Source organism: Panthera pardus, unplaced genomic scaffold (assembly GCF_024362965.1).
Source record: "Panthera pardus isolate Hobbes unplaced genomic scaffold, ASM2436296v1 HiC_scaffold_7, whole genome shotgun sequence".
NCBI classification, from domain to species: Eukaryota; Metazoa; Chordata; class Mammalia; order Carnivora; family Felidae; genus Panthera; species Panthera pardus.
The window spans coordinates 77,622,247-78,198,962 of NW_026527002.1; the positions used below are offsets into that span (position 1 = coordinate 77,622,247).

At 49.8% G+C, this 576,716-nt stretch overlaps 2 protein-coding genes across 5 annotated transcripts in view; both read right to left on the reverse strand.

The window, feature by feature from the left end:
* Nucleotides 1-37,095: 37,095 nt before the first annotated feature.
* Nucleotides 37,096-319,918, reverse strand: FAM135B (family with sequence similarity 135 member B). Of its 4 annotated transcripts, none has more exons than XM_019459770.2 (20): nucleotides 319,533-319,917; nucleotides 219,131-219,226; nucleotides 175,519-175,598; nucleotides 135,529-135,668; nucleotides 126,654-126,724; nucleotides 121,739-121,912; nucleotides 116,562-116,688; nucleotides 79,782-79,935; nucleotides 76,944-76,993; nucleotides 66,795-66,950; nucleotides 65,950-66,023; nucleotides 59,033-59,187; nucleotides 52,212-54,189; nucleotides 49,948-50,114; nucleotides 45,487-45,578; nucleotides 43,407-43,504; nucleotides 41,951-42,102; nucleotides 39,533-39,643; nucleotides 37,995-38,075; nucleotides 37,096-37,591 (listed from the first exon to the last, which is right to left on the reverse strand). In XM_019459770.2, the coding sequence occupies exons 2-20, from the start codon at nucleotides 219,205-219,207 to the stop codon at nucleotides 37,386-37,388; spliced, it is 4,143 nt and encodes a 1,380-aa protein (XP_019315315.2). In that variant the 5' UTR covers nucleotides 219,208-219,226; nucleotides 319,533-319,917; the 3' UTR covers nucleotides 37,096-37,385. The 4 variants fall into 4 exon arrangements, with proteins under 4 accessions (XP_019315315.2, XP_019315313.2, XP_019315314.2 ...); XM_019459768.2 differs by having other exon boundaries at nucleotides 37,995-38,108; nucleotides 319,533-319,915; XM_019459769.2 differs by lacking the exon at nucleotides 319,533-319,917 and adding an exon at nucleotides 256,239-256,347 and having other exon boundaries at nucleotides 37,995-38,108.
* Nucleotides 319,919-374,762: 54,844 nt separating this feature from the next.
* COL22A1 (collagen type XXII alpha 1 chain) overlaps nucleotides 374,763-576,716 on the reverse strand; it is a 258,748-nt gene continuing 56,794 nt past the window's right edge. Inside the window, exons 5-64 of the mRNA XM_019459762.2 lie at nucleotides 575,667-575,778; nucleotides 571,285-571,408; nucleotides 566,085-566,360; nucleotides 559,463-559,543; nucleotides 558,269-558,385; nucleotides 554,722-554,766; nucleotides 552,304-552,366; nucleotides 548,913-548,951; nucleotides 532,772-532,825; nucleotides 531,722-531,766; nucleotides 530,439-530,492; nucleotides 528,477-528,521; nucleotides 519,889-519,942; nucleotides 517,083-517,127; nucleotides 512,607-512,651; nucleotides 512,301-512,330; nucleotides 511,978-512,031; nucleotides 507,982-508,035; nucleotides 496,002-496,055; nucleotides 488,087-488,140; nucleotides 487,362-487,415; nucleotides 485,189-485,242; nucleotides 484,191-484,244; nucleotides 480,582-480,626; nucleotides 479,323-479,385; nucleotides 478,851-478,904; nucleotides 475,477-475,518; nucleotides 472,752-472,784; nucleotides 468,766-468,819; nucleotides 468,321-468,374; nucleotides 467,521-467,574; nucleotides 466,203-466,256; nucleotides 464,606-464,659; nucleotides 461,574-461,678; nucleotides 460,280-460,324; nucleotides 453,852-453,929; nucleotides 443,898-443,933; nucleotides 442,444-442,497; nucleotides 441,277-441,321; nucleotides 437,049-437,096; nucleotides 431,594-431,707; nucleotides 431,172-431,225; nucleotides 423,436-423,489; nucleotides 421,530-421,583; nucleotides 417,453-417,506; nucleotides 413,975-414,028; nucleotides 408,921-408,974; nucleotides 404,606-404,659; nucleotides 400,658-400,702; nucleotides 399,946-399,999; nucleotides 397,910-397,963; nucleotides 392,420-392,473; nucleotides 390,915-390,986; nucleotides 389,374-389,409; nucleotides 386,416-386,460; nucleotides 383,904-384,083; nucleotides 382,215-382,281; nucleotides 379,714-379,896; nucleotides 377,788-377,865; nucleotides 374,763-375,925 (exon numbers count right to left, since the gene is read on the reverse strand). Of these exons, the coding sequence (XP_019315307.2) occupies nucleotides 375,738-375,925; nucleotides 377,788-377,865; nucleotides 379,714-379,896; nucleotides 382,215-382,281; nucleotides 383,904-384,083; nucleotides 386,416-386,460; nucleotides 389,374-389,409; nucleotides 390,915-390,986; nucleotides 392,420-392,473; nucleotides 397,910-397,963; nucleotides 399,946-399,999; nucleotides 400,658-400,702; nucleotides 404,606-404,659; nucleotides 408,921-408,974; nucleotides 413,975-414,028; nucleotides 417,453-417,506; nucleotides 421,530-421,583; nucleotides 423,436-423,489; nucleotides 431,172-431,225; nucleotides 431,594-431,707; nucleotides 437,049-437,096; nucleotides 441,277-441,321; nucleotides 442,444-442,497; nucleotides 443,898-443,933; nucleotides 453,852-453,929; nucleotides 460,280-460,324; nucleotides 461,574-461,678; nucleotides 464,606-464,659; nucleotides 466,203-466,256; nucleotides 467,521-467,574; nucleotides 468,321-468,374; nucleotides 468,766-468,819; nucleotides 472,752-472,784; nucleotides 475,477-475,518; nucleotides 478,851-478,904; nucleotides 479,323-479,385; nucleotides 480,582-480,626; nucleotides 484,191-484,244; nucleotides 485,189-485,242; nucleotides 487,362-487,415; nucleotides 488,087-488,140; nucleotides 496,002-496,055; nucleotides 507,982-508,035; nucleotides 511,978-512,031; nucleotides 512,301-512,330; nucleotides 512,607-512,651; nucleotides 517,083-517,127; nucleotides 519,889-519,942; nucleotides 528,477-528,521; nucleotides 530,439-530,492; nucleotides 531,722-531,766; nucleotides 532,772-532,825; nucleotides 548,913-548,951; nucleotides 552,304-552,366; nucleotides 554,722-554,766; nucleotides 558,269-558,385; nucleotides 559,463-559,543; nucleotides 566,085-566,360; nucleotides 571,285-571,408; nucleotides 575,667-575,778 (4,073 nt within the window). The 3' untranslated portion in view covers nucleotides 374,763-375,737. The remainder of the gene's footprint in view (nucleotides 375,926-377,787; nucleotides 377,866-379,713; nucleotides 379,897-382,214; nucleotides 382,282-383,903; nucleotides 384,084-386,415; nucleotides 386,461-389,373; nucleotides 389,410-390,914; nucleotides 390,987-392,419; nucleotides 392,474-397,909; nucleotides 397,964-399,945; nucleotides 400,000-400,657; nucleotides 400,703-404,605; nucleotides 404,660-408,920; nucleotides 408,975-413,974; nucleotides 414,029-417,452; nucleotides 417,507-421,529; nucleotides 421,584-423,435; nucleotides 423,490-431,171; nucleotides 431,226-431,593; nucleotides 431,708-437,048; nucleotides 437,097-441,276; nucleotides 441,322-442,443; nucleotides 442,498-443,897; nucleotides 443,934-453,851; nucleotides 453,930-460,279; nucleotides 460,325-461,573; nucleotides 461,679-464,605; nucleotides 464,660-466,202; nucleotides 466,257-467,520; nucleotides 467,575-468,320; nucleotides 468,375-468,765; nucleotides 468,820-472,751; nucleotides 472,785-475,476; nucleotides 475,519-478,850; nucleotides 478,905-479,322; nucleotides 479,386-480,581; nucleotides 480,627-484,190; nucleotides 484,245-485,188; nucleotides 485,243-487,361; nucleotides 487,416-488,086; nucleotides 488,141-496,001; nucleotides 496,056-507,981; nucleotides 508,036-511,977; nucleotides 512,032-512,300; nucleotides 512,331-512,606; nucleotides 512,652-517,082; nucleotides 517,128-519,888; nucleotides 519,943-528,476; nucleotides 528,522-530,438; nucleotides 530,493-531,721; nucleotides 531,767-532,771; nucleotides 532,826-548,912; nucleotides 548,952-552,303; nucleotides 552,367-554,721; nucleotides 554,767-558,268; nucleotides 558,386-559,462; nucleotides 559,544-566,084; nucleotides 566,361-571,284; nucleotides 571,409-575,666; nucleotides 575,779-576,716) is intronic.

The following is a 576,716-nucleotide window of genomic DNA, read 5'->3' on the forward strand; positions in this document are numbered from 1 at the left end:
TTTGAATGCACTCTGAACCCGCAGCAGGATTGGCTCGGGACTGGGTATTGGCCAGCCCTACACTGAACAGGGTGCAGAGGGCAGGGGGGACAGCAGGGCTCAGACAACCAGACGTTGTGCTGTTTTGTGTCACCTGTTATTTCCATGCCTACATACCTCTGGCGGTCAGGAGCCTGCTGTGCTACGTCAGACTCTGTTTGTTTTTACACCGTGGCTTGGAGCCAGTCACCATTCTCGGGCTTCATTGTCCCCAGCAGACGTGACCAGAGCAGGCAGTGTGTATGTAGACAGCCCTCTATAGTTGAAAAGTGCTTGGGAAGAGCTGGCATTCTTTATGCCAGAAATGAAAAAAAAATTAATATAGTTTGACCAAGAAGGTGTTTTGGCTCATGGAACTGAAAGGCCCAACGCACAGCTCCGGCTGCAGAGGTGATCCGCTTTGAGCATTTATCTGGATCTAGCTTGTGGATCTGCTTCCTTGGTTTCATTCTTAGGATCTGTCTTACAGCCTCTAGAAGTTTAGACAGTATGTTGTCAAAGTCAAATTGCACAGAGAGTAGATCCCACACCGCCGTTGTCACTGTACCCTACCTGGTGGGTTCGATTACACCAAGGCTCATTTCTGAGTGATGCACTGTAGTTAGTCACGTGCCCATACGGCTAGCCCAATCCGTGATACCGCCTGAAGATCGAGAATGATGGTTCGAAGCAGCATGTCCAAAGGAAATGCAATGAGAGTCACATGAGTAATTTAAAATTTTGTAGTAGTTTCACTGAATAGGTAGGAATGAACAAGTAAAATTAATTTCGATAATATATATTACTTAACCTGATATGCCCCAAGTACTACCATTTTCTTTTTACTTTTTTCCAATGATTACTTATTTGAGGCGGGGGGAGGGGCAGAGAGAGGGAAACACAGAATCCGAAGCAGGCTCCAGACTCTGAGCTGTCAGCACAGAGCCAGATGTGGGGCTCAAACTCACAAACCATGAGATCATGACCCGAGCTGAAGTCGGATGCTTAACCGACTGAGCCACCCAAGTGCTCCAATATTATCGTTTTCAACACGTAATCAAATAAAAACTATTAATGAGATATTCTACATTCTTTTTTTTTTTTTTTTGGACCGTGTTTTTGAAATCCACTTACAGAACACCTCAACCAGAACAATCGTACTTCAGGCATTGCATAGTCCATGTTGCTACTCTATTGGACGGTGCAGGTTGAGAGCCAGAAGATGATGATGGGCCCATCTTTTCACAGCCATTATGACACTGGGTTTCCCCAACCCAGTAATTAGGATTCACATGGAATGCTTTACAAGTTGAATGGTTGCTTAAAAATAGAGGGATCCGGAGTGTAAGCTAGATCCTTTTAATCCAGATGTAACTTTAAGCCAATTGAGAAACACTTTACACATTCCCTAAAAGCAGCCACTCCCCTGCCTTTTATTTATACTGAATTAACAGAGGCTTCTTGTTTCAAACCCAATGCCCAGCTCATGGCCCCCAGTGCTTGGATCCACTGAACTTACACGAGGAGAGCTTTCACTGGTTTTTTCTGGGATTCGGTCTCCTGTCCCCTTGACTGTTGGCCCATGTCTAGGCTTGTGCTCCTGTTCTAAGTGAACTCCTAATGTTGGATTTCCCTTCCCTGACTCCAGTTACAGCCTTTACATTTGTTTCTTGTGCAAAGGTATCCATCTGGATAGTATGTCTGATACACATATCTCTCTAGAACTCATTCCACATTTCTTCTCCTGTTTAGCCCCTGGAATCTAGCCCCTGGATTATAGCTTTAGTTCATGGGCCCCGCCACCTGCCAGCAGCTCCCTACCCCCAGTTCTTTCTGTTTTGAAAGAGATGTCTCGGAATCCAAGTATTTCCCATCAAAACAATCACTAAATAGGCAACAGGGTATTTGTGCAGGATTTTCTTTGCTTCCTTCTATGGATATCATCTGATCTCTGATGGCATCACATCCATACATTGTGCCTGCCATTCTGGTCATAGCCGGGCACCTGTGCTAACGTTACCCTCTACCTCCCCTGGCTGTGAAAGGGGGTAATTTCTGTGCTGTCCATTCCAAATCTATAACATCCTGACTGCGTGATTCCCAGCCACATTTCGGGAGAACATTCTGCACTTTAGTTATAGGGAAAGGGGGGAGTGTGGGAGAATGGCCACCTGCGAACATTTAATGTATGTCAAGCATTGTGCCAAACACTCCATAATTATTGTCTCATTCGATTTTCACCAAACCTTGGAGATTGGAATTGTGATCCATGTTTTAAATATAAAGGAAACTGGGGCCCCAAAAGTCTAATAAAGTTACCATGTCTCAAACTAGTAAGTGGTGATGGTAAATCAAAACACAGGTCAGTATAAAGACAGCCACTGGCCACTTGGTCACCCCATCCTTCTGAAATAGCCAATTAATAAAAGAGCTGAGTTAGGACCAAGGATCCAAGGCAATTTGTGTTGGACCAATTCCATCCTTCCTTATTCTTGTTTCCATTCTGGAAGGGAGAAGGGTTCCCTAGTAATCATTGGGCTAGGTTCAGATAATGAACTGTGCTCCTTTAAAAAAAATTTTAATTAGCACACTTTGAATCTCATCTAACCAAAACATTTGGGTGCTGATATTGCAAATTATGCTTTCTCTATCTATTTAATCATTCCTTGCCACAGTGCTACAGTGCTTGCTGGCCCCAAGCAGTTTTTCTCCTTGGTTTCCTTAGTTCATGGAAAGCTAAAACTACATTTCCCAGATGCCCTTGCAGCTGGCAATCAGGCTGAGATTTAAAATCCACCAATCAGAGGCTTTGACACCTATGTGAGGCTTGATTAGGAATTGGCTCCTGGGGAAAGAGGTGGGATCTCAAGGCGCCCATTTTGTCTGCAAGGATTATGACCAATGTGGCACAATTTCAGATCTTGAAGATGAGGTGGGGCTTCTCGATTCACCAGGTTTTCTGACCTTGGGAAAGGCAACCTTCTGACCGTGGGAAAGTGGACCCTGGGCAGTCCACTTCTGTAGTGAGGCTTTGGAATTCATTCCAGAATGCCCAGACCGAAGCCTACTTCTCCAGCCAACCTCATGATTCAGAGGTATTCTTCCTTATACCTATTAAATTTCTTCCCAATCATCTGGAGGGGATTCTGTTATCTGCAAAAGGAATTGTGATTGGTGCTTATGGTTCAGCCAATGCCCACACTCAGGGTTTATTGGACTCCAAGGAAAAAGTAAAACACTTTACATAATGGAAAAATTTAAAGACATAGGATCATATAATTTTTTTTAAAAGACCTTAAAGTTATAAACATCTGGACTCAAATCTCAACTCTGCTACTTGTGCACATGGCTAAGGATTAATAATATGGTAGTAAGGTTATGTAGAGGTTTTGAAAATGAGTCATATAGTTTAATGCAGGCAAGTTTGGAGGTCAAAATCATGCAAAGGGGATATCAATATTGACATGAGCTAGGTACATGGTCTTAGTGACGATAAAACGGCAAAGGCGACCTTCCATATGCCCTAGGAAATGCTTTTATAATAATTATGATGGAAATAAGAAGAGCTATAGCGGTATAAATATCGAAACAAAAAGGATAAGGCTTCGAGGACATGCAGATATAACTGGAAGGTGCTGCAGCCTGTCTCCAAGGCTGCTGCTGACTTGTTGGGGCTTTATCCATTTGTCTAAGCTCGTCCCAGCTGCTGTAACAAATAGCACACGCTGGAGGGCTTATGAACAACAGAAACCTATTTCTCATGATTCTGGACGCTGGAAGTCTGAGACCAGGGGGCAACATACTCGGATGAGAGGCCTCTTCCAGGCTGCAGACCTCTTGCAGTGGTAGAAGGAGGTGGGAGAGCCCCCTAGGGTCTCTTTTATGTGAGAAATAAGGAAGATGATTCATTTTCAGAAATCCCAAATAAAAGCTGTGCTGTCCAATTAACAGTAGGTATACAATGGATTGGAAATACATATGAACCTCCCTTCCACCACACACACAGTGGACCCAAACCCTTAGACACTTCACTTCCTGGTTCTTCTTCCCCTCTCCGTTTCACAGGCTTATTTTTGCAGGCTTTGCAATGAGCAGGTGCCAAAGAACAAAGGGAGGAGGGACTGAAAGTCTCTGCATCATCTCAGGGAATGTACATTCATTCCAGTCAGACTACTTTTTGCCTTACATGGGCAAAGGCGATGTCTGGCTAAGGCTGTAATCTCTAGTACTTAGCCAATGAGGAACGAGGGGAGGGACTTGCCTCTGTAGTACTCAGCCAATGAGAAACCAGGCATTGAATGAAACCAGGACTTGAATGCTAGGAGATAAATTGTCTGCTGTAACTTCCCTGGGTAAGCCTGTCGGTCAGACACCCACTCGCTCTTGCAAGAACGTTGGTTAAAGCCTTCCCTGTGCTCTGAGTCTCTACACCCCTCCTTTGATTGGGTTGGTGGACTTCTTCCTCACATTTTATCAGGGCACTAATCCCATTTGCAAGGGCTCCGTTCTCCTGACCTCATCACCCCGCAAAGGTCTCACCTCCTAATTATAAGCTTTAGGCTTTCGGTACATGGATTTGGTGGAAATGGATACAAACATTGAGACCATAGCACCATTTTCGTGGGGAGAGGATGTGGTTCCAGAGGCAGTGCCCTAAAAGCAGCTGAAGCAGGTGCAGGCCCAGCCCCAAGACAGGAGGTGGGGAGAGCTCAGCAGCCTCTAGGGGGCTCCATGCTGCGCATCAGTCTTCCAGCAAACAGAGTAATGTGCATTAGGAGAAATTCCTCCTGGGGAATTTTCCAGTAAGATCAAATCAGAACACTCATGCACATGAGAGCTGTTCAAAAAATTGAAGATGGTCCATTTCATCATTAAAATTTGCTTCTTTTTCCTAAAACTTTTACAATTCCTTTAAGAGCTTCCTAAGTGATGGCCTACCTAGAAATGTCTCCACTTTTCTACTCTCTAGATGCTTTCCACGTCTAGTTTTTTTTTTTCTCAAAATGGAGTATTGTGAGTTTTCCTAAAGCACACAATCACATTCCTCTTAATCCTCCCTCCCCCACCCAGGAGAAAGAATTTCAGCCCCGTCCAAGCAGTGTACTTTCCAGCTTTATTCTGTTCTTCATCCTCTTCCTCCAGTGCTCCCTGGTCTCTGAAATGATTCTTAGCCCCCAGTTCCAAGGACAGACTTGTCCATAAGACAGGTAACCGTTTGGCTTCTCTGAATCCTGAAAATTTATCTCCATCTGCACGATAGCATTTCTTGCGGGGTTGCTGGAGGGGAATGTGAGGTAACATTTAACACGTGCCTAGACCATCTCTCTTTAAAATGATTCTTAGCTCTCATCCAAGCCATTTCCTTCTCTTTCTGGACATAAAGCTCTATTTTCATTTCCCAGCCTCCCCTGTAGTTAGATATCACCATGAGTCTGAGTTCTAGCTGTTGGAGTATTTGCAGAAGCAGGAGAGTTATTTCCACGCCTTCCTCACAGTCAAACACTGAAGATGGGAGAGAGGCTGTTATCCCAGGTGCCGGATGCCGATACAGGAGGACCTTGCCAATATAAACCCTCGTCCAGAACTGTTACATGAGGAAGAGTACTATGTTAAGCAATTGAAACATCTGATTCCTTTTGTTTGGCTAGACTTGTCTGCCCTAATACCAGTTGTTTCTGTCAAGCAAAATAACAGGATACAAAATTTGGATTTGCACAAAGAAATTTAAAGGATCTGGCAAAAAGACAAATATAAATACATAAATGCATTTCTCCTTTTTTTCTTAGATTGTAACAAAGTTGATTTTATTTTCAGAATTCAGAGTTTTTTTAATGTTAAAAAGTCAGTTAACAGAATATATTTTAGGGGTGCCTGGGTGGCTCAGCCGGTTGAGTGTCCGACTTCCGCTCAGGTCCATGATCTCATGGTCCGTGGGTTCGAGCCCCACGTCGGGCTCTGTGCCGACAGCTCGGAGCCTGGAGCCCGCTTTGGATTCTGTGTCTCCCTCACTCTCTGCCCCTCCCCCGCTCATGCTCTGTCTCTCCCTGCCTCTCAAAAATAAAGAAACATAATAAAAAAAAATTTAAACCAGAATATATTTTATTAGAAAAAATAACAAGGGAAAATTATATAATCATTTCCAGAGATGTAGAAAAGGCCTTTTTTTCTTTATACAGTAAAAGCTGTATAAAATACAGCATCCATTTACATTATAATAAAGATACACTTGGCATACCAGCAATAGAAGAGAACTTTCTTTTTTTATTATTTTTTTAATTTTTAAAATTTACTTATTGTTTAACTTACATCCAAATTAGTTAGCATATAGTGCAATAATGATTTCAGGAGTAGATTCCTTAATGCCCCTTCCCCATTTAGCCATCCCCCCTCCCACAACCCTCGAGGAACCCTCTCTTTGTTCTCCATATTTAAGAGTCTCTTCTGTTTTGTCCCCCTCCCTGTTTTTATATTATTTTTGTTTCCCTTCCCTTATGTCCATCTGTTTTGTATCTTAAGTTCTTCATATGAATTAAGTCATATGGTATTTGTCTTTCTCTGCCTGATGCATTTCTTCTTTTTAAAAAAGAGCTTCTGAAAGAGAATTGTCTAAAGCAAAAATAGTAGCAATGTACTATGGCTTTAGAGCATATGTAAAGTAAAATGCATGACAAAAATAGAACAATGCAATAGATTGAATTGATATTGTTGCACGGCTATGAGGTTATAACACCTTACACGAAGTGGTATATCCTTGTTTAAAGGTGGGCTGTGGCGAATTACAGATACAGATTGAAATCCTAAGGGAACCATGCAAAAGTGAAAAACAGATATAGAATGTGCTGATAGTAGAGATAAAATAAAATCGCAAATACATCCAATTAATCCAAAAACAGGCAGAAAAGATAAAAAAGAACGAACAACAGATGAAACAAATGGAAAACAACTAACAAGATGATGTATTTAAGCCCCAAGATATAAATAATTATACCAAATGTAAACTCTCCAAAACAACAGGTTAAAGGCAGATATTGTCAGTTTGGGTAGCAAAAAGAAGGACCAAACTATATAATAATCTATTTTTTAAAAACAACACAAACACACACAACAGCAAACACTAAATATAAATACACACATAGGTCACCAGGAGAACATGGGAAAAAATTTACATCGCCAACGCTCATTAAAGCAGGATGTTGCAGAGGCATTAATATTATACGTATAAAACTTGAGAACAAGGAATTGTGCTAAGAATAAAGAGGGACACTACAAGATGATAAAAGAGTTGTTTTCCAAGAAGACATAATACACCTAATTTTATATCCATCTACTGACACGGCTTCAAAATACATGAAGCAAAACCAATAGCCGTAAAATTAAAAAAAAAAATAGACAAATCCACAATTATCATTAGAGATTTCAATACTCGTCTCTCAATTAATCAGAAGAACAAAACTGAGAAATTCAATAAGCACATAAAGGAACTGAACACATTGTCAACCAGCTTGATCTATTTGAGATTCATAGAACATCCAGCAACAAACCCAGTTTTTTTCTTCCTAGTGCACAAGAATCATTCTGCAAGATAGACCATATTCTGGAGGGGGGACGGGGAATTGTCAGGGTAAGATCATGAGGGATAAATTGTATGTTCTCTGGCCACATGGATTTAAACAAGAAACTGACAAGTATTTGGGAGTAAAACCCTCAAAGATTTGGAAATTGAACAACACACTTGCAAATAATAAAAAACAGTTTAAATCGAGTGGAAATGAAAATGTGACATAGTAAAACGTGGATACAGCTGTGCAGGGTTTAAAGAGACATGTGTAGCATTAAACGTTGATGTTAGAAAGGAACAAAGTTCTCAGATCAGTGATCCAAGCTTCCACATTAAGAAATGAAAAAAAAGCAATTGAAACCACATCAAGCAAAAGAAAGGAAAAAGAGCAGAAATCAATGAAATTGTAAAAAGAAGAAAATAGAAAATCAATGGGAAAAAATGGTTCCTGGAAAAGATCAATAAAAATGATAAACCACTAGCCAGAACGAATAACGATGGAGAGAAGACACAAGTTGCCAATATCAGGAATGAAAGAGGGCACAGCTCTATAGATTCTCTAGACATTGCCAGGGTAATAAGAAATATGCACAAAGTTATATCATATGTTCAAAAATCTAAGTGAAATAGACAAAGTCCTTAAAAGACATAAACTACAAAAGGTCAATCGAAAAAAAACCAGGTTACTGAATAGCCCTTTATCTGTTAAAATAATTGAATTTACAGTTAACGGTGTCTGTACAATTTAAAGAACTATTCAAAATCAATAATCCAAATACATGTTTGCAGAATTTAGAAGAAGAATGGCAGATTAAACACAAAGAGAATGGGCAAAAGGAAATGATCAACGCAAGAATACAATTCATGAGACAGAAAACAAATTTCCCATAGATAAAAGCCAACAAAGCCCAGGGTTGGTTCTGTGAAAAGTCCAATAGAATCCCAATGCCCCTAGAAAGAATGACGTAAGAGATAGAGAGAATACAAGGAGATATTGAGAATGATAAAACAAGACAGCATTCTAAGTCCTATAGCCATTAAAAATACATAATAAATAATTAACATCTGCATTTGAAAATGCAGATAAAATGAAAGAATTCCTATAAAATACATCTTCTCAAAAACTGAAACAAGGTGAAATAGTGTCTGAGTAATCATATATGTTAAAAACAACAAATATGTACACGTAAGTATCTTCAGGAACAGATGGCCAGACTGTAAATCTCTCCACGCATTTGAAAGAAGAAACGACACGAGTGTCATGCTTCTTTCTTCCTCCTCAGAAAATGGGAAAGTAAAGAAAATTCTCTGGCTTGCTTGATGAAGCCACAACATAATTCTGATATGGAAACTTAAGAAGGAAGTAATAAAATTGAAAACTATTGACTAATCTCCCTCACAGACGCAAATGCAAAAATCTTAAAATATTAATATATAATGGATAGGTAATGGATATAAAATAAAATGCACATAAAATACTTTTCAATCAAGTTGAGCTTATTGTATAAGTGTAAAAGTGGGGACACCTGGGTGGCTCAGTCGGTTCAGCATCAGACTTCGGCTCAGGTCATGATCTCACGCTTCGTGCATTCAAGCCCTGCATAGGCTCTGTGCTGACAGCTCAGAACCTGGAGCCTGCTTCGGATTCTGTGTCTCCCTCTCTCTGTCCCCCCACACCCCCGCTCGTGCCCTGTCTCTCAAAAATAAATAAACATTAAAATCTTTCAGATAAAAAATAAAAATGTAAAAGTGGCTTCATAATTGCAACTTGACCAGTATAACCTACAATATTAACAGAATAATGGAGATCCATCGTATGATTACCACAGTAGATGGAAAGATGTCATCTTATTAATGTCAATATCACTTCATGATGGAGAAGAAAGACTCTTAGCAAAGAATAGAAGCAAACTTCCTTAATAGGTATATCCCTATAGACACTACTGTAGCCAGTACAATAAAACCCAATATTTAAGAAGAAGATACATGGATTGAAATGAAAGAAACCAAGTGTTGGTATTTACAGATGCTATCATCGCAAAAGTAGAAAACATAACAAAGTTGACCAGTCATCTTTTAGGATTAATAAATGAAGTTAGAACATCGTTGGATGCAGACAAAATACAAAACTCGTTTGCCATTTCTATATCCCGTCATGTACTTTTAAATGCCACTTAAAATATCATGAGAATGTCACACATCTAGGAGTAAATCTAATAAAAGACATCCAAGACCTACATTCACAATACTACAAAACACAATGAGAAAAATTAAATAAACCCTAAATGAGAGGGGAGATGCGTCCCAAAAGATTGAAAGAATCACTATCGTAAGTAGTTCAATTTTATCCAAACTGAACCATAGATTTATGGTTATTCTAATCAAATACCAAAAGTTTTTAAAACAGGAATTGAGAAACCGATTAAAATATATATAGCATTACAGAGTGCCAACAAAAACCAAGGCTAACTTAGACAAGGACAGGACTGGATGGCACTGGCAGATAATAAGACTTAGTTTTTTTAATGTTTATTTTTGAGAGAGAGACAGAGCACGAGTGGGGGAGGGGCAGAGAGAGAGGGAGACACAGAATCCAAAGCAGGCTCCAGGCCCTGGGCTCCCAGCACAGAGCTCCATGCGGGGCTCGAACTCACAAACCGTGAGATCACGACCTGAGCCAAAGTCAGACGCTTAACCGTCTGAACCACCCAGGCGCCCCAATAATAAGACTTATTATAGGGCTACAATACCTATAACATTGTGGAATTGGTATAAGTGTAAACCACAGAGCAGAACAGGGACAGAAACTGAGTTACATATGTAGGATTCCTTAATTCATGAAAAAGATAACACTCCCCAGACAATGGGGAAAGGATGGATTTTTCATTAAGTGTGCTGTCGATGGATACACACACACAAAAAAATGAATTCTGATTTCCTCCTCATGACTGGTATAAATCTATTTAAGACAAATTAAAAAGTTCTCTGTGAGACCAGAAACAGCCACGCTGTTGGAAAGAGACCATAAATTATGCTCACGATGCTGGGCTAGGATAGAGTTCTCACATAGGACACAATGAAAGAAAGCCATTAAACAGAAGTTTAACAAAACATCCTTAATCAAAAGACACTAAGAGGATGAAAAGACAAGCCTTGGGATGGGTATAAACTATCCTACCAAAAGCGTATGCAGCAAATAGAATGCTCCATGAAGTCAATGAGGAAAAAAAAATGTCAACACAAGTATTAGAGGCACAAAACACAAGTGAGAACATAAAAGTCACCTGTATGTACGCGGAAAGATGCTGAACACCATTGGCCATCTGAGAAATGAAAATTCAAACCATGATGAGATTTCGTTTTCCAGTCACCTAATGTCTACAGTTGGAAACTAATGACAATATCAAGCATTGGTGAAGCAATGGAGTAACTGGGCTCTATAAATACCAGTAGAAAGAGTGAAATTCGTACAACCACCTTGGAAAACCATTGACAGTATCTCCCAAACCTGAACACACGCCTACCTTTCCCCAGCCACTCCACCCCTCGCAGGTACCTACAGAAGTGTACACATATGTGAGCCAAAATACATAAAGGGTGTACAGTCTTAATATTCAAAATATTACATTCTTAACATTCACCAATATTTTTGATGTTCAAAAGTGGGAAAAATCTAAAATTAATCTAAATCTAAATCTAAAATTAATCTAAAATTAAATCCAAATTTAAAAAATCTAAATCTAAAACTAATCTAAAATTAAATGGCTAACGTGGATGGAACTGCAAGGTATTATGCTGAGTGAAGTTAAGTCAGAGAAGGGCAAATATCGTATGTTTTCACTCATATGTGGATCTTGAGAAACTTAACAGAAGACCGTGGGGGAAGGGAAGGGGGAAAAATAGCCACAAACAGAGAAGGAGGGAGGCAAACCACAAGAGACTTAAATACAGAGAACAAACTGAGGGTGGATGGGGGGGTGGGGGAGAGGGGTAATGGGTGATGGGCATGGAGGAGGGCACCTGCTGGGATGAGCGCTGGCTGTTGTATGGAAACCAATTTGACAATAACTTATATTCACAAAAGAAAAAAAATAAAATAAGAAATTAAATGGCTAAGTAAAATTGCCATATAATCATGTGGTAGAACAGAGTGACAATGACTGCTTTTTCCAAAAAAATACAAAATGAAGATGAAATTCACAAACACAATGCTGAATTAAGGAAGCCAGACACAAAGAAGAAATAAAGTCCACTTCCATTTATGTGAAGTATCATGTCAAGCAAAGCTAATTCATAGTGGCAGACTTCAGAACAGTGACAGCCCTGGGAGGGCATAGTTACAAAAAGGGGCAAGAGTGTCTATTGTGTTTCAAGATCTGGGTTTAGTCTATGGCTGTACAAATTGTAAAAACAAAACAAAACACAAAAACCACAAGACAACTGTAAAATTTATTGAACCACTCACTCGTGACTTGTGTACCGTTTTGTACGTCCGACACTACTCGAAAACACTTAGTGACCCTCAAGCAGATTTCCAGGGTGAGCAACACAGAATTCGGAGCCGAAAGGGCCGAACTTTGAATTTTTACGCTTTGTCTTCAATGTTGTGACTTCGGGCAAGTCATTTATTTAGTCTCCAAACCCGTATCTCATCAGTACAGACGGTCTGACAATAATACTCATATCATAGAAACGTTATCAGGATTAGATCAAGTAATATATTTTATGTGCATAGTATTTAACACAGTGCCTGACACCAAATATACCCCCCAAATGTTCAATGTAATTGTCAACGCCTGTTAACTCGTTATGACAGCATCTGACATGTGGTAAGCACTCAATGGTAACAGCCATCATTACATTAATATTAACAAAACTGACATAGGCACCATTTTAGCCCAATGCCTATCACATATTATTTACCCTTTAAAGGGTTTCTGCACGAATATTCAAGAGTGACATGAAAATTCCAAAGGCAAGCAGGCTGGCTTATCCTTGGTCCTGAAGCGAGTAATTGTGCCAGATCTCCGGGTTCTCCCCGAGATTGTATAGGAAACGTGAGAACAGCTCTCTGGCAGTTATCCCTGAAGTATGGGGACCGTGTTGGTAATAACTAAGAGTTGCAATTAGAGGAATTTCCTCACAGTGCCTCTGGGTACCATCACCCTGGTTTCACTACAAGAGTCTTTAGCCATTTTCAATCTGTGCCTCATTAGACAGTTAGCAACGTGTGCATCCTATGGAGACATTTGGAAAATAAGCTTTGTAAAGAGAGGTCCTCCTTCTCTCTCCCCAGCTCTCCCACTCCGCAAGTGTCCGTTCTGCAGATTGGGGGGGACACCAAAGAGTGCTTTGGGACAGAGCCATCCCACGTCGGCGCCATCCCACATGATTTCTTTCCCTCAGGTTATGTGTGAGCAAACACCACTAGACGTGTTTGCTGTTTTATCCCACCCTAAATCCCTTAGCTCTCACGGCATCTGCTCGCTTTTTCGTAAACTGACCGGGCATCTGGGTGATCCACAAATGCTCCACCTGGAGGCGACCACTTTATTCCCGGACAGAAGAGACGTAAGGGAATCCCAGTGCTGCCCGCATGGACTTGGTTGCAGCCACTACATCCCTGGGTTTGCTCGTCTGGAAAATGGGAAAATAAAAACTGCTCTCTGGCCAGCTTTGAGGGTTAGATGAAACCTGGAGCCATCATCAGCTTTGCATTTCTCCTTCCTCACGTTTGGACCCCAGGGATTTCCTCAGCCAGAGCCTCACCCCTGTCCAGCCGTACCAGACTCCAAGATACTTCCCCAAATAAACTCCCCAGCGGTTGCCCTTCAGATCTTTGCTCAACAAATGACCCTGTACACAGACCCCACGTGCTCTTTCCTTCCAGATGTGTCCACGGGGACAAAACACTGCTTTCTAGGACAAGCTTTTTATCCCAGTTAGAATTAACTTCACCTGAACCCGGTGGTTCTCAGGCTGGGGTGACGCCCCACCCTGCTCCCGGGCCATCTAGCCATATCTGGAGACATTTTTGGTTGCCACGACTGGGGCATGCTGTCTTGTGGGTCAAGGCCAGTGCTTCTGCTGACATCCTCTGCAATGTAGGACATTCCCACACAGAAAGAAGGATCTAGCCCAGGATCTAGCCCAGCATGTCAAGTTGCTCAGAGTGCTGAGGTCAAGATGCTCTGTCTGAATCTGTCATCCGAGACTTAATCAGAGGCTACATGTCACCCCACCCCTTCTTTCCCAGAGCGGCTTCCTATCCATCCTTCTCAACAATGACTAGTGAGTTCCCAAGGAGGGAAGGAGCTTTCGGCTGGTGTAAGTGAAGTCTTTTGGTGGTAATCCAAGGCTGGGCCAGCTTGAGTTGCCTATTTCCCAGCTGGATTCATCTGCCCAGTTTATTAAGGACGCGTATCCTAGGTGGCTACCAACAGAGAATTCCAGGGTGTTCAATGGAACAATTAGGCTGATTGGTATTCACTGACATCAGAGAGAAAGAGAGAGAAAGGCCTGAGGAATGCCTCACCAATCACCTATTCTACCATGAAGAGAACTTGAAAGCCATGGGCCATTTTGAACCATTTTAAACATCTGCTTTTAGCCCTTCAGACAGATGTTATATGTTGCCCTTTTGTGAACAGAAAGCCCTAGTGATGAGTGATCACTGTAGCTTTTATAGACCTTTGAAAGCATCATGATGGAGGCTAGGGTTTGAAATGCCATGAACGAGTCTGCAAAGTGCCTCTGCTTTCCATTCTTCTCTTAAATTTTCTGCTTCACCAGTGAAATGCCATCCAAAAGGCCATGAGGAACTCTGCTCTCTGGCATCGGACCCCGAATTGTGTCTTTTGTCCTTACGTGGTGCGGAGGACACAGGTTTTGGTCGTCTCTCGGCTGATGGTATTGCTTTCAAAGAAAAAGCAAATACTACCCCTGAAGACATATGCCTGGGAGACGCTGGTATTTTTGCTGTGGCAAATGTGGGAATCATGGCATGAATGTTAGCCTGCTCAAAGGGATCCACGGAAGGTTTGGAAGTCTCCCTATCACATGATATTTAAAAACATACATCCATAGGCTCGCCACCAGAGACTCAGACTGAACTGGGGAGGAGCGGGTATTAGGATTTTTAAAAGCTCCCAGATGAGGCTAATGTACTATCACGTTAAGAACCACTTAGTTGGGGAAAAGGACATTTTCATTGGGCCTAATTGCTTGATGAGTGGGGGGAAGCTACGGGCTCCCGATGGATATTCATGGAGGCCAAGAAGGTGTCTATATCAGGCTGGTGACTCACCTTCCAGGGAGTCTGGGCACCTCTGCAGAAAAGGTGAAGCAGTTGGTTAAGTGTCTCCTTCCCGAGGACTAGGCTTAGGCCTGAGAAGAGCACCCGGCCTGATTCTGCCAGCGGGGGAGGGAAGGTAAGGCCCCATGGCCTCACCTAGCAATAGGCAGGAGGCCATCAGCCGGCTGGAGCACTGGAGATGCCCCCAGAGAAGCCAGGAACGCAATGCCCTTCAAACTGACAGTCTCTAAGTATTCGTTTAACATTTATTTAATCGGGGTCTGGAGTGACTCATTTGCAATTAATGCAAAATGTAGGCATGAAAATGTGTTTATTTGGTTTGAACCTTTTATTGCTGTGATAGCATTCAGTTAAGAAGAAAAATCATTTAGGAGAAAGCGTGAGTTTTCGTTTTGCCTTTCGTTTTGAATCGTTTTAATTTCAAACTATGGCAGGAAAGACACCAAATTATATTAAACAGTAGGCTCTGCGGATATTGGGAGCCCCTTATGGACTATTAGCGCTTTTAGACCAAAGCTGCCGGGAAAGGGTTTCCAGCTGTAGGGCGGGCCCTCTCTTTGAAGGACACATTTTTTAAACGCGGTGAACTCTGCCCTCTCGTGGAGAAAAGTCTCATTGCAGGGACTCACATTCATTCCACAAATCTTAGCGATGAGTCTCCTTTCAGAGCCACCGCTTTTGAGGAGAAAGCGAGCAAGGGGCTTAGTTTCCCCTCAACACGTCCTGGGGGACCCATTGTGGGTCTTCTCCATGCTGTGTCCTGTCCTAAATGCCTTGGATGAGATGATAAACATGGAGAAGACCTCGGTTTTCATGAAATTTATATTCTCGTTGGAGGAGAGAGACAGTGAACATTTTTTTTTTAAATCTATATTTATAAATGAGCGAAGGCCTTGAATGACGTTTTTCCAAAGAAGACATACAGATGGTCAACAGGCGCCTGAAAACGTGCTCCGCATCACTGAGCCTCAGGGAAATGCAAATCAAGCCACAGTGAGGTATCACCCCACACCTGTCAGGCCGGCTATTTCCAAAAAGACAAAGGATAACAAGTGCTGATGAGGGTGTGGAGAAAAGGAAATCCCCCTGCACTGTTGGTGGGGATGAAAATCGGTGCAGCCACTGTGGAAAACAGTATGGAAGTTCCCCCAAGAAATTGAAACGAGAACTATCATACGACCCAGCAACCCCCACTGCTGGGTATATATCCAAAGGAAACAAAATCACTCTCTGAAAGAGACATCAGACGCCCATGTTCATTGCAGCATTGTTTACAACAGCCAAGATATGGAAGCAACCTAAGTGGCCATCAGTGGAGGAACGGATAAAGAAACTGTGGTGTCGGGGCGCCTGGGTGGCTCAGTCGGTTAAGCGTCCGACTTCAGCTCAGGTCACGATCTCGTGGTCCGCGGGTTCGAGCCCCGCGTCGGGCTCTGGGCTGATGGCTCAGAGGCTGGAGCTTGCTTCCGATTCTGTGTCTCCCTCTCTCTCTGACCCTCCCCCGTTCATGCTGTGTCTCTGTCTCAAAAATAAATAAACGTTAAAAAAAAAAGAAACTGTGGTGTATATACATATCAAGGAATAATGTTCAGCCTTCAAAAAGGAGGTCCATCGTTTGCAAAACACGAATAGAACTGGGGGGTGTTATGCAAAGTGAAATAAGTCAAACAGGAAAGATAAGTACAGCATGGTATCACTTACACATAGAATCTAAAAAAAAAAAAAAAAAAAAAAATCAAACTCGTAGAAACATGGGCCAGAAAAGTGGTTGCCAGGGGCTAGGGGTTGGGGGAAACAGGGAGATGGGTAAGAGAACACAAAGTTGCAGTTAGAAGTTTTCACCCCCCAAAATACATAAATATGTGAGGCGATGGAAGTGATCATTAAATGATGGGGGAAAGTTTTTCACATTGTATCTGCACATCAGATCATCATGTTGTACACTTTAAATAGCTTCTAACCTTTTTTTGCAGTGTTTTATTTATTTTTGAGAGCAAGCAGGGGAGGGGCAAAGAGAGAGGGGGACAGAGGATCTGAAGAGGGCTCTGGGCTGACAGCAGCGAGCCCAATGTGGGGCTCGAACTTAGGAACCCTGAGATCATGCCCTGAGCTGAGGTCAGATGTTCAACTGATTGAGTCACCCAGGTGCCCCTAAATAGCTTATAATTTCGTCATTTACACCTCAATAAAGCTGAAAGAATCCGTATGATGGTCAGTGCTGGCAGCGAATAACCCCAGGGGACAGGGGATGACCTTACGGTGGTCAAGGAGGCTTCTCAGACAAGGTGAAGCCAAGCTAGAATCCGAATGGCAGAGGAGACCCACACGGAGGCCCTGCCTTCTGGGCAAAGGCCCTGAGGTCGGGATGGTTTGGGTGTGTTCAGTGAGGCTGTATCACGGAGAGGAAGCGGAGGGACGGGGGCAGGAGTCACAGCGCTGAGCAAGGACCCACAATGCCAGGATATTTAGTCGAGCTAAACTGTAAGAGCATTTTAGGATCTTAAGAAGGAAGGCGTATCACGTGCGGGTCTCAGCTTATCCATAACCAGTGTTGTGGCTGGACCGGCCCTTGCGGTTCATATTATGATTGCAAGCAGCTCTCTGCAATAATCATCTGAAACTTTGGGGGGAAAAGAGAAGAAGTTTACTACTCACAGGTCCTGGAGCGCACAGGGTACACCTGGGGCCACCGAGCGACGTCGCAGGCAGAGAGAAAGCACGAGCTGGGGGCCAAGGGGTTCTGCTTCTATTGGGGCCAAGGGTGAGCGCTTAGGGTTTCAAGGGCTCCCTCCTTGTTGATGAATTGAAAACCTAACGGTGGGAATTTAGAACAAAGGGAGAGAGAGAAAAAAGCAGGCGGCCCAAAGTGGTCAGGTCCGGAAATCAACCAAGACACCTAAAACAGGGAGGGGGAGGGTTGGCGCCTTCACCTGGTCTCATGGCCGGCAACGTGGCCATTGGAGACGGACAGCACTGGAGTGGCTGCCGGGAAGTCATGCTTAAGGCAGGCACCTGCGTTACAGAAAAGGAACCCCAGCTGTCAGGCGGCCCTGCAGGGTAGCCTGCAAGCCTTGACTTTGCTTTGGGAGAGCAGGCGGTAGGCGGGGAAAGGCGGAGAGAGAAGGGGAACTTGCAGCGGTCCCACGATGGTGGGCGCTTGAACGGGAGTGGGGCCACGAACAGTGAGAAGCGGTCCCGTGTGGGGCGCGTGGCGATGGAAGGAAGCATCGGCAGGACTTAGGGAAGGGGTGAGCGCGGGCCGGTGAGGAAGGAGAAGGTACGGAGGGCGACGCCTGACTTTAGACTCGAGCATGCAGCCCGTGGTGGTTCCATGCACCTCATGGGTGAGCCCTGCACGGGGGAGGGGGGCCACGCTGAGGACGGAGACCCCAAATTCTGACGGAAGAATGTAGGGTAGAAGCAAAATGAATACGGACAAGGATCACTGTTGTACTAAACGTTTACTACTTACGGTTCAGCTAAATAACGTGTTCTGAGTAGCCCGCATCTCAGGAGAACGCGTCCACCTGTCTGCAGTCATTCATATTGGCCTCCTTTTCTAACCAAGGCCGCTTCCTGCCGATGACAGGCCGGGGGGTGTGTTCTCACCAGGTCTGTCTTCTTAGGGAGCTGGACCCTTCCTCTCCCCGGGCAGAGGCGGGAATCAGAGAAGGGACACGCAGAGCTTATGCAGGGGCCTCATTCTTCGAGTCTCCGGGGCTTGATCAGCATCATCCTGCAGGTGCGTCCATTCAGTTAGACGCGAGATCTCGTACGTCTTTTTAAATTCGTTTTGCCACATGCGCTGGCAGTAACAGCCGAAAGCCTAGTGGTTTCTAGGCTATAAGCGGGACAAACCGCCAGCTCATAAAATTAAGAACGTGTGTTATGGGTAAGCTTTGGTTTTCCTTCTTCAGCTTCTTTTTTAAATGGTAACAAAGGAGGCACTGGTAGAATCTGTGTAAGAGATGAGGGGGGACTTTTTCTTTAATGTTCCGGATGCAGAAATCTCTCGCCCTCCTATCCCAGACTGGGTTGAGGCCCTCGTCATCCACGGTGGCGATGCTCGTTGCTTCAAGAGCGGCAGGTTGTTTCAGATTCCCAAGACTGCTTTTTTTTTTTTTTCACTGCTCCATCAGGCCTCGCCTCGCAAACCCCAACCAAAGAATCGTGGCAGGGAGAACACCAGTGGGTGATGATATCAGACCTACCTACGTCGCCTTAAACAAGTCCCCAAGCCTCTGGGGTCATATTTCCTCCCACTACAAAACAGGAGCAGCCATAATGTGACGTTTCTACAAGAAGGGGAAGAAAGCACTCAGCCCTGAGGCAGCCCTGTCCGCCAGGAAATCCCGACACCGGAGGAGAAAGAACACTCACTCGCCCCTCTTGGTGGCCCGCCTGAGCCGTGTGGCTTTTGGCGAGTTGCCTCTCCGCTTTGCAGATCCTTGATCTATAAACGGACGTGAGACAGAACGTGGGATAGCACGTGGCGGGGTACCCGCGGTGTTCATTCTGGGTGGGTAGTAGTTTGCTATGCTCTATAACAAATCCCAGAAACGTAGGGACTTAAAATGACACACGCTTCTTTTCTCATGGTTTCCATGGATAAGGGTTGTGGGCGTGGCTTCACAAGCATCTCTGCAATCATGCTGTTGGGCGGACCATGTTCTCCTTTGGAGCCCATAACCCTCTTCCAAGTTCATGTATCACTGGCAGAACTCAGCTTTTTGTGGTCGCAGGACCGAGATCCCTGTTTTCCTGATGGTCGTCAGCCGGGGACTGCTCTCAGCTCCTGCAGGGATCCCAAGACCTCCATCATTTTCAACAACATCCTTGGATATGGAGAGCTCCACTGTGTGTTCCAGATAAAGCCGGTCCTTCAGACAGACCTGCAGGGCCCTTTTCCTTCTGACCTGCTTTCCTCCTGGGAAGATCCCCTGCCCCAGAGCACCAGAGGTGGGGACGAGGACATGTTTTTCCCCGAGGGACAACCCTGCTGTATGAGTGGGGAGTGTGTGTGTGTGGGCGGAGGTAGGGGCATCGGGGCAGCCCCTGGGCTTCCTGTCTTGCCCTTTCTGGCATGCGGCCTTCACACCACAAGCGAGCTGGGATGGATGCAAGGTGGCCTCAGCATCCTCGGGCATCCAAGCCTGGAGCTGCCACTCTGCCAGTGGGGGCTGGGCGGGACAAGAAGGACCCGGTCCACCCAGCTGCACCTGCCTGGAGTAGAGTTTCTGCGTCATGAACCTGAGGGGATAGAGACAAAAAAAAAAAAAAATGCCAGCAGCCTGCCCTCCCAGGCTCAGCCACTGGTTTCTGGGGACAGGGGGATCCCCCATATTCCTGGCTGCACATGCCCAGGAAAGAGCTTCTGTAACAAGGAGCTGGGTGGAGGCAGCAAATTAGACTGTGTCTCAAATGCCACAGACGACGACTGTTCTTACTGAGGTTGAGCACATTTTCCTGAATGGGTTCTTCTCCATTTCTCTACTCCCGTAGGACAATTTCCAGAAACTTTTGACCCAGAAGCCCTTTACATTCCCCTGAGTTTAGATGAACTTGAGGCAGACTTCCCGACTCTGGGTCTCTGACCTCCCTTTTCTTAAGTCATTTTCTTTGAAAAACCTGCAATTATAAATTCCGTCTCTGCTCCTTTGAGATGTGTGTCTTCTTAAAAACGTTTTGCCAGCTTCACAGTCCAGGAAAGTCTTTCTCGGGACCTGGGAACTTCCCTTTAAGATTCAATCATCGGAAAAGACAGCAGAGTTTAGGAGCCTCTGTGGACAGCTCACTCCAAGCGGTACAACTACCTCGGATCCTAACACAGGGGAGACCTTACTTTCCTTTGGACAGAGCCAGTGAGTAAACGCAGAGGCCCCACCGTCCTCTGTCCTAGTGTCCCTTCATCTGGGCTCTGGGCTCTCTCCGCTTTGCAGTACCCTGGAAGGAAGGCTAACTTGCCTGTTCAACTTGGCCCAGGGCAGTTTTTGCTTTGACACTTTGAATGCTTGTGCTGTCTGATGTTTACCTGTTACAGAAGTGTTGTGCTGGGGAGACTGTCCCCTGAGACTCTTCTGCGTGTCTCGGCCCCTTAGGCATGATCTGTACACTAGACTGAGGCAAGTCCCAGGGTCGTATGCCCCCTCTACGCCCTCGATGCCCGTCCCCAAAGCAGACTCCTGGCACAGGGTGGGTGAGTGCAGAATAGGGAACAGTTATGAAGCTCCACGGTCCAGGCCCTGAGCCCGGTTCTAGAGACTTCACAATGAGCAAAAGAGGCAGAGGTCAGAGCTGGCTGCGTCAGGTCAGGTCTTGTAAGAAGTGTAGCTTTTGCCCTAAAAGTGGTAAGGAACCATGGAAGGGTATGAGACCAGAGGCAACATATCACATTTGTATTTTTATTTTTTAAGTCTATTTTTTTTTATGTTTATTTCTGAGACAGAGACAGAGCATGAGTGGGGGAGGGGCAGAGAGAGAGGGAGACAGAATCAGAAGCAGGCTCCAGGCTCCGAGCTGTCAGCACCGAGCCCGACGCGGGGCTCGAACTCACAAACCATGAGGAGATCATGACCTGAGCCGAAGTCGGTCGCTCAACCGACTGAGCCACCCAGGCGCCCCTATTTTTTTTTTAAGAGAGAAAGAGAAAGTGTCAGCAGGGGAGGGGCAGAGAGAGATCCCAAGCAGGCTCCGTACTGTCAGTGCGGAGCCCAGCTCGGGGCTCAAACCCACGAACTGTGAGCTCATGACCTGAGCCGGAATCAAGAGTCGGACGCTTAACTGTCTGAGCCACCCAGGTGCCCCCACATCTGTATTTTTAAAAGCTGAATCTGTGAAATGAGCTTTCTACAAATGCAAGGGCTGATTTTTTTTCCCTATGGGCTCTGAGCCCAATAGGCACTTTCAATTACTCTGACTCCTTTCTAATTATCGTCCCTCCCTTCGGGAGGACAGGCCACTGGGGGCCCCGTTGGCACGAGTGACTGGACATGGGCATGACGAAGAGAACACGGCCCAGAGCCTTTTCCATTTAATTTATTGGAAAATACCAATTAATTCATTGGAGAATATATTATTGGAAGGATTTAAGATAATATGAAAGCAGAAAGCAAATATTGACGTTCAACCTACAAGCCCAGGACTTAATGAGAACTCGTCAGACAACTGGTCTCACATTAAAGGGGCTCAGACAACCCTCGTGATCGAAATAGGAGTGAAAGCCCCTCTTTGGTTTTCAGGTGTATGTACATTTTTTTGAGGGACAGGTAGAGGCATGGAAATTTGGGACAGGAGGCTTTGCAAACGCACCCCCTGCCCACCGACAGAGAAACACTGGGGTGACTGTGCCCTCGGGCTTGCCAGGGACAGCACACACCTCACCCAGACACATGGGGACCGTGGTGGCCACGGGGCCGGCACGGGGCTGGGGACGTGTCTCCTGGCCGCCCGTTCCCAGGCCAAGAGGCCGCTCTGTGTGGCCTAGGGCCACCAAGATGTTCTTCTGCACCTCAATTTTCTCGAGATAAGGTAGCTGAACAGATGCTTTAAGGGAAACTCTTGGTTCCGAAGGCACCAATGAGTCCGTATCGTAAGGAAAAAGGAACTGGTCTCAGCGTGGCCGAGGGCTCGAGAGCCCGGGAGAACCTTGGCTGATCCTTCTCAGTTTTGGAAACCCTGGCCCACAAGATGCTTCAGAGTGGCCAGTCCGTTATCCTCCGAACCTGCTACCCGACACGTCAGAGCCTTTAACAAACTCTCTGGAATAAGCTTATTCGTTTAACATAAAAGTAAATAAAGATGGATAAGGAAAGAGAAAAGTGGAAATGATTCCAGCAGTGTGGTTTCTAAGAGCACAGACTCTGGACCCAGATGCCCTGAGGCAGATTCCTGCCCCCCCCCCCCCCCCCGCCCCACCCCGTCCAGCTCTGTGTGGCCCGCAAGTTAGACTTTGAGTTTCAGTTTGGGGAATGATGTCCACTCACATTTCATGGAATTTTGAAGATATGGCATAACGCCTATGTTTACTTAACACCAAAACAAAAAGACTAAGAGAGTGAAGAGCAGGTGTCACAGGAAGTCCTGCTGTCCATGGGGGCCTGCCCAGTGCAGAAGTGATGTTCTCTGGTGTGAGGGGAAAGGTGGAGTATACGTCCTTTAAAACCAACCACCCAGGGGCTCTGCCGGTTAAGTTCCGCCTTCGGCTCAGGTCAGAATCTCATGGTTCATGAGTCTGAGCCCCACGTTGGGCCCTGTGCTGACCGCTCAGAGCCTGGAGCCTGCTTTGAATCCTGTGTCTCGCCCTCTCTCTGGCCCTCCCCCACTCTCTCTCTCTCTCTCTCTCTCAAAAATAAACATTAAGTAAATAAATAAGACCAACCACCCCGCACCCCAGTCCACTTGAGGTAAGCAGAATCCCTTAGAGCTGCTGAGTCTCAGCAGACCTGAGACCTGAGTCTCAGCCTTCAAAACAACATGCGGGCCGAGGGGCAGGCAGGCACGGGGCCAGCGCTGGCGTGCACCGAGCCTCCCTCTTGGGACCACGGCATCCGACTGCCTTTGTCTGGTCAGCCAGCCTAAGGCCACTGTCGGCCACCCAGATGTTCAGTGAGCCAGCTGGATCCCACGCAAGGTATTTGGCAGAATTCTCGGCACATGACGATATCCATCAGTACAATTAATATCACTGAAAAACACACACGTAAGAAAACCAGAAAGTAGACTATGGCTGTTCTTAGAGACATGCCCAGTTTCCTGGCAACCCACCTGCTCCAGGGGCAGCATCGATCCAGCACCTGTCTGCCTGACGGATGTGCTCTGTCTGGTGAGCACCGGGCCATAGCTTGCAGCTTGTCTTAGACTCTCTGCTTCTCTTTGCTGTGCTACTTAGAGCATTAATTGAATATTAAGCCGTCTTTTTTGGCCCCAGCACGGTTCCTCTGTTGCCCGCTGTATGCACGCACTCTCCCCCATTCCAGACAGAACACCGTGCCCCGCTGGGGTCTCACCTCCAGCCAGCTCCCACCCCACACCCTCCCAAATTCTCACCTCACGGCGGTCTTCACGGATCTCCGGACAGATCCCCACCCGCCTGTGCCTTCGCAGACTGTTTCCGGTGACTGCACCCCATCCTCCACAGCCCCCATCTGCAAAATTCTGTGTCTTCGTTCACGGCTGGGACATACCTCACCCTCGTTGTAAACCTCCTCCGCCCTCCCCTCCATCTGCCCTCGGCATCTTGATCTTTTATGCCTCGGTGTCCCTAGAGCACTTTGCACATCAAATCACCTTAGATTACCTTTGGGTCCAAGTTTATCCTTCTGTATGAATGATGGGACAGTAAGGAGGAAGCACTAATATTTACAGATTCCCTCAAGAGGCAAAAATGTCAGCCAGACCTTACAGGTACAAAGACTCTAGAAATGTGCGTGAGCCGGGGAGGGAGTTTAGAAAGTGTCTTTGCAAAGCACTGCATTTCTAACCATGCATATGGAGCCTGATTCTCCTGGGATGGGACACAGGGGGCCAGGGGACCAGGGGGCCAGGGTCAGGGAAAGCGTTACATTATGTCTTTCTTTTACAACATCTTATACAAGCATAGAGCTGGTGCACCTGCTGCCTCTGCAGAAATAGGATGTTGGGCCAAGAGATCTCGCTCAGCTGCTGTTTGGCTAGGTCCATCTAGAACTGTCTCTGAGATTTAAATGACATTTTGTTTAGTATTTTTAACAGGGGAGAAAATAGAGGTGTGAAAGGGTTACATTTAGGGGGATGAACTTGCCTTAACTTAAAAGCTTGTTTCAGTGGAAAATAAAATGGTGCACGTTGCTTGTAGGAGCTGAGGCCCAAGAAGGAGACAGGAGGGGGCTGCTTCAGGCAGGACACTTGTCCCCTGAGCCAGGCTGGGAGCCTGGGGAGAAGGCTGTCCCTGTGTCCCAGACCTGCTCTGGCACCTTGGGAACAGCAGGACTGGGCAGCCTCCACTGCTTATCTGGGCTCTCATGGGGGTCAGATCAGCAAGGGCCCTAGAGAGAAAACTGAAGGACAGGGACAAGGTCATAGGACCAAGAGGTGGGGAACTGATCTCCCCACAACCTTTGGGCTATGTAGCTTATGTAGGTTATCGCTGCTGCGTTACAGATGAGGAGCTAGAAACCAACCTAAAAAGGTCAATCCAAGCTTTGCTTCTCATTAACAGTCCAATGGTCATTCCTTCTAGAAGTTTCCAATCTGATGAGGAGAAAGAGCCAAACTCTTAATAATACAAACAGGCATTAATAATATTATTAATTATTACTAGCAATAATAGTTATAAGCGATCAATATACTGTTACCACGTAACATGATGTGCACTCAGAGACCAAACAATAGTCTAAGGAAAAGAGAGGAAAGATCATTGCAACGCGAGGCAGCAGGGAAAAGTTTCTGAAGCAGGCAGTAATATAAAAACATCACCTTTGGTCATTTATCAGGGCCGTTGTCACCGTAAGCTCCCGCGATAGGAGACAGGCTTCATTAAGGCGGGCCTCTTGCTGACGTTGGCAAGTGATTCCGTAAAGTGCCTAAAACGGAACCTGGAAAGTGGTTGGTTTTCCATAAATACTTGTGAAACCAGAGAATGACTGGGTCCTCCTGCCCGTCTCCTAAGGATTCCCTTTGCCCCACAGGCAGCAGGGGGTTCCGTGGAAATGAGAGGAGCAGACACCCTATTTTAGCGGGGAGTCGGGCGCCCCGTCCGAGAAGGCAAGCTTCTAGCTCCCTGCGCAGCAAGCTGGGTCCGTTGGGAGAGCAGCCTCTCCTTACACGGACGGAGGCAGGGACTGCACCCCCGCGCCTCCATCGCGATAAATTCCTTCACCCTGTTAGTCCTGGCTAAAAACCCAAAAAGGTCTTGCTGCGCCTCCCCGATTCTAGCTTCCTGACTTCCACGCTCCTCTCTCGGTCCCCCAAATAATTTCCAACCGTTCCTCTTTCCCGCTCAGATTCCAAGTGTGCGGGCACAGCCGGGGAGCTGAACCTCCCGGCCGCCGCGGGTGCCCTATTCGCTAGTCTTCGGGCGCCCCCTGCAGGCCGTGCCCAGCTGTCTCTGCCGGTGCTACCGGCACCGCTCAGGTGTGTGACCCAGGCGGCGGGTGGGGGCTCCCCACAGCTGTATCCCTGCAGCCTCCGGGCTGTTCCCCCCTCCCCCGTGGAGGAGAGGGTAATAATAGGAGAATGGTGGAGAGGACCCGGGTGCTGAGACAGGGCTGGTTAGAGACGCCCAGGGAGGCGGCCAGCTGCAGCCCTGTCTGCTGCATTGGTTAGCCCGTGAGCATTAGCACCTACCGTGAGCCAAAAGCCCACCCATGCATTCATTCACTCACGCATCAAGTTCTGATTAAAGCCGTACTATGTGCCAGGGCACGGGAATTCAGAAGTTGAAAGCAGAGCAAAACACAAAAACAAATCCCTCCTTCATGGAGCTGGCGCTCTAGTGAGGAAAGACAACAAATAACATAAATAAGACAGCACGTTTGAGGGTGCTAAGTGCCCACGGGGAGAAAATGTGGCGCAGGAAGGGGGCGATGGAGTGTCTGGGGTCCAGGTGGGGAGCCGGGAGGCTCCAGATCAGGAGAACTGGGAAAGCCTCGCTAATGGGGCAACTCTGCAGGAAAGGCCGGAGGGAAGGGCAGGAGCGAACTTGGAAGGCTGTGAGCAGCGAATGCACTGGTGTGCTGGTGGGGGCCCACGTGCTGGACAGGAGAGACCAAAGCCGGGGGAAGAGGTGTGCAGGGGAGGGAAGCAGATTAGGTGGGAGAGGGACAAGGGGCCAGATGAAGCAGGGTCTCATAGGTTACTCTAAGGAGGAGATGAAGTGCCTCGGAGACCAATTCCAAGCTCCGGTGTGAACCCAGGCACGTTGCTTAACCAGTGTTCTCAGCTCTGAGACACGGACAGGAACACTGGTTCGGGGGATTAAGAAAGTGCCTGGCCAGCTGTCCGACACCAAAGGGGTGTCCAGTGGATGCTCTCGGGCCGGGGGACAAGGACGTGCCCATGCACGCTCCCCTACGTGTCACATCTGCACACTGACTTAGGGTCTCTGAACCGGAAGCCTGAGGCACGTGGTGAATTGGTTCAAACTGTCCTCCTCTCCTGCCTCCCATTCCTTCTGCGCCAAGGTGCCCTCCTGCGTCCTTACTGCCTGCCCCCCGGCTGCTGTTCTTAGCCACCGCTCCAAAAATTTCTTCATCTGCATCTGCACTGATGGAAAGTACCAGTAGACCCAGGAGGGGACCCGGGGAATGCAGTGCTGTTCGTTGCATTTATTCCCTCCTGGTCCTGCCTTCCGGAGCCTGGTGAGGGTCCCCCAGGTTGATGGGCACGGGCACTGGTGAGGGTCCCCCAGGTTGATGGGCACGGACACTGGTGAGGGTCCCCCAGGTTGATGGGCACGGACACTGGTTAGGGTCCCCCAGGTTGATGGGCACGGACACTGGTGAGGGTCCCCCAGGTTGATGGGCACGGACACTGGTGAGGGTCCCCCAGGTTGATGGGCACGGACACTGGTGAGGGTCCCCCAGGTTGATGGGCACGGACACTGGTGAGGGTCCCCCAGGTTGATGGGCACGGGCACTGGTGAGGGTCCCCCAGGTTGATGGGCACGGGCACTGGTGAGGGTCCCCCAGGTTGATGGGCGAGGGCACCCTTGTAGTCTGTGGTAACTGCAGTGCACCTTTCCTGACACTTTCAAGCATCGGTTTCAGGTTCCAGAGACTCTTAAAACGTTTGCCTAAAATTAGAGCCGGATGTAAGTCTTGCCTTCCCCAAGGATTATCGTGGAAACAGGGGATTAATGTCTTAAGCCTCCCGGACTCCAAGTTTCTTTCTGTCCAAATTGGGGACAATCCCATCTGCTCCCCCTATTCCACGGGCTTGTCTGAACAATGAATATAAAGAACCTTTTAAAAACACATAGAATATAAACGCAGGAAGAGTGTCTTTAAGCTGTGATCGTTTAAACGAACCCCTTTTACCCCAAGTCACATGTTTCTGAACTCCCCTCGTTCGGAGGTCCTGACCTTGGCTTAGATGCAGAGTCCTCAGCACGGCGCGGGATCCCAGGACTGTGGCTTCTCCTGATCCCACAGAGACTGGAATCAGGGACCCATCCAAGGCAGGTCCAGGGGCTGGTCAGCTTGCTGCCCCCTCCGTGGCGAGCCCCCTCCCACCACTGCCCTGCTTTGCAGTGACGCGGCACTTGCTGGGGCTGACTCTGACTTTCCGCTCCTGGGACTACTAACGCCGGAGGCTCGCTACATTCTCCAGCTTGGAGTCCAGAGAGCTCCTTGGTGGTTTGGCTAATTTTCCCCACCCCCGTTCTGCCCGTCTGCCTGTCTACAGAAGGTCTGTCCTTGGCTCCGTTGTCCATCCTCGGTCCCGTGGGCTGTGGCCGCCGGGGTGTGGACACCAACCACAGAACTGCCCAGGGGCTCCTTTTCAGTCAGGGGCTGTAGTCCTGACCCTCATCCTGGCCCACCTCTCAGCAAAGCAGGAGACAGGACCCTCCCGCCCACGTGGCCCTCCAGACACGCTCAACCAAGCTGCATCCAGAGACCAAGAATGCATCGCTCCAGAGGCATTTTGAAAGAGCGGCTCTGGTTGTTCAAAAGCCCAAGTAATCTGGGTGCCTCGACTGCCGGGACAAAGACCCAGGTGTCCTGTTCACTGAATAACGCCTTGATCCTCCGAGGATCCCGTTTGGAGTCCCTTCCCTGCTCGGATCGGCCACCCCGGGAAACCCGAGGCCCTTCCTACAGTGTGCATCCTAGAAATAACACCCATGCCCCAAACGTCCTCTCCACACACATAGAAATAATTCCCTCAGCCCTAACTACATGCCTAGAGGGTGGCTACGGTGCGTCCCATAAACACACAGTCCTGGCAAAAGAAAGTCCAAAGATTTTATTATTGTTGTTGTTTATCATCTATACACATCACGAGCTGCACAAAATGCCAACCAAAGAGCAAATGTAGAAAAATAGTGGGATTATATTGGCACTATGGACTTTGTTATTTCACTATCGTTGTTTTGCAGACAGTGTGCGAGGGTGTGCACGGGAGACGATGATCGTTGTATACAGACATCGTCACCAGAATAGATACGCGTTAGGAGTTCACAGTGACATCAAGCTGTACATTCAAGTTCTTTTTCAGAGAAAGGGACCATGCAAAAGACCCTGCCTCTCTTTGCCTTCTGCAATGTAGAAGGTCGCATTGGAAAACTAAAGAAACCTGGAATAAAATAAAATAAACTCCAGAATCCTGTGCGGGCTGATCAACAGACACAAGCCACAGGCTCGCTCTGGGAGTCAGATCTGAGAGTGGCATTGCTCACAGACACTACTGCTGTGCCTTTTGTCTATTTGATAAGCGATGTTGGTCTATTCATTGGAAAAGAAGTAGTAATACTAGGTAAGACTAGTCACAGAGTGTCCAGTGACTTTGGACAACAGACGGGTGGGGACAATGCCGCTCAAGTGGTGGTGTTTCTTGACAGGTCGGGCTGTCACACGCACCATCCAGCTTCTCCTTTGTGACTTTCCTAACTTGACGCTGACCTGGGGATGGTGGCCCCAACGAAGCTATGAGATTCTACCTGAGTGGCATGGCAGAGATCACCACAGCATCTCACTGGGGCTGGTTTTCTGTTCCAGAGCCTGTAGAGATGCCCAGACTCCCATGCCAGGAGGGATCTGTCTTCATGGGCACTGGGTTGATGGTATTCTCAATGTTTCCTATGTGTTCTCTTGACTCATTACTCTATCTACACGAACATTCTTCCATTTATGTGGGTGTCTGCTCCCCCTACTAGATTATAAATTCTTTAAGGGCAGGGTCCTGTCTGAAAAATTTGTGTAGTCACTGGTGCTTAGTATAGAACCAGGCAGAGACTAAACAGTGTTGGAAAAGGAATGCATTCGGGAGTAAGTTACAGGAAAACGGTGAATGAAGCGAAAATCACAGACTTTCATATGAGGTTACATTCAGACAAGACAGTAGGTGGGACAAAATGAAGTGCTCTCTTTAAAGGAAAAAAAAAAAAAAACAAAGAAAGAAAGACATGTGCCGGTTACCGGACGTACCTGGATTATTATTAAACTTTGTGGAACAAGAAGCATAAAACAGGGTATTTTCCCAAACGCGGTAAATTTAACCTTGGGCTAAAAGACATTTCAAGATGTCTTCTCAGTTCGATGCAATTAAAACATTCTGAGTGACATTTACAGAATTCAAACTTCCCAGAGTCTTACATTAATGTAATATTGTTCTCAGCTGTGTGCCAAGTCCTTGCCTTTTCTTACCGCTCAACAACGCTACCCTGAGCAAGAAAACAGCTTTACTCCATAGATCATCTAATTAGGTACTGAACTGAGCTGGAAAACTCCACCTTGGAGGCCCCTGGAATCACAATGGAACGTTCTGAATGCTGGAAGCTTAAGCCTGACACTTCATAGGCGATCCCCCCACCGCAAGGCATCATGTACGAATCACTTTGAGGCCGGCTGTGTAGAAAGTTTCTCAGTGTATTACAGAGAAAATTCCCTCTAGCCAAATTTTTGCCATAAAACATTCCTAAGCTACCCGCCCCCAAATTTTAAAACACCCACTCGACACAGCCACTGTTTCAGACTCTGTTTTCCCTTTCTCCTCTGCCCCTCAACTACCTCTTGAAGTACTATCAGATCTATTTTATAGCTAAGGAAACTTGACCCCGTCCCCACTGGCTTAAAAGCATGCCCCGGAGACATAATGGCTCTTCCCATTTAAGTAAAACTTCCAGTGTGATGTCTGAGCTCATGAAACTACTTTGCTCTTGCAGATTCGGAAGGTTACAGGGGAAACATGGACCAATGTCAAACCCTCCCTGCATCAGAATCAGCTACTATGGATCGGCGAAGGGGTTAGGGAAGAAAACGTGAGCTTTCGAAGAGGAACGAGCCCTTCCAGAAAATACTTACTGAACCCCAACTCCGTGCCAGGCAATGGTGAGGGCAGCAGGGACACAGTGTCTATGCATGGTTCCTGCTCTCAAAAAGCACGTACACGTGCGGGAGACCTACAAGGATACAGGTGACATCGTGACAATGAATGAGAAAGGAGCGGTTCCTGGAATCCTAAGAAAACGTATGTCTGACGGTAGGACAAGGAGCCCAGATTCATCGGGAAGCAGGGATGAACAGGCCACGAAGCATCTGGTGCATGCTTGAAGCCCACAGCACAGGAATTGATCCCCGGGTGAATATTCCAGTGTGGGAGTAGCAGGTGTAAATGCAAGAGGGCAGTCTAGCACAACAGTGGAAGGAGAGGCATTACGATTTGGGAAGAGTGGGTGTGGGCTAGCGGGACTGAGAGCCTTAAGACGGTGGCGGAGGGACACGGAAGGCCAGCCGACCGCCAGACCGTGCTCACTGGCCACGCTTTCTAAGCCCACCTCTGTCACAGAACCATGCTGTCTGCCCTCCAGTCTGCTGGCTCGGAAGGTGTCTCCTCCAGCATTAGGTTCTAGTGGAAAGCTCACAAGAGTGTGGCTTAGACAATGCAGACTGAGCCCGGGCATGGATTTTCACAAGACGGGTGGCTTTCGCGATTTGTGAGCTTCTCTGGGTTGGAGGAGTCACGGCCTCACAGGTGACATAGAGGCTCGGGGACCAAACCTTGAGTCCGCCTCTCCTGAGCCGTGAGACCCTTGTTAAGTAAAGTGTAACCGGCATCGTTTGTATGTTGTGTGGCTGTGAAACGAAATCCTCTGCGTGAAAGTCCTCGCCGACAAACGTGGAGCCCTGCACGCTGTTCCCGTTCCTTTGCTCCTTCATTTGGTAAAAAGGAGCAGATCGGAGCTGAGGTTTGGTTTAGCTCCAGAAGCTCTGAGTCTGTGATGAAGCATGAAGGCTTGAGTCTGAGGACGATTTTAAAGCCATATAATCACAACCACATCTATGGAATGAAAGCACACACATTCTGCACCTCACACCGTGGCTGTGAAGAGATCACAAATGGGAAACAGCCTGTTTCGGACATTAACGAAGCATGACTCAGCAGCGTCCACACATTGACATTTGGTCCAGAAGTCCAGCTCTAGACCGGGGATAGTCCTTTGTGGGACAGAAGGCAGCGGGGCCCTTTTCCCTAAAATGAAAATTGGTGTAGAGAGTTCAGCCCACTGTGAAGCAAAGCATATTATTCCCATTCACCTGAAAAGACGCGGGAAGGGAACGGCTTTGCTGTGCTAGCTTTTTAATAGCGCTTTCTAGAGACATCTCTAGCATTATGCATCATGCTGAGGTACCACGGACAAAGCCCGCCCCCACCCCTCCCAAAAAGGGAACGAAAAAGTAACAGAACAAAAGAAAAAGGAAAGGAGGAAGGGACACAGAAAGACCTGTAACGTCACTGAAGTTCACCCCGGCTTTGTGACACGTGGATGGAGACCCGTGTGCACAATCCGGACGATTCCGGAAGGGCAAAGCGGAGGATGCTAACCATCAGACAGAGCCTGGAGGAAAAATGCATCGTTCCTCCTCCAACGTGGAGGTCCCATGGCGTTAATTTCAAAACTAACAGTGAAAAATTAAACAGTAAATTTTATTATCCCCCCCCAGACCCTTTTAGTGTTTATTTAGGATTGCATGATTTATGCTAATAGCTGCATAGTCCAGTTTGGTACCCAGCACAAAATAGGTACTCAATAAGGCATGGGAAGAGGAAGCAAATGAAAAAAGAAGAAACAAACAACATGGATGCAGGTGTTAGCATATGCTGCTTTGCTCCATCAGTTAAAGACGGACACACATCCTCCCTAAGGGTGTTGGAATGGATACCTCACACGAATGACACAAGAAAGCACAACTCTCCCTCTCTGTGTCATTGCCATGTGTTTTTACAGAACCTGTGCAACGGTACACAGCAGCCCCGGTTATCGCTGATGCTCAGAAATATACTCTATGAAACCCAATCAAATGGCGTCCCAAGAGCAGACTTTCAATTCAATGGGTATGACTTGGAGGGATGCCATCATCTCGCATAAGTGAGGGCTCACTGATACTTGGTCATGTCCTAGCCCTTTCAATGTTTTCAGTCTTCACGGAAAAACCTGGATCACACGCTATTTTCTAGTTTGTTCCTTCCCCTTCACATACTGTGTTGGCGCACCACCACCACCACCCCCGGCCCCATGGGCTCCTTCCGAACTGGCCTTTGCCACCTCACCATGCCTGTGGCTTTCTGCATCCTACCCTCCCCTCTCACGCACACTCCATCAGGAAGGGCTGCTTTGCTTTTGTTTCCTTGTGCTTTGTGACCCATGCCTGGTCCGTGGGCAGCTGTTAGGAAATATCCACGACCGAATGAGGGGCTGTAGCTCTGGGCAAGTTACCTCAACCTGGTGGGGCTGCAGATTGTGCAGTTGTCAACGAAGGGCTCCGTACGTTCCCCGCCCACATAAACATCATCTGATCGGGGCGCCCGGTGGCTCAGTCGGTTGAGCATCTGACTCCTGGTTTGGGCTTAGATCATGATCTCGAGGTTGCAGGAGTTCAAGCCCCCTGTTGGGCTCTGCGCTGAGAGCACAGAGCCTGCTTGGGATTCTCTCTTTCCCTCTCTCCTTGCCCCCCACCGCCCCGCTTGTGCTGTCTCTGTCTCTCTCAAAATAAATAAATAGACTTAAAAAAATAAAAATCAAATGATCAAGAGCGATCAGTGTGGTCACCCCAAATACCAGTGCAGGAATCTCACCTGATTGTTTCCATGCACGAAAAGAAAAAGAGAAAAGCAGAAAATAGTAACAATAATGATAATTGCAATAGTTTTACCAAACTGCCATTCCCTCCAGCTTTCTCTCCACGAGAAGCCGGGAAGACACGTCCACTGTCTTCGGAAGTGAGCTGGGGGGAGCAGACGTGGCCCTGGGCGTCCCGTAAGACAGAGGGTTGGGTCTGTCCTAGGAGTTAACCCAGGGGAAGGACATGAACACAGGGTTGACAGAGGCCCCACCTCTGAAACTCTCTTACTAGTGTCAACAGCAAAAATTTCCTCCTGAAGGAGAAGAGAGTCTGGCGTGGTGGCTGGCTTCTCATGCCCCTGCTCTGTCACTCTGGGACCCGGACACAGTCTCCATAAGCCTGTCCAGTGTGCCGAAGGTCCTGGCCTTCTCTCCTCGAGCCTTTCGGTCATCCCGTTCCCTGCCCGGGGGGTTCCCTGCAACCCACCTTCCCCAGGCCAAGCCTTACTCAGCCCTCTGTCTGGCCTTTGACATCCTACCTTGCACGAGGCTGTTCCTGACCCCACACACCTCCAGTGTGGGCTGCGTATCTCTCCTCTGAGCACATTCTGATCCCTACCCCCGGGGGGTGCCGACCTACGTCACCTTCCCATCTGAGCAGACTACGAGCTGCTCAATCTTACCTGGACCTCCTAGCACAGCAGGCCCTCAAGACACACTTGCTGAATGAATGAATGATGAATGAATAAAATGATGAATGAATGAATTGGTGAATGAGTGCCCTTGGCGGTGACCAGCTGTGCAGAGCAAATATCTCACTCACATCCTTTTCCAGGCCATGAAGACCGGCCCTCCAGCACTGCCTTGCACCTGCCCGTGCCTCACCTTCGATCTATCCGGTTTTCATAACAAGGCTGTGTTCTTTGAGGGCAGGGACTGTGCCTTCTATCTCTGCTCGCATCTGGCATGGCCGGAAGTCCCCCTGCACCCACCTGGGGAGCGCGGTCACCAGCAGGATCCCATCCTCTCCCCTCCTTCTCCCTGGGGCTCACCTTCTCCAGAGCTTTCAACCTGCCATTGAGGTATTAGTCCTGCCCCCAGGTGACGCTAGGTTCAGGCCTGCTTCTTGGATGTATTTGGCTTGTGAACAACCAATTCCAGTTGATCTCAATAGTAGTGATGTTTATTTCTAACTACTTCTGAGAGACTTAACAAATCGTAAAAACAAAAAACATAAAATACGCTGAGAATGAAAACATACTAGACCATTATCTTGGCAGGCATTTTGTTTATGATTTTTATAATAAATAATATAATGTCCCTGTTTTACATTTTATATATATATATTTATGTGTGTGTATATATATATATATATATATATATTAGATATCTATACTTCAATAGAAAGAGACATAAAAAAGCCTTTCAAATGAGGCATGACGCACAACACTGGACACTCTTATTTACAATATAGAGATGTAATTTCTACACAATATAATAGATGCTCAGAGGCCAGAGAGGGTTTACAAAGACAGGAGATCACCCCTGTAAAAGAGGGGTGCACCATGCAGCTGGACGTTTATTGCCATTAGTTCTTACCGTGTCCAGACAGCATATTGAAGTTAAAAATGGCATCTGGTTATTGGAAAAGACGATGGTCATCAGATTCCCCCTGGCTCCATAACCACTGGTACACGGTCTGCAAATGACCAGGGAGTGACGAGCTTTGCTGATGGGTGTCGGAAACACAAAATGAAATGCTCTCATCGGAGGGGCTCTGCATTTGGCCAAAAAGGAGAAGTTGCTACAAACGTACAGTCCTGCACTGACCATGAACACTCGTCTAGACCAGGAAACACCACATCATGGGCTCCACTGCAGGAACGGATTCCTCCTGGGTTATACACTGGGTCGGCGCCATTCGTGAGTAATCAGAGTCTATGTACATCGGGAACTTGGAAAATGACCCTCAGGACTTACTGATCCCATACGGGTTAAGCCTAGGACACAGAGAAAGTTCGCAGAAGACCCACAGAGAAGCCCTAACTCCGTTGTGTGAAAGTCTGCCTTTGTGGCTCATTCGACTCCACCCCCCCCCCCCCCACCTGCCTTCTCCTTTCACAAGGAACCCAGGAGTCTACGATCCTGCAAAGTTGCCCATCTGCATTGGTTTCTCGTTGGTCTGCATTTGTTTTGTAAAGTCGCACTGTTAATATGTGAGGACTAAAATTCTCAGATGAGCCAAGATTTGCTTGTTTTTATGACCATGGTACTGGTGACCTAAGGTCACGGTCCAGGTGCTGGGACCAGGAATCTGGTCGCAGGTGATTTTCCGCACTTTAGAAGGGGATTTTGCAGAAACAGGAGCCTCTGTCTCCTGAAGATGGGTCTCTGTGTTAATCATCCCTACTGTCCTGGTCCACGTGCTCCTTTAGTACAACTAGGTGATTCTCCGGCCTTCCTTTAGGCCAAGAGTCTACACAGTCTATGAGACCATATCAAACATCCCGGTGATTTTCAAAACTTCCCTTAAGTCATTTGCCACTAACTATTTAAGCTGGGTCCGCAATCTGGCTGTTGTCCTCCTCTCTGATCTCACTGTTGTCCCTGTCGTCCATTGGTTTTTATCAATGGTGACCTCTCCTAGCCCTTTATTTTCCTAAGGCAAGAAGACATTTCTATGGAAAGATAACCAGCACCTTCTTAGAGCTCCCCTGAGGTTTGTAATCCAGCACTCCTCCGTTTAGATGTTTCTCCTTCCACGGAGAGAAGCAGCGGCTGGCCATGGTAATGGTTTTATTTGTATTTTTTTTTTTTTTTTTTTGCAGTTGCATCAAATGCTAACATAGCATTTCTTTGGAGGTGTATCAGCAGAAGCCTGACGCATGTGCATTAATCCCAGCTCCCCCTTCCGCTTTACCCCTTAGATTTACCCTAAGTCCATTTTCCTGACTACAGACAGAGATTTAAGCAATCACAGAAGTAACCTGTGGGCCAGGGCTCTGCATAGACAGTCTGGAGAAGCAGGTGAAGCAATGAGTTCACCTCGTCCCCTCTAGTTACTTCTCTTTGTAACAAACCTGCATCAGAGCATCACCGTTACCCCCCGCCCATACCTTACGTCACCCAACCCACTGCTGCTAACGAAACAGAATTGGAGTTTATAAAGCATTCCTTTGCCCCTTGTTGAGAAGACATGAGGAGAGAATGATCGCGTGGGCATCGCACTGTCTCGAACGAGTGGCACATGTGAATCTATCGAGGATTGTATGTACACAAATATGTTCCACTTCTGCACAGAGATTAACCTGAGTTCTGAAATGCTTGTATGCACTTAATTGAATCAGAATGATAAAGCTATGAGCTAGAAACATACCGGACAAACCTAGTAAATCAAGAACGATCTCTCTGGGAGCCGGTGGTGGATAAAAAGGTGGGCTCGCCAACTCCCAAGTATTCTGTTGCTTTATTTTGTCATAGTTTCCCTCCATATCTTGAAGGAGACTCCAGGTGGCTAGACAGGTTCGGGCAAAGTCTTGTCTTCTGTGTTACTGTACTGGTTCAGCTTTCCCACATCTCCAAAATGGAAGCACCTCGAATGGCCGGTCCCACCCCACCCTCCTTGCCTCGGTGCCTTCCTCTCCGAGCTCTTCCTGGAGTGGCAGCGGGCTGTACAAGGACGTCTCAGCTAAAGCTCTCGCGGATCGCCAGGCTTCCGGCAAGGCTCCCTCCCCCTACTACTTGAAGTATTTGAGCCCCGCCACCAGGAAGAACTTCTCCAGGAAGAGCTCTGAGTCCAGCACGGCGATGTGGGCGGCGCGGCCAATCAGGGCGTTGGCAGTGTTGGGCAAGGCGTGGAACACGTTGTGTCGGATCAAAGTGCAATCCTTGGCCTCAACCAGAGGGCGCAGAAGGTTATTGATCATCTCCGCGTACACGGGCCCTGGGAGGAGGGGAGAAGGAGGTGAAGTCGGGGCAGAACCGGCCAGCGGGATCTGGAGAAAAACACTGGGCCTGCTGGGTCCCCATCCCAGGAGGGGGGACATCCCAGTGCCCTCAAAGGCGCTGTGGATTTCACGAATTTACTTGGGCTTTTTACATCAGAAAGCCGGGGGAGGGGGGCGCCTGGGTGGCTCAGTCAGTTAAGCATCTGACTGCAGCTCAGGTCATGATCTCACGGTTTGTGAGTTCGAGACCCGCTTCTCTCTCTCTCTCTCTCTCTCTCTCTCTCTCTCTCTCTCTGCCCCTCACTAACTTGTGCCCTCTCTCTTTTAGAAAAAACAAAATCCATATAAAAAAACAATCAATCAGAAAGTTGGTTAAAAAAAACATTACATGTGGCTTACCCGTGTGTCTGTCTTTGAGGGCAGTTTTGCACATCTCGATCCGGGCTGAATGAAATGGCACGTAGCGATCTTGGGGAGAAGCTACCAGCACGACATTTTTAAAATACTGCAGACCTGAAGGAGCCGGGAGGGTGCCTTTCACCAGGCGGCTCCCCCTGCCCTCCTGGTTCGCACACACTCTGTGAACTTGCCCCGGGAGAGGGGAAGAGGGAAGACCAGCTGGCTGTGGCACTGTTGTCCCATTAGCCACAGATGCTGAAGGGACACACGGAGAGAGCTGCTCTCAAGGGGGGGAAGGGGAGCTGCAGGCAGGTGACAAGGGAACCTCTCTGGGCAGCGGCACTGAGTGCATAAGGAAGAAAGCCAGTGTTGACTCCACCTTCTCAACGGGGACAGCCCCTACCTGCGGGGCTCATCCCATCACCCGCAGGAGGAAGACGGCCTCTGAACGCGCCTCGCTGCCTGCAGCCGGTCTCCGGTGCTGGGACAGGGGGGCCGAATGGCACAGCATGTCCCTTCGTCCTCAGACCCCAGCACGGGCCAGCAGACACTGCCCCCCAGGCCCTCAGCCCGGTGCCCCTCCAGCAAGGTGGGACCTCTCATCCCAGGTCACATCCCATGACCACCTGCTGAGGGCCAGCCTGCCTCAGTGGCTGGCAGATACAGTGCAGGACCGTAAGGACCAGCCGCGTGCCCCATCTCAGGACAGCTCTGCAGGGTCAGCCCAGCTTCCGAGCTCTCTGTGCCGACCACACCGTCGTCCAGCTTCCCCTCTGCCCTCCTTGCCCCCCGGGGCCGGGGGGAGTCCGGAAGGCTCGGCGTGGCACAGACACGCGGTGGACAGGACTTGCCCGGGGACCCACACCAGGCGGCAGCCACGCCGGACTGACATTCAGACAGGTGCAGACACATCAGCAGGGGCAGTGTTCACAGGACCACGGGGAGGGGGACACGGGACCGAGGCTGCGCCAGGCTGGCCTGCCCAGCAGGACTGAGCAGGCCACCCGGTCACCTCTCTGCTCCCTCCCTGGACACACAGACCACTGCTGCTCTCTGCTCATTCCCACAGCACAGACGGGGACTTCAACACCTCTGTGCGTCTCCTAGTCCACTGGGGGCGAAGGTGTGACTTCAGCCCTGCCTGGGACAGACTCCTGTCTCCCCCTGCACCGCCTACCCGAACGGACAGTGCTTATGTGCCCTTTCTGTGGGGGGATCCCGACCTGGGAAGGAGCAGACCCAGGGCTTGTGACTGGGGCACAGACGGCTTGGCAGGAAGTAGCAGCCACAGCTTCTGTGTGCCGAGAGGACCCCTACGCACACCTCGGCTGGTCTTTGGTGCCCTTCCTCGGGGGCAGCTTAGTTTGTGAGTCGCTGTCGGGCTCCCTGTGAGCTGAAGAGGCTGTGTGTGCTGGGCCTCCTGACTACACGCTTCCCTGAGCATGCTGACGCCGTGGTGAAGTGATCTAGGGTCTCACGGCTGGACCCCCAGCTCCCACTCGTGACCACAGCCACGTGCTGTGGAGGAAGGCCCTCACCTGTTTTCTGGCTGAGTTGGTAGAGGAAACATTTGCGTAGATCAGCATTATCCCTGAAGGTCAGCTGCAGAAGGGACCCGGATTTCTTTAATTTCTGCATGAGCCACAAGCCTAGAAAGACAACAACACAAGAAAAGAAAAACGAAAGAAAGAACATAAAGAGAGCAAATAATAATAATTGGGGAGGGGTTAATGTGAAACTGTGCTTTTTAGTGAATTTTAAAATAAGAGGGAAGTAGGCACTTTGGCAATTCTCAGGAATTTGGCAATTCTTCCCAATTCTTGGGAAGTTGGGGTAAATTTTTCTCAGGTACCCGTGGCGGGGTTATAAAATCAAATGATACGGCGATCAGCGTTAGGAGTCCTGACACTTCCATACCCTTCGGCCCATTTGACCTCCTCCCATAAATCTAGCCAAAGGAAATAATCCCAAACGCAGAGCTGTAGGTAGGAATGGTCCTTACAGATCCACGTAGCACACAGACAAACTGAAAGCAGGCTTCCATGTCAGAGTCTATCCCTGACCTTGGTTATGGGGGCACCAACACTGATGGGGACTATTACATCACCACGACAAAAGTGAGTTTCATACAAACGCAAGGGAATGAATACAATACGGTTCTTTTTGGAACGGTGCAATATTATAATTGTGAAAAAACTGACATGTGGCTTAAATCACTTGTTTATTCCACATTCAGACAGGTGCAGACAAAGATGGCTTCCCCGGTTTGTGAGGACAGAGAGAACGGCCAAGGAGCCGTCTTCCATTTGTCATGATCATTTCCAGTAATGCCCTTAAAATAACGGAAAGGCAGACAACCAATCTGCCCCATCGGTGAGGAAGGTCAGCAGCCCAGTCTGCCCTGAGGGTCAGGCAAGGTCAGGGGAGCAGTGGCAGGGGGCTGGGAGCTGGGCAGGGCGCAAAGAACCTCGGGGTGGCCCAAGGTGCCACCTAATGGATTGGGGCAATCGGGGACCACTGAAGTCTTTGTCAGGAGCGTTATCTAATAAACTAGCTGCTAAACGAGACCCGATGCCTTCCTTGGGCTCCAGCAGTCACCAGCCCCCGGGGAGCATCCGTGCGACCTGCTGGTCAGTCCACCCCCATCACATCCCTCGGGGCCCTTCATCATCAGGCTTTTGCTGAGAGCACCACTGTCACCTTCTGCCCCTCTCGGTCACCCTGCTTTCCTGTTGTTTGCTGATCGCACCATGCTTCTATGCTATTACACACACTATTTCTCCTGCACCAGAAAACGTGTCCCACCGTTCACTACCTTGGAAAGTCTGCTCATTGTCCAAGATTCATTGAACCTTGCTTCTTTACCCTCCGTGGTGTCCCCAACCTGACAGTACAGAGGAAATTGTGGGAGCCTCCAAGCTGCGGGCCGTGCCAGTGAAAAGTAGAGAATCCGGCTACGGGTGATGCGTGTGTGTGTTAGCAAGCTTCTTCTTTCCTTCTGCTTAATCCTCAACAATTCTCACGCGCGCGTGCGCACACACACACACACACACACCACTGCACACAAAGAGAGATGATACACATGTTTACAGACATGCGAAGGTACACAACATACACAGTCACATCATAAACGTACCCATGTCTCAAATGCATCCACACAGACACACAAACAGACACACATACACAGCCCCATTTTAAAAAGTAAGGATGGGGCACCTGGGTGGCTCAGTCGGCTAAGCGTCCGACTTCGGCTCAGGTCATGATCTCACAGCTTGTGAGTTCGAGCCCCATGTCGGGCTCTGTGCTGACGGCTCCGAGCCTGGAGCCTGCTCTGGATTCTGTGTCTCCCTCTCTCTCTGCCTCTCCACCGTTCACGTGCACTTTCTGTCTCTTTCTCTCTCAAAAATAAACAAACATTTTAAAAAAAGGAAGGAAACTAAGTAGCAGAGAGATGAAAATGTCTTGTCCAGAGTCGTCATGCTGAAGGCTGAAAGAAGGTGCCACCTGTGAGGCAGGAAGTGGGGCCTCCCTGGGCTCTGAATCTGCCTGCTTCTTGGTTTTGGACTTGCAGCCTCCAGACTGTGAGGCATACACTTCCGTCGTTTACAAGCCACCTGGTCTGTAAGGATGTGTCACCACAGCCCGAACAGCCCCAGGCCCCTGCCCCCTCCACACTTCTGTGCCTCAGTCTCTTCCAGCCACGACCCAGGGGCATCACGCTTCTGTTCACAGATGAGATCCTGGGGCACATCTAGTCTGAGCTCACTCGACTCACAAACGAGAGGCCCTCTCTCCGAGGCCAAAGCCTTTGCTCGGCATCCCGTGCCCGAAGAGGCTCTGAAGCCACCAGGTTCCATCGAGGAGAACATCTGCTTCTGTTTTCATCTTCCCACTGCTCCGAATGGATAGCGGTGGGGGGGGGGGGGGGTGGGTCACGGGGCTTGGGCGAGTCTTACCTGTACTAACCAGCGTGCTGTTGTTGTACAGGGTCCCCAGGTGAGGCCCGGACAGCGACAGGAATGTGTGCAGTTTGTTGAGGTAATACCGGAACCGGGGCCGCGTTAGGACCGACCGGATGATGATGTTGCCAAGCGAGTGGCCAATGAAGCTGTTAGGACAGAAACGGTGCGTGAGCGTGGCCTCAGGAGGCCAGCGGCTGGGCGGGCGGCACCACGGGGTCCGCCTCCCTCCCCCACCCCGATTCGGGGGAACGGGCAAAGAGAATGGGGGCTGCTAGCCCGTCCTCGCTGGGTCTCCAGATTCTGGCCACAGTTCGCCCGAGACGGAGGCCTTGGGAGCGAGGCCGCTGTTGCCCAGTGTGGCCGGAAGTGCGGGCGTGTGGCCCGGCTCTCCGTTACTGCAGCATCCCTGTGTGCCCTCTGTGCCTCCTCCCCAGCCACCCGGGGGTGCTTTCTGAAATACACACTGGGCACCGAAGCATCCTGCTCGTTCACAGGACGAAACCCCATTTCCTTGGCCGGGCTTATGAGGCCCTTCACGACCTGACTTCCGACGGCCTCTGCAATGTATTCATTTCTCACTGTCATTTCACACTTACTGAGCCGCCCGCTGTCGGCTCATGCCGTCTGAGACCCTCCTACACGCTCGGCTCCAGTCACACGGCCACTCACACGTCTGTGGACCCAACACACCGTCATCATCCAACCGGGGGCCGGTCGATCGAAACCCTAGCACACGAGAGGTATGCAGCGCCCCACCTCTGCTCATGGCGAGCGTAAGACAGGCCACGTACGGAAACGAATGGGAGTCTACGAGACTGCTTTCCCTCGCTGGTGGCCTGTGACTTTCACCTCATCTCTACGGGCCTCTGACTCCTCATGGTGAGATGTAGAAGGGACGCTTTGTCTCTGAGGCCTCGGCGGGCTAATGCCCGTGGAAGGACACCCCACCGTGTCCACAAATGGCAAACGCACAACGACACAAGCCATTTACTGCCACTTGAATCGCGAAACATTGCAGCCAAGCTAACTGCCACAGCGGAAGGAGGGAACGAGCGCAGACGGAAACCTCTCACCAGGCAGTGACGTGTTCCGCTAGGTGCCACAGGACGCCGGGGCTGGTCCCGCCTGGCGGGTGGGGAACCAGAGGCTCCGAGATTTGGGAAGCTTGCAAGAGTCTGCATGGCCCAGTCGGTACTCGGACGTGTGAGTGTTAGAAGAATAACGGTTCAAACCGAGGGATATTTGTTGGAGCCCAGTCCCTTCCTACTGAGCTACCCAACGTTCCTCCTCCCCCACTCGCTTCCGCTCTGGGAGTCGTCTACCCCGGTAAGTCACAAGTTAGCCTGTCACGGTGGCGGACAGAAGGCAGTACGCTGAAGCTGTATGCAGCCAACATCCAGGAAGGTCACCCCTCTCCCCCCGGCATTAACTCCCTGTGGCTTCCTTTTACCTAATTCGGGATATGGAGAGGTTGTACAGCTGGATGTGCTGAATGATCTCATCCAACAAGCGATCTGTCATGGTATCAAAGTCTGCAAATGTGTCCACCTGGAAGAGGAGAGAGGGGACGGCTGTCGGGCGGGGTCTTCCCTGGGGCACGGCGGCACGTTCTGGGAGCTGTGCTGGGATCACGGGGGGCGGGGGGTTCAGCGCCAAGGAAAGGGGCTCACAGCCCGGGGCTCTAAGGAGGACACTCGGGACGCTGGAGAACCCTCAGTCAGGAGGGTGGCTGGAAACCAACGGGAGAAGCAGGATGGATGGACCAGGCAGCTCCTACCGCCACGTCATATGCCAGGCATTGCGTGTGCCCGCTGACTGCTGGCCCCACCGCACCGCGAGGAGACGGGCTCCGAGGGTGAGCCCCGTGCCACCAGGACTCACACCCAAGCCTGCCTGGCCCCAAAGCCCTGCCCTCTCCCCAGCTCAGCCTCGAGACCGCACTCCCAGGCCACGTCCAGGGAAGGATCCAAAGCCATCAGTGACTCCACACGGATTGTCAGAGGACACAGGCATCAAAGGAAGAGGAGAAACGTCATCCGTGTCTTTGAAAACCTTCAAGGGCGGGCACGGGGAAGACAGGCTAGGTTGGTTTATATAACTTCAAAGGTGAACTTTCGGAAACAGATGGGAACCCCGGGGAGGGAGATCCGGGGCCAACATGAAAACCATTTCTCACTAGTGGAACTGTTGGCCAGTGTCATGGGCTCCCTGCACCTGCACGGGGCACCAGCTCCAGAGGTGAACAACAGGTCTTACGAGTATTCACCAGGGTGAGGAAGAAGAGGAGTGGAGAGAAGGCCTTTGGCTCACTGTCACCTGCCATTCAATGGTCCTTGAGGCTCTGGAGGGATGAAGCGCTCTGGTCAATGTCTCAGTGTCACAGAGGGGGACAGAACCACGTCTGCAGGCCAGCTCTCCTGCTTACAGGACCTGCGCCCGGGACTGTTCTTCCCCAGTGCAAACCTGTCTCCTCCAAGTTCTGAAGGCAGACCATGCAGCCTGCTCCTTAGCCGCAGTGTAAGGGTTCGGTAAACTTTTGCATCACAGTTAAGACAGAGGCTGCTATGTTCGAGACCCCCCAGCCTTCCAGGCCCTGTTTCCTCAGCTGTGTACTGTTACTTTAACAGGGGTATTGAATACATGGTAGCAATTACAAGGGCGGAGCTGACTTTGATGAGAAATGTTCTGGAGGACAGAGTAGGTTTAAAAACTGATAGCAACTAGGGTGCTTTCATTTGCTTATTTTTTAAGCTTTTTTTTTAAACTTTATTTATTTTGAGAGAGACAGAGAGAAGGGGAGGGGCAGGGAGAGAGGGAGAGAGAGAAAGAATCCCAAGCAGGCTCCACACTGTCAGTGCAGAGCCCGACACGGGGCTCGAACTCACGAACCGTGAGATCATGGCCTGAGACGAAATCAAGAGTCGGAGGCTTAACCGACTGAGCCGCCCAGGCACCCCCGACCAGGGTGCTTTTAAAGGGATGTACTGGAAATCCACTTGCTTATGACGATCACAACTTTCAAGAAATAATGACCACATGTCATGGAACATAATCATTCCTGAGTGACCACCCCCCACCCCCGACACACACGCCAATTCATGACTTCTGTTAGATCCAGTCCAATGGTCCCCAGGGTACCCTGGTTAAAACCCTCTGCCATGAGGGCTGCAACACAGGGGCTGAATTACGCCTGTGACAGCCCCCTTCACCCGGTAGAGACGCAGGGACACTCCCATCATTTATGCTCTGTGGGTGACAGCTCAGAGGCCAAAGGCCCCAGGCACCTGACTGACATCTTTTCACTTGGTACTATTTCTGCACCCTCCAAAAGGAAACAATGACTCATTTCTTCCCAGCCCATCTGAGTGCTGACCAGTGCTCTCTAGCAGGCCCCCCTTCTAGCTGAGCGTCCTTGAACAGCCAGGGTGACTTTAGGGGTTTCATATAGGACATGATTCAGGGATTCTTTTAGTTCTGATGTGGGTTTTTTTGTTTTGTTTTGTTTTTATTTTTTATTGTTTTGGTCATACCTGATTCTTCTCAGACATTAGGAAGTCCAGCTTTCCTTCAGGAAGTCCCAGCTCTATGAAAGTCTTCACCAGGCGGAGGTCTGCACTGTTCCCTAAAAACGAGAGACATCCCCACCCCAGCCAGACCCATGGTTACTCATATCAAAACTGACACACAAGGGATTCAGCTCCCCCTCTTCTCCGATCCCCCCAGGTCCCGTTTGTTCATTAAGCAGATGATAAAAACAGCCAAAACAAGTCCAACCTAGAGGTCCTGTGCTTCCCCCCACCAACACAAGGTCAACACAAGGTCACGGCCTTTCTAGTAGTCCCACCTCAGGGGAATTACTCCCTGATCCATGACCGTGTGACTCATGAACATTCCACACACAGAACAGTCACAGATACACTCACTCCTCCTCCTCTACAGACACTTCTGTTCACGGCAAGGGGTGCCACTTGCTGGCTGATGTGACACGATATGACATCTGCATGTCCCTTCTTCAAGTTCCTGCTTAATACAAAGTCTAGTTCTGCCACTTACAGCCAGCAAGGCCCCCAGACTGGCCAGTGGGGGCATAGTTCTATCTGCAACAAAATGACAATCGTCCTTGGGAACAGGAGTCATGCAAGTGCCAGCTTCATGGACTCCGTCTGGTCCCCAGCGACCACCGGGACAGAGGAATGACAGCTTAGGAATCTGGGGCATCTTGTAGCACCCGACGTAAAAATCATGTGGAGAATGGATCTAATAGAACAGAACATGCTTCATATTCAAGTATTCTTAGGTGTACATTTCAGGCAGGCTATGGCGTTCAACTCCATCTTAATGGATTTTTGACCTATTCCTCCAACGGGTCCCTGCAGAGTCGAAAGCCAGAAGCTGGTCGGTGGATAGATAGGTGACCTATTTTACCATATAACCAGACTTTCAAAGTAGTTTGTAAACCATCAGTGATAGATCTGAGCCTAATGAGCCACCCAGGCGTCCCTCTTCCTATTCATTTCTGACAATACAATTAGGCCCTTTGGTCCCGTCATTGTTCTTATTTAAAGCTACCTACTGACATTCCAGGACCTGGCCTTCACAGAGAAGAGTAGCAAGTGTTTATATTCAGCATGAGGAGTCTAAGTAAGAGACAATAATGTCCCCTCTCCTTCAGCTGCTGAGAGAGAGAGAACTCGCTGTAGCTCAAAAAATTCTCAGAAAATATGATCGGACAAGGTGTTACACTGAGGGTGTTTACAAGCCTAGAAATCTTGGGCTTTGGGGAACATCACGAAGAGTTGTATGAATACTCGTAGCTCTTACCCACTTCTTCACTTCTCTGTTGATATAAACATATCCTGGGAAGTGGAATTTGAACAAGTGGGTCCTGTACAACCCTGTAGAGTCTGGACCTATGTACCTGGAGCTGAAGAAGTGACCTTCAAAAGAAACCCGCGTGTGGGGCCCCTGGGTGGCCCAGCTGGTTGAGCGTCCGGCTCTGGATTTCAGCTCAGGTCATGATCTCAGGGTTGTGGAACTGAGCCCCGTGTAGGACACTGCACTGGGCGTGGAGCCTACTTGAGGTTCTCTCCCTCTCTCTCTCTCTCCCCACCCCCCCCCGCCCCTTCCCTGCCCCCACTCTCCCTCTCTCTCCTTCTATAAAGCAAAACTAAAAAAATAAAATAAAATAAAATAAAAAAACCTGTGTGTGATATCACTTGTCTTTCTGAAGATCTTCTGCCCAGTAGATAAGGCTGTACTTATACTTGTCAGCACAAGGTTTCTGACATAGTTCAAACATTGGTGAAGCTTCTCTGCTCCTTCTCCAACAGCCATGGTGGGAAAAAAACACAAAAAACAAAGAACAAAAGCCTCTGGCCTGACAAGCTTCCTCATTTTAAGGAAGAGATTGAGGGTCTTTCTTATTTTAATTCACTATCAGATAAGAGGGGCACATGCCACAGGATGCTGAGCTGACCGTAGGTCCCGTGTCACATGTCACGTGGTGCTGATGAGCGAGAGAGTCACTGTGTCTGCGGCCCTTCTGATCGGAAGTCCCACTTAAAATCAAGTCCGTCTTCAGTAGCTTCTTACTTTATGAGACAGACGCGTGAGTCTCAAGCACCGTCTTCTGACGGTGGGGCCGCTCCAGTAAGATTATCTTCGTTTCACTGTGATTACTTTTAGCATTACTCTCCTGGGTGGCAAGTGATTCCAGGATTTTATTTGTGGTAGTCATCTGACGTTTCTTTTTATAAAAGAAATACATTCCAAAAACACGCCAACTGCAGTATGAAGTTTGGAGTCATAGTACAAGGTACCTGGGTGGAGTAAAACTGGGGAAGGGTACGTGAACGGCTGGGATTTGGGAAGTGCTGAAGCTCACTGGAGGGAGAGCCGTGGGTGACCAGACACAGTGGTGTGGGATGCACACATCCCTGGGAAAGGCGGGGAGTTGATGCAACCGCAGGAGGGAGAGGGCAGGAGGTGATGGTGGGGAGGGTAGGAATATACAGGGCTTTTCATGCTAGGAGCTTTCTGAGACACGAGTTTTATCTTCTGGCAGCTACAAAGAAAAGTTTTCAGTAACGGACTGGCATGACCAGATCCTTTTTAAATTCCTATTTATTTATTTTGAGAGAGAGAGCACAAGCAGAGGAAGGGCAGAGAGAAAGAGAGGGGCGGGGGGTGGAGAGAGAATCCCAAGCAGGATCCATGCTGTCAGTGCAGAGCCAGATGCAGGGCTCGAGCCCACGGACCATGAGATCACGACCTGAGCCTAAATCAAGAGTTGGACGCTTAACCAACTGAGCCACTCAGGTGCCCCTTGACAAGATCTTTGTAAAAGATAACTTAAACGGCGATGGGCCCGACGTTTGGACAGGGGAGGAGATGAACTTGTTGGCATAACGCAGAACAAAACCATGGGCTCTGGAGCCTGACAGCTCCACTGGGTTTTCACCTTGGCTCAACCACATTAACTGTGGGAACCTACACACGTTACTTAGCCCCCTGACTCAGTTTAATGGGATAATAACAGTGATAATGGGATAATAACAACACCTACTCTGCAGGGCGGTTGTGATGATCAATGGCATTCATACGTGTCAAGTATCTAGAAGGACGTCTGGCCCCTGATGAGTCGATATGATAAACCAATGCTACTGCTGCCTCTCCGCCCTTCATCTTCCTCCTCTTCCTCCCCCTCTTTCTCTTCCTCCCCCTCCTCCCCTTCCTCCTCCTCTTCCTCCTCCTCCACTTCCTCCTCCTTCTCCTCCTCCTCCTCTAAAATCTATTGTTCACCACTGGATTATTGGACACTTCACCAAATAGACCCGTTAGACTGAGTGTCCTGGTACCCAAGGCATATGGCCAGACAATAAAACGCATTAGCCCCCAGGTTGAAAATTAAGAGTATAAAGAAGAGTGTGTCCTGGAAGGACAGTACACCACCACTCCCTAATAAATTGTCAGCAGAAGACTGTGACCACAGGTTTTGCCACTCATCACCTATGTCGCCGCAGGGAAGTCCTTTCTCTTGCCTGACGCTAGTTATGCACTGGAGTCCATACAAAGTGGATGTCCAATCATGTTCCACATTCCAGCTTTCAGATCAATTATGATGTAAACTTGAGCTTGAGGAGAACTCAGACAGCCCGTACCTCTAGTTGATCTGATCGCTTTCTTCAGCCAGTTAGGGAGAAGCTGAAATTCACGAGGGGAGGCAGGAGCAAGTTCTTGCCTTTGGTCCAGGCTGAGCTGGTAAGTTCTGTTATCTTACAGCACAGCGCCTTTGGACTGACCTCAGAAACCCTAAAGAGACCTGACACTGGGGACTAGGTCATTTAGGGGGCAGGGTAGGGAGGAGCCTTTCCCCCCTCCCTTCTCTCTTCCCTTGGACCGCATTGGCTAATCTCATGAAATTAAGAAGTTTTTAAGATCAGGAACCATGTTGGGTCTCTGCAATCCCAGAATTTGGTACAGTGCCTGGTGTTGCCCCATAAGTGAGAAATGAATAAAAGTAGGCAACAGCATAGTTTGGGCCACTAACCTAAGCCCCTCGAAATGAATCCACTGAATTTCTCCCCTCCTTCTATTGACTCGTGGGTCTCATTAATCCACACATTCTAACTACTCATGCAACCGATTAATATTTTCATTCCATCCATCCATCCATTCCTTCTTTTATTTTTGTTCATTAGTTCCATTCATTATTTATTCATTTCTTCCTTCCTTCATTCCATTAATTACTCCATTACTGCATTATTGCACTTTTTTATGTATTTCATTTACTTGAAAGATTTCTGTGTCAGAGAGCTCATCTTTGGGCACAAGGCCATGTCATTTCCCTAGTTCAACGTGCCACCACTCCACGGTTGCTGGTGTCACAGTTGAACCTGTGTCACACAGTTGAACCTGACTCAAATTAACTCATAAATATCATAAATGGTTTATAGTACAGATTCTGCGGAGGAAACCTTTTTGGGACTCACCATCTAGGCCATGGACACAGACTACCAGGTGAATTCCATCTTCCAAATTTTCTTCCTCTTCCTCTGGTGGGAAATACGGTATATCAGAAGCTAGTACAGATAAGTCACTGTACAGAAATCCAGCAATCTTCAGTTCTTTTTTAAATTTTTCTTTGGCCTGATAAAAACTGGAGAATACACTAATTAATCAGAAGCCACGCTGTGTGTGCCGTGTTGAGCAGGAGATGAGTTGAGCTGGGGAGTGGAAATGATGCACATGTACAAAGAAGTGTCTGCGAGCAGCAAAGGCAGGATATGAGGCCCCGGGAGATGCTGGTAAGGGAAGCTTTTTCCTCCACAAGGAGCCAGGAAAGCGTCCCGGGAAAAGCGTTACTGGCTTGGTTTCTGCAGATTTCTATGTGGTTTCTGCATGGAATGGGACTTTTTTTTTTTTTTTTTTTTTTTTTCAACGTTTATTTATTTTTGGGACAGAGAGAGACAGAGCATGAACGGGGGAGGGACAGAGAGAGAGGGAGACACAGAATCGGAAACAGGCTCCAGGCTCTGAGCCATCGGCCCAGAGCCTGACGCGGGGCTCGAACTCACGGACCGTGAGATCGTGACCTGGCTGAAGTCGGACGCTTAACCGACTGCGCCACCCAGGCGCCCCGGAATGGGACTTTTAAGATGCTGTTCAGCTCTAGGGATCCATGCGATCCTTGAAAAGACCTCCCCAGAGGGAAAGTTTCCCAAAGTGGCCCACAAGGCTACCAGGGCTTGGACTCCACCTGCTTCTCAGCAGCATCTCCCAGCCTCCAAAGGGAACATACTGCTCATGTTTCCCTGCGTGAATTAAGTTCGCTTACTCCTATGTCTTTGTGCATTCAGGCCTGTCTGTGATGCCTTCCCACCGGGTTTGCCTGATTCTTGGACAAGGTGGTGGTTAAGAGCACAGACTTGGGAGTCTGACTGCAAAGGTCAGAATCTCAGCTTTGACAGTTACTAGCTGTGGGCCACCCATGTAACCTCTCTGCATTTCCTTTCCTCATTTGTAAAAGGAGAAGACACGATTATCTAATTCATAAAACTACTCTGTATGTTAAGCGATATACGCAAAATGCTTAGAACAGTCCTCCAGACTGATTAAATAGTAAAAAACAATTACCTATTACCAGACTTATCACCATCATCATCATCACCATCATCACCACCATCATCATCACCATGTGTCTCGTATTTGCTCTGTAGTCGTGTCTAAAGTTTCCCCTAGCCACCGTCTCTACGCACACTCACTACCCAGATTGGGTCCTTCTCCTGGCTCAGCTGTGCACACACGGGAACCATCCCATCCACCCAGCTGCCCTCTCTCACTTCTCTCGTCTTTCTGTCTCCCTGCTAGCCTGGAAGTACGGTGCCAGCCAGGACAACCCAACCAGGCTTGGGGCACTGCTTGTTCTCTATTTGCTAAACTGACAACAGGAGCGTAATAGGTACTTAATGTTCTTTATAAGTAAGGGATCCAAAGTTTACCTGCCTGTGCAATCTCTTTCGTGGATACCGTTAATAGGTAACTCTCCATCATTTTGTAGGAGAGTAATCAAATGATTCCACGATATACTTAATCAAATGTATAGTTCATAGATGAGGGAGCACTATGAATACAAACCCAATGAGAGGATGCATGGATGAATTTTGGCATTGCAAAAGGGATGATAAATGTAGGAATTGTACAAGGGGGCTTAGGAGGCAAATCTGGTGAAATTTCCCCAAAGCCTCTTAAGGAACTGCCCTCTCTACGTGCAAAGATAGAGGTAGGGTGACAGTTGTAAGAGAATTGTTTCTCATAATAAAAACTAAGAATAAAACCTTAAATGCCCATCTCTAAAGGAGTTTGTTAATAAATCGAGCTATACCTAGACAATATTGTTTAAACGTTAAAATAAGAATGCAAAAATAAATCTGTAAATATAGAAAAGTCCCCAATATATTAAAGTTGAAACAAAACCTTAGAGTTTGTATAGAACTATCCAATTTTGGCATAAGAAGAATATATAGGGATGTACGTAGAAAAAAAGTGTAGAGAGCTTACGCAGTGGCTGTATTTGAGAGATGGGCTTACTGAGCGTGTTGACTTACACTGTCCTGTATCTCGGACTTGTATGATAGAAGTATATTACGTTATCTAAGTCGGGAACTAACTCCTATCTCGACGGATGCATGGAATTGAGAAATACGTGGGCAAACCCAAATCTGTGCTGGGGTGGGTAAGCCGTCAGCAAGCTCACCTGAACATCCTCTCACTGACTTCTTCCTCCAACTTGCTGGAATGAGTGGAAACGACTCCAAAGGAACCCAAAGGTTGGTGAGTGATGGGCAATGGGGTCTGTTTGGAAGCGAATCCGGCCCTGGCAGGGGTCTCCTTGGGCACAGACGAGAAAGGGAGACACGTGGCAGTGCAAGACACGGACAGGTTGACGACCTCCACGGCTTTCAGGCTGTCCAGGGTGAAGGTCTCTGCCGGGGGCAGGTGGGACACCATAACGGAAGTGCCTGCCCTTGGCTCTTGGTCTCCTAAGACCTGGGAGTGAACGGAGTGGGTCACGGTGGGGCACGCAGTGCCCGCTTCACGCCCAGCCTCCAGGACAGCATTGGCTCCCTTGCTGAGCTCTGCATCATCCATGATACAAGGTGAGCTGCTCTGCTTGCCTGCTGAGCCCAGGTCGACGGCGTCAGCGACTGCGGCATAGTTCAACGCAGGCACCGTACGGTGGGCAACAGTCTCATCATCTGAGATGCTGCTGTGGGAACGAGCTCCTTTCTCCAGTTTCAAGTCCTCAGGCATGCCCTTTGGGGTCTCCTTTAGTACTCTAGGGAAAGATCCATTCCCGGGGTTTTCAAGGGCTATGATACGCGGTATTTTTAAATGAAGACCTTTGGTTTCCACACCTGGAGGGTTCTCCGTCCTGCCATCAAGACAGCAAGGTCCTTGAGGCTCAGACTGACTCTCTTTACCTTTGGGGATGTCTATGTAACCGGGGCCCTGCTGGTTGTCGGCACCTGAAACCACCTGTGCCCCAGCGTCCCGCGTCCTGGATCCCGGGGAGTCTATGGTCTTGACGGGCACGGCGCAACTTTCAGCAAGAGGTCCACCTTGCTGCATGGCGTCTGTGTCTCCAGCAGACTCCTCCGGGCTACTGATCTGGGGTGCAGATACGGACTTGGTCAACTTGGTGAGGGCCAACTCCCGTTCCTCCTCCTCAAAAGGCAAAGAGCTAATGGAGGTGAGGGACGCCTGGATCCCGCTCGGCAAACTCGTGCTGCTCTCCGTGTGTCCGCCCTCCAAGGAGTTCCTGTGCAGGCCGTGTCTTCGAAGCAGATGGTGCAAGGCTTCCCGGTCGCTGGGTAACTCCGGGGCCCTGCTTCGCGCCTCAGACCAAGCGACAGAGCTCGGCTCACTCTCAATGCCTGAATCGGAGACGACGGAAGAAGATCTCTTGATGACCCCAGAGAGCACCGACACTTCCTCCTGCTCCTCTGAGGGAGGGTCCTTTGGGGAAGCCCTAACATCCAAGGGATCCCTCAAAGCAGAGTTCAGTGGATCGCAGGGCTCAGAGGGGATGAGCTTCAGGCTTAGCAGCACCACCTTGCCCTCTCGGTCTGCAACCTTTCCTAGAGGACTTAACTCACGGAGTGTTGTTTTCTCTGAAGAGATGGCATGTGGACGACTTGTACCTGATACCTCCTTGCCTGGCACAGTTCTGGCGGGTTCATAGTTATCTCGGGAGTGCCCACTCTCGTGCTGAGCACTAACGACCACCGTGGGTTCAGGGCCGCACGGGTCCTTATTGCTCGATTTCACATCAATGTAGGTGAGTACCGGGGGCTGGCCATCCTCTGGACCCGGCCTCCTTCTGGGCAGGTCCTCATCTGCCAGGGGACGTGTTCCAACATCGGCCCTCGGGCCAGCCCAACATTCCTCTTCAGGCAAACCTGCCTCGTTCTGGACCTCACCAATTGTCAGATACACCTGAGATTCGGAGCACACATCCGCGCGTTCTGGTGTAGTTGCACTGTCGTCTGGCTCTGGACACCTCAGAACTTCCTCGTCAGAGTCCATCTGGGGTGGTTTCATGGCGGGCGAGACAAGGTCTTCCCTGAAAGGTGATTTTCTATTCACAACAGGGCTCTCTTCTCTGTCTTTCAGATTCATTATTGCGGGACTTGTTTGAACATCAAAATTAGGGGAAACACTCAAACTGTGCCCTACAAAAAGAAAAAAGAAAGAAGAATGTTTGTCGTTTATGAATCTATGTCCACAGATTATCCAGAAGCCTGACGGTATAATCAAAAATCTGGCTGAGCTTTGTTCCTGGTTCCTGGCGGACAAGCCCTGAACTCGTGGAATTTCCCAAGTGATGGAAAGGTCTTTGTTATTTGTGGCTGGCAGGCCCTGAAGGCGTATGCTAGCCTGGTGACTCAAGATGAGCCCTTTAATAGTTTATGCTAAGGAAATGAGTCAGGATGGGGACTGGCCATGTGAGAAAGACCAACCATTGGTCGCCAGATAACACCAGGACAATCTCCCAGGAGAGTAGTTCAATCACGTGGCCAACGATTCAACCAACCCCAACAACTGTGGATACTGGGGCTTGAATACGCTTTCCTGGTGGCACTACACATTGATTTGCCAGGATGACCAGTCCTGGGGGCACCCGGAGCTTCGCGTTTGGGACCCTTCTAGACCTTGCCCTATGGGTCTCTTCTTTGGCTGGTCTATATTTGGATCCTGTATGTTAAAACTGTAACCATAAGCATAGCACTTTCCTGAATTCTGTGAATTGTTCTAGCAAATCGTCAAACCTGAGGGGTTGGTAGGAAGCCCTGAATTGGTAGCCAGTTGGTCAGGAACACGGGTGGCCCAGGAACCCTCCATCTTGGGTCTGACCCGAGGGCAGCCTTATCAGAGGCTGTGCCCTTGATCTGTGTAACTCAACCCAACACCAGGTAATCAGCGTAAGAATTGCCGTGCACTAAACTGTCAAATATCATTATTCATGATTTACCTTTTACTTATCAAAACAGTTTTGACAATTACCACTTTTAAATATTAAAGCTCTTCCCTGTCTTCTGTACAGTACTGACAGTGTAGAAAGACAGCTTTGCATCCAGGAAGGTCCGCTTTCTCATCCTGACTCTGGCACAGCCGTGAGGCCTTGGACGACGACAGAATAAATAAGCCTTTTTTTCCCACCTGAGCTCACTTGCCTCAACTCTAGGATGGGCAGATTCATAGTGACCAGCAGGCCTCACAGACATAGCTCACAGGAGAGTTACGATAGGAAATGGCACATGTGGGGAAGACAGATCTCTGCCTTCTGTAGGGAAACCCTCCAAGCTTGAGCTCTGTCCCCAGGGCAATTATCCCGCGTGGCATTCAGACCACAGAGGTTCCCAGGTCACTCTGATCTTCCCGGTAGGATGGCGGGGGTCACAGCATGACCTTCTTTCTCTTATTTTTCTCTAGGGTAAACTATTATCTCTCTCATCCTGTCTCGCAGTCTCTTCTCTTCCCTCCCCCCCTGCCCCCCCACTTCCCCCTCTACCTCCCTCTCTTCCTCCCCCTCGCCCTCCTCCTCCCTATCTCTCTTTCTCTCCCTTCTAATACAGCATAAATGAAAGAAAATAAGTACCTGCTATGTCTGTCTGAACCACCACTCTCTCGACAAAGCCATCTGATATGTTACTCACTTCCCATATACAGCAAACAAAAGAAGACAGGGTTTAGGCTTTCATTTTACTTAAAACATTTAAATCCTTCATACGGTTTTCATAGAAGTTAAAGGAATATAACAACTATAGGAGGTTATGGAGTGAATCACGGAGACACAACATATCAACAGCTCACACCTTGGAGTGAAATTTATGACTGGGTCAAAGAGTAGACCAAAGACTGGGAAAGAATGGGTCTCTTCCTCAGGTCGATATGTTCTTTGCATCTTGAGGGGCTGAGCAAATGTCTCTTCCTCTAGGGGAGCTTTTCCAAGGCCAACAACAAGTTAGACGTTCTCTGGGCAAACTCCCAGCATCCCCTCTACGCACATGTGCTGTAACACCACCACCACGACTACCATGTATAATGGGATCCACCTGTGCACTTCCTGTCCCCACTGCAGAGAAGGGCTTGTGTTGTATGAATATCTGTGCGCCCACAGCTAACACCACGGCCGCCACATAGTCCCTGAGCTGTGTTCATAAAATGACTTGAGAACAGAACAGAAATGTAGCAGAAAAAAGGCGATTACTCTCGTGAGCTGTTTATATCGGTTTGAAAAAACCGCAACGTCAGTGTGACTGAATCCATGAATAGTAATTGGCAGAGCCTCTGCACAAAGTCCTGTACGAGGCCCTGGGTTAGGGAGACGGGAGGTGGGGACCAGTAATAATCATGAACTAGTCTCTGTCTCCAAGGGATCTTCAAAACGTTGGGAAGCATACACAGCACAGTACGGTTGGCTCTACCTGAACCACACGGGCTGTGACCTTGGAGAATATGAATCGGGTTCTTCTGAGAAGGAGATAATGAGTCATGCTGGGTGCAGAGAAGGGCAAAGGGCAAAGACCCAGAAGCCTGGGGTGCACAGTCTGGTCAGACATCAGTTAGATCCCGTGTGAATGGAATAAGACTGAACAGGGACGTGGGGCGAGCATGAGGTTGGACAGGTAGAGAGAACCCACGATATGGATGAACTCGAATGCCCTGTATGAATGAGGAGTCTGGTCTTTAGATTATAGGAAGACAGGAGGATTGATGGGTTCTTTGAACAAAAATGAAAGACGCCTCTGATTGATCACAGACAGTGTAAGCCAGACACAGAAAGCCCAGTGAGGAGGTGGACTGTCAAAATTAGCAAGACTGGTTTCATGCCACAACCGTGCGACAAAAAAGTAGCAGAACATCTAATCCAAAGAGGATGGATGTAGTCAGATCCTAGCTCATGGTATTAGTTGACATGCATTCCTAACTGCCTTTGTGCCGATCACTCTTACGTGTTCTGTGGCTGGATCTCTCCCCTGCTCACAGTAGGCCTGCGGAATATAAATTACAATTCTTTTTGCCCAGTTTCACATGGTTACCAACGGTTGGAGAAAAGATTCAAATTCAGGCAGTGGGGCCAACCTTTAAGGCCCTTAGGCAAATGGTTCAATTGCCTTGGGACCTAGGAGTGACGGGTACCTGGGAAAAAGGATCCAGACAATACAGACAGACTTGCCGAGTGCCTGGTACCCAGTAGGTATCTACCATGGGATTACAGCAAGCCATGAATAAATATTACTATTTTCATATGGAAATGGGACTCTTTTCTGTCCCTTTCTTCACTAGCTAAAACAATGAAATGCAAATGTGATGGCCTCATTGCAAATTACATTAAGGTCACCAACCCCTGGAGGAAAAAGGAAACAGTTCTTTATTTGCTAATGGTTTTGCTCTGGGATTAAATCATCAGAGCACATTGTGAAGGAACAAAGAAGGTCAGGAAAAGTTTTGAGTGGGGAAATGGGGGTGGGGGCGGGAGGGGAAGGAGCAGGTGAGAGGTCTGTAGAGAGAAATCTTGAGGAGACAGCCAACCCTCTGAGAGCAATTGCCTTGGGGTCCTTCTGGGAAGACGGGATCCTTAGTGCTGGTGGCCCAGACTCCGCCAAGTCCCATGTCCCAAGCACATTACAGAAGCTGCTGGTTCTAAAATAGATGTAGAGCTTAGAGGAAACTGCATGGGCAGATGACCCTGGAAAGACGACCCCCAGCCACATCTAAGTCTAGGGCACTGACATGGGGGAGAGTGGGTGAGGGCCAACAGGGAAACTCCCGAAAGCCTGAGGTTGACTTGCAGCCCGAGGTTGATTTCTGTGCAAGACAATTGCACGGAGATGTTGCAGGACTGAGATTTACATCTGCTGGGGTGTCTGTTTTAACATGTACAGGAAAACAGACTGGAAGATCGGCTGCAATGAGGCCTAATGATACCATCAGGGGGTCTGATCATGGGTGCTTATTTTAAATTTCTTCTCTAACTGTTCAACTTGCCTGTAGCTACATGACAAAACTATAACGAAAATGATCATACACACATACACACACACCTACACACGCAGTGTCAAGGCAGAGTTGGAATAAGCTTTGTCTGACCACCGGGTAGGTGGCCATCTCCAGAGCCCCTACCTTCTGGCTGTCCTACACGATGTGGACACTAGATGTCAGTTGGCTTATAAGCTGCATGATCTTTAATACATATTTATACCCCCGAGCCTCAGTTCCTCTCAGTGAAATAGGGCTTAGGAGGTTGGGTTGTCTGCTTTTTAATAGGATTAAAAAGATAAAACAGGTAAAACCTCCAGCGGGGTATTTTCTGGCTCTTTCAGGGACTATGGGTTTACTTCAGCTCTGTCACCTGTGATAGCTTTGGGGTTTCCAAGAGCAGGGCTGTGCGAGGGGACAGAGGACTAACATCTCCCGAATGCCCGGTGTGCATCAGGCCCCCCGCCCCCTCGCCCAGCTATCAATTCATTAACAAACTGTGCAACACCAGCAAGACAGACTGTGATTCGGACACAAACACACAAATACACAGGAACCCGCTGTCTTTTCTCCCTGAGCTGAGTAGCTCATCTACCAATCTGATCACTGATGCAGCCTGCTTTCTCGAATACCTTGTCTGGTTCATGGCACGAAGCAAGCACTCCATAGGAGTCTGAATCGAATGCCATTAGAATTCAAAGAGAAATGATTTTATATCTGAGTTGCACATTTGGGATAAGAAAGGATGTCCATCCTATGCTCACGGTATTCTGGTGAGGGGAGAATCTGGTTCCCATTCTATAGGTGGAAACACTGAGGCACTTGGTATGATTTTACCCCAGGAGGAGTCGGGAAGGGGATCTTTACTGCAGCTGTCCTTCTGTTACATCGATCTGTCAATTGCACTGACATAAGGTCATCTCCCACTGGTGGAGCCTGAACTGACAAATGACTTCCTTGATTTGGTTCAAATCGGAGAACAAATAGGGCAAAGGACTGGGACCTGCTGTTCTCTCCAAAACAAAGACCAACCTGTTGCAGGGCAGTCCACGTATCTGTCCTCAAAGATAACCGGTAGGGTGTTCCAGTCACCATCGATGTCCAGACACTCCGCGGGCAGCGGGGGCATGGTGGTGAGATACTCTGAATTCCGGATGTCCAGAGACAGCTGGCTGTGGGTCTGTATCCTGGGGACACACGTACCGGGTTAGCACCTAAGAAAGCCTTTTTTTTTTTTTTTACTTTGTTTGTTTATTTATTTAGAGTAGGAGTGGGGGGAGGAGCAGAGAGAAAGGGAGAGAGAGAATCCCAAGCAGGCTCCACACCATCAGCAAAGAACCTGACGCGGGGCTCGAACTCACAAACCGGGAGATCATGACCTGAGCCGAAACCAAGAGTCAACCAACTGAACCACCCAGGCACCTCTCCAAGGAAGTTTTAAATGTGTTAAGAATCGTTGCTCCAGCCCCTTATCCCAAGAAAATATTCAGAAAATGTTCAGCAGGCTCTGACAATCCACCATCTGTCTGTCCTCTCTTCCTTTCTTCCCAGCCACCTACCCAGCCCCCAATGCCATGGTCTGCTTTGTATCCTAACTGGCCTGGGCACTGAGGTTGGAGGTCAGCGATTGTTATGACCAGGGCACTTTATCACACCCCATTTCGGTGGGAAGCAACAAACACCATTCTAGCGGAGCAGGAACTGAGTTTCTAAATGGCAGGAATCTTAAATTAGTACTTTGGAGGAAACACTTCAAGTTACCTATCCTTTACTCCTGCGTTTCTAACCTCCTATAGGTTAAGAATGAAGAACCATCGAAAATTGCTATTTTTTTTTTTTTATTGCTTACTGTGTGGACACCAGCATCCTTGATTAGCATGTAAGTTCCCCTAGTTCAGGAGCCCTGGTTTTTTGTTCTTCTAAGTAGGATTAAAAAAAATGCCCCATGTTCTTCCTCCATGAACTGAATACCCTTCCACCAGCAGGAATTTCATTTCAGACTTGGAAACCACTAGTATTCCTCATTCAAAGGACTGGATGGTGGCAAACGTTTATTCCCTTCTCCTCAAGTCCCTGCAGAAGGGAGAGAGTTTATTTCCTCCCACGAAGGAAAAGTATGAGCATTGTGTCATCTTCTCCATTCTGCCTCAATCACACTTGCACAAGGGGGGGAGAAGAGGGCCTTACTGGGTTGGCCAGTTTGGGAGAAGAACTAAGCACATGTAGCTACTTTCTGTCTGACTGTCGCTCTTTTTGGAGCAGCCTGACCTCTGGAGGCCCCCACGTCACTTGTCAGCTGTGGAGGCAGGTCACGTGTTCCTGTAGGACAGCTCCACATGCGCCCAGGGAAAATTCTCCCAGTCAGCACTCTTGGTGACAAACATGATAAACATATGCATATGGATATGTTACATATGAATTTTGAATATACACTTGAAATATGAATATTTTATTTCCTTCTCATTTCTCCATTGGACTTTAACCTATGGTCAAAAAGGATACAGGGCGCCTGGATGGCTTGGTCAGTTAAGCATCCGATTCTTGATCTCGGCTCAGGTCATGATCTCACAGTTCATGACATTGAGCTCTGTATCCTGCTCTGCAGTGACAGCAGGGAGCCACTTGGGATCCTGTCTCTCTCTTTCTCTGCCCTTCCTCTGCTTGTGCGTACTCTCTCCCTCTCTCTCTCTCTCTCTCAAAATAAATAAACTTTAAAAAAAAAGATAAGCAATGTATTATCTTCCTCAAAGCCATGAAGGCTGTAGCAACTTCCTTTTTTTGTTTTTAATTTTTAAAAATGTTTTATTTTGGGGGGGACAGAGAGAGACAGAGCACGAGCAGAGAAGGGGTAGAGAGCGAGAGAGACACAGAATCTGAAGCAGGCTCCAGGCTCCGAGCTGTTAGCACAGAGCCCGATGCGGGGCTCGAACTCACGAACCATGAGATCATGACCTGAGCTGAAGTCAGCCACTTAACCGACTGAGCCACCCAGGCGCCCCTGAAGGCTGTAGCAACTTCCTAATATTGTGCACCTTCCTTTGAATATTTAAATGGTATTTTGTTCAAATATGCACTTCTTAGCCATCATCGGAACCTGGAACTTTGCGTCCAGTTTTTAGTTTTTTTACAAAGGTATATGGACTGGACACCCATGTGCATAGGACTGTGTCCACAAGCTAGGGTGTATACCTCCAGGATGGAAACTTGATTCTGGACCTAAAGAGCTAATAGCCATGAATAGATCAGGTGATTAATCAAGTAACTGTAACACAGCAGGAGAGCTGTAGGAGAGTCAGGTCTAGGTTGTTTTATGCAGGGAATTACCTCCTGCTAGAAGGTGGTGTATTATGTGCACAGACTTTGTGCCTGTGACCGAGCACCTAAAACAGTGCTTAGCATGTGTTTAAAAAAATGACTAAGATTTCCAGGGCACACATGCAGTGAGCTATCACCTCGCACCGGGGATGGCTTTTATTAAAACAAACCAAAAAATCAGTGTTGGTGAGGATGTGGAGAAGTCGGACCCCTTGTACATTGTTGATGCAGATGCAGAATGTCGCAGCTGCTTTCGAAAACAGTATGGAAGTGCCTTGAAAAATTAAAAATAGAACTACATATGATCGGGCAATCCTACTTCTGGGTATTTAACCAGAAGAACCGAAACCAGGGTGTTTAAGAGATATGTGCACCCCCATGTGCATGGCACTATTCACAACAGCCCAGCTCTGGAGACAAGCTAAGTGTCCATGAACAGGAAAGGGTTAAAGAAAACGCAGAACGATGCAATATTATTCAGCCTTAAAATAGAAGGGAATCCTGTCATACGTGACACCATGGACGAGCCTCGAGGACACGATGCTAAGTGAAATCAGTCAGCCTCAGAAGGACAAATGATGTGTGATTCCACTTACGAGAGGAGTCGAAAATAGTCAAATTCACAGAGTCAGAAAATAAAGTGGTGGCCGCCAGGGGCTGGGGTGAGGAAATGGGGAGATGCTAAGTAAAGGGCATAGAGTTTTCAAGGAAATAAGATGAGAAAGTTCTGGAGATCTGTTATACGCAGCATCCAGGGCTCTCTGTTCATCACCTACTTATTTCCATTTCAGATTTACTCAGACTCCAGCGGGACAGCTGGCAACATACGGATATTTCTATTTTAGAGCTTGAGAAATCCACAGTTTGGTTCTTCCGTGTATTCTCTGGGAGAATGGATCACCACTATACAGCACAGCCATGACGAGGAGGCTAGGAGTGTGGGATCTGGACTCCAGCCGTCCGTGTGTACATCACATGCTTGCTGTGTGGTCTAAGATAAGTTACTTAGCCTCTCTGAGCTCTGGTTTCCCCAGTTTCTTCTTAAAACATTTTTTTAAATGTTTATTTTTGAGAAAGAGAGAGAGAGACAGAGCGTGAGCAAGGGAGGGACAGAGAGAGGAGGAGACACAGAATCCGAAGCAGGCTCCAGGCTCCGAGCTGTCAGCACCGAGCCCGACATGGGGCTTAAACCCACAAACCCTAAGATCATGACCTGAGCTAAAGTCAGACGCTTAACCGACTGAGCCCCCCAGGTGCCCTTCCCCAGTTTCTTCTTTGGTGAAGTGAGGATAAAAACGGTTCGTAGCTCATAGTGTTATTGTGAACATTAGGCGAGCCAATGAACATTCAGCACTCAGCACGGCTTCTTACGAGAGTTCTCTCAACAGAAAAAGCATCAGCAAGGCAGGTAAAGTGCCTCTTGTGTTCAACACTATATACGCAGCATCTTGTAAAATGAATGCTTTTTAAAGATGAGTGTTACAATTATTACTACAGAAAAACATAAAAGACAGAGTGATAAATCCATGGTCATTGTTCCAGGGGCTAGACCACCAGTATCGGTCTTCCTGCATTCACTCGCATTCATACCGACATGCACATTTCATTCATAACATTTCCACTAGCAACTTTCCCTGAACGCTTTACTGTATGAAAAGCACAGTCTAGACACGGGTGAGACAGAAGAGAGAGACGATAACACAGACCCTTGCTACCAGCCAGTTCTAAACCGTTTTAAACACGGCAACGCTGCGTTTTAAAATGTTGCAACCCATGGGGCGCCTGGGGGCTCAGCTGATTGAGTGTCGGACTCTTGGTTTTGGCTCAGGTCATGATCTCATAGTTTGTGAGTTCGAGCCCCACATCGGGCTCTGCGCCGACCTGCTTGGGATTCTCTCTCTCCCTCTCTCTCTCTCTCTCTGCCCCCCTCTGTCCCTCCCTTGCTCTCTCTCTCTCTCATAATAAATAAATAAAGTTTAAAAAAATAAAACATAGCAACCCACGGCAAGAAACACTCTTCATTTTATGCGGCAAACGAGTGCAATCCCACACTCCCAGACACACACGGAAACAAGTTTCAGAAACACACCTCACTCGTACTTCCTGCTCCATCTTGTTCTGGCCCATCCCATCCTACTTCATTTAAAAAGTGCTGTTCCAAATCCACTGCGTGGATGTCACGTCTTCCTAAATGGCTGTGACCCGCTGTCTGAGAGACACAATCTAGTCTGAGCTTGAACGAGATGGGTCTGGACACACGGGTTCCACCTCGTCTGGCCACTTGTCCCTCCTGATTTGGAGGGACGCTTCTGACTCCTAGGCACACCTTCCCTCTGCAGCTCGGAGCCCCAGGTGGGTGGACCCTGCCCGTGAGAACCTGCTAGCCCTGCTCACCCACTCACTGCCTCGATGTGAGCGGAAATTCTGTGCCTCTCCTCCAGGAAGGTTCTCGGTTCCGGACATAAAATGCCCCTTTCTGTTCTGTGCGTCTTACTCTTGACAACCTAATAAAAAGTTTACTTCCTCCTGGGGGCGCCTGCGTGGCTCAGTCCATTAAGCATCCAACTTCGGCCTAGGTCATGATCTCATGGTGCCTGAGTTTGAGCCTGACTTTGGGCTCTGTGCTGACAGCTCAGAGCTTGGAGCCTACTTTGGATTCTGTATCTCCCTCTCTCTCTGCTCCAACCCCGTTCACATGTGTGCTCTCTCTCTCTCTCTCTCTCTCTCTCTCTCTCTCAACATAAATAAATAAACATTAAAAAAAGGAGGGTACTTGTGATGAGCCCTGGGTGTTGTACATAAGTGACAGACCACTACATTCTATACCCGAAACCAATATTACACTGTATGTTAATCAGAATCTAAACAAAAATTTGAAACAAACAAGCAAAAAACACATAGTGGCAGCTTGAAAGCGACCACGGTGCCAGCGTTCACACAGTGGAAATCAGCAAACACTAGAGACCCGAGTTTTGGGTTTTGTTTCTCTGAGAGCTAGTCCTTCACCGTGTATGAGGACGCTGGCCGCATCCCTTCTCGTCATGTTCTGTGTCCTCACCTTGACTTGTTTCTCTTTACTTGTCGCTACCTGAAACGACACAACTGACATCTTGCCTGTTTCTGCCCTAGAATGAGGGACCCCAAGGACAGAGTCTTTACTTTGTTCCCTGTGGTGTCCCCAGTGCCCGCGGGCACAAGAGACGATTGTGTAACGTATTAGTCATCATCTAACATTCCGTGAGTCGAGTCTGTGGCTTGAACAGTGTGTTCCATGGGTGTGGATGTTCTACAACCATTATCCTGCCTGTTTCAAGGAAACAAAGACTAGGAGGGGACAGTAAGAGAAAAAAAAAATCAACAAAAAAATGACTTTGTCAAGGACCTGCCGTAGGTCAAGAGAGGAACGGGATTTTGAACCCAGGTCGGCCGAACGTTACATCCTCTGTACTTGGTACAGCAATTGGCATTTCCACAAAATGGCCCTTGTGCCCGTTCCTTCCACGTGGACTTACACCCCCTGGGACCACAGCACGGCCCAACCACCTAGGGTTCGCCTATTGCGGCGGGAGTCAGGAAGCAGATTCCTACAACAGTCCTGACTCGCAGCCTTTTTGCTCAGCGGCCCACCATGCTATGTTTACATTTGTCAGGCTAACGCCTTCTGATTTTAGTTTGAGAACGGCCCTTCAGCCCGTCCTGGCCAAGAGCTGGATGGGATGAAGAGACGCGTGAGCGAGCGAGAGGTCTTACGTGTTTCTAGACAAGCTATTTTAACCCCAGGCGTGTCTCCCTTGGCGCCCCCTCGCTTTCAGGCTCCGCGAGGTAAACTGCAAATGCCAGTCTACTTTCCACCAGGATGAAGTGTGGAAAGAAGCAAGAGAGGGTTGTCAACATGGGGGACGAAAAGGTCTTCAGATCTGTCTTGCGTGGGAGGCGGACCTATAATGTTTCTCCTGCTGGATCTACTGTGCCATTTCAAACATCATTCCATCCATGTTTATTCCTTGAGGTGGATGTATCTTTCAGAAACAAAAGGAACCCCCTGTGTGGCAAAGGCCAACCCATCTTGGGGGAACCCATCTGTCCCTCCCCAGCAGGGAGATCTAGGAGAGAATGAGCTCATTTCTTGTTAACCCTCTGATTTTTCTTGTATGGTTTTCATTTTTTCTTTAATTTGGGAGGAAGGCAGACTTAGAAATTCATCAGCCCTCCTAATGAGGCAGTTTGGTCTTCATTCTTATGCTAAGTGCGTTTAGAAGCTCCTGCGAAGTCTCCAGCGAGTTCTGTGTTTTTTCTGACATTGCTTGTGGCCACACCACCTACTTCTCATTCATTTCACAAAGACTCAGCACAGATGTCTTCAGGGACCTGGGAGGTCTTGATTCTGTCTATAGAACCATAATAACACTCAACGAAAGAAAACTTCGGCTACTGACCTTCTCTGCCACCTGCTAGATCCCGCCTCTGCAATTCGTCTGACCCTTTTGCCTGCAGACAAAAGGCAGCCTGAATGTGCAAAGGTGGCTAGACTTCTCTCCTTTGCAGGCGGAGATGAGGGAAGAAGTACCTTTGGATAAGAATGTCTCGGGTGGCTACTTTTACGGTGTGACGCGGGCACGCAATTGGTTACTTACAGATTTTCCTGAAAGGTCAGGACTGCAACTTTTTGGTGCTCCATATAAAAGAAGGCCTCAGAAAACCTTCGGACCTGAGGAATAAGATAATGTAAACAGTTTAACTCGTTGGGTGGGCACGACCTCGATTTTTCAGAGGGAACTGGGGCTCACGGAGGTAAGTGGCATGTACTGAGGACAGCTGAGCCCCCCACCCCGGGGGTCTGAAACAAATACTTCCACGGCTACCCTCTCTCACTGGGGGCTCTTAGCCCAAAGCTGGCTTATGGACACAGTTGAATGCGTGTTTGTGAATCTGTTCCTGCATTGCTTTCTGTCATGTTCTTATTCAGGTTGCATTTCTTCTACTAGAATATAAGACACTCGAAGACTGTGACCATAAGTAAGTGCAGGCAAAACAGAATTTGCAAAGCCAGCCATGGAAGTGTGTCCACTAAGTGCTCTGTGGACCCAGATGTTTGGTTCTCTTGCTGTGAATGAGGAGACCAACATCTACTATGCATTAGGACCTATCCGTATGCACCTGAGCTGGTGGCAAAGAATAAGATCTTACATTTGAAGACACTTTTCTAAGCACTCGCCACACCCTTCAAGGCAGGCTCTGTTATCATCCGGTAGCCAAGGCAGGGTCTCATGAACGGTGGAGGCAACAGTTTCCGAACTGAACAAGTTCATAAAGCCTCCCTGCGAGCTGGTGGTGGGGTCAGGACCAGCACTCAGGACCAGCACTGACTATGGAAGTCAACCCCAATTCCTGTCCTGCCCAATGAACTAACTGTCGTCAAGCTTCCTCAAGGGATCCCCCGCGCGCATGATTAGAGATTGTGTACCATTGGACACCTTACCCTCAAGGTGTGATGTTCCTGGGTGAGGTAAGTGGTCACCTGGGAGTGCAGAGTCACCGTGTCTAGGAACTGGGTCCAGAGAGCCATCAGGTGGGAGGTGAGCCAGGCGAGATCCTTACTTATCTGCTCAGCGATCTTCTCTGGATTGTTCAACACCTGGAGAGGCAAAAAGAGGGGGTAGTAAAGAACCTCTTCCCCATGGAGCTCCTGCAGTCTTCCTCTTGGAAGACCCCTCTGCTTTTAGTGCGTCGCTCCTTTCTCTGGATTCTGTATCGCGTTACATCCTGAGTTCCGTCCTCTGTAGTCTCCTCGGACGCCAGTTCTTCATGGCCACTCTTTGGCAGGTAGAACCCTAGGCACTTCCCCACTCCATCCCTACCATTACCGTCTGGTATCGTACATCACCGCACAGAAAAAGAAAACGAGAATCAGAGGACTACAGTAGCACAGCCAAGGTCACACAGAGCTGGGAATCAGTGGCTCGGCTGTCCAACCACAGACCCATAGCACCAAGCTGCCTTTTACACAGGAGGCATTGAGGATGCTTCCTGAGAAGTGCTTCCGTCTTTGTAGCCTCAGGGCACCAACTAGTCTAGGTGATTCCCAAAAGGGGGGGTGGGGTACCCAACAGCCCTCCACCATCCTCCCGCCATTGCTCTAAATACCTTATGGGGGATCACGGGTGGCCTTAACTACAACTTGAAGAAGCCAGCCTAGAGCCTTTACGGGAACTTTGGACAGCTTGAGTGTAGAACTGGGAGGCCATCTGCTACAGGGGAAGGGGGCACTTTGGTTCTGGAGAGGGGAGATCAGGTCTCCGAGGAGAGGCAGGAAGCCAGGTGTCAAGGTCGGACACTGACTTCTAGGCCTCACCATGGGTTCCACGAGCACTAGATGTGCATCTTCCATGTCCCAGGCACATGTTTGGAACAAACAGGGCCACAAAGACAAACAAGAGAAGGTCTCTGCTTGCAGGGAGCCCCACTGAGCAGAGAAGAGTTAACCATGGGGAGGGTTGGGGATCTCTCTATCATGGGCGATGCACCAGGGACACACAACCACAGCCACTTCAAGCCCATCTCTGCCATCCTTCTTTGCCCTGGACCTCAGCTTCTTCATCTGTAAAATGGGTGTGCAAAGCAAGTGAGCACTCAGTGGATGTCATAACAACAGGAAAAGTAAGTTCAACGCCTTGCTCACAACAGTGAAGTGCCTTTTGCTTTCCTTGGACTAAAGGCTGATGCCAGAGGAAGGCAGGTGGCTGGAGTGAGGCATCTAAGAGGAAGAAAAGGAGGCAGGGAGGAGTTTTGAATCCAGTAAGCTTAATTCTTTAGGTATCATTAGTTTATAATTAAGGGCTGGCTTCTAGATACAGGGTGTCAACCGACTGAAGCCATCTCTGAGCTGCTTCTTCCCACAGGAAAGGTCACTTTTTGATGAATACACCAGCTGCAAAACTCCCAAGTGGGAGAACAGCCCCACTTTCTTCTGATGGGAAGCTTACTTCCCGCAGCGGCTCTGTTAGGAGGCAAGGGTCAAACGGGCACTGTCCACTCTTGGTCCAGCCCCACCGTCGGTGGCCAACGCCGTTCAGAAGTGGAAAAGAGAACACTGGGCTGGGGAGAGCGGGGGACATGGTCAGCCCCTGGGAATCCTCTAGGCTGGAATGTGAGGTCTTTGGGTGGAACCAGGAGTGGCCCCTCTTCCCCACTTCCCCTCGCTAATGAGCACCAAACACGTGCATCAGCACTCGGCACCGTTTCACCCCTGACACCACGGCCTGCCTTACCTCTGGCTCCCTTCCCTTCTGGCCCAGGGCACGCCCTGCCCCGGCCACACTGTCCCGCTTCCCGTGGCCCGAACACACCCAGCTACACCCACGTGCCAGGCTCTGACCAGAGAGCACGTCCACCCCGAGGACCTCCTTTCATCAGCCAGCTCCCTTCTCCCTCCCTTCGTCACTTTGGACTTGTCTGTTCCCCACCAGAGAACTGTTCAAGGAGCCAATGCGGTCCCCCTTGTTCCCAATGATTCTTTAGAAACATCTACCTGCTCAAGGGTAAGTCAAACCTCGCTCTCCTGAAGCCTACTTGACCTCGCACAGACCACGCTCATGGCACCCGTGGCCACACGTGGTTCCTACAGCCCTCCTTTGACTGCGCCGTGAGACTCAGCCTTCTCTGCATTCCCAATAACTACGCGCTGGTGGATGAGCAGTGGGGATCTAGTCACTCTTTACTGAACAATCTGGTGACTCTGCATAAGTAAGAGGCACCCCAGGCCTCGGTAACCGGACCTCCCAGCCATGGCTCTCCCATCCCCGCTGCAGTGGAAGCAGGAAACACAGCATGAACCCCGAGCTTGGCCACCACAGCGATAAAGCGAGAAAGCAAAGCTACTCATTGAACGTGTCTTTGGGAGAATTATTTTTTCCCCTGGTTGATTACAGAAAGGGCTCCAGAAAAGGTTATGGAAGCTTCTAATTAGGCCACAAGAGGACTCTCCTCCCTCTCACAGACGCCTGGGCCTGTGTCATTACAGATGATGGGCATGGAGGGGCTTCTCACGCAAGACCCAGGAGAGGCCCTTCATGCGAACAAGGAGGCAACTGGGCCCCACGCTGCTGCGGGTGAAGCTGCCTGAGGAACGCTCCACCACTCACCCCTGTCGCTCACCTGGGTTCTAACCATTCACCTTTGTTCACTCTCGCACCCCCGGTTTATTGAGTGACTGTTATGTGCCAGGGGTGTGCGGAGCTTGGGGGAGCCACAGATGATTACAGCCAGTCCTGGAAGAGGCAGATGGCCCCGTGACAGTCAATCATTTAGAGAGTTATAATATACCTACTAAGTGCTGTGGGAGAGATGTGTACTGAGTACTGCAGAAGGGTCAGGGAGGCTTCCTGGAGGAAGTGATAGCTGTGTTGTGTTCTCAAGGTAAATAAAAGCCTCTGTACCTTCCCTGAACTAACCAGGTTCTCTGACACCCAGAGCTTTGCAGTTACAGAAGAGGCCCCTGTTGTCAGAGTGATCATACAACGTGGCCGGGTCCCTCTGGGTCTGTGAACAGTTCCCACATTTGAGGGGAGGGGGCCTTGAGGGCATGCTGGTCATTATTGCCAAAGCCCCACTCCGCAGTGGAGATGTTCTGCGGGGGGGGGGGGGGGGGGGGGGGTGCAGCTTGGGAGGTTCCCTGGGGAAGGGAAGCCCAGGCTGAGGGGATCAGCCTCTGTGCCCGGCCTCACAGCATGGCAGAGGGGGGTCGTACCTGCACTGACATCTCCTGGAAAATCTTATAAAGGTACAATCTCCTGCCCCAGCCCAGATCAAATCAGAATCTGTGTTTAGCAAGATTTCCATAAAACAAACAAACAAACAAAAAGATTACCAGCTATTTCTTAAGCATATCAAGTTTGAGAAATTCTAAAACTGGAGACAGAAATGGATGGTACTCAAAAGACCTTCCACTGGCTGAGCTCTGTCACTCCCTGGCTCTAAATAATCAGAGCTGTGAGGTGCCCTCCAGAGTTCGTGTTGAAAAGTAACCGTGCCACAGACTGTGGCTGGCCATGGGAGAAGTCGCCGTGATCACAGGGGACAGTCACTCTCTACAGCTTTCGTTTCCTCTGCTAGGCGACTGGGCTAATGAAACCTACATGCCCAAACCTACAGACCAAAGCAAGGATTCATTGAGAAGTCTTGTAACATCCTTATCAGTGGGGTCATTGTTTTGAACCACATCACAAAGATGTATTCAGACCTAAGTGAAATAATTAAAAAAAAAACAAACAAACAAAACCCTCTGGCAAGGCAACTGGCCAAAAAAAAAAAAAAAAAAAAATTCCACACAATTAAGTAAACAAAACAAGAAAAACCCAGGCCACCTCAACTGGTAGCTGTTCATCTATACCTGATAACTTATTTTTAGTATTTCCTGCTAGGAGGGTACAGCTTGAGGAAAGACCGTTCAACAATTTAAGGTCTCCTAGAAGTCTACAGCAGCAAACAAGAAAGAGTCCTCTGTATGAAAGGAAACCCAGTCCTTCTGAATTCTTAAAGAAAACTGGCAATTGCTTTCAGGTAGATAATCAGCATACGGTGAGCATGTCTGTTGTACCGAAGCACGTGGCTCAATATCACTAGAACCTTCCCGTGTGGGTAGAGAGCACACCCCATCCCTTCCCGGATCAGGATGCACAGCAAGGACATCAGCGTGTGTGACTGTTCCCTCCCTGCCGCTGGGCACACACACGGACTCCTTCGTGGTTAGCCTCTCAGAGAGCCAGGAGCCCCTCATCCTACACCTCCCGGTGGAGCCCTGACCTTACTGGCAGCTTCTGAACAAATCTTTCTGGCCAGGCTGCTAGCCCTGGGAAAGTGTCCCCATCACTGTATTGCCAACGACGAGCAAAGTGGCCGGCACACAGTAGGCGCCTAATAAATGTTATACGATTCACATGGCATAAAGATACATGTGAACTGCTCCATGACTACAGAACTCTATGTTTTCAACTTTTGGTAAATCACTGGAAAAGATTCCCCGCCAGCCCCCACCTCCATCCATCCCCTTTGAGGGACACCTCACTCCTTGGTGTGACTGACCACTAGGTGGCGACGTCCTGCCTCTGAATACTTGCTGGGCTGTGAGCACCCTTTTGGGGAGTCGGGGAGGGGGCTCGGTTTCTTCCGCCGCCAGCACTAGGGCAGCTCTGTAGCTGAAGCCCACCCCCAGTCCCTGCTTCCCTTCCTCTCACCCAGCCACACCCTTACACCAGTGGGTTACTTTGATTGCTCTGTACAAAATTAAGCCCGCAGCCACACCATCACTCAAAACCAGGGGTCTGGCGCCAAAGGAGGAAGGCAACCCACTGGCTGCTCATGAGACAGACTCAGCGGCAGCCTGGCTCTCACCCGAACCATCACAGGGACCGGATACGTCAATATAGCAGTGGGTTGCAGACCGCCTTGGGGCCAGGTGCTGAGCCCACCCCTTGGTGGTGGCCACCCTTTGGTGCCGCTGTGACAAAATGAATGGGGACAGGTCTGTGCGTCCCCCTGCATTTTCAGGGCTGCTCGGAGGGAGTGCCCAGTGTGTCACAGGTGGGAGCCAGCGTCCAGTCCACACGAGCCTGTGTTGTCACTGGCTTTAGCTGTAAATGTGATTAGCTACCCTTCCTGCCTCAAGACCCGCTCTCCTTCTCGCCTCCTCCACATGGTCCCCCATGAGCTTGTCACCTTCCTGCATAGCTCCCTATGGCCTGGGGATTAATCCAAGCTCTTCACCATGCAGGGCACGCAGGCTCCTTCATTGTTAGCCCAGGCTCCCCGACGGAGCCTCAGTCGCCCCACTGGCTCCCCTTCTGGGAGCCCCATTCACTGATGCATAATCCTGGCCTTGGCCCTGAGGCTCTCCGTTTCACCTCCATTGCCCAGACTGTCCTCTTACTGGACACCACGAGGCTTTCTCCCACGCAGCCTACGCTCTGGGGTCCACTAGGATCTGTCTCCCCACAGCAATTTAGCTAGTGACACATCCTCATGAAGTCCCACAAACACACACGTCTGTGTCCGTATCTGCAGCCTCCACCAGCACGCAGGGTCTATCGGGACAGAGCCAACAAGTGGCAATGGAACCGTGTGCATGTGTGAGCTCATTTCGCCCTGAGAACGGTCCTGTACACGCGATAAAGCAGTCACCCAGAGGGGACATGGCCTGGCCAAACTGGACAGCCAGCCCACATCCTCAGGACTGTGCCGTGCGGTCCGGCAGAAGTGGCCTCTGACCACTGACCCTCCCTGGTGGCGATGCCCAGGGGTTGCTGAGCCGGTGAATGAGCGTGCTGACTCCCGCCTCCTCCTGGAGACGAGCCAACAGCCTTGGGGTGACCACAGCTGCTCCAGGGTCGCCTGCTGGGACCAGCGTGACCAGGGTCACCTTTGGTAGCATGTAGCATTCCTGCAATTCATGAGTGCACCCGTTCATTCCACAAATGAGCCCTTCCAGGCACTGGAGGTTCGAGAGTGACCAAGTCACTTCCCTAGGCTGTGGGTCCCCCAGGGAAGGGGATCCCCGCTGAGCCCTCAGGGCCTAGTGCAGGGCCTGGCGAGTCCTGGGGGACTCACAAAATGTTTGCTGAAATGAATCGGCACTCCTGAGCCAACTGTCCCGGGTAGTTCGCGGAAACACTGACCCTCTGTGGTCACGGGGACAAGTGGAGCACGGCCTTTGAACCACGTGCCCTGCTGGGCACGTGCGGTGCCAGAACCTACTTTACGGCCAGGGAAGTGACAAGCGAGGTCGCGTGATGATTGTAGCAAACAGGACGGTCAGCTTTTTGTGCGTTTGTCGCCCGCCAGGGCCGCATGGGGATGCCCCACGAGCTCCACCTCCGTGGTTTGCAAACGATGATTCTGCTTCCCAGGAGGGCCTCATGGAGGAGGCCGGGAGGGCTCCAGCGCCTCTGCGGCCGGCGCCTGACCCTGTTCTGCCAAGTGCTGTGACTCTGGGCGAACAACCCGTCCTCTGTGAGCTGAGCCCTGATGCTTCATCCGCTGAGAAAAACAGGATCGCCCACGCTGGAGAACTGCTGCGTCCGTTAACTGAGGAAACGCACACAAAACAGCAGCCCGCAGCCCGCCAGCGTGAGAGCTTGCGACTCGGAGAAAAGGAGGTTAATCAAAACCAAGTGACTGTGTCTCCACCTCACAGATGAGAAAATCAAGGCCCATAAAGTTTAAGCAACTTGTCTAAAGTCTCACGGTTAGTAGGTGTGGAATTCAAAGCCAGGTCTCCCTGGCGTGGACGGGACCACTTCTGCAGCGTGTCATGACTCCGGGTCACGACCACAGCCCCCCATCCACCCGCCACCTAGTGAGGTCACCCTGAGGAGAGGAGCACGGCAGGAAACTGAGGCAGAGGGCCGGGCGCTGCACAGCCCGGGAGCGGGCACCCCATCTCCCTCCACCACCTACTGGGTGCCCTGGCCGAGTGTTTCTGTAAAGGCAAAGTCTCCGGGCGCCCGGGTGGGTCCGGCGGTTAAGCGTCTGACTCTTGATTTCAGCTCAGGTCACGATCTCACGGTTCGTGAGTTCCAGCCCCGTGTCGGGCTCTGTGCTGACAGTGCAGAGCCTGCTTGGGATTCTCTCTCTGCCCCTCCCCTTCTCCCCTCTCTCTGTCTCTCTCAGAATAAATAAATAAACCTTTAAAAAAAAAAAAAGAAGGCAGAGTCTCAGCGGTTACAGGGGGAGACTGCACACCACAAGCCCTTAAACTGCACCTGCCTCAGAGCGCACACTCGGGAAATGCTGGCTGTCTGGGAACCGGAGCGACACAGGCGCGGCCACCAGCGGAGAACGCACGGGACACCCCGGCTCTGACCGCACACCGCGTTGGCAGCGGGAGGAGAGACGGTCGGCGGGGTGACGAACAGCCGTGCACGGCTGCGTTTTCTAAAACTAGAACCAAGCGTTCGGTAATTCGCAGATTGTGTCTCCTTGGGACACCGCAAGGGGCGGAGCTGAGACCCCCGGTTTTCTCCGCACGGCAGACCCCTGGGCCAGGCACTCGCAGGGCCCTCTCGTGAGCTCTCTCCTGGGCCCCTCACAACAAGCACGACACACACACACAGGAATCCGAGGCCCGTAGAGATCTTAAATCGCAGGTGCAGGATCACGCAGCTGACGCGAGGAAGGGCTGGAGCCTGGACTTGAGCCTGGAAGCCTGTGGACCTTTCCAAGGTGCCGCCACCCTGATTCACTCAGGGGAAGGGGAGAGCGGCGGCCCCTGCTGTCTTCCGCCCGGTGGACGGCTTTGCCGTCCCTCTGGTGCACCGCCTTCATCACCTCCACGTTTAGGGGGTGTATGCTCCTCGTGGTGGCATCCAGGTCCCTTGCCAGCCATATCTTTCCCTTCCACACTCTCTAAGACGACTTCTTGTGTCCCTCACGTGTCCCCACCTGTATCAGGAGCAGTGCCTGCGATGTGACTCCTTGCTGACCGTGACACCTAAGCCCCACCTTTCCTCAGGGCTCCCAGCAAATGGCCCTTCCTTTCTAGACCCTTCCACACCCCAGCACGCAGCGCGACCTCTGTGCTCTGCCTTACCACCGGGAGGAAGTGTTTTGCTGACTTTATGACGTGCTTTAGACCAGGGGCTCTCAACCCTGGTGGCACAGGAGACTCATCTGGGGAGCTCTCCCTTTCGAATTTTCTTCTAGTTTTACTGGGAAATAACTGACATAGAACATTGTGCATTCCAAGTGTACCACATCACGATTTGATAAATGCATACACTGTGAAGTGATCACCGCAATCGGGTTAGTTAACACATCCGTCACTTGACCTGCTTACCATGCTTCCCCTCTTTGATGAGAGCACTTAAGATCTACCCTCGCAGTAACTTTCAAGTACACAGAACAGTCCTGTCACCTTCAGTCTCCACACTGTGTATTACACTCCCAGAACCTACTCATCTTCTAACAGGAAGTCTGTACCTCTTGACCACCATCCCCCATCTCCCCCTTCCTCTGGCAACCGCCGAGCTGTGCTCTGTTCCTAGGACTCGGGTTTTTGTTTTACGTTTCACAGGTAAGTGAGATCATACATGATAGGTCTTTCTCTGCCCGACTCACTGCACTTAGCATGATGTCCTCGAGATCCATCCACGTTGTGGGGCACCTGAATCGCTCAGTCGGTCGAGCAGGGCTGACTCTTGGTTTTGGTTCAGATCACGATCTCATGGTTCATGAATTTGAGCCCCACATCGGGCTCCGTGCTGTCGGTGTGGAGACTGCTTGGCATTCTCTCTGTCTCTGCTCTCTCTCTCTCCCCTCTCTGCGCGTGCTCTCTCTCCCCCTCTCTGTCCCGCCCTCTCTCTCAAAATAAATAAATACACTTAAAAAAAGATTCATCCACATTGGCGCAAATGGCAGGATTTGCTTCTTATGGCTGAATAGTATTCCACTGCAGAGATAGACCACGTTTTCTTTACCCATTCATCCGCACATGAACACCCAGGTTGTTTCCAGGCCTTTGCTATCGTGAATAACGCTTCAGTGGATGCTGGCGTGCAGACATCTCTTCGGGATGGTGATTACATCCTTGGATGTTTACTCAGTAGCGAAACTGCTGGATCCTATGATAGCTGCAGTTTTAAATATCTGGAGAACCTCCACAGTGTTTTCCATGGTGACTGCTCCAGTTTTTATCCCCAACAACAGTGCACGAGGCTTCCCTTTCCTCCTCATCCTCGACAGCACTTGACAGCTCTTGTCTTTTGGGTAACAGCCACTCTAACAGGAGTGAGGTGATGTCTCATTGTGGTTTTGACTGCTCCAGGGAGCATTTAATGAATATAAATACCTGAGATCCACTCCCTCGTACTCTGTCTCCACCAGTTCAGGCTGGACCCAGGCAAAGGCACATCTTTCAAGTTCCAAGTGTGTTTCTGCTGTGCGGCAAGGGCTGAAAACACTGGTCTACGAGACAGGGGCATCACTTTGCAATGAGATGGTCTTTTGAGCCCAGCTTCCAGCACTGACTAAAGTGTCACCAACCCCGAGCTGCCAGCCTTGGTTCCATCTTAATTTGCCTCTCGCTCTAGAAGGACAGTGTGTAGTACGCACCTAGACCACCCAACGCAACGGGATGTGAAATTATTCCAGGGATCGCAGGTAACAATAGCATGCATTAGCCAAGTGCCTATATTCAGCACATAGTCTCGACGCATGCCTGATGAACCCTTGGCAAATGCAATTGTTTCCATCGTCAGTATCATAGTGCTGCTAGCCCCTAGCCATGGCTGAGGCCATCTGGGCACAGGCGCAAAGTCTCCATCACCCTCCGGGAGAGGCACACAGTTGGTCGTTAATACGTTTTGTTAAATGGATGAGTAATCGACAAATAGATGTAGTGTCAGCTCCAGGGACAGAGACCTGTTAACTGGTTTCTTTTTTCTCCCAAAGCCTCTCGCAGAGAGCTAGAGGTCTAGTGGACACTTAGAACAAAGGGTGAGGGGGTAGAGGAGGTGCAGGTCTAGAGGGAGCATACGTGCCCAGTGTTTTCATCTCCGACTTCTACATCAAGCCAGCACCCATGTTGGCCCTGTACCTCGACTGCCCTTCGGACCCACAGGACCAGTTTTCTAATTACCTGTAGCTCGGAGCACAGCTGAGAAAGCGTTTCCTCAACAGCAAGGGACTCTAGGAAGAAAAAAAAAAGATGCACAATAAAATGGACACACGCTGAAAAGCTGCAGTTGCTAACTACAATAAAGAAGCATACGTTCAGGTTGGCATTTGAGTCACAGAAAGAAACACATGGCCTGAGGACTCTCCCTCTTTCTCTTCTAATTGCCTAACGGGGTCATATTTATAAAAAGGAGAAACCTGATTTGGAGCCCGGTGACCTCATACTAGATAAAGGTCAACAGCATCTCAGGGATGCCTTTCTGAGGAATAGAAGGCCCCCACATTCACACAGCACTTTGTGGGGTTCAGAGCGATCCCACATTCTTCTGGACTTCTGCAGGTATGTGCCTACAGGCGTGGGTGTACATGCATCCGTGTGTGTGACGCATGTGGGGCCTGGGTTTGGATCTCCATCAGCCAGGTGAATGCTGGGAAGCACAGAGAAGTGGAGTAGCAGAGCTGAACCCAGACCACTGACTCTGACACTGAGGGTCATCGTGACCTTCCCTGCCACCCACAGAGGAGCTGGCGATCTCACCTCTGATCAGCAGGAACCTCTGGCCTCCGGCCAGTGGTGATTTAATCCTTGCATCTGCCTGTATTAGGACTCTCCCCTAGTTCTATGACACGTGGTCGGGGGTTTGCACTTGGCCACAGCATCAGGTCCCTTTAAAGCCTTGCTGCCCAGATGAGTGGGACCAATCCATCAACACCTCCGGATCCTCACTGATGTCCTGATAAGCACATGCCTTATCCCCCTGCCCCCATCCAGCACCTTCCTCAGGTCTGTGAGTCCCACCAGGCACAGCGGACTTTTGTCATATTGAACATGACTGCGTCCGGGGCGTCTGGCACATAGTAGAGGCTTGATAAAAACATGATGGTGAATGAGTGAGCAAATAAACCCAGTTCCTTTGGGCAAAAAGTTAAAACAACAAGTCAACTGTCCGTGTACAATCTCCATTTTCCTTTTGGGTTATGTAAGCTGTCTCTGATTCTGTGCATGCTTTTATGGTGTGTATAACATCTGAACCGGAAAAAAATTCGATGTTGCTACTGCATGATTCAGAGTAGTGCCTGACTTGTCTAGGGGGTCAGAGCTGGTAAGCCCAGATGGGAACATGGCACCACCATTCATCAACCGCCCTGTACCGACTCCTTCACCCTGCAGGCCAGGCACTTTGTACGAGGGATCTGAGGGGGCCTCTGCTCTCCAAGACCCCACATCTGGTGGGGATGAGAAACATGCACATAGGATATCACTCTCGTGTGGTGTGTGCAGTGCAGCAATGGACAACGTATGAGGCCATAAATACCTCCAAAGCCAAGACCGGCTCAGTAGGTCTAGGGGTGTAACTGGGGAAGCTGAGGAACCCCAGCAGGACTGTTCTTAACCCTGAACCAGGCTAAAGACCTGGCCTCTGTTCTGGAAGCAAAGGGTCCTCAGCAGAGGACTGACAGCAGAATCACACTGTGTCACCTGCTGTCAATGAGAGGGATGATAGAAGGGACCCTGCCCCAGGAGCCACTGCAGGAGCTCTTGTCTTAGTCCTGTCGTGCACTGCTGTGTGTGACCCTGAGCAGTCACTGCACCTCTCTGATCTCAGTTCCACCATCTGGCAACAAAGAGGGATTCAGGCCCAGTGATGTCCATGATGTCTCATAAAGTGCACGGAGCAATCCATCCCCAGAAAACCGAAGATGATGGCTACTGAGAGGTTTCCATAATCATCCAGATTAAAAAATACATAACATGTATTTATATACAAATATACAAATATTTAGATATCTATATTATAAAGTATACATAAATATATTATTTATGTTATACATCAAAATATAGAAAATATATATCATATATAAAATATGTTATATATTTTATATAAGATTATAAAAACATACTAAAATTATTAAAATAGAAAATATGAAACAGGTATTACATTTTATATAAAATGTGTAAAACATTAAATTATTAAAATTATGTTATAAATAAAATATGTTTATATATGTACATATGTATATAATATATATGTATATAATAATATTATATTAAAATTATATGTTATATAAAAATATATTTATATGTGTATATAATATAATATAATATAATATAATATAATATAATATAGGGGCGCCTGGGTGGCTCAGTCGGTTAAGCGTCCGACTTCGGCTCAGGTCACGATCTCGCGGTCCGCGAGTTCGAGCCCCGCATCAGGCTCTGGGCTGATGGCTCAGAGCCTGGAGCTTGCTTCCGACTCTGTGTCTCCCTCTCTCTCTACCCCTTCCCCGTTCATGCTGTGTCTCTCTCTGTCTCAAAAATAAATAAACGTTAAAAAAAATTTTTTTTTAATTAAAAAAAATATATAATGTAATATGTACATTATATATATGTATATAATATATTTATATATGTATATAATATATAACAATATATGTATTATTTGGGGGGTTGTTTTCCCCTCTTGTAAGTTGCAATCCTGTAACTGCAGCCTCATTAAAAAAGAAAGGCTATAAACTGGCATTGTCCCTTAGGAAGCAAGTCAGCATTGTGTCAGCAGTGCCCGGTGGACGTAGCAGGTGTTCGGTAAGTGCCCTGTGGGTGAACCGAGGGGGGCTTCTGCCTCGACTTCCTGCAGGTGCATGTTCCAGACTCCCTCCTTCCAGGACAAGGTAACATACACGACACATACCTGGAGCATATCTGCCACCGTGACGCTCACAAAACATGCCGCTCTCTCAAGCCCGGCCCAAGAGGGGCAGGTCGGCCGCGGCTTGCGGTGCCCCGCGCCCGGCCCCTTACCCAGCTCCGTGTGCGGCAGCTCGGGGACGTCCCTCATGATGACCAGGAAGTAGGCGCGGAGCCCCCGGTAGGCGTGCAGGAGCAGGAAGCACAGCTCTCGGTGCCACTTGTGCGCGTGCTGCATGCAGTTCTCCGAGGGCACATAGAAACTCCCCTGCGGGCGGGACAGACACAGAAGCTGGGGGCCACCATGCGGCTGGCTCGGAGAGCAACCGAGGAGGGGCTCACGGTTCCAGGGAAAGGAGACTTTGAGTCCCTGCCTCTCTGTGCAGGAAAGACACTGAGATCTGCCGAGCCTCTGTCTTGTGCATTCATATTAAAACAACGATAATAATAATAATGGCAATAATAACAGTAATAGTAACAACGAATGAGGAGGAGGAGGAGGGCACTGACCTGGAAGGTTTGGGATAACCTAATGGGGACCCACTCACAAGTCTCGTTCCTCAGCCACTGCACAGCACTCCATAGCAGACGGGGACAGACAGAGGGGTCTCCTCTCGCAGGGAGATGAGGAATTTGTAGAGACCCTCCTGGTGGATGGGAGAGTGGTCCAAGAGAGAGAAAAATGCACTGCTGTGAGATGGGTGTAGTTGTGGGTTTAGATACACAACACTGGCAGGTGCGTTTGGTGAGAGACTGAACCCAAGTCGGCCTCAGAGGCTCCGTACGTTGCCATCTGCTCACAGACGTAGGGAGCCTTAAACGGGTACAATGACCCAACTCTGGTTTGTGCGTTGAGGACAAGGTGGCCAAGTCACGATGTACCTGGAGACCCAAACACGACGGAAGAGAGGACACAGGCCAGTCCTGACTTGGGCACAAACTCAAGAGAGAAGGGTGTCTTGGGGCGAATTTCAGGAGGGATGTGCTTTGGGGACAGAGAAAGGAAGCCCCCAGGGAGGACCTTGGTCCACAGAGGAGGAAGGTGCTGAGTACTGGGCTGGAGAGTTCCACGGATGTGGGACCTTCCTGTCCATCTACTGCTCAAGGGGCCATGAAAGGACACAAATGGCTCTGCATGATCCCCTGCTGCCTGTCCGTCCTGCTGCAAGAAACTCCAGACGGCAAGTTGGTAGAATCCCACCCTTCAGGCTCTTGTGAGCGGGTGATGTGGCAGCCTCCTGCCTCGTTTGGTCTCCTTCCTTGCTGCCATCGGGGAGGACTGAGTTGGTCCATGGGGACAGGACAGGTGTGATAGGGGTCCGTGGCCATCGGCACTCATCTGCACTCTCAATGGTGCCATGAAGGCAGGCGATCACAGGTGTATTGTACTGGGTCTAATCACAGCATCACGATGAGTGAGTCACACAAGGTGCTACAAATCAGGAAACCGGGATGGAGGCGTCCGGTCAGCTTTTGTCACTTGGCTCTGAGATGGCTGTAAGTCAGGTCCCTAGCAAAAAGACTGAGAGCGGTGCCTGCAGGAGGTGCTGGGTGTGCTGTCGGGGGGCAACGCTGCGGGAGAGTAGGATTGGGCAGAGAGAGTCGTGCAGGACAACAGAGACCTCAGTCCATCCCACGGGGGGCTCTGGAGCTGCAGGGCCGTCGGCCTCGGAGTAGGGGCCGGGCATTGCACGACTGCACCCATGCACTGACCATTATCGAGTGTGGGTGACCCTGCGGAGGAGGTGGGGCCTGGGTCAGCAGCTCTCTCAGACACAGCGGTCTCCAGAGAGGCGCTTGGCCAACTGGCCCCTCCAGAGAGGGGCTTGGTTGATTGGCTCCCGACATCCCTGGCAGTGTGAAGAAGCAGTGACTCAGGCCCGAGGAGGGACGTGGGCAGCGTGCCACAGGACCCGCTGGAGAGGCCTTCCGTGAACCCTCCCCAGGGCCTCGACTGAAACCTGGCTTTGCATTACGAGGCCACCAGGTCCCTTTGGATTTGAACTTATGAGACACGTTCAGTGAGGTTTGGAACCAAAAGACTCTTCCATTTCATAAGCAGAGAATTCAGTCAGCTAGGCCCTCAGGTAATCCACATTATCCCCATTTCTCATCCTTATTCTGTAAGGATCAGTAGTCGGGGTAGTTATAGAAAGACAAGCAGAGCCTGTGGGTAGCAGAGTGCACGTGTCGGACCCCCAGCCCCAAGGAGCAAGAAGGAATCCGCCGTTCGCAAGGCATCTAGGTATTCCCCTGATCTCGGCCTCATTTGGTCTTTGGCAAACACCATACAAAGCAGATGCTCTAATTCTGATTTTCAAAATTAGAATATACATATGGTAAAAAATCTCAGTGTTTCCAGAAACAATCTAAAGTGCCTCATTCCCCAGAGTCCAGTAATTTCGTGTGGGTCTTCCTAGAAGACTTCCGTACATACATGTGCACATGTGTGTTATGTATGCACGTCCTGGAAACACACGCAGACACACTCACACGTGGGAAAAGGCTCTGGGCGGTTCTCTGTTCCTTGCTTTTATCACTTACCGTGCCTCAAAGCTCTTTCTGATTAGATCAAATAATAAGTGGTAGGAACTTCAATTTCTGTTTCATAGATAAAAGACTGTGGGTCAAAGAATCAAATGATTTGTTCAAGGTCACCCCACTCTTCCCGCAGAAGAAATGATTCTCAAGGCCAGGTGCTAAGTGGGGGGAGTCCTTTCTCAGTGTGCCACATGCGTCCTGGAGACCGTGCCTCGCAGAGGACAGATGTTCCATCAGGCCCGCTTGCTTTGACTGAGGCATTAATTGAAGTCCTGCCTGCAGTGGCTGTGACTAAGCAGAAATGAAAGCGGACAGGGGATTAACAAAGGCATCAGATCCAGGAAGCTATGAGCCCCCAGTCTGCTTGCTTCCAGCGGCCCCGAGCATCCTGTTTTCTGGTCCTGACACCTGTTTGCCAACGAATTTCCTTATCACCGATGCCTCCTTTTGAAAATGCCTCAGGACCTACTGAAGGCAAGGGATCTGCGAAGTCTGATATTGACTTTGACTTTTAAAACTACATACCAATCTCACGAGGATTTTTCAAAAGACACATTGGGTAATCTTTGGGGAATCTTCAGAAGGCTGATTCAATATGATGACAGATAATATAAAGTCAAAATGGTAATCCAAAGAGAAATAAAATACATGGCCTGAGATGATTATGAACAAAACAAATCTTGTCCCCTGTAAAACACTCAACGGCACAAGGCTCAGAAAGTGAGTGGGCTGAAGCAGAAGGCCCCACTAGCCGCCCCCCCGGGCGGGCAGAGCCGGCACGGGAGAGCCTGTGCACCTCCACTGACGGTGCACGGAGCGCAGCTGAACGGCACAGCGTCCCCACACGAAGAAAGGACACTCGAGCACCGTCCTTTCCAACAGTCTGGAGAGACACACAGGCCTCACGCAGGGCCAGCCGAACATCAGGCTGCATGTGAACTCACGATGGACAGCTCCGGGCCAGGGTCCACCCCACCACAGGCACAAAGCAGGTGTAAGGAGCGGACAGTCATGACGCGGCCTCTCGGAGCGGCTGTTAAGGATCAAACAAGACTATCGCGGTAGAATCCGGACGTGAGCCACGTCCCAGGGTAAGGTCAGCGGGCGTGAAAAGGACCTTCGGCTCCCTCAGGATGCACCGGTGGTCCCCAGGGATACGCCTACGGATTATGCAGCTCAGACATCAACAGTGATCCTCTCAGAAACCTAAAAATGGATTTTTTAGTGTTTATTTATTTTTGGGAGAGAGAGACAGAATGCAAGTGGGGGAGGGGCAGAGAGTGATGGAGACACAGAATCCGAAGCAGGCTCCAGGCTCCGAGCTGTCAGCACCGAGCCCGACGCGAGGCTCAAACCCACAAACCGCAAGATCATGACCTGAGCTGAAGTCAGAAGCTAACTGACTGAGCCACACAGGTGCCCCCCCTAAAAATGGATTTTAACTCAACTGGAGTCCCTGCTGAACCATGGTTTGATGAGAACACAGAATCTGGAGTCCAACGGGCCTGTGCCTTGCTCGTCGGTCGGCCACTCGCTAATGGCGTGACGGGCTAGCCCCCTCCCCTCTGAAGCGTCCGTTTCAGATGAGAGGTGGGGATAGTAAGAAAGCCTCCTCGGTGCTCACCTGAGAGCCTGGTTTACAGTCAGTACTTAAGAGGTGTTCGTCAGGAAGTTTTGCTTTGTACTTCCTTCATTCCCCAACAGAGAGCCAAGCTTGCCATCACCTCTGACCTTCCTACTAATGCCTCTCCCGTTTACGTGACCAGGTCTAATCCTGCCCTGGGCTCTAGATCGCCGTTCCAGACTTCTGGTTGGATAGGCGGCCTGTTGTCAAGGAGGCAGCTTAAAAGGAGCAACTTGCTGTCCCCCTTCAATCCTTCTCTTCCCTTTGGGCATCTTTAGTGGACCCATTTGGCCCAACATTCACAAAAGCCTTGCATTCTCCCAGACTGCAGATCTCTTTCTCACCTTAGAATCTGTAAGAAAGTCTCAAAGGTTCTGTCTCTACCACGCTCTCACGTCAGCCCTAGTTTGAGTCTATACTGCTTGCTTTAATTATTAAACCACCCTCCTCGTGGGCCTCACCCCTCCGGTCTTACCTTCCTCCTGTGGCACTGGTGTGTGCGAGTTTGTTCACAGCGTTACCCACTGTCTACAAGATCAAGTTCAAATTCCTGACTATGGCATTCACAGCCTTCAAGCCCCGACCACATTTCCAGCTCATCTCCTGCCTCTTGTTGCACAACACAGCTCTCTTTGCTTTTCTCCTTTTAAGGGCCTGTCCTCTGGCTGCCTGAAACTCACCACCAAGACTTGGGTCAAATGTCCTCTCTCTGTGAAGCTTCTCCAGGCTCCTCCTCTGCCAGGGTCCTGCACATACCTCCTTAGACCACAATGATCCCCCCCACCACCACCCTACCTGAATCCCCTGAGGGTACAAGTGGTTTGTCATTTGTCTTTGAACCTGAAACAGCAGAGAGAAATTCAATGATGAAAGAAAGAGAGAGAGGGAGAGAGAGAGAAAGAGGGAAAGAGAGAAAGAGAGAGGGAAAGAGAGAGGGAGGGAGGGAGGGATGAAGGAAGGAAGGAAGGAAGGAAGGAAGGAAGGAAGGAAGGAAGGAAGAGGGGGCAGAGAAAAAAGAGAAAAGGAAAGGAAAAAGGAAAATAAAAAAGAAAAGAAAAAAGAAAAGACAACGAAAAGGAAAAGAAAAAGAAAAAAAAAAGAAAAGAAAAAAGAAAAGAAAGAAAAGAAAAAGGAAAAGAAAAGAAAAAAGAAAACAAAAAGGAAAAGAAAAGAAAAAGAGAAAAGGGCTGTTGCTTCCGCTGGGGGTCTTGACAAGGCAACACGGGCCTGGATTGAAGGTGCAAATCACCCTCACCTCCCCCTTCCTTACAACCGTAGGTTTTGGGGCGCCTGGGTGGTTCAGTTGGTTAAGCGCCCGATGCTTCATTTCGGCTCGGGTCATGATCTTATCGTTTCTGAGTTCGACCCCCACATCGGGCTCTGCACTGAAGGTACAGAGCCTGCCCGGGATTCTCTCTCTCTGCGTCTCTCTCTGCCCCTCCCATGCTCACTTTCTCTCTCTCTCTCTCTCTCAAAATAAATAAATATACCACATCTTCTTTAAAAATAAAAAAGAACCATGGGTTTTCACACAATTCTGGAATTGATACTGGAATTTGGGTTTGCTACCCTACCACAAAAATCATGCTCTAGATCTCTATGTCCTATAGAAACACACTCAACTTACACTTTACATGAGATGCACACACAATCCGATATTCATTCGGCACGGGGTAAGCACGGATAACTTTTCATTTAATTCAAACACGCCCATGAAAGTGAGGCACGTTTTTGTACAGAAATATCAGTACATCTTCTGTGCTGCAGTTGCGGGAGAAGGCATAAACGGAATCGGGTTTTAATATTCTGGATGCTTATTTGAAACAGGAACGCAAAAGCTCCATCAGACCTCACAATCTAGAATTCTATTAATAGTAGCTACTGTTCATCAGATGCCTGCTGTGTGCCTCATACCAGTTTTTGGTCCCTGGATTCCTCTTCTTGGTAATTCAGGGGATTTTTCATTATTATCTTATTTTTAACCAAGGAGCAAACTACGATAGCATTAGTCCACTAACGTTTATTATTTGGCCCTAGTACGCGTCACGCATTATGTGTTCTAAGTGTATTAATCATTCAATTCTTATGCCAAACCTGTAAAGTAAGTGCAATTATGTACCCCCATCTTGTAGACTGGGAAACCGAGCCCCAGTGTGGGAACAGCCTGTCTACAAGCCTCACGGCAAGCAAGTGGTGGATTAGCAGTTCAGACACACTGAAAGCCTCGCAACGTTGACCTTACCCTTGGAACTGAGATGCGGGAGGTTTATAGAGTCAGCCTGTGGCCCCACCTTCGGGATGCAGGAGAGTCAAACCTCTTCCTTTTTTTTTTTTTTTTTTTAAAATACAGTAGGGATTTTAGTTAATAATAATGTACCAGTATTTGCTTTTTAAGTTTATTTATTTTGAGAGAGAGAGAGAGCAATCGAGTGCTGGGGAGGGGCAGAGAGAGGTAGAGAGGGATAAGCCCAAGCAGGCTCTGCCAGTGTGGAGCCTGATGTGGGGCTCGAACTCACGGACCACGAGATCACGACCTGAGACAGAATCTAGAGTTGGACGCTTAACGGATGGAGCCACCCAGGTGCTCTGAAGAGTGGAGCCTCTAATTCCCGTTAGAGCCCGGGTTTAAAAAGGAACCCAGCTCTGTAAATTCCGAAGAGAATCAAAACCCGTTGGGGCTAGTCTTTGCTTTGCAACCAACTATCCAGAATCCCGGAAAACACCTTTGTCTATCTGTTCTTTCATCTGGTCAGCAACAGACGGCCGCTATCTGGGTGAGCAGTCCCCGATTTTGTGCCCCAACACACAAGACTGCAGGAACCAGCTGTGGGCTGGACTATAAGAATCTCTTACTACAAGTGGCTGAAATCTAGAAATCACAGATGACTTCGCGTCAGCACGACTTGATCTACGTTGCCCCTAGTGTCCTCTTATTGACATCCCACACGGCTCCTTGAGCAGGACAGAGGGAAGCAGGTCAGGCACGGGGGTCAGCGAAGCACCTGAGAGTCCCCGATCTAGGTTACATTCCCGCCTAGATGTCTCTCCATTCTACACATATATGCTCGCTGCCCTCCACCCGCACATCGCTCCAGCGCCAAAGGATCCCCCACGCGACCACCGAGTGACCACAGAGAGATCTGTGTGGCTCTGGCCATAAAGGAAGTAAACTTCGCTTGGTGTTTCTCTCCCTCTGTAGATGTGTTCTACACACGCCTGCTCTTGGAATCAGGGACGGGATAGCGTGCGTTGACTCCCAGCTACTGCCGCCCTGTGGGCAATCCAGCCACGTGGCTGACCGAAGCAAGAGCTGGAAAAGAGGGGGGGGGGGCTGCGGTGAAGCAGAAGAGCTGCCTTGAGCTCTCTGAAGGGTCATCGTGGGGGGCGTCGCTCACAAGGTCCCACGGAGTGGATCTAGAGGCACACGTTGTGGGTGAGAATATGGCTTCTTTGCTCTTGATGTGTCTTGTATGTAGAGGGACACCCCTTTACGTGACACCCCAGATCCTCTCTGCCCATTTATTGGGCAAATGGTGAGTTTGGGAAAAGAAACTGGGAGCTTCCTGGTCTTTTTTCTTGGGAGCAAGTCCTCCCTTGGAGGCGTTTGTCTCCATCCCCCTCGGTCCCGGGGGAGGCCTGGCAGAGGATGTGCTCAGCCGGGGGCCTGCATCCATCCAGCACTGCTGCAGCTGAGCAGGGAAGCAGTTCACTCTAGAGTTCAATATCCGGGAGCCCCCTCGGTCAATGATGGAAGCCAAATGATCTCCTAGTTTAGTGTACTTTGGTTTGGTTTATTTATTCTGAGACACAGAAAGTTCGAGCAGGGGAGGAGCAGAAAGAGACAGAGGGAGAGAAAGAATCCCAAGCAGGCTCCATGCTGCCAGTTCAGAGCCCGATGTGGGGCTCAAATTCATGAAACTCATGCCCTGAGCCGACATCCACAGCCAAAGGTTCAACCGACAGAACCACCCAAGTGGCCCTATGATCTCCTACTTCAGTTTCATCTCCAATGTGTCTTATAATTTGTCTTTCTGACTGGCTCAGCACTCAGTTGGAGAGAAGAAGGTATTACGTCCCAGTCGCCCTCACACCCGACAGCAGATCTGATCTCCTCTGGTGACAGTCACTGCGTTAATGCTGCCTCGCTGTGGCAGCCTCAATCGCCGGGGTGCTCAGGGCCACAGGAAGCAAGTGGGACAGTTGGTCAGTGTTGGGTAGAGGGCCAGAGGAGACCAGTGGTCATCGTTTTCATTCCTGATTCCTAAATATTGCTTTCTCTCCTGTTTATAAGCCTGTTTTAAACAGCACTTTTTGAAAGGCACGGTTTTGATTCAGCTTGTCCCCAAATCACTGTGCCATGCATTTTTTTTTACTTGTATCTTGTGGGGCAAAGCCACAGACCCATAAACATTCAGTGGGCTTAGCATTACAGGATGACCTGGGGTCAAGGGGTCAAATCTGACCCTTGCTACTCTCCAGCTCTAACACCTCAGACAGGGAGTAAGCTGCCCTCATGGGGCAAGACTAGGGGTAAAGGGGAAAGTTCCTTACCTTCCACAGAGCACAACACACACACAGTGTTAGTCTAACGATTTTACAGGTAAGAATTCCATACAAATCCTTCCCACTAATGTACTTAGTGGCATTTTCTTTAGTAAACTGGTCAATTACTGTTTGACCAAGAGATTTTTTTCTTTTTTTTTAATATATGAAATTTATTGTCAAATTGGTTTCCATACAACACCCAGTGCTCATCCCAAAAGATGCCCTCTTCAATACCCATCACCCACCTTCCCCTCCCTCCCACCCCCCATCAACCCTCAGTTTGTTCTCAGTTTTTAAGAGTCTCTTATGCTTTTGACCACGAGATTGTTGACCTGTTTAGAACTTCAAAAGGTAATAATTCATTAGCAATGAAATAACTTGATATACTGACCCTGAATAATCCATCACCATCTTACAAGTTACCTTAATGGCTGTGATGCATTTTGGGTGAATGCCTATATACTGTTGATCTATTTGACTAGAAGGATACTTACACATGACAAGCATTATGATAGAGAGTCCCATTGGGTTTCTTTTTTTCTTCACCAAGTCAATGGGGTCAGTGCATCATCATGACCCCAGTTATTCTCTATTTGGTGCCTCCTGGGTGCCCACCACCATGCTATAAACACTTAAGCTCCAGAGATGAGAATACACTGGAGGCCCACCTGGAGGAAAATACCCTCTGGCTGGAGGAACCAGGGGCACAGACCCCGCACTGCAGGAAGGTCTCACACCAGGAGAAATTGTACGATGCTGAGTGTGCGGAAGGGTGCGAGCAGGGGAGGCGTCCTAGAAAAAGGTGATGCTGCAGCCGAATCTCGAATGGTTAGGCAGAAAAGGGATGAGAGCAAGCACAGAAACCACCATAAGCAAAGACGCGGGGTGAGCAAATGAATAAAATGCAGGGAACTACAATCCTTGTCACCCTGTTGAGGTGCACGACTCCAGGACGCAGGTGGGACGTGGTCGTGGAGGGTCAGGCACATCGTGTTCATCAGAACTCAGTTCCCAGGAACCCAGAGACACGTACGACAGGTACAAAATGTGTGCCAGTGAACCGGGCCAGGGGAGATGGGGAGGCACGTGCTGAGCCTCTGTTCTCCGACTCTGGCTTCTCACTAGTTGCTGCATTCGGTCCTCCAAACCTTCCGGGAAAGTTGAAATCATAATGTAAACTTACAAAAGTGGAACGGGCCCAGAGAGATTAAGTAAATGGCCCTGGGTCCCATTAAAAACAAATGGCCCTGGGTCCCAGAACTACTAAGAGATAAATCCAGGGTCCCAAAACTGCATAGCCACACTCTTTCATCCCACAGGGCACTATTCTGAATTCACCAGAATCAAAGTCCTCCCAAACAAGGGCAAGGCAGTGAGGACAGGGATAATGGCCACCAGAAGTGCTGGATTAATCACGCAGCACGTGAAGTGTGGAATAATTACTACTGCCATCCCCGAGAGGCTGGTTCCAAGACCACAAACTCCGACGTACCTGCAGAATGAGGTACCCCCAGTCTCAGGGGGATACTGTGACCATTGAAACTGTTTCTGTTTTGGAAACTCGAGATGTTCACTATGGTCTCTTAAAGGTGTAAAATTCTATGCTTTTGTGGTTTTAATTATGAAAGGTATTAAATTCCTTCAGCCGACACTGGGGCAGATATCGACCCAGCAACCGTAATTACTCTCCTACTACGAGCTATGAAGTCTCTCATGCGGATTTGGTCCTTGTCTCTCCTCCTGGTACCTCTGGTGCACTCTTTCTACATGGCTCATTCTGTAGGGAACCTGGGAACTAGACCAGAGCAGATCAGCACTGAACATGGATTCTACATTCTGATAGCAAACTTCCAAAGACCCACGTGTCTCCTCATAAGCCTCCTTATCTGAGATGCATGGAGTACCCAGACTCATGTCCAAGAGCAAGGTGGCCAGAGCAACGGTAACGGCCCGTCCCAAAGGTAGATGATCAGAACAGGGTATGGCTGTCGCTTGAATGAGGTGAGCCTGATCCCAGAGCCCACACACCTGACCACTGCCAATTCCCGACTCCTTGGAGACGATGCTCAGTGAATGTGAGCCCTTTCTCGGCCCCCGTTGAAAACAGATCGGGCTTTCTGAGAGACCACTGAGACAAATGGGAGGCTACCGCATGGATACTATCATATGAGGATGTTTACTTTTATAGGAAATCAGCTCAAAGCTTGTGCGGCTTTCATTGGAACGATCATGGCAATCGTAGAAACCAAAACAAGAGTATCTGCATAATAGATCGTAGTGTGTCCAGGGCTTTTAAATCAACCTTGTAAGGTACCGGTCAACATCAGCCTCATCTATGGATGAGGAAGCAGAGTGACGGATCTGTCAGACATAGTGTCAGGAATTGAGAGTTTCTTATGAAAAAAAATTGTCAAAATTAACAGACCAAAAATAACCTGAGCACATTTTAAGTAAAATTCTGATCACATCTAGGGCCACGTTGCAATCAAATATTGCTGTGTGGTGTTATTACTTGCACTTGCCTCAGGTCCAACACGAAGCTACTAGACGTACGGCCACCAAAGTGATAGGGCTGGCCCTGCACTGTGACACTTCTTAATCGAGGCCACGGCATTTGACCTGTTTCCCGTGCTGGTCAACATCTAGTGACTGCTTGTCACATGGCGGTGCTCTGCTGAATATCGTGTGTACCTTCTATGTGGTCTTGAGCCCACCATGCGTTTTTAAAATACTTATTAAGTTTATTTATTTATTTTGAGAGAGAGACAGACAGAGCGAGCGGAGGAAGGGCAGAGGGAGGGAGAGAGAGAATCCCAAGCAGGCTCCACACTGTCAGCGCAGAGCCTGGCGTGGAGCTCGAACCCACGAACCGTGCGATGGTGACCTGAACCAACGTCAGATGCTCAACAGACCAAGCCCCCGCCCCCAAGGCGCCCCGAGCCTGTTGTGTATTTGTGATCATTCACTGCCTCTCCCGTAACAAAGGTAATTATTTCCAAGCACTGTGGTGATGAGCGACTAAGACAAGTAGTGGAAGGAGGTACTTAGAAGCGTATCTGGCAAAGAATGGGCACCTGACAAAGAACAGACCATTGTATTCCGGGAACACAACAGAGGCGCATGCGAGCCAGTCTGCAGGGTTGGGAGGAGATGTGACAGAGTCCCCAAGAGCAGACAGGACAAGCCAGAGGCCCGCGGGCAGTGAGGACGCCGGCCATGATACCAGCATCCACACTGTGTAAAGACTGCCTCCCTTTCTGCGGAGCTGAGGAGATGGAAGCATAGAAAGGGGACGAAAGAGGGGACCGGAGCCTGCTTCCCTGCGGCCTCCCAAACACTGGGGACCTTCTGGCCCTTCGCTTTTTAGTATTGTGCACAGAGCCTCCGAATGGCGTGAACAGGCCACTTCACCACTGTGTTTACTAACAAGGGCTCCGCAGACAGTAATTTCTTTAACTAAGGTGACCGTGGTCAAAACAGCACTCCGGTGTCGAAAACACCTAATGCCCCACGTCTAAAAGTACCAGCTCTATCTATCGAAACCCGGATGGCTTTGGCACTTTCCTTCACTGGTGCTTTATCTCCAGTTTTTCTTCTCTGCAAGCAATTCCCCAAACTGTGTGCGACGTTCAACAGTTTTTGTTAGCAGTTGGCAAATGGGATTCTTAACATTTAATCTAATTGAGAACAACATCGCACAAGTCACACCGAACGAGCAGTTCAGCTGTCAGCCCATCATAAAACCCCAAACACCTTTCTGCTGAATGTATTTTTACAGTCTAGCTGGAGGAGGGCTCTGACTTAAGAAAAATACCATTCTCCAACTCTATTAGATGTATCAGTGTCTCTTAAAAATGACCAGTCACGGGGCACCTGAGTGCTCAGTCAGTTGAGCATCTGACTTTGACTCAGGTCATGATCTCAAGGTTTGTGACTTTGAGCCCCACGTCGGGCTCTGCGCTGACACCTCGGAGCCTGGAGCCTGCTTTGGAGTCTGTGTCTCCCTCTCTCTCTGCCCCTCCCCTTCTCATGCTCTGTCTCTCTCTCCTTCAAAAATAAACATTAAAAAAATTTTTTAAAAGAAATCACCAGTCATGAGAGACGGTGTGTTTTGCGAAATGAGTGTGCACTCCATCATCAGAGCCGATCTGAACCCAAACATTGGCTTTGCAACCTGTAACCTCCTCCAGGCTCCACACGTGCACATGCTCAGTCTGTCTATTAAAAACAATTTTGGGATGAGATGCCATCTATAAGATTGTTGACAGGACTAGCTACAGAGCAAACCAAATGCCTGGTGGATATTAAGTGCATTATTTGGTTATTCCACAAAGAGCAGATCTAATGAACAAAATGATAATCCTTATTATTAGCATTATAGTTAATTCTGTCATTCTTATTAATACCATTATGGTGTAATAGAGTGGCATTTCGTGTTTCCTCCTCAGACCAGGCTCACAAGTTACAGGAGGTGGGCAGAGGGTGGTTACATTCCATGTATTGTTTTCAATATCGCGTGATTCCCTTTTATGTTACGTGAGGTCTTCAAATCTTTACCACTTGGCTCTCTGATCCGGCAGAAACGTCCTTTGGGGAGAGGATTTTAGCTTGTCGAGGATCTGATACTGAGGATGCTTATCTCCCTGGCAAGTTACTTCTGGTGGATTTAAGCAAGAGAAGGGCAGGTTCGAGGCGTGAAAGAGACAGGAGAGGAGTGGCAGGCCACGTAAGACCGCGGGGCCGTGGATTCGCCGAGGAGGAGAGAGAAGGCAGGGGCTAGTGGACGTGAGCACCCCATCCACCCTGGGGACTGCGGCCGCCCGTCTGGCCTCAGCCCCACGCGGTGACTCCACTGGTGGCCCTGCTCCCTTACAGAAGCCCTGCTCCAGAGACCAAAGCCGGCCCCTCTGCCTGTGGCTTCTCCTTGCCCGGCTTTAACTGCCCAACACCAGCCTGCTCTGACCCTGCCACTGGTCTCCCGCCCCAGGCTGCCTGCCTCCGGGTTCGGTGCCCTCACCTCACCAAGCCCGTGTCTCAGGCGGCCAGGCAGGGCCCCACACCGTTTCTCCTCGTAAACGAGACTGTTGCGCGTTAGCTACCTTGTCCTTTCCGCTACTCAAATGTTACTGCTAGTATGACTTCCACACCGAAGCAAAACTCTTTCGAAAAGAGTTTTGGATGCTTTTAACCCTGATTATGGTTAGTGTTATTACAAACAGCCATATTTTAGAATTAAATAAAATACTTGGGGCACTTGGCTGGCTCAGTTGGCTGAGCATCTGCCTTCGGCTCAGGTCATGATCTCACGGGTTCGAGCCCCTCATCAGGCTCTGCGCTGACAGTGCGGAACCTGCTTTGGACTCTCTCTCTCTCTCTCTCTCTCTCTCTCCTCTTCTCTCTGCCCCTCCCCACATTCACGCTCTCACTCTCAAAAATAAATAAACGTTAAAAAAGAATTAAGTAGAGTATATGACATGTTTACACGGTGCCCAAGTTACTCCTGGACACATCTATTCAAGGACCATTTTGTGGGTGTTGTTTCTGGGCTTGGCTAGGGAATAAAGAGGATTACTGGAGTGTGATCTCTGGGTTTAAAGCCTGTGTGATCTGGTGTGTGTGGCAGCACACAGGTGAAGGGCTTCAGGACAGGTTGGTGAGTGCTAGGATCAGGTTTCCACACGATGCCAGTGCAGCACAAAATAAAGCGTGTGCATTCTTCTTGGGCCAGTAAGGGAAATGCCACGTTAAGAAATGACCTAATAATTTAAAAGAAATCAGAAGATAAAAGGAGGAGGAAAACCGAGTGTGAAGGAAAACCTTTTGCAGGAGTAAAAATAAAACTGAGATGATGTCAGCAGCGTGGACACGCGGGGACGAGGCTGAATGAAGACGGGTGTGGGTTTTGAGGTGGGAGGGTCTCTCTTCCTTGTCACGAGGATGATTTCAAGGTTCACCATCTCACAGGGGCCGAGGGGAAATGGAACAGAGGGAAGAGATTCGGAAGAAAGGAGGCAAGTCTGGAAGTTGTTTGTCGTCCAGCAGGAAGCAACGAGGGCATCAGTGCACGAGACAGGAAGGGGCCGAGGATGACCGAGGTCCCTGGAAGCTCACTCAAATTAGCAACACACACAGCAAGGGCCTGGGTCCCAGGAGGAGCGCGCCAGCTGGGGAGATGTATTGGCCAAGACGGCATCTCCAGGGTCCCACCACTGGGGCTGGAATCCCGGCACCATCACTCACAACCCTCCTGGCCTTGGGCCTCAGTTTCCTTATCTGTAAAATGGGGGAACTACTAATCGCTTCTTCACTGGGTTCGAGTAAAGAGTAAATCATGGAATATGTACACAGGCTTAAGACAGGCTGGAAAAGGGTAAGAGCTCAGCGTTACTTTGGCTAATATTATTCTATTAATTGACTGGAAGCACAGAGCGTGGTCTGGAAATTGGCCGTGGAACCACATCCCTTATGTCTCTGTGAATTCATGGCTGTGATCACTGGAGACACCTGTCGTGTAGCAAACCAAACACTTGGATTTGGATACTGCAATCCAGCTCTGACGACATGGTCATGTGGACAGTCCCGGGCGAGTTACTTCCACCCCTGGGGTTAGCACGTCCCAGGGCTGTGATGAATACTGACAGAAACAACCAGGTAAAAGGCCTTCGGGGCAGAGAGCACAGTGGAACTCAAGGAGCGTGTTGCCATTACTTGATGCGATGCGTCAGCACCGACTCTCAAGAAAGTGCAGCTCAGGCACCCGGGGCGGTGGGCGCTGTGCGCGCTCCCCGTGATGTCTCCACCCGTGAGGGCTGAGACCCCGTAGGCAAGGCTGAGCAAAGGTTAGAGCATTTCCTGAAGCCACCGGCAGCCTTTCTGGCAGCCATGAGCAAGAATCAGTTTTGTCCAAGGTTCTCCTGGGAAAGTGAATGAGATCAATACGGAACGGGATTCTTCGCTACCCAGAGAAAGCGGCCAGTGAAGCAGAGAGAATGGCTGAAGTCAAGGAGGGATGAGATTCGTTTCCAATAATGAACACTACGGCAGATGATGCCACAGCGAGAGGGACAGTCAGCACAGCTCGGAGCCTGCAGATCAGCGCCCTGTCTGTACTCGGAATGGTCTGGGGACAGGTTTCCGAGAGCGCTTCACTGTTGCGCCCGCCTTAGGAATGGGAGGTCCTGAGTGGGTGCTGGCAGTGGGTTGTTGACCAGCAATAAAAATATAAGTGACTCCAATAAAACTGGCTCTGAAGCCACTATCAACACCATTTACAACAATTGTGGGGGGAGGTTAAATAAGAGGACAAATCTACTCAGGGATGGGACTTCGTTACACTTTACGAGCCCTCATGCATATGGTATCTACAGCGTGCAGGTGCTCGCCCACCCGAGGGGGGCCGTGGGTGAAGGAGGCCATGGTCTGCCTTCGGTCCTGGGCCTTCGGTCTAGTAGGGAACACAGACAACCATCTCCAGTGAGGTGGGCACTGCACCAAGCGGGCAACGTGAGAGCCGTGAGGTCTGTAGCCAGTCTGGGTGGTCGGGCAGAGCATCCTCGGGAAAGGAATGTTCATTCTGGATGTTGAAAGATGGGCCAGGGGTAAATCTGAGAAAAAGAAAACTCTCACATGCTGCCTTTCTCACTCACTAGGGGAATATATGCGGTCAGTCCTCTGTTATGTTTGCAAACAAGATGGCACTTGGAAGCCATGGCTGCCTCTAAATGGAGCACCTGATCAGCTGGTGATGGAGGCGACTGGAGACTGAGAATCCTCTCCCCGAAGTCTGGTTTATCCACGGCAACCTTTGTCCTGGCGGACACCGCATAAAGCACATTCACTTAGCATAAACCGTGTCTTTGGAAGAGAGCCGCAAGGCTCACATTTTGTAAGGGGGGAAACCGAGGTATGAGCCCACATAACTAGTGGTCTGCGGAGTTCACTCAGGCTCTCGGCTGCGCAGTCCACGAAACCTTTTCACTTAGCAGCTGCGTGACTTTGGACAAATAACACGACCATTCGGTGCCTGTTTCCTGATGACGCCATAGCTACAACGTAGCCTCATCGTTGTCGTGAGGGCTCAGTGAGATAACTGATGTAAGCCTTGGCTGTCATTCACACCGTCACCAAAGTCACCATCGCCACATGGCATCTGGCCAGCATGCCCGCTGATGTCGAGTCTGGAAAGTGTTTCCACAACCTATGTTTACATAAGTGGTAACTAAATGGAAAATGTGCCTTCTGGCTAGAACTATCCGTAGATCTCCAGATACTCATATCTGGACAGCAACAGGGTAGAGTTGAAGGAGCTCTTAGCTTAAGTGTTAGAAGAACTGATTTTGGAATCTCAACATCCTCCTCCAGAAGATGGGGAAAATCGGCCTGCTGCTTCCTTCCCTCACAGGGTTAGTCACCTCTTTCCTCATCAGTGATTTCCATACAAATATGGAGTGAGTCCTCCCATGTCCGAGGCACTGGCTACAGCAGTGTTCAAGAAAGACATGGTCCCTTCCTCAGAGCTTGTAGAGTGATGGGGACAAACTGGGGGACAAGATAAGATGCACAAGGTCACTACAATATAACCATGGGAAGAAGGCAAGAAATGTAAGGGTTTCTTCTGGACAGATTTTTAAATTGAGAGAGCTCTTGTTTCTATAACAAAAACGATCTCTTTCTTCCAAGCAACAGCGAGGCTATCAATGGGATGCACGTTTAATCTATATCCCTTCATACCAAGTATAATCAGTAGAGTCTAATGGGTGCAAATTTAGTGTTTATGGAAACGCGGTTAACTCAGATTACTTCCAAATATGTGAGCAATGACACTTTGGCAGAAAACAAAAACCGAATCCATGTAAATGAAGCTCTGTGTTAACCAAAAATCTTTTGTGCACATGAGCAAAAATAGTAGTAATTCAACATCTTTGACTTCTAATTGTAGCTGTGCAAAAACAAGAAAAAATACAAACAAGAGAAGGAAAACAGGAGACAAGAGCTACTGCTCACTCAATATTCACCATGTGCCAATCACTGTAAATACATTAACCTTGAGAACAACCCAGGCGGCTAGCTTTATGTGCTGTTCAGAACTACTAAGTAAGTTAGCCTAGTATACCAAATGCACAGCACAATCACTCAGAATTATACGGAGGTGGGTTAGAATTTCAGCTCAAATAACTGCCCTTAGGATAGATGCCTGGCCTATCAGGTCTTTGGTTTCCTCACCTTTAGAATGGGTCTCATTCTTAGATGTGTTGGTGGATGTTAGAAGACTCCAAAGAGATCATGTTTGCAGAAACTGAGCCCTGTGTATAACCCAGTGCCTCCCAATGTGTGCTATAGCCACTGCGTCTACACTCCAGGGATCCTGTTCAATGACCCGTCTCCCCTAAACACACATACACACCACGTATGAACAGAACGTTCCCCATCAGACTAAGCAACACAGCCAAGAAACTCCTTACCTGGCATTGGCAATCTGGCCTTCAAGAAAATTGAATTGAATCAAACTGGCAAATAAAACCATTCCTAAAACCCCCACAATAAACGTAAGTTGAAATTAGTTGAACACATTGCAGGTGATGATAAATATCATGGGCTGCTTACCAGGTTAAGCCAACACACGTTATATGGGCAAATGCCATTAATAATCCCACAGCTGAACACCAGCAATTTGGTCTCCATGGGAACAGAAGGTAATATTACACCACTGTTCTTTGATGGATCTTTTATTATTTCAGTATTTGAAGAGTGATTTTTCAAGATGATAGAAACTATCAAACACATTCAATTATGCATAACATCGGAGATACAAAGTGTGGGGTCTGGAATATTCCTTTGGTCCCACTCATTTTCAGGAAGAGAAGACGACACTGATTGGGAGAACAGGCTGATATTTGGGAGAAGAGACCACAATGTCAGGTCCTCCTGTGACTCCTAGAATCGCCAAGCCTGGAACCTGCAGAGGGAAGCTTTCATCACAGAGGATGGACTTCCTGCCTTCAGTCATTTTACAAATGCCCGCCAGGGACCAGTGAATGCCCAGAGCCCTAATCAATGCAGGGAGACCACTCAGCAATCATCAGTAAAGAAAATCAAATCTGATTAAATATGTGAGCTGGAGACTGAGAAAATGTCGAAAGAGCAGTTCAAGGTAATGTGGGAAAGGCCATGCCATTCTCCAAGTCATCAAAAACAGAAGGAGTTGCCCTTGGATTTTCTCCTTCACCTGGACCTATGTATCCTCCTGCTAAAATGCCTCCCACTCTTTATCCTGCCCCCACCTCCTGCTTTCATTGCCTGGGTCCAGTTCTTGCCTGGATGGTTGCAAGGGCCTCCAGCCAGCTCTGCTCCCTTCCTCTGGCTGCTACCTGGGTAAGAGATGGAAGCACCCATGGGCGGGGGCCTAGCAGTCACCAGAAACTGTAATCTGTGTAACAGCATATGGGAGGCCGGCCTGTTCCTCGTGCCATGTTTTAATAAATTAACTCATTGACTTCTCACCCCAAACCTAGGAGTTTTCCACAGTAATATTTTTTTTTTAATTTTTTTTTCAACGTTTTTTATTTATTTTTGGGACAGAGAGAGACAGAGCATGAACGGGGGAGGGGCAGAGAGAGAGGGAGACACAGAATCGGAAACAGGCTCCAGGCTCCGAGCCATCAGCCCAGAGCCCGACGCGGGGCTCGAACTCACGGACCGCAAGATCGTGACCTGGCTGAAGTCGGACGCTTAACCAACTGCGCCACCCAGGCGCCCCAATATTTTTGTATCATACAGATGAGTTTGCCTCAGGTATAGAGAGAATAAGCACCTTGCCCAGCCTCACATGCACTCTCACACACACGCTCACACATGGGAAACCGTAGAGTCAAGAACAGAACATAGCAATGTGGATCCAGAGTCCGTGGTGGAAACTACAGGCACTCCAGCGGGTATATAACTGGGGTTTTAAATGCTCGGGTTGCCCAAAGATGACGATGTTCCAACAGGAACCTCCTGGCTCACGGCTGGATCATCCTTCTAGCCTGGAATCCAGATACGGCCTACCGTTCCCTCCAGACCCTAGCTCCTTCAAAGGCAGTTCAAATGTCACTTGGGTCAGCAGCTGCGATGCTGGTCCTCCCTCCGGGGCACCTGGAAAGGCCCTGCTGTGTTCAGCTGCTAATGACAAGCAAATAGCCTAGTTGTGGAGGCTGGAGATGCTGGAGCTACCCTGCCTACATCTGTATTCTAGATGCTGCTGGCTAGCTGGTTCCTTGAGCTTTCTGTGCATTTGTCTCCTCATTTCAAAAGTGACACAGGGGGTCCTGGGTGGCTCAGTCAGTTGAACGTCCAACTCGATATTGACTCTCATGATCTCGCGGTTGTGGGATTGAGCCACACATCAGGCTCCTCACTGAGCATGAAGCCGGCTTAAGATTCTCTCTCTCCCTCTCTCTCTGCCCCTTGTCCGTGTGCATTCTCTCTAAAGAAATAAACAAACAAACAAACAAACTTTACAAAAAAGTTGACACTAATAATAACCTGGCTCAGAGGCTGTCATTATAATTAAATGAGTAAATCAATGTAAAGAGCTTAGAAGTGTATTTGACACGTCCGTGAAGACAACGACGGTGGTGGTGAGGAGGATAAAAACAAGCCATGTGTATATATGTCTACCCCACAAAAGATGTCTAGGAAAATTAATATTCAAGACCTGTATTCAAATAGCTACCACGGATTTCAGCTCGTGGTTTACAAGGAAGCAGGAAATAGAATAATAGCAACAACATCTGCAAGTATATTGATGTTTAAATTTAAAGGTTCCACCGAAAGTGGTGTTGGAAGGAGGGGTGATTGCTTGAGCCAACAATGAGTAACAGAAATCAAGTTTACACTCTCACTGGGAAAAACAAAAACAAAATAACCCACATACAAATATGAAGCATCAGTTTTCAGACATTGGCCGTCAGGCTGCATAGACCACAAGTGAAGTGAGTCCTACTACTTACTGCCTATAGGGAGTTTCCAGGACATGATGCAGGAAGGTGGAACTTAGGCTGCCAGGGCAGCTCCCTGAGCCAAGGAGACAGGGCTGAGAGTTCAGGAGGCCAAGGGCTCAGAGTTCACAGGACAGAGCACCAGAGATGAGAGCATAGGAAACAATTCCCAGGGAATGATGGGGGCATCCACAAGTCAGAGTGGGAGACCTCACAATTCATGGGTCAATGGGCAGAGCTCAGAGGAGCATTGTCTCAGCAGCTAGTTGAACTCTCCCTAGACAAAAGACTTCTCTGGTCTCTCCTAGCAAACCTTTAAAAGCAAGCCCTGGAAGGATCAAACTGATTCCCAGTTTGGAATCAGTTAAACGCATCCCATAACAAAGCTCTCTCTCTGTGTATATATAATGATATATACGTATTTGTTTTTTGATGTATTAGTTAATATAAATCCATGTTCATATTTTTATTTCATGTATATATAAATAAATACATATAAATCTAGCACTGAAAATGAAAAGGTAAACACGATGCCTGACATTGAATCGAAAATTACCAGGCATACAAAGAGTCAGGAAGGGGCGCCTGGGTGGCTCAGTCGGTTAAGCGGCTGACTTTGGCTCAGGTCATGATCTCGCAGTCCGTGAGTTCAAGCCCCGCGTCGGGCTCTGTGCTGACAGCTCAGAGCCTGGAGCCTGTTTCAGATTCTGTGTCTCCCTCTCTCTGACCCTCCCCCATTCATGCTCTGTCTCTCTCTGTCTCAAAAATAAATAAACGTTAAAAAAAAAAAATTTAAAAAAAAAACAAAGAGTCAGGAAAACACAACACATAATGAGGAGAAAAATCAAACAGTAGAAACGGATACAAAAATGGCACAGATGACAGAAAAGTTCTCAGCAAAGGGAGTTATAGTGAAGAAAAAGGGGTGAGGTAGAGAATGGGAGGTGGAGACATGGAGGAAAGGAAAGACTGGGGTGGAGGGAGCGGAGAAGGAGGCAGAAGCAGAGAGGAAAGGGGGTCAGAGAAGCAAGCCATCTAAACAAGGGAAGAGAAGAGAGCATAGAGGAGGGCAGAGATGCCTGGAAAGAGGGCAGGACAGAATTAGGGGCAGGACCAGGAGGTGATAAGAAAAGACACAAATGTAATGACAGAAAGAAGGGGGAAGCACATCACCTGCTCCACTTCTATATAACCTTTATCACAATAATTTGTGATCTATTGATGTAATTACGTATTTAATATATATACACCATATATACACCCCCGCCAGTACCCTGCTTGTTCGTGAGGCCAGGATAGCGTGTGTCTTACTCACTGCAGTTTTACCAAAGATGAACACAGCCCCAGAATACAGTGAGGTGGCCAAGTTGCTGAATATGTCAAAGAGAGGGGGCAAGTATCACTGTTACCTTACTGACCAGGGGAGACTGAGTCTAGAAGGGTCAGTTACTTACTCAAGGACAAAAGCTAGTAATGGCAGTCCCATTAAATATGGAGTTCTTTGTTCCAAGTCCAGGCATTCCTACAGGCCAGAAAATAAAATCATTCCTTTTGGTAGCTCGTGCCAAGTCTTTATCTCCTCAATGAATAGTTATGATCCAATTATAATTTGTATTTTTTCAGATGGAACAGTTGTGAGTACAAAGAGGCTCAGAGAGCATTTCTGCTATATTTAGGGGAAGGAAACATTCTGTACAAGCTGTTGGTGAGGGCAAGGCAATGGAGGGACAGTGCATGGCAGCCTGGGAGGCTGCTGTCAAAGAGAGGAAGTTCTTGGGCCATCTGAGTGGTTCAGTCAGTTAAGCATCCAGCTCTTGATTTCGGCTCAGGTCATGATCTCATGGTTCACAAGATCAAGTCCCACGTCAGGCTCTGTGCTGACAGCCCAGAGTCTGCTTGGGATTCATTCTCTCTCTCTCTCTCTCTCTCCCCCTCTCCCTCTCCCTCTCCCTCTCCTTCTCCCTCTCCCTCTCCCTCTCCCTCTCCCTCTCCCTCTCCCTCTCCCTCTCCCTCTCTCTCTGCCTCTTCCCTGCTTGTGCTCTACCTCTCTTTCTCAAAATAAATAAATAAACATGAAAAAAATATTAAAAGAGAGAGGAGGTTCTTTACACTGGAGACTAGGTCCTTCCATATGCGGACTCAAAGGTTATGCACACACATGACACACAGAGTCTGCCACGCTGGGTTCTCCTCTGCAGCCTTCTATTTGTGTGACCTGAGACAAGTTAGTTCCTCTCTCTGAGCCTCAGTTTCCTTGTGTCCAAAATGTAGGTGATGAGGTTTCGCTCAGAGGGTTATCACAGGCATTAAGAAGGATGAAGCACAGAGACAGCATCTATAGCTACTCACTGAAGGTCCATCTCTGAGACACCTGTTTTTCTGGAGGAACAGTTACTGCCCCCAACACGTGTGGTCTAGCAGGGGACTGGCTAGAAAACAGGCAATGCCAATGAAATGCAAAGGTCATAAAGGCAAGAGTGGGCAAGAAGTTACTTGGGGCCCAGAGAGGGGCCTCCTAACCCAGCCTGGGGCCAGCGGAGAGGGTAGGACCTGGGAGGCATTTGGAGAAAAGGACGTCACAATCAACAAGGCGGAGGAGAATATGCAGAAGGATAAATGGTGGAGCTTCCTGTGCCTTCTTCACAGACACGACACAAATCCCCAGTTGAGTCAGGGACGTTATGGAGCTCTGACTCCACGTCGAGCACCCAATCGGTGCATCATCTCTAGCTCAGAGGTGATGAGCTGGACGACCAGAGTGACAGACCCTGGGTTGGAACCCAAGCGTGTCCAACTCCAAGTCTGTACCTGTTGGTCCACTCCGGGAGACCTCGGCTGGACGATGCCTCAGACTCACCTGGGGAGATTTTTAAAACACTGAGGTCTAAACCCCAGCCTAGCTGGGCTGAATCAGAATCCTGGGAGTAGAGCTCAGATTTGCATAATATTTTTAAAAGTCTCCCCAGGAGATTCTGCTGTGCACTGTCCCCAGCTGCAGGGAAAGCCACGGGGAAAGGCTCTCTCTGCAGGCAGCCTGGTACCACGTTCAAGGCTGTTTACCACCGTGAGCTACCAAGAGTCCATGTGTTGGACTTCTGAGTCTATGCCTGTGTTAACACGTACTCTGAGAGCAGCGAAGCTGTGAAGCTTGAAGACACATGTTGGTGGTGGACAGGCCGGGGTTCGACAAGGTAGGTTTGACAGGCTGAGCTGGACAACACGCCCCCCTGAGCCAGCTTCCTGGGGAGAGGGGAGCGACATACATGTCAGCCTTGAGGCTGCCTCTCTCCATTTCTCTCTCCTCCTCTTAAAACTGCAAGCTCGTCTTCAGTCCAGGGCGAGACTGGGAAAAGGAGGAAGGAGGGGAGAGAGTAGCTAGGCCTGCGGGTGCTTCCTGCATCATACGGAGGGGCCCTGATGACCCCCAGGTCCCCAGGACTCCGTCCGGCCATCGGGCGGCCCATCTGCCCTGCCTGGGCCAGCTAGCGGCTTAGACCGAGGAGGGAGAAACAGGTGTGCACTGTCCTGGTCCTCTGCTCACCGCGCTCAAGACAGAACACAGCTACTTTTGTGGAAACCGCTTCATTTCTCCTGCAAACATACCTGCCTGTGCCCGTGTAAGTGCCCCCATGTGTATCCACGTGCACAGCACACTCACCCAGACCTCGGCAACGCTGTCGCCGAACAGCCAGTCGGTCCGTTGCCGGGTGTTCTCATCACTGGGGGAAATCACTTAAGAGGGTCACTGAGTTCACATCCTGTGTGCTCTCTCCCTGCATTACACCTGCTGTGTAGCAGGTAGCCTAGGCACCGGGCCTGCTAGAAACTGGGTCTAAAGGAATCACTGAGGACGTCTGAACCAGACGTTGGAGACCTCCCGTGATCAGGCCCATCTTCCACTAAACCCCACCAAGCATCTCAAGACCACACTACAGTCTCTAAACAGGTGTTGTGCATCAGACTTCTCGTCTTTGGTATAGCACTGCAATAACAAATAACCCTGAGCTCTCAGTGAGTTATCACTCACACAAAGGCCACTGTGGGTTAGCAGTGCTGTGGGCAGTGTTCCTAGAAGCAGAGACTCAGGGAGCCAGCGTCCTCCCAGCTTGTGCCACTCCCAAGTTTGACATACACTCTTCAGAGGCACCACAGAATGAACGGATAGCCTGGAGCATCACACAATATTTTTAAGGGAAAATACTCAGGGATTCCACTGGCTCTAACCCAGGCATACGGCCCTCAACTAACCGCAAGGGAGGCCTGGCAAAACATCTTCACACGTGCATATTAAATGAAATGGGACCGGGGAGGTACAGCCAGTCGGCCACCACTGTCATTCTGATCACCAACCCTGCTCCCCTCTTCTTCCTACGCCTGCCACACCCTCGTGCAAGGGGGGCAGCCCTGGTCACAGGTGTTCACTGCCTCGCCTTCCAGCTGTCGGATTTTTGGGGTGGGGAGGCAGTGTGGACGCTGGGTCCGAAAGGGTTCTTACTGGTCCAACAACCAAAGACCTAAGAATATAAATGAACTGCCCTTCACAACGGGCAACGGTAGGAGTGGGAAGGAGAAACTGACATGGACACTCCCATTAGGGATGGAGGAGAGTGGGGAACCCACCGCAGACATAGGTCTGTAGGTTTCGTGATGAGGCACAAATTTCACTACTGGTAGAACTCCTTGGTCCATCTCCCTGGGTCCATGCAGCTTGTGGTCCCTGGGTCCGCCTCCCGGGAGGCTGGGTGGAGGGGAGCATGGTCCCTGGGGGACAGACAGCATTCAAAGCCTACCTCTTGCTCTCCAGCACCCTGGGAAGGAGGCCCACGGGTTGACATTAGCCTTAAATAGCCAATCAGTCTTCCAGTCTAAGTCTGTGGTTTCTTCTACAACACCATTTTCTTCAAAATTTAGTAGGCTGTCAATCTATTTGTTTCTAGTCTCTTCCCCGTGCCCTTAAGTCTGCTGCATTTCTTTATTTTTTCCCCCCAGGTCTCTATAGAAAGTAAACAGAAGCTGCCTTGAAGTTTTCTGGGTCGATATGTAGGAGAATTGATGCATTAATCTGCTGTTTGCCTCAAGCCACTTTATTCAACAGAGAAGTTTTCTTGGGCTCTGTCAAAGTTTTCTTGTGTTTGTTTTTTTTATTTTTAAAATAACTTCAGTGTTTTTGTTCCAAAAGAAATAGGCTTTTCCAACTCTGCCGGGCCCCAAATTTCTGCATGGACTTTCCCTAAATGTCCCAAAATGTCAACAGTGCCGAGGCCAAGGACCTGCCCGACACACAGCTCAGACGGCCTTCAGTCTCCCTTCCAAGTCCTCAGAGGTGACAGTTTACCAAATGTCTTGCCTCTGAGTAACACAGGTCCTTGTGTGCCCATCCTCTGATAGCTGAGTCTCCATTTCTACATCCCTGATTGCTAAGGTCGAGACCATGCTTTTAGCTTTCTGTTAAGGCTAGACCATCGAAAGAAACATTTTTTCTTAAGTAACACTAACTGCTGCGACAAGCAATCCATAAATCTCAGTTACTTAACATTTTTAAGTTTGTCTTTCCAAAGTCTGATACAGGTCAGCGGATCTCCTGTGTGGCTCTCCTCCAAACGATGTCTCCCTATCCTGGTTCTTTTGTTCTGTGCCACTGCCGTCCCAAACACATGACTCCCGAGGTCACCACAGAAGAAAGGAAGCCCAGAGCATCAAGCAAGATGCTTGGAGAGTAAGGAGAAGAGGCTTACATCACTTACATCCCTACATCATTGACTAGAGCCTTGTGGTTTCCTTCTTAAAGTTCATTTATTTTTGAAAAAGCATGAGTGGGAGAGGGATGGAGAGAGAGGAGGAGAGAATCCCAAGCAGGTTGTGCTCTGTCAGTGCAGAGCCCGATGTGAGGTTTGATCCCATGAACCGTGAGATCATGACCTGAGCTGCAATCAAGAGCGGGACGCTTAACTGACTGAGCCACGCAGGTGCCCCAGAGCCTAGCCTTACAGTCTAATTAACTGTAGGTGTTCAGGGCACATGGGGACGGTTCCTCAATGACTTCACACTCTCTCCACCCACACGCCAGTGCTCTGCATCTCCTGAGTCAAGTCAAATGCTCGGGGTGTGTCTGCCGGGGTCACAGTGCACACTCTGGGGGGAAATGGTCCTAGAGTCTCGAAATCCTGGCTCCCACGTCAGCGTCCCTTCCATCAAGGCTCCATTAACTAGGAAAGGCATTCTCCACGACATCAAGACATCCACTGGTAGATACCCACCCAGCTAGACGGCAAGAAAGAACCAAATGAATTACCGATATTCTAGGTACAGTCAGTTATGGGCTCTTGCCATTCAGTGGGAACTGGTTCAGAGATTCTGGACACACATTCAGAGGGCAGTGTTTTATGTTCGGACCTGGTTTTCAAATTCACACACAACACTGGACAAGAGTCAGATCCAACACCTGCCAAGGCCTTTGCGATTCTCCTTCTGTTCCCTCCCTGAGCAATCCCTTCCTAGGAAAGCCGCGTTCATGGTATGGTGGTGACTGGAGCCCAGCGACCCTGCGCAGAGAGCGGGTGCTGCAGGTGAGGCTGCTGGGGGGGCTGCAGAACACCATCTGGGTGCCTCACATCCGTGCCATACTCGCTCATCACAGTCATGCTGGGACGTCAGCCCTGCCACCCTCAGCACACAGGCTGCAGGTTCCTGCAGGTGACGGCTCCCCCTCCCCCCCGGAGCCTCACTCATATCCCTCCCCCTCTCAGTCACTGGGTGCCAGCCCAGGGACTGCAACAGCATCATCACACCTTTTCCCAGCCCAGGGTCTTTGCCACAGTACACGTAGCTCAAATGTTCTTCCTCCTTCTCGCCACTCTTTGTCCATAGGTTGCCTCTGTGCTAACCAGAATGAGTTTCCCTGCTGGTGGATCAATGGGAGAGATGGAAGCTCCCTTGCCCTACTGATGCTTGGCTTGGCAAGTGGAAAGTGGGCGGGATTTCAGTCCCAACCCACCTCCTCCACCAGGGGCCTTTGTAGAGCGTACAACTTACACAACTGTACATGGCAGCCCTACTTCCCCCCCCCCCTCATTTCCGGCCATGTCTCATCCTTCACGTCACAGCCTGAATTCCCCTTGCTCAAGGAAGCTCCCCCATATCACAGACCAGGTCAGGGGCCCCATAAGAGCAGCTCCTTTGCATCCAAGACACTATGATTAAGTAGAGATTGGTGTGTTTTCTTGCACGTATACCTTGCTCCTAGCTAAACTCCCAGAGTCTTGCATGAAGTGCAGGTTAGATACGCAATAAGATGTTTATCAAATGAAGGCTCAAATACAGAACATATGTCGGGCCTCAACATCATCTCATAGTTCATGGGTTCGAGCCCTGCGTCGACTCTGCAATGCCAGCTCGGAGCCTGGAGCCTACTTTGGATTCTATGTCTCCCTCTCTCTCTCTCTCTCTGCCCCTCCCTCACTTGTGCTCATGCTCTCTCTCTCTCTCTCGTCTCTCAAAAATAAATTAAAAAATGCAAATGCCTAAATCAAGATCACCCACAATGGATGATTTCAGCCACTGACACTTAAGCGTGAATCAAGTGTGCCAAATCTCCTTACTAGAAAGCTAGCTCACAGCAGAGCCCTTTATGACCCATGACACACAGCTACCAAATAGGTCGATTCTTCAAGTTCCTTCCATTCTACCTCAGTTGCAGCTATGACATCCATCCATCTCTCTACTCTGCTCACCTCACCTCTACATGGTCCAGGCCTCCACTCCAGGCTCTTGCGGATTCTGCCCCAGCCCTACTTCCTCCCATCAATCCCGTACAGAGAGGCGAGAATGACAACTCATCCCATCATGCTGATCCCCCGCATGTGGCACTGTCATGACTAACCAAGTTTACAGAGTCCCCAGTGATCGGGCCACTGGTGACCTTCTCAGCCCCATGTCTGGCCACCCTGCCTCCCTGGAGTGCCCAGATGTGCCACACCCTTTCCCTCACTGTCCCGGGCCTTGATGTTACTTTTCCTCACCTTTCCCCTCCCCTTGACATTCCACAGCTGACAATCACTCATTTTGATTCAGACGAGAGCTCCTTCACTCTGGGAAGTGCTTCCGGACTGTGTCCCAGTCTCGAGCACCCGGCCCTGTTTTGTGCTTCACTAGCAGACCAGCATGAGGCCTGATTCCCTGCACTGGGAGCTCCTGTCTAGAGTCCACATGTCTTTCTGGGCCGTGTCCGTCCACTCCAACATGAGCACAACCAAAATAAGTACCCTGCGAACACATGGTAAATAAAGCAATAAATGAAGTTTCAAGGAAACGACTCTCTCTAAAAAATGATGGGCCAAATGATTTGGAAGGCCCCTCCTAATGTCTGCTTTCGGAAGACAGAGGATTTAGGAAACTACTAGTCCATGGCAAGGGATGGATCTAGATTCAGAGTCCTGCGTCCTGTTCCCTGCTTAAAGTCCCTCTCTCTGGGAAGCCCTCTGTCAATCACCCTGGGGGGTGGGCCCCTCTCTTGTGTGCTCCAGCCAGCTAGAGCACTGCAGATGAATTCTTTCTTAGCGTCTATCTCCTATGAGATTACTTTTTCAATCTCCTTCCTTTTTCTGCCTAAATTGCAAATTCCACGAGGATAGAACTGGGGCTGATTTGTTGACCATCGCTCCACTCTGCCCACCTCAGTGTTAAATATAACTGCTTTTTTTTTTTTTCCTAAGTAGGCTTCACATCCACCATGGAGCCCAATGCAGGGCTTGAACTCACAACCCTGCAATCAAGCCCTGAACTGAGATCAAGAGTCAGACACTTAACCGACTGAGCCACCCGGGTGCTCCAACATGACCGCTGCCTTAATGAGAACACAAGGCATGGCTTAGACTTAGGATCCTCAACCACGCAAAGGAGGAAACATCATAGAGGCACTGGTTACAGAGACAGCTGTTGCCTCCTGCCCGGCACTAGGTGGTGAAGGTGGGGGACACGGCTGTCCACCTACTGGGAGGGTTCTAGGAGACGGCAAGTGGAAGTAATTTGGCTGGATGCAGTGGGACCTGGGCATGTATCCCGGCCCCGCAAGGGACCAGTTGCCCAGGGTTGGGCAACTATGAAGTTACTAGACCTTTAGTTTCCTTACCTCTATAATATGACTCTATTCCAGGAGCCACAAGGAAGCACAGTAAAAATGCTCAGCACAGAGCCTAACATGAGTAAGTGCTCAGCACATCTCACTGACATAATTACATTAAAAGGTGAATGTGACGTTTGGTGACACCATGACACCGTCCCTGGGTAGGAGGAAGAACAGGAGGGGAGACAGGGATGCTCAAAGGGGGAAATATCTTTCCCCTCCTGAGTCCCAGGCAAACCTTACAGGGTGAACACATTTCACTCTCCCCTTTAAGAAAAGAAGAAACAGAGGCTCAGAGTGGTCAAACAACCTGCCAAGCTCTCACGGGTAATCCACGGATGAACCTGACCTTAGCCCTGCCAGGGGTCCGTCTCAATCCAGTGTTCTCGCCTGTGCGCCCTGCTGCCCCCTGGCCTTGTAATCAGTCAGTATGTGCTGACTGGGTGTCTGTCATGCTGGATGCTGAGAACACTGCTCTGCCTTGTCCTTGCCACGTGAACTCCCACCATGCCTAGAAACTCGGGAGAGGAGGAAGACCTCCGAAGGCAGGAGATGAGGAAAAACGGTGGTTTTTGCCAATGAAAAGTGTTGTGCATAAATAAGCAATACTGTAGACTTTTGCACGAAAAGTCTACTTTCACGGATTTATATTCTTTTGTGGAAATGACCCATGGAATTTTCGCTGGATTCATACCCAGATGAATGCAACCCACCAGAGAGTCAAAGCCCATCACGGCTGTGCACCAGACAGCAATTTACTATTTGTTTTGCAACGTTATAAACTATTTAATTTTAGCACAGAGGGTGAGTACAACAGTGCTTGGCATCTTAATTCTGAAAATAGCAGACATCACTCAACACAATTTTTAAAACTATGAAACATGTTTTTCTTTCGGTAACGATTGTGTTTTCCTGATGATGTCGGATTCGTCCCCAGGTAGTTAACCTTAGAGCGTGGCGCCCACGGACTGCAAAGTTGTCTGTGCTTATCCCCACACAAATGCTTGTACAGCCCACTCCCCAGGCGGGCATCACACTGGTGTGATGAGCTTTGACAAAGCACGGGGCTAAACAGAAAGCTCAGTGCTAAGTGTGCACCTGTCCACCTCGGGGAGAACATCTGGGTTTACCGGGCTGTGCTTTCTTGTGTCTGTAATCAGGAAGTAAAAATGAAAGCTAAGCTAATAGTATTTGTCCCCAGAGCCAGATTATGCCTTTGCTGGGGCCTGGGACTTTTCATCTGTTAGAAAATAGAAAATATATTTAAAATTTTATTTTCAGGATTGGAATGACATAATTACATATATACATGCACATATGTAGATACAGGTAGATGCATATGTGTGTGTATGCATATATATGTTTTGATTTTACAAGACATTAAAACATTCCATTGGCCCCCAAAGTATTGTGGGCCCTGGGTCCTGGGTACTGGACCTACTGTGTCTGAGGGCTATGTCGGCTGTGGTCACCCCTCATATGTAACCAAGAACCTCACGGTGCACCAGCTTACCTCACCTACATCCAACACTAACTGAGCACCTGCAGTGACCAGCACCTCGAATGGGTGCCGGGGGCTACAGAAAGGAAGATGCCCCACCAGGTGGGGGCTGAGGCTGACATTCCCATTAGCATGGTGTCCCCAACCCCTTGCCCGGTCTCTGAGCCATGGTAGGTGCTTGATAAATATCTGATGAGTGAATAGACTGACAGCAGCATCTCTGCTCACGGAGACGCATCGCAGTCGAGAGGCAATATGATGGCGCATTAACAGCAATAATGAACGTCCGTGCCTTAGCCGTGGGACTCCGGATGCTCGCGAAAGGGATACGAGGATGTTTACAGTAACAAGGGTGAATTTAAAGCAAGGGTGAAGTACAAAGCACCCAATAAAAATGGAAGCAGAAGAGTAGGAAGAAGGGCAGATATAGGAGGTGGGAGACTTTCACCTGGAGATCAGCCTTGTGCCTCGGTTTCCACCCCACCCAGCCCTTGCAGACATATGCCTGCCTCCAGCGAGGGGCTGTCATGCCACAAGGCTCGGCGTGTAAGGCTTTGTAAAGCTCAGCACTTTGTATACGTGTGCTTTGGGAGCATCACTCCTTTCCAGGAAGATGCCGGTTTACAACTCCCTGCCACCTGACTTAGCAGGAAAGTGGCCCCAGAGCCACAGTCTGGAATATTCTCTCAATGACACACTCCTGGGTCTGGAAAGTATGTTCTACGTCACATGAGCATGGAGGGATTTCACTTTGGTGGCCAACACATTCGTCTCAGACGTGTTCATCTGCTCCGGCAGAGCACGAGTCCCCCCCACTCCCCAGCACGGCTTCTGTGATTTCCACAGGTGAGCCAGGGGCCAGGGAGGCTCAAAGCATCGGGTGGAACGCATCTGTTGGAAAGTTAAATGCCTAACATCTACTCGCAAGGGTTTTGTCCTCTCGCATTCAGATGTTCTCGGATTCCACGGTTTCCGACAGGTGCTCGTTCAACAAAGGTCTCCTGAGCACACGCGCTGCATCAGGCACACGCTGTGGACACAGAAAGACCACGCCCAGCCCTGCGAAGCAGCAGACTGACCGGGCGGGGCCGTGGCAAGAGGCTGCCCAGTCCTATGACTGTAGACACAGAACTAAACCTGTGTCCCGGCTTCTTCACCTCCAAAAGGAAATCCCACACGGTGGCTGGTGAAACTGACGGAGCCCTTGGGCGTCCACGGCTTCACGGAACAGGTGTTCAAAAACTCAATGTGAAATGATCGGCATCAGACTTTACACGCTATTGCGGAATTTTTAAAGCTTCGATTACTGCTTTGCCTCGTGCACTAGATCCCACGACCCACCGAGGGAGAGGCCGAGGTGCATCCATTTGGGCCCCTGCGGCACACGGGGGGGGGGGGGGGGGGCGGCACCTAGTCGAGACTAAGCATGTGGATGGATGAGCACGCGATGTACCGATGCTCCTGCCCACGGAGGCTGAGCTCTGAGGACCAGGACACCCTACGGCCTGTGCTCGTCCACCAGGCTGCCATCCTCTCCCCGGGCAGTGGAACAACACCACTGATCTCAGCGACGCTGGGAGTGCGCGGCATCCCTGGCGGGAGAAAGGGATTATCCTGGTTTCGAGAACTGGATTCCTGATCCTGAGCACTTTATTAAGTGTGACCGCAGATCTTACGTGCCAATCTTGCCAGGCCACAGTACCCAGCTCCTCAGCCAAGCATTATCCTAGGTGTTTCTGTGAAGGTATATTTTAGATGAGGTGAGCATTTAAGTCATTAGACTCCGAGCAAAGCAGATTTTCCTCCATGGCATGGGTGGGCCTCACCTCATCAGTTGACAGTCTTAAAAGAAAGACTGACCACCCCCTGCCACCAAGAAGAAAGGATTTGGTCATTTGGTCAGCAGACTGCCTTTGGGCTCAAACTGCAACTCCTATCGTGTCTCCAGACTGCTGAACTAACCTGCAGATTTCAGATTTGACAGCCTCCAGAAAAGCATGAAACACTCCCTTAGCATCGATCTGTGCATGCGTGTGTGTGTGTGTGTGTGTGTGTACACATACACAATCCTACTGGTTCTGTGTCTCTGGAGAATCTGGACTAATAAGTCAAGTATGTGTCAAACGTCCCCAACTGCACCAGGCAGTGACAGGGATATCACAGGGGAGATAGCAGAGAAAGGACTAAAGGGGACCTCCAGCATCATCTTGTCCAATCCTCTTTTACACATGAGGAAACTGAGACCCAGAGAGGGCAATGATCTGACTCAAGGTCACACAGCAGGTTAGTGCCAAAGCCAAGAACAAAACCACACCTAAGACCCTTCGTTCAATGTCCTACCCACAAGGCCACACTGGGGCTCTTGGAGGAACGTTCGATTTAATTATGTGGATAAACTAAAAGAAAAATAATCCAACAGAGGGTTTTACTGAGCATTTTGTGCTGGGCTCTACGCTCCAGGCTCTTACATGCTTATTTCATTTAATCTTCTCAGCAACCCTGCAAGGCAGGCATTAGTGTCCCTTTTTGACAGATAAGCCGCAAATCAGAGAGGCAAAATAATTCCCCTCGGGCAGAGCTTGCCGGCTGTTGATGGGGAGGGGATGGGAGCTCCAAGTCTAATCTGAAGCACCAGCCGCCTGGAGCTGGGAAAGAGGAAAGAGCCGGGATGCACACAGGGAGGGAGGGAGGGGCCCGGCTGTTGGGAAAGGGACCCATGATGTTTCATGCGGTCAACTCATTCTGCTATGACGCTCTAGCTTCTGCAAACGTCTCTGCACAGAAAGGCTTATTTTGAAGGCAACACCTGGTCTCTAATCCTTTCAGCTGATGCTGCAATCTGCGTGGATCCCCATGTTATTTGCTAATGCACTGGGCTTCCTGGGGATTTGGATGCACCGTTCCTAGGGGAGGCAGGGGGAGTGGATTTTGTTCTCTGCTCAGCAGCCCTTGCCTGGTGGGAAGGCACAGGGTGGGTGTGCAGCACTGAGCCCGCATAATTGGATGGGACCCAAATGGAAAATACACAGGGAAAGAATCAGGTCCCGAAAATAACCCATTGAGCTAAGCTCCATGAGCAAGTTCACTGCTGAGTACCCACAAATAAGCTATTTTATCTGACTCTTGTACAAGACAGGGATGTCTTCTTTGACACACATCCCCAAAAATAGCCAAGAAAAGAAACGGAAAGGGGAAGAAAAAACTATACTGTATCATGTTCCTGCTATGAGTCTATTTTTGTAGTCTTTATACATATTAACTCCTGAAATCCTCTCTAAAAGCAGGTATTATCCCTTTCTCAAGTTGAGAACCTGAGTTTGCAAGGGTGAATGAACGCCCTCAAGTCACATGGCATTGGGGAGCGTGGCAGGTGTCTGACACCATAATCTTCCTTCCCCCATGTCACACCGTGTCAAAGGCAGAGATCTGGCTGGGTCATGCGCGGCTTCTCGGATGCGGCAGAGTCCGTGTCCCCCGCCCCAGCCCGTCCCAGGTCCCAGGTTCTGAACAGTCTCCAGGGGCGGCCCCACACAGTGCTGGGCCCAGGGATGTGCTGCTGAGTGAGTTGGCCTCTATCCGCAGCCGCTCGGAATCAGGCGGAGGAGAGACAGAGATGCCTAGAGCCAACCACGGAGGGAACCTTTGGGAGAGAGAACTTCTTCCTAGGAAATCAGAGAGTGCTTCTCAGAGGTGGTGGCATCTGAACGAGGCATCAGAGGATGTGCATAAGAGTTCCCTCTGGGAGATGCTGTAGCATAATCATCCCGTGTTCCCGTGGACCTAGAAAAGGCCCTTGTCTTGGAACATGTGTCAAAAATGTTTTGAACCGATCTCTGACATTCCCTAACGTCCTACACCACATTACCTGGGAAATGGTCTGAGCTGGAGATTTTCAGGTAGATCCTCTGGGGAGGCACATGCGGGCGAGTGAGAAGTTGGCTGAGGGGGAAGCGGCCCTGGCCCTGTGACGTGGTCACAACGAAGACCTCGGTCTACCCATCAGGAGTCTGGAGCGGGGCTGGGCCTGCAGCAGGGGGCTGGGGCTGATCCACGGGACGCACACAGCACCCACTAACGATGGAGGGTCAGTGCCTGGCCTTGGGGATACGCAGAGGGAGCAGGAAGTCCCAAACTCCCACCCCCTCGCTATTATCTGCTGGGTCCAGTGTCAATGCTGAGGAAACTGGTACGAGGCTCGGTGGCATCTACAAGTCTTTGGAGCCCACCTCCAAGGAAGTTCTATCTGGCTTTAAAGGCTGCTCGTTCCTGGGCACAGAACCCTGCCCCTCAGGAGGGTCTCAGAAGCTCTCTCCTCAGCTCCTTGTATCGTGAGAACACGAGACACCGCGGCTGGGACCAGATGGAGACACGCATGGCTCAGCCACCTTTGCGGCCAAGCCTCCTGGCTGGGCCACAGGCAGGGAGAGGTGATGTCACAGGAGAGCCAGCAGAGCCGGATATGTGAGGAGGGGGCAGGGCTGCATGGGACAAGGGGGTGCCTCTTTCGTGTCTGGGTAGGCAGACTTCCACGCTTCTACTGTGGACTGTGTGACAGCTCACTGGGTCAACCCGACGGGCTACCGGGTGCCCAGACACCATGTACAACTTTAGCCCGGCTGTCTCTGTGAGGGTTTCTGGAGGAGACTGACTTGAGTCAGCGGACCGAGTTCACGCCGATCGCCCTCCCGAGGTGGGCGGCATCAGCTGACTGGCTAAGAAAATGCAGAACAAAAGGGGACAGTGAGAGAATGTCCTTTCCCTGCCTGCCTTCCAGCTGGGACACCCGCGTTCTCCTGCCTGCCCACTTGAGCTCAGACCGGAGCCCCCCACCGGCTCTCTCCCGGGTCCTCGGCTTGCAGGGATGGGTCATGGGGATGCCTCAGCCTCCATCATCACGTGAGCCAATTCTTTTCAACAGATCTCTTTATATATATTGTGTCTACATAAATATGTCACCGCTAGTTGGAAATACTATCATCTGTCCCTCCCTCTATCCGTCTCTAATGCAGGCTGGTTATTTCTGAGCAAGTTCCTAACAAACCTAATGATGTGTTGGCTCAGGAGAAATCCGGGCACAGCGACCCTGAGTGTGGCCAAAGCCCTGTGCCTCACAGAGAGGTAATGACGGGAGTTGACTGGGAAGAAGGAAGAAGGGAACGGTCAGGATGTGCATATTTATTGAGCGCCTACTGAATACCAGCACTGGACTAGGACCTTCACACTCATCGCACCGATGGCTCCACACACAACCCCAGAAGATTACTGAATCTTTGTGAGTCCACTCTTCAAGGGGGGAAACTGAGGCTCAGAGAAGTGAGCAAGTGGGAGACGGAGGCGGGCGTTGACAGGGGCTCACGGCCGACGGGCTGTCCAGGTTACCATGTGGTCCAGGGGAAGCCGCTCACCGCGTGCCCTCGCAAGGGACCGCCCAGAAGAGGACCCTACAGTGTCCACCCCAGGGTCCGGCATGAGGAATATGTTTCACAGAAAGGAAGGAACGGACGGACGGGTGAGAGGAAGGGGCCCACACGCACCCCTGCGAAGCTGCATCTGGCCCCGGGGCCACGTCCCGTGTGGACCTTACCTCCGAGGAAGTCGGCTTGCAGTACCCAGCTCCGAAGACCAGGTTCTCCAGAGAGAGGCTGGACTGCTCCGGTCCCGCGTCTGGGCCGCCTTTACCAAGCCAGGACCCTCTTCCCGGACGGGTAAAACTGAAAGGCGGGGGATTGAAGAGGGAGAAACAGTGTGAAGAAAGCGATGGTGCTGTTGGCTCTGCCCCTCCGGGCTGTCAGTGGGACACGGCGAGAAGGAGCAGTTTGCCCCTCAGGATGCCGGCCCGACAAGGGGTGCACCCGGCACGCGATCCTGGGAAGCGAAGAGGGCACACAGCCTGCTCTGTGAACACGAACATGCCCGGAAAGGCCAACTGTCCACCTGCCGACAGACACCGAGGCACAGCTCCAAGACCCCAGGACCAGAGGGACAGAAGGACGGGGGCTCCACCCGCTCTGTCTGAGTCCTGTGTCTGCTCCCTTCGGGGCACAGTCTGGGGTGAGCTCCTTCAACCCTTCCCCCCCCTGAGCCTCCATTTGTCCTGTAGAAGAGCGTGAGCATCACAGCTGCTCAAGGAATCTCCCTGGAAGGATCCAGTCCAAGCGACCCACATCCCTGCTTAACGCCCTGATGGGAAATAAAGTTAATATGATACTTTTAATTCACGTATTCAAACATGTATCCGGTGAGCGCCACAGGCCTGGCAGTGAGTCAGGTGGCAGGTGGCAAGACGACGGAGGCCCAGCCCCCTCTCTGTGAAGACATTTTGCATAGAGAGGGAGGTAGAGGGGATACCACGAAGGTGAACTCAGAACAGGGCGCACTGGAGAGCAGTTTATAAAGCGAACCAGGGGGGAGGAGGGATAGTCGAGGGGTCACCGGTAGAGCACGGCCCAGGGGTGAGGGGCCGCTATCCAGGCTGGTCTGTCCAGACTGGGAGCCCGGTGACAGTGCCCATAAGCTCCATGACATGGGGAGGGGACAGCTTTTATGCCGGGCAAGCTGACACCACCACCTTCACCGGGGCCTCTGAGGATTCTGTGAGACTGGCCCAACATGGCTTCAAGTGCAGCGTCAGGCAAACAGCAGTCATTCGATGAAGGTTCCAGCTGATGTCGATGACACCACAAATACAATAAAACCTTCCACGATCATTATTATCTTTATGTAGCCACCGCTGCTAATAACACACCCCTAATCGAACAGAATACAGTCATTACTCTGATTTGTTTACTGCGATTTTTTTTTAAATTTTTTGACAGAGAAACAGAGACAGAGTGTGAGCAGGGGAGGGGCAGAGACAGAGGGAGACACAGAATCCGAAACGGGTTCCAGGCTCCGAGCTGCCAGCACAGAGCCTGACGCGGGGCTCGAACTCATGAACCATGAGGTCATGACCTGAGCCGAAGTCGGACGCTTAACCGACTAAGCCAGAACTGCAATTTAAAGCAAGGGTGCAGTTTGGCTACAACTGGATCAAAGGAACATTGCAGGAAAACAGAGAACATGTGCATGAGCAGCGATGCTCACGGCATATTCGGGGGCAGACTGCAAGTTAGTGACTGGAATCACCAGCTATTTTCCTGAACTGTGGCCTTGACTGACTCTTCCAGAGGATCTGAATCCCCCCAGTGGAATCCACCTGCCCCATTTAAGGCTGAAACACTGGAGTCTCTTCTTGAGGGTGTTTCAGGAAAGGCGGAAGGTCTTTTGAGGTTAAATTTTAATTTCTCACCTGCTCCTTCCTGATTGGACTTGAGGAATGCTGGGAAACTCACTTTTCTGGAAAAACTAGAACTTGCCCCATTTGACAGGTGTTTCCCATCATTTTAAAGGGTTGCCTTTGTTCCCAGCCACTGTGAGGTAACTAATGGAAATCCTTCCTATAAAACCCAGAGAACAAAAGACAGTTCTATTTTAACTGCCATCCCTGGAGAAGCCAGGCTCTGACGCTGAATATCTATGTGCGCTCCATTCGATTTGCAAGGAGCTGTTTCCATCAGAAGGTTAAGTTTTCTACGAGGAGTTTCCAGGTCCCAAATCCTCGTTAGAGAGTATCAGGGCTCCCAGCGGCAGGAAGATGGCTTTTCACAGCCATCTTGGGCAACATGGACACTTAGCTCCTAGCTGGACCCTGGCTCTCGTCTCCACCCTGATATCGCTTCCAGCCCAGCCGACTCTGGCCGCAGGAGGGATCTTTACAAAACACAGGTCTTACTGGGTGATTCTTCTGCTCATGTCCTTCAATGCCCCCTTCTTAAACAATCAATGGATTTTCAATTCCTCAATGTGTCATTCGTTACACTGCTAAATGAGACCTTTATCCTTCCAAATTTATTTCTCTCTGTGCTAGACATGAGGCCGAGATCGGACCCCGAGATGTGCACATGGCGGGCGCTGCATAAATGTTAATCAACGGAACGCATGGCCAAGGGTTTACGTGTGCTATCTCATTTACCCCTTCTAATAACCTTCCCGCACAAACTGCAACAGAAACTCGGGGAGCTTAAGTCATGTGCTGGAGCTAACGCGCTCACTCAGCAGGGGGCTCAGAATAGATCCCTCTGACCCCAAAGCCAACAGTTCAACCCCACCCTCCATCACATTCCCACTCCCAGGATGGTTCCCTTGCTGAACTAGAGTTACTTACGTATGTTTCTGCCCTGCCAAACTCTAAGCCTCTTAAGGTCCCAGATCTGATCGGTTCATCCCAGAGCTTCCTGGCTTGGCCTCTCCAGAAATGGGTCAAGCTTAGGCCACCCACCACTAAGCAAGCACATGGTCACCATGTGCAGCATAGACGATGAACTTCATCTCACTGCACTCTGTTCATCTCTGCTGGATTAATATCACTGCCCATTTCGTAAGTGCCCTCCCTCCCTCCCTCCCTCCCTTCCTTCTCCTTCCTTATTATTCAATGTTGAAACAGATGTCTAGAGCAGTTACACATCACTCCGAGGACCCCCAGGAATTACCTGGTGGCTGCAGACAACAGGACAGGCCTGACTCCAGCTGAGGCACAACAGCTCAGTCTCAGGCCCCAGAACCACCTGCAGGGCACTCCTCTTTCCTACCCTGGGCCCAGGGCTGGGGGGCCCGGGGCGGGGGACGGGGGGGGGGGGGGGCGTGGCTATCACCTCATTTCCACCAGGTGACAGCCAGCCACTCATAGGACACCACCTCCCGCCATCAGCCCCGTGTCACTGACAGCAGACTGTGTCCTGAAGTCTGCATCAAGGCCACTTTTTGCCAAGCCTCAGAGCGAGCACACAGCCAGGGAATATCTCTGCAGGATCCTCATGCCCGCCCCCCCTTTCTGGATTCTATTTTTCCTGCAATTTCCCAAATTCAGGTCTGCTTTCCTTTGATTATACCTATGATTGCTGTTAATATTTTCTGCCAAACTCTGAGCAGCACTTGGCGTATAATAACACCATAAATGCAGACAAGGAAGTCTATCGCAACATCTCCTTAGCTGCCCCCGTGGGATATACTGTGCATACCCTAACACTGGTCCTGGGGCACAGCAGGCCCTCGATATAGCGATTGAGAAAGAACAATGAATATTCCCATGGTCTTCCTTACAGGGGTGTCTCCTTTTTCTTCAGAGACCAGTTTGGAGGAGCTCGACCCTAGATGGGCAGGAGAATGTCCACATTGCCAGTGGAGCGCTGGAGGCCAGGCACGGCACACGCACAGCCCATGATGCCAGCCCCCTCCACCCTCAGTGCCCTTGGCTCCTTTCATGGGCTCTGAGCTAACTCCCCAAGGGCTCTCCCTACGTCAAAACCCTACACTGCTCAAGGCCCAGCGTATGCAATGCACCCTTTCTTTCAGAAACCTTCTCACCATGCTCCTTAGCCCACTTAGTCTTTTTTTTTTTTAATTTTTTTTTTAACCTTTATTTATTTTTGAGACAGAGAGAGACAGAGCATGAATGGGGAAGGGTCAGAGAGAGAGGGAGACACAGAATCCGAAACAGGCTCCAGGCTCTGAGCGGTCAGCACAGAGCCCGATGCGGGGCTTGAACTCACGGACTGGCCCGTGAGATCATGACCTGAGCTGAAGTCGGACGCTTAACCGACTGAGCCACCCAGGCACCCCAGCCCACTTAGTTTTTATCTCTGGATGACACTTCTCAGTTTGGGGATTATGGTTGATTAGACATATATCCATCCTGTCCACCATTCAGATCAGTGTCTGAATTAGCCCCCACAGCAAGCAGAGCCTGGGGTGGGGCTCGGCTGAGGGGCACGGGGACTGGGTAAAGGCCTCCAGGAGCAGCATCTGCGGGCCCCGTCAGCCGGCCAGGATCCCGGCTCCTTTCCTAGTCACTGACCCCAGCAGGTGATCGGAGCCAAGCTCTTACCCAACCATCAGTGGGGACTGGAGTCTCATGCATATTAACCACCAGTAGTGAGAAGTTCTCCTTAAAAGGGGCACTGGAACGTTAGCTCCTTCCTGAGACTCCACATCACAAGATTCTATCCCTGACTGTCTCTTTGCACGCATGACCACCTCATGCCCACATGCACAGGCAAGGTTAGGAAGTGACCTGGTGCACAAAGCAGGCCATGCCAGGCACACGAGGAACATGCTCACTGTTTCCAGCTCTGTAGCCCCCTCTTGAGGATGCATTAAGCCTCGGTGCATCACAGGGCTTCACTGACAGAGTGAACACAGGGCCATATGGGTGGCCTTGCATTTGAACACATGGCAACCTGGGGAGGGGCGCAGAAAACAGAGTCCCTGTCCCGCGCCTAGCCACTACCCTTGTTTGAGAGCCACTAAGATCTGTGCATGGGACACGAGTGCTCCTGGTTTAGAGAGGAAGACTGTGCATCTCAGGGAAACGTGGTGACTTCTCAGATAAGGCACGGTTAGAAAAGGCAAAGCCAGGTGCAGGGCCCAGGTCCGATCCGAATCTAGTCTTGCCAGGTGTAATCCGTTGCTGGCAGATTCAGCCCCTTGGCTCCCTGCCCACGCGCCCTGGACTCCTGATGCCCTCTCTGTGCTGCCCACCGCCCACCTCTCCCCTGCCCCCGAGGGAGGCCCAGAGCCTAGACCCTCCTCCTGGGAGAAGCCCCTCTGGTCTGCGCCCATCAATCCCGGCCAGCCCGGCCCCCCTCAGCTGCGCCGTGGAAGGAGTATAACGAGAAATCCAGGGCGGCGCCCCACGCCTCCTCGTTCATGTTCGTAATTTCATACCTGATCAGGGGCTGCTGCAGAGCCACCAGGGCCGCGTGGATGGTCACCGAGATCACCGACAGGTGGAAATAGTCGAACATGACGGGGACCTGGTGGTGCAGGCCTCTCCGGGGGTGGAAGTGCAGGCCGAGCGTGCGGCTGCTAATCAGGGGTGCCCCCGCCACATCCCTCAGCCTGGAAGGCAAGCGAGTGAGCCCAGGTAAGTGATGGCAAGCTATCCCTGCTGTCACCCAGGCAGGTCTGCGTGATGGCCCCACCCCGGGCCAGCCACCACGCAGGAATCATCTGATCCGTCCCCTACAATCACCCTGTCTGGTTTGAAATCCCTGAGGCTCCGAGAAGGAAGAGAACTCAGGAGGCATCACACGGTTACTTCTCAGCAGCCCCGGGGCTCATGCTTTGCTGCCACTGATACCAAGCACCCCCTCCCCTGTCAGGCCAGTGACGGAAAGACGCTCAGACCCCTTTTCAGGGCTCACGTCAACCCTGAAGCCCTGGGCCTCCCTCCCACCCACGCTGCTCGTCTCCCTCCACCAACGTCCAACATAGCACTGCCTCGTGAGTCTGGGTTTTCTGCCAGAGTCCTACCTCTTATGGCCAGGAAATTCAACTAATTCATCCTTCTGTCTCAATACTTCGCATTGTATCTGGCAAACTGTAGACGTTGGCCAAATGTTTGCTTATGGAAAAGAAGAAGTGGCTGACCAAAGGAATAAATGAGTCCCAAAGCATAATGGCTGAATAGTCTGACGAGTTTCAAGAAGGATTCCTGTACCTTTGCTCTAGCATTCTGTCACTGGGGTGTGTCTGATTCCTAAGAGATGAATTGGCTGGAAGGCAAGGCCCAACAGAGCCATTGGTTATAAAAAAGGAGCTGATTCTTCTCTAAATAAAACTCTTCCAGTGCTAACCTCAAGTTCTGGAAGCCAATCACTCCGGCTCTCTAAGTCTCTCTGAAGCAGAGCACTTGGGAAGCATGGATGGGGCATCTTCCATGGGTAGAGCCCAGAGCTCAGAGAGTATTCGGAGGACAAAGTTCTCCTTCCTCCGTAGATGGAAATGAGACACAGGCAGAGGAAGGGAAGGGAGCGGACTCCCAAGACCCAGCTCAATGGGCTGGAATCCCCCTGGAATCCTGTCGCTTGGCTTGTGTGCAAATTGGCAAGTAAATCATTGCAGCCCAGGGTGACTCCATAAACAGACCACAAACAACAGCCTCCTCTCTTACCAGGCAGAAACCTGATGGGGATGGGGAAAGGGGGTACCTCCCGAGTCTCAGAAAGCCATTAATATTTACATTCACTTTAATTCGGACAATAATTTACTGAGGCCTTACAATGAATGGAATCCACTGCTTTTCCCCTTAATCCTTATGACCGTCATATGAGGTCTTTACTAGTATTATTCCATTTTCAGATAAGGAATCAAAGCCAGCATGGGTTAAGTGACTTGTTCCAAGTCACGAGACAAAACTGAAATGCTAGACCCACGTTCATCTGACCCCACAGTCCCTTCTGTGGTACTGGACTTCGTCACTTGGAATCCATTCAGACACAAGCTTGTGGGAATCACAGACATATTCTTAGGCTACAACAAGAGGAGGTGAAGCACACGTCGGGGAGCAAAGGTGTCAAAAATGTTAAAAGAATTTAAGCCACATCAATAGGAGTAAAGAACTCAGATTAAAGGAGGTGATAGCTGCTTTGTGTTCAATAATGGATAGAACCAATCAATGGAGATAAAACTCAGTTCGTGGGGGTCTCAATTTAGAAACGATGGAGGTCACCCTGAGCACTGAGTTCCTATAAAGGAACCAAAAAAGATCAAACACAAAACACAGAGAAAGAATCCTGATATTTAATTGGAGATGAAGAGATGACTTTATTGAAGAGTCTTGTTTATCTGATCTTAAAGGGTCATCCAGACTGAGAATTTTCCTAAGTGGTTGCAAGGATTAAAATCAAGGGCAACCGAAGAAAGGCACACAAAAAGGACTTGTTCCTTAAATAAAGAAGAATTTCCTCCTAGGCAGAACTGTCCAGGGACAGAAGGGGATCTGATGGGAAGGAGTGAGCTTCCCGTCCCTATGCAGGCATGTGCTCGTGGGCCTTTGCAAAGTAGCAAGTGCAAGTGTGAGAGGGCCGACTGGAGCAGGGTGATCTTGACTCTGGCCCTTCCAAATCCCTGATATTCAATGCCATACTTCCCTATTTGGTCTCCACTCGGGCCTACATGGTTCTAAAGAAGCCATCTGCCTGGGTCATGTTTCAAAGCCTAATGCGTGTCCCCAGGATGTGCTACAGACACTGCATCATCCTTAAACCCAATTTAGGAAAATGAAAAAATATGGCATTTTAAATTCTTCCCCAGTCCCTGGCTTCCTGTTCCCCTTAGCTAATCTTGTACTCCATGAAAACCCCCTGCTCTGATTGTTATTAAGTGCTCTGTATTACAGACAGGAAGTGACACGTGGAAGCCCGGCCCCACACGCATCTAGGAAGCCACAGAGAGGAAGAAGACATTGATTCGGCAGACCACACACTTGAGATACTGTCTCTCTTAATCTTCATAACAGACTTGTGAGACATGGGTTCTATAACAATGTCCATTTTATAAATGAGGCTGTTGAGATGTAGCAACAATTCAGGGATTCGACCAGCATCTCGTGGCGGCTGAGCACAGAGCCTGGGCTGCTGAATGTCCTACACTTTGGTCCCATCTCCATGAACTCCCATCTTGATGGCAAGATGGTCTCATCTCCTGGGTCTGCCATGACTTATCATTCAGACTGCCAGGCAGGCGGGATGGAGAATGACTTCTAGGCCGAGTATGGAATCATTTGCAGGGTTCTCTGACTGCTTGGAAATGTCTACCGTGGAGTAATGGATGAATGTCTTTGAGGAAGCAGGTACAGGAAGATAAGGCAGGGTGGGTTAAAGAAACGGGCGGATGATTGGAATCGCAGATGGTTGAGGGGGCATATGGGAACAGAGGCAGAGGCTTAACTTCTGAGTTTATAGGTTAGGAAGAAAGCCAGCTTCTTGCAGGGGCTCTAAGCTCAATATGGTGCTAGAAGAACAAATCCTGAGGAAAATAAGGTTTCCCAAGCGTCCACCATCTCACAAAGAGGTAAGAAGCAGTGATGAGGGAAGCAAGTGGCCTGAGGGCCTTGGGGGCCAGACAAGAATGAGGAATCTGTGATATTGAGCCCAGACACTATGGCAGGACCATGGACAGCTACCTCTGACAACCCAAACATTAGACATGACCATCCGCACATCAGCAGATGTCCATTCTCAATGCGCAGACACATCAGGTCACTGACATCTCAGAGGACCCCATGTGACTCAACTCCTCACATTATGGAAACTCTGTAATAACCAGACACATCTCAGGGATGGGACAGTCCTTGAGAAGGGGGAGAAAGTTCCAAAAGGGCGTCTGAACTCTGAAGGGATTGGGAGGTCGTTCTGACAGCATTAGACCATTGGCCACCTGGTTTTCTATTTTCCATAGGAGGATGTGATGCTTCTGCTGAAAAGGTTGTAGAGACCAGAAGTGCAGATTAGCTTGTGAAGAGTGGTCAGGATAATTCTCTGCGATTCTGCTAACAGAACAGAGGGAAAAGGAGTGTCTGCCCCATAACTATAAGCCTAGTGAGAGGGATCTTCAAGTGTGTTTGCCCTGTGTCCCCTACAATTGGGGGAACATAGGTCCTGGTACCTGAATCATCTTGCATATGTCCTCAGGGGAGAGGCTGAGGGTGGCTGGATTGGCCAAAGAAAGAGTGAGCAGGATTGCAGGGGGAGAGGGTTCCCCACCCCTGAGGGATTAAAGTGCCTTTGTTCATTTCCCAAGGACCAGATATGGGTTTTTTCAAGAAGAATATGCCAAAAGAACTTCCAGCAAGGAGTGAATGGCCCAGGCACAGGAGGCATCTACAACAAAGAACTACAGTGGGGGAGTGAGCAAGCTTGCCTAATTAGTGGGTATATCCCCAAAGAATGCATAGGGATACCCCAAGAGCAAAGGGCGCAGTGATTCAAACTCTACTGAGCCTTGCCTGCAATTGAACCTGTCCTATATGACCTCTGCTCCTCTGTAATCCCTTAACTCCTGACTGAGCGTGACCTTGTGAGACCCACACGCCCCTGCAGGGAAGAAGGCAGGAACAAAGAGGAGGCCTCCCACCGCCCTGCTCCTGCCCTGGGAGTTTCCTGACCTCAACAAGCCTGAAGCTGGGGGGTGGCAGAAGCAGGCAGGGGAGGGGGGCAGTGAAGAGGTCATAAACTGGATGAGAGGTTAGAGTTTTGGTAATACCCTCGAGTGGCCTTCCTGATACCTGAAACAGGGACCATTTATTTATGACCTGACGGAATCTACAGCTGACAGCCTGCCCAGAGTAGCAGGAGGGGGATGCCATGGATCAGGCTGAGAGGAAGCATTGTCCTTCAGGAAGGAGGAGCGTTGTCTCCTGCCCGTTGAATCGGCACGTTACAAGTCAACGGGTTTTCAATTTTCAGAGAGTTGAAGCACAGGAGCACATATTTGGGACAAAGACGTGGGATCCAGGCAGGCTCTCCTCTGATTCAGAAGGAGCCTTGAGGATTGCAGCCTCATAGGGTCATCAATCTGAAGACCTAATTAATACCGCACCGGAAACGAATGGAGGTGTCAGGTATGAGAAGGTGCCAGATACTAAAGGCAAGCAGTCAGGAGTTGTCTGTGCACCCAGCACTTGAGCTATCTGCCTGAAAGGCACGCAGTCTACAGTGACCGTGTAGACACTCCCAGCCCCACTGCTGGGAGCCAGGCATCTGGGAAATGTTCTGAGGTTCAAGGCCAGGAGGTGCCCCAGGGACGAGGAAGCGTTGGAGGAAGGAAACCAGGATTTGGAGACTTCAGGGACACTCACTGCTGTTCACTGTCTGTAAAGTGGAGATCCACCTTGAGCTGAAAATCGACTTCACTTAGTGCCTCTTCCACCTGCAAGAGAAACAAAGTGGAAGGGATTTAGCAGTCATACCTGGCCCAGATGAAAAATGTAGCTGGCCTAATTCCCAAAGTTTAGGAAAAGAACCTCACTGCAACGTTAATGTCATTTAGTCATAAAGCAGAATTCCCATGCAGAGTCCACAGAACTCTGGTTGGAGGGGAGATCTGTGAGCATTATGAGGAAATCAGAAGGAAGGGATTTATGGAGTCAAATGGGGGAAAAAGTCAATTTGCAAAAAAAAACGTTAGGCAAGTTTTCTATAGCACAGGCCTTTTGAGCACCTTAGTTCCCAAACAGATTTGATCTGGAATCCTTTTCGGCAGGAGGGAAGTGTTTGTAGCACCTGCTCTGGGAAAGGGGGCTGTGAACTTGCCCGGAAGAAGCCCCCTTTGGCTAGCGATGGGAAAATGCTGGAGGTGACATCATCTCTGCCCTCGGGCACCCTCGCCAGGTGGGCACTGCTGTCCATGTGTAAGCGGGGGATGCTGACACCCAGGAAAGTGGGGGTCATCCCCCAAGAGGGCTCAGCTTCATAAGAAAGCAGATTTCTTTTTTTTTTTTTTTTTTTTTTTTTTAAATTTTTTTTTCAACGTTTTTTATTTATTTTTGGGACAGAGAGAGACAGAGCATGAACGGGGGAGGGGCAGAGAGAGAGGGAGACACAGAATCGGAAACAGGCTCCAGGCTCCGAGCCATCAGCCCAGAGCCTGACGCGGGGCTCGAACTCACGGACCGCGAGATCGTGACCTGGCTGAAGTCGGACGCTTAACCGACTGCGCCACCCAGGCGCCCCAGATTTCTTTTTTTTCTTAAGCTTATTCGAGAGAGAGATGGAGAGGATCCCAAGCAGGCTCCGCACTGACAGATGTGGGGCTCGAACTCATGGAGCCAAAGACCAGAGTCAGATACTTAACTGACTGACCCACCTGGCCGCCCCCAGATCTTTCATTTTTGGCTTGAGGTCCATTTCATTCAACCGTTTACACTTCGAGACACGTTGGCATTTCCTGTCCTATCCACAGCTGCTTTCATTCTTCACTTTCCTATTTTCGTCAATTATCAAAGGAATCTATTTGTTCTACCTGTTGGCTTCTCACCTACATCTAAAAGATGGTACCCTCTGCTCCTCTTTTCCCACTTCCAACACCATCCCACCTTCAGGAAGGATGCCTGCTCAACACCAGATCCTTCCGCTGCCGCTGCTCAGCGGGGAAACCTAGGTGAGCACTGCACACTTGGGGCAGGGCATGAGTTCCTCCCCACACCCAGGCTGGACGGAGCCCTTCTACCCTGTAACCCACAAAACCCTGGTATCTAATTTCTATCTTGGCATTCAATGCTTCCTATTGTAATTGTTTCCGGTTCGTAACCGGGAAGCCCAGAACCCAAATTGTTTCTGTCTAGTCCTCGCCAAGCTGCAAGTTGCACCTTACAAATTGCAAACATTCAAAAATCAGGCAACCTCACATTTCTATTGCAAGTTTCCAGCTTCTGTTAAAAAAAAAAATCCCTGGATCCGGCAATGCAGGCCTGGCATTTGCAAACTTCACTTGGATCAGGCTCACGGTGTTCACTGACAATCCCCATCTGGCCTGTGGCTAAATCCCACCCCCCCACACACACACAGTGTCCACAGCAATCAGTCATCATTAAGGGAGAGAGTAGTCTCAATTCATTCTGGATCCCCAGCTCTAGGAATAGAGCCTGCCACATAGAAAGTATTCATGTGTCCTGAGGAATAAATAAAGCTCTTCTCCACCCCCTCTCCTGTTGGTTTTTGTTTCTTTGCAAAATGTCCTCATCCTTCAGGGATGGAAATCTCTTACCCAAAGGCATCTTTGGAAACACGTTCCTGGTTAAGCAGAACTCAGGCACAGACATATGGATGGAATTTATCTTTAGGTCCCCAGGGTTTTAAAATGTGTTGGAGGAAAAAAAAGCATTTAAAAGTTAACATTTTGCTGGATCCAAGTGCTATGAATAACTTCCTCTGCTAGCTTTGTTTTGCATAATCACAAACCTTGCTTCGTACACACAACCCAGGCAGCTGAGCCTCCTGCCGCCCGTTCCTCGGAAGTGGGACTGGCAAAGGAAACCCGCCTAACCTCCTCCCGAGCGTGCTGGCGAGAAAAACTCACTGTAAGCCCCAGTTTTAAACTTGCTGCAATTCCTTTGGAACTAGGAGCGGAATCCCGGGCCAGGGTTGAGCCTGGCTATGGGTTTACTGATGTCTCAATAAATCTTGAATTCCAAGATGCTCCAGGATAAAGTCACTGGCTTCTCTAACCATTCAATTAATCATTGGCAGTTGGCTGCCTGCCCCTCCCTCAAAATACACACCCTGGTACATGGGCACGTGTGGAAAGGTGCACACACCTGTGCACGTCTGTATGTGCACACGCACATGCCCAGCCACTGATGCATATCACTTGGTTTAAGACATCACCTCCCTTTAAGAGTCATTGTTTAGGGGCGCCTGGGTGGCTCAGGCTTCGGCTCAGGTCATGATCTCAGGGCTCATGAGTTCCAGCCCCTCACTGGGCTCGGTGCTGACAGCTCAGAGCCTGGAGCCTGCTTCGGATTCTGTGTCTCCCTCTCTCTCTGCCCCACCCCTGCTCACGCTCTCTCGCTCTCTCTCTCTCTCTCTTAAAAATAAATAAACATGAAAGAAAAGAGAGAGTCATTGTTGAGCAGCAGGAAGCAGCGTGGTGTAGCACTGAACATAAAACCAGTAGCCTAGTATCCGCAGAAGAGTTCCTATGCAGCAGCTGACTGCCCATTCTGTCTTCTCCAATGTGGATAAAACGGAGAATTCAAAACTATTGTCCCTCATTCACAAATGAGAACATTGAGGCTCCATGTAGGAGTGAATTCCCAGTTCAACCTCCCCAAGGTCAGCTGGCAGGTGAGTCCCACAGCCCAGATTCAGTCAAGGGTCCAAAGCTTCTTTGGCCTTGTTGTGCGATCCCCTCTGTGTTGTGGGTATGCCTTCCCTCCCTGGTTGCTTTCGACTCCGCTCATGATGCTGACTCTTCTCCATTCTTAGCTTCTCTCCTGAGCTGCATCACAGCCAGTGGGGGAGGAGGCAGCTTCGGACATCGAGCTACATGTGTGCAATTCTTGGCTGTAGCCTGCACCAATCAGCCCCTCTAAACTGGTTTTCTCAGCTGTAGATGAGGTTAAATATTACTTCCTCCTTAGAGAGCACTGCTATTGTGTGACTAAGAAAATACACCCAAAGGGCTTAACACAACATGTGAGCCAAGACCATTCTTTTTTATTATTATTTTTTGAGTGAGAGAAAGAGAGGGAGAGAGAGAGACAGTGTGCGTGGGGGGGAGGGGCAGAGAGAGAGGAAGAGAGAGAATCCCAAGCAAGCTTCAGGTTGTAGTGCAACTGACTCAATCCCACGAACCATGAGACCATGACTTGAGCCGAAACCAAACAACTGAGCCACTTGGGCGTCTCCAAAGACCATTCTTATAAACATTAGTTATTATTGTTATTTCCAAATTCCTATGGACCTGGCCACCAGAGGACCCTTCCTACACCAACTCCACATGGTGGGTCCACATGCTGGTCAGAAACCCAGGCTTTTGTGGTCAAACTGCCGGGGTTCAAATCTCCACTCTACCACTTTGGTAGGTGACTTTGGACAAATCACCTCTCTACATCGCTGTGTCCTCCTCCATAAAGCAAGTGTTGCAAAATATACCACAATACCGTAGCGATGGGCTGCTGAGACCTTCCAAGCAAAGCACTCAGTGCAACGCCCACCACACAACACACGTCGAATACATATAAGGTGGTATTAGTGTTAAGATCCTGTGGTTGTTACTATAACTCAGCCTGCATTTCTATCACTTCCCAAAAGTGATCTTCTCCCAGCTACCGTGGACCGCCAAGGGACCCCAAGCCCATTTTGTGGCCAAACCTTACGGTCAACTCCCACTGAACTTTCTTGACTATGCGATGTGCTGTATCCCCACACTTGAGCCCAGGTCCACAGGCCCTCGGCTAAAACATAGCTCCCTCTTTCCACACATCCTTACCGTTGCTGCCTCTGCTGTGGTGCTCCCCAACACCCACGTGGACCCTAGCAGTGCCTCCATGTCCTGGGGCTTTGGGCCCGACTTTCCGTACTTTTGCCAGATGGACCTTTCCAAATCCCAACTCTCCTCCTCCTGATTCCTGAGGGCGCCCCCCGCTTTCACAACAGGTAAACATAAGGTGTCCGGCAGGGCCTTCATGGTGCTAACTGCTGTGTCTTCAACTCTCCCGTCCACTCTCGCCCCTGCACCATCCTTCTGGAAATGATGCTTTCTTCCCCAGATGGGAGGTCTACTTCACTGCTTTTCCCCTGCCCTCTCCACCCTTGGTCTCAAGAGCTGTTCACAGCCTCCTGCAGAAATTTCACCCATTCCGTAACAATTCAACGCGTTTAATCAACCCCCTGCCCCCTCAAAAGAAAACCCTCTGCCTGACTCACTAGGTCTGTGATGGGCTCAAGAATCTGCATTTTGAACAAGTAATGCCAGGAGACCGTGATGTGGGTACAACAAGGAATTACGCTTTGAGAAATGCTTTTCTTTTTTAAGCCTATAAACACGCAGCCTTGTTGACAAAGACTTTTTGATGTAATCTGCCCCTCATCCTCCTCAGGGCACCAAGCATCTTGTGGTTAGTAACTATCCTTTTTGCTTTGGCTGCTGGGAAACTTGGTGCTGAATGTGCGAGCTTCCATTAGCAACGCCTAGTGCCACGTTCATGCATTTCGGTCTGTTACATTTAGCCCTATTTACATTTAGGCTTCCAGGCTTCCCCGCCCCCTTTTTGTGATTTTCCTTGACTCTGGCTCCGTCTGTTGTTATTGTTGTTTTTCCTTTTACTGTTCTATGCATTTTGTCAGCCTTTCCAAATCCTCTGAGGGATTACACGGTGTATATAAATTAAACAGCCACCCTACTTGGACACTCACTCTTTGCAACCGTCATGCAAACATCCCATCTTATGCCTTAAGCGGTGACTGCTTCTGTCCACGGCCATGTCTTGCACTGACCCGTGCCCTCCCAGGGTGGAAGGCATCTTCACATCTGCATTTCTCATAGCATGCGCAACGGTATGCTTGATGCATAGCCACCATATAAGTGTCTGTTGTTCACAATGATGGCTGTGCGCATGCCAGAACGTGAACTCTGGACCCCTGGCAATAAGCAGTGTTTTTGTCGTCCAAAGCAGACAGACACTCACTGGAAAAGAGCTAATGGAACCATTCTCGATATGAAACGTTTATGGACAGACCCAATTAATTTTAATTGTCACTGATCTGGATATAATGATTAACTGTAGCATTCTTTGCTGCTGTATGGATTACTCCAACACAAATTATTAGCTTGTAGCAATGAATGATTTGGTATAAAAAGGAAGCGATATATATTACAGCCACACAGACTCCCTGTTCAACCTCAGAACAGAGGTTTGTTACAACCTGACCTGAGCTAAACTTGGGTGTTGGGAAAGCCCACAAATGCTGGGGTGGGAGCGAGTGGTGGAATTCAGATGGAAGATGACTGAGACACCTGAACATTGTCCGAACCCAGCCTCCCAACGCAACTTCTGCCCAGAAGGCCTTTGAGGTCAACACAGCAAAGGATGATGGTCGACAAGAGATACAGTAACGTTCGCCCGCCAGAACCTGGGTGAGCGAAGTGTGAACACGCAGCCTACTTTGGGGTTCCTGAAAACTCAAAACAACCTCGGGGGTCTCTTCCGAAACTGGGTCCAGGAAGGAAGCTGATGATATACTCAAAATGAGGAAGCCATGCCGTTCAGCAAAGAGATGACTCACAAGGGTGCAGGGAGGGTTTATGGAAAGCCACGGATGATGGCCAGTGTGTCAGGACTGGTCACTGCAGGATGTCCTTGATGCCCTGGACCAAGAGAGGTGGGCCGAGCGAGTGGTTATCAGAACTGGAGGGAAAGCTCCATGGAGCGAGCCCCCTGACCTGAGCTGAGACCTTGAGTAAATGTTTCACAACCAATTCTCAGAAGGAAAACTAAAAACCCCGATGGGCAGCATTGCCGAGTTCTCTGGTATAAATCTTTCCATCACAACTGATTGCTGGCCACCAACGTGACATCACTGAGTGGGTGAACGGGGAGCTGGCAAAGCATGTGTACCTTTGGGTCACTCAAGCTAGCCCCAGCACACGAGCTAGCCCCAGAACAACAGCTAGCCCCAGCACGCCAGTGGACAAGCAGCCCTCTCTGGCCCAGTGGGAGCCTGGGGAATGTACTCTCTGGCCCCACTCCCCTCCCTTCCTCCAATCACTGCCAAGCTGAACCCAAACAGAACCCAAAAGAGGAGGATGCGGCTGAGTGGTGCATGCGGTCAGCCCCGGGGTCCAGAGCAGGTGGGGAGGGCAGAGGGCAGACGCTCCAGTAGTCAAACGGCACGCCCAGCTCGTGGAGGGTGGTTTTGGTCTTTTTGATTTCAATGACAGATAAATTGTTCGTGGGCACTGTGAGGGCATAAGGAAGAAGGGGACCAGGGTCACTGACGGCTAACAGACAACACTAGGGATACTCATTCCTGTTTGGAAGGAAGGAGGCCTCTCCTAAAAGGAGGAATTTCAAGTTCAGTTTGTTCACTACACCAACCAAGTCACCTGCTCGCATCTGCTGGGCAACTCGGACAGAGTCCCACGGCAGACGCTGGTGTTGCAAAGACAGACAGGAGACTCTGGCCCCGGAGAAGCTCACAGATGGGAAGACGGGGGACAAAATCTAAGACAAACACCGCGCCCTTCTGACGAAATCAATGGCTTGCCGTCACCCAAGCATAACCTCCCCCTTCCCTCCCGTCACCCACAGCGCTAAGGCTGCCTTCCCCCACCACCTCTCTAACTTCACCTCCTGCCCCTTCCCTCCACTCACTGCGCAAGGCGTCTCGGCCTTATGGTGTTAACTGGGACACACACTACCTCAGGGCCTTTGCCCTTGCTGTGCCCTCCTCCAGGGATGCTGTCTTCCCGAGCTCCTGGCATGCCTGGTTCCTGGGCACGTGGACCCCAGCTCAATGTAGGCTTTTCAGGGAGGCCTCTCCTGACTGTCCCTTGTCCTCAGGAAATAACCTCCACCCCGTGTGGAGGCTGTGCAGGAGCTGAGCGCTGGGCAACCGTGAAGAGAAGTCGTCTCCCGGAGTTGGACCTCCTCCACTTTGGGACCAGTGATGGCTTTGCAGGACCCCCAATGGGGTGCCAGGCCCCCCCTTCCTGCCCTTGCAAGTGCATCTCACCACAAGTGGGCTGGGCATGTTGCCACAGGAAGCTCAGGGATAGGAAGTCCGTGACTTATTTATTTGACTACACTGAAATGTACTGATCTGCCAGTAAAATATAAGTCCCGAGACACCAGGGGTATTTTCTTGGTCACTATTTTATCGTTAGCCCCTCATAGGTGCTCATCGGTGGTACTCAGTAAATCTTGCATGGATGGATGGATGGATGGAGGAAGGAAACATGAGCCACAGTTTTTCACCTGTAGCCACACAGTGGAACCTGGTCACTGCGTGGACCATAAGGACTTGGATGGAAAGGAGGGCCTGACAGGAGGAAGAGAGCACCTGGCCAGCAGGAGGCGCTCTGCACACCAAGTGGGGAATGTGAGTGGGGGGACCTGCTGCCAAAGGACCTTCCTAAAAGGGGAATATACTTCCATATCGTTAAAGGCATTCCAGCAGGAAACGAGCAGCTGGAGTGCGGCAATGGAAATCAGAGGCGGGACTGGGGAAGTGCACGTAATGCCTTAGACTCCGAATATTCCCTCGAAACGTGCTAACCTGAGGAATAGACGGTTTTCTTTTTTTTTTTTTTTTAAGGTTTATTTATTTTTGAGAGAGAGACAGACAGACAGACAGAGAGACAGAGCATGAGCAGGGGAGGGGCAGAGAGAGAGGGAAACAGAGAATCCAAAACAGGCTCCAGGCTCTGAGCTGTCAGCACAGAGCCTGACGAGGGGCTCCATCTCATGAGATCACAAGATCATGACCTGAGCCGAAGTCAGATGCTTAACCGACTGAGCTGCCCAGGTGTCCCAGAATAGAGATTTTACAATCAAGCTTCCAACAAACGGACTGAGACCCCCCAAGGTCAGTGGGCTTCACCTCATGCTGTTGCCCCTGCATGGAGTGCCCTTTCTATTTGTCCTAGTCTGAGGGACTCTTAGTTGGTGCATCTCAAAGCGAGCCCCTTGGTGGAAGCATCGATGCCTCCCACAGAGCTCATCTCTCCAGCCTCGGGGCGCCTTCGTTTATTTGTGCCTACAGCCAGCAGAGTGCACGTCACCTGCCAGGGTGCTGGCTTCTATACCTGTTCTCCTACTCGATTACCAAGCCCTCGAGGGCAGAGTTCCTGCCACTTTCTCCAGCTTTGTCCCTCATCCAAGGGCCCTGCCCAGAGCCCTGCACGGAGCAGACAGTCGGTGCCTGCTGACTGACTCCGTGACAGAATGCCTGCCCAAACAGATGAACAAACAGGCAAGGGAAGAAGGAATCAAAGCCTCAGTAAGTCGGTTAATGGAAACTGTGTGGGACATGGATGGAGAAAGTACATGAGTGAAAGAATGAGTACCGGAAAGAACAAATACATGCATGAGTTCTCTAAAGCCAGGAATCCCTGTCAGACTTTAGAGCAAATCCATAGCTTCTCCGTCACTTACCATCACCTGGGAATGGCGACAAAAGGCGGGAGGAGGGGACAGCACCTCGTGGCTGGCGGCAGATTCTACCACTTACCCTTTCTCCGTCTAAGAGCAGATGAGCTCGGAAGATCACGGCGTCATTGATGGGCACCTCTTCATTCCTGTATAAGATCTGAAAGATCCGGCTGTGCACGGCGTTCTCGTGGGCGCAGGCGGAGTGCAGGCTGTTGCCGTCTGCAAAACAAATCCCAGTAAGAGCCCGTGAGTTCCGGTGCCGTCCTACACCTGCAGGGTCCTCAGGGGTCAGTCCAGCCCAAAGAAAGTAATGGCCCCCAAACGCATTGCGATGTCCAAAGATTAAAATCACAGAAGGACTCCTGTCGAGTGAACTGGGCTGGCATCTCAGAAGAACCTGACTAATCCCTTACAAACCCTACGATCTCGTCGTGCAGTGCTCCGTGGCTGGAAATCAGTGGCTGCTAAATTCCTCACCTACTCACCTCTATGAAGCCTTCCGTAATCCTCCTCTCCTGAAATCAGGGAGGAAGAGAAGAACAGAGAAGATACGGACAGAAACTTCTTCCTCCTCCAAGAACTCCCCAGTGCCCCTAGAATCTCCCTCCTGAAAATGTTGTTCACATCATGTATGATATGGAGAACACTCTGTCTTGAGTTTTAGGTACGTGTGCTAATCCTCATTGTATTAGACATCAAGGTTTCAAAGGAACTTGTTTGACTCTGTGTCTTCCAAAGCATTCCAAAGAAACTCCAATTCCTAAGCACTGTCTGCAAATCAAACTCAAGTTCAGGAAGACTCACCTGTCTGATGATGACAGGAGACTTTACTGCACGCACCGGCCAGAGTTATGGAAAGCAAGTGGGTGAACTTCTCAGAACCACTTAACACATAAACTGCACACCAGGGACAATATCAAAATATTCTCAAATAAGTAACGCTAATATTTACATCAAACAAAGCAATGATTACCTGTTCATAATAATGACAAACCACGTGGCACTTTATAGCTTCCAACAAGCTTTCACGTTTGCTACTCTTCCCTAATCCTCGTAGGAACTTGCTAGAGAAGATTTTACTACGGATGGAGAGACCGTGGCTCAAAGGAAAAGAGGCAGGCATCTTGGTGTCTGCCATGTGACGAGGTATTGCTTGGATTTATCCTCACACCCATCTGTTTAGCAACCAAGGAAAGAAGTCTCGGGTGAATGAATAAAATGCACCTGTCTCCTAGCCAAAGGCAGGTCCTCTATAAATCACTACAGAAAAAAATAAATAGCATGTTTGGAAAGAGAGCCCAGAAGATAAGAAGAAAATCAGTGCAACCAGCAGAGAAAAACAGCTCAACTGCCTTGTGCATTGTCCTCAGATGGCCTGAAGAGTCTTCTGGAAACAGGGACAAAGGGTCACTGCCCGCCCACACCAGGGCACAGTGACACACAAACCAAGACCTGTCTTGTAGCTTCAGAGGAAGGAACAAAAACACGTAAAACCCCAGGTCATTACCAAGACTGCTCAGATGTGCCTGCTCTAATTTGCACTTCGTCATGAAGGAAATAAAATTACTGGGCTAATGCAGCCCTATTTAGACCCGTTGGATTCAAATTGATGCGGCCTTTAAATAGAAGTGATCCTTGTGTGCAAATGCCTGTTTTTATTTGCTACACCAGCCCTTTCTCTATCACTGTCAAGGCCTAGTTGATCTATCAGCCGGCCCGACAGCACAGCAGAGGATGGATGGGGTAAAGACTCTGAAGGTCAGAGCAGCACTGAGGCGTCCAGTACCAGGAGGGACAGCCAGCAAAACAGTTCAATCACCCAGCCTTCTTGGGCAGGTGACATCACCCCTTGTAACAGCAGCTTTCCATGTGAAAAACGGGCATATCCACCCTGACCTGGGATCCATATAGACATAAAGAGCATAAAATAAATCGAGATCCTAAGACCAGGCACATACTGGGTGTGCAATACGCAGTAAGATGACACTTTGTGCTCAGAGAAAGGTCTGGGCGCTTTCTGTCGAAGACAATTCCACTGGTCACATTTCTATGAGAAATTAAACTTCTCTGATTTTTGAGCAGACTGTCAATCTAGACCACAAGACTCAATGGTATCTAGAGGTCACCAAATCCCAAACGACCCCATTAAGCCCAGGATGAGGCATTTCTTATGCCTGATGGGACTTCCTGTGTCATCTTCTCGTTACTATCAAGTAGGACATCAACAGGTGTCTCCTTGCAAGGGAAGGCTCGCCGATCACGGACACCATTTGGGATTGTGGGCACCAGTGATACGGTGCTTGCCTCCTCCCCTCAGTAAGGACAACCCACACTTGGACACCTTACCCATCATCTTGGCTCCCTCCTCCTGCACTCTGAAGGAAATGCTACTTTCTTCTCCTCCGCAAGGCCTCTTCCTAGAATTTCTAGGACTGGCTCTCCAGCTTATTTTATGCAGCCCCCGTGGGCAGACGGAAGGTTCTTGTTCCAGCTCCCCCTCCTTCTACGCACCCAGAGATCCCAGGCACTGGCCGCCCAGAGATGAAGAAAATGTGTGTTCTCTCCACCCTCAAAGACCCTGGGATACTTTGGGAGGCTGCCCTCTCCTGGCTGGGGAGTAAAGAGCCACATCTCTCTTTAGAATGTTTTTACTTGTCGGGTGAGCAGATTCTACTCAAGTGACCCAGTGAGAAGGCGGAGATTAGGTCTCCCCAAATATCTGTCTGCTGTTGTGCGTGGCAGTGTCGGTACCATGCATAAGGATCTGAAAGGACAGTTAGAACTTCAAGAGGAAACAAGGTAGACGCCTGGGTGGCTCAGAAGATTGAGCGTCCGTCTCTTGATCTCAGCTCTGGTCTTGATCTCAGGGTCGTGAGTTCAAGTCCCATGTCAGGCTCTCTGCACTGAGCGTGGAGTGTGCTTAAAAAAAAAAAAAAAAGGAAATAAGGAAGTGGAAATAGGCAGAGGAAAGAAGGTAGGAGGAGGAAGAAAAAGGAACGGAAAGGAAAAGGAGAGGAGAAGAGCAGGGAAAAGAGAATAGCGCAGAGGCAGAGGAACTCCTTAATGGCGCCCACTGTTCAAGGGATGAGTTTCAAACAGCTCAATCTGGAGTTTCAGGCCAGAAGGCCAGAGTAAAAAGACTTTTAGTTTCTCATGGGGCTTTTCCCCCACAAAAATGAGTGATATCAACAATCTGCATTTCGGCAGTGTCTCCGAATGTCTATAGCTCGAATGATGACCTTACCTCTGCTGGGCGCCCCCGCCCGCCCCAGGGCCTCCGTGAGTGCAGATTACAGAGTATAGGTGCTGTTCATCACATGTGTACCCGGTGCCCCAGAATCCAGGCCTGCAGCCCTCTGGTGGCACATTTACTTGTGCAAGGAACCCCACCCCAATTCCAAGAACATGGCCATGGTTCTGCCTGCACAGCAGAGCCGCCCAGAGAACCAAGTGTGTGCTAAATGGTCAAAACTCCGGGAGATTCTCTTCCAACCCTCCAGGCCTGAGGACAGCCAGGGGAGGCTTGGGCTGTTGGCAGATGAAGATGCTGAGAAGCTACCAGCGAATGTCTTCAAACCCAGGCCACATTCACACGTGAGAATCCTCTAACAGGTGGAGTAAGAGCGACTCAAAGTCAAGACCTCAGCTTTCTTATCCCGTTCTAAAGAACGGGACATCCGCAGTAAGGCAGACTTGCTTTCTAAACTTGCCCCACCATTTTCTCACCATTGGCCTTGGGCGGGCCATGAAATCGGAGTGCAAATAAGGCAAGAATCATGCCCTGCCTGATTTCCATAGTGAATCTAAGACTCAGAAGAGATGAGAAATAAAGGGGTATGTTTAACTATAAAATTCCCCAAACCCAGCCAGACTCCCTAGTAAGATAAAGATGATAATGATGATGATCTTTATGCTAGGTGATTTTCTGGCTATTTCCAGGAACAGGAAGGACAGAAGGTTACCTTGAAGCCAAACGTTATTATTTTTTTTTTCTACCAGTTTCAAAGAATAGGCAGAAAAGAAAAACACCTTGAAGCAGGTGTTCACTGTTTCTCTAGAGAATGACCAGAGCAAAGTCCCATATCGTCTAAGTGTTTTATGGCTGCTAGGGCCGGGGAACACTCATTGCCAAGTTAGAGAGGTAGGACATGACCTTCTGTGACTCCATCAAAGCTGCTTCTTTTCTTGGAGACTCTATCCCCAAATAAAACAATCCACACAGGGAGAGAAGAATCCCCTGGGAGCAAACAGCCAAGGTGTTGATGACTTTTTCTGAAGTATGGAAGTGGGGAGACCCACCAGATTAGGACAGACTTGCCCCAACCAAAGAGGTGTCAACATCCTGTATGGATAAGGCAAGGAATACTGTTTCCTGGAAATAAAAGTAGCTTGAGGAAAGCGGGAGCCCAGGATGATGGCTCTGGATGTTCACAATGGCTCAAGGGTTCACGAGTAGAAGGCTGGTTTGGTTATATCACGAGCCGGAAAGTTCTGTGCATCCATCCAACCTGGCACAAAGGTTGTGCTTTGAATAGCAATGACTGAACATATAAATGTCACCTGAGAAGTAATAACCTGAAGTCCTGAGGCAGGGCCCCCAAGTCCTATGCAGATGGTTGAACAAGCAAGCTAATGGTTGAGGCCACGAGCTTCTTGGAGTTCTAAAGAACCACCTTCAACAGAACATCCATTTGGCCATGAAAAGCCCTAGTAGCCTGAGAAGGATAAGACCCAGTTCTTTCCAACCTGGCTTTCAAAAAAGGAGCCCATTTTGGGGTGCGTGGGAGGCTCGGTCGGTTAAGTGTCTGACTTCGGCTCAGGTCATGATCTCACAGCTCATGAGTTTGTGCCCCACAATTGGGCTCTGTGTTGTCAGCTTGGAGCCTGGGTCTGCCTCTCTCTCTGCCCCTCCCCTGATTACTCTCTGTCTGTCTCTCTCAAAAAATAAATAAACATTTAAAAAAATTTTCTTAAAAAGGATCCCACTTCATTTTATAAGCCCAGGTCTTCTCAGCCCCCGTGAGATGAGGGAAGCAGGTTAGCATTTTGCTAACAGGGCACTTAGATAAAAAAAGCACTTTGGTGAGATATCTGCAGAGATGTGAACGGACTTGTACCTTCAATTTTTGAAGCACATCATATTGTCATTTGTATATCTATTTGAAAAAACTAAAAACATTTTTTTGTTTTATTTTATTGATTTTTTAATATAATTTATTGTCAGGTTGGCTAACCGCAGCGTATACAGTGTGCTCTTAGTTTGGGGGGTAGATTCCCATGATTCATCGCTTACCTACAACACCATGTTTATTTATTTGAGAGAGAAAGAGACAACAGGGGAGGGGCAAAGAGAGAAAGAGAGAGAATCCCAAGCAGGCTCCATGCTGTCAGCACAGAGCCCAAAGCAGGGCTCGATTTCATGAACCGTGACATCATGACCTGAGCTGAATCCAGAGTCGGATGCTTAACCGACTGCACCATCCATCTAAACTCCCCTAACAGACATTTTTCTTGCTTTCTACCTAAAATATGATGTCCCTGGAATATTGAAAATAATGTGCTTTAATGAACAAGGATATGAGTTTATGCCTTATCCATAATCCCAGGTGAATATGTTTCTGTGAGGTTTTTTTCCATACTATAAAACATATTCATTTATTCATTAACTCCTTATTAATCACCTGCTACATGTCAGGTCCTGTGCAAGACACTGGAATTTGGAACTGAACGATCAGAGCTCCCCGTGGGGTGTACCTGTCCCGCACAGCTGTCCGTGGATAGGGAACGGGTAATCCCTGAGCTGCTCATCTCCACAGACACCTCCTTGTCTGAATGAGTTTCTCATCTCTCCAGACACATCGCATCATTTGCATCATCTTGTATGGCCCACCTAACCAGTTTGGGTTGAGGTGGCAAGCCCTGGGTTGCGGTCTAGACATCATTACGTATTAACCGCATGGCTTGCAAATGTCTCTTCTCTGTACGGTGTACTACATGCAAAACTGATCACCCACTGCAAATCGCTCTACAGAAGCTAGCCTGGGACTGGTCTGAGTTCTAGGTACTTCAGATCCCTTGTCTCACTCGACCTTGGGTATGAGAGTCTTCACTGTATCTTCGTGAAGCAGCTCAGGACCACAGAGCTTAAGTTACGTCCTCAGCGTCAAAGGTAGTACATCGGGGATGCCACATCTTGTACTTTTTTGCACCCATTCATCCCTAAGCTTGTTTCCTCACATATGTGTCATGGAACCCAACAGCCACACGGGCGGTATGTTAGACATAATGCCAGTCACTGGTGATAGCACAACGACGACAAGGAATAGTCTTCAGTATTTAGTCCGACGTTTCCCAACTTTGTTCTCTCCTCGCTGGACTCACACTACTCCATCACTTGCGTCTTACAGAATACCAGCCGAGGTCCTGGAATGATGTAACCGTGGGCTATGCATACTGTGGTCACTCGGGTACACATGGACTCAACCCGTGACTCCATCATTAGTGAGTGCAGGGTGAAGGAGGCGACACTCCCAAGTTTCTGAATCCCAGCAGTCCCGGCACTCAGCCTCCTCCGCACGAAGACTCAAGTTACACAGAGATACCGCGGCCTCGCAGAAATTCCTGCTTACAGAAACTAATCCAAAGCACGCAGAAAAACCATCATTGAACCCACTGCAAAGGAACATGGCTGCAGGTGCAATTTAGCAGCGAGCCCTCTCCCGTCTACACCGAGCGGGCTTAATTACTTAATTGTCACCACTGCAACCCACCTGTCAGAGGGGGCGCAGCCAGGCCAGCACTCGATACCTATTCTGTCAGCCCATAACGTGCACTGCTATCTCATCTCAAATGTGAAAGGCCAGCGCGTCGCTTCTAACAGACTCCAGTGACCCGACGGCTCACCCACCCGGCCTCCTTTAGACGGGACCTAACTACCCGGCCAACTCAGGTGTTTCCATTTGCATTTCAATTGCAGAGTGCAGCACATGGCCTCCTGCTTTTGCAAGGAGAAGACACAGATTTGAGTGAAAAGCCACGGATTTGCCCTGGGGTCTCCACTTGTACGCTGTGTTCCTGTGAACAAGGAACTTACCCGGGTCTGAGCCTCAGTTTCCTCCCCTGTGAAATGGGGATGGGAGAGAGCATTCCTGTTCGAGGGTTGCCAGGGTGGAGCAAGACAACCTGTGACAGCACCTGCTATAGGGACTAACCTGTAACAGGTGCTCAGAGAAACAGCCATGCGTGTACTGCCACGTGGACAGGAGTGTGTAGCTGATGTGACTGTTAAAAAGTACTCACAACAGGGGCTCCGGGCTGACTCAGTCAGTTAAGCGTCTGACTCTTGGTTTCAGCTCAGGTCATGATCTCACAGTTCATGAGTTCGAGCCCTGCACTGAGCTTCAATATCTCTCTCTCTCTCTCTCTCTTTCTCTCTCTCTCTCTCTCTCTCTCACAATAAATAAATAAACTTAAAAAAAATTACTCACAGCAGAATTCTACTGGCTACTAGAAAACTCTCAGGGAAAATGCAAGGGGAAGCCTCAGCTGCCCTCCAGCTCTGGGGAGCTGTCAAGAGCTGTCTTGACCAGGGCAGGGGCACTGCCTGCAAGGACGGAGAAGCACGCAGAATCTCCTTGCTTTCCAGCTGGGAGATGTGGGGTGAGATTTAACTCCCTCCGCCTCAATTCTGAGCAAAAGTGACAATAACAATATGACTCCAGGGGGCAGCGAGATGGTTCCTTATTCCTGGCCACCTTGCTTCTGCCTCGATCCCATGGGGTGTCTCCTCCTGCACCTCCCACCTCTCTGCACTGTAGACTTCCATCAGGGTGTTCGACCCACGTCTTTTCTCTCCTATGAGCTCTTCTCTCCTCCCACGGTCTCCGCAGGGGACCCTAGCCACTTCCAGCACTTTATACACCACTTAGAAGCTAAGAGCTCTCAAATGTGTGACAAGAGTCCCATCTCTCTCCCGCGTGGGTGCGCGCGATCCCTCAGCCCCGAGACATTATTCCTTTGATGTTGGATACGCACCATAAACTCACACATCCAAGACAGAACCTCTGATTTTGTTTCCCAAATGTGTTTCTCCTGCCGTCTCTTACCCATAGTTGTACCATGCCTCCTGGCCATCTCTGATTCCTCTTCCCCCTCACCCCCTGATCAATCATCTGCGAATCCTGCAAATTCACATTCAAAATGTGGTTCTGATTAATTGAATCCTTTCCGTGTCCTTTCAGGATTTTCTCTCAATGTTGAAACATGCTTTTATTGTTTCCACTCTTGCATCTATTCATACGAGATATAAACTGGACGTCATCACCCCTGATGGCACTTAGAATAAAATCTAAATTCTCTACGATGTTATCGCTGGGCCTAAATCATCAGTGTGGACTCTGCAGTAAGGTGAGGGCTTAGCACAGGGCCGGTGTTCTGGGCGGTTGTCCGGGCCGGACAAATATTTGTTGAATGTCTGGCTGCCCAAAGCTCCAAGTGACCTAATCCCTGAGAATTTGGCAGCGGTGTTTAATAAACATTTGCGGAAGTGAGCTGGATCTCAGCTCGAGAGGTAGCTCATGAGGCTGGCTCTGTCTCCTGCTACGTCCTCACGATGGGCCAGCACCCACACCGATCTACGCTCCCCGGCAAACAGCAGGCACTAAATGTGCCTAAAGGGGCACACTATGGGGTTTTCTGGGGTGTAAGGCTTTGTCTCCTAATCCCGAAACCTATTGTGCTGGTAAGTCATTAGGAGACAGCAAACGGGAGGCGAAGAGCCCTGTTTATGTGGTTCAGACTTTCCAGGGCCATCTGCTTCAGCCATATGCTTCCCAAGCAAGGAGAACCAAGAAAAGCAGTGATTGCAGCTAATCAAATATTTGTGGGAGCAGCAGCGGCCACGCCCAGGCCCAGTCACAGTCCCCAATACGTTCCGAGGAACACAGAGCCACTCTCCGGCCCACGGTGACCGTGGCCTGACTGGGAAACCACAGGATGTGGGGGACAGTCGTGACTCGCTCCTACAATGGCAGGGAGTGCCCACAGTCAGCGCCCAGCAGGTGAGAACAGGTGGTCACTGTCTTTCCTTCCACAGAAACAGAACGTCCCTCTGGAGGGAGGGCTAGCCCCACTGCCCGGGGCTGCGCCAGGACTCACCAGTCCAGAAAGACCAGCAGCCTCAGCCCTCATCTCGCTCCAAGGGCTACATCCAACCCTTCCCCTCCCCAAGCCAGGAAGTTCTTTTCAATCACAGGACATTCTCACCTGGACCCTGCCCTCCTATGCCTCACCTTTCCCCTATTGGACTCCTCCGTCCTGTTCCTTAGGGCATACACCTGGGCCATACCTATACTTGGGAAAGGGGACAGGATATCCCAAACTGGTTACTGCAGGCACCCGCCAATCAGAATAATGCCAGGCAGAGTGATGAGCAGGGTCCTGCAGGCCATGTGCTGTGCCAGGCATAACTCCTTGATTTAAGGATCACAGGGAATATGAGCATCTGGGGGAGGGGCCAGGCCAACTAGCCAATGCGGGGGGGCACTCAGAAAGTTTAGGGCAATGGCTACTATGACAACTGCACACACCAGAGGCACTGGCCGAACGCTGCCCCCGGTTCCAATGAACTAGGCATGTTCACGGCACACGCAGGTCAGCCCAGCCTTCCTTGCTGAGACCTGCCCTTGTGGCCAGGGTTCGTGTGCTCAGCTCCAAATCTTTCACCCCACGCCCCTCCCTCTAAACCCCAGGGTGGCCTGGGTGGCCTCAGCTGGTCCTCTGGGACATGGAGGCTCCTGCACACCCTCCTCCCCTCCAACAGCTCCTTCTCCTGCTGCTGTACATCCGTGCCAAATGCCACAGAAGGACCATCCGTCTGCACGTGAACTTGGGAATTATTCCAGGGCCAATGCTCCCCTCTCCAACTCAAACCTCCTCCATCTCTCAATGTCCCCAGGCTCTCCCTTAGAGTCCTGCACAACTGGATTCCGATGGGTCACCCTGACTCAGACCTGGCCCCGGCTGAGCCTGGAAACTGACCTTCAACTCCACCCACAGCAAACGCAGGACAGAAGGGGTTGCTACCCTGACCCAGCTCTGGGATACTCCCTCCTCTGCACTTCTGCACCTGGCCCCTAGCTCCAGCCCACAGCTGGGCCAGTCTCAGGTGCAGCTGGAGTTAGAACAGCCACCTGCTTATTTGACACAGACACTTCAGGAACTAGAGCTTGAGGTCCTGGTGCAGGAGCTGATTCCTCCCCATCTCACTGGCCTATTTCTAAGGCTCTCACTGTGAGCAAGCTTTCTTTGACTGCTGCAGCCTAGAGTGAATGTCTTCACCTGGGAACCCCATGCATTTACTCCTCAACACCACTTAGCACACAGAAGATGCTACCCTTCTATCCACTTCCCCCAATACACACACACACACACACACACACACACACACACACACACACACACACACCACGCACCAGAAATATTCAGAATCCAGGGCCCGAGTAGGACTTAGACTCAAGATAACCCTTGTTCTTAACAAGGGACCACTCTCATTGTGTTTCTTTGAATAAATGTTACAATTTTCTCAGCAGCATCACCTGTTGAATCTTGCACTTCTGACCCATCAGAGGTGATCAATACAGTACCTTTGGTCAATTATACAGATATGTCAAGAAGCTGCAAGGAACATTCCAGAGCTTCTTTAGGCCACTGGGACATGGCGGGGTGTGGGCACTGAAGGGCTTGGGTGAGGGTCTACGTTTTTCCTTAGTACAAGGCCATGATGCCCTTTTAATCAATTTGCTTTCCATAAAATGGAAGTATGATCTCTAATTACAGAGTTGTCATGAGCATCAAGCCAGGAGATGGAAGAAATGGGTGTCTACGGTTCACGATCAATGAACACTATTGTTCAAGGTTCTGATCGCGTTCTTAATTATTTTTTTCGGTCAGGAGGTATTACCTTCTAGGAACCTCCACCATGCCAAACACAAGTTCTTTCCAATTAGCCCCGTTTGTTTACTGATAATTCTCAGAGGGTCTAGCAGAGCACCTGCACCAAGGGGGCAATCTGTATGCACTCTTTGAATAGACTTTTTCCTCTGACATTTTTCCCCACTAAGCTTTCTGCTTCTCATCCATCAAGATTCTGCTTGTGTTGCCCCTTCATCGGGAGTTCGTCCCTCAGTGCCCCAGCAAGGATAATCACCCCTCCTCTGTCCCCAGAACATTTTGCACCTGCTTGCCAAGAACACCTGTTGTGTAGCGATATAGTTCACTGTGTCTGTCACCAGACCAAAGGTGGCTCTAAGCTTGCAGAATACATCATTCACCACTGTGCTCTTGGCTTCTAGCAAGGTGCTTGGCATAAAATCCACACAATTAGTATTTTTTGATGAATCGATAGACTCATCTTCACCTCAGAATCCTGCCTGTGTCTCGGTGACTTTTCAAACGTCACCTCTTTATGGAGATGTTCCCGGTCAGTGTAGCTGCAAACAGCACAGGCTCTGAAATCTGACCTGTATTCAAGTTCAGACTCTCCATTCACCTGTAAGTTAGTTAACCCTTCTGAGCCTAATGTTCTTCATGTGTAAACTAATCGTGAGACCCTCTTCTTCTACAGGGTCATTGTGGTGATAAGACAATGACTGGCATAGTCATTGTTACCAAAAATGCCACATCTCTTCCACTATAAGTGTCCTTATACTTTTGTTGTGCCACGTGGTCGACTTTCCAGTCGTTCATCTTGGCATCACCTTCCACCAACCCGCATACTCCCAGCTTCTCTATCCTCACAAGGTATGTGAAGGCATAGACGATAAGCCAGTCATTTGGGTCTTCCCGGTGACCGAGGTGAGTACTTGAATAAACTAAATGCTCAGCAGGAGTCCAGCAAAAATAAGGGTAGGGTTACCCCGAAAGGAAGGCTGAGTCGTCACTAGGAAAGACAGCTTTTCATTTTTCATCCCTGAGCCACCGTCCTAAGTCTGAGAATCCACACATCCGACATGGGGGCTGGCAGCACAAAGAAAATCACACACATCTATAAACCCATTTACCAGATAAGAACTGGGAGGCTTTGGGAGATGGAGTATCCAGCCCAAGAGTAGAATAAACAGCAGAAACCAGAATCCAGCCTCCCCTCCCAGGACCCTGCCTCCTGGCCCTCCCTGGCCCTGCCTGGATGCTCGCCGGGGCCCAGAAGGACTCTTCCCAAGGATCTCTCAAAGCCTTTGTGTCTCAGCAAACTCTACAACCAGCTTCTGAAAGTCACAGCAGCACCTGCCTGGGTGTCAGCCAACGCTTAGCCAGTTGGCTTCGAAATCAATGCACGCCTAGGCCTACGTCCTCGGAATCAATTATTGCAGCTTTAGATTCAATTACCAGATGGCCCGTTAAGTCATGCTCATTTGTCTTCACAGCTCCACCCTGGCGCAGAGGCAATCCTGCAAAGCTTGCTGTTTAATGCACCACAGCCACCATCCGTCAGCCAGGGTAAGCCGTCGGGGTCAGGGGACGGGGGCGGCTGGACGCCCCGGGGCGGCCAGCCCCACCCAACGTGGGGCTGCCATACACACCGCTCCACACTCCTCGGGGCCACCCAACGTCTTGGCTCTGCCGGTCTACACGTCTGGGTGAGTTTCTTGGGACTCAGTCCTGCTGCGGTTCACCTCGGCAGCCATAGCATGTAGCATGGGGCTGGAGGAAAAGTAAACGTTTAATGGCCGTTTCGATTATTTTCTCTTCTTCATGTTACATATTCAGCTTCTCCTCAACTAGCTCCTTCCAAATGGATTCTAAATGCAGTCAACTTTCCCTCGTCAGAAATAAAGGGCATACAAAACTCAGAACTCGAAGCCCCTCCAGCCGCTACCCTGACTCTCTCCTTGCCATAGCAATGAACTTCCCCAGAGAATACCTACTGACAGCCCCGATTTCTTCCTTGCCCCACGCACTCTTCAAAACTCCCCCCTCCCCACAAAAAAGCCCCACCTGGTTTCTTTCTGGTCCCTTATCACCACCAAGGGAGCACTCTACGCACTGCTCAGATTTTAAGGACAGTTTTAGCCCACATCATGCTCGATTCTCAGCAGGGGACCACAATGTCGGCCAATTCCTCCTCCTGGAAAGATGTTCTTCCCTCGGCCTCTGAGAAATAAGGCTCCACTCGTTTTATTCTTGACTCTGGTAGTGTTTCTCTGACTCCCTTTGGGAGTCACCTCTCTGAAAGTCACGGTCCCTCCACACCCCGGTGGTGCTTCCTGCTTCCCTTCCAGTGGTTTATTTTACTCCACAGCACTCATTTCCGTGCAACCAGGATGTAAGCCCTATGCCAGCAATAAATCTGCCTGTTTGTGGATTCCGAGTCTGCTACATAAAATGGAATGTAGCACATGGCCACTCAACAGAACTTACGTCCCTAACCGAGACTCGTCCTCTCAGTTCTGGACCTGTCCGTCCAGTTGATTACTGAAATCTTCCGCTTGGATTTTCGAAGGTACCGCACATTTGTAACCTGTTGAAAAGTAACTTTTCCATATCACCACTAGGAAAGAAAAGAAAAAGAAAAAAAAAAAAAAAGCTAAAAAGCTAGTTTATCTTCCAAGGTTCCTTACTTTGGTAAGTGGTTCTATGATCCGGCTTCGCATGGAAGCCAGGAAAAGGAGAGCCACCTTCAACGTAACCTCCGTCACCTCCCAGATGTAAGCCCCCGGCCGACGCTCCGGCTTTGCTCTGTCTCAGCCACCGACGGACTTGCCCACTTGCTACCCCTGCCCTCACCTGGATCACGAGGGGGTTCGTTCAGTGCCACCTGCCCCTCATGCACAATGACCCCCCACCATATCTCCAGAGAAGAATGTTTCCAACGTGCAAATAGGACAAAGCTGTTCCCCTGATCAGAACGCTTCCAAAGCTTTCCACACCTCTTAGGATGAAGGAAAATATTCCAATGGAGTCCTCGGAGCCCATTTGACCTTCCCACCCATCCATCCTCTCCTCACCCTTGGCTCCCGTGCCCCACTTCTCTGCAGCCACACTGGCCGGCCATTGCCTCCTCGTCAGCATATCACCTGCACCCATTCTGCTCCCTCCACCCACTTGGCACCTCCCTTCTTTGAGGACCCAGCTGACCCCTGCTCACTCGCAAGCCCTCAGTTCAGGCGTCTCTTTCCCCAGAGGTGTTCTCTGATCTCCCTCGTAGGGTCAAATGTGTGATTACGGGCTCTCATTACACACTGTACCTCTCTGAGCATCGTGACATTAGCTAGAGTGCAAATGACCACCTCCTGTACTAGACTAAGTGCTCCGTGCACACTAGGTTCTTTCTGCTCAAACAGACCTAAAACCTGGAGAGCAGGTTCGGTAGCTGCTTGGTAGATATTTGTTGAAGGTGGAATTAAAATATACGTACTATTAGTTTTGTAAAAAGTATAAAGCTATTAACTCAGTGACCTTTTTAATTTAATAAAGCCATTTCCTTATCATCTGACCATTACAAAAAAAGATCATAAAAATAGAAGTCAAGTTATCTGCCTGAGGAAATAAAATTAACGACCAAGCCACAGCAATAACTCCGAAACACCCAACTCCTTGACTCTGCTCATTTATAAACTCTGAGATTCCGTTTCCTCCTTTGAAAATAGGAACAGAACTACTCCAAAGATTGTTCTGAGGATTTATAAAATAATATTTACAAAATGCCAAGCACAGTGCCTGGTATATTCAGTTGCACAATCAACAGAGATTTATTAAGTGTCACTGGTGCCCGTCCATAAAAATATGGGTCGGCCAGCAACACATTTCAGCAAGCCGAGATGAAGTACATTTACTTCAAGGAAGATAAACAAGAACATTCATTGTCAGGAGTCATGACTTTTATTGTGCTTTAAACTTTAACAATATCGACCTGCTCTAAAGCAAAGCAATCAATACTGGAGAATGTGTGCCCAGGTGAAGCTCTGAAACAGAGGGAGGTGAGAGGGAAAGGGTTCTTTCAATGAGGTCTTGGAATGATGGGAAAGTATTGTTGTTCATGCTCGCCCCTCCATCTGCCATCCATCCACCGACCCATCCCTCCATCCGCCATCCATCCATGACTCATCCCTCCATCCACCATCCATCCATGACTCAGCATGAAGCCCCAAGTAAGGAGGACATAACCCTGGCACTTGAGCCATGGCAGCAAGGAAGGGAGAGGGTCTGTCTTCCTGGGACTTACCTGAAAGGGAAAAACCAAAAAAATTCAAGCAATCCTTCAGTTATAATGTCCTAATGCTGCAAAAATACAGACTAAGGGAAACATGACACACTTAATTTGGAGTGGGAGAGCTCATGGTCTAAAGGTGAACACAACCATTTTTAACAGCAACACAGGATTCTTTCAAGAAAACTCTTCATATAATTGACATTATGGATCTTTGATCATAACAATCAATTATCACACGTAAAACAAATTCCCTCACTTTTATCATGAATTGTTTAAAATGATTTATTTTTTTAAAGTCTCATTTATTTAAGTAATCTCTATGCCTTGTGTGGGGCTCAAAGTCATGACCTTGAGATCAAGAGTTGCATGTTTTTCCAAATGAGCCAGCCAGGTGCCCCTGTTTAAAATGATTCATAGGCACCTGGGTGGCTCAGTCTGTTAGGCATCCAACTTCGGCCCAGGTCATAATCTCACAGTTCATGAGTTCAAGCCCCGCATCAGGCTCTGTGCGGAAAGCTTGGAGCCTGGAGCCTGCTTTGGATTCTGTGTCTCCCTCTCTCTCTCTGCCTCTCCCTTGCTCGCTCTCTGTCTCTGTCTCTCAAAAATCAATAAATGTTTAAAAAAATTAAAAGAAATTTAAATGATTAAAATCTACGTCATGGGTTTTCTTTCTTTCTTTTTTTCTTAGATTTGGAAATTTTTTTGTGTCTTTTTTATTTAAATTCCAGTTAGTTAAAATGCAAAAACAACCATTCTTATGGGTTATTAAAATTGAAGTTTGACAGAGGCCACAACCAACCCTGTGTACAAATGTGAGAGGCCAGACCCAAAAGCAGAGCCCAGGAGGCAGCGGTTGGGAACCACGGCTCCAGACCCTCCTCCCTTAGGTCAGGGAGAGGGAAGAAAGGATTTGGGAGAGAGCGTGTATGCAGATATTTGGAGAGAGCCGTGGCTGTGAAGTCCGCCTCTATTTTTACCTCCTCCAATGGAGGAGAGAAAAGAGGTATAATCTCCCTTCCTCCAAGCATGGAGGGCCTACTCAAGGAGCCTGATACAGATCCCCACAGTCTGGGGACCAGAGGGCCAGTTCACGTGTCATGCCTCAGAAGGTGAAGGTCAGCAGGATAGATAGAGGCTGATGTATTAGGATAAGCTTAGACATCTGGAATTTGTTGAGAGAAAGGAGGCATTATTTATGCACCAGAGCTGGGGCACATGGACTGGAGAGCTGGCCCGGTGCTGTTTCAAGGCTTACCCAAGGGGACCACCTGGCAGGACAAGAAGACCCCAGCAGGAAATGTCTGTGGCTAAAACAAGCCCAGGGAGAGGACATGTGGGGAAGGCGGAGTCAGCAGGTGGGACTGGAAGGGGCTTGCTGGGGCCCTGGGGGCATACCACGGTAGCCAAGTGGAGCCATGGCCCAAAGGCAAAGCGATAAGGAGACCAAACAGACCCAGGGACAGATCCTGACCCACCCTCTACCTCCCTGAGCCTCAGCTTCTCCTCCTGTAAATGCGAGTGTTAGTTACAAGCTCAGACTGTTGGGAAGAAGAAATCATAACCGTGTGAACAGGCAAAAAAGCAGACTCTTTGATACTTTAGACTTCAAAGGTTGAACGTTCTTCATGACAAAAATTACCTGCAAAGTTAAAGGGCAAGCCACCAGTCAGGAGAAGAGGTTTTCCACCCGATAGATCAAAGACTGGCCCGGGGGAAGACGGGTTTGGCAGGAGGCAGGAAGCTAAACTGTATCACAAAGGAGCGAATTACCCAGAGAAAAAAAAACCCAAAAGTTGTACAGGGGAAATTCACGAAAGGGGAAATAAAAATAGCTAATGCACACATAAAACCGTGGGTCCTCCTCAGGAAAATGCAAACTAACACAAGCCACTAGATTTTACCCCTCTAGATTTGTGTGGAGAACTAGCCTTTGCACAAGCTGCTGATGGCAGTTTAAACGGGCCCTGTGAAAGGCATGTTGGGCAGTCACTGTTTTAAAAAATTAAATCTGCGCACCCGATGACGGATTTAGCAGTGCAGCTTCTTGTTACCGCCCCTGAGAAGCTCCCCACACAGCATGCGCAGAAATGCTCACTACTCATCACCATTTGCAAAAGTCCCCCAACCGTGTTTAACAACCGCCCTTCCAAACAGACCAGGTTTGTCCCATTTGCAGATTTCTTGTTGCAACCAGTCCCACCCATGGCCCATTTCAAACTGCCAAGGAGAAGTCTCTAAATCCGGGGAGAGATGAGCAAAGCCAGCTCTCATGAGCCAGTGTAAGCTGACTGTGGCTGCTATGGCCCCCAATACTATACGTGAAGAGATTTTGAAAAAGCAAGAAAACCCAACATCGCCATATTACCTCGTGGCGCGCAGAACGTGGAAAGAAATGCAAAGAATATATACCAACAAGTTAATAATGGATTGTCTGGGAAGGGGTGGGGTCGTGCCTTTAGATAGTAGTCAAAGGTATCTTTAGCCTTTTATGATGTGCTAAAGGAGACTTCAGTCCCAGATCACTTATGCAACAAAATTAATACTGCGAACATTGAAGTAACGTAGTTGTATTCTTTGTGCAGCAAATTAATGAATTGCCAGTGGATGCTGATTCCTCTGCTAAGCTCCCTCCTACCATTGCTGTGCATGCCGGGGTGGGGGGACAAATCAAGTCTGTTCATGCAAGCATGAAATAAATTGTTACTGAGTGCCTACTTGGTGAGCAAGATGTACATCGAATTCCCCCACCTGGGGGAGCTTATTAATCGTCTAATGGAGAAAGAGATGTTACCTTAAAGAGTAATTTCCACTATCCAAGGCTGCAAACCTTGTTGAGAAAGGGAGAAAAGAGGCACGTAGTAGGTGTTACACTGGCGGGATCTGGGATGCCGGGAGGTAAGTCTGCAGGTGGGTACAACGTCCGAAGGATCTGGGGGAAGGAAGGTTGGGGAGGCGGAGGGAAGCGCAGAGGGAGAAGAAGCCAGGACACCAAGGGGAAAGATCATGTCCAAGCACGTGGGGAAGAGAGAGTCGAGGCGGGGAAGAGAGAGCCAGGGATGTCGGGGGTGGAAGAAGCCACTAGGGCTGGAACTTGGCGGACAAACAGGCGGTGGCAAGGGCTGATACCAGGCAGGCGGGAGGGTCGGCACCCAGGAAGCCTCGAGGCCGGGGCCAGGTTGGTAATCAAAGTACTTTTGTGACAGAAGCAAACAAAAACCTAAAATTCCTCCACGGCAAATCACCAGATGACAAAATCTCCCTCAAACCTTTTCTACAACAATGTGTCCAAGATTACTGACCCTGCGGAGCCTGGGAGAGGCAATGTCACACAGTAGGTCTGCAGGGAACATGGGTCTCCTTCCTGTTTCAGGGCTTGCCTCTACAGGCTGGACGTCTACCTAAAACAGAGGTCCTGACACTGATTTTTTTCTGAAAACACAGGTATCCCTCCCATTACTCACTGTCAATTTGAATCCTCATTTCCTTGGCCGTATGTCCAGTTTTTTGGAGATGAAAACCCCTTCCTTCCTTGTTCGTCCTTCCTTCCTTCCTCCCATCTCTCTCACCCAGACGTCCCTGTTGTTTTAATTTAATGCAGCAACTCTGTTACAATTTTTACTGTCTGAGGTGCTTAGATATCCCTTCCCTACAGTTGGCTTGACTCTCCCCTCGTCCCAGGGTCTATCCATGCATCTGCTCTAATCACCATCAAGGCTCAGGTAGGCTAGGAGGCAAACACACATTTCTTGGCCCAACGGCCCTAACTGCGGAGCAAGGTGCCATCCCTTGGCGACCTCCACTTTCTAAGTACCTCTGGTGTCAGAGAATGTGGTTGGGGCACAACTAATCCCCCCCCCCCCCCCCCCCGCCGCCTCTGCTTAGACTCCCCTTTGCTCCGTCCGCCCTGCTCTGGGGATTTCACACTCACCGAACATGTGCCGTGTGCACCATGCGCTTTTTGGGGTGTTTGCGATTTTGCCTAGTCCCCCTCACAGCCCGGTGAGGTGTGTTCGTGGGCGCCACCGTACGGAACCGTCAAGTGAGCCGGGGAGAGTCTGCGTGACACGATCGAGGTCACGGTGCACAGGGCGGAGGCGAAACACAATCCTGGGCACTGGTTTCCATCCTCGCTCTGCCACAGAAACGGCACCTGCAAGGCTGGCAGGGCTCCCCCGGCTGGGAAAGTCGAAACTGCAAAATTGTGCTTTCTGTTACTCTCCTTTTGTCTCCGCCCTTTGGCCGCTGTGGACCGGGACACAGCTCCTGACAAGGAAGGGCAGGGCTCGACCAGCATCCTGCGCTCCACACGGCCTCCTCTCCTCCTTGGCAACCGCCGTGCCTGAATCCGAGCTAAGGAGCTACTGATAAAAACATCTTACAGCAACATCCGGACAGAGAAGCGGGTAGTGCTATTTATTGTTGGAAGGGGCTCTCTTAGGACGGAGCCGTCCTCAGGCTAACGCTCCCCATTTCCTTCCCAACACTCACTTAGCCCTTTGAGCGATACCGTGAGGGATGAGGGAAGCAAAGCAAGAAAATATAGCTTAAATTAAATCTCCTTACAGTTTGCAGTCCACTGATAGACACCCAAAGCATGCAGAGCGTGACCTTCCTCAAGGAACTCATGGCTGCCTTAGCGCCTTAACGTTTATGTTCCATTAAAGACTAAAAGTAACCTTATCCTAACAGCACCTTGCCCCTCAAGGCCCTGAAAGCCTTGCTTCCAAATTCCTTAGAAACTTACACTCTCCGGGGATGCCTGGGTGGCTCGGTCAGTTAACCGTCCGACTTCAGCTCAGATCATGATCTCATGGTTCATGGGTTCAAACCCCACGAGGGGCTCTGTGCTGACAGCTCAGAGCCCAGAGCCTGCTTCAGATTCCATGTCTCCCTCTCTCTGCCCCTCCCCTGCTCACACTCTGTCTCTTTCTCAAAAATAAATAAACATTTGGGGCGCCTGGGTGGCTCAGTCGGTTAAGCAGCTGACTTCGGCTCAGGTCATGATCTCACGGTCCGTGAGTTCGAGCCCCGCGTCAGGCTCTGTGCTGACAGCTCAGAGCCTGGAGCCTGTTTCAGATTCTGTGTCTCCCTCTCTCTGACCCTCCCCTGTTCATGCTTTGTCTCTCTCTGTCTCAAAAATAAATAAACGTTAAAAAAATTTTTTTTAAATAAGTAAACATTAACAAGAAACTTTTACTCTCCCTGACCCCAACTAATTAGAAAGCACATAGTCAGTCACTCCTCAGAGTGCTACAATAAAATAAATAAATTTTATAATAAAATCACGTTGATGCCCCAAAAATGTCTCAAGAATTCTTTCTTACCCGTTTGCTCATGAACCCTACTTCAATTTCATCAGGGAGCACTGCTCGTAAGCTCTCCTATTGTACAGCTGAGAAAACTAAGGCTGGCAGACGGAAAGTGACCTACGATCCTGCCAGCCTTTGGTTTTCTGGGGCCCGAAATCAAAACTGCAGGAGCACAAACCCAACCCCTGAGGCTGGGCCAAGATGCAAACTCGCTTCGCTGCCTCCAGCCCCAAGCGGTGTTCTGCTCTTCTGCCTGTAGCAGGTGGTGGGGGGGGGGGGGGGAGGGGGACTGTCTGCCCACCCCCCATTCCCTGCTATGTGTTCTTGTGATCTGCAACACGTATCAAACATTGGCTGTTTCGTATGTGGAACTTTTCACAACATGCCACATGCAGAGCCAGCTGAATCCGAACAAACAAGTTGGCTGAAAAGCGGCTGGATCAAGGTAGCTATATTTAGACCGGGAGACGAGCAGGTCTTCCTGAAAGACTGGGGCCTTACGAGGTCATCCGTATGCATGCTCATTAACCAGGCATTGGGCTACTGTAAGATTGTTCTAAGGCAACAAAGACACTGGCAGATTTGGGGCATAAAATGCTCATCACGTCATCATTTACAAGAAACGACACTGAAATCAAATCACACCACATAACGGAGCTGTTACATACATCACACTCCACCCAATAAATGGAAAATTATGAGAGAATTAAAAAGACTTACCTAATGGCATACTTCCTGAAATGACAGCATTTGTAATACACAAAAGTAAAAGCTAAACGCTGTGGAACTAACTCAGTTTTGTTTCCATATATACAGAGAGGGACTGGAAAGAGGTGTTTTAGAAAAGAAAGAGGGAAGAAAGAGAGAGAGAGAGAGAGAGAGAGAAGGGGAAAGGGGGCTGGGGAAAAAAAGACAGGGAAAGAGAAAACAATTTGAAAAGAGAAGATAACTCACCAAATGCTGTGCTTATATGAGACCGAGAGGGTGATTTTATGGGGTTATTTGTATTCCTGCCTTGTATTTTGGTTTTAAATATATTCTCAATGAACATGCATGCATTTTGCAATGAGAAGAAACCCGTCTGAAAAATCAACCTGCCTCATGGGAGAAGGGAGCAGAGATGCAGAAAAGCTATAACTCAGCCCTGGAGGAGGATTTCAGGCACAGAGCTGTGGACCAAGGACTCCTACAAAGCCTGTTGACCTGGCCCCGGGGGAGGTGGAAGGGGGTGGCTGGATACAAGCCTGTTAATGTGACACCAGCAACGTCACAGTCCTCTTCAACAAATTTGGCTTGAAGGATGTCTGGCAGGTCCTTGTAACACTCAAATCGGAGTTCTCAAAGTAAGGTGGACCCTGAAATGTCATGCTATCTATTCTTCAATCTCCCGAGACATTTACTTTAAAATTAAGGGGAAGTTAAGAAAAGTCTTCTCTTTGAAACCCCTGTATCCATGAGAAAGCGGATGGCTCCAGGGAAGATCTGAGCTACAGTTAATTTGTGCAATCACAAGCAAACACCCAGGGGCTCAAGCCAGTAGTGAAGACAAGTTTACACGTGGTTTCTGGGGCTGGTTGAACATCTAGGGGTGGGCAGATGAAAACAAGCTCATGAAGATGCTGGAGGAGGAACTAAGAAAAACTGACCAGGGAGGGATTGGATTTCAGAGAGAAGGGCTCAGTCTCTTCAGGAGCCAGGAAGTTCAACTCAAACTGTCTTCAACAAGAAAGAAAACCCAGTCATAACCCAAAGGCAGTTCAAGCTTCAAGGATGGCTTAATTCGTTGGCTTAGGGATGAAACTCAAAACTCTGATGTCCTTTCTGTTTTTCCTTTCTCTAGCCCCCCTCCGATTACTGCGTGGACAGCCCATCGCTCTTTCTATGATAGAGAAATGGACACAGCAGCATTAGAACTTACATCCCAGCGCCTCAATATCCAGAAGAATAGAGAGAGAAGTCGGGTCCCTCCCTGGACCAAGACCAAAGGATATGTTGATTGGTAAAAGCTAATCAGAGCCAGGCCTGCAGCTGGGAATTAAATCAATAAGCTACATGGCTGAGGAAAAGGAAGATGGACGCTTCCCTAGGCAATGGCAGGGTACTGTTGGTAGAAAAGGGAGGACAGAATCCAAGGAGCCAACTGCCATGAAAGTGCCATGTGCTATGCTGGAAGCTTCGTGATGCTTGATCCATTTGGTTGCACAACAAAACGAGGCCTCTTCATCCCCCGGGGAAATTAAAACTCGGGAACTTTAAATAAATTCCTCACTACTCAAACGGCAAGTGGAGGGCCTTTTCATAATGGAACAAAAATTTTAATGAAGGCAAAAATATCCATTTAGATCTCAAGTCCCTGAATTTAAAATACCAGCTTTTCCACTGACTAGTGACCTTGGCCAATCCGTTTAATGACTCTGGGACTTCAAAGTTTCCACTGAATTTTTGGAGTCCCTTTTGGCCCTAAAGCTATGTTGAATTTCCCATTTAATGGCCATTTATTTTCCCATTTCTTATCTCCTCTGGTTCCTATGTCTAAGACTTCAAGGCCATGATCTTCAGAGTCTTTTCTACATGAATGTAAACTAACCAGAAAGAAGAGTTAGACCATGATCGTTCCTCACACACTCCTGATTCAACTCTAAAACTCCACCATTGCTGCTTCATTCCTTTGGTTAGTAATCCCTTTGCCCTGGTCCCTCTAAAACTCCACCAGTGCTGCTTCATTCCTTTGGTTAGTAATCCCTTTGCCCTGGTCCCTCACAGTCCCTCCTAAGGAGGGCTGATAGCCAGTGCAGTAATCCAGCCCAGGGCATGGATTTCTCAGAATATGTTCCTCGGTGAGAGGAACAGTCTAGCCTGTTAAGAAGGGTACTAGTCTGAGAACCCAGATGGCAGCTTTGACATGGACTCAGGAGCTACAACTTTACAGAGGAGACTAGTCCCCTTATCTCTAGAACACCATTGCTGGCCCTGATGGAAACCAGGCATTGGGCGATGGGTCACGTGCTGAGAATGAAGAGGAGTGAAAACAACATGGTTCCTGCCGTCACTCAGCTTGAAGCTATAGAAGCCAATGGAAGAGTCCAGTATTTTCACACAAATACATGATGGCAGTGTTCAATGCCACAGAGCGAAGGCACCTGACACTCAGCCAGGCCAGGGGAGACTTCCAGAGGCAAATGGCCAGTGGGCAAAATTCTGAAGGCCGAGTACAAGTAAAGGGGCAAAGGGCAGGGGAGACAGAGGGCGATATATGCAAATGTCCTACATTCTAGCACCCCCACATTAGAGGGAGTGCTAATCCACACGCTACACAAACACTTGGTGAGGAACAGAATCATATAGGACGTTCAGATAAAACATTAGGGAATGATTCTAAGAGGTGAGATTACTCCTGCCCAGAGGCCCTGTGGAAGTGGGAAGAGGAAATGTGATGATCCAGCAGGACGTGACCAAGAAAACACAGAGAGGGATACGCACGCAGGGGCGCGCCACAGAGAGAGCAAGGGGAACAGGAAGTGGTCCGGCCCAAACCAGGACACGTGTCAAGGGATAACTTGGTTAAGCTTTATTTCAAAGACCTTAAAGATACAACTTGGGAATTCACTGGGAATGCATGCTTTCTGCCCCATATCAGAACCTCTCTCTGACTCTGGCTCTGAGACTGAGCCCTTCTCTCTGAAATCCAATCCCTCCCTGGTCAGTTTCTCTTAGTTCCTCCTCCAGCATCTCCATGAGCTTCTTTTCATCTGCCCACCCCTGGATGTTCAACCAGCCCCAGAAACCACGTGTAAACTTGTCTTCGCCACTGGCTTGAGCCCCTGGGTGTTTGCTTGTGATTGCACAAATTAACTGTAGCTCAGATCTTCCCTGGAGCCAGCATGGACTTCCCTGCACTGGGGTGTTTGTGCACATTGTCATACCGAATTATTTTTAAGCAGTGGAGTCTCTTCTCCTCCCTCCAACTCAGTCTTACGTGGAAGTCAAATCCATAAGACGTGGAAGCATGGTTTTATTAACGTCATTTAGTTCATATATTGCAAATGTATCACATTTGCTAAAGAAAATCAACGAAACCAAGAAGCCATTCTGATTGACAGGCAAGCTTGAAGTCAACAGCTAAGGAGGCACAGACAAGCTCTGCTTTTCCCCCCTGATTGCACGAAACACAGTGTATTTAACACTTACAGTAACTACTGTTTATAAGCATCAGTGTGATAAATGCCTGATTGTTCTCATCCCACCCCCCAACATTGGTTTTGGTTCTGTTTTTCATTTTAACTCCCAAGATCACTGTTGGCCTTGATATTTCAAGAGCCCTGAAACTGATGGGAAAACAAAGGTTTGTCATCAATTTCTGTTGGAAAGTTCTGTCTCTAATTATATCTAACAAATGCTCACACTATTCCTCATGAATATTAAAGTCAAATACGAAGCGAGGGGAGCTCAGAGTACGTGTGGACATTGTGTGTGACACAATATCATCATGACCTGGGATGCCGTCTGTTGTCACATGGTCACACCGTAGTGCCAATCTGTGCTGAGCAGCTGCAGCAGCCGGGCCCCTCACGTGTGGGAGCCACAGCGGGAGTGGGGGGAGGGGGGGTGGGCTGCTGGCACCAGGTCATGTGATCAGACTTGTACACCTGCCGCATCTCTCCCACAGTGATGCACAGCTGAACAGAAAGTCCAGCTTGGGTTGATGATGGGGATGAGGAGGATGACAGAGGCTGACATCCTACTCCTTGGGGACCCACATTACCTAACTGAATCTTCAACATGACCTCGCAAAGAAGGTTCTGCCCTAGCTATTGATTCTCCACGGAGAAACTGAGGCACCGGGCACTTGTTTCACTATTTCAAAGAGGTGGAGCTAGGATGCAAACCCAGGCAGGCTGCAGAAGGTGAGCTCTTAAGTAGGTCCTCAGTGTGTCAACATTCACTGAGATAATAATACAAATATTTCATTCACTGCACCTTTCATACGAGTTTAAATATTTAAACAGCAAAACTGGGATGACACATGCAGTCCCTGTTAAGCCCTTCCACGGAATACGGGCTGCACAGCCCCTGCCGGTGTGGTTTGTCACTCCACTGACGGTGTTCGTGCGAATGGCTGACAAACACTAGGGGCACACAAGGAACAGGGGCAGCGAGGAGGCTGAGCCCAGGAAAGGATGATGCGAGGCTGAGCCATAGCCAGGTCAGGAGGCATGGAGGGGTCCAAGAGAGCTGAGGAGGAGAACGTCCCAACTGATGGGACTTGGAAATTGACTCAGTGTGGAGAGAGGGCGGGGAAGGGATTCAGGGTGAAGTGCGGGTGGCTCTTGTGGGACCAGCTGGGTGGCAGGGCCATTATCAACGTCACTTATTCTCCCCTTCAGCGGATGCTTATCACAGGTCCTGTTCTCAGCACTGCAGGTGGAGCAGGGGACACGTAGGACCTGCCAGACTCTGGAGCCAGACTCACCGGGCTGGAGTCCTGGCTCCACAACTTAGTGTCTGGGGGACCTTGAGGAAGCCCATGGGCATCCAGAGGCCCAAATTTCCCCTTCTGCAAAAAGGGACCTATCACCTATAGAAGGTGTAATGACTTAAGTGCCTTCCCATACACAAAACACTTAAAATATTCTATTTCCTAGCACATAGTAAGCACTCAGTCATGATTCACTGAAAGCATAATTATTAAATTTTAGAGGTTATGCGGGCAATAGATGAGGATATAATAACACCTGTTGGAGTTGTCTGAAGAAAACCAGAGCACAGTAAGGAACTGAGTGACAATGGGAAATCTATTTTTAAAAAAGTAAGGCAAGGAGCCCCTCTGAGGAGGTGACATTGAACAGACACCTGAATAACTGAGGCAGAACGTGGAGGCTCCAGGTGGAGGGATCCACAAGTCCAGGAGATCTGAGTTGGGAATAAGCTTGGTGCATCCAAGGAAAAGTAAGAGGGAGGGGGTAGGGGAGCAGTAGATGAGTGTGAAGGGGAGGGTGGGTGGAGGGGCAGTAGATGAGTGTGAGGGGCAGGGGGGTAGTGGGGGCAGTAGATGAGGGTGAGGGGCAAGGGGGTGGGGGGGCAGTAGATGAGGGTGAAGGGGAAGGGGGTAGGGGGGCAGTGGATAAGTGTGAAGGGGAAGGGGGTAGGGGGGCAGTGGATGAGTGTGAGGGGGAAGGGGGTAGGGGGGAAGTAGATGAGTGTGAGGGGGAAGGGGGTGGGGGGGCAGTGGATGAGTGTGAGGGGCAAGGGGGTAGGGAGGCAGTGGATGAGTGTGAGGGGCAAGGGGGTAGGGGGGCAGTGGATGAGTGTGAGGGGGAAGGGGGTAGGGGGGCAGTAGATGAGTGTGAGGGGGAAGGGGGTAGGGGGGAAGTAGATGAGTGTGAGGGGGAAGGGGGTGGGGGGGCAGTGGATGAGTGTGAGGGGCAAGGGGGTAGGGGGGCAGTGGATGAGTGTGAGGGGCAAGGGGGTAGGGGGGCAGTGGATGAGTGTGAGGGGCAAGGGGGTAGAGGGGCAGTAGATGAGTGTAAAGGTGAAGGGGGTAGGGGGGCAGTAGATAAGTGTGAAGGGGAAGGGGGTAGGGGGGAAGTAGATGAGTGTGAAGGGGAAGGGGGTAGGGGGGCAGTGGATGAGTGTGAGGGGCAAGGGGGTAGGGGGGCAGTCAATGAGTGTAAAGGGGAAGGGGGTGGGGGGCAGTCGATGAGTGTGAGGGGCAAGGGGGGTAGGGGGGCAGTAGATGAGGGTGAGGGGCAAGGGGGTGGGGGGGCAGTAGATGAGTGTGAAGGGGAAGGGGGTAGGGGGGCAGTGGATGAGTGTGAGGGGGAAGGGGGTAGGGGGGAAGTAGATGAGTGTGAAGGGGAAGGGGGTAGAGGGGCAGTAGATGAGTGTGAGGGGCAAGGGGGTAGGGGGGCAGTGGATGAGTGTGAGGGGCAAGGGGGTAGGGGGGCAGTAGATGAGTGTGAGGGGCAAGGGGGTAGGGGGGCAGTGGATGAGTGTGAGGGGGAAGGGGGTAGGGGGGCAGTAGATGAGTGTGAGGGGGAAGGGGGTAGGGGGGAAGTAGATGAGTGTGAGGGGGAAGGGGGTAGGGGGGCAGTAGATGAGTGTGAGGGGGAAGGGGGTGGGGGGGCAGTGGATGAGTGTGAGGGGCAAGGGGGTGGGGGGGGCAGTAGATGAGTGTGAAGGGGAAGGGGGTGGGGGGGCAGTGGATGAGTGTGAGGGGCAAGGGGGGTAGCGGGGCAGTGGATGAGTGTGAAGGGGAAGGGGGTAGGGGGGAAGTAGATGAGTGTGAGGGGGAAGGGGGTGGGGGGGCAGTGGATGAGTGTGAGGGGGAAGGGGGTAGGGGGGCAGTGGATGAGTGTGAGGGGCAAGGGGATGGGGGGGCAGTAGATGAGTGTGAGGGGCAAGGGGGTGGGGGGGGCAGTGGATGAGTGTGAGGGGCAAGGGGGTAGGGGGGCAGTAGATGAGTGTGAGGGGGAAGAGGGTAGGGGGGAAGTAGATGAGTGTGAGGGGGAAGGGGGTGGGGGGGCAGTGGATGAGTGTGAGGGGCAAGGGGGTGGGGGGGGCAGTGGATGAGTGTGAGGGGCAAGGGGGTAGGGGGGCAGTGGATGAGTGTGAGGGGCAAGGGGGTAGGGGGGCAGTGGATGAGTGTGAAGGGGAAGGGGGTAGGGGGGCAGTAGATGAGTGTGAGGGGGAAGGGGGTGGGGGGTGGCAGTAGATGAGTGTGAAGGGGAAGGGGGTAGGGGGGGCAGTAGATGAGTGTGAGGGGCAAGGGGGTGGGGGGGCAGTGGATGAGTGTGAGGGGCAAGGGGGTAGGGAGGCAGTGGATGAGTGTGAGGGGCAAGGGGGTAGGGGGGCAGTGGATGAGTGTGAGGGGCAAGGGGGTAGGGGGGCAGTGGATGAGTGTGAGGGGGAAGGGGGTAGGGGGGCAGTAGATGAGTGTGAGGGGGAAGGGGGTAGGGGGGAAGTAGATGAGTGTGAGGGGGAAGGGGGTGGGGGGGGCAGTAGATGAGTGTGAAGGGGAAGGGGGTAGGGGGGCAGTGGATGAGTGTGAGGGGCAAGGGGGTAGGGGGGCAGTGGATGAGTGTGAGGGGGAAGGGGGTAGGGGGGCAGTAGATGAGTGTGAGGGGCAAGGGGGTAGGGGGGCAGTGGATGAGTGTGAGGGGCAAGGGGGTAGGGGACAGTAGATGAGTGTGAGGGGGAAGGGGGTAGGGGGGCAGTGGATGAGTGTGAGGGGCAAGGGGGTGGGGGGGCAGTGGATGAGTGTGAGGGGCAAGGGGGTAGGGGGGGCAGTGGATGAGTGTGAGGGGCAAGGGGGTAGGGGGGCAGTGGATGAGTGTGAGGGGCAAGGGGGTAGGGGGGCAGTGGATGAGTGTGAGGGGGAAGGGGGTAGGGGGGCAGTAGATGAGTGTGAGGGGCAAGGGGGTAGGGGGGCAGTGGATGAGTGTGAGGGGCAAGGGGGTAGGGGGCAGTAGATGAGTGTGAGGGGGAAGGGGGTAGGGGGGGAAGTAGATGAGTGTGAGGGGGAAGGGGGTGGGGGGGGCAGTGGATGAGTGTGAGGGGCAAGGGGGTAGGGGGGCAGTAGATGAGTGTGAGGGGCAAGGGGGGTAGCGGGGGCAGTGAATGAGTGTGAGGGGCAAGGGGGTGGGGGGGCAGTGGATGAGTGTGAGGGGCAAGGGGGTAGGGGGGCAGTGGATGAGTGTGAGGGGGAAGGGGGTAGGGGGGCAGTGGATGAGTGTGAGGGGCAAGGGGGTAGGGGGGCAGTAGACGAGTGTGAGGGGGATGTCCAGGATCCGATCACACGGGGCCAACCAGCACCTGCCAAGGAGTTCACGTTTTGCTCCAAGGTAAACAAAAGGCAATGCAATGTTGTGGCGAAGAGCCAGACTGCCTGGCATGGGATCCTGACCCCAGCTCTTCCTAGATGTGTCCTCCAGTATCCTCATCTGTAAAATGCGGATGATAATAGTACCTACTCTCCAGAGTTGCCGTGAGGAATATTTGCAAAGAGTGGGAACGGCACCCGGGGCAGATTAAATGTTACATAAGCATTGGTGGCCCCGGCTGTTCACCACCATCACCACCACCCTCATCACCACTATCATCTGTGGATTCTGAGCTGGGAAGCAACATAAGCTGAATTATCTGCAAGTACAAAGTAGCACTCTGGCTTCTGCGAGCAGGTTATAAAGGTCGGCCGACTCGAGAGCGCCAGCAGATCAGTGCGTCGCACACAGACGGAAGGAGCAGACTTCTTCGGCTGACGTTTCTGTGCGCGTAGATTTCAACATTTCCCCAAGAATATGTATGTGCCGGGTCAAGCTAAGCAGTCTTTAAAACCTACTGCCTACCTAAAGCGAATATGCTATTTTAAAAAAGGGTGGGGGGGAGAAAGTAATACAGAAAAATAAAACAAAACTCTCAGACTCTTCCTTCAAGAGCATTCTGAGTAAAAGCCAGACTTCAGAGATAATACATTCCTCACAGCCTCCCCTGGAGATAGTCCCAATGAGCTAACAAGACAAAATGAGAAATGCCTTTTCTGCAACTGTCCAAATACAACACAGATATGGAAAAAAGTAACAGGGGCATTTTCTGTTAATTTTCCTGCCTGAGAAAATTTTTAACATAAATCCATCCTCTTATCTCTGGCTGTCATTGGAAAGAAGGGACATTGGACGGATGGACTGAAAGCCAATTTGTGGGAAAGCCTGACCCGGTAACCCCACTCTCCAGGACAACCCTGCTCTGGTTTAAAATGTATCTTGTTCAAATTGTTGGCCTCTATGGGCGAATTTTGTTCTGTACCATTGTCCCAAGTAATATTTTCCTAATTTTTTTACTGGTCACACACAAATAGGGCAATGAATCAAAGGCACTCTATAAAACCAAGAGGGCTTTTGAGTCTCGCTATTTTAGGAAATAAAAATGGCTAGCAGTACAATATAACTGCTCAGACACTGAGCTGAGAGCTTTATGTCTACTAATGGATTTTATGTAACCTTTTACCCAACTTCAGTTATTTACATAAAACTTGGATGATTTTTACTATATCTCCTGACTGTCTCTACTGGCATTGCTTAATATTTGTTTGCAATAATTTGTTCTGCTTCAAAATTCAATTTAAAGGGGAATTGGCATCATTCTCTTATAAAAACTAAACCAGTGTTGCTTTCCATACGTAGGAGATATTGGTGGAAAGTATGAAAGATTCAAAGTATAATAAGCGTGACTCAGGAGTCTGTTTACAGTGGGGAGTAGGGGGCCCCAGGGGGGTGGAACCCAGACATGTTCACACCGTGCGGAAAATGGACTTCGGATTTTGGACAACCACAGCCTAGCTCCATCCGGGAAAACATCCTCACACTTTGCACTGAAACAGAGACGATGCAACACTGGTAACTAAATAGCCAATCAGGGATCAGACGCTCTGTCTAAATGCTGTCAGCGCCTATGAGAATTCTTTCAAATGCCTTATGGAAGTCCTTTTGCCTTTGTAACCCTATCTCTTGCCTCCAGCTTGGAGCACGCCCCATTTCGGGGTCTCTGTGACTCCCGGATTGCAGTCCCTGAGACCCCAAATAAAGGCATACATTGATTTTGCAGTGTGACTTCGCTTGTTGGGGAAAACAGATGAGTGTTATTAAAGTCTAGCCAGATACTCTTGACAGATAGTGGAGGTGATCCCGTCCCTGTTCTCCTTGCTAAAAAAAAAAAAAAAAAAAAAAAAAAAAAAAAAAAGGGAGATTAGCAAAGGTTAATTATATAAATTTATTATCCTAAAATACATTTCTTTCTTGAATTAAACACAAGCCTTGAAAGAAGGTTGAAAATGAAGACAGTTTTCCATTGGGATGGCTATTCTGGAGCAGTATTTCATAGGTCCCTAAATCCATCTTCATTATTCCCAGCCACTGCAGAACAAAGGCTGTTAGCAGCTGCCATCAAATCACAGGCTCTTTCCCGGAGACAAACCTAGAATTGTACCCCCTTCACAGGCTGCTCTTCTCAGTGTCTCTGTTTCTCAGGTGCATCCAGATAAATAAATCCCAGCAAATGAGATGTAGGAGCATCACCCGCCTGCCACTGCTCCCCGCCCACCCCCCCCCCAAAAAGAAGGCACTGTTCCCCCTCACTCTACTTTACTCTCCGTCCAGCCTGTGGCTCCATCCAGGCCATGGCCAAAGCTTCAAAAGTCAGCCTGGACCCAAAGGGGGTCTCGAAAGTGGAAGCTGTACTTCAGGACAAAGGAGCAGAAAGACGGCTGGGACTTGGGGTCTGAAGGCCACAGGGACACCATACCAATGTGGTCTGCTCACATCTGGAGTTTAATGTGGGTGAAAAATCATCTTTTGTCTGGCTTAAGCCCCTATATGTCATGTCTGCATCACTCACAATCCCATATAATTATTAACCAATATTGGTGTTAACACCACACCGTGGGAAATGCCGATTTAAGCCCTCAAGCATGCTGTGAGATACAAATTATGATCATTATGGTACAGATAAAAGGCCTGAAATTCAGGAAGATCAAGTGACTTTCCCAAAGGCACAGAGCCTGTAAGAGACTAAGCCACGTTGACAGTCCAGCTTTCTCTGCCTTCAAAGCCTCTGGAACCCGGACTATTCTGTCCCTGGCCCAATGCCCAATTTGTCCCATTGCCTCTGATGAAACTTAGTTCTTAAAATAAATGCAGAAATATAAAATTCACTTTTTTATTATTGAAACGGCCACTGACTCAACTTGTCCAGCAATTCTGGACTGGGTCGCAATATGTAGGACACTGGCCATCAGCAGGCACTGCTCTGTCCCTTGGCCACCACAGTCAGAATGCCTGCAGTTATAGGCTGCCCAGGGGCCTAAATGGTTGAGCTGAAAACAAAATGATGAGATTCAAGATAAACATAACCCTGCAAGGTCAAATTAGTAAATGCTTCATTAAATCTCCTCGAAATAATATACTGGTCACATGTAGTCTTTACAAATATTACACTGCGTTTGCAAAGATCTTATAGGTAGATTGCCTCAGTTGCAACATTTTCCAAGCATGCAGAAAAATCACAACTGTTCACGAATAAAGAGTCATTTGGAGTTAATTAATTAAAAAAAACTTTTTTTAGTGTTTTATTTATTTTTGAGACAGAGAGACAGAGACAGAATATGAGCAGGGTTGGGAAGGAGAGACAGGGAGACAGAATCTGCGAAGCAGGCTCCAGGCTATGAGCTGTCAGCACAGAGCCCGACGCAGGGCTCGAACCCATGAACCAGAAGATCACGACCTGAGCTGAAGTCAGACGCTTAACCGACTGAGCCACTCAGGCGCCCCTGGAGCTAATTAATTTTTTAAATTTTACAGAAAAAAAAAATGTGCATTCGATGTGGGAAATTGCTACATTTTAATACAGCTCCTAGAAAGTGGAGTGGGTCATCAAAAGTAGGAGTGCCTGGGGCCGGATGGAGGTCCTGAATGATGAGTTCTAGGGACTCAGTGTGGTGGGAGGGCAGGGGGGCAGGGGGAGGATCTCCATCAGCAGGAATTTTGCCCTTGAGAATGTTCCTCCTCCCTCTCCCCATTCCTGATCCCCACACGCAGTGGGGGTGCAGACTCCCTCATTTTAAATGTGGAAAATCCTGGACAAAACAGACCTTATCACTCCTCGCGGTTGAGAGAGAGCCCCTGGCCTAGCCAGGGCACATACCCAGCAGCACTGGACACACAGAGACAGGCTTTCTGCCCTTTATAGCAGTCACTATTTCGTGCACTCAACCACCTCCTCTAGCTCGGAAACAAATAGTTCTTTTCGTGGTGACACTCTTTCCATTGGCACCAGATGAAAATGGGTCTGTGAGCAGGTCAAGAATGAGGACCCTCTGCCCCGTCTACTCTCAGGGACCCGTCCTTTATGTTACGGCGATAAGACTCGAGAATTTCTTCACGTAACTAAGCCACTGAGCCGAGAAGAGTCAACCATCCAATTATCTGCCATTAGTACCAACTTACTAGCGACAATTACATAATTTCCAGGTTCTCAGCAGCAAGTTCATTGTGTGTCCCCACATGAGTTTGCTCTTCAGTATTTTCTCTGCTTACCCTCTCATCTCACTTCTAGAACTGACTTAGGAGGGGTGGGAGTGCGGATCTAGACACTGTTCGGGGACCCTACAGGGAGGGGATCCTCTGACACCCCTGCACGTGGAGGCCTGAGGGGGCCCCTCCCCTGGCAGACATCTCTCCCCGATACCCCCAATTCCATGCATCTATTTCATTCTTAGACTTTCAGAGCCCATTTGGCCAAATCAGAAAGAGGCTGTCTTGACTCTCTGTTGTTTTTTTTTTAAATAATAGTTTTTTTGAACAACATTTTAATGAATATTAATTGAAAGCCCCAGAAACAGCATGCTTTCTCATTGAGATGCTTCCTCCCTGGGTCGCTGAGCCCTCAAGAGCTCACTATGTTTGTTTAATTGCATGAAATTCTGCCTCTTTTCTTCTTTCTTTCTTTCTCCCTCCCTCCCTCCCTTCCTTCCTTCCTTTCCTTCTTTCACTTGAGAGAGAACAGAGAGAGAGCATGAGTGGAGGATAGTGGCAGAGGGAGAAAGAGAGGGGGAGAGAGAGAATCTCAAGCAGGCTCCACACTCAGCATGGAGCCTAACTTGGGGCTCAATCCCACGCCCCTGGCATCATGACCTGAGCCAAAATCAAGAGTCGGACGCTCAACCGACTGAATCACCCGGGCGCCCCTCAGCCTCTTTTCTTTCTCTCTTTGGTCCAAGTTGTGTTCCCTGGTCTTCCATTCACCGCTGGACAAACATACAGGGAACGCCAACTATGTTCCAGGCGCTCGGCAGGCTCCCAAAGCAAGAACTGAATATGGCAACATGGCTCTGGGGCTTTAAGTCTCATCTTCCACATGGAGGGTTTACTTATATCCCTAAGTATCAAAACAAACAAACAAACACACAAACCCTCAAAAAGCGACCTCATTTTAATAAGACTAGGAGGACTCTGAGCAAGGTAGGCTACCTTAGGATGTCCTTTTCATTGCCAGGGTCTCTCAGGAAACCCCTGCTAGGAACCTCCAGTAATGGAAAGTTCACCAGGAAGTCAACATCCACAGGGGCATCCAGGACTTCAGAGAGCCCTGGAAACAGCTCGGGCCACACAGGAGGCACTCAAGAAACATTTACAGAATAAACAAAACCCACCAGGGTTACCGGTTCAGCCCATGTAAATTTCACGCATGTCTGCGGATTCTGGCTCCTTCGATAAAACTAAAAATAGCCAAAGTTTATTGAGGGCCTAGGATGTCAATCTCCCTTCTAAGTGCTTTCATAATATTAACATTTTCAATTCTCAGGATGCCATGAAGAAGGGAGGAGGACGATGAGGCCTGGGGAGGGTAGCAGCAAGTCCCGGGTCACCCAGCAGGAGCGGGACCCAGACGGCTGCACTCCACAGACAGACCCCGCTCTCTCCCCCACCCACAAGGCAGGCCACTCTGAAGCGTGTGTCACATCGTCTCTGCCAGATGCAGCAGGGGTCCTTGGCCTACCCTCACCTTTCTCTCAGGTGCCCATGCCTCAATCACGCTCGCCAGGTGCCAGCTGCCCCCACACAGGTGCAGGCTGGTGGTGCCGCTGCCTGGGAGCAACCTTGCCAGTGTGGGGGGAACAGCAGGCCAGGGTGTCCACTCTAGGTGTGCCCAAGCCAAGTAGGCTGAGGCCAGGTGTGCCCACGCCAGCTGGGCTGAGGCTGGGAGGACCTGCTGGGGGGCTCTCCTTGGTCTCTGGACAGAGATTTGCCCTGACGCCCCCAGGCCAGAAGTCAGGACACCTGGAGGTCAGGTGTGCCTGGCAGAGTCAGACCCAGGGAAACAGCACTCAGGCCCTCCCAGGGATGCTGCCCGAGCCCTGAGCACCCAGCCTTCCTCCTCCTGGGCCCTCGTCACTCTCCTTGCCTTTGTCACTAGGCCTCTTGGGCCCCCACCACCGTGTCTGAGCTCTGAGACAGCAGGGTCTGCCATCAAGCTCTGCTTCAATAATTTTTTTTAAGTTTATTTATTTATTTTGAGAGAGAAAGAGAGAGAACACAAGCAGTGACAGAGGGAAAGAGAGGATCCCGGGTAGGCTTTGCGCTCACAGCGCAGAGCCCAACGCAGGGCTCCAACTCACGAACCGTGAGATCGTGACCTAGGCGGAAACCAAGAGTCAGACGCCTACTGACTGAGTCCCCCAGGCGCCCCTGCTTCAACTGCACCTCACACACAGCCGACTTTCAGAAACTGGGGTTTGATGCGGAGAATCTCCACAGAAGCTACACTAAACGTGGGGTGGCTTTGGAGACTGTTCCTGCCACACGTGGCGGGCGCTGAAGCAAGGAGGCCATGACCTTGTGTGTGTGCGTATGGGGCTCCCAACGTACCCACACACGTTACCTTACCTGATCCCCAAAACAGCCCTACTGTTTCTACCACTGTTGTCCCATTTACAGAGGGAGCTAAACAGAGGCTCCGGGCACAGGGTCACGAGGAACCCGGGTGAACTCGGGTCTGGCTAACTTCACACTCTACTTCCTATAACACAACTAACTGCTATACAGCTTCTAGTGGTTTCTGGAGGCAGATGATAAAGCAGCGGGCCCAGAGATGAGGGCTTGTGTGCTGGTGACCTCTTATGGATGTGCTCCAGTGGGAGAAGCCTGGGGAACCCAGGGCAGGGGAAGGGGGGAGGCACACACAGTGCATTTCAGGGAACCAGCCTGATCCCGCAGGGGACTCTGGAACATGAGTTACATCTCAGCCTGCCCCATCCTGAGACAAGAGGCTGGGCTTCCCCATCCCTGTACTAACAATCACGGGTGCGAGGCAGGGGTCGGGGGTGGTAACGGGGGACGATGGGACTCAAAGCCTCAGGCAAGTTCAAATCTTGAACAAAGTCCTTGTTCCCAGCAGCCTGGGGTGATCCTCCAAAGCCAGCTCCCAGGTGCCCGTGAATGAGCGCACGCTGCGCGGTGCGGGAGAAGCGCGGAAATGGGGAGGGTGCATGCTGTGAGCACGTAGCTGTGAGGTGCTCCCACGGGGAACTGGCCACTTTCCCGGGGCGGGACGTCGCCCTCAGAGAACCGGCCTCGGCTCTTTCTGCCAATCTCGTGGATCCGAAGGGGCGGGAGGGAGGGAGGGACAGGCATGCAAAGTGGAAGGAACAGCAAGGGCAGAGGCAGAGACGCAAGAACGATGGCATAGCAGACTGGAGAGAGCTTCCCGGGAGGGACTTGCAGGTCCAGCAGGCTTAAGGATGCCACGGCGAGCTCAAAGGGCGAGCGAGGGACGAGTGGCTCAGCCCCAGTGGCAGCTGGGTCCCGGGGCCAGCCGGCAAAGCAGACTCCTGGCCTGCCCACAGGGTCGGCAATGAGGGACCCGGGCTTTAGTGTTTCTGAGCTGACTGCTGCCCAGAAACTGAGCAGGTGGGAGAAATTCCATTAACGTCTCGGTTTATCCAGAGACACCCTTCCTGACGGCCCCAGGTGGGTACTCACAGCCCAGGAATTCGAGTGCTTTACCTGCTTAGTGTTCGCCATGAAAACAGGCGTATTTGATATTTAGGTGCACTTTAATGGACCCTGAAAAGAAATGAGATGGATTCCCTTAAAGAATAAATGTCACCCCACCCCCTACACGATGACACTCTTAACTGCTTCCACTTAATGGAAATGGAAATCACCTCTCAAAACATTACTAAAACTAATCATGGTAATTTTTACACGTTTCCACAATTTACCGAGCTATTTTTCTCTGGCCTTCATGAGCCATGAGTAGCAGATGCCTGTTTGTGCCTAATCACCCCACACAGCCTCAAAGATCTGAAGTTCCCGGACCCACAGACTGACCTCAGCGGCCATCGCCCCAAGGGGAAAATTTGTTAACACCTCTGGGAAGGAAGAGACTGCAAAATCTATTCAATAGCACCGCTCTGGTGAAAGGAAAGGGTCACAATTCAGTATACTTAACATTTATTCACAGGTACGAACCTGCCACTTACCCACAGCCCTGACCCCAGGAGAAGAGAGGAAACAATTCTATGAGACCCAAAAAAGGTAAGCAAGGCTTTGAATCGAGCCAAACCGCATTAAAAAAAATTTTTTTTAAGTGTATTCATTTTTGAGAGAGACAGAGCATGAGTGGGGGAGGGAGAGAGAGGGAGACACAGAATCCAAAGCAGGCTCCAGGCTCCGAGCTGTCAGCACAGAGCCCGACACGGGGCCTGAACTCATGAGCAGCGAGATCACGGCCTGAGCCAAAGTCGGACACTTAACCGACTGAGCCACCCAGGCACCCCAAAACAGCATTTTAAAATGTCTCACTTCTGGCTTCTCTCCCTGTTACACCTCAAGCCTCACATGTTAAGTGGTCAAAATTCACCTCTGTCTCTCTCTCAGGTCGCAGTGCTCTGGCTTGTAGGAGGCTTCTGAAAAGTTCCGGAACAGCGGAGAGACTTCCTGGCCTCAGTAAATCATCACACGACCACCCATAATTGATACTTCTCTGTTTTCAGTAATGACCAAGATGCCGTGGACCTCAGACTCACCATGGCCAAACACCGCCCTCCACCCCCACTGTACCCACATCCACAGAGAAGTGGCCCCCTCTGTGCCCTGCCCTCAGTTCCAGGGGCAGACCTGCCATCCATCACAGGTGATGGCACGTGCGTCTGTTCTGTAATGTTGGGATCTTTCTAGAATGCCCAGGGGGACAGTTGCTCCTGGCTGGTGGGAGCTCAGAGCCCCTCGCAGTGCAGTCCAAGAGAAGAAACCATCGGTTTCCCAGAGAAACCTTCCCCAAGTCACCTGTTAAGCACATATTGAAAGAAGGAAACAGGACAGTGCACAGGCAATGGCTGCATTTCACGCGGGGAATTATTATTTTTTCTTATCCACAGACTCTAACCATAAACGTCGAGCTTGGAAAACTCAATGAGAAACTGTTTCACATCCAGAGAAGCAGTATCTAAATCATCTGCATAACCGAAACCGTTTCCGCAGACTGTGGCTGCCAGAGAACGGGTATGTTTAAAAAGAGAACAAAAATGTAAAATTCTGCCCCTTAATCTACGAGACAACCTCTTGCGTTTGAACAGCCTGGGTTTATAAGTCTTCTGAGTGCGCGCATCTCCTGGGGCCAACCTGATGAAAAGAAGTCGGGGGCTCGGTCGGGCACGACGTGGCCCCCAGCCCCGCCTACAGTACTTTCTCTCCTCCCCTTGGCCCCCCCGCCACCCCACAAGTGTCCTGTGCACGTCCTTGCACCGCTCAGGCCCCAGTCATTTTGCTACATGCGCCCAGATCATCCTTCTCCACCCTTGTCTGCGGGGCCAGCTTCCGTTCCAATTCAAGACCTCACCTGGGACCCCCATCTCAAGGTCCATCTCTGCTGGACTCGGGGGACACTTCTCTGCCTCCCTCAGGGGACTCTGAGCTCCCCCACAGCAGCAAGGCAGACGCCCATCCCCAGCAACGTGTCCCAGGGACCAGCATGGGCCACAGTGCTGCTCAGAAAGGACCACTGTCCGCACAGAAGGGACACTTACTCCAGCTAACAGGTGCCGTGAGCTCGCTGTGCACTCCAGGCACCACTCTCAGACATTTCTTTGCAAAATTCATTCGATTCTCAACACAAACCCAAGAGGTAGGTACCTCTTACCAGCCCCACTTTATAGGTGAGGAACCCGAAATTCAAACTGGCTAAACAACTTTTCTAAACCCACACAGCTGGCAGGTGTCGGACGTAGGATTTGAACCTGCAAAACTCAGAGCCTATGGCTCTCACCACTATTCAGCTCTGCTTCTTTGGACATGGCATGCTTTTTCCATTTCTGTTTTAGAGATAAATGGAACAGAAAAGCCAAATTAAATTATTTGTCCCCGCAAGACCACTCCACTAATGTAAAAATAAAGACATCATTAGGTCCCATGTGTTTTGACTCCTTCTGATTCTTTTTTCAGTATATCTTACTTCATTGTCTAAACATACATTTTTCTTTCTTTTTGCTTCCTTAGAACTACGTGCAGGTGATGGAAATTAGGTCTGGATGATTGTATGCAAACAGCACTGTTAAAACTTCCTTCATTGTTGTACCTGCAGAGGGCGCCCTACCTGGGGTGGAGTATACTCCTCCTCCCCTTAAAGGTGGGCTGGTCTTGCACTTTGGGGAAGGGACCCTTTGGCAGTTACTAGCCCAGCCCTTTAGAGACCTAGAATCTCCTCTCTCTCTCCTCTCTCTCTCTCTCTCTCTCTCTCTCTCTCTCTCTGAACTGAGCTACCATATAAGAAGATAGACCACTCAGCTGGAGACGGGACCTCAGCTGTTGCCTTGGGCAGTCGAGCATCCCAACCAAGGGATCAGACATGTGAATGAAGACGTCAACCATCCAACCTCTCTGCAGAAAGCTCAGCTCAGGGCAGCACATGTGTGTACGTTGCACCCTGCCATGCCCTGGCAGGTAGTGAGAAATGACGGTTTACTGGTGGAGAATAAGCACCCCACTCCCATCCCGCTGCTCACCTGTCTGCCCGACGACGGAGGCGCTCAGTCTGTGGGGGATCCTTGAGGACACCTTCAAGGTCACTCGGATCTGGTAATACCTATGGAAGGAACAGAGGACAGGCTGATGAAGATCAGACCCCTTACTGTTGGCTTCTTCCAAAAGTAACTAGACTTAGTCCTAAATGCCACAGAGAACCGTGGAAGTTTCTAGGCAGCATGTATGATCATTTGGCACCAAAGAGGGATTCATTCTGTCACCACAGTGGGAGAGGGATGGGACGGGGCCAAGATGGAAACAGGAAGTTGAGTTGACAGGAGATCGTACGAGACACATGCAAGGTTGGTGGCAGAAGGGACAGGGAAAGGAATAGGTGGGTTGGTCATAGGGCACAGGTACATTAAGGGGCATGGTTTTTCTTTAGTCAGAAAAGTCCATTCTAAGGGAAAATGGAAGCTTTAATGCGTGGGGCAGAATCCATACACAAACTGAGTTGCTATCCTGTTGCAACACAGACAAATACTTCCTTTAGAAACACAACAGCTGAGCTGTCGATCCTGGCACTATGGCCAAACGCTGTTCCCAGTGCATTTCTGTGCCCTTATTTTTAACACGTCCCTCCCATTTCCAAATCCCATCATTTCAGGACACCGTGCGGGTTCCCACGCCATCAGCAAAGCCTCTGCTCTGTCCCCTGCCTCCACAGGTGCAGAAGCATCTTTTGCAATTCTGTGCCTTGCAATTAACGGCCCTTTTGCTCGCAAGCTCTTAGGAACATTTCTGGCGTCATAATTGTTCTCCCCTTCCACCAATTTCAAGCTCATTGTGAAACAGAATGTGCATAAAACCAAGTGAAACAGAGGTAAAATGGACCATGAACACATCCATCTCTGATGGCTCACTGAGCTTGTGGCCGGGGGCGACGCTGCGTGAATATCCCCCCAGGAGGTTCTGTTGATGGTCTTGTGTTCGTTTTGTGTGTGTGTGGAGAGCGGAGGAGATGCGGAACACAGAGCACTGGGACCAGAGTCACAGCTGGAGTTTGGGTGACCTCGCTTGTGAGCTGTGTGACTTAGAAGATACCACACAGCTTCTCTGAACTTGTTTCTGCGTCTGTAAAAGGATGACTTAAAAAAAATATCTGCCATGACATCTGCTTCCAGGAAAGATGGAGTGGATATAATTTTCCCACCACATACGACAATATAGGTGAACAAAAGATTTTTGCAGAAGAAGGAATCAAACAGTCTAAGGACCCCAAGTACCAAAGAGAGACAGGGTGGTGAGTTCTCCACATTTTCCTTTTGCCTCATATGTCCCAGAGAGAAGCCAGCTATCCAGAGATTCTAATGGCTGCAGACAAAAAAAAAAAAAGAAAGAAAGAAAGAAAAAGAAAATCCCCAACAAAAATGCCTGCTTCCTCTAGACAAAAAACCAGAAAGGGGGCAGCCGAGCACGACAGAAAACTTTTAGCCAATAGTAGTTGTACTCCAGCCACACTACACACAGAAACTGTGGTCTCACCTCCGTCCATCCCAGCAAAGGAGCCTCGATGTCCACTCCTACCAAAGCTTTAACAAGGCACCTTCCTCGCCCAGCAAGAGAAGGTCTTTGAGAAGGGGGCCAGATTTTCCCTACTAATGGATGGTAAGGAGAACCTCAACAACCCTGGTTTAAGTACAGACCATGTGGGGGGCCTGAGTTTCTACCCTCCTCCCTCTGCAGTAACGAGGGCACAAATTTGCTCAAGGGATTTCTGAGAAAGTTTCAAAAGCAATTCAATGGAGAAAAGGTGACCTTCTTCTCAGTCGATGGTCCTGAAGCAACTGGACATCCATAGGCAGAAACCAAACCAAAACCAAACAAAAAGCTCCACTTAAATTTCATACCTTACACAAAAATTTATTAATTCAAAGTGGATCATACACATACAGGAAAAAATGTAAAACTATTAAACGTTTAGGAAAGAAAATAAAAGAAAGCTTTAAAATCTAGGGACAAGGGCACCTGGGTGGGTCAGTCGGTTAAGCGTCAGACTTCGGCTCAGGTCATGATCTCACAGTTCATGAGTTAGAGCCCTGCGTCAGGCTCTGTGCTGACAGCTCAGAGCTTGGAGCCTGCTTCGAATTCTGTGTCTCCCTCTCTCTCTGCCCCTCCCCTGCTCGTGTGCTGTCTCACTCTGCCTCAAAAAATAAATAAACATTAAAAATGTTTAATAAATTAAAAAATAAAATCTAGGGATAAGCAAAGAGTTCTTAAACTTGACCCCAAAAGCATGATTCACACACACACACACACACACACACACACACACACACACACACAAATTGATAAACTCGACTTCATCAAAGTTAAAAACTTTTGTTCCGCAAAATGTGCTATTGAGAGGGTTATATTATGACAAGCTACATGTGAGAGAAAATATTTGCAAATCACATGCCGTTGGCCATCATTATTTATGGATTCTGTATCTGTGGATCTGCCACTCATTAAAGTTCATCTGTAACTTCACACTTAATACTCACGGCCTCTGTGGTCACCCAGACATGCTCCTGGGGAGAAAGGTCTGACTCACCTCACGCGCATGTTTCCACCTGAGATCGAGCTAAGGCAATACTACCTTCTTTTTTCAGTTCTCATGGTGTAAACAAATTTTGTTTACAGTCTACTTGGTGCCACTTTTTATTTTGTATTTTTGTGCTTTTTGTGGGTGACTCTGCTATTTAAAATGACCCCTAGCAGTGTAACTCAGGCCTGAATGAAGCTTGTCTAACACACTGTAGTGCCATCCAATGTCCCTAACTTGCAAGAAGGCTGTGATGTGCCTTGCAGAGACAACAGTGTATTAGATGAACTTCGTTCAGGCCTTAGTCACAGTGCTATTGGCCGTGAGTTCAAGGTTAGTGAATCAAAAGTAGATAGATAGATAGATAGATGACAGATAGATAGATAGATAGATAGATAATGGATGGATGGATGGATAGATAGATAGACAGATAGATGATAGATGGGTAGATAGATGATGGATGGATAGATGGATGGATGGATGGATAGACAGATAGATTGATTGATAGATAATAGACAGACAAATGACAGATGGATGGACAGTTAAATGATAGATAGATAGATAGATAGATAGATAGATAGTAGACAGATAATAAACAGATAGCAAACACTGCCTTAAACAGAAACACACCTAAAACAAGGTTAGGTATTGATCAGTTGACAAACAAGTTGTGACCAGAGGCTCCCAACACCCAGCTCTATATTTCCTTGAGGAGCAATGGCTCATCACACAGAGGCAGTTTACTACCATTGTGGGATCCCCAGAGGGGCACAATAACAAGTAACCTCACTCATCTGGGTGAGGGAGACTAAGCCAGAGAAGAAAGTCCCTGCCCTGTCCGTAGCAGACGGCTGGTCCTCAGCAGTTGCTAATTACCACTGTGCAAAGATGCTGATTGTGTATTGTTAGATCTTTCAGGTTTTCCAGGGAAGATCGAAATTGGGATTTTTAATAAAACATCTTTCAAATGTTAACCGTTGCTTCATAAATTAATGACAGTGACAACGGCAAGAGCAAAACCATTGGAGGCAGCAACCACGGCCACGGCATTCACAATCAAGCGCTGTGTCGACACATTTGCAGGCTAACTCCCCTGGCGTCACCAATCGGCAAACTCTGACTTATACAAATACAAAATGTCACTTCTAGTGTTTCTTTAATAAAAGACCTATGCATTTCCATAATTTCATCATCAAAAGAAGAGAGGCAAATCCCATGCACTACCTCCAGTTTTGATATCCTAATGTCTTCTTCTCTGAACACAAAATGGGTCAATCATCGCCAGAGGCTACGCATCACGACTCTGTCAGGCTGTGCTTGGAGCAGTTATGCATCAGGAGCCCCGATGTATGCAATATTGTTGGGTCCTCTACAAATCCTCTGTGAGAGAAAGGGACCATCCCAGCTGCTAACCAGAGAGGACACTGGGCCACTGGAAACACCCAACTACCGACCCAAAGTAGTAACGCTAGCAAAGGGCAACCAGCATTCCTTTCCAGAGATGAAATGTATTTTTTTTTTATTTTTAGCCTGCCACCCCTCACATTTTACTGCATAAATTAAAACCTTTTATAACTAATTCCAAAGCACTGTCTGAGTTCTTATTCCTTAAAATCATTTGGTGTTGCTGAATCTTACTTCAAGGAATCAGTCATCATTTTGAACTTCAGATGATTTACAGGCACTTATTGAAAGAAATAAGTTTCAATGAGACTGGCTCAATTGGGCTCTGCTCTGATTAAACAGAATGCTTAAACCCCTTTAATAATTCTCTTCAATCTGACACGAATTTCTGCCAGGTCATAAATCCATAAACCATGTGTCAAACATGACATACATTATATCATTTCATCCCTGCAGGAAATCTTTGATATGCTTACTGTGATTTCCATCTTAAAGATGAGCAAACTACCCTCTGGAGATGAAGGGATTTGTCCAAGCTCACACATTCAGTAAGTAATGTTAGCACATCTCCAGGAATGACCTGATTATTTCCCACATGGATTTCCCTTAACCGTCTTAGAGCCACCTTCTTCTGGCTGGGGTCGTTCAAGGAAGACACTGTGAAGGAGGGAGGAGTTAGTTTAAGTCCTTGGAGGATACGCAAGTGATGGGAGAGCAAGTTCCAGTCAGAAGGAAGAAAGAAGCTAAGACCAGGAGATGGAAACTTCCAGACGGTATGCTAGCATGCTCCAGTGGTGTAGACTTGTAGAGAACTCCTTTTGGGAAATAAATAAATCTAGTCATCTTTTACTTTATTGGCTTCCATCTATAAGAGTGGCGTAAACTATGTCCTTTACATAATGTGGTAGCAGAATAATGCCCCTTCCCAAGGCGGTCACGTCCTAATCTCCAGAACCAATAAAAGAGAGTTAAGATTGCAGATGGAAGGAAGGTTGCCAACCACCTGGCCTTGAAATTAGATTATTCTTTATTACCTAGGTATACCCAAGGTAACCACAAGGGTCCTCCCAAATGGAAGGAGTTAGAAGAGGGAGAGTGACAGGGTAAAACAATGTGAGAAAGACCCTACCAGCCACCGCTGCCATCAGCCAAGGTGGAAGGTGCCATCAGCTAAGAAAGGCAGGCAGTCTATATGAGCTGGGAAAGACAAGGAAACAAATTCTTCCCTAGTACCCTCCAAAATGGATACAGTCCTTCCAACATCCAGATTTTAGCCTAGTGAGATCCACTTCAAACTTCTGACCTCCAGAATTGTCAGATTATAAATTTATGTTGTTTTTGAGCCATTTAATTTGTGGCAATTTATTGCAGCAATTGTAGTAAACTAATGTATATAGGTTTTCAAATTTCTTCATCATGACGAAACGAAAGGAAAGGAATGACTACCCCCATGTTAACAATATACAAACTGTGACTCAGAGAGGTTAGGTAATTTTCCCCTAGTCACACGGCTACATAATGGAAAGTTTAGGGATTAAAACATAGGGCCATTTGATTAAAACCAAGCTCTTATCTGGGGAGGCAAACACAGGTGCTTTAAACTTCATTAGCCTCCCCTTAACTTCCCCATCACTATTACCACCAGGAGTCCAATCACATTCTCCCTCTGATCGCTAATGCATTTCCCTTTGTTTTCCCAAAAGCACCTTTGGAATAAGAATGCTATCTTTTGCTTCTTTTGTATTCCTCCTTAGAGCTCTTAGCACTGTATAAGAAGAGAAAATCATCTAATAAACATTTGTTCTTGGTTGATTATAGAAATATCCACTAACCACCAGCTGTTCTTATTCATCTCTGTATTTCCAGCAACTAACATTGTGCTTGCACATAGTTGGCATTCGGTGTCAGAGGGAAGGAAGGAAGGGAGGAAGAAAGGGAGGGAGGAAGGAAGGGGGGGAGGAAGGGAGGAAGGAAGGGGGTGGGAAGGAAGGAAGGAAGGAAGGAAGGAAGGAAGGAAGGAAGGAAGGAGAAAAAGAAAAGGAAAGAAATGGAGAGGGAAGGAGGAGAGGAGAGGAGAGAAGAAAGGAAGGCAGAGGGAGAGAGTGGGAAGGAAGGAAGGAAGGAAGGAAGGAAGGAAGGAAGGAAGGAAGGAAGGGAAAAAGAAAAGGAAAGAAACGGAGAGGGAAGGAGGAGAGGAGAGGAGAGAAGAAAGGAAGGCAGAGGGAGAGAGTGGGAAGGAAGGAAGGAAGGAAGGAAGGAAGGAAGGAAGGAAGGAAGGAAGGGAAAAAGAAAAGGAAAGAAACGGAGAGGGAAGGAGGAGAGGAGAGGAGAGGAGAGGAGAGGAGAGGAGAGGAGAGGAGAGGAGAGGAGAGGGGAGGGGAGGGGAGGGGAGGGGAGGGGAGGGGAGGGGAGGGGAGGGGAGGGGAGGGGAGGGGAGGGGAGGAGAAAGGAAGGCAGAGGGAGGGAGGGAGGGAGGAAGGAACGAACAAATGAACGAACAGACGGACAGAAGGAAGGAACGACGGAAGGAAGGGAAGAACGGAAGAAAGAATCCAATAACGGATTCCTTCAAAAACCATGGGGTTATACAATCCACTCCCAACATATACAACTCTGCGAGTGACTAAGAATCCACATGTAATTTTTATAAAACTCGCAAAACTAGAAATGACATTCTATAATGGGAATACAGAGATCTGTGACATTTTGTTGCAATCACTTTCATATCAGGGATGATATGAAATAACCACTCTGACCCAGAGGCAGTCAACATGACCCAAAGTACAAATCACTGTGTTTGCAAAAGGGTCAAACCGAGACTCTGGAGTAGGTCCCAAAGCCAAGCAGGCAGTCTTCACATAATCACTTTCCTTCTCTGAAACTCTTTCCTCACAGGTGATGATATCTGTACAGCCTCACAGAAATGTCATGCGATGTAAATAGGACGTGCATGTAAAGCCCTTGGTGTGATGCTCAACCTTTAATATTTCATTAAAGAGAAAATATTGTTGCTGCTTTACCTGAGGTGTGTGTTACATACACATCCTCCCCCAGCCATGATCCCAATCTATCCTCCAACCTCATGGCTGGGGTGAAGCAGGGGGAGAGGTGATGGCCTTGGTGGGACAGGTTGAGAGATACCTGTGACACGTGGTACTTGATGATACAAAACGGTGGGCATAAGATGTGATGCTCTGCTACGACACAGCTGTGTCCGCATGGCTAAGAAAAAGTCCTCCTCTTGGAGTCTTCTGAGGCTATGTAGCATCGTGGGTAAGAGTGCGAACTCTGGATCTCTGCCCCGACTGGCTGTGTGACCTAACAGGTCAGTGCAAGACCCACAGGTCCCTGGGGAAAACTCTCTGGGCCTAAAAGGGAAGCCAGGGAAGTCAGACCAGTAAGAGAGGCCTTGGTAGTCTAAAAAAATTAACTAAAAAAAAAAAGACCCAGGAAATGACCAATACGCCTTTACTGTACATTCATAGACTGACTCATCTGTTCTGACAGTATCCACCCACAACAGGACTACAAACCACTCTGCTGGATTTTATTGGCCTCAACAGCAAATAATGAGATGCTTTTTCAAGAAAAATCCACTCTAATATTTCAGCAAAACTTGCCTAGATACTTTGATATGGCCAAAATATAATGATTACAGTAATTCAAATTCCACTGATGTCTACCGCGATGGCCCTTCTCTTTCCTTATTCCTATCTCCTTGCTGATCCAGAAGGGTCTATGTGATTCTCACACCATGAACTGTCTGCCCAATATCCATAATCCCCTCCTTCCCTACAAAACAAAAACCAGATTTTGCCAGAGAAGGAAATATGCCTACCTAAAAACACTCACCCCTCCTGACTCCCTTGCCGCTAGGAGAGATCTTTTGATCTTCTTCTGGCTAATGAGAGAAAAGGATACATTTCCCAATGGAGCAAAGAGAAGCACTTTAAAAAAAAAATTTTATGTTTTTTTTTTTTTTTATTTTTGAGAGAGAGACAGAGCGTGAGTGGGGAAGGGACAGAGAGAGAGGGAGACACAAAATCCGAAGCAGGCTCCAGGCTCTGAGAGCCCAACGTGGGGCTCAAACCCATGAACCGTGAGATCATGACCTGAGACGAAGTCGGACACTTAACCGACTGAGCCACCCAGGCACCCCAGAGAGCAGCACTTTTGAAGGAGAAGTCTTGGTTTCATGATCCTTGGGCTGTCTGTCCCTTCTCTGACTTTGTCTCCTGACTTGATACAGAAAGAAACTACCAGTGGGCACTAGAACATCCATCTTTTGGCCATGAGGATACAAGCCACATGGAAAGGATGGTGGGCAGAAAGACAGACGTCTGAGTCCTTCGGATCCTTGTTGACATGGTAGTGCTGTCCACGTCTGGACTTCTTGTGGCATCTTATAATTTTTAAGCCAGGATCAGTCACATGTTTGATCATTTGAAGCCAAACACAATCCTTACGGATAGAATCTGATTCCAGACACTACCGGAGCCATATTTTCTCTAAGCGGAAACTTAGAAGACGTGACATAGGCAATCTGACTTCTCTTACTGTCTTTTCTCTGGACAGTGGAAAGCTGAGCTTTTCCTTGCAGTAGAGGCATTAAAATCTAAGAATCTAGATTAGAATTCTGGGGTAGAAACAAAGCAGGTCTTTTTGTCCACTAGAATTTAAAGTCCTTAGTGTGGGAGGAGGGTCCTCTCCATAAAGCTGGACCTAAGTCTTGGCACTCTCCAACAGGGTTTAGGGCTAAAGCCCCAGGTGACAATAAAGCATTTTCAGCTGAACTCTATGAATATGCTGTGAATGTATGTGTCTGTCCTGAAAACTTCAGGGATGTGGGTGGTCAAAGGTTAAAATTGCCAACTCCTGTGTCCTTTCCAGCTGTGAACTAGGCACCTCCTCTGCCCTTATTTCTCTCCTCTGTGTCTAGCAGCATGTGACATTCATGCCGACAAAAACCACAATAATTTTTCATGAAAACTCTTAGAATTGTATATTGCATTCCAACTTACAGGTACGGAAATAAGATTTTTCAAAATCCCCTCAGTCTTGGGTAGTTTCCTCACACAAATGTACAGGTCAGGACTCAGCCAGAGACCTCAGGGTAACCTTCTGCACATACCTAGAGCGCTCTCTCTCTCTCTCTCTCTCTCTCTCTCTCTTTCTCTGCCTCTCATAATAACAGCTTTGAGTTGCAGGCACTTAATAAATATTTGTTCAATCAAATTTTTTTTAATTAAATGTCTATAAAAACCCATACACAGTTGAGGTTCCTGGGTAGCTCAGTCGGTTAAGCATCCAACTCTTGATTTCGACTCAGGTCATGATCTCATGGTTCATGAGTTCGAGCCCCACAATGCACTCTGTGCTGACAGCACAGAGCCTACTTGGGATTCTTTCTTTCTCTCTCTCTTTCTTCTCTCTTTCTTCTCTCTCTCTCTCTCTCTCTCTCTCTCTCTCTCTCTCTCCCTCTCCCCCTACCCTACTTGTGTTCTCTCTCTCTCTCTCAAAATAAATAAACTTAAAAAATTTAAAAAATGGTTACTGCATTTTTCATGGTGCTTCCTGACCATGCAGTGGTCTATCAACAGTGCACAACTTCATGTTTTTTGACCTCAAGTTGGTAGCTTGACACTGGCCATGGCAGAAGTATTTACACCATGGAAATTGACAAACGTGCTTTTTTTTTTGAGCCAGTTTTTTAACATTTCTCAGCACCCTACGGCTCCCCCTCAGGACCACCCCTCCATTCTTTTAACCAAAGGAAACATGGAGCCCACACAGATTAAAAAGGGGGCAGTCTGGAACAGTTCTAAGAAAGCCACAGTTAGGAGGGACTCCAACTATTGAGCCTTCAGGAAAAATCTATTTATTGCTCCAAGACACCTCATGGAACGAAGTTTACACTCTTTTCACTCCTGGGATAATTCTCCTATGAGTCAGAGGGAAGAATAACCTTAAGGTGTGCGCTCTGAGTATAGATTCCAAAGTCTTATCAATGTACCTCTACCTCTTTCCCCTCTTCTTACAGTAAAAGCAAAACAAAAGTGATGAATCATTAAATTCTACTCCTGAAATTAACTAACTAAAAAAAAAAATTTTAACAAAATAAATGAAATAAATTAAAAAAATAAAACCAAAGTCAGACCACAGTAGGCATAACAATAATCATGATGCTTTTTGTGCCGCTTAAGACAAACTCTCCTGGCTTCAGTTGTTCATTTGCAGATGGGGATGGTCAGTTACCTTCTGGAGTTGATACAGACAGAAATCAGAATCAATGTGTAGAGGAATACTGGGCTTTAAGAAATGACGGGTGTTCTTTTTGCTACTGTTACTTGTACATATCCTGATTTGTTTGCGAACAACCATCCCTATTCACAAGAAGCCTCTTAAGGAACTCAAAGCAGCAACACAGGAGCCTAGTTGGAGACACCATAGGTAAGAAATGGGATCTCAGAGGGTCTAGAACCCTGGACAGCGCCTCGCCATCCCTGCATCTCCCTCTGCTGTTTTCATTCACACTCACTGGTGAACCTGTTGTTCCCACCTAATGAGTCAACACAGACAGGGTTTCTAATTTGCATGAGTGGCCATGTGTCGATGTTGCTCTCAGCAAACTCGCGGGTGTCAGTCTCCACATCACCCAGAAAAGAACCATTTGCAGGTAAAATGAAGACCCCTTCCTGAGAGCCGATATGGAGTGGGATTTCATCACAAGATGTCTGGAACATAGCGCATACCAAACAGGTGCCACTTCTCTTCCCTTTTGATTTGAGGTAACACTTGATTTTCTTGGCATTTGTGTTGCTTGATTAAATGAGGTTACGTCGAAGCAGGCTTTCAAGCTTCTTGCACAGCTTGAAACGACATGGGTAATTTAAAACCTCAGACCAGAAAATCTGCTGTGCAATATCACACTGTGACCAGGGGCTCGGCAGAGAGAATTTTTCTAATTGGCAAGACCAGATTCAACATCCAGTTCCAAGAAGGCAGAGGGTGGGGACAGGTCTCTCATGTAGAGGGATCATGAAGACACCCTGGGGAACCCAAGGGCTCTGGCTTTCGCCTCAGACAGACCAGGTGTTAAATACCGGATTCGTCACTTAGGAGTGATGTGTGACCTTCAGCAATCCATTCACCTCTCTGTACACGGGTTTTCTCGTCTTAAAAATGAGTCGTTGTGAATGGGATACTACAGGCAGAGTGCCTGGCATAGTTCATGAGACCCTGTAAGCACCAATTCCTTCTAAAATATTGTAATTATTTTTAAATTTTTTTTAATGTTTTATTCATTTTCTAAGAGAGAGAGACAGACAGAGACAGAGAGAGAGAGAGCGAGCAGGGAAGGGGCAGAGAGAGAGGGAGACACAGAATCCAAAGCAGTCTCCATGGCCTGGAGCCTGACGTGGGGCTCAAACTCACGAACCATGAGATCATGACCTGAGCTTCAGTCAGACATTTAACTGACTGAGCCACCCAGGCGTCCCTATTGTTGTAATTATTCTTATAATTATGATCTATCCGGATGTTGCTAATGGGAAGTAGACATAAAAGGGGGAAGAAGATCCCTATGTCCACCAAGCTAGTTTATGAAGTCCATGAAGGAACACACGACTGCTCATTTCAGCCCATCATCCAACCCATTATACCAATACATTCGGATATAATTTAATTCTAGGATATATATTGATGTTAAGTGATAAGAAAAGACATTCTACAAGTAGAGGAATAAATTACCTTATTGTTGCTTTTGGATACCCCATAAATATTTACAATAATAACCACAACATCAGAGCAAGAGTGAAGGAAGCCATCCATCCCTGCAAACCAATCCTGAGTGAGTCACCACACCAGGTTTTACATGTGATGCCACATTCTACCTAGACAATATCCATGAAAGATGGTCATTATCTTCTCTCTTCTTCCTGTGTGGAATCTGAAGCTCAAAAAACATACCTCACTCATAGATTTATAGAGCATAAGACGAAGTGGTATGCAAGCTTGGGGCTATGAAAGCCCAAAGATAACAAAAATATTCTTCAAATCGGGGTCAACTCATGCATCCTGGACACCAGCAAATGTGACCAGGGGACAGTGATGGGTCATAATAGCATGGAGAGTTCAAACATGAAAAAGTCATGCCAGTGACAGGGATGGAAAATGCCACCATGAGCTTTCTGTCCACTTCATATTCTTGCTACTTAGTCGTGGTCAACTATAAACTGACCGACGTGGGTACAAGGTGCCATGACAGGGCCTGAGGACCCGGAAGAATGACCCTGGCCTCAAGGATCTTACAGCCCAGCAGAGAAAAAACTAACTTCACAGCCAGTTTTTATAATCATAAGGAGGTTCGTGGAGTTTCCAAGAGAATGAAATTAAGGGCAAGGTTAGCTCGGAGTAGGATGATACTCAGTGGGAGGCAGTGATGAACTAAAACTGGTCCCAGAAAGATAGAGTGTGTAGGAGAGATATCTCATGTCAAGAAATAGGAGTGTGAGCCGGGAGTTCAAGGCCAGTAATGACAGCAGAGTGGCTAGGGCAGAAGGTGGTATCTATGATGTCACCCCTTCACGGCAGGGGCGATGCTGGGCTCAGGAAACGAGGCTGGGACTGTGTTCCACAGATCCATACTGCCCAGAGACCTACAGTGCCCTTCTTCAGTATTAGATGCAGGCTTTGACCCCGACCATGACTGAGATCCTGGGAGACAGAGGTGTTCTGTAATGGAATTTTGTGCATGCTACAAATTGCTACACCAGAGTTCACCTGACTTCTCCCGGGTTTGACCCATTTCATAAATGTAAGTTAGTACTGATGGAGCTTACATGCCATCTCGGCTCACCCCTGAAGAATGGGTAGGTCTAGGCCATGCCGGGAAAGAAGGAACGACATCTGAGGTGGAGGGGAAACTTGGAAAAATACAGAGGAGTGGTTCCCAGAGAACAGGGATAGTGGGGAGCTGAGTTTGGCTAGAGTACAGGATGGGGAATGAGGGACTACGCATAGATCTTTCTTTCCCAAATATTTACCCTAATATCTGCTACTGTGTAAACAGATGGCCTCACCACCCTTCACGGAGAATTAAGTGCAGTGGTTAAATGCACCAACTGTGAAATCGAACAAAATTTTGTTCTGTTCCAGACTCTTCCCCTCCCAGATGTGTGACCTGAGAAAAGTTACTTAACCTCTCTGAGCTACCATTTCCTTCTTTGTAACATGCAGATAAACAATCAGACCCAACTCACCAGGCTGAGTGAGGTTGACAAAAAAAAAAAACGTTCACCATAGCACAGAGTAAGTCTCCAATAATCATTAGCTGATTAATATACTTACTACCATTAGTATTCAAATAAGGAAAGTCTTCATGGAAGGAGGTACAGTCTTCAGACTGAAACCTAGGTTTGAATCCTGGCTTTGCCACCTTCCAGGTGTGTGACGTTAGGAAAATCATTTCAGCTCTCTGGGCCTCAGCTTCTTTATGTGTCAAAGAGGGATAAGAATGCCCGTCTGGGAGGTCGGCTAGAAGGAGTACGTGAGACAGCATTACAAGAGGGGCCTGCACATGCCTATACTCAGGAAATGCAAGATGCTTCCAGCATCCCTGTGGATGATTACCGTCTACCTCCCCTCCTGTCTCAGGCAATCCGGTGGGAGCCATATTTCATGTATGGGCTGTGAGGACAGATAAAGCAGGCCACCAAAGCCTGAATGACAGCAGCTGGATGACTGATAGACGCACAGACAGACAGACAAATCTGCCAGAACTGTTCTCTCGGAGGAAAAATCCCTGACCGATTTCCAGCCCCTTCCATCAGAATGTGTTTCTATGGAGAAGAAACTGTCACAACTCTGGTTAGTCTTCTTCCCTGGGTTCCCTGTCTCTTAATTGCCTTTTCATATGAAAACGGCCAGGATTTGCAGCCAGGCTGGAGATTTCAAGGGATTTCCCCGCCTGTGTAAAAATTTCCCATATCCTCATCAGTCAAATTTATTTCTGCAAAACTGCTCAGACAGAACAACAAAGAAGTCCCTTAGCTCCATCTGACTAAGAGATGTGCTCTGTAATTACAGTGTGTGTGTGGGGGGGGGGGGTGTTTAAAGCAAGAGGTTGTGGAATGAGGCATACTGCCGTTGCAGAACTGCTGGCCGGTGGACGTGTGGAGCCGGGTAGCGGGAGGGACCCCGGACTCGGCTGCACGTGGCAAGGAGCAGGTGCGCCTCACAGCATGGCTGCAAGCTCTAGAGACAGAAGAGGACACAGGACCACCCACGGCCGGCCAACGGGCTGCGCTCTGGCCATGCCTGTGGATAGCGGTACAGACTTTATTATCATGCCTGAAAAAGCCCGACTCCATGCTGAGAAGACCTGGGTCAGGAAGCTGGATACATCGATGGCACTATCTAAATGTGAAATGAGTTGACCAGAAGGAAGAGGGAAAACATTCCCAAAGCTTAAGAGTCAGGGACCGCCTAACAAGGCTCTACTGGACTGAACCCGGGAGAGCCAGTGTGAATCTGGTACACAGCCTGCTCTTTGATGGGCTGCCTCCCCCCAGCCAGTCTCTTCAAGCTCGCTGTCTCTATTCCTCTTTGTCTCCCTGTCTCTCTTGTTCTCTGTCTCTGACACACACACACACACACACCTATCTCTATAAAACTAGCACATCTGCTGTTCCGCAGCTACTCATTTTTACCATCAGTGGCCTCTTCCTATGTTTTTCCCTTCCCTGTGCTACAAGTTCAAAGCTCCGGCTGCTGGTTTACACAGTTCAGGGCAACGTCCCTCCGGTGGACAGCAGTCCAGCACTTCTCTGTATTCTGCTTGTCCTGGAGGACGGGGCAGAGCAAACAGCCAAGCAAAGCCTGCGAGAGCAAACCCGGGGCAGCCACAGGCCCCTCATCCCGCAGCCCCACGGCAGGTGCACAGAGAACCCTCGCTGCCCCGTGGCACTGTCAAGGGCACTGCCCTTTTCAAATAAAATAAAATTAGTACCACTACTAGCTACCAGGCACTGAATCCTGCCACATCCCACAGTTCGGGGAAGGAGGACACCTCTTCTGTGGGCTTCAGTGAACCACCCAAGTACAATCACCTTCATCGTATTAATGAAAGAAACAGGTCCATGAAGTGAAGTGCCTTTCCCAAGGCTCGGCTGCTAACAATTAGCAGAGGGGGCATTCAGAGCAGTCCTGTCCATCCTCAAAGCCCGTGCCCTCTCACTGCCTCCCCACCCCACGTTTTCTTAGCAGGACTTATATTCTGGAAGTTTCAGGCAATTAATCATCTCCTTGGTGAGCTGTCAGCCTCTCTCAATAAATCTGTCATTTTCTCTCCTGTGTCCTTAGCACGCCATGCATAGTCGGTGCTAGAAATGTTCTCTGACTTAACCCAGAGACCCCAAAACACAAACTGCTGAGTAATGCAAGTCTCCAATCATAAATGCATTATTTGAAGAAAGACATACACTTTGCCTCCTTCGGCATATATTTTGTCGCCTGACTCAGGCATACCAGCTACTACCGGAGGGTATTTGGGGCATTTTAATCACTAATGTGCAAACCCCGAATAGTTGCTATTATGATGTAAGTTGCGAAGAAATAAAATGCTTCTACTATCTTTAGGATGATAGAAAATAGTGTCATTTCTTTTTAAAAGTAGGTCTGAAAGTAGGCATTATTCCAGAATACATATGAGAAAAGAGGTTCGGAGAGATTGATTCACTTACCCAAGGTCACACAGCAAAGATTCAAGGGAGCTGGGATTTTTGAAAGCTGTTCCAAAGATGGGACAATACAGTCAGTCCTTAGTAACCTCACACTAATAACAGATTAGTGGAGATTTGAAAAAAGCCCTTACTTACTCTCAAGTGACCCGTCATTTTCCCAAAGTCCCAAGTTTTCTTTTTTAATGTTTACTTATTTTTGAGGGAGGGAGGGAGAGAGACAGAGACAGAGAGACAGAGACAGAGAACAAGTAGGGTGTGGGGGCAGAGAGAGAGAGAGAGAGAGAGAGAGAGACATAGAATCTGAAGGCGGCTCCAGGCTCTGAGCTGTCAGCACAGAGCCCGACGCAGGGCTCGAACTCATGAACCATGAGATCATGACCTGAGCCGAAGTCGGACACTTAACCGACTGAGTCACCGGGCAGCCCAGCCCCAGGTTTTCTTTGTCTTATTGGTTGGGTTTCCAGTCTGTCACACACAGTAGGCTGGGTTAAAGCTGCACTGAAAGAAACCTAGCAGAATTTGGGCAGGGCCCCACAGAACTCTGAGATGGTTTCTGGCACGCATGGCTTTCCTGCTGTGTTGCCACGGGATTCCTCAAGAGAGGAAAGTCACAAGTCCTAGAGGCACTGCTGCCCCCGACTCCAGTCTCTGGCAAGTCCCCCAGTGTCCCCAGGCCCCTCTGTCTGGATGTTCAAAATCAGGAGACTGAACTACGAAGTCCTGAAACCCAGACTTGACTCCTGTTCCAAGTTGACCCGGGAGTCTTTCCAGGAGACTGACCCAGGAGAACCACACTCCAAATACCCAGTGAGACAGCCAGCCATGTTTCCATGCTTCTTTGCAAGAAAAAGTAAAAAGGACAGGTAGAAATAAGAGACTGTCCACCGGCCTTCTGATTAATGATGCTCTCGACGGGGAGGTAGCCAAGCTCGGTTTTGCACTTGGGATGCCTGGCTCATAGTCCAAGGCTCGTGGTCCACACTCCCTGGAGCCCAGGTGACCCCCTCCACTAGTTCAAGATTGCCCTCTTTTGTCCACAAGGAAAAGGTACATCTGTGAGCCAATTCCTATGGCCCACAATTCTCTCTGCTTCCAGCTTTCTATTTTATTTATTTATTTTTCCAGCTTTCTATTTTAAATGTTTACTTATTTTTGAGAGACAGCACAAGCCAGGGAGGGACATAGAGAGGGAGACAGAGGATCTGAAGCGGGCTCTGCACTGACAGCAGAGAGGCTTGATGCGGTGCTCAAACTCACGAACCATGAGATCATGACCTGAGCCGAAGTTAGACACTCAACCGACTAAGCCACCCAAGCGCTCCCCTGCCTCCAGGTTTTAAACGATGCGGCCACAGTCAGGGGCTCATATGGGCCCTTCTGTCTGGTGAGGACCATCACGACTATATTTGCCACAACCCATTCCTTTAACCTGGCTCTCAGGAAACCAGGGATATGTGAATTCAGCTTTAAAGGGAAGTAGTTCAGGGGCACTTGGTGGTTCAGTCAGCTAAGCGTCCAACTTCAGCTGAGGCCATGATCTCGCAGTTCGTGGGCTCGAGTCCTGTATCGGGCTCTGTGCTGACAGCTCGGAGCCTGGAGCCTGTTTCACATTCTGTGTCTTTCTCTCTCTGCCCCTCCCCAACTCGTTCTCTCCCCCCCCCCCAAAAATAAAGAATAAACATTAAAATTAAAAAAAAATATGTAAAGGGAAGTAGGAACTCAGAAAGAAAGGCGCCAATGACAAAAAGAGCGATTTCCTTCTCATCCCTGGTAAAGAGATCAGCAACAGTGCAGAAAAGCCTGGCCAGTTACATGGCTTTGTTTTGGGAGCTGCAGCCACACCCACGAGGTGCCTCAGGGGGCAGCCTCTGCACCTGCTAAAACGTGCCGCTGTTCTGCACACGCCTCCTGCCCTCACACACTGCCACACCTCTGCACATGCCTCCTCCTCCTTGGGAACGCCAGCCTCAAACATCCTGGGAATTGTCCTCCTTGCCAGGACTCAACTCAAAGGCTCCCTCGCTGACAGCTGCCTTCAGTACCACCCGCCCCCATCCTCTACTCCCAAAGGGCCTGGGGCTGCTACTACTTTGTGCTGGGGACTCTGCCTCACCACCTCCCCAGCAGCCTGTCCCCAGAAGAATCCTATCTTTATGCCCCTTCCTGTTTCTCCCAGTGCGATGCCAGGCACCCAGCCTCCCTGTGCCTCCGCAGGGATCAGGAGAGGATTGACACGTGCATTTCATCTGTTCAACCCGAGCTCCTGGCTGTGAGCTCCTTGCCAGAAGAACGTGTGCCTTATTGATTTCTACAAACTGCTTCCTCAACCTGTTTATTTGAGGAATGAGTACTCGACTTAATCCTGAGCCACTCTGGTGGCCGAAATCTGACCACCGATTTCCTGATCCTAACCTCCACCTCACTCTGGCCGTATTGCTCTGGCAATACCTGTGTATTTTCACATCACTCAGAGTTTTGGTCTACAGCAAACGGCTGTAGATCTCCTTAGAAAATATTCATTCACTCAGCTTTCGGTAAACAATTAGAAAAAATTCAGTGTTCGACGTACATAATAGAATCCTTATTTTTGTTTAAAATGCTGACAGTATGTACACATATCTATATTCATGCAGAGAGGGCTATAAGCTTTCTAAAAGCTCAGCAATGGTTTTGAGAAATAGGATTTTTGTTACTTGGCACTTTCTACTTTGCATAAATGAATATGCATTTTGTGCAACAGGATAAATGTCTTCAACGTAATATGGACCTTGGGAAGTTCCCCACAAAGCACTAGACGGGACTTAGGGGCTCAGCGTGGTCTTCTGAGCTCCAGTTTACGGACCGGTCCTTGTGGTGAAAATGCCCTGTCACGGAGCCACTGTGAGGCGTCCACGGGGCCCCAGGGCAGGGTGACAGACAACCCAGGGGCCACCAGAACTCAGTGGAGGTTAGGTAATACTCCAGCCACACTTACTATTTTAAATTTCTCCCCTAGCGTCCAGATTCCAACTCCTACTGTTTTTGTATACAAATCAAAGCAATGTGCAATGTGTTTGTTGTGTGTATTTTTAAAAACCCCCAACAATCATAAGAATGCTAGCTAGCGATGTGGCGTTAATTCACATTTTATAAGCCAAATGCATCATGTTTTAACAACTAACTAAACATATTTTACGGCTAAACAATGTAGACCACTGGCCACCCCTACCACCTCCATTTACCCCTTTGCTACCCTGAATCCAGGAGGTCAGGGGTGGGCTAGAGTCAGGAACCCCTAACGTCTCCACCATGCTTCCAGGATGTCAGGAAACAGGGGAAGGGACTGCGGAGACCAGGCAAGTGCAGCGAGCTTTGACAAATCGGGGCCCTGTCTGCGTTTAGAGGGTGATGAGAGCATTCCGTCAGCTAAGTGCTGCCGCATCAAGGTTAAAACACTACGAAAATCTAAAGGCAATCCCTCTCTGCTCCGTGTTACAGGAGGGCCTCCCCCACTCACCCCTCCCACCCCACACCCTTCAGTTAGGCCCCCTGGTGCCCTGGGCAGGGCTGGCCTCCAAGGAAAGGGGTCCTTGGCTTCCAGTCCAGCAGAATGTGGGGTGGGCGGGGGCGGAGGAGGGGAGGGCGGAGGTGGGGCCTTGTCCCCGCCCCTTCCAGCCTGACCTGCTGCCTGTAGGCACTGCTCTAGGATTTGATTTCTTCACATCTAACCAGTGATCTCTGGGAGTCAGGCCCAACTCATCATTCGGGGATGGGCAAGAAGCTGGAAGAATTCCTTTCCTACCCCCTGCAGCCCCTCCTGGGACCCTGACCATCTGCCCATGGACAGCAGGCCACGGGGTGCTCATGCAGCAAGGACAGTCCAGCACTCACACGCAAAGCGTCTCTGCCCCCCACCCCTGTACAGGCAGCAGCCCCCCCACACTGCCACCGCCAGGGAGCCTCTTCTGACATGAAGCCAGAACAAAGGGAAAGACAACAGGACAGTGACAGTCATGGGGCACTTGCCTCCAGCTCTGTGATGAGCATCTTGGTGACTCCCTAAATCTTACAAGAGCCCTATCCACGTAGACACCACTGTCTCCATGTTACCCATATCGCCGTGTCCAAGCTATGATCCGTCTTGTCACCCGCAAACAGGATGCTGACACAGCTCCAGGGTGGGTGACGTGTTGCGGTCACACCGCTAGCGAGCAAACCCAGGGCGGCCTGACTCCGGGATCCATGCACCTACTCACTGCTCGTATCTGTAACCGAGTTCCTGACCATGATGCTTCTCTGCTTTCAGAGAGCCTCCTGACCGGATAGCACCCACAGCCCTGTGACTGGCACACAAGGTTCCTTGTGAGCTGGCCCTTCCACGCATATCCCCTCCTCACCTTCGGCAAGCCATGTCTCCCGCATCCTGGAATGTTCCAGCCCCAGGCCCAGGCGGCTTGCTCTACCCAAACGTCACTGCACCATTTTACATCCACTCACCCTGGAAGGCGGCTTCAAGGCCCCGTCTGACGGCCATGCCCTCTTAGGATCTCTTGGTCACCGCATCAGCCCTGCCCCCCTGGGCTACACAGTCCCACAAGCCCAAGCGCTTCCCCAGGACAAGGACTAAATTTCTAAATTCTAAATTCTCCTTTGTTCCTGGCAGCTAGGAGAGACCCTGGCACAAAGTACTCAAAAGGGGCTTGGCTGTGCCCAAAGAAAGTGCAAGCGGGGCCTTGAACAGATCCTGGCACCCTGCGGCCGTGGCAGCATTAGCCTCAGTAGCCAAAAGGTGGGAGCGACCCAAGCGTCCATCAACGGATGGACGGATACACACAATGTGATCCATTCATACAATGGAATATCACTCAGCCCGAAAAAGGAAGGAAATTCTGACACCTGCTATAACATATGGATGAGTGCGGAGGACGTGCTGATTGAAATGAGCCAGTCACAAGAGAGCAAACACGTATGAGGTCCCTCAGTCACCAAGTTCGTGGAGACAGAAGGTGGACGGTGGTGTGAGGGCCTGGGGGAGGGGGCGGGGAGCCTGCATTTAATGAGTGTGGAGTTTCAGCCAGGAAGATGAGAAAGTCCTGGAGATGGTTGGTGGGGATGGTTACACAACAACGGGAATATGCATGAAGTCAAAAAACTGCACGCTCAGGGGTAAAATGGTACATTTCTTTTTTTATACACTTTATTTTTTAATTTTTTTAAAAAATTATATTTTATATATTTATAAATTTTAGTTTTTAAATATAAATATTGTATTGATATTTTTATTTTAAAATTGTATTTAAATGCAGCTGAGTTAATGTATAGTATAATAATGATTTTAGGAGAATTTAGTGATTCTTCACTTACATATATTTCTTTTTTTTCATTAAAAAATTGTTTTTAATATTTTTATTTATTTTTAAGAGAGAGACAGAGAGACAGAGTGGGAGCAGGAGAGGGGCAGAGAGAGAGGGAGACACAGAATCGGAAGCAGGCTCCAGGCTCTGAGCTGTCAGCACAGAGCCCGACATGGGGCTTGAACCCACGGACTGTGAGATCATGAGCTGAGCTGAAGTTGGACGCTCAACCGAATGAGCCACCCAGGTGCCCCTATATATATTTTTTTAACATGTATTTACCACAATTTGTTTGAAATGGGAGAAAATGCAACCTCTCCTGATACGGCTCCACTGCCCTCACACATGACCTCCTGCCATCACAACCCCTCCTGTCCCAAAAGCAAAAACTTAAGGCCTCTCTCTGCAGGGAGGAGATCAAGCTCTCCAAGCAAGGGCAGGGACGGGGTGCTGCGAAAACACCCTCTCACTCTGTCTGGCGAACCTTTACCAAGTTCCTGCTGCACACACTTATTTCAGATGCTCTTGGTGTCCCCAAACCAGCAGATGTGACAAGCACTTTGCCTGGCTAGTGTGTGTCAGGCACTGTGCTAAGATCTCCGTTATTTCCTCACCTATGACCCCCACAAGAACACGGTGAGGTAGGTTACGCGACAGAGAAAACACGTGGACTGAGCTCGGAGAGATGACAGTAGGAACCCAGGTTCCAAGGAAGCAGGGCCCCAGCCAATCCTGGAGCACCCGGGAGCACGTGGATCCAGGCTTGAGTGACAGATCGGGAATTGGGAGCCAGAGAAGTGAAGTGACTCTCTGGGCACCACCAGGCATCTGCCCAGAAGCTCGTCAGCTCATTGTTAGCAGGAATATCCGTCCCTGCTTTGACCTCTACATTAGCATGGCCAGTGACAAGGTAGCAAAAGGCACAGCCTCCTTTCAGATCCGAGAAGGGCGATGGTGCTTTAACCTGGCCTTATAACAAAGAGCCCTCCAGGTGACTCCAAAGGGACATTGGTACCCAAACTATTCTTAGAACACAGCCATGTGGACCCCTGGGGACCCCTGGGACAGAGGGGGGCGTCTGAGCAGCTGGTTGAGCAGGAGACCATGACACTCAGAACGACCTCATTCTTAGCACAATGAGGTGGATAATCAAAGAATCACTTGGCGGGGGCGCCTGGGTGGCTCAGTTGATTGAGCGGCCGACTTTGGCTCAGGTCATGATCTCGCGGTCCGTGAGTTCGATCCCCGTGTCAGGCTCTGTGCTGACAGCTCAGAGCTTGGAGCCTGCTTCCGATTCTGTGTCTCCCTCACTCTCTGCCCCTCCCCTGCTCATGCTCTGTCTCTCTCTCTTTCTCTCTGTCAAAAGTAAATAAACATTAAACAAAAAAAAATCCCTTGGGGGAAGAACACAAGAAAATAAAAGGGTCCCTCCTCAAAGCCCAGAGTCCCCAGTTCTGTGGGACAGGGTTCATATAGGTCTGTCTGGCCATTTGTTTAATCAAGCATGCACGTGTGTACCCACAAGCACACCTGCACACAGCCATGAGCACCCACAGCCATGCCTGTACCTAGTCATGTGCACCCACAAACATGCCTGCACACAGCCATGCACACCTACAAACATATGTGCCCACAGCCACGCACGCCCACGAACATGCACATGGGCACACACAGCCACACACGCCCAAAGACATGTGCGCAATCTTCAGACCGACCACGATGAACTCTATACGTTCAGAGAGTTGTACCATTTTCTCCCTTAAGTTCATGCAGCAGTAGAAATGTTCGGACTCCTGAAGTACACCTGCCTGTTTCTCCTTTGAGAGTCTGTCCTATAAAGCACGGTTGCATCCTGATAAGGTTCAAAAGAGAAACCTGGGACGGAGGGCTGGAAAGTAGAGGGAGAGGGAACCTGCAGAGGGAACCGGTTTTCAAGAAGCTTTGGGTTTTCTGCCTCTTGGGACCCACAGGCAGAAAGGAGCATGTGGCAGGAATCTGCCCGTTCCTTCCTCAACCACGGTAGAAGGGCCTCGGGGCTCATCCCACCTCTGCTTTCTGTTTACGGCCACCAGGGCTGACCCCAAACTGGAGGAACTGTCCTCGCCTCCCACACTGAGCCTGAGCATCCAAGGGGAGATTAGTCCAGGACCAGCCTCCACTACGAGACCGACTCTGTTTTCATAGCCAAAGTCCAAAGGGTAAGACTGCAGCCCTGCCCGGTTATCTTCTACTACACCAGCATCCCATAATGTTCTGCTCCTCCCTGCCCTTGACCGAGCCCTGATCTTGCTGCTGCCTCCTGACCCTGACCACCGTGAACCCTGGAGCGCTCATGTCATCATCAACAAAAGCCCTCAAACGCTCCCTCCTTGTCCTCAAATGGCTCCTTGTCGTGACCGAAACCACAGTGTTCCCTGAAGACCGGCTCCCTGAAGCCCTCTGCCTTAGGCGTCGGTTTCTTCACAACCTCAGCTGGACTCACAGGCGGAGTGGCTCCCGTAGCCACTTCCAGACCACTGGGACCCCAGCCCCTCGTCCAGCGCGAACGGTAAGCTGGTGCTACTTAGCCATCCCTCCTCACCCCACCTTCCCCTGCTGTCTGTGGACCTCACCGTCCCCCCGCCCCCGCCCGCCCTGCCCATGTCACTCTGGTCCACGGACATTCTCCTGCTCCGGGTTGGGTTATTGGATCCCCTTGACCTGAGTTCCTTATCCCTAGAGACCACCTCTTGTCCATCCCATCTCTACAATTCTGTCACATTCTGGTCCTTCTAATCACATAAACTACTCAATACCCAGAGCACTTGTGCCCGCATTCCTTCCCGGACCACAACCCTCTGCCTCCTTCGCTCGTTCAATAAGCGACCACACTGACAGGGTCGTACTCTCTAATCCCTACTCAGGGGCTTCATGCGGAAGCCAGACCCCTACTCTGCTTCAAGGGAGGGAAGGAAAGAGGCTGGGTGCGGAAGGAAGGGGTGCGTTTTCACTTGGGGGAGTGGCACAGGTCCCATCTAGAGGCCAGAGGGACCTTCTAAAATGCCAAGTGAGCTCTTTTCTGGTTCGTTTGGCATTTTACGAGGTCCCTCCGGCTGTGAGATGGGAGCCTGGCTGGTTCCGTCGGAAGAGGAGGCAACTCTTGATCTTGAGATTGTGAGTTCAAGCCCCATGTTGGGGGTAGAGTATATTTCTTAAAAAATAAATAAAACTTCAAAAAAATAAAATGACAGGGCACCTGGGTGGCTCAGTCAGTTAAGCATCTGACTCTTGATTTTGGCTCGGGTCGTGATCTCACGGGCTGTGGGTTCGAGCCCTGCATTGGGCTCTGTACTAACAACATGCAGCCTGCTTGGGATTCTTTCTCTCCCTCTCTCTCTGCCCCTCCCCTGCTTGATCTCGGGCACATGACTGCCCCCCCACACACACACACTTTCTATCTCTCAAAATAAATACAGAATTTTTTAAAATAAAATGCCAGGTGAACCATTTCCCTCCCCATGCTATTCCTTCCGTGTATTAAGCACACAGTTGGCGCTCACTTGCTCCCTGTCCCCAGTACCCTAAGTGCTGAGATCCACCAGTGAGAACAGATAAACCCCAGTCCTTGGGCAGCCTTCATCTCGGCAGGAGGATCAAACGAATACAAACACCACAGATGAGCTACCTGTGTGGTTTGCTGCAGGGAAGGGGGTTGGCAGGAAGCTGCAGGTATGAAACGTGACGGGAGAAGGTCACATGAGCAAAGACTTAACAGGAAGTGAGATACTGTGCTGTGCACACATACTGGTAAGAATGTCCCAGGTGTGTCCCATAGGCCCCAGGGGTCCATGCAGGCAGAACAGGACCATGGCTTGGAGTGGCCAGAGGGTCACGAAGGGCCTCAGAGGACATAGCCAGGACTTGGGCTTCTGTTCAGAGGGAAGTTTGGTTCAGAGAAGAGACACTTCCTGGCTCCCCTTCTAAAAGGGCCCTCTGGCTGCCGTGCTGACAACACAGGGAGAGTGGGGGCAGGGAGGGCCCAGGGACACCGGGAGGAGGCAGTGACAGGCTCTGTGGGAGGTGACATGGCCTGGATTGGGATGGCAGCAGTGAGGCTGGTGCAGGTAAGTATAAGGCACTTCCTTTGAAGGATAAGAAGGATCAGGAGAGACACAAGAGAAGGAGAAGGGTTAAGAATGGCTCTGAGGTGCAGTCCTGTGTGGCTGCCTGTAATTCTCAAAAGGCAGGCTGCTCAAGGTGACACAGGGGAGATGTTCCCTAGGGCATGGAGGCCACACAGAACCTGGCCCTGGCTCACCTTCCAGCGGCCGTGGGGACTTCAGTGTGTTTTCTGGACTAAGGTGTTCCTGCCCAGAGCCTCCCTCCTTCTGCCTGCCCCTCCCGTGGCCTCTTTCCTCTCACTCAAATTCAGCTATTTTTTAATTAACCTTCAAGTCTCTTCTCAAATGCTACTTCCTCTAAGAGCCTCTCCTGAGCCTTCAATCGAAATGAGGTGTCTCCTGGCATACCTCTACGGCCACCTGCACTTTATATCACAGGGTGCGTTCCAAACTGAATTATCTGCTGAGAAAAGGGAGCTTAGGTTTGATGGCTGGCTCTCCCGCCGGACCGACACTCCATGAGAGCAGGGACTGCTCGGCCTGGGTCACTCCCATGAAAGCGGCATCCGGACCTCTCTCGACTACACAGTAGGCACTCAATAAATACCACTTTGTGGTTCAAAAAACCGGTGAGGACGGTCAAAATATGTCAACCCAAATCACCTACTTATCAACAAACTTTAGCTGAGAGCCACGCTGCGCCAGCCCTGGGTGGCAAGCCTGGGGAGTAGGAATTGATGGGACCCAGGGGCCAGGCCCGTGCAGTACAAGCCAGGGAGGTGGTTAGCAGAAGTGGAAGAACAAAGGATGGCGTGGAGGGGGCTCCTGACCCAGGCTAAGCCATCCAACGGCCTCCTGAGACAGGTGGCATCTGAGAAAAGACCAGAAAATCTGAGAAGGGGCTCCAGGGAGAACGTGGCAGGTGGATGGATGCTCCAAGCAGGGGAGGGGCAGGTGCAGAGCTCAGAGACTGAGCAGCCTGCACGACTTCGGGTGTGATATTTTGCTTTATTCTTTATGGCAGACTGTTTGCTCATGTGTAAAACAGGAAAGATAATATCTGCTCCTGCAGGATAATTAAGTGAAATGATGTAGGTAAACGCCTGGCTCAGTCCCTGGGATATAGCAGGGGCTAAGCCCAAGCTGGTTCATTTTCTTTTCCTATTGCCTATTTGATATATGTATGATGAGAGAAAGAACGAATGAATGAAAGAATGCATTAATGAACAAATCTGTGGATAGATGGATGAACTCAGTAGAGGTATTTTGTGGTCCCATACAAACAATCCTTTCTGCAAGCCAAGATACTCAAAGTGCTAAGATACTCAGCAATGCACAGCATGTACAGCTGACCCTTGAACATGGGAATTGGGGGGGGGGGGCTCTGACCCCTGTGCAGTCAAAAATCCTCCTGAAACTTCTGACTTCATATAAAATAGCTAAGAACCCACTGTTACCTGGAAGCCTTACTGATAGTAAGAATGAACACATACTTTGCACGTTATATGTATTGTATACTGTATTCTGACAATAAAGCAAGCTAGAGCGAAGAAAATGGTACTAAGAACACCCTTAAGAAGAGGGAATACATTCACGGTGCTGCACCGTACAAAATCCATGTACCAGTGGACCGTGCACTCTGAACCCGCCTTGTTCAAGGGTCAGCTGTGCAGGAATGCACAAGCATTGCACTGATCCAGGTGCAGGTGTAAATTCTGGATGTGCCACCAACCAGCGGTAGCGATCCCTCGGGCAATCTGTGCAATAACCACAATGATGATGATGATTAATAATAAACAGAGCGAAAATGTATCGGGAACAGTAAGCACACATAATTTTTTGTTTGCAATAACCCTAGGAGGCAGGAACTCTCATTATCTATATTTTTTGGATGCAGGGAGATAGACTAACCTGTCTGCGATGACATTTATTCTGAGGTCTTGGGGCCAGGACTTAAACCCAGGTGCTCCGACATCCAAGCCCAAATCCTGGCCACTAGAAAAATCTCTGAGCCTCTTGGGTCCTCGTCTGAGAAGTATCCTCATCATATGATATGTCAAAGATGTAAATGAAACCATCCTACACGAAGTACTTAATATGAATATAAATGCCATCCCCCTTGCTTCACCCACGTCCTCCTTACACAAAAGAAGGCTACTGGACAACCTGAACTCCAAGCGCTGCACTATTCCCACTCTCTAATCGAATCCAACTCAGAACAAGTCTGCGGACCCACCCTTTCGATGGATGGGAACAAGGCAACTTGGGGGAAAGAGTGATTCATTCTCCAAGAGATACGCTTTGCAACACCAGCATCACGCCGCCCACCCCACGCGTGTGCATGCATCCACACACGTGCACACGCAACGTGATGCAGGAGGCAGAGAAAATCCCAGAAGTTTATGGCAGGCTGCCCGCATGGGACCAGTGTTCCCCTGAACACACTTTGGGGTATTCTGGTTATGAGAGAGAAAAGGCCTCCACGAGGAATCAGGAAATGGGACATTCTGAGAGGATTCTTCCACCGCCCAGCTGTCTAAGGACTGACCAGGCAAAGTCCCCTCCAGTGTGCCCAGCTCTCTTATTCACATATTCAGTCAACTGACCTGCGTGACACCCAAGCTTCTTCCCAGGACTGCCGGACCTCAGGCCCATACACTTTGGTCACCTTATGGTGCCCACTCTCCATGGGATAATATCCATGGTCTCGACATCCCACGTCCTTGCAATGTGACCTACTTACCTCCCCAGGGTCATCACTCAGCCCGTGCCCTGCCTCACCTGGGGTGGGCGGCTCACTGCAGTTGGCCTGGGGAATCCACAGGTTTAACACCAGAAGTCCTGCAGCCCTGGAGCCCTCTCGGTGCTGAGCAAATCTGGGCGGAATCTACACAAAATCACCATTCCGCCTACAGGTCAGGCCTTGGCATGTGTTTCCAAATCCCGTTCCCTCTACACAAACTGGAAGATAGCACCTGTTAGGGGTTGAATTGTGCCCCCCCCCAAAAAAAATGAGATGCTCAAATCCTAATCCCCAGTACCTCAGAATGAGACCTGATTTGGAAAGAGGATCTTTACAGAGGTTTTTCAGTTCAAATGAGGCCATTAGGCTGGGCCCTAATCCAATGACCACTGTCCTTATAGAAAGGGGAAACGTGGACACTGAGACAGACACACACAAGGGAAGGTGATGTTTAAAGACACACGGGGGGCACCACGTAAAGATGGAGGCAGAGACAGGAGGGATGTGTCAGCAAAGACCATCAGAGACCACCACACGACCACCAGAAGCCAGGACAGAGTCCTGGAGCAGATTCTCCCGCCGAGCCTCAGAAGGGACCGACTCTGCCAGCATCTTGATCTCAGACTTTTAGACTCCAGGCCTGTGAGACAAGGACACTGCCTTGGGTAAGCCACCCAGTGTTTGGCCCTCCATTGTGCAGCCCTGGGAAACCGACACACCACCAAGTCCTGACGCTTACAACAGTTACCTTTGATGTGCTTTCCTGCTGGTCCTGGAAGGGACCCCAGACTCCTGGACATCACACTCAAGGTGCCCGCCACCCTGGTGCAGGGAACACACAGCCCCCTGTCCTGTGCTTGTCAACCACAACCTTTACCTCTCGATTCCTTCCATTCAGTTAACACTTGATGAGCAACTATGATGAGCCAGGCCCAGTTACAGACATCCGAGTGACATCAGGGAACACACCAGGCGTCCCTTCTTCCAGGAGCTTACAGCCTACGGTCGGTGTGAGGGGAGGCAGATACCAACCAAAAACATGGAAATGGAGCAAGGTTACCAGTGTTTGTGGGGCCGGAGAACCAGCAGGGTAGGTGGGGGTGTGGGGACTGCAGCTTTAGAGGGGTGGTCAGGGCAGGTGTTTCAAGTTGGATTTCCTGACACAGAGTCTCTGAGTTGGAAATCTGTGTGCAAACATGTATTGGGGAGTGATCTCAGGAACACCTGCCATGGGAGAGAGAGAACTGGAGGGCGGGAGAGATGGATGGACGGAGATATAACTGCAACAGGAGATTCAGCCAGTCCATGGGGAACTCAGAACCTGGGATGGTCCGTCACAGATGCCCCTGATGGGGGCAAGGGGAACAGGCTTTTGTGGCACCCATCAACCAGTCACTGGATGTCAGCAGCCCTGGAGTGGAAGGAAGGGGTGCATGCAAATTTGGGCAAGGTGGAGACCTCCCAGCTAGGAAACCACCCCCCTCCCCCGGGAAGGACCCAGATGTGGGAGCCCAGCAGCTCCCAGCTGGAGCCCCTGGCCAGCACATCGCAGCACCCGCCACAGGAGAGGGCCTCCAGCAGTGACCTGGAAGAGTCAAGGGGAGATCAACACAAAGGCTCTACTGCGGGATCATGTCTGGCACAATCAAGGAGCACTAAAGAGACCTCTGTGGCAGGAGGGACATGAAGGAGGGAAGAATAGCATCATCACAGGGACTCTGGCTTTGTTCACAGCAAACCGAAGGGCTGTTGGAGAGCTGGAACACAGAAGCATCTCTTTAGAAGGACCATCGGGCTTCTATGTTGTGATGGATTAGGGATGGCCGAGGGTGACATCAGAGAGATCAGACAGGGGAGACGATAGTATAAATCTGGATGGGACAGATGGTGGCTTGAACCAGGGCATTAGCAGGAGGGGGTGAGAAATGTCATCTTCAGGATGCATTTTGAAGAGACAGCCAACACAATTTCTGGCTGCAGTGACATGAGGAGGGAGGCAGAGAGAAGTCAAGAAGTGGTCGGTCTTGACAACCAGGGAACGGAGTTGCCATTAACCAAGGGTGGGGGGGTGACTGATGGAAGAGGTTTGGGAGGGAAGGTGGAAGATGGGTGTTTGGTCTCTGTGTCACGTAGACAAGATGATAATCGGTCAAACTTGTGCTGGGCAAGTCTGAAATCTGGAAGAGGGAAGGGGCTGATGACATTGACCGGGAAGCCAGTGGCACAGGAATGGTATTTAAATGCAGGGGACCGGGTGACCCAGGAAGTGAATGTCCAGAGAGGGACATTACCAATTTGATTGGTTAAAGCCTGTGATGTTGAACGGGATGGATGCGTTTTAATAAAGGGCAAGGTTACTTTGCCTTAAATCCCAACAACCATGTGCAGTGGTCTTCAACTTGCAATCTATTCCTTGTATTCAGAAACTATGGCTCAGCCGATGGGCCCCAGGCCCCTCCTGGGACGCAAACATCCATTCATTGTCTCTCCTCTTCCTCTCCCTCCCCGCTGCCTCTAAACACTTGAGTCTAAAGATTTATCTCCATTGGGAGTAGGGAGGGATGGGAAGAAATCCCAGTCTGGTCCTCACGCCTATGCCTAATCCTCATTGCCCGATCTGTTTTCTCAATACCCTGTGAGGGGAGAGTATTAGGAACCTTCCCAGCTATAAATAAAGCACACTGGTTCCATTTCATCACTGTTCCTTATGGCTCCACTGCTCACTAAGTCATGGGAAGACAGAGATCAGTGGTGGGATTTGTGCTTTATACAAAGCTTAGAAATTGCTAATCAATAGGATTTGGAACACAGTGAGAAACCTCTTTGTCACGTAGCTCAGTAAAGGTCTCCTGCATCATTCCTACCCTGTTCCTGTGAGTACCCTCACCCAGTATATATGAATTCAAACATACGTGTGCTGATCCCCTTCCAGGCAGGCACTGCTCCTCTCTGCTCCAATCTCTGCTCTATGCTTCAGCTAAATGACATTCCAGTCCAAATCTGATAATCCCCCTGCTTAAAACATCCCATACTCAGCCCTCCTGCACCGACTCCTCAAGCAAAAGCTCCAACTCCTTGGTATGCACTTTGCCTCCCCCAGGGGCCCTCTGGGGACTCCTCTCCCACCCCGTTAGCATGAGTTCAGACAGGTGGCAAGTGGGCCATGGCCACGCCCATCAGCTCTACTTGGCTTGATCACAGGGAACAGCACAGCTCGGTTCAGGAGGCAGGTGAGATTTCCCTCCGCAGGGCCAGCTTCCAGCCTCTGCATACCAGGCTCTCTGGCTCCAAGCTCCCATCTACAGACAAACTGCTCTGACAAAAGCTGGCCTTGACCACCAGAGGCCGAATTCAAGACACTCTGGGTCCCCATACCCTTTGATCTTTCTGCAGGATGTGACCCCGGGGATGCTCCCTCCTTCAGGCTCTCACGTTTCTGCATTTCTTCACTTCTGCCATTTCTCCTCTCTTCTGGTGCTTCTGACACCTCCCCAACAGCTTTAGCTCAGACACTTTCGTGTGTTTCTTCACCTCCAAATGTATTTAAATTGTGATTTTTCTCTTGGGGTCTGTCTTGCCAACAGAATAAAGAACAGTGTCGATAGTCCTGGCTTTGAGGACCGCCAGCCATGAATTCAAACCCTGACTCTGCTGCAGATACAGCCAGGTATCTCCGGGCCTCAGTTTACCCACCTGGAAGATGAGCTGGCCCCTTTGCCTAGCTCACAGGGCTGTCAATAGCGCCAAGTGAGCTGATGTACCAAAGGTCCTGGCACGCAGTCTGAGCTCCCAAAGGGTCACCGGTCCCTGAAGGGCTTGAGCCAGGCTCAAGTACACCCACGAGCCGACGAATCCCAGCCCAGATTCCTGCCTGTCCTCTGGACTCAGCTCCCGCGTTGCCTCCAGACCGGTGGACACACATCGCCTACCCCAGCTGCCTGGTCCTCCTCTGCCTCGGCTTTTTCTGCTCCTTCAAGCAATCAGCTGATTTCGACTGCAACTCCTCTCTCCCCCTCAACACTACGTAAAGGCACCAGTTCTTCTAATTCCTCTGCATCAGCATTTCCCAGGTCTTCTCCCTCCGAGCCATCCCCACTGCCCTCCTCGTTTTCCCCACCCTAAGACCCTAAGTATCCTTCCAAAGAGCCATTTCTACCATGCCCCCAATCACTAACTCCCTTACTTAGACTGTCCCGTAGCCCTCCTTTATCTCTTTATCTACAAGCGCCATCCCAGGCACGGGACACAACACATCGGCCCTTCACCATGACCAGGCCTAGCCCCACCCCGCCCACGCTAGGGAAAAGACCCCCCTCACGCAGCTGTCCTGAGCACCTGAGCACCGTGGCACTTCCCAGGAGAGGCCATGCTTTTTCGTTTCCAGGCCATTGCACATGCGGTTCTCAATGCCTGGGACTCCCTCCCAGCCTTTATCTGATGAGAGAGCCCCCTCTCACAGGCAACCTGTCCCGATGCCTCCGGGGTGGGGGGGAGGGCAGTCCTTGTCCCTGCTTTGCTGTCCTGTTTGGGACATCGATTTCTTGACTTGCATCCCTGACTCCCACAGTCGGCTGTGGATGACTTGAGTTCACGACTCTGTCTTTCTCATTGTTCTGCCCAGAAATCCTAGGGTAGCACAGAGCCCAATGTCCCCCAAATGAGTAAATCAACAAGTTTATAAATGCATAAACAGAGGAACAGGAAATAAGGCTGATCTGTTTTACCAGGGGCGCTGTGTATGGGAATTCTATGGGAGGGACGCCACATGTTCCCTCTTGAGGAGAATGACATTCAGGAAAGTTCTAACGGGTAAGAGAAAGGGGGAGCAAATGCTCATCGTTGAGGGTTCTATTTAGGGGAAGGACTTGTGTCATGGAGGTGTGGATACATTTGATTGAGAAAGTGCCTCCCTTGCCTGCCAGTCACTGGCTGGGAGGATTCAATTCCCCGTACGTCATCCTCTCACAATGCAAGGATATCCAGGCATGTGCAGGGCAGCAAGGAAAAGAAGTCTGAGCCTGATTTCCCCTTGAGTGTGGCACTCGGTAGTTTTGTTGTTTGCAGAAGTACAGAGTGTTTACGGAAGGGGTGAAAAAGACATCACAGCATCCGAACATCCATCCTGACCCAAGGGAAACAAACATGCCTGGTAGGGTAGAGACAGAATGCCCGACTCTGGGTCCGAGAACCTCTCCCTCTGGCCACTGGCCACACATGCATACCTGGGCAGACACCAAACCCACGTTAGCCCCCGCGTCCTCTGCAATTTAGGGATAACACTCCCTGTCAAATTATGGGGTTGCAAAATTAGCAATTTTGTAGTGATCCAGAATTTTAAATTTTTCTTCCCCAGTTAAATTCTGGTGGAGTCTAGTGAGTTGAGACAGAATTCAGGAGATGGTTTCATCAAATGAAACTACAGAGAATTGTTCTAAGAAAGCCTAAAATGTTACCCTTTGGGGGAAACGCAGAGCGTGTTGATGAACACGAACAATCACCTATTTTTAGGAAGAGCAGGAAAGGGCCAGCCTTCTACTGGTGACTCCCTTTTCCCAGAAGTTCCCAAACAGTCACTTCAGAGACCTGAACGTCAGCTTGTGGGACCGCTGGAGCCATGGAGGGTCCCAGCTTCGGCTACACGCATTTCCAGACTTCTGCGGTTCATAAAAGCTCCTCCCACCGAGCGGGTGGAGATCCACTGCCCGATGCCACAGAGTCCCTGAGAGAGAGCTCAATCCTCAGAGCTCCACACTGCGCCTCCCACAGGGGTTCAGGAGGAGGTGGGATACAGACTTGGGAGTGAGGACTCTTAGGCTGAACGTCATGTCCTTCCTCACCGTGTCGGATGATAAAAGTGCTTGCTCAAATACAGTATTAATCTCTACCAACATTACCAGTGACTTCGAAGCACAAGAAGCAGCAAAATTCAGTCATTTTCAGGATAAATGGTTCATATTATCAAGAGTGAAACGTCCCAAATGAAAAAACAAAAAGCAGGGAAAGGGAAAAAATAGAGAACTGGTCTATTACATTTTGTAAAGGAAAACACATGTGTATATAAAATAGCGTTTTGAGCGATATTGGACAAGAAGAAAAATCAAACAGGAGCCCTCAAGGACCTCACTCCCTTACACCTTCTCCTCTGACCCAAGATCCATTCGCAGAACCTTCTAGAGAAGAAACATCTGCGGTTTACTAGAGCTCTACGGACGTTTTACGGGAGTTCCCAAAGCAATACTTCAGCGATGTGTTGTGTGCTTGGAAGTTGCTAAAAGATACTGTGACCTTCCGCAATACACATGCGTGTGGAATCAGCACACATGCACCTTAAACTTACTTAACATTATAGATCAGTTATATCCCATTAAGGCTGGGAACAAAAATAAATGTGGCTTTTTCACTTTGGAGACCTCAAATATGGGGCGAAGAACAGGAAGCAGAGTTTCTCCCACAGAGGCCCATACGAATCAGCATGGGGTCCATTTAGATTTTCCACTGGAAACTTTAAAAACAAAAAACAAAAAAGTAAAACCAAGAAGACTTTACCCCTTCCTGGGGGATTAGGGGTCGTGACTATACAGCATCTGCTCAGGGGCGCCTGGGTGGTTCCGTCGGTTGAGCGTCTGACTCTTGATTTCAGCTCAGGTCGTGATCTCAGGGTTCACGGGTTCAAGCCCTGTGTGGGCTCCACACTAGCAGTGCAGAGCCTGCTTGGGATTCTCTCTCTCCCTGTCTCTACCCCTCCCTTTCTCATTCTCTCTCTCTCTCTCAAAAATAAATAAACTTAAAAAAAAAAAAAAAAAGCACCTAATTAAAACATAGGAAGGAAGGCCCAGTTCAGACTCTGGCCAGATCAGCGGCCCGTTTCAGGCCATCTCGGCTAGCGCTGCAGAGCCCAGACCTCTGTCTACCTAGGAGCTTTACAAATACGACCTCGCTGGCTTCCAACAACGATCCTGCAAAACCACGGAAGGAACAGAGAACAGAGGTTAGCAACTTGCCTGTGGGCAGCCGGCTGATAACAGAAGACACAGAATCCAAATCAAGATTTGTGTCTGTGCTCATTCCTTCTATCGCCTTCAGGACCAGACGCCTTTCGCTCCCCTGAGGGGCCTGCCTTGTGTTCTTGTAACCACTTTGAGTTCAAAACTAGAAAGGGCCACACTGCCCAGGGGCTTCTGCCTCTTCTGTGATGCCCCCAGGGGGCACACAGGCCTGTGGGCAGCTCACCAGAGGCATGTTCACCTCTACAGGCCACACTCAGCCCCCTGGAAGGGTCTCTTCTTCACAGGCCTGCTGAGCATGTCCTCAACCAGGGGTTAAGAGGATAAAAGGCTTAAAGCAGCAGGCTCAGGAAGTCGCAGATTCAAAGGCAAAAGAAGAGAAAAATGAGACAGGGCAACTGTTGACAGGAATGTGCACTTTCTGGACAAATAATCCAGAATGTCCAGCTACACATCGGTACTTGAGCCACCGTCACAGGAAAACTTCTAATAATGACTTTTTACAGGGAGATCAAATTCTTATTAAAACAATAATAAGGAATTTTATTCTTAGAGACTCTGGAGCCTACCCACATTCCCCCTGCTAGATGGAGCCCTTGACTGTGAGTGATAGAAATCCTAAATCACACCGACTTACACACAAAGGGCATCTGTGGGTTTGCACATGTGGAGAGTCACAGGACTGAACTGGTGTATTAGATCCGTGGCCTCTTACCCACTGACCGTTCATCAGGGCACTCGCCCTGTCTCTGCAGCAAATGTGCCCTGGTCAAAGCCAAAGCCCTGGAGACGCTCGCCCGGTGGGTTCACATGCACCCCGAACTCCCTGGGCCACAGCTGGGGCGCTCCTTGACCCGGCAAAGCTGAATGTCCAATGGGGCTCGCAACCGTTTATGATCCCTGCTCCCTTTCAAAAGTGAGGGAATGAATGGGAAGGATCGCAACATATTTTAATAAGAGAAGTGAAGGAAAGGATTGTTTCTGACGGAACCAGACAAATCAATTAATTGATCTCTGGCGAGTAAAGATAATTGTATTTCTGAGTCTATTAAGGCACATCAGGGCTGGTTAACTCATTTCACAGGGAGCTGGCTGTCGCTGGCCATTAGGCTCTGGTGGGGATGTCGAGGCATAAACACAAGATGGCATTTTCTTCCAGGAGGCCCTTGACTTATGGCTCAACCGTGTTCACTCTGGTAGAGAAAAGGCATGTGAGTTCGTTCAAAGTGGTTTTCAATCCTAATAGTTCCATGAGTGTCTGACCTTAGACATCAGACCTGATAATACTGATTGTGGGTCGTTTCGTGCAACTCTTGTGTGGGGACGACAGAATTTATCTGTAATCATCTACAACCTCCGGGGCAGAAAATCTGCTAAGTGATATTGAAGAGGAGGTGTGGAGGAAAGGCCAGGAGATGAATCTGACCGTCGGGGAGAACCTGCACTCTGAAAGAAAGTCACTTTGATGTAGAGCTTTGTCTGAGTTAAGATTTAAAGTCAAATATGAATACGTTTTCAAGGACAAATGCTAGCTCCCTTTTCGGCGAACAGCAGTAGGAATGAAGGTTCACAACCTCATATATAGGTACAAATGAGATATAAGAAATTGATGACTTAGGACATCCACATAATGGGTTTACACTTAGTTGTCCACTTACGTATTTCCTTATGAGAAAATAGTTGTAAATAAAATAAAACCCTCCCTTCCGCTCTCTGGCTTCCAGAATCCACACTGGAAAGCCAACACGGGCTCTCCATGGGTTCGTGAACAAAAGGCTTGTATGTGCAAAGGGAGGCAAGGTCCGGTCTCCTACAGGGAAACTTGACAAGTGCTGATGCCTGGGGTCCCGCCCTAGAGATTATTTATTTAATTAGTCCGCAGGGTAGATTTTTGGTTCTGCCGATGATTCTAGCACACGGCCTAGTCTGACACTGTCGTAGAAACGTCCTGGGCTGTTCAACCAGACTCACCTGGAAAACACGTGAAAACATGGTTTTCTGAGCCTCACAACCAGCCATCCTGACTTGGTTATATCTGAGCCAGGACCAAAACTCTGCATCTCTAACAGCAGCAGAATGGTGACTCTAGCCACACTTTGAGGTGCATCGATTTAAATAGTACATTGGGGGGTGGGGGGAGGCGCCTGGGTGGCTCAATCGGTTGAGCGTCTGACTTTGGCTCAGGTCATGATCTCATGGTTTGTGGGATCGAGCCCTACATCAGGCTCTGTGCTGTCGGCACGGAGCCTGCTTCCTATCCTCCATCCACCTAACTCTCCGCCGCTCCCCACCACATGCATACACTCTCTTTCTCTCTCTCTCTCTCAAAAATAAATAAACTTAAAAAAATAAATAAATAGCATATTAGGAATTAGGAACTGTTTTCTCATGATTAATATCATTTAAAAAAGATCCACGTGACCCCACCTGAGTTGCAGGAAGTTCTGAAAGCAGCAGAAAGTCCAACCCAGGCAAACACAAGCTGTCATTGATCTCCTAGGAGGCACCAGGCCCCGTACTGGGCTGGGCACTGGCCATATAAAGTCACATAGGATTGGGTCTTTACCCTTAAGGAGCCTAAGGCCATTTGACAAGAGAACAAAGCCAGAAAGGACAACCACTGTTATCTCAGCACGTCTGTGACATTAACATCACTATAGTGGCCAGTCTAAGGAGGGACTGGCTGTCGTAAGTTCTGTGATCCCCCTCCCCACCTTCTTTCTTTCTGTTCACTTCACCGTGGCCTTCTGGGTAGGCTCCGCTTCCCGACACCAGCGGGCCATTCTGTGGTCCTGCCCTTCCAGGTCCTCTGCACGGCTGACTGCCACCCACCTTTCAAGCGACAGCTCTGTGTGATCCACTGCCAGGGCCCCTCCTCTGATCTGCCCACAGGCTGGCGTTCCTCTGCTGTTTCTCTACACAGCACCCCAAGCCTGTCTTTGTCACAGAACTTATCGCACATCGTGGCCATTTCCTATGTGTGTGTCTGCCTCCCTCGTCAGCCGGTAAACACTCTGTGGGCACAAGTCTCCCATCTCCACGTTTCTAGAGCCTATTACAACAGTGTATGCTTATTAGTGTCTATAGCAATGACTGTGTGAGTGGACGGCAGAATAAAACAAGACAGACAGGCTTTAAGAATATGGGAACGAGGTGTTCATAAAAACTGGGCTGAATGCTGTAGGTAAATATCAATGTACAGAAATAGTTTGCACAGGAGGTTACATTTAAGGTGGAGCTTGGTAGGGTAGAATTTTCGAGGTAGATATCAGAAGGACAAGGGTCAAGACTAACCTGAGCACAGACAATAAGGCACAGAAGTTTAAGGTCAAACCATTCGGGGTGTGAGGGGTGGGAGCGTAAGCAAGCTGGAGGGCTGTACCCAGGAAGGCACGGCAGGCACACCAACCCTTTCGGATGGTGACTCCATTAATAACATTAAGGACAAGCAGGGGGCAAGGATTCATTAGTAGGAGTGACAACGTAGACAGTACCTGCTAGATACCAGACACCACGCTAGGTCCTCTGCATGTATTAATTAGTGCAACTAATACCATAAGACTTCTGATGACCCCATGAGACTGTGTCATAGACACTTCACAGGTGACAAAACGGTGGCTCTCAGCATTCTGAAAGGATATTTTCACGCTCTCAGAGCTTACAAGTGTCAGAGTCTGGCTTCACGTTCAGGTGTGACCCCCAGGCCAGGCTCCCCAGGCCTCCCTGCCTTTTTGTCAGGACGAGTCTTGCTGCCAAGCACGGGTTGACAATTCACCAATGTCTGTTGACCGGTTTCAGGAGAGGCTTTTCCTTTGAGAATTTTCTTCAGTCAATGTAGACTTTGGATAAATGCAAGTTGACTGTTTGCTCAAAGCAAACATCACCCAAAGGCAACATGCATTCTGGGACTAGAAAAACCATCCACACACGTAAATGTGCTAGAAGCAAATAATCCCCGATCGGGGCAAAAGCTCAAGCAATATGCTCAGTTCTGCATCCACGTGGTTCTGGTCCAGCATCTCACAATGGGCAGTGATGCTCTGGGACGTTGGATGGAGGTACAAGGGGCATTTCTCATCAACTGGAGAAACAGTTGGAACTTGGGTGGCCACAGTCAAATTCAGTCTAAGGGCACACTCCTTCTTCTGCAACCCCCAACTCTAATTTCTACCTCCTGGAGAGTCTTGAGGCACATCCTCACACCCCCGAAATGGGCCAGCCTCCCCAGATGCTGCCTTCTTTTCCTTGAATGGCCTGTGGAAATCCTCTGTTTTCTTTCATGCGGTGGGCAACTTGCCCACTAGGCTTGGATGGTGGTCATCACTCCCCTATGGAGTGCTTGCTGGTAAGGTAACTACATTTCACTGTGAGCATGGCTCCTGCGGGATTCAGGGCAGGAAAATCCTTAGCGATTGAGCACCACAGACCACGCCTGTCAGGATCCCCTCTGGCAGATGCAGAATCCTGGCTGGCACCATGCCTAGCCCATCCGCGACTCCCTGCAGACTGGGCTTAGGGGACTGGGGGCTCTTAATGTCAAGGTCATATTGCTGATGGGGCCCTTGAGATCTTAGAACCCACTCCATCCCTGTAAGAGGTCTGACTGCTTCACCCAATGACATCCCAGCCTGTCCACGGCCATCCATGGACGTCCCAACCTGTCCATGGCCATAGCTGCTATCAAGCCCACCCTCAAGCATGTTCAGTCACAAGATAATACCCTCATCCACATCAACGTCCAACACCACAGAGTGCTAGCATGAGGAGCTGGAGGAAATCTGTGAGATCCCTTGTCTCACTAGACCAGTGGCCACCAAGTGCCAATGATCCCATAAAGTAGAAACGTCTTCAAGCGTGCAACCCCACTATATGTACATTTATTTATAATCACATGCACGTACAGTTGTATACTCCTATGCGATGTGCATTATAAGTATAGAAAAAGGTCTTTGAAAAGATCAGAGAAGGAATGTAATAATCCATGTTTTAAAAATCAATTACTTTTATATTAAAGGAACACATAACCTTTTTGCTCTTACTAAAAATATACATAGTACAGTGATTCAATGTTCAGATTTTAATTTAGCCTGATTAAATATCAGACTTTGGTGGTGAGCGCAGGGTTACGCAAAATGACTCCCCAAAACACACGGATCTAGAGGATCTTAGGCTTGCTGAGAGAGTCATGGTTTCCACGCTCGTCTTGTAACCCCCTTAACCAACTGCACGGGGCCCTCTTTGAGTTCTGGATGTGTCCCTAGAAATGTCTTGTTAATGGATATGATCTCATACAAGACCTCGTCAATGCCTGAAGGCCCAGAACACAATCAGGACAAGGTGCATTATGAATAATTATGGTGACAAAGCCATATATCAGATCGTTGTTTTAAATGAGTCCAAATTTCTCAGTCTGCTAATTTGGGCATCTGATCAGCCTGTCACTCCATCTCCGCGTGTGTGTGACCAGGCTTGTGCAAGAGAGGACCGGTGTGGTTCTGTCATTCCTGCTGTTTGCTATGCTTTAATTATTAATGCCACCTTCAATTCATGACGGCCTTACGGTATCTGTTCTGAAGCCACTTGCTAGTCTGCGATGGTTGGTGCAGTTAAAGGTAGAAAACAATTTACAGGTGCGGGTAACTGCCCAGTCACAAACTGCAGTATTTTGCACTGCGAGGGTGAGGTCGTCAGCTCGTGTGTGCTGTGGGACAGCCCTCTTTTATTTGATGCCGGAGCTACTAAGTGGGATTCATCACTGTGTGCCGTGTGGACACAACAAGATTTCCAGGATCAGTGTGGATTCTAATTATTAGCGAAGCTTGATTTCTCTCTTAGTTTTGATTAAAACCATCGTAAGCAGAAGTGTTAGTATTTTCTGCCCACACCTTGATGGATATTTTGTGCAGCCCTGGGGAGAAGGCAGCCCACTTTGGAGACCAGGCTCATTTATCAGAACCCGAGCAATTCAGCCCCAGAGCCCCACTCTGCTACGTTACAGGTGTGTAGCATTTCACTGCCCTGATCCCAGTTACCTGTCGGTCAAAATAAAGATAATATCACTCATTCTCTGGTTGGTTATGAGGATTTAGGAGATATTGAATAGAAGTGCCTCACACTATGATAGACACATGACATTATCAGAAATGCTTCCCTTCTCGTAAATGTAGAATCTGAAAGGCAGAGTGGAAGGACACGCCAGAGGAGCTCCAAGAAGCAGTAACCAAGCCGGGACTCGGGAGGTCCGGCCCCAAGCCCAGACCCTTCTCACTCCACCATACAACTTCTGACCAAGTGAGGAGGGCGATGAGCTTGACCTATGGTGACGGGTTTCCAGAGGAGGCAGAGTTTTGCTCCCTCAAACATCCAGCTCCAGAACTCCAATGCGCCCCTGTCCCTGGAAGAGAACTGGTCCCAGGATCGTTTCCTTTTCCCCTCACCATCTGATTCAGGTCACCTACCAAAACGGCTCAGCCACTGAATTTTACCTTATGTAAGAAGGGGCCATAACATATAAGAGGCACTTGAAGCTTTAATTTCAGCCTCCTTTTGAACCTGGAAACTAACCTTGGGTGGCAAGATTGTCAAAGTGTCACAGATTGGTCCCCTTCCATCAAGAGACTGTCTCTGTTTCTCTACCCTGAACCCAGACCGTTCTTGCACTTGGCTTTGGCCAGCAGAAGGCCACCTGTGCAGGGTAGAAACCACCCCGTGCAAGCCTGAGGACAGCTGGCAGGAGGCTGTGTGTCTTTCCACTCCTGCTCGGAGGACTTACCTGCCAGGTAGACAAGCCCGGCTCGCCTGCTGCCTCCAGCATTTGGATTTTCCACTTGGTGAGACAAATAATGAAAATCCTTTCCTCATTAATCCAGAATACCCTACAACCTGCTCCAGCTTGGTAGAACCTTCCCGACTGGAGCCCGGCTCCCATCGCCTGCCCTCCCTGAGATACATGAGCTACATCGAAAGCTGTTGTTTTAAGCCACTAAGGTTTAAGGTGGTTGGTTACAGAGCAAAAACCTTTAGATGGAACCGCTTGAAAGCATAAAGTTGAACAAAAATCACAACGGCTGCACTAATGCTTGGGCAAATCTTGATTTTTAAAGTAACCTTTTCCTTTTTTCCACAAGCCTCCCCTCCTCCCTTTTTTGGTTTCAGGAACGTGGTAACATCCCTGAAAAAGACCAAGGACTAAGGAGGCTGGCAGCACATACTCCATTCCTATCGAAACCGGCTAGATCCTGTATGTCCCTATAAAACACTCCAGCCCTGTCCTCTGGGAAGACTTGCAAGTTTTTGAAGGCCATAGCCTGCTTCAGCCTCTTTTTCCCAGCAAAGCAATAAAGCTATTGTTCCTCTTTAACCCAAACGCTGTCTTCGAGTTATATTTTGGCTCTGAAGCACGGAGGTGGTTTTCCACAACATAGATGCCTCCTGTTTGGCTCTGTTAACCTGAACACATCACAAACTCAGTTACTATGAACTTAGGCCCCCTGGTCTGCAACACAAGGAAAGTATTAGCAGTCACTCTGAGTATACGGCCCTGGTCCGGGTCTGGATGCTTCACGTAAGCATTTCACCTTATTATTATTTGCAGTGACCCTGAGAGGTAAGTCTGTCGTGATGACCTAATGCGATCATGCGTGTGAAACGCCAAAATCAGAGTATGTCCTCAAACACTGCAAGCGACTACGTTCTACTTCTGTACTTACAGAGGACTTCATACATTTTCAGTCTGTGAGAAATGAAGGCACAGGTTTTACGATGCGCAACTTTGGGAGATGGCCCCACACGTGCTGGTCGTGCAGACACCTTTTATCATCAGAGCTACCCAAGCAAGCCTCATGTCCCATAAATTCACTTCCCCCTCAAACTGACTACTGTATGCAATGGAAATAGCAACTCGGAGGAGAGAAGATAGACGAAAAGGCAGGAGGGAGGGGAGAGATTCGCGTTCTCAAGTGTCTGTCAATATATGGGTGATTTTCAACTGCACTAAACATTTGGATTTTACACTTGGCAGGAAAAATAATGAAAATCCTTTCCTCATGAATCCAAATGCCCTACAACCTGCCCTTATCATCTCCACTCCCTGCCAGGAAAAATACACACAAACACCCATGGGGTGCCTGAGTGGCTCACTCGATTAAGCGTCTGACTTCAGCTCAGGTCATGATCTCATGGTTCGTGGGTTCAAGCCCCATGTCAGGCTCTGTGCTGACAGCTCAGAGCCTGGAGCCTGCTTTGGATTCCGTGTCTCCCTCTCTTTGCCCCTCTCCTAATCACGCTCTGTCTCTCTCTCTCTCTCTCTCATCTCTCAAAAATGAATAAATGTTAAAAAAATTAAACACACACACACACACGATCCTGAACAACACTGAGGGTCCAGGGCACCCACCCACCTCCACGCAGTCAACAGTCATGAAGGACTTTTGACTCTCCAAAAACTTAACTACTAACAGTCTACTGCTGACCAGAAGCCTTACTGAGAACTGATAACATAGTCAACTACACGTATTTTGTATGTTATATTACATACTATATTCTTACACGAAAGTAAGCTAGAGAAAAGAATATGTTATTAAGAAAATGATAGAGAAGTGACATTCGCAATACTATATTGTATTTAAAAATCCATGTACTGTGGACCTGCACAGTTTAAACACGTGTGGTTCAGGGGTCAACTGTATATGTACACACACACACGTACACACACACAAATAGAAACAGTGACGCATACTTACCCTCTCTGAAAGAGATCCACATTATAAAATTTATGTAGCTCTACAGAAAACTCAACCGTTCCTTGTACTTCAGACATGATCTTTTTGGTTCATTACCTGAAAAACAAGAGAGAAATTAACAGCTTGAGATCACGTCAGCCAAACACAGAGAGCCTGGGCTCCCACAAGGGGGACCCAAGTATCTGACCAATGAGGACCACAGTGTGCCCACTGGATGCCATCACTCAGAGTTTCCTTTAAAGGAAAAGACACACCGAGAGGAAGACACACTTAATCTCACTCGGCTCACACGGGAAGGATGGGACTTGAACCCAGTTATCCTAATCCTGAGGCGGGTTCGTCTACCGCCCTTGCTTGTCTGTCGGTGCCATGGAGGCAACAGCATCCCAGTGATGAGCATGTGCCTCACAGCCAACGGGGCTACAATCCCTGCTCTCCTACTTCCTACCTGTGTCCCTTAACGTCTCCTTATCTGTAACGTGAGCCCTGATAACGGCACAAAACTCACAGCTAATGGACAGATTAAATGAGTCTACCACACGGAGCACTTTGCACATGTCCTGACATGCGTAATGATTAATAACAGTAATTGAAAACGACGTTATCGTTGTTAGCATAAATACCACCTCTACAGTGCTGAGGTGCCCGGGGTGGCAAGGACAGATGTGTTTTCTACCAAGCACGGTAGGCAGAGGGAGCGGGTGCCGTTGCCAAGCAGATGCTGAGCCCAACTTGACAGAATGCTAATTTTCCAAGGTAGGAGACCGCAGGGCCAACCACAAGAGGGATGGGTGGGAAATTAACATAGTCCAAGTCTTGGTTTGCCATAGGAAAACTCAAGGTCAACTCAAGGTAGGCTGAATTTTCTGAGGATATGAAACCATCTAGATACCAGTGATTTGGAGGAAGGGAAAGGAAGTGACTTTTATGGAGCACCCACTATATTCTCGCTGCTGCATAGAGTATTTTATGTAAGTTGCCTGATTCTGTGCAAGAAGAAATTTGTGACCAAGCTTCTTGCCGCATAACGCGGATAAGGAAGGGGATGCGAGAGGCTCTAATCTGGAGCCGTCTTCTTCATCTAGCTTTTGCTCAAGCGGTGTGTACCTTAGAAGGTGCCCTCACTTTCTCCCAGCCTCAGTTTGCCACCATGCATAATGGGGTGATACGAGCTACCTGGAGGAGTCTGCAGAGGACGGGAGGTAATCACTTGCAAAGAGCAGGTTCTTGGGGAAGCAGCAGGTGGTCACTGGGTGGGAGCTGACGTGATCTTCGGGAGGGGAGAGTGAGTGAGAGGAAGGAGAGAAGCTAAGAGGGTCTCTCTTAGCTGACACCTAGGTCTCCTTTCAAAGCCCCTCTTCTTTCGGCTCCCCAGATGCCTCAATGACCAGACCACCATTGCTGTGGTTCGGAGCCCGACCTCCCTGTAGCCAGTGGGGTCATGCCAGGCCAGCTCCCAAGAATAAGAGCCTAAGACACTAACACGCTCTTAACTCTGTATCTCAGCTCTGGCAAAGGTGCCACGCAGGGAACCGTTTCTGAAGATGTAGAATTCCACTTACCCAATTGAAATGCGGCAGATCTGAGAACACAACCTCTATAAATCCTGCAAGATGGAATTTCAAGCTGACGAGCCCAGCTTGAAAGGCCTGGCTCACAAAGTGTGCTGAAAACCCATCTCCCTAAAGGGAGAGCCCTCGGGGTGCGCACCTGACCTGAGCCGAGGTCAGCGTCCCACCACTCAATTTTAAGGTCAAGGCATTTCCAGTAAGAGTCGGAGAGAGGGCCAGCAAAGGAGGCCACTCTGCGCTTGGTTTCATTATCACACGAAACATAGGGACAGTTCCATCGTCCCCGCTTCCTCGTCCTACGCTGCTCTCAATCCTTCAAACACTGCAGAGCCAGCAAAGACATCCGACTCCTGCTTGTGGTTACCAGGGTCAATAATTCCTGACCCTCCCTGATCCCTGACTCTGGGAGGATGCTACATGGTACGGAGCAGAGGGAGAGCAACAGTGACTAACATTCAAGCCGCACGCCAAACCCCACGCTTCTGTCGTGCGTTCCGCCAGAGGTCTCTGCGGCGGGCAGCGTTGGCCCCGGCGCACCCAGGGGGTGGCACGGCCGTGCACAAGAATAGCACTGAGCCAGGAGCCTGAACGTGGTAGTTTTCCACCTCAGGCCTTTGCTGGCGGAATGGCTGGGGCAGTGTTTTCCTGGGGAATTAATATTTATACCAAAAAAAAAAAATTTAATGCATGGAGGCTCCCACATAAAATGTTGCTTTCCCCTGGGAAGATGCACCCTCCCGTCCTACTAGTCAGGACTAATAAGCTAGAACTTGTTAGTAAATGCAGACACAGCTTATTGGTGGAAAGCTGCGTGCTCCTGTTTAAGACCATGTGATTCGTTATAACCAAATACTCAGTTAGTCAATGAGGAAGGTGGGCTCACATTTAAAAGGCCAGTTTTAGGGGCACCTGGGTGGTTCAGGCAGTTGAGCTTCTGACTCTCGGTTTCAGCTCAGGTCATGATCTCACGGTTCATGAGTTCGAGCCCCACGTCTGGCTTCGAGCGGACAGTGAGGAGCCTGCTTAGCATTCTCTCTGCTTCTCTCTCTGCCCCTCTCTCGCTCATTCTCTTGGTCTGCCTCTCAAAAAAAAATAAAAATAAAAAAACTTGGAAAAATATTTAAAAAAATAAAATATAAGTCAGATTTCATTTTAAAAATTTCACATTGGGCAAGAAGATGCCAGCTCTACGGGAGAATAAGCCACAACAACAACAGTGTTCGTAAATATACGAATGGCTCAGAGAGCGGTCACTGCAATACCTTCATTGCCCACACAGTAGAACTGACTGACTTCTCAAAGTAGAAAGTGTATGGATTCTTAGTGGGTGTAGCTACTGCTGCGTAACAAACGAGCCAGAGCTTACAGGTGCACACAACACCCACGTGGCACACACTCAAAACGGCCCACATTCATATGACACCCATCCACCCAGGACACACTCAGACACAAGCATGCACACACACACACACACACACACACACCAATTTGTTTTTAATTTTTTAAAAATATTTTTACTTATTTTTTCAGAGAGACACAGAGCACTAGCAGGGGAGGGGCAGAGAAGAGAGGGAGACACAGAATGTGAAACAGGCTCCAGGTTCTGAGCTGTCAGCACAGAGCCCGACGCGGGGCTGGAACTCACAAACCGCGAGATCATGACCTGAGCCGAAGTCGGACGCTCAACCGACTGAGCCACCCAGGTGCCCCTCACACACACACCTACCATACACACATAATACATACACACCAACACACACGACTCATTATACACACGAGATACCCGCGGCACATACCGAGCACACACCCAACATGCAACACACCCGACCCACAATACACACCAGATGGCACATCCACAGACATCTCCGCACTAACTCCCTACCACAACCACCGCCACATCCGCGCAAGCGACAACCATTCGACCCCATTTCATGTGGCCCTGAGATGTTCAACTCCCAACGTGCATTTCCTGAAGGCCTCCTGCACATCCAGGTGCTACGCCTACTAAGTGGAAAAGCTGACTTGTCCTCACAATGCCCAAGACCGGGACAGGGCAGGGGCACCTGGGGGGCTCAGTCAGTTAAGCGTCCGACTTCGGCTCAGGTCATGATATCACAGTTCGTGAGTTTGAGCCCCGCATCGGGCTCTGTGCTGACAGCTCGGAGCCTGGAGCCTACTTCAGATTCTATGTCTCCCTCTCTTTCTTCCCCTTCCCTGCTTGCTCTTGCTCTCTCTCTCTCTCTCAAAAATAAATAAACATTAAAAAATAAAAAGACTGGGACAGGGCAATCAAGTGACAGTCACAGGGAGGGTGATTGAGGACTATGAGAAAGAGTCCTGGGTGCTCAGGGAAGGTGGCCCTGGGAAGGCAGACTTCTGAGCGATGAGGCCGTGCCTGGTCCAAGGTCATGGAGGTCAAAGTCAGGAGAAGGGATACGTGCACCCTGATGTTTGCAGCAGCATTGTCTGCAATAGCCCAGTTATGGAAACAGCCCCAGTATCCACCGACCGACGACTGGATAAAGAAGATGTGCTATGTATAAGTATAAATACAAACATAAAAATATAAATACAAATATACAGAGAGAGAATGGAATATTAGTCATAAAAAAGAACGAAACCTTGTCATTTGCAACAACACGGATGCAGCTACCGAGCACAACACTAAGTGAAACAGGTCAGAGAAAGACAAATACCATATGGTCCCACTCGTACATGGAATTTAGGAAACAAAACCAACAGGCAAAGAAAGGGGAAAAAAGAGAGAAACCAAGAACCAGACTCTTCGCTGTAGAGGACAGCCTGATGGTCTCCAGAGGGGAGGTGGGTGGGAGGTTGGCACCTGTGTGGGGGCAGCTGGCACCTGGCGAGCGTGATTGAGGCACGGGCACCTGAGAGAAAGGTGAGGGTAGGCCAAGGACCCCTGCTGCATCTGGCAGAGACGATGCGACGCACGCTTCAGAGTGGCCTTCCTTGCGGGTGGGGGAGAGAGCGGGGTCGGTCTGTGGAGCGCAGCCGGCTGGGTCCCGCTCACCCGGGCCTCACCGTCCTCCTCTGTAAAATGGGAGCCATAATAATACTTTCTTCATGGGGTTGTTAAGTTAAAAATGTTAACACATGTAAGGCATTCAGAACCCGGCACAGAATGAACCCTGATAAATGCTGGCTATTGTTAACTACTTAAAAAAATTTTTTTTAATGTTTATTTATTTTTAAGAGAGAGGGAGACAGAGCACAAGAGGGAAAGGGGAACAGGCAGAGGGAGACACAGAATCCGAAGCAGGTTCCAGGCTCCGAGCTGTCAGCACAGAGCCTGACGCGGGGCTCGAACCCACAAACTGTGAGACCGTGACCTGAGCCGAAGTCGGATGCTTAACCACCTGAGCCACCAGGGCGTCCCTATTGTCAACTTTATTACAGAAGGCAGAGCCAGGGGAGAGAGTGGAAACAGAATGTGGTGAACTTACTGTTGCCTCAGGTTTGCATTCATTCAGAAGGATCTTTATTGAGCATCACCCACAGTCCTGCCCTTACTGGGAGACTTGGAACCCCACATCTGCCCAGCTAGGGATGGGCCCATCGTGAAGCACACCTTCACACCTTGGGAAGCAATGAACCTCCCATCACAGAGAGTGTCCAGGCAAAAGAGGGGGCCCTGCTGCTCAGGGATCCCCAGCCCGTGTGTTGTTTTTAAGCGACAGTTGAATTCCCTCTCAGCCACAATGTTCTAGGACCCAGTAATCCCCAGGCAGACCATGTTTAGCTCAGATTAACAAGAACAAGCTATGAGATTCAGAGAACAGAGCTGCTAGGTCAGGGAGCCCCATCTTGGAACAATCTCCACCTGCTGCCGAGTTACCCACAATGCACGTTACACTGCCTCTCACAGCCTGGATTTCTGTACTTCAAGGAAAAGCCAAACAAGAGAGTGATGTGCAATGGTAACTAATGAAACACATTTTTGTGAAGTATTAAACTGTTTTCATTGCCAGGAGGGTCTTATTAAAGTAATGAGGAGACACGATTTTGGAAAATCAAGCACGTTACTCATTCTTCCTTGAGGGTAGAGAAACTCAGGGCCCTTGGAAATAGGAGTCCTGTCTATTTACGGCTTTCTGAAGACTCCACGGCTCACCCGGTGGCCGGTTCACAGTAGAGGTTCACAAGTACATGCGGAACTAATGAATAGAGGGACAGCATCAGAAAACAGAGCTGCAGCCAGAGTGGGAACATGGAAGGGGGGCCGAATTCAACAAGGAAGAGCAAAGCAACCCAGGACAGGACCTGTACCATGAACAAGTGTGAGCACAGGCATCGATTACGGGGGGAGAGAACGTGTTGCTTGTGGTTAGAGAAACCCAACGAGGCCGGCCAGGTGAGCCCTTCCAGAAACGTCCGGCACCGAGGATGGCACCAGGTGCGGAGAACGAGGCAGGACCCATGCAGCGTGAAGCGGCAGGGAGGAACACGTTGGGGACGAGGGCAGGACGTTATCCTAAATCTCCCCAACCACACAGCACGGCTGGGACCACACTGTGGGTGGTCCAGCTTTCCTCGACATCTGGGGCAAGGAGCGTCACTGACACAACACACAACACGTAGGAAGCACACAAAAGCAGATTCTTGGGTCCTACAGCCAGACTTCCTAACGAGACTCAGAATGGGATGTGGGGAACACTCGTGCTGAAGTGTGGACCCCAACACACCCGCCTCTCACACCAGGTCTGATGGGAAAACGACCCACGCAGCCAATTCCGGAACCAGAGACCAGAGGACTACACCTGCTGTCCATCCGTGTGACCTAAGGAGGGCAAGAAAGCACCTCTGGGAGCAAATACTGGATGCTTCTCTTTCAAGAATCAAGCCCCACTTCTTACAGGGCTTCAGAAAGTGGTCTGGATACGTAAACTGCCACGTAGAAAGCAGGAATTCTGCGTGGCATCTGGACCAAGGTCTTCATGGCAGCGTGTGTGCATGTATGTATGTGAGAGAGAGAGAGAGAGAGAGAGACAGAGATAATAAATCTTTACTCCCCAGGGGCACCTGAGTGGCTCAGTCAGTTAAGTGTCCGACTCCTGACTTCGGCTCAGGTCACGATCTCGCAGTTGGTGAGTTTGAACCCGGCACTGACAGTGCAGAGCCTGCTTCGGATTCGGATTCTCTCTCTCTACCCCTCTCTCTATTCCTTCCCCGCATGCACACACTCTCTCTAAAAATAAATAAACTTTAAGTATATATATATATATATTTATATTATATATATATATATATATATATTTATATTATATATGTATGTATATATTAATAAATAATAAATATATATATATTTAATAAAGCTTTACCCCCCAGGGGTAACACAGAGGGTTGAAAACAGACGTGACTCCCAGCCCTCCAGGGACACCTAAAGCTGACTTCACCAAGAATAACTGTTAATAACTGTACAAATGCTGCATTTCGAATTTGCTTTTCCTTTCATTATCAGGTTTCACTGAGATTTTTCTTTCTGTGTTTGCTTTCCTTCAGTTGTAAACCACTACCACCCAGAACGGTCTATTCGAAGACATGCAAAATTCATGGTGTGGGTGGGAGAGACTCCTGGTTCTCTCTTCCAAAACCGTGGCCTGCGGCCCTCTGCCCTGGTCACAGGGCCAGGAGATAGAGGGCTCTCCACTCCTTATGCTGGAGATGTGAGGAGTGACCCCAAGGCTGTAGAAGGGTGCCCACCACCCACCCAGTTGTCTGGTGCTGACCAATGTTGGATTTTAGTCCTCTCTTCCCCTTACCCCCTGCCGGGTATGAATGTGTCCCCCCAAATCTGTATGTTGAAACCTAATCCCCAAAGTGAAGTTATTAGAAGGTGGGCCTCTGGGAGGCGAGTAGGTCATGGAGGGTGCAGCCACCAGGAATGAGATCAGTGCCCTTATATTAGTGACCCCAGACGGCTGCCTTCGCCTTCCGCCATGTGAGGGCACAAGGGCTCTGCGACGAGATCAGGGCCCTCATCAGGCCATGCTCCCCCCCTGGCCTCTGGCTTCCAGCCTCCTGAACCATGGGAAACGTATTTCTTTCTTTTTTTAATTTTGTTAAAGTTTATTTGTTTATTTTGAGAGAGAGAGAGCGAGCAAGAGAGCAAGCCGGGGGAAGAGCAGATAGAGAGGGAGAGAGAGAGAGAATCCCAAGCCCTGATGTGGGGCTTGACCCCATGAACCCGTGAGATCGCGACCTGAGCCAAAACCAAGAGTCAGGCACTTAACCAACTGAGCCACCCAGGGGCCCCAAGAAACACACTTCTGTGATTCATAAGCCACCCAGGCTGGTATTTTGTTCTAGCCCACTGGCATGGTCTAAGATACCCCCAGAGACACCTGTTGTCAACTCTGACCGTTGTTAGCTTCTCAAATCCGTCCCCTTCCCTCCATCTCCAAAGCCATCACCCTGCTGTCCTGGTCACCACCCTCTTGCCGGGACTGTTCCCCCCTCCCCCGCCGGTGTCATAGCTGAGCCTGAGTCCTTGCATGAGACCCTGTGAGGACGCCATCTCTCCACGGACGCGGGGAGCATGCCAGTGCATCAGGTCCCGAGGACCGGAGAGCGTCACGTATCTACTAAGGAACCTTGACCATTTCCTGGCGGTTGGCAATCAGTCACCAGCCAGCAGTTATTATCTTATTTCTGCCTTCAACGCCGCTGGCAGAAACTCAAAAGGCCGCTCACAGAATCCAGCCCCAAAGCATGAGGCCACCCTCCTCTATTTTAGAAGTTCCAGGGGCCCTGGAGGCCCGGCCTCCACATCAACTAAAGGTGAGTAACTGTGCTTCTCTTTGCAATATTTCTAAAATGTTTCATCAGTGGTTTGCATTTTTCCTCACACGTTTTAGACCATTCTCAGTTGCCTCTGAGGAAATTTGTTAAAAATATTAAGACTACCGTGCCTCCCCCAACCGTTATCCACAGTTTTGCTTTCTGTGGTTTCCATCACCTGCGGTCAACCGCGGGGTGGAAACACGATCCCCGCAGTAGCCCGAACTCTCTGTCACGGTGCCTGTGTCAGCCTCCTTGCTACATCTCGCGACGTAGGCCTTTGATCATCTCCCATCGTCACAAGAAGGTGAGTGCCATAGGATGTTTTGAAAGAGAACACATTCCCTAACTTTCATTACGGTATTGTTATAATTGTTTCATTTTGTTATTAGTTATTGTTGTGAGTCTCACACTGTGCCTGATTTATAAATTAAATTTTATCAGCGGTACGGACGCACAGGGAAAAACACACTGCACACAGGGTTTGTGCTACCGATGGACTCAGGCATCCACTGGGTGTCTTGGGACAGATCCGCTGCCGAGAAGGGTATATACAACTGTGATCTGGAGAGATACCAGGACTTCAGGGCCTCATTAGATACCGTTTAGAGGCAAATCCTTTTACAAACACATCTTCTTTTAGGACGTATTTTTTTTTTCCTTTTAAAACGTCAGTCTTCCACGCGTGTGGCCTTTGAAAAGATTAAATGAAAAAAAAAGTGTGTTGATCTTCACATGCGTTAGCACACACTTTATGAAAAGGGCATGAAAAGCTGATGCTGCTGCAAAGATTATGAATCTTTTTACATCTTTTATAATTGTAAATTACAGCGTGGTCCAGGAAGGGGGCCTCTCATGCTACAGAGAACGGTGAGGGCAGAGAAGGGACGGCCAGAGCACGACCCAGAAAGCGGGCGAGCATCCCATCAGACGCGCGGCCGGCCCTGGGGTCTGAGACAAGGAGCGTGCCGTGGAAATCTTTCTGAGTCACCTGTAGCCGCCCATCCCCCACCAGATGCCCATCCCCAGGCAATTTAATCCAGGCAGACGTTCTGCTGAGGTAAGAACTCCAGTTTTCGGCCTGGCATGATCCCTGCTACGTGTTCCAGGAAAATGATCCCATTAAGCATGAAAATCGGCATTTCTTCGGCAAACAGGGAGGGTCACCCAGGAGGCAGGCTTCTGTCCTGCTGTGAGAGTATCTCACTGGCATGAGCTCCCCACCCCGGGGCCTCACCTCTGCACGGGAACTTAGACAAGTCATGTGAAATCTCTGAGCCTGAGTGTTCACATCCGGTAGATGGGCCCACAGGGTCCTTTCAGAGCTGTTGCTTAGGAACAAAGGAGGACCATCTCAGAGAGATGTGCATTCTTTCAACACACTGGGATCAAGTACACAGAACCACTCAAGGCACCAGGGACACAGAGACAACTGAGCCATGGCCCTTAGGCCCTCAGAAGACACAGCTCAGAAAGGAGAAAGCCAGGTCACAACGGGTTCACGAGGATAAGTGCCATGATGTAAAGATGCACAGAGAAGTCTATGACCCACACGGGCAGCCTGTCTGGACCTGGCCAGATCAAAGGACTCAGAGCTCAACCCTCAGCAGCTTACAGCCTCAGGCAAGACCTTAATCTCACTGTGCCTCAATTTCCCCAAATGGAAATTACTTTGGAGCCTGGCCTATGATGTTTAGTAAGTACAAGCTATTATGATAAGGAAGAAACCCTTTAAAAATGCCGTGGACATGGCAGGAGAGAAAGGATGAGCCCCTTGCTTGCACTGACGAGTGCAAGGCTGTGAGCTTCTCCAGGGTCTCCCAGCCTCCAGGAGGCAGAGGGAAGGCCAGACGCCCCACCTCTGACTCACGCATCACAGCAAATGCAGCCCCAGCCAGCTGGCCGCCTGATGTTTAAAAGCATTTTCTTCCCTTCAGTGTGGAAACCAAAATGGACCGTACGTGTTTATTTTTTTCATGTGTCAAGACAGTGCAAATAGAAACACCCCACGCAATGCTGAGTTCCTGTTATCCTCAAGGTTCTGTGCCCCTCTTTAGCAGCATCTGAGAACGCAGGCGTGATGGCATACAAGGTTTCACAACCTCGTAAAAGGCTAACAGACAAACTCGGGCAGAGGCCCCCCAAACACCAAACACAAGGAAGCACCAATACCCCAAACCGTGTGAAGCTCTGGGCCCTTGGGGGCAGGTCCCGGGACACTCACCCAGGAGCAGAGTGTGTGGCCACAGTGGACGGAGGCTCGCCTCTCCCTCCACCTTCGCGGACCCCTGAGTGGGTGCGTACTCGTGCGTGCATGTGTGCGCCCGGACGGCCCACCTGTCACCTCCACCTGATGAGCTCCCAGGCTTACAGGTCCAAGCAGCAGCTCCAGGAAGCCCCTCCTGAACGGCCATGCCTACCCACCCCCACCACCACCGCCCACAACACAAGCCCCAGCTGGCTGTGTGCAGGCCGTAGTGGCCCGTGATGTTCTAGAGGCACAACTCTCCTTCAGGTTAGACTCTGAGCTCTTTAAAGGAAGGGACGGCCATCAGGCCTGGGTGGGTCCCACAGAGGAGCCTGCAGGGGGGAGGGCTGCAGTGAGGGGACCGCACCCCCCCCCCACCCCTACTGCAGAGGAGTGCTCTATTTACCCTCCCTGAAGCCTCAGCATAAACAGGAGAGGAGGTGACTGCAAGCCTCCGGGCCCCCACCGAATGAGTCAAGGCTGGCATTTCAGGCGCGGCCGCCGCACTGGGCCTCCGGCTTCGCCGGCGCCCGTCCTTAGCTTCCCAAGTGCGGTGGTGACTCAGCCCACGTCTGTGTTCTCACTGACCACCCACAAGATCTGCAAGCCTTCTCGACTTTCTCACACACGCGTGGGTGCCCTCCTCCAGCCACCCTCCCAGCCAAAATAGAAAGCCGAGCAGGGACAGGAGAAGGAGGGCCCGAGAAGCAGTGTGAAGCCGTATTTCCGAGGCTCCCGGCACCAAGAGCAAGGGGACACTCAGTCTGCCCTGCGCTCCGTGAGCCAGTCAGGTGCTACTCGTCCCTCCTCCCCCTGTGGGGCCGCAGGTACCGCCGGGGGCGCGGATCCCACTGGGGAAGACCCCTGGTGGCTTCAGACCCACAGAGCTGGAGGAGCCTCACAGGGCAGTGAGCCTGACTCCTCCTCTTAACAAAAGAGAAAACTCAGGCCACACAGGGTACGGAGAAGACGCTCCGTGCAGGGGAGTAGCAAAGCCAGGGCCCGAACTGTGACTGCCACAACACCCATGCTTTATGAGCTCCTGGTGCCAGTCCCTTTGTTTTCTTGGTCCTCTATTTTCTCATCTAGGAATAGGGCTAATAAGCCTTTCCTCGCAGGGCTAGTGTGAGAAAGTGAAGAACTTATCGCTACGGTACCTGGCATACAGAAAACACTCAAAGTAGCTGCTACTATGTTTAACGTTATTTTCAGGGCGACAAAAAGCACCCCAAAGAGAGTAATTCAGAGAAACAAGAACTCTTCTGTTCAAGGTTAGAAATAGTCTTCCCTGGGTGCATGGGTGGCTCAGTCCATTAAGCGTCCTACTTCGACTCAGGTCATGTCTCACGGTTCGTGGGTTCAAGCCCCATGTCGGGCTCTGTGCTGAATGCTCAGAGCCTGGATCCTGCTTCCGATTCTGTGTCTCCCTCTCTCTCTGCCCCTCCCCACTCATGCGCTCTCGCTCTCTCTGTCTCTCTCAAAAATAAATAAAACATTAAAAAAAAAAAGAAACAGTCTCCCTTAAAATGAATGGAGGGGTTTCATTTCATATTCAACATTTCCTTGAAAACTTGCCCTGCAGGCATGATCTAGAGAGAAGGTGTCCCAGGACGGTAGAGAGGAGTCCAAGAGGGATTCCCACGGACGGAGAGTGTGGGGACAGGGCAGGTGCAGGCATCAGTCTGGACGTGTCTACTCTCGAGGGCCAGATGGAATCCCAGGACCGGCAAAGTTCGTGACCTTGAACGACCACATAGAGTATCCTCATCCCTCCCAACCACAGAAACGCCCCCTTGGGCACCGTCGTTGTCTATTGATCCAAACATCAATGAGGCTGATGCTCTCTCTCAGCTCCAGTATCAATGATTCAGATCCAGGAGCCCGGAAGCCCAGAGGAACCCAGAGTCCATGCTGCTACTTGGACTCAGGGTCTGGAAAGCCAGACTCGCTGTGTTTGCAAATCCCAACCAGTGTGTATTTCTCTGTAAAGCCAAGGCCAGTGGCTGAACGTAGTAGGGCCTCAGTTTTCCTCATCTGCAGAAAGCACGCGTGTCTCTTAGGGGACCGGAGACTGAGGGCCATAAGTGCGATCCACACACAGGAAGTATTCGAGGCAGCCGATGTGCAGGTGGGCGGGCTATCAAGCATTCTGTGTTTCTATTTTCCCAGGGATCCCTATTATTTACTTAAAAACACATGAGAATGGCTGTATTAGAACACGGAGGCAGGGGGAAGGAAGGCGGCGAGAACACCGTGGTCCTGGATGCCCCAACATTTACTTTGGAAGGCCCTGCCATTTCAAGACACCTTCTGTGCAGAGGCTGGCCACTGGTCCCCTCCTCCGCCATCACCTCCCTGGACACTCGCCTGGTGGACACAAGCCTCCACACTGGTGTCCCTGCTTCTCTTCTTGGTCCCTGCCCCCAGTGTCCCTTCTCTTCTCAGCAGCATGAGGGATGGGGGTCTTTCTAAGAAGTCAGCCCCCTCACGTCACCCTCTGGTGGCCTCTCAGCTCCTCATCAAAGCCATGGCCAGCACGCCCCATGCACCCTGCCTCCTGGCTCTACCTTGAGTAATTCACTTTCCTTAAGATGCCCTTGCACACAGGCCCCTCGCTGTTCTGCAAAGCCACCGAGCTGGGGTCCACGTGAGGACTGCCTCAAAGGTTCTCTCTGAAGCCTGCCAGGGGCTGGCCCTCACCCTTCCTCCTAGTCTCAGCTCAAATGTCATTTTCACAAGGAGCCTTTCACTGCCTCCCAGTTCCTCGATAGCACGTCACCGTCTTTTATTGTATGTGAAGCAGCACCCCTCACCGCAGGACCCTTCCCTCCCTCCGGGAGGGCAGGCTCTCATCGACTCCCAGGGGCTGCTGTGTCCCCAGGGGCAGCAGAGGGCTTGACCAGGAGACAGCCCTGCATACATCTCTACTGAATGAACCAAAGGTCAAAATCGAGCAGAGTCCTGAAGAAAGTACAGGATTTGGGAACTGAGGGCTGAGAAAAGGCATGCTTACAGCAAAGGGGACAGGGGAGGTCTGGGGGGAGGGGAGCAGAACTTTTGCAAAAGCTATGAGACTGGATACTTGATCATTTTATCCCACTTAAATTTTCCTTTTTTTATGTTTATTTATTGACAGAGCACACGTGGGGGAGGGGCAGAGAGAGGGGGACATCAGCGAGCCTGATGAGAGGCTTGAACTCACAAAACCCGAGATGGTGACCTGAGCTGGAGTCAGACGCTCAACGGACTCAGCCACCCAGGCGCCCCTCCACTTAATCTTCAAAACCCAATCTAACAGATCATTGTAAAAATGTCCATGTTTTCTGGGAGGAAATTGAAGCCAAGGGGTGGCCCCACAGCTACTAACTGTCAGGACAGCCCCACAACAGCAGCATGGGCTGGGCTACGGGATTTCAGCCGCAAGAAGGATGATAAACATCCCAGAAAACAGACCCAGGGTCCTGTGGCGCATCTGAGGAGGGGCAGGGGGAGGCTGGAAAGAAGGCCCTGGAAGAAAAGGACAGTAGAAGACCCAGCCACGTTCGGGATTTTGTCAGTTACCTTCAAGTGTGATACAGAACGAACTTCAAGTACAAACCTTCGTACTGGCTTGGACATTAATCTTTATAAGATGACAATGAACGGCCTGTTTTGGTGGCATGAATTAATCATGAACTGATGCTTTTTAAATTTTAAAAACAATCTTCCCTTTATAAATGTCTCAGCAAAAGGTGCTCGGGCCACCTCCCTGGTCACGAGGAGCCCACTGGTTCATTCAATCATTCAGCAATTATTCGTATTAACTCAAGGGTGTCACTGGACACCAGGGAGGCACAGATGCATAAAGTGGGAGTTGAAGGAAGGGAAAGGAGACACCAGGTAATCATTATACACTACAGCGAGGACTCTAAGGTGACTGCACAGGAAGCCTGCCCCAGGGCCGTGGGGTGGTCCAATCACTTCTGTGCCTGGTGACTAGTCGGGGAGAGGAGACTGCCTTACGGGACCCATAAAGGCTGAGCAAGTATGAAATGCACCCCGTGGTGCTTATCCCCCACTCAACTTGACATATTTTGGCATATACAAAGTGTTATTTGACATTCAGGAATTAAGGACGCACGGTACACAGTTCCATGAACATTACATACAGTTGCATAGACAAGCCGAGCATCATAGGGGAGGCTGAGTAGGGAGCACAGAGGTGACAACAGAGGTGTTAACAGAACCAGACTTTCCAAGGGAGGTGGGACCCAGGCTTCACAGGATCTGTACCTCTGTTCCTCTCCGCCCAGCCTCCCGTGGCCCTGCACAGAGCCCGGAGCCTCCGGCTTCCTTATGCTCTGTGGGCCGGGGCCAAGTGAGTCTGTCCACAAATGGAACTTTGGAGAGAGACAGACAGAGAGAAGAAAATGCAGTCTGAGATATATCTACCTCTCTATCCCACCTTCCTTTCTCTTCTCCTTTTCCTTGCTGTCCCCCGAAACCAACAGTAACAAGGCAGAGACGAAATGGTCCCTTGGATGCCAAGGGACCAGGTCCTCAAGGTCCCCATCAGACTTGAGCCAGGCCACACCCTCAAGCTGCTGCCAAGAAAGCTGTTCCTGATAATTTTTTTATGTTTATTTATTTTTAGAGAGAAAGAGAGAGAGTATGGGAGGATCAGAGAGAGAGGGAGAGAAAGAATCCTAAGCAGACTCCATGCTGTCAGCACAGAGTCCAACTTGGGGCTTGGTGGCCCCCTGGTGGCCCGGCTGTTCTGCCTCTTGGAACCAGGCCCACAGTGGGCTCTATGCAGCACAACCCCACTGAATCCTAACGTGCCCTGTGAGGTCAGTGCTGTTATACCCCTATTCCCTTGGGGGGGTAACTGAGGATCAGGGGTGATGTGACTTATCCAGTATCAGAGTCAGCGACCGGCTTGTGAACCACCATCACCCAAGCCCCCATTTTCTTTCCCCAGACTCCTAAAATACCTCCCCAAGTGATCTGTCTGCTTCCTCCATTCTCCACCCAGAAACCAGAAGGTCTGTTCACATAAAAATCTACTCCTAGAATCCCCTGCTGTAAAAGCCCATCGGTTTCCCTTTCACCTTTCAGCAAAATCGAGTCCCTCTAAAGATGTACAAATGCCTGACAAGCACATGAAAAGAGGGTCAACGTCACTGGTCACTAGAGAAATGCCAATCGAAATCAAAATGAGGTCACCTGCACTAGGCTGGCTATAAACAACAAGCAAATAACTGAAACAAGTACTGGCAGTAATGTGAACAAACGGGAGCCCCTGCACGTCGCTGTGGGAATGACAACAGTCACTGGAGAAACAGCTCGCAGCTCCTTCAGGAGATGACCCAGAACGACACTGGACCCCAAAATTCCACTCCTGGCTATGGAGCCCCGAAAATTGAAATGAGCATTCAAACAAAATTTGATTCCTAAATGTTCACAGCAGAATTATTCACAATAATCAAAAGGTAGAGGGGCACCAGGGTGGCTCAGTCGGTTAAACATCTGACTTCAGCTCAGGTCATAATCTCGTGGTTCGTGAGTTCAAGCCCCACATTGGGCTCTGACAGCTGACAGCTCAGAGTCTGGAGCCTGCTTCGGATTCTGTGTCTCCCTCTCTCTCTGCCCCTCCCTGCTCGTGCTCTTTCATAAATAAATAAACTTAAAAATTTTTTTAAAAGGTAGAAATGAATTAAATTTCTCTCAACTGATGAAAAGACAAACAAATATGGTCTTTCCATATTGTGGAATACTACTCAGCCATGAAAAACAAACCTTTAATGCTATGCTAAGTGAACAAGCCAACACAAAAGGCCCGTGTTTTATATACATAATTTATAAGACGTATCCAGAATAGGCAAAGCCATAGAAACAGAGAGCAGATCAGTGATCTCCAAGGACTGGAGAGGGGAATGGGGAAGGAGCGCTAATGGGTGCAGGATTTCCCTTTGCGGCGATAAAATGTTCTGGGACAAGACAGCAGCAGTCTCTGCACAATACCGTGGATGTGCTGAATGCCCCTGAATTCTATACTTCGAGATGGAAAAACATGGTGAATTGTATGTTCTGTGTATTTTACCACAAAAAAAAAAAAAGGGACCAAATCCCTCTCCTTCATTCTCTTCTGAACCTTCTCTCCCTGAACAATTTAGCCCCAAATCCAGTAGAGGACCCCAGCACGTAGCCAGCTAAGATAAGGATGCCCTATTGTAATGCTCCACATTGCACTTTTCACTCTATTTCTATCGTCTTATTTATTCATCTCCTTAATGTGTGCACGCACCCGCTGCGATAACCCTGGTCTACCTTGTTCTCCATTTGGCACGGCCAGACACAGCAATTAAAAAGACAACAAGTAAGGCGAAATGAGGGACATACTTGCACTAAAAAAAAAAAAAAAGATGGGCTATTTCTTTGTTTATCTGAAATTCAGATTTAACGGGGCTTCCTATATTTCATCTGGCAGCCCTATCTCACAGGTATACCCCGGTGAAGAGGAAATATTTGTGAAAATCTGAATGAAGACATAATTCCTAGTCTGCTACCCTGTGCTCACAAATGACGAATTCAGTCACTGTGCATGTGCGTGCCGATCACTATAATACTCCAGGGTGCACAGAAGGCAGAACGAGGACAGGAAGGTGGCAAGGTGGCCGTATCTGGATCTGCCCCCTTCCCTTTCCGTCCCGGCCCCTCCACAGCAGTAGGTGTGGCACTGGGGACAGCAAATAAGTGATGTGGAACCTTCAGAAATCTGCACCTGGAAGGGGAAGCCAGGGAAGGAACAGTGATGACAGGGTCAGGGCCACCTGGGCAGGCAGAGAAGGGGAGTCACCCGCAGAGGGACCTTCCCAGGATCCAGACTGTCCAGCAGGATTTTAGAAGGTGGGATGAGCAAGGGAGAAAGGGGATGCAGAAGACCACTCCAAAACCAAAGAGCACTTGCTCCCAAGCTTCAAGGCCATCCCCCGCCCGCCCCCGCCCCTCCCACCACCCCCTGCAAGCCAGCAACACTATTCTCGCCTAGCTGACCTCCTTCTCTCTCGTCTCAGAGTCACAGGATTTGAGGAAATGCTGGTTGTCCCGATCCCTTGCAGCGAATGTCTCCTGGACTGTGGGTGTCATTATTCCCATCTTATGGGTAAGGATCTAGTGCTCTGAACCACCCGCCCCCCCATGCAAGACTGGCCCCTCCCAAGCCTCACCTCCAGCACCAGCCCCCTTCTCCACCCCGTCAACCTCTCTACCCACCAGCATCACAGAGACCCTACTGGCTTCCAGAATATTCAAGCTGTTTCATAATTTCCTCCAGCCTAGCTTTGTGTAGACTATCCCTCTGCCTGGATCTAACCTCATCAACCCAGCAACCTCCCGCTTTCCTTCCAGAAGGACTCACCTGCCAGCTGCTTCTGAAACCAAGCAGGCTAGCTAGCAGGCCCTCAGTCCCCTCCCTGCTTCAGCCGGATCACCGCCTGCTCATTATGGTTGTTACTGTAACAATCACATTAGCTAATATCTGCTGAGCGGAGTCTCCCTGCGTGTCAGGCCCCACAATCAACGCAATCTTCCCAAAAAGCCCAGGCGGTAAGTACTACTATAATGATCCCTATTTTGCACATGAGGCACAGACAGGTTAAGTAACTTGCCTGAGGATCACACAGCTAAATAAGCAGTAAAGCCCAGATTAGAACCGAGGCGGTGTGGTGGTGGTCCCAGCTCCTCTCAGCGACCCTGCTAAGCCTGTGCCTCCAGTAGGCAGGGCTCAGGGAGGGAGGAGGTGCACCTGTCTCACCAGCCCCACCGCCTAGCCCAGGAGGGAGCACGAGGGACAGGGGGCCTGGTGACTAGGACTGCATATTAATTGATTAATTGGATGGAACTACATAACATATGGAAAACACTTTGCATATCGACTGTCACACATTCAAATAGGCTTGGGATTTAACCATCTCATTTGAATAAATGTTTGCCTTTCCTGATTTTCAAACTGTCTTTGCAAACTACTCTTCAATGTGTCCTCTGGCCCAGGAGCACCCCCCCCCCCAACTTAGCTTCCGCTCCCAAGTGGTGTGGACCTAGGTAGGGCCTGCTTCACGGAGCTCCCTAGGCCAGAACACTAAGTAGCACTTTGCTGTGTGTGAAAACATTAGCTAATTAGAGTAATTCTCACTAACGTGTGAATGAAGCCAACAGGTGGCAGGAGCAGGGAGGGAAATGCATTTTAAGGCAGGAGCCACACAGATTCATTGCGTGAGCCTGATCTTTCACCAGAACATTCCTCATCAGCCAGTCCCCCTCCCGCACCTTCTCGAAGACACAGAGCCAACCCCAGAGACTCCCCACGAGGAGTCTCTTCCTCATGCCAAGTGCTCTACCCCCCTTCTTCCCTTCCCCAGGCCTCTTGGAAGGAATTAGAAACTACCTCCCAGACTGTGCTCTGAATGTATTCCTTATTAAGTGTTTCTTCATCACCAGACTAATAAACAAGGTTAACTCCTGACCCTGCAGGACTTCTCAGAGACTTGAAGCAGTATTTCACATAGCAATATTTAGTGTCAATCTCCAAGGTGGGAATACTCTCTATGACAGTGATTTAGTCCAAAACAAGTATTTGGAGAGTGTGCTATGTGCCAAGAACAGGGTTGTCTATAAACAATGAACTTACTTGCTAAAACTTAGCTTACCTGCTGGAGGGGCAGATGTACTAGCAGAAAATCGCCTTTCGCCTGAAAGGATTATTTTGATTTCGGTGTGAGGTCCTCTGCATGGAGGAGAACCTCAGTGGGTGTCCCCAGGCTTCACCGTCGGGCAGTTGACTCTCCAGCACCCACTGAGCACCCCCTCTCCCACCCTCACGTTTTTCTCCCCTGCAGTATCTCTTCGGGTGTCTCTGGAGACTCTGGTGTCCTTGGGAGATAAGCACCCAGATAATACTGTTGGATGGATGGACGGAGGGATCAAGAGGTAGATGCGTAGATGGACAGATGGACAGATGGACAGACAGAATGACGTAAGAGCCAAAGTTCCGACCAAGGATTTATAACACCCATGTTTGGAAGCCATATCTTCCATGGGCACACCACACTCCTGTGACCCAGCCGTGCACCCTCTGAGGCTCGGTCTCCTTTATGACATGGGGAGTTGGGCCAGGTGATGGGCCGGAGGACAGCGCCCCGGAGCCCCAGGGACCATGGCCCTTTGGCAAAGAAGGCCTGGGGCTGCCACATCTGTTCTCCAACAGAAGACAGACACGGAATTTACTGCGTGCAATCTCCTGATATCAACTGTTGGAAATGACTCAGTGGTTCTCAAAACCATCTGCAGCACAAACAAAACCCATCTGCGGAGCGTGTTCATCCCAGGGGCCCGCAGCTCAGGAGCTGGGGACTGGATAAGAACAAGCCACATGCCAAGAATCGGGCTATGAGCGCCATCACATCCACTCGCTCCACCTCCCATCAACTCTGGGCACGGCTACTATGATCCCCATTTCACAGATAAGGGAGTAGAGGTTCAGGGAGGCCAAGGGACTTCTCCGTCACCAGAGAATGGAGTTGGAGGAGGTGACCTGGAAAGCCCTCCTTCTGTGGAGGGCAGACGCCCACGGAACCCGTCCGTGGTCCCCGTCCTTGGCGCGGGCTCTCCCTGGACCCCACAGCAGCCCCGCGATGGTCAGTGTTGCCGTCTTCCTGAGGAGCTCGCTGAGGTTCAGTCTGGCCACCATGGCCCAGGTCCCGGCGCCACTGAATGGTGGAGACAGATCCTAACTCGGGTCTATGCGGTGGGAAACAGCGGGGCTGGAGTGAGGCTACCCCTGTACACGCTTCACCTAATTTCCTGAGAGATGGGGGTGCACACAGCCACGTAAGGTAAACCACTTAATGGGTCTGGGTACAGCTGGGTCACCGTGTCCCTTCTCAAGACTTTTGTTTGCCTCTGTATCTCTGCCCCTCCCCACCTGCTCCACACAGACGCACACACACGCACGCACACAGCACCCCCACTGACCCAGCGGGATGCTCCTGATGCAGGGAGTTCATCCCTCTGCTTTCTCTATGCCGCCCACGCCTTCCAGAAAAACACGTCCCAACCCCAAGTGCCATTCATCTAACAAGGCTGCAGTTACATTAACTATACTTAAATGTCTCCACTTGTACATAAATTTGCCTGCACGGCCCTGCCGTTACCTCTGCCCCCCAGCCCCCCTCACGGTCTCCGGTCTTCTGAGGAATTCCCCTGCAGAACCACCAGCCCCGAAATAGAAGGAGCCTGGCGGAGAGGCGGTGCTCCTCTCCCCGTCGGAAGCTTGGCCCCTACTTGGCAGAGCAGATGCACTCTGCTCCGAGCGAGGAGACCGGCGGAAACCAAAGGAGCCCCCGGAGGGCCAGACACGGCTGACTCTGCATTCGTGCCCTGCCACTTATCAGCTGGGTGACCTTGCTGCGGACCCCCGACCTCCTCAAGATTCGGCCCCACCAGATTCTAGGGTTTGGATGTGGGCAGGTGTGAGGAGGGATCTCATCTTTCTACTGGGTCCTAGGTGGGTGTCCTTGGAAGCAGGTCTCATTTACACAGCAAACGTTTACTGAGCACATTATGCGCCAAATCATGTGCTCGGCACTGGACATTTGAACGTGACAGAGAACTGTTGATCGCGGTGCTTTGGGGGCAGAGAGCAGAGAAATTCTGGACTCACGAAGATCTTGATTTTAACCACATTGCCGCTTAACAAAGAGATGACTTTAGTGGCACCTCATTCTCATTATCGGCAAGGTGAGAACAGAAATCCCCTTTTCACGTGGGGAAGGATTAAAACAACGCACGCGAAATCCCCACCACGGTCTCCGGGTTCCAGCCTGGGCTCCACAGAGCAGTACAGTTATTCTGCGGACGTCCCAACAACAGGACTCGGGGCCTCAGGGCTGCAATACCGGCTTCCCTGCTGTACGTTCGTGTCCTTTAGTCTTTCTGTTTACGGACCTGAGTCTACCCATCCGTGCAATGAAAGGGCAGCTCTGGGGCCAGACGTGCAGCGGGAGTCGGCCCTGCCCCTTCCTGGCACAGCGACCTGGGCTGCGGAACCCGGGAGGGCTCCTCCAGCTGGTGCCCTCCCACCAACAAGTGTGAGCCCTGTGCATGCCCCTGACTGGGCGCTGTCCATCAGGGAAGCACAGGGGTTAGCGTGCGAGGCTCAGGATAAGGAAGAAAAGGGACAGAGTGTGGACAGTGGCAGCTGTGCTGTGTAGGCCACGTGAAATAGCATAAACCCATCCTCTTCTCTTTTTTTAAGTTGATTTACTTATTGTTTGAGAGAGAGAGAGAGCACGCACACGCGAGAGGGGCAGAGGGAGGAGAGAGAGAGAATCCCAAGCAGGCTCTGCACTGTCAGCACAAAGCCCGATGCAGGGCTTGAACTCACGGACCGTGAGATCGTGACCTGAGCTGAAACCGAGTCGGACGCTTAACCGAGTGAGCCCCCCGGGCGCCCCAAATGGTTTCATCAAGTAATCTCTATGCCCAATGGGGGGCTCGAGCTCACAACCCCACGATCGAGAGTCACACGCTCTACTGACTGAGCCACCCAGGTGCCCCAATTTTTTTTATTAAGCAATCTCTATGCCCAGTGTGGGGCTCGACCTCACAACCCCATGATCCAAAGTCACAGACTCTACCAACTAAGCCAGCCAAGTGCCCGAGTATAAACTCATTGCATGACTGTATTCAGGTGCCACCTAACCTCCTGAGTTCCCAGGTCACAGGGATGCGGTGGGGAGGATGAAGAGGGGGCTAGACCATGAGCTGGTCCTGTCTTCCCAGCATCCAACACCACCAGCCCCTACACACTGTTAGTGAAGGTTCAGTAAATATTAGTGGATGGATGCATTCATTTATTTACTTAAGGCTCAGGGCAACTTTGTGTGTAACCATTCCTAGTAGTGGGGATGTGGAGACCCACGGCCTGTGTCGCCCCACCTGCTCCCCCACCATCCACCCCCCCACGCTCGGAGAAACCTCGTCCTCGTCTGGAGCCTCAGGGCCACGTACTCGGCTCACCCTGTGTCCCTGCCTGCCACTGTGCGGTGAGCCCCTGGCTGCCCTCTCCCCGGAGCTGCTCCCGAGGCAGCACCTGCTTCCTCTGCAGAGGACACACGTGGGCACACGTGGCTCATTCCATGGGCCACAAAGCACACACGTGGCCCTCGCATTTATCCACGGGGCACACGTGGCTCATTCAGTCACGCGGCCAGAGAGACTTGCCAGGAGACAAGCTAAAGGTGTGGAAAAAGAGGCTTCCTTGACCAACCTGCCTGAAACCCCAGCCAACGTGTGCTGAGCTGGGCTGTGCAGTCGCCCAGGTGGGAGAGCAGAGCAGTTAGCCACCTGACCGGGTGATGGGTCCCGATCCTGTGCTGCCCGAGATCAGCGCACTGCTTCGGTTCAGCCGGACTCCACGAGCATCTGTGAGCCTGCACGGGGCCCTGCCATGTGTGTCCAAGAGCGCTGGAAAAACTGGACCAGCGTGCAAAGCCCAGCCCCACAACATGGGCGCATCTCAAAAACATTATGCGAAACGAGAAAAGCCAGACACGGGTCACGGGTCATCCAATTCCACTCCCATAAGATGTTCGGAACAGGTCAATCCTTAAAGTCAGCAGTTTGTGGCTTCCACGACGTGGCGAGAAGCAGGAGTGGCGGCTGCCACATGGATCCAGCCTCTCCTTCTGCGAGGATGAAGCCGTTCTGGAACTGGACCAAGGTGATGCCGCACAGCTCGGGGAACATGCTGAATAAACCCTTCAAACCCTAACTTTTATGTTATGTCAGCCTCACTCCAGTGAAAACATACAATCCCCAATATGACACATGCTTGTATTATGCTACTCTTGCATGCAATAGCTCAGTAAAAATTAATTCTTTCACTCTGAAAAAAACTTAACTATGATATCATTCTGTCTCTTCTCTGTCTTCAAGGCTGCCCGTCCCTCCTCGGGCTCCACTTCTTGGTTCAGATGTGCCCGGACTAAGTCTCCATCTCCCACAGGACAAGAGCTCCGGAAGTTTGATCTCGGGGCTCACGTCCCCAGAACATCTTCCTCTGAAGACCAGACACACTTGGGGCTTTCAGCCTCAGAGACGAAAGAGGCGTGGCCATCGCTTGCCCATAGCGGCCCTGGCCCACCTGCGGGGAGGCTCACGGTCTGCCAAGCTGGGGCGACCGCCCCCGTCCCGTGGGCACTGCCTCCATTCTCCCAACATGAGCAAGTGTGCCCCAGCCTCTGGTGCCCTTGCGCATCCTCTCCTTGGGTGCTGGAGCTCCCTGGACTTAAACCTCAACAGGCAATCTGTTCTGCCCCTCCCTCCCAGCCCCCAGACTATGCAGACTCAGGGGCGGCCACGGTTCCTCAGCCAGCTCTTAAGGCCCGTGTGACACTGGGTGAGCCGCTTCGTACCTTCTGTAAAATGGGGACAATGCCACGACGCAGTGCCAGTGGGGGCCAAGAGTAGGCATATACCCACTTGGGGGGTGGGGTGCTCCCAGGGGGTCCGTGCAGGTGGAGAGGCCCAGGGGAGAAAGGAGGCAATGACTGGTTTTTCAAGGATAGGAGGATGCATCTGTAGCCAAAAGGATGCTGCTAAAAATAGCATTTCTTCTATGGATGATTTCACATTAAATCTGCCCGACTTCCATGTCAGAACCTTCCTACCTCCCTTCCCCGCCCCTGCTAGCCTCAGGTAACCCAGGACAGATGCTCACAGCACGTGGAAGAGTGAGCCACAGGTTTTAAGAAAAACCAGCCAAGTTCAGAGTCCGTGGAGAAAGGAGTCTGGCTGACCAACCTGCAGACCCACCACCAGGGCGTGGAGAGGCTTGTTCAGGGGACATTAGGAGCTCCTACAGGGGGGTTGGGGCTGGGAGAGTTGGTGCAGGGAGCAGGGTGTGGGTGGGGGACATCCTCTCAAAGCGGAGACCTTTCAGTAAGTAATCATAACGCAGCATGTTGGTGCGATGGTTGTAAAAGGATGTAAATGCTGAAAAGCCGTGGGAAGTAGCCAGAACTCCTACTGACACGTCAGCGGTCAAACCCCAAGAGAAAGCCGTCAAAATGCCTTGTCTTCGATGCCTGCTCAGTCCACACCCCGACCCAGCCCTGCCGCCAGCCTCGACTCCCCCAATACACAACACAGTACATTATCTGACAGACGCTTTCTCGAAGTTTGACTGGAAGAATAATAAACACCTGTTATGAGGACATGAACGCATACCCCCCACCCCCAGACGCTGGAACAGAGATCATTCTACCACAACACCTTGTTATGGATATTTAGTCTGTCTCCTCATTAATCAAAGAATAATGGAAATAATAACTTTTTTAAAACACCAAATTAAGGCTGTCATTTCATAGCATCATCTTAATTAACCTGTGTGTCCTTATTTTCCGGGAATGTCCTGTCAACGTCTAGTGTCCCAGTACTTATTAATAGCATCACCATCAGGGCTCAGAAGTGGTTGCATACGAACGAGACCATATATGATCACCGTACCCACAGCAACACCCTAAGGTATGCCTTCTTACTGCGGCCCCTTTACAAGTGAAGCTATGGGGGCTTGCACAGATTATGTCACCTAAGTGGCAGACCAGGATTCAAATTTGGTCTCAAATAGAGGCTGAGCTCTAATCTCAACCCGAACATTTCCTCTCTAAATGAGTGGTTTTCGGATAGTACCCCTTAACCCCTAAGCAGGGAGAGGCATTCCTTAGGATCCAAAAGGGAACTTAGAGACAGAATGGGGCTCAGGGGCCCCACCACCCCCACCATGGGCAGACCAAACCCCTTCTACTTTACAAAGGGGGTTGGAAGGTCTCTGCAAGAGTTCCTTGGCGGCGTTGGGGGGGGGGGGGGATCTAGTATTGAAAAAACTGAACAAATGATTATTTCTGAGTCACCAGTACCTAGAACAATGCTGGGTCCCAGTAAATACTTCAAAATAAATGACTGAATGAAGTATAGTCATTACCTAATAACTTCCCAGGCTAAACAACTACTTTGTTTTTTTTTTTTTTTAAGTTTTGAGAGAGAGAGAGAGAGAGACATAGAGAGAGAGAGGGAGAGAATGAATCCCAAGCAGGTTTCGCACTATCAGCACAGAGCCTGATGCAGGGCTCGAACTCATGAACCTGAGATCATGACCTGAGCCAAAATCAAGACTCATTGCTTAACCGACTGAGCCACCCAGGCGCCCCAGCTGACAGCTACTTTGAACATGACTGACGTAGACCTCCCAGTGACCAGTTATATTCACAGCAAAATTCACAACCAAAATACTCATGTCAGCATGACCAACCCCTCTTCACAGGGCACAAGATGGAAATACAACAAAAAGTCTTAAAACAGAAGGAAGCCTTGAGCTCACTTGGCCTTGCAGGTAAAAAGCATACCCTTGGCAAGGTTATAGAGAGAAACCATGAATATATATCATCTGTTGAAATTATCTACACATACTTTGAATTTTCCCTTAAAGCCAGCCTTTAATTAGCATGCATACTCTCTGGCCTCCTAATGCCTGTTTGTGCGTCCATTATGCTTACCCAGCACATAGACAATTTCTTATTCACTTGTCTTTCCTTTCATTCCAGAAGCCCTAGGATTTAGGTCTCGTTTGTATCTATTCCCCAGGGCTCCTGTGAGTACTTGGCACTGTGTAAAGATCCAATAAATATCAGATGGGTGAAGGGACGCTCAGGGTCAAGGAATCTCCCGTGCTGGATCTCTCTAGAACCTGGGCTTTGAGTGTTTTGGAAGCATGGCAATGCTTGGCCGGGATTCTGCCCGATGTCAAAAGGAAGGCTGGCTAATGCTGGAGCCAGACGCACTCCTCAGATACCCCAGCTCACTCAGGGTGGATATAAATGTCCCAGACCAGGAGACGTAAGGCAATTCACTGCACCATTCACCCAGGGCCTCGTCCAGAATGGCAGCATGTCAACTCTCAGTTTTTGGATGGCGGGGGGGGGGTAGGGTACAGAGCCAGCAGTCAGAGACTGGGTGGTAGACCAGAAGCCTGGCCATGCTGTAAAGCTGAGGTCCCAGTGTCTCCCTGACTTCTCTCGTCTTAGCCTCCGACCACCACCTTTGGATGGAAGCAGGAGGAAGGGAAGAGGAGGAAGAGGAGGAGGAAGAGGAAGAAGAGGAGGAGAAGGAGGAGGAGGAGGAGGAGGAGGAGGAGGACTGGAAAAGATGAGTCAGGAAAAGTAGGTCAGACGCCTACTCTCCAGCAGAACCCCAAATGTGGAAGGAGCTGCCTGGTGCAACCTGAGGAACCCCCTAATTCCTTAGCACGCTGTGGCTCAGCCCTTGCTTAAACCCATGCAAGAAGGGCACCTACTACCTTCCAAGGCTGCCAACATCTTTTTTCTCCTTGGTCCATGCAGAACCTCACTCTACTCCTATGGGAAGTGACCCCTCCAAATCCCAAACTATAATATACTCCAGACATGGGACTGAAAAGTATGAGAAATATTGTCTTAGATGAAGGGTTGAAACACCGGTTAACTATCTGCAATCTATTGTCTAAAGTTTGGTGACTTTGCATAATAAACCAGCAATCATTTCAATACCTCTGATAGAATTTCACTGTGCAGTGTGTTTAGCAAGCAACTTGGAAATTCAGGAAACTCACAGAATGCTTGGGGCCCAAAGGGAGAGCCCTTAGGGATCTTGTAATTGGGCATTTACTTACAAAATTATGAACTTGGACTCTCTTTTTTTTTTTTATTTTAGAGGGGGGAGAGGGAGAGGGAGAGGGAGAGGGAGAGAGAAAGAGAAAGAGAAAGAGAAAGAGAAAGAGAAAGAGAAAGAGAAAGAGAAAGAGAAAGAGAAAGAGAAAGAGAAAAAGAGAGAGGCTCTTAAGCAGGCTCCACACTCAGTGCAGAGTCAACGTGGGGCTCTATCTAACAACCCTGGGATCATGATCCGAGCCAAAATCAAGAGTTAGGTGCTCAACCAAAGAGCCACCCAGGCACCCCTACGTGGACACTCTTATATGAAATATCAGTTGGTGTTACATGAAAAGTGGTTTCCATGCTCAATGAAACTTGGAAGAAAATGGGTTAAGCAGATGTCAAGACTGCAGGAATTCTCAGAGCCTTTGCTATAATTATTCCCTCTATGCCACTCCAAAAAGTACAGAGTATCTCTCTACCTTCCCTGATTATGGAATTCTTACTTTGTGGGTTCTCACCTGGACTGATAGATGATAGTATATACTCTTTCAGAAAACGTAATCTAACCAAATGCCCCCCATGAAAGACAAGGAAACTCTCCCAGCTCTGTAAACCTGAGCGAACTGCTGAAACGTTCTGAACTCTGGTTGCCCCTTTTGCAATCCCCATCCCACAGAACCAGAAGTGGTGCAACGGAAAACCATGATGAGGAAGCACACAGGAGACACACAGAGCTCATGTTGTCTTTCTTCCCTGAGCGGCAGCCACAGGCTTGGAAGGAATCCATCTGTTTACCTGCCTGGGCTCTGAGCCAAATGTTGGTTCCAGGGACGTTTCACATCTATTTTCCCAGTCTTCAGCAAAAAGAAAGAAAAATGGCCTCTTAACCCCAGCTGACACAGCAATGGGACCTGGGAAGGCCAAGGATGACAGTCGTTCTATCTAATGTAATCTTTTCCTATAGCAATAACAACCAATTGCGTTGCCTTTCTTAAGAGCCGGGTGACGGATGTGACTGATGGGCCAGTCACATCATCCTGGGTGATACATTACAGGGTAAAGCTATGACAGAAAACTCACATGATCATTTCTGAGCACCATCTGGCTTAAGTGGTTCTTCACAGAAAGGACCAACATCCTGGGAACTTAGGCATGTTTACCTGGGCAAGTCCTGCCCTCCATGGATAGCTGTACTGTTCACTTGCTGGTCAGGTGGCTACAAGTAGTTCCTGAGTGGCTGCTACGTGTCTGTCCCTGGTGTGTGTGTGTGTGCACATGAGTGTGTGTGTGTGTGTGTGTGTGAGAGAGAGAGAGAGAGAGAGAGAGAGAGAGAGGCGGGGGGGGGGGGGAAGGGAGGGAGGGAGGGAGAGAGATGGAGAGAGAGATTGCTGCAGAAGCCTTCCAAACAATAGGGCTCTCGTAGAAAGCAAACCAGAAGAAAAGGCAGTGCAAGGTGAACTCCGAATTCCCTGGGGTCTTAGAAACCTGCAGATTCAGGAGTGCTTAGAAGATTTCCTCCCAGACAGCATCAACCCCTCCCATAGGTGTGGCACACACAGGGCATCTATAGTATTATGGTAGGTCCCACAAAGTCAGAGAAGGGACTCCTTACTTGCTTGGCAAACAGAATGCACTTTCAAGAAGACACAGGATGAGAAATATAAAACTGGTGCAGCCTTTATGGAAAAGAGTATGGAGGCTCCTCAAATAATTAAAAACAGAACCAACATATAATCCAACAGACCCAGTTCTGGGCATTTATCCAAAGGAAATGAAACCAGGATCTTTGGGGCACCTGGGTGGCTCAGTTGGTTAAACATCTGACTTTGGCTCACATCATGATCTCACCACGGTCCATGAGTTCGAGCCCTACATCAGGCTCTGTGCTGACAACTTGAAGCCTGGAGCCTGCTTCAGATTCTGTGTCTCCCTCTCTTTCTGCCCTTCCCCCACTCATTCTCTCTCTCTTTCACTCTCTCTCTCTCTCTCTCTCTCTCTCTCAAAAATAAATGAATAAAACATTGAAAAAAATTTAATAAACAAACTTGAAACCAGGATCTTCATTGCCGCATTATTCACAATAGCCAGGAAATGGAAATGACTTCATGGTTCAATGATGGATGAATGGATAAAGGACATGTTGTATATACATACAACGGACTATTATTCAGCCTCAAAAAAAGAAAGATCCCACCATTTGCAACAGCATGGATAGACCTGGAGGGCATCAATCAGGCTAAGTGAAATGAGCCACAGACAGAAAGACAAATACTGTACCGTCTCACTTATATGTGGAATTGTAAAAAGTCAAGCTCATAGAAGCAGACAGTAGAGAAGTAGCTGTGCCAGGGGTAAGGAGGTGAGGGAGACAAGATGATGGTCTGAGGGCCCCGAGTTTCAGCTACACAAGACAAGCACGTTCAGGACACAGCATCGCACCTGCGGCTAACAATGCAATGTTGTAAGTTTAAAATTTGCGAAGAGGGTCGATCTTATATTCAATGTTCTTACCACACACACACAAAAAAGAATAAAATTAGAATATGAAAAGGAAAGAACACAGGAGGAAACTAGGAGATGATGGATATGCATGGCCGTGATGGTGGTGATGGTTTCACGGGTGTGTACTGATCAGCCCAAACTCATGGAGTTAAATATATTAAATAGGTATGATTTTTCACAGGTCAATCATCCTTCGATAACACAGCTCGAAAAAAACCCTCACAAGGGACAGTGTTCCTAAGTAAATAAATCAGAATGCTAACACACACACACACACACACACACACACACACACACAAGCACACGCCTAAATAAGCAGAGAAGAACTCTCACGTCCAACACTGTACTTGGCCCTGGACATTCTTGAGCCAGGTCCAAGAGGACCGGACAGCCTCTCTTCTACCATGTGCCACCTCAGGCGGGACCCACAGCTCTGTCACGTGCACAAAACACTCACCGTGGGCCAGACGCCGATTGTCTGACACCTCCACCCGAGGGGGTGGGTGCTCTCTCCTGAAGGGGAGACAAGGGCACGTGAGTGTGGGTCACCTGTCCAAGGACCAACAGCCAGAACAGGGCTGGGACCCACCACTCCGGTCTGCCTCCCGAGTCGCTGCTCTCAGCCACCACGCCACATAGCTTTGAGTGTCTGCTCCCAGTGCAAAGGTAAATAATGCAGATTAAACTGAAGTTTGCGGAGGGGCAGGGTAGTTCAGGTGAATAAGCATCCAACTCTTGATTTGGGGTCATGTTATGATCTCATGGTTAGTGAGTTCGAGTCCTGCATCGGGCTCCACGATGACGGTACAGAACCTGCTTGGGATTCTCTTTCTCCTTCTCTCTCTCTCTCAAATAAATAAACTTAAAAATCAATAAATAAACTGCACCAGTTTGCATTCCCATCAACAGTGCAAGAAGGTTCCCATTTGTCCACATCCTCGCCAGCGTCTGTAGTCTCCTGATTTGTTCATTTTAGTCACTCTGACCGGCATGAGGTGGTATCTCAGTGTGGTTTTGATTTGTATTTCCCTGATGTGATAAGTGAGCACTGGGTGTTGTATGGAAACCAATTTGACGATAAATTATATCAAAAAAAGAAAGAGAAGATAGATAGATAGATAGATAGATAGATAGATAGATAGATAGATAGATAGATAACTGCAGTTTGTGGACAAATGAGAAAATACTGCCCCCACTCACTGCACAGGAAAATTCAGTGCTGATCCCTGAAGACAACCCCTCAACCACATACTCTTCTCTGGAAGGAAGCCTCTTGGGTCCCTTCTGCTCAACCTTTCCAATGCCCAGGCAAAGCCCCTCACCCTCCACTCACACGCCCCACTTGTCAGAAGCCACCACGACCACCTTGGGAAGTGGCCCAGGAACCACTCGTGATCTGCAGGCCAGTTTCTCAGGAGGATTTTTTCAAGCAGTGCACCAAACTGTTGACCCGGTAACATGGAGCTCCACGGCTAAAAGGGAGTCTGGTGCTGTGGCAGCTGAAGTGTCCCACACTGTTGCACAGACATTGTTTGATTTAGTTCTCATAGCAATCCTGAAAGTAGGGATTTTTATCTCTGTTCTACGGACAAGAAAACAATGCCACAGAGATGAAGCAGCTCCTGGCTCCAAAGGACAGTGGGCTGGACCTTGACCTTGACCTTGAGCTCAGGGCACAGTGACCTTAAAATTCGGCCCCTTCAGCACATCCGTTTCCCTCCTCTGGCTCTCCAGTCTGCGCCGTCCCCTCTCCAAATGATGCGGGGCCCTGCTGTGCAGCAGTCGAGAAAGAATTCTTGCGACAGCCTCGGTGCAAAAGGGTGCTTTTATTATAGCACGGGGACAGGATCCGTGGGCAGAAAGGGCTGCGTTGTGATTGTGAGGAGGGACTAATTATATACTTTTAAGTTTGAGGGGGTGGGGGAGAGACAAGCTAAGTCTCTAAAGGGACTTCTGCAAGCGAAAAAAGAGTCATAGGATCCTGGGAGGTCTGGCTATTCTCAAGGGAAGGTTGCTTTCAGTCTCTAGCAAGGCATCAGCATTAGGGCCACCATGACTTCCTTGAGGAACGCTCTGTGTGTCTCAGGGATTTATTTATTCAGTGGGCCGCAAGCTGTAAGGAGATTCAAGCTGAGCTACATTTCCCTTGCCTTTGTTCTCCTCATCACAAAGACAGGAACCCCTCGGCACCCACCCAGTCATTCATTCAAAACGTTTCCCTGACCTTCTGATGGGTACAGGGCAGAGGTTCTCAACTGGGGGGCAGTTCCACCAGCAAGGCCCTGAGGGATTTTGGGTTTTCACAACTGGAGAGGGTCACAGGCAGTCAGTGGGGGGAGACCAGAGATGTGGGCACACGACCTACCACATGCGGGACAGTCCCTCCCACGGCAATCCTGTCGAGGGTGAGAATCTCGGGGACGAGTTGCAGAGACTATTAAATACCAAGAAAAACCCTGCACTGTTCTGAGTGTGTTTTGTGTCTTTAACTAAGCGATCTTCAAAAGAGACTGTGAGCCTAGTGGTATTCCCATTCCGTGGAAGAGGAGGGAACGGAAGCCCGCGAGGCTACTGTCATTGTTCGAGGGCTACAGGGCAGGGACTTAGACCCAGAAGTCCAGTTTCAGGGCTGACAGCTGAAACTGTTGTCCTAAGATACTGCCTGTATTCTGTGCTGGCAGCGGGAGCGAGACAGAGCCACAGCACAGACCTGAGAACCGAGGCCAGGGTCGGACTGGGGATGTCACAGGGTGCTGCACGTGGGCAAGGGAGACCCAGGAAGAGCAGACACCCCAGCAGTGGGGCTGACATTATCAGGAAGGGCTCCGGGAGGAGAGAATGTCAAACTTCTGAGTTGACTTCCTCATGGCATAAGAGGATCATGCCCTTGGGACACCTGTGAACATAAAATGCGATATTCTGTGTGGCAGGAAGCCTCTAAAGGGGCCCCCCTAGGCCTTATCTCCTGGTATCTATGACCTTGTGTCACCCTCCCCCAAGATCACAAAGATTCTGGCTCCCACTCTGCCTGCCCTCTCTTGCTCTCTCTGATAAGGGCTTGCTGCCCCAGGAAGAGGGCCCCATGGCAAGGGCCTGAGGGATCCCCAGCCAACAGAGGACCCTCTGAGAAGTGAATCCTGCAGACCACCATTTCAGTGAACTTGAAAGGGGATCACCCTGAAGAGGATGTAGCCCCAGGCAACAGCTTCATTGTACCATGCAGAGTCCTGAGCCGGATCACCCAGAGCTTAAGCACACAGGCAGATTCGCAACCCTGTGAGATCATTAATGTTGTTGTTTTAAGCTGCTGACCTTCGAGGTAATAGGTAACTCATGCAGTGTGCCTCTGGAAGCTTCTCATGTTCTATTTCACATCTTCTTGGCCTCACTGACTCTGATCCAAATCATCTCAGGGATGACCGGTTCTGCTGGGGCTCCAGTAACCTCCAGTGAGTGGAGTGGAATCTGATCCCGCCTTGCCTGAGCCTCACAACGCACTCTCTCGCACCCCTGGGATATTAACCCCATCTGGAACAAACTTCTGTCCAGAACAACAAATACATGATTTCCTCTCTCCCGGCAGCCAGGATGGACAGCCTGAGATACATTTTACACTGCTTCTCAAGCACTGCCCTTGGCACCTGCGGGAATACAAAACCAGAAATGTAAAGATGGCCACCTGGCTGGCGCCCCCAGTGGCTCTCTATCCTTCCATGCTTTGCTTCCCGGACCCTCTCTCCTCCAACCTAGGATCACAACCTAGTACTGTGTGCACACAACCCTTGCCCCCAGCTCTTCTTTCTGAGTCAGTTAGGCCAGGATGAACAGTGTCTAACACAACAGAGATGCCCAATCCTTGGGAATGATCAAGCTTTCTCTCTCTGCAGCTGGGAGACCCCAACTTTTTCCCTTTTAGTTTGAAAGTTTTACAATTCCAACAATTTTTCCATTGTACGCACAGCCTCTTACCTTCACCAGAGCACACAGCAAAATGGAAGACACAAGCCCTACAATGAGCAGGGTCTGAATTACACCGAGGAAGAGTCCCTCCCAGCTCCCTCTCTCCAGCATCCATAAAGTCTCCCCCTCCCCCTTCTTGTCCTTCATGCCTTGTTGACACTCTCCAGCTTAGATGTGCTCCATCTCACCATCTGTCTCAAATTTCCAAGCCTTTGCTCATCTGCTCTCTCTGTTTTGATGAGCCTCCTATCTTCCAGTTAATTCTTAAGTATTCTTAATAACATACTTTAAGGGTCATTCTATCCAGTAACTTAGGACATCTTCCCCCAAGACACCCCATTTGGCCTACACATTGCTTCTCTGAGATTTCAGAAGTATTTCGAGTATATGTCTGCTTAAATTATTCATTTTTCTCAGAAAACACTGGAAACTGAACTATGACTGGGATGAACACTCTTTCATCTAGTACCCTAGGTGCTTCATCACTTTTTATCGAATGAATGGATGTGTTGGATAATGGAAGAAGAATGGCAAAAACTAATTTTCCCTTGAACATTTTTTGCTGACAATTTCAACATAAATCTGAAGGCTGTTCACTCCTATGTTGGAAAAGAAAAAATGGAATAAAAACACATACTTTTCTACCATTTCTATATTCAGATGACAGTTGGGTACACACACCATTGGCTCAGTTCAGCAAAGCCAACAATCTGGCCCTACTCCTTGTGCATCTGAGAGCTTGTGAAATCACCAGGTAAACATGCAGAGCAAATCTGGGGAGAGGGTGGCAACCCTCCCTTTTCCTTGGCTAGGCCAGCCACCCTCACCTCCCAACAACCCATCTCCAATAAGGGCTTTATTTTCAAGAGTGAGCACATAGAACATCCAAAGCTCTATGATCTGAGCAATGTGTCTACAGATCAGGGACTTTTAAATACTTGGGAACTACTGAGCTAATTTAATGACTGAATATGCTTTAAACCCATTGTGCGCGTGCACACATACACACACACACACACACCAAAGATGGGAAGATCACAACCACCCAAGACAGCTCATTTAGTTTCCAGCTAGGCAATAAATAGAGAGGACATGTGATATTTCCTTTCTGAGGATATGTAAACTGGGACAAGGTCACCCAGCCACTGAGCCTCAGTTTCTACATCCATAAAATAGAAACCATAATGGGCCTGCACAGCCTCACACAATGGACAGCAATGATGATTTCAGGAAATAACATTGACAGAGCAAAACTGCGACTCTAAAGAGATTGTTTCTTCCAGTACAGATGGCTTTCCCTGCACCACCTTCCACTCGGGGTACCTGGGCATTCTGCATTCCCCACCTCCAGAAGAGGGCGGGCACCTTGGAATAAAACAAGAAAAGCCAGTCCCTGGTTGTAAGTTTTGAAACAGACTTTTGAATTTAATGGGAAAGACTGTCATTTGACAGAAAAGATTTTGGACTTTCAAAAGCCTAGGAATTACAAGAAGTTCAGAATGTAATCATTTTTCCCTCTCCCCAACCTAGAAACCAGATCAAGTCTGATGGGATGAGAGCAATTTGAGAGAGACTGGAAGGGGAAGCAGAAATGACTGCACCCCCAGTTCATTCCCTGCTAAGAGTCCCCAAGCTCCTCCACCCTCAAACCCAGCTGAGCGCTCTTAATATAAAGAAAAAGTGAGAATTTCCAGATGACCTGGAGGAACCTCTGTGCAGAAAGTACCTATGTCCTCATCCCTGGGTTGAGCTTGGTGATGCAGCAGGTTCACAGAGTTCCTCAGGCACCAACTGGTGTCCTGTCAGAAGGACCTCAAAGGCTCAGAGAGCCAAGAGTGGAAGCCCTGGGGTAAGGGACAAGAGGCTGATGACTGAGGATCCCATGGGAAGACATAAACTCTAAGAAGGCTGGTGAGGATAGCTGATGGTCAAGGGCGAACCACCCAGTCTCCCACCCTCAGGCCCCATCTCCACCTCTGTGGCTTTCTGCAAGTCCAAAAATTCAATCTCATTGAAGAGTGCAGACAGATTCTGGATTTTGTTGTTATCTATGGCCAGGAAGCTAACATAGAAATGAGGTTCCACTACAGAAATACAGGTTTTGGAAAACCTGAATTGGTGAGCTAGGTCACCATAAGGAAAGGGCCTCACCCAGTTTCTGGCCCAGAGCTGTTGTCCAATAAGTAGCAGTTCCCTCCCTGACCTTCACGCAATGCTCCACGGCTCCCAATTTAGCTATTTGTCGTGACGATTACAAAGGATTTAATCACAGAATCTTTGCACAGTGGGTAACTTTCCAGGCCAGCTCTCTCAATATAGAGTTTGGAAATCCCAGGGAGGCCAAGGCACAGCAAGGTAGCATCAGTGACAGGGCTGGGGACCCGGGTCTCTCAAATTTATGCCGACCTCCTCCCACTTCTCATGATGCTTCCCAAAGAGCAGAGCCAAAGATGACTTTGCAGGAGATCATAAGTGATCTAAGTGTCTGAAGACAGGACAAGAGGCAGGTAATTAGTGCAAAAAGCTAATTAAGGTGATATGGCCCCAGGGGCAATCCAACTGCTCTCCAGAGTCCAAGAATTAATGACAGTGATACAGTAACTTACTCTAACCCTTCAGCTCCCCATAGGTTCATCTCCTGAACAATGGCTTCATCTACTTACTCTATCAAATGCCTCCACTGGTTCTGGAATGTGTGGTCCCCCTTTTTGGCACAACACGCAAGACTCTCTCTGTTTTGGCTTCAGTGTACTTTCTTAGCCTCATTTCCCACCCAAGTCTTCCAGGGAACCTCTTCCTTCCCTTGGCCACAATATTTTCTGAGCCATACATATCATTGCATTTTATAAATATCTTTCTCAGGTGGCTTTTCAAAATATACTTTCTATGCATTGCTACCATGAAACCTTTGCAATGCCAGGTGGACATAGTCTATTCCACTGATTTGCCTCTTAATTCAAAACAGTTCTGTCACAAATGCATCCCGAAGCCATGTTGGGCTGACCACATGGTCACCACTATCTTTTTTAACACTCCAAGTATTACCATTAATAATAAGATCTAGCAGCTAATGAGTGATTATTAAGTTTCCAGGAGCTCTCCAGAGTAGTTTATACTCATGGACAAGTTGATCCTTACAATGACCTTGGAAGTGGGTGAGATTACCCAAAAATTAGGTTTGAAAAAGACTCAAGAGAAGACAAACGATTCAACCCAAGTTCAAAGAGAATAAATGAGAACCAGAACTAGATTCCAAAGCACATACTCTTAGGCACTGTATTTCACCTACAAGCACTTACTTGCAAACATCAAATGTAGTCATTGAGAAGACAAATATCACTCTGAGCAAGTATCGTCAATAAGATGTGGTTGTGGAGAGAGCTGGCATAGATCCCATTCTTAAATTCATAAAACTGTTCAGAGAGAATGCAGTCTTACCCCTTGCAGGTGTACTCTCTACGGCGGCCATATTAGAATCCCCATTGTTCATGAAGACTCCACTCATTGGATCCATTGACATTCCATTTAGAATTGCTCTGAGGCAATGGAGGAGGAAAGATGAACCAAGTCTTATTCACCCTCTTTAGAGTGGTCAGAACACAGGATTAGCATCTGCCAGGCTTGGCTTTCCATCCTGGCTTCACCTCTCACTCAACGTGGACCTTGAGCTTTCTTCACCTGAGCTTTGGCCAATAAATTATTTGAGACACTGTCCCAGGTGCTGACACCACACATGAGGCTCAGTTTATGCCATCAAAGAATTCATAGGAACTAGATAAGTTTAGTACAACATGGTAAGCTCAGCAAGAAAGAACTTAAGTCTCAAATCATACAACAAAATACTATGCCAAAAGACCAATAATCATATGAAAAATTACTCAATTTCATTTACAATCTTGTAAATGCAAACTAAAATCATAAGATGATACTACTTCACACTTACCAGAATGGCCAAGGTGAAAAAGGCAGGCAATACCAAGTGTGTGGGGAGGTACAATATAACTGAAATTGCTGTATACTACTGGAGTAAGTCTGATATGACCACTTTGGAAAACTATGTACAGTATCTACTAAAACTGAATATGCAGGCACCCTGTAACAAAGCTATGAATTCTCAATAATATACCCAACAGAAATGCACATATATATATATACGTGTGTGTGTGTGTGTGTGTGTGTGTGTGTATATATATATATATATATATATATATATATATATATAAATTAAACAGATGTAAGAATGTCTGTACCACTTCTTGTAATGCTCCAACAGTGGAGATTATACAGATCTTAGTAGAATGGGTGACTGAATTGTGGTATATTCATACTTTGGACCCTGTATGGTAACAAGAATGAGATACCGCTACATACAGAAAGATGGATGAGTTGCATAATGATGTTTGAGTAAAAGAAACGAAACACAAGAGTCATACACTGTATGACCCCATGTCTATAAAGTTCAAGGAGTCAGGACAAGTAACTACACTTGGCAGCGGTGGTAGGTAGTAATTGGAAAAACCACAAAGGGTATTCATAGGAATGTGGATGATCTTGTTTCTTGATTTGGGCACTGGTGAAACTAGATTTTTGACTTTGAGAAACTCCATTGAGATTATACAAATGTGTGTTTCAATTAGATTTTTCTTTATGTTTCTTCCATGACATTGATGTGTTGAGATATGTCTTTTACCTTGATTTTTCCAAAAGTCATATGTTTTATCCTGAAACAAAAACTACATTTCAAAGCCTTGACCCATGAGACAAGAATTGTAACATTTACCTTCAAAAGGGAATATGATAATTAAATTGGGAAACATGCACCAACAAGTTACAGGCACAGGAAATGCTTGCATTGAGTGAGTGCATCCTATCAATGCTATTACTTCAATGGGCTCCATAGTTTAGAAAACTAGGTAGCAATATCTACTAAAACTGGACTTAACGAAGATCCTATAACACAGCTATGCCAATCTAGTTGTACAATGTAGAATGTTTCGACAGGTTTTATACCATTCCCTGGTAATTTCCCATATTTCAATCTCTATTGCCTTGATGTACTTTTCATTCTTGCTATAATAAACCCCTTATGCATCCCAAACTCAACCCATTATGTTGCTGCAACTGGTCTTGACTTAGATGTTCTGTTTTCTTTTTTTTTTTTTTTAATTTTTTTTTTAACGTTTATTTATTTTTGAGACAGGGAGAGACAGAGCATGAACGGGGGAGGGTCAGAGAGAGGGAGACACAGAATCTGAAACAGGCTCCCGGCTCTGAGCTGTCAGCACAGAGCCCGACGCGGGGCTTGAACTCACTGACCGCAAGATCATGACCTGAGCCGAAGTCGGCCGCTTAACCCACTGAGCCACCCAGGCGCCCCAGGTGTTCTGTTTTCTTGCAATTCCCAGCTCATCAACCCGTTAATGTCCACACACACACCACAAGCAACCTCCTTAAAGTCCTCTCCCACTTTTTAACTCCCATACTTTGCTCCTCCAAAAACAGTAACAGCATTACTATCATCCTCGGTTGTCATTTATTGGGTATCAATCATGTGTCACGCTCTGGGACACATGCCTTATATACATTAACTTATAATCCAATCTATCCCTTAAACAATATGGATACATCATTGAATAGTTTTAAAATAAACAAATTATGAAACAAATTAGCAAGGACCAAGGAAATTAGGCATCATTATCCCAGTTTTTAAATGAGGACACAGAGGCTCCAGGTAAGTAATACATCTTTCTTACAAAACTGGGAGCAAGAGGAGCTGGGGTTCAAACCAGGTCTGGTGGGTTGCCACACCAAATGTTCTATCCCAAACTAGCTCAGCCTGTCACTGAAGACTGACTGACAGATTTTCAGCATAGTGAGTCCAGACATAAGGCTGTGTCTCATGATAACCCAATCATGATTTGTCCATTTACAGTCAGGGAAACTGAGGTGGAGGTCTATTTCAGTGCCTAGGTCTTTGTATCATGTTTTACGCGATAGAGGAATCATAAAACTGGAGTTGTATGTATGCAGTGTCATTTGTAGCAGCCAAACAATCCACCTGTGTTACTTACTTTATCTTAAGAGGACACAGAATGTTCTCCTCAATTTAAAGATGTGTTAACGGGGGCTCAGAGTGGCTGTGCAGCAGTGGGACCTGGGCTTAGAACCATCAACCTTAACGATTTTATGTCAGGCTCTCTCCGGCACAAACCCACCTTCCTAAAGATTCAGATGTCAGTGAGTCCTAGCAGGGATCTCTGCCAATTCCATAACAAAGGGCTAATGGGGTCACGCTTTTCTTTTAAATTGTCAATATTTTTAGGTTTACTTTTGTTCCTGCTGTTTCGAATACAGGCTTCCATTTAACCTTCAAAACCTAATTCAAATATCTCATTCTCTCAGAAGTCTTCTCAGATCTTGTACTCCCTTATTTCCTTCAAAAAACTGTCCCCAAAGGCCTACAATGTAAGTGTCAGTAGCCAAGGTACAGAGGCTTCGATGGTGCATAAAAAGCCACCTCCCTGTTCTTCCAGTGCTTATGTTTTTAAGGGGGGCTCGCACGCATGGCTCTCAAATGCAATTTCCAACTGCAGTAAATGCTATGAGCGAAAAGTACAGGGGGCTTTCAAACCAGATTGTGGGGCACTGGATCTAGTCTCGGAGGTCAGGGAAGACATCCTCAGGCAGAGTTAATATTCTGGCATGACCTGTACTTACTTGGCTGCACTGTAATAACCCCCTAAGTGTTTCCACAATAGTCTGTGAGTAACGCAAGGACAGTACCACGTCTCATTCAGGCCTCAAGCCCATGTCCTAGAAGCCTTGGGTGGCCCATTGTAGGTGGCTAAGGGATCTCTGTCACCCTCAGCAGTACAGCTGCTACCCTTGTGGCCGCCACCGTCAGTGGAGAAAAATGTAGGGACCGTGCGAGTGAGCGGAAGCTCCGTGTGATAACCTCTACTCAAGGGCACCTTCTTGGCACCTAAAGAAAGAAAACAGCACCTTGTTGATGGCAAAGGAATGGGAAAGCCGACTACCTCCCACTTCTCTGAGAGGCTAATTTGCTCTCGGTACCTCCTCCCCAGCCTCTTTCACAAGCTTGGAGCAGCAGCAGCTTTCTGATAATGACTATCCACAAGTCCCACGCCGTGATTGTGGTTTGCATTAAGCCTGGTTAAAACATCAGCTTACGAGGCGGGTGTGGATGCAGAGGTGTCATCCAGCCCAGAGCAGAGATCAAAGATGCCATCTTGGCACCGGAGAAAATCTGCTCATAGGTACTTCAACCTTCAGAGCTGGATTTTTTTACATCTGGAAGGCTCCTTTCAGAAATCCTCTCCAATCAGCACAAACGACAAAGAAACTGATTGAGGTCTGGGAAGATCAATTCAGGACCAAGAGCAAGCAAGGGACAAAACTGAGTCCTGGGCCCCAGCTTTGCAGGTTTTAGATGCAACAGTCCTCTCACTATGCCCAGTTCTTGCATCATTTTTTTTTCTCCTAGTACTTTGTAGACTTATTGCATACAGTTTTTTTTAATTTTTTAAAACATGTACTCATTTTTGAGAGTGAGAGAGACAGAGCATGAGCAGGGGAGGGGCAGAGAGAGAGGGAAACACAGAATTGGAAGCAGGCTCCAGGCTCCGAGCTGTCTGCACAGAGCCCGACGCAGGGCTCGAACTCACAAACCGCGAGATCATGACCTGAGCCGAAGTTGGACGATCAACCGACTGAGCCACCCAGGCGCCCCTGCATACATTTTTTTTTAAGTTGTGGTTAAGAACACTGAACATGAGACCAACCCTCTTGACAAACGTTTAAGTGCACAATACACATCATTAACTACAGGCACAACATCGTGCAGTAGATCTCTAGAATGTATTCCTCTTACGTAACTGAAACTTTATACAGCCGCGGCGCAGGAAGCATGCAATTCCAGCTAAAGTAGCACTTCCTAGAGAGGAAGGCTCACACGGACTGCAGATTTCGTGTAAAGTTTTCACTATTGCATTCAGTCCCTCCAGTGCCTTTGCTGCGCCCCCTCTGCCCTGTGCTGCCCTGGTTTCCATTTCCATCGGCACCGATAAGAGCAGTCGCCACTTGCTGATCACCTGCAAGCCACGCCCACTCAGACACCTGCACACACACCACCCGGAATGCTCAGAAGCACTCCACAAGGACGTGTGGCATGTGTGTTGGATACCTACTGATGCATAACAAGATCACCCCTGGAGCCCGCTGACTTAAAAGCGATGATTTTATTTGCTTCCCATTCAATGGATCAGGCATTAGAGCAGAGCCCAGCTTTGACTCCACACCCAGCCAGGGAGTTCTCAGTTGGGGTTGGAAGATGCAAAATGGTGCCTGGCCTCTCTGGACATGGTGTCTCTCTCCTGCTGGGCGGTCAGGGTTCAAGTTGGTGCCGGTCTCCAAGAGAGAACGTTCTAGAAGGTGAGAGTGGAAACTGCGGATCTCTTCAGGTCCAGGCTTGGAAGGTCAACAGCAGCATTTCAACCACATCCTGTTTGTCAGGTCAGTGAGAGGGCTGGCCCAGATTCCAAGGGACGCGAAAGAGACGCCGCTGGTAGAAACACCTTGCAAAAGGCAGTGTGGGATGGGAGGTATCATTACAGGCATCTTTGGAGTGTAACAGTTAGGACCGTGTTCTCTGCAATCAGACATCTTGGTTCCACCATCGGCTGTGCGTCCATGGACAAAGGCCACCTCTCTGAGTCTCACATTCCTCACCTCTAAAATGGGAATAATAGCATCTGCCTCATCAGCTTTCGTAAGGGAATAAATAAAATAATGCCTAAAATGAGCTTCACGCCACGTCCCCCACACAACAAATCTCTACAAACAGTTGCTGTTTTTAGAGTGATCTTACAATTTATCATCCAATTCAGGACACTTTTGAGAGTGAAAGAGGGAGGGGCTGCTTTGTGTAATTATGTGGACACAACAGGTACACACAGGATTTATATGCACCTCCAGCTACTATCACCGTCAATCTTTAAAAATAGCCAAAATCCAACTCAAACCGAAATGAGAAGAGATTAATGAGCTCCCCCAAGTTCATTCACTCACTCACACGCTCCCTCACACATCTGGGGAGCTCCTCCATGCCAGGCGCCGAATAAGAGAAAATGTGTCCCTGCCATGTTAAACTTACACTCCAGTAACAGAGAAACTACCTCATCAAACGGGTAAATAATTAGTTTCCTGTAATGTGGCTCTTCATCAGGTGAACCAGGGTAAAGGAGGAGAAAATGCACTAGTGGGCACAGCTGTACCTGAAACAGATAATTCTTCCTCAATGGCTGAAATCAGTGGTCCACAGACCGTGACCCAGGGGCCTGGGCTGGTGTCTGCCTGTCCTGATAAAAATGTGTCATTGAAAGACAGCCGCACCCGTTGATTTACATATTCTTTTATGGCTGCTTTTAAGCATCAGGCGCTGGTCACAGGTCACATGGCCTGCAAATCGTAAAATATTTTCTATCGAGCCCTTTAGAGAAAAAATTTGCCCATCTCTGGCTTAAGCAACACAGCCATGTAAGAAATGCATTACCATCCCTTCACTGTCACTGAAGATTCAGAGGAAGGGGGCATCATGTGTCCCGGTCACTTTGGTCATGATGCTCTTGGGCTCCTCCCAACTTCCCATCCTCGGGCTTTGAAGTTACAGCTTTATCCAAGACTAGATCCCCTTAGGTTTTCAGGGCGGCTGCACATAGTCCACAACATCAGAAAGAGAAGACACCAGTCTTAAGAGTGCCTCTCTTGGGAGGAAAAAAAGCAACCCTTCCCTGAGATCCCCAAAATGTCTCTCAGTGGCTCACCTTCCAAAACAGAGTCCCCATGTCCTCTCTGAATCAGGCACTGGAACGGGAAGGGGACCAATATACTGGACTAACATCAATGGCAACAATCCCTAGGGCTGGGAGTGGGATTCCTCTCCCCTAAATCATTTTTGGAGGGGTACGCACTTAAAACTTGGGGGCACAGGCGGGGAAGAGGACATTAGACACCAGTGATGTCTGATGTGAAGAGTGACTGTGGTCAGCACAAGGGTCATAGGTACCTTTAGAAAGAGTGTTCAGAGAAGGACTCATAGGACATGACCTCCAAACACAGCCCTGAGCAGGACGGGGAGCAGGGCTTGGAAAGATCTTGTGAAAGAACTTCCAGGTACAGGGAATTGTCGTTATTCAAAATCCTTCTCTCAAAATCCTTCTTAAGCCAGGTCCAAAGCCTGCGTGGTCTCCACTGCTCCAAGTTGTCTGCAGAAACTGCTTTTCTTCAGTTACAGCCTCTCATCCCATGGTCTTCCTCAGTCTTTGATCATATCCCGCAAACCTGAGTGACCTCCTGTTTAGCCCTTCTCCCCAGCCAATCTTGGTAATTTTCTCATTCTCCTCGGTATGCACTCAGGGGTGGATCCGTTTTGCCTTCTCGTCTCCTCTTAGGGTGTGAATCCTTAAGGTCAGTGACCGATTCAGACCCATACTACCCAGCAAGAGCGCACAGTACATTCTTGGCGAACGTCCACTGAATCAGACACCCGAGGACAGATCTGTGGTTCTGCTTGTTTTAGTCTACTGGGGATGAAGGGCCCCCCGAAGACTTAACTTTCTTGAAACAGTCCAGGTACCCTATCAAAAGGCACAGAGAAGAGAAAAACAACAGAATGGTATCCATCCGAGCATCAGTTCCTGGGAGATTCTGATGGGGAGAAGTACAAGGTGAGAACAGTGAGGCAAGAGACAGGAAATAGTGTGCTGTATGTGGACAGCAAAGGGCGGAGGGCACACACGGGGCATGTGTCTTCGTGGGTGCACACGGAATATGCCACAATAAAATTAGGTATGATTTTTCCAGTGATGAAGGGCCAATGAAGAACAAACACAATTTGCTGTCTACCTATTTTATTTCAGGAATTGTGTAAGCTACTTCATATACACTTAATCCTCATCAAAAAAAGACTGTTATATAGCAGGGATCTCTATTTCATAGATGACGAAATTCATGCCCAGCAAGGTGAGGTGGCAGAGAGTCACACGGTGAGAAAATGGCAAATGCCCAAGCGGGTGACCTTTCCTCTCAGCCACACAGTTGACCAGTGCTTTAAGAATTCACTTCAGCAAGAAGAAAGAGAATATGTCTGCTGGAGAGGAAGAGATATTAGGTTGGGACACCGATTATGAGCTGTTGCAATAATCCATGGCAGAAAGGATGAAGTCTGGCTCTAGGCACTGTTACCAGAAATCAACCATACCTGGAAACGAAGCAGGTGCGGAGAGGGGAACAGGTGCAGACGATGCAAAGGCACCCCCTTGGGGAAGTGGGCTATGAGGAGACAATACCTTCTCTGCTTGTACCCCGTCACCAAATCAAAGTATCAGCAAAGCCGCCCTTGGGACTCTTTGCTCTAACTGCGGGCACACATTCTAAGCTTAGATAAGCTTTAGTCACAAGGACGAAATATTATTAGTTTAGCTGTGTTTCAGCTCCAGCTCTCACTATGAATCATGTGTGCATGAATCATAATCACCGCTCTTCATATTTTAGAAGCAAATGTACAATTTTTCTTACCCAAGGAAAAAAATTAATTGCTGTCTAAATATGAATCTAATGTTGTTTCTGAAGCTCTTGGATTTATTCAATTCTGAGCCTTCGTTTTCTTTGGGAGTAAAAATAATCAGGAAAGCTTAAAAAAAAGAGAGGCGACATATGGAGTGTCTGCCCTGCCCATGACTCTGCTTTATGCTTTTCAAAGTCAAGGTAGATGTGAGTGTTCCCATGTCATAGATGAGGAACCTGAAACTTATATAAACAATCTATTGGCCCTGGATAACACAGCTAGTAACAAAGAGAACCTTGGGGCTCCAATTAAGGTGAGTTAGATGCCAAATCTCATGCTTCTGATGCTCCCTCCCTGTCTTACAGGTGAAAGCACGAAAAAATGGTATCAGAGTGACTCCACGTTACGGTTCCTTTTTGAACATTCAAAACTGTCCGCAACGTGGCTATAACATTTGTTGTCTACCATCATCTGAGGACACTGTCTTAGCAGTTGGGAGGCTAATTATCTCTGAACCTGTCAACTCGGTATGAACTGGGGACACCAACCAAACCTGGTCCTTAGGTAATATGAAATGCATGGTTCAAGTAAGTGGGGGGTCTACACCTGTAAAGTGGAACCACTGAATGGTGGCACCAGACTGGGGCCCTCTCAGCTCCAGGACAAGCCCCAAGCAGTCTCACTGCCTGCCTCCAACCACAAGGCTGGGGCAGCACATCCCGCTCTTCCCCCTGGAGCTTCTGACCTTCCCAGTCTGAAGCCAGGCGCCAGGGTCCACACTCGGCATCCCACTGACGCCTCTTAACCACTTGGCAAGCTTAGAGTATTACCTTCATTGGATGAGGTGTGCTGTTTTACTACGTGGTGTCAGCGCTGTATTCAAATACCATAATAATACTATTATATTACTTATTAAATGCAAGAACAAATAGTAAATACTATTTATAGAATACAGTAATGATATCCAAAAATAGTTCATGTATAAAGTTTTGGAAATTTGCACGTATTTTCAACTATACTGTGTCAAGTTTCCCTGAGAATTAAATAAATAAATCCCACAAATGAACCAAAACACATATTTGAAGGCCACCAACTGCCCTCTGGTCTGCTCTCAAAGCAATCTTTCTAAATTGCAGCTTTGCTCCTGGCACTCCTTTGTTTAAAAACAAAGTTTCTAGGGGCGCCTGGGTGGCTCAGTTGGTTAAGCATCCGACTTCGGCTCAGGTCACGATCTCACTGTCCGTGAGTTCGAGCCCCGCGTCGGGCTCTGTGCTGACAGCTCAGAGCCTGGAGCCTGTTTCCGATTCTGTGTCTCCCTCTCTCTCTGCCCCTCCCCTGTTCATGCTCTGTCTCTCTCTGTCTCAAAAATAAATAAACGTTAAAAAAAATTTTTTAAAAATAATAAAAACTAAAAAAAAGTTTCTGTTGAGCGTCCAACTTCGGCTCAGGTCATGATCTCACAGTTCGTGGGTAAAAGCCCCATATTGGGCTCTGTGCTGACAGCTCTGAGCCTGGAGCCTGCTTCGGATTCTATGTCTCCCTCTCTCTCTGTACCTCCCCTGCTTGCTCTCTCTTTCTCTCTCTCTCTCAAAAATAAATAAACATTAAAAAAAAAAACAAGGGGAGACTTCAAATCTGATCCCCAGTGGAACTGGAGTAAGCCACTCCAGTCATCAGCTGCAGGCCGGGGCTCTGCATTCAGCAGATATTTCAAAACCACCTCGTTAGCTCTGCCATGCTGCCCAGAGCTATCTCAACCTCCTAATATCCTGCATTTCCTGGCCTTGGGGCCACAGCATCTGTGACAATCTATGTGCCCTACTGGCCTGCGGGGGGCGGGGTTGGAGTGGTCCCACTTTGAAACAACCATTAAAGTGTCACTAAAGGGTACATCCAGAGTCCTCCACCTTTACACACGGAGCATTTACTTCCAGGCTTATCTTAGATGTGACAGTTGGACCCTGGAGAGGGTCACCATGGAACTAAGCAGTGTCCCCGGTGATTTGATGATGAGAAAACCTGGATTCACAAGAAGAGAAGTCCATGGGGCGCAACGTGGCAGGAACATGTATCTACCTCTGGGCACGTTTGCCATTTCCCTGGAAAACCCCCCTGCACTGTCCTTCCTGCCACGTGTGGTCAGGGTGAAATCAGGGGAGCCTCGGCAGCGCGTCGCGGAGAAGTGGCTCACTCCACACAAACGCTGGCGGAAATGTATCCATCTGAGCTGGACGGCAGGGATTAAAGTGCCTGCCGGTTCTGCCAGTGAACACCACGCCTGAGTCCGGGCTTCTGTGAAATACATGGCAGTCCGGTCTGTGCTCCCAGCACATCCCCCTGCATCAAAGACCGAGGCACAGGAGCGGATCTGGGCTTCATAAACAATTCTACGAACAAAGTGGCAACGAGAACGCAAAGGCACACCACTGGGCTTATCTCTGGGCGAGGCTGTCTGTAAAGGTGAGCATGCCCAGGCTGGGATGGGCACAATGGGACTATGCTCTTGTATTTTGCTGGTACCACCAGGTTGGAAAACCACAGCAGTCTCCAAATGGAAACCTGGCAACCATGTGTCCACCGTGAACAGAAAATCCTTACGTAGCATGTCAACCTAGGTGGGCATATTCCATTCAGACTGATTTGGCCATCAGATCTGATTAGAATGTGACTTTTTAAGCAGTGCTGAGAAGGGCAGGGAACTGTCTTGAAGTTAAACAAGCTGCTGACAATTTTTAAGGGCTAGGCAACCTTGGAAAATTCCTTTAATCTTTCAAGTCTTAGTTTCTTGCTCTGTGAAATAGAGATGGGAACCTGCTCATAGGGTTTTCGTGAGAATACCATTTGGCCACATGTCTGCCATGGTGTCTGCTCACTGCAGCTGCTCGAGAGAATGGCAGTCTCCTTCCCTTTGCCTTTGGACGGCTGAGTGCTGAATATCAGCACTGGCAAACGGGACGATATAGAGTGGAAGAAAGTCCAAGTGCCTTGGCTCTGTTTTGCATGGCCTCCCATCTGACCTCAACTAACCTCTGCTCTCGTGTCCTCTAATGGCCAATACTGAGCCCCCATTCCCAGTGGGTCTGTGATGAGCTGCTACTTCTGACGAGAATGTGTATGTTTCCCAGGACTTTAGAAATGGGGAGAAGGGTAATATTTAGTAATGATATTGGTAGAGAATATAGGAATATCTATAGGAATACAGAAAATACAGAGAAGAATATAGGTATCTGACAAACTTGAGTCAAAATCCCAGCTCTTGCGGGCACCTGGGTGGCTGAGTCAGTTAAGTATCTGACTTCAGCTCAAGTCATGAACTCATGGTTTGTGGGTTCAAGCCCCGTGTCAGGCTCTGGGCTGACAGCTTGGAGCCTGGAGCCTGCTTTGGATTCTGTGTTTCCCTCTCTTTTTGCCCCCTAGCTCATAACCAATCAATCTCTCTCTCTCTCTCTCTCTCTCTCTCTCTCTCTCTCTCCCCCCCCCCCTCTCTCTCAAAAATAAATAAAATAAACATTTTTTTAAAACTCCCAGCTCTGACACTTCCTAGCTGGAGGACCCACAGCAAGTGGAACTGCCTCCATTTCCTGGGCTATAAAGCAAAAATAAGACCCACCACACATCAGCCTAAACCGAAGGGAAGATCTGCCTCACAGGGCACTGGGAGGAAACAATGCCCTCCTGCACACCAAGTGCCAGCCAGCATGCCTGACTTACCAGCCCAAATACTCTCACACAAGCACGGTACTCATGAATCCCTGATATTGTCATCAGTATTATTCTGAAAAGCAATGAAACTGGGCAGTACGGTTGCTGTGCTCAGGCTGAATTCACCTGTTCTCAGAACCTCTTGATTTGACAAAAGAACGTATTTGTGTGTCAGTCCGCTCACCTGTGAAAAACATCGCAAGTACAAAAACAGTCATCTTCTTTGTCTGGGAAATCTGCTCATTTTAATTAATCTAAAAGGTTTCTAGCAATTCGTGTTTGCTAAGCACTTTGACATCCTAAGAATAAGAGGCAATTTAAATGCAAAGTTTTACTATAACATCTTTTTATGATTATTACTCAAGGGGCTCTCAAGTGAAAAGGCATTCCTAGAATTCCCAGTCTCTCACTTAGGCAACAGCACTACACCATCTAGTTGAGGGCCAGGGTCCTGTGGACTCCCTCTGCTTCCTTAGCAAGAATGTGGAGTAAAGCTGGAAAATATAGCGGAAGACAGGAAAAAGAAAGGGAATTTGAGTGCCTTCAAATATCAGCTAAGTCAAGTTCAAGTTCACTTTGCACTCCTTTTATCGACTCACTGTTTCCTATTTATATGGCTTTTACCATGAAGGCAGGGGGCCATGCCTATAAAAGACTATAGTCTTTTGGCCCAAAAGACCAGAGGACAGAATTCAGGACAACGTCAACGTCTGTGAAGTGAGGCAGAAATCTACGAGGGAAAGAAACAGAGAAGGGAACAACACGGTCTGTACATATTTTCTGTCCAAATCCCAGGCTGAACCTCAAACTATGCCTGCATAGAGCAGACTCCAAGAAGCCTAACTAAAGATAAAATAACTACCCAAGATTTAAACTCCTGCCCAAAAGGCAGAGATTGCAATCTGAGTTTAAGCAAGTTAACTGCCCACTACAACAAAGAAGGCAACAAGTGACGACAGGAACACTAACACTCATCGGAAGAAAATTATAGAATCTTGAGTCTCCACAGCACAACATTCACAATATCCAGGAAAGAGTCCAAAGTGAGTTTAACAGGACAACAAACAGGAAAATGTGACCTATTCTTAAAAAAAAAAAAAAGGATAATCAATGGAGACTGACCCCAAGATGACACAGATACCGGAATTAGCAAACATTATGACTAAACTCAATGACATAAAGGAAAATATGCTCGCAATCAATGAAAATTAGCTATGTATGAAAATGAATACTACTTGGCAATGAGAAAGAATGAAATCTGGCCATTTGTAGCAACACTGATGGTACTGGAGAGTGTTATGCTAAGCGAAATAAGTCACACAGAGAAAGACAGATACCATATGTTTTCACTCATAATGTGGATCTTGAGAAACTTAACAGAAGACCATGGGGGAGGGGAAGGAAAAAAAAGTTACAGAGAGGGAAGGAGGCAAACCATAAGAGACTCTTAAATACTGAGAACAAATTGAGGGCTGACGGGGGGTGGGAAAGAGGGGGAAATGGGTGATGGACATTGAGGAGGGCACCTGTTGGGATGGGCATGGGGTGTTGTATGGAAACCAATTTGACAATAAATTACATTTTTAAAAAAGAAAGAAATCCTAAAAAAAAAAGAAAAGAAAAGAAAATGAGGCTTGCATGTCCCCTACTTGAAATGAAAAAAAAAATAAAGAATCCTAAAAGGTTGGACAGTTTATATCTCACAAAGATATTAGCTTTTGAAATATCTCAGAACAAAGTATAGAGAGATTAGCTGCAGGAGGTTGGGGACTCAGTATAATAACTAATTAATTCATCAATTAATTAACTCAACAGATCATTACTGCACACATGCAGGTTCCATCCAGGAATACTTCTAGAACTGGTTCGAACAAGCTTTCTTGAAACTTGAAACTTCTGTTCTATATTTACCAAGATTATCATTGTTTTGTGTGAGATAATCAGTTCACATCACATAATTGACAACTGAAACTATTTCACGTGGGTCTTTCAAACCTTATGTCATGCATCCCATCCTACCTGCTCCTCGAAGCCCTCACTCACTGATCTAGGTGTCCAGAGGATGCCTCTCCATGTGCACTGTGCGTGTGTGTGTGTGCCTATGTGCACGTGCCGATTTATATGTGCGTGTGTGCATACAGAGAGATAGAAAAAATAATAAAATTCTGAATCATGGTAAGTGGCCTGAATATAATAAATAAAACAGAAGACAGAATGCCTGGGGTAAGGGGTGGCTGATTTTCTCATCTCCTTCTATGATTCTACAATATGGGATTTGTATTTTATCTTGGGCTGTTAGGAATCATTAAAGTCACTAAAGTAGCAGCAACTGCCCTAAGTGACGGAACATCCTCACCTTGTGCATTTTTTACATAGAATCATGGCTGCTCTAATATTCCATGACATTTTCACTTTCTTTTGAATCTTCTTCCCACCGCCAATGAAAAGGAAAGCCTCTGAGCACTGAGGTCATGGCTTTTCTTCCTGGACCTTATGTCTAGCCTGTGCCTGGCACAGAGTAGCCCTATGCAAATACTGGTCTGGCTGCTTAATGAAATGTAGCAACTACAAAAACCAAGCTTCCTGGGGGCTGTATTTTACTCCTTGGCCTTTCATGTCTTTCAGTGGGATGACCTTCTTCCCCTATAATAGCCAGGGAGACTAGGTGGGTGAGACAGGAGAGGTCACTGTGCAAACAGGTTAACAGTGACAGATGTGACTTCTGTTCAATAACCGGTACCTGAAAAAACAAGTAGGTCATCACATTAGCTTGACTCGGGACATCTCTCACCAGACCATTAGCCTTCAGAAAACACAGATCTCAATTAACTTTCATGGAAATTAAATTACTCCTGCCCATTTGAAGGCCTTCATTTATCCACAGGGAGCTTTACCAACCAAAGTTTCCAGAGCCTGTATCTGTGGAAATCTTTGTGGAGGGCCGGCACAAAGACGGTATTCTTCCAGGTCACAAAGTTCCTCCACGTGAATGCTCGATTGTCATTTCATAATGGTCCCGTGTGGTCAGTATGAGGGAACTCTACAGCACACAGAGCAATAAATGAAGCTTTGGGGTTAAGTAACTAATTACACATGATGCCATCAGAGATGAGCCCAAAGCCTATGCTCGCTCCTCCACACCGTGTGGCGCCCATGGTCCTCACCACATCACAGGCAACAGTCTCACCTTGAGCCCTAAAGGAAATGCTGCACACAAACCCAGGTACCATTAAAGGGAGGCATCACATGGAAAGAGGGAGCACTCCGGGCTTCCCTTTGACTGCAGGTTATCAAGAGGTCCTTCAGATTCTGTGAAGAGGGTGATGCACGTTGCCAAAAAGAGAGAGAACCTGTTTTTTGGTTCAAGCTCTCTAGTGCAGAGACTGTCCAGGTACTGCACAGCCACTCTGATTTCATCCTTGCCCAAGTGCCCATTACTGTGCCTGGCCGTAGTGCTTCCCAGAGAATGGCATGGACCCCCAAGCACACCAGCTGAAGGGGAGACAGGACCTCTCCGGAAACCCTGTATGCACGATTGTCTGCTACGTGCCACATATTGTTCCAGGATCTGTGGGAATGGAACTAGAAATTTGATCCTGACTTCATGCAGCTTAAACTGTACCGGGGTGACCAGCCATACTTGGGTCAAAGAAAGGAACTAGCAGTTATTTAAAAAGCCCACTGCCTGCCACACATTGTGGGAGGAAATTAATGATACAGTTTCATTAATTTAACAGTTCTCTAAAGTGGGCCATAGAGCCCACTTTTCAGACGCAGCAGGTGAGATTCAAAGAAGGCAAGTCACTTGGACAAATTCACCTAGCACTTCTGTGTTGGGCCTATGATTCAACTTCAAGACTGTCTACCTCCAAAGTCTATGCTCTTTCCCTTCCACTTCTGCCTAAAACTCAGTGGTAATAAAAAAGTGTGATGGAGATACAAATAGCTTTGCGATCACACACACACACACATACACATGTACACGTTGGTTTGAAAGGTGAGAGATGAGAAAGGGCTTCAGAGAAGAGGCGACGAGGGAGGAAGCATTGATGTACACAGAGATTATGCACAGATAGACAAGGGGCAGACAGAATCACAGGTGGAGGCAGAACACGGACGGCAGTGAGGAGGCATGAGAGCACGTGACATATGAGAAGAAACTCAGCTCCATCATCAATGGCCCATTGAGCCCACGTTAGGAGGTTTGGATTCATCCTGTGCACCATGGTGAGCCACTGAAATGGTTTAACTGGAGGAGCGATACAATTTGGTTTCTGTTTTTTGTTTTTTTTAGAAGAAAGATTATCTGCTAGCAGTGCAAAGGAAGGATGAGAGGGAAACACAGAAGGAAGGAGGTCACGTAAATCCTGTAGTAATGAAACAAAAAAGGGGCACAAGCCTGAAACTATCATACTTGAGGGAACCAAGAAATGGATTAATATGCAGGAGGTAAAACCTTGCAAGACTTGGTAAAACTAGCTGCAGGTAGGGAGTGAAGGACACGAAATTCAAAGAGCCATCCTGTGTGGATGAGGCGGGCATGCTAAGCACCTGCACATAAGGCCCCTCCCTGAACAGCAGCTGTCAGTCCTGACCCCCGCCATGACCATCGTCACTACTATGGGATGGGTCCGCCTAGCGCCAGGACTCAGCAGACACTCTGGATAATTTAATAGCTCTAGGAGGTAGGCTGTAGAGCCCACTGGTTTTGGCTTGGCCTTTCCAGGCTCTGGTGTGGGTTATGTCCCTTTCCTCTCACAGCTCCAAGCCCACCTCTTCGTGCTCTGTTAGCTGGAGCTGGGAATCTGCAAACCACATTACCCTGCCTCATGTGTAGGCTGACTTCCCATCGGATGCTGCCAAAGGAAGGTGCCAGAGGGCAAATGGACAGCAGCAAAGAGGGGAGATGGCCTTCGTTCATGTTTTCAATTCCAGTCCGTGCAGCCCTAGCCACAGTGCACGGCTCCGCCTCAGACATCGATTTCCTCTGGCACCCCTCACCCCTTCCCTTCAGAGCCACCGCCAACGTGGATTGTGTTTCCCTGTCACTCAAAGTATCACCTGCAGTGAGCCCACCCCAGAGGACCGAGCTACAGCTTTGCAGCAGGCCCTCCTTAAAGGCCGCTGCTTTCCCTGGAGGTCTCAGCTCTTAAATTCTGGTGGCTCCAATTCCTCCTTTTGGTTCCCCCGCCTTGGCAATTATTGCCTCTTGTAACATCGTTAATCAATATGTCATCAATAATCGTAATTATTCGTGATTAATCACGGAGTCAGCCCAATCTTCTTGCTCTGCCGACCTTCCAATGCTGACACAATCAACTCCCTATACCAAAAAGCTCTGCTTGAAAACACTACTGATGATTCTGCTCTTCTAATGCGGCCTCAAGAACCACTTTCCTTGGTAGAAGTCATCCAAGAAAACACACCCGCAAAGATGGGTTTGCTTGTGCCTCTGCAGTTGAATAAGTGCTGAGCTCCATGTTGGTGAAAGCTGGGACACTAATAATCCATGGTAATGGGACACTAATAATCACACCAAGTGGTATGACGATTAATTCGTTTATTGCCTTCTTGGGAGGCAGCGCCTGTTCCAGCAAGGGGCTTGAGGACCACGTGGCTGCTGAACGTGGCTAGAGTTAAGGACACTGGGTGGGATGGACACTTCTCACCGCGCTGGAGTGACAATGAGGAGAAAGCAAGATCTGGGCTTCAATCGGCCATGTCAACTCTACCCATCAGAGAACAAGACTGTTTCTGTGGCAGCTTTAAGAGAAGCCACAGAACAGACAAGGCTACAAATCAAAACCCCGTCTTATTTATGCAGGTTGCACAATTACGAGTGAAGTTGAAGCTGCACACTCACCCAGTCTCTTCTGTGAAGGTCAGGCCATTAACTGGGAAGGAGGGGGACACTGACACCTCGAATGGGGGCACTAGGTTGGGTTCAGACCAAAGTGGGAATCTCCACTCCTTCACCATCGGTACTGTGATTGTGTAAAGAACATAAGACATTGCACTTAACACAGCCCGACACGCCATATGCTTATTGCTTTTTTTTAAAATATGTATTTATTTCTTGGGAGAGCACAAGTGAGGGAGGGACACAGAGAGAGAAAGGGGACAGGATCTGAAGTGGGCTCTGGGCTGACGGGCTGACAGCAGAGAGCATGACGTGGGGCTCCAACTCACAAACCACAAGATTCTGACCTGAGCTGAAGCCAGATGCTCAACCAACTGAGCCACCCAGGGACCCCTGCTTATTGCTTTTTTATACTTTTCCCCACTAGCAAACAAACTTCATGGAAGCAAGGGATTTTTTGTCTATTTGTTGCTTTATTCATTACCTAAAACAATGCCTTCACAGAACAGACACTGAATAAACAATTATTGAACAAAAGAGAGAGATAGAAGAAGCCTGGGAGGTAGGGGGCAGTAAGAGGGTAGAAAAGGAGAGTGCTGAAGAATTGTATATATTTATACACAGAGGTACAGACGGGAGCCAGTTAGTTGAAGATTTTACATATGAAGTTGGATAAATGAGTGTGTATACAGTAGGCAAAGGATGGAAAAGAGTGCTTAGCTGTCTCCTCCCTACCATTCTACAGATGAGAAAGTAGATGGCTCAAAATATTATAGGACTTGTCCAAGGTGCACTGCACAAGCAAGATTAGAATTCAGGTTTTCTGAGTCTGAGTCTAGTCTCGACTTTAAAAATAATCAAGTTTAATATGAAGAAGATTGAAATTATGATAACTGTTGACAGCTGACATCTCTTTATAGATCACTGTGTGTGTGCACCCACACGCCTGTGTGTGTGTGTGTGTGTGTGTGTGTGTGTGTGTGTGTGTGTATTTCTGTGTTTAAGATTTAATTTGCTTAACATATATTTGTGGAGCACTTACTATATGCCAGGCACACACAACATCCCTTAGGTAGATGCTATTTATTATCGCCTTTCAACAGGTTTTTAAATGTCAAATGACCATGGGGCGCCTGGGTGGCTCAGTAGATTAAGCATCTAACTCTTGATTTCTGCTCAGGAACCCCATGTCAGGCTCTACGCTGACAGTGTGGAGCTGGCTTGGGATTCTCTCTGTCCCTCTCTCTCTGCCCCTCCTTTTCTCTGTCTCTGAAATTAAATAAATATTTGTTTTAATGTCAAATTACTCTATGTATCTGGGACTTGGGTTCTACCTTTCAGACCTAAAACTGATATATTTTTTTACTACATTATCTCCAAATAACCTCCACCACCAAACACGAAGCAAAATAAAACAAAGCCAAAGGAGAGAGAGGGAGAGGGAGAGGGAGAGGGAGAGGGAGAGGAAGGAAGAGAAGCAATGAAAATAATTCTGGAAGGTGGCCAGAACATTATGCCAGGCACTCCACAGAACGCAGAATGTAAAAAAGTAATAGATCTTCAATTCACCAAGTCCCCTGAGTGATGAATTCCAGGCAAACCATATTGTGTCAAAGAGCCTTGCTGTGCAGGGGAGTTCCTGCTCCTGGGGGAAGGGCTGGTGCTCTATAGCTGGGTCTGTAATTCGATTAGAAAAGAACAGCAATGGAGTTTGGGAAATGGATCGATTTTAATGCAATGCCCCTGACGGATCAGAAAGGACTAGACAATGATTCTCGGGAGAGCATGCCTGCATCACCTCATGCTTTACCTGGAGGACAGTTTACCTTTAATTAAGTTAGTGGATTGCAGCCGGATGGCAGCTTCTGATGAGGCCAGACCCATCCTAAGGCTGGCATGAGGCCGAATGTAACAACTCCATGAGGTCCTACCCCCAGACACAACTGTGTTTGTGGAGGTGTGTGAGGTGGGGACACAGGGGCCATGATCGATTTCAATGCCGGTAGTGAAAGGCTCATTTCTTATGGCATCTGTGTGAAGGGGGTCTCCGACCCCAAATAACAGAACAGGAAACTAATGTTGCCAAACTAGTAAGTGATTTGGACCGAATTTAAAATCTAGTCTCTCTAGAAAACAAATAAACTTGTTTGTTTTTTAACTAGGTCCTACTGGTTCCAAAGAAGTTCTCCAAAACGAGCCAGGAAATGTGAATTCACTTCATTAAGTCAGCTATATGTGTGCACTGAAGTGTCTGGGCCTTTCGCTGCAAGGAACAAAAACAGGAAATAAGCAAACAAAGAGACATTGCGTGATCTTCTAAAATCTTACGTCGAACCTGGAAGGCAGAACTCAAACAAATTAAGCTTCTAATTAGTCAATGCAAGACATCTTCATTTTCAAAACTGTCATTTATCACATTAATTCAGTTGGCAAGCATTTACTAAGCACTGACTTTGGGAGAAGCAGGGCTCGAGGCACTGAGGACAGAAAGCTGGACACAACTGATACAGATAAGCTGAAACCCTCTGTTGGGGGATGAGACAGCAACAGCAATCAAAGGACAGCAACGAGGACATGTGCCACCTGTCACCTGATACCCAGGTGACCTGAAGACACAGGGCAAGGGGACAGTGTGCTAGGTGTCTGTATTCACGGGCAAGCACTCAGTACCATACATGAGGGTGGTCCCTGGGTGTCCCTCCTATCATCCTACCCCTATCTGCTAATCATGTCCCCTCCAAGAATCCACTTTATTGAGCTGATCAGGGTAGAGCTAATCTAAGGGTGAAATCAGAAGCAGGGAAACTACAGAATTAACAGCAGCACTCCTGAAGGAGAGCAGAGGACGAAAACTCCTGGGGGTGGGTGTCAGGATGGTTTGGGGAAGGAAGCAGGACTCAGAGAGAAGGTGCTTAGGAGACCATGCTGTCGGCATGGGGATTCCAGAGATGGGCAGAGAGAGGAGGTGAGGACTTTTTATTTAAGTAAGCCACAAACACAACGTGAGGCTTGAACTCACAACCCAGAGATGAAGAGTCTCATGCTCTACTGGCTGAGCCAGGCAGGTGCCCCAAGGACGTGAAGATCTTATTTAGTTATTTCCAGGAGAGAGACAAGGTGTGAGCAGGGGAGGGGCAGAGAGAGAGGGAGGCACAGAATCCGAAGCAGCCTCCAGACTCCGAACTGTCAGCACAGAGCCTGATGCAGGGATCCAACTGATAAACCACGAGATTAATGAGGGAGCGTGAGGCAAGCTGAGGGCAAAGTACAAGCTAGCACCCACTCCCTCCCAGGTGGGACGTGTATGATATTCCTTGGTCACTCCCAGCTACCCCAAAACAGGAAAGGACAAAAAAACATATAAGAGTCTCTACCAGTTTACAAGAAAAAGGCAATGCCATCAATAGCCTAAAGTCCAGGAACTCCCTGGACTCTTAACCTTAATGCTCTTCCTAGAGGGAAAAACAACCTTAGCCTGACAATAGCTAGGCCTTCAGTATCCTGGGAGTCTTCTTTAGCATATGAAAGTCTCCTTGGCAACTTCCCTTTTGACTTTACCTCCCCCAAGTCCACGGTAGATAGCCAGTTACACTCCACAACCCCAGGGCAGCTCTTCCTGCCCAGGGGTCCTGTTCCTATGCTTTAATAAAATCACCTTTTTGCACCAAAGATGTCTTCAAGAATTCTTTCTTGGCCGTCAGCTCCAAAACCCGTGAACCCCACCATCGCCTTAAAACCTCATCAAGATCATGACCTGAGCCGAAATCAAGATTTGGACGCTTAAACCGATTGAGTCACCCAGGCACCCCACACATGAGGGTTTTACAGATGACTTCCTGTTCTACCAGAGAGAACCCTTTTCCCAACACCCATTTTTGTTTGGAGAGCTTGTCTCGTATTTCAATTTCTTCCATTCTGTTGTTGGTATCGTCCTGTTTCTTTCCAAAAGCAATCTGTTTACTGTAAATGCATTGGGGACCACATGAGGCCCCAGTTAACTCACAGGACAAAACTGCTACCTGAGTGTCTGCTACATGCCAACCATTGAGGACTTCGGCCGAACAAAAATTCACAGTCTGATGGTGAGAAGCATTCGCAGGCTCTTCATAGGAATAACCACTGCGCTGGGCTGTACTGACTGGGGTGAAGGCCAAGCACAGCAGCTGAGGGTACCTTGCTGGGATAGTGGGTGTGATCCCAGGGACAGGAAGGGCCCATGGCTGACCTGATTCAGGCTGGAATATAAACTGCATTTAAGGGGCGCCTGGGTGGCTCAGTCAGTTAAGCGTCCGACTTCGGCTCAGGTCATGATCTCGCGGCTCGTGAGTTCGAGCCCCGCGTCGGGCTGTGCTCTGACAGCTCGGAGCCTGGAGCCTGCTTTGGATTCTGTGTCTCCCTCTCTCTCTCTACCCCTTCTCTGCTCATGCTCTGTCTCTCTCTCGGTGTCTCAAAAATAAATAAACATATAAGAAAAATTAAAACTGCATTTAAACAGAAAAGGTGGTGCTATTTTTAAAAGAGATTATCACTTTGCAGGCATAAAACTCACAAAAACAAAATGAATTCTATCGTACTACAACCCGCAATTTCTTACTTCGTCCACCCAGTCCACTTCTGGAGATGACTGCTGCAGGCTGCAGATTACAGAGAAGGAATGAGAGACCAGGGAGGTTAAATGTGACCACTGCCAAGAGACAGGTAACATTAGCCCTCATCTTCCGGATGGAAATCCTTTACATCTACATAAAGTGCGAGGATCTTCCCTGCACTCCTGACAACCTTACACTCTCCTCATTTCACTACAGAAGAATCTGATTCCTGAGAGGGCAAGTGTTTTTTTCTAAGGCAATTAAGAAAGCAGAGCTATGCCTGGAACTCCTGTGTCCTGACTCCATGGCCCGGGGTGACTGCTGAGCTCATCCAAACAGGTGGCAGAAGAGAACAAGTCCACTCAGGCAACAGAAAGGAAGGTGATTGAAGGAGAGCTCCTTTTAAGTCCACAGCTTTGAAGATGGAAAATAATGCTTTTGAGAAAGCCTTTGTGACAAGTGGCCTGAGTGTTTAAGTCACTGAGTTGGGCAAGGTTCTCTTCAAGGGCCCATTCTTCCAGCCGGGAAATGGGCTGAGCTACGGTAAAGTGGATCACTGGAAGACAGCCATGTCTGTGTCCACCTTTCCCTTCATCCATCACGTGGAGAATAACTGTCCTCAGTGCCTCCCTGGAATGGTGGCTTTTTAGGGATTTATAGTCTTAGTGCCACTGACAGGGGTTACAAAATGGTGGTCAAATTCTAGCATCTTCCCCTGAACAGGACTAGGGAGTTTATCCCTCTGAACTACCTCATTAAACAGAGGAAGAAACTAAGGTCAAACATATTATAAAACTGTCTTGAATTTACAGAACTCAGACAAATACTAGGGTCCAACTACTCGCCTTCTTCCTTCGTCAGTCAACACTCAACAATAAAAAAGGGAGGCGGAAGGATCCTCGTAGCCATAGATTTAGTTTAAGCTCACTCTGATGCTGGGGACCGGCAGGGGTGGGGAAAACTCATTGCGTGGACCTACTGTGTGCGAGGTACTCAGCTACATGCACCATATTTGTGTTCTCCACAAGACTGAAGTTTCCTTGAAAACCAGAACTCTGTCCACTATTCCTCACCTTAGCAGTATCAGCCCTCAGCCCAGGGCTTGGCACGTGGTAGGCATTCAACCAACATGTTGAGTAAAGGGATGATCTCACTTGAACCTTAAGGAACCAGATGGGTCCTGAGTGGAGCCTTAACTTCACCGAATGATTTGCCCAATCCATTCAGGGTGCCAATGTGGGAACAAGGAGTAAGTGTGTGTGACCTTCAGAAAGGAAGTCTTTGGTGGCTCTCCTTTAATGCAGAAGTGATTGCTTTGAATCCAGAAAACACAGTTGTTGGTACACAGGTCCCTTTGAAGTGCCACGGAGGTTAACTCTGTCCCCAGGCAGTTATGCTGGTTCTGTCTGTTTGCTCAGCAAATTCTCTGACCACAGATGGAGACATGTAAACAGCCATGGTGCCTCAGTCCACACGGCTATCACAGACTTCAAAGTCACTGATGTCCAGAGTAATCAGGTTGTCATATTCTATAAATTCCAAGTCGTTGAGCTGACTGCGTCTCTTAATAAGTTTCAGCCAGCTATGTGAAATTAAGTATAACATATAGCTGAAATAATAAATTATCCAAATATACAGTTGAAATGATAATAAAAATAACAATGGCATAATAATGATTACTAAGTGCCAGAGCTTTACAGTTCTAAGAGCTTTAAGTGTATCATCTTATTTAAGCCTCACACCAAAACTAAAAGGTAGGTTGTCATCATTGCTATAATAATTCCCCCATTTTACAGATGAGGAAACTGAGGAAGAGAGAAATATTTAAGTCCGACATACCCACTACTTCGAAATTCTGACTCTGCTTCTGTCTTGTCTGGCATTATTCTCCCTGCGAATGGATGGGTAGGTGGGTAGATAGGCAGATGGCTATGTGAGTGGATGGGTGGATGAATGGGTGAGTGGATGGGTGGATGGATGAGTGGGTACACGGGTGCATGGTTGGATGGGTAGATGTGTGGATGGGTGGATGAATGGGTGGGTGGATGGGTGGGTGGGTGGATAGATGTATGGATGGGTGAATAAAAGAATGGAAGGAGACAGGAGACAACAAGACAGTGTCACTGCTATGGTATCCAAGTTGATCCATCATTCACAGAGTGGATAACTGTTGTGTAGGCTGAGTCATGCTGGAATCGATGCCGAGGCCAAGAATGGTGGTTATGAATTCAGATACACCCATCCGCATGCAGGCTCCACAACTTCCAGGCTGTTTGCCCTTGGCGTGACTTCTCTGAGCCTCAATTCTTACCCCTACGAAATGGGGGGAATGAATGATCTACTCAGAAGAGCATGTAAGGATCAAATATCATGCTGGCACGTGGTAGGTGCTCTGTAAAGGTATACTGAAAGAATAAATAGATGAGTCAACAACATGATGGCATCCCACACATGATAGGGATCTGAATTAAAGCCAGGATTCTGTGGGTCTCCCTTATGTTATGGTTTGAGCTACAAAATCCCCCAAATGCTACAACACCGTGAAAATCTCCAGATTTATATTTTAAACCCTCATGCATATCATTGGACATGTAGTCAAAATGCTTTGGCTTCTCTCACATTCGAGTCATCAGAATAAACTAACCGCTAATTGAGATCCACCATGCCAGGTAATCTTCCTAATCCTTTGTGTCTTTGAACTGCAGATTTACACTTTGCCAAAAACAAGTCCATTTCTAAAGCGGGTAAAGGGAGCTGGGAGAAAGCATTTTCATGGAGAGACTACGAGGTTGGGACAGGTGTTTGCTTCTTTGTGTCTATTCCTTCATTTAACCCCTGCACCCAGCCTAGGGAGAAGGCATTGGACAGTGCTTCCATGGGAAGTCTGCCCTCAAGGTCATGGGACTTTTGACAGGTGGGTTTATCTGGATCTCTTATGAGCAGTCCCACCACCTCCTATGTAAGAATTAGGCACCCGGTTGGAAAAGGCAAATCATTTTAAAGTTTTCATAGCCTTCATCTTCACTAGAATATACACCAAAAGATGGCTTCCCCACATTCTCTTGAAGCTCTTTAGAAGCACATTCTTCCCCATCAAAGGGAGGATGAAAAGGACGTTCATGTTGTAAGAGTAAAAGCAAAGAACCCAGGTTATGCCCCACATAGATCAGTACTTAATGACATGAAGGGGAGCTGAGTGGTGTAGCCCAGCCACACTCCCTTCCTCAAATCATCCCCTATTTCTCTTATCACCTACATGGAAAGATGAAACAAATGAATGGCCAGGAAACTCATTCCGGGGAACTTTGGGGAGAATGAAACTGGGACACAAAGAAGATGTAAAGAGAAAAATAAAAGGAACACTAAGAAAACTTTAATGTAGAATGTAAAATACAGAGTAATAAAAGAGTAGCCAAAATGTCTCCAGAAAAGAGAAGGGATTGCAACCAAGGGTCGCACTAGATCTTGGAAGACTGGCCAGGAGCCAGATAAAAGAGAAAAGGCACAGGGTATGTGTGTGCAAATAGGAGGGAGGCAGGCGAACAGTGAGAAGCCAGAGGCATGTCCATCATGGTGCACAAGACAGCCATGGGATGCAGAAGGCTACAGCATCTGGGCAGACGATGGTCCACACTGCGTGCCACACCAGGCTCTTAGCATACCATCATCCAGGCCAGATGTTCTCGAAGTATGATGCATCAACCAACTTCCTCAGCATCACCCGGAGACAGTCATTGAAAATTTAGATCCTAAGCCCTTTCCAATGTGTTAAGGGCTGAGTTGTGTCCCCCTGCTATGGAATGAATGTTTGTGCCCCCCCCCCCCAAATGCATATGTTGAAACTTAATCCCAATGTGATGATGGTATTTGCAGGTGGGGCCTTTGGGAGGGCCTTGGTTTGGATGAGGTCATCGGGGTGGAGTCCCCAAGATGGGATGCGTGCCCTTTTAATAGGATGAAGAACCCATAGTTCCTTCTCCATGGAGGGTACAATGAGGAGTCAGCCACCTGCAATTCAGAAGATGACTCCCTCCAGAACCTGACCACACTGACACCGTGGCCTTGGACTTCCGGCCTCCAGAACTGTGAGAAATAAATTTCTCTTGTTGATGGCATTTTGACCCCTCTGACTTAGACCCCTTAGATTCATGTTAAAGCCTTAACCTCCAGTACTGCAGAGTAATTGGAGATAGAGCCTCCAAAGAGGCGATTAAGTGAAAATGAGGCCATTAGGGTGTGCCCTCATCCAATCTGATGGGTGTCCTTATAAAAAGAAGAAATGTGGATGCACAAAGAAATACAAGGACTACAGTACACAGAGGAAAGACCACGTGAAGACCCAGGAAGAAGGCGACCACCTACAAGTCAGGAAGCCTTGGAAGAAACCAACCCTGCTGACAACCGAACTTGGACTTTATCTTCCAGAACTGCAAGAAAATAAATGCCTGTCATTGAAACCACCTGGTGTGGGATTCTGCTATGACTTCTCTAGGAAACTAATACATGGGGCCTAACGAGTCCACACGGCAGAAGGCAAAAGCAGCCCTAGTACCACCCAGGCCCCAGGTGACTCTCACACTAACTCAGGGACCTTCCCCCAAGCGCCCGGGGGCCAGCAAAGAGTGTGAAGCAGGGATCTGATACTCATTTCTCCTTTTATAAAGACCTTCATCATCCGTTGTGCTTTACAGTGTTCACAATGGCCAATTATACATTCTCATGAGCATATTATGGCTTTCTTATTATAGGATTCCACACAGAACTGTAAGCTCAGTGACTGTGGAGCCCAGGCCTTTTTCTGTTTACCTTTGAAAACTCGGCAGTTAGCACCGTGGCAGCCTATCACATGGAGGAACCTAAAATTTACCGCATGAATACATGAAGGGATGCACAAGTGAATGCAGGGGGACGGGAGTCGGAGAGCAGATTGGAGGAGGGAGGATGGAGATCTGAGGCAAGATAGCAGAATCTTAGGTAAGATAATCCACATGAGGGGATGACGGCCTGAACTATAATGGTCAAGGTCAGTGGCAGGGGGTGGGGGAGGGGAGGAAGAGAATCAAAAGACTCTGGAAAAGTTTCCTGGATATGGGAGAGGGTAGACATGCCCAGAGAATTTCATGCTTCCTTCCTGGCAACAAACCTAATACAAATCTGGCCTACCTCCGGTCTGTGTAAATAAAACTTTATTGGAACACAATCACAGCCATTCATTTAGATATTGTCTACGGCCGCTTTCTCGTTACAAGAGTAGAGTTGAGTAGTTGCAACAGAGACCATATGGCCTGGGAAACCTACAATATTTACTGTCTAGCCATTTACAGAAAATGTTTGCTGACCCCTGACTTAGGGGCTCTTTTAATTCGCTGCTGTCTTAGGAATTACACTGAGTTCAGAGAGAGTAGCGAATGATTTTCCTGCCAGCACATGGCTAATTTAAGGAGAGAAAAAGTGAAATGTGGGATTTCTGACTTGCAAAACTGCCAGCACGTACTGGTGGTCACAAGCACATGAGTGCAGAAATTCCTTACACAGATAAGCCCAGGCAAATACAAGGAAGTCTTGGCTTCTGATCTACCCAGTCCCCCAGAAATCTGCTGAGAGCAGAAGGAAATGGGGAAAGGTATGACCACAGTGGCTCTGAGGTTCTGTGATGAACAATGACAGGGACTCGGCAGAAAGAGTAGCCGATGGAACAAACACAGGAAGACCTTACAGCTCTCGAGCTTTTTGCCATCAACATCAGCAGGATCCAAAAGTACCCGTTTCGGGGCATTAAGGGAATTTGTTGATTTTGTTCCAGAGCTACTTCTCACAACTGCCAAAATGCTGTAAGGGGAAAAAGCCAGATAAACAAGGTAGAAACAGCAGTGGGGAGCTGGCAAGAAGGGAGGCACAAGGATGGGGACAGTTGTAAACCTCCAAGACTGCAGGATCAAGAAATCAGAAAGTTGAAAAGCACTTCAGAAAATCTTCCAATTTCTTGCCCTGTCTGCGGCCAGAAAGTGCTAACCTCAGATTATCAACAACCATGAAGACTGTTAATGCCTGATCAACCATCTCCTTAAGGACTGGGGTGATCCTGAGAAAACAGACTGTGTTGATATAATATTCAAATGTGGGAAACAGTGATATATAGCCAGGCTTACCCTATCCCATCCTCTTCAAGGACAACCCCATCTTGAACCTCAGCTCTGCACAGACTCGGACTCATATCCCGACTGAGTAGGGCTCAGATCCTGCAGAGGGGCTCCAGCATCCTCCAGCCAAAGCTCTAATATGCACAAAGCTCAGGTTTTCCTGTCTCCTTTCCCAGCCTACTGCAAAGGGAACTGGAGAACTAATCACCAGACTTTCTTTCCCAAAAGTCTGTAAGAGTCATGTAAGCATCATGACTGGATATAAGCATGGGTCCAGGGCACCTTGGATTCGATCCCAGGTGACCTAAGGGAGTTACTTCATATTCCAGTGCTAGTTCCTTCAGCTGTAAAATGAATATAATAACAGCACCTGCCTCCTGAGTTTGTTATGAGGATTTACTGATTTGATAGATGCAAAAACACTTTGAATGAGCTGGGCTCAGAGTGAGCACCCTATGAGTAAGTATCGCTTCACCTGTAGGCAAAGCCCACCGCGAGTGGGGCAGTGCGCTAAGCCCTCTCCTGTATTATCACACACACTGCTGACAGCACTCTCTGATGCAGAGGCGCCCCCTACATTTCTCAGGTGAGGACACTGAGGTGCAGATAAGGGACATGACTTGTTCAGAGGCACACAGCTAGTAAGCAGTGGAGCCAGGAATAGGAGATTCCGTGGACTGTCTGGCTTTGAAGCCCATGCGTTTGATAACCCAGTTATCAAACTGGGGATATTGATATCCCCAAGACATCCACAGTCCCAGGAGCTGAAACCTTCCTTCCAAGCCTGAAATACAAAGTCTAGAAGGTAAAACACAGCCCCCTGGATGTGGAGGAGAGCAAAAAACATATCAAAAGTCCTGGAGCTGTTCACACCAACAGGGTATTATCCCAACAGAGTATTAGCCCATTACACCAACATGGCAGATGCTATGGGCTGTCCAAACCAAGAGCTACTCATTCCCGGTCTCCTCCTCTCTTGCTGGTCTCTGACTATAAAGGGTAGGGGAAGAGAAGACATTCCCTCTTGTTAAAATAGCCACATAATCCTGCTTTGGCTCATGAAATAAAAGGAGAAATATTCTGGGAGGCTTCTGGCAAGATTTTTTGGTCATTGTTAAAAAGAGACACACAGGGAAGAGAATGTCTGTGGCTGCAACCCCCTCTCCTTCTTCCTTGAACTGAGATGTGATGTTTGGAGCTGTGGTCATCATATCGTAACTAAGAGGCAACAAGTCAAATAGCTAAGGATTGTAAAGAAGAACTTAATTTGGAAAACAGAGTGGATCCTTTTTTACAAGTATTGGAAAAAAAGGTCAGGAACTGATCACCTCCAGGCTTGTTAAAGAAATAACAGTTGAAGCCACCATGAGTCAAAACTTGTACTTAGAGATGACAGTCATCTTGGCTGACACTCCAAGGCAGCTCAGAGCTACAGGGGTATTAAGTATTTACCATGAACCAGGAAGTGGTCCAGGTGCAGGGAACAGGTCGTTGCTCCTCAAGGACACACTTACCCTTTGGGATATCGGGTCTCGTTCTTAAAAAAGGAAATAAAACCAGAAGTCCAAAAAGGTCTGTTTCAGTCTGGAAATTTCATGCCCTTTGGTAAGAAGGAACTACTGAAAAGGAGTTGAGTAGTAGTGTGACATGATAAAGGCAGAGGATGCACGTAAGAAATTACCAGAAAAAAAAAAAAAAAAACAGTTAAAGATGGCCTCGGGACTGACATGTGACTCACTCTTGGTTTCTGAATTCAACTTAAGGCATACAAATGAAGCGTTAACAAGTATCCCATTTCAACCAGGTTACAGTATTTGGGATCCTTACAAGGTTTCTAGCACATACCTCAGTTCTTCCTGATGATAACCCTATGGAATTAGTAGGATTACTCTACTGAACAAAAGATAAAGCTCAGTCCTCAAATGTCTAAGTCACTCCAGGGCCTCACAGCCCACTGCAACTATGTTGGGATCTAAACTCCCTCTATGGCCATGGTCACAGTGACCCTGTCCCCTGATTCTTCTCAAAACCAGCACATACTCAAAAATGATGTTCTTCCTCCATTGTATTCAACCCACCAGTGTGGGGAAAGAGTCGCTCATAGCCACCCACCTAGAGCAGCGTGACTCACGTGGCCACCATTCTTCTCGAATGACACTGATACCATTATCGAGCTGCGGGTCTCATCTCAGAAACGTGAGTCAACTTCATGGTTGGCTTGATAGGTACAAAAAATAACAATAATGATTACTAAATATCTCCACCCATCCAATGGAACTACTTCAAGGAACAAATGTACATATACTTTAATTCTCTTCTTTCCCCTCCGCTGATCTCCACTTTATCACATCCTGAAGGTCGTTTGGGGACAGCACATTTTGTTCCATGGCTCTTTGCATTTATTTTTGTTCCTGGAGCTCTGCAGAATGCTTTCCTATTTGGTAGAGCAAGTCACATCCAAGTTCTTTCAAGGATTCAAGAGGGTGGGGATTAAGGCCCCAGTGTTCTGCCATAAACTAAGTCATCTCCAAGAGAGGCAGTCTTACTGCTGAGCACATATTTGCAATGAGTCAGGAAAGAACTATAGAGCTGAGGGTCCCTAACCGTCCTCCTGAGAGCCCTTGGGCTAGAATGGGTGCCCCAGGGCACAGGGGAGAGGTGGACTGGGTGAAAGCCACGGCAAGGAGTGAGGCTCTGGAACCACCCCCAACCCATGATTCAATCCAAGTGGTGTTTCTTTCTATCTTTCAATATAGGGAGTTTTTGTTCGATTTCATTTGAAAACAGGGAGTTGGTGCCTTTTTATAAGAAAAGGTAAAGAAAATGCTGAGGAGTTATCCATCTATCAAGGACCAGCCTGAGATACAAAGAAGTAAGGCGGTTCAAGGTCTGGATGAGGGTCTAGATTAAGACAGAAAATAGTCGTAATCTTGATAATAACAGCAGATAATAGTAATAACAACAACAAGATCCAACATTTACTGGGCATTTAAATACAGCAAATTTTGTACTACATGCTTAAACTGTACTATCTAACTTAATTTGCTCTACAATTTTATGAGGTAAGTACCTGCCACCTATTTTTCAGGCAAGAAGACAGGCTCAGAGAGCACTCATTCCGCATCAGATATTATTTGACTGTCAAAACCGTGGGCCAGCCACCAGTAGATAATAAAAATGGAGGCGTAAGGTGGGCACCCTCTTTGACTTTAAGAAGGCTGTGGTCTAGCATGAAGGACAGTCAAATGGCTAAGACGTCAGTAAGCAAAGGTCAACCAAGCAGATATTGGGAGGTGGACCTGATGCCCAGGATGGGTTCTTCACTCCCTCCAGAGACGGAAAGAGGCATGTCCTTGGTCTGCCATGTTCAGTTCAAGCTGGGACTCAACCAATAATCCCCCTCTCAGAGGGGGACCTCCAGACCTCCAGAGAAGGACTTCTTAAAGTCCTCCCCACGGGGTGCGCGACACCTGCAGAGAACATGACACGTATGCCCCGGGAGCAAGAGTGCCGTGTGCACCTCTGAGCCCCCTAGCCTGAGGGACACTCATAGGTTGGGGTCTCTTTCACTGTCTTCTTTAGCCTTAGAATTCGGGATGAAGAGAATGTTCTGAGTAAGGAGGCAAGGCAGACAGGAGGTTTGCTGCAGTGTGATTCTGAGATGGAAAAAACCAGGATGGAAGGGTTTCAGGATTCTCTGCCATCATCCCAACAGAGATCCTTGGGGCTGGAAGGCAGTGGGCCTGCTGCCCGGATCGCTAGAAAAACAAGCCAGAGCCTATTCTCGTGGAAAAGGCATCCGCACATTCTGGAACACTGCATCAGGTGCCTAGAACACAGGACAGCCCACCCGGGGCCCTAGAATGGGGCAGTTACAGTGACAGAAGCCATGTCCTTCTGTACCCTGGCATGTAGAAAATACCTGCCTTACGATCATGCTTCAGCAAGGGCAGAAGAATGCATTCGAGGCTGGGACAGACTATGGGCTGTACTCATTGTTTAAAGAACAATTAATAAGGAAACAGCAGCCAGCCGGAATCATCGGCTTGAGGGCAATTTTGCAATTAAGAAAATTAAAGGCTGCAGCTACAGGAGACAAACTGTCAAGTTGAAAGCAGGAAGAGAAAAGGATACACAAACTGAGCCGGGCTCTCGTGGCTTCCAATTAAATATTGGGACACATTGTGGATGGTCCTGAGTGAGGGAAAGGAATGAGCCGCATTTACCCAACTTCACTTGCTGGACTTCACGCCCCAGCTGACATGGCTCCATCACCCTTCTTGGATCCTTTCCCGGTGGGTGCATAGGAAGTGACTTGCACAAAGCCCTCTCAGACACATCATCTCAAGTAATCTCCACCTTCCTGGGAGGGGAAAGTCATATCCCCCAAATCACAGCTGACGTGCTGGGGGCTACCAAGGCCAATGACTTTGTCTTCAGATCACAAGGTAAGTAACGGGCCGGCTTACTTATAGGCACTCAGGACTGTCCGAGTTCCAGATGCCTTCTTCTCTTCATTCTGAGACCTTGTTCTTAATTGGTGTCGAGCTCCCTCTCTGGAATCCTGTTTCGTGCATGTGGGTCCATTCTTCCCGCCAACAAATGCCATCTCCATTCTGAGGCCCCTCTGGATGCCGTCACTCAAGCCCCCTGTCTCCTCCCAATGCACTCTTCACTTCTGGAAGCCACGTGCAGCCAGTGAAAGCTCCAGGAGCCCAGCACTGCAAACAGCCAACACCTCTCTGCTGTCCTGTCAGTCTGCCTTGCACCTCGCTGCCCGCACAGCCCTTCTGTTCACCTGGTTGGTGGAAAGCAAGGCCCCTACAAGTTATGGAGAAAACCAGCCACTGCTCTTGACACTCTTTGTTAGCAAAGCAACTACCGACAGGTCAAAGTGAGCAAGACAGCTGCACTGCGACCCAGTTAAAGAGAGTGGGTCAGAATCTCACTCAGAAGTAGGAAATAGGTCAGTGTCAGGCTGAGAGGGAAGGAAGCCCGCAGATAAGCCTGGAAAAGCTGTGTGAGGAGGTGAGAACAGGAACCAGGGCGTAAGAAGGGGCGAAGTGATCAAGTGGGCAGGAACATCTAGGGTTTGTATAAGAATCAAGGAGTGGAGGGTGGGGGGGACGCCTGGGTTAAGCATCCAACTCTTGCTTTCAGCTTAGGTTGTGATCTCAAGAGTTCGTGAGATTGAGCCCCACGGCTCTCTCTGCCCCTCCCCTGCTTGTGCTCTCTCTTTCTCTCTCAAAATAAATCAAGAAACAAATAAAAAATCTTTTAAAAAGAATCAAGGGGGGGGGCAGCCACCAGAGTGCCCACTGGACGATGCCCAGTGGAAGAGCCGATGTCTGGCGCTAGAAGTCGTTCACTCCCGTTTGCTCAAGGAATGAATGATGGAACAAGTGAATTAAAAACACTGAAACATGAATGATATATCTTACGGGATGAGAGTAATGCGAGATGATACATCCATGCCAGTGCAACTCGAATATGTTATCAGAAGCCTCTCTACCTTCCAAGCTCCTGGTTAACTATACAGAGTATGGGGATGTTCTGTTTAATTTACTTGGTGTAGTTCAGGAGATGGGAGAGCGTCATGTTTGCATCAATTTCTGTTGTTAAAGTGTTTTCCTTTCCTTAATAAATGTGGTGTGGCGAATTTATATGAGCCTTGCTTTGATGATTCAGGATCAGGCAACTGTGTCATCAGTGAAATGCTGCCTATTACCACATGGAAATGTGTATTAAGGAGGCGTGACAGAGTGGGAAGAAGGAAAGCAGCTCCCAGAACCAAAGATGGTGAAACGTATGCTTCCTGGTTGTATTCCAGGAACTCACCTCTTCACTCAAAAGGCAAACTCCGAGTGAGTCGAAAGTTCTGTGTAATATTTGTCTTCCCCAAATATTGATCAGAAGATTGTGCCTGGCCGATGCTATAAACCTATGCTATAAATCAAAAACCATAGTCTGTGGTTCACTACATGCTACTTTTTATTCATGGTTGACCAATTTAACCCTAGTGTTCACTTCAGGGTGAAAAGAACTAAAACCTTTCTCTAGAAATGCAAAACAAATTAAAATCATCCTTGAGGCATTCTTGCTGAAATACTGAACCTGAACGTTCTCAAGCCTCTAGATCTGTGCTATCCAATATAGCAGAACGTAAATTAAGTAAAACAAAAAACCCATTCCCTTGCTTGTACTAACCACATTTCAAGTGCTCAATCGTCACATGTGGCTAATGGTTACCATACCGGACAATGTATATAGAACATTTCCATCATCACAGAAAGTTATATTGGACAGTATTGCCTTAGACCGAAGTTTTATTGTTTCTGAAATACTGGGGACAGAGAACAAGATAAATGACATTATAAGAAAACAAACTGACAACTCCATCATGTGGGAATTTTTATAAGACAACTGGCCAACACTCTCCAACTGTTAATGTTATGAGTGGAGGGCTGGGAAGAGAAAGTTGAAGGATCGTGCTGGACCATGTCATGTAGCTGTGCAAAATTCAGAATCAAACAATGTGGGGTAGCTTGCCAATATCCAGCAAGACGTGGCACTCTGTGAGCTCAGAATAAGCTCCACTAACTGGTGTATGTGCATGTGTGTGTAGTTTTTCATTTTTCAACAGCCAGGCTACTTAAGACTTTATTCTCTAACCAAAACAGCCAGGCAGGCTATTTCTAGCACACATCTGTTGTCTTGTGGGACCTCAACTTTTACTCTGCTACACTTAAACCACTCTTCTTATTTCAAATTTAGACTTGTATCCAGCAACTAAATACCAAGCATTGCCATTCATTTCCACCTACTAGTCAATTTGTTCACTTTCCATAAAACAACGATCTTTGTATCATAATGGTATTTGTTTGGAGGTCCATTTGAGTGCTTCATCTCATTTTCCTGCACTGCATAAAATAAAGGGAAAATGGAGAAAAAAATATTCTCATTATCAGCTATAACGCAATTAAGACAAACATGGAGAGAGCATGAAGTAAACCAGATCTCTTCAGCCTGGTTTGGATGCATATTGGAAGTAAGTGAATTGATTATATGCATAATTCTGAGGTCAAAGAAAATAATTTAAAAATCTATGACGTACTGGTAATTTATTGTTGCAGATTATATAACTAATAGGTAAAGAGTTAAAATAGAGGAAATGGCGATATTGTAGAAAGTTACAGATTCAGAGTCTGTATCAATAAAATATTCTGTTGATCCCCTAGAGAATTTCATAAGCTTATATATATATCATCTCATAGACTGTTTTCTCCAGATTCTTAGTCAAGAAAATTAGAAGACCAGACTGAGCCTTACTCCTGTCAACTTAGAAACACAATATGTATGGAACAGAAATCAGTAACATTGGAAACAGGAAATCAGTAGAGTAAATCAATGAAATCAAAGCCGGTTGTTTGAAAAGATCAATACAGTCAATAAGCATCTAGCCAGGCTAACTAAGAAAAAAAACAGAGGACACAAATTACCAGTATGAGAAATGAAAGAGAAGACATCACTACAGATCCCATGAACATTAAAGGATAATATAGGATTTCTATGTACAATTCCATGCCCACAAATTTGATAACCTAGATGAAACAGACCAATTCCTTGAAAGATACCATTTGCCAAAACTCACACAAAATAAAACAATTTGAATAGGCCTCTATCTATGAATAAATTGAATCAATAATCAATAACCTTCCAAAATAAAAAGCACTGGGCCCAGATAGGTTCAATGGCCAATTCTAACAAGTATTTAATGAAGAAATTTTACCAATTTCCTACACTATCTTTCAGAAGATAGAAACAGAGGGACTACTTCCTAATTGAGTCTATGAAGCCTGCATTACCCTAAAACCAAACAGAAAAAGACATAACAAGAAACTACAGACCAATACCTTTCATAAATATAGATGTAAAAATCCTCAACAAGACATTAGCAAAGTGAATCCAACAATGTATAAACAGTATTATACACCACAACCAACTGGGATTTATCCCAAGTATGCCAGGTTGGTTCAACATTCAAAAATGTAATCCCTCATATCACCACGTTAAAGAAGAAAAATCACATGAATATATCTATAGATGCAGAAAAAGCATTGACAAAATCTAACACCATTCCCGATAAAAACTCAGCAAATGAAAATGGTAAAACTCCTAGAAGATGACACAGGAAAAAAATCAAGATGGCCATGGATTTTGTGATGCCTTTTTAGATCATGCCTTGAAGATATGATCCATGAAAGAAAGAATTGGTAAGTTGGACTTCGTTAAAATTAAAATATTTGGCTCTGCAAAAAACATTGTCAAGAGAATGAAAAGACAGGAAAAATATTTGCAAAAGACATACCTGATAAAAGATAGCTCTCCAAAATATACAAAGATCTCCCAAAACTCAACAATAAGAAGACAACCCAATTAAAAAATGGGTCAAAGACCTAACCAAAGAAAATATACAGATGGCAAATTATAATATGAAACCACATCATAGGATGTCAGGAAAATACAAATTAAAACACCTATGCAGGGCGCCTGGGTGGCTCAGTCAGTTAAGTAGCCAACTTTGGCTCAGGTCATGATCTCATCGTGGTTTGTGAGTTCGAGCCCTGCATCGGGCTCTGTGCTGACAGCTCAGAGCCTGGAGCCTTCTTCGGATTCTGTGTCTCCCTCTCTCTGCCCCTCCCCCACTCATGTCTGTCTCTCTCTGTCTCCCAAAAAATGAACAAACATTAACAAAAATTAAAAAATAAATAAATAAGACAACTATGCAATACCACCGTACACATGTAACACCAGAACCCTGACAACACCAAATTCTGGTGACGATATGGAGCAACAGGAACTCTCACTCGTGGCTGGCAGGAATGCAAAAAGGCACAGCCATTTTGTTAGACAGTTGGGCGGTTTCTCCTAAAGCTAAACATGCTCATATGATCCCGCAATCGTGCTCCCTGGCATTTGCCCAAAGAAGCCAAACACTTATGGTCCCATGAAAACCTGTACATGGATGTTTACAGCAGCTTTGCTCATTATTTCCAAAACTTAAAAGCAACCAAGATGTCCCTCAATAGGTTAATGGGTGAATAAAATGTGGTATAGCCGACGTAATACTATTCAATGCTAAAGAAAACTGAGCTATCAAGCCCTGATATGATATAGAAGAACCTTAAATACATACTACTAAGTGAAGTCAATCATGCTGTATAATTTCAACTGCATGACGTTCTGAAAGGGGCAAACCTATGGAACCAGTAAAAAGATCAGTGGTTGGCAGGGGTTAGGTGAAAGGAAGGGATGAATAGGTAAAGGGATTTTCAGGGCAGGAAGAATATTCTGTACAATACTATAATGGTAGATACATGTCATTATAAATTTGTGCAAGCGCACAGTATGTCAGCAACAAAAGTGAACCTTCATGTAAACGATGGACTGCAGGTGATTATAATATGTCAATGGAGGTTCATCAATTGTAACAAACATACCAGTCTGGTGGAGGATATTGATAATACGAGAGGCTAAGCATGTCAGAGGCAGAAGGTATGTAAGAAATCTCTGCATCTTCTCTTAATTTTGATGTGAACCTAAAACAGCATAAAAAAACAGTCTATTCAAAGCATTTTTTAGGGGTGCCTGGGTGGCTCAGTAGGTTGAGCATCCAACTCTTGATTTCAGCTCAGGTCATGATCTCAAGGTTTGTGAGTTCGAGCCTCATGTCAGGCTCCACACTGACAGTGCAGAGCCTGCTTGGGATTCTCTCTCTCTCTCTTTCTCTCTGTCTCTCTCTCTCAAAACAAATAAATTAATTTTTAAAATAAAATAAAAACAAAAAATAAAACATTTTAAAAAAACAAATACATATACTTTGATTGGATTCTGCTTTAAAAAAAAATAGCTACAGGCAACTTTCTGGAACAACTGGGGAAATATGAATGTGGAATATACACTGAATGGTATCTTGAAATGGTCAGTTTTCTTCAGTGTGATAATGTCACTGGAGTCGGAATAAAGAATATCTTTTTGTAAAGCATGCTGAAGTACTTGGGTTGTATGGTCTTGCAATCTACAACTTATTTTCAAACGATCTAGGAAAACATGCATATATTCATATGCAGATAGAGCAAATATTCCAAAACATTAACAACTGTTAAATCCAGGTATAGGAAATGTGGGTATTCACTGCTCCTTTCTTCAACTTTTCTGTGTGACAGCAAATTTTAGTAATAAAATTTTTGTGAAACCACCTCCCTAAGGAATTTACAGAACCTGACATGTGTCAAAACTCTAAGGCAGTTTGTATTTGAAAGTCCTTTTTGCTTTTCTTACCTCATAATGGAACACTTCCATTCCTCGAACACGATTTTATTTACGTGTGTCAAGGAGATCAAATGAGAGAATAACTATTGTGCCTTCTGACTCATCAGCTATTCACTTTTCATGACTCATTATCCATGGACAGAAGAAAGCCTGTGCGTTTCACTAACACGAAATTTTCATATACTCTTCCCAGTCCCCAACCAATCAATTCTATCATGATCCCGCTTCAACTGCTTCCTTTATTCTCCTGTCTAGTCTTCCTTCCTCTGTTTGAAAGCGTGCTGAAATTTACATGCAATATAAGCGTACCCATTAAATACCAGGCACTTTGTTCTGCCTGCACCCATCACAACTCACTTTTGATTCAGCCAGCTCAGACAAGAAAGCATCCTCTTAAACTCCAAAGTTTGAAATAAAAAAAAAATTGTAAGAAAATAATTGAAAATTAGAAGAGTTTCCCCATGGTGGGAAGAGCAGAGGAAAACAAAAGTAATCCAGCTCCTGGAATGAATGAATTCGAGGATAAAGGGTTTAAAAGGAGCGGGCGTGGTCTGGCCAAGGTAAGGGGAAGTGGGACTTTTTATAAGGCAGTCGGTAACCAGGCACTTCTCTGTACAGTCCCAAGTAGCTTAGGTGGCAGCTAATGTAACACAAAAAGCTAATGAGGGAGTCTGAGAAGGGAACGCGCATCTGTGTGAACATAACCCTGCACATTTGAGGACTAGAGAAAGCAAGTAGGGAGAGACGGGCCAGGGAAACAAGAGCATTAAGCCCACCCGTTACAAACAGACAATGGACATACGATACCAAGAGATGGATGGAAAGCCCTCTACCCTCGAAATCCAGGTGTCGAGGCGCCTGGGTGGCGCAGTCGGTTAAGCGTCCGACTTCAGCCAGGTCACGATCTCGCGGTCCGTGAGTTCGAGCCCCGCGTCAGGCTCTGGGCTGATGGCTCGGAGCCTGGAGCCTGTTTCCGATTCTGTGTCTCCCTCTCTCTCTGCCCCTTCCCCGTTCATGCTCTGTCTCTCTCTGTCCCCAAAATAAATAAAAAACGTTGAAAAAAAAATTCTTTTAAAAAGAAATACAGGTGTCAGAGATCCTCGATTAATCATTAATCATTAATCTAAATTGCCTTGAAGCAACGTGGCATGGCAGGACGAACACAGGGTTAGAATGAGCAGATATAACCTCTCTGAATCTTCATGCTAACACAACCTAATATCACCAAGGGAAGTAGGGGTGGGAGTTTCAACCACTGTTGTTTTTTTTTAACTTATTTACTTAAATTCAAGTTAGTTAACATACAGCGTGGTATTAGTTTCTGGAGTAGAACCCAGTGATTCATCTCTTACATATGACACCCAGTGCTCATCCCAACAAGTGTCCTCCTTAATGTCTGTCACCCATTTAGCCCATCCCCCCCAACCACCTCCCCTCCAGAAACCCTCCGTTTGTTCTCTGTACTTAAGAGTCTCTTATGGTTTGCCTCCTCCTCGGTTTTTACCTTATTTTTCCTTCCCTTCCTCTATGTTCATCTGTTTTCTTAATCATTTTTTAACAGGCTTGGGTGACAATTCCTAACACACAGCTCTAAGCATATTCTACAAGTAGCAGCGTTGATTGGGAAAACATAGTAACAGGTATAATGCAACTAGCACAACACCCGACATGTATTCATTGATCCATTTATTCACCAGTTCTTAATCAGCACCTAGAATGTGGTGGCCGGCAGGCCAGGGGCTGCAGCTCCAGAGGTTAGCAAAAGCAGACACGCTCTCTCCCACATGAAGCACGCAGGCTAATAAGGAAGATAATAAGATAACTGCAGACGTAATTGTAAATTTAAAGATAAGGATCACTGCTATGAATGATATAATAGTTGAGCTGAAATCTGAAAGACATATATGGGAAGAAGCCAGCTGTATCTCAGGCAGAGTCCCTCAGACAGAAGAAAACACCTAGCTTCAGTAAGTTTTCTAAATGTTCTGGAATACACACTACAAGCAGATAATAAAAACCATACACACACACAGGCACACAGATATCATATTCTGTGTTCATTTTATATTCACACATTAAATAATAGCTCAAATATCAGTATATTTAGAAGCCAGAGCTCAGAGTGAATAAGAGTGGATAAGCATAAATCTCTACTTCAAACGGTCTTCTGGATACTATTTTTAATTTATTATATTATTTAATTAGATCCCCTTTGTTTTTTTAACATGTAATGCAGCTAGAGGAACCTCCTATTTGATTTCATTCATATTTTAATTATCAGCATTGTCTTCAATCTGTGGTTTCCTTGCAGGAACATTTTACAGTTTATTTTGTAAAGGCCATTTAATAAAATGAAATGTGATAACCCACAATGTACATAACTGGGCCTTGGAAATGACATATTGTTAAAATAAACTGAATCTGAATGGACAAGTGAGGACACCACTCCAACCTGCCTAGGTAGGAATACCCCCATTTCCTTCAGGACACTTGTCACAGTGCACATGACCGCCTGACAGACAGGTGACAGTACCAATATCGTGCAAGATATTAAATATTAAAAAGCCCAATTTCTTACTTTATAATTACAAAACCAATGTACATACAATTGCTAGCATTTTCTGTCTGGGCTCCAAAGAACTCTCTTAAGCAATCCCTGGAATGTGTGCCTCTAACTCCAGAAACCACTGCTTTGGGAAACAAAAGAGGAGAGAGTAGGGAGAATGTGGGGCTGAGAGGGAGCAATCTGTCATACTGAAGCAAGTTCTCTTCATGGCACCTGCAAGCCTCTGAGGGATTCCAAGTGAGAGGTGGGAGGTACAGAAGCAGGTCTGCATGTTGAGAAATTGCAAAGGACCACAGAATCCGGGGTGGGGGGGAGCTGGTGGATGTGGGGAAATCAGCCAAGAGACCATCCCTGCAAATGAGCTGAGATGATGGTGGCTTCACCAGGGTCATGATGGGGAAGACGGAAATGGACGAAGATTCAGAGGACAGAGATGGCCTGGAAATGGGCCAGTGAGAGGTGTGAAAATTAATCAAGCGAAACCTCACGGAAGGTGACTGGGGCCGCCAGCAAGGGTGCTCTCAGGTTCTACCACTACACCTGACAGGAAGAGATGCATCTTGCAAGTCCTACCTTGCAAGTCAAGCCCATACTACTCCACTACCCTAGGAGGAGGGAGACAGGCTCTCTCTTGCCCCGGCAACAGCCCAGCCAACGAGAGACTGTCACAGCTCAGCCAATGAGAAGCCACTACACTGCACTCTCCCAGTCTACTTTCAGTGGGCTTTTAGCTTACAAACAGCCCTCCCAACTCCCCCTTTCCTCTATAAAAGAGCATCCTGCTCCTTTGCTCTGTGGCTTGCGTGTCCCCAGTTGGCCATCCTCTGCTATTTTTGAATAAACCCATTTTGCTTGCAGAACAGCTGACAGTTTTATTTTTAAGGTTAACAGAGGCATATATGAGAAGAGGGACTTCTGCTTCTGGCTGAGGAAAATGAATGGATGATCCAATAGGGGAATCTGAAACTAAGTGTTAAGAATAAAAAGTACTGCCCTGTATCCAACTTGACCCAACCGATAGCCACACACCCTCATGGTCACAGAACACTCCCATAAAAAGAATATCAGGTCTTTTCATGTCATTCCCTTGCTTACAAATCTTGTTGGGTGCCTACAGGATGAAGCGCAGCATCCTTAGTATACTTTACACAGTTTAAGATAGAGTCCCTGCTACTTCCCCAGGCTTTTGTCCCGCTGCTTCCCACCACAGAGCCTATATTCTACTAGAAATATATATACACATATATATACGTATATATATATATACGTATATATATATATACGTGTATATATATATATGCACCTCAGGGAGCTCCACACTCTTATAACCATTTCCTTTCTAACTGCTAAGAGATGGTCATTCTTGAAATGGGAACAATACTCTAAGGAATGAAAGCCATTGCTCCAAGCCGATTCAGCCTAATGTCTTTTAAAGCAATTTCCTAAAGACTCTCTGGATACTGGAGGCAGCTATTTGCTGCCACAGAGAATAATGCACTAGTAATTCACTAGCATACAACCAAGAGATCAGCCATCATCAGGACGATTAAAAAACAATCGTGAAAACAAACAAGAACGGAATCGTCCTTGACCAACCGGTAGTTATTTCTGGATTATTTCTTTTTTATCTACCAATATCAGAGAGAGAGAGAGAGAGAGAGAGAGAGAGAGAGAGAGAGAGAGAGAGAGATGGTCTATTCAGTCGTAATTTCATTGTTTTAACTCAGTCCAAGCATTATGTAAATTGTACATAAACTATAAACACAAGCCACCCCTGGGGATCACAGTTCTATAAAGACTGCCTTGGGATGGATTTGTTATGCACATTACATAAAGATCAGTATTTCACGTTTTATTTGACTTTATCAACTTCTTAGGGGGGGAGACTTTAAACAGATTCAGTGATTCTATCTGAGGGCTGCAACACCATTGTACGGAGTCAGCCAGTCAACAGGAAGTAAACATACCCTTGGTTCCTTCTGTCCAGCATGGAGAGCTCAAATGCGCCCATGGAATACAGTGGACAGTGTTGCCTGCACTGTTTGTGGAGGATGGTGTAAATGGCTGAGCAAAGAGTGAGCACTTTGAAGCCAAACCGACTCCAAATAACATGCCAGCCTGTCATTCCCTAACTGTGTGGCCTTAGGCAAATTATTTATTCTCTAAGTCTCAGTTCCTCTGCTGCAAATTGAGAATAAGAAACCTACCTATGTCACACAACTATAGGGACAAATGAGAAAAGGTCAAGTGGTAAGTACAGAGGACAGTGCCTAACAGGGACTCAGTCATAGCTCCCTCTTCTTACGTGAGATATATATCTGTTCTTCCTCCTCATCTCTTCTTTTATGTTTCTGCAGCAAAATATCCAAATTCTCTAACTAAGGAGTCACATCAAATCTCATGCATTCAACTACAACCTTCATGCCAGTAACACCTGTACTTCCATCCTCAACCCAGACCCTTCCCAAAACCCAGTCTCCTGAAGAGACACCATACTACAGCTCTAAAAGCTTAGCCCTTTCCCCCTCTATTCCCCTGTGTTTGCAAGTAGCATCATTATCCATCCCGTCACCCCAAAAGGAATCGGGGTCATCCAGATTCAACATGCTCCCTTAACACCCAAAGCGAATCCATCACCAAGATTTGTCCATCCTCAACCCGCAACAGTTCTAGAATTTGCTCACTCCATCTGCAGGCCCTATCGGGTCTTCCCTGGAAAACAAAACACTGACAACACAAGATACTGGAGAGGATGTGGAGCACCAGAACTCTCACTCGCTGCTGACGGGAATGAAAAATGGCACGGTCCCTAGGGAAGGCAGATTGGCTGGCGGTTCCTTACAAGACTAGATATACTCTTACCCTGTGATCCAGAACGATGCCCCTTGGTATTTACCAAATGAGTTGAAAACATGTCCCCATGAAAACCTGCACAATGACATTTATAGCAGCTTACTTCATAACTGCCAGAACTTGGGAATCAACCAAGATTCCTCCACTAGGCGAACGGAGAAACTGGACCGTCCGGATAATGAAATATTATTCAGCACTAAAAAGGGATGAGCTATCAAGTCATAAAACGCATGTTGGAAACTTAAATGCAAATCACTAAGTGAAAGAAACCCACCTGAGGAGGCCACAGACTGTATGATTCCAACTATACGACATCCTGAAAAAGGCAAAACCATGGAGATAGTTAAGGAATTAGTGGTTGCCAGGGGATGAAGGAGAAACAGATGAATAGGCAGAGCATGGAGAACTTTTAGGGCAGGGAAACTATTCTGTGTGGTCCTCAAGTGGTGGATACAGGCCATTACAAATTTGTCCAAACCCACAGAATATACACCACCAAGAGACAACCCTGATGTAAGCTACGGACCTTCAGTGCTAATGATGTTGTCGTGTAAGTTCATCAACTGTAACAGATGTATCACTGGGGTACAGGATGTTGATGGTGGAAAATGTTGTGCATGTGGCAGTGGCGGGGGGGGGGGGAGGTTCAGGGGATACATGAAAAAACTCTGTAGTTTCTGCTCAATTTTGCTGTGAATGTAAAAATGCTCTAAAAAGTGAAGTCTCTTAAAAATAAACAAGAAACAAAATAGCCTCCCATCTAGCTATGTGGCCCTATGATGGCCCTATCTAACAATCTGCCACAGAGCCTAAGAATGACTCCTATGCAAAAAACCTAATCAGGGTAACTCGACACCAAAACTTTTCAAATTAAAGGGTTCTGGACAAAGGGTTCGCAAGGGTCTCCCCTTCTGCATTAAGATCCTGACCACTGGACAAACTTTCTAGGTCGGCTTTCCCGGAAACAGAGTGATAGTTCATGTCAACTGTAGCACTAAACTATACTGCCTACTGTAAAATGACCCCAGTTGGGCAGATTTTGCATCTGGACTGGGTGAACTATGGATACTTGATAGGGTGCCTTACTTTCTATCCCCAAAATATGTTAATGTGTGGGCCGAGCATGTGACTTCAGGGATTTTACAAGTGATGCCTATGGAGTTTTTAAAGAGATAAATGGCTCCTGAAAGGCATGAGGCTCTTTAAGCCGGGGGGAAAATGCACCATCCAATGTGGGTTGTTCCTCTTGGCACCTCAACTGTCTGCTGTATGGCTGCTGCCAAGGCTCCTCTGAAGAGGAACACCTGTGTCTCCCGAGATGGCAGGTGCCAAGGGCGGTCTACGGCTGCCCCGTAACTCTGAATGTCTGCTTGAGGCTAAGAAGACCCTACGGCTGCCCCTTGCCTCTCTTTCAATCCTCACACCCTCTCCCTTTCTACCCTGCTCAGTAGGATGAATTATTTACATTTGCCAGCAAGTGTCACGTGATCTCTTTCCTCCAAACCCTCCTGAGTGTCCTCACTTCTTTGTTGTCACCTTCCCACACTCTTCCTACACTCAGCCCCATGGTTACCTCCCCTGGGGACTCCCATCCACACCATGCCCCACACCCGGTGAAGAACCCCTTCACTTGGCTCCCACTTCACCACTGATCTTCCCTGCCCTATATTATCATCATCTGTTTATTTATCCACTTGTTCACTATGAGTCCCCCACCTTGATGGCTGTTAAGATCTGCCCCTTGGTGGTTCCCAAAGCCATTTTTGTAAACCTGAGCTGATCACGTCACTCGCAATGATGGGCACTGCCAGTTTCTTATCCAATATTTATCCTCGCTAAACAGAACCCTGATTTTTTTGTTTTTTGTTTTTTTCTGACACAACCACATGCCCAGATAAGCACCTCTTCAGATGTCTCTTTGGTCAGTGGTGGCCACGAGACCTAGTTCAGACCAAGGAGATATTAGTGAAAATCTCCTGGATGGGTTTAGGAAAAAGCTATTGTTTTCTTGATCTAAAGAGATGAACATGGCTGACACACGCCTCTTCTCTTGGCCTTTCCTGCCCCCTACGTATCTGGAATACGGGCACCATGCCTGATAGTAGAGAAGAGGTCTCATAAGCCTGCATCTGAAAAAGCTACATGCTAAATATGGCAGGAGGAAGCCGGGGTCCTTAATGGTTTCCCACAAGAAACTATACAAGCCGACCTACTGTTACATGAGAAAAATACAACTCTATCTGGATTTGCCACGGTCTTTCTGTTGCTACAGAGGAACCCAGTTCTGAGTGACGCACAACCACACACACTTCTCCCGCAAGACACGACCTCAACCCATTGCCATGACACCTCTTTCCATTCCGATGCCTGCAAACCTTATCACCCCCACCTCCTACCACCTCCTCATCACCACATGCTCTGGGAGCCCTCGTCATTCCAGCCGGTCTACGAAGCAGTCCCCTGGAAACCCCATGTTGCGGCATTCTTCTGCCTCAGAATGGCTCTTCCCCACCAGCCCCAGCCTGTAGAGGTACAAGTGGCCTATCCAAACCAAGGTAGACATCACCTCCTCCACAGCACCTTCCTTGATTCTCTAGTTCCTCTCTCTCCCCTGGCCTTCCAGAGACCACTCCGTGGCTGTTCTTGCTATAGCAATTAATGAATTCCTTTTAGATCCCTTGTCTTAATCATCTGCCTTCTCATCCATAACTTGAAACCTGCAGAACGGTGCTCTTGCCTTATCAGACACTCAAAATATGTTTAAAGGTACTTCTAAATCCATGATCTCTACCTACTAAAGCTGTGACCTTTCCCTTTCTAAATTATTTATCTGTAAAATAGAGACATCCCTAGGGCCACCAGGTAACACAACTCTAAGGGATATTGTGCCCTACCCTTAGGTGTGTGTAGAATAAAATGTGAATTGCATTCTTGGAGTTGTGCACTTTACAGATTAAAGACTTAAATGCATGCAAAGTGCTTAACATAATGCCTTTCTAAAATAAGTTCAATAACCTTTGCTATTGGGATGATGAGGAAGATAATGATGATGATTATACCTTTCTTTGTATCCTCAGCACTAGACTTGGGCCAAGACAGGTGCTCAGTAACAGTTCCTGGATGAATAAATGAAATAAAATCCAGGTCTTGGTTCTAAGTTATAAAGCACCTTGAAGTCTCTGCTCAAAAAGACACAGAATCCAATGGTATCCCTGGGTACCTAATTTTTCCACCAAAGTAACTCCTGATGTTTATTCCCTGGAGCTTACCCCCACTAGCAAGCTCAATGCCTCCTTCTGAGCGAGTGAGACCCTGAGGCGGGAACTTTCCAGAGAGGTTCTCCTGGGGACCAACCACACAAGCTGGACTGGGCTAATAATAAACAAGGCTAAACAGTGCGGACGTTGGCTGAGTCTGGACGCCCACGGACCCTGGGGAGTTTAGCTCTGGATCTATCATTCCTGAAAATTTAATCTTCTCATTCAGCTTCCACAGGGACTCTCTGGGAAATGAGAAGGCTGGAGTGAAGCAACAGCCACTCTCAGCCATCGTCAGCTCAGGGGGACCTGGTATGGGGAGCAGCTCGCAGCCTGCCTCAGCTGTTCTGATCCACCGGTTCCATAACACCTGCACTTTGATGTACTGGGATTGCCCCACTTCTGTGGGCTGGTGCGCTCAGATGTACAGGGAAATCCCATCTGAGCAATTAAATGACACAAATGTTTAGTGTACAGCTGTGGTAGGAAAGCAGTGTAGACAAAGAGAGACTGCGAAGTACGTTCTACCTTCGATTTCACACCGCCTCCGAGGGAAGACCCCACGTGCACGCATGCGTACGCAGCTACTAAAAGAGAGAAGGCAAGCTAGCATATGAGGGGACGTAGGCACGAGACGGGCTCCAAGAAGGAGCAAACTCAAAGGGAAGAGAAATGATTTCTAAGTGGAAGGAAGCCCAGCAGAAAGGACACTAGGAATGATCTCTTCAAGCCTTTTCATTTTAAAAATGGGGGAACTGAGCCTACAAGAAGCAGGACCACTCATCCCAGCACCAGTGTGCACTGTCCTCCGAGCACTCTGAGTGTCTCCGTTGAATAACATAGCCTCAGAGAATAGCTTTGGAATCAAATGGCCCTGAGTTGACAGGAAACAGCAGATATGGGCGAGGATGTGGAGAAACGGGAACCCTCTGGCACTGCTGGTGGGAATGCAAACTGGTGCAACCACTCTGGAAAACAGTATGGAGGTCCCTCAAAAAGTTAAAAATAGAACTACCCTACGACCCAGCAATTGCACTACTAGGAATTTATCCAGAGGATACAGGAGTGCTGATCCAAAGGAGCACATGCACCCCAGTGTTTATAGCAGTGCTATCAATAATAGCCAAATTAGGGGCGCCTGGGTGGCTCAGTCGGTTAAGCGGCCGACTTCGGCTCAGGTCATGATCTCACGGTCCGTGAGTTCGAGCCCCGCGTCGGGCTCTGTGCTGACAGCTCGGAGCCTGGAGCCAGTTTCAGATTCTGTGTCTCCCTCTCTCTGACCCTCCCCCGTTCATGCTCTGTCTCTCTCTGTCTCAAAAATAAATAAAACGTTAAAAAATAAATTTAAAAAAAAAAATAATAGCCAAATTAGGGAAAGAGCCTAAATGTCCATCCACTGACAAACGGATAAAGAAGATGTGACATATGGGGCGCCCGGGTGGCTCAGCTGGTTAAGTACCTGACTTTGGCTCAGGTCATGATCTCACGGTTCGAGGGCTCGAGCCCCACGTTGGGCTCTGTGCTGACAGCAGAGCCTGGAGCCTGCTTCGGATTCCATGTCTCCCTCTCTCTCTCTGTTCCTCCCCTCCTCATTCTCTGTCTCCCTCTGTCTCTCAAAAATAAATAAACGTTAAAAAAATTTTTTTAAAGAAGATGTGATATACACACACACACACACACACACACACATACATATACACACAATGGAATATTACTCGGTGATCAAAAAGAATGAAATCTTGCCATTTGCAACAACGTGGTTGGAACTAGAGGGTATTATGCTAAGCAAAATAAGTCAGAGAAAGACAAATATTCTATGATTTCATTCATAAGTGGAATTTAAGAACAAAACAGAAGAACATAGGGGAAGAGAAGGAAAAATAAGATAAAAACAGGGAGGGAGACAAACCGTAAGAGACTCTACAGAGAACAAACTGAGGGCTGCTGGAAGGAGGTAGGGGGGCAGGAATGGGCCGAATGGGTGATGGGTATTAAGGAGGAAACTTGTTGGGATGAGCACTAGGTGTTATATGTAAATGATGAACCACTAAATTCTATTCTTGAAATGATTATTACATATATGTTAACTTGTATTTAAATGAAAAATAAAAATTAAAATAAATCTTAAAAAATGGCTCTGATTTGGAGTTTGGGCTCTGAGATTGATCTTCTATGAAATTTCTGGCAAGCCATCCAATCTCCCCAAGCTTCAGCGTCTTCATTTCTGAAAAGGGACAGGTAAGGATGTTTTTTTGTCTCATAAATCTGCTATGAAGATTACATGAGAAAATCCATGTTAAGTGTCTGAACCAGGAAAAGTGTTCACATATTTGTTGAATGAATGCATGCATGCACGAATGAATGAATGTTTAAGAGCACTATCTGGCAGAGAAAGAAAAAAGAAATGACTGAGTGTTATTTCTGGCTTCTCCCAACTCAACCCACTAGAAAAACACAAGTTCCAGGAGAGAGGGACCAAGTCTGTCCTGTTCTCAACAGCAACCCCAGCCTGCAGCATGATGTGTGGCATATAATATGTACTTTATCAAACTTCCTTTACTAACAAATTAGCCATTCTTTCTCTAGTCTTTTGCCACGTATCAGGCATTTTGCTAAATATTTTGCATACATACAGTAGGCATATCATTTCATCGTCCAGGCCACCTAGGAGAAAAGTGGCCTTATTATCCTTGTCTTACAGATGAAGAAACAGATTCAGAGAAGTTCAATAATTTTCCAAGTCGGAGCTAGTGGCAAAGTTGGAACACGGCCAGGACTTTGTGAACCCAAATGCTCTCCTTGTAACCTTCAGATAAATGTGTTTGCACATCGCTGCTGGGTGCATCAGGGCCGGGAGTGGGGCTGAGCGGACAGGAACAGAGACAGGCTGGGAGCAGAGCATGACCATCACACCCAACAGCCTCTCACAGGATGATGCTGTGGTCAAGCTAAGCCCAGCTGCTGTGGGAGGCCACAAGGAACGGATGGAAACAACCATCAGAGCAACAGGGAAAGGCTTTTCCAAAGAGATGACAATCGAGTTGAATCTGAATCAGTAAAGAGGTTGCCCAGATGAAGGTGTGGGGGTGTGCATGTATGTGTGTGTGTGTGTGTGTGTGTGTGTGTGTGTGTGTGTGTGAGGGGCAAAAACACATTGTGCTGAAATTGTAAACAGATCAACCAGCCCCCTGTTCGAGGGCCCCTCACTCTCCGTTTCCCTGGCAGCCGTAATCAGGACCCCATGTTTACATGCAAAGGAAGCTTCTGGCCCGGTGCACGCCGCCTTCCTGTGTGACTCGCAATGCAGGCAACCCAGCCTGAGTTTTAACTTAAGGTGAAATACATATTAAAAGTAATATACTGGGGCGCCTGGGTGACTCAGTTGGTTAAGCGTCCGACTTCGGCTCAGGTCAGGATCTCGCGTGATCTCGCGTGATCTCGCGTGATCTCGCGTGATCTCGCGTGATCTCGCGTGATCTCGCGTGATCTCGCGTGATCTCGCGTGATCTCGCGTGATCTCGCGTGATCTCGCGTGATCTCGCGTGATCTCGCGTGATCTCGCGTGATCTCGCGTGATCTCGCGTGATCTCGCGTGATCTCGCGTGAGTTCGAGGCCCGCGTCTGGCTCTGTGCTGACAGCTCGGAGCCTGGAGCCTGCTTCGGATTCTGTGTCTCCCTCTCTCTCTGCCCCTCCCCTGCTCACGCTCTGTCTCTCTCTGTCTCAAAAATAAATAAAAAATTTAAAAAAATTGTTTAAATAAAAGTAATATATTGATTTTAAGTTTAATGTATATAATCTATTACATCAACAGACCAACAGTTTTGACACATACATTAATCACTGAATTTTGAATGAAAATATCCAGGAGACACTCAGTTAAACCAAACAAAGGAGAAATGACAGATCTGTAATCCCAGCAAATGTTTTTTTTTTTTTCTCTTTTTGGTCTGACATAGTCAATAAAGTATAAACGTGAAAAGGTAAACACCTAGAATTTTGACCACTTACCTGAACAACTAGGGAGAACACAGATTGCCCTGAATTACTTCTTGTTTTTTGTTTTTTTTTTTTTAAACTAAGGAGGCTCCTAATTCTCTAAAGAGCCCTTCGAAATAAACATGCTTGCAGTTTTCATGCACAGTCCAGCATTAAACGACTTTGGAAGCAGACCTGGTATTAGGGATCGTCAAGCAAATCCCCTCCTCACCCTCTTCACATTCCAAGTCAAACAGAAGCTTCCCCGCTTCCCCAAATTCACACACAGCTGAGTGCTTAAAAGCCAAATACTTTGAACAGTTCTTGAGTTTTGTTCTGCGTTTTTTGCTTTGTTTTGCTTTTTATGATCTAGAGCTGACTTTTAAATGCCCTTCACAAGGGACACCTGCAGGGTGGCTGAAAAGGGACACGCCTTGGGGTCAGATGGACTTGAGGGAACCTCTCCAGGCTTTGTCTCCTGCTAGCTGTGGGTCTGTGAGCAAGTTACTGCCCCTCTCTGTGCCGGGGCCTCCTCAGCCCTAAAGAGGGCTGGTACTAGCTCTTGTATGGGGATCAAATACAAGTAGCACCAGGGAAAGTACTTAACGACAGTCACCAGCATGTTGTAGGTCCTTAGAATGAGTTTCCTTTCCCTCCCATCTGCACCACCATGTAATCTGATTCTGACCTGTCACTTAAAGATGATTTATGATCATTTTTGTCTCCGGCATCTCCATGCTCTTGGGAAGAAGGGGAAAGAAAGAAAACCAAGGAAATCTATTCTATTATTCAGAAGCAATTAAATTAATATTCATTTTATTCTCCCAAAAGGCCAACACAAGTCAGCATGTTAAAATACCGAGCTTGATGAATTCTACCTTGGGCACAAGATGCCAAGGATCTTATCTTTAAACACTTCCTTTAAACAAACTAAAAAAAAAAGCCAATTTATTCCTCAGCATATTTTATGTTCTGATTTAAGATCAACAAGTTTTCACAAAAACCACCAGTTTGGTTCTCTGCTCCTTTCCTACAGTAACATCTCAGCTATGATGATGTGTGCCCAGAAATTAATTTTCCAGAAAACTGATACCAACTCCTTTAACACTAAATACTTTGCTATTTAATTTTAGCAATTTCTGATGCAACTCATTTTAGAAAGTAGACTCCCCTGCCTTATTTCAGCAGAGTTTACAGACTGTGATTTAGTTTTTCCTTGATGACTCATTGTCACACTTCTGAAAACATAAGTGATGGCTTATCACTTAGCATCTGATGCCCTCGAAGACCCGTACAGCATGAACATCTCTGAAGTTACAGCATGGATACCCCGTGGTTAACCCCACGGAGCCATGGACATGTTCCACTCAAGGAAGAGTCTCATCCAGCCTCCTCACTTTCCATAGCAGAAGGTCAATCTCACCACCATTTAGTTGACATTGCAGTAGACACACTAGCCTTTAATCAGAATACTGATTAATCACCTACTGGGTGCCAAGTACTATAAGAGATTTGATTTAGCTTAGTTTATTTATTTTTATTTTTTCACTTAATTTTCATTAAAAATTCCTTATGGTGGCGCCTGGGTGGCTCAGTCAGTGAGCGTCCAACTCCTGATTTCATCTCAGGTCCTGATCTCAGAGTTGTGGAATCAAGCTCCACATGGGGCTCTGGGCTGACAGTGTGGAGCCTGCTTGGGATTCTCTCTCTCTCTCTCTCTCTCTCTCTCTCTCTCTCTCTCTGCCCCTCCCCTGCTTGTGCAATTGTGCTCACTCACTCTCTCTCTCCCAAAAATAAATACGTAAACATTTAAAAAATCCTTATAGGCTGCCTATTATCATTGTTTTAAAGAAACTAAGGTCACTGCAGATAAAGTAGCACACAATATCCCAGAGAAAAGCTGGAATTATTAGCGGGTTATTGGAAAGAGTATTGTGGAAGCTGCACACCAAAGAACCCCCAAGTGGAGTAAGGAGGCGTTATAGAAAAAGAGGGTTAATGAATTAAAAGAGGAGAGATCACTGGCCAGAGATTTCTATGAAATAAAAAATGGCATTAGTGGAAGAATTCAGCAAGCAAAGCTAAGAGAGAAGACGATGTTCAACAAATGATTTGGTATATATAACAAGTGTGATGTATGAGTGAAGGTATGGCTGAGTGGAGGGCAGGAAAAGCTATCTAAGCTGAGAAGGTGAAGGCCACGGTGCTACGAGAGTCATTGAGCTGGACTTGGAAGGCATTCAAGATAACAGCAGGACTCAGGGTGGTGAGGAAAACCATGGTCCCGGTACCAGAATGTTCAGTGACTGGAGAGCAGGGTGTGAGCAAAAGGCCAGTGCATGACTGGTTGGGCTGGTAGGTACCTGTGTAGCTGGGACCCTACAGCAATTTGCCCTGACCAATGATGCTTTTAAGAGATGAGCAGCAGGGGCACCTGGGTGGCTCAGTCGGTTAAGCGTCTGACTTTGGCTCAGGTCATGATCTCATGGTCTGTGAGTTCGAGGCCCGCATCGGGCTCTGTGCTGACGGCTCAGAGCCTGGAGCCTGCTTCGGATTCTATGTCTCCCTTTCTCTGCCCCTTCCCCGAGCATGCTCTGTCTCTCTCTGTCTCTCAAAGATGAAAAAACATTAAAAAAAAAAAAAGAGAGAGAGAGAGAGAGATGAGCAGGAGAAGGTACCGCTAAATCAGGAAGGGAATCCACAGCAGGGTTCTTTGGGTTCCCAGCAGTACAAAGTTCAGGGAGATTTTTTTTTTATAGTATGTTTTCGTGACTTCCTTAGGGCACAGACATTCTATGAGGATCACAGAGTGTTATGACTGAATGTCATAAGCCCCAAAGCAGCATCTTTGTCTTAAAGACTCGGGGTGGAGGGCTGTGGAAATATCAGTTAGAATGTAGCAGACGTAAAGAATGCCCCACCTTGACGCCTTCTATCAGGCTGGGACACCCATCCCCCAGCTGCTGTGTTAGCTGTTAACAACCCACCGTTGCTCTGTTCTCCCAAGAATTTTCCTCGGCTGATCCAGGCTGCTTTGCCCAGGAATACCTTGGTGGATATGTTTCCCGGAATGGATCCATGGAAATGACCTTGCCTCAAGGTGGAAAATGCTGTGGGACCACGTGTGCCCCAGAGCTCCCTGTGTGAGCCGGGAGAGCCGATAGGGCTGCATGGACGTCTCTGCCCATCTTCTTCCCTATCCAGCTCTCCTTTCATCCGAGAGCACCCTTCAATCAAGCACCTGTCCAGGAGCCACTTCAGGCTCTATATTAAGGACGTAGGCGGTAGGTCTACATCTCAGGATCTAAGCTAGGACTATCCCTTGAGGCTGAGTACCCGTCCAGGGTCAGGTGGCTAACACATGTCAGAACCAGGGAAACCAACCGGGCTGGTTTGTCTAGGACTGGGGGTGGGCGTTCCCAGCAGGCAAAATGTGCAGTTTTCAAACCAGAACAGTCAGTCCCAGGAAAAAGGAGACTAGATGGGTCAGGGTAACCCTGAACTGGAAGGCCACCATTGGACCAGGAGTTCTAAATGCGACTTGCATAAGGCCATGGTTATTTGTTTTTAAACGGAAAAGGCGTCATTCCATTATCGAAGATTCCTGGTATTTTTTTTTCTTCTATATGTGCTTTGAGAAATATTGGCCGCAGGCTCACCGAGTGCCAGGAAATGTTCTAAGTGTTTGGTGCAGCTGTAAACACGGTGAGGTCCCTGCAACCACGGAGCTCACCATCTTACAGAGGAGAGAGTCAATAAGAAAGGCAAACAAATACATCTGTAATAATAATGCCAACGCTTATGCAGGGATGAATGCTATGGAGAAAAACACAGCAAGTTCCGTGGCTGGAGACTAGAGGCAGCTGTTTGGCCGCAGTGGTCCAGGAAGATCCCTAAAAGGAAAGTCTTAGACGAGGGTTTGAAGGAGCCATGGAAATGTCAGATGCAGATCTGTCCTAGCCAGCAATGTGGGAACACAGTTGAGAAGCCCTGAAGGCACGAGGAAGCTATCGAGTGTGCATTTGTGTTTTGTGTTTTGTTTTTGCAAGGGCAGTGGGAGACAGAGCTGGTGATAAAAGGACGTCTTCATCTCCTCATTCTATACACCTCCCTTGGGTGATCACTTCGACTCCCATGCTCTCAATTAGCGTCCATGTGCTGATGATTCCCCAAGTCTATATTCAGCCAAGAACTCTATTCTGAGCTTGCCTGATATCTCTAATAGCCGAAAATGTACATAGATGTCCTCAGAGACCTAAAAGTCTATTAATTCAAAACAGAACTCATCATTTCCCCCCTCAAGATCTGTTATTTCACCTGCGTCCCCAGGCCAGCGGACAGCAACAAGGCCATTCCATCAGACCAGGTCAGAAGACTGACTGTCATCCCTGATGCCTCTCCACTGTTAGACACCGTATCCCGGGTGGTCCCATACTTCCTAACATTCTACTGCCTTAATATCTCTCCAGTTTGTTCTCTCTTCCTCCTATAACCTTAACGTTGGCTGCAGCCATCATTCCCTCCATACACCCTGGATTTCCTGCCATCACTTCCCACCAAGTTTCTATGCTTCCCATCTTATGCCCCTCCAATGCACTCTCTATACTGTAGCCTGAATCCAAAATGCCCATGGGTACTTGTCTTCCCAGGATAAATCCTTTCACTGCTGAACAAAGCTGGAGGCATCACGCTTCCTGATTTCAAATTATACGACGAAGCTGTTGTAATCAAAACAATATGGTACTGACATAAAAACAGACACACGTGCCCATGGAACAGAGTAGAGAGCCCAGAAATAAACCCACACATATATGTTTAACTTATCTTTCACAAGGATGTCAAGAAGGCACAGTGAGGAAAGAATAGTCTCTTCAATCAATAGTGTTCATGAAACTTGATATTTGCGTGAAAAGAGTAAAACTGAACCTTCATCTTACACTATGCACAAAAAGCAAAATGGATTGGACCTACACATACACCCGGAACCGAAAAACTGCTAAAATAATAAATAGGGAAAAAGCTCTGGACACCGGTTTTGGCAATGAGTTTTTTGGATATGGTACTAAAAGTGCAGGCAACCAAAGTAAAAATAAACAAGTGGGATGACATCAAATTAACAGTCATCTGCATCACAAAGGAAACAGTCCACAGAATGGAAAGGCAACCTACAGAAAGGGAGGGTATAGATCTGATAGATGGCTAATATCCAAAATATATATGGGACTCATACAACTCAATAGCAAAAAATACCCAAATAACCCAATCATGGGGCACTGGCTGGCTCAGTCAGTTAAGCATCTGCCTCTTGATTTTAGCTCAGGTCATGATCTCATGGTTCATGAGTTCTGGCCCCACATCAGGCTATGGGCTGTCAGTTGAGGATTCTCTTTCTCCCTCTCTCTCTGCCCTTCTCTCTCTTTCTCTCTCTATATCAAAATAAATAAAAATAAACTTAAAAAAACAAAGAACCCAATAAAAAAAATAGGCAGGGGCGCCTGGGTGGCTCAGTCAGTTAAGCATCCAACTTTGGCTCAGGTCATGATCTCACAGTTCGTGGGTTTGAGTCCCGCGTTGGGCTCTGTGCTGACAGCTCAGAGCCCGGAGCCTGTTTCAGATTCTGTGTCTCCCTCTCTCTCTGACCCTCCCCTGTTCACACTCTGTCTCTGTCTCAAGAATAAATAAACATTAAAAAAAAATAGGCAAAGGACTTGAATCAATGTATTTTCTTTTTTTTTTTTTTTAATTTTTTTTTAACGTTTTTATTCATTTTTGAGACAGAGAGAGACAGAGCATGAATGGGGGAGGGTCAGAGAGAGGGAGACACAGAATCTGAAACAGGCTCCGGGATCTGAGCTGTCAGCACAGGGGCCCGATGTGGGGCTCGAACTCACGGACCGCGAGATCGTGACCTGAGCCGAAGTCGGCGCTCAACCGACTGAGCCACCCAGGCGCCCCGAATCAATGTATTTTCAAAGAAGGTCCATTTGTATGTCTTCTCGACTGTCTTCAGGGGATACATGAAAAAGTGTCCAACATCACTCATCATCAGGGAAATGCAAGTCAAAACTATAATGAGATATCACTTCATACCTGTTAAAATGACTATTATTTAAAAAAAATTAAGGTAAGAGTTTGAAGAAGAGGTAAAGAAACAGGAACTTTGGAGCACTGTTGGTGGGAAAGTAAATTGGTATAGTCATTATGGAAAACAGCATGAAGGCTTCTCAAAAGATTAAAAATGGAATCACCCTCAGCAATCTCACTTCTCACTACATGCCCAAAGGAATTTAAATCAGGATCTCTAAGATATACCTACACTCACCATAGCATTATTCAGAGTAGCCAAGATACGGAAACAAACTAAATGTCCATCGGTGTCTATATAAGTAAAGGATAAGTGGTCTATACATAAAATGGTCTATTACTCAGTCTTAAAAAAAAAAAAAAAATAAGGAAGTCCTGCTATTTGTGACAATATGAATAGACCTGACATCATGCCATGTGAAATAAACCAGGCACAGAAAGACAAATACTATCTGATCTCACTTAAGTGTAGAATCTAAAACAGTCAAACTCACAGAAGCAGAGGGTAGAACGGTGGTTATCAGAGGCTGGGGCTGGTCGAGGCATACAAAGTGTCAGTTATGCAAGATAAACAAGATTTGGAGATCCAATGCACAGCATGGTGACGACAGCTAACCATACTGTACTGTATACTTGAAATTTGCTAAGTGGTCTCATCACGTCTGATTTTAATTTTACAAAGAGCCTTCTAGCTGCCACGTACAGAGTAGACGGGTGGGGGGGTCAGTTCAGAGCCTGGTGTATTAGTCCAGGTGAGAGATGAAGGGCTGGAACCAGAGTGGTTGCTGTGGGGATAGAAAGAAAGCCCTTAGCGTCACCCATGAGCCCTCCTTCCCCTTGACCCGCACCAAAGGTCGAAAGTGGTCCACTGACATCTCTCTGACAAATGATACGTATGTTCATTTATCTGATGCTTCTCCCTCTTTCCCTCCTCAGCGTTCCTTCTTTCACTACTTTCTGTCCATCATGCAGACAGGAAGAGTCATCCCAACTCTCACTGCCTGAATTCAGTCATGTTTTATCTGCCAAGTGTCCTAAGATGCCACCATATTTCTCAGCTGACCCATCTTCTAGAATCCAACCTCCACTCTGCAGCTAGAGGGAGAGTGTTCTGCCCAACTCCAAACCTTTCCATGGCTCTGCTGACCTTAAGTTTAGAGCACAAGCTCCTTAATGCGGCTCCTGAAACTCTCAGAGATGTAGCCCCTCACTACCTCCCCAGCCTCAAGGGACACCATTCCATTCCTTGTGTTCCAGTCCTGCGCATCTGTTTCATTCCTTTGCTACCTCTTGCTTCCAGGGATTTCCACGTCACTTCCTCCTTCTGATGGCCCTTCCCTCCAGTCTCCCCCGGGCTACATGGGGCAGATCCCTGGCTCGTTCACAGTTGGCCCTCAGGGCCTGGCATGCCAAGTGGCATGCAGCATTCTACTGATTCAGATCTCCTGTACTGGGCACCCCACAGCGCCTGTCCATCCACACCAGAGGTGGAAAGCCACAGGAAAGGGTGGTGGCCCATGGCATCAGTTTCCTTTGTGGTGCCAGAATCTCCCTCAGGAATCACTCCTGAGGTGGGTACAACTACCTAGAAGTGATTCATGTCTGAGCACAAACATTTCATGCTGCTGAGTACCCAGAGCCTGGGAAGCTCAGCAAATATTAGAGATGTCTACAAATCTCCTCCAGCTCGCCCAGTAAGATCGGGCTTTATCCATATAGTTTCTTGTATTTTGAATGAAGGTGATCTTTCAGCGTGGACTGAGAAGCAGAGCATCTTGCCTGGGGCTGGATAAGAACTGGGCTGGCACAAAGATGGGTGGCATGCACGTCCTAAGTCCCAGGGTCCTCTTGAGGGACACTGGCCTTCTAGACGGGGGAGAATTCTAAAAGAAGGGAAATATGGTGGTTATGGTGAATTAAAATGTAGAGTCTGGACAGGTGATGAGTCTTGACCAAAAGGACAGCCAAGAGCCACAGATGTGGCTTTGGTGAAGAGAAACGTAGGCTAGGATATGGAAACACTGAAAAAGTAGAGCCAGATGGAGCCATGGAAATCATCCAGGCCATTTACAGATGAAGAAACTGAGGCCCAGAAACTGAGGTAAGGTACAGAGCGACGGTCCATATGCAGTTAATATCAGAGCTAGAATGAGGGCTCAGTCTGCAAATCTAAATCTTTAGCTTATTCTATTCCCCCATGGTATCTTGCATGAAAAACACAGCTCTGGGTATATTAGTATTCTCTCTCTCTCTCTCTCTCTCTCTCTCTCCTTCTCCCTCTCTCCCTCCCTTTCTCTCTCTGTAAGAAAGGTAGGCAAAATACAAGGAGGAAATGCATCAGGGGCATTTCAAAAAATTCTGAAACCTTCTATTATTGGCAATTATATCTATCATTTGAAAATTACAGATATCATGGCACTTCCCTTACTGTACATCTTCCCGATCCATCTTGAAAGGTAGCCGTTATTATAATGCTATGCAGATATGGCAAAGGGCTGATGGGGACAAAATGACTTACTGAAGGTCACACAGAGCTCACAAGTGGAAGAGCCAGAATTTCCAGCCCATCTTGTCTGGTGCTATGTAATCAGACATAGAGATTTTGCTCATTTCCCAGAACAACAACAACAACAAAATTTAAGGAAGATAAATAATGTATTGAGTATAGTATTTTATAGTTTATGAACTGCTTTTACTGCACACCTATCCATTCACTCCAAACTCTCAGCATCCCTGTTAGATGGGTAATATCATCCTCATTTTACAAGTGAGGAAACTGAGGCATGAGGAGATCAAGTGTCCTACGTCTGGGTCCCTTACAACCGGATTCAAATCTAGCCTTTCTTGATCCAGTCTATGTCCTTTTCCATAATACTAGAAATCAAGGAAAGAAATTGAAAGGAGACAAATACATTTTGAGTTTAAAATATTCCATCAGATGTTTTCAGCAAATGTTATATGAAGGCCATTCAACACTAGATTACAGTTATTCTAAAGTACCCACTTGAAAAAAAAATGAGCATTTTAAGGCAAAATATGTGTTTCTGTTCTCCTTCACTGTGCTTCAGTGGGCTGACCCTAATAATGCACAACAACCCAGCAAGCATCCTTCAGGCTTGCTGCACATACTGAGACGGGGAGAATGTGGCCGGGGCAGCCTTGGTGCCAGCCTCTTCCTGTGCATGTGGTCATGTTGAAGGTAAGGCTCCTTCACTTACTCAACTGCTCACCGGGGCAGTTGTATGCCAGGTGCTGGGGCCCCAACCATGGTAGAACAAGGCAAGGTTCCCACCCTCAGGAAGCATGAACTCTAGAGACGGCAGACATATGGGCAAGCAATGACAATGTGACACAGCACAGGCTGACAGAGAGCAGGCCCAAAGTGCCGTGGGGGCGCAGAGAAGAGAGCAGGAAGGCTTCCCATCAGGAGGGGCATTGGAATTGGGTCGCAGAGGGAAGACGAAGTGGGAAATGGTCATTCCAGGCAGAGAGGCCAGCATGACCAGAAGGAGGGGTTTAAAAGAGCAGAGAATGGTAGAAGGCAGTCCTGGCTCCTTCCAGAAAATTATGGTTCCCTCACCGATGACATCAAGCAGAAAGCGTTCAGTCAAATTGGACAAACATTCGGTAAATATGTGCCATTATGGAGCAGAGTTGTGTGAAGGTTAAATCTTGCCCACGAGGAGCTCTGCCCAACGTATCCATCTAACCAGCATTTAAATGAGTCCCTACTATGTGCAAATCCCTGTTTACACTGTGGGAACGCTTCGTCCAACTCTGAGGTGAGCAGACCTCGGTGTTCCCAAACGAGCGTGCTGCACTGGATGGCAAAGCTCTTGACTTTCAACATTTGTAAACAGGGATCACATGCTGTGCTGACCCTGATAAAACCCTCTTTGTATCTCCCTGAGTGTATCCTGGACCACACTACAGCATTTCAACTGTGAGTCACTGACCAATATTTCTACCCCCATTTCACGTTTAATGATTTGCTGATCTGAACAAGGGAGTTTCTTCAGAAGATGATGATGATCCTTTTTATTTGCATGGCATGTTAGGTTTCGAAAAGCCTTTCTCCACCCATCCCTTCCATCACCCCACTCAATGGTCACAAGAGCCTGGCAAGGTGCAAGAATTTAGTATCCCCATTCTACAGATGAGAGAGAGGAGCATCTCAAGGTCACACAGCGAGCGTATGGTGGAATGAGAGCTCAAAACCATGTCTTCTGACTCCAGATCTTGTCCTCTTTTCTCTACACCTTACCATCTGCCTGGAATACAATAATACCCTCCACATTACGACATGAATCCCAGCTGAAATGCTGGTCAAATCACATCCCCTCAGGCAACATAACTACAGCATAAATTAAAAGCCCAATTAAAGAACATGGCCTTTTAACTGGGACTTACCACCGTCCCCTGAGGCTAGGATAAAAAGAGAAAGCCCTACAAAAGTCAGTGGCTGTCCATCCTGGAAATTACCCAGAGACCCACTTACCCATATGCAAGAGCCTGTAGATCCAAATTATTCACCTAACTTTATCTCCCTTCTCTATGTTCTTCTGGGGTCCTGGCCCCCACGGAACTGGGTCTGGAATCTTTGCCCAAACCTCTGCCCCTCTCTCTAGCCCGCACATGTGGTTAACAGTCCATCCCTCCATGTGGACAGGTGCTTGTCAGCTCTGGCACATCTCTTAATAGCAGGAGCATCAGAACCTGAAGAAAAACCAATGTTTCCCTAGTTCAAATAGAGAACTGAAGCGAAATTCTCTGTCTCCGAGTGGGATAGTCTGCCAATGGCTAGAGCCCTGGGTGGCCAAGGGGACAAAGAGTGTTATTATCCTCGATGTCAGCTTTGTTTTGCTGACAATAGTGGGGTGGGTGGAGGTGGGGGATAGAAATGAGGTGAGGAGGCAGGGAGGGGGCATTTTGATTGCTCACTTATAATTTTCTATCTAGTCCCCCCCCTCCACCCCCAACAGTCAAAGGCAATAACGTGATGAACTCCAGGGATACCCCTGGGTCCCGAAACAATAATAGTTACTACTTCCCTTGTCCAAATGTCCCCTCCGGTTGCTGGGCTTGAAGGCGACTTTACAGATCAGGAGCTGGTGTGCGCTCTGGTCCCTTTCCATGTCATAGCCGAGCTGCAGTGCCCCCCCCCCACCCCCCACACCCCTGTCCCCAGCCAAGCCACAGGGAGAAGAGGTCTCTGGGTCAGCCCGGATCACAGAGCATCGCTACCACTGCCCGCTTCACCCCAACACCGGCTTCTCCCGAACCTGCCCCGGGGGCGGGGGGGGGGGGAGGGGGGGCGGTTCACGGGCTCAGAGGACCTGCCTGCACCAGGGTCTGGATGTGCTCCCTCAGCCTCCGTGTGGGACTTCCGCGGGGACCCCCTCACTGACCCAGCGGATCTCCCCGCCTGTCACCCCACATCTCCCCTCCTGCCCTCTCAGACCTGCCCAGATGTGCCTGGAGACCAGAGGACGGTCCGACCGAGGGGGAGACCGAAGGAGACAAACCACATTTCGCGGCGGAATCCCTGTTAAGTAACAGAAAGCCATCCAACTAGCGACCACGCTTCCAGAAACGTCACTGCCACCGAGGAGAGAGTTTGCAGCCGCCGACCCCGAGCGCGCTCACCTACCTGTCTCCCGCTGCAGGGCTCCCCTCGGCTCCGGGCCGCGCCGGCTCGCTGCCTGCCGGCTCTCCGCAGCGGCGGTGGGCGCTCCGCGGGGTCCGGGCGGCCGCGAGCTGGGTCTCCGGTGCCCGCGGCGAGGCTGCCTGGAGGAGGAGCGAGCGCTGCTGCCCGCGCCGCCGCCGCGGTGCTGATGCGGTTGCTATGGTTATGGAACTCCGCAGCTGCCCCCTCGCGGCGCAACAGCTGCCCGGCCGCGGCCCTCCGGGCAGCCCCGCGAGCCGGCCCGGGCGGCGAGGCTGGGCACCGGGCCGGGGCCGGCCGCCACCACTGCGGAGGAGGACGCGGCGCGGCTGCGCTGGCGCCCGGCGGCTCGGCTCTCCGCGGCGCCCGCGCTCCCGCCCCGCCCCCGCCCGCTCGCCCCCGACCCCGCGCCCCGCCCCCGCCCGCTCGCCCCCGACCCCGCGCCCCGCCCCGGGCCCGTGCGCGCGAGCCGGCGCCGGGCTCGCCGCCCGCCGGCCTGTGGGGGGCGCCCGCCTCGCCGCCCGCCCCCGCCGCCCGCGGGCCCGAGCATGCTCAGTGAGCGCTCGGGAGGCGCCCTCCCGCGTGGCCGGGCCCTTCCCGGAACCCCCGGGGGGGAGGGGGGGGGGTCGCCCGTTCCACGGGGAGGAGCGGTCCCGGGGGAGCGGCCCGGGAGGGGCTAGAGCCCCGAGCGAGCTCTGCCTCCCACCGCCCCAGGTCAGCGGGGCCATCGACCCACCGACGAGCCCAGGGGTGCTGCCCACCTGCGCCCTGCTGGACGTCGGGGGTTCAGACCTCCGTGAGACGTGGCCCCCGGGGCCGGAGGAGGAGGAGGAGGAGTGGCAGGAGGAGGGTTGGACCAGCTGCCATGTACCGAGCACCCCTCGCCAGGTGCTGCACACCCGGAGGCCCCCAGTTCTCGCCCGCCCTGTTAGGAAGGCCTCGTGGCCCTCGCCTTGTACACAGGAGGCACCGGCCCCCGACGGGGGGACAGGGCGCAGTCCCGCAGAGTGGGCTGCGCCGGCTCACGTCCCAGCAGGGACCACAGCTTGTAAACCCAGCAGCCGCGGTGACTCGCGGCTCCTCCCGTTGCGGGGTGGAGGGCGGTAATGCCTGCAAGACGGGACAAAATGCCTGCAAGAAGGGACAAGAGGAAGCAGGGGAAAGTGAAGTCTGGGGACGCTCCGTCCAGAAGGAGAGGACCCGAGCGTGCGAAGGCCTGGAGGCAAGCCAGCCAGCACCGGTTTTTATCCACACTAGCGATCCAGGACAGCGGGAGCAGAGCCGGCCAGGGGAGGTTCGGGGCTGCACGTCAGGGGCCTTGAGAGCCAAGTGAGGGGGCTGGAATTCGACCCTAATGACCACAGGGAGCCATTGAAGGAGCTTAAGCAGGAGAAAGGCTGGGTCCCCAGTTTGGGAAAGTCACCCTTGGTTGAAGAGCGTGCGTGAGGGTGAGGTGGGTATCGCCGAGAGGGCCCTGCCGCCCTGGCCAGAGGCCAGAGGGCCTTCAGAGGAAGGCCTCCTTCTGTCTGCCTTGCGTGTCCTTCCCGCAGCACCCACCCGAGCCTTGGACAACATATGTGCTCAGCAAACATTTGCCGAATGGCAAATAAATGAATATTTATCTCTCTCCAAGGAGAATATGGATTCTTTTCTCTCAGGATTTTTTTGCCTTTAAAATGTGATCAAAATAATGTGCCATTTATTTTGCCATAAACATTGCATTGTTATGCAGCCTTATTTTTGAATGTGAGCACAAGTCCCCGGCGTTTTGCTCTGCGTTTGCTGGTCCCCAGCAGCGCAGATATGCCTGCAGCACAAGGTTGGCTTGTAGCCTGATGTGTTTCAATTGCCCCAATAAAAGATCTCCAGGATATATTATTATTACACGAAAAAGCAAAGTGTGGAACAGTGTTTGTAATAAGAAAATTCTTGGGAAAGAAGCGGGGGGGGGGGGGGGGTGTGGAGACACAAATGCCTATTTGAATTTGCTTGTTTGGGCATAAAAATACGTCAGAAGTGGGGCGCCTGGGTGGCTCAGTCGGTTAAGTGTCCGACTTCGGCTCAGGTCATGATCTCGTGGTTCACGAGTTCGAGCCCCGCGTCGGGCTCTGTGCTGACAGCTCGGAGCCTGGAGCCTGCTTCCGATTCTGTGTCTCCCTCTCTCTGACCCTCCCCCCATTCATGCTCTGTCTCTCTCTGTCTCAAAAATAAATAAACGTTAAAAAAAATACGTCAGAAGGTTATGTAAGAAATGTGTAAAGTAGACCTTATTAGCTGTGGGGCTGGGGTGGGTGGAGAACCCCGTGGACAAAGTCTGGGTGAGAGAAAGACTTTCAATTGCGCTTTTATGAAACTTAAATTTTTGAACCAAAAATAAATTACACACATGCATGATGTGTTACCATCTGTATCTAGAAGCTTAATGAACCTGGAGAGGACTTCAGATGCAGTGTGCAACATGTCCCAAACGGACGTGTCCCCAGGCCCACTCCTCCCACTGCCCCAATTCCTATTGGGCACAATAGTATGATGACTTATTACCATTACGCCTGGCTCTTCAGTCCTGCTATGCTCATGGACTGCAGGTGAGGAGAGAGGAGGGCACAGAGACAGGATATGAGGTCTCCAGAAGCCCACGGTCACCAGTGCCAGGACTAGGGCGCTGTAAGGATGTTAGCTATGTGTCAGGCCCCAGGGTCTTCCCCACGATGGCAGTGATGGTGGCCATGGGCCATGGTGGCCAACATGACACCCATCATTGGAGTGACGCCCTCTGGACCCAGAGAGTCCCTCACCAGTGCCCCCCTCATGAACAAGCTCCGTGCAATGCCTCACTCCAAACTGGTACAATCTCAGACCCACAGTGTGAGGCTCTCGGCAACTAGGGGGCCACTGGAGGTTTGGAAGGGAAATCCCCATGGCGAGCCCAGGAAATAGCCCTCCACTGCCGTCCCCCTCCCTCTCAGGGAACGACCCACCAGCCAGAAACGAGCCAGAAACTCAACGTCATCCTGGGCTCCCTGGTCCCCTGTCTCATTCTCTCTACCCACCTCATCTCCCACACATCTAATTAAATACCAGCTTCTGTCAATTCCGCCCCGTAAATAGCTCTCGGAGTCATCTATAACAGGACTCTGGGACAGTTTTGTGTTTGTTTTTTTTTAATCTTCTTCAACAGGACTCTATGAGTGATGGTGTCTAAGGAAATGGGTAGAATCTCAGTCTTATGTTCTGAGATGAGCAGCGGCAGATCGGACTCGAGGACAGGGATGCTGGGACAGACGCAGTGCCTGATGTAAGCCCAGGCTTCCGGTGCAGCCGGAAGGTGACCCCCCATTTGAAAGAGCTGAGCATTGAGACAGACAGCTAAGAAGCCTGGGATCCTTCTGGCCGAGTTTGATTCTATAGGATTGAGGTTGCTCTCCCTCACAGGGGCTGGAGCCCATTCAGGATGAGTAAAGAATCACAACAGAGGGACCAGCATTTTCTCCGTCTTAGAAGACAGGTTTTGAATGGTGACATCCTGTGGTAACAAGAAGCAACTGTCACGAAATACTCATCAGACTCAGGGAGCTCCACAGGACGGGAGTATGTTGGAGTAACCTCCCACGGGGACTGTGTAAGCCCCCACTGTTTTACAACAACTTGAGAGGAAAGAGATCCCCAAGAGAGGGAAACTTCGCTTCCTGCCAGTAGAACACAGACGGGGGCAGCTTGCCTGGCCTTGAAATCTGGCTTTGCTATTCCCTTGCTGTGTACCCTTTACAATACAGCTTAAGCTAATTGTATCTCAAGGTCCCCTTCCGGAAAACAAGGATGATAACACAATACATGTCACAGATTTACTATGAAGAGTAAATGGATTAAAACCTAACACCAGACCTCTTGTGGAGTAGGGGCTATGTATGCATATCCCTGAGCTGTTACTTTTTAAATGTTGGAACAAGTTGATGAAATGGAGGAGGTGCTTGAGATGCTGGATTATCCATCACACTTTCTGTCCACCCCTGTGCCACCACCTTGGCCTGGGACCACCCAATTTCTTATCTGAAATACCACAGTTATCTCCCAACTGATCCCCCTAATTCCGATGTCCCCAGTAACCCGTCTGCCACACACATCCTACTGATGTTTTTTTTCTTTTTAGAGTAAGAGAGAGAGCAAGCTTGAGTGGGGGGGAGACAGAATCTTTTTTTTTTTTTTAATTTTTTTTAAACATTTATTTGGTTTTGAGAGAGAGGGAGAGAGACAGAGTGTGAGCGGGGGAGGGGCAGAGAGAGAGAGAGACAGAGAGAGAGACAGAGAGAGAGAGAGACAGAATCCGAAGAGCGGTCAGCACAGAGCCTGAACCCACCAACTGTGAGATCATAACCTGAGCCAAAGTCAGATGCTCAACCAACTGAGCCACCCAAGCGCCCCCAGAGAGAGAATCTTAAGCTGACTCCATGCTCAGCGTGGAGCCCGACACAGGGCTCAATCTCACGACCCTAGGATCCTGACCTCAACAGAAATCAAGAGTTGGGCGCTCAACGGCCTGAGCCACCCAGGAGCCCCCATCCTATTGATCTTTTAAAAATTAACTTTGTGGGTGTCCAACTGGCTCAGTCAGAAGAGCATATGACTCTTGATCTCAGGGCTGTGAGTTCAAGCCCCACGTTGGGTGTAGAGATTACTTAAATAAATGAATAAATTTTTAAAAAATGTAACTCTGGTGCTATCACTGACTCTGAAGACTGTTGAGGAGTGACTCCAGACTTTCAGAATAAGCTCTAAGCTTCGTGGCCTACCATTCCTAGCCAGCTGACATCTGATTCCTGCTCTGTTTGGTCCAGCAGTACAAAACCGCCGGTACTTTCCAGAAAGCCCCAGGCTGTCTGGCACATCTGCGAATTCCTGCTCATGCTTCAAACCTGTGTCTACATATTCCTCCCCTCATGGAACCTTCCCAGATCTACCTTAACATTCATACCTCCTCCACTGAGCCTCTGACACACACTTGGATAATGCCCTCAGAGCCTCGTCGTATAATTACTTATATAAAAATGTATTTCCCACGCTAGACTGAGGACTCTGAAGGAAATTTACAGAAGAGCCTGAGTCTTTTTATCTTTCTTTACCCAACCCCTGTCATACAATATATAGATGGTGCTCACTACACTTTAAAACTTTACTTGAATAGATTTTGATGTGATTTTCCTCTCGTGTATTTGTCTTGCCCTGCCCACCAAAAAGCAGAAGTTTGCTTTAACCATCTTTGCACTTGTGACAGGCACTTGGTTACCGCGTTCAGTTTGACCAACTGAGGTCAGTTTGGTTGGCACAGGGGTGAGCAGGGGCGTCGGGGGGAGGCTGACTCTGTTACACCTTTGGGATAGGTCTTAGAGGGAGATACCTTAGCAGCACATGAGCACATCAGCCCAGGCCTTCACATTTTTGTTTCATCACATCCTGCTCTTGTTGCTTTATTTGCAGCTCGTGCAATGGTGAGAGCGGCAGACGCACAACTGAGCTCTTACAGCTCTTTCACACTTCATAGAGTGGCTCATTTCATCTTTATATCAACCCGACGAGAGCCCTCTTGGGAGGAGCCGGAGGCCAGGTGGCAGACCTTGACTAAAAGACACAGCTATAAGGGGCCAAGCCTAGATGTGAACGGTCAGTCCCTGCTCTTGGCCACTAGGAAATACTACTGTTCAGTAACATGGCTTCTGTTATCTGTGGGGCTTATGTTTTCACATTATATAGGGATCTCACTATCATCATCTAATACGATGTTTCTCGGCCTCGGCTTTATTGACATTTGGGACCAGATGATTCGTCATGAGGGCTTCCCTATGCTTTGTAGAATGTTCAACAGCATCCCTGTCCCTTCCCACTAAATGCCAGATGGGCAGGTGGCAGGTTGGATAACAGGGGGACTTACCTGCAAGGCTTGTCTTGGCCAAAAGACCAGGGGATCTCTGTCCCCAGCCACCAGGATCTTCAGAGTTTATAGAGAAGCTCTAAGAGGGTCATTCACTACGTCTTCCAAGGTTGGCAACACCACATTATTTCTCAAGGCCTTGAAAACGGCTTCCCGGTAGAAACGGGATAGAAGATACATTCTCAGCGCAGGGGAGGGGGACAGGCCTCCGAATGCCTGGGGCCAGCTCTCGGGTCAACCTGGGGTCACCTCCTCCCCATGACCTCCTCCAGCCTACTCTGAGGACTTGTAAGGAACGTCTGTATAATGAGTGGCTGATGCAGTTCTGGGTGCAGGATTTATGTTTACTTATCACACTTAATGAGGCTCATTACTTTGCTGCTGAGAAAAGCTAGAATCACTACCGAGAAAAGAAGTTAGTTGGTAACAAATAAATCATTTGCATTTCTAGAACATCGGCAACTTTGAAAAAAAGGGGGGGGGGTCATCGAGTGGAGAGTGAGCTTAACGACACCCTTACTAAGTTGGACAATAATGATACCACTCTTCGTCGCAAGAAAGGATATCCCTACATATATAAAATTAATCTCCATCATTTTAAGTTGGTGAGCCATTAAATTAAATGACTACACTAGTACTTTGGGGACAAATTCTCCTTTTTGTAAAGGACACAGCCTTGGGAGTTGGCCAGGGTGTTCTCACTTGTCTTAGTCGAAGAGTTTGGGACTTCAGTATCGCTCGTGTCTGCAGAAACTCCAGGCCCCGTTCCAGCAAGACCTTCCCTTGGCGAATGATAAAGGAGAAGAATTTATCTTGAGCACATTCTATCCCTTTTTCTCAGAGACTCATTTCCTCCTCTGTGTAATAGGATGTGAACGCTGCCCCTGTGGGATCTTCTAAGACATTCAGTAACCAGTGTGCACAGGTGCCCAGCACAGACCCGGCCCCTACCGGGCACCCAGTACCCCTTAGACCCATTCCTGCCAGACTCCTACAGTCTTCTGTTGGCTCCTTAGACACGAGTGACTGGTGGCTCACCTTCCTTCTCATTTCTGTTAGGGGATATTTATAAAAGGCTCAGTGACCAGGTGATAACCTGCTTAGAATAATATAGTCAGGGAGCCACAAACCTTGCTTCTAATACCAACTCTGCAAGTAGGTAGCTCTGTGACCTTGGGAAAACCAGTCTGACTCTCTGAGCCTCAGTCTTCTCCTCTCTGTAATGGACAAGATTTCCAAGAAAACCACAAAGACCTCCTCTGATGTGGGCAGTTCATGGGCCACCAGACCTGCATCCCATCCCCTCCTTGCCTTTGCTGCCTTGATGAAAAAGGGCAAGTTCAACATGAAACTCAGCTCAATATATGACTCTTATGTGATCCCAGTGTTTTCTCCCTCGATTGAGTGTAGTTCTTATTTGTTTTAAGGGGTTTTTTTTCATATTAAGCAGATAAAAATATATACATATATATATTATGCATGTACATAAGGTGGGAACACACATGTTCATTAAAAGATAATAATTTGAAGTGGGTGTAGCCAATCCAGTTAAGGAAAAGAACATTACTCATACCGTATGTCCTTTCCTGACCCCAATCCCAATCCCGTGCCCTTGCTTTCCCCCACCAGATGTTATTCTGAATTCTGTGTAGTAAGTCCCATGCTTTCTCTACATGTTACTACCTATATAGCTCTTAAAGGGCATGGTGTAGTTATTTTAGTTACAGGAATGAAGTTATACGTATTCTGAGACCTGTTTTTCCTCCTTCACAGGCTTCTGAGAGTCAATCATATTGGCCCAGGTAGCTGAATTCATATGTCCTCATTGCTACATAAGACTTTCTTTAAGGACAGGTTTCCACTAAGGGATGAAGACATTGTACTGCTGAGGGACACTTGGGTCATTTCCCCTGTGTATGTGTGTGTGCACTCTTTCCAATAAGGATGTTATGAATATTCAGATAAACAGGAATATTCACGAACATTCAGGTGCATCTCCTGGTATACCCCTGCCAGTTTTTCTCTATATTTAAGACAGTTGCTGAGTTACAGAGTCCAATTAACTGAGTCGTAGCACCTTGTTTTCCAAAGTGAGCGCATCATTTTATGCTTATATCAGCAGGGAACACTCGTTCCCACGGCGGCCCATCTTTTCAACACCTGGTAAGGTCAGGCTGTGATTTTGCCAATCGAATGGATCTGGAAATGGCATCTCCTTCAGAACTGGGTTTAATTTGCACATTTCTGATGACTGATGATGTTCAGATCTTTATAGATGCTTACTGACCATTTGTCTAAAATACTTGTTATTTGGGGGTGCCCATGTGGCTCAGTTAAGCCTCTGACTCTTGATTTCAGCTCAGGTCATGACCTCACGGTGTGTGAGTTGAGCCCCACATTGGACTCTGTGCTGACAGCATGGAGCCTGCTTGGGAATTCTCTCTCCTTCTCTCTCTCTGCTCCTCTGCAGGTCTCTCGTTTGTGCTCTCTCTCTATCTCTCTCTCTCCCTGTCTCAAAAATAAGCATTAAAACAAATTTTAATTAAAAAATAAATTAATTAAATGCTTGTAATTTGCTGATTATTATTATCGGATCATTTATCTTTTTCTTAACGGGTTTGTAGGAATTCTTATGACATCAGCAGCTCTCACAACCTGTGGTTCTTGCCTATCTATCCACATTCCATAGTGTTACTCATGCCCAATTTACCCTTTTTTCTTTATCTTTGCTCTTTTTTGACCCTCTCTGGGCACACTCTTCGCTCTTGAGGCCATTAAAACCCTCTGCTATACTATTAATTCTTAAATGGTATGTCTTTGGTTTTTACATTTAAGCTTTCCATCCACTTACCTAGCCCTGTTCCTCATCTAGCCCCTGTCCCCACCCTACCCCCATAGTCATCTGCCAGGCCAACTCCGTGGTGCATGAACTTGCATCTGCAGGGGGATTGGCTCTGGGAAGTCCACATACACCATTGATATAGTTTTCTTTCCCTCTTAACAAGACTATGCAACCCTTTATAATATTGCAGTTTTGCACTGAACTTTTGATCTAGTAGGAATGTTGGGCGCCTGATTCTTCTTCAGGAATGTAGCAACTATTCATGACAACACAGACTGTAGGGGTCCGGAAGAAATGGGACCAAAATTTCTTTCTTCATTTAAAGTTTAGGTGTTGTTAAGTTTCATAATGAGGCCATTTAGTTGTTTTTTGTTTTTTTTTTTTTTGGAATTGCATTAAATCCACAGAGCAATTTGGAGTAACCGACGTATTTATGAAAACAACTATACATTTATGTTAGTCTTCTATTGCAATAAAACTTTATAATTTCTTATTAAGTCACTTGAATATTTTGTTAGATTTAGACCTAGGTACCATTTGTGTGTCTGTTACTAATTTATCTACTTTTTAAAAATTTTTCTTTTAGAGAAAGAGAGAGAGAGCAGGGGAAGGATGGAGAGTGAGAGAGAGAGAATCTTAAGCAAGGTCCATGTCTAGCACAGAGCCCAATGCAGGACTCGATCCTCCAACTCTGGGATCATAACCTGAGCTGAAATCAAGAACTGGATGCTCAAATGACTAAGACACTCAGGTGCCCCTCTCTGTTTCTGAGTTAAATTTATCCCTTTAAAAACCCCATTTTCTCACTATCAGTAGACAGAAATGCAAGACTGTAGTCTTGTTTTTTATTGGCCAGATATCTCTATTCTCTTACCAATTCTAATAATTTGTCTATATATTCTTTTAGTTTCTTATGTAGAAAGTTGTGTAGGGGTGCCTGGGTGGTTCAGTCAGTTAAACATCAGACTTCGACTCAGGTCATGATCTCACAATTTGAGTTTGAGCCCCACATCGGGTTCTGTGCTGACAGCTCAGAGCCTGGAGTTGCCTTCAGATTCTGTGTCTCCCTCTCTCTGCCCCTCCCCTGCTCGTGCTCTTCCTCTCTGTGTCTCTATCTCTCTCTGTCAAATAAATAAACATTAAAAAAAATTTTTTTTAAAGAAAGTCATGTAACCTGTGAATAATTATAGTTATGATTCTTCCTTTTCCTGTTTTTTTTTTAATTTTTTTTAACGTTCATTTATTTTTGAGACAGAGAGAGACAGTGCATGAACGGGGGAGGGGCAGAGAGAGCGGGAGACACAGAATCCAAAGCAGGCTCCAGGCTCTGAGCCATCAGCCCAGAGCCCGGTGCGGGGCTCAAACTCACGAACCGCGAGATCGTGACCTGAGTTGAAGTCGGACGCTTAACAGACTGAGCCACCCAGGCGCCCCCCTTTTCCTGTTTTATACAGTTATTCCTCTTTCCTGGCAAGGCTCTCCTGCAGAACATAGGCCACAGGAATGACTGTGAGAAGTCTTGCCTTAACCTTTTTTTAAAGAGACTGCTTTTGAACCATTCAGTATTGCATACTTCCTTCCATTATTTTCTGTGTAACTCATAAGTTACCGGTTTACTGGAGTTTTCTTCTACTCTTGTATTATTCAACTTTAAAAATAATAAATGGTAATTGAAATGTTAGGAAATATTCTTTTCTCTGTTAAGATAAAGATGTAATTTTTCTTTTCACTTCTGTTAATAGAGTAGGTTGCCTTAATGTGCTCCATAATATTGATGTAAATTTGCATTCCTGGAATAAACCCCAATAGGTCACAATGTACCATCTGTTTGCATATACTGTCCTCTTCAGACAGCCAATGTTTTACTTAAATTGTCTCATTGTGCTCATTAATAAGATTTCAATAAGATTTTCCTTTATTTGGCTATAGACCTTGTTTGGCTGTAGAATCAAGGTTATACGACCGTTTTAAAGTCAATTGTGCCACGGAATATTATTCCACCATTAAAAGAAATGAAATCTTGCTGTTTGCAACCACATGGATGGAGCTGGGGTCTAATGCTAAGTAAAACAAGTCGGTCAGAGAAAGACAAGTACCATATGCTCTCACTCATATGTGGAATTTAAGAAATAAAACAAATGAGCAAGTAGAAAAAAAGAAAAAGAAAAAGAGAGAAAGACAAGCCAAGAAGCAGACTCTAAACTATAGAAAACAAACAGGGTCACCAGGGGGAAGGGAGGTGGGAGGATAAGGGAAACAGGTAATGGGGATTGGAGAGTATACTTATCATGATGAAAGAATATAAAAATGAAAAGGGAACCTCATAAACTAATAAAGTAAGGTGTAGCATCTCCCATCTTTACTTCCTTGAAATACTTTATATAATATGAACCGTAGTCTGTTTCTTGAACATTTAACTGGACTATAAAATCATTGGGGGAAGGGTGTTCATTGGGAAAGGGAAGCATAGAATCGCTAACAGAGCCCCAAAGATGGAGGAGGGATTGTTTTCAAGATTGAGCCTGTCTATAAACTGAGAGGAAGGAACCATAAAGGGGGGACTGCAGAGACAGGAGAGAAGGGGAGGGAAGGAGAGGAGGTTCCTGCAGGGGTGAGAGGAGGAGGTTGCACTGCCTGGTGGGGGCTAGACGGACCTGTGGTGACAGCTCTGTTCTTCAGAGGCAGGATACGAGACGGTGGCATGTGTTGCGAGATGATGGAGAGCTGAAGCAGAAGAAACTGTTTCCTGATGGGCTGTCTCTTCTTTGGGAAGTAGAAAGCAGGCTCGCCTGCCCAGAGAGGAAGGGTTGGAATTAAGGCTTGAGGAAAACAGAAAACGTGGATCTGAGGAGGAGAAGGAAAATAGGGCTGGTTTGATGTGCTGGAATAGAAGCAGGTCACTGGACTGCGCTTGGGTTCCAAGGGAAGGTAGCAGGAACGGAGAAGCTCAGGGGTCTACGAAGTAGGGTGATTGCCTGATGGTGGATGAAGAGATAGGTCATGACAGACTGGAAAGGAGTGACAGAGCTCAGAACTGGAGAGATCTATGAAGCTCAAGTATAAATATTTGTAGGAAAGGGAGGGAGGGAGGGAGCTGAAAACACACCTGTGACCAGAAAGAACAGGTGTGGGGGTGTGTGGGGCTGGGTCAAGGTTAGGCTCAGTCCTGGTGACATCACGGGCAAGGACACGAGGAGACCCGGAAGTGAGAGGCTCTAACCTTCCGTCCCACGTGGTGTTATGCACATTATGCAATTTAATCCTCACCTCAGGACGATGACACAGGTCCCAATATTCTCCCCAACTTACAGATGAATCGCTGATGCTTGGACAGGTGGAACGCCACGTTCAGCAAGGACGTTCCTCAGGCGGGATTTGAATCTAGGTCTTTCTGATCCCAAAGTCGTTACATGTCATCAGTACCCAGCGCTGCCAGGGAGACCGCCAAGTTGAGGAGTCACTCCCAGGACATGGAATCCACCCCCTACCCCAGGACTTTGGGGGAGAGAGAGCTTGCAGCCGGCACGTGCCACAGTGAGAAGTGGGGCGTGGAAAACACAGATGCCGCAGATTCAAGAATTCCTGGGGCTGTGTCTTCTCATGGGTCCATGTAAGGTGGATTCTTTGAAAATGGGCGTTCCTGCAGGTTTGTGGTATATATGGACACTGTAATACTTGCAGTCACAGAGGTCATCTCATCTGGCACATTGCACGTGCACAAGGGGAGCCTTCCTTCTTTGTCCCTTGTCTCCATCCCTGCAAAAAACAGGCCTCCTGTTCCCGATTCTTGATATATTTATCCAATATTGGCGAAAACTGAGTGAGGGATTTTACCGTTAGCACCCTTTTTGATCCCCATGGCTACCTGTGAGTTAGATACCATCATCCCCAGCTTACATGAAGCAAAACTTAAGCACAGAGATGAAGAGATCTGGCAAGGAACAAATATCCCTGGCAACTGCCGTGACCTTCTCTTGATGTTCTCCCCAAAGCCTCCTGGAAGACACAAGTTCTGTTACCCTGTGGGCACAGAAGTGGGGCTCCTTGATTCAAGCCTCATCACCAGTAAATGCTGGAGCTGGGACCCCAGTTTTGCTCTCCTGTGACCTTTGCCTGAGCGTGCTTCCTCCAGAACCAGTGACAAAGGACCAATCTCCAGGCTTGAATGTCAGGCCAACCCTGCTCATTTCATCAGTTTGGCTCAGGGCTCCCTGAAGACTTTGCTAAGCTCCACATTCTCCAGGGCTCCCCGTGTCCTGAACCACCTTGTCTGTAAGGAAGAACTTGGGGAATACCACAGGGGCCGGCAGAAGTCAGAGCCCAGGTCAGGGGTATGAGTGTCTGGGCCCCTCACCCCAGATGTTGACCAGCTAGCTCAGCCCTGGCATTGGACTCCCTGGGGTTGAGTTCCTGTTCAGTGTGCTCTTAAGTAGGCTCTGAGCCCCTCTATACCTTCACATCTTCATTTTCCAACGTTCATAGAGATATTCCTACTGTACAGGGTTATTGTGGTATGTGTTCCTCACATGTAACCATGCTACCATTGCCACTTATGATAATAATGGTAATTATTGTTATTGTTACTTAAACAGATGTAAAAAGTGAGGCCAAGAGAAATCAAGAGAATTTCCAAGTCCCCCCACTGAGCCAGAAGCCACAATTCTGTTTTGTGGGGTTTTGTTTTGTTTTGTTTTGTTGTTGTTGTTGCTTACCTCAGCATTCTTCTTTCTTTATGAGGATGAGTTGAGGCAATATTGGTAAAGTGTGGTTCCAGTCAGCTCAGGCCGCCAGAAGACTGGGACCACAGACTGGGAACTTCAACAACAGAAGTGTATTCTCTCAGCTCTGGAGCCCAGAAGTCCTGGATCGAGGCATCAGCAAGATTGGTTCTTCTGACAGCCGTAAAGGCAGGACCTTCAGAAGTCTCTGCTTGGCTTATAGATGGCGTCTTCCCCCTGCACCTTCACACTGCCTTCCCTCCTTATGTGGGGGTGTCCAAATCTCCTCTTGTAAGAATACCAGCCATGTTGGAGTAGGGCCCATGCTAGTGATCTCATTTGAACTTAATTCCCTCTTCAAAGACATAATTTCCAAATACAGTCACATCCCAAGGCAGTTGGGGTTAGAGCTCCTGCATATGGATTTTGGAGGGACACAGGTCAACCCATACTCAATGCCTGCTACAGATTCTGACACAGAGAGGATGCTCAGAAAATATTAACTCTTGCTGTCACAGCACAGTTACAACTGTGCCTTATGTCTGCAGTTTGATGAAATCCCCATATTGAAAATGTCTAACATCCACAGCAGAAGCCCCTCAAACTCGGTCCTTTGCACGTGCCCCAGAGAGGAGGTCACACGGTTCCAGGAGCAGACTGTGCCCACAGGAACCTTCTGGGGAAAGAGAACCCATGTGCCTTTCTCCACAGAGAGTTGCTTTGGCTCAAGCCATGAGCACTGAGTGAATTACACATGGGTGTAGGGGCACATGCAGCCAGAGATGGGCCCGTGGGCACTGACCCCCTCTGTCTGTGAGGTGGGGTGGGCCTCCAGCCTATGATACAAGGAATACAGTTGGGTGGCCAGGAATTGTGTCTTTGAAAGGGATGAACAAAGGAGATTTGAGTTTGATTTCTACACCCTTTCCATGTGAAGAACAAAGACTCTGAAACACCTTTCTTTAGGTATCCATTCTTGAGTTTATAATGCACAATCCTTAGACACAGGATTCTTTTAATCCCCTCGGCCAGTTTCCAAGATCTTTCCCCACCTTGTTCTTCCCAAGGCCAACCATACTTCCTTCCCACAGAACGCCCTCCTTATCTATAAGGCAGGTGGGGAGGATAGAATTACATGTCTCTCGTCCCGTCTTCAGGTAATGGACTCAGTGCTGTCCAGGACCTGAGCATCTCTGGTCCCCTTCCAGGACCAGTGACTTTGTGACACTGGGCGTCCTGTGAACGAGGATCGCATGGAATATACATTCAGGTCTTCCCTGGCTCTGAAGATCTGTGATGCGATATACGGAGCCTACCTCGGGGGTGCGTGCACCCCTGGCCGTCCCTTCTCCCCTCACATTACAGCAGACCCAGAGCCTCAGAAGGCAGCTCACATCTCTGCCACTGCAGGAAGAGAGGCCGGGAATGATGGATGGAGACGGATTTGACAGGTTGATTTCCGTGAGCGTGTGGGTGGGAGTAGGTTTCAGCCTAAAGAATGCAGGAGGAAATACCGTGTCCACGTGTTTGTTTCTTCCTGTACCAGACAGAGGGTGCGCTACGGCCCCTGCACCGTGGTTGGCTCTGGGAGCACAGGAGCCCTCAGCAACCTGCAGGGCTCACCAGTCCGTGAACGGATCATGGAAGACGATGGGAAGCCCACCGAGGGCAGCTCACTCAGTGTGGGGACAACTGAAGAGGCTTCCGAAGAAGGGCTTTGGACACGTCTTGGCCGTGGGACCCCTGATGAGCCCATCACTCAGCACAGCTGGGAGAACCGGGAGTTAAGAAAGTACTCCAAGAACTGTGAATCGCCTTACAAATGCTAATTATTATTGGGAGGGAGCGTGCTCTCAGGCAGGATAAAGCTCAAAGTACCGAGCAGGACGGAACCCTGGCTCGCGGGATGCCACGTCTGGGAGGCAGCCGGTGCTCCAGACACACAGCTCGAGCTTTCTCAAACCACCTACATCTCGTCATGCGTGGGTGCCTCGGCTCCCCTCCTGCCTGCTGTTTGGCAGGTAACTGCTTATTTATCAGAATTAGACTGCCATGACATCCCCCGCACACATGCATGTACACACACACACACACACACACACACACACCTGGGCACACACAGACCTAGACGAGGCACCGGCAGCTGTTCTCTGCTGGGCAAATCGTTTGATCTCAAGATAAATCAGGAAAGACCAAATGCGTGAAACAACCTTCAGCCTCCTTCTCAAGATGCCCCCTGATTCATCATGATAACCCAGTGGGTGTGAAAGAGCTGAGGTCCGTTCCTGGTCCAACCTGCACATCCTCAGAGTGGAGCACAGAGCAGTGGGCTTGGAGATAGCCTTCGTCCTGCCATGCCAGGGCGACCACCCTTGCATTTTCTGCAGTGACACAGACTTGCTGAGAATGCTTTCCTGTGCCGCAGAGAGGACACCGGTTGAATACAATAAAAGGTGGCAAGCCATTAATCAGCTATCAATGGGTGCTTTCCATGTATTTAAGAATAAAGGAACATGTTCTGTTAAATGGGAAATCAATTTTATAAGAGATTTATGGTGTGATTCCTTTTTTTAAAATATAAAACAAATGGATAAAAAATTGCACCCTGAAAGTATACAAAACCGAGATGGGTTCTGGGAGTTGGGAGTGCAGATGCTTTTAATTCTCTCCACTGTTGCCGCATTTTCTAAATATCATACCGAAACCGTTCTTTAGGTCACCAGGCAAAAATAAGTGTGGTTTAATATATTTTTTATATCACCTTGATCCTATAGGGGCCAAGAGCAGGCCACCCCAATATGGTGCACTTTGCCATGAAGATGATTTGTAGTTAAAAGGCAATCGAGGGGGGAGCGTCTGGGTAGCTCAGTAGCTTAAGTGTCTGACTTCGGCTCAGGTCATGATCTTGCAGTTCTCCAGCTCAAGTCTCACATCCGGCCATCGGGCTCTGCACTGACAGCTCAGAGCCTGGTGCCTGCTTCAGGTTCTATGTCTCCCTCTTTCTCTGCGCTTCCCCGGCTCGCACTCTGTCTCTCTCTCAAAAATAAATAAACATTAAAAAAAAAAAAGGCAATCAAGGGGTGCCTGGGTGGCTCCGTCGGTTAAGCGTCCAACTTTGGCTCAGGTCATGATCTCGCCACTTGTGAGTTGGAGCCCCGCGTCGGGCTCTGTGTTGATGGTTCAGAGCCTGGAGCCTGCTTCTGATTCTGTATCTCCCTCTATCTCTGCCCCTCCCCCACTCATTCTCTCTCTCTCTCTCTCTCTCTCTCTCTCTCTCTCTCTCTCTCTTTCTCTCTCTCTCTCTCAAAAATAAACATTTAAAAAAGTGTTTTTAAAAAGGCAATCAAAACCCAGCAGATTCAAGAAAAGCACTTTACCTCCCCCTCTACAGCCTGAAAAGGATTTAGGTAGAAGGCCTGCTCCAGGAACAGAGCGACCACACTGAACTACATTGTGGTAGTAACCAAGTGTGGAGGATGGCCAGGAATTCACGGGCCTGTTGGATCAAGCCCCTAATGTCTTGCTGCTCCCCAGGGGGCCCAGCACATTGGTTTCTCAAACGTTGACTGGGTTTCATCTTCCTGTGAATTGCATTCCTTCCCTTTGAAGTCCCAGACCCCTCCTCCCTTCTCCTTAGTTCAGAGTGACATATCTGCCTCATTTGGCCTGACTGGCTTTGGAATTTCCATGTCTGCGTAGATTTCCCATACCGTGCGAACTGAATCGTATTTTCTTCTGTTAGTCTGTCTCCTATATTCTTAGTCCTGCTGGAAGGACCTTGAGGGGATGGGAGATTCTTGCTCCCCAGCAATTCAAACAACCTAAAATTTTGCACTTCAGTCTTTTGTGTATTTTAATAGTCAGCCATCCATCCATTTTTCCTCCTGACACATCCATCCACCTGTCCATCCATCCACACTTTGGCCTCCCTCCCTCAAGTCCCTGGGGTATAACCAAAGGCAGAGGGATGAGTGGAAATCTGCTGGTATGGGATCATGGAGTGGCCCTTCCTTTATAGCTTGCTCTGCTTTACATTGAGATCAGAGTGCACATCACAAAACAAACCAGGAGCTTCTCCTCGGTTCCGAGCAGGCTGGGCGGATGCAGCCAAGAGCAGACCAGGAGAGGCGGGATGTGCACATGGGTCAAGGGCAAAGGTGACTTCTGAGTCAGGCTGTGCTGAGATTCAGAAAACACTTTAGTTTGCTAGGCGAGGGTCTCAGAGGTAGGGGTTGGTTGCAATAGGGATAACTAACACGTGTCGAGCCCTTTGTAAGTAAGAGACCCCTGGGCTTGCCAGTCCTGTGCGACCCTCTTATCTACACAGGGAGAGGGGAGAAATGAAGTTCAGGGTGACCAGGCACCCCAAGACACTGGGAGGCTGAGCTCTATGAGGAACCCCATCCTCCCCTCTCTCCCTAGGACCCCACTGACACTGAGGTCCACTCAGTGGCTTTGTGACCTACAGGGAGTTGCTCAACCCTGTCCTCAGTCACAACATCTATGAGGACAATGACCTCAGCATCGCCTCCTTCCAGGGTTCTTTCAAGGAACAAAAGGACTAAAACAGGAAAGCCCACTCAAAGCTTCCACTTCCTGTGTGTGTGACCGTGACTTTCACCATGCAAGCGGGCGTCATGCTTGCCCACATCGTTTTGCGGGAACCCAAACCACTCCACAAACTTCGGTCGTCACACAAGTGCATCTCTGGAACCTGTAAACGCTCCAATTAAGATTTTGATGTTTGAGAGAAAACGCATAGCATGTCTTCTGATATAAAAGTAATGTACGACCATCCTACATAAAGGATCCTTTCCATTTAAATGGAGAAGAAATCTTAATAAGAGATGATTGCTTTATGAATATGAAAATTATATATTCGTTGCATAATCAACCAGTTAATTGACACATTACTGCATCTCCCCTAGAGTGCACGGAACAGATTCGAAACCACGTGACCAATTGTTCCAGAGCATCTTTTAGAAAGCAGGAAGCCTGCTATTCAGCTGAGGGTACAAACAAGTATCCAATTCAGATTGTCTATTACTTATTTAGCACCTGCTGTGTACAAGGAGAGACTTGCCCAGCTTACAACCTTCAGGGAGAAACTCCCCACCATGACGAAGCGGGGAGCTCTGAGCTCGCACACCTGCTGGCTCTGGGGGAGAGGGAGCTCGGCAGATGCTGGGGGCAGGAGGCCCCCAGGCAGGTGGGGTTACTCTAGGACACAAAAGCTGATAAGGGCCAGACCCAGAGTAGGGACAAAGGAGCCTGAGTTCGTTATCTCAGGGAAAATTACAGGGCTCAGCAGTTGGCTGGATGTGGGGGGAGGCAGTTAAAGAAAAGGAAGGGGTCAAAGGCACTCTGAAGAAAGCTAGGATCTGCCTCCTTGTTGGAGTAAGGTTGTCCAGTTACAGCAAATAAAAGTAAGGATGCCAGTTAAATTTGATTTTCACGTAAACAACAAAGCGTTTTTAGTATGAGTATGCCTCAAAGAGTGCATGGGAAACACTCTCCTAAAAAGGTGTCTGAAATTCTAATTTAGCTGGGAATCCTGCGTCTCGTCTGTTAATTCTACCCAGAAGGACATAAACTCAAAGTGCCCCGGTCGATTTTCCTACAGAATGGCCCTGAGCACTGTGTCAGCACAAGCCAACGCGACCTACAGCTGGCTTAGTCCGCATCGGGGGACATGGGGGGCTGCACTGACCCCAAGATAGAGCACCTAACAGCCAGTTTGCACAATCTATAAGGGCTCAGAATCTGAGTGCCTGCCATGGACCCATGAGGAGTAAATAAGAAGGCAGGTGTAGACAACAGCAGGATTCAATAAAGGGACCCAAATGCCGCGTAATTGCTTGAGATGTATTCAGAGAAGGGGCACAGACACCAAGACTCTGGAAATGGAAAACCCACTTCCGCTTGTCCTCCCTTCCTCCCATTCAACAAATACTTATCGACTTCCTAGGACGTGCCAGACACTGTGAACTTCACTTGTGAAGATGAGTCAGCTCTGGTACCCAACAGGCAGCCTTGTGCACTGGGTTTCAAAAGCTGGCTTTGCCACTTACAAGCTGTCAGATCTTCCCTGATGCTCCGTGTCCCCATCTGGAAAGTGGGCATAATAGTGCATCCATGCAAGGTTGGTTTAAGGATTCATTTAAATGAGGTAAGCACAGAATAACACTCACCCAAAGCTAGTTGCCCCTCTAGGACACCATTCTCATGTTCCATTCGTGGAGAAAGAGGATGGTCTCAGAATCACAATGTTGTAAACAAATGATGTCATGTTTCAGGAGCCCAGAAGAAAGAGCAAGCTCTTAAAGGAAGGGGACATTCACCCGCGTCCTGAAGAAGGAATAAGTTGTGCTAGACATAGGGCTTTTAGAATTTAAATCTGCCCAGGGTCCCTCCTGTGGAACGCTATCCCCCTTCCATCCTCAATCATCAGTGTTTGCCCAGCTTGTTAGGTGGATCCACAGGGCATCTCGGCAAACGGTTTCAAAACTGCAAAAGGATATTTTTATAGGATGTTATTTTAGGAAGGTAAAATCCCAGCTCTCATACAAATATAAAGTAAGCAGAAGTCAACCATTTTGTGTAATTTATTAACAAACAGACCAGTAATATGTTACTAGAGGTCCGATGAATTGTTTTAACCTTAGTATATACTCGACAGGTACATTGACAAATGGTAATTTGTGATGTCATCAGCGATGTCCGTCCTAAGTGTGGAGAGTGTGCCTGGCTTTATGCGATCCCTGCAGTAACTACTTTTATGAGACCAAAAGTATGCAAGTATGGAAATGTGTGGGGTGAATGTTGATGCGCAGTGGTGATGTAGGAGCATGAGGTGGGCGGAGGGCCAGCACAAGCCAGCACCTACCCGCACCCCCCCACCCCCCACCGGGTGTGGTGTGTGTGATATTCCTCGGGCACTCCTGGCTGCCCAAGAACAAAGGAAAACAAACGGTTAACTGATAGAGACCACAGTCATTCAGGACAGGAGTCTCCATCAATTTACAAATATCTTAGTAAATTACAAGAAAAGGCAATTTTATCAATAGCCTAATCTCCAGAAACCTATGGACTCAGTTTCCTAGAGCCCTAATATCACTTCCCCTCCGTAGTTATGTGGGGAACAAAGGCCAGAAGGAAATGGCAGGTAAAATTAAATGTATTTATAACCTGCAGCCCATTGACAAATATGTGAGGCAAATACAGGGTGTAACATTTCTCCAGAAACTCCCAACTCTTCGAAGTTAATGCCTTACTAGAGGGAAAACAACCTTAGCTTGACAATAACAAGGCCTCTGTTACCTTAGGAGTCCTCTTTAGCATATGAAAGTCCTTCTGGAGGCCTTCCTTTTGTCTCTACCTCCCCCGACTCCAAAGGATATAACTAGTCCCTCCTCACAACCCCAGTGCAGCTCTTTCTGCCTATGTCTCCTATCCCCGTGCTTTAATAAATACGTGCACCAAATCCGTCTCAAGAATTCTTTCTTGGCCGTCAGCTCCAGACCCTGTCTGAGGGGTGTCATGACCCATGATCAAGCCCCATGATCAAGACCACTCCAAGACCCCATCAAGGGGATGTAAGTCGAGGTCATAAGACAGCAGTCTGGAGGGCACCCCCTTGGACAAATTTAATACACAATGTACCTGCATGTTAAACAACCTCAATTTACCTGTTCTTCCACAGGTAATCCTACCCTTCTGCTTCCTTTCTAGTGACCGGCTTTGCATATTCTTCCTCTGGCACCAAAGGACACTCACTCATTTGCATTTCTGTGACTAAAAGAGACCACTCAAGTGGTTCTTTGCACATCAATGAAGATGTGATTCAAGGTGGTTTTTCCGACTGTGGTTGAGAAGTAGCTGATGACTTATCTTGCTTAAAAAGCAAAATAATAGGTTCCTCCTAAATCTCATCCCTCAGGGCATCCAGGAAAATTCAGACTTGCCTGTAAACAAAATTCCAATCTCCAAAATTACAAAAAAAAAAAAAAAAAAGGAAAACAATAAAACTTTCTGCTATACTTAGCGCCCTCTGTAAGAGTCCAAAGTCATGATTGCAAGTAAGCGCCCAACGTAAAATAATGGAAGAAAATTTTTAAAATAATAATGCAAAGAAATAAATTGGAACGTATTGGCCCAGGTAACTGAGAAGGCCCATGATCAAGCGGATCGCAGATAAAACTTAAATCTGGTCTGGTTCTGTTTGTTGCTACTTGACCACATTCATCAGAGAAACTTTCCACATGTGGTGGGCAAAATAGTCCCCAGGAAGTCCAGCCTGAAATAAATGGTCTACGATAGCAACAAAACGAGCTAGTGTTCTACAATGTACTAAAATCACAGCCTTCAAGGTTATCTTTTATTACTGGACAGAGATTATCTGCCTCATTACTAGAGAAAGCTGACAAGTAATCAGGAAATACCACACAGGACTGTCAAGTTTCAAAATGAAATGATGGTAAATTCCTCTAGATAATTAAATGATCCTTGGGTGCGCTGGTTAAACAATGGGCTATTATGACTTTGTAAGGATTTGCTGTACTCTCTTGGCCTTATTTTCCTGTACTGGGCATATTTTTCTAACCAAACATAAGGTTACAACAGATGTGTCTAAGAACAATAAAGGTAACGATAGACAAAATTATTCAGTGTAGAATAAGATGTACTAATCTGTCAGTGGCCTTTATCTACTTTTACTAGTTCATTCTAATACTACAAAGAATGCTTTTATTTTTAATTTTTTTAACATTTATTTATTTTTGAGAGAGAGAGAGACAGACAGACAGACAAACAGTGTGAGCAGGGGAGGGTCAGAGAGAGGGAGACACAGAATCTGAAGCAGCCTCCAGGCTCTGAGCTGTCAGCACAGAGCCTGATGCGGGGCTTGAACTCATGAACTGTGAGATCAGGACCTGAGCTGAAGTCAGATGCTTAACTGGCTAAGCCACCCAGGTGCCCAGAGAATCTTGTTTTCTTTCTTTCTTTCTTTCTTTCTTTCTTTCTTTCTTTCTTTCTTCTTTCTTTTTTTTATGAATGTTTTATTTATTTTTTGAGAGAGAGAGAGCATGAGTGAGCAGGGTAGGGGCAGACAGAAGGGGACAGAGGATCCAAAGTGGGCTCTGTGTTGTCAGCAGTCACTGGTTTGGATGAACTTGAATTGACAGGGTTGTATTACCATAAGACTTCTTGTGAAATCCATCCACAAGGTTGCAACTGTTGGCTTTAAAGGTACATTATTCTGCCATTTGTTCCCTTAACTTTCTAAGAAAACACAGTACATTTAGAATATGTGGTTAGGAAACTCAACTCCCAGCCATTATTTTTAATCAGGCTCCTACATATTACTCCCTCTTTATCCATTTGCAAATAATGCTTTTCAATTAAGCTCCTTCGCTCCATGAATGGAAATTGAGGCCCGAGGTTTGGCTGAAATGACATCGTTTACCAGCCCCTCTATTTCTCTTAATAATGACTGGTCCAGTCTCTGCTGGGTTGTTTGTTGTCCGATTTTCCTGTGAGAGTGAAAGCAAGCCGTGGCTGTGTTTAAACACAATGAGTAAAGTGGAAAATTGACACAATTATTCCAATGATTTGGGCTAAAAGGAAAACAATAAATGAGTGGAAAGTAAGACGGGTTTCAGCAGACACCCTACAGATGGGCTGTCTTCATTAGCCACACTCTTCCTCCTAATGACTTATTTTATGGATTCTCTCTAGTGGGCTCCGTAGTCAGAGATTTTATTGTACATGACATGTGAGTCAGTTCAATGTCTATTTGCTCAGGAAGACATTCCGGTGAAATCGTTGCTACATTTTCTGCGGAGCGAAAGAGAACGAAGCTTAGTTTGGACAGATGCAGCCGTAATGCCAGCCCCACTCCTTACCAGCTTGGGCACTGGTACCCGTCTCTGTGACTCCTCTCCCTGCTCTGCCAAATGGAGATTACGATGCCGACACTCCAGGTTATCATGGGAATTAGATGAAATTGTTTACATGTGGCCCAGGGTCCAACATCCAGCAGGTTCCCAGTAAATGCGTGCCCACACCCCTGCCCTTCTTCCGGGGGGGTCTTGAGCTAGAGGGTGGGGATCAGAGAGGGCAGGGTATGGATTCGCAGTGTGGGAGAGGGGTTCTCCAAACCCTTCTGCTGCTAAGAAACGCTTTGAGTACGAGTGAGAAGTGTGAATGAGAATGTGCCAGCCCAGACCCCAGAGTCAGATTCTCCAGGGGAGCGGCCTGGGGCTAAGGGGATCCTCAGTCGATGGAAGACTTCATGGAAGAGAGAATCTTGAGTCTCAGAATAAAGGGCTCCTCATCACCTCAGATCTATAGGTCTAAGGTCATCTCAGAGCCTGGACAACCGACATTTCAAACAAGCTTACTTGTTTCCTTTGCAGAACCATTTCTTCCAATGGATCTAATCGGAGGATGGACTACAGGGAACCGACAACATGGAGCCTTCTGGATTGAATCAGAGGGTGAGTGGGAATTTCCTTTGGGACGCACGCACCGTGGTCGACAAAAGAGTGCCCCCCCCACCACCGCCCTAAGATGTCCACACCCTCGTTCCCAGAACCTGGGATCGGGTTGCCACATATGGTAAAAGGGCATTGCAAATGTGATTAAATTAAGGATGGGGAGACCATTCTGGGCAATCTGAGTGGGTCCGGGGTAATTACAAGGCTTACTATACGAAGGGGACAGGACGGTCAGAGGCAGAGGTGTCCTGATGGAACCAGAGGTCAGGTTAATGTGGGATCATGAGCTAAAAAATGCAGATGGTCTTTAGAAACTGCAAAAGGCAAGGAAGTAACTTCTCCCCTCGAGACTCTAAAGGAAGCACCGCTCTGCTGACCCAGTTTGGACTCTGACTTCCAGAACTGCAAGAGAAGGAGTTATCTGGGTTGCCTTAAGCCACTGGGTTTGGGGTAATTTGTTATGGCAGCAATAGGAAACCAATACATATGCCCACACACTCCTCTTAGCAAGAGGCCATTAAGGTGGGCAGGAGACGCTCTGTCATGCTGCCAGGAAAGGTCCGCTTATCCCAGATCCAATTAAGTAAAGGGCAACACTGGCCAAGGTCACAGTGGAGCAGGTCATCAGCACTGACACCCCAGCCACACCCAAGTCCTAGCTTAGCACCAGCCTCAACGCTGGAGGCAGTGTCCACAGTTGATAGCAACAATAGGACCGCAATGGGACCTACCGTCGACTCGGGGACGCTGTGTGCAGCGGCAGAGATTGTGACTTGCGCAGCTCCGAGGGCACCTTTCCCATGGCCTGTAATCATGAGTGGTGCTCTTGGAGCCAGGGAGTGTTTGACCCCTGTGACCCTGCACGGCCATGTTGGGATTAACGTCAACACTGTGCTAGGCTCTAGGGGTGCAAAAATGGGCAGAAACAGTCCCTGCCCCAGGGTATTTAGTGAGCATCTATTATGTACCAGACACTGTGCTAGCCCAACACTGCATTGCATTTATAGGTCATGGTGTGAGATTTGGGATTTTATTCCTGCTGTGATGATGGGAAGTCCTTGGAAGATATTAAGTAGGTGAATGACATTGGTTTATTTTTTATAAAGACCACAGGTACAGAAAGTGTGGCCAAGAAGGATAAAGAGATGAGCCTTGAAGAGCACAGTGAGTTAGAACCAAACCCAGGGGGCGCCTGGGTGGCTCAGTCGGTTAAGCGTCCGACTTCAGCTCAGGTCACGATCTCGTGGTCTGTGGGTTCGAGCCCCGTGTCGGGCTCTGGGCTGATGGCTTGGAGCCTGGAGCCTGCTTCCGATTCTGTGTCTCCCTCTCTCTGCCCCTCCCCCATTCATGCTCTGTCTCTCTCTGTCTCAAAAATAAATAAAGGCTAAAAAAAAAAAAAATTAAAAAAAAAAAAAAGAACCAAACCCAGGTGAGAGGGCAAAGCAATTTTAAAACAGGAAACAAATTTTTTTTTTCAAAAAGAAGAGAAAATAAAATTTTAAAAAATTCATGAATGAATGAATGAATGAATGAAATAGAGACAACACTCTATGAGGGGCAGAGAAATGAAATGAGTTAGCTCTTGGGACTCCTGGGAGGCAGCTCCATGAGACTATGGATCTTTTCTATCTTGTTCATCATTATTCTGGAATGCCTACAGCAGCACTCAATTTATGGTGTTCTATAAATACTTGTCCAAGAGTAGAAGGAAGGAAGGAAGGGAGGAAGGAAGGAAGGGAGGAAGGAAGGAATAAAGGAAGGGAAGGAGGGAAGAAGGAAGGGAAGAGGGAGGAAGGAAGGGAAGAGGGAGGGAGGCAGGAAGGGAGGGAGGAAGGGAGGAGGGAAAGAGGGAGGGAGGAAAGGAAGGGAGGGTAGAAGGGAAGGAGGGAGGGAGGAAGTGAGGAGGGAAGGGAGGGAGGAGGGAAGGGAGGAAGGGGGAAGGGAAGGGAGGAAGGGGGAAGGGAAGGGAGGAAGGAAAGGGGGAAGGAGGGAGGGAAGGAAGGGAGGGACCACTGTGCTATTCAGTAGAGCCCTGCCCTTCTACTCAAGGAAGGCATGAGTCACGAGTCACAGCCTGTGTCCCTGGAGGTCTGTGTCACCAGCAAGAGTCTCCCATCCCTAGTGGTTTACACTTCCCGGAGCACTTGCCCTGGAGCATGTCACACGATTCACACAGCTGTCAATATGCTAAGCACCCGACCCTTTAAAACAGGGGAAGTACATTAGTTACATAGGAGAGAATGACAGATGAATAAATGAATGAAGGATAAATAAGTAAAGTAAGACAAAAGTTAGGATTCGAATCATGGTTCTGCAACTTCCAATTACCTTAGTGACTTTGTCACCTAACTTCTGTGAGCACTGGCTCTGTTCCCCATGCACATGGTTGCTACAGGCTTCTAGTGAAGCCTGTAATAAATAATGCTTGGCCAGGGTCTGGGACATGAGAAAGACTCACAATAGGGTAGTTATGATGGTATTAAAGTAAGGCTAACCCCAGGGATACCGTGACTCAAATAAGATAACGTGCAGTGACGGCAGTGACCAGGATCCCGGTTCTGAGCAGCAATGAGTCTGTGACACAGAACCGATTTGTTTTCCTGGTAGAGGAGGTGCCGTCCTCAATGAGCCAGCATAAGAACACCAAGTTAGTGACCATGAAGAGAATATTCACTGTACACATCCTCATAAGAAACATGGCCGGGACTTTAACAGGCTTATGATTTGTTCCATTCCAAAAGTAATATATACTCATTTGAAAGGATCGGGAAATGATATTGAGGCAGGAAGAAGAAAACAAAATTACTCACCTACCAGCCAGAGACATACTCTGTTAACAGAGTAATATGTTTCCCTTTATGCTTTGATTTTCCTCTTTATAGGTTTTTAACAAGAAACTGCGGAACTTATTTTTTGTACCCAGCAGTGAAAATATCATATATAAGATTGAGCATTTTATATTTCGTCCACTTGTCTTTATAAGATAAACATTTTCTCCATCTCTTCTTGGGTTGGTGAACACAATTATCATTGCCTGCAAAATACCCCAAGTGTATGGGTCTGTTTTACTTATCGCCATTAGCTTGCTTCCACTTTTTATTGAGCAAACGTTGTTGCACGTAAAGTTTTCTTTCAAACTTTAGAAAGTCTTTTGCATTTGGTCAGCATTTTGTTGTTTGCAAAGCTGGTTCATTTTACTCCATCGTTTGGGAGATATTGACTGTGTACCATATGCCAGGCATGGCTCTACTAGGGATTCAGCAGAGAAGAGATCTTGCTCTCCTGGATGATAGCTGATTCTAGATTGTAGACAACATCTTATCAGCCATTACGTTCGCCCAGTGTTGGCAGGCACTTCCTACCATTGTAGGTCTGAGGAGCTTGAGGTTCAGACGGCATCGCTTGTCTGTGACAGAATGATTCCACAACGGATTGTCCTGGATGTAGGTCTGGTGTGCTTTCCTGTCTTCCTGCCCCTACACACTTGACCTATACTAGAACGGATGGCCTGTCTCCTGCCTTCTCTGCAGGGCCTCAGCCCTGCCATGGGTTTCCATGTGCCTGTCTGTGGGCTCCCCTGGGCTGGGAGCTCATTAAAGGCCAACATGTGGTCCTAACATTCCCATGTCCCCCGTGCTCGCTCCCAAAATGGCGATCAAGAAATGTTTCTTGGGAGGGGCACCTGGGTGACTTAGTCGGTAGAGCGTCTGACTTCGTCTCACTTCACGATCTCACAGTTCGGGAGTTTGAGCCCCTCATTGGGCTCTGCAATGACAGCCCAGAGCCTGGAGCCTGCTTCGGATTCTGTGTCTCCCTCTCTCTCTCTGCCCCTCCACCACTCATGCTCTGTCTCTCTCAAAAATAAATAAACATCAAAAAAAAATTAAATATTTTGTCTTCTTTTCTCCTGCCCAGTGTCAATTATAACAAGGATGTCCCATTCACCCTTCTGTCTGCAAAACCCAGTTCCTACAGCCCAGCTGGGAGCATGTCCCCCACTCTCGGCGACCTCTCGGCGAATCTGCTGTCCCTGCTGGGTGGCGAACTGGGGGACCGACACCCAGCCCCACTGTGAGCCCCAGGGAGCCTCCAGAAATCAGACTGCAACGCCGTCCCTGGGGTGAGCCGTGAAGGCCCCAGGAAGCAGGGGTTGGGGGAATGATCTGAAGTCAGACCACAGGCAAGGGGAACAGGGTTTGAGAACAGCGGGATGCTTTCCATCTGGGCGTGAAATGGGGTTTTTCTCTGTGGTTAATGAGAACAGCCTGTTTCCAATTTGACTAATGCCTTCCATTAGAGCTTTGGCCCAGCCCAGCAGAGAGGCATGACTGGGGGCTTTGACATCCTTTCCCAAAAGTCAGAAACTGCTTTGTCCTTCAAAATTTTCCTTTGATCCCACCCAAGAATCTAAGGCAAGATTTACTGAAAAGGACCCAAAAAAGAGCCCACCCTTCCTAGCTTTGGGCAATTTTCCTCACTTCTATGAACTTCAATTTATTCTTCTGTAAAATGGGGGTGATAACAGCTGTCCAGCTTCCTAAGTTCATTACGAGGATCAGGTTTTGAAACAACAAACTTATTGTTATAAGTCATATTGTCATATTGTTATTGTGATTATTGGTCACAAGGGTGCTGAGGGCACATTCCGCTATATTGTAGTAAAAGGATCCTGGATCCTCCCTGTAGCAAAACCCCCCTGAATGAAGCCCCAGGCAGCCTACCTTGTCCAGGCTGGGTTCTAACGTAGTGGGTGTCGACAGACTCACATCACTTCAGAGAAAAGTGGTGGTTCTTGACCAGAAATAGCCCGGAGGAATGTTTATAGACCTGCTAACTTGTTTCAGAGCCAAATTAATCAGGGACGTAACAGGGGAGGGAGATATTTTTCATTTCTCAAGTTAATGAACAAATGGATTTTCTATTCATTATTCATTGACTTTTGAAGTTTAATGAATAGCTCAGGGACAATCACTAAATTTTGGTATTTATAGAAAGTCAACAGCAGCCAGATTCACTCTGTGTCAAGTACTCAAGCATCAGTTTATTATATATAATGAATTTCACTTATTACTTTTTCTGGTATTTATCAATTTTAAATTTTTAATAAGCAAAAAGTGATGAATTCATGAAGAATGCTCTCCCTGTTCACTCTCCTTCAGTTTTATTCCATTTTGAGAACCAGATGGAAGTTTCCAAGAGCCTGCATTGCATTTTATCTGTGTCTGTGTTCCAAGTGTTTTTTTTTGTTTCCAGGAGAACTAATCTTCTGGACATTTCATCTCCTTTCCCCATCCATTTCTCCTTCTGCTGGAAAATTAATATCTTTCCTCCTCTTCTCTCCAGAAAGGAAATCATGGCTCTTATGTTTAATGACAGAGTAAATAGGCAGAAGAAAAAATGTTTTAAGACTAATACTTTGTGATAACTTAAAACCAGAAGCAAAAATGTAAGGAAAAGAGTAAAGGTCCACCTCAAAAGCCCTCACCCATTCCCTACTGTCTACACCTACAGACATTTAAAGAGAATACACTTAGAGATACTTTTTTTTTTTTTAAGTTTATTTATTTGTTTTGTGTGTGTGAGAGAGAGAGAATGTAGGAGGGTCAGAGAGAGGGAGAGAGAGAATCCCAAGCAGGCTCTGCACTGTTAGCACAGAGCCCAATGCAGGGCTGGAACTCATGGACTGTGACATCATGACCTGAGCTGAAATCAAGAGTTGGGTGCTCAACTGAATGAGCCACCCAGGCGCCCCTCAACGATATTTTAAGTCATGTTCAGTTATTGACACTGTCTTGGTGAAACTCCTACGGCTCACCCAATCATTTTAATATTTCGACTCCTTCTCTGACTCAAGGCTCCCTACATCTTGACCCTATTACTCTGCTCCCCGTGCAGATGAATTGGGGCTTAATTGGTGGACCTAGAAACACGACGGCAAAGGCAGAGAATATGGTCTTCTCTGCCCACCACTTTCTTTCCGGTTGTAGCCTCTGACCTGGGGAAAGAGAGCAGAGAGGAGGGAGCTCCACAGGTGACCAATGTGGTAACTTTGATGATGGTGGATGTTTGCTTCACTGTGTCCCCTTTGCAAAGGGGCTCCCTCCCAACTAGACCACGTCTTCTTGCTGACCCACAGAGGCTGACCCACATGATGCTCTCCACTCTTCTGCTGCAAGAATTTCTCAGTGCCATGTGTGAGGGTCCTCAACGAGCCCAGTCTTGCACTGTCGTGGTCCCAAGCTCTGGGGCCTGTGCATGAGTTGCATCCATTGCTATAAGTCTTCAGAATACAAACATGAGGAAAGTGGTCATCTCTCCATTTTCTGCCTGAACTTGTTACCAAGCCAACCTTCCCCAAAGCTCTGCTGCCTGCTCCAAGAAGGTCAGCCAGGTCAGCAAGCCCAGTGGCTAAGAGGCATCCAACTGGGGAAACAGTATAGTCTCCCCTCTTACAGAACCCCTAATTTGTTCAGTTTTATGAGTCACTCTGGAAGCTTCCGCCCTTTGGCATAGGTGACGAAGAAGCTACTCCAGGGCCCCCATCCCATAATCACATAGACACGGCAGCTAGCACCTCCCATCAAGTGGCAGTGTGGTTGTTTCCGCCCCTTGAACGGGGTAGGGGGGTGGCTAAACTTGCAACTTTCCTTGGCCAATAGAAGAAGGTAGGACTGGGGCGCCTGGGTGGCTTGGTCGGTTAAGCGTCCGACTTCGGCTCAGGTCACGATCTCATGGTCCGTGAGTTCGAGCCCCGCGTCGGGCTCTGTGCTGACAGCTCGGAGCCTGGAGCCTGTTTCAGATTCTGTGTCTCCCTCTCTCTCTGCCCCTCCCCTGTTCATGCTCTGTCTCTCTCTGTCTCAAAAATAAATAAACGTTAAAAAAAATTTAAAAAAAAAAAAAAAAAGAAGAAGAAGAAGGTAGGACTGATGTGTTACCTCTGAGCCTAGACTTCCAGAGATTGTGTCCACTCTTGCTTATTCTTGGAATTCTGCCCTAGCTCTTCGGCTTTAAAGGGTGATGCCCAAGGATAATACTTTGGAATGGAAATATCTACTGCAAATGTTTTAGTGATCTACTGGACAACTGCCTTCCTGTCTTCACTGCTCACCTCCCCACTGGCTTCTCAGTAAGACTCAGTTCCTCTGATGAAATTTATTGTCTGTTGGAACTGTGTGCATTTTGTTTCCCTGAGGAGACAGGTGAAGGGACAGGAGTCACATCTCAATCAATATGGTAGAGAAAAGCTACAAGGCAATAGACCCAAGGGGGATATGAGATAAAAGAAATGAACAGCTTTCACAAATTTGTATACATTCGGAGGAGATTTGTGGGCTACCACAGCCTGTGGAATTCAGAAGGCCAAGTCCATTTTACCTAGAAAGCTTCAGGGATGCTTCACCCAATATCTGGGTTACATAAAGATGAAGCATGGTCCCTGATCTTAAAGGATGGAAACTGTGGTCCTATCTGACCCTTCTGTGCACGTGGGGTTTTCGTGGTTAAGTATCTCTAGGACTGAGCTCCTCCAAATGCTGTGCACATTTCAAGGGCAGCGCAGGTCACAGGGACATCACTGAATCAGAAGTCAAAGTTCTTGAATGTTGACCGTGATTCTGGCACTGGATCCCAGGGTGTGCCCTTCTCTGTGGCTCAGTTTGTGTGAGTTGAGCAGATAGACTAAGCATGTCCACTGTCCATGAGGTAACTTAAGTGAGATGGAGACATTATGGAGTGGGGTTTCCTCTACTTTCCCAACTGATGCATTCCTCACTCTTCCCACAGGGCCAAAGGTCACCCTAGAAAGCAGAATAAATCACTGCAGGAAGAATATGGAGCCTACATGAAACCAACTCATTCAGAGACACTTGCTGATTGTAAAAGTTGCTGGGGGAGGATCTTCTTCCCTGAGAGAAGGTGGAAGGAGGGATGCTGAGACCAAGGTCATGAACCACGGAACACTCCTTTTTCCTCAAGCAGGATGGAACGTGTGTTTTTGTGACTGGGGAACATTTGAGGGAAATAAAAAAGGCTAGAAACTTCAATGGTTGCTAGGCAGCCTGAAGACTTTGCAAAGTAAATATATTAAGGTCTGATGTTCAATCTTTCTTTTTTTTTTTTTTTTTAACCCTGGCAGAGCTGTGGCTCTGGGAGATGCCAGGGCAGAGTTATTAGCAATTATGAACTATAGTCATTTGGTAAAGGTCGACAATGAACAGATTTTTTAAATCCTGTTTCGAGATGTCCCCCTCATTAAACCACATAAAAGCTTCCTGAGTAGTACCTAACATATTCATTCAATTTGAGAGTCAGTTAATATATATTGAGTGCTGTATGCCAAGCACAGGACTGGACACTTTAACTTGGGGTGTATTTATTTCATGCTCCTCCAAATTCTTTGAGATAGAAATTAGCATACCATTTACAGACGATGCAATTGAGGCCCAGAGAAACAAATGGCTTGTTTAAGGGCAGAACCAGGGCTCAAATACCCTTTTCCTAACTGTCCAATGCTGCACATTTGTCCAATATATCTCTCTCCCTGTTTTCGACAGTGCCATTTTGTGTCCCAAAATGTAATCCAAGCAAAATGTAGATTTTGTTTGTTTTAATGATCAAAATGTATTTCTTTTGTTTGGCTTTTACTACACGTGGGGCATCATGCAGGGATCTTTATTATTTTTTTCTCACCAACATACTTCCTTTTCCATTGCCTAGGACAGTATCTGGCACACAGTAGGTACTCAATAAATCTGGAGGGAGTTTCTGTAAAAGTTTATTTGTAATTACATTTCTCTATAATTTTTTTCATAGCCATGACAATCAATGCAGATGTCTGTTCATCCAGAGTAACCTCTGGGGGTTTGTTTAAAGAAAATAATGAGGGGCGCCTGGGTGGCTCACTCAGTTAAGCATCCGACTTTGGCTCAGGTCATCATCTCACGGTTTGTGAGTTTGAGCCCTGCATCGGGCTCTGTGCTGACAGCTCGCAGCCTGGAGCCTGCTTCGGATTCTGCAAGATCATGACCTGAGCCGAAGCCGGATGCTTAACCAACTAAGTAAGCTACACAGGCGCCCCAATAGTTGACGTCTCTTATGGGCTTAATCTGTGCCTGGCTGACAGTCAAAAGGCAGTAAATACAGATATGCTAAATTAGCTAATTAACTCAGTATTTCTTGAATGCACCAATTCTCCAATCATCTATAACCCATCTGTATATGTTATATTAGCCACAACAGCCTCCATATACATCTGAGATGACTGAGTGGGGGGCAATCTGCCCATGATGCCAATTTTGTGCTTGCTCCCGTGTGATTTTGTCCGTGAGAAGCACTAGGTGAACACAGAAAACTGCACCCGACTAAATCAGGCCCAGGAGGAATACCAGAACACATACCCCTCAACCCTCTCTGAGCTGCCTCATTTCACCATGTGTCATGAGCCCCCTCCCCCCAAGGGGTATGACAACTGTCCATCTTGTATCAGGTAACCATCCGATGCTCACAAGCCATAACCCTTCCCAGGCCCGTATCCACAAGCAAACGCTGGGTCTTTTTCAAGGCAAAGCACCATATTTGTCTCCAATTTTGCGCCAATTCTGTTGTTGAAATATGGTCGGCACACAATGTTACCTGAGTTCCAGGTGCACAATGCAGTGATTCGACCAGTCTATACATCATGCTGTGCACACCATGAGCATAGCTACCATCTGTCACCGAACAACGCTGTCACAGCACCGCTGACTCTGTTTCCTAGGCTGTATCTCTTATCTCTGTGATTTAGTCATTCCATCCCTGGAAGCCTGTGCCCCCCTCTTCCCCGTTTTTACCCTAACAGTTGTGTATTTCTGGTACAAAACAATGGCGCTGTTTTAACTTTCTTTTTTTAAATCGTGTCACTGTCGAAGACTTGGAGTGCTGTGTCCTTAGCCCCGTTTTCCCGTAAGCTCTGTGGGTTCTGCTCCATGATTGTGAACAGCACACTGACTTCTAGGAACAGATACACTGCATTATAGCAGAACTAACTGTGCACATATGCAGAAAGTGTATTAATTATTCAGTCCACTTTACCTCTCTATAAGCTCAAGGATTTAGGCATGGTGTGAGTTATAGTTCTCAAAGCTCTAAGGTGGTAATTGGTTCTGTTTTCTTTTTCAACATTTCTGAGTCAGGGACCGTGTATCATTCAAGCTTGGACCAAAGGACAGAAAACCAATAAGTAATAGATAGCAGGGATTTGTTACCGAGACTGTAGCCATGAGTCACACACAGAGAGTTGGGACACTGAGGCTTTTCTTTCCAGGAAGCAGCTTGATTTGTGCCCGCACAGGCTCAGTGGGCTAAGACCCAAAAGGCTGAGACCCGAGTGCAGAGGGGCAGGGTGGGGGTGGGGGTGCCTTTTGTACAATGTTTGCTCCTTTGTCTCCCATATACGGTAACATCCAGTCTGAATGGGCAGTCTATGTTACAGAGTCGTGAGGAATGTTGCACATGCACACATAGCCAGGTTGCCTTCCCTTGTCTGGAGGTTTTCACCACGTTCCTTAGGGAGGGGCTCTACCACAAGATTAGACCACGCACCATTGTGGGAGCTGGTGGGGGGGACTATGCAAGGTGTTGTCTCAACAACTGCCACTCTAGCTCATTGGGGTCAGTGGCTGGGGATGAAGCTAGACCTCAGTAGAGCAAAACAGGGACCGACTGAGTCCACAGGGACAGACTGGGTCCGTGGGGGCATCTGGTCCACGCTGGATGATTCAATAACCCGCAGGAGAGCCTTGCTGAGGAAGTGCACACATGCCTGACCCAAGACTCAGAGAAGCTGGAGGGCATGGTGTGCTGGGGTCTGAGAGAGCTACGGGCCTGGGTTGTGCCTCTTCTAGAAGAACTGTGAGGATGTGAGCAAACGCCACAGGGCCTGGTGCTCCACGCCAACCTTCAGAGCATCAAGATGGCTACTGTTCCAGTTCTTCCAAGGGGGAAGAGCTTTGGCTTTCAACACAGTAGAGGTTAGTACAGTATTTCTCCAACGAGACCTCTCAGAGCGTCAAAGAAGACCCTTATCTGCTAATGTCCAGAGAGTCCCCAGACCCCAAGGGGAAAAATACTGCCTTAGAAGCTGAATGCTATGATTTAGGTTCCAGCATAATCACAAACACAAATGCAGCCCCAGAAAGTTTCCTGTAAGGTAGTTACCCAGGTGGGCCAGAGTATGTTCATCTTAATTTTAGGTTAAATTAGAAATAAAACATTGAAACATCCTGTAGAGAACTTAGGAAACTCTGAACCTATAATCCCAGTTTGAGTAGCTCCATGAGTAGTCGTTAAAAACTGGCTTGGAAACAGAACTCCTTCTACCAATTAGCTCTTTGACTGTGGGCAAGTCCCTTTAAATTCTCTGAAACCCAGTTTCATTCTGCCTGAAGCAAATAGCAGTAATTACATTGTTGTATAGTAAAGATTGGGCGGGACGCTGTTAGGGGTTTGGTGGGGTGTGTGGTACCTCGAGAGCGTGAGCTCTTTTCTCATTGCTATCACCATTGTTGCCATCGATAAATTATCGTTTCCATTATTTAGCTGGTTCCCACTGACTCGGAAAAGCAGCAAGATCCAAATATGGGACTATTGTTCTCTGAGGAGCTGGAGACAAATCTGAGCTTGATGCCCCTGAGATTCAGAATCAATGAAGACCCGAGAACCTGAGCAAGGTTTCTGGGCACGTGCGATGTGTGTGGTCACTTGGCAGTGAGCACAGATTCCATCTCCTGGAGAGCTGCTGACAGTTTAGGGCAACAGTCTGATATAATAAGGGAGCTGGGGACAGAGTTCTGGGGACTCTCCATCCATTTTCTGCTCTGCCACTCACCACCATGGGACCTGAGCCAAGCCCCTCTCTTCTTGGCCTCCATATGGAGGAAGAAAGACAGACTAGGGGTTAAAATCTGACCTCAGACACTGGCAGTCATAAGCCATACCATTTGTTTAACCCACAAGGCACGTCGAAGAGCTTTTGATCAGAAATCAGAAACATAAGCATGAAATTCTCATCCTAAAAAAATCACAAAGTGTGCCATCTGCCTTTCTACCTGCCACCCACCTGCTTCTGGTAGATGATGAGCTCCACAGATCACCATCCCCTCCCCTCCATGGTATCCCTGACTGGGAGGCTGTCACTTGGCATTTATCATTGTCCCTGAAAGGATGCTTTTCTTATAATACAGATATGCCTTTCTGCATCTGACTCCAACCAAACCAAGCAGGGGGGAATGAAAGATGGATCTCCAGATCCTTGGATTTCAGGAAAAAATGAGCTAGAGCCTTTTTCTTTATGAAAAAGAAGTCTATTCCTACCCGCCTGTATGTAGAGCCAATGTGGGCCAAAAGCTGCAACTTGAGAGGTCATGGTAAAACAAATCATCGAGGTCAAGGCTGCTAAACCACCTCCAGGGTCCATTCTTCATTTCTCTGTTAGTATAGAAATGTCCCTGCTTTGGCTAAGGACACAGTAACCCATAGATAGACATGCAGCTCCTTGGGGGTAGCTCAGTCATTATGCTGGGGCATGTTTGAGTGAGGTCTGTACCCCTGACGAGGTATGAGAACAGGGTTTTAAGGCTTTAAAACTGCATGCCCAGTTTTGGTGGAGCGGTGTCTGAGAGTCTGTCCCCCAGCAAGATCACACTTTTCTAGCATTACTTGTTGGATTTATAACTTGGGGTAGACAGTAAGAAGGCAGGTCTGGGACACCTGCGCCCTTGCCCTGGGCATCAGCCACATGGTGAGGGTTTGTCCAGAGCTAAAATTTGGAAGTCTGAGGGAAACACCTTGGCTCTCGGGAAGTAAGATACTAACTAGGTCACCAAGTCTTGACCTTCCTGTCTCGTTGGGAGGGAGACACAGAGGGAACAGAGTCAACTTCCTTAATCACTCATTTCTTCATCTTCAAAATGCCCCACCGATCCCCAAATGTTTAGGGGAAACGCATGAGATAACAGACATGCTTCATCCACCCAAAGTTGCTATTTAAATTAGGAGCAACTCTGGAAATGTTTGCCGTCACGAGAAGGATATGGACTTTGAAATCTCGTAGGCCCGGGTCAAAACTTCACTGTGCCCTGTGTACCTCTACGGCCTTGGGAAAATCAGATTGCTTCCCACTCCTGCCTTTCCCAGGTGTGAACTGGGATCCAGTGCAACGTCCTGAGACAGTGCATGCACAGCCCCTGCACACGATCTGAGCTGGAGAGATACAGACTATTGTTTCTTTAAACCTCTGGTCTCAGGGCGCAGCCTTGAAACACCAGACCGCACCCAATTTTTGCATCTGTGTCCAATTTTTGAGTCTGGAGTCTTGAACAGAGAAAGAGAAGCAGCGAACCTACCACAAAAGAATATATATTTGTGTCTTGGCTGCTTGAATGATTTGAGCTGCACATCATAGACAATTGTCCTACCAAAATAATCCTTGTAAGGATTTCAGCTTTAAGATACGGGTTTTTTTTTTTTTTCCTGCGGGCGGGGGGGGGGGGTTGTTTTTAATCTTGGCCCAAAATGATTTGTGAGGCTCCAGTTGTATGTTTTTATTGAGAAAACAGACACACATACACACACACAAACTCTGTCATTTCACACTTTCCTGTTACTGTTTGCTACCTTCTGACGGCTTTCACTAGTTGGAGTGGAATCCTGAGTTTGTCACAGACAGATGAGGTGAGACATTTTAAAGTTGCTGATGTTCTCAGCACAGACAGATCTGCACAGGCGCATGCTTTAATTTTCCACCTCGCCAATTCCGCGTCCCGCAGCCTTCCCCCAGCCCTGGGGAAGGCTCCCAGGGGCCAGGCTGTTGCCATATTGTATGGAGTCATCTATGCCTAGAATCCCTCCCCGCCTTGTCTGCCCCCACGCCCTCGCCCTCACCAATAACCCCGCTGAGCATTTCCTTCGCCCAGGTTGAATCGATTTCTCCTTCCATGGGGCCAGCCCTGGGCATGATGCTCTCCTCTCCTTCGTGTGTTCCTCCCACAAACATTCCCTGAATATCCACCACGGGGCAGAGTCACAAATGCTGAGGGCTCCAAAGTGAGGAAAACGGAGAGCGTCTCCGAGTCACGTAGCACGTGATCTGCTTCAGGAAATGCCTGATTATCGGATCGTTACAAGCGTGTTAAGTACCCCAAGGAGGCAGTTGTCCGTGGTTTTATCCGTCAAAATGTGTAGATGACGTTGCAGCAGGACCACCACCGCTAACAATAACCATGCCTCAGCCTGTCTTAGTTCCCCGTTGCTGTGTAACAAATAAGCCTGAGCCAGCAGCTCAGAGCAAGCCACGTTGATCTCACCCCATGTTTCTGCGGGTCAGGAGTCTAGCATGTTTTGGCCGAGTCCTCCAGCGAGGGTGTCCCAGGCTGAAACTGAAGTGCCAGCCGGGGCTGTGTCTTCGTCTGGAGCCCTGACTAGGGAAGCTCCCTCAGGTTGTCGGCAGAACTGATTCCCTTGTGGTTTTAGGGTTAAGGTCCACAGTTTTTTATTAGCTGTCAGCCAGGACCACTCTCAGCTCCTAGATGCCACTCTAGAGGCCTTGCCATGGGACCTCCTCCTTTCAAATCTTCTCTTCAGGGAAGGCCTGGTCCCTTTGAAGGACTTGCCTGATTAGGTCAGGCCCACCCAGGATAATCTTCCTGATAACTCAATAACTGATTAGGGACCTTAATCACATCTGCAAAATCCCTCAGCAGCACTTACGCCATTGCTTGGCTGAATAACTGGGAGAAGGTGTATACACCTGGGAGCGGGACTTTGGGGGGCCGTCCCAGAACTCAGCTTGCCACAACACCAGAAGCGTATTTCTGCGTCTTGCAGCCTTTGGTGGTCTACTCTATCCCCATATGTCCCTGCATGGTGTGTACTGTCCTGACCCCCGATGAACACATGTGACAGAAAACCGCTGTCACCTCATCTGTCCTGTGTTTCACGTCAGTGCTTGGCCCTCCCCAGACCCCAGGGTGGGCGTCCTTCCCCACCACGGGGAGAACTCCTGGCCGTTGACCACTGATGGTGCCACCCCCAGAGGAGCACAGGTTAATCCTGTTCGTGTTTCTTTGACCAAAGACGATCAGATGGCACTGAGTAACTTCAGGGAATTTCAGGAAATAAGATGACACCCTGTGTTAAAAAAGCAGGAACACTGGAAGCCTTTAGGGGCAGCGCTTATGACGACCGCCATGGCTAAGAACACAGACTCTAAAGTCTCCATTCACGAGTTGTTGAGTTTGGGGTGAGTGGCTGAATTTTCTGTGCCTTTGTTTATTGTTTTCATTTGTTAGTAAAAAACAAAACAAAACAAAACAACCCCCATTCATAGCATAACCTCACTGAGAGGTTTGCCATCAGGATTAAGTTAATGACAAGGTGTCAAGCTTTAGATGTTAGGGACAGTAGCTGTTGTCACTGCTCACTAGTTGTGCTGGGTAATGACGAATTCCTGACTCCCTTGCGATACCTCCCGACTCGTCGAGTGCTTGTTGGTCGGCGTATAGAGAACCTCCAGGTTATGTGTTCCTTCCATAAATATCAGCGGAGCACCCACGGACTCCGGGAACTGGCGTAGCCTCTGGAGATTGAGCAGTGATCTAAACAGACAAAGTTCTGCTCTCACGGAGTTTGTATTCTTAGAGGAGAGAGACAGGAGATAAACACTCGTCAGATGCTGACGACCGGTACGGAGGCAAAAAATTCAAGTGAACAGGAACCTGAGATCAGGAAGGGGGTAATTTGCATGAGGTTCTCCGGGAAAGTCACAGACACAGGTGACTGGTGTGTAGGGACCAAAGGAAGTAACTGAGCCGGGCGGCTCTCTGTGGGAGGAGTCACAGGCACGGAGGGCTGCCCCAAAGGGGCAAAGCCTCGGGCGAGGCGGTGTGCTCTGGATGTTTGAGGCCCACCAAGGACCCAGCTCGGAGGCAGAGCAGGTGGGCTTGGAGAAGTGGCAGAGAAAGTCGGGGTGGCCGACGGTGGAGCCGGAGGCTGGCGTCGCTAACAGAAGGCACTACACCTTATCATCAGCAATCCTGCTTTTACCCTGAATGACAGGGGACCCCACAGAATGACAGGAATGGACTTGTTTCATGAACCACGTATCTTGAAGGGATCTCTTGGGGTTTGGGGTCTCTTCTGAGTGCAGACCGCAAGGCTCTGAACTCGGGACTGGTCTCTGGCTCCTGTCTCTCAGGCGGGGGCCTCCCCGACAGGCTGCCCCACAGGGCTCTGGCATCCTGTGTGTCTCCCCCTTCAAATTCCTCCCCAGCCCTGGCCCTGGGTCGGATGTCGGTCCTACTATTGTTTCTGAACCGATGGCTCTGGATGGATGGGGTGCTGAGGATTTTCCCCTGGCTAGCCCCTCCTTGCTCATCCGGACTAGAGACCAGCCCCCAGGCTGGACAAGGACGACTCTGGGTCAAGTTTCTCAACAGGAACTCTATAAAAAGACACTTAACCCCTCCCCACACATGGATGCGAAATATGACTCAGTCCTTACAACCAGGGCTGGCGTAGTAATTGATTGCGTTTCTGAAGCCAAAGGCACAGGTTATAAGGAGCCCTTGGGGGTGGGGGGGGGGAGGAGGGAAATATTAACCGGGATTCATACCGCAAACTGGAGTAGGACCAGCAGTTCTTGAACATCCTGATTAGATTTTCATCATGTGTTAGCAGCAGCAGGTCAAGTTAACGTCCTCCCTGTGCCGTAGCGTCGTGAGGATCCACAGGCAGGTGATTGTGCTATTTATCTCCTTACAAAACTCTCTCACCTGGGCACTGATTACCCCGGGGCTGGAGAGGGCCGGGGACAGAAGTCACTCTGGCAGGGGAGGGGAACAGAACGTCCTTGATGATGGTCTGGTGCGAAGCCAGTGAGATGTGCTCTCCCTGCCGGAAGGGTGGTCTGTTCCTCTGGGGGGTTTTGCCTCTCCAGCCCCTTCGCTCACACGGCCTGGTTCCGGGCCCCTCCGGCCTGTGCTCCGTCTCCCTCCCGGCCCAGCTTCTAGTTGGATCCCCGTCCAACACGCCGCTCCTGCCTGTGTGTGCTCTCCTTCCCATCCCTCTCAATTATTTCCTTCAAACATGTGTCTCCATCCCTCTCTTTCGTTTTCTCAGTAGTTCACGTACGAACATCCAGCGAGTGACTGCTTTTCTGAAGCCTGGGCCAAATCACCTCATTTACTTGCTTAAAGCCTTTTCCTGGCTTCTTATGGCCTACAGAATAAAATCCCCATATTAGGCTCATATCAAGACGCTGCCTGATCAACCTCCATTTGCTTTTTTTTATGTTTCTTTTTTGAGAGAGAGAGACAGAACGTGAGGCGGGGAGGGGCAGAGACAGAGGGAGACACAGACTCCGAAGCAGGCTCCGGGCTCTGAGCCGTCAGCACAGAGCCCGACGCGGGGCGTGAACTCACAGACCGCGAGATCGTGACCTGAGCCGAAGTCTGACCATTAAGCGACTGAGCCCCCCCAGGCGCCCTTCCACTTGCTTTTGAAAAGCCTCTCGCTGCCTTGCTTTGACTGTATCATCCACTCACCCTTCCCTCATCTCACCGTGGCACGTGGACCCAGGCCCGTGTGAGTGACACGTGCACGCATTGGGGAAGATGCCGAAAGTAGGGCAGGAGACGGTAAAGGAAGCGACTTTGAGCTCCCAGGCTCAGGTTTAAGGATGTACATTTGTATATTATATGTATTTGGATGTATTTGTCTCGTTGTAGGTGTAGGTGGAATGTGGATGGACGTGAACATGGATCGGGACAGAGACACAGGTGTAGACAGACGAGGATCCAGGTAGGTGTGGACGCGGACACGGGTCGGGACACGGAGACACAGGTGTAGACAGACGAGGATCCAGGTAGGTGTGGACGTGGACACGGGTCCAGATCTATAGACACAGTTGTGTCCTTCCTCATATCCCTCTCTGCTCTTCCTCCGGCAGAATCCCTTACAAACCCCTCCACACCGAGCAATCCAAACTCACTTCCTCCCCAACCAGCCTGTGAGGCACTCACACCCTCCCGGCCCAGAAACGGGCCCCGGCAGCCTCTTGAGTCTCGCTTGCACCTGCCGCCTCTGCTCCCAGACTCCGTTGGGGGGCCCTCCAGCAGGGGTCGCGCGGTGCCCCCACGTCTGCGTGGAGATGTCGCACCTACCGGGCTGGCTTCTGCCTACGTGGCTGCCTCCTCCTCAAGCTTTCCCCGGACGCTTCCTCATCTAGGATCTTTGGAGCCGTGCTGCGCGGGGCTGGGCTCTCCTCTCCCAGAGAGGGGAGCGTGTGGAGGCAGGTCCCCCCCGAACTGCTGTGGCCATAGACACCGTCTCTGCTGAAGGCTCTCAGATTTACACCCTTACCTGGGCCCCCTCTCTGCGCTCCAGGTACACATGTCCAGCCCCACCGTCTGTCTCTTCTGGAAGTCTTCAGGCATCCCAGTTAACCTTTCCAAAGCAGAAGTGTTGGATCCCTCGCTGGATCACTTGTCGGCTCCCCCCACGCTCAGGTCAAAACGTAAGAGTCCTGCTCTCCCTCCGCACAACGGTACCGTCCTCCAGCAGGACCTCCAAAACATGCCAAACAGCCCGTTATATCTGCTCCCCCCGCCATCAGCTGCCGGGCTGGTCCCAGCCCATCCTCCTCTCCTGCAACACCTCCTTCCTGGCCAACTTGCTTCCCATCTTGCTCCCCCAGATCTGCCAGAGGGACATTCCTGAAGACTTTTCACTAGGTCTTCATGACTCTTCGAATAAAATCCAAGCAAGCCCACTACTCAGTCCCGGAAGGCCGGACAAGCTCTCTCTCTCCCTGCCCTCATCTCTCTTCCTTTTCCCCCACGGAACCTCCATTCAGAGTCATGCATGACATGCTGCTTCCTGCCACAGGACATTTGCACTGCAGCTAGAGATTCCCTCTCTTCCCTGCCTGGCCTTTGTTTGGCCACCTCCCTCCCAACATCTGAATCTCTGCTCAGATGTGATCTCAGAGACTTTTCCTCTAATCTCCCAGAGACAGGTACTCTATATTACCCTTTTCTATCTTATTTATAGTCCTTTTCTTTTTTTTAAGTTTATTTATTTATTTTGAAAGAGAGAAAGCGTGAGTTGGGGAAAGGCAGAGAGTGTGGGAGAGAGAAAATCCCAAGCAGGCTCTGCACTGACAGTGTAGAGACTTACACAGAGCTGGATCTCAAGAACTGTGAGATCACAACATGGGCCAAAGTGAGACGCTTAACTGACTGAGCCGCCTGGGTGCCCCTACAGGTTTTTTCTTTAAAAGAAATGTTTTTGATGTTTATTTATTTTTGAGAGAGTGAGAGACAGAGTGCAAGTGGGGGAGGGGAAGAGAGAGAGGGAGACAGAACCCGATTCAGGCTCCAGCCTCCGAGCGGCCAGCACAGAGCCCGACATGGGGGCTTCAACTCACAAACCGTGAGATCGTGACGTGAGCCAATGTTAGGCGCTTAGCTGACTGAGCCGCCCGGGTGCCCCTATAGTCCCTTTCAGTACCTTTGTATTTATATGTGTGCATCTGTGTCTTCAAGTATCTCTGTATCTCCTGTCTCTCTGTATCTCCACTAGAATAAAAGTCTCTTAAAGCAGGAATAATTATCCTTTAACTATTGACTGTCTCGTGCCTAAAATGGTGTCTTATTAACAATTGCTCTCTGGTCAGTTACAGGGCATAGAACAAGTAGACGAAGGTACAGCCCGAGGACTTGATGCCTGGATGCCACGCTCAGAGGGCGGAGCGGATTCTAGGAAGGGCCCCTGAGGGGAGGGCACGGCTCCGGGGACACAGAGCAGGAGCAGGTGTTCACCTGCCTTCTCGGAGCCGGTCTCCGCTCACATCTGGGTGGTCAGGCAGCTGCTCGGTCTGCACAAAAAAGTCCACTGTCTGACTCTGCTCGTGGATGGTGCTTCGTGTTGGGTCTGTCTTGATTCTTGAGGAACAAGCATTCCACTGGTCTTGAAAACAGGCACAGATGCCAAGCAGGGTAAAGAGGCACATCCAGTGTGGGTGCCAGAGCCCCAGGGGGGCGAGGAGGGAGCCCATGTAGGGGTGAGGGAGAGGACAGCCAGCTCGGATGCCAAAGCCACGGTGGGCGAGGGGGACCTCCGTGGGGCTGTGGGGGTGGAGCGTCTTCATCTGGCAGGTGCCCATTGACGGCAGTGGGATCGAGCACATGGATATGTGTATTAGGGATAATGGGGCCCAGTCCTCCGTGTCGGACAGGAGAGAGAAAACTGGAAAGAACCCGGTGGTTCTTGGCTTAGAGCCGGAGGCGTGGAAGCCATTCTCAGCCTATAGACAGATGAGAAATACACCTTATGGGAAGTCAAGGAAGGATGCATCACCAGTCTTCGTGATAAACGACACCAGCAACTCCCAGGGACCTCCCTGTGGAAAGGGGGTGTCCGGTGACTTCCCTGGTGTATTTCAGCTGAGCCTGGGGTTGACTCGAAGCTTCCTTGACCTGGGGGAGATTTGGGGCCATGCCCTTGGCTGGTGGGGGTCGCTTCCCCGACTCTCTTCTTCCTGCCCCAGCACACACCCTGCACAATCTGTAGCTCCCATCGGCTCAGTCCTCTATCAGCTCCCCTCGCCAGGCTCCTGAGGGCGTTACCCACCCGCCACCACTCGGTTCGGCCTCATCACTGGGAGGAGGGAGGGAAAGTCCTTGGGATCCTGGTGGAAGAACCGGAGCATCCACTGTGGCCTGAGGACCCGGATCCCTGTGACACGATCGGGCAGGAGGAGAAGGTGGGTGGCCAGGTCCTTCCGGCCTCCTGTTGTCTGTTGACAGCTACCTGGTCCCCGGAGGCTCAAGGAGCAGGAAGGGCAAGAAGATACAGAAAAACTCTCCCCGCATGATGTTAATAATGCTAACGATGGCGGTGGCGATCTCAGCTGGTGTTTTTTTACATACTACTCTATGCCAGATGTCACTGTAGGCACTTTTCGTAGAATACCATATTGAAATTCCCTCCAGCATTATAACGAAGGCACTACTTTTGCTCCCTGTTGGAGAGAGGAGGGCTGGCCAGAGTGGCATGGTGGGAGGCAGCAAAGTGGGGGCTGGAACTCACCTGCATCTAAGCCAGGCATCCAAGCCTCACTGCGGGTGCACCTGCCTCTGCTGGGGGGGCTGGGCTGTAGGCATCTCCCATGGCCACGTGAGGGCCCGATGCCCCTGCTGGAACGCCAGCAAAGTCTCCAGGCACCAAGGAAGCTCGAGTGGACCCTGAGGACAGGTTGGGGAACTGCCGGGAGGGGCTGAAGATGGCGTGGAAGACGGTGAGGGCTTCCTGGCAGAGGGGGCACGCTTGGCTGGGAACAGCAGGGCACTGGGGGACCCAAAGGTCCCGGGTGAGGCCAAGTGGGAAAGGACCTGAAGGCTGTAATGCTCGGAGTCGGGGCTGGAGAGGCAGCTGCCACACCACACAGAGGAGACCAGATGGCCACATATGTGGAAGTGTCTGGAAGGAGGAGCTGGGAGTGCCAGTCACCACCCTGCAGCTGCCAAAGCTGGGAGAGGGCATGCTCCGAAAACTGGGGGCATGGAGCCTGGGGCATGCTGCAAGCCAGAGCTCAGAGGGACTTGCCTTCCCACCCCCACCAGGCACCAGAGAGAACGGGGCGGGGGGGGGGGGCTGCGACGAACCCGAGGTGGGGAGGAAGCCCATCTCCAACCCGCAGCCCCGAAGTGTGCGTGTGTGAACATCATCGACTCCACTGAAATTCCAGACACAGAGAATGTGGCTGTTAATGACCGTGCTTTATGAGCTTTATGAGCGGAGGCTCTAACAAATGGATTCTAAACAGAGAAAAGCCCTTGACAAGCACGCACTCCGTCAAACAAAGCAAAGAGCCCTGCTTGTTACTAGAGGGCAGAGAAACCCTTAACTCTGCAACAGAACGGGCTCGGACTGAGAGAAAGCCCATTGTGCAGCCCCGGGTTGGTGAGGGATGCGTTGCAGACCTCTGTTCCTCGTGCATGGAACGGACGCCCTGTCAGCGCAGGCAGCACGAGGGCCTGGACACTCAGAGTTTCTCTCCGAGAGAACCTCTGCTCTGGGCAGGGAGGTTCCTCCCACCTGCTGAACCGGTCCCCAGGCCTCTGCCCCCTTGGCCCAGAGAATGGAGAATGGAGGCTGGCTCTGTTTGGGCTCCAAGTCTACAGGGCTGGGTAGCCAGAGAGGGGGCTCTTCGGAGACAGGCAGACCTAGAGGGGGCTTGGAGTGAGAGCAGGGGTGAGGGAGGGGCGGGTGCTGAGAAGGAGGGGAGAGAGAGTCAGGAGGAGGTGGGGGAGAGAGCCACGGGGAGGGGCAGGAAGTCATGTGGACAACACATGGCTGACTATGTATAAAGGGAAAGAGAAAAGTGGAGGGAGACAGATGAGTTGGAGCGAGGGGTGGATTTGTTAGAGAGAGAGGAACTGGATGGACACAGGGAGATAAAGAAGAGAGGCAGCAGGGGGAGAGAGACGGGGAACTGGGGGAGATAGGGGGACAGAGACAGAGAGGGAGAGACACACAGAGGGAGAGACATGCAGGGAAAGAGATGAGGGAGAGCAAACCAGAGAGGAAGCTGGAGGGAGAGTGGGGTGGGGGGTAGAGAGCAGTCCAGTTTAGGGACTGGAGTTTAGGGAGCGGAGGGGCGGGGCGGGGGGAGTGGCAAACCTGGCTCCATGCTGGAGAGAAATGGAGAGGCAGAGCCTGAGACAGAGGTGGGTGACGGGAAGGGAGGGAGGGAGAGAGCCAGCAGAGAGCAGAGGCCTGGAGGGGAGGAGGAGGAAGGGGACCAGAGGAGCGGCGCACAGGAGAGGAGGCACCAGGCTGGCTGTGCGGAGCGATGCAGGAGGCATCTGGAAAGGGCCGTGGAAAGGCCACCACCTCTCCCCACACCTCTAAGTTCCCTGATGAAATGACAGCTCCTTTGGTTGAGGTTGTGGAGGAGGCGAAGGACAGGGAGGCTTCCACACAAGGACACTGAGAACCAGTTTCACCTGTTCTCCCGGTGGGACGGTCACCTGGTCTCCGCCAGAGCTAAGGTGCCGCCACCCCAGGGCTTAGCCTCCCTCAGAGCAGGCCGCTGGCGAACCCCAGGCCTCCTGGCCGGCTGAGCCCCGAAGAGAGGAGGTGACCGAGCACAGGGATGGGCCCTGGGCAGCAGACACGCCTGGGGAGGTGCCCAAACCCCAGTCTAGGATGTGTCGGGCCGCAGAGGCCTGGGGCCAGTTCCCGGGGCCCAGAGCTCCCCGGCCAGGTCTCCAGCGTGATGGAGACAGGAGGAGGCTCCCTGCCCCTGCAGGTTCCTGAGGGCCCCGGGAGCCCACAGTCTGGTGGCCGAGCGAGCAGGAGGGCCCACAGCTGGCACCTGGATGCAGGCAGGTCAGGGAAGCTGCTGTTGGCCAAGGGCAGACCCTGCAGGTGCAGGGGCTTCTGGCCTCCAGCTCGGAGCTGCTCCCGAAGGCCAATGGGGTCCAGGCAGAGGGGGCCAACCCTTCAGCATGGGGCTCACCGCCCGTGGCTCTGCCATGGTGACGCACCCTGCCCTCTCTGCTCCGGGTGAAACATCACTGGTTCTCCACGTGTCAGGGTCTAGGTCGGGATTGGTGTTCTCGGGGCGGCCCCCCTGCCCCCTCACTGGGGCCAAGTGGCTGCGCATCCTGAGTCCATCCACGGCTCCCCAACAGCCCAGAGGAATCCGTGCGGAGGAGGGAGTGCTCGCGCACGTCCTGAAATGGTTCAGCTCAACACGCTCCCCTTGAAATGAGACCATTCTGGTTTCCGGAGAACACGACCGGACGATGGAACCACCGAATCTCTGGCGTGGCTTCTCGCGGGAAACAAGGGTTCAATTTTCTGAGCGAATGAGTGAAAATGTAGCCAGGTCTCGCGTCCCCTCCAGCCCCTCCTGAGTCTGGTCCCGAGTCTGGGGAGGAGAAGCCGGCCACCGCAGAGTCCCCGTTGGTGCCAGGCCTTGCCTGCTCGCTGCTGTGTGACCTAGACTGTGTCACTTCTTCTATAAAAACGAGGCTAAAGACACCTGGCCCCAGGATGATAAACTGGTCGAGGCTTCAGACGCTCAGTGGGCATGAACACTGGAAGATGGTTTAAAAAAAATTTACTCTAGAGCCTTCCATAACATCTCTAGATCTTGTCTTTCCTAGTACTAATGAAATTAAGATGTAAGGCTCTGTTACACGTCCGTCTGTCTCCTCGCGTGTTGCCCAGGATTTGGGTCTTGGAATGAATTGTATGCAGGTCTGTTTAGACCAGGGCCTCCTCCAGAATGGGCGGGTGTCCTGATCACCTCGCTGTCCCCCACGCCTGGCACCAAGTCTGCCAAGCTTCTAGGAGCCAGCGTCCATCTGGGAAGACACTTGTCTTCCAGCCCTGTCTCCACCGTTGTAGTCACTCCGACCACTGGGGAATAGACCTACTCTGAGTGCCGCCAGCTCTTTAACTCCGCCAAGTTCTCTATTCTCGTCTGACTACAGGGAACCTTCCGGAAGGGAACCCCTGTGAGACTGGCCCAGACAACTTCACAAATGTCTCCAGAGCCTCAGCTTGTCTGCCGCACACAAAGGATCGTGGTTAATTATGCAGTCAGAGGCCACATTGTGGGTGTGAGGCCTCCTTGGATCCAGGTCAGTGGCCTCATTTTTTACTCCCTGTTTCCTGACCCTCGGGGTTAGAAGAGGTGGAGACAGCCGGAAAGTTGATCTGGAAAATGGGCTGTGTTGGTCCCTGGCCCCCATGTTCTCTCCCTTCACAAGTGAGCCAGTTCCATGGTTTTAAATGGTTTTAATAACTTAGTGTCTACGGCCACAGGGCACAATCATCTCCCTGACCGCACAGAATGGCATCATAGGAGGAGCCTGAAGCCAGCAAGGAAAAGAAAGGAGGAGAAGCAAAACGATAGCACCTCCATGACCGTGTCCAAATGAGCCAGAAACTCCCTTCCTTTTAAGAATGTAACTAATGATACCTTCTTTCCCAAGGAGAACGCTGGTGAAATGCACATTTGGAGTTAGGTCGCGGCATCCGGCCCTCAGATCCAGTCCAGAGAAGGTGCTTGCTCCTAAGAAAGCATGGGCAGGAAGCTGGCAAAGGCCACCCAGGCTGGGGCTGCAGTTCGGGGGCTCCGTGCACCCCCCAGCATGATCCTCCTGGCAGTAGGAGAGTCAAGTTGGGGTGTGTGTGTGTGTGTGTGTGTGTGTCTATGTGTGTGTGTGTGAGACAGAGAGAGAGAGAGAGAGGGAGAGGGAGAGGGAGAGGGAGAGGGAGAGGGAGAGGGAGAGGGAGAGGGAGAGGGAGAGGGAGAGGGAGACAGATTCCTAACTGCTTAGGGGTTAAAGACCCACCATCCGGCCCCTCACAGAAGTGTTTTTGAAGACTAAATGATAAGGTTTCAGAAAACAAGTAAAGCAACCACATGGCCTGAAAAGAAAGGTTTCTCTAGAGGGATTTAAATGCATGAGCAAAGTTGACTCCACTGTTCTTAAAGAATGACCGACGGGGTGATGTCACAGGTAGATCAGCTTGCCCTGCTTTTATGTGTCACCTAGCGTCACGGTGGTAATCATTGCATGCATCTGGAAGTCCACAACGTTCTATGTCAAGTATATCTCAATAAAGCTGGAAGAAGAACGGAAAATCACACCAGTCCTGGGAAGGATGCCGTAGGTGAGGACGCCCACACTGAAGTCGTTGGGTTGATCCGTGGGGGCCCCGGGTTCGCACAGCTGGGGCGCATAAGGCCCCACGTGGGCCTCCTCACCGGCACGGCCCCCGAAGGACCGAGTGAGGCAAAGGAACAGCCCCTGGACTCAGTCAGGGGGAGTTCTTGCAAACCCTGGCTCGCAGAAGCCAGAGCCTGAGGGCCGCAGATCACAGAGGCTCCAGCCTCGACAAGAAGGACAACGAAGTGATTCCTGAGCCCGGCCAACACGGCAGGCTTCCACTCCTCTTCTGCCCCCTCGGGAAGAGGAGTGAGCTTTTAGGACCAGTCCCGCACAGGAGAAGCCCCGGGATCTCAAACACACTCGGGGATCTTTGGGAAGCCCCAGGCCGGCCTCAGCCATCACTCACCGAGCATCCGCTGTGTATCCGCTGAGCACCTGTGTCAGACTCCGGCCTTCTCTTCCCGGGGCACAGAGTGCCCTCTCTCAGCTCCTTCCCCAGGGTGACCAAGGGAAGGACAGAACACTTCAGGGACGCTGTGGCTGTCAGTTAGCAGGTGGAGAGGGAGGACTGGCTGGAATACACTGGAGACAGCAGCTTTGAACCCAATTCCCTGGGCCATTCATGTGCGTGCATGTCCCTTCCAAAAACATGGCAGTGTTCTCAGAAGGTAGGGATGAAACCCTCACCTTTGCAGCTCTGAAAATCTTTGGCGTGTTGGAGTCTGGCCAAGCCCTGGGTGTTCCTAAAGCCTGATGCCCTAAGCTTGGGTTGAAAACAATCATTACTCTAAAAAGTGGGCAGCATAAGGCACCCAGGAAGGCACCAGGGAAGGGTTTGGAGGTAGGTAGACCCCACGGGACCAAGCATCTCCTTGCAAATCACATTACTCATCCCCAGAGACCCTGACTCAGTGATTCTGGAGCAAATCTGAACATTTATAGTGTCAATAGCAAAGTTTTCCTGTAAAATCACGTGGCCTGTGAGGGTTTTACTGAAGATGTGAAATGAGCCTCTGCACCCAAATACTGGGAAAATCACTCTCTCTCTTTCTCTCTCTCTGAGCCTCATTTTCCCCCATTTGTTTAAAAAAAATAAGGGTTTGGACTACACCAGGGGTTCTCAGATGTGGGAATTATGAACTGAGAGTTTAAAACATCATCTTGGGAACTGATGTGAAAATATGAGACCATGGTATTTATTTTGGCAAGTAAATATCTAAAAAACAAACAAACGAATATTATCACCCACCCCACATACTCTTTCACAGGATAAGACATTTAAACCATGAAAGTTAGCCAGACCCCAGTCTGGGAACACAGGAGCCCTCTTGAAACTATTTTTTAAGTATTTATTTATTTTGACAGAGATCGGGGACAGGGAGGGACAAAGGGCAGGGGAGAGAGACAGAGAGAGGGAGAGAGGGAATCCCAAAGAGGTTCCATGCTTAGCACGGAGCCCAACATGGGGCTCGATCCCATGACCATGAGATACTGACCTGAGCCAAAACCAAGAGTTGGACGCTTAACCGACTGAGCCACCCAGGCACCCCAAAGGATCACCCTCTAAATGTGATGCCCTGGGTTTGATGGACCAGTGAACAGCTCGCCCTGGACCGTCAGTGGGAAAGACCTGGGCCCGTGACCACCAGGCTGCCTTCTGGCTCTGACTGGCAGTGACTCCCTACAGACATTCCTGGACCTTGTTGCAATGTCCCTTGTGGTGGGAATCGTTCCCCTCTGTATTTCAAAGTGCCCTAGACAAGTTTAAATTCTACCTTTTGGGTGAACGGTGCCCTCCCCACACCTCACCGGCCCCAGGCAAATCCCACCTGGTGACTATGGTACAGTCTGTCCTGTGCTTCCCCCTGACATGGTGCCCGCCCTGTCACCAGATGACAACTCCTTGGGGACAGGGACTACCCCAGGGCTGGTGCGTAACAGGTGTTGGAACAAAGGTGTGTTGGAGGTTCCCCAGAATCTGCTGATACTTGTATGATCTAGAAATTTCCACCCCACCTTCCTACTACCCGAGGGTTTCTACTTGACCAGCTCAGAGTCCTGAGGCAGCTCTGGCCCCCGTCCCTCCCTCACACGCTGGGACTTCATCCACACATTGGGGAAACGGATCTCAGGGCCACATCACCGGGAGAAAAGCCCCATTCATGTGTATGGCCCGTGACAGCGTCCTGTCCTGCCTCACTGAACACGCTGTGCTCTTCCTGGGTGGTGCCCACAGCATGCAAGGGTCACAGAGGTGGGTGTAACATGCACAGGTACCCTGGAGATCCTGAACCCGACCTTCGCCCCTCCTGTGGGAGGCTGGGGAACGCCTGAGCCCTGCGTGGTGGCCGTAGTGAGGGGTGTTCCCTCCCTACTGTGGCTTCCGGATTTCACATCTCAGGAAGTGTTACAGCCAAAATACAGATGTCACCACTCCAGAAGAGGTGTGGGAAGGAAAGGATAGAGCCGTTGGCGGCCACGCGCTGAAAAATTTCCAGGAGGCCGCAGAGAAGAGAAGAAAAACAGACATACCGAATTGAAAGCAAGTGGCGACCTCAGAAGCAAAGAAAATAATGCGTGCCCTGGCGGAGGGGCTGGGCGCAGACCTTCTCTGTGTAGGCCAGGACCCCCGTGTTTCATTGGAGTCTCCGGGGCGTTGATGCCCTGGGCAGGGTCTCACCAGGGGCCCACGTCAAAGGCTATGCGAGGTGGTCAGGGTGCCAGTTTGCTGACACCAGCCCCGGGTCAGGACACTGTACCCTGCATGCTGGGCAAGCAGTTTCCACCGAAACTAAGCCTGATATGGTGATGGCAGGTGGGGGCGTCCCTGCGCTGTGGTCCTGGGGCTCTCCCAGGTGACAGGAAATGGCCGACCGAGCTGCCCCAGAATGAGCTCCCAGGCTCTGTGTAATCCTCGCCTGCCTGCTGTACGTTTGCTGTCGGGCCAGGCCTCTCTCTTTCGGATGCACCTGCCTTAGTGGGGTTTTCTTGAAAGCAGAGCCTGACCCAAGGACACGAGGGTAGTTTGAGACACAGGCAGGGAGGCAGGGACAGCCGCCAGAATGGCTTGTTGAGAAGATCACTGCTGGGGACAGTAGCTGGGGGCTGCTAGGGTCCTGTTGTCCTGGGGACGGTCTGAGAATCACACCATGATCGTTGAACGATCCCTTCAGAGTGAGGGAGGCAGAGGCCTTCCTCCTGGGGTTCCCACCCCTCGTGACAGAGGGTCGCCCTGGGCAGGAACCGGCCGCCCTGCATCTCTGGGCAGAAAGGCCTCCGGGACACTGGGAGAGCCATGAACCCAAAGAGTGGGGAGCACCATGATGACTCCTGAGGTGGGACCCTGGCCCGGCCATGAGGACCGCACAGGTCAGGGACACGCAAAGTGGCGTGGGCACGAAAACCACCTGTTTCTTAAAGCCCAAAGAGAGGCAACGAGAACTTTCCTGGTTGGGGGGACCGGAAGCCCCATCTGGTCCCTCTCTCCTCCCAGCTGCTCACAAGGCCCCTCAAGAACCCCTGGGGCCCGCGGAGGAGTGTGGCTTTAAAACACCACTGTGGCATTTCTTTACCCCATAACTCCAGCTTTCTGCAGTTCTCAGTCCAGGCACCATGAGCGTCATCTATCAAACATCCCCTCCTCCCCCTCTCCCGCCCCAGAGCCCATTCAGATGACACAGTGGTCCTGGATGTGGCTCTCCGGAGCAGTGGTCCTGGCAAGGCTGATGGAAGTTCTCTAAGAAACCAAAGAGTCCTGGCTTCTTCTTCTTTTTCTTTTTTAAGTGTATTTATTTTGAGAGTGTGCACACGCACACAAGGAGAGGGGCAGAGAGAGAGAATCCCAAGCAGGATCCGCACTGTCAGTGCAGAGCCCTATGCGAAGCTCAAACCCAAGAAAACGGACATCATGACCTGAGCCGAAATCGAGAGTCACGTGCTCAACCGACTGAGCCACCCGGGCGCCCCCTAAGAGTGCTGCCTTCCAAGCCCACCCCCCCCAACACACACACTTCCACCATCTTCCATATTAATGTACTCTAAAATGGAAACCATGCAAATCCTCAATTGTGCTAATGTTTTCATGTGTTTCCAGAAATGCATCAGACCCCGAGCCTGGAAAAGGCTCAGTACAGACAATGCATCCCACTCGCTACCTGTAGGCATGGCCTCTCCCAAGCCACACTGGGGAGCTGAATGTCCTAGAGATCCCCGGAAGAGGAAAGCTCAGGCCCTTCTCACCATCCCCCTCGAGTGTCCTAGAACCCCAATGATCAGAGCAGCCTTTGGTTTTAACCAAGGTCATTCTCCCGTGGGAGAAAAAACCCTTCTAGTTCCATTCTCAGGCATGGATGAAAGGCGTAAAATACAGGAGCAAAATGAAATGTGCAGAGAGAAAATGTGCAGGGCTTCAGATAATCGCATTCAACCGAGGCTCTGGGGCCTGCCACAGGTCCTCTCCATGCCTCAGTCTCCCTCTAAACGAGAGCATCATTTTTCAAACTGTAGGTCGCAGCCCATTGGTGAGTCATGACATCTAGTTAGTGGACTGTGATGACCATTAAAAAAAAATAAATAAAACAGAAGAGTAAATGTTACGGGGCATTGTGTGTGGTCAGGATAAATGTCAAATCACCCAATGTTTCCTGTTCTGTATTTACATACACACTCTCTGAGTCACAAAGAAACCGTACTTCTTGCCGTGGATCATGCTCAAAAACGTTTAAGTCGCTGGATGAGAGGATGTCTAAGGTTGCTGACATTGTCCCCTCCAGCCCTTGTGTCTTACTTATATGGCTGTCAGGATGAACTGAGCAGGCGAACGTGAAAATGGCTCAGGTAGGGGGTGTCTGTGTGCAGGGACAGGCACTGCACCCGGCTGCCCTTGGACCCCGCTCCCCATCCACCCCCAGACTCAGCACCAACCAACTGGACAAGGGCAGCTGCGGACCTTATTTTAAAATCACTGCAATATACTTCTTCATGCATGGAACCTTCCAACTCCTCGGGTTCCCAAATCGGAAGCATGTGGCACAGAGGTGATAAAAAGGAAGTGCTTGACAAGCATATGTTAGTCTGCGAGTGGTGACTGCCTGGGTGATTGAAGGGATGAATGGATGGATCAATTAACCAATCAGTTAAGACATGAACTTGTGCTGGACGAGTAATTCTCAGACCACGGTGAATCAGCTGGCTCTTGGAAGGGCAGGATGATGCCCCGAGTTTTGCCGAAACCAGCCTTCCCCCTGGCTGTGTCCCCTCCTCACTGTGACCCTGCACGGATGGGCACATGGAAAAGGCTTCCGCCAAAATGGACAAAACAGAGCTGCCCCAATGGGGGGTATGACGGTGCATCGCCCCGGAGCTGGCTCACGCACCCTCACCCACCCTCTTGTGCATCGGCAGGTGGCCTGGCCCCAGTCCCCCTGCCGCCCCCCAGAACACAATGATTCATCTCAGGCCTTAAGGGGTTTGGTTCACAGGCAGGCGGACACCGGACATAAGAACAGAATTGTCATGCAGGGCCGAAGAGGAAACTCAGATTTATTGAGCACCTGTCAGGTACACACACACACACACACACACACACACACACACACACACACACAATGTGCTTTATTTCCGAGGCAGAACCCTGGAGGCACAGATGTCCCACCCCCGGCCAGCCCACCGTCCGGAAATCACGGCAGTGGCCACCGGACCCCCTTACTTTACAATTCAAGTGAGTGGAACCAACACTGAGGAGCCGGAAGGAGTCCCGTCCACGGCTTCACATGGGCTTTCCGGTCTTCGGCCCCCACGCAGGATCCCAAGGAGCCTTTGCCAAGTCAAGTGCCGTGATTTTGCGTCCTCGAGCCTGAAGCACTGAGGTGGCCGTGTCTGCTCCCTAAGGACCGAGCCTGTGGTCTCCAAGTGCACTTCCCCGCGGGAGGGGAGAACGTCCTTCATGTCTGCACGCTCTTTCTCCTCCTGCTTCACGTGTCTCTCCCGGGCATGGCGGAGAAGGGAAGCCCACTGCCGTAACTTTCCTAGTTTCCTTGTGAGGAAAGAGGTAAATCTGGCAAATGTCTGGTCAGGGTGTCATAGCACCAAGAGTCTCCTCAAGATGGGCAGGTCCACTCCAGACGGGGGCTGTCGGAAGAACCCAGAAACAACCCGCTGCCCCACAATCAAGTTCTCCCAGCTTCGGAGGAGAGGGGAAAACTCGTGGAGCATCATTACATGAAATAATAATAACAATAATAATAATAATAATAAACAATAATAATATTAATAATAATCTGACCGACCGGCAGCATCTCTTGGTTTTAATAATGTTGAGGTCTTTCAAGAAAATAAGACAAAACAAATGATAAAAGCAAGACAAAAAAAAGAAAAAGAGAGAAGAAAACACGTGACTGTAATGTTTCAAGACCTCTGGCTTCTTATCAGGCTTTGAGTTCAAGTTTCAGAAATTCAGTGCCACCTCCTGGCATTCCGGAATCTTCTAGGGGCCCTTCACATTCCCTGGCCGGGCAGCAAGGCTGGCGAAGTAGGCACACTGGGAGGGGTCACACTGGCCAGGGGGCCCCGGCGGGCCTGGGGGGCCAGGGTGTCCCGCTGGTCCCGTCTCCCCTTGAGGGCCAGGGGCCCCGGGGAGCCCATCTTTAGCATAGCCAGGTTCCCCGGGCTGACCTGGTCCAAGGAGAGAAAGAAACAGAAGGTGTTCAGGACCCTTCTGGGGCTCACGAGCCCTGCTCCCACTGCTTCCATTCAGTGTGAACCGAGGACCAGAAACATGCCCAGAGAAAATGCCCCATGGGCTGAGAAGTCGCCTGGGGTAGAGTAATCCATGTGGACACCACAAAGCAGGGCCACCTGAATATGCAGGACAGGGGGTGGCTTTGTTTGGACTGGGGCAGCAATCAGGGTGCTGCTGGAGAGGAAGAGAAGGGTGGATGGGGGGCAGGGACATGAGGCGGATGAGAAACACGGCTTTCTATGCTCTTGCGTGGTTCTAGGAGATGAATCTCAATTGTCATCCCTCCTAGTTAACCATCATCCCCAATTCCCAGTATCTATTACCCAGGATCCAACTTGTCCCAGATATTCTGCAGTTTCTGGGCTTTATCTGTAGGTTAAATGTGAGCTGCATATTTGGACTATATTAACCTATTCTGTAAGTCATGGTCCAAGAAAACATAAATAGGATGCAACTAACTGACAGCCCAAAACTTAGGCTCAGAAATATTACCTATGGCACAAGTTCTATTCTTCTGTGTGTTAAACATTATAATTTCACAAATAATCAGCCTATTTCCCTTTTTGCTTTGGCCACTGGGAAGCTCACTGCTAAGTGTTATAGCTAATCCTATTACCTCCTAAGTCATCATGTTAGAAAACCTGAGTCTTCCTATAAAAGAGACAAAAAGTAGATTTTCCCCTTAAATAGATCTTTAGACATTTCATGATCTCTAAAATTCATGAATGCCTTGGGAGTAGGTATTTAGTCTATAGCCCTGCCTAGACCAAGCTTGAGACCAGAAGTGTCATTAACGCCTTCAGCCAGGACCACTTGAGTACAGTCATTATCTCAACCTCACGCTGGTACAATTATTTCCCCTTTCTAAACGGTCTCTGCTCTGCCTTTTGATCTTTATTTGGAATTGCCTTATTTAAAAACTATTCTTAATATTATAAGCTATTGGAAAGTAGGCAAGCTGTCAACAATTAAGGCTGACGATGTATTTTCAGTTGTCTTCTCTAATGAGAGTGGCAACACATGTCCAGTGCAGGAAATTCGGAAAATCGAGAAGACCTAAATACTAAATACTAAAATTAAAATTACCTGTGGGCCTCATATTCAGAAATGACCTCGGGTGAGCATGTAAACTAGATGTGAATAAAAACGGGAACTTGGGCGAGGTGGATTTCGGCAAGAATTCAGTCTCATTTCTGCCACCTTCTACGGATACCTCTCATCTCGGGCCACGACGCTGCCGTGCGGCAGAGATCTCCCCACGCGGCCACTGAGCGGGACGGCCGAGCTGTCCAGGTCGTCAAACGGCAAGCCCCGTGTCCCAGGAAGGCAGACCCCCCGGCAAGCCGGGCCTGCTGCCCATCCTGCCGGTTGGCCCCAAAGTACATTCTGAGAGTTGGTAATGGGGTGGCAACACGTGCCAGCGAGTTTAGAAACTGCTGCCGTGAGCAAAATTAACATCATGTGTTCATAGTGAGGCAGCAGGAGGAGTTCACGCGCACTGGGAAGGATTAAGGGGGCTCGCGGTTCCCGGTGCTGCCCGGGCTTTTGTAACCCCAACTCCGTTTTCTTCAGGGTCGTTTCATACGATAAGCCTCAAAAACTCATGGGATATACTACAGTTTTTTCAGCAAGAAGCTGGGCTTTTAGAAAGATCTCATAAAAACAAATCAGCCTTCCTGTCCCCTCTCTGTTGAACCCGGCCTCTCTCTGCAGACGTCCCTGGGGAGCCGGGGCGTCTCCCTCCATGGTGGAGGGCTACCGGCCACCCACCCCGGACTCCGGGCGCTCTCCCTACCTGGGATGCCCGGCGGCCCCATCTCCCCTCGGAGGCCAACTCCAGGTGCACCTGGGTCTCCTTTGGCTCCTCGCTCACCTGTGGGAGAAACACGCGCCTTAGGTGGTGGAGACCCGTGACGAGGGCACAGGCAGGGAGCCGCACCGTGCAGCGGGTGCGGGGTCAGCCCACGGCCGCTGCAGCCTTCCGCCCCAGCCCCCCTCGCTCTCACGCGCTCCACACTTGGGACTCCAAACTCCCCCACGCTCACTCACATACACTCACTTTCGAATGCAGCCTCAGCTACACATAAAACGTGTTCACGCACATAACTGCCCAATTACGTACACACGTAGGCGCATTTGCGCATATTGTGGCAAATATATACGTACATTCGTATACACATAAGGACTCACTCAAACACCAGCACCCGGATGTACACAGCCACACGCCCTATATATACACGGGTCCATGCGGCCGCACGCCCTCTCTGTATATACACGCCCATTGGGGCCCCTGCGCGCATCCCTCTCCTATGCAGGCACACGTCCACCTACATCCACTTGAGCATGCCTGCCCTGTCTTGTGTTGTAACAGCGTTTCACCTGAACCTGTAGGAACTGGGTGATAACAGTAAACAAACCCAATACTCTGGACCCTACAGGCATTTGCTAACACAGATCTACCCTCACAAAGCTTGAAATCCAGTAAAAGATGAAACAGGGTACAGAGAACATTCTAAAGGAAGCAGAATGTGTTAAGGACCACCATAGCAATTTACAAGCACAACAGAAGTTCAGAAGAGGGGGGGTCCCTTCCCCCTGGGAGGAAACTCAAGATTATATTTGAGTTAATACTGTACAGATTTGATTATATGCTCTCAACTTTTTTTTTCATCATTCATTTTTTTTTTTTTGCTGTGTTGTTTCCAGAAATGTCTTTATGCAACATATTTTCTTTTGCAAACTAAAAATATTTTGCTAGTTCATGGAGACTTGAGACCGTTCTTATTTATTGTTGTAATTTACCACATTTGGTGTGTCTTCTGTCAGAGTCTGATGTTTTCTATGCTATGTGCTTTCTTGTTGACTTTATCTCATGTATTTTGTTTTATGAACCCAAAGAGATAGGACTTGAACACAAATTTAACAAAAAGACTTTTCAGTAGGAGAAACATTATAGGGAATGAATGAATGAATGAATGAACGAACGAACGAATGAAGAATTAGTAAGGAACTGGCAGGTGGAAAGAGGAGGATGTTAGGGGCATCCATGTCGCTATACCCCAGTGGCAACAGAAATCCTGTGTTTTTTGCACCCCCCGCCCACCCCTCCTCCACCTCGTGCTCACCCCTCCCCAGAGAGCAGTGAATCATCAGGTTGATGGTCTGGCTTTGGTTCTCCCTCTTGCTTTCCCACCTGCCTGCCTGCAAAGAGAGTGCGTTCCAGCTGGCTTGCCCCCATGCACTAAGGGGGACAGGTGCCACCCCCTGGAGGAGAGACCTGCTGTTGTCCAGAGGGCCCATGCCCAGATGAGATTTCTGTCTGAGAGCAGGAGAGGTAGCAGCCTTTCAAGCCACAGCTCCAAGCCACTTTGTTCAATTCTAAAGCTGGCGTCCAATGCCCCATGTGCCTGGAGACTGCAGTTCTGACCTCAGTTAGCTCTACCCTGGGAGGGGGCAAGAGGGCATTTTGCAATACCCCCTGCAGCTAGAGCAGGGGAGAAGGAGACAACAAGGAAGTTGGGAGGGAGCCGGTTCGATCTTCCTGGCGGGAGCATAATTTTCCAAAAATGTCAAGTATGAAAATATTACGTGATGCCCAAACCCAGGGTGTTACCGAGCTGCGGGGGGAGGAGAGGGGATAGATTAAGCACATTTGGCCGGAGTGCGGTTCCTTCCCAGCCCTCCTCCACGTGAAGCACGGCTCCTCAGGGTCCCCACTCACCTTTGGGACCTATTGGTCCAGACGGCCCTTCCAGACCCCCCTGTCCGGGCCGCCCTGGCTCGCCCATGGGGCCTGCCCTTCCTGGAAGCCCATCTTTTCCAGGGGGCCCCGGGGGCCCAGGTCTGCCTTGAGAGGACTTCATCTGTGCCGGGGGCCTCTGGGCCAGGAGGTAGGCAAGTTTGGCTGCAGAGGAGGGAGAACAGAGATGTTCAGGACGGAGGGTGATGGACAGAACATGAGCTGGCAATTCACCATGAAGTTCAGAACCAAGGAGACCAGCACAGAAGGCCAACAACATAAGCCAGCGCATAGCAGTGCAGCCAACACGGGCTCTGGGCCTCGGGCAAGCTACCTGACCTCTCTGAGCCTGCTCGTCCTTGTTAGGAAAATGGAAGCAATGAAGTAACACCTACCCCACCAGCTGGGTGTGAGGATGGGGACAAGATGTAAGGCATTAAGACTGTGCTCTGGGGACGCCGGTGTCTCCGAACAGGGCGGGACTGCCAGTGCTGACAGTCCCCACAGCAGGTGGAGTTGTAATAATTGTCAGCGGGGGGAAATGGAGGCTGGCGGTGGGACTTAAGTGGCTCACACAAAGCCACTTAAGCGATTTAGTGACTTATCCGAGTAAATTTCTCATCGGTAAACTGAAGGGCTGGACGTGATGTTGTCTAGGATCCTTACACGTTTAAAATGTTAAGATTACAGAATTGGTTAAAAAACAAAAACAAAAACCCAGAGGGGAGCGCCTGGGTAGCTCAGTTGGTTAAGTGTCCAACTTCCGCTCAGGTCATGATCTCGTGCTCTGTGAGTTTGAGCCCCATGTCAGGTTCTGTGCTGACAGGCTCAGAGACTGGAGCCTGCTTCAGATTCTGTGTCTTCCTTTCTCTCTGCCCCTCCCCTGCTCATGCTCTGTCTCTCAAAAATGAATAAATGTTAGAAACAAAGCAAAAACAAAAACAGAGGTCTAACGGCTTTCCACCGCAGTGGGGACACAGTGCCCATCTGATGGCCACTGAGAGAGTCAAACATGGTCAGGCCTGAGCCCTTCTTCTTGCAGGTGGGTGACAGAACCCAGAGAGGCTGGGGGGGGGGGTCACCCGAGCCCCCGGCATTTGGGTGGTAAAACCAGGGCAGAATCGGGGTCTTCTGAGAGCCCTGGGACCGTCTTCCCACAACCCACTGTCCTCCCACAGCACACAAGGTGGCAGGTGAGGTACGGTCTGGTCTGAGACCCGAGCAAACGGGCTTAAGTTCCCTGAGCCTTGATCTCCTCATCCTTAAAGTGGACTTGACGCTTCCTCTTCAAAAGGCTGTTTGGAAGAAAGGACTCTGCCCAGGAGATGCTCCATCTGGACTTTTCCCAAATAGGTCTTGTCTCTGTTCTTGGGCTAGAAACTCCCCAAGGGCAGAGGCCAGTTCTGCCACTGGTAAATCTAACACCCAGAAAGCAGAGCTCAGAGATGCCCACATGGGAGACCTCAGGATGTGACCTGCCCAGTGGTCACACTGGGTTCCTTTCTGGAACCCACGGCCCCACCCAAACCCCCGTCCCCTGCCATCTGCCCCAGGTAATCGTGTTTGGCTCCCCTGCGTGTGGAGAGGGACCATGCTCGCCCGGATACTCTGTGTGGCCTGGGATGGGCAGCATCTCGTCCAACGCCCTGTCCCCACACCCAACCCAGAGTCTGACATATGCTGGGCACAAGTAACTCTCTGACACACGAGCATGTGAACGAATATGCCTTCCTGTTTCATCCATCTGGGTCTGGGAAGAGTTATAGATGTCTGACCTTCGCTATCATAGGTTGTCAATGACTTTCCTCTCCTAACAGCTTCCAGGACAGAGGGAAGTGGGAGAAGGTGGTGCTTAAGAGAAGGGATTTTGCAGCAAAGGCTGCCTGCACAGCTCAGACGCTTACCAGATGTTCCGCTTCCGGTAAGTTACTCAGCATCTCCGCTCCTAACGATCAAACATGCTTCCTGACCTTTGGGAGGCTTCCGTGAGTTACCCTGTGAGTGCTTAGGACACCACCTGACCTACGGCAGGCCCCGCAGGCTGGCATTACTACTACTAGCTTCCGACCTTGCTCCCTCCCGGAGCACCTGCTGTGTGCCGGGCTCATGCAAGACTGGGATTTCACAATAAGTCCACTACAGTAGGATTAAAAGGAGTCTAGTGCCTTGAAAGCACTGTGTGTCCCTGCTCCCTTCGGGACCGAACGCACAGGATGTATGGCCAACGGTGGTAGAGCTGGTTCTGTGGGTGGTGAGTTTCCCTCACAAGAGGCGTTAAAGCGAGGTAAAGCCAGGCTCCGAGAGGGGTCTGTGGGTCTAGGGCCTGCACGGTGTTCCTCTGGTTTCTGCATGGTTTCTACATGTGAGCTGCTCTCCTAGAGCCTTTTCCAAACCGGGTTGCAGAGGTCCTGAAGGGTGAAGGAGGGACTGCTTCCCGGACCCTCAAGAGGCCTTTACGTGGCCAGCCGTGGTCAGCTACTCACTTTCCAGCTGTTTCTCAAGCTCTTCTTGGATGAGCCGCCGCAGGGTGTCCATGGAAGGAGACTCCCCCTGGAAGGGACGGGAGGTGGGGTTACTTACCTTCCCCGTGAACTCCTGCCACCCAGACCCCTGGTGGCTCCGGAATCCAGGAGGCACAGACAACGCGCAGCACGTTTTCCTGGTCCAACCCTTATCACTCCCAGAACTGGCTCCCTTTCCCTTGGCCACGCAGGCGGCCTCCTCCCATCTTGTACAGTCACCCGAGGCCTCTGCTGGCACTCTCTCTCTCTGTCCTTCCCGCTCCTTATCTGGAACGTCTTCTGCAGAAGCCATCTCCCCAGCACCAGACCTGAGAGGTTCTGGCCCCAAATCTCTCCCTGCCAAAGTCCCGTCTACTTCCAGACCAGCCCGCGGGCTGCCTCCTGCATGGATTCATATTCAACTTCCCTCACCAGCCGCTTGGCCACTCTTGGGTCTGGTTTTCCTTGCTCTGTTCACCTTGGCCCTACCCACGTGCCTGACAATCCTGATTTGGGTTCAAAGAAGCTGAGTCTCTGGGCCAGGGGAGCAGAGCACACCCTGGGCTCACAGGGTGACATGTGATTCTTAGAGGAATCTGTAACAGCAGTCCTCACACCATGCCCGCTGGATCAGGGCAGCGTCCACCCTCAGGGCGAGGGTCTCCCTGCACTCGTATCTGCAGCCCCAGCACCTGGCATGGAGGTGCCCAGTAGGACCATGACTTGGATTCCACTTCATGTTCTCGGTGTTCTTTCCTGGTCAATCTTATATGCCGGTCCCAGGACTTCCATTGCTACGCAGGGCAGCAGGACCAGGAGTATTCAGCAAGGGCTTTGGAAGCTTCCCCCCGCCGCCCCCCGTGCCCTGCAGTCCCCCTCCTGGACTTGACTGAGAGCCCAGCTTCTGGCTGCCCCAGACCACCGGGCAGTGACAGAACCATAGAGGGTCAGAGCTGGCAGGGACACTGGAGGTCACCTGAGCCTGTGCTCTGAGGACAGGAGGGCCCCCAGGGGACCACAGGGCTGCAGAGGGGGGAAGGTGAGGTCACCTCGACCAGGAACCCACCTCCCCCCACAACCACGTACACCAGGGTAGCTCTGCTTTTTTTTCTCTGTAGCCCATGTGTGCTCATGGTACAGGTTTGTGTAAAACGAGAGTTCTGCCACTAGAATAAAATGTGTTTCAAGAAAAAACACTACTCTAAATAAGCCTGTCCTTTCATGTTTGGGAAAAGTAAGACCCAGAAGGGAAGTGAGTGCCCCAGATAGGGAGAAAAGAGGAATGACAGACCCAGGCATCGGCCGGATCGGCAAGCCCTCCGCATCCCGTGGGGATGCTCATATGGGTAAGAGCTGGTGCACTTTTTAGTCGACTTTTACACTTGGTCCCGGGGAAGACTGGTGCCGGAGCCTGAAGAAGTCAGGCCTGAGGACTCACTGCATGAAGCAGAGGGTGGAGGAGGAGAGGGACTATACTCTCCAGCACTCCCTGCACTGTGCACACTATCTCACTTAATCATCACAACAAACCAGTCAGGAGACCGTCTCCTTCCCACCTTGGGCAGATGCGGATGGGCAGGCCCAGATGGGGGGGATCTAGAACCTGGTCCCTCTGATGGTCACACACCTCACCACCATCTCCCAAGTGTAAGGCAACATCAGCATCCTTACCCTCAGTCCCGGAAATCCTGGCTGTCCCGGAGGCCCCGGGGGCCCGGCCAGTCCATTCTCCCCAGGTGGTCCTTGGGGGCCCATCAGGCCTGTGTGGCCTTTGTGACCGGGGATTCCAGGGTCCCCAGGCTGGCCCTTCCCACCAGGGGGTCCTTTGTCACCTTTGTTCCCGGGGTCTCCCTAGAGGGAAGAAGCATGTCAGTGAGCAGAGGACTGGCAGGTATACCCAGCACAGACAGGCGTGTGCAGCTGTAGGGGGCTCCCTCATCCCCCATCCTGGGGCACTGGATGGGAGACCTCAGTCCTCGCACGCCTGTGTCTCAGGTAAGGACACGGTAAGGACACGGGCTCCAGAGACAAAGCCACCTGTCTCAGTCACACAGGTAGTCTGCAGAGGACAAGAGGAGAGATCTGATTTCCAATCACAGTGCGTGTGGTTCCATCTGCCTGTTGAGCCTGACTCCCGGGGGTACGGGCCACTTCCGCTGGTCTGCTGTCAGCCGCACAGACACAGCTACTCTTTAGATGGAGGAGCCCCACTTGCAGGTGACTTCTTGCTATTCTTAGTTTTGCTGGACCCACATGGGATGACACTGACCGGGACGCTCTGCTCCCATCCCTGACCCAGACTTCGAAGCCCCGGATCGGTGATTTGGGAGCCATGGCGACCACGGGACCATCCAGTCCTCTGCCCATGTGCAAGTGTGGGTCTGACCAGCAAGTCCCGCATGTTGGTGTGTCTGAAAATAGGTGGCCACTTCGACGAGCTCAGGGTTTACCAGGACTCCACTGCTGCAGGAAGCAACACAGGGAAAGAGGGGGAGCAAGATGGCAGCTGGAAATGGGACGTGGCTATGGACGTGGCCCAGAGCCAAGGAAAAGAAGACTACAGGTACAAAACTATCTCCAACATGGATGCTCCAATGAGAAACAAAAGAGCCAAATGATGGACAAAGTCTGATATGTTCCAGGGGGTTAACGAAAGGCAGATGCGTATTTATCACACACATACCCACAGGGCTGGAACATGAAAGAAAATGTCCAGTGATGGACCCTGGGAAAGGGGACGGGGGCCATAAAAGACACTGCTTTTCACTGCAGCCACGTTTTTGTAATTTGCAATGGTTAACTATATGTCCCTAATGCTTTTTCAACAGTAACAAAAGAACGGTGAATTTCAAATTAATTCAGCCAGATCCGAGGGGCAGGCCTGACTTAAGGGCATGATGCATTTCATGGGGATGTTGTCGGGTTGGCGATCAGGGGTCAGTGAGAGTCCCAGGGCTTCGTGCACCTGAATGCCAAGGCCATATCCCAGCTGCGGTACAGCATTTCCTATTCATTAAATGTCTCAATATCACTTTGCAGGGGGAGAACTCGTCCCAGATTTCAAACGTTCCCAGGAGGGCAAAGGATTGGCAATGTTCCACTCAACCACTTAACAGGGAGAAGGCAATTCTCCATTTATTGATTAGGTATCAGAGAAGAGATTTGCGGTCTGAACTCCCTGGCTGCCAGCCAAATCTCAGGCCACCCCTGGCAGCCTTAGGTCCCGGGGACACTTGTATGACACTGGTGTGGGGGACTGTCAATGCCTCCTCAGCCACAGCCGCGTTCCCTGCTCCCATCCTTAGGAACCAACAGCCAGAGCACAGAGGAATCCAGTCGCTCGGATGGAAGGAGGGAGAGAGATCCAGTGGGGGTTCAGTCTCTGACATTCTCAGCTGCTATCGTTCTGTCTCCTCCAGCCTAGAGGAGAAACCCAACTCCTCACCTATCCAAACTGCAAAGAAAGCAGTGATAAATTCTCTGCAGGACCATGGAAAACAAGCCGGGGGTGGGGTGTCGGGTGCAACATCCACATCGTGCAACAGTGTGACAGTGTGACTGCTGACCAAACGGAGGGCTGTGGGCAAATGAGATGTTTGATTCCTCTAAAGAGGACAGAAGTTGTCATGAGTACGAAAACACCTCCTTCCCACACTGGCATTTCTGGTGAAAAAAAAAAAAACCCAAACAACAACAACAACAACAACAAAAACCCACAACCAAACCCAAAAAAACTTTCCCTGTTGTTTTTTGGAGGAATGAAATGGAAAGAGAGGCTTTGTGAGGGTAGCACCAAGGCGACTCATTATGGGAAAATCTGTTCCCTTGTCACCTCCAGTGACAAATCTGGCTCCTGGAAAATTGGCACTTTGGGAGCTGAGCACGTCATGCACACAGGCTCTCGTCCGGGGTGAGAGGGAAATCTGTCAAAGTCTCAGAACACTTGCGTTTGAATTTGTAATTGTGATGATTTTACTCCTTAAAATAACATCCAAAAAAAAAAAAAAAAGGAAAGGAAAAATAACAACATTCACTACAACAATCTCTTTGTGGGCCAGGGATTTTCCAGGGGGCAGTGGGCCGGCAAGCTCTCCAGGCTTGGCTGTTGTTGGCTGACCACCTTGGACAAGGTCCCTGTGCCCCCTTGCAAAGGTCACATTCAGTAACTACCTCCCTCACTTACCCTTTCTCCTTTGGGTCCTGGCTCTCCAGGCTTCCCGGGGGTGCCCTGCAATGAGTCCAAAGGACGAGGGTCACTTAATCAGGGCCACCCACTGGCAACCCTGTGCCGAGCACAAGGGGTGCCGGGGAAGTCAGCAGCCCCCCCCCAAGAGCCCCTCTCTGTCCAGACTTTGTAGGTATAACTTCCTTCCCTCCTCCGCTCCTGCCGAGACCCACGAGGCACCGACAGCACCAGCCCCTGCCCGGCACCTTTAGGATTCCTCCTCTGCCCTTTTCTGGGACAGACCCTCTCACCAAACACGCCCAGGAGGCCCTGCAGGATGTGGGCTTCCGTAAGTGCTCACTGCCCCTGTGGCCGGGCTGCCCTGCCTCCCGCTGATCCAAAGAACTTCTGTGACTGCCCACCGCAGGGAGCATGTGGTCCCGCTGCCTCCTGGCCCCTGCAGCCCATCTTCCTGCTGCCTGCAGCATACCCCCCTCTGCCATGCTCACAAGGTCTGTGCCCCCTCCCCCCCATTTATATGCTGAAGCCATAATCCCCAGTGTGATTAGCAGGTGGGGCCTCCACGAGCTATTTAGGTTTAGATAAGGTCGCGAGGGTGGCCCCATGATGGAAATGGGGAAATGGGCACAGGGACCAGGTAGCCAGCTGGTGTAATTAGGGAATCTGTCAACAACCCTGATCCTGGACTTCCTGGCCACCAGAACCATGAGAAATGTCTTTCTCAGCCACGCAGTCCAGGGTAATGGTGTGGTGGCCAAGCTGACCAATCACTATCCCTCTTTCTAGGATAAATCCCACATGGCCTTCAGGCCTCCCCTCCAAGAAGCCCTCCCTGATCGCCCAGCACTTAGGTAGGGACCCCACACCCCTCCGGGAGGGCAGTCACTTTGGGGCCGGTGGTGGGGTACACAGCCTCGTGGTCCTCACTGCTAGGACACTCCCTCCTTGCTTCTGCGACCCTCTGCGGCTGGGATCTCTCTCTACCCCACTTTGCCCCCAGCCCCTCTGCCGCCTCCCTTGCAAAGCCCTCCGGGCCAGTGTCCGCCCGCATGCATGGGTTCCCTTGTCACCAGCTGACGCTTAACTGCCACTGTCCCCACATGAGGTGACAGGGGGCGTTCCCCTGGGACCACAAGCACTTGGAAGGCAGGTCCTGTGCTTATCCACCTCCGGACTCCACCGTGTCCCTGCAAACCCTGCTGTGCACTCCGTTCAAGAATACAAACTCCAGGGCTTGAAGCAGGGGGCAGTCGGCCCGGGGCTCATGCCCTGTCTCCTGCTGCAGGGACAGAAGGGGTCTGCAGAGAAGGAAGGAAGTAGAATACTCTGCAGCTCCTCTGAGATGGGGTCACACCTGTCACGTCAGCCCCGGCACGCGGGTGCACCTGTAGCCCTCGACTTGTGCAGAGAGAAGAGCAAGTCACAGCCCTGTTCTCACGGGGCTCGCGGCTCAGCTGACAGCCAGTTGGGGGCACAGCTTACACACAGGGCAGACCCATTTATTTCTCTAATAGAAATACGAAAAGATGCTTCGGGAACCCCGGGAGAAGTGCATGACTGTGTGTTGGGAGGCTTGGAGCCTTGAAGGACACATAAAACCTAACAGGCAGAGGTATAGGGACGGGCCCTGTAGGTGGAGGCAGGAGTGAAGACCAAGCCTTGGAGACAGGACTGGGGCCGTGGCGTGCACAGGGCAGAGGAGGCAGGAGCTCACACTGGAGAGAGCGTGGGGTCGGCTCAGGGCAGAACTCAGGGCCTGCTCAGAGGCCGGACTCATTCCCATAGGCAACAGGGAGCCAGAGAGAGTCGCGGAGCAGCTCTGAAGTGCGAGCTGGGGCCGTTTCCCCTGCGCTCGATCTAGGCAGCAGGAAGAAACAGGGATCGGAGAGCAAGCACTATGCCCATGAGTGGACAGCACGGCTCGGGCGGAGGCAGAGGCTGCGACACACTAAGCCGTTCGATCTGGCTTTAAGGAAGCTGCCTGCCTCCCTCCCTGAGCTAGGAGAGGAACCCTCAGGCTCAGAGTGAACATGGCTGTCCCCCACGCAGGGCGTGCGCGGGCTGGGAAATGGACACGCCAGCAGCTGTAGAAACTCCTTTCTCTGTGTTCCTTCCGTCTTCGGTTCCTCATCACGTATTTTTGCCGCCTGCTCTTCCCCGGGCTCCTGGGCCAACAGAGCAGGGTGCTAGGACACAGCACAGTGGGGTGTCACTGTGTCCCGGTGGCCGAGGAAAAATCCACACAGGCAACGTTTCGGCACAGACCTCAGGCTCATCAAGACCAGGCATGCAAAGGAGTGGGAGAGTGAGGAGGGGCGTGGTAAGGGCTTCTGGAAAAGGGCCCCGGTGTGCATGAGAGCCCTTGGCAAAGAACTTGGCAGGTTTGAGGGGCTGAAGGGCAGAGCTCCTGGGGGTCAGACTCAGAGGGGAGCTGGTGGAGCCAGGCCACCTAGCTTCCAGCAAGGGCAGGAGAGGGCGGAGCGGGGGCCAGCCTGGGAGGCGACATGGTCCTGTGTGTGCTCTGCAAAGGGGCTGCGGGCGGGAGGCGGCTGTGGGGGCGGGGAGGGCAAAGGCTGGACACGGGGGGGGGGCCGGTGGGTGGTCACTGCGATCGTCCAGGCAGGAGATGGTGGCAGCCTGGACTGGAGTCCTTGCAGAAGGCATGGGGAGAACCGGACAGAGCGGTGGCATTTCGAACTTGCAACCGATAGGATTTACTGACACTGGACACAGAGACGTGTAAGCGAAAGAGGCACCCCGGACCGGCTGCCGAATGGGTGGGTCCCCGTGCACAACTAGATAGGATCTACACAGCGACAGCGGGGCACTGAAGTGAGCGCGGGACCCAGCCGGGCGCCACGAGCCTGTGTGTGTCACTGCCCACGAAGCCGAAGCCGCTCCAGCGTCCCCCACAGGGAAGTGCGGCCAAGGGGAGGCGGTGCACTCAATACTTGCCTCCTTGCCTGGGACGCCCTTCTCGCCTGGCTCCCCCTACAAGACAGAACAAGGTATCAGCAGGCTCTGCAGCGTCAGCACATTGTCTGCAAAGCAGACACTTTCACCCAAGTCATGTTCCAGCAAAGACGACCATCAATGGTCCAGCCGACCAAGGACACCTCTGATAGGGTTCTCTAGTCGGCGAGGGCGGGAGGAGGCACAAACCGCCCCAGAGTGGCAAGGGGAGCCACCGGTTCTGGGCTCCCCGTCAACAGGATGGCTGGGACTCCACCAGGAGGGCGTCCGGGATATGGGTTTTACAGAGTGTCCAGCTGTGGTAGGGGATCCTCCTGAGAAGTGGGCTCAGAGTGTAAAATAAGCCACCAGACACACACTGGGCTCTAGAGCGAGCAGTCTGGGTTCCAATCCTGGCTGCTCCACGTAACTGGCTTTGTGAGCTTGGACAGTCTCCTTATAATTTTCTCGAGTTCTCAGAACTCTGTGCCTCAGTTTCTCCATCTGCACAATGCGAGCAGAGGCTGTACCTTGCCAAAATTTACTCTGCTATCATCATGACTTGAAAGAACCAGGGTTGCAAGTCTAGAAGAATGGGTGCCTGGCAGCGACATGGCTCCCAGGGGGTCAGGAAGGGGATCGGGGAGGCAGCTTGGACCATTAACAGTTGGGTAACAGAGTGAATGGCCTCAAGTAAAAATCAGTGGATGCAGCCATGAAGGGCTTGGGCTACATGGTAGAAATGGGCAAAAGAGGAGTGGCCACGGGAGTGGCTGGGCTAGCTGGGCGGTAGGGGCATCCTTGGGGGCCAGGATTAAATTGGAGGGGGCAGACAGGAACATGGGTAAGCTTCCTACTCCTGCATGGGACATACCACCCTCATGCCGCGGCTGGCAGCCCACGGCGTGGACCGTGGCATGTGGGACGCACCAGGAACCCGGCTGGAAATGTTTGGATGCCTCAGCATTCTTCTGCCCAGAGACCTGGCAAAGATCACCGGACGGCATCCCTGTATCACACCTTCTAGTCAGGAGGCCTGGACTCAAGGTCCAGCTGGGGCACGGACTGACCACGTGGCCTCAAAAAAAATACCTACATGTTCTGACCCTGCAGCCCAAATTCAACCACCTTTAACATGGTTTCTAACGGTCCTTGAAGTTTTAGGAACGTTACAGCACCACCACCCCAGCCCAACCACCATTAAAGCAGTCTATACCTACGCAGTGGATGCCCTGGGCTGGGCACCGCTGCTGGGCTCTGTGCACCCATCACCTCACCTAATGTTCGCAGGTGTATGCTCTTATCCCCACTGGAATAATGAGGACACTAAGGCACAGAGGCTATGAGAGCAGCCCAAGGTCCGGTGGTGGAACTGAGACTCCCACGCAGGTGACACGTGAGTGCCTGTTTCAGCCAATGCACACTGCCACCTCGGCACCATGACGTGACCGTGACACGACCTGAGCGGGAGGACCTGAAGACACAGTGGGTGGAAACTCCTACCAGAGCTGGGCACCTGGCCCCCCAGGGAGTTCTCTGCTTACCTGAGGCCCCCGGGGACCCAGAAAGCCGGGGAGTCCCGGGCTGCCGTGGTCTCCTTTGTTCCCCTTCTGGCCCTGCAGAGGGAGGACAGATATCAACGCTGCAAGGTCAAGTGCAGACCCGAGGAGACTCAGAAGCCTCGTAACCCAATGTGTTCTGAGGGGTCAACAAAGAGAAGAATGGCCCTTTCCGGTATGGGAAGGCAGCCAGTCGGGAGGCTACCCTGTGTCCTGACAGCGTTGTTGAGGCTGGGGCAAGACAAGAAACATCTCCTCCCAATCAAAGCAACAGAAGCAAAATGGGAGAAAAATTTAACAAAAACACTCTGCTGTGTGTGTGTGTGTGTGTGTGTGTTGTGTGTGTGTGTGTGTGGCCCCTCCAAGCCGCCCTTAGTACACTTATTCCCAATAGCACAGCGAGGCTCCTGGTTTGGTAGGATCGCCTCTGGGGAGCAGTTTTGGGGACTCTTTCAGTTCCAGCCCTTCCGGGTAGCCACATGTGAGTCAGCTCTTCTGGGGCCAGCTCTGTGCCAGGCATGAAGCCAGACTCATGGCCCAGTTCCATCTCGTCTCACCAGCAGTGACAAGCCTCACATCACAGCTTCTGAGGAACATCAGTCATTCCATTCGCTAAGGAGTTTAAGTTCTTCTAGTGCAGCTGTCCCAGGTCTAACAGAAAGATGAGTCTCCACTGGGGTGACCAGATGCCCGGTTTGCCTGAGCATGATGAGGTTCCCAGGATGCAGGATTCTCTGGGCTAAAACCAGGGAGGCTCCTGGCAAACCAGGACGGACGGGTCACTCTCATTTCCACAATGACGACAGTTAGCCAGCCAACTGGTCTGCCCACTGTCCAGCACAACTGTTGCTTGACTCACCAAGCCCGGGGCGGGTGAGGTGGTGGTTACAAGAAGGCTAGGCTGGGAGGAGACTTGTGGAAAGGATTTGACTCATCTGACCCCTGAATCCATCAGAGAACCATTTTCTCCAGCATGTCTCCCCATCTACTAGACCTAATCCCAAATCCGGTGACCTGGATGCTCCTTCCACTACCCACGGATCCCACCCATTGTTTCTTCCTGCCCTCCCCAGCCCCCACCTCCTTACCACTAGGAATAACCCCTTCAGACAATCTGTCCCATACCTATCCCCACATAACACACTTACCCTGTCCTTACTCGGGTAACGGCTGGTAGGCCTGACCCTGTCCCTCCATCCTCTAAAAATATGCAGCGTCTAGAGTGCAACCTTATTACACGCTTCTTTAGTCTTAATAGGCTTGTACCTTTGTATGACTGGTACAGAGAACCAAGTGCATAATCGCATGCATTTTAGACTTTGAAAGGGGTCCTTCTTGGAGCCTCTCACTTCCAGCCTATTTCTATCATTCAAATACCGTATTTTCCCACTGATGCTTCTAGGGGTAGAGAACAGGCAATCTGTGATGTGAAAGCCATGCCCCTTGCAAAGCTGGCCCTGATGCCACCTTATAGCCATGGGAGTACTCACAGGGCTTCCTGCAGGGCCAGGGTCTCCTGGAGATCCCGGTGATCCATTCTTACCCTGGTGGAAGAAACACAAGTGATAATCTACCAGGACATCGAGGAACAGGACAGTGGAACAGAGAGACTGCTGGATGTGGAGAACCCGATCTCATATGGAGAGCTGTCATGCAGGCCAGCCTGGCTCTCAGTAAGCCACATCATTATTCAGAGGATAGCTCTCAACTTATAAAAGGAGCTTATAACACCTCACTCATAATATTGTAAAATTAAATGAGTTTGTGGGCATGATAAAGCCTAGGTTGGTGAGTGCTGCCCACAGAACAGGTGTAGTAAATAATCATGACCTCATCCATCCACCCATCTACCCACCCACCCACCCACCCATCCACCCATTCACCCATCCACCTACCCACCCATCCACCTATCCATCCATCCATCCATCCATCCATCCATCCATCCATCCATCCATATATCCATCCACCCACCCATCCATCCACCCATCCATCCACCCATCTACCCACCTACCCATCCACCCATCCACCTACCCACCCATCCACCTACCCATCCATCCATCCACCCATCTACCCATCCATCCATCCATCCATCCATCCATCCATCCATCCATCCACCCATCTACCTATCCACCTATCCATCCATCCATCCATCCATCCATCCATCCATCCATCCATCCAACCACCCACCAACCCATCCATCCATCTACCCACCCATCCACCCACCCACCCATCCACCTACCCACCCATTCATCTAACCATCCATCCATCCATCCATCCACCCACCCATGCATCCACCTATCCACCCATCTTCCATCCATCCACCCACCATCCATCCACCCACCCACACCTCCATTCACCCACCATCCATCCATCCATCCATCCATCCATCCATCCATCCATCCTTCAGCTCAGATGCTGTCTTAAGGAAGAACACAAGAGTGCTCAGAACATGGCAGTGCTGTTTTCAGCTTAGGGTGCTTGTCCAGGTGCTAACTGCATTCTACTGTTCCACTAGGGGCACAGTTATATCCAAGAGATGATGATACTGACACAGACAGGAAAAATGGCTATGCACAATCGTGGAGCCACTAAATTGAAGGTCTGCTCATTCCAGAATCCAGGACTGACCCAAATTATTTTGCATGCTCTGAGTTGGGTATTTTGTGCACACCCAAAATTGTGATAAATACATTGGTAGTGCAAAAATCAGAAAGTTTAAGAATTCTTCTAGCTATGCCGTTGAGGACCAGACAAATTCCTATTAAGGCTGAAGTTCACAGCTTGGCTTCAGCAGGCTGGGTTGGTCACTGCCTCTGCCCACCACTCTCCTCCGTCTCGGGACCTCCCCCACCAGATGGCTGTGTCTTTATGTGGCTCTCTTCCCTGCTGGGAGCAGCCCAAAGAATAGTGTGTGTCTTGCCCCTCTCTATGCCTGGCATCTAGCACAGTGCCAGACACACAGGAGATACTCTGTGGAATGAATGCACCAAGAACATCCCAGGAAACCACTCTCCGTTGATCCTGTAACCAAAAGGTGCTAACATCCTATAATCTGTGAAGCACGCATCCACCAGTGAGTCAGCTTCAGGGAAACATGTTATAGTAAAAAGAAGCTAACGCTGTCTGAGCCAATGTCCTACACGCTGGACTTTGCACGCAGTCACTCGCTGTGCACAACAGATACAAACATTGCCATTCTACAAATGGGGAAACTGAGTCACGGAATGGCTATACAACCTGCCCAAGACAGAAGTGAAGGGGCTGGGATTGGAACCCAGGAAGCTCGGAGCCCAGCCCTGTGTCTCATGAAAGACACGACCTGCTGGTGATCATGATTAAATAGGGTTCACATCTTATGCCTAAGAAGTGCCCATGTGACCACGGATGATTCATGTGGCACAGCTCACATGATCCTTCCAGGAAGCCTGAAGGGTGGATATCTTTATCCCTGTATCACAGATGAGGAAGCCGAGGCACAGAGAAAGCCCAGGATCCGCACAGGACCCCTCCAGGGAATGTGATGTGGTGGCTCCTCCCGGCACCTCCCTCCGCCCACCCACCAACCCATCTGCGTTTTTCTAAAAATATGTGCTTTGGCTCATCCCTATGGTAATTATCTCTCTCCTCCTCCTCCCTCTGGTTTGCAGAGAGGATAAGGGCCAAGACACATTATCATCGGTGCCAACACAGGCGGATGTACTCAGGAGGGGCGGCTCAGGGCAGCCACCTGTCACCTGTCAGGGCGCTGGGGGCCGGGAGGGGCTGGGACCTGGCTCCCTCCTGGGCTGTAGGCCACTCCTCATGCCCCACTTGTCTTGGAAACCACAGCCCCTCCTCTATGCTCCAAACTCCTGTTCTGCGCACCTCCCACCAGGGTGATCTTTCTGAGAAGGAAATGTGGCACACACAGGCCCAGGTAGATCTTCAGCTGCAGTCTCTTGAATCAGACTGCCTGAGTCCAAATCCTGGCTCTGCTATTTCCCTGCTGTGTGATCTATGGTGAGTGACTTGACCTCTCTGCCTGTGTTTCTCATCTGGGAGCAGGGACAGTCAGAGCCCCGGCCTCGTAGGATTCCAGAGAGTGAATAGGTAAATTCCCATGTGTCCCCAACACTGGGACTGCCAGTATTTCCTGGAAGCTCTCCATAACCACTCCGTGTCTGGTTCAAGGTTGTATGAACCTGCTGAGGTTGCGAGGAATCTTCCCTTCACTCAGGAAGGCCGATCGATTCCAGTTGAGTGAGAAAGAGGTTATCAGAGGGATAACCTAGAACCTCCTCTAATGCGTTCAACTAAGTATTTGGCAAACTCTAGTGGTTTATTGTTGGTTATGGAGTCCCTGTGATGGCCACTCAGCACTGATGGTGGCACATTAGAAAAACACAAAGCCACCTCTGGGGACCTCGGGGCTTCCGGGCCAAGGCCCATCTCCTGCATGTGGGTGTAAGGCCCTTGGCATCCTCCCCCGGGGCCTGCTGTCAGCATCTCCCCTCCCCACACCTGTCCCAGAGTACTCGCTCTTCCCCACATGCTGCTTTCCTTTCCCTTTTCCATGCTCCTCAACACACTGGCATTCATCAAGGATGTACAGAATGCCACTTTGTGCCAGGAGACCCTGGAGGGGGCCAGTGCTGGGAATGTTCCGAGGGCTGGACACTGTTCCAAAACTTCACTAATTTAACTACTGGATCTCACAACTTCCCTTCACTTTACAGATAAAGAAGCAGGACCAGAGGGGTTGGGGGGTGATCCTTCTATGGACTCACCCAGTCTGTAAAACAAGATGCAAGCTTAACTCCAGAGCTTGGGTGTGGAAGCTTCAGGATGGCCCGAAGGGGCCCCAGCGGGTGCCTGGGGCTCCAGAGCAGGGTTTCTCCATCTTTCTGCCCTTACATTCCTGCCCCGTGGCCTATTCGGACATTTTCTCCTCATCCCATACGAAAGTTTAACACCACAGCTGTACTGAGTATCTGTTTCTGGTCTGTATGCATACATAAAGAGTAAAGGGGCTGGGCATCCCAATCCCTAGGGACTAAGTGTCCCTGGTGAGGAGACCTGCCGGGTGTCAGCCTCCTGGTCCCTGCATATAGGGATGGTGCTGATGCCCCCAGGATCTGCAGGTTGACACCACCAATGGTGGGCGGGGGGTGGACAGCTCAGCTCCCTAACCCAGTGCATGCTGTTGGATGAGCAAATGCCATGTTCCAAAAAGAGGAGAAGAACACGGTCAGACAGTGATCTGAAAATATGAAGTCAGGGCTGGGATGGAAATCCCCAAAGCACCAAATGCCCTGCTCCTGAGCATTGGTGTCGCCCTGTGGCCAGTCCCCCAGCACATGGTGTACCCATCACTGCACACAGGGGACATGTGTCCCACTGCTGAAACACCTAGAATAGTAGGGCTCACTGAGCTGCCCGCATCCTGGTCTGACAGCTGTCCTTCATGCCCTTCCTCAGACGCAGGGGATCCAGGACTGGGCGTGGGAGGCACCTGGCTACTTTGCATCCCTCGGGCTTCAGACTTAGTATAGAAAGGGGGATGTGAGTCACTGTGGCCCCACCAGGCAAGAAAGAGGTGCCCCTTGGTGAGTTCCAAAAAGATGTGGCATTCAAATGCCTAAGACCTGTCCCAGGTGCGTCCGGTAGGATTCTGAGGACAAAGAACATGGCCATGGCTGTGGTAGGTGCAGAGCATTGGATTTGGTGTCAGAAAGTCTTGGGTTTAAGTCTTGTCTACAGCTCTTACCAGCTGTGTAACCGGGACCCAGGAAGCCCACGTATACCTATGCTACAGGCTATTCACTCATCTACTCCATACTCCTCCAAAATTTACACACGCACACATACACCATGCAAAGAAGCAAACTGCAAAGATAAAGTGTCGTGTAACAGATGTGCATTCTATCTACATGGTTATAGGTGCACTGAAGACATTTTAAAATAAACACAAAATGCTATTATCAGTGGCTCCCTCTGGAGTGTAGAGGTGGGGTGAAAAGAGAATCTTCTTTTAATTTGGATTCTGTATGATTCCTTCTATCATTAGCATGGGTCACAACTGTGCCATTTCTGCACAGGACCTCATTTGGAAACAAAGTCACTGCAGATGTAATTAGTTTGATGAGGTCATGCTGGAGCAGGGCGGGTCCCAACCCAATACCACTAGTGTTCTTAGAAAAGGGGCACATTTGGACATCGAGACATGCCCGCAGGGACAATGCCATGTGAAGACAGAGGCAGAGATCAGGGTCATGTTGTACAAGCCAAGGAACAACAGAGCTTGCCAGGAAATCTCCAGAAGCTAAGTGAGGGGAATAGACCAGATTCTTCCTCACAGCCCTCAGAAGCAACCAAGCCTGTCCACATCTTGATCTTAGACTTCTAGCTTCTGGAATAGTAAGACAGGAAATTTCTTGGACATCTAGCCTCCAGAATTGTGAGACAATAAATTTGTTGTTGAAGCCACTAAATTTGTGGTTCTTTGCTACGACAGCCCCAGCAAACTAATACACAGATCATGCATCACACACTAGAATGACCTAAGGGAAGTCCTACAGGGCCCTGCCATGCCACGAGGTCCCAGAAAATAGCCTAGGGTACATGTAGTAGGGCACTAGTGGGGCTTAGGGCAGTAGCTATTTCCAAATTCTAGGATATACTGCCATTTGTTTTTAACATTTATTCATCTCCTGAGAGAGAGCCAGACAGAGCATGTGCAGGGGAGGGGCAGAGAGAGAGAGCAAGACACAGAATCCAAAGCAGGCTCCAGACTCCAAGCTGTCAGTACAGAGCCTGACGCAGGGCTCGAACTCACAAACCACGAGATCATGATCCGAGCCGACATCAGACGCTTAACCGACTGAGCCACCCAGGCACCCCTATAATGCTGTCAATTCTAAACAACACACAGGGCTGTACCAGGATGAGCCAACCAAATGTCACTGGGCTAACAGGCAAACATAGAGGAGAGTAACACTCACCGGTGGGCCCCTTAGTCCTGGGGGACCCTGTGGCCCTGTGGGTCCAGTGTCACCCTGAAACAGAGAGGGGTCACGTTACCACAAAGGGGATGCATGCAGATAATGGAGACACAGTTTCAAATGTGGGCCAAACTTCATCACGTTCCCCAAGAGACCCAACTTAACTGTTCAGACCCTTCATCACCGATCTCCAGTGATTCCAAGCATGGACGAACTCATTTCATGTAGATGGGTAAATGCGTGAACCTGGTTTATTTATTTACTTGCTCAGACACCGTCCACCCGATCCCACAGCGATTTCTGCTAGCGCCATTTTGAACTAAGGGAGGCAGCCATTGAAGAGAAGCCATCTTGGACGTCTGTCCCTGACTCACTGGACGGTGACTGAACTCACTCCTGCCTCTGCTGCCACAGTAGGAAAAACGCTGCCTGTGCACACAGTGCCTTCCAGGGTGCAACGTGGTGGTGAGCCACCACCTGGTCTTCCAAGCAGCCTCGTGGCGTGGCTGTCATTCTCTGCCATGTTATGAATGAAAACACAGAAGCTCGGCCATGCTCCCTACCGAGCAGACTCAAACACTCTAGAAAATGGAGCTCTAAAACAAAGAGAGTCCTATAGTTGAGAAGGAGGGAGAAAGCACTTGCCCCCTGGTCTGGCATCCTAGGCTCCCGTCCCAGCTGCTCCCTGACCTGCCAGGGGAGCTAAGCTCAGCCACACTCCTGCCTGGGGAGCTCCTTCCATGCAACTGGCTATAAGTTGTACTGAGAGGGAATGGATTTTCAAGCTGCTCTTTGGCCTTGAGAGGTGCCTCCGGGGTCAGGGCTTGGGAGAGGGCCCCGCCCGGGGTCAATGCAGCTGTTCTGCTTTTAGCTGCACGACAGGGTGCTGCTTACACTAGACTGGCTTTGTAAAGCCAGTTCTGCTCCTGAGGAGAAACATGGGAGCCTGGCTGGTCCTCTAAGGCCCTTCTAGCTCTATGATCTCATGGAACAGGTCACTCAAGAAGACAATGTGCATCAAGAGCCATGGGCGGGGTGCACTTCCCCAGGATTTAAATGCAGATCCTGATGGATATAAAGGGTGGGCGTGAGACCCCCTTGGACCTCTTGGACCCCTTGGACATGGACCCTGTGCCCATGCTCCTGAGCAAATAACCACTCCCAGGAGGCCAAGTTGCAGCCACACATGTCAGACCTCCCACATGTGTCATGTATGAGGTCTGGTCCCCCAGGGGCACGCAGAGCTGACCCAGGCCGCCTCCCACCCAGGCCACCTCCTCCCACCTCTGACAGCCTGTGCGACCACCAGTCAGTCCCTGGACCTCTCTGGGTCTCAGGTTTTCTATCGGTAGGACTAGGGTAAAAGATATCTTGCCCTGCCCTGATCCCAAGATCAAAAAGTCCATGAGAAGGGCGCCTGGGTGGCTCAGTTGGCTGAGTGTCCGACTTTGGCTCAGGTCATGATCTTGAGGTTCATGAGTTCGAGTCCCACATCGGGCTCTGTGCTGGCAGCTCAGAGTCTGGAGCCTGCTTCGGATTCTGTGCCTCTCTCTCTGCCCCTTCCCCATTCACACTCTGTCCCTCTCTAAAAAATAAATAAACATTAAAAAAAAATTTAAATGCCACACAGCACATGTTAGTGGTGGCCATGATGGTGGGTTCATTAGACTGCGGAGCAGCTGGGCTGGAGAGATAATCTGGGAGATACTGAAGTTCAAGCCCATGTGAGGCCGGACCCAAAATGCCACCACTGATACTAACAGGTACGAAAGATCGATTCAGCAAAGCCTCCTTAGCTACGGGGTGGCACAGGCCCCAACTGTTGAGGCTGGAAACCCAGACCCCCAGGGCCTCCTCAGGACTCCAAGGAGGACCCCAGGGGCCGGCAGGTGAGAGACATCACTGGACAGTTCTGAGCATCTGCCTATGCAAGCCTCCACAGGCACCAACCTCCAGAGCCCTCAGGGATGCACACTTTCCACTCTCTCTACCCCTTCCACAGGCCCAGCCGGGCCCCACAGGACACCCACACTCACATCTTTTCCTGGCGACCCTTCCCGGCCAGGGGGCCCCATGGCACCAGGCTCTCCCTAGAAGGGGGAAGTGGAAACAAAATACCCACGTTAGGGAAGAGAATGCAGAATGCCAGCGCCTGGTCTCCGCGCACCTGGGCGGCGGAAAGACCCAGAAGCACAGCCCACCAGAAAGAGCCCCACTGAGTCCTGGCCGAAGCCGGGGTCTGCAGTGCCCACACGGCCAGCTGCGAGGGCCTGGACCCCATTGTGCCTCTTTAAACCAAAGGCAAAACCGAGCCCAAGGGCCAGGCACACCGGTGGGGAATTCTGCCTCTTCAGTGGCTGACCCATTGGACACCTCGGCTTTCCCATCCCTAAACGGAGCACGGCTGGGGGTCTGACCAGCCTTCCAGGTTCCTTCTGTTTGGGGCATCCGAAGGAGAGGGAAGAACGTTAGCCCTGGGCCCCCTGCACAGCTTGCAGGCAGCACAACCCACAGAGGCCTCCTGACTCCGGGCTGATTTGGTCACATCGGTTGTACCTCAATGTCTGGCTCCCAGAAGGAACGTTTAGAAAAACCAGACCAAGACCGGGCATGGCACTTCCCATGATGCCCGCTGTCCTCTCTTGGGCAACCAGCTGCCGTGCTGGCCTGTGGGGCCAGGAGCCCTCAGTCTAGAAGCACCAGCTCACGTCCACCTGGGCCGGCCGCCAAGGCTAGACGTCCACTTACCCGGGGACCCGGTGCACCAGAGTCGCCTGTGTGTCCCTTGAAGCCCTGGAAGAAAGAGGAATTAGTCCACCAAAGGGCAGGCTGAACAGGCGAGAAGGGGCAGGCACCTGGGGTGATAGGTGCGCCCCCTCTCGCCGTGGTTCACCTGACGCCTCACACTCTAGACCCCAGGCAGAGGCTAGGCCCTTGATGCTGGGTGACGGGGTGACTCTGCACCATGAAGAGAGCTGCAAGGCTTGTTCCTGCAAATGCTCCAGCGAGTCAGGGTGTCGCCCCATGTCCTCCTGAGCGTCATCGTCCTGATGTTCCCCCGTCTGGCTTGCACCCCCAGTGCCTGGCCCCTGGGGTACGTGTTTCCCTGCCTTCACTCTACAGGTGGGTCTCGGGGCACCTCCCTCGTTCCTGCAGCTGTGGCCAGCCCCCCGCAACAGCCTTGTCCTGGGCCACAGCGCTGGGCTCTCCCTGCACAGAGATCACCTGACGCACTGCTACAGAGCGTCAAGCCCTGCGAGCAAAGCGGAAGCCGTTAGCAGGGCTGACACCATCATTTCTAACAGCCAGACCAGCCTGTTGTGTAACAACCCCATTTCACGCGTGAGGATGCCGAGGCTCGAGAGAGAAAACACCTGCCCAGAGTCCCAGGATCAGAAAATAATCCGATTCAGATCCCGGTCTGCCCAGACCCGAGGCCCTCCCGCTGTCCCTGCTCTGCACACTCTCCTGACCGCTGGGTTGGCGTCTCACCAGCTCTGGTCTCGGGGAGCTTTCCCTACCTGCTGACACCCAGGTGGCACGGTCCCCACTTGAGGGGCGCCTGCCCACCTGGCCACCTCACCGTGCCACGTCCCAGGCTCTGTGTCCTCTGCAGGCTGCACACTAGGCACTCCCTTCCCGCTCCAGGCCCGGGCACACATGTCCTCTCTTCCCGGCGGATCCCTTCCTCATCGGGACATTCCTCCTGGCTGGAGGCCTCCTCCCTACCAGCCTCCTGTCTCCAGCCCCGTCTCCCTCAGTCCTCACGCGCTCACTCTCCGAGGCCCTCCTCGTACCTTTGTCACCGGGCATCCTGGCCAGAGCACTGCTCTGAGCCCCTGCAGCACCCAGTGCCCCCGGCCAGCCGGTCCCCAGCCGGCGGCTGGCACAGAGTGACGGACCTGTGTGAGCAGAGCCCGTGCATGCAGCTCAGGTGGTAGCAGAGAAGAGGGAGGAAATCCCTCCCCGTGGAGCCCCTGCCACATCCTGTCACTGCAGTGTAATGGCAGGCCTGGGAGATGGCTCGTCTTTCCCCCGTTTTACGTAAGAAGCAGCAGGCTCAGGCCTGTCCGTCACAGGGGGAAGCGGGAGAGCCATGACCCAAGCCCAGGTCTGTCTGACCGCAGAGCACGCCCTCCCCACTGTCACCCTCAGCTCCGGGAGGCAGCAGTTTGTGGCCAAACCAGGCCATCCAGAGCCAAGGCCAATGTCTCCTGGCTGACCCCACCACGCTCTCCTCTCACCTTATGCCCTGATTTTACCTCCTGGTTCCAAAAAGCGAATGAAGACCTGGCTGGGGAGAAGGCCACCACAGGGCCTGGCCGTCCGAAAAGAGAGACCACCTAGCGGCCTCTGCGATGTGGTGGCTGTTACCCTGGGAACGTGCTCTTTACCCTGCTTCTCCAGATTTGGGTGGTAAGAATGTGTGACCTCACCTGCCTCTGGGAGGGGGGGTTCTGGGAAAGGCTTCTGGAGCAGCAGGTGGTGTGGGGACAGGTGCAAGCTCTCAGGCTCCAGGAGATGCAGGGGACGCAGGGGCCGGGAGCCTGGCCAGGTGGGTTCCACATCCCTGCTAAGCCGCTGGCCACGTGGCTCCCCCTCTGAGCCTCAGGGGCCTCGGCTATCCCTGGGGAGGTGACCCCTGTCTGTGGGGTTGTGGTGAGGATTAGACGAGGTGCCACCACCAGAGCCGGGCCGTCACTCGGTGACCAGCCAGGAAGCGTCAGTGACTGAGGCAGAGGACAAAAAGGAAGCTGGCTCAGATCAACCACTGTACCTCGGAGAAGTCAGCTCAGCCCTCGGGAGTCCTAACATCACCTACAAAATGAGAAGACTGAAAACACCTGCCAGGCATAGATAGCTTTGCAGAATTAATCTATGGAAAGGGGCTTCATGGACCCTTAAGGCCGACTTTGGAATCAGGTCTGGAATAGAACCATGGAATAGAACCACTTGGGAGCCGGGGGTCTTGGCTACTCTACTTCTCTTCAGTGGGACTCAGTTTCCACGTCTGTAAAATGGCGATAGAACTCACTTTGGCCGAGTTGCTGCCAGCACCGCCTAAGAGATAAGCAAGCGTTCTCTGCTGTTCAACACAGGCCAGTTCTCTTTCCCTGGAGAGGGTCAGGGCCTGCCTGGGCCCCAGCACCTTCCTCGAAGACACTAGAATCCCAAATCCAGCCATCCCAGAGCTGGGGCCCCTGGTACGCTCTCTTCCCATATAATCATGGACAAAATCAATGGAGGGAGCCTCACCGCGGGGCCAGGCACGCGGCTGGGAATTTCACGCGCTTCATTACATGCTCACAACCACCCTACAGAACTGGGAGATATTCTGATCTCCATTTCATAGAAGAAGACACAGAAGTCCAGAGAGGTCTCCTGATGAAAGTTAGTAAGTGACAAGGTGAAAGCTGAACCCACATTTGTCCATCTTAGAGGCCGTGTGGTTCTTCAAAGCCTTGCTCTCTGACTTATGCTGTGCCAGCCAGAGAACATGGGTCTCTAACCCCTGTGCCTACAGTGAGGTAGGATTCCTTGCAAGTCTCAACTGAGAAATGCATCTTGCCCCAACACGGGTCCCAGCAAATGGATCCCCTTGGCTAAAAGGAAGACCTTCTCCTCCAATAAGCCAGGAACCACCTTTAAAAAAAAAGCCAACACTAATTCTGTGTTTTAATTCCACCATAGGAAGTAATATTCCCCATCCTTAGATTTTGTTCTCCTAAAGGACAATCAGGTGAAAAGCAAGGAGATTTAGGAAAAAGGAAATTGCTTTTTGTGTTCCAGTTCCTTCTTATTGAATACTAGCCAGGTGAGTTATTGATTTTAACAGAAAAACACATTAAGGAAATAGAAGCAGCATTTTGATCTCTTACTTCTTGCCAGATAATTGGATTTTAGGAATTTTATTAAAAATAATGTTTTTTTCCTAAAAATAAATTTATGGAATTGTGTAAACAATTTTGAAATTATGAAGAAGTGAAACATTTAGCCAAAAAAAATAACCCCCAAATACAGAGTTCATTTTTATAGAAAAATTATCTATGTATGTTTACATGTATAATAGCTTGACAGCTAGATATAGATTGATATATAAATATAAACGTCAGAATTCATACTTAAAATAAAAGTCAGAATTCATACAGAATTCATACCTACATCCCCAAGATCTGGAAAGAATGTACAAAAATGTGAACACAGCTTTACCTCTGTGTCGTAGAATTACAAGTAACTCTATCTTACTCTCTAAAACGTTATTTTTCTTATTCTTTTTGTATTAGTACCATCATTGTCATTGTCACACAAGGAGAATGGGTTACTTTCGTAATTGGGGAAAAAACCTTTAGCCATGGAAAGTGTTCAAAATTAAAATTAAGACTCCTTTTTAGGTTCTATCATCCAGAGAAATCCCATTAAAATGATCGTAAACGGGTTAAGAACAAAGAAAACTTAGAACAACATGGCAACAATGGTTGTCATTTTGAAAATATAATCCTACAGCCATGCATACATGAAAGAACTGAATTTATTACGTAGGAGCACCAGGGCCTTGGAAAAGAGGTACTTCTGGGAATCCAGAGTGGGCGGGCTCAGCACAGGAGCCGGGCGGCTGAGGCTGCATTGTACTATGGACAGCAAGCATGCACGTGCACGCATGCACACACACGCGCACACACACACAGGGGCACTTACGGGCAGGCCGCGGGCTCCCTCTGGTCCTGGTAGACCCGGGTCTCCAGTTTTGCCCTGAGAGTAAAGAAGAGAAGAGCCTGGGGACACCACGATAAGGATCTTCCCTCCGGGCCACCTGGGCTTCGCGGCGTTAGGTTTCCAGCGGCCAGTCTCTCACCCCTGCCAACCCTCCTTCCCGGCACGGTATTCCACCTCAGTCCGTACCAATCCCCCCCATGTGTCCAGGCTACACGCTCCTGGACTTTCCCTGGACTGTGCTGGTTACACAGGGTGTCATGTCTGAAGCCACTGTTCCTAGTGGCCCCTGGTCGTTCTCAAAAGTGCTCCGCTCTGGATGCAAAACGCTGCAGACACCCGGGTTCTCAATGACTCTGTGCTCACTCACAGAACCGCTTCAAGGCAGCTATCAACTGCTGCACGTCACACTTGGGGACACTGAGGCTCAGAGAAGCCATAGCTTTACTGAGCTCATCAATGGCAAAGCCAGACGGAATCCCCGCTGCGTGCGACATCCCCGAAGGCTGCTCGTCTCAGCCGGCAGCTGCCTCGGACAGGAAGGTCTGCCATTCACCCCTCCTTTTCCCTGGCCCAGCTTCTCTTTGCTACAAGAAGTTGTGGGGACACCTGGGCCATTCAAACTCTTCACCACCAGCAGCCTGGCATTGCCCTGGGCACAACTAGCCACAAATAACAGCCAACGAGAGACTGGGAGCTGAAGTCCAGGTGACGTGGTTGGGGTGGGGTGTGTGGAGTCCAGGGAGCCGGTGAAAGGGCACATCCCACTGATGGGGGGTGGGGCAGCATCGGATCCCGCCTTCGCTGAGACAGGAGGAGATGCCCTTCTCCCACATTCCCCTCCTTTTCACAGCCTGGAGACCTTGAGGATCCGATGGGGCCCATTAGTGGGGAAGGAGAGTGAGGCGCATCTGTGGATTTGGAGGGAAAATTGCGGAGAGGAGGGGGTGGGGCAGGTTTGTGTGACTGATTCGAGTCCAGCCGTGTGATCTCAATCTTCCCTTCCCTGGACCTGTTCTCAGTTGCAAACTCAGCACAACCCCCCTCCCCCTCCCCAGGGCTTTATGACCACGGGTACACGGTCCTAGTCTGGCTCCCACACCTGCTGCCCTCAGGTGACATGGCCATCACTGGTCCGAGCATAACAGTCAGCAACTCCTGGGGGCCTTCCATGTACCGGACACAAACTGAGTGCCTCACGTGTTCTGGCAGTGAGGCCTCACTGCAACCCGTTGAGGGAAGCATGATCGCTTTCCATCGGCCCAAACACCGAGGCACAGAGAGGTTAAGTGATCTGTTCAAGCTCACACAGCTGGGGTTCTAATCCAGGTATTTTGGCTCCAGAGTCTCTGTACATCATTATACGCTGTAATTATCGCTCAAATACCTCCTAATAAAGATGACACAACAGGCAACTCAAAAAGCTGCCTAGCTACGTATCTATCCATCCATCATCTATCCATCTGTCTATCTGCCATCTGTCTGTCCATCCATGTCCCTAACATATAAGAACATAAGCTATCTAACCAATCTATCCATCTATCTACATATCTATCCATCCATCATCTACCCATCTGTCTATCTACTATCTGTCTATCTGTCCATCCATGTCCCTAACACATAGGAACTTGAAAAAATACACCGAGTGTAGCAAATGCTGCTGCTTTCCAACCACATCTGCTTGGCTCCCCGAGGGGGGGGGCCCATCATCGGTAAGCAGTCCCTGCTCAGGCTGAGAGCTGTGTGCAGAACGGCCTTCGGGGGTGCCCGACACTGAGGTGTGGAAGTTAATGTGTTCGTTAATGCCTCCGGGAGCAATCCTCTATTTAAAAAGGCTTGAAATCGACAGACGGATGGATGGACTGGTTGGCAGGGCTGGGGGCACGGATTCCAAGTGAGCTCCTCACAAATTCTCAGAAGGTCTCCAGTGACACTGGCCTGGCTGACCCCTGGAGGGGCTCACTCCCTAGCCTGATGTCGGTGGCTTTCCCCGTGGGGATCTTTCCCAGTCTCATTTCCTCATGCCCTCGGTGTTTCCTGGGAGCACTTCCCAAACGCCCCGCCTGCCGTAAATCCTTGTTTCTGGATCGGCTTTTATGGGATCCTGTGCCGCTCATTCCCAGGCCAATTTCTCAGGCAGTTCAGAGAGAGAAGACGTCACAAGGGCCACACACTGAGATTCCGGAGTGAGCGCCTGGCACACTCTGGAAGGCTCCCAGGTGGGAGTTGCTAAGCCCCCACTCCCTGCCTCCTCACGTACTGACTTACCCACCGCGTGCCCAGAACAGACTTGGCCTCGTACTGGTCTAGGCCCAAGGCCTGACACAGGCCTAACTGGAAGAGGCAATCCACAAACACACTGGATGCAGACCGAGGCCTGACAACTCTCAGAATAACATACCTGCAGAAAAGTTGACTTTCTGGGGCACCTGGGTGGCTCAGTCGGTTGAGCGTCTGACTTCGGCTCAGGTCATGATCTCACAGCTCATGGGTTCAAGCCCCGCATTGGGCTCTGTGCTGACAGCTCAGAGCCTGGAGCCTGCTTCTGATTCTGTGTCTCCCTCTCTCTCTGCCCCTCTTCCCCGTCATTCTCTGTCTCTTTCTCAAAAATAAATAAACATTAAAAGAAAAAAAGTTGACTTTCTGTCCCGCAGCACTGAACTCGGGAGTCAGCCTCTGGAGGGTGAGTCCCAGAAGCTTCATTTACCAGCCGTGTGACCTTGGCCACCCTGCTTAACCTCTCTGTGCCTTAGTTTCCTCATCTAGGGCAATAATAATGCCACACCCCATGGGGATCTTCTGGGGGTCACAGTGGAAAAGGTAACAAGGCATCTGTGCCGCAGCGCGAGCCGGGCACATAGTGACGGTCTCCATTCTCTCTCCCCTCCCACAGTCTCAGCCCGCTAACTGCCACGTGCCCTCCACGGGCTGCTCTGCTGGGCATCAGCCTTCGGCGGCTTCGGCGGCTTGGCAGGGGCCTTTTGTTTACAGTGCTTGCTGCCCCAAGCGCTTTCTTTTCCTCTCAGCAGTGAATTCTGGTTCCGGCATCCGGCAAGCAGTGAAAAATGATGAAGAAGGTGCTTCCCGCAACTCGTGTAAGATGCAGAAGTCGTAACAGCTTATGACCAAATTAAATGGAATTGGAAACCTTGCTGTAGAAACTTCTGTGTAATCCCCCTTAGTGGCTCTAAGGGTTCTGCAGCTCTGACCTCAGCAGGACTTAAAACCAGGGCGGCTGGGGAAGAGTCACGTCCCGACGTCATTACCAGTGAGATGAGCTGGTGCCTTCCGCCGATGGCTGATGTCTCACCTCGCTTGGTTCTCCAGCGATTCTGGCCAAGTTGCCACGCGTCTTGGAGAAGGCTCACATCAGTGTATGGAGAACACCTTCCTCGGGGCTGCGTAATATACTAGCAGGGGCACGCCATCATTGACGCTCTGCCATGGGTGGGCGTGTGGAGGGCTGGGTCTTGAGGCCCAGACACCACCTCCCAGCTCCCCCTCAGTACTGAGGCCACGGAAGGGATCTGGGGAGACAAACGTGCTGGCCCCACGGGCCCTGACCCACGGCCAAGAGAAGCAGGCAACTGTGCAGAACCACAGTGAGGCCACAGATACGGGTCGGCAGAACCCCCTGCCCACTTTTTGTTCCAACCAACTGCCGCTGGGGCACAGAGACTCCCTCCCAAGCACTCGGTCTGTTTGGTTCACTGTGTGTCCTGGGCAGGTGACGTCAGAGAAAAAGAAAAGGGGAAAAAACAAAACCTGCAACTCTAGGCCAAAGCTGAAGAAAGGGCGAACTCCCTTCACCTGGAGCTGGCCAGAACGCTCAGGTTTTCGGTGGGGATAACAGGCTTCCAGGGTATCAGGCTTCTACAGGCTTCCAGGGTATCAGGCTTCTACAGGCTTCCAGGGTATCAGGCTTCTACTCCAGCCGGCGTCTACCTGCCCCAGCTCCCCTCCCGTGTCAACAGGACTGAGGCTGAAGGGGGCAGTAAAAAAAAAAAAAAAAAATGCGGAGGCCAGGCCGAAGTCCCAGGCTCAAGTTCTGATTCTATCACCAGCCCATCATATGACTTTGGGCCCATCGCTGGACCTCCCTGAGACTCCATTTTCTCAGCTATAAAATGGGGACAGCAGCATTCACCCTGTAAGGTTGTCAGGAGAAGTAAATGAAGTAACACAGAGAAAGTGACTCTGGCTGCACCTGTGTCACAGTAGCTCATCCACAAAGAGCAGCTGTTAACGGAGACATTACTAATTTGGTGCATAAAATGGTAAAAAATTGAGAGTCCCTTACCGGCTCCCCGGGGGGACCTGGTTTTCCACCTCTGCCCTCTTTGCCTTCTTCTCCCTGCAAGAGAAATCAAATTGCTATTGGAGGTTCCGGGAGGGAAGACACAGGCTGCGTTCGGGACACACGCCTAGTGCTGGGCTACAGCCCAGCTAAGGGGCTGAACACTGAACAGCTAAGGGGCCACTTGAACAGACAGAACTGGTTTGACCTCCTGGTTTCTTCCCAACACCACAATTCTGCCTGGGATCTCCGATCCACAGCGCCTGGCACAGAGCGGAAAGGCAAAAACTTGCAATAGCATCATTCTTGGTTCTGTTGATCTGCAGAAGCCCCTACTAGGCATGTCATGAAGACAACCTTGGGACACCACAGCGTCATGTCTGGGCCTCCGGGATTGAATGCAGCAAGGAGTGGGCAAGGATGCAGCTTCTGATGGAGACACTGGGGACACTGGACAGATACAAGGCAGCACGGGACACACGGGGACTCAGGGAGCCTACACAGATTACGTGTGGGTTAGGAACAGCTGTGAACACTTGGCGTTTCTCTCCGTGAGATCCAGTTGGGATTCCCTCCCCATGCCCAGCCTCCTTGCCCTAAGGAGGTCACTAGAAGCCTGAGGTTTCCCTAAGAGACCGTTATTCAAGTCTCTGCAAACGGGAAAGAGAATTCTGTACAATGACGACGACATCACACAGACTTAGGTTCCAATCCTGGACCACCTGGACTGGGGGTGAGCGTGGGGGTCTGGGGAAGGAAAGCAACCAGGCAGCAGGGCAGAGGGGAAACTGAGTCAACCCAGGCAAGGTCTGAATCCTTCTTGCACTACTAGGCACCTGGTCTTGGGCAAATTATCGATATCCTCAGCCCCTCAGTGCCCTGCTCCTAAAAAGAGATGGCAAGTGTGCTCCACAGAGTTACCAGGTGGTCAGAACGGAAGCTCCTGCCCATGAGGCAGAACTAACCCAGCATCGACAGGTGGCCCCCGCACTGGGGCTGTCTCTGCTGCTGTAGGCATTCAGGACACCGGGCATTGTTCCTCATCAGTGCCTTCAACATCAGTGGCCTGGCAGCAGGGGAAGCCATCAGTGGCCTGGTACCTTGGGAAGCCACCGTGGACTGGAATCTAAGTTTTATGGCCATCCAGGGCGCTGGTGCAATGCTCAACCGACACCTGTAACCCTTTCCGAATGCTGCTCCTGGCATAACCAGGTTAACCAGGGAAACCAGCAGGGCTGCTGTGCAAGCCGGGCCGTACTGGTCCTCTTTTCAATCAAGAGTTTTCCAGAAAGCACTTTTCTCCATGCATGCAGCAGCGGGGGGAGGTCAAGAGACGCGTGCGTGGGAGAGGAAGCCAATCACAGGAGGAAGCGCGGCCAGGCGGGAGACCTGTAGACTCTGGCTGGAGACCCCGAGGACCCCCCGGGGTCAAAGGCATGATGTGTGGGAGCAGCACGAGTGCCACATGGGGAAATGCAGAGGAGGGCTGTGTGTGGCCCACGGAATCGTCTGAGAAGGAAAGGTGGCTTTCCGAGAGAGAGAAGCTGCCTCAGGCAGACCTGCTGAGCGGCCCGTTAATGTCTCCAAACCTGCTTCTGCACCTTCAGTAAATTAAAGAGATGCTCCCCGATTGCAGGGGGAGGAATACGAAGGGTCTTTGGCACAGAGGGGTGCCTAATAAATGGTGAGGTTTGTGGCTCTCCTTCCCAGAAGCGACCGTTGGTGCCCAATGAGTGTTAGCAAAGTCACAGTGCGCCCCCCATGGCCCTGGCCAGAAGCAGAAGCCACTTCCTAACACTTAGTCTTTCTTTTTAAAAAAATGTGTTTATTTTTTAGAGAGAGAGAGCAACAGGGGAGGGGCAGAGAGAGAGGGAGACGCAGAATCCGAAGCAGGCTCCAGGCTCCCAGCTGTCAGCAAAGAGCCTGAGACGGGCTCAAACCCATGAGCTGCGAGATCATGACCTCAGCCGAAGTCAGACGCTTAACCGACTGAGCCCCCCAGGCACCCCTAACACTTAATATTTCTTCTAGCCAGTTCCTGTACGTAAATACATCCATGTCTCTTATACGTTCCTCCTTCTACCTTCTTCCTGACCCCTCTCGTCCTTCTCAGCCTTGACTACTTGACCTTGAACACTCGCCTCGAGTGTCCCCTCCACAGACATCCCTCCAGGTCTGGCTTGGGTGTCCACTATGGGCCCCTGGGCCCCCCTCTACCTACCACATAGCACAGCATGCTCTGTGTCAATGGTTTCATCCTTTTCTGTTTGGCTTCTCCACGAGACCCCAGGCCACATACTGGCGGGGACCACGGCTGGGTCTGTCTGGTTCCTTGAATTCTGGCCTAGGTCAGCTCACATCTAGGAAGCACTACTTGGTGCTGTGCTGGGGACAGAGATGGATGGATGTGTGTGGCTGCATCTGTGTTGTGATGGCGTAGGGGGCTGAGTGCTCCTGGAGCACTGCTCAGATTTCTACCGAAGCCCCTGGGGAGGCTCAGGGCGCCTCCCAGAGAAAAGGACGTCCAGTCCAGACCTCAGCATGAGCTGCTGAGAGGGCCCACGGGCAAAGGGTACATATGTTATAACATGCGGAAAGCTCTTTGCACAGAGCCCATCAGGGGGTGTGCACCGTGCACATGAAAGCTATGAGGATTCTTTTTTTGTTTGTTTTAATGTTTATTTGGAGAGAGAGAGAGCGCGAGCAGGGGACAGGCAGACAGAGAGAGAGAGGGAGAAAGAATCCCAAGCAGGCTCCCGGTTGTCAGCAGAGAGCCCGACGCGGGGCTCGAACTCATGAACCATGAGATCATGACCTGAGATGAAATCAAGAGTCGGACGCCTAACTGACTGAGCCAGCCAGGCGCCCCGAAGCTACGATGATTCTTATCCTCCAGGCAGAGGGAGAGGAAGTGTTTCTGACACAGGAATGATACAGAGGAGGCAAAGGCATTCAGAGTGGCTGGGGTGGGGGATGGGGTGAGAGAGAGGAAGCCATTCCCGAGGCTGCAGGGATAGCATGTGCCCAGGCTTGGCTTATGTCTGAGAGACAGGACCCTCCCCTGGAAGGGACGACAGGGTGGGGGGGCTAAGGGGACATTATTAAGAAAATGGTGAAGTCAACACCGGAAGCCATGCCTCTCTCCTCCAGTATGCTAGGGCTGTGGTGATAAGGGCTTGGCACAAAAGCCAGACCAGGATTTTCTCTCCTTAGCTTCACCATCGCTAGAATTGAATCGGTCAGTACCTTCCAGCTGCCAGGACAGGCTAGGCTGCAGGGCCGCAGTGTAGACCAACAGGGGTTTCTCAACCCAGCACATCTTTTAAGATCTGTGCGCCCTGCACACGTTACTTAACCCCAGGGTCACATGACTGCAGGGAGAGCTGACAGTGGTGCCTGGGAAATGTGTCTTTGACCAGTGGAGTCACTTCTCAGATACTTGAGGAGGGAGGGCTCTGAGAGAGCAGTTCATTCATCCATGTGTTTCTTTAAGTAGTATTTGCTGGGTGTTCACTATGTGTGGGAAGCCAAAGCCTGGTCTTCTAGAACCCACAGCCTAGAGCAAACCCCCATGATTAGCAGGGACTTTTCTGTTAGATTTCCATATCTAGCAAACAGTGGGTGCCTAAGTAGACTCTGCCGAATGAGCAAATAAGTTAATGAACATTGGAGGAAGGGGTCACTAATGAAACCATTATACAAATAAAGATGTGATTACTGCTGAGATAGTCCCTCACAAGGAAAGGAAAAGAGACTAGGAGAGACTGCCCCAGCCTACGGGGTGCAGAGAAAACTTCCAGGGGGTGATGCCTGAGATGGGATGCAAAAGAGCAAAGGCAAAAGCAGCTGGTGCAAGAGGTAAGGAAGAGGCATTGTGGGTAGACAGAAATGCATGGGCAAAGGCCCTGTGGCCTGGAAAAGAGGATGCAGAACATTCTACGAACCAAAAGGAAGCCAGTGTGGCTGCAATAAAACAATACAGTATGCAGGGCCGGGGTCGGGGGCTGTGGCCAGTAGAGGCCCCAGCAGCAGGCACGGGCCAGACCACCAACTCCACAGGGATGCGTTCTCAATGGAGGAGGCAGCATATGATCTCTCTGGACCAGCCTTACTAACTAACTAGAGAGCTCAACCCTATTGAGAAGTATATTAAATTTAAAAGTCCAGAACAGTATTCATAGAAAGTAATTTGGCAGTGTGTATCAAGACCTCAGGGGCACCTGGGTGGCTCAGTTGGTTAAGCGTCTGACTTTGGCTCAGGTCCTGATCTCATGGCTCGTGAGTTCGAGCCCCGCGTTGGACTCTGTGCTGATAGCTTAGAGCCTGGAGCCTGCTTTGGATTCTGTCTCCCTCTCTCTCTGCCCTCTCCCACTCACTCTGTCTCTCTCTCTCAAAAATAAACATTAAAAAAAATAAAGAACCTCAGACATTATTACACCTGACAAGTGAACCTCACTTTTGAGGGCCATTATATAGAAAAGTGCCATGCATGCAAAATAGCTTAATATAGTTTAAAAAAAAAAATAACGATAAGATTTATGAGGCAACAGAGGAATGATCATATATATTATGGTACATGCGTTGGGTAGAGTGTATATAAAATTTAATGAGTGTATGAACAGTTAATACCAGTGTGGAAAATAAGAAGTGTTTATTTTATCATAAATAGTTCATTATCACAGTTGTGCGCGCGCGCGTGTGTGTGTGTGTGAGACAGAGATCTTAACCGTGGATACACACATATGCGTGTGTGGAGAGAGATAAAAACATCATCTACACAAATCAACAACAACAGTGCATACTGCATAGAAGAATGAGGTTAAGACTGACCCCACCAAAAACGTACTTACTTGGCTTTGGTTAGTGATTCTCCTTCTCATTTTCTGTAATACTCAAAACTCCCCCAGTGACCATGTCTTACCTAAACAGTGGTGCAGTATGTTTTGGTTTGCTCATTTTTGTAGCAGAGAAACCAGGTTTTTGGTTTTTTGGTCTCATTGTGTGTGTGTGTGTGTGTGTGTGTGTGTGTGTGTGTGTGTGTGTTTAATCTCACTTACCGGGATTCCGGGTAACCCAGATGGGCCTTCGGGGCCAGGAGGACCTTCTTTCCCCTGAAGGATGCAAGACACAAAAACACCATTAGATCTCTCAGACTGGCTTTTCTGGAAGGAAACGATCTCACACAGAACTGCCCTCACGGGCTGGCAGGCATCTTCGGCGAGAAGCGAAGTGCTTGCCAGGCATTGCCTGCCCCACAGCAGGGAGGCGCCCTGGGTGGAGCACATCACGGCAGGTGCATGTGCACACAGGGAAGCTTTCCAGCACGTTACATGGACTCAGGGGGACTGAAGACGGAAATGCCTGGTGGGAAGAAGATGCTTGGGGTCCACAAGACTTGGGTCCAACCCCAGCTCTGTACTTTATCTTCAACAATGCCTGAGGGCCAAACCCTCACCACGCAGCACCACAGCTCCTGACCACAGCTCTTGACCTTGTTGGGCACACGGGATCCAACACAAGCAAAAAGCCGGCCTGGGGCTAAACAGATGGTTTGGTGTCACCATCCCCTTGTCTGGAGGCTCCTAAACTTCCTACCAAGTTTATAGCTGGTGTTTTGAAAGACTGTGTTTACCAAATTGCCTTAATTCATACTTCATTTTCCATTTTATTCGCCAGACACACATCACTGCCAAACACAGCTTCTCAGTCAGATGAAGTCATCAATGCTATCATTTCTATCTGGATGAGTGTTCTTCTGTCACCTGTGTCTCTAATTAAGAGGCCCCAATGCCTTTATAATCTCCGGCCACTGTTTCTTTTGAAGTGGTAAAATGCTGATGTCAGGTTTTACATTCTAATCCACCTGCCACACAAAATGAGGTATCCTTAAGGCTTGTGATGTTAGCTTCTTGGACGAAAACCAAAGGCAAAGATATTTTGATATTTAATTCAGATTTATACAGATTTTATAAATAAAGTGGATTTTTTTTTTGTCAACTTGGAACAAAGACTCAGCATCATTAGGGATTTTTAAATACTGATAATGGAGCTCACTGGATTCCTTCCTGAAGGTCTGTTTTTCCAAAGACCCTAGTAGGGAGCCACTACTGGAATTAGCAAAACTCCAGCCCTCGCTGCTTTTGCAAATAAAGTTGTATCAGAACACAGTGGAACCTTTTCGTTGACCTACTGTGCATGATGACTTCATCTTATCACAGCGGTGCTGAATATTTGCGACAGAGACCACGTGGCCCACGAAGACTAAAATATTTACTATTTCGGGCTTTTTTAACCCCATGATGTGAGCTGAAGATACACAAGAGGTCAGCTTGGTCCTAATCCTGTTTGTATTGTGCAAGCTGTGCTTTGCTGTGGAAATTACACAGTTTTGTAATGCTTTTTTATTTATTTTCGAGTGAGAGAGAGAGCGAGCTTGAGTGGGGGAGGAGCAGAGAGAGAGGGAGACACAGAATCTGAAGCAGCCTCCAGGCTCTGAGTTGTCCACACAGAGACTGACGCAGGGCTCGAACTCATGAACCACGAGATGATGGCCCGAGCCGAAGTCGGACACTTAACCGACTGAGCCACCCAGGTGCCCCAGGAGAGAATCTTAAGCAGGCTCCATGCTCAGCATGGAGCCTGACGCGGGGCTCGAATTTGTGAACTGCAAGATCATGACCTGAGCCAAAGTCAAACAGTTAACCCACTGAGCCACCCAGGCACCCTGGAAATTACATAATTATTCATTAGGTAACCCAACTAAATGTAGGTGGAAAAAGAAAAAGAATGATCTTTAAGTTAAGACTTTATTTTACAAAGATGACTCACTATCTAGATGGCTGTAACGAGATAGCTATAAAAGATTAGGAAAAAAAATACCCTAACGATCTAGGATTCTGCATTCAAATTGCTTCACAGGTGGTGTTACATTCTCAAACCACTTTTTCAAGAAGCAGCAAACAGTCAGTGGGTAGATGTTCTTTTTACAAGAATAACGACAAGAGACTCCACTAGGGGACCCAAAATCGAAGTAAGGCCTTCCTTCTATGTCACAAAGATTGGCAAATGGTTTATATGTTTCATTTCAAAATATAATGGAAATATTTTCAGTTTGTATCTTTTTTTATTATGTCCCATTTAGCTTTAAAAAAATTTTTTTTAACCTACCAATACTCATTGTTTATGCTAAGAAAACTCGGAGCATACTCTGGTTTGATGTATACAGTGAAATATCGGGACCCCAGGCAGCTTCAAGCACAGCCATCGCTTGCCACAGGGTCCCACAGCAGAATCGATGTCTTACTCAATACAGTTTAGCTCCGAGGTAGGTGAGATTCACATCTGGGCTGTATCTTCCTCTCTTGGCGCAAACGATCTGTGTTCGTGGGGGAGATCTTTTGGTGTCCGAGAATCGGTGCAAAGCTGCCTGTGGTAGGTTTTATATTCCCTTCCGCCTGGGACTTCTAAGGGGGCAGCTTCAAGAGGACTGGCCAGATGGTGAACAAAAGCCGATCTATGCGGCTGTTAGTTTTGGATCCCAACACCCCCGCAGCCCCCAGCCCGGCCATCCCCCACAGCGGGTCAGAGTCGAATGGCAGAAGGACACTGAATCGGGAGTTTCCAAAGTGACTTAACTCCCAACTTGGATATTAATTACCTGTGTGTCCTTGGACTAGTAACCCAAACCCACTGGGCTTTGCCCTCCTCCTCCCAGCAGGGGGTTAGGACAAGCTGTCCTAACTGATCCCTCAAGAGCTCCTGGCATCAGAGCCCAGAGATGCCAGGGGAGGGCTGACCTGCCTGCGAGCCAGCTTGGGATGCCAGGCAGAGTCTTGTGTGACTCCCCTCTCTGACTTCTCGCTCCTCTTTGGGGCGGTTGGATAACAGGAGCTACTCCTGTCCAATGTGCCTCCTGAAATATACCGTAGCCTCAGGGCGGGTTGGCTCAAGCCTTTACCCTCCCCAGTGCCTGTTCAGAAGAGAACCACACCCACAGGGCCTGTGTGAGCTGGTTGTAAACCAGACTCTGGAATCCTGGATTGCCAGGCCATTCATCCAAACCTATTTTATTTTATTTTATTTTTTTATTTTATTTCACTTTAATTTTATTATTCTATTTCTTAAATTTTTTTAACGTTTTTCTACTTATTTTTGAGAACAGAGCATGAACAGGGGAAGGGGCAGAGAGAGAGGGAGACACAGAATCCGAAGTAGGCTCCAGGCTCTGAGCTGTCAGCACAGAGTCCGACGCGGGACTTGAACCCATGAACCTCAAGATCATGACCTGAGCTGAAGTTGGACGCTTGGCCAACTGAACCACCCAAGTGCTCCAAAACGTTTATGTCAGAGGCAAGAAACCACGGTCCCAATGGGAAGCAAACAACTCCCCTCCCCCACAATTTCATTGCAAGACTGTGAATACTCAGCATGAGGAGCCACGGAGGCAGAGGGAGGACCAGGACCAGGCCTGTGAACACCTGGGTTCTGGGAAGCCCAAACAGACTCAGGGCAGGTCCGGTCTGCTGAGGAACTTACCGGCGGCCCTTGGATCCCTGGAGGTCCAGCGGCCCCAGCAACGCCATCCGCTCCCTAAGGACGACAGAGCAGGGAGTCAGTTTGCTGTGAAGATCTCAACAGAGATGGTTAGTGCCTCTTTGTGCACGAAGCAGTGCAGGGAGGGTGCGTCCCGAGCCCCTCCCCGGCTGCCAGAACCACAGGTGCTCCTGGGAGCCTCCGCCTCCTCCAGCACGCTGGTCTGGTCTCTGGGAACACAAAGATGTCAGGGGAACAGCAGCCGTGGGGCAGGAAGGACCAGAGTAGTCGCCAGCCAGCCGGCCTCCCCGGCAACAGCAAACTGTCTCACTTCAGAGTGGACGCCTCCGGCTAACATCAGGGGACATTTGGGGACAGAAGGCAAGAAGGAACAAGTGGATTTATCTTCGAGGCTAATAAGGAGGGTGTTTTTGGTTGTGCCAACCCAGAGATGAGAAGTGCATGGAACCATGAAAGAGGAGTTCTACGCACGTAAGTGAGTGCAGCAGGGTGAGTCCGCTCAGCTCCCTCCCCTGCTGCTCCCCCTGCGTGAAATCCAGTCCCCCAAGGCTCAGAGCACACAGCCTGCCCTCGTCCTCATCCCGGCTCAGTGAGAAATTATCCACCTCCCAAATCCAAACTCCAAAGCGCCTGCCCCTCCTAACACCTTCATTTTCCTCCATAGCCTTTATCGCCATCTGCCACCCTAGTGTTTGTTGATGATTTCCTTTACTGGGAACTAAAACATTGCCTCAGAGATAGCGGGTACTCAATATTTCTTGAATGAATGAATGAATGAATGAATGAATGAAATCTGGGCTGGCTGGCAGATGAGACATAGATTCTTTTTTTTTTTTTTTTAATTTTTATTTATTTATTTTGAGAGAGAGAACTCGCAGGGGAGAGGGACAGAGCGGGAGAGAGAGAGAATCCCAAGCAGGCCCCATGCTCAGTGTGCAGCCCAACACGGGGAGTGATCCCATGACCCTGGGATCATGACCTGGGCTGAAACCAAGAGTTGGAAGCTCAACCAACTGAGCCCCCCAGATGGTCCAAGGGGACAGATTGTTTAGACTAACGAATACACTGCTTCTTTCTAGCTTTGGTCAAGGGGTATACGATTCCCATCTTCAGCTTCCTTGTCAGTGAAAGGGTAGAAGTGATATTATTGTCCGGGCTGTGAGGAGGGGAGCAGGAAATGAGGCAGTGCTTGCAGTGTGCTTAGCACGGAATAGAAGGTATCAGTTGGGGTGCACCCTCTCAGAACCAGCGTCCCTGGGTCCATGTCCTGGCTCTCCACATTACTCTACTCCTCTGTGCCTATCAGTTCCTCTGTAAACTGGAGAAAAAGAGCTCCTATTTCAGCTGAGTTGTTGAGAGAATTGAGAAAGTTAATACATATCAGGAGTTAGTCAGCATCGGCACGTACTAAGGGCTCTCCATAAAGGGCTCTCCGTTATCATAAGCACAGATGACAGCGGTACGTCTACTGGCCAGCCCACGACCAGGAACATGGGGGATACTAACTAAATACGGGAGGACAAACACACAAGCTCTTGCAGTCTTACTGATACCTTTCCAGCGATCTTTAGTGTTTTTTTTTTTTTACATAAACTTGTAGGAAGCCCATATCATACCAAGTCCTGGCCAAGTTCTAGGGCTACAGAAACAGCTACATGGTGGGCCTCAAGGAAGTCTGGTACAGCTGCAGAAGATAGGTGTTGTTTCCCATGTCAGACAAATTCCCAGGGACAAGACGCAGTCAGATTTTTCCCCACCTCTTCCACCAGGTAAGGACCCAGTATATGTTCACGAAATAAAGGGATATTGATAATATTTGAACAAAGAGCCTAAGGTTCATGGTTCTCTGGCTGGGACGCTACAGGGAAATGACACGTCTAGTCGAAACCTAATAGAACAATGGAGTTTCTACTACAAATCAGGATTCTTCCGTATCATTTTGACAAAAACTTCTAGCATCCTCTACTCTGGAACCTAGCTAAGTTGGAATTAAGTTCCATATGGCAGTTGGGGTTAAGGGTTTCATCTGAAAGTAGGCCAACTGAGCATCAGGAAGTAAACTCTGAGGAGCCTTGTCTGTTTGGTTTCCACATCCCTGGTTCCAGGGTCTGACATCTAAGCACTCGAAGAAACAATACAATGACCAGGAGGGTTTCCTGCTCTCGAGTTGCTACAGAATGACTGGCCACTGACCCCAAATGGGCAGCTCACCAGAATCCACTCCCAAAGGTGATTAACAGTCCAGGGCACAGCACAAAGTAGATGCTCAGGAAACATCCACCGAGTGAACTGAAGAACACATCGGTCAGTCGGAGGCAGACCAGCTGCCGTCTGATTGTGACTGTCTCTGAACATTTTTTTTAATGTTTCTTTTTGAGAGACAGAGCGTGAGTGGGAGTGGGGCAGAGAGAGAGGGAGACACAGAATCCAAAGCAGGCTACAGGCTCTGAGACATCAGCACAGAGCCTGACGCAGGGCTCGAACCCACAAACCGTGAGATCGTGACCTGACCTAAAGTCAGATGCTTAGCTGACTCAGCCACCCTCTGATGGTGGCTGTTTCTGAATCTCAGATGCATCATCTTGCATGAGAATGATAAGCCAGGAGCCCTTTCCTAGAGTTGTCAAAGAACAATTTCCAGTGGGAGGAGCACATGGTTTCATTTGCAAGGGGGGTGGGGGGGGGGAGACGTGTTATAGGCTTTGAATGACCAGGGTGGGGTGGAAGTGGGGCTTTCCCTCAGCACTTACTCTGGGGCCCTCTCAGCTATTAGGTTACACAGGGAAGGTACAGCCTTTATGATATGGGAAGTGTAATATAAAATTATTTCCTTCTCAAATGTCCCTCCTCAATTCAATGCCAATGTCTCTCCCCATTACCTATGACATTGCTACCTTGATCATTTTTAATTCTTGTGCCTGACTGTCAGATGCCACAAAATCCAATAACATATTCAAATACGATGCAAAGGGATCTCTTAAGTGAAATTATTCATCTGAAGAAAATGCAGAATTTTGTGAACTTCAGTGATAGTAAACTCAGAGATCCCCTGCAAGGTCATTCACGTGCTCACTGCAGAGAGGCAGCAGTGAGGCAGTAAGTCTGAGAAACTGAAAAGGATGGTAATGGCACCTACCCTGGGCAGGGGGCAGGTGGGAAGTAAGCCGAGTATCAGAGATTTAAGGTAGGCTCTCTAGTAAACTGGGAAAGCTTGAATACTTTTATAGCTAATTTACTTTCTATGAGTTTGCTGGAAAAGTTGATTCTGAAGTGAAAGATGTGGTTTCATGCTCTCATGATTTTATTGAAAAAAAAATGCATTTAAAACAACCTAATTTGGGTCGCCTGGGTGTCTCAGTCGGTTAAGTGTCTGACTTCGGCTCAGGTCATGATTTCACAGCCCATGGCTTTAAGCCCCATGTTGGGCTCTGTGCTGACAGCTCAGAGCCTGGAGCCTGCTTCAGATTCTGTGTCTCCCTCTCTCTGCCCCTCCCCTGCTCACATTCTGTCTCTGTCTCTGTCTCTCTCTCAAAAATGAATAAACATTAAAAAAAATTTTTTTTAAAGAAAATGGTCATACTGAATAATACTAATTATTAGTTGTCATTATTATTGACTCTAGTAAACCCAGGAAAATCTGTGCTTATACAGATGCTGTGATTCCCAGAGTCTCTTGCTGTGGGACAGTTTCCTATGGAACAGGGGAATCCGTTTCTACATCTTTTACTTAAGATCCTAACTTTGCAGTGATCTCAGGCCTCCCTTGCCCAAGCTAGATACAGATTAAGAATTAACCAAGCCTGCCCATCCCTGCCAACACCCTCCTGGCCCTTACAAGCACCCTAGCCTCACTGCCCATTGGTGCTACTCATATCACTTGGTCCTCAACCCCAGATGCCTCAGGGACCCACGCTCTCCGGTCAACCTGAGACACCGTTCAGGTGTCAGCCCAGTCCTCAAAGTAAGAGCAATGTCCAACGTGACCCCATCTCCAGGGAGTATGGAAATGCGTTCAAATGTCAAAGCCAAAAGAGGAGGGGATTCAAAATCATCACTTACCCGTGGCCCAGGGTTCCCGGGGGGTCCCATGAAACCAGGAACTCCAGGATGACCCTAGGGAAACCCAAGAGGCAGTTCTTAACAACGACTCCTAAGAAGCTCTTCACTCTGGCAGCCACCAAACATCAGATGACAATCCAGACTCTAGCTTCTCATTCCGATAACAATTTTGGATAAAGACGCTGGCAACAGAAAGACCTTATTTTTTTTTTTTTTAATATATTCTTGGTATTTCCAGAGGTTGAGGAAATATCTAACAATATTTACAAAACCAAACCTACCCTGAAAGCGGATCTGCTTCACAATAATGTGAAGGAAGACGGTGTGGCTGAATACACAGGTGAAAACAGAAGCGGCCATAATGGCTACAACATCCTGTGGCTGGGTGGTAGGTCTAAGGGTGGGGGGGGGGTCTTCTTACTATGGTTTCTAACTTTTGTGTAGGCTTGAGACACCCCATGATAACAATCTGGAAACAAAGAAATGCATATGCACGTGCAACATATGCTCCCAAATGGAAGCTGTTCCGGTTTCTGTTCCGGTATGGCATCTACACTGTAATAACGTTGCAGTTGCTTTAGGAAAGGGATTCACATCTCCGGGCAGAGAGGAGTCCATGTGTGTTAAAGCAGGAGCTAAGCAAGCTAGAGCGTACTGTGTGTAACATTTAGTTTTAGTCAGACAACGTTTTATAGGATCAAATAAACCGCAAACCACCATGGAAGAGACTTCCCTGCCCTCCACCTCTATCTCCTGCTGCTGGAAAACACAAGCTGTAACAGGATAGAATGTACTATATTTGAGGAAAAAAAAAAAGTTAGAGAGGGAGAGAGCCAAACCATAAGAGACTCTTAAAAACTGAGAATAAACTGAGGGTTGACGGGGAGTGGGAGGGAGGGGAGGGTGGGTGATGGGCATTGAGGAGGGCAGCTGTTGGAAGGAGCACTGGCTGTTGTATGGAAACCAATTTGACAATAAATTTCATATTAAAAAAAAAAGGAAAATTCACTATGGCAAGAGTAATCTGGACACGTTTTGTTTTTCCAAATACAGATGGAATTTTAGCTAAGTACGTCATTCAGACCTTGAGCATAGCTAGCTCTTACCTCACTGCCTCTGGAGTACCTGCTCACCTGCCTCACCTTCTCACTGAACAGAAAGCCCTGTGAGGTCAGGGATTTGTCCTTATGCACCATGCATCTCAGAGCCTGGGGCTGTGTCAGCATGCAGCCGGTTGACAAGGAGGACCGATGGAGAGATGCACAGAGGGGTGATGGGGGGAGCACAGGGGCAAGAGAGGAAAAGGAGAAGGGAAGAGTGACAGAAGCAAAGCAGGAGAAGGTAGCCAGCTTAAATGGCAGAAAGGCTGCTGGAGGCTGGGGAGCTGGGACTGCAGAATCGGTGACCCTGGATAAAAGATGACGGGGCTGCCGTGTTTGAATCCGCAGAAAGAGGGGTTTCTGTTGTCACGGGTGCTACCTTACGATGCACTCGGACACGTGGTCCAGCGGGGCTGGCTGGGCACTGAGTGCAGAGGGGCATCCGGGGAGGATTTCAACTAGCACCGTGAGTTACACAAGAGGCACCTGAGGAATGATGGGGGTGGGAGGAAAGAAGGGGGCATGTTGTAATGGGTGACTACCATTTCAGTAAACAAAAAGCTCTAAAGGTAAGAGGGTTCAGTAAAACCAAACGAGACCAGAAAAGGCAATATCCTCAGATAATTGGGGAAGGGGAATATCACCATGAACCAGAGGAATCAATTTGGAAACCATGAAAATGTGGTTTAAAAAAATCCTGCTGCAGGCAAGGAAGATCCAAGCAGTGATGTCAGAAACGGCAGAATGAAATTTATCTAGGAAGAACAGTGATACCTCTCCAGGTTCATTATAAAGTAAGTTCTTACCTGGTCACCTTTCTGTCCAGCTTCCCCAGCTGCACCACGCTCTCCTTTACTTCCCTTGGGAGAAAAAGAAAAAAGAAAGAAAATTACAGGAAATTCTGCTAGAACTACATTGCGAAAGAAAAAAGCTCGCATGCATTCATTCACCCATTCATTCATTCATTCATGTACTCTTTCTTCATCAACTCTTACTAAGTCTGAGCTGTAGGCCAGGCAGGGTGTCCACAGAGAGAAGTTAAGGGAGTCTGGTTGAGGAACCGATGGTGGAATGCCTTAATGGGGTTGTGGGGTGCTGGTGGGGGTTACCGAGAGCCCTGTATGTTTACCCCTTGAACCTGGATGGAGCTGCAGGCACCGGAAACCATTAGAAGGAGCCGTGACTATCCTCGGTTTCCAGAGGGCTCCCTGACCCAGTGTGGGGTGGTTGGAAGGGCCAGCATGAAGAGAGGAGGGGAGGTCAGGAGGAAACTGGGGTGTGAGGATGTGGGAGGGGAGAGGCAGAATCAGCAGGGTCTGGGGGCCCTGCAGAGCAGGTGTAGGGTGGGGAGGAGGGGGAGCTGAGAAGGTGGACAGGGCAGCAGTGTCCACAGTCTGGGGGAGATGGCTGTGCCCATATGTTCCCTCCTTGCTCCTCCCCTTGCTACCTGTGCAACCTCGAGTGGGTCACTTCAACCCCAAACTGTAGAATGTCTTTTTTCTCTATAAAATAGAGAAAATAGTGATTGCCTACCCCGTGAAATGTTGGGATAATAAAATCAGACGCCTGGGAAGTACAGCAGAGAGCTCAGAACACAGCAAGAGCTCAATAAATATTAGTATAATTAGTATTTTGGATTATTTTATACTTGAACTCTGGCTTTGTCATTAGTAAGTCTATCATTAGGCAACCTGCTTCAATTGTCTGTCTCCTTATTCCTAAAATAATATTAACACAACCCCTTTGTCATGGGGTTGCTGTGAGCATTAAGTGACCTAAAATCTACACAGTGCGTGAGCTAGTGATAAATTCATTGTTAGCTGTCATCTTTCCCGTCATCATCAGCATCAGCATCACCAGTATCACCATCACCATCATCACCATGGTCACTGTCACCATCACCATTATCATTACCCTCACCATCATTATTGTCACTGTCACCATCACCATCATCACCGCCACTGTCATCGTCACTGTGGTCAAGACACTCACAATATGCAACCCACCAAAAATATTTTTCATAGACTAACCTTGGAAGTAACACTCAAAAGTTCTAATCTCTCTTAACTGTCACATATTTTGGCTTTGCATTTAATGTGGTAACAAATGTATTTCGGTAAAACGTCGTGAAACAAAAACATGTCAGTTCCGTTAAAAGAAGGCATTATGCAGTAAAATAAGTCTTTCACAGTAAGTCAGTCTTGGATCTGGTTCCAGGCCTGTCATATCTTGTTTGTGCATCCTTGAGCAGATCATATCCCCTCTTTGCTCTGGGTTTGCACATCCAGTAAATAAAGGATGGGGGCGCAGATCAATCTAGGGGAGCCCTCCCAAGTCCAGAGTCCCCCAGTTCACCATGGGTCCAGCCGCGTGGACACACTGTGTCCCACATCAGCAGTTCACCGATGGCTGTAACTACCTCGTAATGCTCCCTGGCCGCCTGCCCGAGGTGCGTTGGGAGCCTTAGGTGAACGAATGCCTATAGAACGTCAAAGGCCAGTGTGCAGGAGAGAAGAAAAGAGGTTCAAAGGGGAAGAGCATTTGTTCCGTCATTTTTACATGTCATTATTTCTACTGCTTTTAAGTGTATAAAGCCAGCACACTGTCTGTATTATAACCTCAATGAAAAGTGACGGAATAGCACACGGCTTCTCTGACATTCAGGACAACTGCCTTAAAAGTAAATGGTTCCTTTTCAAATCCCAGTCCTCAGTCTGGGCTTCAAGTCCCAGCAGTGAAAATGTCAGCAGCTCAAGGATCTCCACAGTTGTCCTTGTCTCCTTCTCCGCTGCAGCTAAGGATCAAAGCATACACAGCCACCCCCACCCCTGACTCACTTCCTTCCAGAAGAGAGGACTGACATTTACTGAGCCTCTACCCGCACCACCCTCCCCCTACACCAACCCCCCCCCCCACCCACCCCGCATGCTGCCGGGCCCTTCCCACATGAGATCCCATTTTGTGTATTTTTGGTTGGTTTGTTTGTTTACATCCTGAGCTGATGCAAAAAATATTCAACGTGTCTGTGTTGTCTAATTTATGTATTTATTTTTTTAAGTTTCTTAATTTATTTTAAGACAGAGACAGCATGAGGTGGGGAGGGGCTGAGGGAGAGGGAGAGAGAGAAAATCCCAAGCAGGCTCCGCACTGTCAGCGCAGAGCCCGGTGCAGGGCTTGAACTCATGAACCGTGAGAGCCAAAACCAAGAGTAGGACGCTCAACCTGAGCCACCCAGGCTGAGCCACCCAGGCACCCCTGTGTTATGTAACGTGGTCAGTAAGACTACTCTAGGAGGTGGGGGTTATTACCAGAGTGTATAGATTAAAAAAAAATCTGAAGACCAGAGAGGTTAAGTCATTCACCTGAGGTCACACAGCTAATGAAAGGCAAGATTGGGACTCTAATGCAGATCTGTCTGTATTCAAACTGTCTCTCCCTGCCCAAGTTACTTTTCTGGCTATTTTCCTGGGCATGACACCTTGTCCCACGGGTTTTCTAATGTCAAGAACATAGCATCTATAGTCTAGAAGTCTGACTCACCATGCTCCAGGAACCTTTCTAAGCACTGGAGATACAGCAACCAATAAAACAACAACACAGTCCCTGCCCACCTGGACTTTATATTCTAGGGACATTGCTAGTTCATTACTAGCTCAGTTCTCTTAGATGATCTTTATTCAGAGTCATTGTAAGGGCTTAAATCTCCCCATGAACAGAAGGGAAGAGATTCTCTCCCCAAACCTTTTTCTTAGAGCATTTACTTCAGAAAACTTGTCACTGTGGGGTTCTTTCTCTTTGAAATGTATGTAAATCCTTTTAACAGCTAAATAAGTCCTGCCAGATCTAGGATTCAGAAATGTCTCTCTCAAGGACCTGGCAACCGTCCCTTTGAAATGTAATCAATCATCCAGAAAGAGAGCACTCCCCCCCTCGGTCTCTGTCTCGAAGCCTCTGTGGGGAAGGGAGCCCAAATGAAAAGCCAGGCACCTCGCTCCCAGTTGCAGAACACTTCCCGTCATTAAGACGGACAGCCCGTTTTTCCTTTCTTTAAAGCTAAGACAGACGATCGCTGAATTGCCAGGAAAATTTAGGATGAACGTACGTGACACCTGGTGCTAAGAAGTCCTCTTACTTGAGGCCCGGTTATTGTTGGTCTTGAGGACTTGCACGCAGCAGGTGCAGCTGCCTGGCTGCAGGACAGAGGGAGATTTCTGCCTGACGTGCTTCACCCTCTGCAGCCATGTTTACTCAGTAACAGGACTGCTTTCCTTCTCTTCCACCTTCATGGAGAGGTTTTCTGGACTGGGAGGAGATTCTGTCTCGGTTTTAATTACATTTCTTCCACGTCACTGTGTGCTAAGCACATGATGTAACAACTACTTAGAGGGTATGTTCCTACCAGGGGCTGCTCTAAGGATGTGGGTTTCTGTGAATCCACCAAAAAGGCAGTTCTCTCAAGGGGTTTATAGACTGTTGAGGGCAGGGCCTAAACTTTCTCAAATTAACGAAGTCTCTGCTACTAGCAGGATAAGGCCTGTCCCTGGATTTTCATGGGCTACCTCACTGCCTAGAAAACCTGTCCCCCAGGATGCCTGGCACATCCCTGCCTCACTTTCCAATGCAACTAAAATCACCTCTTCCAGGTGGCCTTCCTAAGTAACACTTTGCCCAATGGCATTATTTTCCTTCAAGCCATTTACTCTTCTACTGACCCTTTGCTACAGTTGTTATTCATTCAAACAGAGAAACCACTAGGAGGACCACTTACAGTTAGATGTACCCAGCACTTCCTTGTACCCAGCTGGTACCACGCCTGATGCCCTATAAATGCCTCCCTGTTTAATCCTCAACATCCTCTTTGTGAAATAGGCCATATGGTTCTTCTTTTAGAGACGAGGGACCCTCGATTCAGAAAAGTCAAATAAATTGCCACTATCCCCAGACCCCATCCCTGAAAGTCAATGTTTTGTGCAGTATGAAAGCTCTAGAATGAAGCTGTAATTGATCATGACAGTGACCTCCCCAGGCCCAGCCAGCAGTCAGAGCCGCTGCAAATCTGCAAGATAAATCTTAGGGAAGCTGATTTCCCAGATGCAGGATTGCAAATGCAAACAAACAAATGCCCTTGGTGATGCACATGACCAGTGAACACAGGGACGTCTGGCTACGAAAGAACGAGAAAATATTTGTAAGTGCTCAGCCACCGGTAGCATTTTCAGTGTACAAATTCATCTTCATGTCTGCAGGTCAAGCTGAGATCTTGTTTGATAAGCGAGAGAAAATGAAACAGTCCTCCCGTCTGTTTTCTGGAGAGTGGAGTGGGATGAATAACGAGCATGGAGTGGCTTGGGTTTGAAGCCAAGAATCAAGGCAAGCCTGTGAGTCCTCAGATGAGCTATTTAACTCCTCTGTGACTCACTTCCCCAACAGTAGGTGGTGGTAAGGGGAAGCCTCCGCCCCACCAGGAGCTGTCCTTGGTGCTGGAGTTGGTCCTAATATTACTAGGGTTAAACCCCTAGGGGATACTAACAGGGGGTAGGAGGTCCTTGAGTCCTGCCAGCAGGGATTCCCCTCTGCAGTATCACTTAGTAGTTTGGTAGTACTGGCATTTAAATCTTGCTAAGCCTCTGCTTCCTCATCTGTAAAATGGGACAATATGTGTACCTCCTAGCATGATGCTGACCATTGCAAGATATGATATTGTAAAGCAGGTAACCTGAGCATACTGCGTATGCTGCCCACTGTAACTGCCTGGGAGCTCATTAAGTAGGGTGGACCCTAACACCTGCCAACTTCTCAAGGTCATGATGGACTCCCAAGTGGAGACAGCTAGAACCCTGTCTTTCAGCTGCAGCATAATTTCTGTTCTTTTTCCGGGTGGAAGCATTCTTTGGCTTTCTCTGAATATGTAAAGGAACAAACCCTCTCTGGAAGCGAATTAGCAAGGAACAAAGGCAGAGCCATTGTCCCAAGACACCGGCACTTCAAGTGGGATTGGGCCGATAAAGAAAACAATCCCTACTTAGTGGAGGGAACTCCTTATCTGTTTAATTGATTTGCTTTTGTTTCTCTGCATAAAAAGCCCTTCCTCAGCAGAGGCTAAGCCCAGCAGCCTGTGAGTTGACAGCAAAGGTTACTTAAGGATCAGCTGAAAGTAGCCTGCAGAATCCTCCAGGCGAGGAGCTTAGCCCCAGCTGATGACCCCAGAAAGGGGGAGTAATTCAGGGTAAATAGCACAGGTGATGCTACACTTTACGGGTGTCTCTTAACTAACACTGCCCAGGAAAAAATCTCTTATTCCATCTACACTGAAACCTGATAGCTGTAGTTCCTAAAGCAAGAGCCCTGGGTATGTCAAAACCCTGTAAGACTTCACAAAGTCTATGGATCACAAACACTCTATGTCTTAGCCTGCCAGGCAGGCCTGGGAAATCTGGATGTTTGTCATCCTGATGCCCAACTGTTCCAGTGAGCGCCCTGCTCTTACCCCGCAGTGTTGGCTTCCTTGCCTTCTAATATAATAATAAGAGGTCCAACCCCATTTTCAGAGTTGACCCTGGAGCAAGGCAAGTGAGCACTTGGCCTGGGTGTAACATGTAAGGAGCTCTGGAAAGCTCAGTATCCAAAATTAATAATAGTCCAATGCTGTGTTCTTCAAAGTCAAAATCAGTGCCAAATAATCCGAGATGAACAAACTATACAAATGTAAATAAATGGGGCTCCCACAGGGCTGGGATTAGGGGTTTAAGGTGAACGGTTCAAGTGTAGGGTTAGGTCCCATCTTTATTGAAAATTTTGGGGTGCCCAGGTGGCTCCGTCAGTTAAAAGTCTGACTCTTTATTTCAGCTCAGGTCATGATCGCACAGTTCATGAGATCAAGCCCCGCATCAGGCTCTGTGCTGACAGCAAGGAGCCTGCTTGGGATTCTCTCTTTCCCTCTCTCTCTGCCTCTCCCCCACTCATTCTCTCTCTCTCTCTCTCTCTCTCTCTCTCTCTCTCTCTAAATAAACTTAAAAAAAAACTTTAAAAATAAAATAGTGACATTTTGTTCCTTGTGAATCAACTGTACTAATTCTAAACTTTTTAAAATATTGCACTAAAGTCCTATTTATCTTGGTTACTGAGGTTTGGGGCTTCCCTTACATCTTACGTCCAGGTCCTCACCCCAGTCCCGGCCCTGTCGCTGCTGTGACCCCACGGGCTAAAAAAAGCAGGAGAAGCAGGTTGGTGCTGGGCCTGCATAGTGCCAGGTCTGGTGGAGGCACCCTCAGCAGTTCTCAGGACCACAGGCCTGGAAGGTGACTGCTTTTATACCTCTCAGTTTGCCAGCAGGAAAGGGAAGGGCAAAAGTAAGAAGCTAGCCCAAGGTCATTGCTGAGTGGGAATGCCAACTCCAGAGGTCTGGCTCCTGAGCTCGCTCTCTCCTACTGACAATTTTCTGCTGAATTTCATGTCAGACAAGCCACGTCATGTCCCAGCCAGGCCACAGGAAGAGACACAGTGACACATTTGCTCCTGAATGTCGGGGTAGGGTAGTGTGCATAGCTTGCAACAGCACAGGGTCCCCAAGGTAGTGATCAGGGACAGCCCCCAGGGGCACTGACAGTGGGGGAAGGCGACTGAGGGTGGAGGGTCAGCTCTCTTCCCCTCCTGGCCCCACGTCTGCACTCACACAGTCTCTCGCGCTTAGAGCTATGTACCATCACCACAGGGAGCTCAAATACACAGCCCAGACACCTGTTTTCGGCTGCCAGAGCCTCCCCTCCTGTTCTATGGCCGAGATCACAGCTCCTTCTTCCCGGGCTGGTCTCCCTGGCTTTATGAAAGCACAGAGCTTCCCTGCCCATTTTAGATGGGCGCCTCGTCATTCCTGTGAATGGTAGTAACACTCACCCACACTGGCACAGCACTTGCCTAATGAGGTTATTTACTGAGTGACTAGTTCTTTTTGTGCATTACATTGTCCAATTCTAACAAATCTCTGAAGTTGCTTTTGTTTTTGTTTTAAATAGGCTTCACACCCAGCACAGAGCCCAACATGGGGCTCGAACCCACGACCCTGAGATCAAGACCTGAGCTGAGATCAAGAGTTCGACGCTTAACCAACCACGCCACCCACGTGCCCCCTGATGCTGCTTTTATTCTTTCTATTATTGGGTGGTGAAATTAAGGTCCAGAGGGTCAAAGATTTTGCCTGAGACCACACAGCTCTGACTCGACCCAGGGCTGGTATTCAAATTCAGAGCCCTCTGACCCCAAAGCTCCAGTCTTAACCAGTGAGGACTCCCCACCCCAGCCCCCTAGCTCACTTCATTATTCAACCACTGAGGCATTTGTAGAGGAGTAACCTGAGACTCAGGAAGTTCAAGTGCCCCTTCCCAAGGCCACTGAGAGAGTCGGAGCCATGGTTAGACCCTGAATGTGGGTGTCATTGTTTTAAAACCATTATTCCTTCACACTGGACATTACTCTTCCTCAAACTTGGATTAACCAGTGACATGAGCAGAAAGGATGCACTCAGTGTCAATGAGGGCTCACTGACCTGTGGTCCAGCGATTCCTGGAGGCCCTGGGAGGCCCCTGGGCCCAGCATCTCCCTGTAGCAGGAATAGGAAAAAAAAAAACAGTAAGAATCCGTGTCTGGAGCTTATACCCAGAGTCACCAGCAAGCTGCTGCCCTGACACACCTATTCACTGATTTCCTGCTGAAATTTCCATCTCCTGCCTCCATCCAGCATGTCTGAACAAAGGGTGTGGGCAGGTGGCAGTACTGAGTGTGACCATGCATTCATGGGCATAGCCCACGTCTAATGGGGTGGCCAGTCCCCAAGATGACCCCCTGCCTCCCATATTCACACCCTTGAGTAGGCTCCCCCCACATCTGTACCAGAGAGGCAGGGCTGTGATCTCCAAAGATGATACATTTCATCGCGGGGACAAGGACAAAGTTTCCCCCTTTCCTTACCTTTTTCCCTTCTGTGCCTTCTCTCCCTGGCTTTCCCTGGAGACCTTTGTCCCCTTTAAAACCTGGCAGACCAGGAAGGCCCGGGGGGCCTGGAGGGCAGTCATTGCACACATCCTGGGGACAGTAAGTAATAGTTACTGGTAGAGCAAAAGGAGACACGTGCAAGTGATATAAAAGCAAACGGGTGGATCGAGTCGTTACCCAGAGCATTTGTGTCTAACTTTGCATTTTTCTCTTAATCTTAAATTAGATTTTAGTACTGATACATCTGGATTATTCCCTCCCTTCTCTCTACTTCTAGCCAGCCAGACTGCTCGAAGTAGAGCCCACAGCAATGATGTCAACAGTGCACCACTCCCTGTGAGCATTTAATAACATTACAGATTTGATGCAAACATTTAGTATTCTTACAAAATAACATGTCCCGTCTTTGAAGCTGGCGACAGAACCAAGCTGGAAGCCAAGTTCTCTGTCTTGTGCGTCTGCCTAAGTGGTTTGTACACAAAGCAGTCGAACAAAGGAAGCGATGGGCACACACCCAATGTGACCACACACACCTGGCATTGTTCTTTGTCCAAAGCAAGCATTTCATAAATGGTCCCAGGAACTGACCTTTGCTCTACTTCTTTGAGGCAGGTGAGTGATGTCCCTGGCATGATTCTGAAGTCCTCTGAGCCCAGGGAACATGATTTCTAATTTGTCTGTGTCATCCCAAGACCTTGCAGTTTGGAGTGCAGTGTGCAGCAAATAAAACTCACTGGCTTGACCACACTGTAGCCTGTGTCCTATCCCAGAGTCCTGCTAGTTTCTCTGCAATCCTCCCTCCCCTCTTGTGACAAAGATTGGATGAGATAATACAGAGGAGGCACTTAGAATAATGTGAGATCATTCCCAGTGCATTTAGGTAGTAGCCTCAATTCATGCCTGCACTCGGTGACTCCCTCAGTGCAAAACTACTTGCAAAGCATCCAGTTAGGCTCCACACCTTTCTGGTTTGAGACCTGGTGAGTACACGTCTTGAAGAGTTCATGCTTACATGGCGTCCATTGGCACAAAACAAATGCACCAACCACAGCCTTCTGATTGCTCCGCCAGAGGCGTGTGCATAGGCCCGTGGCAGCTGCACGTTTGCATACTAACGGTGACAGTGTGGGTAACTGAGCATTCTTCTTGGTCTCTAACTCAGGATGGTTTCTGACTCACAAAAGCAACTCTGAATGGCTTACTTTCCTTTCATTTGCCTCACTGCTATTCAACCTTTTAAACAAATGTTTACTTTGAGAGAGACAGAGAGAGAGAACGTAAGTGGGGTAGGGGCAGAGAGAGAGAGAAAGATGGAGAATCCCAAGCAGGTTCCATGCTCAGTGTAGAGCCCGACGCAGGGCTTAATCCCAGGAACCACATGATCATGACCTGAACCAGTTATCAAGAGTCAGATGCTTAACCGACTGAGCCACCCAGGTGCCCCTCATATGCAACCTTTGAAGAGTATTTAGAAATCTCCTGCACCAAGAAGCCTTCCTGATTGCTTCAGATGGGGGACTGCTTCTGACTCTTGCTCCCACAGCCCCAGGAACTCCTGCTATTGAAGTGCTTGCCTCGCTGCAGACGTGGTCCGTGTACAGGTCTGTCCCTTCCCCACCACGCAAAAAGAAGGTGTGGGCTCTCAGAGACAGAGGTAGAGTTGCTTTATCTTTACATGCCCAATTCAGAGCAAAGAGCCTCCTGCGCATCACGAGTTCAGTAAGTAAATGAACTAACCCACCCAACTGCCCTACTGACCCTCTGACCTTTTGACGTCCTGTGCCATCTTCTTTTAGCAGGTGGTCTGAGCCGCTGGTTGAATGTTTTCTAGAGGCTGGGGAGTGCCAAATGTTGGGGTGTACGGAGTGAAGGTGAAAGACACAAACCAAAGTATACTGGTTTTGGCTGGTGTGTTTTGTTTGGAAAAATAGCAGATTCGGGAGGAAATCCCCTATTCCTAGACCTTCTCTTGTGGTTCTTTCAAACGAGGTATCTCTATGAAACTCTGCAGCGATGGGTGTACGCTCTGTGGGAATGGGGCTAACCTGGGGGCACCAGAGATTCTGGCCACTGAGCTGTGGCTGGAGGCACTGGTGGACACAGTGGTGATCCGGAACCATTCTTTGTGGTGGGATACACACCACGAAGGGGTTATCTGTATCTACCTAATATAAAATCTCCCCGCCTCCCTATTTCTTTCCAATTTCTGGAGGGCTCGCAGCCTGGGTCTGTCTTCGTCACAGATTCTGTGTAGGATGGCTCATTGAAGATGAGTTGTAGCAGGTCCCCAGACCTAACAGTGTGGGGGCTGGACTTACCACACTGACCCAGTCCAGGAATCCAGGGAACACAGTGAGAGCAGCCCCCCAACCTGCAGTCGCATCTACGCTCACTCTGGCCCCTGGGCCCCCCGGTTCTTCCCGGCCCTGGGCTACCCCAAATGCCTTGAGACTAAATAGGGTTCTGTTTGCAAGAGACCACACGAAGCCTCTGCCCATCTGGGATCCTGGCTTCACCCCTCTGACTCTCAGCCTCCTAATCTGTGAACAGAGGACCTCAAAGTCCGGTGAGAAATAAACAAGATAATGCATGAAAAATGCCTGACGCCATGCCTGGCACATGGTGACAGCACAACGAATCTAGCTGCTAATGCACCCCTGCGATTTCTGTTAGTCTTTCCTTCCCTGAATCTGTTGTCTTGCCTCATCTACCGATAAGATGCCCTTGGTCATCAATACTGGCTGCCAACTTCCCTACTTAACCGAGCTGTTCAGGCAACTCACTCAAGGCCTTTGAGTCCATTCCCTTATCGTAGGGTCATTCTCCTTCCTAAGGGGATTGTTACAATATCTAAATGAAATAATGCAGGCAGAGCCCCAGTTGTGTTGCAGGGTTCTTTGTGTGGGGCCTATAAATGCTGATTCCCTCGGTCTCTACCCCCTTTCTTTTGTCTGGGATGTTTTCATCAAACCCAGCTCACTGGGTTGGTAGTCAGCAGGGTACAGTACAGCAGGTAAATGCACCAGAAAATGCCTACCAAAGGGAGGAATGCCACAGACTTTGCTTTGTGAAGAAAGCAGTTGTTGCTTTCCAGGAGTAGAGAGAACCTCCAGGTCATCTTACCCAACCTCTTGCCAGATACCTGAATCCTTGCTGCAATATCCCTGCCAAAGGGCTACTGTGCAGCCTACCCGTCCAAGCTCCAGGTGACAGGCAGGAAACTCTCCACCTACCTGTACTTTATCAGGTAGCTGTCACAAGCTCTGGCCCATGCAAGACGAAGTCAGATGACAGGGGCGTTAAACACGGGGGCCAGCAGCTGGACACACTAGGTTTGGGTCTCAGCACTGCCATCATCCAGCTCTGTGACCTTGAACAAGTAAGTGCCTTCCCCAGCTGGGCTCAACCTCCTCCTTTGTAAAATGCAGACGTAACAGCGCCCACCCACTGGGTTGTTTGTGAAGATCAGATGAAATAATATTTCTCCAAGGGAGCCATCTGATTGATGGAGATATCCTGAGGATGACCTTGCTGGGCACACATCCAATTGTGGAAGTTCATTTCACCAGGACTCTTAGGAGATGAACTCTCTACCCAGGCAGTTTTCCAACTATGAGAATGAAGTATGTGATGGTATAAATTCCTGGGGGCAGAGATAAATATTCTGCAATAAAAGGTGCCTTCTCAGCAAGGGAGGGACTTTCCACCAGCCACCTGGTCCAGACCAGCAGTCTTTAACCTGCTATAAAGTAGGGAACGATAACAGTACACTCTGCTGACCTGGGCAAACCCACTTGGCCCCAGGCTGTTGTCTACTGGGTTTCCAGGCAAAGTGCAGCTCCATGGCTCCAGGGAGCCTCAGGCACCACCCTGAGTGTGGGTGCCCACTTCCCTCCGGGGTCCCCAGCTGCTCTGATGAACACAGCTGCACCCTGTAGCAGGTAAGGAACACCAAGCTGACTAAATGTCATTTTCAATGCTGTAGCCATAAAGCATGAGGCTCCACATTACTGTTATCATTGGCAGAAAGGCTGGGACGTCTTGAGGTAGAAATCCTTGCAGGGGAGGGACAGGGCTGATGCAAAGCCAGCTCCTTCTAGGGCAATGGAATTATGAGAATGATTTAGGCTCATAAAACCCTGCGATAAACAAGGAATTGAATCAATAGGTAATGATTTCTTGTCATGTCCTTGACTGTGAAAAAAGCTTTCTCTTGTCAATTAAAATCAGGAAAGACTTTCTACTACTACTTTAAAAAAAATGTATAACTTTCTATCAAGGCATCTCAATGTGTACAGAGATTACAAATCTCAGGCTTCTGGAAAGGTCTTCTTTTCCCTTTTGTTTTCCTCCCTTGCTCTCAGACATGAACTCTGTTTTGTTTGTTTGTTTGTTTGTTTGTTTGTTTTGGCATCACCCAAGTGTTTGGAATGCAGGAAGTGAGGAAGAGGCTGATCACACAAATGCCAAGCTTCACCCTAAATTAAGACAAAGGCTTGACACAGAGCCAGGAAAAGTGTCCTCCCCACTCACTGCAGTGAGACTGTTCTTTCTGAAGCACAGGCCTTACGCATCTGTCTTGCTCACAGCCTGTCCTGGCCTCCACCATTTAAGGCCCAAGGCCCTTGGTCAGGCACCTGGACACCTAGTGGTCTTGGCTCAATCTCAGCAGAGGGATGTCCAGCTTCTCAAGGCTCTCGGCATTCATGGACAAGATGGACAGGTTCTGAAAACCATCTAAGTCTGAACCCAGATCTGGTCTCCTCCTGGCCAAGGGGCCCAGCAGCGGCCTTCACCTCCCTGCACCCATACCCTGGCCCTTGCACTGGCAGGACGCACACCCAAGCTGCCTGACTCTGCCTACGGCCCCCTGTTCAGAACACGAGAGACAGCCCTGTGTGGGGTTAGAGGTCAGTCTCTGAAATCAGCGAGGACTGGATTTTGCATTCCTAGAAAGACACTGACCTTCAGGGTCTCAGGCTCCTTACATGCCAACCTACAATGCAAACGGTACCAACCTCCTAGAGCAATTGTAGGAGAGAGATACACACCCAGCATTTAGCACAGCCCTGCACAGGAGAACTTTCTGTGAGGACAGAAACGCTGTGTATCTGTGTCATTCCAATAAGACAGGCTCTAGCCACATCTGGCTGTCATGTGGTTGGAACGTGGCTAGTGGGACCAAGGACCCGAATTTTTAATTGCATTTAATTTTCGTTAACTTAAAGTTAAATTGACACCCATGGCTGGTGGCTGCCAGACGAGAAAGAGGATTGAGCACATCGCCGGGCACACAGGGAGTTCTCAACAGCTGCTGGCCTCGTTGACACTAACACACAGTTGTTCAAACAAAAACCCCCACAACTTATTGAGATCTCCAACTCCCCATCACCATTTTCAAAACGCATGCACATTTGCTTCATGCTTTTACCTTGACCAAGAGATTTATGTCCCCTGGAGACAGTAGAGAAGAAGGCCCCTGCCAAAGTAAAAAGAAGTCAATACGGACACACACAGACACGTGCACACAGTGTATCCCGTTCTAGCTCAGACAGTGCAAGGGCTTCAAAGTGCGCCCCATCACGCAGAACTCATCTGTGCCCTGCACACCATGCAAAAAGCCCTGCATATGTCCCAAGCCAAGGTGGCACGGGAAGAAGTCACTTCTGAGGTCACCATACAGGCTGTCAGTCCTAACCAAGTCTGACTGACATCAGCCTTTCTGGTCCCCAGTCCCCTTCTGCTGGCCCGTTCTCCTGGTGGCCTCTCCTCCCCGCCCCCCTCAAAACCTCATAGGTCATATGGGTGCTGTGGAAGGCAAAGGGAGGCACTATCCTGGATTCCCCAGATGGGTAAGAGCCGTTGCCATCAGTCATTGACAACCTACTATGAATTTAAAGCCACTTTTCCAGCTCTCCCCAGTGAAATCGCATTCTAATCCTCGCCCTTCATTATGGGTTGAAGGAGTGTTAATTCTGGGAAGGGGATCTCATTAGTCAGGGGTAATTACAGAGCCTCTGAAGGTATGTACGTAGAAGTCTGCAGGTCCCCAAATCTGCAGTCAAACCCACTGAGTTGGAGTGTGCTGTGTTAGGATTATGGCCAAGGTGGGGTGGAGGCTGGGTTCATACAGGGGTATAAGGAACACACAGCTGGAGGGAAAGCAATGCTTAAAAGGCAGACACTGAAGGAAGAGAGAATTCTTAGGTAGAACTGGAGTAGAGGGACATGGTTATTTTGCAAACTTCTAACTTCTGCAACGGAGAAAGAGTGCCAGAGAATCCAGTCTCCAGGGGAAGGTATTAGATTTTCCTCTATAATATGGGAAGCCTGTGGCCACAAGTGAACATACACTGCTGAATTCTTTTGATTAAGCCTGTGTTCGAGTTTATGAATTATGAATTACCTCTAGCATCCTGGGGACGCTGACACCAATACCATTTTCCAGGCTACCAAACCCCTTTCCCTGACCCTCCAGGGCTCCTGCCGCACCCTGCGGCTAACCAAAGCCATGTGTCGGTGGCACCACGTACGTTTGCCCAGGATAACCTTGGTAGTGACTATGGATGGGTGTGGTCTCCCGGGCTCCTGGGTACAGGTGCTCTATCACAGACCCTCTGGACTGTGACCCAAGGTGGAGACCCAGGACAAAGGCTGGCAGACTCCGATTTGGAGGTGCCCAGGCAGTGCCAGCCCCACAGGCAGAGCTCACTTTGAGTGCGGCTGCTACAACAGAAGCCAAGGCCTCCCTCGTCCTGAGCGAGACCCTCTACAGGAAGGCCTACCTCTGCAATATTGTTTATTAAAACTTTAATTTAAAAGCAGAAAGAGGTTTTATCCTGAAGCCTTACATTTTTCCCTGGGAAGTTAGTACTGTTCAAATCGGGACATGTGCATGCTGCTGGTGTCGCATGAGCTGCGATGTTTCCATGCAGTCATGAGAGCCCCCTGTGTAATCAGAGTCGGGCCACACCAGACCACACAGCCAGGCAGCACTCACAGAGACAGAACAGGGAGCAGATGTTCAGTCTAGGTGCAGCGTGGCCTCGGGGAAGAGTTTAATTAATGCCTTGTACCCTCTTCCATAAACCTCTCGGGGTAGGTCACATAAGAACAGACAGGAACGGGTCTGTGGGGTGCAGTGCCTTCCGAGGCTGGGCACAAGGTGCTTAGCCGTCTGCCAGGCTGGCCTCTGAGGAGTCACTCACACATGGGTCATTCCAGGAGTGACAGACAGGTAGGCAAACAGACAGTGGGAAGTGCTGAGGCCAGTCTGAGCCCTCCTCGCCTCCTCGTGTATCACTCCACCAGCTGCCGGGGAGGCAGGCTGGAAATGCAGGACTGACCCATACAGGGGTGACACACAGCGGCCTCGTGTCAAGGTGGGACAGTGTCGTGGTGCCGTTCACAGATCCAGGTCCCCGTGGGGTCAGGCCAAGACTCCCTTTCCCCTGCCCTGTCCTGCCTCCCTCGATCCTCACGGGCTTCACCCTCAACCCATCTGCTGCCCAAGAGTCCCCCCTAGAGGCACAGAGAGGGGCCCAACCCTGGACGGGGATGCCCAGTACAGGAGTCCTGTGGGTGCAGCGCCGGAGAAGTGCTCTGGGACCGTGTAGTAAAGGCCGAACTCAGCCAGCCAGGGGCGTCCAAACCCACTCACTCTGACCTTGCCAGTTCCTGACGGGTAACCTCGACGCCCTCACACGCCTCACCTGGTAGGGCCTGGGTGAGTTTCCTTTCTGGGCGACGTGCCATGCTTTCCCCGAGCACCTGCTGCCCTCCGACATCCGTGCGACCCCAGGAAACTGCTGGGGAGTGAAGTGCTGTCCCCACAAGCCCTCCAGGGGAGACACACTGGGAACCCTGTGCTCCGTGCCTCTACATCCTCCCGTGCTGGCTGCCACCTGTGTCCTCCCTCCATAAGGAACCGTCATCATCACCGTGAGTGGAGCTGCCTTCCTGAGTTCCAGGAGTCCTCCCGGTGAATCACTGAGCCTGAGGGAGCTTGGGGACCCCCTCTGACCACCAAGAGCAGAGACCCCAACAGCTACTGGGATGCATCTGGGACCATTTGTGGGCAGTGCATTCAGTAAATTTAATGGTGATGAGAAACAGACCTATTTCTTCTCCCTCCTCTATTCTCCCCTTCCTCCCCCTTCCTCCCTCCCTCTCTCCCTCTCCCTCTGCAGGTGACCAGCTATAAGACAGTCATGCTTCTGCACATTGCCAGCAGTCTGTGTGCTGGCTTAATTCTCTTTGCAGAGAGGTGTCAAGGGCTAGATTTGGCAGAGGTCATTTGAACCCCCGTTTAGTCTCCGGCCTGAACCTTACTCTCCCCTCGCGTCATCGGGGCCTTGCACCGGGCTAATGACGTGGCTTTTGCGGGGCTGACTTCACTGCTGCAGAGCTGGCTTGGGCAGAGGAGGAGGGTGAGTGAGCGGTCCCTAATCTCTCACATGACCTGTCACATGTCACAAGGGTACGGCCTCCAGAACCCTTCTGAATAGACCAGGATCCCCATCCAGGTCTCCTCTGTGCAAAGCACCCCAGGAGAGGGTGTGAAGGTTGCTGGCACCCACAGTGGCCTCTGAGCCCGGGGTGCTTGTCTGAATCCTCAAGGTCAGGCTTACAGGACACTCACGCTCTCAGGTCCAGCTTGAGCTGAAGCTTCTGGCAGGTGAGCATCTTGGTTTCAGAACCAAACTTATGATCTCCCCCTTGTGACCTCAGAATCCCCAGCCCTGATGCTACCCTTTCTTCCCTCCTGGGTAACGTCTTTCAGTGGATCAGTGGACCAGTTTCTCCCATGTCTGCACCGCTGCCTGCCTGCCTGGATTGCTCATCTTCACCACTCCTTTCTTGTAGGGCCCCCTCTACCCCATCCAGTGGCTGGGTCACTTGGCCAAGCCTTTGGGCTTCTCTGCCAACAGCAACATGGGGGATATACATGATGCACGTGAGGGAGCCCACAGGAGCCTTGGGCTAGACCGCCAAGGAGCCGACGTGCAGGACCAGTCATTTCCCGGCAAGTGGGAGCCATGGGCTAGACCACCAAGGAGCCAGCACGTGGACCAGCCATTTCCCAGCAACCCCATGGCTACCACCATTCCCATCATATAAAAGGGGAACCAGATGGCGCTCACATACTAGACAGGGGCAGGAAATGGGCCAGTTAGGAATTTGCAAGGTACAGTGGGGTCCATTTGCCCGCCCCCAGATCCACTCTCTACCCTCTGTCCTACTCAACAACCTGAGGCTGCCCCGTGGGGAACGTGTCATGGGGCTAAGTACCTGCTGGCCTTGGCTAAGGTAGACAAGGAGAGCCACCTTCAGGAAACTGGAGTTGGGGAGACTCTGCTCCCATGCTGGGCCCAGTTCTCTGGCAGTGGCCTTGAACCCACAACGACAGCTCCAATTTGGCAGCCCTTCCCCACCCTTGTGCTCTCGCTTGGTGCTGAAAACTGGGGTCAGGGTCATGGCCATGTCGGCCTCCCACCGTGGCTTATCTCTGGGCTCCCCAGCATCTCAGATCAGCCCCCCGCCCGTGGCTCTGTGAGAAGTCCCTCCTTCAGCCTCTCACACCATCTGAGTTGTGTTTTATTCTCACTGGAGCCCTGACTTGAGAGTCAATATTCATCCAGAACAGTGAGATGACATACTGGTTTGCCAGGAGGCCCTCTTTCTCCTGGATTTCCTGGTACACCCTAAGAGAAGAAAGAAATGAAACATTAACTGTGCTAAGCTCATCATCCAGAGCCACTCTGCTCATGGCCCCCCACCTCTGCATCCGCCAAGTGTAATAAGGTTGAAAAAATTCACCCAACCGTAAAGACTGGCACCAATAAAAAGGCATGGTTTGAAACCTCAGCCGAGCACTCAGTGCTTCCCAGAAAGTATTCAACTGTGGCAAATATTTAGAATGTGCCCACCCTATGACTCCTATCCAAAATGCAAAGCTGCAAATGGCTCATGCACACATCCCACCATCCTTCTCCAAACACAGGTGAAAGGGCCAGCTTGGAGAGCAGAACTGGTTCTAATAGCACGTTGAGATTGGGGCAGGCAAATGAGAATATGTGGACAGGTTCTAGAGTATAACTTCCTCCTCTGCAGTGGAACCAAGGAAGGGAAGGGGAGGGTGACTGATCGTCCCTGCCCATAGTGAACTGAAAGTATAGATGGAGAGATGCACATCTAAGAGTAAATGCTACCGCTTAATGGCGCCACACATCTTTGCTTCATATGAACTCATTGTTGCCAGCCTACCATCCGGTCAGAGGATGCAGTGAGCAACACCCATGTAGAAGACACATGGTCCCTATCTTCTTGGAGCTCAGATCTATCTGAGCAGAAGCCAGACAATGGATACTAAGAGATGACTACCGTCGTCACGATGTCAGAAGTGATGCATCTTTAGCATCAGATAAGGGAGAAAGCCCTTGCAGGGATGGGTCAGGAACAAGTCCGTGGAGAACAAGTCCATGGCACCTGACTTGAGCAGACAGGACCAGGTAAGGAAATTGCCAAAAAAAAAAAAAAAAAAAAAGGAGGCATTGTATGGGACACTGGGAGCTAATGAGGTTCTGAAAGCATAACACAAAAGCATAAGGAGTAAAACTAGACAATACAAAATCATAGGTCACGATCAACCTAGGTCATAGTTCAAAAATCTAAAAATGTTCCTGGGGAAGGGGCAGGGATTAGTGGAGAAGCACTATTCCTCCGGGGGTTCCCTGGTCAAGGGGAGGCTGGGAGACAGTGGAGGTGGGCTTCCAGGGGGGTCCATAAGAACCCCAGCTGAGTGGGTACCATTTCTCATTACTTACGTCCTGGCCAGCTGGTCCCTGGGGGCCGGGGAATCCGGGTAAGCCTCGGGATCCCTGAGGAAAAAAGAAGGTAAGTCACTCGCCAACAGCTTAAGCAAAATTAGGTCCCCCATTCCTTGGCAATAGTTGGTTCCCATTGTACAAATGGCCTGTTACTATGAGGAATCTGATATAATGCGTGTGCCAAGATTCCCTGCTCAGTGATTACTCATTTCCCCATTGCTGTGGAAGTGGGAGTGTCACACACGTGCACACACACACACACACACACACACACACAGAATGCTCTGGAACACCTTCACTGTGAGCCCTCCTGCTCAGGCCCCAGGAGGAAGGCCCCTTCCTTGAGCGGAAGGGTCACAGGGTCAGCTCCCGCGGTGAGCGCACTGGGGCTCACCCCTCTGCATCTGGTGGGCTGCTGGCCGGCTGTGCACAGTGTCCACTACGTAGAGGACATTTATTACTTTCTATTAGAAAATCATTCCCATTCTGTTGAAAATTTCTGGACAGTATCAGGAATTCTCACACATATTTTTCACTGTGGATCTCCCTTCCTGTGGAAATCTTCCTTAAATAGAATCAGCTCTCTGTCCTGGCAGGTGCCGGAACTGTGCCACACGGCAGCTCAGGAGCAAACCCTGCCTCTCTGAGGACTTCCCAAAATGTCCCCTTCACATCGACCCCTCTGTAGGAGCCCCATCCACCATATCACCAACCCTATTGCTATGCTACATTAACTTGTTCTGAAATCTGATGGCTATTAATTAACTGCTCTGAGCCTCTGTTTTCTCATCTATAAAAAATGGGTATAAAAACGCCATTTCTCGGTTCAGAAATCACTGAGTGCACAGAATTTTCATGCAAAATATGTCATCATCGGTGCTAATACGCAGCTCCTCCCGCTCTGGGGGCAGTTTGTAGAAATTCACATTTTCCTGGTAAATGCATGCATATGCTTATCATCCATGGCGGCCACTCCTTAGAACAAGTTTATGGAGAGCTTTCCTGTGGCTTCACCACATTTAGTCCATCGGAGCTCCGCAAAGGCCCATGGGTCTCTCATGCCCACTTTACGGATTAAGAGAGACCCCCCCCCCCAACTTGATCAGGATAATGTGGCTGGGGGTGGTGAAGTCAGGACTCAAAAGCAGTTCTGCTGGTAATTAGATAAAATTCGTCAAGCCATGCTGTCCTTCTGTGATGCAGAGACGCCAAAAAAGCAAAGCCAGTCTCATTCTGCCCAACTCTAGCACACACACACCGGATTCGATGACCACCCATCCTGTTCCTAATCTACCACTCCAGAGACTGGCGGTTATTTTCTAGAGATTGGAACTGTTTAATGTTAGGGATTTGCAGAAACCACTTTCATTTAGCTGCCCCAATATAAAATTGCTTTAATTAGAAAAGAATTTCTCCATGAAGCCCAGCCCTTCATTTCACTCATACTGTACCGGGGGCCCTTTGTCTCCTGGTGGTCCAGAGGGTCCCTAAGAAACAAACAAACAAACAAAACAAGTAAGTAAAGTCAGAAGAAAATACCGTAAACATACCGTAGCTACGATTTCCAAGCCAGGTCTTCACTGTCCTAGAAGGAGTAGCTAACTGCCCCCTGGTGTTAAGCCACAGTCACACCTGCTCACAACACCCGGACATGCCACACATGGAGATCGTCCTGGAACTTTCTCCATTTGCCCTTGAACAGGTACCACCTTATCCTGGCACCCACTTGGTTCCTGACACTGAGCTTATCTCTAGTTTGGACCTCTGGTGCAGGGTGGGAGCCAGCATCCCAGGATCCTCGTGCTGTGCTTTTGTCTTGCTTGGGACACGCTGGGGGCACACGCAGGGCCAGACTCCACAGCATGGCCTGTTTTGGCTGATGCTGCTGTGGTGGCCCCCACCTCCTAACAGGGGATGTTCCCCACCCCGGTCCGCCCTGCAATGAGTGCATCCAGCTTAGGATTTGGCTTCTGGATATTGCATCTAAGATGTGGCCACTGATTAAGGCATTACTGTGTGGTTTCAGGTCCTCCCGTGAGCGGAACCCTCCCTTGCCCTGAATCTTCCCTATGCTATGCTTCTGCGTGGAAGAGTGTGCCCTGCTCTTCTACCTGGACACATTCTTGTCACACTTCGGTTCTCAGTTGAGATGTCACCACCTTGGAAAGCCTTCCCCGGCTTCTCATGGGATGCTCATTAGAGATGTCCCCTAGCCCCTCCATGCACCCCATCCAGGACGCAACGTTGGAGACCAGCCTCACTTCTCGGCTGCCTGTCCTCCCCGCTGAATGCCTGACTGCTGCGTGGTCAGGTGGGTACTGAGCACCTTGCTCGGCATGGTCTCTCCAGCACTCAGCACAGTGCCCCGTGGCAGTTACGGCAAAGTACAGCAGAGCAAATGGGACTCCATCAAAATGAACATTTTAGAGTATGGGAACTTTGGAATCAGGTGTAATCACGCTCACTTTTCACTGATGATCAGAGTCAGGCCAGAGGAGACTGAGGCTTGCCCAAACCACACCGGGAGTCACTCGACAGAGGGGTTAACACACCTCCTGCCCAGTCTAGCGTACCCTCCGTCTCTGTGTGGCAGATCCCAGGAGAACTTCCCAGATATTCCCAAGAGGAAGAAGGATTGCTCATAAATGCATAGGTTTCTGGCAATATGACAAGCCAGGTAATCTTAAAGTCTGCTTATTAAATATGTCCCAGATGGGGTGCCCAGTTGGCTCAGTCAGTTGAGTATCTGACTCTTGATTTCAGCTCAGGTCATGATCCCAGGTCATGGGATGAAGCTCACTGCTCAGAGTGGAGCCTGCCTGAGGTTTTCTCTCTCTCTCTCTCTCTCTCTCTCTGTCCCTCTCCCTAGCTCATGTGAGTGCTCTCTCTTTCTCAAACAAACAGTCATTCCAGAACTACCTGATAAAACAGAGGTAGCATCCTCTTAAGTGCACTGAAGAAAGGAGGGGGAGTCTCCAGAGGCCTACGGGCAAGCAGGTAAGTCAAGCAGATAAGACAAGAGACCTACTTCTATTGCGGGTCTATTTGCCTCTGAAGCCACTTTCCCTGCCTTACTTCTCATTGGTTCTGCCACGTGTCAATGTACACATGGGCCAACGCACACACATCTGAAGTCTACGTTCTTCTGAGTAGTTCTCTACTGAGACTGCACTCATTCCTCAAGGAAAGGACCCAGGGACAACTGATTACCAGCAAGGGGAACACTGCCAGGTCACTTCAGAGGCACCCTGGGTTCTAAATGAAACTCCACGACCGACCTCAAGCACTTAACTTGCTCATTACATTGAGCTCCAAATTTCTCTCTCACGTTACTTCATATAAAATCCACACGTGAAAGATGAATTCTGTTGTCAAAAAGGCGTTCATTTCAAATCTTAGCTTTATCGATTATTAGCTGTTTGGCCTTAAGCAAGTGACTTTGTCTCTGAGCTTTGGTCTCCCACGCAGAATGCAGAGCTAGATGGCCACCTTGCCTTGAGTGATCAGAAGAGAAAACAGATGCTCTAAGTAGAGAACTAAGCCATTCAGTGCATGGCCCACCCTCACAGCTCTTTTGTCAGTATACGTTCAAGAAATTTAATGAAAGTGTTGAGGAGGACGGTGTGTATAATAGCATTCTTACATGTGAAGCCTAAGCATGTTTTCAACAACCACAACCCTCTTTTCCAAGACTATGCCCTATGATATGCTTGCTCAACAGCCACTTTACCCCAACACACATATCTTGGCCTTTGGTACCATGTTCCACTAGAAGGAAACAGCTCCCTGGAGAAATGACTGATCCTGGATCTGGACAAGGAATGTACACAAACCTAGAGCACCTTGTCATTCCAAGAAGCAAGGACACGATTAGACACCGCTAGGCTTTTGTCAAAGGTACTCAGGGTCAATGGGGATAAGCTCCTATTGGCATCGGCTAAGACAACCTGCGCATCAACAGGAAGAATAACCAAGATACATAAAAATGCATCAAATGTATTTGAATCCATGAGTTCAAAATTACTGATGAAAAACAAAAGCACCTAATTAATCATCTTTGTGAGATGCTAGGGAATCAAGTCATTATTTGAAAATAACTGAAGGGGAAGACTGGAACATTCCATATGTATTGTACCATATGAATTGTACCACTGAGTATGTAAATTATAATTGAGGGACCTTTCCTCCATCTAGAAGTATTCTAGCAGATCCATAAAAAAGAGTTGGTAGAACAAGAAGGGCATCAATTTGCAACCCTTGATGTGCTAATTGATCTAAGTATTGGACATCAAAGAGTGTGAACATCACCACGAGAGAGACTACCAGACATCATGTGCTTCCTGATGGAAGAACACACTCCCTGTGAAGTCTTGCCAAAAACATCAAGCCTGAATCTGATCAAGGCTCTAGGCCCAATTACTGATGTATAGAAAATGCAGGCACAGGGCAATGTGTTAAACTAGTAAATTAGCAAATTCCAGACTGTGGGAAGCTCTATGAGACCAAAAAGTAAATCTTGTTTCATCAATAAATAAACTGCAAAAGGAAAGAAAAAATAATGGAGGGAAGTCTACATATTTATAAAAGAAATTAAAAAAAAAATCAGCCAATTACTGTCTCTATTTGGGTCTTGATTCGAACAAAAGAGAACTACGGAAGCATGGCATTTATGGAAGAAATATGAACTTGGCCATTGACTGGATATTTGATGATGTTATGAAATTGCTTTGGGGAGTGTAATAATGAAACTGTGGTTGCATTTAAAAAGTCATTGTCTTTTAGAAACATACCAAAATTATTTACAGATAAAACGAGACACATCTGGGATTTGCTTCAAAATAATGGAGGGTAGTTGAGGATGAATAGGAAGCAGTGTCCTTGAACAGGGATCCTGGTTGTTAGAGCTAAGTGTGGCTGCGTGAGGCTCATTTGGCTATTCTCCCAAAATATTCTTTTGGTGTATCTGAATTTCTCCTTGATAAATATAAGTATACATATAGTGTATATGTATGTATGCATATGTATACTATATACTATGGGGTCTATATGTATTATACTATATGCATATTATATACACTGTATATTATATACACCACATAATTATAAAGTATATATACTCAATAAGTGTAAGTATAGAGTGTGTGTATGTGTGTATATACACTATCTGTATAGTACACACTATGTACTGTATGTATATTATACTATATGTATATTATATATACTATATATATGTATACTATATATTAAATGTATATTATACTATATGTATATCATATACATTATATATCATACACACTAGATATAAAATATATATGCTTGATAAATATAAGTATATACAGAGTGTATGCGTGTGCATATACTATAAATATACTATATACACTATATATACACATATATACTATATATACACATACGCTATATATGTAGCATGCACACATAGTATACACACATGCATACACATGCACCACAATGCTTCTGTTATTTGCTGATAATTGCAGACAGTGAAAACTCACAAAACCGAAAGCCCTGAGAGGCTCTAGATACGCTAAACACCTTTCCTCTGCTATGCTGCTATGCTGACATCACTGTTTCCCTCCTTTGAGGGTTGGTCACCTCTCACCCCTTCTCCCCACTGATAACCTAACACCAAGGTGCAATTTTCTGCTCCACGGTCTTTTATCTGAATGCTAACGTGTGCCAGGCTCTGTGGTGGTCACGGAGGATGCCTACACTCAGTGCTCAAGTAAGGAAACCCACCCTTCTAATAACCAATGGGGACTCAATGGGTCTGGGTTGAAAGATGCCAGAGCTGCTGACACCTGCCTGAGAGACTTGGGGGAGGCTTTACCCAGAGGGTGCCAGGGGACAGAGGTTGGGGGAAGAGGCCGGTGGGCTTCACAGGCAGGGAAGGGCAAGCAGACCCCGGCAGAGGAGAAGTCAAGCTTTGCGCAGGAAAGAACAGTTCCTTTCCTTGACATGGGAATGCCTGGTGGCTGCAGCCATACTTTCCCAGGGCAGCTGGGGTCTGCCTGGGTGAGAAGGGCTTGCAGTGCCCCTCAGGAGAGGCTTCCGAGTTACGGATGAGCTCAGATCCAGGCTCTGGGGTGGTGTGGGCACCCCAGCGGCTGGAGAAGGCCAGGCGGGGAGGCCAGGGTGGAAATCCAGGAGTGAGGTAGGAGGGAGGCCAAACGAGGCCAGAACAACAGCCTGGCCCACTGTAAAGGAATTGAGATCAGCCACAGAGATCGAAAGGAGAGCTCCCAACCAGAAGTGACCATGGAAACTTATTTTAAAACATTTTGGGGGGCACCTGGCTGGCTCAGTCAGTCAAGGGTCCCACTCTTGGTTTTGGCTCAGGTCATGATCTCACAGTTCATGAGTTCGAGCCCTGCACTGGGCTCTGTGCTGACAGTGCAGAACCTGCTTGGGATTTTCTCTCTCCCTCCCTCTCTCTGCCCCTCCCCTGCTCATGCTCTTTCTCTCTCAAAATGCATTAGTAAACAAACAGAAAAATTAAAAAAAATCTTTTTGTTTCATCAACCAAGACTTGAATCTAAACACCAAGAGTGGGATACTCCGTTCCTGGTCATATGCAGAGCTCTAGGGTATGAGGGTGTCTGCCATCCACACCCTCCCCACCTCGCCCTGTGCACAGAACAGGATGGGAGTGCGTGTCAGTGAGTAAAGACCTGCACATTCCCTGGGCATCAGCTTTGGGGTAACTGCTGAGAAATGCCCATAATGAAATGCCTGAGAAATGTCCCCCAGCAGGGCCAGATAAGTGGCCACGTGGCTGCACCAACTCCCTTCGAGGGAAACTGGCCAGCCTCCTTCTTGGGACGGCCTGACCTGAGTGGCTCTCTGGTTCTCCTACACAAAGGAACGGAACCAAACAGGCAGATAAGACACATGAACAAAACGCAACGCTTCTGTATAACCTGAAACCGGCGTGACCTTGTGTGGCAACTGTACCTCCATAAAGAAAGGGGCAGAGAACAACCGCTAGCCTCCTGAGTCGTAGCTCAGAAGCCACGGTGCGCGGAGAAGACGCTGTCCCATGAAGACTCACGAGCATGGACGTGTCACTATCGCTACCCTGCCCAGAGCGCGGCAAGATGCTCGGGGCCCAACCCCAGCTTTGCCAAGTCCCAGCTGTCACTTCAGGCAAGTGGTGTTACCTCTCTGTCTTCACTGGAACATGAAAAGGAGAACAGGACCCACAGGTCCTGGTTGCCCTGCTCACTGCTGCCCCCTGGAGGCCAACCAGCGGGCTCGCTGGGGTTACTGTTCTGCCACCTTTCAGGAGCTTTTATCTCTAGTCTTATTATACTATTTCCTAGATGATGGGGAGTTAAAAAAAACTGTTAGGACACTGACACATTTTATTGCACATCATCAGCTCCATGCTTCTTTCTTCCATCGGGCTGTCAGCCTAACAGCGAGCCAGTCCTGACTGACATGTGACTCTACCTACACCAAGGAGGGCGTCGGTACAAAAGATTGCAGACGGGAAGGAAAGGTCGGGGGAGGATTTTTATGACATCAGAAGGTCAAAGGCAGGGTGCCAGGTGTCATTACCAATGTTATCATGATGTAACCTCACGACACCCCTGCTGCCGCTACAGAAATTACAGGCACTTCACCCATGAAGAAACTGACAGAATCAGAAGGCGTGGGTCTCAGGGAACACGGTCGTCAGCGGGAATCTCGCCCTTGCAGACCTCGAGCTCCTGGCTTCGGTGAGGTTCAGTAGCACTGTGATCTGCCCTCAGGCCTAAGCTGGATCGTTTTTAAGCGTTTAAAACCTTGCTAAAGGAAGATCAGAGGCAACTTGGAGATTAAAGGGGTTTTTTGTGAATGTCTTGAATCTAGAAGCCAAACCCCCCACAGCTGCTTTGCCACCCATATCCCTGTCCAGTGAGGTGCACAGGCTGGCAGGGAAAGCCAGGGCTCCCTTCCAGCGGGGTGGGCACTGCTTCTGGATGCCAAAGGCCTCAGAGCATAATGCCAGGGAAGGGAGGACATGAAGAATAACTTATAAGCTGATCCGTCCTTAATGGGAGCGCTTAATGGAAATGGATAATCCCGCTCATCCTGCTGAAACCACCGGGTGAGGTGACACAGGCGAAGAGAACTGCTTTGGGAGGATGTGGGAGGTGATGTGCATCCTGGCCCTGGCACAGGACGAGCTATGTGACATTGGCCAAGTCACTCCACCTCATGAACCTCAGATTGTTAACCTGGAAAACAGTGATGTAGTCGAGCCATCAGCGCCCCTCTCCAAATGCCCCCTCCCCCTGGCACCTGGCAGCATCCCGGGCTTTCTGGAGCCACAGGACAACTCTTGGCCTGAGGACGGGGCAGGCTGAGAGCTCCTGGGAGTCAGCCCCGCAGGGAGCAGCCTCCACCCGCTGGCCAACAGGAGTGGACACACACATACACCCCCGCCTTCCCCCCACCCCCATTGGAGAACAACTCTGCGATGCACCAGGCCTCTCACCTCTCCCAGGCTGTCAGCAGAAGGAAGCCCTAGTTGTCCACAGCCCAAGCCTGCTCGTGAACACAGTCTCCCTCACTTCCCTTCCTTCCCCCACAGGCTACCCCCCAAGTAGTGATTTCTGGAGCATTTCCCAAATAAACTCCTTGCACTGAACCCTGTTCTCAGGAGAGGCTTCTGCAGAAGGCAGCTTTCACCCAGTGGTAGGGCACATTCACAGGACTGCAGGAGGCGGTGGGTACACAGGCTTCTACACTGGGCACCAGGCCAGACACAGACCACTCGGCAAATGGCCCTGGTCCTGTAAAGAGGCAGCTGAGTCCCTAGTGAACCCACACCCCTGGCATCACCCCCTCCTTCACCTCCCCTGACTCTCAGCGCACCCCTGCATCCTCTGTGCAGATTCCCAGGTCATCAAGAGCCTAGGCAAGGGGCCAAAGACAGGATTTATGAAAATTCAGTAAGCTTTCGTCCGCCACGGAAGCTTGTAATAAGTTGAAGAGGAAAGACAATAAAGAGTTGATTTATAGCCCCTTGGCTGCAGCCAGCCAATTACTTTTCAGGTGGAATCACTTAGGCATGAACATATTTCATGGCTTACTTTAGCTGGCTCTGAAGCGGGAGGTGGGGTGGACGATGTCCCCCTCTACCGACTGGCGTTCTAATTAAGGGCCTGACACGGTGAGCCCGTAGGGAACAGACCGGGATCTACAGAGACCTGCTACGTGACGGAGAGCCCTACATTCACCTTACAGCTTCCCTTGCAAAAAGTTTTCTATTCTAGGGTTAATTCCTACATGAGGCAGAATCCTCACTCCAGATCAGGCCCCAGGAGAAGGAGGGTTTCAGAAATAACAACGCTTGAACCCTGTTCCTTCCAGCTACCAAAAAACTGAAAAAAAAAAAAAATAGCCAAAGACAAAAGATACGGTTGATGTAATGAAGCAGGAGGATTTGTTCTGAGACTTTCTTTGGAGGAAAGACGGACTAAAACTGGACATTCCCAAGGGGATTCCATATGCCTGCTCCATGGTTTCAGGCACTTTTAAGGAGACAGGAGCCCCGCACCCCATGTGAGATGGAAGGGCTGTGGTCATTTCTGGTGGTGAGCAAATGAGGCAAACTGGAGGCGGGGGGTTCCCTGGAGAATTTCAGGGACAGAGTGAAGGACCCAAGACCAACAGTGGTATGTAAGAGGACCACAGATGGAAGAAAAGGGAATTTCTGTTTTATAAGTGATATTGTGGGTAAGAAACTGGATTTCCTCTCAAATTATTTGAGAGACAAAAAGTAGGGTTCCTTTAATGGGTTTTTATTGGGGTCGGTAGTTCTTGAATGCAAAACCAAGCAGAGACTGGGGTCATGTGCTGCTCTGGTTTATATCCAGAATAGGGGTGGAGTTAGACTGGGTTAAATAGCGGTAACAACAATGCATGAATAGTTTGGATATGATGAGGCTTAGTAGTAGCATTTGAAAAGGACTGGGTATTTGAGCTTCTTTTCAATAATAGTAAGACAGGTGCTACAGACTGAATGTTTATGTCCTCCCCAAATTCTTACATGGAAACCAAAGTTCCCTCATGATGGTATCTGGAAATGGGCCTTCGAGAGGTGACTAGGTAATGAGAGCAGAGGCTTCATGACTGGAATTAGTGTCCTTAGAAAAGAGAACCTGGAGAGAGGTCCCTCATTCCTCCACCTTTTGAGGACACAGAGAAAAGACAGCCATCTATGAATCAGGAAAAGGACCATCAGACGATGAATCTGCTCGCACCCTGATCTTGGACATCCAGACTCCAGAACTGTGGGGAATAAGTGCCTATTGCTTATAAGCCACACAGTCCATGATTACTTTTGTTAAAGCAGCCCAAGAGGGCCGAGCAACATGGCTCTCAAGAAAAAAAGTCAATACAATGTTAAGGTGCGTCATTAACGTGCTGTGCATCTTGGTAGCAAAGAAGGGACTACACAGAAGACAAATCACCAGGATTGAAAACTGGCCTTAAATTCTGAAGGCTACAATGCAGTACAAGGGGGTAGGAGGTGTGATCTTTCTGACACCAAAGGGAAGAATCAGAGGCCAGGGGTAGAAGACACAGAAGACCAAATTCCTACTCTCAATGGGAAAAAAAATTCTAATAAATGTCAATTCTCTATAGAAATAGTTGCCTACATTCCAAATCCAGGTGCATTACCTTTCAAAGAAGCATGTCTTCCATTTCTCAAGATATTCAGGTGGAGGCTGGCTGAAAATATTGACCGCTATCCTCCACCTGGATGGAGGCGCAGGCATCCCTGGTCCTTGCAATCTCGATTAAGCTCTAAAGTCACCACCTCTAGGGAGTCTGTAGACTCATGTCCACCAGACTGATGTGCATTATTTATCAAACTACCAATCTAAGGACCACTGCATAGATTCCATTTTGGAGACTGTATGAAAACCGTCCTTGACTGCATTCATGTCCTCACCTGTAGACTAACTGGAGGAAGAGGGGTAATGAACTCACTACACCTACAGTACATGAGAGCTTGCTGTTTCCCCCACATCACACCCCTTCCCCGTCAACTCAGGTTCACGGGCTACAACTCAGATTTGCAAAGTTTGGCCAATGAGTCATTTTTTATCTTTTTTTAATATTAATGAATTTTGTTCTCTCCTCTTTCAATTGAACAAGTCCAGTTCTTCCCCAAAGCCTTATTCCCACACAAACTACACCAAGTTTGAGAACAAAGTCAGTAGACGGGTCTAGGTCCCAATGGACTGGAGGACCGTGAACCGCTCCCAGGTTAGCTGGAAAGGGAGGGTCTCTGCAGGAAAGCCCAAGCTATACATTCACTCAGGGGCCAGCAGGGAGTGGCTGTGTGGCCTGACGGTGAGGGAAGAAGTGCTAGAAACATAAAGACTCACAGGAGGGCCAGCCAACCCGATGCCTGGGTCGCCACGGTTGCCAGGGGAGCCAGGGATCCCAGGTGCACCTCGGTCCCCCTAGAAAGAGGAAAAATATGATTAAGAGGTCAGTTCCGAGCAGCAGAGAGCCAGTGTACAAAAGGAATCATGCCCCTCCTACCGTCCCGACTGCTGTCCATCAACACCTCTCCTGCCTCCTGGGCTCCGCGTGTCTCTCCACAGACCCTAGGCAGCCCACCACCCACCCGGTCCACCACACATATGCACAGCCACCAATCGTGACCATGCACCTTTCAACGTACCATGCCCCAACACTGACCATGGCTCCCAGTGTGGTTGTAACAAGATGATCACCCTTTATGCGACCACAGTTCCAAATTTTCCTGTGCCTTCTCCAGACCTCATCACGCTCCCATCCTGACCACACCCCAGATTTTACTATGTACCTACATTTCCAATTAGAGTCCAAATCGGCAACAGTTTACCAATACTTTGTCAAGTACCTATATTTTGCAAGCCACGTTTCCAGGGGTTGGGAGAGGCAAGGATGACTGAGCTATAACCACTGCCTTCAAGAATAGTGGTTAATAGAGGGTGGGCTGAAGTTCTGTCTCCAACACTCGTTCACTATTGACTCAAGAAAGTGATAAGTTCCCTGAGCTTTTGTTTCTTCATTTACAAAGGAGGAGGAGGTGGGGGTGAGGGGGTAGGGGGGTGGTAATAACAGGAGCTGCCAGGTCAGCAGGTGGCCGTGCTCACAAAACCAGAGGGCACATGCAGAGCGCCATGCTGGACGCACAGCCTGGCTCAGGGCTCCGTGCAAGTTAGCTGCCGTGGCTCTTTCTGTTCTCACGCACCCGTCATTCTGGACTTTGATGGGAAGAGAAAAAAGAAAGAATGTCTGCCACTTCCTGGAGAAGGAAGCTGAGACTGAATCACACCATTTTATCCACAATTTCAAAATCCTCAGCCTCTGAACACAAAGGCTTACCCTAAGTCAACTGGCGGCAAAGCCTGACTGGTGCCGACACAGGCTCCTCACACCCTTCAGTTATCCCGTTTTGTATGGATGCTTCCAGGCTTCTGTTGCATCAATATTAAAGAGTTTGACTAGGCTTGCTGGCCCACACACCACAGTAAATGCTACAGCTAGAGTTTGCAAATTACTACCTTTCTAATTCCAAAATAAATTCGGCCCAGAACACACAGGGCCCCATCAATTTTGTGCAAGACTGTGCACCTGTATTAGGTCAGCTGAACTCTAGCCAAGCCTAACACTGAAATGGTGGCTGATCTTGTTCGAGCTATTTAATATCCCTGGGATGAGTTAACTCGTATGACAAACGAAAAGAGCTTTAGAAGGTTACCATGAGAAGCCAATGAGATAATGTGCACCGATCTGATTTGAGGTGGAGCCTGACATTGCTAGGCAACACATCGCTTATTAAGGTTTATGTTTCTAAGCATGAAACAAATCCCGTTAATAATCAGCTTTCCCTCTAACCATCACGTTGATTGGAAAATTTCACATTTTGGACCTTTAAGAAAAGTAACATTTCTAAGATGATTAGTTTTCCTGCAGTAGGTCTGTTGCCTGGATAGATACCAAAGTTATATTCATTTGACCAATGTTTGCTGTGTGTTTATTACTAGCAGTGACATAGGTTCTAAGACCAAACGATGCCCATTTCCAATACATGCTGAAGAGAAATCCCGTTCATGGAAAGTAGGAGGGACAGGACTTGTGAAGTTCTCACAAGAGATGAACCGAACCCCAAACCTCTCTCTAGTAACACCATCTGCACTCACTGTTCTTCCAGGCCCACTGAGGCCATGCTTCCGGAGAGCCACAGCACCCCATGCCCCTTCCCCCTTACCTTATAAATAGGCCCCTCCTAAAATTCTCTTAGAAGTCCTGGATGGAACACTGTGTTTCTTTAGAAAAATGTACTATGGCTTATTCTGAGAAGTACGAGATGATTGGGATGGCTAGAAAATCTAATCTGTATGCATGGGGAAGGTGGGGAAGGGAGGAAATCCAGAAATAAGGAAAAATGGGGAAAAAGTGTAATGAACTAAGGATGAACACACTCCGTGATGCGTCAGTCACAGACGCACTGCACCAATGAGACGGCCACATGGGAAGAGTTCAAACAGGCAGTCAGGTGACTGTAGGTCCAGTTTCAGGACAATGTCCACCTGGTCCTGGAACCTGGGTGAGTCCCATAGCCTCTCTGTACCTTAGGGCCCTCATCAATCAACAAAAAAGGGAGAGAACATTCTCCCATGTATCTTACGAAGACTCATTTAAAAGGTAAGAGACAATTTAACACTGAGTATTACAAACACGCTATTATTACTTTATCAGTGGAATTAGAAGACAGAAAATAAACACACGTAAATACCAGAGAAATCCATATCCTTTTGCATCTCAGTTTCTCTTTAAAGTGTTTCATGTAAATTGTCTTACCATTTTGTTTTAGCTTGGCTCCCCTCTTGCTCCCAAGGCTGTCTCTTACATACCAGCAAACCCTAACTACTGCCAGCTAAACACATCAAACATTCATGTTTTAACCTTCCAAACGCTGACCCATCAAGTAAGAGTAGCCCAATCATCCTATTTCCATAAACCCACCTCTGCCTGTCCTCCTGTCTGTCCTCCCGCCCATGTCTGCGTGTGTCTTCGTTAACCTTAATACGCTGCTCTCCCATTGTGTCTGTCTGACCCTCTGGCATCTACGTAAGTATCTTAAGAGTAGAAACTTCCCATTCGTTCACCTACCCATTAATTGAACAAGGATTTGTCCAGTACCTAGAATGAGTCAGACCCTGTGTTGGGTACAAGGTCGATACACTTTTGCATCCACAGTGCCCAGCTTAGGACCTGGCACCAGCGGCAGCCTTTAATAGCTATTTCCTGAGTGCTGGAATGAGTGAATCCATCACTGCCAACATTTTGTCAGGTACTAAATTCTGCCTTTGACCGAAATCAACATTTTAAGAGGAAGGAGCTTGATAGAGCCAGGAGGGAACACTCAGCCCAGCCTGGAATCTGAGTCTCTGATTATTCTTTTCTGCAAGGTAGCCAGACCTGGTTCCTTTCCTGTGTTTATGGCCCATGATGATGCTAACATTTCCCCAAAGCAGCAACACTTTACAGCTTAATGGACTGAAACTTTTAGAAAAAGGCTCCAAGAAAAGAGCAAAAGGCCTTAATGTTCTGCCAGCTAAAGGAAAAAGCCTTATGATTAAGAAACAAAGGGGGCACAGGAGCTAGAATCTGTGATAGGGACTCTAGAAAATATTTTGGCTGCAGGACATTCTGGGCCAGTCCAACAGTGTCCAGGAAAGAAATGCATGAGTAAGTGCAGGTCGTGGATGGAGAATGACATCATTTCTTTCCACAGGAGCCCTTTGGGAGTTAAATATGTTTTACTCATTTATACAGAAAAGGACAAGAGGGTCTCAGAAAGAGTAAACCACTTGCTTCAAGCCATCTATCTTGTAGGTCACTGAGCTGTGACCCTAACCCACAAAATGAAGGCAAAGTCCTGTTCATTTTGCTAGAAATAAGTGCCACCCAAGAAAAGGAAAGGCTTCTTTAAGAACCCTCCTGCAGTTTAAGTAATTAGGAAGGGGGTCTGCCCTGAAAACCATTATATGGCTCCCCTCCTCCAGCCAGGGGTTTCTGGTCAGCACCATGGACAGCGGGGGCACTCAGCAGGCGCTCTCTGGTATCTCTCTTCATCCTTCCCTGCTTCCAACCCACAAACAGCCCATTCTTCAACTAAAGACGTCCTTGAATTCAAACTTACCTTCCCAGTGCCAGTTAAGTATGGAAATCTTTATTTCTAAACAACATTCTAACTTATACATGTATACAATATCAACATGGGAATGGGTCATCTGTTTCCATCCCTCACATTTTAAATAGGAGAAAACATCTGGCCAAAGGGATGCCATGTCTAACCCTGGGTCACCCGCAGGTGACACTGGTTGGTCAAGTGGACCCCAGGTCAAGGCTCTCTGCACTCCTCACCTGGAGCCTCAGCCTGCCTCTCTCTTCAGTGCTGCCTCCACCCACTTCCATGTGGGTTCCCAACATGGCTGCAGAAATAGATAAGGGCTCTCTAGGTCCCCATCTTCCTGCTGCCACCCTAAAGCTGACTCCACAGGGTGGTCTAATAATAAGGATCACTAATTTTGAATTATGTTAGAGTGTGTGTGTGTGTGTGTGTGTGTGTGTGTGTGTGTGTGTGTAAGTGGGGAGAGCGACAGAAGGAGAGAGAGAATCCCAAGCAGCACCATGCTCAGCACAGAACCCAACATGGGGCTTGATCCCACAACCCTGGGATCATGACATGAGCCGAAATCAAGAGTCAGATGCTCAACTGACTGAGCCACCCAGGCACCCCAAGGATCACTGATGTTTATTGAGCATGTACCTCTGACAGCACGAGGTCAGGCAACTATTTTTATTTGTATTATATCATCGATTTCCCCCCAAACTCTGCCTGGAAGACAGATTTTATTAAACTCATGAATAGTAATCACAGGAAAAGGACATCTTAAGCCATTTCTGGTGCCTTTGCCTTCCTTTCTTCTAAGGGGCTGAAGGCTCCCTGTTAGGGAGAAAAGTGAGAGCACAGGAGCAGTGCCACCCAGATGTGGGGCTCAGCACATCACGGCAGCCTCAAATGCATGCCTTAGGCTGGTGGCTGATCCATAAGATCCTCCAGAGCTTGGGTCTTGCCTTCTGCTCCTCTCCACACGTGCCCATTACTCCAGGCACGTGGGACTATTTTATATGCCTCCAAATTCAGGAAAAGTTGTCTCCAAGGTTGGGTTTTTTTTTCTCCAGAAAACAGGGAGTTGCCATATATTTGCTCAGATCACCCCAAGAACACTCCCATTTCTCTTTTCTTTCATTGCAAATGACAAAATAGCTAACAGAGGATACACATTAGTGACCATGACTTCCATCGGTGCAAGCTTAGATTGCTTACAGAGGCTACCTGCCTGAATAGAGGGAAACCATGCAGCAAAGATGTGTAATGTAGATGCAGCAATTATTTGGGGGCCTCAAACTTCTTACCCTGGATATTCTTGTGAATGAGCCATGTACATACAATTTAAGAAGCAACACATTCTGTGGTTCTGTTGTTGAGATCCTAAAGATAACAGCTATAGAATAAAAACTATAGTTACCATTAAATGGATGGGGATCTGGGGCTTGGGATAAATCTTCCCATCATGGCTTCCAGAAGTGATATATCCTAACACAGGTGGGACGGATGGGGGTGTGCTGTAGGAAAGTGCTGGCTGACTCAGAAAGTGATCTGGGGGGCACTCAGGTGGTTTAGTCGGTTAAGCATCCAACTCTTGATTTGGGCTTAGGTCATGATCTCATGGTTCATGAGTTCAAGCCCCACATCAGGTTCTGCGCTGACAGCATGGAGCCTGTTTGGGATTCTCTCTCTCCCCCTCCCTCTGCCCCTCCCCCAGTCATGCGAGTATATACACACTCTCTCTCAAAATAAATAAATAAACTATAAAAAAAAAGACAGTGGCTCTGGGTGTGACAGCAAAATGGCACTGAAGGCACACAAGAAGAATTACTAAAATTCGTTTTCATAAATACACACAAGTGGCTAAAAAAATAATTATACAAGATTTTAATGTGGTCTTTTTATATGTATGTTAAATTGAAGCAAGAAAAAACACATTTCAATGTCCATCCATCATTGACTGACTCGCCACATGCTTACATTCAAGCATCTGAGTTGGTCAAGCCATGTTTCATTGGAGGTGGGTGCGTTCACGGTACGTCCTGGTCTCTGAACACATTCCGTGTCCTGCCTCAGTGTCTTCTCCCCTGTAAGTACCCCTGCAGAGAACCCCTTCCTCACTTCTTCCCCTTCCAACTGCTGCAAGCACTTTAAAATCAGGACAAACATCACCTCCTCCATGAAGCCTTCTCCAGTCCGACCAGGCTGGGCTGGGGAGCCTCCCTGGAGCTCCCTTATGCCCCAAGCCTCCCTCTATCCTAGCACTGGTCTGCTTTTGCCTACTCATTCATCTGCCTTCCCCTCTGGCTGGTGAGCTGTCAGAGGGCTGGGGACATGTCACATACATCAGTGCCGTCCCATGCCCACCTCAAGATCCAACATGTGGCAGCAGCTTAGTGGATGTGAGCAACAGATACACTCATAAATGCACTCACTGGTGATCGGGGCACAGATGAGTCAATGAATGAATGATTCAGTGTAAAGATAACTTCAGGGAAGTGTCCCTGTGGAGTCTTCAGTCAAGCAGATGTGATTAACTGTGGAGCTGAGAAGTGACCAGAGATGCTCACGATACAATCGTGCACGGTCCCTTTCGCAGGACAGCCCGTGGCATCATGATTTGCTTGGATAAACACTTACCTTGGTTCCTAGAGGTCCAGGTAATCCGGGTGGCCCACGAAGCCCCTGGGGGAAATGAATGACATGAGGACAATGAAAGGACCACAAATGAACATCTACCATCTTCCACAAGCCAAGCCGTGCGCGCCCTGTGCTGCGGGCTCGAGAGAGACAGGGGTCTCACCGTGGCCTGTTGTTTACAAAAGAAATGACTGTTTCTGAGCTATAGGTGTCTTGGGTGTGAATTCTGACCCTGCCACCTACCGCCTCGCCTCCGTGTGACCCAGAGCAAATCCCAGTTTCTCTTAGACTGCTTTCCTACTTAAGATCCTTCTACTCAAGGCTCCCACAAGGACAGGCAGGGCCAGGCTTCAAAGCAGAGCCCATGGGCTCCAAAGCCTGGTCTCTTTCTTGTCTACCATGACCTCGAGACCTGGGGGAGCCAATGAGAAGAATCTTCAACTTCAGGCTTGAGGGTTTTGCTTGATGCAGATGCACGGCCAGAATTAAAGTCACAACTCTACATTTGCATGTATTGCCAGTGAGCCAGAGTGGAGGAAGAGGCGAGGGTCCAGTCTCTTGTGGGTTCACAGCCACGCTCTGTGACTTTGGCAAGTGATTCACCTCCCCAAACCTCATATTCCCCATCAATAGTATAGGGGTGATAATACCGCTATGGTCTGAATGCTTGTGTCCTCCCCAAATTCATAGGTTAAATCCTAAGGCTCAAGGAGATGGTACTAGAAGGCGGGGACTTTGGTGTTCAGGACATGGACATGAGGGTGGAACCTTCAAGAATGAGATTCGTGTCCTCATAAGAGAGGCTCCAGAGAGACCCCTCACCCCTTCCGTCATGTGAGGACACAATGAGAAGTAAGCATTCTGCAACTCAAAACAGAATGGGTCTTCTGGCCCTGAACCTGGCCACGCAGACACCCTGAACTTGGACTTCCAGCCTCCACAACTGTGAGAAATAAATTTCTGTTGTTTAGAGACCACTAAGTTATGCTCTTGTGTTATAGTAGCCTGAATGGGCTAAAAAAAAAAAAAAAAAAAAAAAAAAAAAAAAAAAAAAAAAAAAAAAGAAGCACTCACTTCCAGGGTAGTTAAGATTAAATGTTTGGTGCTGAGTGCCTGGACCACAGTTAATATAATTAAATGCTTCCCTGGCTCCATGCTCCACGGATTTATGTGGACCCTCTCACTTAAGCCTTGAGAGTCGGTCAGTCTCTCTTTTTTTGTTCCCTTTTCCCTTGTCTTTTTGAATTCTAGCTTGGTTGAATGGGCACAGAAACGCCCTGGCTGTGATACTCACCGGCTCTCCATCTTTTCCCTGTCCGGGTATCCCTGGGAGCCCGGGAGCACCAGGATCACCTCTGGGACCAGCTGGTCCTGGACTCCCTTCTTCACCTGCTGCTCCCTGGGAAGACAGGTGGACAGTTTCCAGGATCAATGACGTGCAGAAGGTAAGCTTTTCAGGGGTGGGTGAGCCAGCCAACCGGTAGGCTTCCTGGTGATGCTCTGACTGTTCTCTACGACATATATAATAAGTTGGACTGGGTCCCCCACAATTTCTATGCTGAGGTCCTAATCCCCCATACCTCAGTTGAGAAGTAGGATCTTTTTTGCAGAGGCAATTCGTTGCTAGGTTGAGGTCATATTGGAGGAGGGCGGCCCCTCATCTAGTATGACTAGTGTCCTTGTAAGAAGAGGAAATTTGGACACAGGTCAGCATAGAGGGAAGGCAGTGTAAAGACACAGGGGGAAGGCAGCCATCAATAAGCCAAGGAGAGAGTTCTGGAAGACATCCTTCCCTCGTGGCCCTCAAGGGGAACCGGCCCTGCTGAAACCTCGATTTAGGACTCCCAGACGTGGTAAGAATGATCAGCTAGTCCACCTGTGTCGTGTAAGCCACCCAGCTAGTGACACTTTGTTACAGCAGACTTGGTAAACTAATACGAGGCAGGACTTGGGAATGGACAGGACATTTGCAGTGTTAGAGCCCAGTTGTCCACCCAGGGCCATGGGGAAAGCATCCGGTGCATCTCTTGTGGGAGGTCCTTCCACTTTTGCTTGAATTCCTACAAGAGCAGAGACCTCACCACTTTCCTAGGCCTTATTCCTTTATTGGGCAGCCCTGTTACACGTGTCTTTTCCATTCAGCCAAGAGTGCCGTCTCAGAAGTCTTCTGGACATGCGACCCTCAAGCCTGGTGTTCCGCGGACAAAATCTAATCCCTCTTCACAGTGGAGGCCTTCAGAGATAGGAGCACTGCTCAGGGCTCTGAAGTCAGGGGAGGAGAAACCAGAGGCAGAGAGCTTCAGGACCCGGGGAGGGAGGGAGCTGAGCTTCGAGCCTCTCTGTGCCGATGCACACCCACATGCTCCCCATCAGGACCACAGTCTCCAGCCCTATGTGACATCCCTGGCTGGGTTGTGTGGGTGGAGCCACGAGGGCTTCTTTTCCAGGGCAGGGCTCCCTTGGGCTGAGCTGCGGTGTGAATGCCTCCAGACATTCCCTGATGGACAGGGGGTGCAATAAGGACCAAGGCGGGGGGCAAGCAAGGGCACTTCCATGCAAGCCTAGGGCAGGATCGGCTTCCCCAAACCTCAGGCCAGTCACTGGACACGTGACACAGAGGAAGAGCATGTCCTGGCACCACGACTTTTGACCTCTTTGCGGACCACTCGGGTCTCCTTCCCAGCACAGCCCTGGGCCTGGGCCCACAGCCCAGGCTTCCCGCTCAGCCAAGCAGAGGTGTCTGGCGCCCCCTGGTGGTGAATATGCCAACTAATTTACTCCTCGGCTCAACTGGACCTCAAAGCCTCCAGCACTTTGGTCACCCCCTTCCAGGACATCAGTTCTCTACTTACAACGTGTCCAGAATAGAGCCCAATCTTCAGACGTGGTATAAGCAAAGCAAAGAAGATGGGCCAGGGTTATTTTTCCCCTGGCTTCCTCTGGGTGCTCTCCTTTTACTGCCACCATCTACGATGGCATTTTCTTTCCAAACAAAAATTAGCACCTGCACCACATAAGGATTATTATAGGGCTTATCATCAACACTCCGAAAACTCAAGATATGTTCCACAGGTTGGCTGACCATTTTTCTCTGCGGCACGTATTTTAAAATCCAGTAAATGTAACATCTATTCTTGTTAATTCTGCCCAAATGGAAAAGACAACATGATCGCTCCTTTAAAAGGTCCTGGGTGAAGTGTGGACTCGAAGGGATCGGGATCAAGACGTTGAGGCACTTGTTCTAAAGGGGGCCCCTGTGGACTGTCCGCCATTCAGAGGACACCTGTCCTGGACATGACACTGCTCATGGGGGGCAGGGCGGGCTCCACAGTGGATCTCCTCTCCTGCCCTGTGCTGAGCCCTCCAGCATGCCAGTTCGGTACTTAATCCTCACACCCTGCCACCAACATGTCACTGTCCTCGTCTCACAGATGAGAAAATCCCAGTGCACGGATGGTACCCAGGATCTGTCGTATCCACACTGGCACACTGACGTTCGGGTGGATTATCTGCGTGCATGTGGTGGGGGTCGCTGTCCTGTGTGAGATTTTCAGAACCCTGGTTTCCACGCCCTGGAAGCCGGCCACAGGCCCTCAGCAGTAAACCCCAGAGGCATGCTCTAGAAGGCAAGTGAAACCTGATTTTGAAAGGCTGGGCACCTTCCTCCTCTGTCTCTGGGGTGCTGATGTCTCGTGCAGACACCATATCTCTCTTGCCCCTAATAAATAAACACTCTTTCTCATACTTGGGAAGGCTTAAGTGTGCACACGAGGTATGGGATGGATACGCTGGTGTACCGAACTGAGAGAAAGTAGGATTTGAAGTCAGGCAGACCTCGCTGTGGGGGGTAGGGAGAATCTCCTGCTCTCTCAGAGCCTCAGTCTCCCTATCCGACATACAGGTCTGCCGTGAGCTGGCCAGAGGGGGCCGCACAGCCTTCTCTTCTCTCTCCTCCACCTGGAAAGTCCCTTCTGACCCCAGTGCCCTAACCCAGGCCTGAGCAGCTCCCCTCTGCCTCCACCTTTGCTGCCTTTTAAGAAGCTGGGAATGTGGAGGCGCCCCAGGGGCTCAGGCGGTTAAGCGAGTGACTCTGGATTTCGGCTCAGGTCAGGATCTCACGGTTCGGGAGTTGGAGCCCCGCACTGGGCTCTGTGCTGGCAGTGCAGAGCCTGCTTGGGCTTCTGTCTCTGTCCCTCTCTGCCCCTCCTCTGCTCATGCTCACTCTCTTGCTCTCTCTCTCTCTCTCTCTCTCTCTCTCAATAAATAAACTGAAAAGAAAGGAAGCTGAGAACAGATGCCGCGTGCTGACCACAAGCCCCCTCTCACCTTCTCACCGTGCTCCCCATCTTTTCCAGGGGGGCCTCTGATGCCAGGTGGGCCCTGAAAACAGACAGGTTATTCACATGGTCAAGTTCAAGATGGCCTGTGACCCCCAGAGAAGGGTGATCCAATGCCAAGGCTACAGCTCTGTGCCCATGGGCTCCCCATCCCTGACTCAATTCACCAGAGGGTGGCCATCTCCTCCCTGCCTCCCCACCCCACATCTGCTCACACACCCCTGTGTCAGAGCCCAGTCTGCCTGGACATCTGCCCCACCCTGGACTGTGGCTCTCAAGAGGGCAGGGTGCAGCCTACACTGGACACCAGGGAGGCTGAGGGTGACCTAGGGACACAGGCTCCACATCAAGGACCCGCTCCACCTGTGTCCTTGACATCACCTAGAGCCTGACTCTGAGACAAGGCTCAGTGCAAACGGCCCACGGACACCCCAGTAGGGAAACAGAGCAGTGAGAATGGGGCAGATGGGCAGATAGCACGTGTTTATGTGACTGGAGCTCAGTCCTGCAGGCGCTCTAGGGGCCAGGGCAGGACGCGCCCTCCGGAGCTGCCCAGGGGAAGGAGCCAGGTGTCCACACAGCCATCAGCTAGGGGCTGCTTCCGGAGGTGCTAAAAACCACGTGTCCTATGGCTGGACAATGCGGTCTCCAAAAGCCAGAGAAAACCCTCAGGCTAAGGAACGCAGGGTTGGTCCCTGGAAGCAGACAGCAGGCAGGGAAATGGGGAGAGCGACATAGGCCATGTTCCAGCACCATCCCTGGCGACCACTAAGGACACGACTCAGCCTCCCTGTGCTTCCCTCTCCTCTCGTGCAAAATGGAAGCAGTGATCATATCCATCTCGCAGGGTCGAAGGGGTTCGGTGAACTAACACATGTAAAGTGCTTAGAACAGAGCCTGGCATGTAACAATGCCCCGTACTTGTCCTCCAAAGTGCTGTGAGTATGATCCATAGAGGCTGATGATGACCAAACAGGATTGACCTCAATCTACTTTAGGAAGACAAATTCTCTGTTGCCCTTGACTATGCCACCGGGTGTTTTATGGCGGAACGTTAAAGCTGAAATCGTCTACGGCGGCTCTCGGAGCTAGCCCGTCAGCAGACGCGGGGCCCCGCGGGAGGGGACTCCGCACACCGGGGACAGGGTGCTGTTCACCACCGTTAGCCGCCGTCCAGGGCAGCCGCCCTCTCCCATTAGAAGGTGAAAAGCAGAGGCCTTGGGAAGTGACCTGCAGAGGGACCCTAAGGGTCAGGACCCCTTTGCACCTTTCAGGTGTGTTTTGTCTCTTCTAACGGCAAACTCGGGGGCCGACTAGCACACGCCTGACCCTTAGAGGCTTTCTGTGGTTTTCTGCAGTCCCAACAGCTCTGTTTACCACTTGGCGGTCTCATGAGCGACCTAGAGCCTCAGGCTGCTTGACCTTCTAGGTGCCCTTCTCTGGGACGTCAATTTCTCCATCTGTAAAGTGGGAGGAAGGATGGCTACCCCCCGGGGCTGCAGGGAGGAGAAAGAAGGTAAGCTGGTGGGTGGGCAGCACTGACCCACGACCCGCGCCGGCGCCCCGGCCCTCCCCCGATCACTCACCGCGCTTCCTGGGGGGCCGCTGGCACCAGGCAGGCCTGCAGCTCCAGGAGTGCCCTATGCAGAGGCAGAAGTTTAGAAAGGCCCCACGTAGTGATTACAGGTGGTTTCCCCAGTGTGTCTGTAAACCCGCCTTCTCTTCCATTCACGGTAATTCGCTGAACTGCTCCTGGCCCGAAGTTCCCTCCACAGGGAAGGTGACCTCCTCCCGCGTGCATGGTGCGGTGCCCCGCTGGCCAGACCTCCAGTGAGTGCATTCTGGCACGCACGTGGAGAACAGGAGGTTCCTTAGGACCAAGGCACGGAGGTGGCAGACGTGGAGGGTGCGTGTTGTGCATGTGTGTTTACGTGCACGTGTGAGTGTGCCCATGCATGCGTGTGTGCGTGTTCACTTTGACGGGTGCATCAGGGAATGCTTCCTGGAGGAAGTGGATGCGAATGCAACACTCATGGTTAACGAAGATTCCACGAGAGGGGGTGCGGGGGTCGACACCATGGAGATGGGGAAGCAGGGAACTCTCCAAGGACTGGAGGCTCCTCGTGTATCTTCCAGGCCTCCTTGCCTGCATGCAGCTTCCATTTCCCTCCAGGCTGCACCCCGTCCAGGGCTCTCTCGACTGGCAGGGAGGAGCCTGCCATCTGCCCCCACCCTGGGACATCCATGTTGGTCACCGCCCTTGGCTGACCCCATTTCCCCTCGGCCACGTGCACGGATGGCCTGGGCTATGCAAGCACACTACAGCCAGGTACATCTAACCCACTGTCCCAGGAGCAAGGGGATGGTCACTTCCACTCCTGCTCCAGGGAGAGCCGGTGTGGAGGTGGTCTGCTCCCCCAGTGGCATCGTGACAAGTGGTTCTGTCAGCCTGGGGGCACCAGCGCCAACCCCACGGAGATCCCGGCCCCGCGGGAGACCAGGCACAGTGGCAGAGAGTTCAGAAGGCCTGTGCATGAAGGCACCTGTCTACATGTGTCCCTAGTCAAGCCTGCGTGCTGACAGTTTCTGTAGGGGCGTGTGCATCACAGTACAGGTGCACCCTGGTTTCAGAATGTGTGCAAGTGTGAGGGGGTGTTTGTGTGTCCCTGTGTGCATCCCACACACGTGTGGAAGGACACTCCTGTCACGGGCTGGGCTTGCAGACAAAGCCCTGAAGCGCGAATAATGTTGCAGAGACCAGGACGTCGCTCCTGGTCCTTGCTGCTCCAAGGTGCCCAGCCCTGGCCGACCACTCGGCCCTTCCCTACAGTCAGCCCAGAGCCCAGGGCACATGCGGGCCCAGACTCCCTCTGCGGGCCCCTCGGGAAGTGCATGAGGACTCACAGGGTTTCCAGCCGCTCCAGGTGCCCCCCGGGGGCCTTCTTGTCCCTTGGCACCCTGCCCGGGAGACAAAGGGGGCAGTGAGACATCATGGGGAAGCTGTCCTTGTCCCCATGTGGGACCATCTCAGGGACACCCTGCTCATCGGAATCCATTAATGTATACTGGGCAGGGAGCAGAGTCCACAGCACGCGGAAATCACAACCTCCTGGCCGTCTGTCCATCCGCTGGAGCCCAGCCTGTGGTTATTTTATCCCGGCCTCACCACCCCCACCCCCACCCCGGGTATAGGTATTCGCACAGACACCTTATGTAAACGAGGCTCAGAGGAACAGGGCGGCCCAGGTGCACACAGCCAGCCACTGGCACCCCTGGGATCTGAGCCCAGACAGGTCAGTGCAAAGGGAACTCTCCAGAGAACGTGCCTGAGAGAGAGGCAGCTAAGGAGCTCAAGCAGAGAAAAATAACCACAAAATAAAAATGCTAATCCCCACCAGCAGCAGATACACCAGAGCCGCCAGTCAGAGGGGAGGGTGGGAGGGTTTTCCTGCATCTGAACCACCCCGTGTCCTAGCATCACTTCCCCATCCAGGGGTCCAGAGGTAGCGCCCACCCCCAGAGCTGCATTTTGGGTGCCTTGTGAGGGCCCCTGGGGGCGCTGGGCTCACAGCATCTGTGGTAGTGCCCCCTTCTGGGCTGCCCCAAAATGCCAGGCAGGCAGAGCCACTGGGGACAGGGAGAGACAGCGGGTGGGCAGGGTTTTCTGCAACTCAGAGCCCACAGTCGGAGAGAGGGTTTCTTACCGGCGCTCCGATAGGTCCCCGAGGCCCCAGTTCTCCAGGATGGCCTTGAGATCCCTGCAATGGAACCATCAAGGAACTAGGTCATCACCCTAATTCCTAGCAGGTGGGGTGGGGCGGGGACACGGGCAGTGGGTCTGGTTTGGGATCACCCTGGTTCCTAGCAGGTGGGGTGGGGCAGGGACAAGGGCAGTGGGTCTGGCTTGGGGTCACCCTGGTTCCTAGCAGGTGGGGTGGGGACACGTGCAGTGGGTTTGGTATGGGATCCACAGTGGGGACATCCTTGGAGCTGTGAGGAAGGAGGAAGGGGCTGGATTCGGTTAGTGGGGATCCTGTGAGTAGACCATGCAGTTCAGACATGCAGTCACACGGCTTTTGGATGCCCTGCAACCAGGTGCACGGGGCAGGGGGTGCGTGGGGTGCAGAACACAGGGTACAGGGCCCTCACCGGCTCGCCAGGCATGCCGGGATCACCCTTCTCTCCTTTCGGCCCTCGTTCTCCCTGTTGGCGAAGCAGAGGACAGCACACGTACCCTGCCCTGTGCCCAGATCAGGCCACACCGGCCCCTCCTGTCCGCTTTCTGCACCTGACCCCTTAGCAAAGGCTGTTATCTCTGCCTGGGGTCCTCTCCCCTATTGCCCCCCCACCTTGGACTCTGATGATTCTTCTCATCCTTCAAATCCAAGATCAAGAATCCCTTCTTCAGGGAAGCTACAAAACTCAGGGACTCGCGTCACAGTGTCTTTCTCCGCAGTACCTGTCACACAGCACTTAGACCCTTGTTTGTTGTCCTTCCCACCCCCTCCAGCCCCAAGCCCTGCACATGCAGACGGTCAACAGTGATAGAGGGACTGTTGAGCAGAAAGGCGATTCTCGGTCCCTGAGCCCCACCCCTGCCTTGTCTTGATGGAGGAGTTGAGGAGCAGGCTTTGCTCAAGGGACCTGACAGACTGCAGACTCAAGGCTGCACCCTCGATGGCTGGATCGGCATGTTTAGCTTTTGCTGAAGAAGAGGTGGGCCACAGCCAGGAAAAGGTATGCACTATCGGGGGCTGCCCAGGATCGAGTGATCCAATAGGCGAGGAGACGGGTCACTCTCTTGATCTGCTGGTGTCCTATCCAGGGCTCCCAACACCTCCCAGGAAGGATGGAGGGACAAGACAGCCTCACCCTGTTCCCTGCCAGTGACCGTGAGAAGGTGGGCAGACAGGAGTCTCCATCAAGGGCGGCCCTGGAAAGCACTCAGGCCTCCACCTTTCAGGGCTGAAGGGCCAGGATGGGAGATGGATGGAGACGGTGGACCGTGGTGAAAACAGCCTCAGCTCCATAGGAACTGGCTTAGAACTGGTTCTCCACTGTGCTGGCTCTATAACCCCGGGCAGAGTATTTAGTCATAGGGTCCTCTGTGACCATATCTACAAAATGAACAGGCAAGTTCTCCATTTCACACAGTGTGAGGCACGGAGAAGGCACAGAGAAGGGGCAGCAGGGATGAGCCCCAGAGGGGAGAGTGTGTGTGTGTGGGGGGGTCTGTGGAGCTCTCTAGAGACAGCAGGGTAATGATGGAAGCCTGTGCATCAGAAGGGCCGTGCACGGCTCCTTCTAAAGGAGCAGGACCCAGTGCTGTCCCTGAGTCCCACGGGCTGCCTAGGGAGACCCCAGGTCCCCATCTGCAGGAAGGCCGCAGGAGAGACTGGGATGAGTACTTCCTGGAAGGTATAAAGAAGGCCCGCATAGGCAGGGAATTTGAAAGCAAAGGCTCCAGAGACCAGGAAGTCTGGGGAGGTCCCTGGAAGCATCTAGAAGGCAAATTCTAATGTGTGAGTTAGGGAGCCTGGGGTGGGCTAGTCCTAAACCTTCAGGTGCAGGAGAAGCTGGAAGACAGGCTGCTTTCTCTCCCCGGGTACAGGCAGACTCCGGAGACCTTGCCTGGGGTTCCCACCTGCTCTCCTCGCCCAAGCGACTGGTGGATCGCCCAGTTAGCATCTGCACAGTCCTGGCTGGTTTTCTCTCTCTCTCTGCTTTCTGTGTGGCATGGAATCTGCATGGTCTACCTTGGGGAGCTGTGGCCAAGATTCAATGAGCTGGCTTTTGCAAAGTGCTCCATGGCACCCACACAGGTGTGACCTCACTGGTTCCTCTGGAGCAAACCAGCTCATCATACACTCCAGCTCTGCTCACCAGGGACAGCAATACTTTCCTGCCAGCACACTTTCCTCCCTGCTGTGGGGACTTTCGAGACTCTTTGGTCCTCCAGTCACTGGCAATACAACCCACAAAGACAAAAGGGCTAATGGGGTTCTTTCAGGTGATGCAGTAGGAAGAAGCTGGAGGAAGGGACTGTAGATGGCGGTCGTCAGGCCAGAGGAGGGACCCCTGGGGACTCACAGGCAAGGTGCTCAAGCCATTTTCAGCCCCAGCCTGGGGATCAGTCAGGAAGCAGAGCCTTCACTCCAGGAGCACACAGTGGGTACTCATCCACAGCCGTTGAACGCACGGGTGTGAGTGGCTCCTTTCTCCTCCAGGCTGCCCCCCCTACCGGTTGAGTCCGTCAACCACGTCAACACCCTCTTTGGGCTCAGTGTCATCCTGCAACTGGGCTGGCATCCTGCAGATTCCTTTGCAGGCTGATGGGGTGGAGTCAGGCCGCCCCAGACCCTTCCTAGCTGGCTGCTTCTTCACCACCTGCCAGCGCCCCCTGCCCACCCCTTACAAAGACCCTCTTGAGTTCTTAGCTGCAATATCCCCAAGCCCGAGGCTGCCTGTCCCTCCTTCCTCCAGTGAAGGACCGGGTCCCCTCCGCAGACCTGCACGCGGCATCCCAGCCTCCCCGGGTGCCACCCCCAGCCAGCCCCAGCAGCCTTCTCCATCCCCAGACAGAGGGAGGTGGGTTTTTCCTCCCAGCCTTCTCTATTCCCTTGCTTAATTATGCCTGGGACTTTGCCACCCTGCGCCATGTGCAGGGACTCAAAGGGAGCATGCCTCAGGAGAGCAAGGAGACGTCAAACATCACTTTTCAAAACCATCAACACAAGTACAGTTACCATGGCGACGAGGCTGGTCCCAGAGAGACTCATGCAATAATCCACAATGAACCGTTTTTTTTTCCCCCATAGACACAATTTCTTCACTTTGCACCTGAGGTGGCTTCCTGATCTCCGAAAGGCTCAGACCCTACAGGAAGTGTCGCAATTGGGGTCCAAAGGGGAGGCCTGGCAGGCCCAGACTCTCCCTCATGAGCCTTCCAACTGGAATACCTTGGAAATCAACTTTAAGGGAGTGATTCCTTTAAGGAGGGGCCGCCTCTGCAGGCTTGTCTCCAGCTGGAGGGGCTCAGGGTGGGTCTGAGGGAGAGAGACCCAGAGGACGGAGACCAGGAGAGGTGGTCCTGGGAGAGGCAGACACTGGGGTGCTGTGATGTGGGCGGCCACCACCTGGGCAAGCCCTGAATCTCCTCGGCAGGTGGGGACAGCTGCTGTGGCCAGGCAGGTCCTTGCAGCCCACAACCCATCTCACGGCCTATCTCCCAGGCAGGTGCTTTGCAACCTGCATAGCTCCTCTGACCCACAAGTCGTCATCTGTGAAATGGGGCACATGTGCAGCTCCCTCAGGGACAGTGTCAGCACTGGCAGCCCGGCACCTGCCACGCGGGATGCGCTCAAGCTCCGCCCCTTCCGCTCCTTGGCTCACTGCCCCAGCTCCTATCTTTCCCCACATATACAGGATATGCTGCAGCTTTCTAAGTCATATACGCTCAACACCGAGCGCTCCCACAAAGCAACCACTGAAATGCGGATGTGTGCGGGCTCTCAGCGGCCGCGCGGCCTGGAGCAGCCACAGGAGGACCCCGTCCTGAGAGCAAAGGGGACAAGCAGGTGCACGCCTCGGGCTGCAGTGCTGCCGAGAGCGGAGGTCATCCTGGAAAAGCTTATTTTCTCGAGAGCCTTCCATGGACAGAGGAGGGAAAGGCTTCCCCGCGGCTGCCACGATGATGAGCCTCCTTGCTGAGTGTTTTAGTGTCTGGGAGAAGCCACAAGAGCTCCGTGCACCAGCCACACCCTGCAGCTGGCTGGGGCTCCACTGTCCTCCCTCCGAACGGCCTCTCTTAGACCCGGGTCCCCCCAGTGTGCTTCAGTCTCTGGGACCCGTTCAGGCCGACGTCCTCGGCAATGCTCCCTGGGATTCCTCAGTCCACCATCACCTGACCTGCTCTCCTCCCGACCACCGGCTCTCTGGGCAGCGGAGACCCAACCTTACCCCAGGAGAGGGCTGGCCCTGCCCCCCCCCCCACCACCGCCCAGCTGTCTGGACAAATCTGGAAGTGAGCCGCCCTGCAGACCCGTGTGGAGGGGCTAAGTCAGGAGCCAGAGCAGGCAGGCAGCGCAGGTCTGGCCAAAGGGCACCTGCAGCCCCCAGGGGCCGCTGCTACTTACTGGCATCCTGGGGTGCGGCGTGAACAGGGGCGTCTGAAAAGGAAAGCACAGAAATGAGAAAGATGTGACTTGCTTTTAACCACCTGCCTCTAAGAGACTTGACCGCGTGGGAGAACGCAGCCCCAGCATTTCCTTTAGTGATGATTTGTGTTGACGGGTACAATCACATATTTCTTTCAAGTCCCCGAGGGGTGATCAAGGCAGGGCAGAAAAGCACTGTGGTTAGATGGGGGACCCGGAGTCACACCACCACTTAAAACTTTGTGACCATCTGTCAGCTTCCATTCCCACATCAGTAAAGTGGGGATGAAACCTTCTCTGTTCAGGGTGCCCTGGGCTGAGATGCAGAATCCTTGTGAGTAATCGGACCCTGGGACATCGCCCCGACCCCCAGAGTCTGTCACCAGCAGCATCCCCTGGGCATGACGTGTGTGAGAAGAAACCAGGGGAGGCGCCCTCTGGCCACTCCTTATCCGGGCACATAGAGCCACGTGGCCCTCCAGCCCCACCCCATGTCCATGCTGCCATTAGCGCTTCACAGATGCCATGGCTTCTCCAGCCACAGGGCATTTGCACCTGCTGTCCTTTGGGAACACACTCCCATCCTCCCTTTATCCGGTTGACCACAGCCCATCCTTGGGGCTGTTTTCAACGTCTCGTCTTCCAAGACCCCCTTTCCCCTCCACCAAATATAAATTAGGTCCCCTTGTTACTCTCCCTAACTGCACCCTGTTCTTTCCCCTGCTGGCATTTCCTATAATTTGTGATATACGTGTTTCAGGGCCACCAGGGGACTAGAGTCTGTCTCACCCACCAGGCTGAAGCTCTGTGGGGTCCAAACACCACCAGTGCCTGGCTCACAGCAGGTGCTCAGAAAAATAAGTGAGTGGGCAAAAGAACATCACAGATTCTAGTCTGAAAACACAATGAATTCAAAATAGAAGGATAAAAGCAAGTTTCCTAACCTTAGCCTCTATGTCCCCAAATACCCGTCTCTTCTCCAGAAGAAACCACCGTTTCCCAGTGTAGCAAGTTTTTCTAAGTACTTTTACACAATTACGAATGTATAAAAATGCGCGACTTTGCACATGAATTCTACAAATATCAACAGCAAAGGACTGTGGTTATTGGTCCTTGTATATACGTGTAAAGCCAAATATTCCCTACAGTAATGGAGAGATCAGTCATCCGTTCTCCCTGCAGTGTGGATAAGAAACTGGGAGGCAGACAGGCAAACTGCTTCACGGAACTCCCACAGCCAGTGAGTGCGCCTCAGGAAGTGGCCCCACCGGCTGGGCCGTGAGCCCATGCTGGGTTTTCCACCACATCTCTGTTGCGTGCCAGTATCTTCCCAAGGCCACATACGTCGTGTGTGTGCGCGTGTGTGCACATGCATGTGTGTGTGTATTTTTATAAACTAGGACTCCAGGATATGGATATCCTATGGTTTACTTCATTTTCTGCCACGTTAAGTTGCCTATAATACTTCATTATAAGTAAAACTACAATGTATGTCCCTGTACACGTTTTTTCAAATGCACACAGTGCAAACACTTCTCTGGGACAGATGCCTGGAAATGGCATTTCTAAGCTACAAGCACACACTTTACGATACGTTAATACTGAGTAACTCCTCAAGCAAGTGTTACCAGTCTGCCCTCACACGACACAATAGTGCTCATTTCCCTGCATGCCTGCCAACATCAGATGTTTCCAGTATCACACAAGAGTTTTATATGACCATTTGCGGCTCTAAATATAATTCTGAGATTCTTCTAACACCCTTACGGAATGGCTGAGTCTCATTCCGACAGGCATGCATGTGGGGGGAGACTGAACAGGGGAGTAATGATTTAACAAACCCAAACGACACAGACTATGATTTTCTGTCATCCTGCAGATGGGATTTCCGGGTGTTCAGGCTCTCATCTCCTGGCCTCCATACTTAGACAGTTCCCTACTTTGGGAATCGAGCAATTGGCCAACCCTGAAGCCATGTTCAACTTCCCCAAAATCAACTGATCAAAGCACAAACTACTAAGGCTGGGAAGAAACATTAAGATGGAAAAAAAAAACCAACCCAAAATATGCTCCCATATTCATATGGCAGTTATTTTTAATTTAGTGTTTATTAGGTACCAGAAACTATACTACATACCCTGTATTAATTCAGTTAGTTTTCACTAGAAATGTACTATAGCTGGGTATAGTAGTTTTTTGTAACAGACGAGAAGGTGAGGTCTTTGAAGTTAAACAATATACCTAAGATCAGTGCTGGTTGATGGCACATAAGGGACTCAGGAACTCAAGCCCACTATTTCCTGGCTCCAAAGCCCATGCTCTTACTCAACACCAATCACGATGCTTGCCCTCATTCCTGCATGGGGTGGAATCATGAGTCATGGTTATATATCCATGTGCAGTCTTACTCTGGACAAAGTCTCCCCCTGCTTGTCTCTGGACCTCAACTTCCCCGTATGTAACAGGTGGGTATATATTCTGTGTCTAACCAGTGTTCTGCTAAGTAGTAACCGTGCTTGCTGCACAAAAGCAATAAATCAGTAAGTGCAAAGTGGTTCTTAGAGATGCTTATGTATTTCTGGATCGCAAGACCTAGGAACAGGCAATCTCTATTAAAAAGATGTCTATAACTAAGTGAGGAGTGGGGGAGGGGGGCTGCCTTAGGGATTCAAAGAAGGAGAGGATGAGAAGCAGTGTAACCTACCATTCCAGGCAACCCAGGGGGGCCGGCAGGACCAACTTCACCCTGGATGAGAAAAAAAAAAAAAAAAAAAGAAATGACCATTTATCCTCAAGCGAACTCTGCTTATCCTGGGACACCTTTCCCCAGGCAACAGAATCACACACGCGGTATCTACCATGAAAGACAGACTCCAAATTAGAGACTATTTCAGACATACGAAAACCTTATGTTTTGAGAATTATCCAGGCCACTCTGGGCAGCTGACGATCACTGCTATCACTCGATGCTATTCCAGTGTGAATGCGGAGATAAAGTGATCCACTGTCCATCTTCTTGCTGATGACACTCAGGCTGCTTCCTGCCACCACAACCCACGAGACAGCAAACATCCCCACTGTGCGCCCTTGGGCACAAAGACATGTGCCGCCTACAGACTCCACGGGCCCTGTCCCAGCCCGTGTGGAGGGGATGGGCTCTTCGCAGGGGGCTGAGGGGACACATTTACATCCCTGTAAACAACACAGGTCTGGGAGTTAAGCCTCCAGAGCTTTAAACCTCAATCTACCACTTTACACATCATTTTACCTCTTTGGGCTTATTTACCTCTTTGCGATATACTGATAATACTACATTCAGCTCATATCATATGGAGGCTGACTGAGATCATCTTCTACAGGGGCCCCGTAGGGAGGAAATCCACACATTTGACCTGAGGGGAGAGGGGCACTGGGCAGCACCATGCAGGAGGGACTACAGACAGCACACGGTCCCCAAAGCCTGTCACGCCACGTGTGTCACATGATGCCTGGACTTGGATGTCTGTGCCCACACGTGTTCCGAGTGGCCCAGGGTCAGGACTGTGGCAGGCTTTCCATGTGTGGTTAGTGAACACAGGAATGAATAAAGCTGGCTTAGACAGGGACAAGGCCACTCTTAGCAAACAATAATAATACGGTAAACATAGTTACGTTGTTTCTGTCTTATTTCCATGGTTATACGGTATTTAACTCCAGTTACCGGGTTATGTTTATACATGTTTTAACTTTTAAAAAAGTTTTTTTTAATGTTTATTTATGTTTTGAGACAGAGAGAGAGAGAGAGAGAACAAGCTGGGGAGGGGCAGAGAGAGGGAGACACAGAATCTGAAGCAGGCTCCAGGCTCTGAGCTGTCAGCACAGAGCCTGATGTGGGGCTCGAACTCACGAGCCATGAGATCATGACCTGAGCCGAAGTCAGACGCTTAACGACTGAGCCACCCAGGCACCCCTTAACTCATTTAATCTCCATAGAAACGCCTATAATGCAGACACTTTGGTATGCCCATTTCATTCATAAATAAGGATAATGACACATAACATTCATGCACCTGCTTGAAGTCATACCCAGCACATGGCTGAGCCTGGTTTTAAGCTCAGAACCCAAGTAGCATTGCCTTCGCTGAAGTTCCAGAAGTTGTTTTGTTTTTAAAGAAAAACATTTTCTTGGTGCTATTTGCATTACATGATTTGACCCAGTTATTTTCCTGACACTGACTTCCTGATGCTCCAGAAGCAATCTCATTTAACCCAGTGTACCCCACATGAAAAAGTCCAAATAATCAGAAGTTGAGTGTTTCCCAGTGATAAAGGAAATTTTCAATGTTTCATTTGTGTGGCCCCGGGCTCCCAGGGAAGCTACACTTTAACATTTACCAACATGAAAATGACTCAGAATACCTTCAGAGCATGGGCTCTATTTCTGCCCCAGCACATATTATACATCTGCTTTGTTAAAAAATAACAATAACCAGAAAAAAGCATTCCAAACATAAAGGTAGGAAAAACAATAAACCCCCCTGGTTCCGGTAAGATTAAAGTCATACAGCTTTGCACATACTAAAACCACAAGAGAAAGTCTGTAACTCCCTGGAACGTCCTTTGTCATGACAACTTGTAACCCTTTTTGTAAAGTCATCTATAACCCTGCAGCACGCCTGTCCCCTAGAGCACTCTCTTCTTGGTGAAGATCATGTGTCCAGGCCACTGTCCTAACTTGGGCTTGAATAAAACTGTTTTCCTCTTTAAAATTTTAAAAAATAGTTTGTTCGTTTTATGTCGACACTAGGGAATGTGTGGGTGTGTATTATTGAGGAGAGGACTGGAGGAGAAATGTGTCTCCAACCCAGAGGACCTAAAGACTGCCTTTTGGGTACAGCCAGCCCCTCCCCAGTGCTGGGGGGGAGAAGATGAGGAAGAAGGAACAGCAGGTGGCCAGGGAAGACCCCCGTGGCCCCTCTTCGTGGCTGCAGAAAGACCTGAGCGCCAGAGTTAACTAGACGGGTGTTTTCCGATCCCAGCTCCTGCAGGAAAACGTGAAGCCCTCGGCAGCCCTTGCTGAGAAAGGAGATGATTGTACCCACTTTCCAGATGCCATGGGGTTTAAACGCACGTCGTGGATGGTGGCCAGGAACGGACTGGCAAGCAGAGGCAGTGACGTGCAAGAAACAGTCGGATGGGGACAGTGTTGCTTTAATGTCTTGTTTTGGATTTTCGACCAGAATTATCATCACCACCTATTTCTCTGGAGAAAAAGAGAGGCCGGAATTTCTGGACGCGTGAATGTGATTCTGCCACGGGCCTGACTGTTCTGCGAAAGCAATAAAAGGAGCTTTATGGTCTCACTGAGTCCTTTGCATCCTGGAAATGAGTTTCGCAAATGAAAACTGCGATTCTGGAAAAACTGACAGCACGACGCCCTGCCCATTTCTAGACGGCAGTTCTGTTTAGAGTACAGCTCTCAGCCTCCAGCCCAAGAGGGAAGCGGGTGGGAGGACCCTCTGGTAGCCAAGAAAGGACAGGCGGACTGAGAACAGGAAACAGAGGGGACACGGCGGGGGGGACCACTGTGCGGGAGAAGGGGGGACACAAGCCCCCGTGGGTGTCGCTCAGGCGCCCACGGGCCAGGCCGTCCAGAGGCTCTGCCCTGCAAGGAGCCAGGACGCTGATCCGACCGGCTGCCGGGGCTTGGGGATTGACAGCAACATGCTCTGTTCGCGCACCCCTGGGAGAGCGATGTGGCCACTTTGCAGTGCCTCAGCTTCCTCATCTGGGCAGCTGTTGGTAACACAACCCCCGTCGGGTTGTCCCGATCGAGTCCACGGCACCTCACTTCACACACAGGACAGGAGTCACGCTTCCCAGCAGCCCTCCCCTCCAAGGAAGGGTTAGCGGAGTGTGTCCAGCCAGCATGCCGAGGCACAGAGAGGTCAGACAAGGCACCACCAGGTTGCAAGCCAGACACCGCTTTGTCTCGGAGACGCGCCCTCTCCACCACACGGCAGGCACCACACACATGCTCACGAGGAAGGCTGGGCGACTCGGGTCACTGAGGACCAGGCGGCCAGCAGCAGCTCCTACCTTTTTGCCTGGGTCACCTTTCAGGCCTGGGAGGCCCAGCTCCCCTTTCTCGCCCTGTGGTGAAAGATGAAATTGGGAAACACCAGATCTCAGCACCTGCCTTTTCCCCATAAGAGCAAGCGGACCTTGGGCAAAATCCCTTTTTTCTTGACCTGCTCTTGCCTTAGCAGTAAACGCCAAGGTGAGGCCCAACTTGGGCGGCTGGCTGTCATTAGGGGCGAGGCACCTGTCATGACGTCCCGCCCTGTTCCCATCAATTCCATCTGAAGATGGTCCACCCTTTGCAGATAGATCTCTCAGTCCCTGTCCCTTTGCCACAGGTGACACACCAGAGAAGCTTGGTCCCCTACCTTCTCTCTTCCATAAACCTGGGGAAACACCCCCAAGCCCCAGCCAAGACCACCCACTGCTCCAGGGACTAAACTCCAGAGGGGGCGGCTTTGCAGGGGCACAGGAGAGGTTCGTCACTTACCTGCTCTCCTTTCTGTCCCCGCACGCCTGGAAATCCTGGAGCACCAGGGACACCTGCCTCTCCCTGTGGAAAAAACATGGCACCTCTGTTCACTCAATGCTCATTGAGGCTCCCCTGTGCGCCAGGCCATGCACGAGATGGTGCTCTCCCCTCGCTGCTCTCCTGTCCCCAAAGACTGTGGCTCAGTGGGGACGACACGGAAAGCAGAGTGGTTCTAGAGAATCTGCTTGCTGGGGTGTCTCCAAGCTTTTTCTCATTTCAGCCCATTTCATCACCAGGAACCCATTACACCTGTCTGGGTGTTTCCTCCTCCTCCTTGTCCTTTAGGACTCTGACACAATGACACCTCCTTGTCATCTTTCCCGACATTCCCCAAGTGTGAGTGAGGGGCCTCCCTCCTGCCCTCCCACGCACACCTGCATATCACCACTCACTGCACCTGGTCATTGCTCTTGGTTGATGGCTGCGAGCCCAACACAGTGATGGATGCATAGGACATGCTGATAATCATTGGGTAAATAAATGAATGCGTGAGATGAAGGAAGTGAGCCCCCAGAGGGAACTGATACAAGCCTAGGGCATCACAATGAGAGAATGCATTGACTGAAGAATGGAATGAATGAATGAATGAATGAGAAAGAAAGAAGGGAAGAAAGAGAAGAAAAACAAGAAAGAGAAGGAAATAGAAAGAAAGAATGAAAGAAAGAAAGAATGAAAGAAAGAAAGAAAAAAGGAAGGGAAGGAAGGGAAGAAAAGGAAGAAAGAGAAGGAAAAAGAAAGAAAGAAAGAAAGAAAGAAAGAAAGAAAGAAAAGGGAGGAAGGGAAGGAAGGGAAGAAAAGGAAGAAAGTGAAAAAAAGAAAGGAAGGAAGAAGAAAGAAAGAAAGAAAGAAAGAAAGAAAGAAAAGGAAGGGAAGAAAGGAAGGGAAGGGAAGGGAAGGGAAGGAAGGAAGGAATGAAGGAAAGAAGGAAGGAAGAAAAAAAAGAAAGGAAGGAAGGAAGGAAGAAAGGAGGAAGGGAAGGAGAGGTAGGAAGGAAGGAAAGAAGGAAGGAAGAAAGAAAGAAAGGAAGGAAGGAGGAAGGGAAGGAAAGAGAAGGAAAGGAAAGGAAGGAAGGAAAGAAGGAAGGAAGAAAAAAAGAAAGAGAAAGAAAGGAAGGAAGGGAAGGAAGGGAAGGAAGGAAGGAATGAAGGAAGGAGGAAGGAAGAAAGAGAAAGAAAGAAAGAAAGAAAGAAAAGAAAGAAAAGAAAGAAAAAACAGACCTTGTCTCCAGGTCGGCCTGCCAGGCCCTGCTCCCCAACTTCACCCTGGAGACAGAATAACAGACACGCCGTCACGTCCCACAGACATTTGCAGAGATGGTGGTCATTCCCCCGCTGGCCCCACACATTCACAGCAGCATCTCTGGATTCTCAGGCACGCGCATAGCAGGGTTACGGCCCGTGCTCTATGCAGCCATGCAGGCTGTGGAAACCCAAGCACCCGGCCTCTCCGGAGGGAGGCCTTCCACACTCCCTCATAACGTCTTTCACTTCCCCCAGAGAGAACCCCTGCTAGAATCTTGGATCGTCCCGACAGAGTTTACGCAGGTGAACCCATTCATCCTGAATCGAAAAGCGTACAATTCAGAACAATGAGGGGCCAAAATCAGGGACTCATAGGTCCGTCCAGCTCTGAGCTGTGCTAACTGTAGGGGAGCCCAGGCCCCACGCTGGGTCCAGCGATGAGGGAGAAGCCGTTGATGAACACGTCCATGCTCACCACTGTCTTGTGGTTGCCGTTCAGACAGGCAGCCCCAGGGTTGGAGGTGGGTCAGAGCTTTCTTTGCTAGCTCCCATGCTCGGTTACAATAAAACCAAGTCTTGGGTGAAATTCTGGTAAACCAGAAAGCAGCCCCCCAAACAGTTACACACTGGTTCCAGCAGATGGGATGACGTTTAGTCCTCAGCCATTAGGTTCCTAATTAGCATTTTGCGGTGGGTTGAAGAAGGAGCCACAGGCCCAGAGGGAACTCTTCCCTGATCCCAACGCATCCAGATGCTGTGTTTCCCTATAAATCACTGACTCAAATCTGTGCGTGTGTGTGCTGGTGGGGAGGGACTGTAATTTCTAACCAACAATGCGTCTTGAGAACCACTCTGGACAATTTCTGACACCCATTATACTATCGGCGTAGATTTCCATAAGGAAACATGGTTTTCTGATAAGTGAATGGGCACATGAATGAATGAATGAGTGGATTTCCGTGCCCATCATGGTCTCCCCTGCAGCTACGCCAGACTCAGTTGGTAGGGAAGACCTCCACCATCCCCTCGTCTCAGAGAAGAAGGTAAGAAAAAGAAAAAAGTAACCCAAAACACTGTTCAGCATTAAACAACACAGCAATACCTGATGCGGAAGGTCTGGTGCCAGCAGGGGAACTCACACTGGAGTCGGCACAGAGAAACTCTCCCCACGCTCCCATCCCCCGACTTCCCGGTGTTTACAGGCACCATCAGCGAGAACCGCGCTGCCCGAGATTGTGCAAATACCTGCCACTCAAACATTCACTTTAAATCTACCAGGACGGCAACATCCTCGCTGTGGGAATTGCTTCTCACATGCCGAGGAAGGCACTGAGGGTCTGGGTTTGCTTACAAGACGTCTTCAAGGGCTTTGGAAGCGCTTCCTGAATCCGTGCCGTGAGCTCGAAGTCAAAGGCACAATGGACGGAGGACTGGGCAGCATCTTGAATTCTTGACGTGAACCCGAAAGGTCGATCCTGCAAGCCAGGGCCGTCCCCTGACAGACGCATGAGCCCGCCGTCCACCACTTATCCGTAATCTCCTCGGAAGATTTTAATCTTCGGTTGGCATTTTGTCAAAATGAAGTTAACAAGACCCCAGGCCAGATCCTCTCTGAGGCTACCCAGGACGTTGTAGAAAGTACGAAAACTGCACACATTCATAGTTTTGAACTTCCCAGAGAAGTGTTTTAAACATTTTGCACTAGAAATTGTATAAAACCAACACGTGAGCTGGCGCAGTAGGCCTGGCTGTTTGAATCTTCCAGTTAGTGACCACGAGAAACCAAAAACACGCAGGCAGAGAGACCACAGAAGTCCCTGAAGGCGCCTCTCTGAGCTCATCCCAGCACTTCCCGTGATGTGATCGATGGCCACCTTCTGGGGACCCACGTGCACAGGGGAGAGGCTGCATCCGAAGCCCAGTGGACAGAGTGTGGGAATTCACACGTGTAAGCTCGGGAGGGCTCACCGATTTACAAAGTTGGGAAAACACAACACTGAAGTATGGTTCACAGCACACGATCTGCCAGGTCAAGCCAGCAAACCTGTGCAAGCGTTTTAAGTCCTTTCTGGAAAAGGGTAGAATTTCAGCCAAACACCAAAAGGTGTTTTTAAGACCATGACATTCACCCCACACAGCCACCTCGGGGCGTGCATGGACACAACGCAGCAGATGACTTATGATATTTCAGGGATTTGGGGAATCGTTGCAAGCACATTGTTTAAATGCAAATGTTGCTTCTTAAAGTATGAAGGAGTACCATCTTGTGAGTGGTAACAGGACAGCTCACAGGGGCATGAGGGTGGAGTCCTTGGAGTCTGGAATCCAGACAACAGGAGGTTTCCTGGTGGACCTCGGGAGGTTCTGTCCACATCTGAGCACGTGGGTATGTTTGACGTAGCCAGGTGCTTTCTAACCTGCTTTTTCTCCTCTGGCTTCTTTTGGTCTTCTAGAGAACGGCCACTTTATGAAAAAGCAAAGCAACGCCAGGGGACCCGCATCTGGCCCAAGAACACCTTCCCCGGCCAGCAGGGTGATCGGGGTCCTGCCTTCCAGAGGGCAGCTGTAGAGTCCGGGCCACTCCTGTGCTCTTGCTGGGCTGAGGTGACCTCCATCCTCCATGCAGAAAACCCTTACTGAGCACCTGCCAAATGCCTGACCCTAGCTGGGAATGGGCGAGCAGAGGGGACAAAGACCCAGTCACAGTTGCTGCCCTCAACTAGCTCATAGCCCAGCGAAGTGCAGGTGGGAGGGGCAGGGGCAGTGCCCGGGGCAATCTCTTGTCTCTACAGACTCCCCTAGAGCCAAAGTACCTGCACCTGCACACCACACATGCACCCCACATACACACACTGACACATATCTCTCTCTCACACACACACACACACACACACACACACACACACACACACGCCACATGGTCTGTGCTCACTGCATTCAGAGCCCAGGCCAAATCTGAGATGTTGAGCTTTCGTCCTCGAGACAAAAGGAGACTCTAGCCCAAGAGGTGGGGCTCCAAGGGCCAGCCATCCAAACGCAGCACCTGGGGTCCCCATTCCCACAGGAGGTGCCCTGTCCAAAGACACGGGAAGTGGCCTCTGCCTCCCCCACAGACCCCGACATGCAGGAACCATGGAGCAGGGGGTGAGGGTGGGAGGTGGGGACTGGATGCCACAGACCGCATCAGCCAGGAGTAGAGGCCAGGCTTTAGGGAGCTCTGGAGGGACACCAGAGCCCCTGGAGGAGGAGAGGGGGGAGGAGGGAGACAGACAGACAGACAGAGAGAAGCCCCTCTTGTTCCTCACTGCCAGGTGAGCTGGACAGTGATGAGTTCTTCTTAAGGCCACAGCTCTCCTTGAGACCCCTCAGCTACAGGTCCCCCTAGGAACCCGCTTGGCCCTCCTCCCTCTGTCCTAGGTGTGGTGTGGTCATTCCCGCTGCCTGTGTCTGTCCCTGTGGGGGCCCGAGCCCCGGGGCCACCAGACCCCAACTGCCAGACCACTCACACCGTCAACTGTGGTTCACACACAGCCTAAACACCCCATTCCGAAGAGCCCACTGGCGGGGAGGAGGCGGGGTCCATACCCTGGGGCCGGGGTTTCCAGGCAGACCGTCTTCCCCTCTCTCTCCTGGCTGCCCCTGTAAGGAATGCAGAGAGAGGTTGGCAGGAGAGGGCCAGGCTCGGGGGACACACTCAGTGCTAGTCACCGTCTGGTTCAGGAGGAGAACCACTCGTACTGGGGGTGGCAGCTTGTACAACCTCTCGGATTCCACATTCCAGGCCTCTGCTTTGGGTTTGTTTTTACAGAAACATAACTGGGTAGAAAACTGTGCTTTTCTCTCACTGAGAGACTTGGGAGCATGGAAGAGGTCACATGAGCGATTCTGAGACTGCAAGATCATCGGTTAGCCCTTTCCTCCGTCATGAAAACCAAGGGAGACAGACGGAGAATATTTACGTGAAATACCCATGGAATGAAGTTAAATGCATGCTTATTCTGCATTTGGTCAGGAAAAAGTGGAGGTTGTAAGGTACTTATTGAAAAGGATGAAGGATGCTCCCGTGATATCGAAAGGCCGCATTTCGCGGATGGTTATGGGCATACATGCTGAGCCTACGTGTGTTTTGTGGGAAGGAATCAAATTCGCTGGCGCAAATATTCATGCTGTGCTCTCGTAACTGTTCACCTGCAGCGTGCGAACGGGGGACTTGCTTCCCAAATTTATGATATTAACCTCTGACTCTTTTCCTAATGTTCCTACCATGATGAGCCGCACCAGAATATTTTTAAAATTAAAGTCTCTTAGGTTACGAGTATCCCAACCTTGTCCCTCCCCGCCAACACAGACGTATTCCGAACACGTTCGTGGGAAAGCCCGAGGCTTCCACATGCTTCTGTCTGGCTCAGTCACCTAAGCAGAAGTGAAGGACTTTCCCACGTCTGACCTGGTGAGCCCCAACATTCCCGAGTCCTGATCCAGGCCCCAAGCCATCGGTGTATTTTAGAATTTACCAGCAATCCAACATCCCTTTCCGCCTGCATTTTGGGCCCCAAACTCCGGCCACCCCCGTGCACACCAACCTCGGGTCCCGGCAGGCCTGGGGCTCCCTTCTGTCCGTCCTTTCCAGGTGGGCCCTGGTCAAGAGTGAAAAAGAGCAAAATAAGACACATGTTTCGGGAGAATGCACCGAGTGGCTCTTGGCCAGCCGCTGGGGGCCACCCCCACCTCCTCAGGGGGGCTCTCTTGCCAGTGTGCCGCCGTCTCTGTGGGGCCAGGCTGGCCTACACTTGCCTGATGAGGGAGACGGCCCTCACCCTCTGGCCAGCATCCGGGGTCCGGCCACTCTGGACGTGCGTGGTGGGCGAGAGGGGGCCGACGGTCCTTCACTACCTCTGCTTTCTGCTTCCCTCTCTCTCTGGGAAATCTCCACCAACATGTCCCCCCTTCCCAGTCTCCCGGCCTGGCACTCACCAAGTCTGCCTTATGCTTTCTAAGGGCCACACTGAGGGGCTCTGTGTCCTCTCCTCCCTACAGGCTGCCGCCTCCCCCATCCTGTCCGACAGGACAGCTGGTGTTACAGGCACAGGGACAAAGAGTCCCAAGGGCTGAGGGGTGGACTCCAGGCCCCGCCCTGGTGATGGGGACACGTGGGCTTTTAACGCCCCGCTGCCTGGCTCCGCCTTCTGCTATTTAAGAGTTGTTTGCTCTTCTGATTTTCCTTGAGCCTTGAGTGGCGGGCCAGGTACACACACACCCCCATGACAGAGGGAAATCCTTTCCCCTCAAGATGACATTTTACATGTCATTACTTTGACAGCTGTAAGTGCTATTCAAAAATGATTATTATTTTAGGAAACCTGGTCATTATTCCACCAAGAGGTCTCCTGACACCCAAATTAAGATTCCCCTATTTCCTGGCATCTCTAGTCTGGGCTGGCAGCCTATTGGGAGGGCAGCCCCGCCTCCCCAGAGCAGGGGTCGCAGGAGTCAAGGCCCTTGGAAGGGCAGGAGGGGAGTTCACCTGGCCTCCGTGGAAGTATGAGCTCACTGAGGAGCAAACACTGAATCCAGAAGTAGCACCCCAAACTCTCAGTGGCCACAACCTCCCCCCTCGACACCCTCCATGCCTTCAAATACTTTTTCCCCTGCCTACGACTCTCTCCCCTCCTCTGAACGTTCACACCAACACACATACTTTTTGACGAACCCATTAGATCAGGTGGGATTGTTAACGTATTTGAGCTTTCAGGGGACACCGCCACGTGAGGAAAAAGTCCACTGGTGACGCTGCCATTAACTGTGTGTTCGTGAATGTTTGCCGGTCACACTGCAACGGAGCAGGTGTTCTAGGTGTGGATCAGTTCACCCCCGAGTGTGCATCACACCCCTGCATGGACGGCCCACATCCTAGGGGATTCAGCAGAGCTGAGAACATGGACATCCCAGCCATCACGGTCCCTGCTGCCTGGGGGAGCTCCATCCACAGCCACCGACGGACCTGCCAAAGGTCCAAGGGGCACTGCCGCCGGGTGCTACGCGATCTGATTCAGAACCCCTCCAGGGCTGTGGGTTCTGCTGGCTTCCCCACCCACCGGCCCACGAGAGAGAGAGAGAAAACTACTTGTAAGGAAATCCCTTTCAGTGGAGCTGAGGCCTCCCTGAGGGTCCTCTACGGGTCTATGAGGATGATCGTGCCGTCACAAGGTGTCACAGGCTCACAGGCCACACCTACCACGGGGCGCTGAGGAGCTCAGGGCCAGAACTAGGAGATACACCCAGCTTTAATGGCACACCCGTTACAGGAGTGAAGATGTTAAGGTTTCTGAGCCCCATCCTCAGGGCTTAAAAGGCAGGAGGGAGCCTCCAGATCCCCAGGATCTTCTGAGTTTGGGAGTGAGGAAGGGCAGTCAGGATGAGGACAGGAAGCGTTCAGCCACTGTCTTTATTTATGTTCCCCCCGGCAGGTATCTCTTAGAGACAAGAAGTCACTTTAAACAGCCTTCAGGAGCCTCCAGGTAATGAGAAGAAAGGTGGTGGCCTGGGGAGAGGGAGCCCCAATCTGTACCCTGGCTGGGAGACCCTGGGGCCGCAATCCCAGGAGACTGAGTTCGTGGAAGGCACCACAGCAGGAAGGGGCCAGGGGAGGAAAGGGCGCAGCAACTGGCCAGCAGACCTGGAGGCACCCAGCCATCCCAGCATAGACCAATGGAATCCAGGGAAGCGTGGGGGCAGGGACGACCCTGGGGAACTCACCGCCTGCCCGGGGTGCCCAGGTTTTCCTGGGAAGCCGATCTCTCCAGGTAAACCCTGAGAAGGGAACCACATGGGAATGGTTAGTCTGGCATCTCTGGAGCATCAGAGCCTTTCCCCAGTGCCTCTCCTGGCCGGGCCCCAGGCGCCTGGCTCTGATAAGGATGAACAAGGCTGCATGGACTTCAGGGCATCTGAGCATCCTTAGTGCGGGCCACTGTGAAACACACAATCGTCACACCGTGTCTGGCCTGCAGTCAGAAGCCACCACATTGGCTCTTACCAGGTGGGAGGGGTGGAAAGGCCTCGCTGGTTGCTGGGCCGGCCCCACCCCCACCCTCCGCCTACAGGGGCATTTTCCCTGCTGCACAGCAAGTGTGTGTGGGGAGCGTGTTGACCTGTGTCTACCCCAGCCCTCTGGCTGCCTCAGCACCAAATCACGAACTAGTAAAAGGCACCCGAATGGGTACCCCCACACTAACATACCTCCAGCCATGTGTCTGTCTCTAGAAGCAGCCAACCAATGTGCTCCAAGAGCTCAAGAGGTATTTCTAGACTAATCTAAGGGTCTGAAAGCACAGAGGCTGGGGTCCTCCTTGTTTATGCCTTTGCTCTCCTCTTCGATGAAGGACAAACAGATGGCCACACATAAAGATGCTCTTGGTTCCCATGGGCCATGAACTCTGTACCTAAGCACCCCTGTAGGGGAAAATCAAAGCCAGTCTTACCGGGGGGCCTCCGGGTCCAGGGGGACCGGGGACGCCAGGTGGTCCTGGAGGGCCCTGGAAAGAAAAAGTAAAATGTGGGTGACAATCTTGCATGGAGCAGTCTCCTGGTGACGATATCCTTTGAGAGGGGAGGAGGGAAGGGGACACAGTGACCAGCTGTCTTAGTAATGCTTTAGTTTTCAAACAAACAAACAAGGAACAAAAGCAAAAAAGAAAAGGTCTGAAATAAAATTTGCAAAATGTTGACATCTGTTACATTTGGGGTGATGGGTATATAACTATTGTATTATCTATTCTATCTCAAGCACTTGAGCATTTAAAATAAACACATGAACGCACTTGCACGCTTCTACGTACACACGCAGTGGGTCAAGCCATTACCGAAGATCTTGAAGGATGGTGGTTCCCAAGCATCAGTCAGCATGGAATCACCAAGGGTGGGTGACATGGGCCTCCTGTCCCAGCCCTTCCCCCCGATTCCGTAGGTCTGGGGTGGGGTACTCGTGAAAGCTCTCCCCACAATTCTCTGCAGACCAGTCTGGACACCCACTCTCCAGCTTCCATTCTCCATTCCCTCGCTTACACTTGGGACACCTGTGGCCAGGAGCAGACGCAGGGAGGGAAGTGCTCCACAAGCAGAACAGAATCACAAGCCAGGGCTCCAGCCTGGATTAATTGCTCCCTCCTCCATGCTCAAGGCCAGTGTAACCGTGTCCGTCGGACTCACATGCCCTCTGAGGCAGAGGCCCCTCTTGCTCCCTCTGCATCTCTCACAGGGACCACTGCAGGACGTGGCATACAGCAGGTGCTCAATAAATGCTTGAAGAAGTCTACTGAATTTAAGGGGCACTAAGAAGAGGGGCCTGTGCATCCAGGGTGAATGATGCCATACCGCCACTAGATGGCGATAAATACTAACAAATGGCAAGGGCTGCTGCTCCCGTGGACTGTTCCCTTTCCTGCCACTGGGGGCGCACGCGAGTCAGCAATGGGCACAGAAACGGAATTTTTGGTGCATCGGCACCTAGCTGTCCCTGTACCTGCTCAGTCGTGGTGTGTCTTTGCTGGTGGCATCTACTTTGGTTGGGAGATGTGTGCTTGGAGCAGACACAACTGAGGGGCCCAGCAGAGCGGGATGGTGGCCTGGGCAGGGTCCTCCCTGCAGGATGAGGGCCGGGGAAGAGCACCGAGAAGGCTCGTGGCCCCACCCCTACAGCCATTCAGACCCAACACCCGGCTGAGCCAATTCAGCTCCGCTCGCCTCCTGGCCAAGCGAGAGTCCTGCAGGTGACTGTCCCAGGACCACCCTCCAGAAGGCACGTTCCAGGTGACCCTGCTTCAGCATGACCTCTGGGGTTCTCACACCCCCTCACCACCAGCACACAGCTTCTCTGAGGCCCCTCCTGACCCCGCGTAGCACCCGCCTCTGCTCGAAATCTGGACACGTTAGTCTTCTTCCCTCCTTACACACCAGGGGCAGTGATGGCCCCTGGAGCATTTCGTGCTCTTTCAAACATTCCAGAAAGTTCCAGAAAACTGGCCTCCTGATGAGCTCATTCCTCTGACCCTGTGTCCCCTTCCACCTTTGTGTCTTGCAAACCCCCTCAGGATGCTGCTGTCCCACAGAGTGTTGGAGTAAGAGGATTGTTCGTGATCTACTGGAAATTAAACCTCCTTATTTGACAATAATGAAAACTGAGACCCAGAGAGGGCAAGCACCCCTGCTAAAGCCACACAGCCATCATCTCCAGAGGATCCTTGACAGGCTGGCTGCTGCAGAGTCACCCAGAAAGCTTGTCATAAATAGAGTATGTGGGCCCCTTGTTTGGACTCTGAGACAGGTCTGGGCCAAGCCCAAGGGGACAGTGACTTTGGAAATACTCTCCCAGTAACCCTGAAGAGCTGCCATGTCTGGGAATCACACTCCGTGTTCACCGTAATGGTGAAAATACCAGAAGCACAAGGAGAGAAGCAGGGATCCATAGGAGGAGAAAGCAGAAAACGGAAGTGGAAGAAGGGCCTAGGGAGGGGCCACTCCCCCTCGGTGTTCCCTCTGCCCTGCACTTTACACACTGTATCTCGTTTCCGTCCTCCAGGAATCCTACGAAGTGGGTCTGTTCCACCGTACTTTATACAGGAAGAACAGGACCTTGGGAGGGAAAGTGACAGGAGACAAAGCCGGCATTCAGATCCAAGGACCCTGGTTCCATCATCCCTCCTCCCTGTTCCCACCCCTGCAAAGTGTCTGCACAGCTTGGGGATGCGGGTCTGAGCCCTCGGTTCCAACCCGTCACCCCTTGGATGGTGTTCTCCTGAAAGACTGTGTGTGCGTTAAGTGGGACCAGAACTTTCCATACAGGCTCAACTGGGTCTGTTCCACCTCCTTTGTAGGGACCCACAGCACCTGGTTCACTGCTGTGCACACAGTAGGGGCTTAATAACAACCTGTTTGAGGTTGCACACTCAGGTAAAAGAGCAAAATCCTACACAGTAATTAAACTCTATGGTAGCCACTTAGAGAGACAGAGAAGCCGGAAGCAGTGGGCATGGCTGACAGAGGGTCTGGGGACCCATTTCCAGCAGGGAAGGGGGTGGGCCACTGGCCCCAGCCTCCTCTCACTGACAAGGAGCATCTTGTGTGTACAGATGAGAAACACGTGGTGGGGAGAGGGGACAGGACGGAATGCCAGCCAGCCACCTGCTGGTGCCCCATGGACGCTGCTCGGAGGGCCTCACCGTGCCTTCAACAGCCATGCAGGGACACGCGGCTCTTCTCAGAGCTGCCGCCTGGCCTCGGCTCTAATGTCCACATTCTGGAAGGGTTGCGATCAGCCTCCTCCAGGGGCCCAGACACCTCACGCAGAGCAGACGTCCATTCTGGCGGAAACTGAGATGGTTTTGGATACAGCCTCTGGTGAGCCACAGGGTCAGTGGGGCAGGAGCGGGGCCTGGGGAGGACCTGGGCATAGGCCAGGGATGGCCATTCATACCTTACTATATATGGCCCCATGGTCCCCATCTATTTCAAGTCCCTGCATTTGGGGTCCTATTAGTCCTTGAGGAAGCAAATGGAACCCATACCTGCTAGCTCCCCGCCATACGGCAAGTTCCTTTCTTTAGAAGGTCCAGCACCCTGGTCTCTAAGGTGGGATCCTGAGGCCTACACTGCTCAAGATCAAACAAGGTAAGGCAAGACCAGGAGCCCAGCGCCACCCCATGGCTGGGAGTTTTATTACTATCTTGGCCTCCTGCCTGGGCACCAGCCCCAGTACAAAAGTCTGAGTCAGTGTGAAGGGCTAGTCAGATGGTGGCAGGGCCCCTCGGGGAGAACAGGGTTGAGGTGTGGCAGTGGTCCCCACCTGGGCTTTTGCCGTGGGGACAGCAAGAACTGGTCTGACTCGGGGTATGTTTTGAAGGCAGAGTGGGCGAGATTTAACAACAGTTAGGGGTGTGACAGGAAAAGGTAGGTCGAGGACCCGACTGTGCTTGCCCAACACAGGCGGGTAGGTGTGGCACCACTGCCCAGATGGGGAGCACCGGGGAGGAGCACAGTGGAGGAGAAGGCAGCCTCGGTAGTTCTTTAGGAGGACGTTAGGTGTCTGAGGCCGGGCAGCACCCCAGTGGAGCCTCCGTGCAGCAGGGACCCAGGGGAGACTTGTGGGGGCGCCGAGATCTGTGCATGGTCTGTGCCCGGAGGGTGGACAGAACCGGGGCCCTGCATGAGATCCCGCGAGAGGCGGCAGATGGAACCCTCTGGTTCTTTCAGGACATAGAAAGACGAGGAGGTAACAGGCAGGCCCAGACCCAGCAGCAGGACTGCAGGAGGAGAACAAGGTGTGAGCTGCCAGAAACCGGAAGGAGAGCCATCATCTGGGAGGTGGAACTGACCTCTCCTTGGCCAGCTGTCAGGCAGCCCTGGCCCGGATAGGAGCTGCGTCGGTGGCGAGTCGAGAAGAACCCGGACGCGCATGAACTCAGGAGACGGGGAGTCGCGTGAGGAAGTCGACCTGACGGTGACTCAGGAAGGGCCGCTTGGAAAACCACTACTCATGTCCCTTCTTCGGGAAACCATGGGAGGTGTCTTAGACCCGCACAGGGTTTCTGACCAAGGGCAGAACTTCCTGTCTGCTATTTGTTTTAGTCTTTACTGGAGCGCCTGAGTGGCCCGGTCGGTTGAGCGTCCGCCTTCGGCTCAGGTCACGATCTCGCGGTCCGTGAGTTCGAGCCCCGCGTCAGGCTCTGCGCTGACGGCTCGGAGCCTGGAGCCCGCTTCCGATTCTGTGTCTCCCTCTCTCCCTGCCCCTCCTCCACTCGTACTCTGTCTCTGTCTCTCAAAAATAAATAAATATTTAAAAACTTTTAAAAAATGTTGTATTTATTTATTTTGAGAGCAAGAGAGAGCGCACACTAGCAGAGGAAGGGCAGAGAGAGAGGGAGAGAGAGGATCCCAAGCAGGCTCCAGGCTCAGTGCAGAGCCCGATACAGGGCTCAAACCTACGAACCACGAGATCATGACCTGAGCTGAAATCCAAGAGTCGGAGGCTCAACCGACTGAGCCACCCAGGGGCTCCTCCTGTCTGCTATTTCAGCATTTGAATTAAAGACCATAAGTTACGTTATTTTAAACTGAAACTCTCTGACTATTAATACCTTTACTAATGGTAGCCATGATGGTATACAGAGATTAAAAAATAGGGTTTGGGTCTAGGATGGGCCGGGCTGAATGCTAGGTTGCCTCACACTCCCTCTGTGGCCTAAGGCAAACACATTTCGCCTCAGTGCCTCAGTCTCCACGGCTGTAGCAGAAAGGCTGCAAGCACCCCCGCCCCTCCCTGCCCCGCCACCTGCCACGTACATGAACGAGGGTGCGCGAGCTAGCCCGGCACACTGGGGGCCTTCCCAGGCATTGCTTCACTCTCTTCTCCTTTTGTCATTAATAAAAATATACAAATAACCAGTTAATCTAATTGTTCCTGAGAGTAACAAGTCAGCCAACAGACTTAAATGTGAACAACACAATAATGACTGTTTTAATTGTTACCAACGAGAGCGACTAAGGAGCCACTACTGATAAAACGCACCAATCCGCCTAATTATTATTAATGAAACATTTGAGCCTTCGAATACGATGGTGATTAAGCAGCTAATTAACGTGCGCGGTAATTGCGATGATGACGCAAACATAACCAATTAGTCTAATTATCATTAATAAAGGAGTGGGAAGCAGTTCTTCTCAATAACCACCTAGTTCCCATTGGTACAGCTTGATGGAGTTGGATGGGATCCGAAGATGTGTGAAGATTCCTTGCATGAATTAGCACAACAATCACCCTACTTGAGTGATTTGTTTTGGAGGGGGTTGTTCATAATTTGAGAGTCCTCCCCTCAGGATGGGGCCACCCGGGGCACCTACCGCAGCAGATTTCTGTGTAGAGGCCAAGGCCCACAGCATCCCCGGTCCTCTGTGGGGTCAGCCCCGCTCCTGGCTACCAGTTCAGGGGACATCTGTCCATCCTCACTGCCACCCCACGCAACACTGCCTTTGCAAACACCAACCAGACGAGACAAAGACTTCCGTTTTTCCTAAACGGCTGCCAGGATACGGGAGCCACCACCTATGATGTCAGGAATGTGTATATTTATTCTAAAACATTCCAGCAGGTGGAATTTTTCATCCTGAAAAAGAGGCACCAAAAGCATCTTACGGGATGCCAGCCGCCCTGGGGCCTCGCTTACTCTGAGGCTGTGCTTCGGGCTCATCCCATTCTCCACAGAGCTAATTAAACTCTGAGCTCAGTTTCCTTAGATTTTAAATGAGATCCACCTTCTTTCCTCAGATGTAGTTGTAAGGAATAGTCGCAATTCTATACAAACGGTAAAGAGAGCGTCTGACAAAAGCAGGAAGAAACAGACTTTATCTCCCTTCCTTCTTCCCATCAGAGCCAAAAACTCTACAACAGAATCAACGCGGATTTTCCAGATCAGCATAGGAGCCACCTCTGGGCCCTGAGAGAGGCTGACGGCCTCCCCTTTCTCCCAGAATTCGGGTCCCTCTACCTGGAGGGCCTCTCTGCCCCACTAACCCGTGGTTCCTCTGGGCGCGCACAGTGGCTACCTAGATGTCACAGCCCCTTCTGATTCACAGAACTGCATCTGGCACACAGTGGGTACTTCATACCCATCGAACGGAGGACTCCGCTGAACGAGGAGGAACCTTGGCCGTTGGTGGAGAGGGAGGGCTGAATTAGGGGACACAGCCAGAGGCCCACCACGGCAACGCTGCCTCTTGGTTTGGGCGTGGTTGGCTGGGACACAGCTTAGTGTCCATCGGGTGGCGATCCGGTCAATGGTGCCAGGCGATCCCTCTCAAGGCTCCACACTATGTGGTTCTGCACCACTGAGATCCCTGAATAGATCAGAGCGCCCTACTTCCGGGGAAACGCCTGCTGTGGAAAGCAGGATTGTTTTTATGTGAATGGCATCCAGCTCCATACCTGGCCATTCAGTAAACATTCGACGAATGAAACGGATTTCAAAATTAAAAGCGAAAGAAAGGAATCTATTTTCTGAGGTAGCAAAAAAGAAAAAAAAGAAAGTTGTAGGTAGGGGAAAAAATTATAGCTTCAAGGAATTTGATGGTGCAGCACATACAGCCAATATTTGAAATACACAAGCTTTGTTCACTGGAAAGGAAGGTAATAAAACAAATACAAAAAGCACTCTATTTTTCACTATTAACATCAAAATGCCACAGCGAATGTGGAATCTTTAGAAGACCATGAATTATGATTGATTTTACATTCCCTTATGGCGTGCCATATCTGGCCCGAATGGGAGGTGCTAAAATGAAGTGTGAGAAGGCGTGCAAGGCACCCATCACTCATCAGGACACTTTACACGTCAGCGAGCAGTGAAAGCTGGTTTCGGACGCGCAGTGGGCACCTTCTCCAGCGTGGATGCCTGACAGATGGAGGGAGAGGTCCAGTAACAGGTGGGCACTAAAACCCACTGCTTTCCTGCGGCTCACGGAGGAGCCAGAGGGAGGCTGACTGACTCTGCACACGCCCTGCTCGCTGCCACCACGGCCAGGAGAACAGAGACAGCGTCCCCACCTGGTGCTCTCAGGGGACCACAAGTGACTGCACATGTGTGGGGGTGGGGAGCTGGAGAAAGCATAGGGCCAGAGGATGTCCCACCAGAGAGGAGTCCGAAAGACCGAAGGAGTTAGGGGGGCGAGGAGGAGGAGGGGTCATCCAGGGAGTGAGACAGCACAGCAGAGTGTGAAGGGGGCCCTGACCCATCACTTTACAGATGGGTAAACTGAGGCCCGCAGAGGGGGAAGGAGCTGGCCAATGTTACAGTGTGTCGGAAGTCAGACACAAACCAGAGCTCGGGTCTGTGGCCTCCTGGAGTAGCGTGCCATTTGGGTTGTCCTGGTCTCTTGGCTGAGCCCCTTCCGATTCTGAATTCACGGTCCAGCCACCCCCCCTGCTCAGTACCGGGAGCTCCAGCCCAACAAGGGCCTATCCACACCTGTACATGGGCTGTGTCCTGCAGAGCTGAGCCCCTGCCGGGAAGGCCCCTTCTCCCCACCTGTCTGGCCAGCTGCACGAGCTCCATCATGGGGCACCTCGTGCAGGGCGCGGCTGGCTGGTGGGCGTCACTGTGTCGCCGCGGCCTGCCCTCCAGCGGCCGAAATTTCTCTGGAGGAGCAGACAGTGGCCATTCTCCTAGCACAGGAGTAGGAGGCCGGGGGAGCAAGGGGAGACCGGAGGACCCAGGACCCACCGAGTGTTCTCTCTGATGAGGTGACCATCCAAGACTGTGGTGACCAACCTCGGAACTGCCACCCAATTGCTTCTTCAACCAGAGGAAGCAGGACTGCTAGGGACCAGAGGGCAAAGGCGGTAGTTACCTGCGGCCCCAGCAATCCAGGGGTTCCCGGCGGGCCCACTTCTCCTTTCTTCCCCTGAGGACAAAAGAAGAAGCCGAAATTAACAGCAGGCAGGTAATGCCCAGAACCAATGCAGTAACGTCTCAGAGGACATTTCCATCTGGATTTCTGAAACCCCCCACCTGGTGGGATGGCCTCCAGAGAGAAGTGGTTTGGGATTGGGGCAGAAGACTCAGGCTCTGGGGTCACGGAGGCTCAGCACTGGATCCCAGCTCTGCAACGTAGATGGCTTTGGTAACACACGGCCCCAAGGTTACAAGGTACAGAAAGGGACCCTTCAGAAGGATCTCCTTATCCTGCCGTCAGCCATTCCGTTCCTTTCCTTGAAAGCAGCTAATCCCACCAGATGTTGGCTCATCTTTGCAAAGGCATTTTGTGTGTAGACAAGCAACACACACACACACACACACACACACACACGCACTCACGAGTGCCCACACACGTGTGCACATGTTCCCTTGTTCCTCCCCTTCTTTCTCTTTATGAACCATAACTGTAGCAAATCACTCAATCTGCTGCTAACTGCTGGTTTCCCCTGAGCAGCTGATTCTGGCTCATCCTGTATCCGCATGTGGACGGTCACCCTGATGTGCCCACAGCTATGGAATGTCCACAGGAAGGGTGAAACGGACACACGGACAGGTAGGTCATTACGGCCTTTTCTGATTGGCTGCTGTTACAGTCCAGGCTGTTGTCACGACCCCAGTGGGTCATCTTGGGGGGCTGACCTGCCTCATTAAACCTGGGAGTCTAGCCCTGTGTATAGGGGTAAGGGGTGTTCTGGTTGGTTTACTGCATAGGACACAGGGTATATATTATGTAAGCGGGCATCTGAATGATGCTTTTCGTTTTCCTCCTTAGTTTCCCTCAGGAAGTCAGAACACCCAGGTAAAGCCTCGTCCTTGCCTTGGTCTGTGCCCAGGCCAGCCCCAGTGGTGGCCCCCGCCCCCACCCCCCTGCCTGCTCTCCCTCCTCCCCGTGTTCCATGAGCCCTCAGTGCCTGCGAAGCCCAGGATACCGTCTCCCCAGCCCCCACCTCCCAGAAGTGGCCCCTCCCCCAGGGCTGTGGGTCACATGGTGAGTCAGTGCCTCCAGGGGGCTGTTGCGGGGTCTCAGGGACGCAGCTCTGTTCAGGCTCGAGGATTTTACGGTTGCACAGAAGTCTGGGTGAGCTGGGAGGGAATGTTCTTTCAGGAGCTTCAAGTCCTAAAACCAGAGTCTCCCAACCTCGACTTAGCCCGCTGGGATCGAGGCCGAGATCCAGGTCTGTGGCTGTTTCCTGTGTATTCATCCGCACGCTCCCGCTGCTCCGTGCCAGCCCCGCGGGTCCTGCCGGGGCTCGGCCACCGCCTCAAGAGCTCGCGGTTTCGCAGGAAGGCCTACCTGAGCCCCTGGGACTACAACACTCCCGATAAGCACAGGTGCAACTCGTAGGTCTGCCGCAAGGTCTTGGGAGGACTTTCTGGAGGAGGTGCTGAGGTAGCACTGAAGGGGGACATTAGAGTATCCCAGTGGGACACACATTCAGTGCAGGGGACAGAGCAGGCAAGTGGGAGCAGGGCCTCGGCAGAGCCTTGATGTGATCTTGACGGAAGGCTACAGGGCGGGGGAGTGGCGAACGAGGTCAGCAGGGGTCAGGAAGAGCGTCCGTGCCCTGCACCAAGGGGAGCCGCCCAAGGGGCCAAAGATGCTGAGTGAGGACACCACGGGGTCCAGTTTGTGCTGGCTCTGGAAGCAGCAGGAAGGACGGAGCGAGGGGCCAGTCTGTTCCCAGAGCTCACCATGGCCACACCACCGCGGGCCCGCCTCCACTGTCACCTCCGCGCCAGCCTGGGGGCCTCCTGGACCATCCTCCCTCACGCCGGACCCTACGCTTCCCCTTTCCCGCCATCACCGCAAGGTCACCAGAACCACATTCTTAGAACAGAACTCAGGTCGGCTTCACAGTGCAACACTTCTCAGAGCAAACTGGGAGGCCCTCCCCTCCTTTCCAGAACTGCATTCCCGCTCCCTGCACGGCTCATTTCCTCAAACTCTCTCCCTTGTCCAGCCACGCCAGTGCCCTCCTCCAGGAAGAACGCGCCAAGCTCAACGTCCCCCCCCCCCCCAAGCTCAACACTCCCACCTCAACGTCTTCTGCCCGCTCTTGCTCCTGCCCGGCACACGGGCTCCCCAGGCATCCACGCGGTCTCTGCTCCAAGCCCCTCTTGTCCACGCGGTCTCTGGCCAGCCCAACCCAAACCGCCCTGCCGCCAGCTCTCGCTTTCTTTGTGCCGCTGCTGGATACACCGCTGACGGACACATTTGGTCATTGCCTGCCCGCCTGCCCGAACTGGGGTGCCAGCCTCCCAGAAACAGGGCCTGGCTCCGCTCTTGTGCAGCGCTCTGCCCGGGGGCCCAGAACACTGCCTGCCGCATGGTGGCGACTCAGGAAACATTTGCGGGCTGGATACACAACGCCCTTCAGGACTGACGTTGAGCCCAGACAACGGCCGGCCAGGGAAACAGCCCTGGTGGGGGGAGGGGGAGGGGGATGCACAAGGATAGGAAGACAGAAGCTGGACATCTGCAGACTTGCAGAGAGAACAGGCTGACCGGGCTCGGGAGCCCCAGATCCACACCCCCTGAGCCAAGGAACACATCAGCTCGGAGGTACAGCGAGGCCTAGGTCGGGATGCGTTTCTCGACACTTGTCAGGGAGAATTCAAAATGCGGTCCTGGACACCTTCAGAAATGAGCCAGGCCTGGAGGCATTTGTCTGGGCCTCCGTCCGATCCTGCTCTGATGAATGCAGACATCGGGGGGCTGGTCACAAGAGAGCGAAGAGCTGCCAGCTCCCCTCCCTCGGGGAATGGAAAGTAGACATCTTCCATTTGGTATCGAGACAGGCACCCCTCCACTTGCTGGCAGGTTATTCCACTGAGAGTCACCGGTTATTTACAAGATGAATAAACCATTTTCCCTCAAGGTCGGCGGAATGGCCTGGTGAGCAGTCATCAGAATTCAGAACCCAGGCCCGCAAAGTAACTCTGTGCAGAGGAAAGGCTGAAATGGAGAATCGGATCACTCAATGGTTGGTAGGAAGGGATCGGAAGGGAGGAGGAGGGATGTGAAGGTCCAGGTTGCTGAGCTGAATTACTAACTAAAATGCTGATCTGATTGGGGCGCACGTCTGTGTCCCTCTCCCAGATGGCCCACTGCCTCTGGAGGGAGGTACAAGGTCTCAGCAGCTGCCTGCTTCACTGAAGTTCGGGGACCTTGTATACACGGTACTGATGCTCAGGGGGATGAGCAGCTAAGATGGTAATGAAATCTACAGAAGGTATGGAGTCAGGAGTGGCTCTCATGCCAGGGCAGTAAAAAAAAAATCTGGCCTGGAAAGGAGGATTATGGGCAGACAGGAAGGTTCCGGTGAGCAAGAAAGACATGTAAGCATGTGCACCTGGGCAAGCAAATATCTCAGCATTTGGGTTTCAGCAAGAAGGAAAAAAGCAAAAAGGTGGCAAGAGGCCAGAGGAAAGAAAGCAATTTGTGATCCTAGCTGTGGTCACAAGGTGGCACCATCTTGAATGGGTCACCCACAGAAACATTAGGGGAGTCTCTGGCCAACTCCAGCGCCCATGTTCACATCTCTACCCACAGCATCCAGAGCGGTCCCCAGTGCCGTTCAAAGCTTTCCTCCCTCCCTCCCTCCTTTCCTTCCTTCCTTCCTTCCTTCCTTCCTTCCTTCCTCCCTCCCTCCCTCCCTCCCTCCCTTTCTCTCTTCCTTCCCTTTCCTTCCCTTCCTTCCTTCCTTCCCTCCCTTTATTTCCTTCCTTCCCTTTCCTTTCCTTCCTTCCTTCCTTCCTTCCCTTTCTTCCTTCCTTCCCCCCCTTTCCTTCCACCCTTCCTTACTTCCCTCCCTTTCCTTCCTCCCTTCCTTCTCCTTCCTTCCTTCTTCCTTCCTTCCTTCTTCCTTCCTTCTTCCTTCCTTCCTTCCTTCCTTCCTTCCTTCCTTCCTTCCTTCCTTCCTTCCTTCCTTCTCCTGCCTTTCTGCCTTCCTGCAACCACAGAACTGACCTGCTCACATGCCCAGTCCCTTCCCTCCAGACTTTTCTGGGCCATCCTGCACCTTCTACAAATTCCATTACTTGTCTATACATACACCCTATCCTGGCAGGTGATCTTCCTAAAGGGAGAAAGTTCTGCCTGAGTTACTTCCCACCTCTGAAATGGTCAGGGTCTCCTTCTTGTCTAAAACACGTTAACACTGAGGTGTTTTACCTGGAAATTGATGGCCCTGTGAGTCTAACATGCCTTTGAGATCTAGAGTCCAGTGCCCATGCCCCAATCCCTAAGCAACAGCTCAGGTAAGCTGCTTGTCTTGGCCCCCCCAAACACTCCCCCAGGATTTCTGGCCTCTGAGATTTTGCTCACACTACCACCTCTGTCTGTAACACCCACATTCCATCTCAGCTTGTCAAAATCATACCCCAGGTCAGTGCTCCTCTTCCAGGAAGCCCTGGAAATAATGAGAAATGTGACAAAAACATATTGAATACGCACTGCCTGAGAGGCTATTGAGTTGGGATGGGGCATAAAGCTCTAGGTAAGTAGTTACGAGGACTTGGCCACACGGCATAGGCAAAGGGGCTCTCCATGGTCCTTTCCGACCCCCTTCCTCTACAATATTATAAGAAAATGAGGTTGGAATCTTAGGTAGATGGGGAAGGGCAAGCCACTTGCTGCGTCTTCAGTTTCCTCATGTGGAAAAAATTATAATCATTGTAATTATCTGAAAAGATAGCGGTGGAAGAAATAATCCAATATTTGAGGAAGCGCTTTACAAGGCCTAATAAAGCATTATGCAAACATAACAGATACCCACGGGAATGAGGAGGAATATGATGGTGGCTACGATGATGAAAAAAGGGTAATAGCAGGATTCTGGCTCCTCTGAGTCCCTGAAGTGGGTAAAAGACCATGTGTCAAACATACGTGGTTTCAAAACTGCTACCTCCCAACAGTGCCACAGAAATTAAATGAGATAATGCCCAGAGAATGCTCAGCACAGGATATACCATTAGGAAATGTGTAGTAGTGATGGTGATGATGGGTGGTAGGAATGGTGGTGGTGATGCTGGTGGTGGTGGTGGTGGTGGATGGTGATGGCGGTGATGGTGGTGGTGATGGTGGAAGTGATGGTGGTGGTGGTGGTGACAGTGGTGATGGTGATGGTGGTGATGGTGATGGTGGTGGTGATGGTGGTGGTGGTGGTGGTGGTGGTGGATGGTGGTGATGGTGGTGGTGATGGTGGTGGTGATGGTGGTGGTGATGGTGGTGGTGATGGTGATGGTGACAGTGGTGGTGGTGGTGATGATGGTGGTGATGGTGCTGGTGATGGTGGTGGTGGTGATGGTGGTGGTGATGATGATGGTGATGGTGATGGTGGTGGTGGTGATGATGGTGATGATGGGTGGTAGGAATGGTGATGGTGGTGGTGGTGGTGATGATGGTGGTGATGATGGTGATGGTGACGGTGGTGGTGGTGGTGGTGGTGGTGATGGTGGTGATGGTGGTGATGGTGGTGGTGGTGGTGGTGGTGGTGGTGGTGATGGTGGTGGTGATGGTGGTGGTGATGGTGGTGGTGGTGGTGGTGGTGGTGGTGGAAGTGATGGTGATGGCAGTGGTGGAAGTGATGGTGGTGGTGGTGGTGGTGACGGTGATGACGGTGACGGTGGTTGTGATGGTAATGGTGGCAGGGTGGGGGTTAAGGTGGTAATAGTGGTGGGGGTGGGTGGGATGGGCAGGGGTGAAGGTGGTGGCTCTAGCAGGGGTGGATGCAGCAGCAGCTATGTAACCTGTGCATTTTGGACCTATACTTGGCTGTGGGGATTTGAGAAGTGCTGGCCAGAGCAAATTTTGCAGCAACAAAGAACTACTTTACTAACAATAAGCCTGTTTCTCTATTTCATTTTTCTCTTCTTCTCTTTTAAATTGCTACCCTACACAATATCTGGGTAAGTGTTTGTAATTTATCACGAGGGCCGATTTTTCAAGCCACTCTAATGCCAGGATGCTGAGCGGGACTAATCTTTCCAAGGCTGCCTATCTGCCCACGGAGAAGAGGAAGCCCGCAAATGCAGAACAGCAGCTCCTTCCCAGCCAGGGCGCGTGAGCACAGCCATGTGCAGGCCCATTCACAGCTGAAGGGGTTGCCGGTGCAAGTGATTCTAATACGTGCCGTATGGTCTTTTGCTCAGTTCCTGTTCTCCATGCGTCCAAATGTCACTGATGATTATTTTCTACTGGTTAGAGCTGAAACCAGGTGCTCAGGGAAAACCTAGGGTGTCCTGATATAAACCCTGGCTCCATGCCATGCAATGAATCAAACGGTAGCCTGTGATCCAAACGATGCTGTTACCATCTGGTAGAGTAGGGAAGAGCAAGAAAAAGGGCTTTAAAAATGGAAAGGTAAAACAAATTCAACCCAAGTTGCCACTTGACAAAAGACCACCCGTGTTTCCCCTCCTCAAATCTACCAGTGACGGAGCGGACAGATCCGATCGCTTTCAGCAGGAGACCCTCAGGTCCAAGGGCAATGGCTGGGGATGAAAGCCATGTGTATCCAATGCATCCCCTGAACGGGCACTGGCAGTTACTAAGGGGTCCCAGACCTCTCCAAGACACCCGCCACCAAGACTGCTGATGTCCAGATGAGAATTCTGGTGCCTCCACGGACACACACCCACACACTGCCTCCCAACACAAAAACAGTCAAGGTTTGGAGAAGGCAGACCTCACTTCTAATCTCTGCCCCACCATCTATACTCTGCGTGACCTGGAGTAATCTGACTTACGCATCTAAATCTTGGTTTCCTCATTTGCAGAATGGGAATAAAACTGCCCTACCTCACAGGATCCTTGCAGAAATCAGTGAGAAACATGGGTACAGTTGCCGAGCTAAGTGCCTGCTTAGCCTCCTCCGTGCAACCACTGCTTTTTCCTTCCTACCTGGTATTAGTTCTACACCTGCTACAGATCTCATCTTAATATTTTCTCGGGGTGCCTGGGTGGCTCAGTCGGTTACGTGTCCGACTTCAGCTCAGGTCATGATCTCATGGCTTGTGAGTTCAAGCCCCACGTCGGGCTCTGTGCCTACAGCTCAGAGCCTAGAGCCTACTTAAGATTCTGTGTTTCCCTCTCTCTCTCTCTCTCTCTCTCTCTCTCTGCCCCTCCCCTGCTCGTGCTCTCTGTCTCTCAAAAATAAATAAACGTTAGAAAATTTTTAAAAATGTTCTTAAAGCAACAGACGCAATCAGGCACATCATGAGACATTTGGGAATCACTCCATCGCTAGAAAGAAGGGAGGCATCATATTTGGTAGGTCACTTCTTCGGTTCTCACCTATTGATGAGAGAAGAGATTCCAGAAGATGTTGGAAAAAGGATCAAAGGACCCAAAGAGATTGTCACCAGCTCATGGGAAAGGCAGTGACAAAGGCCTGAGTGACCCTGAGCAGCTTGTTTGATCTTTCTGGACATGAAATTTCGCACCGTCCATCTCAGGGATCCCTTCTGTCATGATGATTTTATAGACATTCCAAGTTCTGCATTAAATTGAAATGCCTGACAGCACAGAATTCTCTTACACAAAAAATTTTCCCTTGGTCATCCAGGGAAGAGGAAAGAAAACAGTGGGGCTATGTCAGGCGGGACTCAGCAGCACAGAGCAAGGTAGAGGCAAAGCCAAAGTAGAGGTGCAGATAGGACCCAAGTTCTTCAATGGGAACCCTGGGACCCCTTAACGAGGCAGACAGGCCTCGTTTCTTCAAAATGGAGCATGCGCCATGGAGGGCCAGGGCCCAGGTGACCAGATGCCCGGTTCTGGGTCCTGTCGTCCTCATGCTGTGCACAGAGTTGGCACCCAGGCAGCAACAGGCATGCAAGCATGAGCCACTCACCCATGCACTCTGGCTGCATTAGATGCTGACTGCAACATTACTCACTTATGCCTATCTTATATGCTGAGATGTTCTGTTTATGCACTTTTTATGTGTGTATAAAAATATATATGTTTTACGAGCGTGGGGCACTCTTCTAAGTGCTGCAGATACAAAAATAATGCTCTCACAGACTTACATCCGTGAAAACAAAAATAAACAAATACTCAAGAAAGAAAAAAATAGAAGTCCTCTACAAAAATTAAAATAGGCTGGTGTGAGAGTGACAAGGTGTCTATTTTGGGGTGAATGATGAGGGCATGAAGAGTTTGCTTTTTTTTTTTTTAAGTCAACCTTGTGGATGCTTCTGAGTGCCCAAATGCTTCAGTAGCCTTGAGCTCCAGCTGGTTCTGCTTCCAGAACATTCTGGAATGTTCAGCTATGTAGCAGTGCTCCCCATCAACCTCTTCCTAATGCCTGGCTCAGACAAGTGGGAGGAAAAGAAAACCTGAGAAAGAGAAACAAGGTAGCATCACCACCCTCCTTCTAAGGCAGGGAGCCCAGCGGGGTGACGATGGTCCGATGTTATGCAGAGGGGTGCCTTGTGTGCTCTAACTCTGTGGGATGGCCCGGGGGTGGGGTGGGCATGGGGGCTGCCTGGCTCCCGATCTTCCCATTTCACTATGCCATTGTGGAAAAATCCAGCTTTGTCCAAAATTAACATGTTTACCTTGCCGGGGATTATACTGTCTGCCTGTTGCTAATCTCTAAAATAAAGGATCCGGATCCCTTTCCCTAGCCCGTACATTAGTCTCAATGTCTCAATTCCTGGATCCTGTGGCTTGTCATTGTCTTGTCTCTTCCCCTTTATAGCCTGAGTGTGTGCAGTGACACCAGGGAGTGATGTTTCAGCTGAAGCAGATGATGAGGAAATGACAGGTCACCGTGAGGGAAGGAGAGACAGATAATTTTCTGAGTAAGTCATTCTGTCTCGGGTTTTCCTGACTCAGCCAGAGGCTGACTGAGCAGGAAGCTGCCGCTCAGCCCACACCGACATCACAGTCAGTCTCTGCAGTGTTTGCCCAGTGGTGCGGCCACTGGACTATAGCAACATCCATGGGGTGCACCCCAGCCCGAATCAGAGACTCACAGAGGACCACTGGAGAGCCAGGGGACCCCAAAGACACACAATGGTCGGCCTCCATTCACGACAGGGAGCAGGACGAGGGAGGAGCCCTCCCTCCATTAATACATCGCCCTGCCCGTGGCCCTTGGCTCACTCTCCCGTGCCAGACCCTGTGTGTCCCCACCACCTGGCACACCATTGGGCCAAGATGGGTGCTCCCATAGCCCCTGCCCTTGGTCTGGGCCACCACCCTCCCCTTCAGCTCTCTGTCCAGAGGCAGGATGTCCTCTCCAGGGGGCAATTCCTATGTCTGCATCACCCTCTCCAGTGCAGCCATCAATTCCTGCTAAAATGTCCTGGCTCTTGCAAGGCCACCTCAGACATCCCCCTTCCTTCTCCCCAGGGCCCACTCCCTCTCAGTGCCCTCCCCTCCCACCCACATCCCTCTCTGCTGAACACCGCAGTGCCCCTACCGAGGCATTTGGGTTATCTGTCCATATTTCTCAGGACCCTCAGGCTGTGTGAGCGCCTGGAAGTTGAGACCATAATCTCTTCAGAGATTCCCAAAGCATTTAACTGAGTGCCCACGCGTCATAAGAGCATGACATGAGCTTTGTGGGCAGATGGACACATGGGAGGAGAGAAGAAGGCAGGCTTTAGAGACGCACAGTCCCAGGTGTGCATCCCCGAGGGGCAGCTGCTGGTGGTGTCAGATCAGAGACTGCCCTTCCTCTGTGCAAAGGGGGCCGATAAACACTTCCCTAGGAGCGCTGGGGTCTGGCACATGGAGCTCAATACCTCAATTCATAGCGCTCCCCTCCACCCTGGTTCCTTCTCTGGGTCTCTTTGTCTTATCCCTCAAATTTCCATTCCTGGTGCACATATCCAAGTCCCAGGGCCCCTGGCCAGTGTTAAGGTTGGGACAGGACAGGCTCCCAGCACACGGCGGGCTGGTGCTAACCTTAGGAGTAAAAGGTGTTTCTGGGGGTGACAAGAACCATCCTGGGGAACACACGAATGGCCCTTGGGGGGCCAAGAAGCCATGGCCAAGGAAGCGTGGGCCTCAACAAGCAAGCTCCAAGCAAAAGGTTTCCTCTCCCCTCCTCCCCTTTTCTAGGAGTCAATTAGATAGAAATGTCAATTAAAAAAAAAAAAAAACCACCTTCGTAGTCATGTTTGTATCAAGAGCCCCACTCGGCATCTAATTCTACGTTAGGAAAAGTAATGTTTGCATCAGTTTGACACCAGACGAAATGAGGCTCACCTAAACATCAATTACATAATGTACAAAGACTGCTGCTTTCTCTTAAAAGGCTGTGCGCGAGCAAGTTGGGGGAGTGGGAGTCGTGACAGCTGCCACGTCTTGCTGCTCACCAAGGACGCAACCCCATCCTGGGCACGCTTTCTCCCCAAAACCAGACCGGTGGCGATGCCTTCCACTCTAACGGAGGAAACGTGCCCAGAGAGGCTAGGTGACTTGTCGGGTCACACAGCTGCCCAGAAGCAGGGCCAGCTTCAAACCCGGGTGCATCCTGCTGCACAGTCCAGGACCCTCGCGTTGTACAGGAGAGAAGCGACCCGGCTTTGCCAGGGAAACTGAGGCCCGGGCTGGTGGTGCTGAATCTGAGGTTGAACATCCAAGTTCTTCTAGTGGGATGAAGGCTTCCCGCTCTCCCACCCAACCCTGCTACATGGTACCTTTCCACGTCCCAGCTAGCCTTCCAAACAAGTTCCTCTTACAATCGTAAGGGTTCAAGATGGTTATAGGGTGCAGCGGTGTTTGAAAACCAGAGGAGGAAGTTCACTGGTGGGTAAGGACAGGTTGGGGTCTGCGGAGTCATAAAAGCAGGTCGCCCAGTTTCAGAACTGAGGATACAAAGCATGATGGGAGGGTGGGTGCAGCCCCCTTACACAGAGGGAATCCACGACACATCCGTAACACCGTCCACTTCACCGAGCTACGGAATCTCCGGGCTACAGAGGCCATAGAGGGGGTTGGACAGCTTCTGCCGGATGAAGGCCCCATTCCCACCCGTCCACCAGTGGCCGCCTGGCCTCTGACCGAGCACCTGCAGGGTCACTGAACACCCCATCTTCGGTAGCTGTGCCCCTTGGGAAGTCTCTATGTGAACCAGTGAAAGATGCTACAGGCTTAATTAAGCACCAGAGGTCAGCGAACACGGAGTCCCTACTCCGTGCCAGGCACGCTGCTAGGAACTAGGGACACACATTTGGGGGGTGGGGGGCAATCTCAGTCACTGTAGGGACACCAAAGAGGACACCTAGCCTCACTGTGCTTCTTCATCCGTCTGCCTTCAACCACAGGACTCTGTGTCAGGAGCTGTGCTTAGCGGCGAATCAAACCCATAAAGTATGTACAATCTGGGTAAGAAGACAGGTGCTTAATTAACTCAAGTTAAATTAAATGAAATACCCTGAGATATTACAGTGCTCAATAACAATATGGATGTTTCGACTAAAGTAGCTAATAGCCTATTGGCAGCTCTCTATTTTTCATCCCTATTTTTAACTCTTTCCTGGAGACTTGGCTCAAATATCACTTCTTTTTTAGGAAGCCCCGGGGGTCCTGCCTTTCTCTGTGTTCTCTCAGTTCTCTGTGTTCTCTCTGTGGGCTCCCTTCTGCTGGGGGCTCTGATCACATGGGGCTGTGGGTTTCTATATACATGACTCACGGCAGACAACAGACCTATCCCCATGTCTCCAGGACCCAACTCCAGACCCACACGTGAACTAAATCGAACCCTTCAATCTGCTTCCAAAAGTCATTTCAAGAGGACAAGATGGCACCATGTCCTCTGTTTGAGCTGCTGAAACGGGGTCCCTGGCGTGGGAGAGCTGGGGATCAGAAAAGAAATACATGTTATGTTACTCACCCGGAGACCTTGCAAACCAGGAGGTCCAGCCTTGCCTCCGGGACCCATCAGACCCTTTAGGAGGAGGAGAAAGGGGGGAAAAAAGGAACCATGGTCAAACACAGTTCAACATCATAGGTTATACTTGGCCTTTTCACTCTCAGTGGGTAGGAAAATACCATCCTATCCCAATGGGGGAAACTGGGAGGCCAGGAGGGAAAAAAGTCCTGCCCCCTCAAATCTATAACACTTTAAATGTTTATTTTTGAGACAGAAAGTGAGGGAGGGAGAGGGAGAGAGAGAGAGAATGTGCATGCGAGCAGGAGAGGGGCAGAGAGAGAGAGAGAGAGAGAGAGAGAGGGAGAGAGAATCCCAAGCAGGCTCTGCATTGTCAGCACAGAGCCTGATACTGGGATTGATCTCACAAACCATGAAATCATGACCTGAGCTGAAATCAGGAGTCAGACACTTAACCAACTGAGCCACCCAGGTGCCCCAAATCCTTAACACTTTGAAACGTGCACACCTATCGGACCGAATTAAGTATGTTCAGCAACCAAGATGTAGGCAACACCATCCACACTTTAAAGATGAGCACAGTAGCGGTCAAATGCCTTGCATTAGAGCTTTGCATAATACATACACAAAAGAAGTGTCTGGAACCCAAGTGTTTTTAGCTGTAAGGCCAGTGCCATTTCCCCTGAATGTCGCTGGCTCAGCAAGAACTAGCTTGGGGTGTATGACTCGGTCCACAGTAATGTGCAAAATACGGCAGTCTGGACAAAGAAACGGAACTATCTAAGAAAGATCAGTTTCAGTTGAGTAAGGAACGCTGGTGCAGGAAGGGGTCACACTGACCTGATAATTCAAATCCTTCCCCCAAGACCCCCTCCATATCTGCTGCATGACCTCAGACAAGGCCCTTGGCATCCTTGAACCTCAGGTGGCTCCTCTCTGAAGTGAGGATGATATACCCACCTATCGAGTGGATGTGAGGACCACATGAAGAATGGACACAGAAGCCCCAAGTTCAGCACCCACCACCCTCCTGACCGCACTGATTCACACCCACGTGATGGCACCTCGAGGGAGGCATGCGGTGGCAGTGGTCAAATGAGACCCTCGGCTCTGTGGCTCGATCAGCAACTTCCCAGGTGGATCCTGGCCAGAAGCTCCCCCTCTGTTCTTCCAAATCCGCACTGTCAACAAATGCTATCACACAGAGAGCTACCATTGCCAGGTTTGGCATGACTATTAAGTGACAGCACTGTATTTAGATCCAAGTTCTTTTCTCTTAATAACACCATGGAAATAAACACACGAATGGAAAGCCTGCAGAAACTACAGGTTTAAATCTCCTTTCCCCGCAAGGATTATCTTGCCGAGCTCAGGGCACACAGCGAGGAAAGACTCTGCATAAGCGAGTTTTCCTTAAGCATCAACAAACACCTTGCGTTTGATCCGTGCACTTTCCCTTCTTTATTTCGCTCCAGCAGACATTGATAAAATGGCCAGGGCCTGTCTTGTCTCGGGAAAAGGATGAAGGCTGCACGCCTCCTGGACAGCTCCAGCATTTGGATGCAAAACACTGTGCACTGTTTTCCATTTAGAGAAGGGGATACATTTTCCTCTCGCTGGGACTGCTGAACACAAACTCCAAAATTTTCCATTCCCCACAGAAGTCACCGAAGCCAGCTTCTCAGTTTGATTCAAGCCAATGAATATTTAGGGAGCGACTGCTCTGCGGAAGGCCCAGGGCCAGGTGCTGCTGGGGATTCAAACCAGACAGAAATGGCAACTGATAAGGGTACTGGGCTTAATAAGGCTGCACAGAGCACGGCTTGGCACATGAGCTCATATAGCCCTCACAGCACGTTCACGTGGATGACGATGGTGATGATGATTTCTAGGTACGGAATAAAGCAAAAGAGGATCAGAGAGGGTAAGTAACGTCAGCAAAGACACAGGGCTATCTGGTGGAAGAACTGGGACATGAGACCAGACGTTGCGGTTCGATCCCAAGCGCCTTCCTTCCGTGGCCGTCTCGCTCCTTGTGAGCTCACACAGCAGTCAGGCCCCACTTTAGTGCTCCTCTTAAACAGCGTTAGAGGGCCACTCCTCTACAAGCATGAACTAAGTCCCCACTATGAGATAAACTGTGTATTTAGACAGGGGAGAGACATCGGTCCTGACCTCAGAATCTTCCAGTCCTGGTCTCTCCTCACGGGTCTCCCTTTCAACAAGTCTTGGGGCAGGCTGTTGTGTTTCTGAACTCCTTGCAATAGAATTCCGTCACCAACACCACTTTCTGCACTAAGTCCCATTCTATGGAGAGCATCTAGCAGGGGGGACAGCTTCAGAACCTCAAACAGCCCCATCCGGGGCTACAGGGTTCGGGCACTCTGGTGTCTGAATGTGCTGAGGGTTCAGGGCTGTGTGTCCTTGTCCCACAAGATGGACCGCAGGAACAACACACGCGGGGAATCTCGTTAATCATCTAGAGATTGCAAGTGGTTACCTGACAGTTATTTTTTTCCTATCTCCTTCATTAAACTATGACATCTACCCATGTGTTTTCATCCCTCTAACTCCAGCGTTAATATTTGACCACAAACATTTAAGGGTTCTTACTTCTGTCCCCTGTTTCATTTATTGTAAGAAAATCTGCATAAAAGGGAGGATCCAGAATGAGAGGTCAAGAAGGCTGTGTCTTCATTCATCAGGGCTAGGCACCGTTAGTTTCTTACTCTTTAGTGGGGGACGTGAAGAAAATAATTCCCCTTTATACATTTCAGAAAAGTATCACTAGCTTGTGCACTCAGAGGTAAAAAGAGCATGGGTTTGACAGACATATCTAGGTCCAAAGCTCATTTCTACTTCTTAATAGCTGTGTGACTGTGTACAATCCGTTCAATATCTCCGTACTAAGGTCCTCATTGGTAGAACAAAAATAATAACTTCGCTCTTGCAGATTTAACATGCGTATGTTTGCACAGAAACATATATACTATAGACTTTCAGCACTTGCCAATTATAGATCTGAAATATATATGCATGTATGCACAGAAATCCAAACACTGAGAGCACACATTACCTGCCTTTTTCTACTGTTAAATCTCCCAACGGTTATCATAATCGTGGGGAGCTCTGGAGACAAAGCCTTAGAGAAGTTAAACAAGACATTCAAGGTTACAGAGACAGAGGTGGCGCTTCTGACCTGAACTTTTTGACATGAAATTGTTTTAATTATACTGGAATTAAACATCTGCTAGATTTCTTCCAGCTTCACCCCAACAAAACCATACACATTTACCCTAATGAGGAATGGGTCCTGATGGCTTCATATAAATCTGATTTATGGACATTTCACAGTAACAGCCGTCTTATTACCTTCGATAAGACATGGTAATTTGAAAGGGGCAGCAGCATGTTGCCAGGATGTGACTCTTGATCTCAGGGTCGTTGAGTTCGAGCCCCACATTAGACACGGAGCCTACTTTTTAGGGGACTCCTGGGTGGCTCAGTCAGTTAAGCATCCAACTTCAGCTCAGGTCATGATCTTGTGGTTCGTGAGTTCAAGCCCTGCATCCGGCTCTGTGCTAACAGCTCAGACAGAGCCTGGAGCCTGCTTCAGATTCTGTGTCTCCCTCTCTCTCTGCCCCCCCTCCCCCCCTTTCAAAAATAAACATTAAATAAATAAGTAAATGGAAACTTAAACACCAGACTGCACACCAGAAATCCCACTAATGACCTCTTTTTGCCTGGGGGAGTGGTGCTGGGAAGTCAGGCTGTCTGGGTTTCAATTCCAGTTCCACACTTGGTAACTGCCTGGTCTGTGGCCAGTAATGTCACTGGTCAGGGTTCAGCCTACTCTTGTGTAAGATGGTAACACCACCGCCTGTCGCCTGAGGGGATGGGACCAGCTTCTGCAATACCAAAGAGCTAAGAGGTGGAAAACCATTGTGTTCCAGACCTAGATGTGTTCAGAGCAGACCCTGGGCTGAGACGGTGACTTACCGGAGCTCCTGGTGGCCCAGGTGGGCCCTGGTGGCCTCGTGGTCCTGGAGCTCCCTGGTAACAGAAGCCAAACACACATTAGCCACAGCTCTCCCATCCCCATGACTCAGGACCCTTTGCTGACTCAGAGTCTCTGTCCTGAGTTCCAAAAAGCGACCCAGAGATATAGAGCAGGAATGTGCATTCCTGGTGGAAAATCAACTTGGCCCATCTCTGGAAGGCTCCATCTGAGCTCAAAAAGCAGCTTCGACCCCACGGTGGTAGCCTTTCCATCTCTGCTCCTACCTGGAGCCCCACAGGGGGAGGACCCGGATTCCCCTTACCTGCTCGCCCTTCAGGCCCTCTCTCTGCACCTGTGGGACAAACCATGTGTCAGCAAAGAGGGTGGCCTTTTTTCAACGACCATTCCCCTCAGCTCCGGTAACAGTATTTGCACAGCCTGCCGTAACGCAGCAATTTCTGACTTTTCTCCGATTTTATCCCACATTTAGTGTTCAAAGTCTTGTATTCCAGCTCATGGGGTCAGAAGAGTTCTTGCTCATTCTTAGAGGCGAGGACCTTTTCACACACCCAATGCCATCAGCACATGAGCCTGGGATTCCCACCGCTTGGAATGGCTGCCCACTTACCACAGAGCCCGGTACCCCAGGAGGTCCTGCAGGCCCCACGTCACCCTGCGCAGAAATGACACACACGTCACCAGTGTACCTTCTGCCACCTTCCTCTGCTGGTCCCGCCCCCCTTCGGGGCCCTTGATATCCACACAAGTCCATGGGACCACTGCCTCCTCTGAGCCCCAGCTCATGCTCCCGCCATGCTGGGCCTCCCCCCCTCCTCCTGACAGATTTTCTGCGTCTAATTCTTATCTTTGTACCAAGATCACGGGAGCTTTTATTTTCTCCCTTCTGCGCATCCAGCCCAGAATCCGGTTGGTGCTTTCACAGTCCCTTCCAGCTCTTGGTCCACTCTTCAGTGAGCACCTGCGGTACGGGCACCACAGTGGACACAGCCAGGGTGGTGATGACACCTTATGGCGCATCCTTCGTGCCAAGTCCCCGGTTCAGCACGTGGTCAGCATTTCATGTTTATCAAAGAAGTAACACAGGTGCTGTGATCACTCCCATCTGTTTTCACGAAGTCATCAGGTGCAAAAGACTTGCTCTGTGTCCCCTGCCCCAGCACCTCCGGGTCACCTGGCCTATGACGGCTGTGGCTGCGTCAGGTTTCCAGGGTGTGAGTCACATCTTGGTTCTACATGGGGGCATATTTGGTGACTGTGGCCATAGAAAAATCTTCACTGCTATGACTCTAGTGCCCCATAGCTCTAAACAAGGACACGACTTGTAGCCCATGTCCCCCCACACAGTTTGGGGATACAACTCCTCATTTTCCCCTGAGGCTAGCTCAGGGAGCGTGGGGAAGCAAGAACAAAGTGCTATTGAGTAGGCTAGCAAAGGATGAATGAGCTTCTGGATAAATATGAAAGCATCTCTTAAATGCCAACGCCGAGGAGCCAGAATGAGGGACTCCAGGCACGTGCGTGGTCCTGCGCTGCGTGGGAGGTCCCACCATGTGGACAGGGTGTGTTTTCGCTGCCACTGCCACAGCCACAACTCCACTGTCCCCACTGGCTGCCCGAAACTCGGAAAAGTATTTCTGTTTACATTGCATCAGGCGGTTTTCTAAGATCCCAACTAAGTGTTCTTTTAATAGACTTTATTTTTTTTGCAGAATTTTGGCTACACAGCAAAACTGAGAGTTAACGAGCACCCACCTTTCTTGCTGTACCTTGTCTCTGTCTTGCACTTACAGTAATGGGGTCCTACCTCAGAAACACCTCGCGATGCTGGTTTTTCCCCTCTGTGGCACCATCACGCACCCACCCCCACAGACGTGCACACACACTCACACGCTGCATTTTTTTTTTTTTACCATTCTAGACCCTCTCCAGATGCTTCTATGACGTCTACACATGACAACTTCCATGCCCTCAGAAATCAGCTCACATATCTCCATTTCTCCGTGAATGAACGTCCTTCAACCCCCACCCCCGGCCAAGATTATTTTTTCCCTAGGCTCCCAGAAACCTTATTAATATTTTGGTAACATGATTCTTCGAAGACATTCTGGGCTATACTGTAATTTCTGTGTGGCCATCATATATATATATGATGGCCACACAGAAATTACAGTGTGTAATATATATATGTAATAAATATATGTATAAACATATATTTAAATGAGAGATAATTAGATACATGTAGCTGAATAATGAATCTTCTGGGTTCATGACTTCATTGCCTTTCTTTCATTTCCACTATGCTTCAGCCTCGTTTCCACATTTACTTTTGTAGTATTTATTGTTGTATTCATCATCATCACACTATAAAGAGTGAATTTTTGATAACAGTTATGAAATTAACGGGTACGTGCTTTCTCACCGGCTCAGGTAATTTTACAGACTATGAGAGCCAGTGTCCTGACCTATTAAATCACTATTAAGGAAAACTACGATCCTGTCGTTCATCCGTAATAATTGTGTGTCTGTAGCTAATAGATACTAGAGCCTTTCCATCTGCCTGGTCTTGTTCTAAGGTCCTCTTCCCCTCTGATACTCTTTCCCATCTTAGGGATGGGGATGCTTAGGAACTTGTTCAAGGTCAAAAAGCTAGTATGTAATAGAACAGACTAATAGTCTGTCCATGAATCATTTCTTTGCATTATTACATAGGTGATGCCTTTTTGCAATGGTCATTTTAGCCATTGTGGTAGTTAGCCCCCCAGATGCCCCCCAGAAGCCCCGCCCCCTGGTGTTCCCCACCTTGTACAGTGACCTCCCACACGGTGCCAGTGCTAGGCCACATGACCAGCAGCGCACAGCAGAAGGGACGCTGTGCGGCCTCCGAGATAAAGTTACAACAATGATGGTGGCCTCCATGTGGACCCACATCACCCCAACCTCAGGTCACTCACCACCCGCTCCAGGGAAGCAGTTTCCCCTTTTGTGAGCAGCTCTACAGAGAGGCCGTGTAATGCAGAAGCAGAGCCTGTGGCCAACAGCCATCAAGGAACCGAGGCCCTGACGAAGACCATGTGTATGAGCTTGGAAGCAGATTCTTCAGCTAGCCACACCCTAGCTGGAGGCCTGGCCACAACCTCACGAAAGACCTTGGACCAGGACATGCTGCCCTAGATCCTGGCCCTCGGAGATGATGTGAGACCACCTGACGGCTGGTCTACACTTCCAAGGTTCAGGAAGATTGTTATGCGGCAATAGACAACCAACACAAGCATGGAGTCAGTCAAGTAGGACTCTTAACACGGCACAAGGAGCACGTCCTGGCCACTGAGATCTGCGGCCCATCACTGTGTGGGCAGGGAGTCCTGTGCACCTTGGTCCAAGGCCACTGTGGGGTCTGAAACAAGACACCCTAATTTTCTGGGCCTCTGTTCTCTCATCTGTAGAGTCAGGACATATCAAAGACCAGCTTTGTGGTTCTGATGGCTTTCTCAAATAATAAAACATCTAAGATTTGTCTAGATGATGGTCTCTTAGAATGAGTTGTGAGGCATCCTATCACCTGAGCATCACTGGTTTCCTGGTTATTCCAGTGAATGACCCAAATACTGCCATGACCTGTCACCTTGTCTTAGACCTTCTGCTGTATTCATCATAATAAGTGATAACTAAGCTGCTTCCCAAACTGCAGGGGCCAAAAACCAAAAACATCTATAAATGAGGTGGAAGGCTGATATTTCTCTCTCTCTCTCTCTCTCTCTCTCTCTCTCTCTCTTTCTCTCTCTCTCTCTCTCTCTCTCACACACACACACACACACACACACACACACACACACACACACACAGACAGTAGCAGGAGTCACCTAGACCCAAACCTCAAGGATCATTCCCTCTTAGTGACTTGAAATAAATGACTTATTTTAGAATTTAGAATCCCCTGTCAAGGAACTGCGGGAATATATTAAAATCCTGACGCTAGGATAATATAACAATATAAATCTCAACTCTAAAAATACTTGGGAGAGAGAATAACTTAACTCCATTAGAACTGAAACCCAAGTGAGCAAGTTTGGAAGACATCAACGTTCTCCAGCCGCCATTCCTAAGGTGAGGCTTCTTCAGCCTGTAGACCTGTTTATTTACTTATAATACAAACCCTGTCTGCTTCCACGAAGAGTCACAGCAGCCTTTCTCTGCATTTGCTGGGACTCGTGCGAACCAGGCAGTGACCTTCGCCTGAGCTCCACGGTGTGACCCTGAATAGATGTGATCTTCTTGGCCTGAATCCATCTTAGTTTACCTGGATTCCTCCCCCACCCCTTCCTCCCCCCTCCCACTCTCCCCAGCTATTCTCAAACCCGATGCTGGATGCCCTTCCTAAGGGCTTATGGAAGAATCTGGAACTCATGCTCTTTTCCTTTTATCATAACCCAGAATACACCACCCCTTCCTAATTTTCCCTGCCACCCTGCATGCTTAGGAAAGCTATTGTCTTCATGTACATTTTCACAGCATTTCACAACCTGCCAAGACTTTTTACATGCATTTTTTTTTCCCACCGAGATACGGAAATTCTAAGCAGCAAATTTACTGAGTGAGGCCTTGTTGAATGTTCTAAAGGACATGGCCAGTATGATGAGATGCGATCTTTATTTTATTTATGAAAGATCTAGTACATTTTCAGAATTATTATTCTGGTAAGAAAAAAAAAACACCACATTTTTTAAAATGTTGCAGAGAGGAGAGAAGGAAAAATGGAAGAAGAAGAGGAAGAATCTGTCAGATTTTGTTTGGTATTAATTCACAGCCTGCCTTAGCCCCAAAAGCAATTTAAGTAGCAAAATATTTTAATAATGTCTGGGTATTATATAACAGGGATTTCTTAATGGATTTTTATTCCTCAAAGTAGGAAAACAAAATTTAAATAAAATAACCAGAAATTTCTTGTGAGCTGAATTCCTGAGGCCCAGCTCATCACCTCTGTCTACACTCGGTTCCCAGAACTCCAGCCTGGGCCCTGATTTGTTCAGGTGGCCATGACCGTGCCCACCTGCCCAGAGCCTGTCTCTCCCCAGGCCCGGCTTACCTTCTCTCCCTGGGGCCCTGCCACGCCAGGAGGGCCAGGTCTTCCCTGGAGGAAAGAAAGGGAGGACTGTCACCAGCAGTAAGCCAGGAAGGAGGAGGTCAGGGCCTTGCAGCCCCAAAGCTCTCATCTGCATTTTCCCCCCAGAAATCACAGATCAGACTTCCTGGATGGGACTTCCTGCCGGAAAATTCCTTCTCAGTGACCACCCCCACCCCACCCCCCGCCAAATGTCACATTCCGTGTGGTCCCCTCTGGACTTAGCCATACTGCAGTGTGTGGAACACCCATTCTGAGAGGCAAGGACAGTTTCCTGAAGGATATGAGGACACACTGGAGAAATTCCGAATGAGAGGCGGAAGCAGGCATCCATGATCTGTGGGGCATCATGGACTCTTTAGAAGATGCTGGGGACCAGTTAGGTCTCCAGGGCCGAGGGCGGAGGGAAAGGGCTGCCTGGACTCTGGGCTAGGATCAGCCAGTGCAGCAGGGAAAACCAAGGCCCTGGACGGCCAGTGTGGGAGATGCTACAGACTGCCCTCCTCCTTCCCAGGGTTCCCACCAGGAAGCCTTCTAAGAGGGTCCCAGTGGAGAGCAGAGGAGGTAAAGCTCCTGCCGGAGCAGAGTGAGGAGGGGCCCTGAGCCACACCACCCCGGGGGCCCTCCTGTGAGTCTCCTCCTAAGAGGAGGAAGAACCTGGAAGGCAGATGGACAACCAGTGTTCATCCCTGTGGACAAGGAACTTTCATAGGAGCTCATTCTCAAGGCATAATTAGAGATGTGCTCAAAGATGTATATGTGAGCTCTCTTGCTTCCTTTTTTTCCTATAAACAGCAAAGATGAGAACAGACCAAGCGTCCCCTCATAGGAGGACCCCCTCCATGAGGCTCACTGTCCATCACCGCTGCCTCCACACCATCAGTATCTTCCTACTTGCTGTTCATTATTTGGTTGCCTTTCCCCGCAAGAAGGGGGTTTTCCTTCTGGGCCATCAGCAGGTGGGTATTTCTAGTGTTAAGAGTCAGCCCTGGGGCACCTGGGTGGCTCTGTCGGTTGAGCATCTGACTTCGGCTCAGGTCATGACCTCACTGTTTGCTGAGTTCGAGCCCCGCGTCGGGCTCTGTGCTGACAGCTCAGAACCTGGAGCCTGCTTCCTATTCTGTGTCTCCCTCTCTCTCTCTGCCCCTCCCCTGCTTGTGCTCTGCCTCTCTCTCAAAAATAAATAAACATTAAAAAAAAAAGAGTCAGCCCTGGCACAGGGGCGGCACGCAATAAATATTTTTAAGCAACAAAAATGAATAAATGATAGCACATTCATACCATAGAATACTAAGTGGTCACTGGAGTCCTGTCCCTGGTGAATATTTAAGAAAATGGCTACATGTTTATGACATAATGTGAAAGGAAGGGGCAAGACATAAAAAGGTATTGATGGATAAAGAAAATGTGGTATATACATACAATGGAGTATTACTCGGCAATCAAAAAGAATGAAATCTTGCCATTTGCAACTACGTGGATGGAACTGGAGGGTATTATGCTCAGTGAAATTAGTCAGAGAAAGACAAAAATCATATGACTTCACTCATATTAGGACTTTAAGAGACAAAACAGATGAACATAAGGGAAGGGAAACAAATATAAAAACAGGGAGGGGGACAAAACATAAGATGCTCATAAATATGGAGAACAAACTGAGGGTTACTGGAGGGGCTGGGAGTGGGGATGGGCTAAATGGGTAAGAGGCACTAAGGAATCTACTCCTGAAATCATTGTTTCACTATATGCTAATTTGGATGTAAATTTTTAAAAATAAAAAATTAAATTAAAAAAAAGGTACTGTTCCAATCTGTTAAGTGACAATACACATAAAACCAAGATGTTATTTGGGGGTGCTGAGATTATCCATAGATTCAATTTATGTCAATATAGTATATTGAAATTAATACATGGCAAGGGATTTGTATATCAAATTTAGTTAATTTATGTTATTATTTTATCTCTAAGCTAGTAATATGAACATATTAATGGACTGATAATGTATTATGGTATACAAATACGTATTTTCCCAATTGTCTTCAAGCAGATGTAGAATTTTAGGTTTTATTTACAGCTTTAACCATTTAAATAATTAAATTTAGTTACTTTTTGGACAACACATTCCCCCCAAGGTTCAAAATTTGTGTGCATGAGAATTCCCTTCCGTTCCCTTCCACAAGTCAGTGAGGGGCCTCTTCCGGAGGCCATGAACAAAAAAAGTAGGTTTCAGAGAGAGTGCACATCTGCATAAGTCCTCAGTGCAATTTCCCACACCAATCTACACTTGCCTGTACTTTCCACTTAACCGAGTATCTATGGAACGTCCCTATCAGCATGTTAGGGGTTTCATTAATTTCCATGGCTTCATATTATTCCTCTGTAACTATATGGTTATAGCTCAACTATAACCCCCTGATTTGTTCGACTAGTTCCTCAGTGAGAAGCTTCCTTGTTGTTTGTAATCTTTTACTCTCACAGAAGAGACACCGATGAACACATCACATGCACGTCGTCCATGGCCTTTACTGCAATTGTCACATGGGTCAACGAGGTTAGAACGTATTGAAATGGGTGTGTTCTCAGGGATCCCAATACCCTGGTGTTGGAGGAGGACTGTATGACCGTAAGCTGGAGTCTGGTCACTGGGCCTCCTGGAGCCTCCAGCTGAGCCAGAGCCCAAGGCAATCAGGCCCCACAGAGCTTTCTATCTGGCCCCAGTTGATCCTGTCCTCCGACAAAGCCTAGGCCACCAGAGCCAATGCCTGCTTACCTGCTCTCCCGTCTCCCCGCGCTTCCCAGGGAATCCATCCAGGCCTCGCTCCCCCTGGAAAAGGAAGGAAAATGAAGAAATGAAGAACCAATGTACATCTCTGGGGTCAGGGCCATGATCAGGGAATGCAGAGGTTTTTAGCGTCTTATTCTTCTAACCTTTACTCTCAACCCAGCATCTTTGGATACAAGACACACACACACACACACACACACACCAGGCTACAATATATGTGCATCGGGGGTCAAAGTGCGTAAGTCAAAGGTCAGAGAAACCAGATCCCTATTCCCTGCTTTGCATTTCCCAAATCTGTGACCAAGGGAAGGCCATGTAGCCTCTTGGAACCACACGGTCTCTTCATCTCCTAGGGTCCAAGTAACGGACTTGTGGGGTTTGTGATGCAGTTAATGAAACTGAGCATGTCTTTCTCCATTCATTCATCCAGTGGATATACATGAACGTCCACTACGTCCCCAGGGCCTGGAATTAAAAGTGAATTGCTGGCTAACGGTAAGCGATCATTCACGCATCCATCCAACCCCCACCCACCTGCTTGCGTTCAAAGCTGGGCTTGTCTTTCTTAGCTGTATAACCTCAGGCAAGTCACTTTGCCTCTGAGGTTGTTTCTGTTGACCATGTATCACGGGGATGATGATAACCCCTTCCTGGGAAGACACCTATGACTAAGGGAGGAGATAACCTATCCAAAACACCTGCTTGTGACAGGTGGTGAGCAGATGCCGCCATCTTTCTCCCAGCCCAGCACGGTTCTCTTGAGCCAAAGTCCACAGATGTCGGTGTGTTCCTCTCATGGGATAACTCCTTGTCTAATGTCTCCAGCTGTGTCTTCTCCCCACTGAGAACTCAGCTGATGACGGGGGGGGGGGGGTCCATGCTAATATGAACATTCTACTAAGTGCCACCCCAGCCACCATGGCTTCCTTCTCAGAGTCTCCCCAACATGGTGGCTTCTCTCATTTCCACAGGCTGTGCTTACTGTTCCCTCTGCTGGCTCCTCAGCACCCTTCAGGGCTCACTTCAAAGTCATCTCTTTGGCCTTTTAATTCAAATTAGACACCCATCCTTCCCCAGCCTGTCTCACTGTGTCCCTCATTTTGCCATTAATTCGATTTGCATCTATTACCTGTGTCACCATCCTTCTCGCTCACGTGAGGCCTGAGGTGTGTTCACCCTTCCCATGAGGGCACCCCCCACTGCCCAGCCCGGAGACGCGGTGTGGCCCCCACTGACATTTATTGAGTGACCAGAAGGCTACACGCGAAAGTTCTTTTGACTGTATTTCTCTATAACTGATGTACTAAGTTGTTCCTTCTTTGCCTTTTTGTTTTCTATTTTAAAGGTGTATCTTTCAGGATGTCGCTTTTCTCTGAATGATTGAATCAGAGTCTTGGTCTTCTGCTCATTTTTGCCACGCTGGTCCTATTGGCCTGCCTGCAGGGAACGAGTCACCTCCCTGCAGCTCACAGCCAGGAACCACAGGGTCAGGTGGACCCTACAGCGGGGAGGCATCAGCTTTTCTTCTTGGTCTGAATGCTTCCATTCCTCTGGCCGTTGCTGGGTACCTGTTTTCTCTGTTAGTCTGGGGGCAAACACTGACGCTTCCCACGGGCCCACTGAAGCAGAGGTCAGGGGAGGAGCCACCCAACTCAGCACCCTCAAGCCAGGGCCCCAGTGAAGCACCGATATTTGCCCCAGGTTCTTTGCTGCCCACAGCCCCGGAGTGGAGCCTCCCCAGCTCTGCAGCTTGCTTTGTAGTTTCTCTCCCGCATCTAAGTAAACTTAGGCATACGTGTTCTCTGCCCTTCAGAAATGATTTCAGAAGTTCTAGAGCAATGATGTACACCTTTCCATTTTCAAGCACGATTACACATTCATTCTCTAAAAACGTCTCTTCATTACATGAGCTCTGGGTGAACAGAGAGGATTTTTCTCTCTGCCAACTAATTCCACATTAGTTACCAACGTTCTCGTCCTCCACCTGCCATGAGGTTGGCAGGTCCGAGGGCAGACCGTCGATGAGGAAACGGGGGCCCAGATAGAAAGCCACTCAACCCCGGCAGGATGTGCTTGCATTGACAACAGAGCCTGGGTCTCTGGACCCTTCCCCCTCTATTTCTACTGCCCCTGGGGCCTGAGCAGAGGACACTGGGGGAGCATTCTGGTCTCTCCCATGGAACTGACAAGGTCTCAGAACCCATGGAATCCAGTGCCTTCACTTTATAGGTGAGAAAACTGACCTTAGGGGTATATCTAGTCCAGGGTCACACAGAATCTGTGTGACAGTGGCAGGCCTGAAGACAAGGTCTCCTGATGGCCAGCCCAGAGCTCTCTTCCTTAGACAGGGCCAGCCTACTAAATGTCACCCCTGAATGTGGCACTTCCCCAGGGTTCAGCAAAACAAAAAAACCGTGTCAACGGAGTACAATTTCACAAGGTCTATCACAAAGCAGAGGGCTCTGCCTGTTGCTCAAGCCCCATTTCTTACTCCCTCGCACCTGCACATCAAGATCAGTGAGGCCCGGAAGCAAGATGTCTCCCAGCAGCAACTCGGGAAAGCCACAGGTGAGCTCCAGCACCAGCTGCCTGTCCCCAGCCAGCACGCGGAGAGCAGGGCCAGGTGGGACACAGCCAGAGTGCCGACAGATGTGTGTGTTCACCAGCAGGGGGATGCAGGAAGAGAAAAATGACCAGGCCAGGGTGGACAAGGGGAGAGAGAAGCTGAGGGAGAGCCCAGACACAGACAGACAGAAGACAGCTGTCTACAGAGCAGGGTCTCTAACCGAAGTGCCTACAGAAGCCCAGCTGAGGCATGCGACGGGAAGCAAAAGGGAAGGACGGGGCCGGAGGCAGAACTAGAAAGGGCATGTCCCACGTAAAGTCTGAGACTTAGCTTTGTTTTGCCGTTGTATGGTTTTGTTTGACTTGTCACCACTGTACTGACCGCATCAGCACAAAAGAGGACAGGGTTTGGAGAGCTGACCACCTGCTTGGTTCCTGGAAGACAGTGGCAGCAAGGGCCTGGTGGTGGGTGGTGTGCAGAGGTACAGGGAGCCGCAGTCAACCCCAAAACTCAGACTCGAAGCCTGGCTCTCCCACATCCCAAGCTGTGTGACCTTGGACCAGTCACTTGGCATCTCTGACTCTATCTCCCATTTATAAATACAGCAGCTACCTCTTAAGGCTCTGGTGAGAATTAGGTGAGCCAATCAATATCTGCAAAATGCACAGAACAATGTGTGGCATGTGGAAGGTGCAACGTTAGAAGCTAGTTAAGCAAAGCAGAGTGGCTACGTAGGGTGGGGAAGGAGAGAAAAACCAACCAGAGACAAGGGGCCAGCAGAGTCAAGTTCACGGGACAGCAAGGGCTGTGATGTGAACAGGGGACCGAAGCTGGAGGTCAGGGACCTGAGTTCTAATGCTGTTTTCCATCAACGTGGGCTGCCGCCTGCAGAGTCTACCCTGCTCTGAGACTGAGTTTCCCAACTGGGTTGAAACAATGAAAAGCGAGGACAGAAGAAAGGCGGCTGTATTCCCAGAACCCTAAGACCTCTTCCGACACTCACAATCCTTAACCGACAGGGACATGTGTGTGCACGCAGGTGCAAGGGAACCCGTCCTCATCCCGAGCACCTTCTGGACACTGGGGGCCGAGGCTGGCTCTGTTGGGTATCACAGCCCTTCAGTCCTATGAGACTAAGTGCGTCATCCTGGGTCGAACGACTCAAAGGAGGAATCACTCCTGCCTGCAAAGCTCTGAGGGCCCCTCCACGCCAAGCCCTCCCGCTGCGGTTCTGGATCTCTGACACCAGGGGGAGCACGTGCCCCATTAAAGCGGGAAGCCACCCTTGCCCTTGATATATCTCAGGTCTGGGTGTTGGTGTGCAGGTCAGTGTGGGAGGGGCGTGGGCCATGTGTCTGCTGGGCACGTGCCATGTAGACCCTCACCCAGTGAAAGAGGGAACATGCCTCTGTGCACCCAGCATGTCAGGGATGTTCGCCACACACCTGTCCCAGTGAGACCCAGTGGGCAATTCTTCCTGCCCCGCCCCCCAGAACGAGGAGGATTGAGGGGCTTCTCTAAGGCAGAGGTGGGGGCCGGTGTCACCAGGGAGGATCATGGCTTTCGGCCCTTCAAAACTCCCATTCTGTTAACATGTAGGGAGCCCCTACCAGGGGCCACGTCCTGTACTTGCCTTCACATCTCGCTCAGCCAGGCCCTCAGAGCCACTATCCGAGGCAGGTACTGCTAGATCAGGACATGGGGTTAGAAGCCTGTGTGAGTTCCCAGAGCCAGTATGGGCAGAGCCAGTCTGAGAATCATTTTTTTTTTCTGATTCCAAAGCTGGTGCCCTTACCAGTTTCCTTGGGTGCCATGCCCTGGCTCCCGTATCCCCAAACCAGGGCATTTCCCCCTGGGCCTCGGGATTGTGAGTGTCACATCCACCCAAAGCTGTCCTGGCAGCCCGGTTTTCCAGACAGAACACTGTATCCACCTTCTGGCTCCTTAGTGACCAGAGTCCCCTTGCAATCTGCCAGCTGTCCCAAGCTCAGTAGTCCCTGGACAGTCCACTCAGGCTCTACTGCCCCTCAGTTGCCAGGATGCCCTCACACCTTCAGAGCCTCCACGCCTTCTGGAAGAGGCTTCAAGAAAGGGCAGTCCCCCACCTTACACAGAACGCCCACTGTGCTGCTGTCTGAAGGTGGCCTCGGTAATGGACGGGCAGTGGCTCTCCGCGGCCTGGCTCCGAGCTGCGCAAGGCCAGGCAACTGATGGGCCTGTCTCAAAGGGAGATGGAAAGTTCCTTCTTGCTGAGGTAAGAAATCAGAGAGGTTCGCGAGAAAATAAACTGTTTTAAGTACCCATCGGATACAAGAACTGGGAAGGAGCCCACGGGATGATGCAGTCCAGGCTTCTTGACATCTGGGAAGATTAAGGTGCAGAGAAGGGGCCAGCTCTCCTCAGAGCTGCCCAGAAAGTTAGCAAGGAAGCTGGAAACATACCCGAAGCTGAGCTTGCATAGCCCAGGCTCGGGCTCCCCCCTCTCTCTATCTTTTCCTGTCTCTCTCTGTCTCAGTCTCTGTCCCTCTCTTTCTGTGTCCCTGCCCTTTACACATGGCACATATTTCCCAGCACTCCTCTACCCATTTTATAAATCTTAACTCCGTTGATCCTCCTGGTGGCCCTCATGTAACACAGTCACCCTCAGCGATGAGGGACTCTGAGGCTCAGACGTTAAATAACTCTCCAAAGGTAACACGGTCTGCAGAGCTCAGAGCTGGGGTTCAAACACAGGCAGGCGGGCTCCAAAATGGTGCAGGACTTCCTCTATGCCATGGTGAGCCACCTGGTGCAGCCCGGAGAGACCGAGGCCAACAGGGACACTGGCTGATGCCTCTCCTGGACGTCATCTGGAGGTGGCCCTCTACTTCCTGAGCTGCCCTGTTAGAAACCTGCAGGGAGCTGGGCTATGGCCAATCTGCAGAGAGAGTTCAGGGGAACATCAGTTGTCCTACGTTCCTGGTACCACTTCAGGCCTGGTGTGCCGTGGAGGGGAAAGCCCACACTGGAATTGAGGAGCTCCTAAGCACTCTCTCTCTTTATAACGGGCCACGTGGCATCAGGAAATCATGGCCTCTGGGCTCAGTTCCCCATTTGTAAATAAGGAGAGATCTCCAGGCTTCTCTCTGGTCCTTTCCAGATCTGATAATTCAGGATTTTGATAGAAATGCACCATTTCTTGGCTGGACAAAAAAGCCTTAACCTAGACTCCCAAAGCTTGCTGGAAAAGCAGCTCCATGCTGTACGAGAAGAAGCTGTTACTTCAAAGCAGACTTTTGGAAAGAACAAACTCCTGCGTGTGTACAGACTGAATTTCCTCTAAAGCACAGGTGGGGAAAGGAAATATTTTGGAAGTGTCAGTTATGTGCTGAACACTTATCCAACCTTTCAGCCAGCTTCAGGGAAGACATCAGTATTTCCACTCTGCAGATGAGCAAACTGAGGCTCTGGTACATCAAGTGGCTGTCCCAGCCCACGAGTGACAGAGCTGGCTCTCACGAGGCTTGTGAGTTCTGTCCTGCAGTCTTCACTGGAACCCCGGGAAACCCAAACTCACTGGTTCAGCTGGAGCTGCTACAACCAGGAAGCTTGGAGGAGCATCTTTCGGATGGCGCTGTGTTCCTGCTCTGGGCGCCCCGTGCCTTCTGTCCATGGCATTTCCTAACTAAGGTGACATGGTCCACGCAGCGTCCTGTTCACCATCCACTCCTGTGACATCATCTAAGCCCGAGTGCTAGAATGCACCTTCCGAACCCATCCTATGCATCCTCCAAAAGAGTCCAAGTTCATCCACCTGTTAGTGAAGGCCTTCTGTAACCGGAGATCAATCCTGGTTTTGGCGTCAGCTCCTCTCGGGTGCCCAGTGCCACACCAACGTGTTAGCGGATGAGGACTGGTCGTGTGCTTTGGGTCGAGTGTGCCCCCAGGGAGCAAGGACCCAGAGATGAAGGCAGCATGAGCACTGTGCCCAGTTTGCGAGGGGTCTACACGTGCGTGTGGGAAAGACAGGTGGATTTGGTACAAATGACTATAGGGGCCCTAGGGGCGCTGAAGTAGAAAGGCCCCAGTAGGAGCTTGAGGGAGACTGCAAGCGGAGGCCTGTTTTGAACCCCATGCCAGGGTACAGGCCTGGGTCCCTGACAGTTCCCTCAGATGACAGCCAGGGTGGAAGGTCTGGGCTTTCATCCAGAATCAACGCTGAGCTCACTGTGCACTTTGGAAGCCTGGGCTTCCCTCTCGCTGTTCTACGGCCCAGCCCTATTACAGGCTTCGTTTCCCAAATCCTGCCTGCTCTCAGGCAGGGGCTTCAAAGCAGACTCTGAGCTGCCCCTCAAGCCACGCCACCCTATGCCTGAATCTCCAGTTACTCCAAATGCCACTTTCAAGTCCCCACGAGGTAAACAAGGGAGCAGAGAGCCACAGAAAGGAGCTCTTCTGGTAGACAAATATGTGGGACCGTGTTAAAACTCTCAAAAGAACCAAGAGACACAAAGCCCGATGAGCACGGGGTAAGAGACGTCACACGTCACTTTTTAAGTTATAATGCCTAAAATTTAATATGCACACAGAAATCATGCTTTGGAGCCTCAGGTGGGGTACCATGCTAGCTCCTGTCTCCCTTTACTCTAAAGAACCTTTTGGAAAGCTATGTGGCCATGTGTTTCCAGAGCCACAAACAGGTTCATTTTCTTTGACTGGTAATCTCATTTCCAGGACAGCAGCCTAAAGAAATAACCCTACATTTGAAAACTAAATGACTAAATATAGCTATCGGTTTAAAAATATTCACCCAAGCATTATTTTTAACCACGAAAAACTGGAAACAACCCTAAATGATCAATACTAGGGGGACAGGCACATAAATCATGGTCTATTCATGCAATGAAATGGTATGCAGCCATTTAAAATGAGTCATAAAAACCCTACAGCAGCCTGGGCAAAAATACTGCATGTAGGGACAACAGACAGGATGGGTTGCAAAATCGAATATATTATGTGTGTCTCTGCAAAAAGAAATCAGATCTATAGGAACATGTCCTACAGAAAATGGGCCAAAGCGTTCCCCATAGTTGTACCTGGATAGCAGGATTAGGGGCTATGTTGTTTGGGGTTTTTTTGTTGTTTTTGTTGTTGTTGTTGTTTTTTTTTTACAATTTTCCAAATATACTGATACAGAATTAAAATAATTTCAAAATGTCTTCTAAAACTAGAGGAACGTGTACTGCTGAGGACAGAACGCGGCAGACTCTGAAAAAGCATCTGGAACCTGACTCAGCATGGGAGGGCCGAGTTCCAGCTCTCGATCTGAGAGATGGGCCTGGGCAGAGGCTCCCAATGCCTTATGGGCAGGTTGAGGCCGGGGGGTGGGGGGGTGGGTTTGCAGTCCTGTTTCCACCCAGCTGAACAAGAGCACAAGTGGAAAGTTCTGGCCCAAGGGTCCCCTTGTGGTAACCTGGTGCACAGAATGAAGGCACGGCGGTCCTCAGCCCCACTCCAGGGTGCCGGCCACGGTGGGGGTGGAGCCTCAGCTTGGGTCAGTTCCCAACCCCTGGTGAGAGAGACTAAATGGGGGTCCCCGACATCACGGCGGTCACCGCGCACCCTTCCTCTGGTTTGAGAATCAGGGTAATGGAGAAGCACAGAGGTTATGTAACTTTGCCAAGTGAGATGTGAGTCCACGGCAGCAACCAGAACTTTCTGAGTCCCAGGCCGGGCTCTCTCAAACCCTCCTGGTCTGGAAACCCAAACTCTGTCTGTGTGCTGGACTATAGTCCCTGCAGGTACCGAGCCCAAGCCCTCCTGGCCCAGAACTGACATTTAGGGTGGGAAATTAATGCCCCATCTGCACCAGCCTTCACCTGCCACATGTGCACACACACACGCACAGGCACCCATGTGCACACACACACGCGTGCACTCACAAGCAAGCACAGCGTGGGGAGTTCCAGGCACCCTCCTCCTCTTTCTATGGAAAGCTGTGGTGATGGGTTGAGGCAAATGTAAATACCTTTTCTCCTCGGGCTCCCTTTTCACCTCGTTCTCCTTGGAGACCCTGTGGGAAGAGGGGTAGATCAGAAACACGGCTCAGCCCAGCTGCTCTGTTCTGAAGGTCCGGGGGCCCACAGATACCCTGCCTGGGAAGGCAGTGAAGATCCCGTCTCCCAGGACCCTCTCTGTACAGCATCCTGTGCTCCCCCCATCAGGCCTGGGCACCTAGGTCCCCACCAGGGTGCGAGGTGAGCTCTTGGGGCTGGTTTCCTGGCTGGGGTTCTCCAGGTCCTCCAGACTAGGCTTGAATATACCTGGCCCCTGAGCTGGCCCGGCCAATGGCAGGAACGTGGCTCTGAAGTCAGTCTCCCCTGCCACCCAGAACCTATGATCCCATCATGAACATGAAATCCAGGTCATGAAACCTGGGTGCCTTAAAGCCACATTCCTCCACCTTCTCTGGGGAGAGGGCCCCCGTCCTGTCGCGTCCACTCCACCTTCCTGAGAAGCAACACCAGATCCTATGCTAAGAATGCCCTCCACTCTGTAAGCAGAGTTGAGGGAAGCATCAGCCAAGGCGTGGGCTTCTCGGACCACAGGATCTAAATGCAACCACTACCCCTTGCTCTGCTCACAGTACCCTCTATCCCCTATACCAGGCTTTCCTCTTCTCCCAGCACTAAGCCCCATGTGACACCTCCTCTGACTCCCCCAAGGAGAATGTGAGCCCCCAGAGGGCGGTGCCTTCTTTCCTTCAATACTGCACCCCCACACAGTCTAGAACATGCCTGCCACTTGATATTCATAAGCACCTGCTGAATGAATACATGAGTCAGAGAGTGACTGCATCAATCACTTGGTTAGCGCCAGAATCTTGTAGAAGTTCTGCCGGCAGGCTACTGCCCACACTAAAAAAAGCAGGAGCTGAGAATGATACGGAGCGTCTGCTCTTCTCCCATGTGTCGGGTCCGGAGGGAGATGCCAGGGCCACCAGCACCAGCTGATGAAACCTTCTCCTGGGAAGGCTCGAGGGCCAGGCCCACAGCTCAGTGCACAGCCCCGCTGGAGAGGCGTGGATGCATTACTATGGGAACCCCCTCCGGTCCCCACTCCCTCCTCTCCTTTCCTGGAGAAAGGGTCCTTGGACATTCTGCGGAGAAGATGCTAAAGGTTGCCCAGGCCCTATTACCTATTCTAGGAATAACACCTACACCTTTGTCCCTGGAGAAGAGGCACAGGGCCAGAACCACAGGCCGCTATCCCAGAGGGCAGAGGCTCCACGGCCCGCCCAGGCCTCTGGGGGCAGCTGGACATCTGTGCCATTTTAATTCCATCCCAATGCCTTGGCCCGTCACACAGAGATCAGAGGTGTTAAAAGTCTCCCAAGGCAATGCAGGCTGCCATGCTTGAAAATGGCCTTTAACGTTGCTTCTTTTATTTGGAGAGAGTCTCAAATCTCTTACTGAGAACCAAAAATACGATGAGACATCTACGAAGCCACTTTGCTCCTTATCCATCACGACTATCTGCTCATTGCTTGCTTCAAGGGGCACGTGGCTACTGAACATTCATTGTGGGTCTAGCATTGTTCTAGGGGCAGGGAATTGACAGACTCCACACCCCTTCTGGAGTGGCGGACTGGACCAGCTGGGAAAAAAAAAGCTTCTTTAGCTTGAGTGTCAGAAACACCTGGGCTGCTGGGTAAAAATGCAGATTCCCGGGCTTCCCCCAAAGCTGCTGTGTCACTGTCTGGGAATGGTGTCCTAGAAGCGTGCATTTAAACGACTTCCAGGAGGTTCCTAAGGGCCATAATGTTTCAGCATTTCTGGTAAGAAGAGACACCAGCACCTCACTGCCATTGACACGTGCCAAGGCAGCTGGTCCTCTGTGTGCAGACTCTGGAGGGGGATTCGCCAGGGGTCTGGGTCCCAATCCCTGGAGAAGAAAACAGAAACCCTTCCAGAGACAAGCCTTTACTTACAGGAGCTCCAACGTGTCCAGGAGGCCCGGGGGGTCCAGGTGGTCCTTGGAATCCCTGCAGAAGAGGGTTCCCAAGAAAGGTGTGGGAAGGGGAAGGAGAGGCAGGAACAGAGGCAAGACCCAGAGACCCCTGCTCCTCACCTACCACATGCTGCCCCCTTCTACTTAGAGTTCGTGCTGCCCCCCCTTGCCTGGTGGAGCAGGATTCTGCCAGGACTCACTCCCTTGTCTGCTCAACTCCGAGGAACAGCTGGAGTGTGGCCTCCGAGCTATAATGAACCATTTCCATTTCCACTTGCCCTGCGTCCCATGGCCTCCCTACCGTCTGGCCAGGATCTGTGCCCAGCTTCGGAGCGACCTGCCTGATTCCTGTCGCTCGTCATTCACACTCTGCCGTGGGCCCTGCAGAGCCCGGGCGAGTCCTGACAAAGCCGAAACAGAAGTCCGCAGAGCCCTGAGGCTCCTTTGCGGCCTGGACCTCGAACTGCTATGGATTTTAGGCAACGAATTTGGAAATATCTATTTAAAAAATCTATTAAAATTAAAATGTGCATTTCTTTAGGCAAAGGCTTGCCAACTTTTGTGATCTATCCTATTGAAATAAAATACAGTATGTAAGGAGAAGCATGCACACACACACACACACACACACACACACACACATGCATTTATTACCATATTGATTTTGGTGAAAGACCAGTGAAATTAGGAACAACACGTAGGGTCATCATAGGGAAAAGGTTATGTAAATTATGATGCACCCACGTCATGGAATGAGGTGCACTGACTGAGAGAACAGGTGTGGAAAGAGATCTCTAATCTGTTGTTAAATGAAAAAAGATAAACGGGAGACAGTGGTATGCTTCACTTTTTGTAAGAATTTAGGAAAAATCATAGATGTGAGGATATACACACACAGGCATGCGTGTTGTTATACAGGAAGCCTTTGTGGATCTATTCTGCACCGAAAACAATTGGTTTTGCATCAAGATTTATCGACTGGAGGGGCACCTGGGTGGCTCAGGAAGTTAAGCATCTGACTTTGGCTCAGGTCATGATCTGATGGTTCTTGATTTCGAGCCCCGCATCAGGTGAGCATGAACCCCGCTTCTCTCTCTCTCTCACCCTCTCTTTCTCTGCCCCTTGTGGGATTCTCTCTCCCTCTGCATCCCTCCCTCTCTGCCCCTCGCTCCCTTGCACCCTCTCTCTCTCTCTCTCTCTGTCTCAAAAAAAAAACTATTTGCCGGAAAACATCATTGGAACAGAGCCGAGAGTGACACTTACCCGCATTCCCACCTCTCCAGGAAGCCCCGGCTCTCCCGGCTCCCCCTGCATACACAAAACAGGACCAGTCACAACCCACTGGGACACAGGCCCAGGCAGGCCAGGGAAGCCCAAAGCCTCAGGGGCATCCTTGTCTGGAATTCAAACCCCATCACAGACACAAGGTGGCCGTCCATGCAAGGAGACCCAGGCTGCCCTGGGAGACTCGCCATGAACAAGGGAGTTGGTCTTTACCCCACGCAGCACATCCCAACCCCCTTGCTCCTGCTGCTGGAGGTCAAGGGAACTACATGCAGACACAACGGTGGAGAAAGCATAGTGACAAGGAATCCCCTTCTGCATGGAGGAGACTGGCCACCAGGAGGGGAGCCGGAGGGGTCCTGCAGAGCATGGGACCCCCCTTTCTCTCCCGGTCTCCACCCCAGACCTCCTGTCCTGGAGTGCTAAAGGCCACGGACAGAGGAGGGGCTCACAGTCAAGGCTCCCACTCCGAGACCTGCTCACACGTGCTGGAAATCACAAACGGAGCACGAGGAGGTGGAACACAGAACCCGTCTCTCTTTGGGTTCCTGGTGAGGACGGTCCCTTTTCCCCGGAGCAGACTGGCCCGCCCGAGTAGAGATCACTTTTCATCTGGGTTTCTGGGGGCTGTGCCAACTCAGAGGCAGGGGATGCAGAGGGGGAGTCTGGGAGATGACAAGAGGGAGGCTGGGGGGGTTGGGCATGTGCAGGGGACCGGGTGTATTCTCAGCTACTCCTCAAACTGGAAATGTGAGCGAATCCCCCACTTTGGACCTGGACCTGGTTGCAGGTCTGGGCACAAAGACAAGACCTCCGTGCAGAGTAGCTTGTCAGCTAAGAAATGGCTTCCAAGGACACACAGGCAGTGCCCGGTGTCATTGAAGTGATTAGGCTGACCCACAGGGACCCGGGAAGATCCCGGTATGAATGAGCCCCAGCTCAGGGTTGGCCCTGGCAGAGGCCACCGTCCTCAAGGACATGGGCTCCGAGCAGGCGGCTGACTGTGGGGAGGGGTGGGAACAGACGTACCCGCATGCCTTTGCTGCCGTCTCTCCCAGGGGGACCGGGCAGGCCCAGGGAACCCTGGGACAGAGAAAGAGAGCAGCGGTCAGTGCAGGATAAAGAGCACAGGAAATGCAGATTCTCGGGCTTCACTGGAGACCTACCGCATCAGATGGGGTCCGTGCTTTAACAAGACCCCCAGGGGTCCGTACGCACCTGACAGCCCCACGCCCCTCCCCGATCATAGTGTGGCCCCTCCTCGCTCCAGGCTCAGAGTCACCCACCCAAAGCACAGTGTCCTCAACCTGGACCCGAGCGACATCCAGCCGGATGCTCCTTTGTCAGGGGGCTGCCCCGGGCATTGCAGGATGCCCAGCATCACCCCTACGCACCAGCAGCACTCCCCAGTGCTGAAAATCAAAACGTCTCCAGTTACTGCCAAAGGTCCCCGAGAGGCAAAATCGCCCTTGGCTGAGCACCAACGGGCTAGAACAGGTATCTAGAAGGATTTCTTAAGCTGAGGCACAACACATTCTTTTTTTAAAATTTAAATTCTAGTTAGTTAACATATAGTATGATAATGGTTTCAGAAGTAGAACCCAATAATTCATCTCTTAACACCCAGTGTTCATCCCAACAAATGCCCTCCTTAACGCCCATCCCCCCTTTAGCCCAACCCCCACCCACCTCTCTGCAGCAACCCTCAGTTTGTTCTCTGTATTTAAGAGTCTCTTATGGTTTGTCTCCCTCTCTGTTTTTTTCTTATTTCTCTTCCCTTTACCTATGTTCATCTGTTGGGTTTCTTAAACTCCACATGAGTGAAATCATATGATACTTGCCTTTCTCTGACTTATTTTGTGTAGCATAATACCCTCTAGTTCCATCCACATTGTTGTAAATGGCAAGATTTCATTCTTTCTGATTGATGAGTAGTACTTCATTGTATATATGGAGTGTGTATATGGAGGGTGTATATGGAATGTGTATGTGAAGTGTATATATGGAGTGTGTATGTGGAGTGTATATGTGGCATATATACCACATCTGCTTTATATATTCGTCAGTTGATGAACATTTGGGCTCTTTCCATAATTTGGATATTGTTGATAGTGCTGCTCTAGACATTGGGGTGCATGTGCCCCTTCAAATCAGCATTTTTGTAACCTCTGCATCAGTACCTAGTAGTGCAATTGCTGGGGGGGGTCACACTCCATTCTACTGGATCACATGCAGAAGCCCATGACAGGCACACTCATGGGGCAGCTGTGGGGAAGAAGGGGGGACATGGGCCAGGCTGCTCAACTCCCACACCCATCCTGGGGAGTGCACGGTGGGGGGCATTTAAAAACAGTGATTCCGGGATCTCTGAGCTCCCGTCCAGCTCGGACACCATCTGATTCAAGTCAGAGGATTCTGCCAAGATGTCCAGCCCGGCTCCCTCCCTCCGTCAATTTTCTGTGGGACACTGAGTAAGTCAATGCCGCTTTCCAGACTCTCCCATTTGTGAAATGAGGTTATTGGACATTCAACAAACATGCGAACTGATGAACCTATTAGAAATATTTAGCAAACACCGTGCTGCGCTGTGTCCTCTACCTCTACGGTCTTATGCAGTCTGCCAATGACCCCGCGAGGCAGGCCCTGCTTCTCAAAGGCGCGTCAGACATTGTGCATTTCCACATTCACCTATACATTGTGTGTGTGCAAATGTGTGTCTGCTAACATGCACACACATACCAAATTTCTAAAATTTCTATGAAGTGCCTTCCACGGACTCCACATCCCTTCTGAGCCAGTGTGACACTGAAAACAGAAACACACAGACAGACAACTGGGGCCCTGGAGTCAGACAGACGTGAGTCTGTGTCCCAGCTCTGCATCTTTCTAGCTGTGTGACCTCACACCAGCCACTCTGGAAGGCCATGTGCCACTGGCCTGTCATCTGGTGGACGAGGAGGCCAGCAGCAGGACCACCGCAAGGTGAGCGAGGGCGGGGGAAGAAAGTGCACACTCAGCTGTGGGAGCATCACTGGGCTGCGGGCGGTACACAGTCATCGCAGCTCCTGCCCGCGATCGCCGAGGGTTACATGGAACCACACCGCCCCAGGCACACTTGCAGCAGGGAAATGATGCCGTCAACCGTGTGCCATGTGTGTGCCACATCACACAAGATGTGTCCTCCCGTCCTCGCAGAGCAAGTTAATGGTGGAGACAGGGCACCTGTGCCCACACAACACACTCATCTGCTAGTAAGTGCTTGGTTCTTATGCTCAGGCCAGGAGGGTCCCGTCCTGGAGACTGAAGGGATTTGTTAGCGTGGGTGGAAGCTTCCAGAGGAGGGATGTCTCCAGGCAAGGCAGCGCAGGGGATGGAGCATCAAGGACGTAGTAGGTTGAATGCCAGCTCCCGCCACCCTCGCTTAGAGGAAGGAGGGACACTTGGGGAAAACAGCTTAGTACCTGGTGGTCTCAGTTTCACTTTCTGTATAATGGGAACAATCACAGCCACCGCAAAGTTTTTGTAAGTGTTGAATGTCTCCACAGTGCTCCCTGTAACATTTCCAAAGTTGTTCTGGGTGACACCAGTTTGATTTGTAATTAAATTGTGAGGGGGGGTGTGGGAAGGTAGGGGGTTCTTCGGCCAAATGGGTTTGTGAAATGCAGAAATACAGAGTTAAACTCAGTTAAACAGGTTCCTTTACAGCAGGCTTCCTTGAAGCCTTGACTATGCTTGCTGATGGTGGTTCTCCAGTGTCCTTGCCCACTCGATCTGGCCACAGGGCATGTGGGGGGCTGGGGTGGCTCAGGGCACATGGGGAGATGCACGTACACTTCGCTGCGCCTCATCACGGGCAGAACCAAGGCCTTCACACCCTTGCATTAAAGAATCCAGGCCGCCACTGGCAAGGCTTCCGAAGGGCTAGAAAGGAGAATTGTTCACAGAGTAGGAGGAGGAAAGTCGAGACGGTCTCCAGTTGGCCAGCATCGTACTAGGTGTGGTTTGGGGAGGGAGGAGACTTCCTCATTGGTCTTCAGGTGCACGTGGCTGTCCTTGGTCGGATACAGGGGGCAGGTGAACAGTCTACGGATGCTTCACATGATGAAAGGTCATTCAGTATTAGGGACCCAGGGTTTTCTGTGGCCGCTGCTCCCTCGGAACAAGTTTGAGTTGGCGGGCACACTTTCTGGGGTCGAACTGCCGCAGCTTCCTTACGAGCAGAGGCTGCCATGACAGGCGATTTCTCAGCCACCATTTACACGTCCGCACAATGGGGATGAGGCCCTGCCTCACGGATGAGTCCCTATTTTGGAACTCAATGGTCCAGCCGTGAAGGAGGCACCCGGGATAGGCAGAAGTGGTTTCTGAGATCCCGAGCGCGGACCGAACACCCGTTAGCACCCCTCCGTTAGCACTGAGAGTGGCAGAACCACCGGGAACATCACAGCGATGTTAATACCAACATAACATAACATAACAATAAGCGACGTTGAAGAGGCTGCTACTGGCGGACAGGCCCCGCTGAGGATTCACCACATGCCGAGCACAGAGCACTTCCCTTTCAGCAATGCCTCTGACTCCTCCCGGGACGCTTCTACAAAAGAGACGCGACTACAATCTTGATTTGTTTATGAAATGGAACCACAGGGATTCTATCGTTTGTCCGAAGTTACAGCATCTGTACACGGAAGCCCATCTTTGGGCTCCAGACTGCCCCTGAGCAGCGTTTGCACGCACTGGTTCAGAGCATGTTCACAAGTGTCTTTCTCCTCACTTTTCATGGAACACATGGGCACAGAGGGCCCACGCTTGCCCGAGCCTGCCTAGCGGCTGGCATGGCCGGGGTGGGCGGGCTGAGGCAGCAGTGCCTGGGCGCCCAGCCTCGCTCCCCTTCTCCAGGGACCCAGTTCCTCCCCCACGGCCTCAGCCAACCCTTACTCCCTGGGAAAGCATCAGAGCTCCTTCAACTGGCTGACCGGAGGCCGGCGCTCCGCATGAAGCCAGGAGGCTGGTGGTCAGGCATAGGGAGGCAGGCTTAGCTCCCCAGCTGCCTCATCTCCAAGACCCATGTTTTATCCCCTGTCCCATCCTGCACCAATCTGAGTGCATGGCATGTGCATTTGCAGATGGCAGGGACCCCTGCCCACTTATCTCTGCTTTTCTACAACTCTAGGGCTAAATGCAAGATTTCCCAAAAGGAGGAATGTCAGAGAAGAGTAAGGACTTCCTTTGAGGACCTGCCCTCAATGGCGCTTCCCTCCAGAATCAGGCCTATTGTGGGAGCCGTTGCAGAGCTCACCCCAGGTGCTGGTTACCCAGTTAAGATGGTGGGTCCTTGAAAGGCCAGTCTGTCTTCTGGCTTCTGCAGCTGAAGGCAGGGGAGGGGTGTCTGGGTTGGCTCCTGCCTCAGGAATAAAGGGGAGGAGGGTAGTAGGGCATTGGAGCTCCCAGGACCATCTAATAAAGGGAGCCAGGGAGGAGACCAGAGACAATGCCAGAGAGAACTCCACAGAGTTCTGGAACTTTCCCTCTGCCCAGTTGTCACATTAGCCCTGGTGGTGCTTTCCAACAGATGCCCAGTAGATGGCTCTGGGTGAATCTGTCTCACCCACTAGACAGGAGCTCCATGAGTAGGGCTGTCAGGGCATCAGCATCTCCCTGTCAACACTGCCTGCTTGGCACAGGACCCCACCAGTGCTGTGTGCTTCAATCCCTTCCTAAGCTCTGTGGGCTTGTAAGGGAGACAGTAGGGAGGCCCTCCTACTTTAAAGTTAGGCTTGTGGGTAAGAAAACCCCAGGGGCGCAGAGGACAGCAGGTGTAGAAAACCAGAGCCAGCAAACTGTGGTTTCAAACCCTCCATTACTTAGTACAGATGGTCATGGTCTAGTTCGTGAAATGCTCTGATACTCAATCTTCGTGTATAAATAGGGATCACAAATCTAGGTACAGGATTTGTGCATCCCAAGGACATGGGCAGCTTGGCAAATTGGTTTTAGGCGATTGGTATCATGAAACCAGCCACTTCTCCATGATGGGAGGGCCACCCTTGTTTTGTCATCTAAGAAACTGTCTGGATGCCTCTTTAGAGGCGAATGTTTTCTTTGTCCAAGAGGATAGCATCTCTTTTCAATCTTATTAAAAGATAAGGATAACCATGCCAGCACTGCAAAACAGATTCTGAGAAATCCAGGCATTTATCAGATGGGTTTCTGCTCTTATGAAAATTGTCAACCTGACTCAACTATTGTATGTTTTTGTGTCCCCTAAGCTTGGCCTCCCAGAACACCACCATGCCCTGTAACACACCTTCCAAAATCCCCCAGGTGGACTCCCCATCAGCTGACGGCAGCGTCTTTGCAAAGGGCAAGTTACAGCTCTGGGTTGCCTGCCCGATCCCGTCATGAAACCCACTCACTGTCTCTGAGCCCCACTTCATCATTTGTAGGATAGAGACCCACACTGCTCTCAGATGGAAAAAGGGGTGTGGACGTAATTAAAATGACAGTTGTTTGCATTCTCCTGAGAATGAGAAACCCATTCTTAAACCGGCGGGGAGGGTCAAAAAAGGAGAAGAACGGAGATGCTCCAGGAATTGGTCAAGTCAGGTACAGGGAATGTTTTAAAGGGGATATGTGTAGCTAAGGATCCATGGTAAAGTATAACAAAAGGAGGGAAATGAAGGGAAGGAAGGAAGGAAGGAAGGAAGAAAGGAAGGAAGGAAGGAAAGAAAAGGAAAGAGAGAGAGAAATAAAGAACAAGATAGAAGAGAAAGCAACAGGACTAGACCAGAGGAGAAGGGTATGAACTGGCAAGGAGCCTCTGCCGTCCGTTAGCTGAGTGGAATGAGCAACTTCCCCTCCCAGGTCGCAGCTCCTTCACCTGCGCAAAAGGTAACACGAGATGGACTGTTACCTCTGGCCCAAGATGGTGGGTTAGATGCCTGGAGACAATGGGGAAAGGCTTTAAATGTAGGGAAACTCAGACAAGCATCAGAAATTATTATTTTGGGTAAACTATCCAAACTCCCGTTCTTCACCTGTAAAAAGGAAGTCACTCAGATTAAGAGGATGACAATAGATGATGTACGTGAAACCCGTTACAGGAGATAATCAGGGCTCAGGGAAGAGGGCAGGACCTTGAAGCCATGTCTCAGTGGACCTCTCTGCCCACCCCCCGCCCCACACACTGCCTCTGTGGTCTCACTTGGAGCCCCCAGGAGGGTAACAAGGGGCAGGACACCCGCTGTCAAACCAGACGTCCAGGAATTATGTGGTTACTCACTGGGAAAAATACAGACAAAAGACAGAGAAGATACTTCCCCTGTTCTTTTGGTTAACTATCAGACTTTTTTCCAAATGTTGACAAAGAGATCACTTCATTGCTAGACAAGCATGTTAGTATTACTCTTGGTTCACCTGGTAAGAGACCATAGGTCCTGTAGGTGGGGTCTGAGGAGTCCCCTGGGCAGTGGCCCTCAACGAGCGGCTCCTGGGCCAGCAGCATCAGCATTGCCTGGGCCTTGCTAGAAAGACAGATTCTCTGCCCGGCTCCCAGTCCACAGAACCAGACGCTCTGGGTGTGGGGCCCAGCACACTGGTTTAATAAACACTCCTGGTGATTCAGATGCTGGCAAGTCTGAGAAACACTGCTCAGCACTGATAAATGCCAGCTGTGGGGTCAGAAAACACGAGCACAGCTCCTGGCTCGACCACACGGAGAGAGAAACTCACATGGTTCCTGGTCACACGGTGAATACACTTGTAAAATGAGGGCAGCAGTATTTACCTCCAAGCTAAGTAGCATGTCCACGAGTCCTGGCAGACCACGGTACTCACAGATAGCAGGTGCTGTTAGATTCTTAGAGGCTCTACAAATTATTCTATATGAACGGAGGAAAGGAAAGGACACCCCATACCACAACACACCCCATCTGGAACACAAATTTCCAATAACACTCTCCAGGCTTTGGGAGGCCGACAGACTTACAGTGAGGCCATCCTCAGGAGACAGCGGGAGCCCGGACATTTCACAACTGCCAGCCACCCCTGGGGATAAGACCTCACCGACGGCCGGGATGCTGAAGACATCATCTGGTGTATAAAAAATGTAACACTATGCTGGTGTAATGGTAATTATACTTAATATTTATGAGCACTTTTTTTTACAAATATAAGTCTTTATTTTCATTGGGTCATTTTGTCCTTATGAGCAACTCTCTAAGACAGGTAGCATCAGTCACCAATTTATAGAAGAAGAAAGTAAGGGCTAAGGGGTTGAGGAACTGCACAATGTCACACAGCTGCCAAGTGGCCAAGCAGGGTCTGAAGCCGCCAGGCTGTGTCCAGGGTCAACGTCTTTAGCCTCCCCTGTCTCCTGCCCCATCCAACGGTCCTGCAGCCCAGCATTTGTCCTCCTCACAAGTGCTCCCCACCCCATACTAAGCCCTTGGTCCTGTGACTGGCCCATTAGACTTGGCAAGTGCCTGAGTGTCAGACAGAGCTGGGGAAAGGTGCAGACTTTCCTATTCCAGCTCTGCCTGGGGCTGTGAGATCCCGTGAACTCAAACTTCCCCAGCGTGTCCTTCAGCACCACGGACAGGGGCTGTGGCACCATTTTTCTCTCAGTCTTTTGCCCCCAACCCACAAGGCTACGTGAGGGCAGAGAAGCAGCTAAACTTATTTTCCCCTAAACCCTTTAATTATTATAAAAATAGAAGGCCTTCAACCACAGTTATCCAACTCGATAACCATGAATAATGCACATTAATGCAGAGGCTAACAATAGGAGATGGGGCTGCTGATTAAGCCAGCCGTGAGCAAAGAGAAAGGAACCCAGAGCTAGAGGCAATGGCATAAATATATCTTAGAAGCTTCACACATACAAACACGCACGTATAATTTACATTTTATGGCTCAGAAGCTCCACAATGCAGTCATTACATGAAATAAGCCAATTCCCACAAGGGACACGGTTGTTGAGGGTCAAGGATTCCCAGATACCAGCACTGCTTTCGGAGAAGGGTGGAAACCTGGCACTGGCCAGTGCCATAGATAACAGCGGGTCACTCTGTGACTTTGGGCATGCCCCAGACTCCCTAAGAGGCTGCACGAGGCTGATACTCAAACTCAACAGCCTGGCACACACCAAGAGCTCAATAAAAGCGGTTAGGATTCTTTCCACAACACGGCACTTTCTTTGAGATGAAGTCACTATGCCATTCCAGATAAAATCCCCACATGTTGGCCGTTGGACTGTGCATGGCTCCTATTGCTAATGCCTCCACATCCTCTCAGAAAGAATCCATGAAATAAAAATGTGCCCACTGCTCCTTGCTGTGCCACGTTTCACTTACACCAGAAACCCCACACATGTAGAAGTAGCATTGTGTGGTTTCTAGAAACCTTTACTGGTCCCTGGTCTGGAAAGGAGGCAAGAGGAAGAAAATCCCTATGTGGAAAGGCCCTCTCTTCACCCCCCACCGATTCTGCAAGCCATTCTACAAAGATTCCATGATACGTCACCTCACAATTTCAGACAGCCTGGCCTTGAAAGACACCAAAGAGAAGAAGTGGCTCAGGGGAGGACCTGTCCTTTACCCTGGAGATAGCACACAGTGTGTCTGCCATGTTGGTGCCATTGCGACAGCTGGTCTGACTGTTCCCCACAATAAGATCGCCAGGCGCTGCCGTGAAGGCTTCACAGGAAAAGCCCTCAGTGAGCTCAGACCAGGCTTAAATGGGATCATTCCTAGCTCTTACGTGCTCTGCCCCATCAGCTGCACAGTGGCCAGTGACTTTTTTTGTGGACACTCCTCATCATCCTCTGGGCTCTCAGGTGCAAACGGTTGCCTTAATCATACCTTAAGGCTCATGTCCCTCATTTCACCGTCCCTCCCCAGTCCGAGGGTGCCCTGTGTGCCCCTAAATGGGTAGCTGTTAGGATTCTGAGCAAGCCAGAGCATATGATAAACTACCTTGCCCTCTTCCTACAGCATCTTACAGTGAAAACATCCATGTGTGTGTTTTCCAAGACTCAATGGCTTTGCCATGAATTGCGGAGAGAGGAATGGATGAGATGGTGCCCTGGGGGGCCTCCTGGCCCCATGAATGAGGGCTCGAAGGTTACTGGGTCAGAAGCATCTCTGGTATTCCAAGAGGCAGAGCACACTGGTGGATGCACAAGGAGGAAGCAGTCTCAGGGAGGAGAAACACCAAGAGGAAGCCCTGGGAACATGAGCGCAGAATCGGCAAGACACAGATGCAGGGGGACAAGGGTGTCTTGGGGCCCCGTCACAGCAGCAGGTGTGACGTGCACTCCAAACACGTGGAGTTTATCTGCCAGCTAACGCTTGATGCTGAGCACAGCTCGGTAGGGAACAGTGTCACAACAGCATTTTATAATCAAACGTAAATTCACCGCCACTTGCATGTTTCGGACAAGATGGCATGTCTCAGAGAAGGACAGTTGGAACTGAGGGCTTCCAGGTGCCCTGCCCCACTGCTGGGAGTGACTTCTTGGCAGGTGGGTCCCCAATTTCTCTCCAGCTGGCTGCCTTTCCTGAGAGGCTGGAGACTTCAGGGTCCACAGCAACGTGGAGGATGCCTCTTTGTCCTTGGGGGAACACGTGTAGAACCTAGTCTTCCAGACCCAGGGACCAGGCTGCCTCTGCCAACCACTATGAACCTGGTTCCAAACAACCCTTCTTAGTTGCATCCTGATGGCCTTGGGCTCTCCCGAGTTTTCCACTCAGCATCTTATTTCTTCAGCTTCGTGATGACCCACTGCACAAACGCTCTCTTAGGACACGAGGACTCCAGAACACTCTGGCTCATTGCTCGTGGCTCTGGCATTCCCTTCAGGATGTTCAGTCAAAATTTTGAGAAGGCGACACCTCGGCTACTGGTTTGACTCAGTTTCCTCCTTTACCGAGTTTGTCCTGTCGGGTTTGTGATCCCGGGAAGATTGGAAAAAAGCCATAAAAGACAAGGAACTGATGTTTGCGTGACCTGAGCCAGCCAGCCCAATAAAACTCGGCCGAGTTTCTTCTGTTTGCTCATATATTTTTTCCGGTGCACCACACCGTGAAATCTGAGCACAAAATCCATCTGAACTTTTATTTATCGCCATATGGATTTCTGCAGAAATGCTTAAGAAAGGACTTTCTGGTCGTTGTTGTTTTTGAGTTTCTTCCCTTCTACCAAATGCTGAGTACTGAGTTGCTGACCCAAGCATGGCTCTATGGGACACTCTGTCCCAATTTCGTCCCCTACGGGTCTCAAATGCCCTTGTTACCTGCAAGGTGTGAGCAGCACTGATGAGGGGCTGTGGAGCTCTCTCCCTATGCTGTCCCTACGGTGTGCCACTCCAGGCACCCAGCCCTGCCCCACCTCCATACCCTGGTCTTGACTGACCCTGCCTGGGGCCCCTTCCACACCCCAACCCCACTCTAATTGGAGTATTAGTGCCGGCTGCTGTTCATAAAGACAACGCTGGCAGGAAATGCAGCGTGTGGTGTGTCTGAGCAGCCGGAGATGCTGCCCGCATGGTCGCTCAGCAGCATCACTTACAAGGATCCATTTCGGGGCCGACCTCTGAGGGTCACCTCGCCCTGCTCCAACTGGCTCATTTCACTGCAGCAAAAATGGCTAGAGGAGCGTCAAGGCTGTCATCCTCACAGCCGTGGGCCCAGGGAGAGAACATCTGCCTCCAGGCTTCGAAGCAGAAGTACTGAGTTTGTATGGTTGGGTCTAACTTAGATAATGTGTCTGAACGGATCCTCCTGCTCAGGGAATTGGAGGGTGGATGGCTTGCACTTGACTCTTGCTAATGTTTGCCGAAGTCGTTATTTAGCAGGAGCCTGTGAAGTTCTTTCCTGGATCCCCTTAATGAACCCTCATGTCAACGTTAGGAGAGCGTGGTTCTTTCTAGTCTCTCTTATGCACAGGAGAGGAAACTGAGGCACTAAGAGCAGTGGAGACCTCCCCAAGGTTATGTGGCAGGAGAGGGGCAGCTCCAGGTTCCCAAAGCCCAGTCCTCAGCCACTGCCCTGTCCTGCCATCTGGACCCACAGCCGTCATGCCGTCCAGGGGTCCGCACTCCAAAATCACGCCGCTTGGGGATTTCACACACAAACATTGTGAATGTACTATATTTAAAAGGATTTTCATTATGTTAAGACTTAGTCTTTGGTTAAATGTTTACAGATGTTGTAGCACCAGGAAGAGTAATTAACAAGACATATGGAACCCCCCAAATCCCACTGCCCCAACGTGCTGGTTGTTTGCACCGCACACACGTCTTTTTATGTGTGAGCACGTAGGGCTTCCTGGCCTCTATTTCATTTGCATTATGTTGCATGCATAGCTCCCTATCGTAAGGTGTTCCTAATTCTCACTTATGCCCATCTGGCTGCTGCAACGTGATACTCCATTAGCTTGTTTCCCATTTCTCGTTGCCATTGTAGTTGTCACGAGTACTTGCAAAAGACAGAGTCAGCTTGCGGTATTTTTGTTTCTGTTTCTGTCTTTCCTTTCATATGAATTGTGCTCATGATAATTTCCTAGACATTTTTGGGGGGTTGCATCTTCTCGCCACCGCCCTCCCCCCAGCACGACACCTACTATCCTAGGAAACCCTTGGGGTGCTCTGCTGATGTGACCGTCCTCTGCTCCTCCGTCCCCTGAGGCTCAGACAGGGTCCTGAGCGTGTGTCAACAGCATGGCGGGTGGAGGCCACAACCCGGCTTATCTAGGGACCCGCAAGAATCACACGCTGGACCACATGGCTGTGCTCAAGCACGTGTTTCCTCCACGGAACCGGTGAACGAGACCCTGGTGGGGGCCCCAACCCAGGTTTTAGGGCTCTGTGAACCCACCACCCTCTCTCATACAAGGTACTTGAATGCTTTCCGCTGAAGAAACACACATTACTCTTCTCCGGGTTTTGGCAATTTCCAGCAGAAGGACAAGAAAGGCAAGGAACGGATTTTTACGTGTGCTTACCTGAGCCGGGGACTAAGCCAGGTGCTTTTACAGGCATGAGCAACCTCCCATGATCCCCACAACTGCCACACAGGGAAGGCACCACTGCACCCACTTTACAGAGGGGACACTGAGGCTCAGGGACACACCAGCCGAAGATCACCCAGCCTCTGCAGAGCTGGGATCCAAGCCATGTCTGCCCAGCTCCCCAAACCTGCTTTCCTTCCATCACCTGAACCCAGGTCTGAGCACAAAACCAAGACTTCCTCTTCCCTCCTTCCCCCCCAGGTGCCAGGTTTCTAAAGAAAAGACGACAGCCCCAGAACGGCAGAGATGTGCCCAGTGTCACATTAGGCAGGAGCCCTGCAGAGGGAAATTGGAGCAGACGCTCTGGTGTGCAGACACCAGAGGGCGCTGTGGGCCCAGGAACGGGACACAACCCAGTGGCTCTGGGTTCCTCCAGAGGCAGCATTGGTCCCCACAGCAGAAAGACCCCCAGGATGCACCACGAAGAAGCTCACTGGAAACTCACATTTTGGTCTTGTTTCTGTTGTTTCTAAATCTTTCCACTGGTGGGGCTCACGGTCTGGCTAATGCCGCAGACTTCACCTCCATGGCACCCAGACCGACTCAGTGCCCACCCAAAGGAACCCTCATGCCAGCATCTCACTGTGCTGGTCAATCTTCTCTGCAGGGAAGAACCCAGGGCAGAGGGCACTGAGGTCATCACCCCTCCCTGCTCTCTCTGACTGCACCCGAATTGGTCCAGCCCAGCCCAGAGCAGCAGCTATATGCCCTCATCACCACCACCAAATGAGCTGGAAATTAACTGAAGATTATGGGAGGAACAGGAACAGAGCATCACCAGCTCGATAGGCACTGCATCAACCCCTTCATGTACACTGCCTCCTTCGGTGGTGGGAACCATTACCATCCCCTTCCCCCTTTCACAGATGAGGAAACTGAGGCTCAGAGTAGACCAAGGACGGACATGGGGTCAGCACGAGGTGGAGCCAGATTCTGAAGCTGGGTCTCCTCCACGCAGTCTGTGATCTCCCTACTGGGTGAAGCTGGTCCTCAGTCCTGGGTGACGGAGCCCCAAATCCATTCATCCATCCGCTCATGTGGCAAAGCCCATGCCTGATGCCAGCTGTGCCCCAGATGCTTCAGAGGTTCATCCTCCTTTCCTCTCCCTTTACGGCCACAACGCCTGGGCTGTGGGCAGCAGTTTGGGGGCATCCCCTAAAAGGCTGCCCCCCCCCCCCCGACCTTAGTCTTATTTCACATATATTAAAACACTGGGGGAGACTGACCCCAAGAACTCTCTGGTGAATATGGGAACCAGAGAGGAGATCAGCTTCCAAGACAAGGGGCAGAAGCAGTCCAGGAATATGGCACCATGCAATGGTCTAGGGCATCTGATGTGGGAGCCAAGGAGAGTCAGGAGGCCAAGAGCTGCGTGACCTTGGGCCAGTCACCCACCTTCTCTGAGAGCCAGTTTTCTCAGCTGCTGGGGAAGGGGGGCTTTAATCAGCCCTCCAGCTGCCTGCCCTTCCCTTTAGTAATAACCAGTGATTATGTTTCCCACCATCCCATTAACTTGTGACCCTGGGCAGGTCACTTGACCTCTAAGCTTTATTCTCCCCATCTGTGAAACAGGCGTAAGTAGTGCCCTCCCTAATGCACTGTCTTCATCACGAGACCTAAGGTATGGGGCACGCTGGCCCTCCTAGAGGCCGACACACATCCTCACAGTTAATTACATGCCAGAAACACAAGACACACAGCCACAATCAGAGAAATACAATCCCTGGACCCACTGGGCTCCAGTCCATCCAATCCCCTCACTCGAGGCACCTGCTATGGGGACAATATTCAAGTGCAGAAGTTTGTTGGGCCCTGTCCAAATGCATTAGTCACCGGTGACCTTCTCTGCTCTGTGGACTCTATCAGTCCCCGTGACCCACCCTGGCCCTGGCTCATCCTCGAGGGGGAAGCAGAGATTCTAAGCTGCAGAAGACAGCCCTGGGGAATCGGGCTGGGTTGGGCTGATTCCCAAGTCTCAGAGCTGCCGCCTGCAAGAGCCTTTATGCATCATCTCGTCCCACCCCCTCGCTTTTACAGATGATGAAGCAGAGGCCCAGAGAGGGAGGTGACTCACCCCAAATCACACAGCTAATATGTGGCAGATTCCAGACTCAGACTTTGCTAAAAATGTCCAACTGCAAGAGAATGTCAACTAAGGACAGAGCCAGAACTGGTAGAGTCTGTCCAGCTGCCCATCTGTCCTGCCAGCACCAAGTATGTAAGGTCTCCCCGGCTGGGACTGTGAGCTGGCAGCTTCGAGTCCTGAATGTGGTGCTGCAGGCAGGGGTCTGGGGCACCAGGGAGGTGGCTCCAGGCATCAGGAGAATAACGCTGCTCCTTCTGAGCTAAACCAGAACAGACAAGGCCCAGCAGCACCTACTGCTCAAAAGAGAAAAGAGGCCCATCACTTCCTGCCTGGGGACACCTCTCCAGCCAGAGGACGTGCTGGTCCAGGAGACGCATGTTGGTATCGCCCACCAAGCACCACCTGGGCCCAGCACCCGGACTTCAAGGGCTCCGGCAACCCCAGTCCTGATAGTAACATCCGGGTATCTTGCTAATCCCTGTGCTCTGGGCCCACAGGAGCCTGGGAAGCTGGCAACAATAGACAAAAGTGGTTACTGACTTTGAGCATCTTGCCTCCAGGTGCTGGGCTTTTAAACCACACTGGAAGGATGGATGGTGGCCGCCAGTCCCGTCTTCAGTGTCAGGACACCCAGACTGGAAAACTGGTGGCAAAGTCATGCTGTGCTGTGTACCACGCTGGCTCTCAGACTGCTCTCCTGTAGGAGTGATTGTGTGTGCACACACATGCACACACACACCCAGGGCTAGGGTCACACTGTATAGATGTTTTCCCATGTGCTTTCAAAATTAACAAAATACTATTTTCATTTTCTAGGTCATTAATTGTTGGTCTAAATGTGGTCTGGCATCCCTGAGTACCACTGCATTCTTTAGCTGTGCGGTAACTTAGTTCACCCTCTGCCTACTACACGGCACATGCTCGTGTCCAGTCTCACGACTTACACAGAGTAAAACGCGGAGTGCGAACTTCTGTGCGTCCGTGATTTATCTCTGTGGAGGAAACCTCTGGGGTGAAAGTACTTGGTAAAAGGGTACCTGCAGGGAGAGAACGGGCTGGCCACATGAAAGCTGTTTCCCCAGTAAGGGGACAGAGCGGCACCTGCTCGTACAGCCAGCCCTACGCGAGGGTGTGAGGACAAAACCATCCAGGGCCCATCAGCGGTGCATTCTGAGCCCTGCACTCTGGTGAATCATTAGCACAAATACACGCCTAGAAGTCCTGTGGCTGTCTCCTGGACGGGGCAAGGTGGGGGGCATGCAGGTACATTTTTAATGGCTGGTGCGAGTCAACGAATGGCATTTTAGTGCCACCCTGATTTTTATTTCTCTGTACAGACAAACCACTTACAAAAGCTTTCTTCAGAAAGAACCGCAATGTCCAGGATCTGTCGGGCTTTGTTTGTCATGAGGAAGTGAGAGAAGGTGCAACACCCGTATCTGGGGAGAACACGCACGCGCCCCCCCTCCCGTCCCCCCCACCGCCCTGCCTGCCTCTCCCGCTGCTCCTCACCATCTCCCCTTGAAACTTCTGCAAGCCTCCTGAGGACTCCTCTGGTCCTTTCGCTTCACACCCATCTGGCACCTGCGACTCAAACTTGCCCAGCGTGTCTGACCGGGCACAGACCTTCCCAAACTGCACACGAGGCCCGAACACGCTCTATTCAACGTCCTCCTTAGTGCTGCTCTTCAAAGCACTTCTGTGGCTCCGTGTCCTGCTCCCCACGGGTGCCAGCAAGCACCCTCTGCTCCTTCACGTGTCAGCCACCCACGTCCTACAGGGACGCTTCCCCCCAGTCGTGCTCACTCATGCTCGTTGCTGCCGGGAAGCGCTGGCCACTGCACGTGCTCCAACCGCCCAAGTCAGGGGAGGACACGCCGAGGCTACTCGCTCCCCTTGGACTCTTACGGACGGCATGACAGTGGACCACCTCTCCCAAACCCAGGCGACCTTCCACACTGTGCTCTCCAGCCAGCTGCACAGCCCCCAGAGGAGCGATAAAAGGGACATGCTTACCTTTTCACCCTTCTCTCCATGGACAAAAGGCCCCCTGCCCTAGAAAAGGAAAGCAGGAAGCAAAGGTTTACTAGAGAGCGTCTCCAGGCATGATGTCACACATGGCATCAGCACCCCAGGGTCTCAAAGGGTCAGATGCTTTCCCGTCAGCCCTGCCCAGGAGCTTCCAGAAGAGATGCTAACCCTTACTGAGTGTTGATTCTCGTGGGTATTACCCCATCTAATTTTTCCAACAACTCAATATTATGGTACCATTATTTTTTTTTTCCTTGTGAGCTCTACGGAGATAGAATCCACCTGCTGTGTAATTCACCGACGTAAAGTGTACCAGTCAATAGTTTTTAGCATATTTACAGAGCTGGGCAACAACCACCATGATCAATGTTCTAGGATGTTTTCATCAGCTGAGAAAGAAGTCCACACCCACTAGCGGTCACTCCTCGTGTCCTCCCCCCCCACCACCCTCTGTCCTGGGCAAACACGAATCGATTTCATCTCTGTAGGCTGGTCTCCTCTAGACACTTCATATGCATGTAATCCCATGACATGTGGGTGACAGCTGGCTTCACAGCCAGTGGTGATTTCTTCACAAAGTGGTTTCAAGGTCCATCCATGCCGTAACATGTGGCAATACTCCAATTTCCTGCTGAATAACATGCCACTGGGTGAGTGTATCACATATCTTATTTATCCATTCATCACATGATGAACATCTGGGTTGTTCTTACTTTTTGGTTATTATGAATAATGCTTCTGTGAGCATTTGTGCACAGGGTTTGTTTGAGCATATGTCTTCATTTCTTTTGAATATATATCTCCAAGTGGGACTGCTGAGTCACATGGTAATTCTGTTTAACCGTTTAAGGACAGACAGGGTGTTTTCCAAAGCAGCTGCGCCATTTTGGACCAGCAATGTTATGAGGGTCCCAATTTCTCCACCGTCCTGGTGACTGTAGGCGTCACTGTCATCACTAGCGAGGCGCTGAGGTCTCTAACCATCACCGCTGAGTTACCTACTCCTCCCTTCCATTCTGTCACTTGTTGCTTCACGGATTTTGGACTCTTGTTAGGTGCCCATGTGTTTACAACTGTTACCTATGCTTGAAAGACCGACACTTTTCTCATGATCAAATATCCCTCTTTACTTCCATGAGCTTCGGGTTTTAAAGTCTATTTTTAGTCTGATATTAGCATGGTCACTCCCAATTTGTAAGTTTTCTATTTTCAGAATATGTATCTCCCATCCTTTTACTTTCAAGCTGTTTGCACCTTTGAATCTCAAGTGTCGGCTGTAGACAGGGCAGAGCTGATCTTGTTTTTATGTCCAGCCTGAACATGTTGCATGATTACTGACACAGAGTAAAACCTTGGATTGTAACTTGTTCTGCGAGTGTTCCACAAGATGAGCAAACATTTCTAATAAATGTCTGCTTCATAAACGAGCGATGTCTTGCAATACGAGTCGGACGTGACGCCAAGTGTCACATGATCACAACTGAGCCAATGGTTCTCGAAATTCGCTTTGATGTACAAGTGCCTTGGATTACAAGCATGTTTCTGGAACAAGCATGTCTCCTATCGTTTTGTTGTTGTCTCTTTTTTCCTCCTTATGACTTTTTTTGGCATTAAGTATTTTTTAGTAACATCTTAATATCTTTAATACCACTTTCACTGCATATTTTTGTTTCATTTCTTAGAGGTTGCTCTTGGGTGTACCGGGCACATCTTACCTTATCATGATCTATTTCAGACTTATACTATTTCCAGTGGGGTTTATAAATACACGGCTCTGTACACAGCTCTAGTCCCTCCTGCCCGGACCTTGTGCCATTGTCACCACACCTGTTTGTTAGATGCCCAATCAGACACGGCCGTGATGAGCAACTTTGCCCTGGTCACCCCCGCTGCATTCTGGCCTCTGTGATTCCTGAAGGGTCAGTCAGCCAATGTTCTTACGGGGCTTCTTTGTACACAGCAACTCATTTCTTTCTCTTGCTGCTTTCAAAAGTTTCTCAGGGCACCCCGGTGGCTCTGTCAGTTGAGCGACCAACTCTCGATTTCAGCTCAGGTGATGATCTCATGGTTTGTGAGATCGAGCCCCAAGTCAGGCTATAGGCTGACAGTGGTGAGCCTGCTTGGGATTCTCTCTCTGTTTGTCTAAATCAATCAATCAATCAACATATTTTTAAAAGGTTCTCTTTTAGCATTTTTACTACAATCATTCTGAGACGGATCTCCTTCTGCTTACCTTGAACTGAGCTCACAGAGCTTCTTGAACAGGTACAATACTGCTTTTCACCATAATTGGGATTTTTTTCACCATTATTTCTTTGAATACGCTTTCTGCTCCCTTATGAGCATTCTGGTCCACTCCGAGGCTCTGCTCATTTTCCGCCTTCCTGGTTCTCTCTAGTCTTCAGATTACATGATCACGATCGATCTGTCTGCAAGAACGTCAGCTCTTTCTGCAGCCAGTTCAGACCTACTGTCAAGATGCTCTACTGATTACCCTTTTCATTTCAGTTCCAATTCCAGCTCTAGAATTTCCATTTGGTTCTTCTTTTTAGCAATTTCTCTTTACTTAGATTCTGGATTTGATGTGATGCTGTCATAACACCTGCCTTTCCTTCTTTAAGAATGATTTCCCTCTGGGGTATGTGGGTGGCTCAGTTGGTTGAGCGTCCAACTTTTGATTTTAGCTCAGGTCATGATCCCAGCATTGTGAGTTTAAGCCCCACGTCGGGCTCTGCATGGACACGTGGAGCCTGCTTGGGATTCTCTCCCCCACCCCCATCTCTCTGCCCCTCCCCTGATCATGTGTGCTTTCTCTCCCAAAATAAACAACTAAACTTTAAATAAGAGAATGATTTCCCCCTTGCTCTTTAACTACCCCTGTGATGCCTACTTTGTAGGTTTTGCTTGTACGTCTGACACCAGTGCCCAGTCACAGGCAGACACTGTTCCCTGCTTCTTTTCTGGGGGCCACAGGGATATCCTGGAGAACCCTACACAGTTCCATGTGGATATGAGGAAAGAGGGGCCAGTCAGAAAGGGGAGGTGAGAGGAAAACCGGGAGTGGAAAGATAGCAAAATCATTCCTTATGGAGGAAAGAGCATGTGCACTGGCCAGTGAGAAGTGACCAGTTTGGAGACTCCTAGCTGCCCATCTGGGTGCACAGAATCAGTGGGGGAGGGGTGCAGGTGCAGGATGGGGCTGGGGCCACAGCTGGGGCCACCTCTGTGGGCCTCCCGTGCCCTGGAGAAGAGCCTGGACTCCATTCCGGGGGCAGCGTGTGGCTCGGTGTCTGGCTCCCACTAGGGGCTCGGTGCATTGTGGCAACATGCATGCTTGGGGGAAGCCCCGGGTCTCCCACATCAGCCCCGTACTCACCACGTCACCTTTTTCTCCCTTGGGTCCAGGAGCTCCAGCCAACCCAGTGGCTCCCGTGTCTCCCTACAGGGGTGGAAACCAGAGAGGAGCACTGGGTCAGGCCCCCCCGGCAGGGATCCCCCTGCCCACTGCCCACTTGGCCCCAACTGCCTGACAGTGGCTGATTTCATCACTGTCAAAATTGAGCCCCAAGTTAGGCTATAGGCTGACAGTGCTGAGCCTGCTCGGGATTCTCTCTCTCTGTTTCTATAAATAAATAAATTAAATAAATAAATAAATAAATAAATAAACAAACAAACAAACAAACATTTTTTTTTTTAAGTTTCTTTTTTAGGAATGAGGCCATGCTTCCCGTGCCCAGAGAGGGAGGAAGCATCTACATAATTTCCCCAACCTCTTAATTCCGGAACGAAGGACATTTTGAGAAAGCAAGTGGGTGAAAGCATCACGTGTTTGTTCTGGGAATGGCCCAGCCCTCAAGGAAGAGTGAGAAGCCTGGATTCAAACTCCTGCTCTGCTGCTGAACGTGAGAGCATCATTACTCTTTGGGCCTCCTCCTCTGTGAAATGGGCATGCAGTCATGAGCTCACATAAGACTGAAAGCAGGAAGGTACTCCGAAACTGCCAGAGGCCAGCCAGGGCCCCCTGATGCCATTTGTATGCCCAGTCTGTGCCCACAAGGTCCTGAGCCCTCCCAGCAGTGCACGAAGACAGGGAGGGCACGCAGAGGAGGAAACAGTTTGCAAGGGCTGAGTGTGGGAGTGGGGCCACCTCCAACTGTACCAGCAGCCGATCCAAGATGGGCTTGGGTACCCAACACAGGAAGCCTCAACATCCTGTCTTTCTCCTCTCCTGGTACGCAGTTTCACCTGTGTCCACTCCCACCTCACACTTCATACCCTAAGCTAGTTTGCTTATGCTGTTCCCTTGGCCTGCCATGCCCTTCCCCTGCCTTCTTTACCCCAAGAGGCTCCCATGCAGCCTGCTGGACCCACGGGCCTTCTACCCTGGCTCTCCCCACAGGCGATCCCATGCATGCCTCTCTGTTGCTGGCTTGTCAGTGCTGGGGATGCGACTCTCATTCACTGGAACGTCCTGCACTAGAACGGGCCTCTCGGCACCTGGGGTCGCCAGACCGTGACTGTTGACCCGACCTGAGCTGCATGTGGGTAAATAAATGAGGCCACTGGGACCCACAGGTTTTTCCTCGCAGTCTCAGCCTCAGCCTGGGACAATCTGGCCGGTGAGGCTGAAGCCCCAGGACAGCAAATCAGCTCTGAGGGAGCGACGTGCATCTCCAGCTGGCAGTGCCCGAGTCCCTCCTAGTCTCCTCTCCCCCCGCCTCGTCCTCCCTGCTCAGGTCCCTGCCCAGCCCTGGATCTGTTCAGCCACAGCACGGCCACTCCATAAACAACACTGCTCCAGACAAATGCTCTCCTCTTCCTCCCCCGCCCCCCAGACACCTCTGCTCCTTACTTCCATCTGACAATCAAGAGGCTGAGCTTACAGCCCAGGGGGTGCCCAGTGAGGCATAAATCCCTGTGTTTCTCCTCGCGAGGACCGCCTGGCACCCTGGGTCACCCCGAGCTGCTCTCCTTTGGCACCAGGGGAGGGGAGCAGAGCAGAACAGGTGGGGCGTGTGTGTGTGTGTGTGTGTGTGTGTGTGAGACCATGCTCCCCAGCCCAGCAGAGTCAGGGGAGAAAGGAGGCAGTGGGGGGAGAGAGAGGGATAGAAGGGGAGGGCGTCATCTCTGTGGGTTTCCACGCAGCCCCTCTTTCAAACAGCAGACCAGGTAACGGCCACTGGGTCACACTGACCTCTTCCCCCTACCTGTGTGACCACAGGCAGTTAGCATCCCTCTGGGTCTGAGCTTTCTGAGACCAGAGAACCACGTGAGAAGACAGCCCTGTCCAGCTCTGTAAGCACTAATAACCCAGGAAGGCGGGGAGCCCCAGAGGCGGCTGCATGACTGAGGAGGGGGCCCCCATGGGGAGGTGCTGGGCTTTGAGCAACTCACGAGTCTGAACGATTTGTGCAAAAAAGAGTGTCAGGCAACTTACAGAAAAATATAATAGGCCCATCTAAACAGACTCGGACCAGCCCCACCCCGAAGTTTCTGGAATGCAGCAGCCTAAAAGGATTGACACAGAATTAACCGACCACGGAGAGGTGAGCCCCTCAAATGGGGTCAGGGTCAGGGCCAGGGCTTTCTAAGCCCCCCTCTTCTCACTCAGGTTTTCAGACTGAGACACGGAGGTTCCAGACTCCACGCCACCTGCTCGATCCTTCTACCTGAACCATGGTGGAAGCCAACACCGCAGGGCCATCACCTAACATGCCGCTTTTGTGTCTATCTACAGAGCATGGCGAAGGCTTATCTGGGCCCCAAAATGCCCCTGAGCAGTGCCCATACTGACCTTTGGGCCGGGGAGTCCCACGGGACCATCGGACCCCTTCTCGCCCTACAGGAAGAAGGACAAAGAAACCAGTGAGGCTTTGTAGAATTTCCGTCCGTCTGTCCTCAGTAGTTGTTTATCCACCCACACGCTCCCAGGCCAGTCTCTGAGTGATCCACCTGTGACCAGCCAGCTGGACAAGGTTTCCTGGGGCTCAGAACCCCCGATCTCAAGCTCAAACTACATGGGATATGTTGGTTATCACCTCTATGCAGCCAGCAGTGGAAATCAGACAGAGACAAACAAGACGGTACCCCATGGGCCATGTTTACCCCAACTAGGCCACCTCTTAAGCTAAAAAATATCGTGTGGCCTGCTAAAGGTTCCTGTAGTTATCATTCACCAAAATACCGAAGCAATACATGTCTGTAGCCTAACTCTAAACATGGTTCACTTTATAAAACATATGCTATTTGTTGGGGTGCCTGGGTGGCTCAACTGGTTAAGTGTCCGACTCTTGATTTCGGTTCAGGTCATGATCTCATGGTCTATGAGATCGAGCCCCACATCAGGCTCCACATTGGGCATGAAGCCTGCTTAGGATTCTCCTCTCTCCATCTCTACCCCTCCCTCCCCCACTCATCCTCTCTCTCTCAAAATAAAATGAAATTGAAATAAAATAAAATAAATGCTATTTGTGTAAAAGACCTTATTACTAGATTAAAAATTCTGAGCCGTTAAGTTGTGGGTGCCTGTAAATAGCGTCACGCTAAAAACAAACGGAACACGATTCATACAATGGTACGTATGTACATCTCGCCACGCTGAGGTATAGGAAGGGACACCATATCCACTTACATTTACGCATGTGTAACACCCATCGCTAAAAATGCCAACGCTGTGTACTTCGCCACTTCAGGAACACGTTTGTTTTTCAATGCATTCACAGATGTCATCTGCACATGCGTGGGGGTGAGTAATCTTTTGTGTGTTTGACCTCACGTAGCGCCCATCGGAATGCCTGATACACAGTTTACAGGCAACACGTTTGGTTCTAGAGAGGCAAACACGGACCCAAAAGGCACGTTGACCTCGGTGAAGAACGTTTAAGTGTTCTGTAAACTGACTCAAAGACTCAAAGCGCTGGAAGCCAAGTCTTCCCGTGGCCCTTGTCCGAGTTCGGCCTCCTAGGAGAGAATGCTTACATCTCCTTGGCCCCGTGCACCCTATCTTCTACAGTATTAAAGATGGCGATCCAGAGGCCACCCCTATTTCATGAGGTGGCTGTTGAAGCTCTTCCATGTGGCCTCTTCTTGGGGGAGGGAGAAGAGCCTCCCTTCCCGCCACCTGTGCGTGGGAAGCAGCCTGCTGGCGAGCCCCCCAGGCCGGGAGCACCTCAGCACTCCCGGGCTCCACAGCTCACTGGAGCACTTTGGAGGACCATGCACTATGTGTCTTAAAACCTCGGTGCTCAGCACAAGTGGGTGCTTACTGTTTACTGTCAAAAATAAGGCATGGGTGAGTGAATCCGGGAATGGACTCCTGGGTGATGCCACCAGAATTGGAGGCTGAGAATGTGTAAGGTGAAAGATAATCTTGAAGAGGAAAGACCTCGTCCTGCGGCAAGAGATGGTGTGTTCCTTTGTCCCTCCCTCCCACCTCTCCGGCTGCCATCGGCCCATTATCCTCACACCTGATCCATCTGTCCCTCAGCTCCACCACTATTTAATAAAATCAGGCTACATACATCAGTGGCTGAAAACACAGCTATGTCAAGATTGAATCTTTGCCATCTGAAAGCTACCTGATGGAAGTGAAGATGGGTAGAGGTTTTTAATCCAAATGTGATCATTATTAGGGTAGATGGAAGCACAGGGAGAGGAATGGCTCACAGGGTCTTGAAAATAGCAGGTGCTGAGTAAATAGCTATTGCAGGGGTACACGGTGGATGATGGAAGGAAGGGAGGAAGGCTACAGGGAGGGAGAAGGGAATTCACATAGACGACAGCATGCTCAGAAAGGATTCCCCGGGGACATCTTGAGAGAAGACAAGGCATGAGCCAGATAAGGGGGGGGGGGGTGGTCCACGCAAATGCCAGAAGACAAGTCATGATCCCTGCGAGGAATCCTGGAAATTGGGAGAGCAGAGTGGAGAGAAATGGGGCTAGAAAGGCCACAGGGGACCTGCCTCAGCCACGCAGTGTGGGGAGGGGTGGGAGGGGAGCAGGAGGGGGAGGCCTGCTTGACCCCAGACTTCCCTCCCACAGGTCCATGCCAGGGACCACGAGGGCCCCGGGGGGACATGTTCAGGGCACAGCCGGGCTCAGGGGAAAAGTCTGGACTGGGCAGGACTGGCTCTGGCCTTCCTCCTTGCAGTCTGTGTGCACCTGATGGTCACCCAAGCCCCACACGTGGTAGCCTCTCACTTGGGGCTCTTAATCGAAAGCCAGGGCCAGGGGAGGGGCGGCTGTCCAGCCCTGTGTGCTCCCCCTGGCTCCCTGCCCGACGTCTCCCATCCTAACCCAGCGGGCACCAGGCCAAGGTACCTCCACTTTCACCCCCTGCCCGGAAAAAGCCTCAGCTCCCGGCAAGGCTGAGCTGGCTCCTTTCAGCAAGTCGGGCCAGCGTTTGCCAGCCTCACCTGATGAGAGCTCCTGGGGGCTCCCTGGCTCGCCAGGTCTGGCTCTCCAGGGAGAAAGAAGGGAGGGAAGGTGTGATGGAGAAAGAGGAGGGGAGGGAGAGAAGGAGGGAGTCTGCCTGCCAGGACATGCATACTGAAAGTATGTCCATTCCTGCGAACCTGACTGTGATTTCTTTCCGTCTGCCTCGTCCCCTGCAAAGTCACTGACACCTCGGGGATGCTGGCCCTGAGCTGAGGGTGGATGTAGCAGGGGATGTAACTGCAGGCCATGGGGCAAGGCCCTGGGCTACGGGCCCCGCAGAACCTCGCGGGGACCTTCCCCAGCACAGTACTGCTTTTTGGCATCCTCGGGTGTTCGGTGAAGTTCTTCTGCTCAAACAGTGGAAAATGTTGGTGTTTCATTTTGTTGTGTTTTCATATTTGTTGTGTGTTATCAAAAAGGCCACCGGTCTACAGAAAAACGGAAGAGGTGAAGGCCTCGGGCGCCGGAGGAGACCTTTAATCCAGGCTAGTGGATGGTGCTGGTGGTGTTCATAGAAACACTCTGTTTGTAAATCAGAAGCAAAGTAGATAAAACTCTCCTTATATGCTGCCTACTCTGAACCTCATTCGCAAACCAGATCTGGTTTGATTACTTGCATGTGAGTGGAGAGGGCACCAGCAGGAGCCAAGAAAAACCTCAGGAATACGGTTAAATCCAGGAAAACCTTAACGGGTCTGAGAGCTTCCGTTCTCATGAGCTGGAACATCAACACACAAGAGTCCAAGGAACAAGAAGGGCTCCCTCAGCACCTGGGGCCATCTGCCCTGGCCGACCTCGTGCATGATGGGAAATTCCCACCTCCGCCATTGCTCGTGGTGACCACCCTGCCCCGCTCAGCCCTGGGGGCTCCGGGCTGGGGGCTGAGGGTCAAATGGGGAGGGTACCTTTTCTCCAGCCGGGCAGGAGCAGTTGATGGTCTTCAAAAACCCGATTTGTTCACTGCCCACGGTGGGAGGCCGCTGGGGCAGGGGCGAAGGCTCCGTTAGCACAGTCACCTGGCACTGAAAGGAAATCCCAGTGGGTTAGAACCTGGCTCTTGACTCTGCACAGAGCCCCAGCAGGGGTGCACGCAACGGGAGCCAGGAACCCAAGGAGCCTGCACTTGAGCGGTGGGGGGTAGGTCGGGTCATGTCTGGCCACGGGTCCTGGGCTCCTGAGGCCTTGGAGTCAGAAGGGCCTGGGTCGACCTGCTCTCAGCCGCTGGCCTCTCAGCAACTGCAGGCACTGCTAACCCCTCTGAGCCTCAGTGTTACACTCTGCAGAATGGGGGTAAGGGTGTGTCTATCTTGATGCACAATGAGGAGTCAGTGGGACAGCTCAGTGTCTGACCCCCAGCAGGTGCTTGGTAATGTCCTCTTTCCCTACCACCACCTCTACCCCTCCCACCTCTCTGCTCTCATGGACCCTTACCTGACCTCCTTCTCTTCCTCAGTCCAGAGTCAGGCCTGTGTGAGTCTAAACCCCAAGCGCTGGTGGCTTCCATCACCACGTCCAGAGCACGGGGCCCACGGAGCACCGTGTGAGGACCTCAGCCCTCAGCCCTGGGAACAGGCCCTGTCACTAAGCCCGCCCTCCAAGCAGCCTTGGGACTGGTTTTGCTAGAGAGGTTGGAGAGAGAGAGCCTGGAAGGGGGCAGAAGTGGAGAGGTCCCAGGGGGAGGCTGACCCACCTGGAGGGTCAGGGGGAAAAACTCTGGTCTGTCTTGAACTTCCCAGTCCTGCCTGCGAGCTGCCTCCTCCCCTCTGCCGACCAGCCCAAGGTGCCTCGGTCTCCCCTCTTCTGAGCACAGGTCAGTCCCTCCCACGGCCATGCTGCCAGCCTCTGTCTGTTCTCCCTGCAGCTGGGCTCCAGCACTCGGCCTGCAGCCTGAGGGCACTGACTGAAGCCAGGACCACTGCAGCCCCACCGGGGGCCTGCGTGACTCCCAACCCACACCCCGGGTGCCCAGGAAACGGAGCCCTTTCAGGCCACATTCCGAAGGTGGGCACACCCCGGCCCCTGGATGCCGGTTCCTAGGCCCTGGACACCGCTGTCCCTCTGAGTTTCCTCCCCTCCTCTGCGTGCAGGAGTCTGCTCACCGGGCCTGAGGGGATGTCACAGCAAGTCTCCAATTCCGCGTGTCGGGAGTCACAGTAAATCACAATCCGCTGCAGGTCAAACTGGAAAGGATAACGAGGATGGGGGTGAGTCCCGGGGGACTTAGCAGCCCGAAGTCCCCATGGTTCCAGCAGGCCCCACCTCCTCCTCGGGGTCCCTTCTGGTCTGAGCCGGGCCACCCGCCGCCCTGGGCTGAGCTCCAGGGGGAGCCTATGTGTCACCTACTTGCGCGCCCTTCTAGAAGTGGCAGCCCCAAGTGCAAGGAGGTTGGAGGCTGCAGGTTAGGCTCCCTGTCACACGCCACCACCCGCCCCCCATCACTGCCACCGCGTTTATTTAGAGCTCCTTTCAGGGCGCTCTCACCGCGGTCTCTGGAAGCCTCCGAAAGTACCTCACACCCAACCCACATGGCATCTCCACGCGGCTGCGCAAGTCAACTCTGTACAGTAAATGTGCCTCCATCACCCCCTTTAACACCGCAGTCCCTCAACACAACTTACAAGGGTTTTGGTGTGCAGCATGCACACACATTTGCACCCACACACCCACACATGCACACACATGCACACACACACATATGGACACACACACACGTCTGCACCCACACAATACACACGTGCACGCAGGCACACATATGTGTCTGCACACACACCCATACAACACACACGTGCAAGCATGTGCAATATGCACACATGCACACACACATCCACATGCACACACCCACACAACACACACATGTGTGATGCACACACAACACGTGTATATGTGCACACGCACACACAGGCCCACGCATACACACATGCACACACAGTCTGCACAGAAAGCCCGGGCCTTCTCTGGGACACTCGGGTCCCCCAGCACCTGGCTCTGCCTGCTTTTCCAGGGGTCCTTCCCCTCACTCCGCACTCACATCCCACAGCATCCAACCTCCTGGCTTCCCACATCCGTGCGTTTACACGGGGTCCCTCATCTAGGAAAGTCCCTGAAAACCTAGCGAACTCCTAGTCACCTCCCCAAACCACGATGCCCTCACCTCCACAAGTGCCACCTGAGTGCAGGCCCCATCGCCTGCCACTTTATGTCCCCTGCAGCGAAACGTCTTTGCGCACATGTTTCTTAGTTTACTTTTCAAAACCTGCTTCCCTGCCAGCACGTAGACCCCATGAGGCATCTCTTCTCCCCTGTCTTCCTCTGGATCCCCAACACCAGAACCGTTTCTGGCACCCGGCAGAGTCCCAGAGGCCCAGAATGAATGGTTGGAAGGAGGCATGGGTGTATGCACACACATCTGTTGAGGGAACTTGAGCCGAACCAGCGAATAGAGGGATGCTTATTTTACTAAACATGGGTGCTACGTGCCCCTGGCCTCGTGCCTCCCTTTACCCACCTCTGGCTGGCCTGTGCTGCAGCTGGAGGGCCCCAGCGAACCCGCCATGCGGCTGCTCAATGCTTGGCCTCATCCTGCTGGCTCTAGAAGGTGCCCTGGGGATACAACCCCCCCACCCCACAGTTCAGTTAACAATCCCATCCGTCTGTCTGTTTTACTTCCTGTGAGACGCCAGCCCGCAGAACAGGAGAAAATGACAAAACATACAGTCGTGCTTTTGAACAAAGCCCATTTTCAAGACAGGGTCCTGCTTTCTTCATTAGCAAACACATACCCAGCAGCTGGTCCGTTTGGCAAGGCTGTGATGACAGGGCCGGGGAAGAAAGAGACAGACGTGCAGGGTCACGGTCAGAGCACAGACGCCCGGGCCTGGCAGAGAGGTTCCCAGGTGGCTGAGAGGGTCTGGGAGCCAGAGGGACCCCTTTCCGGCCACCTGAAGTCCCATCATTCTCTGGCCACCCTGCTCCTGCGTCTGGTCTCCTCCCTCCACCAAGCCAGGAACCTACCCGCTGACGGCCCTCTGGCCCCCACTCGACTCTCAGCTCTCTGCTCACATCGATGCTCTCAGTAACTCTGTCTGAACGACAGCCTAGGTGGTCTTCCCTGGCCCGGCTTTCCTCCAGGGTCAACAACCCACAGCTTGGTGACCCTTCTCTGGCTGCGCCGGGGTAACCGGCTAGGGAGTGCAGGGAGCTTGAAATCTGGTTTGGGTCCCAGCCCTGCTCCTCTCGTCACAGCTGGTCAAGGCACGCCAACCCAAGCCTCTGTGTCCTCTGCTGTAGGGTGAAGGCGGTGACGCACCCTCGCGGGACTGGGCGAGGACCAGGTGAGGCACAGAGGCGTGTGGGGGTCACAGGGAGAGCTGCAGCCGTGCTGTGGTCTCTCTGGCTGTGTCCAAGGCCCTGGACCACCCCATGCTTTTGCAAGATTGACAACAGGCTGAGGAATTTATTGAATCTCCTGCCACATACTTCATTAGGATTTGTTTTCAAGCTAGAAACCCAGCTGGAAATGGGAAATGGGTGTGGTATTCTGTTGACAAATGTCAGAGGTTCTGGGATTCCCAGTATGGCATACAAAGTGGACACTCGGCTAATGGCGTGGTGAAAGGAGAGAAAGGGACCCGCGGAGCCCCCAGACTCCACACTGGGGGTGCAAAGAGGCCAATTAAGGGCCTAATGCGACCATCGAAGGTGAGAGTCAGGCAGGACGCACACCCAGGGTCCCAGACACCCAGTAAAGCACAGAACCCACAAGCAGACTGTGAAGCCGCTTACCCACTTGGCCATTCTGGGCAAGTTATTGAATCTCTCTGTGCCTGCACCTCCTTGCAAACAACGTGGGGGCGCCTGGGTGGCTCAGCTGGTAAAGCATCCGACTCTTGGTCATGATCTCAGGGTCAGGAGGCCGAGCTCCACGTTGGGCTCTGTGCTGACCGTGAGGAAACTGCTTGGGATTCTCTCTCTCCCCTTCTCTCCCTGCCCCTCCCCCACTTGCGCTCATGCCCTGTCTCTCTCTCTCTCAAAATTAGTAAGTAAACATTTAAATATAAACAAATCAATGGGGACAATGGGGCGAATGAGCTCTCGGGCTGCAATGTGGATGAACCCAGGGAGCACGAGGACACAGTGGGCAGGACCAGGCAAAGTGCGAGTGAGGTGTCTCTGCTCCAGGCCAGCGCTTAGTGCGCAGACGCCAGGTGGGGGTGCCTGCCGGACCCCCAAACTGGCGCGATGGAAGGAGAACAAGAGCGCCAACAGGTGTGCTGGTCCCTGCGGTCCTCCCGTGCTAGATGCTGACCGTGGCTTGGGGGCCTGCTCTAGAGCAGCCGGGCAGGCAGCCCCAGAGACCCAGGTGCCGACCCTGTGGAGGAGGGTGGCGGGTGCTGGTCCCCAGCACCAGCACCATCCAGGAGATGGCTCCGGACAGGTGGAGGGCCTCCCACCCTTCACCTGTCCGGAGCCATCTGGTCTCCGAGAGGTCTCCGAGAGGGAGAATGCTCCCTCTGGTCTCCGAGAGGGAGAATGCTCCTCACTGACCAACTCGGGAGACCGGCAGAGGCCTGAGACACAGGGAAGGGGAGGCCAGCGGGGCCTCTGGACAGGGATGGGGAAGGGCCCCCCACCCTGGCATCGCGAGCATCCCAGACAAGCTCCACCCTCAGGGCCCAGGATCGCCCCTCCCCACCCCTACTCTGATCCCCAGCTCTCCCCCAGCTGGATGGCACCCTCACCGCATCCCCCTGCCTACATGCCTGTCAGCTTCCTTGGCCATTCCTCTTGAACCCCCACCCTCAGCGGGAGGCACCAGGAACCTCGCTATCCCTGAGGAGGCCCCCAACCGCTGGGCCTCTCACTGCTCCCTAACGGCCCACCCCTCCTTCTCCTCTACATCCACCTGCTCCCTGCAGCCCCAGGGAATATCTTCGGATGCAACGCTGAGCTTTCCCTGCCCTACCTCTGCCCTTCCCACAGGCTTCACCGACAGGCTGCTCCCAAGACCCATCCTGCCTCACCCCACACTGGCCCAGGGCTGGCGGTGTGGTGGGGGGGGGGGGGGCTTAAGCAAACCAGCTACTGTCTGTGAGCTGGACTCTTCACCTGTAGCACAGGAGCAATGCCCCCTCCGTGGCGTGTGGGGAGGGTTAAAGGGGTTGTGCTTGTGACAATAACACACACTCTGACGGGGACTGGCATGACCGTACTTGTATCATGCACATGCCACAGCTCTGTCTTCACCAGGCCCCGACGCCCGTGGTCTTAGCCAAAGCGTGGTTTGCAGGTGGGCACCGAAGACGGGCTGTCTGAGCAGAAATCCCAACTCTGCCACGTTTTGGCTCTGCGATCTGAGAAAACCCAGGACATTTCTCAAGGAGCGTCCTTCTCCCCGGCCGTGAACTGAGGTGTTCATGGTATCTGCTTCCTAAGGTTGGGAGGCAGCCTGGATCGGATGCGGGGTGGGGGCACGAAGGGGCGGGCACAGCGTGGTGCTCTCAGCTGGAATTTGCAGCAGTCTGAGTGACGATTTTGTAGCTTTACTTGCTTTTAGGATTTTCTTTCTCTGCTTTGGGCCTACGTCTACTATCTTATTTCACCCTGTCAGCAGCGACATACGGAAAGCATCAGCCTGGTTTCCATTGCAGAGGTCAAAGGAGCAAGCAGGCACAGTCGAGATCGCTTCCGTGCGTGACCACGGCAGGACCACTCAAGGGGACTGGAGGTGGACACGCGCGGGCACGGCTCGTGGGTGCCACCTGCCTCCCTCCGCCCCGTCTCTCCTCTGCCCTACTCCCTCTGGCCAGCCTTCTCTGGCCTTCATTTCAAGGAATCTGTACATACTGGCAATGTTCACAATCTCTTATTCAGCTAACAATGCAAGTTGTAAGAGACTTTCTAACATTGTTTATGGTGCTTTTTTTGGCCATAACACCATTTCTTGAATCTTGAGGTGTTCAAAATTACTCAATTTTTTAGCTTATGGTTTGTGCTTGACAGATCAGGAAACAATATTCACAACGTATAATAAATATGCAATTCATATTCAGAATATATATGTATTATCTAGAAGTCATTAGAAAAAAAAAAACCCACACAGCATAATCATAAAAACAGGCAAATGCTACGGGCATCCCCAGTCACCGAGGGGATGTCAAGTGGGCAATCAAATACACAGGATGGCTGTTTGCGGCAGAAGCAGGGAAATACAGGTGGAAAAGACAAAAAAATACCATCATATGCCCATCAGATCAACAAAACAAAAAACATTTAAAAATAAAATACATCAGGGCATCTGCTTGGCTCAGTAGGTGGCTGGCTTAGTCTTGATCTCGGGGTTGTGGGTTCAAGCCCCACGTTGCACGTAGAGGTTGTTTAAAAATAAAATCTTTTAAAAAATAAAATATATCAATATACCAGTGAGGACTTAAGAAAATAGGACTGCTGTACATCGGTGGTAGGCATATAAATGTTCGGGCACTTTGTTGAGAAATTTACATTATGTGAGAAAGTCAAAAATGGTTTACCTTACAACCTAATCACTGATCGTAAGGGCACATGCCCCAGTGGAACCCTATCAGCTGGTCTACAGCTCAAACTTGACGGGCAGGTGTGCTCCTCATGAGGAAAGTGTCCTTGGACACATGGCACCATGTTCAAGACCCAAGGCTTGCTGATTAGGACGGGGAAACATCAGTAACTAAACACAACGTGTAATAAAGTGCATCGAAGCAGCTAGAAGAAAGAAGAAAAGCTTTGACCCATCCTCTTAGGAAGAAAAGCAAAAAGCAATTTTAGGATTGCCTAAATTTAGGATTTAGGATAACCATGGATCGTTTGCAGGAACTCCAAAGAACTGAGCTCACCTCCAACAACATCTTTGATAACAGACACGCGTGAGAGTGTAAGAAAGGATAAAAGGTGGTTTTGGAGAGAGCTATCCCAAGTCGTGATCTGATTATTCCTTGGGAGGCGGATGCTCCTGCTGTGGCAGGTAAGGCTGCCTGGGCTTGAAGGGATCGCACGCAGGGAGTGCCAGCACCCTGCGCATGCGCGTCTCGGGGCCATGCACTTACGGTGCCCGCGTCTGTGTGCACGGAGGTGCGGAGGCAGCTCCAGAGGAAAGAAATACAAATTAAGGGAAAAAGAAAAAGAGAGGAGAGAAAAGGAGACGGGAAGAGCAGGAAGAAAGAACACTGATGGAAGGACACGGGAGGACACTGGTACCATTACGGAGTTATCACTGGTTGTCATCCCCGGGCAGTGCATGGAGGACAATTTTTTTTTTACTTATTTTGCATATACTGTGTTTTCCAAATTTTCTACAATCAGAGAAGAAAGCAAAAAAAAAAAAAGGCTCTATTTAAATACACAGGAAAGTTTAGAATTCCCCGTATCTACTACCTACAGATACATATGCAGACAGATGTCCCCATTGCTGGGCACAGTGCCTGGTACACAGCACGTGCTCAATATACATGTGAAAAATGACCAGCTGAATGAACAACTGAATGCATGAATGAATGAAGGGGACCCTGGGTTCCAATACGGTTTCTGAGGTGGGGTCCTCCCTCCTACAGCAGTCCAAGATGACATCTTGACAAATGAAACGGACAAGTCTGGGGGAGGCGAGGGCACTTGACTCCCAAGGCTTCCCTGCCCTGGTGACCCCAGGACCTTGGGCGCAGGAGCCTCCCCCCATTCCCGCATCCCGGTACTCACGTCGATGGGCACGCTGTCATATAGGCGCTTGCCGATCACGGTCTTCCCCTGGATGTCGATGTTCTCCCGCTCCTCGATGGGCAGCGTCTGCACCAGCACACAGTCGATGTACAGGGAGACGTTCTGGGCCTGGATGCTCAGGGCGATCTTGTGCCAGTCCCGGTCAAAGAGGTCACTGACCCGGGGGCCTTGGAACACCACCCTCACGGCGTCCTTCATGGCGCCCACGGCATCGTACTCCACTGCCTTGTTCTCGCCATCCAGCCGGATGGAGACCTGGGGAGCAGAGGACCACAGGCCCCCTGAGCTGCATGGGAGGGACCCAAGGGGAGAGAGGGCGAGAGGGGAAGGGGCTGCAGAATCCCGAGTCACGTCCTGGCCATGACCCTCTCCGCTGGGCAACCTTGGGCAAAGCCTCGGTTCCCTCCTCAGCCCTGGTGCCAACTTGCAGGCTGTCCTAAGCCTGCACTGGGTATGGAATAATTGGGCTCCACCTGAATCCAGGGGCCACAACCCCGTGCCTGGTGGCACTATGCAGGACAAGCACTTCTGTGCGTCTGTGGGACAACTCACGCCAAAGCACTTGAGTCCCGAGACCAGTGAGAAACCCCGGTTGGTTTCCGTAAAACCCTGGGCTGGCCAAACAGAACCTGCCCAGCCAGATGCCAGGCTGAGACCCCACACTGTCTCCCACCGTGGGAATGAAACTGAAGCCCCAGGAGGATAAAGTTCCTTAGGGGCAGGACTCACGTATCTTCACATTCACTGGAGGACGCCCCGCCCTTTGCAAAATGCCTGGGAAATTCTGGAAGAAAGTTTTACTTTTGTTGTTCTTTGAATGAATGAATGAATGAATGAATGAATGGACACTCCCTCATGCTTCCTCCCTTGCACGTATTCACTGAGCACCATCTGCAGCAGGCAAGCAAGGTGCCCCATGTCAGCAATATGACAGTGCGAAACACAGACACATGAAGGTAAGGGGGATTATGTAACGTATAGAAAGAAGAATTCACGGGGTGCCTGGGTGGCTCAGTCGGTTCAGTGTCCCACTCTTGCTTTCGGCTCAGGTCATGATCTCAAGGTTCATGGGTTTGAGCCCCGCATCGGGCTCTCCTGCTTGGGATTCTCTCTTTCTCCCTCTCTCTCTGCCCCTCCCGTGCTTGCTCTCTCTCTCTCTCTCTCTCTCTCTCTCTCAAATAGATGAATGAACTTATATTTAGCCTTCATTAAAAAAAAAAAGTATTCATTAGCAAGTGAAGGAATGAATATATTCTTGCCCCCGCCCCCCCCGGGACCAGTCTTCATGTGCCCTGACGCCCATGCTCCACCCCTCCCTGCCTAGCTCCGGCACCCCAAGTCTGACCTCTAAGGACTTCCGCACCTGGGCTCCTGTGCCCTTTGGCTTCTCATCAGCGTGGCCCGTGGGAAGCCCACGGCATGGAGACCTTAGGCAGGAAGACAGGGTCTGGGGCCTAATTCCCGGTGGTGTGGCTGTGTCCATCCACACACCAAGGCCACGTGAGGACTCGCTCTCCTCCATGGCTCCAGAACCCATGGCCTCCAGGAACCACCAACCTTCCCTGCCCAGGCCGCCTAGGTGCCGCTTCTTGCTATTACTAATCCCAGGACGCACCTCAGTATCCCTTGTCGGCTTCCTTAACTCTGACCCTTAACCTCATCATCAACCTTAACCCTGGCCACTTTCTTAAAACCCTCTCCCAAAACTGGGGCTGTCGGCTGTCTGCCTACACCCGAACCGGCAAGTCACTTCTGAGCTGTGTGTCCTCGGGCAAGTGATTTAACCTCTCTGTGCCATTTCCCCGTTCATAAAATGGCACCAATGATGGCACCTACATCACCAAGTCATTATGAGGATTAAGTGAATCAACATGGTGTATGTAAAACACTTATGCAGCGTCAACCATATTCCAGGTGCTGCTCTGAGTATTAGCCATAATGAAAAAGGGACTAAATTGAAAGGCATCACGCAGTGGAAGCCTTCTCCGACTCACTCACTCTCTCTCTCTCTGTCTCTCTCTCTCTGTCTCTGTCTCTGTCTCTCTCACACACACACACACACACAGCTGGATTCCAGCCTGCTCATGTGCTCTCGCATCATCCCCCCGCTTGTTCCATTCACTTGTTCTCGTTCTCAGAGTGCTTGGTCAGTGTTCATTTCTCTTGCTCACCTGTTTCCTGACTGTCCTGCCCCATCCTCGTAAGCAGGCACTTTGTCTCTCTTGCCCTCTCTTCAGGGGTGAGGACAACACTCAGCACATAGTGCCACCCCCCCAAAAAAGGTACTGAATGAGTGAATGAGAGCCCTCAGGTTGAAGGAAGGTGCCCACGCACTGCTGGGCATCAGCCACAGCTCTTGTAACACCACCCAGGTGCTCTGGTTTCTCTTTCTGGGCCCCACGTGACCTCTGGACAGTGGAGGAGGGAGATTTGGGGGGTTTTTTTGCACTGCGTGCTGTGTTGGTAAAACACAGAAAACTATGAACCCTGGCCAACAATCTAGTACACTTCTTTTTTTTTTTTTTTTTTTTTTTTTTTTTTTAATTTTTTTTTTTTCAACGTTTTTTATTTATTTTTGGGACAGAGAGAGACAGAGCATGAACGGGGGAGGGGCAGAGAGAGAGGGAGACACAGAATCGGAAACAGGCTCCAGGCTCCGAGCCATCAGCCCAGAGCCTGATGCGGGGCTCGAACTCACGGACCGCGAGATCGTGACCTGGCTGAAGTCGGACGCTTAACCGACTGCGCCACCCAGGCGCCCCAATCTAGTACACTTCTAATCCTCATACCCTAATATTTCTATTATTAATCATGGTCTTCTGTTTCTAGAAAGTGCTCTCCCATGTTTGAGTCCTGGGTCCCTGAACCACCGCGGGAGCCTCATGAGGACACGGCTTTCCTTTCAGGATGTAAATTTCTTCGGAAGACACAGAGCGCGGAGTGGCGCCTGGCAGGCCAGAGTCCTGTGTCCACCAGGGCCAGCTGGGGACCTCAGGAAGGCACCTCAAGGCTCAGATCCATCAGCAAATCCTACTGGATCTGCCTTCAAAATACATCCAGGATCTGACCATTTCCACCCAGTTTAGTGTTACCAGCGGTCTGGGTCAACATCATCTTTTGCTTCAATGACTACAGCAGTCTCCGAATCGGTCTTCCTGTTTTGGACCTGCCCACCTCCCAGAGCCTGGGCTCAAACAGAAGTCCCTCCACTGCTTACAAGGAACCTTGTCCCCTCCCCAAACTTCTGGAGCCTCATCTCTGATGTGCGGGGCCAGCCTCCTTCCTGCCCCTCGACCGTATCTGGAATGAGTGGATGACAAGTGAGGAGAACACCAACGCGAGTGTGGTTGGAAATACTAAATGCAGTGGTGGATAGATACAAAGATCTAGGTCTGCAGGACCAAGAGAATCACAGCATTCCGCCTACACATCCCTTCCGGCAGGCCTCTGTCCATCTTCCCTGTGTCTGGCCAGTATGTCCCCCGGGGTGAGAAGGGGCCACCCTCAGACCGCCAGGGAACCGTGCTCCATCAAGGCTCGCTCAATGAAATCGAAATGCCAGGTGCCTCTTTGCAGAGGAGCCTGAGGTCCTCCGAGGCGGGCCATCTCTGCACGGCTCTGTAGTGTCCCAGCCCATGGCTCATTCCGGAAAGAGGAGGGGAGGACGCAGGCATGGCAGACAGCAATCCCACACAGCTCTGCAAATGCCATGAGGGAAGAGAACCCAGACGAGGGGGCGGGGGTTTGCCCCGCAAGAATGCATGGCGGGGGCCCAGTCCCACTGCACCAGACCCTGCGAAACTGGAGAAGGAAGACCCACGTGCCGGAGGTGGACGTGAATGAGAGACACCATGAGCTGCCTGCCCTCCAGACAACCGGCCTCTGGAGAGGAGCCTCATCTGTTCCGTCCAGCCTCCCACACTCAGGAAATCAGGGCACTCAGCCGTCAGGGCCGAAAACGTTTCGCATCTCAGTCTGACCAGGGATGCTCTGGAAACATCATTTAGCAGGACTGAGGGAGACAGGAGCCAGCTGGGCACGGTGGATAAGAGACAGACGCGGAGCTGGGCTCCCTGGGTTCAAATCCCTCTTTTCCTTCAGACAGGGGACAAACCGCACATACTCAGTCCCCTCCTGGCAAGATGGCAACAGGCTGGGAAGAAGACCCACAGCCTCGATATACGAAGTGCCCAGGACGGTCTCTCGCCCCTACAGAGAGCAGGGGTGCATCAACAAGCCCGTGCGGCATCAGAGTCTAGCCCTCACCACGGTACACGGCCCGGCCCGCAGCTCGCCGTGTGGAGCAGCGTGTCCTCTGGCCACAGCCCACGAGTGTGGCCACAGGGGTCCAGTTGAGCACGTTTCCATTTCAGCCTCAAATGAAAATACAGACCGGGTCCGCCCGCTGAAGAGGAGTACGTCTTCAAAAGGGGACAAGGGTAAATGACGAAGACGGGGACGGTCCCTGCACTGGGGACTTGGCACGGGCACAAAACTCAGTGTCGCCTGCAACTCAAACCAGCGTGTTGTGCCAATGCCTCTTTGAGACCCCGCTTCCTGACTTGGCTGCGTGCCGCGGGTGAGTCGTTCTACCTTCAAGGGGGCGGAACGCCAAAACGCACCTGAGATGGCCAAGAACGGCACTCGGGGTAAGAGCAGAATGGCGTAAGAAGGGAAGCGATGTAACACGACATGTTCACATAAGAGGCGTTGTTCTAGATGCACGAGAGACGTGGCTCACCCCACCTTCCCCAACCACCCGTGGCAGCTGTTTCCACGTGACCGCGAGGAGCATCAGGACTCAGGACGCTAAGCTCGCATGTCTCAGGGCCACACCAAGAAAGGCACAGACACAAGATCTGAACCCAGGACTAGCTGACCCTGAGCTACGCCTTCCGCTGTTATCACGAGCTGTGCCGCTCTAACAGAGCCATCTCCCTGGTTCGGCTGAGCACCTGTAGGGCAGGAAGGGACGAGGTCTCCTGCCTCCCCTCACCCAGAGTGCCAGGAATGGACCTGCCCTCAGGGAAAGAAGCCACGTCTCTCTGGGGCTTCATACACCAGACTCGTGATCTCCTGGGCCCAGGATGGACGGCCCTGGAGAAAACATGGCGGATGACACCATCCCCACGAGAAGGAAACAGAAAGCTCCCGGCCCCTGAGACACGGGCGCTCCTACCTGTGGGATTCCGTACTGGTCAATGACCTGCCAGATGTACCAGTCTTCTTTCCGAGACGTTTTCCTGAACCGGAAGGTGGTGACGAAGGCATACTCATCAGGCAAACCTTGTGTGAACACATCCCTGGAGGGGGACGGAGACGGACGACAGTGGGCTTAGCAATGAGCGTGCGGGCTGCAAGGGACGATCTCTCACGCTTCCCGAGAGCAGATGCCCTGTGGGTCAGTACGTCCTGCCGAATGACCTCCCGAGCATCTCTAACATCCACCTTCTCACCTGTCTTTACTGCCTCCTTCGATCGGGACCTCGAGATGAGCCTCTGTAGACCTTTGCTGTGGCCCCTTCACTGTCTCCCCAGGCCTTCAAATGTACCCCCTTGGTGCATGTAAGCCTCCCTGACTCGACCATCACCATTCGACAAAATCAATGTTAGACGCTAAGCTGCCACCCACCCACCGTCCGGGTCAAATGCAGCCGAATGTACCCACCTTCTCCCCCTGCCTGCTCCTTCTCAGCAGGGCCCAGCTGCTGTGTCTCATGCTGCATGGTCCCCTACCCTGTGCCCCAGGACATCCTCCCGTCTCCACGGAGCAGAGCCCCAGGTCCCTGCCCAGCGTGGGGAGCCAGGCCCTCATCTGGGGGGACTTCAGCTCCCCTCAGCTCTGCCCAGAGGGTCCCATTCCTGCCTTTGCCCTCCACGCTCAGAATGAAAACTGTTGAGGGATGCCTGGGTGGCTCAGTCGGTTGGGTGTCTGACTTTGGCTCAGGTCATGATCTCATGGTTCGTGAGTTTGAGCGCCTCGTTGGGCTCTGTGCTGACAGTGTGGAGCCTGCTTTGGATTCTCTCTCTCTCTCTCTCTCTCTCTCTCTCTCTCTCACTCTCTCTCTCTCTCTCTGCCCCTCCCCTGCTCACTCTCTCTCTCAAAATAAATGAATACTTAAAAAAATAATGAAAAATAAAAAAGAATAAATAAAAACTTTTAAAAAAGAAAAAGAATGAAAACTGTTCGTCATAGGAGTTACAAAGGAGGTGATCTGATCATCACGTTGTAGCTGAGGGTTAACAGGGCGCAATCTGGCTGGTAGGTGGCTGGGCAGAGACCCACACAGAGAGGGGGCCCTGTCCCCAGAGCAGTTCCCTTAACCATCCACTGGTGGCACCCTCACCCCAAAGACCCTGGGACCACGTCCTGCTCCGGGGGCAGGGCCCTGCCTGGGGACTGCAGGGCACTGACTTCTCCAATGGAGGGGGTGGAAGTTGTCTGGCCAGAAAGCCGGGAAGGGAAATGAAGAGGCGTCTGGGTTCCTGGTTCCCGGCTCACAGACCCTCTGGGACCCCTGATTTGGCTGCAGAGCCTGTGAGCACAGACTGGTCTCCTTGTGGGATTCTCGGTTCTCAGATCCAAGCTGGGAGGGAGCCCCCGCTGTTCAGAGTCATTCTCTGAGCCGGGATTTCACCCAGCTCACCTCCAGGCACTAGGAGCAGCCTGTCACTCAGTGCTGGGCCCCCAAAGAACTGAGGGGTGAGGATGGTGACTGTCCCCACGGGGGGAAGATGGGCCTTTCTCACCTGACTGCACAGACATGGGCTTTGCTGCCACAATAGACACTGCGTTTCATCTCATTTTTCTTCTGATTTCAGTAATGAGTCAAACCATGGAACTGTTTCTTCAAACACACCTTTTTCTTATACTTTTGAAACAACACATATCTGTGCACATTTGACATCTATATACACATAGATAAATACAGATGGATCCTTGCAGATAAGCAGATCTATGTAGCACAGATCTACAAATCTGCATCTATATTTGTCTCTCTATATTTAGATAAAGAGAGAGAGACCAGGACTTTTTCTGAGGACATTTATATAAACATAAGCACCCATATAAGCATATATAGCTTATGAAAAAGGTATTATGATCAGGAGGGGGGAATGGGCATTGACAGAGAATATCTAAAGGAAACAAAAGTGGCCCAAACCAATCCCTTCCACAAGTAACACAGAAGATAACAAGATCACAATGGGAAACACAAACGCCATGGAGCTGGACGACCCGACTTTGTGCCAATTTCTGCCTCGTACGCACCCCATGATGGTAGACACACGACTATCCCACTTACAGTCTCCGTCGTCACATGGCAAAAATGATGACAATAATACCTGCCTTGCTCCCCTGACCCACCGTAGTGAGAAATAAATTAGACAAGGTGTGTAAACTGCCCATTAAACATTATACATGTGAGAAAAACATTAATATTGAAAGTGACACCCCTTTTCGTTATGCACACAATTCACCTGCAAATAAAAAATTACACTTGTCTATATATTTGTGCATGAATCTAAAGCTTTAAAAATTACAAGAATGCTATTCTCCCTTGAAATATCAGAGCTTCTGGGGCGCCTGGGTGGCTCAGTCGGTTGAGTGTCCGACTTCGGCTCAGGTCATGATCTCACAGCTCGTGAGTTCAACCCCCGCATCAGGCTCTGTGCTGACAGCTCAGAGCCTGGAGCCTGCTTCGGATTCTGTGTCTCCCTCTCTCTCTGCCCCTAACCCACTCGCATTCTGTCTCTGTCTCTCTCAAAAATAAAAAAAATAAAAATAAACATTAATAAAAAAAGAAATATCAGAGCTTCTTTGGGTCTGATTTTGTTTCCCACGTTTTGCAACTAAAACAAACTTGGGGGACATCTGGGCAGCTCTGTTGGTTAAGTTTCCAATCCCGGTTTCTGCTCAGGTCTTGATCTCATTATTTCATGAGTTCAAGCCCCAGATCTGGCTCTGTGCAGACAGCGCGGAGCCCGCTTGGGGTTCTCTCTCTCTCTTTCTCTCTGCCCCTCCCATGCTCATGCTGTCTCTCTCTCAAACTTAACAAGAAAAAAAAAGCAACTTGGTACCATATAGAAATCCCCTCTCAGAAGGACTCAGCGTAATTGGAGCCCAGATCCACCGCTCCAGAAACGCCGCACAGATTGGCACCTGCAGCCATGATTCTGTTAGCTCCAAGGGTTTCATTGGAGACTTGCACTGTGTCTCTCTCAAAAATAAATTAACATTAAAAAAACAAAAGAAAATGCACACATCCAAATCCAGCTCTGTGGCCTGGTGTTCCCAGCTCACGTTTGCTGGGATCAGACCTAACGGGGCATTTTCACTAACTAGGGATGGACTGATGCATCCATCCATCCATCCATTCCACAGAAACTGAATGATCCCCTCCTCCAGGAAGATCTCATTTTAATGCTGGCTCTGCAGCAGAGACCAGACTTAGCTCCCTGCTCAGGCTTCTTGCGGAGCAGAGAAGACAGTCTAAATGAATAATTACACCATTAAGTAATTAGCTGCAACTTGGCCACTTTGTTTTATGCAGGAATGCAGGTTGTAATGAGACAAGATAGGGGGAGGCCTGAGGTAGTTTCGGAGGTGAGGAAAGGCATCTTTGAGACCATCATGGTTCAGCACTGGTCTGAAGGACGAACAGGAAGTCTCAGATAGAAGGAAGAGCATGAACGAAGGCCCTGTGGTGGGTAGAAGGTGCCTAGAAGCTCCCAGAACAGAGAAAGAGGAGCCAGACAAGGAGCCAGGGGATAAGGCTGAGGCCAAAAAAGTAGGAATGGGTCACATCACACACAGGACCTTTCTTGCCCTTGGGACACTTGGGAGCAATTAAGGAACTTTAATTGCTAGATGGAGAAGGAGAGTCATGATGAAATATCACTTCTGTTTTCAGAAGATCTGTCTGCCTCAAAGTGGGCAGAATGGAACGCTGACTTTGGTATCATCATCAGCCCTTGACCAGAGACCCAACAGGTGTCAGCCCCCGGACAAATGTGTGCTACAATCCTCTCAACAATTCTGCGGGGCAGAAACACTCACATCTGGTGAAAACAGGACACAGTTGAGGCACTGGGGCGTCCAATAACTTGTGTGAGGCCAGGCACCCAATAAACATTGAAACCGGGGTGCCAGTGGCCAAACTGACTACGTGAGGCTGGGCGGTGCTGTGCCTGACATGTACTACAGTGGCTGGTCCAGAGGGGGCCCCACGTTACCTACGGCCATAAATGTTTGTTGTTTAACGAACTGACAGAAACACACATGCATGCATGAATGATTAACGCCAAATCCATATGGAGAGAAGGGTACAGAAGGACCCGGGAACCGATAAAGACAACAGTGACAGATCTGCTAAGAAACAGGTTGCATTCCCAGGGCAGTGGCTCGGTCGCTTTGTCTCCGACCTCCCCAGGCGACCTCCCCAGGGCACTGAGTAGTTTCGAGCCCCTCTCAGTGCTCAGTGTGCAACCACAGCTGCCTGGCCGCCTTCCCACGCTTTGCCGGCGTCCAGGGCAAGTCCCAAAGGAGAGGTGAGCACTCACTCTGTCCTCTGCACCACAGGGAAGGATCCCATCCGGACATAGGAACTCTGTGCTCCGTTGTCTCTCTTCCCCAGGATCTCCTTCACACGGAACAAATCCATCAGGTCAAAACCTGTCAAGGAGAAGAACGGGGGTGAGTGGTGGGGAGGAGCACGGGACACCAGGGAGGGGAACACCGCTCTGCAAAGGGAGCTGCCCACCCTGCCCAAGGGGAGCGGGCGTGGGATGTCAGCGGAGGGAACTGCTCAATACAATTCGGGAGAAAACATCAACAACAAAGTAAGGAGATGTGCGGCTTCCATTTCCAGTTGCGGGGAACGTGCAGGAGAAACTGCAGACCTGAGTTTTCCAAAGAAATGGGAGGTGTCCTGGCTGCCCGGCCAGGGCAGGTGTTAGGAAGCTTCCCCGGGAACACTTTGCAAAAAACACTTTGTTTTGTTCTGTTCTGTTTTGGCTCTGAGAGAGGACCTCGTGTGCCCTGGTGATGTACGTAAAGGAAAAGTCATGACCTGAGCGCTGGGGGAGCTGGGGACGCGAGGGGGTGATCAGCTCGGGCACGTGCCATGTGGACGTCGGCCACATGAACAGCACCGGCCACTTGGTCGTAAAGGGAGGGCAATGACACCCACGGCCGTAGGGCGGCCACGAGAACCGCTCACGATAGACCCACCACCAGCAGCACGTCCTTACCACGTCCCCTACACGACTGTCCCGACTCGAGTCCCACAGGCCAGGACAGCGGGTTCTCAGAAGAGCCTGAGCACAGTGCCCACACCAAGGTGACAACGTGACCTACTAGCTCAAACTCTGTTCCTCGGGCAACGGGAAAGCTCACGCAGGTTCAAGGAAGCCAATGGAGGGCACGCGTGGGAGCACTCGTGTCTGCATCCCCAGGGCCAACACGACCCTGGGTCCAGGCGACACCTGAGCCACGAGACTTTAGGACGACTGTGGGGGATCTCCAACCTTCTAAGGTGCTGCCACGAGGTGAGGTCACAGGGCTTGTACGGTGATGATGTACCCATCTTGCACCACTAAACCCTGCTGCTC

Bases quoted from the DNA above. Each gene is read 5' to 3' on its own strand.
- FAM135B (XM_019459768.2), bottom strand. From the start codon at position 219,207: ATGTCTGAAGTACAAGGAACGGTTGAGTTTTCTGTAGAGCTACATAAA. The intron at 116,689-121,738 runs GTATGAAATTAC...CCCGCCTTTCAG, and splicing joins CTGCAGCAGCCCCTGATCAG to TTTTACCCGTCCGGGAAGAG. The intron at 76,994-79,781 runs GTAAGGGGCCGG...TTTTCTTCCTAG, and splicing joins GCTGCCGCACACGGAGCTGG to AGTCCCTTGCTGTTGAGGAA.